We start from the raw sequence: 493,047 nt of genomic DNA, 5'->3' as shown, positions 1-493,047 counted from the left end.
GGTTTCTCTTCTTTTTTTATGGCAATCTTGGCTCTCCTGTGAAGATCTGTGTCACCCACCTCCTCACTTCCATCAATAGTTCTTGGCAGGTAGCTCCAGAAGCTCTAACTGGGACTTCTCCTCCATGCTCTAGTCCCCATTCTACTCATCTGCTAGACACCTTCGTACTAGTGTCTCACAGGTACCTTCAACTCCTCAGAGCTTTCCTCTGAACTCATTCTTCCTGATTAATGGCATTATTATTTACTCAGGAACACAGGCTCAAACATACTGGCTTCTCTTTTACCTCCAAAATATAAGCAGTTGCTATTTTCTGTATAGGCCGCCTTATAAAGCCTTTCTAAGGAACTCATTCGAATTTCTATGACTCCTGCCTTATCTCAGGTCCTCATTACCTTTTCCTAGGACTACAGCAACAGCAATCTAAAGATAGCCCCAAAAGATAGCCCGATCTTATCCCATTCTACATGTTCCTGCCCAAGCCCACGTTCAATGATGGTGTTTCCCTACTGCAAATTCTTTGCAATTTCTTTTTGCTTAGTTGCTTAGGGATTTAAGTTCTAAGTTCTCATCCCACACCAAAGCTCACTGCATTATGGATGCAACCCACTTTGTGCTTCTTTGTACTTCCTTATATTCCAACCAAGGCACTCAAAACCAATGTTTTATTGAACACTTCTATTTTAGGCACTGTGATGAACATTTAAAATATATTATGTTGTTTAATCCTTAAAACGTATTATGGTAGGGGTGCCTGGGTGGCTCAGTCAGTTAGGCATCTGACTCTTGACTTCAGCTCAGGTCTTGATTTCAGGGTTGTGAGTTCAAGCTCTGTGCTGAGCTTGGAGCCTACTTAAAAAAAAAATCATGGTGTCTGGGTAACTCAAGTGGTTAAGCGCCTAACACTTGATTTTGGCCCAGGTCATGATATCAGAGTGGTAAGACTGAGTTCCACATTAGGCTCCACCCTTAGTGGGGAGTCTGCTTGAGATTCTTTTTCTTTATCTCCCTCAGCCCCTTCCCCCCATTCTCTATCTCTCTAAAATAAATAAGTAAATAAATAAATCTTAAATAAATATATATGTATATATAAACATATATATATGTATACACACACATATATAATGCTATTATTTTGCCCATTTTGCAAATGAAGAAACCAAGTCTTGGGAGATTCAAGTAAATAGTCCAAAGCATTATGGTCAGTAGTGAGCAGTGAGAACATTTAAATTTGAACTTCCCAAATATACCTTGTATTTTTTTTTGCTTATTTGCTTCTATTCATGCATTTTCCTTCATGTGAATTTCTGCAGTGTCTTCTACACATAACATTTGTGTATCAAAAACTTAACTCATCCTACAACAGATGTCAAATGCCACCTCTTCCTGAGGCCTCTCCTGATGTTCCAACTGGTGATACTTTGTCCCTGCAAAGCCAGCAAGTAATACATACCTGGCATCAGTGATTGGTGAGCTTGTCTCTGGTGCTGTGGGCTTTATGAAGACAGTGGCCACGTCTTGGTTATATTTTTACCCCCCTGCACTAAACACAAATCCTGGCACATTCCAGGTATTTAGTGTTGGAATGAATTGTCCCACAAAAACAGAAAAGATGCAACACTGATGTTGGGAAAATAATAGCAAAACATCCCTAAATTATAGTCCCTGTGTCTTCTCTGGAAACCATTGTGTTCTATATAGTAACTAAGTAATTAAATGTGATGCAAAGGAGGAGAAGGTGTCTTACTGAAAGCTTGACTTTGACATTAAACATCTGGTTTGCATGGCTGAATAACATAGATGCTTTCTTAATCAGTAGACATGGTTACTGACCAGCTGATTTGTCTTCTTTAAGTCAGAGCTGAGTTATTACCCAGCTCTTGTTTCGGCCAGAGAATTATGTAGTGATGTTGGCAACAAAATGGAGTCCTTCTATGTCAACGAGAACAACATTAACCGATATCTTCCCTAGTGTTCATCAGTGATGAAATCTGGAGGTGTCCTCAAATAACATTGAAAAGCAGTCAAATTGATATGATCCTGCAATTCCACTTCATGTGAAATATATGAAAAAATATACCCACACAAAAACTTGTGCATTATCCATAGCAGCCAAAAAGTGGAAACAACCCAATGTTCATCACCTTAGGAGTGGAAAAACAAAAGTGGTATGTCCATATAATTGAGTATTCAGCAATAAACTTAGTAATAAAAAGGAATGAAATACTGACACATTCTCCAACATGGACAAACCATGAAAACAGTAAGTAAAGAAGCCAGATGCAAAAGGCCATGTGTTATAAAATTCCATTTATATGAAATGTCCAGCATAGGCAAATCTATAGACACAGAAAGTAATGGTGTCTGCGGCTGGAGGGAAGGAGTGAGGAGAAATGAGGAGTGACTGCCAATGGGCACGGGGTTCTTTTTGGAGTGATAAATATGTTTGAACGTTGATTGTGGTGATGACTGCACAATTTGGTGAATATGCCGAAAGCCATTGAACATACTCTTCAAGCAAGTGAATTGTATGGTATGTGAATTATATCTCAATAAAGCTGTTATTTTAAGAAGTAGCTAAATGATATCAAGGATTATTATGGGATGAGGAGATAGGTTAGTCAGTGGCTACGTAAGCTGCTAAAAATTCTGTTTGAAAGAAGAAATTCAACATTTGAATAGACGCCTACCAAGCTTTTCTCTTTCTCGAAACAGATTACAAGGAAAAAAAGAAGAGATAAAAAAGGAAAAGGTATTTGGCTCAGCCCCCTAGTACAGCCCCCTAGTACATTTTACTTTCATCAAAGATTATGCTTTGGCTTAGCTCAGTCAGGAAATACTTTTTCGATAATTTTTTTTTTATTCTTCTATATCTTAAAAAGGTAAAAATGAATAGTTTATCATTTGGATAATGGGGAACTTTTTATTTTTGGCTTTGATTCTAATTTTGAAAGGCCCTTCACATAAATGAGCACGTTTAGCCAGCTGGATAGATGTGTTTTAACACAAGCAGTTTGAAACTTATCTAAGAGCATTTAACAATGGGCTGTCCAGGGAGACACCATAAAATGAGCAGCTGTAGTGTTAATGACTATTACGCACTCCCAGCCAGCTGGGCCCGGACAGAACGCTGGGCCACAGGAACCCCAGAAGTGAATAACATGGGAAACGGTCTATAAATAGGAGGACTATCAGTTATTTGCCAAAACACACAGACTCTGGTGTGACCACACAGAAAGGAGTAGGAACGCCACGGGGATCTCTGACAAGCTGAGTGATCCTTGGACACAAGGACACAGTAAAGACATTATGTTCTGAGCAGACTGAGCAGATGGTAGGGGCGAGCTTACAGGTTCTCTCCGATGTGGGTTACTTTTCAGCTCGCCCAAAGGGGAAAGTGGGGCCCGAGCGCTGGTTGCTGGACAGTGAGCTGGGAGACTTTGCCTTTTCGCTGGGCTCCCCGTGTGCTTCGAAGCCAACGCACAGGAGCGGGGCTGGCTGGTTCTGGTTGGCCGGGGCGTCCCCTCGCTCCGGGGGTGCCCAGAGAGTCTGAGGAGACCGGACAACCCTCGTGACCAAGGCTGCTGAGCAGAGCGGTGTTGTCCTGGTCCGCCGTCCCGGTGACTTTCTTCTGACAACCTACCCTTGAGCCCCGCCGGCTCCTCATCTTTTCCAAACATATTTCATTGATCCTGCTGTGTTTTGGTGCCTATTATTCCTTTTAGGCAGAATCTCCCTCCTGTCTGGAAACCTGTCACTCATCCTTTCAATTTTACCTTTTCTATGAAGCTTTTCTGAGAAGCTGCCCCCCCCCCCCAGCTGCCTCAGGCAAAACTAGTCATTTCCAGCTCCGGCCTCCTAAAGCATCCTGGAAACCGTGCACGGCTCCCCCCCACCCCCAGACAGTCCCTCAGGTGTAAGGATTACATCGTATATTTTTAAATCGCTCTCACTTAGTGTAGCTGCCATATATAAACAATACGTGTTGGTTGAATTCCACTAGATCGGGATTCTGACGTGTTGCCTGGCAATGTGGAGATGAGTAAGCCAACGGCCTGGTCCCGAAGAAGCAACAAGTGTGTGTGTGTGTGTGTGTGTGTGAGAGAGAGAGAGAGATTAATACTAAGTAAGAAACTATTTTTTTAAAAGATTTTATTTATTTACTCATGAGACACACAGAGAGAGAGGCAGAGACACAGACACAGGGAGAAGCAGGCTCCATGCAGGGAGCCCGTCGTGGGACTCGATCCTGGGACCCCGGGATGAAGACCTGAGCCAAAGGCAGACGCTCGACCACTGAGATGCACAGGCGTCCCTAAAAACTATAAAGCAGACCAATGAAAGCCAAAGGACCAATGGTCTCTGATGGACGTATTCCAGGCACCAAAGGGAGAAAAATTCATTGAAATCATATTCTAGTGAGTGTATTAGTTTGCTCTGCTGCCATAACAAAGTACTTATTGAGTGTCTTAAACAGAATTTTCTCATGATTCTGGAGGCCAGAAATTTGCAATCCGGGTGTTTCTTCTGAGGTTTCTCTTCTTGGCTCCTTACAGATGGCCACCTTCTCCATCCATCTTCACACGATCTCTCCTGTGTGTATCTGTGTCCTAATCTCTTCTTACAGGGACATCAGTCATGTTGGATTAATATCCACCCTGGTGACCTCATTTAACCTTAATTTAACATCTTTAAAGACTCTATCTCCAAATACAGTCACTTTCTGAGATACTAGGGGTTAGACCTTCAACATCTGAATTTTGAGGAGATGCTGTTCAGTCCCTAACAGTGTGTAACTACCGACTTTGCCTGAGGTTAAGGCTTGTCTTATACACCAGTTCTGCGAACTTTTTAAATCCTCTTTGAACTGATCTTCAAACCTAAGCAATGTTGACAGAGCCCCTTTAAGCACACATTATGATGGTAATTGAAACCGGCACCTGTGTAGCGTGGATGCTAATGCAGATTGTCCTGCACGGGCTAGGGACACGTAGCCTGGGGGCCCTTTCATAGGATGTCCAAAGGTCCACGGTCCCTGACTCTACACCCTGCAGCCTACTTTCACAGGCTCCTTTTATACAGCAAGTGAATGTGCCATTGGAAGTCTCTGCCAGCATTTGCTGGGGTGGCTCTCTGGTTAGTGCTCATCTAACACCAAACCAGGTTAGGTGAGGCTTGTGCGTGAGGCTCAGGAGGAAAAAAGACCAGCTAAGGCTTACAAACAAGAGCTGTGTACAGCTGAAGAAATCCGGCCCCAGTGCTGGCTTGAAAGCTCAGCTGATTACACAGTACATGGTTCAAGGAGTCCTGCTTTCCCGCGCAGGTGTCCATTTCAAAATAGTACAAAAGAGTCGTTACAACATTGTGAGACTGTTCCAGGAGGATTCCTCTTGGAAGAGCAGTACTGGAGTAATTTCCTGAGATAATATGAGTTTAGGTTTATAGGGCTGGCACTCCAGAGATGTTCTTCTCCTTCAGTTTAATATTTATTTCTTCAAGTGAGGTCCCAGGCTACCTCTGTTGGACTCACAGGGGTTTGTTTGTTTTTAAGATTTTATTTATTTATTTGAGATAGAGCATGAGGGCAGGAGAAAGCACAAGCCAGAGGGAGGTGGAGGGAGGGCAGAGGGAGAAGCAGACTCTGCTGAGTGGGGAGCCCAAGGGCTCCATCCCAGGACCCTGGGATCATGACCTGAGCTGAAGGCAGGTGATTAACTGACCGAGCCACCCGTGCGTCCCTCACATAGGTTTCTTTAATCAAAATGTAAGTTCCTGTGTGCTACCTCATGCTGAGTCAGGATCTTTGGGTGGACCTAGGAATCTGTGTTTTAATATTGCCTCGTGTAATTTTTATCCAAATTGACATGTGCAAGCCACTGTTTAGTAACCCTGCCTGGAAATGTAGGAGGGGCACTGCCAGGTGTGTGCTTCTGCCTCGACTGTGACTTCATGATCCACTCAGCCTTCCCATGGGCGTGGTTCGCTGAGGCTGACACACAGGTGTTGTGCCCAAGATTGCGAATCCGAGAAACCACCAAGGAGCCGACACCGATGCAAGCACACGAGGGCTTATTTGCAAGCTCGAGCTTGGGTCCAAGTGTACCCCCGGCAGCAGAGCAGGGGCTTGGACCCCGAGGCTAAGAGGCGCAGCAGTTTTATTTTATTTTATTTTATTATTTTATTTTAAATTTTATTTATTTATGATAGTCCCACAGAGAGAGAGAGAGAGAGAGAGAGAGAGAGAGGCAGAGACACAGGGAGAGGGAGAAGCAGGCTCCATGCACCAGGAGCCCGACGTGGGATTCGATCCCGGGTCTCCAGATCGCGCCCTGGGCCAAAGGCAGGCGCCAAACTGCTGCGCCACCCAGGGATCCCAAGAGGCGCAGCACTTTTATAGGGGCCCGTGGCCAATGGGATTGTGACACACACAGAAAGTTGCACAGTCCTGTCGGTCCGCACGCAGGTGGCCAATTGAATTGCAGCTTACCCTGTAGCGACCGTTTGAACTGGCCTATCACTCTGGTCAGAATTGGCGCGCAGGTGTGGCGGGCACCAGGCGGGGTTTACATTCTGATGAGCCGGTGTAGGGAAGGGTGTGCCCAGCGGCTCCACTAGAGTGGGGGAGGGCCTTAAGAATAAGCAGGTCATGGGGTCACAGAGGAGATGGGGGTGTAGCACAAAATGTAGTCCTGCTTGTCCAGGGGTAGGGGATTTTTGTTAAATTCCTTGGGTCCCACACAGGCAGTCACCAAGTCCAGGTACCAGCATCCAACTCCTGATTCATCCATTCATCCTCTCCAGGTGTCTGCCCACAGCTCTCATTTACTCTCTTCCCTGTCCTTGTGTTCTTTGGAGTCACAGCTTGGATCACCCCTAACTAAAAAAGAGAAAAAAAAAGGCACCTGAAAGTTTTCTAATCCTGGTAGTACTCATTGTTGACACCATCATCAACATGGAGTAGTATCAAGATCACACCTCGCTGCTGGTTGTGTAAACTGGTACGATCTTTTCCAGAGGGCATTTTGGCAATCTGTAGCCAGAAAACCACGAATTCCATTTCCAGAAATGAACCCCAAGAGAAAATTAGAGATTCTGGCAAACGCTTATACTGAAGAATATTCATCAGAGTTTATAATACTTGTTTATAATACTGATAAATGTTTAACAGATAGGGAACTTGTCAGATTCATAGAAGTAAAAAGGTAGTTATTGAAAGTTCTGCTGTCACAAAATACCTTCATGTTAAAAAGTACTTTTACTATTTTTTCAAAAGATGAAAATCTCTCTATAGAATAATTCCAATTTTCTCCCCACAAATTTCTATCTGCAGAGAAATATATCTCGTACTTAAAAATGATTATCTTTATAGGTCAGGAGCTTCCACAGGCAGAGAAGAGCAGGAACTCTGAGGACAACATAACCTAAATCTTCAGCAAATTCCCGTTAATTTATTGCCTTCATCTTCACTCCACCTGAGATCAGCCAGCTTGAGTGGATAGAAATTTGGCTTCGGGATCCCTGGGTGGCGCAGTGGTTTAGCGCCTGCCTTTGGCCCAGGGCGCAATCCTGGAGACCCGGGATCGAATCCCACGTCAGGCTCCCGGTGCATGGAGCCTGCTTCTCCCTCTGCCTGTGTCTCTGCCTCTCTCTCTCTCTCTCTGTGACTATCATAAATAAATAAAAATTAAAAAAAAAAAAAAGAAATTTGGCTTCACAGTGGAGGTAGAAGTCAGAAATTAGAAACTGAAACACTTATGACAGCGGCTCTCAAACCTCAGCATGTAAATGGATCATCTGAGGAGCTGGCTCAAATGCAGATTCCTTGATCCCACTTCTAAAAATGTCTATGATGTAAGAGATGGAGCCTGATAACTTCATTTTAATAATCCCCTGATGTAGTTTTGTTGCAGGGGACCAGAGAGTAGTAACATCTGGGCGGCGGTGGGGAGGGGTAGTACAAACTGGAGAGAACCCTAGTGGATACCGAAGCAGAGGGCAACCGGGAAGCTAGGGAGAAGGACAAAGAAGGAGGTGTCAAACTTTAACATTGTTCCTTTATTTTCCATATAAGCCAGGACTATTTACTATCACACCAGGACTACTGAATCATCTGAAAGTCCTTTGTAAACTAAACTTGAGAACATGGCTATCATTTTAACTTGATTTAAACATCTCCATGTTTAACATTTAACATGGAACATTTAAACATGATTCCACTGGAGTGTAAAATATGTTTCAAGTTTTAGTTTTAGGAAACTAAAACACGTGTCCAGTACAGTCCTTTGAGGTCCCCTCCAACTGCAGGATTCTACGACTACTGTTATTATTACCGTTGCCACTTGCTCTCAGCAGAATCCAGTTTGTTCCTATACAGGCAACTATCTGTCACAGCCTCCACACCATGAGGTTCCTGGCTAGGACTTGGAAAACCACCCCAACCCTGATGTAACAATTTAGAGATCCTTCAATTTTTCACACTGACTTAGGCTCACTTATCAAAATAGGAAGAAAAAAGATAAAGCTAAGTTTGAGGAAGGAAGACAGATGGCCATGAATAAATAGAAGATTACACCCCATCTCAAGTCAAAAAACCTACCAATCAGATTTGAGCCTCTATGTATTTTACAAAGAACTTTGAATTCTTACCATTTTGGGAGAGGGATAGCATGAGGAATAGGGGTATAGCTTAAACCTTCTGGTTCAGCTTCCTTAGAGTTAGTTTTGAATCTGGAACGGTCCTTCAAAATTCTCTACATTTCAAATCCACCAACTCTAAAGAATAAATGGTTGAACAAATCTCTTTTGACAAGCACGGAGTAGGAAATAATGAAGAGTGCCAATGCTGAGTATGCACATAAATTGCCGTCGTGCATTGACAATTTGATGATGATAATACATTGTTTAAAAGGAAGTTCAGATGTGAGTTGGAACCATGTCTGAAAAAGTTGTCAACAGGAGGTGAGTTGGGGTGGCAGTTGTTTCCATGTCCGTGTGGATCAGGTACAAATAGTGGTGAGGTTAAAGAGGCTCCAAATAAAGAAATAGGCTCCTAAAGGGCCCCCCTCCGCTCACATTTTAATTCATTTGCAAAATAAATGAACATAAAAGTCAAAATCAAAGGCCCCAAGAGGTGAGCTAGATGGTTAGTTTGAGCTCCTGAGGACTGAGGGTGTTTGGACTAGCTTTGTGATGTTTCTGATCTATTGAATAATAAAACCCTTGGTTCAAACAGAGTCCTTTGCTGAAGCAGACATGGAGGCCTGGTGCCTTGCTCGGCTGGGCCCTCAGTCTCTTGACTACAACACAGGATCCTTCAACTCCAAGCAACAGAGTCTGACTTTGGCCAGTTACCAGATTGCTGGGAAAACTAACGAACTAAGTCTCAGGAAAGACTGGAATCAGGGAAGCTCCTGAGTTGTGGGCAGTCTCTTCAGGGATTGTTCCTGGAACCAGAGTTGGTATTCCTCAGCTCTGAATGCCTTTCTTGGGTCACAGGTCCATCCCTTGTTTGAGAAGGGTGGGAGAGGATGGCTAGCAGAAGAAGTGGGGAGCTGATCATAGGAAACTAAAACACGTGTCCAGTGCAGTCCTTTGTGGTCCCCTCCAACCGCAGGATTCTATGATTACTGTTATTATTATTGTTGCCACTTGCTCTCAGCACAAGCAAAAATTTGTATAACTATCTTCATGGTGGGCTTATTGCGGCGATCATTTTGCAATACATACAAACATTGGATCACTATGCTATATACCTGAAGCTAATATAATGTTGCATGTCAAATATATCTCAGTAAATAATGAAAAAAAGAAATTTTTTTTAAAAATTAAAAATCTGTACTAAGATACTGATTACAATGAACAAAATTTGGCCACTCTTTGCCCCTGCCACAGAAGAAAAGACAATTCCCACTTGCAACAGCAAACCAAAATGGCCCCCAGCGAGCTAGCCACAGGCTCTGTTCGAATTTCAAATTTTAACTTCAGGAAATAGCAGCACCAATACAGAAGTAAAAACAAAATTGGGGGTGGGGGGTGGGGGGGTGGTTAATAACAATGTATTTTGTGATTACTTGTTTATTGAATCCATGTTGAGGGCTCAGATTTTTTTGGTCAGATTATGTGTGAATTTATGTAACTCTGGGTAAATTTCTTAATCTTCTGAAGCCTCAGTTTCCTGATATGTATAATGGGAGTCATTGGGCTTTTATTGGTTGTTTCATGGGAAATGCTTTTTACAGTGCCTTGCCATAATAAATGGTAGTTATTGCTTTTATCCTAAAAGGGAGTCTATCTCAAATATTAATCATGAATACTTACAGTCATATTTTAATGAGTTCACTTTCATAAATTCATTGAAGCTTAGAGACAGAATGAACAGACAGATTCTCGGATTCTTAACAACCAAGCCCAGGGGACTAACGAAGTGAATGGTGGTAATTCACTGAAGCCGCAGATTTGTGTTCCATGAACACGAAGACAGATCAGAGGGATGGTGCCCCGGTACATAGCTGGTATTTATATTTGACAGCAGTTGGGCAACATTGTAGAAAGAATAGTACAGATGCTCACTTCAAAGATTCACCCTGACTCTTCCTGAAACAGTTTCCTGCCTAGTGACTTCCTCATAATAGCATGGATCCCCTGTTTCTGTAGGATTGTGATGTAATCAAAGTCGGTACATCCTCTGTCCTTTGGCAAACTGGAGCAATTGCTCTGACTCTTTGCTTCATCATTGTGATGACTCAAGCACAGATGAGTTTCAGGCCAACAGTGTGGACTGGGAATTATGAAACACATGCTTCCGGAAGCAACTCCCTGAAGGATTTTAAAACAAAGAGGAACTGAAATCTGGGGAGAGAATTCCACTCACTTAGTTCATCAGAAGCACCTTATTAGGAACGGGGAAAGGAACTGCTTCTAATGCAGATTTACAAATTATCCTGGTGTGACCAGAGTTATGTCTGAGAGGGAAAGATTCCATTGACAGAACCCACTTCCTTCCTCTGGAGATGGGGAGCTGCACATGCCTGTGTTCAAAAACTCAATGCCAATTCTCCAGAATTCCCCCATCTTCTTATTTTTAAAACTGATGAATCCAAAGCATTTGTTTACCTTTTTATGGGTCACCATCCTGTGTGCTCTCAGAAGAAAAGGGTGATTCAGTTACTTTTAGACTCTACCTAGGGAGACACGTAAACACATGAAATATTAAGACTGAGCAGAAAGCAGGATGAAATGCACACTCATTTTTGTGGCTCCCAGGCCTGGTGGGTCTGGACAGCTTTGTGAACTCTGCTGCCCACTTGCCAAAACCCCTTGCTCAGCTGGAGGAGATTTCAATCAGCAAGCTTATCTCTGCTTAATGAAGCCATATCCAAATTTGTCACCAGGTCATGTTTGAAGGAACAGGCAATTTGTTGAAGTCATTTCGGATGCAGGAAATCCTGTGTTTACTAGCTAGGAAATACTACATAAAGATCTGGATTTTTTCCCCCTTGTAATGCTCTTTCCAATCGAAATTTAGCAACAGAGCCAGTGCTGATAAGAAGAACATTGGTCAGGAAATGACAATATGGTGATAGCCAATGGTACACAATAGGCCTTACCTCTTTGTTCCCAGCCTGATTCTCAAAATTGCTGGATAGAATCACTTCCTTCAGGGAGTCCCCATTCCTTCACAGGTCCATGTCTCTTAAGTGCTGAGGCCTTTAGAGAGGCAGTGCAATCTCCCTGTAAATGTCAAAAAGAATGTAGGAGGGTAATGCCTGGAAAATTCTGGACTCATCCGTAAAGATGCTGGGGGATCATGTATAAGTGGGACAGGAAGCTTCTCTAGGTCTTGGTTAATCTAACTAAATCAACTATATGAGCATGAAGTAGGCCCCCTTTGAAGTCACCGGCTTAAACAATAATATCTATACTGATGACTAAAGAGCTCCCTCCGGTCAAAGGATCAGAGGACTGCAAACAAGATTTGATGGACATTACACAACATGCTGAAGCTATGAAGTAATATATTTAAAGAAAAAAGGCGTCAATAGAAGAGCACCTAGAAGAAGGGTAAGCAGACAAAGAGTGTCATTAGAATGTGTCCAACACCGTCCAAGAGTCACCAGTCTTGGAGTATTCTTGTCCTGTTGGCCAGGCTAGAATGTGCAAGATTCTTCCTTCAATTCAACTTAGCTGTGAGATATTATTATCTGAAATTACAAGTTAACTGGGTGCCCTGTATTTTATCTGGGCAACCCTATTATAAATAGATCTTTGATGTAGTTTTGGCTAACTCTGATCCAATATTTTTGGGAAGATTTTCCTCTCAAATGATTATGATATTTTCTTTGCTTAAACCTTTATTGTTAAATTCTATTCTTTTTGTATATGTGTGGCTCATGTCGGAGAATGTAACCGTAGATGCATGCATTCCAACCAGGGACAATTTTACTCCCCAGGGTTATAGCTGACAAGGTCTGGAGACATTTTTGGTTGTCATAACATGGGGAGGTGTGTTAATGGGTAGAGGACAGGAATGCTGCTTAACATCCTACAATGCACAGGACAGCCCTCAAAGAATTTTATCTTAGCATAGAACGTAACAGCTACTGTTGAGAAACACTACCGTAAACATTTGGAAAAAAGCTATGTATCATTTTAACCATAGTTTTGTTTAAAGTATATCTATTGATCAACTTCATCAGTTGCATTATTCACATCATATCTCTTTGGATATTTGATTTATCAAAGAAAAAGAGTGATATATTAAAGCAATTCATTCAATTTAACAGACATTTATTGAGATCTCCCAGTATATTAGATCTTGTTCCTGGTGCTGCAAATCTTTAGCGAACACAACAAACTTCTCTGACTTTATGGAACTTCCATTCTAATGCGTAAGGTAGGATTAGGTGACATAAATGATACACAAAATACATAAGTATTATGAAAAAAATTGAGCAGAGAATAGAGATAGTGCTGGGAAGCATGTGGGTTGTAATTGTAACATGAGTGGCAAGGAAGTCATTACTGAGAAGGTTATGTTGGAAGAAAGGTGGGGAGGAGATGACAGAGAAAGCAATGTGACATCTAAGGGAAGAGTGGTTTAGGCAAAAGAAACAGAAATGCAATGGCTCTGCTGTAGGTTGCTGCTTGGTATGACCAAGGAAGAAGAGGAAGCCAGTGTGGCTGGAGCAAAGGGAGGAAGAGAGAAAGTAGTGAGGATGAGGTCAGAGGGGTAGAGGTGCTGGCAAGTGTTCAGATCATTTAGGGTGTAGGAGGCCATTGTGAGAACTGTCGCATTGACTTCTAAGTGAGATAGAAAGCCTCTGGAGAGTTGAAGTAGAGTGATGTGATTTTACATACATTTTGAAAGCATCACTGTCTCTTGTGTTGAAAATAGACTTTGGAAGGCAGGGAGGTGGGGAAAAGGCTGAAACCAAGAGACCAGTTAGGAGACAGACCATTGCCATACTTCAGAAGAGAGAGGATGGTGCTGTGTCTGGGATGGTAACAGTGGAGATGGTGAGAACTGATTGATTTCATCAGGCACATGTATGCACGACTGGTGATGCAGAATGGTACAGCCCCTATGAGGGGAACTTAGCAATCTCGAACAAAAACTGCTGTGTGTCTATTCTTTAACCCAGAAATTCTACTTCTAGGATTTTATTTTCTTTATTTTTTAAAGATTCTATTTATTTATTCATGAGAGACACAGGGAGAGAGAGAAATGGGGCGGGGTGGAAGGAGAGAGGCAGAGAGGCAGAGACACAGGCAGAGGGAGAAGCAGGCTCCATGCAGGGAGCCCGACGTGGGGGACTCCAGGATCAGGCCCTGGGCCGAAGGCAGATGCCAAACCACTGAGCCACCCAGGCATCCCCTCCACTTCTAGGATTTTAGACAAGAAACATACCCTCAATAATAACAAATAAAATGCACAAGGTTATTCGCTACAATGTCACATGTAATTGGAAAATATTGGATGTTGGTTGAATAACCAATGTTACCTGCACATGATGGAGTAAAAAAAGAGTGAGGTTGAAGATCTGTATGAATTCACACAGGGTCATTTCCAGCAGGTATTAAGTGTAAAAGACTCACTGTGAAAAAACACATGTAGCATGCTGTCTTTTGCGCAAAAAAGGAAAAATAAGCAAACACACATGTATGTGTTTATGATTTCAAAAGAAACAAAGGAAGGATGAACCAGAAAATACTAAAGTTGGATACCTACAAGGAACTGTGGGGATAGGGAGTGAGCAAAAGCATACAGGAGAGAGTGACACTTCTCGGCTTTCAAATTACATTAGGAACCTATATGTTCAAGAATTAATAAAAATTAAATTAGTAAGAATGAGGAGACAAAAACCTAAGTAACCCTGAAAGAAAATGGACACAAATGAATCAGAGTGCATGTCAAATGATTACTATAACCATACCAAAGGGAGAGGAAAAAAGAACCAGTCCGTGTAATTTATGAACAGTTTTTGGTTATACAACCTCAGTCTGGAACAGACTAGGATGTGGGGAGGGGAAGCAGAAGAGGGAAGTAGTACAACTTTTGCACTCTCTGGTAGGTTAGTTTTTGTAGTGTGATGTTAGAAGCAATTTTGAAACAAACACTGCATGTCTCTGGATGGGAGTCTCTGGTACCACCTATGCTGCATTCCAGTCAAGAATGTATAACCTCAAAATAACAAAAAGAAACAACAGATCAACACAATACAAGGAAAATAATAGTTTGAAAAAGGTGGTGGGGGGAGGGAGCTTGTATTCCTTGTCTTGTGGTGCCCTTTCATCTTCAAAGCCAGCAGTCATGTTACTCCAACCTCTGTCTCTGGTCTTCCTGCCTCCCTCTTATAAGGATGCTTGTGATTATACTGAGCCTGCCCTGGATGATCCAGGATAATCTATCTCAAAATCCTTACCTAATCACACCTGCCAAGTTCTCTTTGCCGTGTAAAGGAACATATGCACAGGCTGTGGGTATTAGGATATAGACAGTCTGCCTCCCAGAGGACTCCCGTTTAAAAATGTCAATATCCTAGCACACAAAGACCAGAGAGTAAGAGGCTGGAGAGATAGGACAACGAAAACCCCATCTGATCTTGGACTAGATCCTCTTCCAGAGGGGAGAAATGCTATAAAGGATATTCGTTATCGTATCAACTGACAAAAGTGGGACTTGGGTGGTTAATTCGATGGAAGTATCAACATAAATTCATGAAGCTGGTAAATGTACTGAGGTTCTGTAAGAGCATATCCCTACTCTTCAGAAAGGCATACTGGAATAGTCGGGAATTAAGGACCATGATTTAAGCCACTTGCTCTCAAATGGTTCAGAAAACACTATGTGTACACCAACACCCAAAGAAAGAACAAGAGAAATGAGGAAACAAATGGGGCAAAACATTAACAAGAAGTGTATCTGAAACAAGGGCACAACGTATTCCTTGCACTAATTGAATTTTTGCAATTTTTTCTAAGTTTGAAATTATTTCCAAGTAAAAAGCTTTAAAAACAAAATCATCTATCCAACCTGTCACTTAGTCCCAAACTTCTGAGTTGACACGTTTGAATGTCTGTAAGGATGGGTGAACTCAGTATCTTAGGCGGTAGCTTGTCCACTGGCTGGTCAGTTCACTACAAAATGAATTCTTAGGGTCGCCTGGTGGCTCAGTCGGTTAAGCACCCGAGTCTTGATTACAGGTCAAATCTTGATCTCAGGGTTGTGGGTTCAAGCCCCGCACTGGGCTCCACGTTGGGCGTGGAGTCTACTTAAACAAACAAACATGAACTGAATCTGTTGGTGACTTTCCCCCATTGGCTGTAGCCCTGCCGTGTGGTGAAAAACAGACTAGGTCTTCTCCCTCTTCAAATATGAGGCCAGCTCTCCTATCTCCTCAGTAATGTGTTTTGCAGGCTTAGAGCTTCTTGTCAGTGGATACTTCTGAGTCAGTTTTTAAACCTCCTCACTGGGATACATTTTCTTTTGTCAGAGTTGCTCTTAAAAATGCAGCGTCTGTGAGAACACAGCACTCCAGCTGGGCCCATCCACTTAGTTTGATTTGTTTCTTCCTCCTCTTCCAACCACACTCATCCTAGGTTACCACAACCTCTGCAGGGAAAAGCCACGCTCATGATATACATTGATTTTATGACTAAATCAATGCACATGAGTGGTTTTGGTGCAGCCCCAGTGGGGCTCTGAGGATCAGTGTTACCACAGTTACCTGGTAAAACAAAAGGAAACCCTCAAGTGAGCATCTTTGCTGCTGCCATGGAATCCACTCTAAAGCAGTCGCCTTTGCACTTTTCCCTTCCCAACAGGGCAGAGGCTGGGCTTCTTGGCTGTGGCTGGTAAACTGTGCAATTGGGAGAGTTTAATTTTAATTAGCGAATTGGCTGCAGTGAATCCCTAGCACCCAGGGTCTCGGAGCCTCAGAGGTAGGACTAATGGACATGCTGCAGTGGAGGTTTTGGAATCTTCCCAAAAAGGTAGCTAGGAGAGTCACCTGGGGTTACAGCTCGCATCTGATGGCAAAGGACAAACTCTGGGACTGAGTTCCTAGGTTCTGGTGTTGCTCAGAAATCAGTGCAAGAGAACTTGGGAGTAGTCTTTGCGGGGAACACTCTAATGACTATAGGTAAGTTCAGGATTGATGATGCAGGCTCACCTTCGCCACATTCTTGGGGTGGGGAGGGGAGTCCGCAAGGAGGGTCACTTTTGCCACATTCTTTTGAGAGGTCAATGCTAATTGCCCTCCAAGCATCATTTCCCCAGATCATGTGAGAGAATCTTTCCTAAGTGCATTAATCCTTTAGCAGGGACCCCACTCCTAGCAGTGCCTCTAGCAGATGTTAGAAGTCCAAGCTTTTAGAGTGAACTCACCAGCCATAAAAATGTCAGGTCACTAAGCAGCTGTTGCTTTTCAGGGTCAAATATCTCACATTCAAGGCAGTAGGAGAGCTCTGTTTTCTGCAAAAGGCATTTTAGGAGAATTCTTAATAATGAAGCCTTTATTATGGTGGAGGTTTAAGGGGAGAAAGACAGGGAGGGAAAAAGGACAGGCTCTTCTTGGGAGCCTTCCGATGACAGTCACCTTGCAGAAACCATCTTAAACTGGAAATCCTAAAGGCTTATAGTCTGAACTGCCTGAGCATGATCAGTTTACTAGTGATTTTCTGACCACCCCCATCTCCACTCCCCTGCTTCAAAAGTAGAGTTAAGGACTATAGGATGAATATAGTCCTTTGCATTCGAGTCATTTATAGAACGGATGGCAAGATCCTTTCCATCTAAAAGTCAATCAGGGGTTTTGGAGACAGGGCTGAAGTCTTAAAGGCTAGTGGACTGAATGGAGGCCCAAAGAAGTCTAAGAGGCTACAGTGTTGGGCTTTGTACACAGGATGATATACACGGATGTGGATGAAGTCAAAGGGCAGGATAAGTCATCAAAGGGAGTTTAGCTAAGGACGGGGTATGTAAAAGGGAGTAGGGCAATGTGACCTGATTTGGTAGGCAAGTGTCATGGTCATCCATACATGGGCTTTTCTCTTTTTAAGCAGCTGGTAGAGACACTTTCTTCCCTCCCCTGTGCCTGTCTTCCTGAGTCGTTGCTCAGCACCACAATCACCTCCTCTCTGGGCACCCCTTCTCATTCTAGGAGAGTCAGGGTGGTTCTCAAATCTGATGGGACTCAGGAAAGATCCTCTACACTGGAAGTGGAGGTAGGGGAATGGGGTGAGGACTCTAACAAGAGATGCTCACCGTCTCACGGGTGACTGCAGATTCCTTTGCCATAGTCATGTCCCCAGTGACCGTAATGGGTATAAATGAAATGGGAGAAGGTACCAAAGATCAATACAGAACTGTTTCTTCTTCCTTCCAGTAAGAGAATCTGTATGCACAGAAGCATAAAAAACAAATACTTTATGTAAATGACATGAGAAACTTATACTTGGGAACCTCTCTTTTTCCCATGGCAGGAGGTGAGGGGTGGGAAACATATCAAGGTTTGATAAAAATAAGGATCTCCTTTGTCAAAAACCCCTAGTGTGCAATCCTGTGTTCATGTTGTTTGACACCATGGAAACATCGTTGATTGCAGTAGACAAAAGCATGTCAGGGAAAAGACCAAAGGTTAGATCTGAGGTTTTCCCCCCAAGACCAGTGAAAAATAATTCTGATTGGTCTTTGCTATGGAAAATATGAAAATCCTTATAAACAGGAAACTGCTTCCTCTAAGGGTTCCAAACTTTCTCCTGGATAAAGAAGTGTAGATTTTTTAAGCCATCTCTTAATTGTAGACTCACCAGGTTTTTAGATTTCAGTAGAGTTCATATTAATAGGGGCACAGAGATATGGAGGCAAACCAATATATACACCAGTTTGAGGAAATGGGCACATAGCCCAACATAGTGATGGTCTATAAATGACTCGAATGCAAAAAAGCCTTAGAACCCTGACTTTAGTTACACATAGTCTAATGGTTCTTTAAGTTAGTGTTTTTGAAACTGAATGGTATCCAGCAGCGATTAAACCTTGGGAGTTTGTTTTTTTTTTAAGATTTTTATTTATCCATTCATGAGAGACACAGAGAAAGAGGCAGAGACACAGGCAGAGGGAGAAGCAGGCTCCGTGCAAGGAGCCCGATGTGGGACTCGATCCCGGAACCCCAGAATCACCCTCCCCCTGAGCCGAAGGCAAATGCTCAACCGGTGAGTCACCCAGGCGTCCCAACCTTGGGAGTTCTTATTTTAGATTTACTACTTGGTAGGAAACAGCTGACGTTGTTTAAAAAAAAAAAAAAAAAAGTCAGAAAACTCTTTCTGAACTTGATCTTTTGAATAACTGTGTCTAAACTGGTTTAATAAAGATTATCCTTTTGCCTCACATAAACCCATGTTACAGAAAAGGCACAAAGTCCTGGAGGGTTCAAATAGCTTCATCCCTTTAACAGAAGCATATGTTCCCTCAGCAATGATCTTTTAGGGGAAATGGAAGACATAAAGGGAAATATAATGATCTGAAAGTTTCATATTTTTTTCTACTTCTGTCAATACTCTGTGAGCAACTGAGGGTCTCTGTGGTCTTTGTACCTAGGTCCACACTCATGTACAAATTGGTAATTGTATGTTCAGTTTATGGGATGGGATAAGAAAGTTGTCTAACACACAGAAGGTTCTCTCTCATCTCAATGCCCAGTGTAAGACAAAAGTAGTAGTCTTTAGATGCCAAGCAGCTCCCACTGACTAGATGAAATAAAAGGTGACTGGCAATTTTAAGACCAACAGGAGTCCATTCCAAAGATCAGAAGTGTTTAGGTCCTCTATTAACCATGAGGACAATTTGTTTTCAGCTTGACTTCAAATTGGGTTGAAGATAGCCAGGCAGCCAGAGCACTATAGGGCCAAGAGAAAGCCCCAATTTTCATAGGATATAATACACATTCCTTGTTCTGTACAGGGGACACTTCTCATGCTGACCTACATCATACATTAATTTTTAAAAGGGAAATGCTTTAAAATGAAAGACTTTGATTCTAGAGACATTCTTTTCTATACCACCAGTTGAATAATTTTACCAGTAGCGCTACTGAGAAACTGTGTAACTCTCTGGAGTCATACAAAGAGGTTATAGAAATGTTACAAAAAGAGGTCGCATATATAGTAATCTGTGAACATACTGAACGCTACCATAGAAAACTCTATCCTTCTAGGTCCAGTATGTACAAGCTAAAAAATATGCATTTTTGACTTGGTAAACAATTTGCAATATCTAAATAGTGCAAAGTACAAAAGAGTTTGATAACGTTGTTTTAATAACTCATAGAAAGCATATACACCCAATGAATTCATCTCTTTATTGCATATTGCTTTTTTTAAAAAAGATGTACAATCTCATAACACATACAACTTTTTTTTCTTGGTACTATAACAACAGTCTTGCACCTAAAGACTAAGTGGTTCCAACTACTAAGCTAGTAAGATACAAGACATATAATTAAGTTTACAAATTATAATGCTTTCTTTTTGGCATTAATTTAAAAAAACAAACAAAAACTTTAAAATACACACCCAAGAGAGAAAAGTGGCTACTTACACCAGCACCAATCTAAAAAGTAGATTTTTTTTTTCAACAATGGCACATGGAATTACCTGCACAAAGCTTTTGGGGAAAAGAAACCAAAAATGGAAATGGTAAAGGCCTACCAGGATGGCCGTATCAAAATGAGAAGGATTACAAGGGCAAGAGGGACATGCTACACGAACTTGCTCCTTTATGTGACACTCCACCCACTTGTCCATTCCTTAAACTGTAAAACAAAGCCATTTTCAAAATACAGTTCCAAAACTGAGCCAGACCAAATTTCTCCTGCTATAAATAGAAAAAAAGATAGAGGCACTTTTGTTAAGGAATAGACACATCCATCAGCATCTCCCATTCCTCATCTCCAAGCCTTTTTGAGCCAAGTCTTTGCACCTTTAACTGGGTGTATTGGCAGACCTTGGTAACTAGGGGCTGGGGGCACAACCTCTGCTGGGAGTTTATGACCGTTTTATTTGCTAGAGTCATTTACTTCCATAAAATGGGTAGAAAGTCTCTAAGTTTGCAATGATGGGGGGGAAAATGTAAAACCACTGCTCTTGACAACTCTTAGAGCACTATTTCACAGCTTTAACATAGTGCAGAGACCTTGCCATCTGCACTAAGCATTACAGTTTATACAAATCATTTTTAAATAGCATGATTCCTATACAGCGCATATTGGTATTCTATTCACCCCTTTATCCCCACTAGAACATAAGCTCCGTGGGGGTAGGGACTTTGTCTTGCTTATCACTGTAGCCCTACTAAGCCTGGCACATAGTAGGTGTTTAATAAATATTTGTTAATTGACTGAAAAACTCAATTTAGTGAGTAAATAATGTTCTAGTGCAACAGGACAAACTACTCTCTCCACAGGAAACCCAACCACAACAGGATTGATAGAATAAAAAAAAAAAAAAAAAGAGAGAGAATCTTAGCCCCCCTCCCCCACTACAAATAAATAAAGCAAAGCTAAAAAAAAAAAAAAGTAACAGTCCTCTTTATATATAATTTAAGGATATTAAGAGTTGGTAGGTTAATGGTAAGCATCTATATTTTATTTTCTAATGTTCATTGTTTTTATTCATTTCTCCCTGAGAGCTTTATCTTTTGGACTGAAATTTTACAGGTAGCTTTACTGACACACAATTTAAAATGACAACATATAAACAACAAACCACTTCAAACATACTTAGAGATAAATAGATCTTGGCATCTCTGTTGGTGTTGTTGACATTTCATGCATTCACTAAGTGTCCTTTAGTCCAGACCTATGCTGACAGAAAATGCAGCTTGTCTTACAAAACAGAAAGGGGGGGGGGGAAGGCACCCCATAAAGAAATTTAAATAATTTTTATCCTTTCAGAGAATTCCTCCTTTTAGGTCTTAGTGGGAAATTTTATTTTTAAAATTTATATATCTATATTGTTAGAACAATAAGCACATTCTGAATCTTGTTCTTTAACAAGAGCATGAATTGCATTTAGATAAATAGTGTTCTTTTTTCAAAAGCAATGAAAAGAAATCTTCAAGAGTGCTTGGCAGAGAACTCGATGAAATTAGAGAAAAAAAAATTGATGCCCAAGTTCTAAATATATAAAAAAAAGTCTGACTGACATTCTACGTAATTCAGATTGTGTGCAAGATGTTCTCAATAAACATTTATAGACTGTACCCCTACACCAACGTCAGAAATTCCAAGCTGGTCCTACCAATTACTGATGCAATACACCAGCATCGCATTGTCAACTATCAAAAACCATTTTAAATCTATATTTTTCCAACACCAGTTTCACCAATGAAAATAATTTTAAATTATATCAAGCTTGGAAACCATAAATATTTCTCAAGCCTTTTTTTTTTTTTTTTTTTTTGCTTTTGTTTTTCTTTTTTAGTGTAGGGAATGTCTCTGTCATCTCTTTCAGGAGATAGTATTGTGCTTCTGAACAGCCGTGGTGTTCAGGGGAAGAAAGTGAGCCATATCCAATACAAATGCATACACAAAAGGTTTCTGAGCACATACATTAACATAGATTTTTTTTTTAACCATACATTTAGGTCTCTAGACAACACTCAGACTCCTATATACATTTTTTTTAATATATATGTACACATACATTTACATACACACATTCGCGCACTCACTCACAGATGGAGGAAGAAATTGCCACTGTTTGGATTGCAAGGCAGTGTAATGAAAAGTTCTAGTCACTTCAAAGGGCTGCTAATGAGCTTTCTAAAAAAGTATCCAAAGAAAATTAGAAATTAAGTTTTGTGACAGGTCTCTCTCGGCTGCTGTCCGTCATCTGGTTGGTAATACGCTTGCGGTTCCGTTTCAGTTTAGAAAGGTCTTTGTCAAACACTTCCCCTGAGCGTAGAGCTGAAACCAGGTCATCGAACTCTCCGCCTTCTTCACTATTCTCTTTTGCTTTCCTCATTTTACGTTCCTTTTCACGTTGTTCCTTGAGCTGCAAGTAGAAAGCAACCTCTTAGAGAAGTGCCAAAGTATTGTTTTGTTTTCAGGGGAGATGAAGTCCATGAGATATGACAATACTTCAGTCATAACTATCCACATGCACCCATGCCCGCTAATCCCCTCAGATGTCACAAGAGAGAGGGAACTGGGACTTGAGGTCTCATTGTAGAAGAAATGAATAATGAAGAAAGATGGCCACTACTTCGTGATTAGACACTCACCACCTAGAATCTAGGTAAACCTCATGATACTCTAGTTAAAATAAGAGCAATCGAAGCCATTCATATTGTTATAATGGAACCAGAAAGTTATCACTTAGCAGTCCCCAGATACTGGTTTCTTTGACGGTACAGAGAAACCAAAGCAAATGCTCGTCGGGCCATGTTCCTCTTATCAAAGGCTTAGCTTGTATCTCCTGTAGCTACCTGGAGCCTGCTACATATGAGTTAATATAATTAAAAGGCAAATTATACAGGTACATTATAGAAAATTTAGATAATTCATATAAACAGAAGGGTGAAAACCATCTCTAATTCTACTGTTAAGAGAGAACCACTGTAAACCCTCAGGGTATAGCCCAGCACTATCGTTTTCCTTATTAACACTTACCTTATTTTAAAAAAGGGTTTCACATATAAATAATTTTGTAAGCTTTCTTCCATTAATAAATATTCTTTGAAAATGTGACTTTTAAGGACTGCATAAATATCCCATTATGTAGCTATTATTATCATTTAAAGCTAACAACTGGTCAGTAAACATTTAGGTTGTTTCCATGTTGAGGTATTGCAAAGACTGCTATTCCCTTTGTGTAAATTTTTGATTATTTCTTTAGAATAATTTCTAAGAAATGAAACCTCATATCAGAGGATATAGATGTATTTTTTCAGGCTTTGGATCTATATTGCCAGATTACACTTATACCGATCTACACTCCCAGCAGCATTCTAGAGAGTAGATGCCCTTCTCCCTGCTGGCACACTGGAGTGCTGTCTACAAACCAAGGAGCTGCAGCGTTGGACTTTCTAGGAGGTGGAAATGGCCAATTTCACCATTTTCTTACCTGAGCTTCCATGCGAGCACGCCGTTCTTCCTCCTCCTTCTTCTTTCTCATGTTTTCATTCTCTTGTTTGGCTTCTGACACAGCTTGAAGAAACTGATCAAAAATGCCAAAGAACTCATCCGGCTGGATTTTGCCAGCCTCTTCTCCAAAGTGTTTCACCGCTTTAGTAAACTGGAAAAAAGTAGGTTTTAAGAAGTTCAGGATTTCAAGAGAATTCAGTGATCAAATAGAAATCTCTCTAGAAGTACTAAAGCTCAAATAGAGTCAGATATAACTTGCTGGATTTTAGTGAGCCTGTATTTATCTTTGGCTGCTTAACAGGCCTGTCAATCATTTCTAAGGTAAAAAATTTAATACTCCTCGACTTTTGAAACCATTTATTCTTTTCCACCTCATTTCAGCTTAACACCAATGATTACCTGCTCTGACTTTTTATTAACTAAACAGTAGTAAAAACAAGAAAGCAAAATATCATAGGGCAGAGCACTCAAGACATAAAACTAATAGCAAACTCGGCAGGGGTAGGGAAACTTGTACTTTTAACTTTTCTTTGAAGTAGTTTAATATCATTTATTAGTGCCATATGGTTAATATCAAAAGCAAATGGGATCCAGTGCTTCTTAGCTGCTTTTCCTAATCCTAAGTAATGCTAGTATTGTGATATTTCCTGGGTCTCAGTTAGAAAACAGTCACGGACTACAGAATCATTAATGCAACCCCAAATTTATGACTGAGAATATGATTTTATTCCAGATCCTTTGTTAGAGAGAACTCCTTTCAAAACAGCTAAAATGTAAAATATTAAGGGATAATTTAAAAAAAATTAATACAAATATATGTATATAGTAACAAAATAGTATTTCCAGTCTCCAGTTTTTTTTTCCCTTTGGACCAGTGAATGTGCCATTTAATATTTTAATTATTTAAAATGAAGTATAATTAACATACTGTGTTCTATTAGTTTCAGGCATACAACATAATGATTCAACAACTCTATTCAGTACTCGGTGCTCACCAGGAAAAGTGCAGTCTCCACCAGTCACTAAATGTTATTACAATATTCTTGACTATACTCCTTATGCTGTATTATTCTAGTTTTAGTTCTCTTGGTAGTTATCTTCATTACTCAAGATCGCATACTTTTAAGGGGTCTTAGCGGTATCATGACTATCTAAATAATGTTCAATACCCGTCATAGTGTTTGTTAGAATTTTTTTTACTCTTTAAGAATCTAATGCTATTACTTCCAAGCTACTAAGGAAGGTGCTTCCAGCTTCAGAGTCAAATAAATTCTCATTCCTATGTCTAATCAACTATTTAACATTTTCCAGATCTTTAATTTTCTTATTTAAACTATGAAGTGTTTATGCAGTGCCCCCAACCCAAGACTTTCTAATTGCTTTTATTTTTCTTGCATTACTTGCCTTTATTATATTTTTTCTGATATTTCAGTAATACGAACTCCCTATAGGAAATGTTTTCAGTGTTTATTTTTTCCCCTAGTTTTACTGAAATTTAATTGACATATAGCACTGTATATAATTAAGGTATGCAGCATACTCTCTTGACTTCAATATATCATGAAATGATTACCACAAGAAGTTTAGTTAATATCCATCACCTCATACAGATACATACAAAAGGGTCTACTCTCCTAATAACTTTCAAACACAGCATGCAGCAGTGTTAACTACAATCATCACATTGTATATTACAACCCCTATACTTACCTATCATATAACTGGAAGTATGTACCTTTTGACCACCTTCCTCCAATTCCCCCTCAATATTTATTAGGAAATAAAACAATTACTAAGTCATAAATGTGTATGACATATTGTTATTTCATATCTTTAAGTTTATAAGAAAAGTGTTCTTTTGCCATTTCCTTCTTCACTGAGTTGTTCTCAATATTTTACTTATTTGGAAATATTCTATTAGAAATCAGAGTTCTTTAGGGAAAAATACATTTTTCACATGCCACACACAAAGATCTAGCTTGCCTTCATGGCTTTATAAGCTAATTTCTAAAAGTTCTGGTATGAACAAAATGGCATTAGACGTCCTACAACTGAGTTTCTAAACATTCAAGTTCATGCACTTCAAGTCATCATGAATGATCTTTTTATCTAGGAATTCCAGTGATGATGAAGTCATGTATATTTTAGTCTTAGAAATATGAAGAAAACTAGTTCCAGACTAAAGTTCCCACACTAAAATCTTAAAAAAATAGTAGGTGGTGCATAATCATGTGTTTTTACATAAAAAATTAACTGTATGGTTGATTCTTATAAAAATGTTTGAGCCCTCAAGGAAGTAGATTCTATATTGCCTGGTTTGGCTGGGGGAGGGGAGTGCTTTCCTTTACAGATCTGTATCATCCAGAGTAGGAGGGATGCATAAGACATGAGTGGGGTCTCTCACAGCAGAGGTTGGGGACATCAATCACGGGATAGCAGAAACTGGACTTTTAACAGCAGTCATCTGAACATGTATCATCTTTCCATTTATTTAATAATGTTGGAGGTGGGGTTTACTGTTGAGACTAGCTAATGTATCCTAATACCATCTTCTTCTGAACTTTCGGCAGTTGTGTATGTACACTATAAATAATCATCTATATCTATTACTAAACAGAGGACTACAGGGAAATGACATCCATCACTAAGCTTCAAAGATCAAGTTAAAGCAAAAGACTACTGTGGCAACTGAGAGATGAGCAGTGTGGAAGAACTCGACAGGACGCGTGGAGTAGATGCTTAAGATCACTTGTTAACAATGAGAAGGAGGAGGGTGAGAGAAAAATGAGAGAATGTGTACATGTCTATGTATATAGATGTGTAGTTTTGGAAGAGGAAATAGCGAGAGGGGGAGGAGTTAAGGTCCTAGTTATTAGCCAATGAAAATATTTCCTTTAGAGAAAAACAAAATTTTGAAATAGAAAAAAGTCATAAAAGGTACTGTATTATTAAAACATATGCTTCTTGTTATGAGGCTGTGAATTAAACTGTATCTCCTTTAATAAGTTCTGCTGGAGATTTTAAGAGGGAATATCCTGCCCTAAGTCTCTATCTCAGGAGAGCATATAACATACAGGTAACTGAGACATGTGACCTTGGTCATATCTCATCTCACATTCTGTCCTGCCTCTGGTTTTCATGATCTACTCTTTTCTGGTTCCCAGAGATAAATACTTTAATCCAGTATCAATCAAGAGAAAATCAGAAAATATTTACTGGTTTTACACCATTTAGATACTCTGAGGTCTTGCTAACCTAAAGGCAACACAGGCCAGTTAGACAAAAAGAATGTGCTTCAATTGATCACAGTCCTAGTTATGAAAATGTAGAGTATCTGCAAGTATTAGCCCTGTTAAATAACAGTAAGTATGCATCAGCAAACTTACCAGGTCTTTAGCTTCTGCTAGGAGGTCTTCAACATCAGAGAAACTGAAGCTGGCTACTGTAATGAACTGGCTGACAACAGACACAAACTTATCTCCGGGCTGTGGGGGCTGAGACTTCTGATATTCCAGCTCCTTAAACACAGGAAGTAGATAGTGTGAAGGCAGGTTTCAAACGCTGATACATCATGTCTACTTTTCCATATTCCTCAAATTTAATAAGTAAGAATGGCAAGTACATCAAACCTACTCTGAACACTTTGCGATACCCTAGGTCCCACAGACCTTCTGTCTACCACGTCAGAGCCATGCATGCCCCTGTGCGTGCGCACCCATATTTGCAAACAGCAATTTAGTCAATCATCTGAGTACTTCATCAATGTGATTTCTTATACTGGCTTCAGGACGTAAGTAGATTAGCATTTGTAGAAAATAAATAGAAGTTAAATAAGGAGAGCAAATTGGATTCAAAAGACGTGTGACTAAAAGCAAGACAAGTCAATTGTCGGTATTCTGTGCTCAGAATTCTGGTTCCTTGCTTTTTCTTTCTTTCCCTCTGGCCAAGTCTTCTGACTTTCTACACGAGGACATCTGGGTCAGTGGAATTTCAACAGTGTTTGGCACCATAATCGTCTACCATTTTTCTTCCTGTCTATACCATTTTGTTTTTGTGAACAGGTTACCTACCCGTAAGAGTATTAGTCAGTGTCTTATTAAATTATCCATATACTTCATTACCAGGGTGATGAACACACAAATTATTCAAATCTAATTTTAGTAATTAATTTCAACCATTGCCAGATGCACTTTCTTAATCCTTTGTGTGTGAGGGATCATTATCTTCATTGTATAGACACATAAATTGACGCTTAGAGGGATGAAATTCTTAGCTCGAAGTCAAGTAGCTGATATGTGATAGAGCTAGATTTTGAACTCAGGTCTGTCTGACTCCACAGTCTCAGCAATAACCGTGCTGGGCACCAACTGACTCAATCTAGATCTATTTTCTTCTGTAACTGTTTTGGCGGAGGTACTACGAGTAGGAGTAGACAAGTCACAGGCTATGGGTTCTGATTCAGTTCTACCACTGATTTGGTTCTTATCCATGACAAGTGGCTTGGGCCTCAGTTTCTTCACTTGTAAAAAGCAGGCAATATCCACATCACCATGAGAATCAATGAAATAACAGATTGGAAAGTTATAAAATATGGAACTTGCTCTGATTGGAATAAATTACCACAATTCTACTACTTTGGCCTTGAAAGTGAGCATGTATGGATGTGAGGTATAGAGATATACAATTTTAAAGTATTTCATTAGTGTATAATTTCCTTTCAGACTGAATTTAGAAATCCATCTTTGATATCTTCAAACAATATAATCAATTCGTGTAAAGCATAATTAGGATACATGAATATTTAGACAGGCCAACGTCTACCTCTCAATATTTCCTTCTAGTGCTACAACTTGACATGTATGCTGCCAGGGGGAGGAGGAGGTTTCTGTAGCCCCTTTCCTATGAAAAGTGTTTTACAGTTGTATGTGACTCAAGTGCTGAAGTGATCTCAGCAAAACTACTTTTAACAAACCCAAAACTTCCTCCAAACTTCCTTTCCACCAGGGACCCTCCCCATGCCTTGCTCTGAACTAGCTTAGATGCAAAGGTCAGAGCATCCATTATTAGGCTTTAGGGCTGTCATAACTGTCACACTAGTCTCGAGAAAACCTTCTACTGGGAGGAAATGGGACCAAGTGAAGGCTATAAGATGAACCTCATCCCAAACTGCCCTTAACCAGTTTGACTTCTGAAACCTGAGAAGGACCACCCTACTTGCTCACCAATGTTTAGGCCCACTGGGGTTGGTGGAACAAGATTTCATTCAGTTCATTTCCTTTACTTTTGAAAGATTATTCCCCACCCCCCAAAAAGGGGGGAAAAAAGCCTTACATGCTCCCTAATTTGTTAAAAACAAACAGAAAACGATCAGACATGGTGACTTTAACTTTTGTTAATTATGTCTTTAATGAAGTCAACCGCTCTCTACGGTACAGTTGTAAAACTGTAAATTTTGTAATATTAATAGTAATATTAAAAAAAGAAAAGAAGGAGGGTCCTCATGTTATTATTACCAATAAGTAATTTGAAAGGTACTTAAGAGAGGGGCACCCTTCCAAGCTGCCTGCAGAGCAGTCTCCTTTGTCAATGGCAGACTGGAGTGAGGACCACTCTCCTGAACAGGTTTCTCATCCTGACCTGCCTCCTTGCCCAAGGCAGCACTGCATGGTACCCATGTGGCACTCCACTGCCACAGTCATGTTTAAGCACATTGACTCCTCTGCCTCCAGCAGTGTGGCCTGCTTTCCTTCCATGGAGGCCTAGCACATGGTGTTCTGCATACCAGGGACAACTTCTGCTCCTATGTACCTAAGTTCACTCCACCCTCCTTCTAAGCCACAGCTCAAAGTTCATTTCAGTGAGAAGAGAAGCTTCCTCTAATAAATGCCCATCATTCCATAAGATTTGGACTAACCTAAATCCACTCTTCTTCCTTAAGGCACTTTTGTAATCACTGTGCTTATCTGGATGTGGCCAGGCTGAGTAAATGTGAACGTTTGCTGGACCAGCTGCTCTTGGCTATTGCAATACCTGGAGGGCAAGGATTCTGAATCGTCATGACCTCTCGCCTTGAGAATGGACTGTGTATCCAAGGGTTTGTTCAATAAATACTCCCTAAAGGACCAACTCTGAGACAACAGAGGTATTCCACTGCTCTATTAAGAAAGAACATTACTTATTACTTATTAATTGAACATGGACACCGAGCGGATCCTTGAAGATTATCTTGCCCAAACCACTTTAATGAGTCCTACCTTACAGGTAGGAAATTGGTGCAACCCTAGGTCTAGCTTCCCAGTTCCTGCTCCTGGGATACCCCCATGACATTGGCAGCTGAGTCACCGGAGTGACACAACCTGCCTTTACTTCTTTACTGCTGTTTTCCTACTTATTTATTTTTTTTAATCAATAAATGTTTTTCTCTGGGCAATATCACCTTGTTGGACATCATCAGCACCTAGAGGTAGTGAAGAGACTGGGAATTAGAAGAAGAAATGCATACTCACCATCTCTACTGCTTTTAGGCCACTTCTCAAGGTACTTATTTCTTTGTCCAGCTCAGTCATGCTGTTGTAAACAGCAATATTTTAGTATCCAACGTGTGACTTACATGTATTAGACAGATGATGGTTTACATATCTCATGCTTGGAAGTCCCACACTAGTTTATTTTAAATGCTTAAAACTCCCTTTATTGCTCAGATCTCACAGAATAACAAATTTTTAAACTTATGGAATTTAGATATGGAATTATGGCTTTTGTTTCCCACAAATAGCAGGTATATTTTATAGATTAAAAATAGAATATAAAAAAAAATAAAAATAGAATATAAATGTCTCCCATCTCTACAAAAATACTTCATGTTTCAATCTAACACAAATCTCACTTAAGCAAATTATTATATGTGGAAATAAGCTTTTTGCCATTATGTGGCTCCCTTCGAACAAGTAAAAAAAACTGTCTTATCCACAATCATGCTCATATTGTACTCTTTGTAATCAGTACATTTGCTTTTCTTCTTTTGCTTTTTTTAAAGATTTATTTATTTATTTATTTATTTATTTATTTGAGAGAGAGAGAGAGAGAGAGAGAGAGAGAGGTGGAGACACAGGCAGAGGGAGAAGCAGGCTCCACGCTGGGAACCCGACGCGGGACTTGATTCCAGGACTCCAGGATCGCGCCCTGGGCCAAAGGCAGGCGCTAAACTGCTGAGCCACCCAGGGATCCCCAGTACATTGCTTTTCACCAAAGCTCTGGTCATATGAACATTACAAGGTGATGGCTTAGATTTCTTTTTTTTTTTTAATAATTTTTTTTTAAGATTTTATTTATTTATTTGAGAGAGCATAAGAGAGAGAGAGCAGAGGGAGTGGGAGAAGCAGGCTTCCGTCCAAGCAGGGAGCCCAATGCAGGGCTTGATCTCAGGATCCTGGGATTATGACCTGAGCTGAAGACTGAAGCAACCCGGGCACCCCTAAAAGGATGCCTAAAAATACCTAAAAGGATTATTTTTAAGTAATCTGTACACCCAACGTGAGGGTCAAACTCAACTCAATCAAGAGTGGCATGTTCTACTGACAGAGCCAGCCAGGTACCCTGGTAATGGCTTAAATTTCAATTGTTAATGATATTTCTTAAAGTTGTACTAACTAGATTTCATTGTCTCTCCCCCTTTTTCTTTTTTTTTGTATGGAAAAATTTTCCTAGGTTTCTCCCATAAAACTTTCTATTTGATGGCTTTTAAACATCAGAGATTATAACCTGATTCTCTCAGATAATTCAGATGAATTTGCTTAAAATTCACCAATATTTCATTTACTTTAACCTTTTAATTTCATGTCTCGCGTTTCTACCAAATTCTACAAAATGAGGGAAAAGATTAGCCTGCTTATCATACTTTCCAAATTCACTGTAAAAAGATGCAGTTTTAAATACACACACACACACACACACACACACACACACACATTTTATTTTTAAAGGGCCAAGAGAAGGAGGGAAGACCAAAAAGAAAAACTGCCTGCTCTTCCGTCTCTGAAAAGTGGTGTGAAGTCTGTGGCAAAAGTTTGGCAACTTTCCATTTTATTTTTAGTTTCTTCATTTGCATAAAGACTGCTTTCCATGAAAAGGCTGCCTTGGTTTCTGAGAGTGTGTGCACATGTGAAAATTACTGGCAACATCCTGACACTTAAGTTCTATTTGCTTAGCTATGTATCCTCATTAACTATGGGTGCTCCTACCTGTATTTATTAATAGAACTACCTTTTCAAAGTACTAGTGAAACCATATTCCTTTCTTATACTCTTAACAATTCAGAAAATTAGGTTTTCTGAAAGTTAAAAAATACATGTAGGAGTAGTCCAAAGGAGCTAGGAAACATATATATTCAAAACCATGTAACGTATTTCAGTGACTTGGATGGGATTCAAACTTTACTTCACATGCTATTCAGGGGAAAGCCAACAGAAGGGCCCTCTTCATGCAATGCCAGCTAACTACCTCAATGACTAAAGCACAGTCCAAGTGATTTTTAAAAAACTAAAACAATTCCCTATAAGTACTTACTTTACTTTTGCTGCTTGAGGAATGTCCCGCAGTTCTTCATTGAGATTGAGGACCTTGGGGTATTTATTTTCCACAATAGTTATGAGATAGTGCAAAAGTGTAATGTTCCTGCAATTAAAAAAGGAAAAAGTATTAAACATGGTTAATATCTATATATGATTTGCATGTCCAAGCAGCTGAACCTGCAAGAACACTATATTCTTGCATTCATTTCAAAGTTTGGAGACCCCTTTAAGGCAGGGATTCTCAAGAGAAGGGAATAAGGGGAGAGCCTACATGAGACTTACATAACTATATGACTAAAGGAAGCATATACTTTCAAAAGGGAAGATTTACTACTGTGGCTCATAACAAGCATCCTTCAAAATCTGGATGATGGAAATGAACTGGAACCACAGTCAGTGGGAACATACCTACCAAAGACAAGGTGTATCCTGAGTTTCACACCAAGAAGGATGCAGTGAGGGGGGGGGAGAGGGACTGAGGGATGTTTAGTTTGCTGCATAGGACAGCTATTTTTCAAATTTAAAAGTACACAGCAGCAACTCACTAATAAGAATTTATTGATCATTCTCATTTAAGTTTTTTCAACTCTATGAGGACTACTCCACCACTGCAACTATTTATTTTGCTAGCTTTTGTCCCCTCTGACTCATATGTTTTGCTGTTGTAGCAAAGGGTGGTCAGAAAGTTAGAAGGCGCCCTGGTTTAGGGCTGGGCCTGGGAGTGGACCAGGACTGTGCCATCAAGGCTAGGACATCTTTGAAGCCCAAAATCCATTTCCTAATTTTAGCAACACTTCAGCTCCTAACTATATAACCCAGATCCGTCTTTGGTGGTGACAGGACTGAACCCTGACTGACCTGGGTTGAAAAAGTGGATGTCTGATAACACTCTCTGTTAGGCCAAGCTGTGGTGGTCTGGTCCTGTTGTCCCTGACTCCATGCACATTACAGTCCCCTGGACCCCATATGCCTGGGCCAACCTGAGATTTATTTCATTGGAATGAGGTGGGGCCAGGCTTGGGTATTTTTAAATCCCCTCCACAGTAACTCTAAGAGCCAGGATCAAGAACCACTAGTCTAATGAAAGTTACCATAATCAAGAGGACAGAAATGTATTTTTTAAAAACATATTCATCATTTTTAGGCAGTTACTTTGCTAATTTACGAGGCTAAGTCACAAGAGCCCTACTCACCTCCAACTAAAGGGAAGAAGAGTTGTCAATTTCCTTTCCCATAATAATGAAATGGTTTTCATTTCTGGTTACCCCTGCACCTTCATAAAAGTCAATGTAATCCCATTCCTCTGAGTCAACTGACCCACATGTGAAAAAACTTTTCCTTTATTTTTCTTGCTTTAAGAAATAATTAGAAAACAATAGCTCTGCAAAGTAAAGCAGTAGCTAGTGATTCTAGCCATTTACTTTGCAGATATTGAGCTGTTACCCTTCTATTTCAGTCTTGCTGTTCACAGAACCTAAGTGTCGGCCCATGTGCTTGCTGCGTGAGGGACCAAAATCCTGGCTACCATTACAAGAAAGAATAGAGCCATTTCTCTTCACTTGTTTTACAGAGATGCTTTGTTATTAAGAGAAACTTAATTTAATTAACCACATATACTTTTCATAGTGTAGAAAGATTTCGTACTAGATCAAACATTCACATTTGTTAGCTATACAAATAACACCTCATTTGACTGAATAGAAATTCTTGAAGAATGAAAAACCACACAACAGCCATACATCTGCTTATTCACTGGTATTACTGGAAACAAGCCTTTAAAGCAGAGTGAATGTACCCTTCATTGCTGACTGTTCCATCCTTGTGCCGTCTTATCAGATTCAACTGAACATTCACTGAATAACTACTTATCACAAGGCAGTCTGCTGGGCACTATGGGTTTATAAGCCCCTGGTACTATTCCTAGGGACCAAATAGTCACAGGAAGAAGAAGAAAGAGATCAGAAATGTTTTTAATTATTTTGAAAAAGCTCGCATATTAAATTCTATAGTAACTTCAGTAAGCAGATAATCACAAAGGAAGTGCCAGGTTATCAGTAATGATGGTGCAGAGGGTATCAAGGGACAGAGAGAGATGAACAAAAGAAGGGGATAACAGAGAGGGAGGAAAGGCACTAACTGGTAGTGAAGGTATTCTTCCTCTCCAACTTGCAAGTTCTCTCAAGTTGAAGAGAACACACTTCCTTAAAAAGGCGACTGCTCGTTATATGCAGGTAAGATGTTGCAGTTACCTACTACACCTTCCAAATAAGATCAAATCCATTTGTTGTTGAGTAGAGCTGAGGACAATAGAACAGGTATCATATACCTGCGAGGCCAAATACCTTGCCTTTGATCTTAGGCAAGCTAAATGAGCCACTTGACACTGCCTCAGTTTCTTTATCTGACAACAGGTGATGTAGCACTCAGCCTATGTACTCCACACAACCAAATATGAAACTGCTCTGGAAGGATCAAGTGCTTACATTAAAAATAAGGTGGTGACAGCACAGCTGTCCTTTGTTAATCTATCTCTACATGATGCAAAAAAAAAAAAAAAAAAAAAAAAAGCTTTAGCTCTACAACACATTGCTTCTTATAGGATGGATTCAGGGTTGCCATAATGCTATGTATCACTAATTATATAGAAAATATGGGGTAAAAAGCTTTGCTACTGGCAATAATTATGGTGAACAGTCCATATTTCTAAAAAGAATTTGGATGCAGAGAAGTTTATCTTAGAAACAACTGTGCAAGTTGCTTTGAAGTCAGTAGGAACCTTAGAGAAACAGCTCACAGGGAAACTAGTGTTACTATGCCTAATGATCCTACCTGTTAATGACACCAGAGCATTTTCACCTCTTAGTGTTTCTAACAAGAATCCAATCACTTAAATACACTTTCTATGAAGCATTTTGAGGAGTCTTAAAAGGAGCAGCTTAACAGTAACAAGCCAAAGTGTATTAATACCTCATAATTTTTTTAATAGTTGCTAGCTTCAATGTATAAAGGAAGGAAGACATACCCTAAAACTCCAACAAGCTTCACATTTTATAATCAACTGTCAGTTTTTTTCTTTTCCCTGGAACACAGTTCTCTGTGGAGGGGCCATGACTCAGGTCATGAGGAGACCAGTAGCACACAGGTCACATTGTGTTTCTTGATCTGGGCACTAGTTTAATTTTTTTTTTTTCAAATTTTTTTTATTTATTTATTTATGATAGTCACACAGAGAGAGAGAGAGAGGCAGAGACAAAGACAGAGGGAGAAGCAGGCTCCATGTACCGGGAGCCCGACGTGGGATTCGATCCTGGGTCTCCAGGATCGCGCCCTGGGCCAAAGGCAGGCGCCAAACCGCTGCGCCACCCAGGGATCCCTGGGCACTAGTTTAAACAGAGGTCCAACTTGTGAAAATTCATCCAGTTGTACATTTATGATTGGTGGACTTACCTTTAGTGTATTACACCATAATAAAAAGTTTATCCAAGAAAACCTGAAAACTTAGACAATAATATCCCTGGGGACTGAAAATGGATGAAGGATAATTGGCCTAATGGGTTATTTAGGGTTATTTGTGATTAGGAGAAAAGAAAGAAGTCAATGCTGGAGAAAGAATAAGCCTGAGCAAGAGACAAGCAAACCAGAGGCTGCAGTATTGGGGAGGCCCAGGAGGCCCACAGGGGCCCTGACCTAAGCTCCTGGATCCTCCAAGTGCTAGAAGGTACCATACTTACTTGTCAATACTAGATTTTGTGTCAGCAATCTTGTTTAGGCTGGATATCTTGAATCCATATGCATTGCCTCTTTGGCCTTTATTCATGTAATTTCCAAATGCCAAAACCACCTCTAGCAACTGCTTCAGCGCGCTGCTCTTAAACACCTCTTCTGAGCCAGAACGAATTGCTTCAAAACAAAGCACACATAAACACAACTACTACAACCAAGACTTCTCAGTGATACCCATCCTTAATCCACACACCTGAGAGCAGATACTGAAGATGTAAGACCGGGTTATTAGACTACCAGGGAGCACTTACAAAACACCCAAACCAGAAGCACAGAGCCAAGAGACAGGGATAACCAGCTGATGTTGTTCAACAGACCCACAGACAGTTGCACAACCCTATCCTTTCTTAGTCCTGTTCTTGGGTGACTCATTAATTGTAAGCAGTTAGAAATACAGAAAAAGTGATTGCATTTCCCACATTCCTATGCACACACTTTCTTGCCTGGTATGAGTCAGATCAACAGGATTGCTAATCAATTCTATTGACAGAAACACCGGCCCAAAGTGTTTCGTGTTAGAGCTTGCAGGTGTCATCAGGGATTGGAGCTTGAGCAGGGTCCTGAGCCCAGCCTGCATTCTGTGGCTGTGCTCTTTAGCTTCCTATATTACAAACACTTAAAATTTTAATAGCCTTAAATCTTCCCTTAGAAATATCTAGTAAAGCATCACTGTGATAAAGCTAGTTACAGATTTAACGCTAGCAGCAGTCAAATATATTTCTCACCAACACCCAGGATGTGAAAAGCCCACTTCTACAGAGGAGCCCAGGAGATGTGCTGTGAGGTCCAAAACCCAGGCTAGGCCAGAGGGCCAAGTATGGACCTAAGTACTTACTCATCAGAATTCCAAAGGATTTTAAGGAAAAAAATCACCCAAGGGATCCTGTTTACTATCTGCACTTGTATTGTACTTGCATATGGGCACTTATGATGAACATCATTATCAGTCTGGAGGCTTGACTTTACCTTCTACTTTCGGTTTCACTTCTGCCACACGCTCTGCAAACTTCTTTTTGAAGTACAGTGATTGTAGTCTTTGTTGATAATGATTAATTCTGTAAGAGCAAGCATGGACTGATGAACATTTATGTACTTAATATGTCTATGTTCACTCAACGGGTATGGAGGTGGAGGTACCTTAGAGCATATCCCCCAACACACACACACACACACACACACACACACACACACACACACACACCCAAATCCTCTCCTGGACAGGAGCACAGGAAATGAGGCCACTTTGCTTGGAGAGCCCATTTCCCTCCAACCAACAGGCATTATTCGGGCAATGGCAGCAGGATCCTTAGCTCTAATCAGACTGGGCAAAAGAAAATGAGAGTTGCCTCTTTCCCTTCCTCAGAGTCCCAGGAGCTCCTATGGACAGAGGATAAAAAGGAATGAAAATATAAAAGCCTCCCCATTCTGCAGCAAATAAGGAGCTGTTTCCTACATGTCTCCTATGCTTCTTAACTTTCCACAAAGTTTGTCAAAGCTATAGGGTAAAACTTGTCTCCAGCATTCTCTCCTCATAGCATTCTCTTCCCACTCATGTCTCCAAACCATCCTCTTTCTTTACCCTTAGCTCCCTATCTGCTCCCCTCAGGGATGGCAGGCTTCTGCCTTCCAAGATAGCAACTAGTGACTAGAGATAGGAGGGTGCAAACTGGTCTCTGGTCACCACTAAGAGAAGTTGCTGCTGCTGAGAGGGTGAGGGCCGGTATTCTTGCCAAGGCCTTCTGAAATCAAATCACTGCCTTACCTGTTCTCTAGTGGAAACTTCAGTCCAGTAGCCCCATATAATCAGACAGACCTGGGTTTGCAGCCCAGGTTCTCCTCTTGTTAGGTGACCTTCAACAGGTAACTAAACTCCTCCATTAGATGGAAGAGAATACCTCCCTACCCAAAGTCCTCCTGGAAGGGCTGATAGGAGGATCAAGGAGGCTCTTTGATGCATGCATGGATCAAGACAATTACAAATGGCAGCTACTGTGGGTGGTCATCTATTTATCCACACACAGGCTTGCTGAGCACACCTATCAAAATTCCAAAACCATCCTTTGTCCTATAGTAGTATATAAAATGGCAAGATGAGATGGAATAACAGAAATAAGTCCAGATATGGCAGAAATGTAGAATGACAGATAAGTAAGTTCACCTTGGCTATACTCCTAGGCCTTTGGAACTCAGGGAAAGAGCTCTGCCTGGGGGGTTGAATGAGAGTCTCAGGGCCATTGGTCCTTATCTAATGCAGAATCAATTTTCCAGGCCTGGGATGGCAAGTAGACTCTGCTCACATGCCAAACAAAATTATGAAGCAGTGGCTGCCTCTGGGTTTTCTGGAGAAGGGTTGAGAATGCTTGCCAAGCTCTGTGGGAAGTATGCCATGATTGATTAGAGATGTCTGCATATGTCATGATTTGACATCCAGACCCTAGCTGTTCATTTATGTGGGCTCCAGGTCAACACTGCTGAGTCTGTCCAGTCTTTGAGATGCTGAGGTATAGGGAGAAGTGAGATACAATCCCAAAGCAGTCAAAGTGGTGGGGAGAATGACACTGACTGGAGCCAGGAAAAGTTATGACTTGTTTAGGTCCAGAACTAGAGGTAATTATGAAGAAATACTAAACCTGGCTCACCCACGGGCAAGAACTCACATAAACAAAACAAATTCCACACAGCTCAGACTTATGAAGATTTTGTAATTTAAAAAGGCTTCAAGTTAAGCCAGGTTATTGGCCCAAATAATTCAACGAGAATTGAAAGTTTAACTTCCTTAGAAAGGTAAGGGGCATGTTCACATTTTATGCATTTTCAAACTCACCGGCTCATTTCGAAAAGGAATCTATCCGCCTTGGCCATCCGATCCAGTTCATGTTTATGTTCCTCTAACAGGTCAATATCACTTTTTTCGGGAACAAATTTCAAGAGCTAAAATGTACATGCAGGTATTAAAACTGAGGTTTATAACTAGATGCTTGCAGTAATTTTTCATTCTTTCAGTTAATTTGCCCCAAGATGAGACAGTAACTTTTATTTACTTTATAAGTTCTGCGTACAGGTCATTGTTAAGATACAGTACAAAATTTAAATCTTTCCAGTTAGGTGGTCAAAAGGTACCAACTCCCAGTTATTAGATAAATTAAGTTCTAGGGATGGTATGAGGACTATAGCTAACACTGCTATATAATGTATAGGATAAGGAGAGTTGTTAAGAAGGTCACTTCTAAGTATTGTCATCACAAGGAAGAGTTTTTTCTTCTCCTCTTTTTTATTGAATCTATAGGACATGATCGATGCTACCAACTACACTTACTGCAGTAGTTATTTCATATTTGTAAATTAAATTACTATGCCGCACACTTTAAATTTATAGTGATGTATGTTAATATTTCAATAAAATTGAAATTTTGTTTTTACTTTTTAAAAAATATTTTTAATCTTTTTTACTTTTAAGTAGTGAAATTGGCATTAAGATGCATTCCTGGCACCGCTCTATTCTATACTGTCTCTCAAATCAGATTGTAGAAGCTCTTTACCAGGATCCATTTTGCATAGACCATTAGAGGGAACTTTGGAGATTCAACACTCTCATTAGAAGATGATACAACTGAGGATCAGAGAGACAAAGCCAGTCACCCAGGATTACAAAAAAACTTTACGTAATTGTCAGAAATAGAACTCAGGTCTCTGACTCCTAGCTCAATGCTTTTTTCTATTACATCATGCTGGAATGAATTCTATGTGTATTTTCCATTCAACTTGTTTATTTCTCTGGCTTATCTAATTCCATTTCATTTTTTGCTCCACGTAGAGATGGATGAGAAGAATACAGTAGGATTTGAAGTTTTGGATTCCATATTTTATTTTGGTGGAATAAATGAGCATGCAATGTAGGAGAAATAACAATAATAAAGTTGAAAAGTACTCTGTGTCTGATTTCCTTTAAAGTTACAAATATGTGTGTATACATCCACAGTCTTGTCCATGTGTACTATTTTCCAGATCGAGTGCCCTTGGATATATACATTTTTTTAATGACATTGACCCTCTGGACCCCAAGATTCTCCCCATAACTTGAAGCTGGCATTTGGATGGTTCATTTAGTAGGCTTCCAAAATTTGTTGGATTTAAGGAAGGGACCTCAGAAAAGGCAGTCAGTCTGGGTGCCACCAGCAGGGAAAGAGAATTAGAACTATAGGTGAATGGTATGTGATCAGAAATATATTCCAAGCAGAGTGCATATCATGTGCCAGGGTCTGGGATGCACAGCATAGCATCTGTGCAAGTAGAACAGCTGTAATGGCAGTGGGGAAGTGCAGCAGTGGTCAAAGTCAGGGAGCAGTAAGAACCTTATCAGAAATTCAGTCTTTATTTTTAAGGGTTCTGGGATAGGACTTAAAACTTTAAGTAGGGGAATGAATTTACATTTTTAAAAAGACCACCATGCTCACAGAATGGAGAAATAATTAGAAAGGATCAAAAGTATTAAGGGGCTGTAATTAGACTGTTGGTACAATAATCCAGGAGAGAGGATGGTGGCCTGGATTGGGTAGTGGGTAGATTCGAGAGCTATTTAGGGGGATTGAATGGAACTGGCCTGACTTATTGATGGGACACATCACAGTAGAGGGTCAAAAGGATGAGGTCCAGGCTTTCTGGTTTAGGCAACAATGTATACAGAATATAACAGGAAACCCAGAAAGAAATGGCTGGGGGAGAATGGGTGGGGAGAAAGTGAGTTTAGTGCTTGAAATACTGGCAAGAGAGCCAAGTAGTGATCAAATGGGTCTGACATCCTAGAGATCTGTTTGGAAGAGAAAGCACTGATAGTGGTTGTAACATGCAAGGATGTAAGTGAGGTAACTAGGGGAACCATCAAGAGAAAGCAGGGCTGAAGGGAAGCCAGTGGTTTTTTTTGTTTGTTTGTTTTTTGTTTTTTTTGGAAGCCAGTGTTTGAGGAATGAGGACAAGAGGAAGAATCTTCAGAGGAGACAATGAAATGCCAAAGAAACACATTTCACCATGGAACATGGCCTGTGGTATCACATACCAGTAGCAAATCAAGGAAGATAAGGTCTGCAAAGTGTCCCCTAGCTTTGGCAACAAGGAAGTGGTGAGTCCTTGGTGAAAACAGCTTTAGGGAGGTGAGGAAGAGTTAACAGGAGGTGAGTGTGGACAAGCTTTCAAGAACTTTGCTTGTATCACAAGAGAGAGCACAGTAGCTAGATGGGCATGTGTGTATTAAAAGGTGTTTTGTGAAAGGCTGAGACTTGAACAAGTTAAGAGTCAAGAGGGAAAGGTGTAAGATCTAGGAGAGGGGGACAGGGTCCTCTGGTGTGGCCAGGTCTCTGAGCAGAAGGAACGCCTGGGCCAGAGCAGAGGCCAGAGAGACACTTTATTTCTAATGGGATGTAATGGATGTGGATGCCGGCAGGATCAATGGTCTGGTGGCCTGATAGATTCTAGACATTTATGTTCCTGTGTTCAAGTGGTGCCAGTGGACAGGACAAGTATCTTCTTCCTCTTCCTCTTCCTCAGTGCAGGGAAGAAGGTAGTAAGGCAAGGGAGAAGGGAGACAGAGAAAAAGACTGTTTTTTTTCCCCTTAGTTTGGCCTTTTATCTCCTGGGCAAGGAAATTCAGTTCCAGTCTCAGGGATTCCCCTTTCCCCCACAACACACACTGGTTTGTGTGTGCTAAGCCCATAGGTCCCTGTTCACCAGAGCACAATCACTTGCTCTCTTTTGTGAACACTGCAAGAAGCACATGCTAAAGGTTCAGTCCTTCCCAAAGCAGAGGCAAGTGACAGATTATGTAAGGATAGCTTTAAGAGAGGAATGAAGAATTAGACCAACACCTGGGAATGAGGGGAAAGGTATGCATTCCGAGAAACAGCAGTGTATCAATCTTGCCTGAGTTCTGAGCTAAACACAGGAGAGGAGGGAATGAATGTGGCTCATATGCAAATCATAACTAGGAGTAAAGAGATGCTGGCTTCAAAGTTTGTCTGGGAGAAGTGCTGTGTGAAGAAGAGGAAGCAGAGGAAGAATAGCAGAATAAGATAGGAAAAGGAAGAGTACGGTAGATGACCAGAGAGTAAGACACAGAATTATCGGGGTAGACCAGGTCAAAAGTATCCCACTTGGCCAGATTCTGCTTCAGTAGATTGATTTTCTTACTTGTATTTATTTGAGGTAAATTCTATTTGCACTGCAAGCCCTTTTGGCAGGATTTTGAAATCTCTTCCCTCAAGGAGGAATTTTGCTGGATGCGATTTCACAGTAAACAGATCTTGTGGAATTTTAAACATATGATCTTGTCAATAGGGGCTGAAGGCCTAAGGACCAAAGTAGCTTTCCACATAGTTCTTCCCTTTGTGTGAGCAGCTTGTGATGTGGGCAACCAGAGTGCAGAGTCACCTGGGGGCCAGAGAGGGGGCAGCGGGGAACTGGGATGCAATTTTGGGCAGAGACCCTTGTTAGGACTGGTATGCAGATGGAGAGGGAAGAGTGTGCAGAGTAAAATGCTCTAAACAGTTAATTCTTGATTTAGGAATTATGTATAAACTATTTGTACACAAAGTATCCTAATAGAATATACAGTCATTAACTATTAATAACTAGGTCAAACTTCAGAAAGGATAGCATAACAACTTGGTCCATTGCTAGGTATGAGGGCTTCCCCAGGATGATTCCAGCTGCATGTTTTAGGTGGGGCAGGTGCACTGGGGTATGATGATCCTGCACACACTGCTCCATCCTGCTCTATGTCTGAGGCCTTTTAGGACATTGGTGAGAACACTATAGAAAATGCATAAGCAGATAGGCACTCCCCCTGGAGCAGCCATGCCATCCAAGATAACCGTTAACACCACAAAATAGCCTTTTCCTCTGCTTCTGGGAGCTGAGCACACCTACTAATGAGACCTCAAGTTCAGTCTGGCTCAGGATCATGGGTGTCCACAGTTAACCATAAGTGGACCTGGCACTAACAAAGGTGGACCTATAGACAAAAAACACTCAAAATAGGATTTTGTACCAAGGACAATGAGACAAGCAGAACAGTCTCAGAGTGTGGAGATGTTCTCCATATAGCACAGAAAAATTTAGGGCCAGACCAAGAGACAGGTAATAATCCCTGAAACATCTGCTAGTTCAACAACACTGTCATTTGGGGGACAAATGAACAAATCTGCTGAGAAATACCTAACAGAGTTGGAGTGGCGACACAGATTGTGTTATAGGAATACTGCACGAAGAGAGGCGAAGTCACTATATTCAGCTTGCCTGGCCATGGTTAATATGAATAATTTCGATGCAGATGACAGAGCTAGGGGTTTAACAGTAACTTCTGTGGTGTCGGAATGGTGAATCAAGGCCAAGACACAAACTGTATTAAGAATTCAGTAATGAATCAGTTTACATAGTAGTCTGTGATCTCGTAAGCTAGTGAGGTTCTCCATATTCCTGTCAAACAGACTTCCCTAAAGCTAGTAGATTTGTATGACCTATGGAGGCATAACAGGTTTTTTTTTTTTTTTTTTTTTTTTTGGAGGCATAATAGCTTAACTAACTGCAGCATGAGGGACAGAATCTGGCTTTGTGGGTCCCAGGCATTTGACAAACTTGTGACCTTCCTTCTCACCCAACATTTTGAGGAGCAATGAGAGAATAAACTCTCTTAAGAGTGCCACATTCAACCTTGGTTCAGAGATGAGAAAATTATCCACCAGCAACAAGATTTTCTCAATATCCCACTCCCTGCTGAAAGCCAGTTGTCACTTATGCTCTGAGATATGTCTGGCAGCTCACCTGTTCCAACATGTCCTTGGGCAGATCCTCCTGCTCGTCCATTGTTAGAATTGCCCGTTTGATTTCATCATTGGACAGTTTCAACCTGGATAAAGAATATTTTATTCTGTTGTTAACATTATTGGGTGAGTATTAAATTTTAACACAAGATAATGCATTCTGCTACTCCAGCTGCTGATTTTCAAGAACTGTTTTTTTTCAAAATCTTTTAGTGAAAGCTTATTTCCTGACAATATTGCACCTAAAAATAGTATTTTGAAAGTGCTTTAACATTCTTTCAGGACTTTGTAATGTTCTGCTGACACAGAGAAGAAAGCTGTTATGTCTTATTGTTTAGTTTCCTTAAGTAAGGGATTGGGGGATGAGAAATAGAGAAAACACCTATACATACCATTTTCTTTAATATATAGTATCCATAAATTGTAGATGAAAGAGAAAAATTAAATTCTTTTTTTAAGATTTATGTATTTGAGAGAAAAAGAGCATGTGCACATGTATGCATGTACATGCAAGGGGAGGCACAGAGGCAAAAGGAGAGAATCTCAAGCAGGCTCCATGCCCAGCACAGAGCCCAACCTCACAACCCTGAGATCATGACCTGAGCTGAAATCAAGAGTTGGATGCTTAACCTACTGAGCTACCCAGGCGCCCTGAAAAACTAAATTCTTAACTTGTTTATTTATCAGGAATGTTTAAATTTTACTTTCAGAGTAAAAAATGGATTGTTAAAAGCTTGAAATCTGTTATTATTAAAAAGTTGAATAGTTAGTACACAGTATAAAATGCATAAGGCACTTCATGGTTGAGGAATTTTCACATATATGGATAGAGGTTTAAAATAACTGTGATGGTCTTTTTTTTTTTTTTTTTTTTTTTTTTAATGGAGGGCGAAACTGAGGCTTAGGATGACCAAGTGATTTGCTCAAGATCAAACATATGGAAAGTGGCAATATCTTAACACAAACCTGAAACTCTTGATTCTTAATTCCAAATTCCTTTTACAAATCTGCTTATCTACTTACTATCTTATAGGGAAGAATTTAATCACAAATCTGTTTTCTGTTTACCATAACTTTATATGATTTACTAATTTAATTAAGGATTTATGTCTTGATTATGTCAGGACAACAAAGTTTGTGTGGACTATAAAGAAGAGTCATGAAATTAAAACATACTTGTAAAAATGTGTTTTTATTAGACACAACCAATAGTCTTAATGCGGGAGGGGGGATCTTAATCAGATCATTAGCTAGAACAACAGAGTCACTCTTTTGTTCTATTTGTAAGCATTAGATCCAGACTTACTTAGAAAAAATCTTATTTCCTTATTAAACTTCCACTATCGTGGCATATTAACATTATTTGGTCTGTTCTAGTCTATGATCTTCAAAAAAATCACATTTAGGCCTAGACATAAAAATATAAACACACAAACACAGAGCAAGATGTACAGCCTTCACAGGTAACATTTGAAGTCAGGGTCTTTGGCATCAGGTGGGGCCCCTGTCCTGTGTGATGGTGCTGGACCAATGTAACCTTGGATAAAGTCTTTAAGCCTTCATTTTTCTCATCTGCAGAGTGATATAATGCATGTGAAGCATTTAGCACTCTGCCTGGACACAGATAAGGCTCACTAAACTATATGTATTACTCTACCACAGACTTTTCTACCCCAGGGACAAGAAGCAACAGTACTCATGTAACCTAAACAGTCACACACAGCTACGTGATTGTTACATAGTGCTTAGTAGCCTTACCAGGAACACTTCCCAAAGCACTCTCACATTCATTATTTCACCAGTTTCCTCTCTGTACACAACATCCATCAAGACTGAGAGTATTAAACACAAATTAGAAGACAGGATTCTTATTTTAAAGGTGGTTATAATGTTTGGGAGAATCAAATGATAAGCAGAAACCCTGGCTCTGTCACAGATAAATGAGGGCAGCAGGAATATAGAGGTGGACGCAAAAGCCACAGAAGGAGGAAAGAACCCTGGACAACACACACCCCACTCTGGACAGCTTTGGCTTGCCCTCGTCTCTAGATTTCAACATTATCTCAGTAAAACCACCCATTTTGCTATTTACACTGCAAGTTGTTTCACATGCCAATAAGTAGGAAAGGGAAGGAACAAATTTGTGAATCATATACTAGTAGCATTCTCTTTTATCTCATGTTTTCAAATCCAAATATAGCATCCAGGCAATATGTGAAATTGCCTTTTTTTTTTTTAGAGAGGAAGAAAGAAGGAGAATGTGTGTGTGCTTGTGCACAAGCAGGGAAGGTGCAGAGGGAGAGGGAGAGCGAGAATCTTAAGGAGGCTCCATGTTGATCTCATGACCCTGAGATCAAGAGTTAGATGCTTAACTGACTGAGCCACCCAGGTACCCCCAAATTGCCCATGTTCTAAAATGAGACCCATTCTATCACTTAGTCTGAGGTGTGGTACCATCCTAATTCCCTGGAGCTAGAGAGACTTCTTCAGGTTGTTCTGGTCATTCTTGGGACAATCATTACCCCACACACATTTTCACCAGAACATCAGGATGGAAAACCCCCAGATTTAACTGGAACAATTTGGCCAAGTTGGCATGGGTAAAACATCTGATAGGGTAAACACGTATCCTGGCATCACTGTACAGCTCTGGGTAGCCCTCAATTCCAGGACACTAAAGGCTTTGAGTCAGTTAAGAACAGACACCACAGTCCAGCCATACAAGGCCAAGGAACAGGAACATTAAGGAAGGTTGAAACTGCCACTAATGAAAACCAACTGGCTGTGGAAACCTCTATAGTCATCCTGAGAAAAGCTCCACTGGTAAGAAAAAAATAAATTAGTTCTCTGTCCTTTTCACACTGAGCTGAAGAAACTACTTTATGGTGTAGTTCTGCTGGGTCCTTCTGTTTTGCATTTAAAAGAAAAGGAGTTGAAAATCAGAGTGAGAACAATACTTGAAGTATCAGATTTGCATTTCATTAGCTCCCCATATGGAGTGCAGAACTTCTTGCTTTTGAAATTGTATATATTTATGCTTCTCAACCACCAGAGGCTGTCTGGACTAAACACTAGCTCTAATTCATAACAATTTTGGTTTCTCTTTATGTGTCCCACAAAGAGACTCGAGACTTTAATGGATAGTACTTAAGAAAATCTACCTGTCAACATACTGCCTTGCACGTGGCCTGTTGGAGCAGACAAAGAAACTGTACCCTTGGGGAAAGAAGAGAAGGGTACTCCGCCCCCTGGGACGGTTCTATAGGTTGCCGAGTTCTTAGTATCATCTGTCATCCACAGAATGAGTCGCTAATCTCTGTAATTTAAGGACCCTACCAATTCTAATGTTTTAATTGCTTTTAAGGCTTGGCAGTGTTCTGGTATGCTGGAGGGTGGCAACTTTTGAGACATCCACTTTAACTTTCTTTAAAAAGGCAGGCAACAAACCAGCCATTTTAAAACAGTATTTAAGTCTACCTTGCTCAAGTATTTCAAAAATTTGCCAAGAGAACTGAAACATCCAGGCATAATTAAAATAAGTTAAGGATGGATGGCTAGATCAGCCTTAGCTCTGCTTCAGTGGATTTAAGCCAAATCCCCCTACTTTAAAGTAGCTTTTTGTGGTTTACTACACCCTGGCTGCCATGTTAAGTGAGCATCTGGAAAAAAAGAACGGCACAACACTTCATAAAAGTATATTTTAGGTGGGTTCATTTTGCAATATAAACCAGCTTCCAAATTTCTTTCTTTTTGGGGGGGAAGGGAGAGGTCTGTTTTAGGGAATAAAGCAGAGTAAATTTTAAATTGCCACATGTCGCCTATATACACACCCAGTAAGTTGTTGCTCAATCTGCCTAGGGCCTGAGGTGGAGGTTCTTAGTTTAAGGAACATCATGTCCATTCTACAGTGTAAGAATGTGTAAGGCAGTGTCTCCAGTCTGTGTAAGGCATCCAGTCTGTGTAAGGCAGGGTCCTCTCATGGCCTGGAGCTTCTGCTTCAAACTCACACCTTCCAGGCAGTCTGCTTCTGGGAGATGCAAGTGATCCTGGCCACTAAGGCTGTGAGTTCCATGTATAGGGCCTACACTTTCCTCCCCTGCTTAGCTTATGGGATAGGAAGGACCTTCCTTCCGACTCCTTTCTTTGCTCAGGGCAGGACTGTGGCAGGTGCCCTGACCAAAGGGTCCACTAACTCCTTCAGTGTGGGGATAAGGAAGAGCTTTTAAGGATAACCAAACACTGCAGACATATGGGCTCATTAAAATATCCCCCATGGAATACGCCACAGGCTTATACTGTGGTGGAATCTGGTGAGAACACCGTGTTGCTCGGAATTAAATCCCTAGTTAGCACGGTAAGAAACAGAGAGGGTTGGGTAGCCAGTCTTGGGGAATGAAATAAGTAAAAAAGAAAAAAGACGGTAAGTGTGGAAAGGAAGGAAATCTTGACATCTACTTGGAAATATTCCTATTCATTGTCCCCATGCACAAAACCAGTGTCTGGGTCTTACTGAGGGTTGTGTCTCTCTCAATTCTGTCTCTGGTCAGGTTGCACCTGGGCATAAGGAAGAGCCTCCTATCTAATGGCTGCCCTCCCAGCCAGCTCTCAACCTGTTCTCCAACTTGTCCTGCAAACCCTAGAGAGCAGACTTAAAACCTTATTAAAATAAACAACTTGCACTGATTCTTGATCTCATGGGCACAAACACAGGCCACTAACTGAACAACGACTGCATGCAGGTACCCTGTGGCTGCTTCACACACACTGGGTCTAACTCCCACACTGAGAGAGCCCACTGCAAGGCCAGTCCTCTCCTTATCTCCATTTTACAGATGAGGAGGATATGGCTTCGCCCCGGCTGACCACTGACCAATGTAAGGCACCAGGCATGGATCCCAGGCTGTTTTGCCCAGCCTCATTCATTACGATTGATAATTGCTACAATTGCAGGGCTCCCCTTATTAGCTGTGTGCCAACCTCTCGGGTGCCTTGGCTTCTGTGCGCCTCCTCAGAACTCCTCCCATCCCCCTGCCACATAACTGTAATTGCTCTTTGAGGCCCTCTTTCTCTGGGGAGCCCCGTTGGTGTTCTCACTTGGCTAAACTCCTGGCTCCTCCAGGTGGGATCAGTCTAGGCCTGAGCTGTTCACAAGCCACCTCGCCTAGGTCGTTTCTCTTCTCCAGTTAGCCACGAGTTTTCAAAGGCGGCAGTGCTACCTCAAGTCATGGTCCGTTCTGTGGCACCCCATGTAGTGCCAGGTAGATAAATGCTCCAAAGTCGTAACTCTAAGAAAAAAGCATCACACACACTTTCATAGATTTCTTCCTTCCTTACAGCCCCTAGCTCCTTTCATGTGTGGTAACACACTGCCAATGAGGAGGGGAGAATGAAAGCAAGGTGAACTGCTGACTGGTTAAACAACTAAATACAACCCAAATTAACACTAAATTTGCTTCATTTTTGTTACCTTTACCAGATAGCACATTATAGATCAGTCCTGTGCTTTCCTGACAAGAGTAAAACTATTGATCATGGAGCAGAAAAGCATGTGGGGCTGAATCCTCTGTGGGAAAGAAGGTTTTGGAACCTCATCCATAAGGTCTAATTATCATAAGGTCAACTGGGACTCAAAATTACCTTGTTATGTACAATGCGCTTTTTAATTATGCTCGTTATAGTAACACTCATTCATTAAATTGGATTTTAATAGATAATTTAATAGGCATAGGGCAATTTCTTAAAATTATCTTCTGTAGAGTTTAGATTCACTCAAGTTCTAAGTAATTTTAGGCTCTGACACTTTTGAGGTAACAAGAAAATTGTGTGCCACAAATATGAAATAATTCCTTCAATAATGGCATCGGAAATTTGCCAGAAAAAGTTCTAACCTCATCTACAACCAGTGTTAGTGTTATTATCCTCATTGACATCTCATGCTGAGAATAATCTGTCTATGAGGAACTAGGTCACAGATTTTAATCCTATGAGCACTTAAGTACTATAGAAATTCATAGTGATAGCTTCCTTTGTCAAGTTGTCTAAAAGTGTTCCTCTAAATTGCAAAAGCACAAAATACAGGCAGAAATTCTAGGATCTAGGGGGAAAAAAACTTCCCCAAATTTTCATTTACTGTCACTATTAAGAATGTGACTTGTTGAGGTACCTGGGTGGCTCAGTTGGTTAAGTCTGCTTTCAGCTCAGTTTATGATCTGAAACTGGGAGGGAGCCCCACATTAGGCTCCCTGCTAGATGGGGAGTCTACTTTTCCCTCTGCCATTCCCCCTGCTTATACTCTCTCTCTGTCAAATAAAATCTTGAAAAAAAATGTGGCTTGTAAAAAGAAACTATAATAAAATGAATTATACATAGTATAGAAGAAAAGTAAGTAGTCCTTCAGATTATTTCATTGGTATCTTCCTGAGCATGTGTTCAGGAAGAAAAAGTGGGGCTAAGTACAGGGCCTGGCCATTTACACAGCTTCCAGCCAAAGGCAGAAATGAAATGCTAACAGGATGGTTCATGTTACCTTACTAGTTGTATTAAAATTCAGGGATCTCACTCAGCTTCAATTTCTCTTTGACTAAAAGGAACATTTGCTCTCTGAAGTAATATATATCTGACTAATAATCAAGTTCCATGCTGTAAACCAAGCTGCAGTCCTTTGTGTTAAAAGAAACTCACTGTAAGACCATCTAAAAAATAAAGACTGCTGGGACACTGGGGTAAGTGTCCGATTTCAGCTCAGATTCTGATCTCAGGGTCTTGAGATCGAGCCCCACACTGGGCTTAGTGCTCAGTGCAGAGTGTGCTTGAGATTCCCTCCCTCCTCCTCTGCCTCTGCCCCTCCCCTGGCTTGTACTCTCTAAATAAATAAAAAATAAAGAATGTCACTTTTACTCTTTACTTTCCCTGAAAGAGAAGCTACCTTATACCAACTTTAATACATATACAACATTCTTTCTAGAATGGGATCAATGGGATTTCTACTTAATGCTCCCAAATTCTGGATCTTCATTTACCTCATAAGCATTAGGTATCTTTGCCTAACATAAAAGTCCGTTTTTGAGAAAAGAAGAAATTAATATACAGAAAAGCTACTTGAAATGCCCAGGATGACCTGACACAGTGCCTGAAGCTACAAGCAGATTCCACCCCCCCTTTTTCTTTTCAAGTTTCAAGGCTGTGATGGTTCACTAATTATGAGAAAGATTTCTGAGCAGGGCTGAAATGGATAGATTAGCATTTCACTAAGGTTTGAGATTTACATATCTTTTTAGTCATAAAAATGTTCAAAAAGAGCATGAAATCATAAACCCGACGCATAAAAAGGTGATTTAGAAAAGCAAAATAAAACAAAGAGCTTTCATTGTTGCTGCTGATTCTGTGACAGTGCTACTCAACAGTCAAAATATCTCTAAAGCCAGGAAATATAAATAAAGGTAAAGTCCAGTTTACAGGCTCTCTGGAAAAATAAACAAAACAAAACATTGATTTGGGATGTTCTGCTCTTTAACTTTAGGAGTCTGTAGAAGTTAAACTCCAAGAAAGCAAGCATCCAGCTCTGATACATTCCACTCAGGGAAAGTAGGGGCCATGAATTCTCCTCACCGTAGACAGAAGAGAGAATCCAAAGAACTGAATCTCAGCAGAGTCTGATGAAAAGAACAAGTATAAACACGTGGTTTGGAGCCACAGGATAGAAAAGTTGGTCCTACCAGAAATATTTATTCAGCATCAACAATACCTCGATAGAAGGATGTTGCAATTCTGAGCTCTCCGACCATCAATCACCGAAAGCTCTTTGACTTTAAGTTTGGAACTCAGTGTGTCATCAATGGCATCTGCTTCTTTCTATAAAGAGCATGAAAGAAATCCATCAAAGTCAAATAGGGACATTCCGACTTCAGACACACACTCTTCCTTTATGTTTTTTGTTTACGCGTGCGCGCGCGCGCGCACACACACACACACACACAGGCGAAGCTGAGATGACAAGGGAGGGAGGACAGGGAGGTGGTGGAATTGAAACGAAGGGCTAAAATCTAGTTGACAAAGGGAAATAGTAAGAAAAGCTGACCACCCACATTTGAAAAAGCATTTTTGGAAGAACAAAGCGCATCTAAGTTGAAGATGCTAAGCGTGTATAAATTATCAGTGAGTGGTGCTCTCCTTTTGTCCCCCAAATCCCTATGGACAGCAGACAGAAGAACTGTCACTATGAATCAAGCTCGGCCGAGGCTTGCCATTGCCAGTCTGGCCATTTGCAGGGTCCATTCACTCCAGAACCATTTGCATCCTGAGCACTCAAAAAGCTGAACAATAAATCCTCCCAAACATCCTCATGTGCAACAGGAAGCTCCCAAGTCCAGATGGTACCTTTCATTACCCTGGAGTCTGATGGATAACAGACAGGGCAGTTCAAGGCATTAGTTCAATTACTTGAATTAACAACAAAACACTATTTGCATACTCTGCTGCTGTACAAAAAGCTATAAGCAATGATGACCAGTCATAATTTATGGTGGAAGAGGCATAAAACAGTGATATATAAAATACTATTTGAGTAAACTGGGCATCAAGGTGAAAATACAAACTTGATAAATAGCAAGTTTAATTTTATTAAAGGTCAGAATCAATTTTAAAAATGGATCATGGAATTTTTAAAATATAAGAAAACCAAAGAGCTCTGGAACTGTGTAACAGCTTAGGAAAACAAAGACAATATGGAGTTTTTAGTAAGAGACATCATGTGATCAAACTTCACCTATCTCCTGTCATGCTGAGATTTCAGGCAGACCTCTAAATGTCAGCTAAGAGTTGAAACCCAACTCGGAGTTACCTAAGCACTACATTACACTATCTGAAAAAAAAAAAAAAAATGGATCAGCAAGACATTTTGAGCTTGACAGTGAGCCAAGAAGTTATATTAAGCAAGGTTTAGGTAGTTGCTCACTTACCTGCTTGGAGTTACTGTTCACAAAGAAATCCTACAGCCATGGCAGAGGCATGGAAAAGGCAAATCAGACACATGCAGTTCAGAATCACAGCAATAAGTGGGAGAAAGTCAAAGTAGTCAAGGAAATCAGTGACACAGGGTAAGAGAGGATTTATGTCCCAAGGATCAGCAATGAGAGTTGATGAAGATGGGAGAGGCTGGCTGAAGATACAAGAGCACAGAACTAAGCATTCTGGGGAGAGAGATGACATGTGCTGTACACAATTTTCAATGGGGACAAATCAAATTCAGAGAAGAAAGGATTTAGAACACCCCACGAAAGACCCAAGTTGGGAACAGAAAAAATTCTCTTTGAAAGAGAAATGGGCTCCATTTATTCAACATGACAATTTTCACTTGAAGCAGAAAAATATCAATCAATTCCAACATCTTGAGGAAACTACTCCTACAGTCATGTTCTACCAGCAAAACATGCTTTTGGGGAAGGAGGGAGAGGTTGAAATAAATTCCTGTCTTCTTGTGACATAAGGAAGGATTAAGAAAATACAAAAGACAAGTTCAACAATGTAGGTTGGTAATATTAACTCTCAGCATCCCTTGAGAGTCCAAACAATGCATGGCAGCACTATGGATAGGTATGAGGAGAAAGATAGAACATGCAATTAAGAGACAGTAAGTGATCATGTTGTGTGCAGCCCCTTGGTGGCCCTGTCCCAACTGCCTCATAGCTGTTCAAGCATGTAAGGTCAACAGCCTCTTCCTAAAATACTCCGAATAAGACTTGGAGTGAAGAAGAGAAAGAAGAAGTAATTGGCATGTTAAGAGAAAGTTACAGTTTTCTTTACATATTTTTGTCGTGCTGGAATGAGTAAAGCTTTGGTGTGCAAAATACACCCCAGCTTTCAGGCCAACTGCTTGTACAACTAGCAGTTGCTCAGCAGATTCCTTAAGGCCTCATTGGCCCTGGCAGCACTGCCAAAGCCAATTTTACACAGATGAGCTGTTTCACATCATTCTTCCAGTGAGAAACAAAACGTGTCCCTCTTTTGCTCTACCCATACAAGGAGGGATAGCTTTTCTAGAATGGCATTTCAAAATAAACTGATAACCACAGGAAATCTTTCTTCTTCTCTAATGCCAGTTTTCTTTCATCCTGGTTGTAATAACCACATTTTCTACTCTGAAACTCCTTAGGACACTTCCCTATAAATGCACTCTCTCCTTTAAAGGGCAGAAAAGGCTAAGATGATGTGAATTCCAGGAGATCATCCTATCCTACTTTTCTCTCTTAAAAAGTTGCTAGTTGAATTTAGATCCAGCTCTTATTATCCGGCCTTCAAAGAAGAAACTTCTATAAAGTTCTCTAGCAACTTATTCTCCATAAGTTCCCACTGTCAGAAAATTAAGACTTCTGACCTTTACTATAGTGGACTATGGAATTAGGCAACTACCATTTATTAGATGTGAGGCTTGGAGCTCAGTCTTACTATCTGCACAATGGAATCAACAACTGGATTATTATTATGACAATTAAACAAGATGATTCATGTAAAGCATTTTGTACAGTATCTGACACATATTTATGAGCTCAATACTTGAAAGCTATCATACAATATAATTATCTTTGAAGCTGATGATCGAGTCCATTTTTCCTCCTTTTGCTCTCTTCTCTTTTTCAGGGAGTTGAAGAAGAGCTGCTCAAGATCTCCCATTTGTTACCAGCAGCAGCAATGAGTCTAACAGTTAATAGCTAAGCAATGTATATTATCTTTCCAGAGGTGAGGATGAGGAATGCTATGGGAGAGTATGGTTGTTAGCCTTGTGATTTCCTTTAAGGGTCCTTTAACCAACACATTTTAAATAAAATCACAAAGCTTATTTAGATGGGGCATGTTAAAAACGATGATGCTCCCAGGCCTCTTTCAAATAAGTTATCATTCTTTTTGAAAATTTAAATTATTCACTAATTGGTTTGGGCCAAACACCACAGGATCAGCTATATTTGGCTCCACCTAACAGTATGTCTGATTTTTCCAGGGGATTTTCAGTATAGAGCTTTGGTAAGGGGATCCCTGGGTGGCTCAAGGGCTTAGCGCCTGCCTTTGGCCCACAACGTGATCCTGGAGTCCCGGGATCAAGTCCCACATCGGGCTCCCTGCATTGAGCCTGCTTCTCCTTCTGCCTATGTCTCTGCCTCTCTCTCTCTTTCTGTGCGTCTCTCATGAATAAATAAAATCTCTCTCTCTCTCAAAAAAAAAAAAAAAGAGCTTTGGTAAATAGAAAGTTGGGACTTGTATTTCTTAGGAGCCAATGATGATAGATTCTTAGAGATAAGGTTCTGCAATGACATGATGATTCAACATTTCACAGAAAATAATAATCCTTACCTGAACAGTTTTTAATCTTTTTGAGGTTGAGGTCCCTTTGTAAATCTGATAAAAGCTAGGGATCCCTCTCCAAAAAAATGCTTACTATTCATACAGATACATACTGTTTATACAAAATCCTGCTTTTAATTAACTCTTAGCAATAACAGAATCTCTATCTTATACTTTGGTTTAAGAAAAACCTTCATTCATAATTTTCTCTTCTTTCTTCATGTGCCATAGCTAACGGCCAAGATTATTGAAATAAATATCCTAATTCATAATTTTTCAATGTGAAATCTAGATCAACAAAATAATGAAAATGTAAAAAAGAATAAGAAGGAAAAATTATTTGACCATTTATAAAGAAAAAAAAAATCAGAAGATAGCATTGAAGAGTTCCAAATGAGAGTCTAAGGATGTCTTGTTTATTACATATTAGCAGGAGAGGTCAGATTCTGGAGCCTGGGATAACAGTTATCCTTTGTTTCCTAAATCAGAGCAGAGAGGTTTTCAAATGTTATACTATATGCAGATAATAGGGACCTGTAAAGAAGGAGTGTCCTCAGACAAAGAACTGGGGGAAGGAATGGTGATACAACTGTTAATTTATTGGTACAGAGATATGACTCCCTCTAGGTAAAAGTAAAATTCATTTTCCTCTATCCAACTGCATGGATAAGGAGAATGAATTTATAAAATCTCAACATGAAAATTTCCCACAAAACCAAAATGAATATTGTTTAGCTCTATCTGAAATACTACTACTACTATGCAATGCACATTATGCATTAAAACAAGTCTTTTGTGGTTGACCTGGAAATCACGCATAATATAGTTTCAACAAGAAAAAGACGTTCTGAGATTCAAGAAATTGACTTTCAAATGAACTTCTGGAGTGTAAGCAGGGGAATAACTGCACGCTATTAAATTCCATTTCATGTGGCACATAAGCTTACATAATCAGCCCTGGAAACCTTTGATATCTACACCAAAAAAAAAAAAAAAAAAAAAAAAATTCTTGAATAGAAATGGCCTTATTCTTAAAACTGTAGTATAGAAAATCCTTACAAAGCCTGACCTTCATAATGAACAAGGCCATAACTCCTAAGAACAAAGTGAAACTGAGAATTTATGCCACGTGGTAACCTGTCTGTGCACCTGTTCAGACACTGAATATATACTAAGCCATATTTCTATTATTGATGAGATACGAATACCACCTCATAGAGCTGGTATGAGGATTAAATAAAAAAGTACAAGAGTGCCTTGAGAACTAAATTTTGGGGACACCTGGGTGGCTTAGGGGTTTAGTGCCTGCCTTCAGCCCAGGGCGTGATCCTGGAGTCCTGGAATCGAGTCCCACGTCTGGCTCCCTGCATGGAGCCTGCTTCTCCCTCTGCCTGTGTCTCTGCCTCTCTCTCTCTCTCTCTCTTTCTCTCTCTCTATCTCTCTCTTTCTCTGTGTCTCTCATGAACAAATAAATAAAATCTTAAAAAGAGAAATTTTGGGGATGAGGATTGGGAGTGTGTATTTTGCACTCAGCACCAAAAATATAATGGTTACTTAATATTATAATTTTTTAGTCTATATCATGGTTATTTGCAGATTGTCCTCTTTGCTTTTATACTATAAATTGCATTGTAAGCCTGTGGAACAGCTTAATACATTTGCAACCTCTAAAGTATTTCATAATCAAGGTGGACATTATAAATACATTTTGATTTTAATGATGAAATATTTCTCCGATCAACTGGGCATATTTTGTGTATGTGTACGTATTTACATAAAATCTCTCCTAAATATCACTAATCAGTGTTCACCTAAATTTTACTAATCTCATACCTGAGATTTTGCTCAACGTCTGACTCAGTGTAGTGTTCTTGTTACAGGCAGGTAATGGTATTCATGCGTTCTTTTGCCTCTCTGAGAAACTAACTTGTTCAAACAACAGGCTTAAGTTCAGCCAGTTTGGCCAGGGTTTTATAACTGGAGGGAAGAAAGAGGAGATAACCATAGGAAAAAAAAAAAAGGTTCTCAGTATTCATTTGGGAGTGGAAAAGAGAGCAGTTCAAGTGTGGTGATAATTAGGTAGTGCATTGCCAAGACTGAAATGAAAATGCACGGTCTTAGACGTTGCCATTAGATATGAGACTAGGGAGCATTCAATGACAGGCACCCCATTTTCTCTACTTTGTCCTACATATTCCTACTAGAATGTCTGCATCTTTAGATTTTTTTGCCTCTCAACATTCAATAAACTCAATAAGATGGCTCATATTACCTTCATTTGGGAAATATATCTATGGTTTAAAAACCTCATCCCAAATTCTTGCACCAAGAGGGGAAACATACTTCAATTAAGCTGAGCCAAGTGCGTTGAAATTCTTTTCCAGGAAGTGCTATTGAAAATGTCACAAATGATTCTACTGACCAGTCTACTTAGCGTTAAGTACAACTGAAACGTTCTGGTCTATCCTGCCTGGAATGACTACTGATTACTTAAACAGTGACTGGTTGCTAGGAGACAATTACCCAATTGCTAGGCTTTCCCTAACTGTGTCTCCTAGAGCTCTTGAGAACTGTCCACATACTTGTCCCAGAGCATTTTGGCAGCATCCTTCTGCACCTTCTGCTGAAGGCCAGTTAATTATGAGTCTTGTAAACTTGGGTCTTTTAACCACCTGCCTTCATAATAAATGTAGCCTACATGCTCAGACTTGAATAGCATCATTTGGAATAACTGCTGTTTTCTCTTTCTTCAATATACTTTTCTGAGTTCCCAAACCTTCACCTTAGGTAACCATAATGGACCAGTATTAGTGACCAAAATCAAAGTGGGAAATCAACTGATGTGTCATGAGGTCAGAAGATTATTTGCATCTACCAAGAAATTTGCTAACATATCCTATGACTTCATGTCAAGACCCAGAGAACACCTTCCTGGGTCAGCAGAGAGAGAAGATCCATCGCAGCCAAGCAGGAAGTGTTTGAACCCAGCATCTGCCATATGAGACACCTAAAATATACCCTTTGCTTGTCCTTTGAAAGATAAAGTGTCTTGCTTTCTCCTGGGTGTGTCTTATCTTTTTTTTCTTTGTTTTCCTTTATTTTGTATGTACAACACTGGGTCATACTTATGAGATGGGGGAGGTTCCAGCTGAGGGTTCCTGTTTTAGTGTCATGCTACCACAGCAGACAACCACCTGCATTTTTGTACTTTACTAACATAGCGTAAAATGCACTTCAGAGAAGCTCTCCCTCACTCAGCGAAAATATTCTGGCTAAAAGACATACACTAAAAAAAAAAAAAAAGACATACACTACCTTTTCTTTTCAATTTCAGATACATCGAAGGCTTTGAAAGAAAAACCCATCAGTTTTGTTTCTCCCCAGCCTCAGCCCATGTTCTCCTTGGTGCTTGCTCATTCAGTTCTAAGACATTCTTTCTTGGGAACCAGACCCAGTCTAAGCAGACTAAGAAGTGCAGCTTGTCTGAGGATGCTCTCTGGGCATGAGGATTCAGGCAGGTGTTAAAGACCTCTCAGTGAAGCCCAAGAAAAGCACCTGTGCAGATGCTTGGCATCCACGCATTCCTACTAAGATGTGCTGTGTTCTCAGCAGCATCTCTTCAGTCATCCTGAAGGATCTTTTTGCTCACACTCCAGGACATAATGTTGCTCTTTCCCAGGTGTCTGATTGACTGAGATCCTACCTCACCTTTTCTTGTTTTTCTGATATCCTTTGTACCCAGCCACCTTGCTGTGACCCTCTTCTGGTCCACTGTTAGAAGGATCTACTAGGATGGCCTCTTAAAGGAGTAAGAGGTACCACTCAGATGTAACCAGGGCTTACAGCATAATACTCACTACCTGGCCACATCAACATGGAGAATCAGCAAGCATTGAGTATCACTAGAATTCTCACTAGTATCACAAACACTTTGTTCATATTTCAGAAGCTTCTCTGGTCCTATGTGTATTAGTTGCATCCCCAACTTACTCAGCCTTCCCAATCCCACTTCTGAGCCTACTGTGTTCATGACATACAGTAAAAACTCCTCTCTAAGGTTCCAGCTAGTTGACAAATTATAGTTATTTACAAATTTCTGTGCTTCTAAAGGTTCCATCTATTTCAAAAAGCAGTCTACTTCTGATAATAACCACTAGATTTATATAATATATATACAAGTATATATATGTGACATATATACATATACATACATATATGTGTGTGTGTGTGTATAGATAATCTAAAATGGCTTGAGAAACAAACCCTATGAGGAAACAACACAAGTTAAGTGCCTCTCTGACTAATATTTTCTTCTGGTGACCCCTCTGGACTAAGCATAAGTGATAATAATATACAGAACTCCTTTCACTAATGGCAATAAGGTCTCGTGATCATGGTATCTCCCCTGCCAGGTAAGTATGGCAATAAGGTCTCAAACACACATCAGGGTATGTGGCTTAACACATTCACACACATAACTGACGGGCATCTAGACACACATGTAAACACACACACAACACGCTGTTTTGCAGGAATATACCAGGGTAGACACAGATAGCCTAGAACTAAGATGCCGATCACATCATGGTGTGGCAGATGGCCCAGGGACTGTGCACAGGACATGATTTAAAAAAAATTTTTTTTTAGCATCCTGGAGAGCACATATGGTTACCTGCTGTCTTTGGTAGGCAGAGAAAGTTCTTTCCAGGTCTTCAAGATCTAGAATTTTGAAGACCTTTGAGTCATCAATTTCGGTCCATACTGTTCCTTCCAGTTTATTCTGCAAATATCAAGTTAATAAGTGCTAGAGTTTATAGTTATACATAAAAAGAACAGACGTGGTTATTTTTTTCAGAAGTGCTGCTCTCCCCAATTTTTCATTCTACCAGATGCTCAAAGTGGGCTGGCTTCAAACAACATGTCATTTATTTCAGCTTTGTCAAGTAAATATCTGAGCTAGTGAGAACCCGAGTCCATACTAGAAAATGAAATCATTTAACAGCCAGGGCTGTTTCCCTTTTCAGTGACAACATAGTGAGCTGCTAATGCTATCCATTAGAGGGAAAATTAGAACAAATGGCTTACCTCAGGCAGCTTGGACCAGTTGAAGGATTTCAGGGCATTTGTGGGCTGAGGAATGTTTTTCTTCTTGAGTGCCAGACCCAGTGGAGCACCAGGAGGTGGCATGATCCCCCCTAATGGAGGAGGCCCCGGGGGAGGAGGAGGGCCACCTGGAGGAAGGGGAGGGGGCGGAGGAGGAAGCATTCCACCTGGCAGGGGTGGAGGTGGTGGGGGCGGAAGGAGGGACCCTGGTACAGAGGAAGGAAAGGGCCCCCCTGGGGCTCCAGGTGAGGGTCCACCTGGGACCGAAGCACAGACAGCTCTCTGAAAAGGTAAAAATAGGACAAGAGAAGGTCAGTGGAAGAAGTAAATTCACTGGATGATTCTGCGAATCTGCAACTCTGCCTAAAATGTATGCTGCAGAGAAATCGACATTTCTGAGAAGATGGGTATAAAGGGGCAGTAAATCAATGGACTTTAGGGCCTTCATGAACTACTGAGTCCGTCCTTTGTATTTGGAAGCTCAGTGCTTGTTTGTAAAGCATTTATTCACATATCTCTTACTTCTTGTAACATCGTGGTTTGGTTTTCACAAGATCAGTTTTCATTTCAAGAAATCAATGTAATTCCCTTTGCTCCGATTAGAGTATCTGTACTAAAAATGCACACTCCCACATCGCCTCTGCTGCCTAACCTACATGACAGCAAAGGGATCGAGTCTTATAACCACTGTGATAAATCACAAAGACTTATATCCCCAGGCAGAAGCTGTCTGCCTAAGGTGAGGGGCTCCAGGGTAAGTGAGGCCTCGGCAGCTGCCCAGAAATAGAAGACCCAGCCCGTGGCCCCGGCCCTCACCCTGCTGAGCTCGTGGAGCTGTGCTGTGAGATCTGCCACCTGCTGCTTGACTTGCTTATGCTCACTGGTCTCCTTTTCAAGTTTCTCTTTCATTTTATTTAAGGTCTGCATCATCTCTTCCTTCTCTTGGGTCTTGGCATCACATTCGCGCTCTTTCTTTTCCAATTTCTGTTGTAACTCATTGTGCTCTACACAAGAAAACAATGGGACATGAAAATAGGGGACTCTTCAAAGCTGAAGTGCTTTCTCTAAACAGAAAATTGGCTGAGGATGATTGTGAGGCTCTTTATTAGGTAAATATTATTTCTCTGTTCCATCAAAGGGAACGACTTGTGGGCTCAGGGGTGTTGGTGCTTTTGTGCTTGGAGGGGTCCTTAGATGAACAGCATTATTAGCTACATTTTGTAAAATACCGAAAAAGAGATCCTAAAGTCACAGTTCCAAAGATGCACACAGTGTGAGAAGAGAATGGTGCCTATTTGGTACTTAGCTCAGGATCCGGTCATAAAAATGCCCCTTTAACCACTCTAGGGAAAACAAATATTAAAAGGGCCTCTTTTCACAAATTAGAAATGAGAACTAGAGAAGCCATTGTTTATTAGCTAGGTTTCTGGCTCATGTCCAAGGAGCACAGGACTGAAAGGGAGGATCTTGCTCTGTGAGGAAATGCTGATGCCAGATCGCGTCTGTCCCAACATGGAGTCCTTTCTCCCCTTCTACTCTCAGAAGGCTACTTGGGACTTGAACTATCTCATGCTTCTGGCAAATAACTCTTAAAACTTGTGAAAGCAAATGTTATCATCTCAGCATTAAAAACCTTAAGGGCAGAGCATAAGAATCACTATAATCTGGGGAGAAAATATTAGCTCTCAGCTGTAATTTTACTGACTTCCCAATCCTGCTCTAATGGAACAAGGCATCCAATTTAGCCTAATGCTTATTTACACTGCCAATATGCCTACTGACTCCAGCCCTTACAGGAGTGAGAGAGGCTTTGGGAAAGAGGACTAATGAATTTTAGGCTGCAGATTTTTATTTCAAATACTTGGCCCCAATTCCTACTCTTTTTATATAGTAAACCCACTAGAGATATAATCCACTGGGGCAGAGCTACACAGATTTATTAGTCTCTATTTCTGAATCTGATAACACATTTAGATTCTTGTTTTCTCCGTCTCTTACTTTCTCTCTTCTGAGTCCCCCCAAATCAACTTACAGAAAAAAGTTCAAGCCATTAAAAGCCTTGAAGTTAAGATAACCATCAATCCACTTCTGCTTTGCAAATGTGTCCCCAACTTCTTCAGAGATTTGTCTAAAAAGTACCTTACTGCACCCCATTTTCCTTCTTTTATCTCCACTTCACTTCTCTTCCACAATTGTTAAGATTTGCCTCTTATGGTCATGAAGCTTTGACAAATCCAGCTGTGTCTCAGAACCACCTGAGAGATTTTAATATCTTGGGAGTCTGTTCTATGGGGGATGCAGGGGGCGGGGGGATGGGTTGGAGAACAGGGCTTAGGAATTTGTTTTCAGATGCTCCTTAGAAAATTCTGATGTAATACCAGGTCTGGGAAGCTGCTGTCAAAGGATTCTCTCCACAAAGGACATCCATTTATCTCCACCTTTCAGGGCCCAAAGAACTTCCTATCTCCTCATAGCCTTCACCCTCTAGTTCATCAACATGTGCCCTCTATAATAATACAGCCTTGCTACTTGAAGCTTTCAGAAAATAATTTTTTATAGATAATTAATTAATTATCTATAATACCCCCTCCTTTATACTCCCCCTGTGACGTCACTTTAAACAATCCTGTTTGGCCCTACTGACCTTGGCCATTGTCTCTTGTACCACCTCCGCCACCCGAATCCTACCATAGTCCCTATCATTTACTAGGCAACTGGTATGTGACAGGCACTGTGTTAGAGTCTTTATATTTGTTCTGTCATTTAATCTTTGCAACAACCCTGTGAGTTAGACGTGATCTTCATCTTAGGAGAAGTGTGGAGAAGAGAATGTGACTGCCTACGCACACACAAAGAGCCCAGCATAGTACCTAATGCATACAGGTATTTGACAAGCATCCACTGAACAAATGACTGAAGGACTCTGAAGCTTCTGTCCTGTGTACTCTACTCCACTTGCACATCTTAATCCTCATGCTCTAGACTATACTCCTTAAGTATCACCTGATCATTTTCTCTTTGTTATCATCTCTTCACCCCAAACTTTATAGTCAGTGTTTCTCTTCTTTCTATAGCAGCTTCTGGAATCTATTAATAAAAATGTATGTGGCAACCTCACCAATGTGAGAACAATCTGAATTCACGTAAGGGACTTGTAAGTATACTTCATGTTTGGCAGTTTCCATTATCGGTGGCCTGGCTTTTCTGCTCAATGGAAAAGGACAAATATGACAAGGGAAAAGGAAATGCTCTGGCATCTCTTGGACCCTCTTTCAACACACTGACTATCAGGGTGAGTGCTATTGTGTTTCACTGGCTGTGGCTAAATAACTTGGACAAGGAAAAGGAAGTCAGTTAACCAGCAGAGAGAAAGAGCAGAGGCCAGGAATAGGACTGTTTTCACAAAAGGACCAACTTTAAGTTACTGGTATTTTGAAGGAAACATATCCACTCTCTGAGAGGCTGGCACAGTGATGGGCACAAATGACCCTCCTGTCATCTGATGCTGAGTCTTAATACCAAAGACATGTTCAAATACTCACCAAGAGCTGGTGTATGAATGCATCTATCTACAACAGTGAGTGATTTTCTAGATGATTTTTCTTTTTATAAGTGGTGCCAAATTAAGGTCACGTGGAGGATGGGGCTGCTGAATCAACTGGCCTGGGTTTTTCTTTTAAAATTCTGGTTATTCATGATGTTCTTTATTACATATCTTAAAATCTAGTGTGATTTAAAGAGCAGTTATGGGGTAGGGGCGAGGGCTGGAAGGAGTGGCAGTTAAGAAAATCTGAATTTATGAATACCAAAATGCAAATGCTATAAGGTCTTCCAAAAAATTTACATAATTATAATAAAAGGATAAAATATTTGGCAGTCAGTATGACAACTGAAATAGCTTCATTTAAGAGAAAAGAGGGCAAAAATGCCTTTATGACATAGAAAAAACTAATGCACTAAAGTCAGTAAGAAGTATCAGCACAAATTTCTAAAATATGCAGAGCAGAGTTGCCCAATAACCAGTAACATGTCCCCTTGTCAGGACCTCATTATTTACCTTTTCTCATCTTTTCTGCTTGTTCTTTCCACTGCTTAACTTCATTTTCATTAACCAACCTGTATAATAGTTAAAGGAGTATTCATTATAAAAAACATAAAAGGCCCATTGTCAAAATACACGCTCTCTAGGTACAAAAAATAGTCCAATGCGGAGAAAATCATCAGCATGCTTGAAAACCATTTAAACTCAGAGGTCACTGAGATATATTACATATGTATATGGAGGAACTCATATTTGGCCTCTAGAACATTTCAGTTCTCTCAGCTGCTACTTTAAAGTAGGATACAATAAATGTCTTACATGGTGACTATTACCTCACAGACAGCAAAATAAGAAACTTACATCCGTACAACATTCTTTATGTTAAAGTTTTCCAAAGGTGTGGTGTCGGGGTCCTGTCCTTTGTCATTCTGAATAACTATTTGCTGTACGATTCTATCTAGTAGTAGCCAATACTGAACGGTGTTGCCACTTCTCTTGTCTAAAAAAGAAAAGAATTATAGAAAAACACTTCAAGTTGTTTCTAAACTAGGTTGAGTATTTTTCAATAGCAGTCATCCACCAGAGCCACAGAACCAGAGATGTTTACAACATTTGCACTAGCACTTCTCATAGCCTCTGGAATTCTGACATGCAATGATCATTTATGTGACTGAGAGGCACTTTCTACCCCTTTCGAAATGTGTTGCAAGTCATATATTTATTTTTAAAATCAAAGTAGGTGATAATTCATTTCTTTTTTGGAATGTCACAATACCTCCTGAGCTGTGTAGAAACACTTTGGACTGTCATAAAACCAAGGTCTGGAATCCCTGGTGTGCACCCAACCTAATCAGCACTATTCAGAAGACACAGCCCTTTGGATGATGTCCAAACATTCAAAAGCACACATGTAAGTCACAAACACACTCACAAGGCATTTGGAGGCAGTGGTGCAGGATGGACATGAAGTGAGGGTAAGCTTCACTATGGGTCAGCCTCTTCCTGGTCAGCTCAAACATCTGAGTCGCACTTTTTGTGTCTATGTGAACCTATTCCATATGAAAAAGAAATCTAAGTCAAACACCCAATATCCTCAATACCTGCAATGCAAGCAAATCCAAGGCAAACAGAGCTAATCCTGCCACTTAGGTAGCAAAACAGAACTTTGATTTTGCTCTTTGGTTATACCCAGTCCATGTCAACTTAACACATGTTACACCAGGGAAATTCCATGAGTTGATGAGTTAAATCACAGTAATTGTGAGCATACATACCAGTTCAAATCTTTTGGCAAATTCTAGCTCATCTTCATTTCGGAGCATTTCAAAAAAATCTAAATGCCTGAAATCCAATAAAAGAGAAGCTATTAAAAGTAGGACATACTCTAAACACAAGCACGTAGGAATCAGGACGTTAATACTAAGGCTTTTCCTAAATATTCAGAGATTTCTCTAAAAGAAATAAGACAACAAAATTTGAATGCCTTTGCTTAACTATGTTCTAAGGAAAAAGACATACTCTGACTGAAATAACAATAAGAGACAAACTTAAAAGCCTAGGATTCCTAGTACATAGTAGACAATTAATAAAGGTCTATCAAACTCAAAACCATCAAGTCCAGATTCTGCTCACAGACTCCATTTATGGAAAAACCTACCCATATATCTACACTTGCCTGACTGATGAATTAAGACCACAAAATAAATATTCACGCCATTAACCTATTCATTTTAAATATTTATTGAGCCCCTTCTATGTATTTTAGACACTAGGGATGATAAGTTCTATTAAGACAAATACATCAGGGTAAAGGCAAAAGAGAATGAGGGGAGGTGAGGTGAGTTGTGTATACACACTGGCTGGAAAAGGTCTGACAGGTATAAGGGAATAAGAAATTTGGACATCTGTAGGAAGATCTTTGAGTGCTGAGAAAAATGGCAAATGCAAAGGCCCTGGGGCAAGAGTATTTTAACATGTTCATACAATACTAAGGAGAAGAGCATGTCAGAGTATATGAATGAGGGAGAATGGTAGAAGGAAAGATCTGAGAGCTAGTGAGATATCTTAGAAGCAGTAAAATGATTGCAAACAAGTGCAAATGAATGAGAGTGAAAATTCACATTCATAGAATGCCTATCAAAGGTGCCAAGTGATTCTGTGTTTTATAGTCAATCTTTCTAACCACTCATAAAAGATAGTTGTCATCATTATTATTATCACTACATCACTATTTCTCAAAAAAAAAAAAAAACCCAAAAAACAAAACAGTTAAGATTCAGAAAAATTGAGTAACTCGACCAGAATTCATAGCAGGTTAAGATGTAGGACAAGGATGTGGATTCAGTATGATGCCAGAACCCACATTAAGTTCTGTACAATGTGCTGCTTCTTTCACTGAGAAAGTCTTACATAAAAGCACCATTAGTTGAACTAGTATTCAGGGGCCAGTGTCTTATGTTACAGAAAGTTCAGAGGCACACACACATGGAAAAAGCATGAACTACCTCAGATGATAACAGTTTGACTTACCTATCTAATGTTGAATTTTCATGTTCCCTTAGTTTATCTATTACAGGTTGAATTCCTAACATCAGAAATTCATAGCGAAGATGAAGTCTAAAGTCCAAACTTTCCTGAAAGTGAGAGGGTAATAAAATACATATTTGTGCTTTTTGGACTACATCTTTTTTAAAAAGATTATTCTTTAATACTACATGTTTTCAACAGCGGTACAGAAGGTCCTTACCACTCCCGCGCCTTGGCTTAGCACTGCATTGATGAAGGACATGATGGCAGTCTTGAGACTCACTTCATCTCGATACCGCCCTGTGCTTTTATCCAAGTCATTAATTAATGTCTACCAAGGATACAAATATAAAAACAAAGGATTGAATCATTACCAATCTTAAAGTCATTTTATTAATTTTTATAACTCAGAAGTAAATTTTTAAAATTTTGTGTTTAGTCAGGATTGCATGGATCCAAAGAAAGCCATCTTTTATTTTTCTTAAAATTAGTTCAAAAAACTCTACTTTCAAAATTCCTACCATTACATATGTTCATTTATACATGTATACAAATAACAAAAGACTGTGCTTTGTTGACTTGGCTTACTTTTTATATCGGAGTATAAATATGGTCACATAATCTCACTGTTTATATTGATAGTAAATTAAGAATGGTAACCTGTAAAATTTTCAGGGAATGCTACATTTAGTGGATTTGAAAGATATGTGCTATGTAACGTTTAGGAAGCAGAAACACATTTTCAAAATTCAGTAAATCTAAAATCCCAGATTGATCAACTATTGAAAACATATTCTAAAACCCAAGAAGAAGAAACTTTAGAAGTAATCACCACAGAGAGAAACCTTAAGTTATGTTCCCCCTTCAGGAAAACACCTGTTGGAAGGGGTGAATGACAAAGTGGCAAGGGAGCATGCCCACCTGAAAGCGGGTTCTTTCGCTAGCATACTTCTGGTAGTGCAGCATGGCCTGCAGAACCTTCTTGTGGCCCCCGGGAACCAGGCACACGGCGCCCAAGATTTCCAGCACGGCCACCTTTGTTTTAATGTTCTCTGTGCTCAGACTCTGAGCAATCACATTAATACTCTCAGAGTGAGCCAGGACATGAGCCCGACCTTGAGAGTTGTTCATTAGTGCCTTTATACATCCAATGAGAGAGGTATGTATTCGAGACTCTGAGGTCTCGTAGTCCATGGTCTTTAGAAAGTTGAGAATACATGACAGGCCATCCAAGTCGATGAATCTGGTTACAAACCTGGCAGGAGAAGAACATTAAAATGTATCAGACTTAGGTCCCTTTGGAATTTTCTAATAGCCCTTGGAAAAGTTTTGCAATGGCAGGAGAAAGGAAGAGGTATGTAGTTCTTGTAGTACCAAAGAGCTACATTGATGAAGTCTTCTTAATTCCTGACCTCTTCCTCAGCACAAACCCAATGGTCAGGTCTACCAGAAATGTGAAATAATCTCTATTTGAAATAAACAGATCTCAACTGATACAAAGAACCAATGAACAATTATACAGCCACAGTAAATCAGGAACCAGAACACACTCAGAATATGTGTCTTAAGTTAAAGTCATCTGCTGATTCAGGGGCACCTGGGTAGCTCAGTCACTTAAGCATCTGCCTTCAGTTCAGGTCATCATCTCTGGGTCCTGGTATCCAACTCTATGTCAGGCTCTCTGCTCAGTGGGGAGTCTGCTTCTCCTTCTCCCTCTGCCTCTCCCAACGACTTCCCTCCTGCTCATGCTCTCTCTCAAAAAATAAAATCTTTAAATTAAAAAAAAAAAAAAGGTTATCTGCTGATCCTGTGTCATTTTAACACCAGCCTCTAATCACCTTTACATTAACTGTTGACCCATATCAATGCAAGTCAAAGAGCATCCTTAAGCTCCAGGATATTTGTCTGTCAAACAAATGATAATCTATATTGCTAACATTTTGTAGCAAAACTCTTCTTTTGTATGATATGCTACTGGAATCCCTATATATAAAACAAATAAAGGGTGCCTGGCTGGATTAGTCCATAGAGAACATGACTCTTGATTTTAAGCCTCATGATGGGCCTGAAGTGTACTTAAAAAACTAAATAATAAACTGCTAAAACAAAACAAAAGCAAGCCTTTGTTACTGCACGTTAATTGATATCTAGGACACTTTATTTACTGTGAAGCTGACCAATGAGAATAATTCACAATGCACAAATATACGTGAAGCTCTGAAAATTTCAGAAGTAACAGAACTTGTTTATATGACTATTCCAGAAATTTCCAAACCTACTTAGTCTTAGATACCTATCAACATCTGAGAATGCAAAACAACACAAATAGGGAAATACTGATGTAGTTAGGATTGGCTACAAAACCTGTCATACAACTGCATAGAAATTTTGATAAATCAATAGATTTTTCTTAGTTAGCATCTTATAGTCAAATAAAGAAAAGGAAATCTTTATTTTCCAGCCATTTCATGTAGTCACAGGACCCAGATATAGCCCCACTGGTGGAAACAGTTGGCTTCATTCATAGCTCCTATGTTAATGAAATATACATATAAGCACCCCAACATCCCACCAAACCTTGAAGACTAATCAATGGGAAATGAAGGTGTAGGAGACACATGGTGGAGGCTGACTCCCCCCCCCCCTTTTTTTAGGAACAGTTTTATTGAGATATAATTCACATGCCATGAAATTCATACTTTCAAATGTACATTTCAGTGATATCCACAGAGCTGGGCAACCACGGACAGCATCTGATTTCAGAACACTCTAAAACATCCCAAAAGACTATTTCCCTCCTCTCCCCAACCATAAGCAACCACTAATCTTTCTGTCTGTACAGAGTGGCCTTCTCTGGATATTTCATATAAATGGAATCATGCCATATGTTGTCTTTCTTTAAACATTAAAATCTGGCTTCTTTCACTTTGCATAAGTATTTTTCAGGCTCTTCCATGTTGCAGCATTTATCAACAGTCTATTCCTTTTTAGGGCTGAATAATAATTCATTGTATGGATATATCACATTCTGTTGATCCCTTCATCAGCTGACAGAATTTGGGTTGTTTCTACTTTTCAGCCATTATGGACACTGTTAACATGAACATTCCTGTTACCTTGGCTATATACCAATGAGTAGAATTGTCAGGTGATATGCCAACATTATGTTCAACATTCTAAGGAAACTGTCCAACTGTTTCCTGAAGTGGCTGCACCACTTTACATTATTTCCAGCAATGTATGAGGGTTGCAATTTCTCTACATCAGCACCAAAACTTTCTAGTCTGTTTTTTTTTTTAATTTTAGCCATCTTAACAGCTGTGTGCATATCTTTTAATTGAAGAAAATCAATTTATTGAATGTTCAATGATTAAAAGTATTCCATCCATGGTTCAGTTGAATGCTTTTAATCTAAGAATTCCTATTGCAGAAAAAAAGAAGAAAGTAGGGTAAGAGAGAAGGGAGAAAGAAAGGACAGAAGAAGAAGGAAAAAAAGACAAGTAGTATGTTACCCAAGAAAGAATTACCTCATTGGTTTTGTCCTTAGTGCTGTCTTCAAACTCTCTATAGTTTTACTTCTCTCTTCTTCCTCTTCCCTCTCTAAAGCCAGGAGAGATTTTCTCTACGCAAAGAAAACTGAAGTTACCTCTTCAAATTCTATGATTCAATTAGGGTATAAGCAAGACAAGTCCACAGATTACATGCTATTATTACTTTTAATATATATAAAAAAACAATAAATCTATGACTAGGATTACTATAAAACCAAAATACAGAGCAAAAGTACTAAGAATTCCAGATTTGTAATCTCTACTAAAAGTTCTTTCAAATTTTAGATAAAGTTTTAAGAAATGTTTAGAAATTTTCAGTAGAGATTAACTTGTCCAACTATAGTTCTGGTGAAAATATTACTATCTATATTTGATAGAAAGAGGATTGGCTCTGCAGTTAAATACAGTATTCTGGCAACTAAAGCTAATAACATTAACAACACTATCAAATCCAGGCGGTTTGTGTCATCCTCAAGCCGAAAAGTAGAATCTTTTACACTTTTTGTTCCATCAATTACTTAAGAGGAACAATCAAATCGGACATGATACGAAGAAGGACAATTCCTTCAGAGTAAACACTTTTAGAAATGATTCAACATCATTTGGAAATTAGGCTACAGAGTGTGTGTGAGGGAGGGAGTGGGGTGCTTACACCCTCCCCACCCAGGGATCTGTTGAGCAGCACTTCCCAAACTTTAATATGGACACGAATAAGCTGGGGATCTTGTTAAAATAAGAGTTCTGATTTGGTAGGTCCTGAGTAAAGCCCAAGATGCTGCATTTCTAGTTTCCATGCAGCCCTGATGCTGCAGGTCTATAGACCTCAATTTGAAGAACAAGGCTCTAAGGAAGTAGATCTCAGTTGACAGTACAGTCCTGGATGCTAGTAAAGTTTATATTTGTGAAAAGATCTTTCCCATTCCTTTGAGCCCAAGATCACCTAGTTGGATTAAAAGGATCCTTAAGTCTTAATGGCCTCAGGTGCCTCCACCCATGGAACCACTGGTCTCTTGCCTTCATCTTATTCTGAATGTGTGCTTTTCTAATTTCAGCCTTCTTACCTGTTAACAATTCTGATAAAAATGCATGGCTGGGAAACAGACTAGGGCATTGAAGGGGAAAAAGAAAGTTTGGCTCTTATCTATGTGTCTCAATGATCCAACCTCTCACTTCCTTTCAGGGCCACAAGTCATCAAAGGGTGATTTTATCTAATTTTTTCAAGTTAATAGTACCAGTATTAACTAAATGTTAACTAAAACCTAAATTTGACTTCACAATTAGGAGGGTTAAAGCTCCAAAGAAATATATCAGTATCATTTAAGGCAACAGAAATAAAAATCAGTGAAGTCTCGTTTTTCAAATGTGTTACTGTTTCTGCTGACATTGTCCTCTTGCTGGTGATGAGCCTGGACAGCTGTGAGGAGAGGACGGTAGGGGAAGAAGCTGTGCAGAAATAGCCAATAAATTTCTTCATGGCTCTGTGAGACCTATTGCCTGGAAAATTCAGCACGAATTCAGCCAAGTATGTTTAATCTCCTATGGCACAGCTGAACTTGTTTAGACTCTGAAGCAATCACTTTGAATCTGCAGCTCAGAATCAAGATGATTACAAACATCATTGCCTATTTCTAAGCTTAATCACACAAAACTATACCCAAATTAAAGACACACATTTCTTATTATGGCTCACTAATACTGAAGATATAGATATTTATTCTTTTAACACTGTTGGAGGGGGGGTGTAGTGTGGTGCCGTGGAACATCTGAATAAAGACAGACTATATTATGTCTCTCCCTAGTAGAACTGGGAGATTTATGAAAAGTCAAGAAAATTAAATTAGTATTTCCTTTCCCAGTGTGAGGACCATTACCTTCCTTTCAAAATAGAGGCAACACACTCTTTTCTGTATGTGATACACTTCAATTTGAATCTAAGATTATGTTCCTTAAACTTAGAAAAATGAGGATAGGCAGACGAACATGATAATTCTAATGTGACTTTTCAAAATAAGTTATATGGAGTCTAAAGCTGTCAAGCTTCACATTTAGGAAGAACACCTAATTTGTAGCTTTCCATAGAAAAAGGAGACATGCCTACCTTTCTAAAGATAGATGCTAGGCCAAATATGTAGTGTGTACCTTGGCATATACAGGACAGGTTTGTTGTGGCCTCCGTGGGGTCTCTAGGCACTTACTAAATCCCTGTTCACCTGAGAAGCGGACAAAGGATAAAGTGCCTCTTGGTAGAGGATCTTCTGATAAAACCTACTAAGGTGTATGTACACTGGAACATGCAGGTCCAAGAGAGATACACAAACTACACATAGAAATCATTCCTTTCTGGGAGTCTGGAGCTAAGCTTCTGTTTGAAACATTCCCTGGTGTGAAATCAGTAAGCCAGGCTGCTAAACACACTGCACTTTACCTCACATCTGTCTTCCCCGAGAGTGCACGCAGAAGCCACATACAAAGGAAGCCCGGGTCCTTCTTGAACCTGTTGGGCTGTACTTTTATTATACTGTTTTTCACTCTTTAAAAGCCAACAGATCACTCAGGGGTACTTTAAAGAACAAAGCATTCTTGTTAAGAAGCTGACGTAAAGGAACTGAACTTGTTCGGTGTTTCATAGACCAGTAAGTGCTGCAGTTCTCGACCCGGACTGTTCATCAGACCCTGGACACATTAAAGAAAACAGATGCCTGCCCCACCTCAGACAAGTTGGGGGGGGTGGGATTACCCAGCCTCTTTTACTCACCAAAGGGTTTTAAAAACTGAGTGAGAGGCAAATTAGAAAGGAATCTTTGAGCTCGGACTGATAGGTTTAAATTCCAGTTCTACTGTTCCTAATTAGATGACCTTGGGCAAGGTAACCTTCTTCCAAGTCCCAGACTCCTTATCTATAAATAGCAGTTATAGCACAGGGGGCGTGTAAGGATTTAAAACAACATGTAAAGTGCCTGTTAGACTGCCTGTCACATGGTGCACACTCAAAAGCAGTAGTAGCTAGTGATGCTGAAGACAATAGATGATAACAATGTGGATAAATCCCCTTCAACAAATCCCTAAGCTAAAGAGCTCAAGTTGAGCTGCTGAGCCATGAAAGGATTTGGAGACACTGTAGAAGTCTTTCCAGTCCCCAGGGACAGTGTCTCAGGATCTCTGCTGTGTGTCATTGGGAATTCTCCAATACAGTTAGCAGAGAGATCAGCCTGACTCTAGGAGGAGGAGGTGGCAGCAACACATTTGGTGAGAAAAGCAGAAAATTCAGCATAGGGTTTTTGGTCTCATCAGATTTCCTTGTTCTTTACATACGCAGGAGTTCTGAGGTCTCATTAACTCAGGATTTGTTACTGCTTTTTACCTTTAACCCTAGAAAGAGGCCAGCTCTGTCCTTAAAGGAACATTACAAAGCTTTGTTAGGTGTTAAACACATAAAAAATAGCAAAGTGACTGACAATTTAATTGCCTTGAGATACTCTTGGAAAGGATTTCGGACTTGGAAGCAAATATAATTAAAATGTAGATGACTCATGACTGCAGCACAGGGTTGTCCAAGGAGCTGGCCGAAGGAGAAAGGAGGCTCTTAAAGAAATGCCTCCTACTGGCACATCATAGACCTTCTACTGCAGGAAATGGTCAGGTTGACTCTATACAAGGCATGGATTAAGTCACTAAATGACAAATTAACCTAATTGCCCCCCTCAAATTTGAAGAAAAGAAAATGCCAGAGTATTTAGTACTTCTCCCTTTATAGAAGTGAATTCATTAACGAAGAAGCAACTTCCCTTGTTACATCAAACAATGCTGGCTTAATTAGAAAGAAAGCCAGCCTGCCCCACAGCTCTTTTATCCCCCTAACAGCCAGGAACAAGAATTTAGAAACTAACCTTCACAAGCAGGAAATGTAAATGGCTCTAAATTATTATTGCTTGAGCTATGCATAGAAGATCCCTGATGGTCATCACAAGCCCCACACTTTGCTAACATATTCATACAAATGCTGAGATCACCCTTTTCTCATCTTTGCCATTGTGTAGGATGCCTTGTACTAGGAGGCTTTGGATACTCTTTTCTGCTGTCCTTTTAGACTAGAAATCCTCAGGGCAAAAGCTTATGCAGTTTCTTCTATAATTTATACAGCCCCATTCACATTTACTAGGCTGTTTATTATTCATTGTGCAACCGCAGAAGAAGCATCTTCAAATAAAAGGCTAGAAAAGAGGAAGTTACTAAAAGTCAAGGTCTCTGAAAGTTTAGTAAAAGTGTGGTTCACATATTCTAATCAGTTAACTTTGTAGCAGCAGCAGCAGCAAAATATTAGACATTTTTAAAAATGTTTGCCTTATGTGTTAAGCAGCTAATTTGAAAAGACTCTTGGAAGGGAAGAAAAGGAAGAGGTAGAAAGAGGTAGAGAAAAGTATTTATTATGGAAGCTATCATCTTGCTTGGATATGATAAACTCAAAGTTGAATCTAAAAGAGTGATCTTAAAATCATGAGTGTACCCACAGAGGCAGACTGTTCACCATAGGCAGTTGTCAATTTTTATTGACATGAACAGGATTTGAGTTACGAAGGCTCAAAGGTTGAGGACTTGTTTTCTGCTGTATATTTTAGCTGGGATCAATAGGTGCCCTTCAAGGTGCTCAAAATGCTGACATTACACAGACATATATGTGATCAGAATGCATATTTTAGACACTGAGATGCATTTTAGGCAATTACTTAACCAAAGGTTTCCCAAGGACTTCTCAGAGTAATTATGCCCTTTATTCACCACTTACTCCATAAACTCCTTTTGTTATTTATAGGAGTAAAAGAGTACCTGGCTGCCCTATAAAATCAGGAACTAAGTCAGTCCTAGGTGAAAAAGAGCTGGAGGAGAACAGTGAAGGAATAGTTTCATTGTATTATTTTAAAATGGTATTAACTTGTAGAATAGTACTGCCATAACAATGCTCCAAATGACTGGTAAGAGCAATTGCAAGTTAAGTTGAACATAAGCCAGATTTAAGATTACATTTCCTTTTACAACATTAAACTCACTTATATTTTAGTGTGTGCTGATTTTATGTAAAACATACTGGAAAAAATCATTTTGCCAAGTACCACTCCTACCCTCCTTCCCTCCCTCCCCGCCCCCCAACACTGAGTGTTTGGAAGAGAGTTTGGAAGATAATGACATTTGATAGTTCTTACTCAAGTGAATTTATTGTGCAATTGTGTGCGAAATTTGCATTTTAAACTGTATGCCACTGAACAGAAAGTATACCTACCGCAGCCATGGAATTGAGCTGATCGATGTAGAATTCGGGCCAACTTGTTGCTCCCTTGTTTTCCTCTTGGTCCTAAATAAAAAGCAAAAAAAGTAATATACATCAGATATATACACACAATGACCACAAGCACATCTGACTTTCAGAGCATCTAGATGATGGCCTATATAAGCGTTTAGGAGACAAGGAGATAGAAGATATTTGTCTTCATATGTTGGTTTTAATCATCAGACTGTCCTTTGGCCTAGGGACAAGACAGTACTACAGAGTTAGGTATGATAAAGGGGACATTTTCTGAACCATGGATCAAAGGGAATTTATTATTTTATCACTTTTTTAATTTATATTTTTCAAAAATTGAAGAACAATGGACATAAAATATTGTATTAGTTTCAGATGTACAACATGGTGATGAGACATTCATATGATATAAAATGGCAACCACAATAAATCTAGTTACACCGTTCACCATAAAAGTTGTCACAGTAGGGGCACCTAGGTAGCTCAGGTGGTTAAGTGTCTGACTCTTGATTTTAGCTCAGGTCATGAGATCAAGCCCCTGGGTGTGGAGCCTAAGATTCTCTCCTTCTCCCTTTCCCTCCACCCCCACCTAGCTTACCCATTCTCTCTCTTTCTCTCTCTCAAAAAATATTTTTACAGTATTATTGATTATAAAGAGGAATTTTTTTTTTAAGATTTATTTATTTATTCATGATAGACATAGAGAGAGAGAGGCAGAGACACAGGCAGAGGAAGAAGCAGGCTCCATGCAGGGAGCCTGACGTGGGACTTGATTCCGGGACTCCAGGATCACACCCTGGGCCAAAGGCAGGCACCAAACCACTGAGCCACCCAGGGATCCCCATAAAGAGGAATTTAAATGGGAATCTAGACACAGCATAGTATGGTATTGTTTTCCTTCAGGGGCACAATAATATTGGAAAGGACACAATGTTTGTTGTGAGGACAAAGGATCTCTAGGTCCTGTGTCACAGTGAGGACAGTGTTGCTCAACTATATGTCTGGATAAAATCCATAAAGGAAGGAAAATTGTCTCAAAAAATGACCACAGGGTTTGGCCAGTTGTTAGATGTTTTTAGTTAGTTTATTCCGACTCCAGAAGACAATAAAAATTTTGAAGGGTTTCATTTGATGTAACTAAAACTAGGTACTGCTTCAGATGAAAAGGTAGAATAAAAAGCTTGACCTTGGATGGAAAATAGTAGAATGAACACACATTACCCACAGGCCCAGCCGTCATGCTGTGACAGCTTGTGAGTCTGAGAAAACGTAAGGTGTCTGAGCTGACGAGAACTGAAACCCCAAAGAATTCAGGAACCCTTTCCTAAATCACTCTAGCCAGTCTTTTGTCTTAGCAGAACAGGATGACTTGAAGCCAGCACCATGGCCCTCTGGGCTTCTGTGCATAGAAGCCCCCCACCTGAAGCCTCACTCACCCCAAAATCAGGGGGCTGTACCTTCTGCTCCATGCAAACACCGAGTCCATCAGAAGGTGGCATGGTAGCTAGAGCTTTCCATACATGTTTGCAAACTTATGTGGCTATAAGTCATTTGTGTGATGCAACAGACTGGAAGAGCACAATTTCAGTCTTCTAGCTTCACATTCAGAGAGCTCCTCAATACAACTGATATCCCCTGTCCCCTTGGACTGGGCCAGGTACCGGTAGCTGCTAGGAGACAGTGAAGTAGTTACTACCTATTTACTATTGTCAGAATCCCAATCTTTGGGATAGCACTTTCAAGGTGGGGCTTTTAATTTCAGTCCTATACTTTACCTCAAAAACACTTTTTCTAAGCAAATCTTTCTAGACAGGTCTACTGTGGTGAGATAAAAGAAACTTAATTTCAAAACTATTTGTTAAGTAGTCACATAAAAGCAGGGAAAGTAACAAATGCTTCTGGTGCCTTAAAAGCCGGCAGTAACAGATACCTGAACTTGAGCAGTTGCACGAATTGCATCTGGAGACTGAAAGAGCCAGATGATGTGGACAAAAGACTATAGCAGCAGCTTTGAAGCTGGACCGCATTACACTTGCATGGCTTTAAAAAGCTCAGGAAATCTGATGAGTTTTTAGAACAGTCCTTGATTATTATTTAACATGTTAATAAAATAGCTACAATTGCAGCATAAGTGCTGAACCCTTCTCTCCCCCTAAAATGGAGTATTAATGTTAGCAAAACCCCATGTTAGCAATGTATTCAGCAAGCCAAAACCCACAGTGATAGTCAATGGTATTTGAACCTATAAAATGAAATAAAAGGTGCCAGATCATTCTAGTCCCTCAAACCAGGGCAAATTTCCAAAATTACAACAAAGTCCTGTCCTGTGTCTGGGGTCCCCTGAGAGACTATCTATTGTAAGCTTAATAGTCATGGTTAACAGAACAGGAGATCATTTTAGAAGCTGAAGATTAGTATATAGAGAAAAATCTTAACACTTTGGAAATGTTTTAGTAATATAAACATATTAAGAGTAGACCTAGATACTGTAGTCAAAATAGGGAAAAGAAGGCTTCATTTTTATTTCACATGCCTCAGTGCTGAGAAAATCAAATGAGCTAACATACGTAAAAGCTTCTCATAAAAGTACTGTTATCACTATATTCCTGGGGGTGATCCTCAGAGTTCTTCATTTTGGCAATGTGTCTCCAGTTTCCTCTGTGCAATCTTGGTCCTTCTAAACAGATGTGTGCTCCAGTAGCCAAGTGAAACACATCTGTGAATCAACTCTCTGCTCCTACTTTGTGTGGCTGCTAGAGTCTGTAGTCATGTAGAGCCATAGGCCAGAAACAGATGAATGCAATTGTTCAGGGTGGGGATGGAGGGCTCCCCTAAAGAGCACTTAATACTGAGACATGCTGAGGGGAAGACTCTCTCCTAAGAAGTCCATGAAAGAAACTGCTGATGAAAGTCAACATGTCTGATATTCCTGAAAAGCAAACGGGTCCTATGTGTTGCCAGCCTCTAGTATGTGTTATTCTTTGAGCAATGTGCCTCTCTTCTTTTCTTTCTGTTTTATTTGTTATAGAGAAAAAGTGGGAAAAGTTAAACAAGATTGTATAAGATTGCATTAGTTGTAATGGAAGAAACAGCAATATTCAACATATACATAGCTTACTTGTGTCAAACACTGTTCTAAGCACTGTGCTCTTCATGTAATCTACCCAATGAGGTAGCTGCTGTTATTTCACTCATTTTAGTGATGAGGAAACAGAGGCAAAGAGAAGACTGGTGAGTTGCCGAAGTTCATCCCATTAGAAATTCAGAGGCAGTGGGAAAGAATCAAGGCAACCTCTTTCCTAAGATTAGACCTCAGATTAATCACAGGCAATTGGCACAGTGAGTGCAAAGCTGGCCTTTCACTCTTAATCACCTTACTGTATAAGAAACTCAAACATAGTTAGTGGCCAAAAATGAATTTGCTTTTCCCTAAACCTTTATTGCTATTTTTGCTATATTCAACATTTCTGAATATTATTCTAAGTCTGAATATTATTCTAAGATCTGATGTCTTACTTGGATTACCTCTGATCCTTCTTCTCTAGACTTTCTCTCTAGGAACTCTTCTGACCCTCTACCAATGCCTTATCTATCTATATGTGTGCATACAGATAGCATTTATGAAGCTTTTCCCTAACCTGTTCTCCTGTTCTGTTATATACTAGTCTAATAGCCATCTTCACATGTCTTTTTCAAGAGTGTTTGAAGACGAGCTGATAGCACCAAGTAGTTCTGGACATTGGAATTGCAAACAAATCTCTCCCTAAGTTATACACATCTAACTCTAGTTTTGACTACTGCCTTGATCAATTCCATTAGAACTTTTTTCTAATAACCAAGACTATTGGATTCATTCTATTCTTTCAAGAAGTTGTTTTTTCCTTCTTTTAAAACAGATTGTGGGTTAAGTGTTACCCACTTTATGGGTATAACATCTAGAGAAAGTTTTGCCCTATGAGAATACAAATTCTAGCAATCACATTAAACCCCTTTCCATTCCACCTCCAGAATGGTCAATTCATATTAAAATCTAGTTTTGATGACTTTTAAAAGTATTATAAACATTTATGTTTATATGCCTATCTTTAGGTCTATTAAATAATTAGCACTGAATTGATATAAACATTTTATGTCATTAAATTTTCTGATGATTACTGTTTTTAGATAATATTTGCAAACACCATTTATTTTCAGGTTGATAGGATGGTGGAAAGATGACCAGATTGGCCATCTGAAGATGAGATATCAGAATTTACTTTTTGGTTTACTCAATTGGCATTCCTTGGTAAGTCTGAGAATCTCTGGGCCTCATTTTTCTCTCAAATTGAGAGGCTAAAACCAGACTATTTTTTAAAGTCCCTAGAAGCTCTAAGATTCTATAGAACTCTAATGGTGAGTGAGGTGTCATGGAAAACTGTATGTACTGCCTTTAGTTTAAGGGCCCAATTTCTAAAACTAATGTTTGTTTGTTTTTTTTTAATTTATGTTGTTCAGTGACTCAATTACAAAACACTTAACTTTCAACAGCTACTTCTTTTATAAGGTAATTGGAGAAGGAAAAAACCCAACATTAATTTTACTATTTCTCTAATCCACTCATCATATTTCCTTGGTAGGTTGATGGTCGTGAATAAGAGAATATTGGTGGACAAAACTTCCTGCTGGATGGAGGCTGTGACACCTCACTTTACTTTCAACTTGCACTAACTAGTTTTAAACTCTTTTTCTTGTTATCTACTTTGCTCCTATTATCTCAAATTCTGAAGAAACAAACAAAACAAAACAAAACACCTTTTGCTAGACAAGGAATCTGGTATAGTACAACGGACCTTCAAGAACATTCACTTTAAAAAAAATCAGCTTTTAATGAACTCATTTAGAAGATAAAGAAATACATAGTTTTTCTAACTTGGCCTCATTTTCAACTGGCACATTTTTCATTCCAAGTTTCAGGTCAGTAGCTAGTAAAAAAAAATTCCAAGAGATCCTCCCTGATTTGCTTTAAATGCACAAGGGTGCATTTATTTTTCTCAACATCACTTTGCTCATAAGAATAAATTTTGCACTGGGGATCCCTGGGTGGCTCAGCAGTTTGGCGCCTGCCTTCGGCAGAGGGTGTGATCCTGGAGTCCCGGGATCTAGTCCCACGTCTGGCTTCCTGGATGGAGCCTGCTTCTCCTCTGGGTCTCTGACTCTGTCTCTGTCTCTCTGTGTTTCTCATGAATAAATAAATAAAATCTTAAAAAAAAAAAAAAAAAGAATTTTGCACTAATTTGTACTCTTTCTCAGGTAAACATTTACAGCTATGTCCCAGACTTTTGTCTCTCACTTCATGATCATCACTCTCTACCAATCCAAGCTGGCTGTGTTCCCCTTCTATCACCATCAGCAGACACATACTTCAATCTTCAGCCATTCACTATTTATGGTGACTTACAGGCAGGCAAATTAAGTAACCTCTCTGTGTGACTCACTTTTAGTTTCCTTATCTGTAAAATGGATGCCTACTTTACAGGGTCATTGTGAGGATTTAATAGGTTATTACAAGAAAAGAAAGCACTGAGAACAGTACACACAGAACATGCTTGATAAATGTTAGCTAGGATGATAAGGATGCTATTCCAGAATCTCCAGCTATGGCCATTCTAAGGTCTTGTTATGCTAGGACTATAAAAATTTGGATGTGCATTTGGTGATAATTGTTCAAATATAAAACACAAACACAGCCTTTGACCCCTCTTTAAGATTACTTTCAGGAAGTTAGCCCAAAATTATATGTTTACACTTTTTTCACTGCTGTGCTGTTTGAATCAGCAAATAACAAAGTGAACAAATATATGGCAAGGGAGATGGTTGTATAAATTACTTTGTAGCAGTTATACAGAATTAAATAGAATCATATCATCAAATTTAAAATGACCAAATATAGTACAGGGCAGGGACAGGGCAAAGAGTAATGCCTCTGAATATCATTTCTCATCTGTAGGGAAAAAATGTACACTTAACATACAAACATTTCTGGAAATAAACACAAGAAAATTGAACAATGTCTCTGGGTATCTCTTTTACTTATTAACTTTCGTATAATTCAAACTTCCATTTTGCCAGAAATATGCACTATTTTCACAATTAAAACAGAAGTTCTAAAGGACTGTATATTCTGTTAGGACAAGTGCTTTACTTTTTCAAATGTTCCGTGTAACATGAAATGCATCAAGTCAACAAGGTCCTGCAATATTTGGGATGTCTCTGTTTTCTACGCCGGGGGGACCCTTCTGCTCTCTAAAGCAAAAATTTTAAAACACTTTGCTATTGTCTTCTCACTGGATTTTCTATTTCTATTACACACTACAATCCTATTATCAAATGTTTACGTAAAGAAATTTTATGATTTATACTAACATTTATGTACCAAAAGGATGCTAAAATTTTCAAAATTTCCACTTACATATTTGTGACAAACAATTTCTTAGTAACAGCTAAAATCTTTCAGTAAGATGCAAAGTATAGTTTAAAAACTAAGTCTTTAAGAGTAACTTCTTTTGAAATTACCACAGGGCAAATTTTTAATAGGATCATTTCCCAAGTAATAATATGTAAGAACTGGTAGTTTTTCTTCAGTTTCAGATGCTGTTGGTAAGACCTAAAATTGGCTGTACAAAGGTCAATTAATTGCAAAGGACATGTTCTGTGGTTGTTCACTAGACCACAAATCACAGGCTGAAGCAATATGCACTTGGCCAACTAAAGCCATAAATCTCCATGTTCACTGTTAAAAACCTATGAGGTTTTTAGATACTACTTATGAAAGACACATTCTTTCACTGTCTAGATTGGCTAAAAGTCCTCTAACGATGTATATAAGAGTACCATCAACTCAAAAACAGTAGAGACATATTAAGGTTTAACTAAATGAACTTCAACAGCGAAAAGATACTGTTTCAGTATAATAAAAAGTAAAATTCATTCTGATTATTTTTATTATAGGGCAAAGGCAACTAAACACTAATAAAAACCTGTTCCATTTATGAAGAAAATGTTACTAGAAAACATGTTAACTGTGATCATATATAGGATCAAGAAACCCTATCCCTTGTTAATTGTCAAAATAGTTATCTGTTGCATTAAATTGTCGTTGCTATTTTGGTTTTCAAGGACATAGCCCCATATACTAATGAATGCAACAGACATGAAATAAATTTACTCTGTACCTAGAATTTTTACAGAATACTGAGGACAAAGGGGCAGACAGGCCAAAATATGTTATTCTATTAGTTTTGACTCCCTGATGTGTGTATCACCTAATAAACTCAAGTGAATGATAGGCCAAGGAACAGGTCCAAGGAACAGGGAAGGGAAGAGCAGGTAAGATGGAAGATGGGAAAATATCTTGTGGAAGGTCTTGCTAATAACTTCTGCCAACTTGCCCTTCTGGCCCAATAATAGGCTAATCAGCATCTTCTCAAAAGACAGTCATGGTGAAGTGGGTAGAATAGCCTGACAGACCAGGGTTCAGCACTTTTTCTGCCAAGGACCAGATAACAAATACCCTAGGCTTTGTGGACCACATAGTCCATTGCAATAACTCAACTCTGTCATTGTACAGTGTGAAAGTGGCTACAGCTAACACTTAAATGAAGGAACACTGCCATGTTTCAATAACATTTTATTTGCAAAAAATATTTACGAGGCTAGATTTGGTCCATGGGCCACAGTTTTTCATTCCCGGTGCTAGAAAGAGCTTGGCTCTCAAGAAGGTGGGAATGCATCAAAGCTCGAACTTGGTCATCAATTATTTTCCAGGTTGTCTCCTCTCCTTGAAGCCACTCCCATCTCCAGTAAGCCCCAGCCGTAAGTTAGGATCAGCTCACAAAGTATATAGAATTTGCCTAGTAATTTGCATTGTTTTCTAGAGAAGCAGCAGGACTTACCATGCCTGAGAAATCCAGCATCTTCCTAAATTCACTATTCCTTGAAGATAGTTTAATCTCACTTTGTAAAATAGCACAGGCATTCATGGATGGCTCTATTGGTTAAGTGTCTGACCCTTGCAGTTCAGGTGATGATCTCAGCATCCTGAGATCAAGCCCCATATCAGGCTTTGCACTTAGCAAGGAGTCTGCTTGGCAGTGTTTCTCTCTCTCTCTCTCTCTCTCTCTCTCAGATACATACATACATACATACAATCTTTAAAATAGCATAGCATTGTTTGGTCTTTTAAATCCTAATTTTTGCCTCCAAATCTTTGTCCTGCTGTTCTTTCACTGGGAAGAGGAGCTGCAGCAGATACACAGACCTGGATTCCTGAGACTGTTGTTTTGCTCATTCCTTCCAACAGCCTTCCCTCACAGTAGGCTAAAACTATACCCTACATTTGAAGCTTGCCACAGGGAGGTGGTTGGTTTCAAAAAATAATTCCTATGTTGTCACATTTCAAGACAGTCATGTGGTCCCTGGGACTGCCAATCTGGTTACATTGTTTGGGCACTGCCACAATTACATATCAAGTGGATCTGCTGTCCAAATCTGGTTGGGCCCACACAAAAAATGATTACAGAACAGCAGCTTCTGCATCTGCCAGGAAACCCAACACCTCCTCCTAAGCCTCAGACTGTCAGTCAGTTTCCGGAAAGACTAGGAGTGAGGGTTTGCAGTGACAAAGGCTTTCATATTTAGCATTTAGAACCATGTCAGAGAAGTAAATCTCCTTCTCCATTTTTCTTGGTGCTGCAGTACATCTGTATGTTTTTAAGGAAAGCCATCACATAATTACATAGCAAGGTCTTTGACCCAAGAGACACCCTAGTCCAAGTTTCCCCTCACAGGGGTCCCTCATATAAGGTCACCAGCAGGTGGTTGATCCTATGTTCCCTGAGAGAAGGTTTTGAGGAGTCCACAAATGTTTGGAACCAGAACCCTCATTGACTGTTAGAAAATTTACCTTAGACTGAATTGACAGATGTCTCCTTGTAACTTCAAGCACTTGCTGGCTTTAGTTTCGCCCTTGGGAGCTGAATGGAATAAGTCTAATTTCTCCTATGAATAATAACCCTGTAGATATTTAAACAATTTGAATAAAGCTATTATGTCCTCCCAAAGTCTTCTCTTTACCAAGCCAAAAATTCTCTACTGGATATAGCATAAGTTTATCTTCCTCAATTCATAAATAAATCTCAAATTTTCCATAAGCTTATCACACCCTCATGTCTACTTTTTGCAAAAATAACTCCAACAAATATATCTAAATTCCTCTGAAAGGGATATGCTCACATGTCAGTGATCATAATTCTAGACAGTCTCTACTAAGAGTGCATCTGGAAGATTTCTGACCAAAATAGCAACCCAAGAAAAAAAGAGAACAAGTTCTTGCTTTCTTGATGGTTCACAACAAATAACATTTATGATTTAGAATAAAAGAGACATTTCTCACAAAGCACAGTAAAATATGTGTAGTTCATGTTTTATTAAGTACATATATTGTAACAACACTGGCCACAAACTCAACAATAAAATAGATCTTATTATTGTAAGAGTGAGGATGCTTATCTCTAAAACACAAATACAAGTTTACAGAATTAAAAAAGGGTGAGTAGGACCTAGGCTCCCTAGCTGCCAAGAAACTTTGTGGGAAGTTTAAGCTGCATTTAGATTATTGCTTGTCAAGTCTTTGGATTCCACTTACATTGCCCCTGCTTCTTCCCTGTACATCATCCTTTCAAACATCACAGGAATTTCTTTCTTGTATATGTGTGAAAACCTCTTCTGACCCCCGAGCCGTGTCTGTCCAGATATAAAAAAGCTCACTAGAATCGATATACAATGCACATTTTCCCAGAGAGTCTCCTGCTTTCCTACCATATACTCCAGTCTAAAATATTATTCAAGATCTCTGATCATTTAGAATAAGTTAGCCCTTTCTCTATCAATTCTCGAAGTTTACAACTCTATACTGATAGAGGATAACTTTTAAAAGGTAAAGTCGTGGCATGAACTGATTTTGCTGAACTCATTAATAAACAAGAGAACTCATAAGATGTTACAACAGGTTCAAAAAGAATCTAAGGGCAAAGGCGTATATAATTATGTATTTGTAAACAGATACAAAAATGGTCAGCAGGACTAATCAATTGTACTGCTACTAGTTATTTAAAAAACAATTTTCAGATTTCTTAAATAAATCAAAGATGGTAAAAAGTTAAGATCACTCTGAGGAGTACTACAGACAACTTTTGGTACATCCCCCCCTCCCTCATTTCAATGTAACTACAGTTTAGCAGAGTAACAGATGCATGACTAGTACTTTCTGGTTGAAGAGGACACACTCTATAAAAGTGCAATGTGGAAGCCATGCTATATGACTAACACTCTGCTCCAGGCTCTTCACACCTAAACTGCCCAGATGCTCAGGCTTGCCCAAAGCTCTTGCTCAAGAACACCTACTCTATCCTGACTACTTTACCTCAATCTGTTGGTTTCCACTGTATTGCCTTGGCTGTGTGGCAAGCTAAGGTTTCTCAGTGGTTTCTATTTGTGTATCACTGAGTTTCTGACTTGAAACCACTGAGACCACTCTACCCTGTCCTCCTGATACCGCAGTTACACCCAGTCTTCTATCCTCCCCAGAAGTTTGTTGGGGGAATAGTTGGGGGATATTTCTAAGAATTCTTGCACAGCTCATTTGAGGGGAAAAAAGAAAAAAAGAAAAAAAAAAAAAGCTGTGAGCTCAAGTGAGTTTAGATCTGGTCCTCATCCCTCCCATTCCCCAACCAGGAAAAAAAAAAAAAAGCTATAATACTCGACCACTGTTCCCTAATAGTTTGGTCTGGATCCCAACACCATTTAGGAGTAACACATAGCCTAAATTGAGAGCAGTAGGAATACTGTACTGTTGTTGAATGCAGGACTTCTCAAGGGCTGGATAGGAGCAGAATCCCTCTACTCATCATGCCCAAAACTTCAGTGCTGAACTGAATCTAAAGAGTCATTTGCTTTCTTTCTCATTCATTTACTCACCCAATAAATATTGACTGAGTTTTATAATGGCCTGCATATTGTATTGGGTGTTAGAACACAGAAATAAAAGAACAAAGCTTTTGCTTTCCTTGTTAGTGATCCATGAATATAGGACACATGAGACTGATGAGAATATGCTTCCAAATGTTAGCATTAAGAGTTTCTTACACTATCACAAACTTCTGACCATAGGTTTTCAGTTATTACAAATAGAGTTACAAAGAACTGTACCCATTTGTAGATTTTACCCCCTTTTCTCATCATGATAAAAAGAAACAGCCAAGTATTATTAACTCTTCTGTATTTTTACTAATCTCCAGTTTTTATCAATTACCTTTTAACTTCAAAATAAAAATCAAATGTAAGCACTCCTGGGAAAAATGCTTTGAGACATTTTTTGACAGCACAAAATGTTAGATTAATATTTTTTCTATGTCACAAACTTTATTTACACTAGCAAAAATGATCAAATATTTCTGAATGAGCTGAAATGAAACACTCCAAATTAAAAATTAGGCTTGTGCTATTTTTCCGCCATCTATCATTTTTGTTCTCCCCCAAATCACAAACCCCAGAAAACAAGAGTGCCACTTGAAAAAGATCTAGTCCTTCTATGAGGATGGCAGCAATGGAACAAGGAAGGAGAAGAGTAACAATATGACTTCAAGAGTAAAGAGACCAATGGCATTTCTGAAACGGCTCTGGGGTTCAGTCTGTTCCAACACCCTGTTCTTTACTGAAAAAGCCTTGGCTGACTTTCCAGAACCAAAATCTTAAAAGTCATATGCTACAAGATCCTGGGGGAAAATGCATTTCATGTGCTGATGTATCTAAGAAAATAACCACAATCCTTACCTAGAACTAAAAGCAGAGACTTTACAGGCCACTTCCTAAACTATGAGGTATTTATTTTATTTATTTTAACAAGTCATATCTTTGGCAAAGCACTTCATAGCATGGAATATGACTAGAGCCTAAAAATCTCAATCAGTATAACTTCAACATCTGAAGCCAATTTTAGATGACAATTCCCCCTCGTTTTCATGGCAAAGAAAAAGAAACATTCTCCAATTATTATTTTCAGAAATGATACAAACCCACATTCCCCTGTTGCCTATGACACAAAGGTATACAATGACATAAAACAAATTACTTCTACATAACTTGTTAAGAGTCAAGTCTTGGACCACATGTCACCATGGAGAGCTACAGACCCAGGTACAATTCAGTCCAGCTGGTTGGTAAATTAACATGTTTGGACACACATCACTAAACCCGTATGCAGTGTGGAAATCCAATCAGTGGTGTCAATGGCCTTTGTTGCCTCACATCTTGCTACCAGATTTGCTGCTACCAGACCAGCCTTTCAGAATGTCGTAAAGCAGGTTTTGATGTTCTGTAACCTGCTCTTGGGAAAACAATCAAAGTGTGTTTATGATTTGCAATATAATGCTTAACACAAGGCTATAAAGAGAGGGTTTTGGAAAACAGTAATTAAACTAAGCAGAGAATCAAGGGAAATAGTAATCCCGTAAAGGCATATTTCATCCAGAGAGGAATTCACAGGATGACTGTGAAAAATGCTAAGACAGGATTAATTGTCCCCAAGAAGGGAAGTCATAACCACGTTTCTGATTTTAAGTTATCATTTACTCTACGGCATACTACTGAATTAATGACAGCATTGTTGGCAGAAGAAATAAAAAAGAAAAGCATCAGTTAGAAGATGTCACCATCTAAGAAATGCCTAAATGTGAGGACGTGGGGAAGTACATCTAGAAACTGAGGAAACAACGTGCCCTTACTTACATAGGACAGATAAAAGGATACTATCTTAAGACTGCTTAAGGCAAATGTTGTTCCCATACTGCATTGAAGAACAAGAGAATTTAAGACACTGTAATTTAAAGTTGGTATTCTTTGGTAGACTTTCTACTGTAACCCATTTCTAACTCCACAAATTACTAGGTTCCTGGAGTATAAGGAATTTGGAGAACCCCAAATTAGAAGTATTAGCACATTCTAAGTTAAACTGGAAGCTCAAAGTTTCTTCAACCACTTCACAAGGGAGTGAAGCTCCGAGGTGCACCAAGTAGAATATAGATTCAAAAGTATTAGATGTGGTAGTGCTATTAGTGAAAAGAATAAAATAAGCACTTGTATAGGAAAAACTCAGAGAAAGGGTCTTTTGTACTTTGATCCCTCTCCTAAAGTGGATACTTCCCTCCATTGATGTCTTTCATAGACCTATCTCCAGGAGACAATGAAATCAGGCAGGCCTGGGGTATTTGTTCTACGAAACAAGGTGCCATAGCACTTAGAGAAGACCAGGGAGACACCCAGGGGGGAGGGGAAAAGATGGAATAGGATACTTATGTTCAACTATAACCTAGGAGCAAGAGGAGCCCTCAAGGGCAAGGATGGCAAAATTTGCTACATACGCCACATTCTCCCATCACGTGTCATGGTAGACCTTACTAATTAATTACCGCACTAGTCTTATTGAATCCATTCATAACCTCTGAATGTTTCTCAAAGTGCTCCAGGCTTCAACCCCCAACTGTTCAGAGTTGGTAATCAAGATCAACCTTTTTGCCAACTGCTTGAGGTTATTCACAGTGCACTCAGTCAACCAGGGAAGGAAGCCACAGTCCTAAGGAATACTCAAACAAAGGACATGCATTGATCTGGAGTGTCTCCTGTGCCAGATGTCCCTCAGGGACCTACTGAGCTGGCAATAATGAGAATGGGCAGCTAGTTCTGGATTCTCAGATGTGAGATATAGTAACCTCTTTCCATCAGAGATACAGCTGCCACTGAGACACTCAATGTGTATTTCTATACCTGTAGATTGCAGAATTTTGGAAGTGAAATGGAACTGTGCCTAGCCTATGTGCTTCAGAACACACAGGCAAGGGGCTCAAAGGGCCTCATGCCACATTTAGAGCCCCTGCACCACAATAGTACTGTTGACAAGTACTCTATAACCAAGACTGAGAGCTCCAAGGTAGTTGTGCACTCCTAACTCTGCAATTAACACACAATGGAATCTGCTCTGTACCGGAGCTTTCAAAAGGCATCTGCTTAAGAATTAAGATTTGGGAAGCCAAAGATAGCTGCTCTATGGCAATTGAGAAGCACTGCCCTCCCAAGGAATCCATTCAAACCCAAAACTACAAGTCTTTTCCAGCAACTGGAGCTAAAATAGGAGTGTTCTCTCCTTAGCATAGCACCAAAGTAGGCATGAATGACAAGCACAGAATGAAATCTGGGGGAGTTGCTTGTCTAGCCCTCATTCCAGAGGGAAGATTAGGTCTCCCCAGGACACACTACATCCACTCTCCCCATTACTCCACATTCACTGATGTGTCCAACCAAGATAGCCTACTTTCCTCCAGCTCTATATTGCTACTTTTATTGTTGTTTGAATGATTATAAGTAAATGCAATTACAGGATCATTCTCTCCCACCCTCTTTCAACTTGGTGTTCCCTATTCACAGGGAAAGCAAGGCCTTGGATAAAGGGGTTATTACTCACTGCAGAAATGCACGTGTGAGGAAGCACACATGAGAGATGGTATCCACAAAGCAGATACATAACTGTTTTCACAATGCTATCAAAAACCAAACGGAGTATTTATGGACTTAAGAGTTAACAACTTCCAAATCCAGGAAATGACTTGTACCCAGAAACTAGTTCAGAATTTAGGCAAGGAGGACAGACACACAGTAATCATAAACTCAATTCCTTAACATCCAAAGGAATTGAGGAGTATGAGAGTATAAGAAAGGAGAGAGGCTTTCATGATTTTTATAGATGCTCGAGATAAAGGTACTCTGGTTAGAGGAAGAGAGAAACCAATTGTGGCATGTATAAGCATAGCCAGTCAGCTTGCTTGTGCAGATGTGCTGGTTCTGCACCTGTCTATTAGTTGTCCATCAGGGAAGTGGCCAGTGCCTCAGAGGGACTTCCTGTGTTGGGTGATGGCATAGATCAGTCAAGAGGTTGCTAAAGATGGAAACAATTTGTCGGAGTCTGGGACTGAGGGTGTAAAAAGGCATAGAGGAGAGGAAGAGTGAACCACACACAGAGCAGCTTCCTTTGTAGTCAAGCCAAATAAACATAATGCTGAGTGAATTGTCCACTTTTATATACTGCTAACATTTTGGCTTTTTTGGGTATTTGAATGGAATGCTTTTCCTTTTCCAAACCTTGGGGTTTTCTTCTTTAAATGAGCACTTTCTATTCCAGTAATTTTTACTTCAGTTTGATTTGCTAAGACACACTGGAGAAAACTGAAGAACTTGAATGACAGCTTCTTGTATCTGAAACATTCAAACTTAAGCAAAGTGACTGATCAGGGGAACAAAATACCAGTTCCCTCCCCTCAGAGGATATTAATCCTTCAGATGGTTGGCAACTAATTTGCTGCAGTATAAATTGCTACAACAACTTTGAGAGCAATTAAAGGTGAAAATGGGGATCCCTGGGTGGCGCAGCGGTTTGGCGCCTGCCTTTGGCCCAGGGCGTGATCCTGGAGACCCGGGATCGAATCCCACGTCGGGCTCCCGGTGCATGGAGCCTGCTTCTCCCTCTGCCTGTGTCTCTGCCTCTCTCTCTCTCTCTCTCTCTCTGTGACTATCATAAATAAATAAAAAATTTAAAAAAAAAAAAAAAGGTGAAAATGTTCATAGCAAACAACTCTGTAATTACATGACTTGGTGTTTATCCCTGAAAAATTCTTGAACACATGCACAAGGTTGTTCATTGCCATATTTTTTAAAATAATGAAAAACTGCAAATAAGCATTATCCAAAAGGGTATATAATAATTAAACTGTGGTATGGTCATAAAATGGAACATTATATTGCAGTTAAAATGAAGAAAGACTATATATTGTTTATAAATATATACATGCAGAATAAGGTTATAAATGCATGGGCAAGGAAAAGAAAACATAAAAGCCTCCAGAATAGGTCACCTTTGGGCTTCCACTGTTATTTATAATGTTTTGTTTCTTTTTTTAAAACCCATGGTAATTATGATAAAATGTTAGCATTTGGCCAACATGGATGTTTGTTATATTTTGTACTGTTTTACAGCTTTAAAATTTCACAACAAAAATAAAATCACCAACCAGGAAATGGTAGTTTATCCTATGAGTGGAGGGGAAAGTTATCAGAAATTTTTTTAGTTTTCTTCTTTAAAATTTTAGAGAACACCAATTTATCAGAACCCAGAATGTCTGCTCTGGGAATTAGGTTTAAGATTCCCATACCTGTACTAAAATATTCTTTATCTCCTCAACACTGAAGTTTCGTTAGCTTAATTTTGGATATCACACAGCTAGAATGTACTACTGAATTATAATGCTGCAACTCTGAACAAGTTTTGTTGCTCAACAGGGCACCAGTAATTCCAGCTTACTTAACCTAATAAATTACTTATTTGTAAAGTTGACTTGTTTAGTGGAACCTCTTGGTGGTGTATCCTATGACGGATTTTTTTCCTCATTGCATAAAGCAGCAGGAGCAATGTTCTCATCTAAAAATATTTTCAGTTCTTGTACTTTAAAAACTGAAGATATTTTTCAACCACTTGCCTTTTCTAGGCAGCAAAGACAGGATTTAATTTTATTTAAAAACTGACTTGACCACACACATACTCATTTTCCAGAGTTCATCCCATGTTCACAACTGCTTCCAGCCAAGCACAATGATGGGAGCAATTCCAGGGACTATACCTGGTCAGCAGGGACAGAAGCACTTGTGATGGGCATGTGAATAAGAAGAAGTGGAGCAGAGACTTTCTCAGGGTCTCAGTCTTTCTAAATGTAAATTAAGGGTGCCCCTGATACCAGATTAAGGGCTCCATTTAGGAGCTTAGGGACTACATGTTGATCACCACTGCTCAAGAACTTCTGACATAAAGGGGGCCTCTTTTTACCAATTTCTGGTGCTAAAAGCAAAGATTTGCTTGGTTTCTTCCTTTATTTACACTGTATACTCCTAACTTACTATTTCTGCCTCCCAAAGTTTCTGTGGTTACTAAGGCAGAGGGCTTTTGAAATCCTCACTACTGTTCTAAGAAAACTAGGTATCATTATTTAAGAATATGGAGATGAATTCCAGACTTGCATGAGTGTGAACAAGCAGAAAATGAGTTCACGCTACTATTTTGATCATAGTCGCCATCGCTGAAATTGACAGTGGTAACAGCTGTCACGACCATGCCTGAAGTGCTCTGATAACTCTGAAATCATATTATCTCAGTTTTCACAACTACCCTATGATGTTGATCTCATTTAAGAGAGGAAGAGAGAGATATCAGAGAGGTTCGGAAATATGCTAGGATACCTAGTAAATGGTGTCCTCCTTCTTCTGGTTACCCTTCGAATGGCCTTTCACCATGCAAAGTATTTTCTCATAGCTATTACTATTATAATCCAGTTTAGAACAATTATGGGGGCAAACATAATTCAGGGAGCTTGCAGGCAGACCTGTTGGCTGAAAAGGCTTTTGGAGATAACCCACCCCAAGGCAAGTCCTTTTACTTGCAACATCTCAAGACTGAAAAACAGAGGCCTGTACAGAACCAGAATGTAAAACCCCAATGGAAGCCTACAGAACTTGTCCACGATATTTTAGATTTGTTCACTTCTCCGAACACCAAGGAAGATAGATATGTTTTGGTTCATCCTATAGGCAAGTCTACTTTCTTCATTAATGAAGCTGGGTGCCTACTGTCTATCAATATAAAACTATGAGCTCAGCACCATTCTGCACACTTCAAGACAGGGGTTGTAGTAGGCACAGCTAAAATGACAGAACTGGTTATCAATGGGAGGGGGAAAAAATGCCCCAAATGGATGTCACTGAACAAAGGAATTATAGGAATAGAAGGCACATAAATATTCATGAACCGATCACCCTTTATTAGAATACGGCATTGGTTTAAAGCTGCCAGAAGCAGGGAACCTTGAATTTTCTACTTCAAATCTAAAACTGGGTGTTCATTTTGATAGCACTGGCTTTTGCAATAAAAAGAAAAGAAAGAGGGGCAGCCCGGGTGGTTCAGCGGTTTAGTGCTGCTTTTGGCCCAGGGCGTGATCCTGGGGACCCAGGATGGAATCCCACATCAGGCTCCCTGCATGAAGCCTGCTTCTCTCTCTGCCTGTGTCTCGGAGCCTCTCTCTTTCTGTGTGTGTCTCTCATGAATAAATAAAATCTTTTAAAAAATAAAAATAAAAGAAAGAAAGGAAATGGGTCACTAGCTTTGAGATCACATTACTAGGGGGGAAAGGGGAATAAGAGAAACAGCTTCAGGGGGGTTCTGGGCAGAAAACTGTGGAAATCTCACTGGGGCCAAGATCCTCATGTTTTCACAGTTATTGCCTAAATAGATATATGGTACTGAAAAATTTTGGGTGGTTTACAGATTCACCTTTGTTTTAATGTCACCAGGGAAGAGTGAAAAAATAGAGAGAGGGGGGAAGGGGGGGCAGGGTTGCCTTGACAACACAAACAGTGGTTACATTTTAAATAATATTTATTTTTCCTCCTAATTTCAGTATAAGTACGTGGTGGCTTTGTAATGTTCGAGTTGGCTAGGCTTGTAGGTTTCTGGATAGAGTGAGCCATAAGAGAGATTCTCACAGGAAATGTGAAGGGCGGAAACATAGCAGCAGCCATTTTATACCTCACACATGTTGTCCTTTATCTGCTGGCTCACCTTGTTGGTGTGGAACAGCAGGCGGGTCCACAACTGCTCCACCTTCCCCTGGATCCTCCTTCAGCTTCTCCTGAGCCAGGTGTGTGTGTGCAGAGCTCCATGACTAATGGCTCAGGTTTCTGCATGACACCCACATCAGAGTCAGAAAGTGAGAGAACTGACATGTGCTTCAGTCTGTCTTGTGGACTCCAGCCTATCCTTTCTCTATCCCAGTTTATATCTACCTTCCTTCCCAATTGCCTGCTCCAAGGACATGAAGCTCCAGCAACAGAAAAAAAGACAATAGCCTTATGGAGAGTGCTCAGACAGCTTCCATGATTATGTCAGGGTGAACATCTTTGCTCTGTGTGTCTCTGTCAGTAGTCCTGATTCTCTGAAACCTAACTGATACAAATACATTATATGCACGTTTTTAAAAAGACCAATTTTATTTTTATAGCTGAGGAAAAATATTCCAAAGTGAGGGGGTGAATGTACTGTAGAAAATTTGGGAAATATCCAGAAGGAAAAAAAAAAATTTTTTTTTTCAGAAGGAAAAAATTTTAAGTAAATCACCCACAATCCCAACTGTTTGTCTGCCTTCCTCTACCTATATTCTTTTGCAAACTTTTTATTGTATTGATTATAGTTTTATACCTTTTTTAAAACCTTATCATTACATTCTCAGCAGTTTCCCATGCCATTAAAATTTCTTTGAAAACATGACTTTTCAATGGCTACAAGATAGTCTGTTAGGATTGTGTATTATAATATAACCATCCTCTTTTAAGTTGGGTACAATCATGGGCTTTCAGGAACAACATTGCAAAGAATTGCCTCACCCACAGTTCTTGGCCTGCATTTCTCATCACTTCCATGAGATCAACTCCTAAAAGAGGAATGTTTCAGGCTCTGAATACATATTATCAAATGGTTTTGATCACCATCTTCAGGTCAATCAACATTTTATACTTAGGCCAATGTTCAAAATACTTATCAATCAGCATGGCATAGACATCAATGAATCAAAATCAATTATGTAATGTGGGAACAGGGTTTTAGGGTCCCCTGTTCTGTCATGCCAGGAGTGAACGCTTAAATTGTGGGGGAACCTGGTAGACTCTTGGGGGAACAGTCAGAGTGTCATGGAGATTTTTACCAGGATGGCTTGAGGCAACTCTTTACCAACTGGAAGTTGGCAATATTTTGACATTTCCATAGTTTCACTGGGGTAATTACACCCAGTGAACATCAGTCTATGTTGGAGTTTCTTTTTCTTTTTTCTTTCTTTCTTTCTTTCTTTCTTTCTTTCTTTCTTTTCTTTCTTTTCTTTCTTTCTTTTTTCCTTTTTTTTTTTTTAACTATGTAATAGTTTCTGCCTTTCTCTTCTCCAGGCTGAATAAACTTCAGTTATTTCACTCTGCCTTGCCCTCATGTTTGTTTGTTTTTTTTTTTTCAAAAGTTTAAGCCTCTTTACAAATTTCCTAACAAGTCCTACAAATTGTGTTTAGTGAAGATCAGATGAAGCCAACAGTCTACAGTTGACCTTTTCAGTTTTGGAAAAGGGACAAAGAACAAAGTATAAATCAAGAAGGAAAGTGTACAGTGCATGTGAACATAGTTCAACTGCTGCAAAAAGAGCCAGCAACTAGATGATGGGACAAAGGCATGACTACATCAGGCCTCTCACTGGTGTAACTGTTAGATAGGGCTAAGTGGTGAAGGAACTGTCTGAGTCACACATATCTACCCCCAAAGATTGGTGGCTCCTTCCTCTGTGCATCAGAGTCTGTTGGCTTACCCTTTGTGGGGCTTATGACAAGACTTGGCAATTACTTGATCTTATCTGCTTCTCCTACCAGGATCATCTACTCCAGGAAATTTGATTTACTGGTTTAACCATCCTCAGAATTTAGCCAGGAGTCTGCCCTAAAGGAATATACTTTAGTTGAAGTGCAAACCACCCTGCCCTTCACCAACTGCATGACTTCCTGCGTGAGGCCCCAGGTACTCCAGGCTAGTTGTTTCTTAATGGTTTGGTAAGGAGTTACATACAAATCCTCCTCTTTCAGAGTCAAGGAATATGCAGATAAGGCAGAGAGTCTCAGAGCTTGCAGAGCCACTGTGCTCCAGCTACTGTGCTTCCCTCATCTATTCTTCAGAGAAGTAGAGAGCAAAAGACAGCCCAATCTGATTTCTGATCACTTCTACTTGTACCACTGTCTTCAACCCCTTAGCACTTAGGAGTACAAATGCCAACTGAAATCCATTATCAGGTGAAAACTCAATGGCAGGAAACCAACTCAGCTCCTTGTTGAAAGGTCTAGAAATATAATTACTGAAATCTAGTTGCTGCCCTTCTATTGACTTCCTCTCCGAAATCTTGATAGCTAACAAAGTGAATACTTGAAAACCCAAAGCTCACTTTACTGTATGTTTAAACAATTATAGTAAAGAAAGCTTCTCTTCCTTCTCAGGTCTTCCAGGTCTAGTGCCCAACCACTGCTTGGCATTAGGATACTGGGAACAACTAGAGGATAAACATATCATCTCACCTCCTTGTTTTACAGCTTGTTTCTTTGACAATTGTTTAGAAAGCTGATGGTTCCATTTGTCTTAATTCTACCACTTTAGCATATGTTCCTTTAAATGCAGGAGGGTCTCAGCTCTCAAGGAACTGAAAGAACTGTATCCTGATGACTGTACACAATAGAATTTTAATCTTTGTGTGTGGTGAAAGAAGAATTGCTTTTTGTGGAGAAGAGTGGGGAAGTGGTCCAATTAGGATATGCAAAGCAAATGAAGGGAGTGAATAAAAAGTATCAACTGAATTTTCAGCCACTTTTCCTAGATGTCTTCAGAATGTACCTAGCACCAGATCAGCACTTTGCACAAATCACAACTCCACTGCAGCCAGATTAGGTAAGATTCTTAAAGGATTTAATTAAACTACAGTCAAACACATACTCAGCAGCAGAGTAAAAATTCACCTTCTCCACAGATGACCTGAAAAGATGTAGAAATGCAATATGAAGAATCCAAAGCCATTTACTTAAAACTTGGCTTTTGAGATCAGAAACAAAAGGAAAGAAATTGGTGCACTCATCAAATTCTGATCTTTGCCTCAAATACCTGATGACACTACAGCTAATAGTGCATAAACACCATTCACCTACTCTTTAAACTTGGAAGCTCAAGGACGGGGAGCAAGTATTTTTTGGATATGTATAAGGGATGGGAGAGTGACAAACTAGTGCAATTGCTCCTGTGAAGAACTGCAATTAAAGATTTCTGCCAGTGCTGATAAGATCGCTGTCGCCATGATACAGTGTACACACCATTTTATTCTCTCTCCAAAGCCCTCTCTTACTTTTCCCAGGGTTTAAAAATCATGTTAACAATAAGCAAATACAGCATGGCCAGATGCCTTTCGTGGTCAGATGGTTCATTGTTTAAAAAGTTTCAGTTTAAAATCCAAAAGATTGTTAACAGATGCAGTTTCTGGCTAGAGACTGGGAAAAACCTCACTTAAACAAAAGAGTATGTTGTGATTGGAACGAAAAAGGGAATTACCTTTAAAGATAAGAACCACAAACATTTCCTATTTGAAAATACCTCCAGCTCCACCAACAGGACCTTTCTGTGGTCCTTTCACTAAAGTTTAAAAAATTTGACAGTGAATTGCTACATGACAAACCATGACTGACCAACCAGTCCAGTTGTTTTTTATAGATTTGTTTGGACTTTCAACAAGGCTGCAACATCCATCTCTTACTCTCCCCCGGATTACTCAATTAGGCAAACCTCCAATTAATTTCTTTCCAATTCTTTTAGCCCCAGAAATACTTTTGCTGCTCTCATTTTGGCTCTGGAAATGGGTTTTCAGCTAGAGATGTAGATAGAGGCAAGTGTGAGAAACAAGCACAGAGCTTGATAAGCAGACGGCTGCTGCCGGGACTCAAGTCACCATTGGGTGGAAAACAGCCACTTGGCGGAGGAAGGCCTGGCCCCCATCATCAGTTCCCAGTCTCATTTGCCTCCACAACTGCTGTGCACTTTTATACACAAAGTCTGCTTTTCACCAACTCATGTGTCTGTTTCTGTTGGCTTTCATGAGCCCTTACTCTATGGCTTCACTATGTGTGAGAATGTCTGTAATGCCTTGGGTTCTAATCTTGAGAGATAGAAAAACCTAAGAAGCCATGAGTGTGTAACTTTCCCTTGGCCTGAGAAAGGGATGTGGTTTGGCTTGCTGATGACAAGCCTGATTTGAAAAGGCTACCTAAGATATAGTCCAAGGAAAACAACGTGTTCTTAGGCATAAAGATGGCCACCATGTGCTCCATTTTGAGAATGGGCAACCTTCCCTTAGGAGATCACATTGCATGAAGTGAGGTAAACATCATGCCCTTTTCACACTTAGGTTTTTGTTCTCTTATGCATTGTATTATTTCCCTATTACAGTACCCCGAAAGGTCAGTTTCAGACCAAACACATAGCAGACTTTTAACATTTTGAGAAGCTCTGATCAAGAAAATCCTTAATTTAGCAACATTATCACCCATTTTAAAGTGAGGCAGATCTATGACCCATGGGAATCCCTAGAGTTAAAATGGCTTTCCCACTCAGCCATGATTTGGCTGTCACATAAGGAGTCCAGGCTGAGGAACAAAGCTAGCGGGAAAACTGCATTTCCAAAGATCTGTGCAGTCTGGCCAGGTAATAGTAGGAAGGGCCCATCCGTCAAGAAATGGGATTCTGAGGCCAGTGGCCACATCCATATCTATCCTCCAACAAAAAGGCAACCTCACCGTGCGCACATGAGACAGGGTTTGTTAGGGGATTTGATAGGCCTGGAAATTGAAAAATGAGCAGCAGCTGCAACTCCAAGGTCATTACTATCCTCCAGGGTTTGCCTTTTCTAATCTAAGGGACAGTAGTTTCCATGATTAACTTTCAATTGCTGTCAAGGGTGTAATAAAATCTGGGAAAGAAGAAAACTTTCCCCTCAGTAAGCTGCTCCCATTTTCCTGCCCTTTCCTTTCCTCCAGTGTATAGATTCTCAATCCTCACTTCATATTGTTTCCTAATTTTGAGAAAAAACTCAGCATTTGGATGAGCCAAAATAGGCAATGTCCTACGTACACACAGGCACTTGAAGATTTTTCCTGCTCAGTTCCAGGGGCTAAGTCTTTAAGGTGGCCTCGTGAAAAGGTCCCTTGTTTTCAAAGAATATACAATATCATCACTTTCAGAACTGAACACTTCTTATTTTTAATTTACAATTCTTTCCCAGTGTGTAATATCTGTTTCCTGAGTCATGACAATCAGTTCAACAAAAGAGATACATGTACAAAAGGGAAAGAGGACATAGTCATTCACAAACACATTTTCTTGGTTACTATAGATTAGAAATCCTTAAGACTACAACTTGGTCTGACCTGGTAGCAACTCAGAAATCATAAGAGAAGTTACAGCTGGACACATGTCTCAGCAAAGGCCCCCAGAACCAAACCCCACACATAGTTTCATCAATTTTAACTGCTCAGGGGGAAAACTAATCGTGCTTTACATTTTTCTGACAGTTCAACATAACACTAATGACAACTTAGTCGTTCACTCATCATACACTTATTTCAATGTGTCTGATGCTGGAGTTACAAAGATGAGTTAAGGCATGATGCCTCACCCACAGAGGCACAAAGTGTGGCTAGAGAGGGACATGTGGAGGCTCACTACTACAGAGATGTTCCTGCAAAGTATGGCACAGCAACCATACAAGGCAGCAACAAAGAGGCAGTGGTGCTGAGACAGTCACGTGGGCAACTGGCCTCAAAATGCATGCTAGTCACATAAAAAAAGATTTCTCTGATCGAAACTGTGTCTTGAAAAGAAATTGGATTGCTACAGTTTATTCTTATTTCCTTGGAGGCAAGAGTGTCTATTGCTTTAGAGAGAGGTAACATTTCCCTGGGGTGCATAGCCTGCCCTTCCTGCTTATCCCATCTTGATTCAAATTTCTATTGGAACAGAAGAAAAAATGGCAAAAGATGGCCAAGAACTTGATTAGTTCCACAGTTTTAAAGATGGCAGAGGGAACTTTATTGCAGGAGATACAGTCCATGGGGTAATGCCTAGTACCATGAGTGCTGACATCCATTCTCCCTTCTCCAAAGGTAAGAGAACCAGAATAAAAACTGCTTTCCTTGCAGGTGAGGCCATGTAGCTAACAGTGAGATGTGAGGAGAGTTCAGGTGGACGACTCCCAGGACATGGCCCTACGAGGGGAGGTGGAGAAGTCTGTGCCTTCTTCCCTTTTCCTTAGTTTGGAATATGAAATGGCCAGAGAGATCCTTGGACCATGAGGACAAAGCCACGCCTTAAAGGCGCTGAAATGCAAAGGTGCTTGCAGGTGGGAAAGGAGGACTAGGACCCAGAATACTACTCAATCTACCAAGATAACAACTTTTATGTAAAGGATAGAGGGAGAACTTTGATTTTTGTGTACGCCACTATTATTTTGGGTCTTAGCTGCATAGGATTAGAAATAATGGTTACAGGTGTGGGGGATATGGTGTTGGCACGGTGCCATGTAGCTACCAGGCCACAATCTGGTTTGTATGTTACAAAGAGTGGTCTGAATTTCGGTAGTGAAATGGGAGCAAAGGGCATGAAAAATGATAATTTTCCAGTTTAACCATAAACATAATGATTTTCTTACCTTTTTCTTGCTACAGTATATTTGCCATTTTTTCTCAGCTGGAAGTGCAAACATGGCTTCCCTGTGTTTGTCTGTCAGGTCAAGTTCATCCTGAGAAGAAAAATAGTAATTAGTATTTCATAGATTCAATGCCATTCCTATAGGAGAGGTTATCAGCACCAATTAGGGAAAAGGGGGGGAAAAAAGCGCCAACATACATTTCAGTGAACTTGGAAAAGATTGAGAAGGTAAGGTGTATGTTGCCATCACTAAGAAAGCATATATCCCTGGCATGGGGCTGAGCGTGGCAATAAGAACAAGGCTCACCCCACACTTATTGAAGGATGTGGTAAAGTGGGCTGAGCATAGACAGAAGGCCCTGAGCCAGTGTGTGCTTCTGTAAAGGACCCAGGGAACATTAAAGACCATCAGAGCTCCAGTGCTTGGAAGGATTACTCATACTACAGGGGCGGGATTGTGGGAGGAGGCTCCACAAACACTGAGTATCAGGCTGGACCTGAAGAACATGGACACGATGAGAGGAGGACAGCAACAGAAAGGCAGAGATTGCGAGAACAGACTAGGTGTGTTTGGGGGACAGTGACCGGCTTAGCTGAGGTACTGGAATTATGCAAAGAGAATCATCACTTAAAAGGTTTGGGAGGTGGAGAGTGACCAGTTTGTGAAAAGTCTTAAATGTCAGAATAAAGGAGCTATTCTCTTGACCAAGGAGAGCAAATGAAGGTTATGAGCAAGCGCATGGCATCTTCATTGCTGCAAACCCCACTAAGATTTATTCACCACTTTATGGGCCAAGCATTGTGTGTAGGCATTGTCTTGGTTCCCACAACAAACCTGAGTTCCACTCATTATTACATTCTTGTGTAGTAACAATGTCTGTTGTAATATAGCTGGGGGAAGTTGAGGTGGGAGTTTGGGTAAGTAGCTTGCTCCAGACCACACACCTGGTAAAGATGGGGCTGGTTTTCAGCCTGCAGCTGTCAAACTCCAGAACCCAGACTCAGCCTCTCAGATCAGTGTCTGGGAACATTAATTTTACAGTGGAGTGGAGCTTAGATTGGACACTAAGGGAAGGCAATCTACAAACACCCATAACTAATGAATAACAACAAGAGGATAATGAATATAAAGTGCTTAGAGAAAAGCTCTTGGCATTTTATAACTCAATCATCCCTGGTCTGTGTTACTGGTATTGAGCATCTGGTACATTTCTATTACTATAGGGAAAGTTATCTAGTTGAGGGTGCAGACAGTTGGGTGTAAGATAATGAAAAGATGCTGTAAAATAAGGCTCAATGAGGTTGAGATCCTTGGGGAGCATAAACATGTCCCCCCTCTGAATGCTTTGGTATATAAATGTAATGCTACCACTTAGACACGGGCTTCACATGTCATACTCCTACCTCCATTTATCAAGTCCTGTTATTTCTTTCTTGAAAAGCGTCACGATTTTTCCTTTTTTTTTTTTTTTTTTTTTTTGATTCCCAGTGAAACCAAATCACCCAAACTTTAAGCTCTCATAACCACTCCATGGTTCCTGGCAATAGCCTCCCCACTGTTCCTCCTTGTCTTTCCCATCCTTCCTATGGTACACTCAGAATTCATTAAAGCAGTGGGGATCCTCAGTTTGCCTTTGAGACTGTTGATTTAAAACTCCAACTCAGGGGTTCCTGGGTGGCTCAGTGGATGAGCCTTTGTTTCAGGTCATGACCCTGGATCCTGGGATCGAGTCCCACATTGGGCTCCCTGTGAGGAGCCTGCTTCTCCCTCTGCCTCTGTCTCTGCCTCTCTTTGTATGTCTCTCATGAATAAAAAAAATAAAATCTTTAAAATAAATAAAATCCCAACTTACTTTGCCAGGCTTGCTTCTGGTTATCCCTTCTGCCCTATTCTGTTAACACCTGTACCTCCCTCCAAGGCCCAGCCACTCAGGGCCTGATAAGGTGCAAGCTTCCTAGGGAAGTTCTTCATCTCATTAAGCCTCTACTTCCTCATCTCCAGGATGGACATATCATTTATTTTGCAAGGCTATTGTGAAGATTAGCAACATGGACTAAGTATGGGGTAATGCTTGGCACAGGGAGGGTAGCTGGGTGGCCGCACTATTGTTATTTCTCTCGTCATTTAGACTTAAATCAGGTGCTCTTTTAAGAGCAAGGTAAACAGTTAGGTCAATAAAATACACACACACCCACACACTATTACACTCTTACCACAAGAAACTAGTTAAGAATTTTAACAATGAACAATCAGGGAAGGAATGTAAAATATTTACAGAAAATTCTATTATGAGGGAACATGCTAAAAATATTAAGATTTTTGGCATGCAACCATTATATATGTGAATTGATTATTTTTCTTTCTTCCCTTTTTAATTTCCTATAAGTCATACTTGCTCTCGCCTATTGATGAATGAGGAAAATAATGTGACATCAATCACTTCCCAACAATTAGGGGTTTTTTTTGTGTGGGGGGGGCGGTGGTAGTCAGGTCAGTTATTCAAACAGCTCAATAATAATGGTGCTTAGTTTGGGAGAAAAGTTTGTGATTTGCGAGAGAAAACAGCATTACTCATGTTGCATCTTTTACTACACTACAGCAGTATGCTTTTGCAGAGCAGAGGTATAAAGAAACAGGTGAATCCTAAAACCTAGATATTCATAGCAAAGATTATTAATGTTATGATGTTTTACTGTTAGAGGTAGAAAAATGCTTCCACAGTTGAACTAGGACTTAGAAGCAGATGGTTTTATGCAATAAAAGAATTTCCATAAAGTAAAAATTAAAAATTGCTATAGGGTCTTTGGATATAATTTTGAATTACAGTAAGAAAACAGAGTAGGGGCTCCTGGGTGGCTCAGTCAGTTAAGCATTGGACTCTTGATTTCGGCTCAGGTCATGCATAATCTCAGGGCCTTGAGATCCAGCTCCACATTGGGCTCTATGCTCAGCATGGAGCCTGCTTAAGATTCTCCCCCTCTTCCCTTGCAGCACCCCAATCCCCCAGCACATGTTCTTTCTTTCTCTCTCCCCACCATCCCTATCATATAAATAAAATAAATAAAATAAATCTCTTTAAAATAATAAAAAAAATGTAAAGAAAAAGAAAATGGGGAAAAAATAAAAGAATATTGGTAATAGTTAACAAGTATTGAGCACTTCCTGTGTGCTCGGCAGTACTATTTTATATGAATTAATTTATTTTCACAATAATCCGATAAGATGAGTGTTGTTATCCCATCTTCCAGGAAACTGAATCATAGAAAGATGAAGTACCTTGATCAAGGTAATAAAGCTAGTAAATGGTGGAGGAGAACTTGAGTCTAGGCTGTTTACGGAGCCCACGTCCTTAACCACTACGCTGTCCATTCTATTGATCATTCAACAGGTAGGTAGAATCACAGCACAGATGCAAATATGAAACTGTATCCATCTGCCACACTCACAGCCTACAGTGTCTATTAGCAGAAAGAAGAGGATATTGTTGTCAGGCATTCCTGAGTTCCAGGTCTGGCTTTCACGAGTTATGCAAACTTGCACAAGTGACTTAACCTCTGGACTTCAATTTCTTCATCTGAAAAATCTGATAGAATTCTCTCGAGGATTCATTCAGGCAACCAAAATTTTTTTTGGAGTGTTTATTAAATGCCAGGCATTGTGCTAGGTGCAAGGGACAAAAAAGTATCACAGAGCTCATATTCTTGAGCAAGAAGAAAGGAAATCAAATAATCACATGAACCAAGATACGATCACACAGGAAGCTGAGCTCTGACAGTCCATCTGTTGTGGAGAAAGGTAGGGCAGTGAAGGTTGTCCCAAGGAAGTGAAGCGAAAGCCGAGAGATGAATGGGAACTAAATAGGTAAAAAGCAGCACAGTGAACAGTAGCTTTGAAGGATACTATGACCTTTGATCTTTCTCATAAGAGCAACCTGAGGTCACTGGCAGATTCTAAGTAAGAATGACATAGATTAAATTAGATAATGGCTGGGAATGCCTCGGCACAAGGCCCAGAGTGTAATAGACACCCACCCCCCCTCCATTCCAAAAGTATCTCTGCTCTGACTCATTTCATTTTAATAATATGGCTGAATCAAGCATGCAAGACTCTAAGAGACTATCACAGCTTTAGTGATCAATCAACACTTACTCGCTGTCCTACCCATTCCAGGACCATGGCCAGACATTATAAAGAATACAAAGATGAATAACAGACCTTGATTTTATGGAATTTAAGAATTTAGTTAGGAAGACAAGATGATAGCTTTAGTGATTCCTTTTCTTTTCAGGATAGATCCAAAATTCCTTAGCAGGTAGGTAAAGGCACTTTGTGATATGCTAACTTGTCCCCTTTCCTCTTCTTCCGCCACCACCGCCGCCACCACCACCACCACCAGCCACCTTTTGGCACTTCTAATCACAGTTACCTACTTCTGAAACTTTTGCACACACTATTCCCCTTTTTTCAGAGACCCCTTCCCACCACACCTAAGGATCAGTCCTATTCATCAAAGCTTTTACAAGGTGTCACCTAGTCCCCTTCAGATAGCCTTTCCTGGAGTGAGCAGCTCCCCTATTCTCACCTCTCTTACAGCATTTATCACATTGCTACTGTCATGTTACTGGGATGTCTAACGCCTATCCTGGACTCATTCCCAGAGGGAAGAAACTAAATTTGTTCTATTATCTTTGCCATTAATTGACTAACTATTGTTCTGAAACAATACCTGACATAGCTGGACTGCCGCCCCTCCCCCCCCAAAAAAAATAAGGGGAGGGAAGGTGGAGAGGCTGGGAGGAAGAAAAAGAGGGAGGAAGGGAGGGGATTATTGTAGGAACTAGTAATCATTAGTGTATTTGGAATATTAACACCCCTCCCCCTTTTCTGGTCAGTACAATGTACATACAGTGTAACATATGATCTTTTTTTTTTTTGAAAGAATTTATTTTTTATTTTTTAATTTTTATTTATTTATGATAGGCACACAGTGAGAGAGAGAGAGAGAGGCAGAGACACAGGCAGAGGGAGAAGCAGGCTCCATGCACCGGGAGCCCGACGTGGGAATCGATCCCGGGTCTCCAGGATCGCGCCCTGGGCCAAAGGCAGGCGCCAAACCGCTGCGCCACCCAGGGATCCCTAGAATACAATTTTCCGTTTGGCAAGAGTATACACTGAAGTGGTTGTAGCACTCTACATTTGAAGAAACTGATTGTATCATCTTATTCTCCATTAGCAATATATGGCAGTCCACGTTACTCCACCTTTTCACTAAAAATTGGTGCTATGTCTTTTTAATTTTAACCATCTAGTTTAAGCAAAGAGTTATTTCAATGTAGTTTTAGTTTGCATTTCCCTGATAACTGATGCTGAATATAACCACTTCATGTGGTCACTCCCATGTGTTCTTTTGTGAACTATCCAAGCCCAATTTTATTGAGTTAAAAACATTACATATTTTGGAAACAGCTCCTTTGTCCTAGGTATATAGAGACTATTTCTCCTAGCCTACAGATCGCCTTTTTATTTTGTTAATCTATTTTGATCACTGGGTGTTTTAATTTTAATAATGTCTAATTTGTTAATCTTTTCTTCTAGAATTAGTGCTTTTTGTCTTCTCTGAGGGATCTTTGCAACTTGCAGGTCAAGAAGTATTCTACGGTTTCTCATGAACATTGCCTAGTTTTACTTTCAGTTCCTATGTTTGAATCTTACTGCATATCTCATAGACCTGACTCATGGGGTTCCTCTTTAAATATAAAATTGCTGGATGGTTTTTGCCTTCTCTCTTTACCACCTACTTGCACTCATTCAGACACATTGCTGGACAAGGAGGGGAATAAAATCACAGTTGACAGAGGAGGAAAAAGAACGTAATACAAACTAACTTGAAAATCACCTTAATATATTAGGTCCTTCAAGCTCTGATACTACTTCAAAGTAATATTACAGATTACAGAGATTTTTCATTTTGATACTTAATTCAAATATTGAAAAAGGCCACCATGGAAAACAAAACAGGATCACTATATGATTATTACATGAGATTTTTAGAAAAACTACATCTATGGGGCAGAAAGCAGATTAATGGTTGTCTGGGGCTAGAGGCAGGCAGAGATGACTGCAAAAATGGACAAGGTGGTAGAAATGTTCTGGAGGAGGGCTGTGGCAACTGATGCACAGTTGCACACATTTACTAAAACTCACTGAACTGTACACTTACAATAGGTGATTCTATAGCACGTAAATTACATCTCAAAAAGCTGCTAAGGAAAAAGAATCAAGCTTGATTGTTGGAGCCCCAACGAAAACAAAAAATTCAGAGTAGAGATAACCTTGTGTACTCCATAAGGAAAGAAATTTCTGATTGAACATTAGATAAACCAAAAAGTTGGCTTAGAAGAGAAACTGACTTGAAAAAAAAAATGTAAAGAAAGGAAAAATGTGGGCCCCTTTAAGATAAGTAGTTTGCTATGGGAACTGTTAAAATTTCAGATACAATTTTTGTTTGAAACCAAAGATCACTTCTATGAAATACCCCTTCCTTGAAAATTAGATAGATTCTATTAATATGCATTCCACTTAGACTAAGAGATAGTATTTCCCCTAATTTAACATATCATATACTTTAATACCAAAGTAACATGATACATTAAATTAAATGATAAATCCTCAAGAACCTTTTCAGTGTTTTTGGTTTTGCTTTTCATTTTTCCCTACTGGTGGTGCTACAGAAGAGTACTGGCTCCTCTGTACCTCTGTGAATTAATAAGCAAGTTTTCCACAAAGGTTAACAAATGTAATGAGCTCAACCCCAGGAAGCATCCTGGATGCTCCTAGATCACCTTACTTTTTGTTTTGTTTTATAATCATGCTAAGTCAGATATTGTTTTGGGGACTGGCAATTAATGCCAAGACAAGCAAAACAAACTTAGTTCCTACTCCTATACCCTAGACTTGGGTGGCCCAGCTCCTTTCCCTGGCCACAGAATTTTCTTTCATATTATTCTTTGTTGGACAGAGTTTTAAGTTAATTAAAGGAAAATAATTTAGTCAGTAATAAAAGGAGAAACATTCGCACCAATTCCTCTCCCCTTAGAGCTCAAGCTTCTTGAAAACTAAAACCAGCAAACAAATCCTATAGGCTTTTCCTCTTAGAGAAGATATTATGTTTTTAATATCTTTATAAAATGTGTATTTGATACAGTATCTTGGAGAAAAGGAATAAATTATATAGTTTTTATTAAGAAGAAAGGATCTCTGAGGGAAGTCCAGCTGTGGGAACTAAAGTTCTAGGCTTCAATCTCTAACAAAGTATATTATTAAGACCTACTTCTAAAAGGTTCTGTACAAAGAAATCTCACCGGTCCTACACTCCATAGTAATCGGGCAGCGCTATATAGAAATCTACATAAATCATTAAACAATTGGCACAGTATAATAAATATAAGGAAATGGATTGATTTGCTAGATAAAGCAAGGGAAGGAATTTTGAAAAAAATATACAATAAAGGTCTTGAATAAGTTGAAAGAGCTCTTTTCAGAGATTTAGCTACATTGAAAGACAGAGTTATTTATAAAGCTTCTAAAACAGTATTGAAAGCATTTATTCTTTGAAAACCCACCAAATCAATAGATTTCAGTGAGCCAGCAAGTAATTTTCCAGATAACAAGAAACCACTAATAAAGGAATTCTGGATTTCTATTTCTAATGAGTTAAGCTAACTCTTTACATACATACTAATACAGATTCATGCAGAGGTAGGAGGATATGCAATTAATGCTGAGGGGAAGGGAGAATTTAAAAAATGAGAAGCAAAGATAGGTCCCAGGGGTCACCCTCCCAATTAACTTACTATTTTGTGTGTTTCATTTTTGCTTTTAGTGGTCCTTTACCAGGTAACCAGCCATCTGATTCAATGTACAGACCTCACTGAACTTCTAACCATATTATTACTCAGATAAAAGCTAACCTTTCTCCTTCAAATTACAAACTTCAGGTACTTGCCCACAGCATGGAGGCCCAATTCAGCCACCCTACCCCCACCCACCAAAGATTTCCCCACATGCCTGTAGGCAGCAATCCTTAGGTTCACCTCACTTATGCCCTATGTTAGCCTTTTCTGGATTTAACCTTCTGTCATTAACCCTTTCTTTCCATCCCATAATTCAACACTACTGACTGAAATAAGTCAGATGCTTAGAGGGACAAGTCACTAGGCCTTAAGTCATATGACATAGTGATAAGTACAATATCATGGGGGAAAAGGCCAAATTACACTTTTTGCAAATGTAGACAGAAAATGTACTAGTAGACTGAGACATTTCATCGAATTTACAAACATCTAGAGGCACCTGGGGGGCTCAGTCGGTTAGGCATCTGCCTTTGGCTCACCTGGGAAGAAGCCCCATGTCAGGCTCCCTGCTCAACAGGGAGTCTGCTTCTCCCTCTCAGTCTGCCCCTGCGTGCACACTCACTCTCTCCAAAATAAATAAAATCTTAAAAAAAAAAAAGTATAAACATATATCACCACCAAAGCAAATGGCCATCACATCCATAAGTCACAGGTTGCCACTTCAGCTCTTCAAATTTAACCACAGAGAAAGTCTTTTATTTTCACAGTAGTGATTTGAAATTTGAAGGTAAAATTCCATATTTGTCCATTTAAATAGAAGTACATTCAGTGACTTATTACCTGTTCCTAACCAGTCGGGAAAATATAAATGGAAAACAACTGAGCACTTTAAATCCCAAGATAGGTGTGTACACACAAGAGAACAAACCTTGAAGGTTTTCAGCCGGTAAGATTTCTGCCAACAGTCTTAGTCATTACACGAAATACCACAATATGATTCACCACTACCTACACAGTAATGTTCTCTGTGTCTAATAAGCATGTTTTCATTTGATATATAAAAATAAGTGAGACCCCACAAGCAAAAACTGACTAATAGAAATAACTTTTAGTTTTTAACTACCAGTGGTTAAGTGTTTTATGCTATTTCCCTTCCTTTCATTAACAGTTGGCAACGCAAACTATAACCAGGTTTGCTAGACAAATTCTGCGGCTAAACCCATAGGCTTTTTATTTAGCTTCTTTGTGTTATTTCAACCAGAAACTCATTAGAGCAACTTTAACTTTTAACTAGTATATATCACCAGCAGTGTCCCAGAAATTTAAAATAAATAACTCTTTCTAAATATATGTGAAACTCCTAATATTCATCCAGTCACCTAAATATCCAGTCTTAACATCTATGATTTGGTACAACTTCTGTTGTCAAGGCTTAACTGAGAGAATTTCTAAGCAGCGTTTCCCTAATTGAATGAATGGAGGGATTTTGTCTCCTGGGAGAAAGAACCAATGTAAAGTGATGGGCGTAGAAAGGCACCCAAAGGCCCTGTGGGCAACTGTGAAAACAAGTTCCCCTTCCCTCAAGGACACCTGTGCTGCTCTTGCCAGACCAGGCCCTTCCCACACCTGCTCAGCATTCTCTTGAGAGACTTTTTGGCAGCCCAGCTGACACTTAAGTTTTATCTGGGTCAAAAGATATTTTAGCACAATAGGTCTCTTCCCACATTGCCGCTATTTATTTTATCATGTCATATATAGTAGAGAGACTGTTAAGGACAGAAAATAATTCTCAAACATTATCAATCTTATCCTCTCAATCTGCCACCCCCAGTGCCAGACACTTTGGTGCTCCCATATGAAGACTATGACTAAAGAGAATGATAACAGGTAGATGGGGGTGGGGTGGGGCAGAAGGGTATTGGGATCAGCCCAAATTCATCACTTCTACTTCAAGAATAATTCAGAATACATATGCAACTGCTGGAGGATTCAGCAGTCATTAATTCATACACATATACATACAAACATGCATTCAAACAGTTACTGAGCATTTCACGTATTAACCTTTAGTAATTACTCATCCAAGCTACATACATTTACTGAGCACCCACTCTGGGCTACACCCTACTCTAACCCCTGGGGTTCCTGAGAATGAAAAAGCCCGAGTACAATGCCTGTGTGTCATTCTGCTCTCTGAAAATCCAAAGTGTCTATCCATAGGTAGATTTAACATAATGAGTGTTCATATGGGAATAAACTCAAACCATCTGATTGTTCAAAGGTGGTAAAAGACTTGATGACTTTTTCTTCTACATCTAAGAAATGCCCATCTTTCCTGAAAACAACCTGTACATACATTCTAAGTGAGCTTTTAGTCATTTGGTTTAGTTCTTAACTATTCCAATGTGTAATGAATAAACAGCAGTTGTAGGAGGTTTCCAGTGGTTTCATTTAAAATTGGACAAGAGGGAAAAAATTGCTATATTTATTTATATTTTTAGGGATCTTACTTTCAAAAAAAATAGAGAGATATGGTTCTTCACGCATAAACCAAAAAATCATAACTAAAAAATGTAACTGGTACTGAGCTCCTACAACACACATTAAGAAAAAGTCTGAAATTCCTGAGTAATTCTGGGAATTGTAGATGGGGGAGGGGAGGATTCCAAGTATAGCAGATCAAGATTATTGAGGACAGTTAGAACTGAAATACACCATCCACATATTGGGCATTTACCCCCCACAGGTCATGTGACGTATGTTTTATGTGAGCAAATGATGTTTAGATGATTCCCAACGCATCAATATATATTCTCATGTGCAGTTATTTATACAAACTACCAGATTGTTCTAGCCATTACTGAAACATATTTCCAAAATTACACTTGAAAGCTTACTAAACCACATGACTTATGGAGATGAAATTATTTTCCCGTCTTTTAAAACCTGAATTGATTTATATGGGGACATGTAGAGAGCTGGCAAGTCAGTACAGTATGTTGACTTTGTGTGATCTGCACATGGTAGCCTGAGGATTAAGTTAAATAATCAGATTTTAAATTGTTGTCAAAAGCTAAGTAGGTATATACTGCTCAGTCTCTTTAGAATTTGTAGTAATGAAAATCATCAAGGCCAAGGGGATTCATAACCATTTTCTAACATCATTAATTCTGAGATGGCTTTGCAGCTATTTATATTAAATTTATATTAAAATTTAAAAGTTTTCATGTTTCTCTCTACACTCCCTCCTCCCATTTCAGTTTCTGTAATCTAAATTAGAAGCACCCAGAAATAAATGTATTGATTTATAACAAAGTATCTGACATGGAGTCAAGAATCTATACTTAACAGCCTATAGAAAAGGACATTTGGAATGATCTTGGCAAGATAAAATATAAATTTGGTACTAGAAGGAATAAAATAGTTTTGTGGTTTTACCTTAAGCTTTATTGAATTTGTTTAGTAAATCAGAAGACAGGTTGACCATCTTACGGTCTTTAAGCAGACAGGGCCTCCAACCAGTATAGAGAAATGTGGACTGTTCTTGGGATGAAGATCTACTGCCAACCCACTTTGATTCTTAGAAGTAATGTAATGTTCTGTCCAGAAGTACAACAGATATACGCAAGCAAAACCACCTATATTAACACCACCTTGTATCACAAATCATCAGTTGTTCTGAGGGCCAAAATAATTTTTTTATAAAGTTCTGGGTTTGGGATCATCTTTAAATTGACCGTATATTGGCAGCAGTTCATATCTTCTACATAGGAATGTTAGCACCGAACACATTTAAGCCCATATCTACATTCCCACTTCCCTCTGTGATGTATTGCATATTTTCACACTGTTCTGAACATTTTTCTATAAATTCATCAAGTTGATATATCCAAAAATGCCACAGAGTCAGAAGACGTACTCAATCTTTTTTTCATTATCAACTAATCATGTCCATTAGCTAAACAGAATTTTCTCTTTGATCTTTATAGGTTTGTCAAATGAAAAGAATTTTAACCTTATGGAAACAGTAATCTTTTTTTTAAAGATTCTATTTATTTATTCATGAGAGACACAGAGAGAGGCAAAGACATAGGCAGAGGGAGAAGCAGGTTCTCTGTGAGGAGCCTGAAGAGGGACTCAATTCCAGGACCCCAGAGTACAACCTGAGCCAAAGGCAGATGCTCAACCACTGAGCCACCAGGTGCCCCAAAACAGAACAATCTTAATATCAATTATTTCATTGGGTTCTGATTTTTGGCTTGCAGACAACTGAACACTTTGAGACTATTCCAGACATTTCTTTAAAGCCTTTATACAGTCTGATTTCCTCTGCTTAATTACTGAGCAATCCTTTAGACTCTAAGGAACAACAGATTAAAACTCTTGACTCCTTACAACCAGTTTTTTTTCCCTTCAATCAGGTTAAAATGAAATGGTCTTGCTACTCAATTTTTGCATCTTTTTTTGGAGACAGGGAACTGAATAGCTCCTGTAAGAAACTATTCTTAGTCCTGGCCTTAGTGTGAAAGCCGAGTTTTAAAAACAAAGAGATAAAAAGTGCTGAAACTTGTCATCAATTCTAGTGATAATGGAAGAATTTTTATTTAAAAGACCTTAAGATAGTCCTAGTAATAAAAGAACTTATGTTGGCAGCCTGAGAAGATGGGTAACAATTCACACAGCTAGGAAAAGAACAAAACTTGTACACTGGTAAATTCATAAGACAAATTTGGACTCCTGTAGCGCCTTTCATACCAAAGTGACTTCAGAATATATTGAAAAATGAAAAGATTACCGATGTAGATTCCCAAGTGAACTCACTTGGCACAGCTTACCTTGACCGTGAATTCATCTGACTCTGTTACATCAACTACAGTCTCTCATTCCTGCTATCTTCGTTTCTCCAATTTTATGCTGGCTACTAATTTCCTCAGTAATTAGTAATAATAAAACTCACTTATCATAAGTAATTATAGTTTGAGGATATAAATCTTTCCATCAACCTATCCATCATTACCACCTTCCCTGTTAAGATTTAATTTTCATTGACAATCTTCAATAGTATAAATGGTAGCTTTGTGATTGTTAATGAATATTTTAAATAAGTTTCTTTAAAATAGTTTACATTGCCTGGAAGGTACAGCACTCTGTATTATCCTAAAACATTAGACCCACTGGCCAAATAAATGAAGATGAGGCAGTGGATTCAAAAGAAAACAGATTAACCAGAAAAGTGTAAAATGTAATTGGTCACATTTCAGATTTAGGAAAACTTGCGTCCATGATGTATATTTCCAATTAGCCATAAATTCATATCCATATTAGAAATGAAAGCTTTTCTCTATTACATCTATTAAATAAATTGGTTCCAAATACACACAACAAATGTGTGTTCTAGAGGAGTGGAGATTTGGTGCTAAGCACATCAAAACCACAACCAGGTTACAAACCTGGTTTCTGACCTAAAATCTCAGCTGGGTGAAGCAGCTGGACATATTGCATGTTTTACAAGGCAAGGGAGCTGAGGGAACCCATTAGGAGATACCAATTGTAATATCACTGTTGCTGTGGAATATTCTGTAGGGAATCCTTAGCCTTCCAATTTCTGGTGTATGCAGGAGTCTGTGCACTGGTTGGAAGAACAGAAGGGGGTGCTCCTCATAATCTTCTCTTTCCTTTTCATTTCAAAATTAAAGTACCCTGAGGAAGTATATGCTGTAGCAAGAAAGTATCTCACCTCATCAATTGGACTCAAGTGAAAACATACTCAGAATCTATTCGAGAAGACATGACACCTTTCGCTAAACTTATCAACACCTCACAGAGACTGCAAAGAGCAATGTCTATGTTTGTATAGGTAATCAATGAATATTCCACTGTACTTTCGAATATTTGGTTCACTGAGAAAACCTATAAGGAAGGACACCTTCCTTTCATTCAAATAAGATTCTAAGATGTATAACTAAATCAATAATACACCATCCCCATCCCCTTTTCTCAAAGCCCCAGTCCTCTCAGCCTATTTCATGTTCCATCTATATTGAGCTTTCTGTTCCTTGAGCCTTCCATGCTTTCTCTCAACTCCCAGCCTTCTACACATCCTGCTCTCACAGTCTATAACACTCCTCTCTCCTCTTTGCCTGGATATTCCTATTTGATTTATACTTCCTACATTAAATGAAACTTGCTCCACCAAGCCTTCCAACACCCTTCCATACTAGGTTAAGAATCTGTGGGGTTTGGAAGTAGGTGTCAGCAATTTTTATCCCCATTTTATAGGCAAGCTTGGGATTAATTGACAGTTAAGCTAAGGACCCAAGCAAAAATGGAAATCAAAATACCTACTTTTTTACACATGGAAGTGGAGTCAGAGAACCCAACTTTCACCTGCAGACAAGTGGCCTTGCTGAGATTCAATGCTGACTTAGACACTTACCCACCAGCTGGAAGACTGCGGAACTCCCCAAGGGGGCTCACTCCTAGGAAATTTATAGCACCAAGGGCCACAAAATGTGTTTCCAGAAAGCAAGTTGATTTGTAGAGAAATCGAGAAAGAAAGAAGGACTAAGCTATGCAATTCCCAAGAGGAGCTGGAAGAGAAGCTAGGAGTTACGGGGCAAGAGAGCTAAGGTTATACACATGGAACCTGTGAGTGGGACTCCCTCCCTCGTGAAAAAGGAGGACTGAACATTCTTATTCAACAATATATACTACTGGAGGAGCTCTCATAATCCTCAGGCACACTGGATAAGATTACGTATTTAATTGCCTGTTTCCCCCACTCGGCCTTCAGCACCACAGATTAATGAAGAACCAGGACTGCTTTGCTTACCAGTTACTTCAGCGCATAGAGCAGGTACTTATCACACACATACACCCAAAAAATACTGACCAATTAATGACACATTCTTCTGTTCACCCCAAAGGAAATCTTCTAACATTGAGATGAAAAAGTTACTTGAATAAGGAGAACTTACAGAGTTATAATAATGCCTAGGAGTCTTCAAATAGGTTGGCAAAAATAGTCTAAGAACTTTAAAAGGCTGTAGAAAGACCATAGCTAAATCTTATTTGATGCGAATAGTGTTGAGTCTCAGATTGGTTATGCTTAGAATTTGTGGCTGAAGCAAAAGACAAAGCAGAAAAAATGGGGCAAGAAAGTGGGAGAAGTAATACAGGGGAAAAAAAAAAGGATTAATGCTTGAAAGACATAAAATACATAGCAGAGATAACACAAACCCTTAACTGAATATTTTTTAAAATATATCAAATCAGTTAAAAATTGTTAGCATAGAGACTATTTCTATTTGACAAGTTACAAAAATAGTTTAAAAATTTCCAAATTACATATCCTCAGTTCTCCAGGAGCTACTGAACAGCTTTAAAATCAGCAGGTTAATCTGTAAGAGGTAATAACAACGTTGGCAAAGATGGGGTCAAACTGGAACCCTCACACACTGCAGGTGGGAATGTAAAATGGAATAGTCAGTTTGGAAAACAGTCTGGCAATTCCTCAAATGGTAAACATTATGTTACCATAGGGCCCAGAAATTTCACTCTTAGGTCTATACCATGAGAGCTGAAAATATATTTTCATGCAAAAACTTATATATGAATATAGTTTACAGCATTATTCATAATAGCTGAAGACTGGCAAAAACCCAAACATCCATCAATGATGAATGGATAAACAAAATATGGTATGTTCCTACAGTGAAGTATTATCCAACCGTGAAAGGAAATGAAGTACTGACATACAACATAGATAAACTCAAAAGATTATGCTGAAAGAAGCCAGTCACAAAGGGCCACATGTAATATGATGCCATTTCTATGAAATGCCCAGAATAGGCAAATTCACAGAAACAGAAGTAGATTAGAGGTAGCCAGGGGATGGTTGAATTGGGGAGAAATGAGACTTAACAGTTAATAGGTAAGGGAGTCGTGAAACCATTCTAAAATTTATTGTGATTATTACTGCACAACTTGTGAATATACTAAAAGCCACTGAGTTATATACTGTAAATAGGTGAATTATATAGTCTGTAAATTAGAACTCAATAAAGCTGTTTTTGAAAGAAAAGACAAGCAGGGTTTTGGACTGGGACCTCCAGGAACCAATACATCCTGAAACTGGAAGGAGTCTGATTCCACTGCCTGTGGGCAGGTGCTCCTCGCTAACCACCTTCTTTACAGATCCTCACAGCTGACCTCCCATTCAGGTTTGCTTTATTTATGAGATGATAAGGCTGCAGTAAGCAATTCTGCAAGCAACCTACTGAGTACCACTCTTAAAGTGGGAGGCCGTTGTGTCATCAGAAAAGGCAAAGGAAACCAGCTTACAACAACCGGCTATGATAAGATGCTTTCCGACAGATAGAGGTAAAATGCCCTGCAAGTTAGGACTCACTCTGGCTCACTCACAGTAAGCAGATTATCTTTCAAGAAAAGGAAAAACCTGGGATATCTGCTTAGGGTGTTGTGCTCAGGAAATACCTGAATTACTTTCCATTCCTCTCATTGCATTAGGATGTAGGGTATAAAGCATTTAATAGGCACTAGGCTTTTTAAAGAAGTCATCTTCTTTACAGCAACCCTATCGGAGTGATGGTATTATCCCCATTTTATAGGCAAGGCAATAAACTTAAATTCCAACCTGTGGTGAAGGAAGTCACCACAGGTTGCAGAGTGATCTGAAGCCACAGGCCATGCCTCTTCATCTGACTCTCCTCTTCCCCACGTGGCCTCCCTTTCCTGTGCATAGGCAGAGGCAGAACTTCTTCTGTGAACACTCAAGAGAATCCAGAACAGAAAATTCCAGTGGCTTTGAACCCACCTCTCTTACCCCAGGACACCCCTGGCCATTGGATGGATTTGTGGTCTAAGTCCCCGAAGTCAGAAAAAGACAGAAATCCATCCGTCACTCACCAGGACAGATACAAACCTCAACATAATTTGTTTTCCAATGGTTTCAGCTTAAAGTCCTGGTTTGGCATTGGCTTTTTAACAACTAACAGCTGTAGGCAATTTTCACACAGAATAAAGACATCAATAAGGCAGAGAATGGAATTTTCTCCCTTATGAATACAGAACAATGAGCCGTCTTCAAGATGAACATGGAGCTGCCACCACACAGGCTCTGGCTTAGGTCTCATTTTGAGAGTCTGAGAGAATACAATTAAAAAGACAGTGGGGGAAAAAAAAAAAAAAGACAGTGGATATGGATGCTTTGAGTGTACTAGGCTCTGCCCACCAGATCCACTACCACCAAGAAGTCCTTCATCTATCAACAACATCTATCTCCTTAGGTTGACTTTTGGTTTTAAAATACTTTAAGTGGGAAATAAAACCAAGCCTGTGAATACATCATTTTTGCCCTTCTTGATAGCCATCATGGTAGATGATTCAGTGCCTGTCCCTGGAAGAGGGCTATGTGTCCTCCCTCCTCCTCCCCATCCCCACCTCCCATGACCTCAGGATTGGCCATGCAATTTGTGGTGCCAGCCTCTACAGAAGGATGATCTATCCTTACCCTATGAACTCAGGAGTGGCCTTGTAACTTTTATTGGCCAAAGAAATGGGGGCAGAAGTGACATTTCTAAGCATGAGGTTAGAGCCTGCTAGCAGTTCACCATGTCTCTACTCCCTCTTCCCTCAGGCCGGGGTCTTGGATGAAAGATGGTGAGGAACAGAACCACAGTAGCCCCACAGTGGACACGCAGCACTAGCAAGTGATAAGCTACAGCAGTTTGTAACCACTAAGGCTTTGCTATCATGGAATGAACTAGGTTAAGATGCCTGAGACAGCCATTAACACTGATCCCCTCATTTCTTGTCTCACCTTCAATTGTTCCTCACAGCTTACCTCCTCCAGAAAGTCTTCCCTGACCACCTCCTCATCACTACGTCCTACACTCCACAACACATCTACCCACAATCTCTGCAGAGGTAGGTTGTGCTTCTTCCTTTAGTGGTGTTATAAACCTGTATGGGTCTCCTTTTGCTACTGAAACTATCGGCTATTTAGGAGCAGGTTCTAGTTTTCCATGTTGAGCCTCCTGATTAACACCTAGAACAGAGTCCCTGCATGCAGGGGCAGGAGAGGAAAGAGATTCTTTAAACATTGAAAGTATCCATCAACATCATAAAATACAAATATGCTGCCAAGAGCCCAACCAATTCTAGTTGGTAATAGGCCCATTAATCCACTCAGGAGACCAGAACTCAAATATCAGCTCCATAGTATTCTCTCATGGGCTTATGTCACACAATAAGCTTATGGGTACATTCTGGCCTAGAAGAGCTGGAGTGACCCACTCCGTTCAGATATTAGCCCTGGAGGGCAGTAACAAAGCCTTCGTTACTTTGTTGACTCAAGAGTCATGCAAAATGATTGCACTCTCTAATATCTGTTGAATGATATAAATGGTCTGGCTAGAACTAACTCTATTACGAAATGACAATGGTGATAAAGGGAGGATGGAGTACTCATATTACATTTATTGAGCACCTAATGAGGGCCAGGCATTGGGCCATTCCCACTATTTATTATTCAAAGATATTACATCAAACCAGGAAGAGGCATTATTTTTTTTCTCACTTTCCAGAAAACAGGCTTATTTGCTTTTTCCATACTTACACAGATAATAAAGTCAGAACAGTAATTTGAACCAAGGTCTTCCTAATCCCCATGCCAGTACCCCTTAAAGTATGCCATAATATCCCCTAAAACAGAATGGAAAGAAACACTACCTCAGAAGTGTTTCAAGCAGAAAGTACACAGGGAAAGGCTAAGCTACAGAGAGCACTTACATCTTTTGATGAATGGATCCTATACCAGATATATCTTTTCTTTTTTTTTATTGGAGTTCAATTTACCAACATATAGCATAACACCCAGTGCTCATCCCATCAAGTGCCCCCCTCAGTGCCCGTCATCCAGTCACCCCAGATATATCTCTCACTTCAGTATAGTCCATTCTAAAATATGATAGGATCTACAAAAAGTTTCCCACAACAGTTATTACTGCAATCCTGTCATTAGGCTAAATAATTATACTGTACTTAAATAATAATGTCTTTCATCAAAGGACCCAGGACAGGAGGAGGAGTATGACTAATTTTTAAAAAGACATGAATACTATCACTGAGAATAGGGGTGGAGAAAGCATTAGGGAATTGTGGAAGGTGTGAAGCAGATGAGGGAATTATTTATGCACATATTAGACTCCGACTGGGATGGAGAGGAATAGAGCAACTTAGGATGTAGTTCTGCCACATATTTGAAGACCTAAAGTTCTAAATCCCTACACTTTAAAGCAAAGCCCTTTGATGTAGTAATGCTGCCCTCTTCTTTCTCTTCCTCCAGAGAGCACCTCTCAGTGCTCACAGTTGGGGTGCCAACATAAAGGGGTCATTTCACTGAAGAAGGGCAAGGCCATGGCTAACCAAACCAAACCAAGCACATCCTCTCCTCTTCCTGCTAGCTCCCACACACCTCAGGAAGGAAGGTGGGGACTCACCACGAGTTCACTGAACATGACGTCCAGCTCCTCCACAGGGGGCATGGGTAATGCTGGCTCCATGGTCTGAAGAGCAAAGTTGCTATCGTTTCGCAGCCGATAGGTGATTTCTGGGTGATCATTATTTCGGAAACAGCAAAAGATGAACGAAATCCCCCGTCCACCTCTCTTCCTTGGGGCCATGGCTGAATTCTGTTCTATTTCTTGAAGTAACTAAACTCTGTAAAAAAGAGGACATGATACAGTTAAGGGTGAAAAAATGGATAAAACTTTTGTTTTAAGTCAGACCAATTCAAGAAAGAGACCTCTGTATTGGAAGCAGTTAATATACCCCTGTAGGGCACAAACAGGACAACCCTAAGAGGATTTGGAGCCCATTTGGGCAAAGAGCATATCCTTCTATTCACTTGTTGAATGTTTCCTGTGACCAACTGCTGAGCAAACAGTATATCCCTACCTCTCCATGCCACAGTGTATGTCCCAATCACATTGGTCATTCTTTGCCTAGCACATGCTCTTTCTTGCCAACCCATCTTGTTCTTTAACTCCCCTGCAAGAATGACCATCTTTTCCTTACTCGCTAGGAATCTAGGATCTCTTACCCTTTAAAGTTTGAGATCAATTGCTTCTTTTTAACCTTCCCAAAATAGAATTAATGATACATATGCTAAGGCATATCTACCCATTCCAGTTCATATCACGTTCTAAGTTTCTTAAGAGAAATACCCTCCTGTTAGACCATGATTAACTCCAAGTCAAGGGAAGGAACTGTACATCAAGCAACTTGTTGGCACTCATGTCCTGCACAGTGCCAAGAAAGAAGGAGGCATTCAGTTACTGTTTATCATGTTGAATAATTTAAATTCATAACAAAGGAAGAGTGACTTCACATGACCTAGAAGAGTCAGAGATTTTCAAAAAGATCAAATGAGTTCACCAATAGGGAGATGGTTATATTTCACATAATAGAACACTGTGCACTTATTTTTTAAAAAGGCATCTGTATATATAGATATGGAAACATGTTCAAGATGCTGTATGATATATATATTCTACAAGATTACATGTTTAAAAGAATGTATATATGTACTTATGAATATATGTAAGAAAGAGCTAATAGCAGTAGCCTCTAAAAAATAGGGGACTGGAGAACTATTCCTTTTCATTTTACACCCTTTTGAATTTGAATTTTCACCACAAAAATACATTTTTAATGATTATTTGCTTTTTAAAAATTACAGTTATATGTATTGCCTTGGGAAAATTTCCAAGCTACACTGTCAGATGAAAAAAAACAAAGAACGATGTGTACAACATGATGCCATATGGCTTTTTATTTTTTAACTTTTTAATTTTTATTTATTTATTTGAGATGGAGACAAAACAGAAGCAGCGGGGAGAGGGAGAAGCAGACTCCCTGCTCAGCAGGGAGCCCAACATGGGGCTCCATCCCAGGACCCTGAGATCATGACCTGAGCCAAAGGCAGATGCTTAACCAACTGAGCCATCCAGGTGCCCTAATATGACTTTTTAAAAACAATCTCATGCAATGATACAATCTCTGGTCAAAGTTTTCACAAATAACTATGATTTACAAATGCTTCTAGAGTCAAGATCTCTACTCACTCAAGGGATAATGGTCTCTGGAAGCTGGCAACTAGAAGTCTTTGGGATGGGAAAGGGAAGGAAATGTAAAGAGCAAGGTGTCCCTCATGTAGCCCTACATGATGATCCAACTGGCTCTGGAATAAAGACTTAGCTGAGACATCCAATATCCCAATCTGTTGAAGCATGCATCTCCTGGCCGAAAGTGTACTTGTGCAAGGTCATAGGAGACAATATGCAGTACCTGGGGTTCCTTTGGTAAATGTGTGTTAACACCTATTTTATACCAGGCACTATAAACACCTAAAGATACATAAATGAAATGGGTCACTAGGAGCTTATAATCTGGTGGGAGAGAACAGTGTACCAAAGAGGTATAACAAAGGTAATATGGCATATCATACCAGTAAGTGCTATGTAATCAAGCAAAAAGTACACAGGGAAGAATCTAGAAATGGTCCCTGACAGATGAGTGGAGCTTTGATAGACTATGGAAAGCAGAGCATTTTGGCAGAGGGAACAGTGTAAGCAAAGGCACAAAATGGGAAGAGGCATGGAGTATATAGGGAGTGAGTGGTGTTGTGACACAGGTTGTGCTATCTAACACCATCTTTCCACTGCAAAGCCCAGGGCTCTCATCTTCCCAATCAAAACCCACCAAAGTCTCCCTGATACCAATCTAATTGGCTTTCAGTGCTCCATCAAATCCAATCCAACTCAACTTCTGACTTTTCTAGTTCCTTAAAAGTATCTTCCACTTTAGCCAACAGACCATTTTCTATGTCCCATAAACATCCTGCACTCCTCTTATCTTCCATCCAAGTGGTCTGCTCATTCCTTCTGCCTTTATCTTTGTCAGTATGCTCTCCATCCTGACAGTACCAATTCCGACAACCCTCAGTATGGTGAGCCCAGCCCATCCAATGCTGGTGATAAGAGAAATTTGGTTCAACATTTCTGAAGGGCTATTTTTCAAAGCCTTGAAATAGTCATACTGTTGACCTACTATTTCTAATTCTAGAAATATATCCCAATGAAATATTCAGATACTATCAAAGATGTTGTCACAAAAATTTTCAAAGTGTTAGCTATAGTAACAAATAAAAAAGGGCAAAAATAAGTGGTAGTAATAGAGGACTATGCGGAAAGGGTAATCATGGTACAACTAAATGACAGACCATCAAGTAGTCCTCTGTAAAAGAATATTTAATGACATGTTAATTTTTATGATATGTAAAATAAAAAATAGGCATACAATGTCCCATTTATGTAAAATATACATCTAGGAGTAGAAAAAAAGTACCAGAGAAATGCACCAAAATGTGAGCCAACAGTTAGCTTGTATCAAATGTATGGCTTACTTTTTTAAAAAATGAAAAACTTTTCTGAACTTCCCAAGTTGCTGTCACAATGAAGACATACTACTTTTACAATAAGATGGATTAAAAAAAAAAAAAACACTCTGATTGTTTATATGACAGATGGAAGGAGGGAAATGTGTATGCAAAAATGTTCTTTTCAAAAATATCCAAGTTATGATGATCCATACTCCAGCTTCTCAAACTATCTGAGGTGAAGGACTAGTTGCTTTCCTTCCAATCTGTTAGAAACATTTTTTGTCAACTATAATGCAAATAGCTCAGCAAATAGCTACAACATTTTCTCTCAGTGCACAATTCTTGTATTCTTTGTTAACCAGCAAGGGTAGGTAGCAATAGCACTGAGGTACACCAGAGGATGGGAGTTAAGACTTACTAGCTCATCAAAATAGAACTGTTAATGTTTGTCTCCAATGTACATTCTAAGGGCAGGAACCATATCCCCCTTGGTAGGCAAGCCAGAGTTCTGCACACCTTGTCACTCAACTGTCAGTAAAATGAAGAGAGACTGCTCAGGAACTATTGTCAAGGTCCACGTGACTAAGTGCCTCTGTATGGGGGGGAAGGAGGTAGTGTTTAGGTTGTTAGAAGATGCATGGGGTGGGGAAGGGCCAGAGAAATTAGGTAAGAGCCAGCCCAAGGAGGGTCATATGGTTCATGCTCAACTTTCAAGTTCATTTCCAGGCAGTCTTGCTAACCTACCTAGTTGAATGTGGTCTAGGCCCTCTTAGCTTTTGTAACCCCTCTCAGGCATAACCAACAGTTCAAGTAATTTGTAGTCTGGGTCTCTATTGATCCAACTCCATGAGAAAAAGCACCCACAACCTGTGTCAGCACCTCATACACATAAGAGTAGGACCAAAGTATGTGGGAAACAAACAGAGAGAAACTTTACTTTGCACTTTATAGGTTGTTTCACTTAAACCCAAGTTATATTACATTCTGGCCATATTGAGGTGGGGTGCATAGGAAACACTGAGATCAGTCTCCTCTTATCTCTCATCTGAATGACTACAACAGTTCTTCAATTCTTCTCCTTGGCCCATGATTCCCCAGTCTAGAGGTTGACAAACCTTTTCTGTAAAGGGCCAGATAGTAAATATTTTAGGGTTTGCAGGCCCTTAAGCCTCTGTCACAACTAGTTAACCCTGCCATTTTATTATGAAAGCAGCCACAGACACCTCTAAAACATGGGCATGCCTGTGTGCCGATAAAACTTTATTGTGGATAGTGAAATCTGAATTTCATATAACTTTCTCATGTCACAAAATATTCTTTAAAAAATTTTTTTTATTACTTAGAAATGTGAAAAACATTCTTAGCTCATGGGTCATACAAAAATAGGTGGTGTGCCCATGAAAGCCCATGGGTTGAAAGTCACCAACAGCTGCTCTACTCCATTACATTCACCATTTAATTCATTAAGTCAAAAGTCTGTTGAGTAGTCAGGTGCCTGACTGGCTCAGTCATAGAGTATGAGAATCTTGATCTCAGGGCCATAAATTCAAGCACCATGTTGGGTGTTAAAGATTACTATAAATAAATAAACAAACAAACAAACAAACAAACAGTTTAAAAAAAGGCTTGTTCAATACTGATTATGTGTTATTTTTTAAGGAAAGGGGGCCAAAAATGAGATGATGTAGGCTTCAGAGAGTTTTGGAAAAGTTATTTGTTTTGGAAAAGGTATGAAAGAAAAAGAAAAGTAAACTAAACTGTAACTATTAATTTTAGTTAGCATTACAGGGAATGCAAAAAATGAAAGAAAATGGTGCCGGGGGAAGCGGGGGGGTGCGTGGAGACAGTGACTTTTAATACTGTGATCACAGACAGCCTCTCCAGAGAGGGCATTTAAGCTGAGACCTAATGGGTAAATGGAACTAGTCCTGCAAAGTACTGGGGGAAGAGGATTCCAGGCAGAAGGAGTATGTGCAGAAGTTCAGAGCAGGTGGGGAACTTGGCACATCTGAGTCAGAGAAAGAAGACCACTGTGGCTGGGGCATAGCAAATAATGAAGGTGTTAAGAGAGAAGCATCTAGGAAGGGGAGGGGCCCAGACCCCAAGGCCTTGTCCACTGGAGTGAGGAGTCTGGGACTTATTCTCGGCACATAATAAATCTGATTGTGTCACTCAGCTCTGCAGTGTCTTCTGGACACAGTCCAGCTTCCGGCATAGACTATAAGACCCTCCACGGCCTAGCCCTTGCCTACCTTATTTTCTACCCTCGTCTCCTGGCACCATGAACACTTCCCCCCGACCCCGCCCCTGGCAGCATGTGCACATAGTATCCAACACTGACAGGAATCACACTTCTGAGCCCATACATTCACAGTTCCCTCGGCCTAGGAGGCTCTTTTTCTTCTGTACCTATCTTCCACTCACCATTCAAGACCCACTCAAATATTACTATCCTAATGGGCCTTTAGTTTCCCAGAGATGGTCAACATTTCTTTCCACAGCTCAAGCACCATATACATGGTTGAGTGTTTTTGGGTTGTCTGGGATTTTTTTTTTTTTTTTTTTTTTTTTTTGAAATTCACGTGTTTCCCCCACTAGACTATGAGACAGAAGACTAAGTTTCATTCACTCTCTGGCACATGGTATATTCACAATAAATGTTTGTTAAATGCAAAAACAAATACCTAAGTGAACAGATGGTCTTGTCTCTGAACTTTAGGGTTGTGTGACTGGGTGTTCTTCTCACAGTTGCCAGCAGATCTGTTTTTCACAAATGCCAAGACATTTAAAGTCAATCACATCACCAAGTGCTCCTTAGCCACTTCTCAAGCTTTCAGATGCTGACAGTAGCTTCACAAACAGACTTCATCCTGCAGCTTCCCTCAGGCGAGGAGCTTCTTTCTAGCTGAACTAGCTGGTGCTTGGTTTTTCCACCCACCCTCAAAAGTAAGCTCCATGGGAAAGAGACCCGCTGATAGAATCTTTTCCCCATTCCTTACATTCAATAAACACTTTACCCCAAGAAAGTATTTACTTCCTCAGCTATCATAGCTGAACTTCAATAAGCCAGACACAGCATTAGGTGCTAGAGACACAGACAATGAAAATTCACAGATTCAGGGTGATCACAGCCTAGTTGAGAAATTTAGGGAGCAGCTAAGTTGCTAACTCTATCCAACGAAGAGGGAATGCAGTTACTGAAACCTGGGGCCTATGCTTCCACATCTTGGCCCCTTTTTTAATCAGATCAGCCTGAGGGAAAGAACTAATTCCACCATGACAGCTGGGCCCTCAACCAGAACACATCTTCTAATCTCAGCTGCTGGCACCATTGCAGAGGGGAAGAAGTCACCTCTGGGACATCCAAAATGCAATCCATCTATAACATTACAGATGACTATTGCTATGCCATGCACAAGGAAGCAATTAAAAAGCTACTTAAGATTCTGGAGCAGGTGCATTTTGCTTAGCAAAGAATAAGAAATTTAATCCATCTGTGGCCTGCTTGAAGTCAGAGTCATTTGTACTGCTCTTTAACAAAACAAACAAGACTTGCAATGTGCTAACAGTCAAAAAATGAGGGCCAAATTTTCGGGAATATAGATGATGATGATGATAACGATGATATAAAACATTGGAGAACTTACAGTCTCCAAGAAAACCTTCCTTAACAGTTTTCTTTGATAATGCCAACACATATGTGATATGTAAGGTTTGTTTTCCACCAAGCAACACAATATTGGTGCCTAATGTATGGGGTAAACTTGAAAGTCACGTTGACAGAAAAAGACGCATACATCTTTCTAATTGCTTTATCAGGGACTTTTGCTACACATTGATAATGATGGCTCTCCACACTAAGGGATACTCTCACTGGCTAAGTCACCAAGGTTCTCCTCCAACCAAAGTGGTTACAGGGAAATAACTTAGATCCTGAAGAAGGGAGAAAGGAGAGACTGGGAGTTCCTGCCAGTCACCACCTTGGTCAGACAGTTGAGAGCTTCTGTATGCACTGGCCACATGTGGTAGGGGGACCGTAGACACCATAATCCACTTCTATTTTTTTAATCAAGACAGTATTTCACATTTAATTCTCCAATTTTAATTGCAATATTAAAATACTGTCATCATTTCTTCATTGTAAATGATCTCTGGAATTTCTCAAACAATGTCACAGACATGAAAGGAAGGAAAAGCAAAAAACAAACAAACAAACAAACAAAAAAGTATGTCCTAAGATTAACTTTAAAGAGAATGGTTGGGGAACCCTCTGCTTTAATTGCCATACCTCTTGTTTTCAGAGCTGCAATTTGCCCCACATTTTGCAATTTTCCAAAAGGCCCTGATATGTACTTTTGTTTTCAACATGATAACATTAACCCAAATTCTCTTATCAAGAAGAATGTGAAAAGAAAAAAAACGCTTTGCTTCTTTCCTTGGCCATCTCTCTCCCCTCTCACATTCCTCATGTCTGGTTTCATTTCCCAAGCACACCAGATGCCAAATACTATTTGGAGCTTTAAAAAAATCATGGGATACAGTCTAAAGGTTGTAGAAGTGTTTGAAAGGGGATGTGTTTTCCTTGCAAGTTTCAATATCTTCTCCACCAGGAAACGGAAAGGGCGTTTCTCAGTAAGTGTGTCCAGTGGAGGGCCAGCCCTTTCCACACACTCGGTGCCAGAAGGATGTTCTAACAGAACACTTCTGGAAGTGGCTTTTGGAAATACACCCTGCAGTCAATCCCCTCAGCCACTGGCTTTCCTGAGGAAAGAGGAAGACAATACAAGTATCCCACCACTGATGAGAACACCAAAACCCAAACATTCAAAAAAGCCACTGGTACGCTGAAAGCACTCTCTGCTCCACTGCCTTAACCAGGATAGTGAATGCAAAGCACTCTCCCTCCTCTGTGTCCACTCCACGTTGGTGTAGGCAGGGGATGTGCACAAAGTAGAAGCCAGAACTTGTCCCATTCCTTCCCCACTTCCTCCCCAGATAAGGGATGAAGGAACCCAAGTGAAGTCCATGCACACCCTCAAGCCAGACCAAGCCTCAACCAGCACATAATTAAGTCATCCTTACAAGCCCAAGTCAGACTCCTGCCAGAAAACATCCCCCCCCCCTTCATGTAAAGAGCAAAGGAGAGATGGACCTCCAGGTTTCACCCTAAAAAGCTGGCAATGACTGTACTGTCATGACTCAATACTTTAACCATGAGTTGAGGACATAAATCCCTAAAGCCAATACAACCCGGTTCACGAGTTAGCAAGCTTGTGTTGTTCACGTGACAGAAACCAGTCTGGAAGCCAGGACATCTCGTCTTGATCCTCTGGGAGAAGGGCCAAACCAAAAGTGTCATTGGAGCTCCCCACCAAAGAAAGCACAGCCTTGCCAGACAGCCTGTGCCCTTGGGACTGCCAACCTGTTGCTAGTCTGTGAGTTAGGTCAATAAACAAATTTACACGAAGCCGAAAAGAAATGCAAACTGTTTTCCACCTTTAGGTTTCTATCTTCAGTGCCTCTAAAGGATCCACTTCGATTGTACAAAGACAAATTTAAAGGAAGGATTATACAAACATAGGAAGCTACAACTCAGTGGCCAGTTGTGTCACATCAAAGCTCTCACTCTTCCAAGAAGCTAAGTTTTGCTCTTTCACAGACAGGTAAAACAAGCAACTTTCCTGAATCACCTAGCAGTTCTTTCAGGAAGAACAGGAGGAGACATCACAGTCACCAGAGGAGAGTACTTATACATTGCAAGGCACCAACAACTGCCTGTACCATATGCGCTCTGGACCTCTGCTGACCCCATGGAAGTGGCCCCTGAAGTCAGAGTCTTCACTTCTATAGGCAAACGTCATCGTGCCTCTTAAAAAACGCCTCCCTGCCACCATGAGCACACTTCACGTACGTCAGATTTCAGACCTTACCAAACAAATAGCTAAGGCTTTGGTGCTATCTACACAAAAAATCTAAGAGATGTTATAAACTCTTGCCTAAAAACAAGTAGATTATAACTCATTTGTTGGAATCTTCTCACAAGTGAAATAATTCTGGCAAATTCTAAGAAAGAAGAGGTTCAATAGGTATACACTTAGTTTTAACAACCATGTTTTCCAGATCTTCAAGTAAAGCTGAATATGAATTAGAGAAAATAAACCAGAGGTACTCTGGGCCCAGGACTCACAATGCCACCCTCATAGTAATATTAAGTTCCTCTCCCCACAAGGACCCTTGGAAAAGTGAGCACTGTTATGAACCCTCACAGCTCCCAAACCAGATGCTATCAATCTTATTCCCTCTCAAATACCATAACTACGTTTTATCATCAAGGTATCTCATTGCCAAGTAGATATAATTTTTACTTGTACACAGGCCTTTACAGAGAATAAGGTCCACTGGCATCCTAGGGAAACTACAGTTCTCTGAACTAAAAATAAAGAAATAAAAGCTTGCCTAGAGCGTTTTTATATGTTCATGTTTACTGTAAAAAAACTTAAAACTCACTAATTACCCTCCTCTGTTCATGTTCTTCTGACTACTTTTATGCCAAGATTAATATAATTGCAACAAGAGAAAATGAAACACCATGTAGAACAAAAGTTCTTGGTTAAACTTAGCCTCATTCTCTGGTAACTATTAAGAAACCCCCATCTTTCTCATGGAAAATGTCTGTGCTTTTCACTTAGGGAAAAACTAATGAACAGACAACATGACACAGGCAGCCGTGGAAACCTGACCCGGGTTCAAATAGCAGCTCACCCACTTCTTTCCTGGAGGAACTGTAGGAAAGACTTCAACATCCAAAAGTCCTCTATAAATGTCTGATGGATTTTGAGTGGACATTACAAAGGGAAGTAAGAACTACATTAAAAAGTTGGGAGGAAAAAAAAAAAAAAAAGTTGGGAGGAGGATTTATATTTGTTAACTACTGTTTGGTGGCAATGTGTTAACCAGATTCCTTTCTCGGACATTCCTGTGTGTATCAGCAGAACAAATTCCTGGAATGAGGCTGGTTTCATCTCTACAGGGCAGTTGTCATCACTAAATCAAGGACTCTGCAGGTTAGTCAGCTTATCTGCAAATTGTGGGAAATTCTCAGAGAGTTTTAGGGGCAACGTGAGAAAAGGCACTCAAAAAAGTCTTTGCTTTCCTGTATATTTTGAGGCATTCGACAGATTAAGGATTTCAATCCAACCACTTACACAAGAATACCACATAGCACACCTGACTTAGTCACTGCAACAACGCTGACACTGGCAATACTGACCTGATTCTCCTTCACATTTTATGCAGGCACTAACCTCACCTACTTATTATTCTACTTTGTACATCTGAAGGCATCTTTCTATTTAGGGGAGTCATTGTGAATTGGTCACCACATTAGACACCCTACTGTAAAGCACCCAGGGCCACAAGCTTTCACACTTTTGCTTCAGAAACGTCATTCGGAACATGTGTGGACACAGCCACCATCTGCCATTACAAATGTAAAAATATGTTTATAGAAAGCTAAGGCCATGGTGATTCCTGGGTTTAAAATCAGTGTGGTGAGTTGTTTACTAGGATCCTGAGTCTCTCTACATCTGCTACTCAGAGGCGTTCATTTTGGGCTTGGGCTGTTACTGAGTCCTGCCCATGACAGACAAGGAGAAGCCACCGAGAAACAGTAAGGACAGACGCTGGAGTCATATTATGAAAACTGCAACTCCCTTAGAAAGTACCACCCTACCCTTCATAAAAATCCTACTTACAAATTTTACATAATAAATCTTCAAGAGAGGCTCATGAAAAGATGATGGTAAAAGCTTCAATTGGATGCAAGTTCAGGTATAGAAATAAGGCAGTAAAGAGGCATTCTGGCCCTCACCTGTTTGAGATTTTGTATGGCTCTCATAGGTACTGCTCTTCCATGCAAGCTGTCCCAACCCTTCTCGAAAGACGCACATACCCTCTAATGATGGAAGTGAAGGCATTACTTTGTTATGTCGGCCTGTAAAACCAACTTCCAAAACACACAGCACTAAAAAGACCAAGAGAAGTAAAGCTTTGACATGGGATTTCCCCAATCTCTCTTCATGTTGGGAACCTTCAAAGGCACTTAGTTAGATATACAACCCTCTGAAATCTTAGATATACAACCCTCTGAAATCAGAACAAACTTTTTCATGATGGAGGCTGGGATGGGGGAACTCAGTTCCACAATGGGCAATCTAATAAGCCGTGGATAGGAAAATCAATTGTATCACCTCAATGGAATGCAAAATAGCAATATCTATTGTTGTTTTTGATGTACTGACCCTCTGATCCACATCTAAGAATTCCTGGATTCCATATACAGGAATTAACCTATAGATATACTCACACACAAGCACAGAGATATACTAACAAGGATATTCACTACAACACTGTATCAGAAAACCCATTCATCATTTGTAATAGAGAATCATCTAAGTGACCCTTCAACAAGTGAATGTTTTAGTAAATGTTGGTATGCCTGCAGTATAAAAACACTGCTTCTGGGGATCCCTGGGTGGCGCAGCGGTTTGGCGCCTGCCTTTGGCCCAGGGCGTGATCCTGGAGACTCGGGATCGAATCCCACATCGGGCTCCCGGTGCTTGGAGCCTGCTTCTCCCTCTGCCTGTGTCTCTGCCTCTCTCTCTCTCTCCGTGTGACTATCATGAATAAATAAATTAAAAAAAAAAAAACACTGCTTCTTGGGGTGCCTGGGTGGCTCAATAGGATAAGCGTCCAACTCTTGATTTCAGCTCATGTCATGATCTCAGGGTTGTGAGATCGAGTTCCACATGGGGCTCCATGCTGGCTGTGCAGCATGCTTAAGATTCTTTCTCTCCCTCTCCCTCTGTCCTTCCCCCTAACCCAACAAACAAACAAACCCACTGGTTCTCATATGCCAATTCCCAGGCTTTATTTTACTCCATACCAATTACATCAGATATTCTGGTACAGGGGGCCTAGGCATAAGTATTTGTCCAAACTCCACAGATGACTCTAATATGCAGATAAGTTTGAGAACCAGTGCTACAGAATCCTATGCCCAGGTTCAAAGAATGTCCTAGGTCCATGAATACTGACATGGGAAAGAGATAACATATTAAAAACAGGAAAAAAGGAGAAGTCAAGTTGCACAGGAAAACATATTTATCACCATTTATGTTAAAACTAAAGCAAAACTGTATTTGTAACAATACACACACATACACCTATATATGTGAATGCACAGAAAGCCTTCCAGAACTGGAAGTATAAACTGTAAGTTACTGAAGAATTTAGTAGCCAAATGCTTGACACACACACACACACAAAACAAATGCTTGACACATGGAAGATGCTCAATAAATGGTGGCTGTTATTTCCATGTGCATCTAAATTTTTGTAACCTGTAGTTTTGCATGGATAATGAACTCTTAAGTACATCATACAGTATTCGACTAAAACTAGAAAGTTTGCAAGCCTTCCCAATAACCTCATTAAAACTCTAAGTATACACCTGAATAACTCATTAGTCTTTATTTAAAATTACAGTTTACTTTGTGCATACTTGAAACCCATGCCCAAAAATGCATACAGCTTCATTGTCAATATTATATTGATTTGCAGATCCACCAAAATGGCGCATTTCAAAGCTATTCTACACTGAAAGAAAGAGAGAGCAAGCATGAGCTGGAGGAAGGGGACAGAGAGTAGCAGATTCCCTGCTGAGCAGGTAGCCAGACACAGGGCTTGATCCCAAGACCCCAAGATCATGACCTGAGCCAAAGTTTGATGCTTAACTGACTGAGACACCACGTACCCCTAGGGTCCTCTTTATTAATCATTAAAACGTCACTACAGTGCTTATAGAACCAAATGAAAACATGGTGATTATGTGAATTCATAAGAGGCAAGAGATGGTCTTTCCTAGACCAAGATTTTATCAAGGAATTTTATGAAATTGAGGTCTGAGTGCTGACAATAGTCCTACAAGATAAGACTCTAATTATTTCCTGGCTACACCTTCCAAAGTTTATGTAACTGAAATCTGACTCCTTCAAATATCAATAAATATTCATTACAAACAGCTGGAAAGGAAATCTATGATTCTGAGAACTGCAAAATGATTACCAGTATACTGGTATCAGTCCCTGCGAAACAAAGTTACCATTACTTTGGAAGCAATGAATTTGAAGCATACACTGGAAAAGGGAAAAGTAAAATGGATTTTTCTGAGATCATCACAAGATAATAGAAAATAAGTACACACAGCTCACAGGAAAATGACAACCAGGTCTGAACAAATGGTCCAGTATCAGTCAACGTGGTATGCCCATCAAACTTTGGGAAAATATCAAAGATGGAAGGAACTCGATTTGATACCTATTGAATTAATAAGCTCCTTTGGCAAGTGAGTTCCAAGTCACTTCCAGAAATTCCATACGACCTCGGAAGAACGAGACAATGGTGCCATATCTGAAAGTTAAGAAGTCATACAGAGATAGAGTCTTAAGGAAGTATAAAGTCAAGGCATATGCTCTCAGAAAAAGTGCTTTCCTTTTAACAGGAACTTCAAAACTGTCTAACTTATACATGATAAATGCAATGCATAAACCTTGAGGATAAAGATGGGATGGGGAAAGTTGTGAGAGCTAGCAGGTGTTGCCACAGCCAAGAGAACACATATGCTGAGTGAGTGAACTAGTGAACATATATCATCTCTTTTCATAAACAAAGCTAACAATCCACCAAAATAGAAATAACCAGCAGCTACAATGAACACTGTATTCTCATTTGTGATGTCTCTCCATGTGACAAACATCCTTGGGAAGCTATTCACATAGCTTAACAAACAATTCTGAAACTGTATGAGCCAAACAAATGGCGAAGAAAGATCTTTACTGAATTTTAATTACTACACAAGGATTACTACACTCTTGATTCAAACCAGGCCAAAAAAAAAAAAAAAGGCTGTTCCACAGTCATCAGGGGGGAAGTGTGAAGGAAGCTGATACTAGCCAGTGTGCCTACTCCACCCTACTCTGTAATTTTCTATATAATTAGGTGAGAATAGTAATTGCTCTATTGCATAACTCAAGAAGACTAGACACAGAAGAGACCATCTCTCTTGCAAAATTTGTTCTAAGTGCCATAACAAGAAAAGCTGTTTTAAATAGTTACTTTGGAGGTACCTGGGTGGCTCCGTTGGTTAAGGGTCTGCCTTCTACTCAGGTCATGATCCCAGAGTCCTGGGATCAAGCCCATGTTGGTCTCCTTGCTTAGCAGGAGGCCTGCTTCTCCCACTGCCCCTCTCCCTCCTCATGCTCTCTCTTTTTCAATAAATAAATAAAACCTTTAAAAAAAATTGTTACTTTGCTTCATGTACAAAACGTGGAGTAGCTGGACTGAGGATAATATGTGGACTTCATATTCTGAAAAATATTGTTAAACAGCCAAGAGTGATCAAGTGGCTAAAGTCATCAAGAAGCTTTCGATAGAAGACTGGTTAAATGATGTAGGGTATCTCTGTATAATGAAATACTATACAGCCATTTAAAAAAATGGGATGGGTGCCTGGGTGGCTCAGCTGACTGAGGGACCAACTCTTGATATCAGCTCAGGTCATGATCTCAGGGTTGTGAGATTGAGCCCTGCATCAGGCTCCGTGCTCAGCAGGGAATCTGCTTGAGATTCTCTCACTACCTCTCCTTCTCCCTCTGCCCCTCCCTCCACTCATGCACAAGCTCACGCGCGCTCTCGCTCTCACTCTCTCTCTCTCTCTCTCAAAAATCTTTAAAAACAACAACAAAATCCACAGGACACCTTTTTATCATTAAGAGATCTAAAGTATATTAAATTAGAAGTCCAAGTTGTGGAATCAACATGGTATATCATAAATGTAAAAAGAATATACTTATGTAAACATGCAAAGAAATTGCCTAGCCTGTGATAAAATAATAGCTACAAAAACCCATTAAGTTGCTCCTCCTAGAGAAGAGAATAGACATTGGAAAAGGAAGGAAACTTGTTTTCATCTTAGTTTCTTCTAATTAAAAAAAAAAAAAAACAAAAAACATGGGCTTGGATTACTTTTTTTTTTTTTTTTTGTCTTGATTATCAAGCTGTTTCCAAAAGTTTAGAAAGTCATAAGTCCTTATAAAAATTAAGTGACTTTCTGGGGAGCCTGGATGTCTCAGTTAGTAGAGCATACAACTTGATCTCAGTGTCGTTGGGGTTAGTTTACTTAATTTAAAAAAATTTTTTTAATGACTTTCATTTATCAGCCCTCTTCAATATGCCAGCCACTTTTAATGTGCTTTACATCCATTTGGTATCTCAATTAATAAAAGAGATAAGCAGTGAATCCTTAAGTGTCTCCCCGAGAACACAGTCCACTGTCAATGAATTTCTACACTCTGACCTAAGTTGCTTTAACTTCTGCACTTTTCCACTTCACCACACCCACCCCTACAATTGTTAGTTCTCAAAATGAAAACAATCTGTTCAACTGTAAAACACCAATAATGAACAATGACTTTTTTTCCTTTACACTTATAATTTATAAAAGGAGGTGGAGAGAGAAAAGGAGAAGCAGCTACCAAACAATTTCCTAAAGACAATACTGCATATATCCATGCGATTCTAACTCATCACTATAGCAACAAATAAAGAGCTGCTCATTTTCACCAAAATGGTACAGTTCAGAATCCCTTTAAATCCATGGGATTCTTTGCTACAGAAGTAAATATTGCTATTCTTTATCTTCAGGTAATCCACTCTCTAGGTGGCAGCCTCAGGAGCATTACATAAAAGACCAGAAATGTCTAATGATAGATTTTTTTGTTAGGTATTTATTAGGAAGTTTGATCTAGAAGGAATGAATTTGCTTGAAAATCTTAAAGTCTTGCTTCCTAAAGCCCAAATTCTAAAGCTACTGAAATAATAGTACAGTGTATCCTCTTACATTCATAGCTTCTGACCCAATCTTAAATAAGCAAGCAAACACAGTCATGGGGAGTATAAATTAAAAGGGACCCCAAATGGAAGCATAACAGCTGATCACAAAAGATGAGGGTAAACACTGGTAACTTGTTTTTTAAAGGACAAGAAAATTAATGTCAAAATAAGAGATTGTATAACACTAGAAGAGACCTCAAAGTAGCATCAAAAATTTAGGCTATGCATTTTAAGTGAACATTCAATCTACATGAAGATGATGATAAAATTGCTTAATTTTTATTTATTCATGATTTCTACATATATACCACCACCTTTCTGCTGTGTCCCATGTCTCCTTTTTTTCCCCTCCCCAAATCATCATTTACCTTACATACACCACTTTCCATTCCACGAAAATAATCATCCAGGACAATCCATCTTAGGTAGGTCTCCCTCCTATTCATCAGCTGTGGCAAATGTTCTCACTAACCTGGCTATTGGCTCCTCTGTGGTAACTCCTCTTATAAACAGCACCACCTCACTGGGTAGTGGCACGTAAAGGTAAAAGCCAGTCTCTTTGTGGAAAAACAAGCTAGTTAACAACTGTACCTACTCAGACTGGAAAAGCAACCAGGACAGAGATGCCCAGAGATTTGTAGGTTGTAATCAACCTACAAATACACACACACACACGTGCACACACATATACAAGCATGCATATACCCATGCAGGTGTCAAACTGGTTTTTCCTCATAGATACAATTTATAGGCAGTCAAGAATCACTCCCCTCCCCACATATATACACACAAATCCCAAGTTCATAATTCTGTGTGATAATTTACACATTTTATTCATTCATTCATTCATTCATTCATTCATTCATTCATTCTTGGACCCAGTGTGTGCCCACTCTCCTGTTTAGTTTTGGGATACAAGGATGAACGAAACAGATGTGGATCTTGCCCTAGCACAACTAGTTCACAGGCACAGGAGCCCATGGCTTCTTAAGCCATTTCAAGGTTCCAGACTCTGGCTCTGTGAGCAGTGAATAAGGGGAGTAGTCAATTTCTACCTCATCTTTGATGGGGAAGAGTAGATTCTACTTGCTTCAAATAATAATTCAGTTTGCCAGTAACTTCCATGTTCCCTTAAATATAGCTTAGGAGAGGAAGTAAAATGAAGTAAAGGGCCCTTAACAAACAAGGGACAGGGGATCCCTGGGTGGCTTAGCGGTTTGGCGCCTGCCTTAGGCCCAGGGCGCGATCCTGGAGTCCTGGGATCAAGTCCCACGTTGGGCTCCCTGCATGGAGCCTGCTTCTCCCTCCTCCTGTGTCTCTGCCCCTCTCTCTCTCTCTCTCTCTCTCTCTCTCTCTCTCATAAATAAATATATAAATCTTTAAAAACAAACAAACAAGGGACATATAGTACCCTGCTAAGGTTTAGAACCTCAAACAAGACACCAGCCTTCCATTTCCATCCATGAAGGATTAACTGCTACAAAAATTGCCCTCCCATGGGATCCCTGGGTGGCGCAGCGGTTTGGCGCCTGCCTTTGGCCCAGGGCGCGATCCTGGAGACCCAGGATCGAATCCCACATCGGGCTCCCGGTGCATGGAGCCTGCTTCTCCCTCTGCCTATGTCTCTGCCTCTCTCTCTCTCTCTGTGTGACTATCATTCATAAATAAATAAATAAATAAATAAATAAATAAATAAATAAATAAATAAATAAATATTTTAAAGAAAATTGCCCTCCCCCTATAAATAACCAGAAAAGTAGACAAAATACATGAAACAACTGTACTAATTACTAGACAAAGGCAATGCAGGACAATGATCCCTGAGGGAAGGAAATTACAAGTGAAATGAGCTCTACTATCACTCCAACTTACTAGGCAGTAGTGCAGGAAGAGGAAACCCCAGTCAAGCCAAGCCAAGCTCAGAGGCCTTGCTAAGCTGAGGAGTCAGAGATAAACGTTCAGGGAGAATGAGGCAGCAACTCTGGAAATCTATAAAGAGGTCCTCTCAAATCGTGGGCAAGTACTGCTCTGCACAAGGACCTAAGGTTCGCACAGGGCTGAGAATAACTGGCATTCCCACCAACTGAGTAGAAAGAGCTGGTTTACATAAAACATCAGGAAGTGTCCCAAAAGGGTCCTAGACACAGGCTGCTCTAGAAAGGGCTTAAAAGGGCAGCCCGGGTGGCTCAGTGGTTTATTGCTACCTTCAGCCCAGGGCCTGATCCTGGAGACCCGGGATCGAGTCCCACGTCGAGCTCCCTGCGTGGAGCCTGCTTCTCCCTCTGCCTGTGTCTCTGCCCTCTCTGTGTCTCTCATGAATAAATAAATAAAATCTTTAAAAAAAAAAATAGAAAGGGTTTAAAAGCAGCCTCAAAAGTGTCTCACTGATCACAAATAACTCGACTGTGTGCCAGAACCAAGGCCAACACTCTTTCAAGGGAGTCCTTTAGGCAGAAAGAAATTGATACCAGATAGAAATTTGGATCTATATAAAGCAATGAAGAATGCTGGAAATGGCCAACCTGTGAGTAAATATAAAACCAGATGCTGCCACTGACCTTCAGGATGTGCTTCTGTAGAAATCTAGTGAAGACCATAACAAGGTCAGAAGATAAAGGTCAAAGTAGGTTTTAGCTCTACCACTAACTATCCCTCTAACTTCAGTCTCTTAGAGCCCTCTGGGCCACTATTTCCTCCAAGTAATGCCCTGCCTTGAAATGTCACTACACTACATAGTGACTAGTAAGGTGCTTTGTAAATTCTAAGGACTGAGCAAATTCTTACCAAGTGCCTTGTATGTCTGGAACTCAGTTTCCTTATCCATAAAATTAAAGTAATAATAGTACTCTGCACATGTGGTTGTTGTTTAGATTAAATAAGTAAATATATGTAAAGTATAAAGAATAATGCCTTGCCAGAGTAAGTTCTTATAGACATGATTATTATTACTATTTCTTCCATTACAACTACTATCATTATTGGGGCTGCTAATTAATGAAACTATAGGGTATATGATGATGAAAAAGACCAATTTGGTCCTTGTCCTCAGAGTCCACATTTTGAGTTCCCCCATAAGGAAGACAATGCTTTGAGGATAATTTGTCAAAATTTTGCCTGAGAAAAATATGGGATAGCTGGAAAAAATTACTAGTGTGAAGGGATCCCTAGACCTTAATTCCAGCTCTGTTCCTCAAGTAGCCCTGGGACCCTAATTACTTAGCCTGTTGGAGACTCAGTTTATCCTGACAGAGGTTAAGTAAGAATCTTCAAAGATCCCTTCCAGTTCTAACATCTGATGAAGTGAACCAGAGGGCCCATTTTAGAAGCATATCATTCCTGCCTTTATCTCAGCACTTTAATCCGCATAGCACCAAATCCCTGTATAGGAAAAAATTAATCTTGAGGAAGGGAAGTCTGTGATTTAAGAAACCCATAAGAAATAAGCTCTATATCCAGGATCACTATAAAAGTCTATACATAATTCCCAAACAAGAACCAAGGTCACCTGATTTCTCTCTCTAAAAATGGGACGGAGTGCAATAGCCCTCTTGTTTCCACCTATCACTGGTAAACCACCGTTTTGATTTTGAGAAGCTAATATAATTAGAGTAAGCTGGGAGGCTCTTCCTTTTGGTTACAATGTTTGAATTGGCTCCAATCAAACAGAATTCTCTCTCCTGTCTACAATTCTACAATTAAGGAGAAAAAATGGTAGTACACTCTTGAAGTTCTTTATGCCTAAGAAAAAAGAACTTTGTAAACAGCTAGCTTCTTTGACTGGTTGTTTATACCAGTATGAACCACAATTGATAATCTATCAATTATAAACACAAAAGCTTCCACAAAATTAACTGGTTCAAATCTTACAAAATAGTTAATTTTAGCGAAGTCTCAAAAACTAGGATCTTCTTTTTTGATAAACACCATTCAAGATAGAGTTTCCACTGGAGGAAATAGGAAGTGGTAGAACCCTAAGAGAATGAATCTATAGCTAATTTTCCAAAAATAATTGTGAAAGCAACTTTTCTAAAGTTTTCCCAACATGTTGAAGAAGATGAGCCAAAGATTTTGCAGAATCTTATAAAGAGCCTCTATTAACTTTATTGGAGAGAACATGTCACACAACATGAACTTGAGGAAAAATATTTTTCTGTACATACATATAAAATGCTGTGTATCATTTCAGGCAATTCCCAGATTCCCTGTAGTTTACCATGGGCCTCAGCCCAAAAACTTTAAAGTAACACACAACCAAAATGCACCAAAGGAGTCCTTAAACCATACTGGCACAAGCATGTGCACACACACAAAGTAAAATGTGAGAGTATGCTATTATCTGTCTTGGGACCTGTGACTGCTATCTCTAATGGACACATTTCTTACCAATTTGTCTACTCACATACCTATGGGAACTACCTCACTCCTCCTCCATGTGATTCTAGAAAGGTGGTCAACCTCTCTATCAATAGAGGTGGGCACATGGCAATGGCTTGGCCAATCAAGGCACTCTGTCCCCTGGGCAGTGACTGATCGAGAGATGGGCACCCAAAGTAAAGAAAACCAGAGGCTTTTATGTGCATCGATGCTGTAGATGAGAGGGTTGCTTTCTTTTTCTTGGAATCATGAGATACAAGGATCATAAATACCTGGAATTTACAACAGTTGCCTTTTCCACCATGTGTTGGAAACTGCCCAAAAATGAAGCCAGCATAGACAAAAGCAGAACTGAGAAATGGGACAAGAGGAATGGGGAGATGAGGTTTTAATGACATTGTTTAACTACTAGATCCAACTAAGCCTCAAGTCAGATATCCCTGCAACTTCCCAAAGCATATTTCAATGAATTTTTCTTCCCTTAGGCCAATTTAAGTGGGTTTTGTCCCTCAACAATGCAAAACAAACAAATAAATAAACAAAAAACCCTGATTCATGCTCCATTTGACTAAATGAGATGGAAACTATTACTTGAGTGTCTCTCAAGTATCAGAGACCACGTGGAACATCAATATGCAACATTTTAGCTAATTTTTATTATCATGCTAGGAAGCAGATGTCAAAGTTTACAATAAAGAAAGCTACCAAGAAAATCCATAGAACTAGGAGGTGTCCGCAAGGATTTAAACTCTGCCTGTCTCATTCCAAAGCCCATTCTCTTCCTACCAACTAACTACCCCCTGAAACCGTGTCTTTCAAGCTCCAGCATTATTTTCTAAGAATCAACCTAATAATCAAGCTGACAATCAAGCTATAATTCCAAACATAAATGTCTCATTTCAGAGGAGGCTCTAAAGACTTTGCTGCTCACAAATCAATATGAATAATGTAACACCTCTTTTCTCAAATGATTCCTATTTTTGGAAACAAATTTTGCCAGACTAACTTTCCAGGAATTTTAAATAAGCCTATGGGGGACTTATTCTTTGAGGCTTGGAAATAATAAGTTTTAGTGTGTATGGTGCTGAAAAGACAAAGTTAGAATATAGAATGTAAACGTCATCAGCACGCCTAAGCAGGAAGCATTCAGAAATAACCATTCCACCTCGCTTTTTCAAAGACAGGCCACAATCCAAAATTTTAGTCATTCATCTCTAACTTTGTCCCCAGCAGTTGAGTTTGTGAGAGACAGACTGTGTGGCAAGGAAAGGAATCTAACAAGGGTTGGGGGAGGAGGGGGGCACAAACAAGGCACAATTTAAGGAAAGTATCAAGAACCTAAAAATTCTACCATTAGGCCTTGCAAAAGAACGTATCACAGGTAAAGGTGTTAAAAGTTGGGGGAGGCAAGAAAGAAGGGATATTGCATAGCAATAGATAAATTATGTATATTTAACTGGGCATTACTATCCTTTTTTGCAGGACTTGGGTGTAACCAGTGGAACTGAGGCCCCTATTTGAGTAATAGACAACTGTCCTAATTATAAATTGGATTATTTATTTTATATAACCACAAGAAAAATGTAAATGTTAAAACCATAGGGTGTCACCCTATTTCATAACATGTAATAGTATATTCCCTAGTAAGGTAATTTAGTTTTCTAAGTACTTGTGTATGCATGGTGCCATTTGATTTTCCCAACAACCTTCAGAGGAAGAGAAGCACACGCAACCAGATACTGTTTTCACCTCTACTTTACACAAGATAAACTACTATTGAGCACTAAAGTGACCTCCACAAGGTCAAAGCACTCCTAAGCAGCAGAGTAGGGACTTGAATTTAGCCCATTCTTCTTCTAATATTCTGAACTGCCAGCCTGACTATCCTAGATTTATCTAACAGAGTAGCCTTGGGCTCTTCTGTTGAAAGCCTCTGATGAAAGAAACACTAAAATTAGATTTCAAATAGTTTATTATTATGTGTCATCAATACATGTAATGTTTTAGAGGGTAATACATTGTACTTCCAGGAGGTGTCTATAGTGGCAAAAATCATACAAATGTAGATAGTCCAGTGTTATATTGGGTCAACTACAGCTTTAGCGACTCTTCCATTCATCTAAACATTAATTAAGCGGCTATTTGTCAGGGGTTGTATATGAAGGATTAAGGAATATAAAATTGAACAAGCCATACTCTCTGCCTTTCAGAAATCAAACAGATAAGAGAGGCTGACTTGTTGATGCACTATGAGAACACAGAGGAAAGAGAAACTATTTCCAAAACTATCTCTACCAAGTGAGAAACTAGAGAAATCACCCTTAGTTCCAGTCATTAAGGAACTTAAAATCTAACAGAGAAGAAACTCATGAACACAGCAAAATACAGAGCAATAGATACAAATGCACAAAAGAGGTATTAAGTACTCAGAGGACATAAAGGGCACTTCTAATTAGGATGACCTCAGAAATTTTTTGAAAAAGATGAAATATGAATAGGCCTTTAGAAAAGTGTTATATCTTAGTGGAGTCTAAGGAAAAGACTACAAAAGCCAGTTGCCTGCTCCCTGTAAAGACACATCCTGAGAAACTTCAGGTTCCATGTGGGTCTATGACAACCATCTAACTGAGGACAATGGTGCTTTTGGACTCCCTTGAGTTTCCTCTTATTCATGAGGTCATAAAGACAACTCAACAAACAAACCAACCTGATGAAAAACATCCAAGACAGTCATCACTCATCTTTCTAGGACCTGAGCCATCATGTTAAGAAAATAAATCACTGGTGCCTACGCCATATCTCTCTAAATAGCCTTTGGACCCATTGATGGAAAGACTGCAATGTAAAGAACAAATATCTTACTCTTTAAGATTGTCAATTATATCCTCACAAAATATTCTTACCAAAACATATAGTTCTGAAGGAGAAACAAGTTATGAATATATCACCTAAAAGCATGCTAATACCATGAAAAGGATATATGGGCTTCACTAATTTTCCCATTTCCAGCAAAACTGGAGCTCATACATTTGCTCAACTAAAAATCATTACAAAGTATAAGAGACTTGAGAGATCATCTTCATTTTATAGATACCCAAGCTATGGGAAATTAAATGACTTCCTCAAGCTTATACACTAATTTGAAGACACAGAAATTTAATTAAGACTAAGGAGTGATTTTAAACGGATTCTTAATAACTGAGAAGTCTGACCTAGCAAATTAATCTCAAAATCCCACGTTTGTTTTTTATTTTTTTACCACAATTTAAAACAATTGATTGGTAAGTAAAAAACTACAACAAAAATCCTATACAAATGTTTTCCAGTTATTATTAACATGCTGTTTTAAGCACTGTTTGGATTTCTATCAAGATTCTGTTAGTAGAATAAGTCAACATTCACTGAATTTTCTTTAACTCAGTCACAAAAGAAAAGTAGAAACCCAGTTCCAGAAGCAAACTATGCAGCTCTCATCTGTGAATCTGTAATCCTTCAAATAACATAAAGAGTTAGTTCAAAATGACTTCTTGTCAACCAGCTGGTTGCTGCTCTGGGCAGTAGGGTGGGAAGAAGGGGAAAAGATCCAGGACCAAGAGTTTCCTTAGGTATTAGAAAGTTCAGGCATGTGGGGGTAGTGTCTTACTAGAGACAACAGCCTGTATTGATCCTCATACAAAAACATTTTATAAATTCAAGTTTTCACAAGTATGCCCAATAGCATACAGTTATCCTTGACTTATTCTTCTTTCAGAAGAAAAGTACATAAAGTGCTCCACAATTTCAGATCATTCCATTTCCTAAATTTGCTGCAGTAGGGCTAAACTTAACCATCTATTAGCCCAGGGTGACCAGGAGTGGTCAAAATAAACATTTTTAATTTTCAATTCTCTTAAGTAATTCTCCTGGTATTTCCACTGCAACGCTAGGTCAGTACTCATTTTTTCTGTTACAACACTGTTAAATACGTATTTCACCCTCTATGGGATATCTCTTTTGGAATGTTGTTGTCATGCTACAATAAGTTTTACTATATGTTCTCTTCTAGAAGAACAAGAACAGATGTGCTTTTTTGTTTTTGGTTTTTTTTTTTTAATTTTTTTTATTTATTTATGATAGTCACACACAGAGAGAGAGAGAGAGAGAGAGAGGCAGAGACACAGGCAGAGGGAGAAGCAGGCTCCATGCAGGGAACCCAATGTGGGACTCGATCCTGGGACTCCAGGATCACGCCCTGGGCCGAAGGCAGGTGCCAAACCACTGAGCCACCCAGGGATCCCCAAGAACAGATGTTCATATTCTCCTAGTTGTAAACCAAATGAATGTACAGACTCTCCAATTAAGACAGCTACTCTTTAAACCTCACTCTTTCACACATATTCCAGAATGTATAGGTTAAAATGGATGGACTCTACATAAAAGGTGGGCAAACTACAGCCTAAAACCCAAATACAGCACCCCACCCCACACCAATAGTTTTTATAAATAAATTTTTACTGGATCATAACCAAACCTAGGTTTACAGACTGCCTATACCTGCTTTCTGAATAGTTGCCACAGAGATATTTTGGCCCCCCAAACCTAAAACATTTACTGTGTAGCACCTCATAGAAAAGTCTGCTGAGGGATCCCTGGGTGGCGCAGCGGTTTGGCGCTTGCCTTTGACCCAGGGCGCGATCCTGGAGACCCGGGATCGAATCCCACGTCGGGCTCCCAGTGCATGGAGCCTGCTTCTCCCTCTGCCTGTGTCTCTGCCTCTCTCTCTCTCTCTGTGTGACTATCATAAAAAAAAAAATAAAGAAAGAAAGAAGAAAAGTCTGCTGACCTCTGGTCCATAGTAAGTACACAAAATAAGAGTTGGGTTTTTTTTTTCAAAAACATTTTTACTTATATTAAAAATAAATTCATTCATTCATTTAATAAGCATATATCAATTAATCTTTGGAAACTGTTCTAGGATCTAGAGACCCATTAATGTACTGGAAAAATGAGGCCCCTGTCTTCAAGAAGGTCATATCCTAGTGAGGGGAGACGGACAAACATGACTATTTTAATTCCACATATATAAAATAGGATATTTGGAGAGAGTAGTCAAGGATTCTGAAGGCGTGGTAATTCTTCAGGAGATGCAAAGTCATGAGGATGACAGCTCAGGAGATGCCACTGGAATTGACATTTGAATGATGAGATGCCAGACATACAAAAATCTAAAGATCGTTTCAGGCAGAGGGAATAGCAAAGGCTCAAGGGGAAGAAATGCTAGGCCTGCTCAAGAAACAAAGGGGCAACTAATGTACCTGAAGCACTGGACAAGAGAAAGCAGCATAAGGTAATAAGGCCAAGAGGTAATAAGGGCCAGACCATGTGTGATGAATAATAAGCAAAATCATGATTCTAGTAAATGTCTGTCTTCATCTCCTTAGCTATTAAAAAACACTACTAGATTTAAAAAACAAACAAAAACAAAAAACAACTAATCATAGCATAAGAATTGCTTTGGCAACTTCTTTTTGCCACAACTTCTTCCTTTTGATCTGCTGAAAATTACCTGAAGCTCAAATGCCTAATAGATCAAGAATGAACACTTTGTTACAGACAGTTTCTGCTAAGGAAGTAATTACCCCCCTCTCCCTGCATACCCTGCCTCCCAAAAAAGACTGACTGCTCTTCTCATTGGAAAGACATAAAGTGACCATTTCAAATGGGATTTTTTTTTAAGAAAGAGAATTTCCCGTTATTAAGCATAATTAAGCCTATTTTCCTAAGTCTCCTAGGCTATTCATTCAATGAAATGAGGTCTGTCTCCTCACCACCTCTGAGTACCATCTGTGTGCATGTCCCATCAGAAACCTTTCAAAGCAGTTGGCTAATTTACACAAAATGTAATATTCCTTGAAACCCTGGAAAGATACAGCTTGGTTTGCCATCTCCAAAGTAAATGGAGGACTATTTCACTGCAGAGATTTCAACATGTTGCCGAATAACCACCAAAGCAATCTCCTCTGTTAATGCCCTTTCTTCCTCAATATTTTGGGGGGATTTATGAATCTGAAAAGACAACTTTCCATTTTTAGATCAAAAAATAAAAGAAGTCAAGGGCATTCAGAAGAAAGGCCAAGACAGAGGTGCTCTGATAAAACCATGACTCTCAGTGAACAACTAAATGCAGGAAGAATGAGTGGTTATGAGATGTTCTGGAGGTATGACAACCAACTAGCCTCCACTAAGACATGACAAGGCACAGATCTGCAGAACAAGGCCCGCTCATCAGCAAACACTGTGTGATGACAGGTATGATATGGATGTTTAGAAGCACACTTGAACTACTACAGAAGAGCAGTGTTGAAAAATATACTGAAGGATGAAACTTCAAGCACAGCAAAGCCAGAGAAAAGGTAGCACACAACATCCCAAGAGAGTAAGTTTCCTCCCCTGTAAAGCAGGCATAAAATAGTAGTAACCTTCAGGCTGGTGGACACTATACTAGGTGCTCAATAAATGATACTTATCAAATGCACCAATTACTTCACATGCTTTACCTCACTGAATCCTCATTAAACCCAGAAGAGGGTCCTATTTTGCCATACTTACAATTGATTAGAAACAAATGCCCAAAGGAGTTATATAATTTGCCCAAAAATATTCAGATAGTAAATGGCAACACCTAGATCAAAAGCTGACCAGTTCCAAAGTCTATATGCACAGAAGATGCATACTGGTCGTCCATCAACATGCTTTCTTAGTCCTACTCAGTGTTGGCTAATACTATGGTAGCAGCTAATGTTTGTTAAGCACATACTATTTGCCAGACACTGAGTTCTTCTAATGGACTATCTCATCAAGTCCTATGGTGTGGTTTTTATTATTGGCACTGTTTTACAGTGAGGCTCTGAGATTCAAAGATTAAATATATTACCCAAGGTCACAAAGCTGATAAATGGTGCAACTGAGATTTGAACTCTGGCTGTCTGGTTCCAGAGCCAAACTCTTAACCACTAGACCAAACAGTCTCCTTAAAAAATAATGTTTTAAAATGTAGTTTTATTAATTGCCAAATAGTTAGACATCCTATTAACACAGAACTTTCATTCCCAAGCAACGACAATCTGATACACAATTTGCCATGGTCCCAGTACTGCCTACTCTTTCTCCAACACCAAGGCTAGGAGTCAGCTACCATTTTTTCATCATTATTGTTTTTGTTTTTTTTTTCTTTCTCTCTCTCATGGAAGAATTAGGAGGAAGCTAAAATAATTCCCAGGCTTGCATTTCCAACTAAAGTGGGAAATAGAAGACAGTGAGCCACATGTCCAAAGAAAAATAGGAGAAAAATGGAAATGAATATTCTTGCACTTTAATAAGCAAAATGAATGACTGCTTTCCTTCCCATGCTCAGTTACATTACCTACCTGCTAGAAACATTTGAATTTGATCTGTCTTAACCTCTACATCATTATATGCAGCAAAAGACATGCTGACAGCAAGCATACAGCTGTTCAAGAGAGAAAACTTTTAATTCTGTCAACAGGATGATGGAAGGAGTCCCACATGCCATAGAATAGTACTTCTTAAATTCAGATGACTTGGAAGTTCTCTGGTCAATTTAATATTTATTTTGTTTTTTAAGTGTATATTTGCCTGGATAGAAAGAAATCCATGCCCAGGAGGAGGCTCCGTGTTACCCCGTGGAACACTACTACCTCCCTGGGTATTTGAAAAAAAAGTCCCAGGCACCTGGGTGGCTTAGTCAGTTAAGCATCTGCCTTCAGCTCAGGTCATATGAGTTCCAAGTCTAGCTTCCTGCTCCTCGAGGAGTCTGCTTCTCCCTCTGCCCCTGCTCATGCTCTTGCTCTCTCTCGGTCTCTATCTCAAGTAAATAAAAATTAAAAAAGAAAAGAAAAGAAAAAAGTCCTCTCAATCTCCATGTCACCACCACCCTGCTTGCTGAGCTGCAATGTTTGCTTCCAGTTACACTAGTCACCAAACTACCCCGTCAGACTTCCAGCTGACAAAGGTTACCTAAGTCTAGTTCCACTATGGCCCCATTGGGGACCTATTTGTAAGGAAGTGGAAAGAGGCCCACCCAGATACCTGCTCTTCCACAGAGAAATAATGGATTTGTCATGTGGTTTGCCTCATATACATCTCAGCTGAAATTCCATTTGCAAAGGAAAGAGAATTAATGATCGGACTTAAAGTTCTAAATCCACTAAGGTTTATTATACCAGTAAACTGATAGCACTAAATTTACCCCGTTGCTGTTCCATTATCTCACACATTCTACTATTAAAATGGGTGGGGGAGAAACTTAGTGAACTATTTATAGGAAGGAAAATAAATGGCCACCATGATGAAAACCACCATCCAGAGACATGGCTTTGCTGAAGGGTCTCTGAGAATTTTCTAAAAACAGAAGCTGACCGAAAAGGTGCAGTTAAGCCTCCTTCCTTTGAATTTCAACCAAGAAGTTTAATCTAGCAGGTTTTATACAAATTTACTTACTCTTACCAAGTTTCTAGAATCTATCACTATACTGTTGACACCTGTTACAAAGTAAAAAAAGTGAAATCTTTCTATTTACTTCAAATTGAGAGCAGAATGAATATATAAAAAGCCAGGATAAGTCATAAGTAAATGTGGGTCTTCCTTTTAATCTTATTTGTATGTTTTTTATTCTTGGTTTTAATTTCCTTTAAGAGCTATGTAAAGTGAATTTCGAAAAATCAAACTCACAAAAATCAGATCTATAACTCATCAAAAATCAAAAGCTAAATGATACATTTTTTTTTTTTTTGCGAGTCTGCGGTGAGTTTATTGGGGGTGAGGGGGTCAGTCAAAGTGGGGACTGGCTAGGGTGGGGTAGGGCAGTAGTCTGTCTGGCCCCCGAGAAACCCAACTGGATTCCAGGGCCTCATCTGCTTCGAAGCCAAAGTCTTCCTCGACCTTAATCTGTACCGGGGCTAGTTCTGGAGTCAGCACAGCTCCGGCTCGGCGTCCGTCCCGGGGTGCTCACTGCCTCTAGCGTCCACTGGGCCCCTCCCCGGGGGTTGGGCTGCTGGGTTCTGGAGGTGCGGGTGTCCTTCGGGGTGGGGACAGCCCCTCTTTCTCTGGGGGCTCATTCTCAGCATTGCCGGGGGTGGGAGCATCTGTGCCCTGGCTGCCCTCCTCCTCCAAATGTAACGGAAAACAAACTACAAAAAGCACCCTCTGCTCAATGAACACCAAGAGTGTCATTAGTTAGCATGCTAAATCAGTAACCACTGCTGACAGGTCAGGTTGGGCAAAATGGCATAAATTAAAGAAACATCCTGTGAGGAGTTTTTCAAATCAGTCCAATAAGTGCTTCTTAGTTTCAATACTTACTGCTCATCACAGATATGATATTCATAATCTAATATTAATTTTAAAAAATCTTATTAGATGACTTCTCTAACATTTTCTAAATGTAATATAACTTTAAAAAAATCAATTAAAAAATTAAGGTGTTTTAGAATTGAGAGGAGAAAAACAGAGAGTATTCATTCCACCAATAGACTGCCACTTGTAATGAGGAGAAATAAATTGCTTAAAATCAGAGGTAAGTCTGAAACAAAGTAACCTTTTGATCTACAACACTTAGGGGAAGGGTAGAGGGAAAAGGCAGGCAAGGAAAATGGGATTTATTCTGCTTACAAAATGACGTGTATGGAGTATGTTGGCCTCCAGGTGGTTCTTGAGTAAAGACAATAGTAAGGAAAAACCATCAAGCACAGTACACATAAATATGACCCTAGCCCTAGGGAGAAAAAAATCTGAGTAAAGAAGCCCAAATATAGGAGCACAATCTAAAAATAACTCTTCTGCTTCTACAGAGGTATTTTCCTGTTAGTATTCATTTGAAATGTGTGGGAAGACAAAACAGTTTGCATTAAGTGAATTTCCAGATATTATCAAGTGATGCTCTAAACCATATTCCACTAATAGTAAAAAAATCTCCTTCCTTTAGTTTTCTCTGTGGGGGCAGGCAAACACAAAGGAAAATAATGGGCAAGAATGTAATTTCTAAATTCTATGAGAAGCTGATACCATCTCTAGGCAAAACATCTTAGTATCTAACTTATATTATGGGAAACATTAGATCCTTGAAACTGTGTCCATGAGAACCACTGTAACTATTTTTTTTTTTTTTTGCATAAAGAAAGATGAATAGAATATGACAGAATGTTGACACTGTGGTTACATTTTGCTATCATGCCACAAGTTTAAAAGATTTCAGTATCACTGCCTAGGGTGGTGCCCCTCTCAAAAAAATTTTTTTTAAAAAGTGGTGTAAAAAAAACCCCACAACTTATAGGTTGACATATGTAATTACAGTACTTTTTTTTTTTTAATTTTTTTTTTAACTTTTATTTATTTATGATAGTCACAGAGAGAGAGAGAGAGAGGCAGAGACACAGGTAGAGGGAGAAGCAGGCTCCATGCACCGGGAGCCCGATGTGGGATTCGATCCTGGGTCTCCAGGATCGCGCCCTGGGCCAAAGGCAGGCGCCAAACCGCTGCACCACCCAGTACTTCTTCAAAATATATGTAAGGGGTATCTACTATTAATCAGATTCTATGCTCCATGCTACCTCCAGCTGAGGTCAATCTTTTCCCCAATGGCAGGTAGAAAAAGACAGCCTTATTTCTTTTTTCCACATTTAAAATTATAGAACTACAATGGTAGTACAAAAATGAAAGAAATGGAATATCAAAGGATCCCATTTCACTATATAAAAGCAGAGATAAGGCGTAAGAGTGTGTCCTTTCGGTCATGTGGGAACAACAGTCATATCTCGACTATCAGTAGCAAAGATAGAGCTTGGTGGTAATGACTGGGTATAAGAAGTCACCAAGTCCTACTGTGACAGCCTCCCTTTGGAGCAATGAGTACAGCCCATTTAATAGTCCTCAGTGTGCATATGGGTGCCCAGGAGCGATGGTAGGACAAACAACAGAGCCCATCCCTGCTCTCAAGAAGAGTTCAGTTTTAATGGAAGAACTTAGAGTGTGAACAATTTTCCCTAATCACACTCAGGAGCACCAGATCTGGTCTGAGATGCCTGGTAATCTACAAAGTAAAGTGTTTATAAATAACCTGTCCCAAAAATCCAAGCCCACATATGAACCCTCTCTTTTTTTTTTTTTTTTTTGCATACTTTATGCAGCATAGGATGAACACTTAGAGGGATGTTCAAAGTTGTGACAAATTAAACTTGCAAATCACATCTCTGATACCTGGCCATCCCAAACAGGTCCTTCAGGACCTTCACACAAATGTAGATCTCACAATCTCACAGCCAGTTGTCTCAGTTGAACAACATAAGAAAACCAGGTGACCTACATAGGTGATCTATAATGGAGAGCCAGAGAATTCCCCCTCTTTTGCTGAAAGCACATTTTCTGGAGTGTGGGACAGAAGGAAAGAAATGAAAGGTACACCATACCTTTCCTGCTCATATGTAAACCCATTTCTGTATGGTGGTTCACTTTCTAAAGTACCACTATATTTGCAATAGTCTGTATAAAGAATTAGAAGCTAAAATTAGAACATAAGAGTATTATTTTAAAGGTATACCATATATTAATTAAACTATGGAGAAATGAAAAGTTTGACTCAAGAGTCAACTCAGTTAGTTGTTTCACTGGAAATTCTACAGAAACCATGCTGAACACCTTTATTAAAATACAAAAGTGAGAAAAGAATCTGTCAGAAAGATGACTGAAGACCATGACTTTGTGTAATTCTAGGGTACCATTCACACTGTACTTTCCATTAGTGGAGCTAGGTAGCATCATCCAATGTAGACACATGGTGCCCCTTAAAATGATATAGGGATGCTATTGTTACTGAGTACCATGGGCCATTCCTAGATTCCAGGGAAAGGGCCCTTGTATTGTATTTTCAGGACAATTGCCTCCCAATCTAATGATGATCCTTCCTTCTTTAATCTTTCTCAGCTTCTATTTTTCTTGTTAGTAAAAGGAGAGTTGAACCCATACTGGCAGATACATGGACAAAAAACATGTTAAGTTGCCAGCCAGTTTCAGAGAACTGAGAATCCTGCTGAAATATAATGTTGTTTTTGCATGTCTAGCATACAGATTTTATAGGGAATCACTTACCTCTATTCCTTGCATTCTTGAGGTCATACTCCCTACTCTTCCAACCCTACCAAAAGTGTGCCAATGCTGAACACAGACCTAGGATAGGCAAAGTAGACTTTCTCCTCAGAATTCTAAATCTTTAGAGGTACTGGTGCTCTCCAGCTTTCTTATAGGTACAAGGGTATCTCACATTCCTCAGGCAACTTTTTTCCTTTTTTGGTTTACTTTCTCTTGCTTACAATCAAAATAATTCTGATGCACCAGCTAAAAGAAAAAAAAAAAACAAAGAAGTAGTGCCTTTGGTGCTACTTGGTGGCTTCTATATGATCTCTCAGGGGTACAAACCAAGTCAGCTCAGAACAACACACCAAGGAAGTAGGCATTAGTTCAATACTGTTCTACCAAGTTGAGTGTTCACAGGGACAGTCTACCAAATGGACTCCACTGAAAAATGTTCCAAGCTCCATTCTCAAACTATTGGAAAATAATTAGAAGTACCATGTTGATCACACAAACGCAAAAATATCACCAGGCAACTAAAATACATTTTGGGCATACGTTCCATTGGATTCCTTGCAGTTGTTTTTAGTTGCCCTGATGCCATAAGGCTTGGGTTTCTTAACACATTCATGAATAAGAGGGTTCAGTGAGTGTAAATATCAATCCATGGACATACAGAGGCAATTTACTACTCTTTTCAGTAGTGAGATCTTTCATTTTATAGTACTGTGCAAAATGATTCCATGTACTATTTCTTCACTGATCTTCACAAGTCCCCTCTAAGTAGGCAGGGAAGCCAGGCATCATAATACTCCTTTTATAAAAGAAGTAAGTTAATAACACCTTGCCCAGAATCACAGAGCAAATAGTGGCAAAGCTGGCCCAATGATGGGCTCAAATCAAGACTTCTGCCCATCAAATACAGCACTCTACTGCACACCCTGAAAATCCAGAGTCCTAAAGCCACACTGTATTTAGTCCCAGGGGTTCTCACTGGTAATGGAAGAAATAGGGCTAAAGAAATCTATGGAGTAAAATGCAGAGGGGAAGCAATGGCAAAGAAAGAGCCCAAATTCTACATTGTGTTAGAGAAAAAAAACAGTTTCACTACTTCACAGTACTGCTTCACTAACCGCATTCAATTTTCGGCTTCATCATGAAAGCTATTAATTATCATTAATAGATTCATAGTAAGTATTGTTGGAAATAATGAGTACGCCTAATAAAGAAGCCATGTAATAAGACAGATCATTGTTCAAAACTAAGCAAACATCTTTAATATAAATGTTCAATTTTAGCACCTTAAATGATAATGAAAATGAAAAAAAAACATACACCGAGCAAGTTTGCTCTAATTAATCAGCCAATTATAGGTTAAGTACTATACATTAAATACTTATAGGTTAAGTATAGGTAGTAAATATATTGTCCTTGCCTTTCAGGAGCTTAAAATTTAATTAAGTTCCATGATGTCCAGAAAATAGAGCCATTAATTCTCTGACTTCAATGGATCTTTTCCCTAGATCATTCTATCTTCTGCCAGAAGCTTCTGGTAGAACAAAATCACAGAAGGAGAGACCTTAAAATGTGGATCAAATGCTTAAGATCAAGAACTAAATCCAAGACAATACTTTTCAATGTGGCTTAGTGATGAGTAATATTGATGCCATTCTGGAAAAATATGTGTTTTCAAAAAAACAGATAGTTACATCCATAGCAGGAATCACTCTGGGGTCCAAACACAATCTACGGCTAGCACTCAGCCAAGATAAATGTATGCATTTGGAGCAAGATGTTAGACCACAGTTAGAAATGAATAAAAGCACAGCTAGATGTAGTAGTTCAGTCCCAGAGGCAAAGGAGCAGGCACCTAAAGAATACTAGAAAAGCAGGACCCTGAGAACAAGAAGCCAGAGTAAGCACTCAATGAATCAGAACACATGACAGCCAAGTTCATGTTCAAACCAAATATTATGTGTTTATATGTTCAGGAACATATGAAAGACATCGACACTAATTTTTTACTAGATCTAAGACCTAGTTTTGAAGAGCAAAAATTCGAATTTTCTAGACTTTATCCCAGGTTTTACTTTTGGAGGAAAGAGTATTCTATTATAGTTTACATATAAATTTACCATGGACTTAAAAAAAAAGAAAGGTGCTACCAACTTAAGCAGGCATGAAACATAATCAAAGAATAAAGAAAATGAGTGATTCTTCATGAAAGAGAGATTAAGTGCTGAGTAAGAATAAAAAGTGTTCTTGCTTGTCTCAGAAGACAGCAGAGAATAAGAACCATGATACTCATACCACAGTATGGCAATGGTTTCCCCAGGCGGTTATCCCAAAAACTGGCTAATTGCTATAGGGTTTTTTCCAGCCCTCAAGAAAATATTACTTATAGAAAAGAAAAAACAATTCATACAACCTCACTTACGATAGGCTGCTGATGGTGTTGGAGAGGGGGTGGGTGGGTGCTGGTGATAGACAGTGTTAAATTCCTCTTCAGTATCACACCCTCAGCCTAAAAGGAATTTAGATACAATCTTGATGTACACACCATCACTACCAAACGCCCACACTAGAAAGAACACAGTTATATATTCTTAAACCACTGGGAACTATTCGAGGTAATGAAGTTAAAGAAAGAATGCTTACATTGGCTAGAAAAGGTCTTTCAGTTAATTGCCACTCCTCTGTCCATTTACCAGAACCCTCCTAGAGAGCTAACACGTTGTGTGCCTATTTTCTATGGTTTATATGTAGTCTCAATCCCTGGATATCGGTTACACAAAAGCATTAACAACTTAATAGTCTCTTGTGGTAGGGTGAGGGAGTGGAAGACTTGTGCCCAATTCTTCTGTTCATAAGCTTACAACTTGTGAATATAAATTTCAAGGTAGATAAACATAGTTAACAAATATCCAGTATTAAAAATATCTCCAAAGTACTAAAAGTCAATAGACATAAATTTAAACCAAAATGAAACCTAACCCCCAAAAGACAAAGCCTGCCTAAGATGAAACTCATACATTCATACGTGTGTCATTAGGAAACAGGCCAATAATGAGAATTATTCCTTGGTAAAATTTTTTTTTTTTTTAAAGATCCGGGTCCCCAGGATCACACCCCAGGCTGAAGGTGGCGCTAAACCACCAGACCACCGGGGCTGCCCCCTTGGTAAAATTTTAATTTATCCTCATCTCATTCCTGGACATAGAATTAGGGGTGTCAGGGTTTTTTCTTTAAGATGTTATTTAAATTAATTAATTAGGGATGTCTGGGTGGCTCAGCAGTTGGGCATCTGCCTTCAGCTAAGGATGTGATCCCAGGATTTGGGATTGAGTCCCACATCGGGCTCCCCACAGGGAGCCTGCTTCTCCCTCTGCCTGTGTCTCTGCCTCTCTCTCTGGGTCTCTCATGAATAAATAAATAAAATATATTTTAAGTAAATAATTAATTAAATATGTTATTTTAAAGTAATTTCTACACCCAATGTAGAGCTCAAACTTACAACCTGGAGATCAAGGGTCCCATGCTCTATAGACTGAGTCAGCCAGATGCCCCTAGAAGTATCAGTTCTAATGGAAGGAATGGTAGATAGTCACTTATTTATAATGTTTCAGAATGTCTAACATGAGCAAGTCTGATTCCTGGACATTCACAGGCCTTTGGAAACCAAACCACAGCAAGGAAACACTGCCCAGAAGCAAGTGAAGCATGAATGACACATCCTGTTACTCCTCTCATTTTAGGCTAGGAATAGGCAGCAGCTATTTGCATTTGCCAGCACCTGAATTGACCTAAGCAAAGATTTCTCTTTGCTGTGATTAATGTCTTGCTTGGACCTTGTGGGATAGAGAAAAGTCTATAGTCAGCCAATTTCTTTGATGATGGACATGCTCCATCTCTGCAATGTCCAGTAGAGTAGCCACCAGCCACATGTGGCTAATGAAGGTCTGAAATGTGGCTAGTATGAATAACGAGCTCAATTTTTAACTTAATTTTAACTAATTATAATTTTAATAGCCCCAGATGGCTAGTTGCTACCATTCTGGACAGCATAGGACAGGTTTTATTTAGAAGAATCAAATCTCAGACTTCTCACAACTTCAATTACAAACCACACTGATATAATTAGAAGCCCATTAAAGGTTAAACTATCACAAAAAGATGAAAGGACAATTCTCCTTTATCAAATAATACTGGACTTATATTGGATAAACTGTAATGTAGAGAAATCCACTCACAGTACTCAAGTGAAAGGTAGCTATATGAAGTGTTACAGTGACTGGTGTCTTAGAAATCAGTCGCAGACACTCAAAGGAAGCTAAACCTGAGACCTGGCAGGTCAGACAGGCTAACTCTTTGAGTTCACCGTGGCCAGTAACAAAAAAGGCACATATACAGATTAGGAAGAACTAATTTCTACCCCCACCCACATGAGAACCAGCCTTTTCCAGACAGTTCTCTTTCTCCCAAGATCAGGTCACACACAATGCCAGATGAACAAAGATCTGTTTAAAAATTTTTTAAACTGCAGGAAACTCCTATTTGGGGGGGGGGGAGTATGGGAAGGTATTATGAACTCTCAATCCAGTCAAAGCATGCCTGGACCATAATAAGTCAAAAGATAGATACACATATACATATACATATGCATATATGTATATATAGTATATATACACACACACACATATATTTAGAGTTCAATTCTTTATAGTTCCAATTAAAGTAATTAAGCCAAACACAAAGGTTATTAGAGAAATTACATAAAGGCATAGCTAACAGAAAACACATCAAAAAAAAAAAAAAAAAAAAAGGAAAACACATCAACTGTTACTCTAATCTTAAAGTATACCAAACTTCATGGTGATAGGAAATTGACCCTTGAAATAGTTGTACTTAAAATCTTTTTTTTTTTTGGGGGGGGGGGGGCTAATCTATGAAATATAAAATGCATAGACAATCTGCATGGGTGTAATAGGCAGCTGCCCAAAAATCACCACCCCACTCCCCAAACACACACATGCACACCACTAACCTCATTTTAATGAAAGCAAGATATTGACATGACAGAGATAACACAAGACCTTGAATGCATGTGCCTGAGATGGGCAGTTTTTAATGGAGAGCAGATAAGAACAGGAGGTCCTGTCCTGATTTGAGTAGGTTATGTCAGGGAGGTATTCTGACAAATCAGAGGAGGTAGGACTTGACAGTGTTTGCTCAGAGGAGCAGACCAGCTAAAACAGGGCTAGAGAGGACCTAGGGACCAATACTCACCCTTTCAGACCCTCCCTACATCACAAGGAGAGTGACAGAGGCTCACACTGGGTATGTGAAGGAAAATCTATAGAGGCAATCTACACTTGCAAACATCATTCATAAAGTTCTATCTGCAAGAATAAAAATGAGGGAATGTGAGAAAGACAGTCATCAGAGGCCTTCTCTGCTACAGTAATCTGACTGCTTACTGACAATACAGAACCCAAAGTAACCAATAGTGACCAGAAGATGATGGGACTTACATCTAGGTACTAGAACTAAGAAATGACATTTCATTTCTCCATTTTTTGTTGTTCCCTTCCCTACCTACTCCCCAAGTCCTACACAGAGCAAAGGATCTGGGAATCTTGTCTTTGGCTCTTATACTGGGCCATTTCCAGGATCCCTGAACTTGCCGTTCATGGCCAGGGTGGATTATGAAAGGTCTTCTCATCCTGAGCTCAGACATGGCAAACGCAACCACCGCCTGGTGCAAGCCTGTAACAAGCCTGAGAGGCTGCAGCCTGCAGAAAGCATGGTCCTGCCAGCGGCCCCAAGCCAGCTGACCAGCATCCAGTCACCGTTTCTTTTCCAAACACTGACTGAACAAACCTTGATTCAGCTCTTATGTTACGCTCTGGTGGAGAACAGCACAGAGGAAGCACCAAGAGAATGATTTGAGAGAAACTATTCTGGGCATAAACCAAGTACATGTTCCCGTGGAATTGTTAATAACTCAGGGGTCTTTTATGTTTGTTTGAACCCTCCATGTCTAGCTGAGGAAAAGACATATTTCTTTTTTCTCCTCAGGGAAAATAAAAGCAGGAAAGTAAAATTCCTGGTAATGTCATATCCAGTCAAACAGGAAGGTTTGTAGGCTCAGGGCTGAAAGGTTTCCAGAACTACACTGAGCCAATCTGAAAATAATTTATTTGATTTTCATTTGTTTCATTTCCTCCAAAATTATCATTCAGCTCCCTGTTCCCATATACACCAAGACGAGGGGAAGCATTCCATAAACACAACAAAAATACAGTATTTAAGAAACACCTGAGATGTAAGAAACTGGAACCCTTATTCACTGCTGGTAGAAATATAAAATAGTACAGCCACTATGGAAAACAATTTGGCAGTTCCTCAAAATGTTAAACACAGAGTCTCCATATGACCCAGCAATTCTATACTTAGGTATTTACCCAAGAAAACTGAAAACATATGCTCATGCAAAAACTTGTTCACAAATAGTAATGGCAGCATTATTATTAATAACCAAAGAATGGAAGTAACCAAAATGTCCAGAAATAAACAAGATGTGGTATATCCATAAAATGAATATTTGGCAATAAAAAAGAAGTGTTATACTGATACATGCTCTGACACAGATAAACTTTTAAAAACATTACTCTAAATGAAAGAAGTCAGTCACAGAAGGGCACATTTTGTAGGACTCCACTTATATTAAATGTCCAGAATAGGCTAAGTCATAGAGACAGAAAACAGATTAATGATTGCCTGGGATGGAGATGGGGATGGGGGTGGGGATGGGAGTAGGAGGAGGATGACTACAGTCACAGAAGGCTGCCAATGCCTATGAAGTTCCTTTCTGGAGAGTCAAAAATGCTCTAGGATTAGGGGCACCTGGCTGGCTCAGGCAGGAGAGCATGCAACTCTTAACCTCAGAGTTGTGAGTTCAAGTGCCATGTTGGTTAAGAGATTACTTAAATAAATACAAAACTTTTTTAAAAAATTTTAAAAGAAAGAAAATGTTCAAGGATGAGACAGTGGTGAGGGTTATACAACTCTGAATAAGCCAATGAACTGAGAAAAAAAGCAAATTTTACTCTAAAATACATGCTTTATATACATGAAATATGTCTCAATATAGGAAAGAAGGAAGGGAAGAAGCAAGGATGGGAAGCAAGAAGCAAAGGCAAAGGAAGCCAGACTTGAAATGTCTTACCTGGAAGGATAATTATTCTTCTCAGGGTGTTTTGTTTTGTTTTTTTTTAAGTCATCTTGACATAACCACAGACTTTAAGAAATTGCAAAAAAACACAAAACAAAATCCAAAAAAGGTACAGAAAAATTCCCTGCTTCTGCCATCGGTAATATCTTACATAACTATGATACATGATCAATATTGGGAAATTGTTATTGACATATTGCAGTTAACTAGACTACAGATCTTTTTTTTTTTTTTTTTTAACTTTCATTTATTTATGATAGAGAGAGAGAGAGAGAGAGAGGCAGAGACATAGGCAGAGGGATAAGCAGGCTCCATGCACCGGGATGCCCGATGTGGGATTCGATCCCGGGTCTCCAGGATCGCGCCCTGGGCCAAAGGCAGGCGCCAAACCGCTGCGCCACCCAGGGATCCCTAGACTACAGATCTTAATCAGATTTCTAGAAATGCCTTTTACTTAGTACTATTATTATTATTTTTTTTTATAGACAGGGTACAGGTGCTGGGGGAGGGGGGGGCGGAGCAGAGAGAGCAGAGGGAGAGAGAGAATCTTAAACAGGCTCCATGCCCACCATAAGCCCCAGGCCTGGATCCCATAAGCCTGAGATCAGACCCCAGCCAAAATCAAGAGTCTCACGATTAATCAACCAAGCCACCTAGGCACCCCTCTAGGGATGCCTTTTAAAAAGAGCTTCTGGGGAATAATCCTTTCAGTTATACTCCTACTCTTTCTATCTAAGTCACTCTGGTTGGATTACAGCAAACTAATCAATGATTCCAGGGACAAAGAGATGAGTGGTACACATTTTATAGTGAAATATTCCCAGTACTAGAAGTCCATATATACTTGAAGGCCCCTTCAAACTTGTGTGACTCGCCAAGCTTTCATGCTGGAAGGGAACGCGGTGAGTCTTTCTTGAGGGGCACTCAGAGTGAAGTGCTGAAGTAACTAAAGCTCTCTTAGAGTCTTTCCTTAGTGGACAAAGAACTTGCAATTTGCCATCCTAATTCATTCTGAAAGAAAATAGACTGTTGGAAAACTGACAGACAAGAGGAAAAGACAGCAGATAGTTATTTTAATTGCCATGTGGAAAACAGCAAGAAATTCCTGCTTGAATGAAGTCTTCCACTAAGTTCCCCAAACTTCCCTTACAACTTTTACAATTTAGGAGCAAAAATCACTCCTTAATTATCTAATAATCAGTTTTCCGATGTAACATTCTCTTATGTTCTTCTTCTTTCTTCCTTTTGATTTCCTAACTTTTCGCTCCACTGCTTCGGTAAAAAGTGAGCCAGGTCAGAGAAAAGTCCTTTCACGTTCTCATCATGCAGTCTGTTAAAACATATGGGAAAGGAAGAAGTTGAAACTATTGGCTGAAGTGAGGCATTTGGTTTTGTCACAGTGAAAATTGTCTCCACGAGACAGGTGAGGACCTTCCCAAGAGGGTGAGGAACCAAGTGGCCTGTCAGGGGTCAAGGGAACAGTCAGCACCATCTCAGCCCTGCCAACCACAAAGATGGGCAATGAGAAGCACTGAACACTCCACACCCAGGTATAGAGCAACAACACACAGCACCTCCACCACCTGTCACCAGACTCTCATTCCAGTTATCCTGGATCACCTACAGCCTCAAACGGCCAAGAGCAACAAGGAAAGCAACTCCTAGAAATCACAGCGGCCTTCAAAGGGACAGATATTTGGCTTTGTGCTAATGCCCCAGCCAGAATAGCATAACCTGGGCCAAGTATGTTAAGTATCATATTTGGCTGGTATCTGGATGGCCATGTTGATTTGATAATGGCAACAGATGACCACTGCAGAGAAACAAGCCCTGAAATGAGGTTGTCCTTTGACAGATGGCAAAATCTAGGAAAGATACCAAAGACTCTGCTTGGACAGTGCTTAAAATCAGGACAAGGTAAAGCATGCCACAAACACAGCAAGGATGGAACACAGCATTGGGAGAAAAGAGAAGGGAAGCAGTCTGCTTGCTGCCCATGGCATCACTCTTTACTCTTTTAAAATAATATTTAAAAAATAAATAAATAAAAAAGCTTCGCCATCCTTCCACCCACCCCAAATAGAAGCCCACACCCAGACAAACATCTACAAATATGTATACCACATAACCTTTTATTCAAGGGTGGAAACAGATTTGGGTCCTCCCCTGGTATTACAACATAAACAATTTTTCTTTCCATATAAGTATGTGCTCTACTTCCAGCTGGCAGTGGTGTCAGCTTACATCCTCCACTGTTCCTATGAATAGCAGTTGGGGAAGGGGAACGAAGAGTGGCCTCCAAGAAGACAATTGGGGTCCTCACCCAGGCTCCAGTGTTAATAGGGTAACTCCAAAACACTTGGTGTAAAATGGGAAGGTGAGATTATGGGTGTTTTTCAATTTTTTTTTAAGCTGTGAAACCCTTTACCCAAATGAAATCTTGTGGAGAACCCCAATATAAAGAAGAGTTTGAAGCAAATAGGCTGGTTAGAGCTGGAAGGGGTGTGGAGAAAGGAGAACTCCCCAAGGCACCTCGCAGAATTGGGACTCCACAGTACATAGTATGAAAACCACTGATGAGATAGAGCTCTTAAAAACAAAAATTCAATCCCACTTTAAAAATTTTAACTGAGGGGCCTCTGGGTGGCTCAGTCAGCTAAGCATCTGCCTTTGGCTCAGGTCATGATCCCAGATCATGATCCCCTGGGATCCAATCCCCTCTTAGGGGGTCCCTGCTAGGCAGGGAGCCTGCTTCTCCTTCCTCTGCCCCTCCCCACTGCCTGTGCTCCCCCTCTCTAATGAATAAAATCTTTAAAAAAATTAAAATTAAACTGAAGCCAAGGGAAAAAGACAAAGTGGTAGAGAGTAACAGTTTCGAATGCCTGACTCTTGCAGGATGGGGATGGAGTGGGGGATGCACAAAGGTAATAATTCATAAGCATGTAAATGTCTCATGCCGATACATATGCTCATTTTCCCAAGTGAATCTAAATGTTAGGATTAACGAAACAAATTCATTTAAAGTGTTGCTAAATTCATGGTCATGTGGGAACCCAGAATTTTTAATTAAAAAGGAATCATCATATTGGGAACCTATACTAAAGAGAAAGCCGTAACATTCCACTTGAATCCATTCCACTTGAATCCAGAATCTCAAAAAAAAACCTTCAATGACCTTCTTTTATTTTAAAGATTCTACTATCTACAATGTCAAACTATTTAATTTCCTTGTCTTTTAGCTGTGGCTATTAGAATATTGCTTCAAGGGGCACCTGGGTGGCTCAGTGGTTGAGCATCTGCCTTTGGCTCAGGTCGTGATCCCAGGGTCCTGGGATGGAGTCCCATAGACTCCCGCAGGGAGCCTGCTTCTCCCTCTGCCTGTGTCTCTGCCTCTCTCTGTGTCTCTCATGAATTTAAAAACAAAAACAAAACAAAAGAATATTGCTTCAAGGACTCTGAGGCCATGTCCAGGCTGAGAAGGAAAGAAATATCATGTTGGACAACCATTAGATAAACACTGTCTGCCATGGCTGCACAGGAAATAGGAAGTGGAGGGAAGGACATGTGTATGTGACAACCAAACTGTGTCAGATAGGCATCTAAGAGGTTAGTGGACACCTGAGCTCTCTAATTCTATCATTACACTAAATTCATTACTAGGCAAATCACTTATTCCAGATTTCAATTCTTAGCTCTAAAGAGGAGTCATCCTGACTTCTGATGCAGAACTCTGAGAGTCAGAAGACAGTGAATGCTACACTCCTTTAAAAACCACCGGAGAGGGATCCCTGGGTGGCGCAGCGGTTTGGCCCAGGGCGCGATCCTGGTAGACCCGGGATCGAATCCCACATTGGGCTCCCGGTGCATGGAGCCTGCTTCTCCCTCTGCCTGTGTCTCTGCGCCTCTCTCTCTCTGTGTGACTATCATAAATAAATAAAAATTTTTTAAAAACTTTAAAATAAAAAATAAATTAAAAAAAATAAAAACCACCGGAGACAACAAAAGTGTCACAGAACTGGTAAGCTATTCAAGCCTCTCCATTTTATATCTGAAGAAATTGAAGCCCAAGAGATTGCTGGCCAAAGTCACACAAGGAGATAACAGGCTAAAGATTTTTGCATTCCCCCACTGAAGAGTTTTCTACAACATGAGCAATCATAATGTGTGGTTTGAAATCTTGACTTAAATACTTATATTAAAAAATAAATAAATAAATAAATACATACATACATACATACACACTTATATTAGTTCTCCTAATACAGTATAAGGACTTTCTATTCGATACTATAAAAAAAAAAATTCTCGTTTCAAAAAAGTTCATGCCTCACAACTAGATAATTGTGCTAAATAAACTATAGTATTGTTGCCATAATATGAACTTACACTTTGTCCTTTTTTTTTTTTTAATGTTGGTTTATTTATTTATTTATTATTTATGATAGTCACAGAGAGAGAGAGAGGCAGAGACACAGGCAGAGGGAGAAGCAGTCTCCATGCGGGGAGCCTGACGTGGGACTCGATCCTGGGTCTCTAGGATCAGGCCCTGGGGCGAAGGCAGCGCTAAACCACCGAGCCACCAGGCTGCCCTGTTTGAATACTTTTAATTCAGAACTTTATCAGCCACAGAATAAAAGACTTTATAATCTTTATCATTTCCTACCAGGTTTTACCATTGCAAATCAAGAAAGCATTATAGAAAATTAAGATAAAATATTTCATGGTCCATTTTGCATTGGAGATGTCTTTTGTCCACAGAATGTGTGAATACAGTGTCTGATTCTCTACTTACAAAGGTATTTGGTACTCTTGAAAATTCTGGCCCATCAGTCAATTTTACAATGAATCAAACCACTTGTGATACAAATGGTGCCTAGGAAATAAGGAAACAGGTGGAGAGAAAGAGCCACTCTTGTTGTTTGAATCATTGTTTCAGAGAGAACTTGAAAGAAGCCTTCTCCTCAGGATCTTGGCCTCTTACTCCAGAGAATCCTCTCAAAATCACATCACTGGGTCAGATCATGTCTTTCAAACAAATGCACAGGACTAACCTGCCAATACTTGCTTTACTAGAACGCTCCATGGGATATGTTCTGTGTTTTGTTATTTCTTAAAGGAAGACAGCCATGGTGCCTCAAAATAGAGTCCCAGGGGAAACAAAACAAAACAAAACAAAACAAAACAAAACGTGAACAGAGCCATGATAACACTAAGTTGTCCTCTCTAAAGTATGCTGGTAAACACTGCATTATATCCTATTACTGGGTTACCATAATCTAAAATTAGTTTTAAAACATGGAACGCTCTCTTTGCTTGGGAGAGGATTATTTTCTGTTTAAATTAGAACAAACCTAGAGCACTTAAGGTAGGAGAAAATCCATTTCCCCTATAATATGGCCTTATGACACACTGACATGAAGACAATCTGTGATAAATATAGCATTTTTGTAATGTTGAGTGCTGTATAGGCAAAATGCTTTAAATATTTTAGGTAAGCTTTCAAATATCTGTTTTACAATACCATTTATAAACAAAAAGTACTTGGTATAACATTTCTTTTATCATATAAACCACTCTAATATAAACTTCAACCTCCCTCCTCATAATATTTGGATTATTTCATTGTTCTACCTCCTATTCTTCTAAACATGTTCAGTCCAATGGAAAAACTACATATCATCTCCCTGCCCTCTCAGTCTTTAAAAGTGCCTTCTACGTAGCAGAGTCTCACTGTCAGCAGAAAAATCACAGATAGTAAGAAACAACTGAGGCAAACTCCAGGAAATGCAAACTGACCATAAAACGACGGGGGGGGGGGGGGGGGGGTGCAAAAACAAAAAACAAAAACAACAGGAGATGACCTAAGGTCTCCCTTCACATGAGGAAAGGGCTTGTTAAGATAATTATACAAATCTGCAGCCAGAGACCCTTAATCACAGAGAAATATTTTAGGTCATTTTAAATGTACTTGAAGCTCTCATATGTTTCCTTCTAATGGGTTCCATGATTGTTTACTGCATTAATGAAAAGTTCTGGTAGCTTCATATTTGCATTGCTAATTAATTTTGTATGATCCATTTAAATCATTGAGATAAATGGGCAAGCAAGCAGGCCATTTGAGAAAGAAAAAATACAAATAGCCTGGAGAAAAAAAGTTCTATTGAACAAATTTCTAAAATGCAAATTAAAATATAATGTGATAGCATTTGCCAGTTGTTCAGGCACAGATAATTGTAAGATAATAATACTCAGCATAAACATGAGTGAAATGAAAGATGCTTTAATACATTGATTCAGTGTCAACTTGCAAAACCTTTCTTGAGGACAATTTGGCAGTATTTACAAAAAACTTTAAAATTATATACTTTTTGACCCATTTATTTCATATCTAAGAATGTATCCTAAAAAAACCTGAAACATGAAAAAGATGTTCAAATGGTTTTTAATGGAAAAACATTGGGAAGACAGAGCGCCTGGTGGCTCAGTTGTTAAGTGTCTGCCTCGGGCTTTGGTCATGATCCTAGGGTGCTGGGATTCGGCCCCACCTGGGGCTCTCTGCTCAGCAGAGTCTGCTTCTCCCTCTCCCTCTGCTGCTCCTCCTGCTTGTGCTCTCTCGCTCTCTGTCAAATAAATTTTAAAAATCTTTTTTAAAAAATGGGAAAATGATTACAGTACAAAAAAGGAAATAAATGCTGCTACGAAGTTTATGGAGTTGTAATAAACCTCATACTCATTAAGGTGGCTACCATTAAAAAAAAAACACACACAAAAACTCCAAGATGTTGATGAGAATGTAAAACGGAACAAATGCTATAAAAAAAAATAGTATGGCAGCTTCTCAAAATATTTAAAAAAGAACTACCATATTCCAGGCTCTGGGTATATCCCAAAAAATTAAAAGCTTGGTCTCAAAGACATATTTGCATACTCATGTTCACAGGAGCACTATTCACAATAGCCAAGAGATGGAAGCAACCCAAATGTCCATCAATGATTGAATGAATAAACAAAATGTGGTATATACAAATGAATGAAATACTATGCAGCTTTTAAAAGAAAAAGGAAATCTTATCACATGCTACAATGAGGATCTTATTATGCTAAGTAAAAGCCAGCCACAAAAGAACAAATACTGTATGATTCCACTTACATAAAATATCTAACAGAGTTACATTAATAGAATGGTGGTTATCAGTGGCTGGGGTGGTGGAGATGGGGAGGCAAAAGGGAGTTGTTTAAGCGGTAGTGTTTTAGTTCTGCAGGATAAAAGGTTCTAGATATCTGTTTCACAACAATGTAAATATACTTTATACTATGGCACTATATATTTAATAAGAGTTATGAGGATAAATTCTATGTGTTTTTTACCACAATAAGAGTTTTAGTGTCAACTATACTTCAATTTTTAAGAAAATTTTAGTAATATAAAATATACTTATGACCACATTTAGTGGCGGAAAGGATGCAAAAAAGTACAGATAATATACAATCAAAAAAATGTTTAAATTTCATAAAGATGTATTCCCATGTTAACATTATTTGCCTCCTCAGTAAGATTTCTCTTTACACTTCCTTTACACTTCCTATTTTTTCATTTTTTTCATATAATAACCTGTATTAATTTTATAATAAAAAAATAAAAATATAAGTTTTGGACTTATAGTTTCAAAACAGCCTTGATTATGCCCCAGGCTGGGCAGGATGACATTTGTCAAGGAGGGACTACTGTTGAGAAAAAAAAACAAGATTCAGAAACAGACAAAACAGATTACTGGGTATCTTTTCAGTAGAATGCTATTTGTGGTCTAGCAGGTCCTCCAGGGATTATCTTTGACCCTTTTTTTTTTTTTCTTTTAAATAGACCAGTGGTTCTCAAAATGTGGTTTGGGGATGCCTGGAGAGCCTCAGGTCTTGTCAGGGTGTTTATGAGTTCAAAACTATTTTTTCTAATAAAATATCAAGATGTTATTTGCCATTTCTCTCTCATTCTCTCAATAAGTACACAGTGGGATTTTCCAAAACATTCAATACCCATGATGAAGTCATCACTCAGATGACAACATAAAATAGAATTCATTATTTGTTTAATGAAAGAATAGTTTTATAGTTTCTCAATTCTGATTCTAATCTAACTAATACATTACACAAACAAATTTCTTTGGGGTCTTCAATACTTAATAGGATCAAAACATACTGAAACAAAAAAGTTTGAGAACCCACTGGTCCAGTCCAGACTATTTCATAGCTCTGTAGAGATAGGAAATTAACTCATAAAAAACATACAGCAATGTAATGGCCCTTTATCTATACAAAGCAAACAGATTTTGCCTGGTAGAGATACAACTAATTTACATACATGTAGAAAAGAAAACATTAATTTTTATAGTCCTTTAGGATATTAACTAGTTTTGTATCTACTATAAATTTATTTCAGTATTTCTAACTGTGGATCAATGGATGTACAGACATTTACCTTTTTTCAAATTATCTTTTCAACTGGTCCTAACTTCTTTTCTTTTCTAACTTGATTTTACTGATATTTGTAGAACATTCTATTCCACACCAGAATATTTTCAAGTATACATTCAACAACTACATTATATTTTGAGCCATTAAATAAGGTTATTTTGTTTGTTTTGGTTTTGGCTACAAAAATTTTAAATTAAAAATGAATTTTTAAAGTTTAAATTCAGGGGCAGCCCCGGTGGTGCAGCGGGTTAGCGCTGCCTGCAGCCCAGGGTATCCTGGAGACCCGGGATCGAGTCCCATGTCGGGCTCCCTGCATGGAACCTGCTTCTCTGCCTGTGTCTCTGCCTCTCTCTCTCTCTCTGTTGCTCATGAATAAATAAATAAAATCTTTAAAAAATAAAAAAATAATAATAAAGTTTAAATTCAATTAATTAACATATAATAATTATTAGTTTCAGAGCTCAGTGATTTGTCAGTCTTATGAACTGGTCCTAACATATTACTGGTTCCTTCACTAATAAGTTAAATAAAATTGTTGATGTATTTATAATTTTGAGAATCTTATTTTTTAACTCTTTGAAAATTATTCTTTAGCATCAACTATCCAGAAACAGATCAGTTTCTGCATGCAGGCCTTAACACTAATAAAAACAGAGAATTTAATAATTAATAACCTTCTAAAATAGAAAGCACCAGGCCCTGATGAGTTCATTGATTAATTCTACAAAATATTTAAGAAAAAAATTATGCCAATTCTCTATCATCTCTTTCAGAGAATATAAGTAGAGGGAATATTTCCTAACTCATTCTATTAAGCCAGCCAAAACCAGACAAATACATTACATGAAAACCAGACAAATACATTACATGAAAAAATAGGGCAGTATCTTATGAACACAGATATAAACCTCAAAAAAAATTAGCAATTGAATCCAACAATATATAAGATGAATTATACACTACAGTCAAGTGGGATTTATCCCAGGTAAGCAAATCACATGATCACATAAATAGATGCAAAAAAACTATTTGACAAAATCCAACACCCACTCATGATAAGGAAAAAAACTCTTCATAAACTAGTCAAAAAAGAATCCCTCCTCAATTTGATAAAGACTATCTACAAAAAAAACATAAAAACAAAAACAAAAACCAAACACACACACACACACAAAACCCAGTCCTAGTTGCAGGATACAAGGTTAATAATACAAGCCAACTGCTTTCTGATATACCAACAATTAAAGAGTGAAAAGTCACAATGAACAATACCATTGACATTAAGCATCCCAAAAATTAGTTAGATATAAGTCTAATAAAATATGTACAAGATCTATATGAAGAAAATACAAAACTCTAATGAATGAAATCAAAGAAGAACAAAATAAATGGAGTGATATTTCATATGTATGGATAAGAAGACTCAATATTGTCAAGATACCAGTTCTTCCCAACTTACCACACCCATTTTTTGATAGTTTACATACTGTCTACAGCTATTTTTCCTACAATAATGGCAGAATTGAGTAGTTGATAGGAACAACATGGCCTACAAAGTTGAGAATATTATCTGTCTCTTTATAGAAAAAGTTCTGTATCCCCTTTTCTAAGTAACTATGCTCTAATTAAACTGTTTCTCATCTCAACCCAATGCTATTTTTTCCTCCAAAACAAAATTTAAATTAGATAAAATCTTTTTTCCATAGCAGTCATATATAATTGTTCTCCTAAAATAATATTGTTACCTTTTTTCAAAATAGAATTTTTCAATAGTAAGAATTTTAAATATACATCACGGTCTTTGAGGACAAAGGATAGGTAGGTCATTTGAGAACCTACAGGTAAGAAATAATTAGCAAAGCCCTATTACAAAAAAAGCAATTCTTTTATGATATTTCACAATTTTAAAATCTAGCTATTTTCTAAAACTCAAAAATGAAATACCTTTCTTCCTAAGAATTTTTCTTTTCCCTTGTGGAGCTAAAACCCGGTTTAACAAAAAACTAGGCCAAAAAACTAAACAAATCTAAATATCACTTAATGAATCTATATGTTGTATATTTCCTATAAGAATTTAACCTGTACTAATTCATGTACTGTAAGTATACAACAGATAGACTGCTCTCAGTAATAAGAGTCTGAAAAGCCTAACATACTTGCTCCACTCCCAAATATTTCTCTAAATATCTATACAAACATAAATCTATACATTCCTTTCACCAAATAAGTTTTTCAACTGCTACTAACCAGACAGGTCCACAGCATCAATTATTTTCATCTTAACTAATTTACAGGAAATAGAGCAAACAGAGATGTTGTACCATGAGATCTAGACTGTGGGAAATTCTATAGGACAAATAACCCAGTTCTTTTCACAAGTATGTTGCAAAGAAAAATGCTGCACGGGATTTAGAGAGGCTTAGAGATATTAAACATAAACAAATAAAAACCTGCAATGTATGAACCTTGTTGGAATCTTGAGTTAAGCTTTTTAAAAGCTGTAAATTTGAAAACTGATGAGATGTTTGGTAATTTTTTAAAAATAAATTATTTTAGGAATGATAATAGTATTTTAGTTACATTTTTAAAGAGAGTGCTGATATTTTTGGACATAAATACTAAAATATTAACAGATGAAATTCTAAGATGTCTGCAATTTGCTTTAAAATAATCTGAGTTGGGGCATCCAAGTGGCTTAATCAGTTGAGTGTCCAACTCTTGATTTCAGCTTAGATCATGATCTCAAGGTCATGAGATTGACCACCACATATGGTTCCACACTGGGCCTGAAGCCTATTTGAAATATTCTTTCTTTCTCTCTCCAAAATAAATAAATCTTTAAAAAAAAAAAAAAAATCCTAGAGTTGATGTAAAATAGTTGAAGGTAAAAATGAAAGATTCACCATGAATTGAGCATTGATGAAGCATGAATATATGTAAAATTCTCATATTAGCTATATTAGTCATTCTACATGGGTATATTTGTATAGGAAACTTTCAATAAAGAACTTTTAAAAAATATCTTCATTTTCACTCTACTTGAAACAAGAATTAACTAGGAATGGAAAGCCACAAATCTGAGAGGGAGGAATTTTAGGAAGACAGAGGGGGTCCAAAAGCATATTTGTCAGGCGTCATTTTTTCCTAGATTTTTGGATGTTCATCTTAGTAATCACCAACAGTATACTGGCCTAATTCCTGCCATCTGGTATGATAGGCAGAACCTTAAATGACACTCCCCACGACCCTTTGAGATTGGACCTGAAGAATATGATGAGACAGACATCATTCTGTGTGGTTAAAGGGAGATTGTCCTGGGTGGGTTTGGCCTAATCAGGTGAGGCCTTAAACTTAGCCTTTTTTCTCTGGCTGATGGCAAAAAAGGAAATCACAGAGATGTGCTCCAGCTAGCGTGGAAGAAAGGAAACATCTATGTGTGAGCTGACAATGTGGGCGGCCTCTGGAAGCAAAAAGTAGTCCCTGGTCAACAGCTAGCAATTGTCAGTCCCATAGTCACAAAGAAACAAATTCATTCTGCCAACAACTATGAAGCATGGAAGAATCCCTGAGCCCCAAATGAGAACTGCAGCCTTAGTGGACCCATGAATGTTAGCCTGCTGAGACCCTAGGCAGAAAATCTAGCCACATGCCCAAACTTCTGACATGGTGGGGGGTTTTAAACCACTACATTTCTGGAAATAGCAGAATAAAATTAATATGCCTGGATAAGCATCTTAACCCAAAGAATATACCACAGTACCTCAAAGCCCACTTTCTGCGCATGACTTTATGATCCCATTGGCACCAAGTGAGTACCTAAACATTCAGCAATTTAACTTTTAATGCAGTGTTGTTCAAAGGATCATGCATCCAAATTTGAGAAACCTTGAGCTACATAATCCCTCATAAATGAAATATTCCTTATCCAACACACACAGTTAGCTTTACAGGCAAGATTACATACTTGAGTGCTTTTTACAGCGTAAAGACTTCCACAGCCGAAAAATACTGCAAAATAATCATATGGAACAAGTTTAAAGCAAATTGTGACTAAGCCAAATGGATCACCAAAACCTTTAGCTTTTCATCACAGTAGGTATGAAACAGTACAAAGCTATCTACCCTTTCATGCATGCCCTAGCTCATGATTAGGAGGCATGAAAAAATATGAGCCAGAGTCCATTTCTTTAGAACAAAGTTTCCAATGTCTCACGTGGTCCATAAATATTAAGAAATTATCACAACTATCCTTTGTCCATTTTATATATGTTATTTAGAGGAAAAAAATTGAAATGCACATAAAGAAAAGAAATGGCAAAGTATGTCATAGGTATTATCCCTAAGGTCTAAAATTCTGTTTCTAAGGTTGCACTTAGTAGGATTCTTTTTAGCTTTTTTTTTAATTAACATCTTTATTGAGATACAAATTCATACACTGTAAAATTCTTCCTTTTAAAATGTACAGTATAGTGGTTTTTAGTATATTTACAAACTGTTAAATATCACCATGATTTTTAGAAAATTTTCATCAACCCTAAAAAGAAACCCTGTATTCTGTCTTTTTAACTGTCATTCCTTCTTTAATGCCACATAATTTTTCTCTGGTACCAGAAAACACGGGTCACCTGAAACACAAAATCAGCACTTGGGGAAAAACTGAGGGTAGAAGATTTAATCTACAGGCATCACAAATACTGGAAAAACTGTGATTGGGGATTGTGGAGTATTGCTTCCTATAACTGATGCTATGAACATTCCTCTGAAAACACGGACATGATCCAAATACACAAAACATGAAACTACTTGCCAGTGAAAGCAAAAAATCTTTCACTGGAGAGATTCTTCCCCTATTGCACAATGTAATTTGCTTATTTCAGAAGTCGAAGATGGAGGGTGATTTGAACTTTAAGTAAAACAAGTATTCTGTATCCCAAAGGAACAAATCTGGAATTTAAAATAGCATTCTTACATGTTCACATCCAATATTAAAACATATTTTACAAGCCAAATGAATGAATGGATATTTTAAGGTGTTGCTTCTATGGCTTATGAGATGGTTCATAAAATGCCCAGTATATTTCCCCCTGAAACTTAGTTATTTCCTTGTCTCTGCTATGCTTGATAGAAATCTGGATCTGAAATTCTAAGTAGAATCCAAGTAAAAGGAGCCATTTTATTCTACTTCCCACCTCTGGTAGTTATAACTCTGGACTTTGTAGTTGGAGCTGCATGGTGGCATATGGCATAGGCTAAGGAAAGACTTGCAACAAACAAATCTACCCCATGTTAGTGAAGCCAGAAGAATCTCAAGAGAAACTCACGGAGTGAAACATAGCTGTGAAATATCTACATACTTTCTAGGATCTGGATTTTTCTAGAACAGAAGCTAGTAAGAACATTTACCACTACTACTCTTCCACCCACTTTATCTCAAAGGCACTCCTGGTGTTGACCTCCTGGTGTTGACCATTTGTAATGGGGCGGGTTCTGTTTCCTTTCCCTTTGAATAATAGGTGAATGTGCAAATTGAATCTCCTAGGGTATCATCTTGAAAAGGAGAAGAGAAGGTCTCAAATTTTTCAGATCTTTTGCTCATCCACTTGTTTTCAGTTCTGGCTAAATATCAGAATTGCCTGGGGAGCTTGAAGAACCCTGGAGATAGGGCCCAAACTCGGACACTTGACTAAATCAGAATCCTGACACATCCCCCGCAGAGGATGTTCTGACTCCCCTCCAGGGCAGAGAACCAATACACAACCTTATGTAAGAGGCATGGACCCCTTCAGAAGTCCCACTTAAATCTCTGAGAAGGGACTTTGGCTTCTGTTTTAACTGAAACTGTGTACTTCCCTAAGCATTATTTTTGCACTAGTTGCTCAAGAACTGAGTTTGGGTTGGTTAATCAGAACTTCATCACATTCCCCTTACATACACTGAAGATCTTACCAGTGTTTCTCTCAGAACCAAGTTTGAGTGTTGACAATTTCCAAGTTTTAAACTCAAGTTTTAAAGACATTCTTGTTTGAGGGAGAGGGGGAAAAAATGAAACATCATTCAATCTTTTTCAGAGCTCTTCCCACATTGCTAATGTGAGATAAGCTGTTATTTTAAAAGGCTGAAAAACCCCCTCCCCTTTTCTAAGCATTCTGGCCTTTAACAATAGTGACAGAGCCAACCTCTTCTTTCCCCAAAGCCTCATATTCCTTATCCACAGATAACATTACTGACCTACCAACACAGGACATGGGCTTCAAAGTTGTTTATCTGCTAACTCTGGTGGGTTTGTCCTGACCCAGCATCAGTGTCTCAAGAGAGTCCCCTGTGGTGACCAAGAATATGTTCTTAAAATGTGGCTGGCCTCCCAGGCAGTAGTCATGGAAGAATGGAGAAATGACCTCATAGGGTCTAATCCACTGACCTTTGTTTTGTTCTCACCAACTGCCCAAATAAATAAAAACAGCAAGGTAGCTCGGTTCCCCAGATGAATTCCAATTTATCCCAAAATATCCAAACCTCATCCAATGTTTAAAGTTCTCAGGCCATCCAAAATCTGTCAACTGGCTCTCAACCAAGGCCAATTTTGCCCCCCCCCCCCCCCCCCAGGACATTTGGCAATGTCTGGAGATGGTTTTGGTGGTTAAAAGGGTGGTAAGGTTGCTACTGGTATTGAATGGGTAGAGGCCAAGGATGCTGCTAAATATCCTACCATACAAAGTACAGCCCCCTACACCAAAGAATTATTCTGTCCAAAATGCCAATAACGCTGAAGTGGAGGAACCCTGGATTAGGTCATTTGCCAGCCCACTGGTTTGAAGAGACTCTCATTACAATTTTAATTTCGGGGGATCCCTGGGTGGCTCAGCGGTTTAGCGTCTGCCTTTGGCCCAAGGCGCGATCCTGGAGTCCCAGGATCGAGTCCCACGTCGGGCTCCCAGCATGGAGTCTGCTTCTCCCTCCTCCTGTGTCTCTGCCTCTCTCTCTCTCTCTCTCTTTCTCTCTCTCTCATAAATAAATAAATAAATAAATCTTAAAAAAAAAAACAATTTTAATTTCGTTTAAAATAGGGATAGCAAACTCAAATGCCTTCAAGGTCCAAGGAGATAAAGAAATATCACGTAAACAAAGTGGCTCTGTATGAGGCACTAGACTGTAGTGTACCAAATCAGAATGAAATGCTCACTAAAATCATTCCATTTTTTAAAACAACATTGTATTAGCCAAACAAAACATGACAGTTGGCTACATCCATTCTGTGTACCACTGGTAGTCAAACTCTGGTATAAAGAGTTTATCAATTTAAGTAGAATTGGAGGATCACCCAAGACACTGCCTAACCTCATCCCTTATATCCTATGGAACTTTCTGAGCCCTAGGAGTGGAGAACATAACTAGAAGCTGTTCAGTTAAGAACAGATGAGCGATCAGATTTTAAGGGTTTAGCTTCAGCATCTCAGTTTTATAGTGCTAAGAGCAGGAACCAACGTTGGAAACTCTAAAGGTGAAAAACTTGAGTTCTCCTCTCATTCTCATTCTCATCCTAGCTCCATTCTAGGGATACCCAGTGGATATTACACAATGGCATACAAGTGCAGTCATTATTGTAGGACAGCATTCTCATAAAATTTTAGAAAATTCGTATCGTTTCACAGATGAGGAAACAGAGGCCCAAGAGTTTTAAGTGAATTGCTAAGATTACCCACATCTGAACCTAAAATGAACTGGTGACTCTTTTTTCTCTATGCAATTACATCAGAGTGACCAAAAGGTGAAAAAACTTCATTTCAAGGTGCCATTCATGACTAAACTCTCTACCAAAATAAATAAGTCATACATAAACGTTAAACTTAAACCTACTGATCTTTTTCCATCAGAAACCTCTTCTTCCATCAGAAAAACATGAACATGGTTGCCCCAAGTCTCTGTTTTAAGATCTCTTTTCCACATAACAGAAGAATTAAAAACAGATTAGGTATATCCAGCCCTCCTTGCAGATCAGGCTGTCGAGAAGACAGCCAAGTCAGCAAATGGAGCACAAGAAGAAGGAAGCCCGGATCAGATCTGAATATCCCCGTGTGTATGCATGCTTTCGGTTGAAGGAATTCCTGGCCTGAGGAGACAGTGTAAACAAATGCAATCCAGAGGGAAACAAATGATAAGATAAGTGAGACCCAATCACCCCCTCTGTCCTCCTCTCCACCTACTTCCCCCAACTTATTTCACCAGAAAAACAATCTGAGCTTGAGAGGATTAAAATGAAAGCAGCCCCCTCTCTGCTCCACACAGCTACCTATTCTTAATTAGGAAGTTAAGGGGGAAGACATACTCATTTGTGACGTCAGTGATTGTGGCTCCCCTCACATGAAACCTGTCGGACTGGGGACAATCTTCTTCTTTGCCCACAGGGAGGCTATGAGTGCAGAACTGACAAGGGGCCCTCTAGATTCAAAGAACAATTCCAAGAGTATAGTAAGACAGAGAAAGTATGTTAGAAAGGTAGCTTCAATCACAGCCTGAAAAGAAACTAGGTCAAACTAAAAATAGTATATATATTCTTTAAAATTTTAAACCAATCCCTTAGCAGAAAATGTCATACGCAAGGCAGTTTCTTGCCACAGTTCCTGGAACTTCTGTTGTTGGAACTGTCACCTACACAGACTGTCAAGCCCTAAATGGGTCGTGGAGGTTTTCTAGTCCAATCCAATCTCCATTCTTGATTTTTAAAATGAGAAAATAACAGGCCTTTCATTTAATGTTCTGAGAACATGATGCAGTCTCAGACACTGCCTTCAATTCCAGCCCAATTCATTCCATACTGTCTCTGACTTTTGCTCAAATTACCGAGTGCTGAGTAATTGCAGGGAGGAGGGGCACCTCTCATTGCAAACAAGATTGCTACATACAGAATGGGAAATAAATGGAAATGGTTTTTTTTGCCACCATTATCCTAAATCAAATAACCACTGATATGGGGTTCATTTAAAAAAATAAGTCCTATGTCACTTACCTGGGATAAAACCATATGACATTTCTTATATTCACAATTTCACCAACTTTCGAGAGTAGGAGATGCAGCAAGGGCTTTCAAATGATTTGTCTGCTACATTTCCTTTTTTACAATATTTTTGGTAATAAATTCTCAGTTTTTAGAAGGGCCCTTACTCTAATCTCCTTGTCCCAGAAAAGAAGATGTGGTATATATACATATACATATAATGGAATATTACTCAGTCATCAAAAAGAATGAAATCTTGCTATTTGCGACAACATGGATGGAATCAGAAGATACTATGCCAAGCAAAATAAGTCAAAGAAACAATATCATATGATATCACTTACATGTCAAATTTAAGAAACAAAACAAATGAACATAAGGGAAGGAAAGGAAAAACAAAATAAAAACAGAGAGGCACCTGGGTGGCCTGTCTACCTTTGGCTCAGGTCATGATCGTGGGTCCCAGAATTGAGTCCCACATTGGGCTCCCCACAGGAAACCTGCTTCTCCCTCTGCCTATGTCTCTGCCTCTATGTCTCTCATGAATAAATCAATAAAATCTTTAAAAAACAAAACAGGCAAACCATGGGAGACTCTTAACTATAGATAATCAACTGAGAGTTGCTGAGGGGAAGAGGGTGGGAGGATGTGGTAACTGGGTGATGAGCATTAAAGAGGTCACTTGTTGGGATGAGCACTGGCTATTATACGTAATGATGAATCACTAAATTCTACTCCTGAAACAAATACTACACTATGTTAACAACTTGAACTTAAATTAAGAAAAAAAAAAAAAAAAGAATAACTACAGTTTCTAACTTAACTCATGTCTAGACATTTCACTACTTGGTTTTACCAAATCTCTGTGAAACAAATACAAATTTAGATACATTTGAACAATCTAACTGACCTGGTGAATGGTTTTGACCACCATCCCTCACTCTTCTAGGATGCAAATCTGTGAAAGTTTTATGGAAGAATAGCAAAGCCAAGAAATGGCACCGAAATATTCACTAATGACTTGTCACAGCTCCAAAAACCAGAAAAGACCAAGGCTATGGGGCTTTGGCAAAGTTTTAGGAAGCTGCTCTTAGTTCTGATCCACTCTTCATAGGACACCTGTCAGAATACATAGTTCCTTCGCAAATTGCTGGCAAAGCCTGGCCTCTAACTTATGGGGTCTGAAAAAAACAGATCCCCATCAGTTCATATTATAATATGAAATATTTTGCCCATTGTGGTTATGGCCATGCATTAATATATCCAGGGTATGGTCTAGTTTCCTCTGTTGCCAAGAGCATGATGAATTTTTTAAGTGGGGAGGGACACCTGGCTGACTTAGTCAGTAGAACATGCAACTTTTTTTTAAGATTATCTATTCAAGAGAATGAGAAAGAAAGCGAGCGCAAATTGGGGGGGGGGGGCAGAGAGAGAGAGAATCTGACACAGGGCTCAATGCAGTACGTTCTCAGGCCCTTGAGATCATGACTTGAGTCAAAATCAAGAGCCCCACACTTGACTAAGCCATTCAGGGTCCCCTGAACATGGGACTCTTAATCTCAGGGTCGTGAGTTCAAGTCCCTCCTTAAGAATGGAGCCTCCCTAAACACACACACACACACACACACACACACACACACAAAACCAACCAACAAACAAAAAACCACACACACACATTAATTCAAATTTTAAAAACATCTTTTTTTTCTAAAGTTGACTAAAATTTCAGGTAGAGTCTGTGGCTCCAAAAGAAGGCAAACCGTACAGCCTTGACCCAATTTGTACATCACCAACAAAGTGAGCTTAGCCAAAAAAGCAAGAATATAGGAACTCATTTAGAAAGCAAAAGAGGGCATCTTAATTGCCCAGACAATGCCCAAAGCTCGGATCTGGGCTATCTACTCTTGGAAGCCTGAATTCAGAAAGCCCATCAGATGGGCAATGTTTGCCGATCACACAGATTCTTTTTTTTTTCCCAGAAATGAAAAGTACAAAGACCAGTTTAATAGTTGACCCTAATTATGTACCTGGCAAAATACAAGGTACCTTCAATTCCAATTCCTGATGCAATTTATAGAACAGAAGGAACTCAGGTTATTACTAAAGGTGACTGACATACTTAGGGAGTGTTAACAAGATGAATAAAAGAAAAAGCTCCTGGCTTTTTCTCAATGTGCGTTGGATAAATGAATATTGGCCAGATAATTCCTCACGGCCAATAAGCCTTTTGTTTTCATTTTCTTTTCCTAGCAATATTTTGTAAGGGCATAGTTGTCCTATTATTTCCCTAAATGACACAGTTTGACTCAATTGTCTTCATTAAATATTGTCAAAGTGGCACAATACCCAGTTTTAAGCCAAAAGGAAAAGATCTATTGTAAGTCAGGAAATTGTACCAATGACATTGAAAACTGAACCTGCTTTTCCTCGCTTTCCACATTTAATTCACAATAGTGGCTATAGTTTAGAAGAACTGAAATTGTATATTTGACACTAAATTTGCTTCACTGTAAAGATAAGTAAAGTCTCCCTTCTGAGGTAGGAAATAAAAAAGCTTATTTTAACATCTAAGGATTAGCCAATATTAGATTACATGTTTGACTACTACTCAAGTCTTCATTATTTCCCTTTCAAAAGAGCTTTCACGATTTATGTTAAAAGACAACAGGGAGGCGGGAAGCTCAGAAGTTATGGGAGTCTTAACTCACCAGTCAGGCTTCTGAGGCTCTGTTCTGGGTGAGAAGGGTTTTTTTCAGATAAGAGATTCAACCTATTGAAAAGTTATCTCAATTAACAAATACAGTGAATGCTGGACAGGCTCCAAATGGATTTAGAGATGGTATATAAGAGCATTTTTCTTTTCGAATAATTTGCCTATCACAGACATAGTAAAGAAGAGTGAATTCAAAAGTTTTATCATCCAAAGACCCAAATGTTACATTTTTAATCTCATGCAACATTTGCTGCTCCAGGGAGTCAGACTTTAAGAAACCATTAACTGAAGGATTTTTACTCTCAACAGGCGCAGCTCTTATTGACACAGCACTGTTTCAGAATTAAGAGATACAAAGAAAGTTGTGATTCCCCCGAACTCGATGGAAAGAAAAAACTATAACACCTAGGCAAACCAGAGGCAAAGCAATAGTATGGGGTGTAAAGAACCAGGCTGCCTGGGTCCCTAATCTACTCTGCCAGTGTCCAGTTGTATGACCTAGGCAAGTTCCTTAACTTACTCATGCCTCAGTTTCTTCATTTGTAAAATGATGATGATAGTACGTATCTCACAGAGCTGCTGAGAAGAGTAAATGGTATTTAAGCCCATGTAAAGTATCAGGAAGGGCCTAGCACAAGGTAAGCACCTTATATACCTTAATTAACTATTAGCATCATGTTAGCTATGGTAAGTTCTATGGTCAGGTTAAGGGCTCTAAGAGAAAGGAGCAGAAGAGATCAGTAAAAGCTGAAGCAGGGAAGGCTTCCTGGAATCTGTGGCACTCAAAATGGATCTGAGGGCATGAGGAGAATTTAGACACTCAGAGGAGCACACATTCCAAATAAGAGTAGCCATTACTACAGAAAGTCACAAAAGGGGTAAACACCAGGAGTGCTCTGGGACACCTGGGTAGCTCAGAGGTTGAGCGTCTGCCTTTGGCTCAGGTGGTGATCCTGGGATCCAGTCCCACAATCAGGCTCCCCACAGGAAGCCTGCTTCTTCTCTCTCTGCCTATGTCTCTGCTTTTTCTCTGTGTCTCTCATGAATAAATAAAATCTTTAAAAACAAACAAACAAATAAGAGTGCTTTAAACATGAAGAAGGAAAATAAAGCTCACCAAAGCTGAGTATGGATTTGGTAACCTCAGATTAATTGCAGGAACAGGAGGATATAGGGAACGGGAGATGCAAGGAGAGGCCTCCATATACTTGATGCAGTCCTCCTGGATTAATTAGCATTTAACTAATTTTTGGCCTGTGTACTATGAATGCAAACTCACTTTGAAATACTCAGTTCTCTCCTCCTGGAACAGTGGAAAGGATGCCAGAAAATGAAAAGGTAAACTTTCTTTTTTCCTGCAAAAATAGCCTGCTAGAGTGGAATACAGGTAATCAAAATCAACTTGCATCTCATCTCCAACTGTCCCTCTTTTAGTGGGGGTACTAAGTGATGGCTTGGAGGAACCAGAGGGGCAGGGAGACACTTCAGATCCATCCTTCAATTCTAATTTCTATCAGCTGCTCTCAGACACTATAGACACAATCTACAGAAACAGACAGTACACTTGCTAAAGCGAGTGTAACCTCAAAAGAGGTATCCCCCACCCCAGCCTGCCCCACCAACCAGATGCTACCCCCAAGCCACATAGAGAAACTGCCCTTCTTATTGATTTCTTAAATAGTACCTGTGAAATCAGTTGCCTCTAAACTGAGCTCTGGGGAAACCACTAAGGACAGATTCTGTGAGTGTTTAGGATACATATTCACTTGGAAGATTTCCTCCTTTACCAAGTTAGAAATTGTAATGCCAAAATCACTGACAGCAGTCCACATCTCTTATTCAAAGAAGAAAAATCACAAAACAGAATAGAAGAATTTTCATTTTGACCATGCCCTCTAGAGTTTGAACGAGTTTGCTAACCTAAATTGGCAAAGTTGCTTTGTTTCCTTCAATAGAAGGATAGACGTAAGTAAAACTCAGAAACACCAGGAGCATGACATGAAGCCAGGGAGGCCCCACAGAAGTTACAAGTTCTGTGATTATTTCCTGAACCAAACACCTAAGGCTTACAGTGGTACCAAGCTTTGTTGGAAAAGCTTGTTTCCCCTGATCCAACAGCTGTAACTTTTTAAGTGATTTCACAGAAGACCTCAAGATTCTCAAGCCAAAGCCACTCTTTATAACATCCCCAAAATATTTACACAATGAAACACTTTCAATCTTAACCATGTTTTGTTTGTAAACACCTTATTTGTTCTGAAGACCACAGTACCAACACTAAAAGCAGCCTTTTAAACAAAGTAGCTCAAATAAAACCACACACAGACACACAGGCATTCTTAACACCCAGAGCCTATCCACAGAGCAAGAAAGCCAGGATTCAAATTCCTTGGCACCTACTCACTAAGCTCCTGTAAGCACCACCCAAGGACATGACCCACTGCACCCTCGCTACTATCACGCCTCCTCACTAATTTATACTTCTGAAAACCTACAAAATCTGACTGTTGGATGATAAACAAAATGTTAACAAATATTGGACAAATGTTCCCTATCCCATTCTTCTCTCACAGTAGCCAGCATGGGACAACTGATCCTGTTTATGGGGAAACTACCATCACCCACCCCCACCCTCAGTCCCAGGAAAGAGCCATTGTCCAGCTCCTCTACCCAAATGGTGCCTCGGTTGCCAGAAGTGGCCTGGCAAAACCTATAATTATCTTTGCCTTGATGTCTGTCTGTCTGTCTGCCCCTCTCTCTCTCTATTTTGTTGTATACCTCCTGGGAAAGTTATCTGGGTCAAGGATAGTACAAGAGAAATCTAGAAATATAGTAATATCTGCTTTGGTGTAATAACTGTATTAAGAGCTATAACAAGAACTTTAAGGGAAAAAAAAAAAAAAGTCTTGTGAGTGTATGTATTCCAAAAGCAAATAATTATAAAATACATCCATTTCAAACACATGGGAGGCCTTTTATACTTCAAGTTATGCATTACATGGAAGTTTTCATTTATGCTGAGATGAAGCTACTTCACAGAAAGCTACAGGAATATTACAATTGATGCGAGAACTATCAATGGAAAGGATGAAATCTTGAATCTCCAATCATGTTTCTACTACTAACTCAACAAATACTTATTAAATACCTACCAATGGTCAAACACTAACTGCTAGAGAGATAGAGAAGGACAAGACAAGGACTCTGCCCTCAAAGACCTTAGGGGAGTGGGAAAAAAAGCCACACATTAGAACTGCTGTCAGAATTATAGGGACACAGGAAATAAAACAAGTAACAATGATAAGTTCTAGGACAAAACTAAAAACTGGGTGACAATTTCTGACTCTGTTTCCTCCTGAAGATGTAACCACCTACTCAAAACAAGATGATGAATGTCAACCACCTGGCACTGAGCATCCCCAAGCATTTACCTGCACATAAATGCACATGCATACACACACTCACAGATAAAGCCTTTTCCCCCTTTATCTGCAATATCTGTGATAATCCACCTTGGTATGTAATAAAAGCAGAAAGGAAGCAAAACATTTGTGTAATTCCATTACACTTAGTGCAATTAAATTACAAATAATCACATTCAACAAGGATCCGTAAAAAGGCAAAACCTAAGCAATTAATTCTAAGCTAAAAGGATAACTAGAAGTCCAGATACAGGGATAATACTAGTAATATTAGAAATATTATTACAAATAGTAACGTGACTGCCTTCCCCCGTTTGAAGGACTGCCATGAAGAGCCCGGTTCCTTTGCCAGTCAAGTCATACAAGTAAGGCTCAGAGATATTAACTCAAAACCACAGTGTCAGAAGCTGAATTTAACAACCCTTCAGATTATTTTGAGAAAAGACAAAGACCAGGTCCCTTTGTAGAGTCGCCAAGATTTTATACCTAGGATCAACTTTGGGAAACCCTATCTATCCCTCCCCCACATTACTACTGCCCAAGGTCCCCTGAGGTACAGGGTTAACCCCAGGGTGGGGCAGCCAGCAATGACACAGGCAGAGCAAGATTCAGGCCTCCTAGATCTCTGCCCAGTCTGCCTCATTTTCAAGGACCTGCATCCTTTAGGCAGGCGGCAGGCTTTTAGATTTTATGAGAACCACAAGGGATGATACTGACTTCCAGAATTCAATTTCAGTCATTAGTTGTCCCTATAAATTTCCAGAGAACTGCACCCAGAGCAAATTGAGGCCCATCACTGGTGGCCTGACTCTCTACTTGCAAAACAGAGGACACGCCCTCCTTGAGAAAGCTGCCTCTAACCCAGTCAGGTACAGTATTAGGAAAAGTATGCATCTAGCCTGTAAGGCAAAAGAGATCATTCCACTGTAGTTTTCAGAGCTTGCCTCAAGAAACAGGCTCCGAACTCTGACTTCTACAGAGAGGGGAGAGTCCAGGTACGGGCACACAGAGTGGGGTAAGGGGTTTTGAACCGCGTCCAAGCTACTTGGAAGAGAACGGCGAGAGGCCCGGACTGTGAAATGCGTGAAGAAGCGAGAGCAGCTGGGCCCGGAACGAGCATTTGAACACACCCACTGGCCACGCCCTCCCAGCTGCCCGCAGAGCCACATCGAATTGAAACAGCAGTGGGAGCAGTTAAGATTCCGACGGCAGGAGTCGCCATGGCAACGGGATTCATCTTGCAGACAAACTCCGCTTCAATTCACTCGGTCCTTCTCCAGTCTCAGGCAACTACCAACTCAAGGAGAGCAAAAACGGTCACGGGTAGCATTTGCTCTTGACGCTCGCTCTCTGGCGGGTGGAGATCGGACGGGGGACCGAGGCGGAGGAAATAAAGCGTAGGTATCTATTCCTGGGCCCACTAAAATATTTTAGAAGGGGGCCGGGGGCGGGGGAGCAGAACACCCCAACGCCAGGCTGAGAACAACTTAAGAGCCATTCGCAGGGTTTGATGAATGAATATGATGAAAAGAATGAGGGTGCTAGGGAAAGGAAATCCAGAGGACTCTATTTATGTAGAGTTCGGGCCTCGCGCGCGTCTCAAGTAGGAGGGCAAGCCCACTCCAAGCAGTTGGATTTTCGACACCAGCTGGTTCCTATTGCCCAGCCCTCCTGCCCCACAGCGAGCCTCATCATTGGATTATTCGACGCCCCGCACCGCCTCACCACCTCCCAGCCCAGGGTTTGGGGCAGATGCTCCCCCCTCGCTCAGGTGCTCTTTGTGGCGGGCGCGATCGGAGCCGGGGGAGCCGAGATGCGCCCTTCCCCGCGGGGAGAGGCGGGAGCGCCCGGCGACGCCACGAACCCGATCCGCAGGCGGCGCAGCCTCCGCTCCCCGCCGTCCGCCAACACCCCCCTGCTCCTTCCGCAGCGCGAGGAGTTTCCCTCCTCTCCAGGGAGACCTTTGGCTTCCAACTTTTTGGGAATTAGTCACCCCGTCCCTTTCGAATAAACCTTGGAGTGAGGGCTGCGGCGATGTGTGGGGTTCTGCTCGGACGCGGGCCGGCGGGTAAACGAGTCCCTCCTTCCCCGTCGCCACCTCCGAGTCCACCGCGCCTGCCTCGGAGCCTCCCGGGCGCGCAGCTCCCGACCGCGGCGGGGCCCGCAGCCCCCGGCCGAGGCCGCGCCCCCCGGCGCCCCAACGCCGCGGCAGGGCGGCGAGTGGTACCCTGCCTGCCCTCTCGGCATCCCAGCGACTCCGAAAGAAAGGAGGGAGGGACCCCTGTCTCCGGGGGCGCCTTCCTCGGGGCTCGCCCAGCTTTTCGCCGCGCTTGCAGCCATTTTCCCAAACCCAGCTTGGCAGCTGGGAGCTGTCTAGGTCCCGTTCCCACCCAGACCCAACCTGAAGGACGGGTTTAATATTTACCTACTGGCCCTGGGGCTCCGGAGAGGCAGCGGGAGGGCGCGCCGCGAACCCAGCGCTCGGCCGGAGGAAGCGCGCCCACCCCCGCGCCACCGCGCGGTGCTACTTAATGAATGAGTGCGGCGGGCGAGGCGGCACGTCCCCCTTACCTGAGCAGCCCCTGCATGCTGGAAAGGCGGCTCTGCGCTCCGGGTACAATGGGATCCGGTTAAACAGTTTCCTTCACAGCCGCCCGTAGGTTACCAACTCGCAGGTGACATCACCCTCTCCTCGCCTGATAGGATACAATGTGGCGCCCACTGCGCATGGACTCCCCAGCTGGGCCCGCACACCCCTGGGAGTTGTAGTCTCGCTCTCGCAAGCACAGCCTGGGCGGCCACGCTAAGTGGGGCTCGCAGAACTACACTTCCCGACGTATCCCTCGGCCGCTCCGTCCCCACCCCTTGGTCCCGCCCCCACCGGGACCCGCCCCCCCTCCCCGCCCTCCAGCCGTGCGGCGTTAGCGGTGGTCGTTCGCGAAGCCGACCTGCGGACAGCGCCTGCGAGGGCGGGGAGGGGGAGGGCACCCAGCGGTCGTGCCCTTTGACTTGACCTCCACTCCGCCCGCCGCCGGCTCGGAGGGCCACCAGGGGTCCGGCGCTGGTGCGCACGGGCCGGGCGGCTCTGACCGACCCGGCTCTTGGCCCCTGCTGGAAAGAGAAGATGAAGCCTTTCACTGCCTTCCCTGCGCGTAGAAACTAATTAATAGGACGCACTGGTTTCTGGGTTAAAAGCGGTCCTGGAATTCCCCCGCGTCCCGGACGATGAGGCGGTGCCGGCCCCGAAGACAATCGGGAAATCGCCGTGTGCCCCACTTAAGTACAATTCACCTTTCCGTCCTCTCTCCTTCCCCCATTTAACGGAGTCGGGGCGACCAGCCAGAACGCGGGGACCAGCTTAGTTGGCTGAGCTGACGGCATAACGGAGGCTGTCACTGAGAAAAATGCGCTGTAATCGACAGTCGCTGCAACCCTCGGTCAGGGAGCCTGCTGCGGCGGCAGAGATAGTACTATCAGCAGCCATGCTTTTGTTCTTGCCTGCAGCTGACTTCCCGCTCCGCTCCGACGGCGCTCCGCTCCCGGGAGGACGCAGGACGACGTCCTTGTTAAAGTTTGAATGGACAACACATATGTGCACATGGGCTTTTAGATCCGCAGCACCCTCCCCTCGTTTCCCATACCTTTCTCTGAAATATTTTTTAAATGACCTAAGCCAGACAACATCGTGCTGTTCATGAATGCCAAGATCTTAACACAGGCAAAGGTTTAGTTAAAGGTAAGCCAAAGGTGTTGTAGCAGAGTTCTGACCCTTCAGGAAGATCTTATTTCGCATTCAATATGCGAAATTTTTCCGTGACCTTTTTCATTATTCAATGAATATCAAGTATTATCAAAAATTAACACCGAGAGCAAATCTCCAGGTGTCTTTTTAAGTGAATAGAAGAAATCAATTCATCCAGTTAATCCAGTTGTAAAGGTAAATTATGATGGCACTTGATGTGTCTCAATCACAAATAAGGATCAGCTCAAATCCTTATTTCCACTAGCAAAATCTCTAGAAGACTGTAAATCTTGTGGGGAAAAAAAAAAATTCACGATAAGGATTTCAAACAACTCCACCTAATTATTGGTGGAAAGCTCATCACTCTTATTTTCTCATTTCATTATGCAACACTAACTTGGGTTCAAGAGGAAAATATTCATGGAAGTGGTTGAGGATCTCAGGGGAGAGAGAGAGATGCTTTGTTTTGCTGAGAGAGGAGTTTTAGTGCTGAATTCTGATTTTCTCTTAAGCAGCCTATTTCTTACAGACCAGACACATTTTTCTCCACTGAAGGAAGATAACTTTGAATGTTCTGAGCTATTCTATCCATTTCAAATATTGTGTTAGATGGAACCCAGACAATGCAAATGTTCCCTTGGCCATCAGATCAAGAATATAATCAGTGATATTCTAGTTAATGGGTAGGCTCAATGTGTTACAGCTCATTGTGGAAAAATATTCAGAAAGAAACTTGACCTGAAATGATTCTAAAGGCTCTCCAGTTTTATAACTGTGTAAAGCTTTTAGATGGAAACATAATCAGTGAGCCTGAAATTTATCGAGTCAATAAATTGGATGTGGAGACTCTCTGTAAGGCAGGGCTTATCCTTATAGATAAAAGTATATTATTGAGGTATACTCTGAGGAGTAACTTTATAGGACAAATCACTTTACACCAATTTCTCTTGGGTCTTCAGCAATGAAGGAGAAGATGGAGCCTGCCTGCAGAAAAAAAAAATTCCATTTTCTATAGCAATTAATATAGGGATGTGCCATGTTACACAGCTCCTTTCTAAGTATAAAGGACGTCATATACAGTAGACTCTAAGCACAGAAATGTGTGAATGCACACGTGTGAGCTGTCCTTCCTATTCAATAGAAATAAATATAGGTAACAAATACAGAAAGTAAGGTATTATATTTGGAAGCATTTTTCTGTAAGTGGTGACGGATTTGAACTGATCCCTGCATGCTGTTTCATTGGTAACCAGGGGAAACAAAGATGGCTCTTCAGCGTCAGAAATGCAGTCTGTGGATGTGGGACCAGAGGAGGATTAACAACTTCTATCTAGACAGAAGGGAACTACTGGTCTCTCTCTACCTCTCTATGAGATGCTTGCACATACATTCACATACTCTCATTGTATGTGTTTGTATTTAATTCTCAGTGACTAAGTAGTCTCCTGAGACATCAAACACACCCACTCTGTCTAGCTTGATTTATATGCTCAAAGGGTTTCTTTGCTTTTTTTTTTTCTTTTCTTTTTAAATGATTGCTGTTGTTCTAGAATGATCTTCTGAAAGACCCTGTCTTGCCCCCATGATCATTGCCTATTAATTAGGAAGCTGTGGGACTACGGAGAATATATTTAATTGACCATCTACAGGTGGAGGAGGGGGGAAGGTAGTGCCTTGGGGTATTTTGCTGATCTTTCAAAATAACTTCTCTCAGTTCTGGTTACAAGGTTTTACTCTACACTTTGGGTTTTAGATAAGGGAGGAAATGGGAGATATAAACAGAGAAAGAATTTTAAGTTTGTAGCTTTGCATGTGTTTTCACACAATAGCTTGGTGTTTGTAACAATTGAAGTTATGTGCTGAGCCCAGGTTTGGGATCGTGCCATTTTACCACTTTTGAGCGACATGACTTTGCTTATTCTGTGTTGCTTACTCTCCTCTGCGCCTCGATTTCCTTATTCTTAAAATGGAGTTAACAGTAAAACCTACTTCACAAGATTTTTGAGCACTAAATTAGATGAGACAAATAAAAACACTTCTGACATTGAAAATTCAGATACTAGTTCTTGTTATCATTTGCAATTTTCCCCTGAAGATTATCTCAAATCACCACCTTAATTATGAAATGATAAAGAGCTACTTAAATTTTTAAAAATGTGTTAACAAGAAACTATTAGAAACTATATAGCGAGCACATATTATATCACTAATTTGTAAGTAAACAAAGTGTACTTTGAAGAACAAAACATGAGAAATCCACATTGAACAGTGCTAGTCCTTGGCTTGTTTTCAGATCCATGCCTTGTCCTTCCTCACTACCCCAAGCTGTCCTCACTATTACAGATCATCTTCCCCAGGCTCCTGAGCAGAGAGAGGCACTGCTGAGAGGTTAGAAGCAATAGAAAGCATGAGACCAGGGTACTTCTCCACTTCCACTTCCACAGAGTAACATTGGATGATGTTTCTGGCAAGGGCAGCAGCATTTCCCATGTTTCCCATGTTTCCCATCAAGGTTGGACCTTCTTCCACTTCACCCCAGCCTCTATTAATGCCACTTTCTCCCCTTGTCCTTCCAGCGTAGGGGTAGAGGTAGCTTCCTGCTCTTGCTAATCTCTTATTGCACATTTGGCTTCTCAGACTTTCTAACACCCCATGACCAATTTCCTGTACTGTATTATATCTATTTTAAATACTTCGAATGGTTTTTGTTTTCCTGGTGGGACCCGTAACTGATGTTAACTTGTGTCTTAGTTCTAGTTCTTTTAGGAGCAGGCAACAGAAACTTTTCTGTGGCCAATTTATGGAAAATAAAGTAATAGGATTAAGTGACAGGATTAAGTAACCAAGGTTCCACCTACAAGCAGGAACTGACCAGCTCAGAGAACTGAAACAGTGGTAGTTTTTGGAACTTCTCTTCAGAGGGCTGCTTTAACAGCCCTCAGTCTCCACATCTCTTTGTTCCAAGTCACAAATTCCTGAGACAAGCTGATAGCCCTATCTCAGGGTGACTATCCCTGAGTTAATTATCTACAGCAGTGGTTCCCAAAGTGTGGGGCCCCAGATCCAAAACATCAGTATCACCTGAGAACTTGTTACAAATGCAAATGCCGGGGCCCTATCCACAGATCCACTGGCAAAGAAACTGTAGAGATGGATCCCACAAACTGTGTTGTTAGAAGTCCTCCAGCTGATTCAGACCTGCATGAAGGTTTTGGAACCACTCCTCCAGAGAGAAGATGATCTTGTCATCTTAGATATGGTCACTCAGGACCTATTCCTGTGTGTCTGGGAGTCTTCCCAGAGAGGGAAAGGTGTTAATGAATTTTGCAGCCACCTCAAGAGGTACTAGTAAAGCTGGCAAGTCTGGTCAAGGTCTTAGTGGTAAAATTTGGTTCTTCCTGAGGGAGAGGACTTTGTAGTATTCTGAGCTAACTAGTCAATTTAGTCACAGCAAAGTCACTTGGAAAAGATTCATTTCATTGTGTTTACTTAAGAACACAGAAAAGCTGAAAAACCAGCATTGGGGCAGTACAAGGGAGATGCAATCTTACAGAAATCTAAGAACAGGAACAACAATAAAATCAGACCACTGTAAGAGGGGACATGAAAACAGCTCCAGCCACTCAAAACTCTTCAGACCAGTCTCATCTCAACAGCTCCTGGGAATTTAGAAACAGCTCTCCTTTGAGAGGCACCTGATTGACTCAGTTACTAGAGCAGGTGACTCTTGATCTCAGTGTCATGAGTTCTAGCCCCACGTTGGGTAAAGAGATTACTTTAAAAAAATTAAAACTTTAATAAAAAAAAAAAGAAGAAACTCTCCTTTGACTATCTTAGCTAGGATCCCTACACTAGCTTATTCATAACTGGCTTATGCTTGGCCCATCTATGAGATCTGTACTATTCAATTATGTAGCCCCTGGCCCCATGTATCTATTTAAACTTGAATTAATTAAAATTAACTAAAATGTAACTATCACTTCCCAGTCACAACTGCCACCTTTCAAACAATGAGGCTACCTGAGGCTAGTGAGGATCTCAGATACAGAGCATTCCTGTCATTTGAGAAAGTTCTGTTGGCCGGTGATGCTCTGTCACCTAATGAATTTTCAGATCCTGTCATGCCAAAACCCATCTTTTTTTTTTTCCACATCTTTTTCAGGTCATATTCCAGAGAAAGAGAGAATGAAAGAGGAAAAAAGAGAGAAAAAAATCTGATTGTTCCACTTCACCATTTTATGCCAGATCGTGCCATAAATCATTGACTAGCATGGAAAAGGCAGATAACCCAACAACAACAAAAAATGGCCAAAAGTCTTAAATAGGCACTACGCATACACGGACACAAATCCCATATCCAAATGGTCAATGAGCATGTGTGCATGTGTCAAATTGAGCACGTGAAAAGCTGCTCAAACCAATTAGTCATCAGGGAAATGCAAATAAAGACCACAGTGGGATACTACTACACACCTATCAGACTGGTTAAAATTAAAAGGACTAACTATATTAATGATTGACAACTAAATCATACACTGCCAATGAGAGTATCAATTTGAATAACTGCTTTAAAAAACTCTTTATTAGTATCTGCTGAATGTGAACATACACAATTCACTCCAGAAATATACCCAAAAGAACTGTGTATATGTTTTCACCAAAAGACACATATTTAAATGTTAGTGGCCATACTGTTCTTATAGCCCAGGGTGGCCAGGCCATATTTGGGATCTACTAAAAATATTGTTGGTTTGTCTAAAATTCCAATTTTAACTGGGAATTCTATATTTTTACTTGCTGAATATGGTAACGCCCTAAATTTATAGCCCCAAACTAGAAACAACACAGTTGTTTATGCAAAGTAGAATGAATATGTAGATTGTGGCATAGGCATATAATTCATACTATATAGCAGAAGTTGGAAAACTTTTTCTGTAATGGACTAGATAGTAAGGTCTTATGGGCCATGTGATCTCTGTTTTAACTACTCAACTCTGCCATTGTAGTATGAAAGCAGCCAAGATGTAAAGAAATGGGCATGCCTGTGTTCTAATAAAACTTTATTTACAAAATCATCAGCTGGCCCATGAGCCCTAATTTGACAATTCCTGCTATCCAGCAATGAGAATGAATAAATGATGTCTACTTGTAAAAATATGGATGAATCTCCACAAAAATAACATTAAGTAAAAGAGTATATGTATTTACATAAAACTAAAAAATAGGGAAAACTAATAATGGTATTAGAAGATAGAAGAGCAGTTACCTTTAGGGGATAGTTACAGGAGGGAGCATGAAGAAAATCTCTAGGTTACTAATATTGCTCAAATTTTTTATCTGGGAGCTTGGTTACATGGGTATTTGACTTTGAAAATTCATCATGCTATATATACATTTATGATTTGTATGCTTTTATGTATGTGCATTATGTGAAAACAAAAGTTACATAAATTCAAAAGTAGGCCAAATTATCTCAAGATCATTCCTATAAGAATTATTTTATGAATTCTTATACCCAAGGGTTTTTTTCTAATTATAACAGGATTTCATGTTTTTTTTGTAGAGAATTTAGAAAATACTGCTACTTAAGATAATAAAATCGCCCATGAGTCTACAAAGCAAAGAAAAGTAGTAACATTTCTTCCCCTGCCCTCCCCTTTCAAACATGGGATCATTTTATTTTATAGTTGGCTTATTTTATTTGAAATATATTTTGGGAATTTTCTATGTCAGTACATATTTTTTAATCTGCATTTTAATGGCTACACGGTATTTTATTATGTCAAGATAACTCTTTTATTTAATGAATCGTCTATTGTGCAATCAGTCCCTTTCCATTTTTTGGCATTTTTTTCAATTTTTTTTTGTATTAATAATAACTCTGATATACCTCCTACTTCAATTTTTGTGTCCACCCATGAATATGTCTTTGGAACTAGATAGTACAGGAGGACATAAAGGCTTTTCATGCTTTTGATCTATATTGCCAAATTTCCCAGATACTTGTTTTTATTTGTAGGTGTTACAGGTTGATGTTTCCTATTAGCCCACATACGTCTGGTATTTGCTGAGAAGACTGAATCATGTCCTGAAAGGAACTTAAATTGGTAGAGATGAATTCTAATAATGCCAGTGGGGTAGTTGAAGGTACTGTCAGATAGGAATAAATGTCTGAGGAAAGAGGAAGCACCTTCTATTGTCCATAGTCATCTGGCCCTCTAGGATATCCTAGGTATATTCACCTGCTAGTGATGCATAACAAAGTACCATGGACTGGGTGGCTTCAATAACAGTTCTGGAGGCTAGAAGTCCAAAATCAAGGTGTGGTCAGGGTTGGTTCCTTCTAAGGGCTATGAGGGAAGATCTATTCCCCACCTCTCTCCTTGGCTTGCAGTTGGTCATTCGTACCATACCCTATGTCTCTTCACTTAGTCTTTCCTTCATGTATGTCTGTCTCTGTGTCCAAATTTCCCTTTTTTATAAAAACACCAGTCATACAGGATCAGGGCCCACCTTAATGACCTCTCTTTAGCTTGATTATCTCTGTAAAGACCCTATTTCCCAATAAGGTCACACCCTACAGTACTGGGGGTTAGAATTTCAGCATAAGACTTTGGGAGTGTGGTGGGGGTTGGGGAGTGGGGCAAAATTCAACCCAGAACACAGGGGAACCCAAACAAGAGAAAGTTGGCTTTGTTGATCTCAGCACCAGGGTTACACACTAGCATGTTATAGTCACATAAATTTAAAGCAGTTGAACATTTGATTAGGAAATGAAGATAGGACCAAAAAAACTGAAGATTGCAACCTGAAATTTATCAGGAATAACAAACAGAAAATGCCAAGTACTTCCAGTATCATGTGGTAGTTTTAATGCTGACCGGTTCTGGTTTTGAAGGCTGAAGTCTTGCCTCCAGGTACACAGTCCTGTCACTCTGGATCAGGAATTCTCATGTGAAGACTCTACTGACCTTCTATTGGTAGAAATTCCCCGGCCATGCATTTTAGATAAACCATCCCAAGTTAGCTCTCAAAATATCCCCTACAGAGTGTGTCACATAATTTTCATTTTCTTTTTCTCTTTAAACATCAAATCTCTGCATGGGCTCTTTAACCCAAAAATGGTCAGTCTACATGTGGCAAAACCTTATCTACATGTAAGAGATGGGCTGGGTGTTCTGTGGAGGGAGAAAATTCTATTTACTTTTTCTGTAACTTTCCTTGTTGGGAATTATCCTGGCAGATATAATCTCCTTTGTAGCTGAAATATGACAGCATGCAGGATTTATGTAAGAGCCTTGTTTCACAGCAGGTTATGCTAGCACTTAGACACTGGATTTGGAGATTAGGGGAGACTTTAGTCCTGTATTACATGAGAACCTTGTGATGTGGAATTTCTCATGGAAAGCCACACTTCAATACAATATGTCATGGCATATTATCTTTGTGAGAGTGTTTTCTCTTCACCAAACTGTGATTGTAACCTTTTCTCTTGGGTTGTCTATGCCCTCTCCCTGTGTCTCAAGCTCTTAAAATAATATTTTGGGTTGTCAGAAGACTAACCACCCAGCTAAAGTAGAAAAGGAGATATTGAAGGGAGATATTGAAATGCTTTATTCTGGCTTTGCATTCCTGCAATTGGCAGGTTTTCTTCTCTGGGATTTATGTTATTGTTTTAGGAAATTATGCTCATTTAAATCTAAATGTAGTTAAAGCAAGTAAAATATAACCCCATTACTTTTCACTCACGTGTAACAGTGATTCTGAATAACAGGGTCATCCCCCTCTTGACTTAAGTATGAAAGTGAACTATGCTGGAAGCTATACCACCTCTGGCTACAAGCCCACTAGAATTTGCTAGTTGAGTAGCTTTGAGTAAGGTCAACATCAGGATGGGAGCCTCCAAAGAAAACCCAGATGTCTCAGAAGAAAACATGATTTTAAATATGTTTGATTGTATCCCTAAAACTCTAGTGGCAGATCCCTACAGCCATCACCTTAGGAAGTTTTTTCATGATACATATTCCTACTTAAAATGTATAGGTGAACAGTCTCCTGCTCAATGTATGTCTACATCAGTGGTACACTAAAGCCCCGTGGCACTGCCTCACAAAAACCCATTGTTAGATTTCAGGGATTTTGTGAGCCAGTTGGTTTTGTTTTGTTTTATTTTGTTTTCTTAAGAGAGAGAGAGCACACAATGGGGTAGGGGGAAAGAGAGAATCTCAAGCAGAATCTGAGTATGGAGTCCAAACCTGGGACTGGATCTCATGACCTGAGCTGAAATCAAGAGTCTGATGCTTACTGGACTGAGCCATCCAGGTGCCCCTGTGAGCCAGTTGCTAAACACAGTTAATATTAAAGACTAAATCATATAAACATAGTTAAATAAATTATATTTAAAACAAAGGTAATAAATACTCAAGATTCATCACATATTAATTGTTACTACATTTTACTATTATCTCTGATCTTGAGATTCCACCTGAATCTGAATGATGCAAATCCTATGTCATGGTATACCACTGCATATCTCTACCCAATTGCACTCTGGTCAATCCAGTCAGTGACATCACACTGGTAGCTAGAAATCAGTCATGGTGGGAATAGTTACATCATAGAAATCGGCTTCCCCTGCAGATCCAGTTGTTAGCCATTTACTGGCACCCTCCATCCCCTGTATTTCTAACAAAAGATAACACCCCTCCTCAGAATGCTATGCAATGCTCTGTATTTTTCTCCTGTGGCTTCATTTAGCTTTGAGTTCCAGAAATAAAGTACATATGTCATTTTACTCAAATTGGGCAGAAGTGTGGCAGAGAAAAGACCAGTTCCTTACTGGGTGCAGGGAGCTGAGCATTTTACCTCCAACAGGAAAGAGAAACATGGTGATAGGTTTAGCAGAGGGGAGTGGTTTTGAACCAGGAAAAGATGTCAGCTTGACTTTGTGGATTTCATCAGAGGGAATGAAGAGAGAATTCTAGAAGAACCGCACTAGTACTGAGGCTATAGCAGCTTAGAACAGGCCCCCATTAAAAACGTTTTTACCAGTCTGCAGAATAATGATAAAAATGATCTTAAAAAGATAATATGGTTCTTTATGAAATGAATTTTTTCATTAAAAAAGACTTTTTTATTAAGGGATCATAGATTAATCATCTCAAGAGTATAAAGATGACTTTATTAGAAGCATGAGGCTAGGAAAAAAAAAAATAGAAGCTTGAGGCTAGGGATGCCTGGGTGGCTCAGTGGTTGAGTGTCTGCATTCCACTCAGGGCATGATCAAGGTTCCCCACAGGGAGCCAGCCTGCTTCTCCCTCAACCTGTGTCTCTGCCTCACTCTCTGTATCTCTCACAAATAAATAAAATCTTAAAAAAAAAAAAAAAAGAAGCATGAGGCTATTATCCAAACTATATATATCTTAAGAATTATTTTGTCCCAAAAGTCCATTTGTGCCCATTTCACCTGCTTGTGATAGAGAATACTTGTTTTTTTCTTTAAAAAAAAAAAAATCATTTTAAATGGTGATCGTGTTCCCAAGCTAGACCAAAAAAGCAAACACACCACAGAATACAGTTAGTCACAGCATTAATTTTAGTAGCCTAAAGTCTGAATGGTGGGGCAAGGAGACAGTCTTTGCGGGAATAAAGAGGGTGGAAGAGAGGAAAAAGCATTCCTTTTCCTTCTCCTGAGCCAGTGGATGTTGCCTTAGGAAAATCTGAACCAGGTGAAGCATGTCCTCATCCATTTCCTCACCTCGCTTTGCACCTTGCTCTCTCCATAGTAGCTAGTGGCCCTTCTTACCAGATTTGCATTTCCTTGTGGCACTCAGTGTTCTCTACCACAGTACCTTCCAAGGTCTGACTGGATTCTAAAAGTGCTCCAAGTTCCACGGATTGCTTGCACTCTCCTCCCCTCAGTCAAAACCCCTCCATCCATTCTTCCAACACAGCTGGTCTCAGGTGTCATTGAACAAATTCACACAAATATATGAATGGCTGATAGCTCCTAATTTTCTAGAATCATTTTAAGTTTTAGAAATGAATCTTGCCAACACAGGTTATCTCTAGTTGGCACTAGGTTGCGACATTTAAGACAAACAATACGAAAACCAAGGCAGAGTAAGAGTTGGTGGAGTATTAGAACAGGAGGGGATGGGCAGGTCCCACAGAAACACTGCAAGTGGGTTGCTTAATCCTTTAAAACATGTTTGTGATTTTCACAAACTCCTCCCTTTGACCCACAGATTTTCCTGAACTGACCAAAGTCGGATTTTAGTTAATCCTTGTTTTGGTAATTGCCCACTGGTACAAGCAGCCACAGAATAACAAATGTTTTAAGATTAAACATTATAATCCTCTACATTTTTTCAGATCCATGTTTGAAAAGCTTCTTGTTTCCCATGAGGGGTTTTTAATGGGAACTGTGGAGCTTTTAGCTCTAGAAGGGAGATGGTGCGAGGCAAAGTGTGTGAGCAAATGTGTGTGCATGTGTGTGTGTGCCTGTGCACACACATGTATGCTGGAGTAGACATATATAAACTTGTACAAGCTATTTATCATTTCCTGAGAAGAGCTCAATATGTAATTAAACACACAAACTGCTGCAACAGACTCTGGCTTTGCCCAGCTTAGGAGACATATCTTAATCAGCTCTAAAATCTAAACTTATGTCTAAAATTCCTTCTACCCAGCTATTCCCTTCTCAGACCAAAGTTACTGAATGCATACTTTATGTGCAATTCTAATCTCATTGCTTCTTTTTTCCCTGGTTAAACGTATACTTACTTACTCCCCCATGCTTTGCACCAAGCAGGTGTTTTCTGGTTCATGAATTAACTTTTGATCTTTTGTTCAGAGTTAACTAAAACTCTTTCCATCGCTTCATCAGCCTTTACTCATTAGCAATAAATGCTCATCAATTAGCTATAGTTCATCTATAAACCTGAACACTAATGAACCACCACAAATGTTGATGAACATCCATCAGGTGTGAACAATAGAAGAGAGTTTGCCCAGATGGGTCATTGTGGGCCAAATCGGTATCTTGCATTCACAGTGGGTGAAGAGACACACAAAACACAGAAAGACAACATGGCCTCTAACTTTGAGGAACTGAGAGATCAAAAAAGTGAAAGTACGAGTGCATCTCTCATTTCACCACAAGGAACATCACTGAAGAAAAGGAAAGAAATCTCAGCAATTTGAGAGAGGTTCAGAAAAAGTCGTTTTTAAAATGGAAGTTGTGCTTCTGTTTGGGCTAGGTTGAAAAGCAATAGAGTACCCACCTCCCACTTACATTTTGCTAGGCAGCATCTGCTCACTTTTTCGTTCTCAGGCACTGCTGTCTGGTAGAAATACAAGTCACATATATAATTTAAAGTGTTCTAGTAGACACATTTTTAAAAAGTACAGAGAAACAGGTGAAAGTAATTGTAACAATATATTTAACCACGTATCTTTTCAACATGTAATTAAATAAAAATTAAGTAATTAACATTCTTTTTTTTTTACAGTCTTCGAAATCCGTGTATTTTACATTTATAGCACATCCCAATTCATACTGGCCACACTGCAAGTGCTCAATAGCCACCTGTGGCCAGTGGTCACTTAGCAAACAGTGTAGGTCCAGAACATTCCACCCTGGAGAGTGTTCCATGTGTATTAAAACCCAAATTTATTGAAGAGGAGACATTTTGCTTTCCTGTTCTGTCTCTAGATCTTACAGCAGAAATTGGTTGGAGCAGGAAAGGAATAGGGCAAATCATTTTTAGGGCTTTCTAAGGAATATTTAGCAAGGCTGGTTACCATCCTGAGGTACTTAGGGACTGAAGACGGTCCTTTGTCAAAAGCAGACTTTCTTTGTGTTGCATCAGAAGAATTCCTCGCATTCTAGGAAGTTTGATTGATGTCCTTGCATGCTCATCACCTATGTGATAGGCCTAGCCCTCTGTGCTTTGGATTGAGAGGAATTCCCTGACTCATACTATCTTTCTTATCTGGGACTACCTAAAGATAATTCATTCTGAAAGCATTATCCTTCTGTGTCTGGTCATCTGTAAAATTCCAAGGCTCTGCCTCTCAGGGAGCGTGACTGGTAACAATAGCTTCTTCCTCTTTGGTGTTGGAACTCTTCAAAGTAAGCTCAAAGACACTTCTGTGTGTTATCCTCACCTCAATTGTTAGGACTGGAACTTAAATGAAGAATCCAGGTTTCTGAAAAATCCTAATGATTCGGTATTAGTCTCTGGCAAAGGTTTTTGAATTTGAGAGCACATAGGAAATCTTCCAGAGTGTTTATTTCTGCTGATGCCAGGGCCTCTTGTGCCACATGTCAGGCCTTTTACGGAGCTTCCTTCTCAAGAAGCACTCCAGGTAATTCTGAGTCAGGTGTCTTGGCTCTCTACGGTGTAGAAATACTGGTAGATACTGGAATCCAGGTTCCTATACATGGAACGAATTGCTATGTCCTCAGCTGTCTCACATTAGGGGTAATGCAATAAATCACTTGCATTTTCTTTTCAAGATTTTATTTATCTATTTGAGAGAGAGAGAGATAAAGATAGAGCAGGGGGAGCAGCAGAGGGAGAGGGAGAAGCAGGCTCTCCACTGAACAGGGAACACAACGTGGGGCTCCATCCCAAGACCCTGGGATCATGACCTGAGCTGAAGGCAGATGTTTTACCAACTGAACCACCCGGATGTCCTAATCACTTGCATTTTCATTTGAAATTATGTTTCAAATCCTTTTTGCCCATCAGAGGGTTTCCTTTGGCAGCATGAAATTCTGAGTGTCTTTTTGGGAAAAGGAGCTGCTGGATGGTTGTGTGTGTGTGTGTGTGTGTGTGTGTTTAAGATAACAAAAGGGATGAATAAAAACCAAATAAAAACCATATATTACCTAGGGCAATACTAGATATGCCAATGATTTATCTTTCTTCCCTATCCCTGCTAGATTCTTTTTCTTTTGTCAGCTTTATTTTTTAATTAATAAAGGCCCTCTTCAGATAAGTGAGAAAATACAGATAAAGTATAAGACACTTAGCCATAGATCCATCTTTCAGAAATGCTCATTTCTTTTTCACAAAATGGATTCCTAACATTAATTCTGTTTGCACCTGCCTTTCTTAAAACTTTAATCTTATACTTCTTGTAAGCTTAAAAATGTCTACATATTATTGTTATTTTTAACAATAGTTTCTTCTACCAAAGGAAAAGGTATACCATACCTTCTTTCTACAGTATACCATTATTTTATCAACTGTCTACGTTGGAACTTTTAAATTGTCTTTTTTTTTAATGGATTTTATGTTTTTAGGGAAGTTTTAGGTTCACATCAAAACTGACAGGAAGGTACAGAGATATCCCATATACCCCCTGTCCCCACACATGCACAGCCTCCTCATTATCCACATCCTTCACCAGAGTGGTACATTTGTTACAATTGGGGAACCTACACTCACATATCATTATCACCCAAAGTCCCTAGACATTAGGATTCACACTTGGTGTTATACATGCTATGCCTTTGAACACATGTAAAATGACATATATCTGTTATTATAATACCATACAGCTTGGTTTCACTGCCCTAAAAATCCTCTGCACTTCTATTCATCCCTCCTTTCCCCAACCCCTAGCAGCCAGTCATATACTATATAGCCTTTCAGATTTTTTTCTTTCCTTTTTCCTTTTCTTCCTTCCTTCCATCTTTCTTCTTTCTTCTTCTCCTCCTCCCTTCCTCCTCCTCTTTCCCCCTCCTTCCTCTTCTCCTTCAACAAAGCAATGGTAAAGATTCTTTATATACATCTCTTTGGGAGAAGAGTTTGAATCTTTAATAAATAAAAACATAGAAAGCAGAAACAAATACTCATTTCCCACTACCCAAAATTAACTGCTATTAATGTTGCAACACATTATTTCCCAACTTTTCCATGTATATAAGTATTTTTAAAGTATATCAACATTCTTCTTTTAAAAAAGAAAGAGATGAGACTGTTCCAAGTAAAATGAAAACTCCCTTTGGTGACTGTCTACTCATTTGGTCCTCTCCTTTCTCTGCAGAGGAAATAACTATGATGAGTTTGGTGCATATTATAATCCATTTTTATACATACATAATATATGTATCAAAAAACATTTAGTAAAGCCTTATGTTTTTTACACCAACAGTATTGTTCTGCGTATATCATTCTGTGGTTTGCCTTTTCATTCAGCAATGTTTTGATAATCTGTTCCTACGTAGTTTTACAGAAATCTAAATTCATTCCTTCATATTATGACTTTACTATCTCCCATGTGTCTGTTCTTTATGTATGGAAATTTAGGCTGTTCTTTTTTGGTGAGGTTCTATTATAAATAGTATATGAACATGTACTTATTTCTCTTCGTAGATGTGTATCTTTTTCTCTGGTTAGGCACCAAAAGGTAGAGTCATTGGGTCAGAGTAAGCATAGTATTTTTTTTAATAGAGAGTGTCAAATTTGTCTTCCAAAGTGAATATACCTAGTTAGCTTCCTATCAGCAATACATATCCATATTTTCAGAACCTTGACAAGAGTTGACATTGGAAAAAACGTTAAGCTTTGACAGTGCTGTGGATGAAATACAGTTTATTGTTTTCACTTCTCAGATTAGTTGTGAGGTTAATCATCTTTTTAATGTTTGTTAGCTAAACATACACTTATGGATAATTAACCAATTATATTCTCAGGAAAAATTCCTATCTGATCAAAGACTGTATTTTAAGGCTTTCAAAACATATTTTGAAATTTCCATTTAAAAATTTTGAAACTTTATATTCTTATCAAAACCATGGTAAAATATTCATTTTCCACACTCTCACAAAACTCTGGATTACTCAATCTTTGCCAATCAAATAAGCAAAAAGTGTGCCTATGTTAATTTTTCATTTCTTTGATTATTGGCAACATTAATTTTTCTAAAATTCATATTCACATTTTTAAAAACTCACATTCTTATTCATATTTCTTCTTTTTTAGGCTAGACTATGGCTTACAATAGCTGAACTTATACTGGGATATTCTTTTTTTTTTTTAATTTATTTATTTATTTATTTATGATAGTCACAGAGAGAGAGAGAGGCAGAGACACAGGCAGAGGGAGAAGCAGGCTCCATGCACCGGGAGCCTGACGTGGGATTCGATCCCGGGTCTCCAGGATCGCGCCCTGGGCCAAAGGCAGGCGCCAAACCGCTGCGCCACCCAGGGATCCCTTCTTTTTCTTATTAACCCACTGTCATATAATTTACAAATTCTTCTCAGCTTGACATCTCGTTCATCTTTGTTTATGGTAATTTAGTGATATACCCATATTTTAAAATTTTTAAGTGTTTAAATGTTAACATATTTCCATTTTATTTTCTGCCTTCTCTTTTATTTTATTATCTTTTTAAATATATGGAACATTTGATGAATTTGCATGTCATCCTTGTGCAAGGGCCATGCTAATCTTCTCTGTATTGTTCCAAATTTAGTATATATGCTGCTGAAGTGAGCACTACCTTCTCTTTTAATAACTTTTATTTCTTATCTCAAAATGCATGTGCATTATGAAAAGTTGTTAAAATACAAATAAAAGAAGAAAGTAGGGATCCCTGGGTGGCGCAGCGGTTTAGCGCCTGCCTTTGGCCCAGGGCGTGATCCTGGAGACCCGGGATCAAATCCCACGTCGGGCTCCCGGTGCATGGAGCCTGCTTCTCCCTCTACCTGTGTCTCTGCCTCTCTCTCTCTCTCTCTCTCTCTCTCCCCGTGTGACTATCATAAATTGGTAACAATTAAAAAAAAAAAAAAGAAGAAGAAGAAAGTAGCAGTTCCTGGGTGGCTCAGTGGTTGAGCATCTACCTTTGCCTCAGGGCATGATCCCAGAGTCCCAGGATCGAGTCCCACATTGGGCTCCCTGCATGGAGCCTGCTTCTCCCTCTGCCTGTGTCTCTGCCTCTCTCTCTCTGTGTCTTTCATGAATAAATAAATAAAACTTAAAAAAAAGAAGAAGAAGTAAAACCCATGTAATTTTACCACCTGGAGATAAGAATTACTAATATTTTGAAGTGTATCCCTCCAGACTATTTCTATGCAAATATACTACACATACATATTTTCCAGTAATTCTGCTAGCATGTGACTTGGGAGTAATGTTCTAGGCCAGTGGTTCTCCAACTTTAGCACACACCAGAATCCCCTGAAAATACTTGTTAAAATACATCTTGCTGGGTCCCACTCCCATAATTTAGTGAGAGGACCCAAGAATGTGCATTTCTGACAAGTTCCCAGGTGATGCAGATGCTTGCTGGTCTGGGTACCACACTTTGAGAACCAGTTTTAGGTTCACCCTGTCTAAACTCTCACATTGCAGTCACTTCCCTACTTAAACCCTTTTTATGGTTTCCTCCTGTCTGCAGGACAAAGTCCAGACTGCTTGGCAAGGCACACAAGTCTTTTATGATCTGGCCCTGGGCTGCTTACTCTCCAGACTCACTCTTCACACTTGGCCCCACTCTCTGCCCCAGGAGGCTGACCTGTGTAGACTATATCAACAGGTTCTGTCCTCTGCCTTGTGGCTCAGCTGACAGGAGTCTAGAGGGTGGGAAAGACAGCAATCCCAGTATTTCATCCCCAGCCCCACCTTTGGGCTTCTTTCCCAGAAGGTTTGGCAGTGGCTACATTCCTCTACCTAACGTCCAAATCAATTTGATTCTCTCCTCTAGTTATGGCTCTTACCAAGTTCCGGTCATTTCCCCCTCCATTGGGCCCTTAGGCTTAGAAACCGTAACAAATTCCTGCTGTTGTTGGTGTGAGGAGAGCTTCATCATCCTTTTTGGATTCTTTTACCTCTGTCCACACCTCTGTGGTCAATCTCTTCATCACATTCTCTTGAATTACCCCTTTTTAGTCACTCCTTCTCTTTCCTACTGAGACTGGCTGATCTAGGTTCTCCTTTCCATTCTATTTTTTTTTTATTTTTTTTTTTATTTTTTTTGTTTTTTTTTTCTATTTTTTTTTTAAAAGATATATTTATTTATTTGAGAGAGAGAGTACGAGCTTGAGGGGCAGAGAGAGAGAGGGAGAGAGAATCTAAAGCAGACTCCTCACTGAGCGTGGAGCCAGTCACAGGCTCAAACTCATGATCCTGAGATCATGACCTGAGCCAAAACCAAGAGTCAGAGGCTTAATTACCGACTGAGTCACCCAGGCACGCCCCCTCCTTTCCATTCTTATTTCCCACAAATCTTTTTCTAGGCATGACTTGGTCACACATATCCCAAATACAGTTGACCCTTGCACAGTTAGGGATTGGGGCGCTGACCCCTGAGTTATTGAAAATCTACGTATAACTTTTGACTCCTCTAAAACTTAGCTATTAATAGCCTACTGAAACCTTACAGATAACAGGTGATAAACACATTTTATTTATATGTATTATATACTTTATTCTTACAGTAAAGGCAGATAAAAGAAAATGTTATTAAGAACATCATAAGGAAGAGAATGTACATTTACAGTTCTGTACTGTACTTATTGGAAAAATCCAGGAAAAAGTGGTATTCAAACCACCAGTTCAAACCAGTGTTGTTCAAGGGTCAACTGTACCACGTAGGTCACAATCCCTTACTTTTCTCTTTGGCTAAAAAGTCCTTTTACTTTATGTAGAAAACTACTCCTCAGCCTTTAATCTATAGGTCAAATGTCACTGTTTTCATAAAGATTTCCCTTCTCCTCAAACTTACTCCATGTTTCTGGGACTTTCTCATATACAGATTTATTGAGATATAATTCACAAACCATCACCATAATCTGATTTCTGAACATTTCATCATCCCTAAAAGAAACCTTGTCTCTATGAATGGTCACTCTCTCACTCCTTTCAGCCCCTTGGCAAATCATTCACGTACTTTTTTCTCTATGGTTTTGCCTATTCTGGATATTTCACATAAACAAAATCATATACTCTGCTTTTATAGCTTTTTTCACTTAGTATATTTTTAAGATTTATTCATGTTGCAGCATGCATCAGTATGTTATTCCTTTTTATGGCCAAATAATATTCTACTATACAGACACACAACATTTTGTTTATCCATTCACCAGTTATAGACATGTGGGTCGTTTCCACTTTTTGGCTATTATGAACAATGCTGGTATGAACATTCATGTACACGTGTTTGTGTGAATATGTTTTCAGTTGTCTTGGGTATACACCTAGGAGTGGAATATCTGGGTCCTATAGTAACTCTATGTTCAACATTTTAAGGAACTACCAAAGTGTTTTTCAAAGTGCCTATACCATTTTACATTCTCACTAGCAGTGTATGAAGGTTCCAATTTTTCTACATTCTTCTCAACAGTTGTTATTGTCTGTCTTTTTAATTATACCATCCTAATTTGCATGATGAAGTGTCTCATTTTGATTTTGATTTGCATTTCTCTAATGATTAGGGGGTTGAACATCTTTTTATATGCTTATTAGCTATTTGCATGTCTTCTTAGGAAAAAATGTCTATTCAGGAATCTTTTACATATTCTGGATACTAGTCTCTTGTCATATATTTGATTTGTAAATATTTGCTTCTATTCTATGTGTTGCCCTTTCATTTTCTTGGTGGTGTCCTTTGAAGCAGAAAAGTTTTTAATAATTTTGATGAAGATCAACTTATTTTTAATTTGGTTGCTTGTGCTTGGGGTATTATATCTAGGAAACCATTGCTTAACCCAGGTAATGGAGGCTTATTCTAATGTTTTCTTTTGAGTTTTATAGTTTACTCTTACATTTAGATCTTTGATACATTCTTATGTTAATTTTTGCATATCATGTGTGAGAGAGGACCAACTTTTTTTTTTAACATGTAAATATATTCAGTTGTCCCAGTACCATTTATTGAAAAAACTTCTTTTTCCCATTCAGTCAACTTGGAACCCTTCTTAAAAATCATTTGAACTTAAACGTGAGGGCTTTGGGGACTTTTTATATACAACTTTACTTAAAACATTAACTTAACTTAATAGAATGTAAGCTTTTTGAGTCTAGGAATTGACCATGTCTGCTGATGTAGGTACAGCATAATGCCCAACATACAACAGTACTCAATATGCACTTCACTATTTAAATACATCTTAATGTTTTCTTCTGCTAAAATGCAAATTATATCTGGAAAAGGACACTATTAATTCCTCACCATAGAATAGTTAATCATATTAAGAGATAACAGGAACTCTAGGGAAGGAAGCACAGGACAAGTGGGTTATGATAGGAGTTAGGGGAAGGGAAAATTTTCAGCCTCAGTCTTGTTTGGCTAAGGGAGTATGTTGGGCAATTGGAAACATACTTCCTGGTGTTGCTTCCTTGAAAGGAGCTGTGTGGAACCAGAAAAAAGTAGAAATTAGAATGTAAAAGGAAGGAGCTGAAGAAGAATTCATTTAATTAATTAACAATTTTGTCAAGGGCCAGTCCACTTTCTGGGAAGCCAAAAGTCAAAAAAGTTATCAGAAAAGCTCTGGATATTCAGTTAAGATGAGCTGGTGGGTGATTGTGATATAGCACTTGGATTACCTATTTAGTCAATGTGACAATAAAGCATTTAAAAATAAACATTGAAACTAACACAATTAAAAAGAACCATAGCTCTATTGTAAGTGAGGAATCATTGAGGGGGCATTTAGCTAATAAAGGACATAATAAAATCAATGCGGGGCACAGAACATTTTTCTAGGACACAGAATTTTTGCTTTCCAGGTAGATTACCCATAAAGTAGAGAATAATAACCCTTCATGTTGTAGGCAAAGGAATTAATCAGTAAACAAACAAAAAACCAAATTTAAAAAGCTCAAGCCTGAGCAAATATTACTAAAATTTTTAAGATACTTCATAGCTTCTTTTCACACTTGGGTATTAAAAACTAAGGCAAATAAAATTCACTTTGAGTTTTGTCCTTCAAATTTATTTTGGCTTTCCTTTTCTCACTGCAAAGTGTAGGGTACTTTGAATTCTCTTCTCATTCAATTATAATATCTGGCTGGTTCTCTCATTATTAGAAAAAAATACTTTTCACATGTATATTTTATATTTGTATGAGAGTCATTATTTTATCCTTGTGTAAAAATTATTCTTTAACAGATGACACAGAGAGTCCTACTACCTTTTGCCACATGATTTTGTGACCAAGAACTCATAGGATGGGAGACAGCAATTTTCCTCTCCAGACTGAGAAATAGAAATAAAATATTTTACTTTTCCTCAGCACACCTTAATACTTGGGGGGGTCATCAGTTCTCTCATAGTTCTTTGGGTAGAAGTAATTCTAGGGGCACATGGGTGGCTCAGTGGTTGAGCATCTGCCTTTGGCTCAGGTCATTGTCCCAAGGTCCTGGAATCATGCCCTGCATCAGGGTCCCCGCAAGGAGGCTGCTTCTCCCTCTGCCTATGTCTTTGTCTGTGTGCCTCATGAATACATAAAATCTTTTAAAAAATAATTCTAGTGTGTAGACTTTTATGAAGAAAAAATCTATAATATAGAGACAGGCTTCAGTTTTGTCCATCTTAAAAGTCAGATTACTTTATTTATTTCCTTAGCTTTTCTTCTATATCTCAACTACCTTGATGTTGTTTTAAAGATTTTTTATTTCTAAAAGCTTTTTGTCTGTTTGTTCTTCAATTTTTATAGCATTCTGTTGTTGTTTCATGGTTATGATATCTTCCCTAATTTCAATGAAGTTATTAATAAGGCTTCCTTTAGAAGAGTTGTTCTTACATTATTTTTATTTCCTCAAAGTACTGTCTTTAAATGTTTTATTTATTTATTTTAGTTTGCAGTTCAATCATTCATTTTCACGTTAGGAGTTTTCCTCATAGAGTGGCAATCTCTGGCTGTTCATGTTTAAGAGTGGGCAACTGAAAAGTGCCTTGAAAGCTCTAGGTGTGTTGTGGTTATTAGGTACTTCTTCCCTCCCTACACTCTTCTTTCTAACCCACTCTCCCCTACAACAACTGATAAAATGTTGAGCAAATGGGGGCACCTGGGTGGCTCAGTTGGTTGAGTGACTCTTGGTTTCAGCTCAGGTCATGATCTCAGGGTCCTGGGTTTGATCTTCCTCTGCTCCTTCCCTGGCTCGTGCTCTCTCTCTCTCATACACACAAATAAAAAATAAATAAATAAAACCTTTTTAAAAAAAATACTGAGCAAATAAATGTATCTGTAAGCAAAAGAATAGCCTTCAAATTACCCTGCAGGTCTCAAGAAATGGAAGGGGAGTGGAACTGAAAAGGGAAAGGGAAGGCCTTGCACCTGGCACTGTGATAAGTAAGCACTTTGTGTACTTTGTTACAACAATTCATTGGTTTATGGACAAGAAGTTGAGATTCAGAGAGATTAAGTGATTTGCCATAGATTACACATGGATGATCTGGAATCAAGTCTCTCTGATACCTCTAAACCTGTGCTCTGGGATGGCTCTCGGGGATCAAGACAGGTAGGGTGTTGGCTTTGGTGGGACTTTTGGTACTCTGATGGAATGCTCCCCTCCCCAGCCACTTGAGTACCTAAGCCTGTCCTTAGTGCATTTATACACTTTTTTTTTTGTTAAGTTTTTATTCAAATTCCAGTTAGTTGATAGAGTGTGATATTAGATCAAGGTGTATAATATAGTGATTCAACACTTCCATAGATCACCCTGTGCTCATCACAACAGATGCACTCCTTAATCCCCATCATCTATTTCATCCATCCCTCCACCCACCTTCCCTCTGGTCACCCATCAGTTTGTTCTCTCTAGTTAAGAGTCTGTTTCTTGGTTTGCCTCCCTGTCTCTTCTTGTTTCCCTTTGCTCATTTGTTTTGTTTCTTAAATTCCACATATTAGTGAAATCATATATTATTTGACTTCTTTCACAGCATAATATAGTCTAGCTCCATCCACATCATTGTAAATGACAAGATTTCATTCCTTTTTATGTTGAGTAATATTCCATTGTGTGTGTATATATATATATATACACACTGTATATGTACATCTTCTTCTTTTAAGATTTTTATTTATTTATTCATGAGAGACACAGAGAGAAAGGCAGAGACATAGGCAGAGGGAGAAGCAGGCTCCATGCAGGGATCCTGATGTGGGACTCCATCCTGGGACTCCAGGATCACACCCTGAGCGAAAGGCAGACACTCAACTGCTGAGCCACCCAGGCATCCCCACACCACATCTTTTTTATCCACTCATCAGTCAATGGACACTTAAGCTGTTTCCATAATTTGGCTACTGTAGATAATGCTGCTACAAATATTGGGGTGCTTGTATCCCTTCAAATTGGTATTTTTGTATTCATTGGGTAAATACCTAGTAGTGCAATTGCTGGGTCATAGGATAATTCTATTTTTGACTTTCTGAGGAAACTCCATACTATTTTCCAGAGTGGCTGCACCAGCTTGCATTCCCACCAGCAGTGTATGAGGGTTCCCCTTTCTCTGCATCCTCGCCAACATCTGTCATTTCCTGACTTGTTAATTTTAGCCATTCTGACTGGTATGATATGATATTCATTGTAGTTTTGATTAGTATTTTCCTGATGATCAGTGATGTGAAGCATTTTTTCATGTATCTGTTAGCCATCTGTATGTCTTCTTTGCAAAAATGCCTATTTATGTCTTCTGCTAGTTTTCTAATTGTATTATTCATTTTTGAGTTTGATAAGTTCTTTATAGATTTTGGGTTTTATTCTTTTAAATATTTTATTTATTTATTTGACAGAGAGAGAAAGCATAAGCAGGGGGAAGGACAGAGGGAGAAGCAGGCTTCCTGCTGAGCGGGAGCCTGATATGGGGCTTGATCCCAGAACCCTGAGATCATGACCTGAGCTGAAGGCAGACTCTTAACTGACTGAGCCACCCAGGTGCCCCTCTTTATATATTTTGGTTACTAGCCCTTTATCAGCTATGTCATTTGCAAATATCTTCTCCCATTCCACAAGTTGCCTTTTAGTTTTGTTGATTGTTTCCTTTGTGTGCAGAAGTTTTTATTTTGATATAATCCCAATAGTTTATTTTTGGTTTTGTTTCCCTTGCCTCAGGAGACATATCTAGAAAGGAATTGCTATGGCTGATGTCAAAGAGATTACTACCTGTGCTCTCCTCTAGGATTTTTATGGTTTCCTGTCTCACATTTAGGTCTTTAATCCATTTTGAATTTATTTTTGTGTATGGTGAAAGAAAGTGGAAGTCCTAACCTCAGCAATCAGACAACAAAAAGGAATAAAAAGCATCCAAACCAGCATGGAAGAACTCAAACTTTCACTACTTGCAGGTGATATTCTATACAGAAAATCCAAAAGACTCCACCAAAAAATTGCTAGAACTGATACACAAATTCAGTGAAGTAGTAGATACAAAATCAACATACAGAAGTCTGTCGCATTTCTATACACCAATAATGAAGCTACAGAAAGAGAAATTAAGAAAGTAATCTCATTTACAATTGCACCCCAAACAATAAGAAATCTAGGAATAAACCTAACCAAAGAGGTAAAAGACCTATACTCTGAAAACGATAAAACACTAATGAAAGAAATTGGAGGGGAACCCTGGGTGGCGCAGCGGTTTAACGCCTGCCTTTGGCCCAGGGCGCGATCCTGGAGACCGGGGATCGAATCCCATGTCGGGCTCCCGGTGCATGGAGCCTGCTTCTCCCTCTGCCTGTGTCTCTGCCTCTCTCTCTCTCTCTCTGTGACTATCATAAATAAATAAAAATTAAAAAAAAAAAAGAAATTGGAGAAGACACAAAGAAATGGGAAGACATTCCATACTCATAGATTGGAAGAACAAGTAGTGTTAAAACATGTATACTACCCAAAGCAATCTGCACATTCAATGCAATCCCTAACAAAATACCAACAGCATTTTTCACAGAACTAGAACAAACAATCCTCTAACATTTCTACAGAAGCACAAAAAACCCTGACTAGCCAAAGCAACCTTGAAAAAGAACAGCAAAGCTGGAGGTATTACAATTCTGGACTTCAGGTTATATTACAAAGCTGTAGTGATCAAAATAGTATGGTACTGGCACAAAAATACAGACACATAGATCAATAGAACAGAATAGAAAACCCAGAAATGAACCCACAGCTATATGATCAATTAATCTTCAACAAAGCCAGAAAGAATATCCAATGGGAAAAAGACCATCTCTTCAACAAATGGTATTGAGAAAACTGGACAGAAACATGCAGAAGAGGGCACCAGGGTGGCTCAGTGGTTGAGCGTCTGCCTTTGGCTTGGGTCATGATCCCGGGGTCCTGGGATCGAATCCCACGTTGGGCTCCCCGTGGGGAGCCTGCTTCTCCCTCTGCCTGTGTCTCTGCGTCTGTGTCTCTCATAAATAAATAAATAAAATCTTAAAAAAAAAAAAAGAAACATGCAGGAGAATGAAACTGGACCACTTTCTTACACCATACTTTTATTTAGAAGGTTGCTGTGCTTTTGGACTGAGGCTTTCAAAAAGCCAGGCAAGCAGCCTTACTAAGTCACTTGTAACTGAAACATGAGATTTGGTTCCCTGGGTCCCTCGTAGTGAATGTCTGGACTGCTCAGGGCATAATGCCTTATAAATGTCAACATTGTATTTATCAGCATGACTCTTAGCTGTAACAATCAATAAGACGTATCCTTCTTTTGCTAATGGCTGCAATAAATGGCATCTGTCCCTTTGCATTAGGAAATCACATTATACTTGTCTGCCAACTGACTGAAATGAAAAAGCATTTCCAACAGCTGTACCTCTTTCAGTGCTGCTGCTTTTTCTTTTAGGCTCAGCACTAAAAAGGCAGATAAGATAAACAGGATGGGACTCCTGGTTCCCTCGCCTTGCTTCTTCCTTACATGGGCCCTGACCATGGAACTAAATGAATAAATAAATGAGCTTTCCAAGCCTGTCATATGCAGCACTTCAAACAAACAGGAAAGTTCTAGAACTCTTTTCCACAAGCCATCTCTTCACTTAGCAGGGTCAGAGAACTCACCCTCCAGATGCAATTGAGTCTGGGGGCCTTGAGGAAATGGGGCATTTGTGTTGTAGGCTATACTTTTTTTTTATTTGTTATCCCCAGGTTATTGGATGTAGGTCCAATCTGATTTGGTAGGTCCAAGGCCCGATTACACAGTTATCATCTTCATTAACAAAGAATATCACATATTTTTCCCATATCTGATTAATGGATTGTTACCTTACATATATTACAACTTTCTCTGTGTTGCTCAAGCCATTCATAATTTAGCCTTTCCCTCAGGCATGAATCAGGGGTTGACTTTTGCACTTCTTTAGAGTATTCTTTTGGCAGAATAAGTCATAAAAGCTCATGTGTATTCATTCCCTTTTCAGTTTGTGAATCTGATCCATCATAAAGCATTCTGACTACATGAAGAAAGAGCTTTGTAAAAAGAAGTATTATTAATGTAATACTTCCCCAGGCACATTTGCCAACCAAAATATTAGGCTCCCTTTAAAGAAATGCTTAGGAATTACTAGTTTAATTGCTCAGTTAAGGGCTTATGTGGGTGAAACTATTCTTCCAACCAAGGCTAATGTCCTTGCAATGTGATGTCATATAGAGCCTCCCAAAAGGGATACTTTGAGGTCTGCAATTTCCCCTGTTTGGGAGGTGCCCTAACTTTTCGTAATTACTGGCATGCCAGAAAGGTGTCCTTTTAGCATACTAGTCTAGTCTTGGATACAGTTTGTTGGCCATCTCTTTATGCTGAAAATGTAAATACCCAAATGGAAGGTTTTCTATTTACCACTTTCCCATTTAAACACATTGTTCATATCTGCTACAAAAATAGAGGATATCAACCAAAATGCACATTTAAATCCAAATAAGAATTATAGGCCCAATTTTTTTTCCAGAAAAGCTTTGAGTATTAGTTCTAGCTTAGCTTACCTCTCCCACTCTGCTCCCTTCCTCTTTCTTTGCTTTGAATTCGACACTTGAAAAATCATCTGTCTTTTTTTGGTCTAGAATTGGAACCAACCCCTTCCCCCAACTCCCGTTCTCAAGCAAGGTTACCGTGAGTTTGTGGCTGGGCAACGCAGAGCTGATTGCATCCACTCTCCTGGAGGGGGCTGGACAGGCACTGCTCGCAACAATACAACAGCTGTCACAGACAAGCCTCTTTCTTTCCCAGCAGAACACGAAGGGGGCTGAGTCTCACTAACCACACTGGGCATCTATATTGTTTCCTCTGAAAGGGCAGGTGGTCCTAATGCAGCCTGTCTCTGGCCTACTCTTTCCGCCTTCGCCAGCACATCCCCAGGCGGTAAGTTAGTCACTCGAGGCTTTGGACATGAAATATGATGCAAGAGCAGGCAGGGAAATCTTAGACATGGAACAAAGCCATCTGAGAGCCATTGCATCAGCCTAGGACTTTGATTTTTGTGTTTGTGTCTTAAATGCTAGTTACTATAGCTACCATGAGCAAGAGATACAAAGGTGATAATGGAACCCGGCAGTGGCTTTTCAGGATTGTATATCACATTTTCTTTTCTGAGTTTTTTTTTTGCACTGAATGTTAAGTCAAGAGTACCTACTTTAATTAATGGTTAAATTGGAATTGAAAAGGAAACATATATAATTAGCCACTTGATGTTGGTTATCTGGGACCTCAGAATTCCGGTATCCCAGTTTTCTGCCAAAGGTAGAAGTGTGCATGTTATAGAACTAGCCAGAAAGACGATCTCAGAAATCCACTTTAAGACTTACCAACATTGTTATTTATTCTGATTTACATACTCAAGGTCAGATTTATCCCACTAAGTTTAATTTGAAGAAACAATTGGTAGCAATCTCCCTGCTCTCCGCTCTTCCTAAATAATTAGATTAGCATTTTTCCATCTCATTAGACATTGCAAAAATTCAAGCCAATGAATCCTGGAGTCTCACGTAAAAGTTATAAAGACTCTTCATAAAAGCTGAAGACCAACCTACTATACAATTGTGTGGAATTTCTCTGTTTTGTAATCTCTTTTCTCTTTATTGGCCTGCATATTGTCTAAACAGCCGTTAAAAACTCTTTAACTTCCCTTTCCTTGAATTAGCCAGTTCTATTGTCAGAGGCCATGCTAATGGGGAAATTTCGCTTTAGTGAAGCCTGCACTGCAAAACCAAACAATATAGAGACTTATAAAAGAGCTCCTCAAACTTAACAGAGAAGCAAAAAGCAAAACAGCTTCTCTGCCCCTGATGGAAATGATTACCAATTCATGATTACCCACAGAGAAGCCTCTCTCCATGATGCATGGAAAAGTTTCTAGAGCATAATCTAATAATAGCAAAAATAAATAGAAATACTAAATAAATACTCCAACAAACCCATAGCTCACATCACAAATGGAAACCCAGAGCTCTGACAGTGTGTGGGTTTTTCCTGTGACCCAGAGTGAGCAAGAGTTAAGCACCCAATCTCAGTGATATCATATCAAGGTGTGGGGTGTCATTGTGCTTTTCCATGTGGAAAAAGTGATGTACAGAAAATGGATATGGCTTGCCCAGGGTTACCTCACGCAGAGGCGAGTTTGTGATGGACACAAGCATCCTGATGCTCAGCTGAGGCTTGCTCTTCTGTTTCACTGCCTCTTCTAGCACATAAATTCTCTTTTCACCATGAAACCTTATTACGCTTTCCTTCCATCTCACTGAACCTAATCTGGTGGCCAGAAAATTATTATTTTAACAATAGCTGTAAAAAAGTATACCAGCAGTGGGGTTCCTGACTGGCTTGGTTGGTGGAACAGGTGACTCTTTTTTATTTTGGACTTTTAAGTTCAAGCCCCATGTTGGGCACAGAGATTAGTTAAAAAGTAAAATCTTAAAAAAAAAGTATGCCAGTCATATATGTTCATTATAGAAAGACTGAAACTGTATTAAAAAAAAAAAAGAAAGAAAATAGGGACGCCTGGGTGGCTCAGCGGTTGATCGTCTGCCTTTGGCTCAGGGCCTCATCTTGGGATCTGGGATCGAGTCCCACATCGGCGGGGAGCCTGCTTCTCCCTCTGCCTATGCCTCTGCCTCTCTCTGTGTGTCTCTCATGAATAAATAAAATAAAATCTTTTAAAAAAAAAGAAAGAAAAGAAAAATCAACTGTAGTTCTCTCATTTGCATTTCAGTGCATGCCCTTTAAGAAATTTTCCTTGGCATTTTCATCACATACAAATAATACACAAATGTGTAATTTTATTTTTTACCAAAATGGGATTGTGTAATACATAATTTTATTATTTTGCACATTTAGTTTACCAATATGCAAATGTGTTAATAAATATACTTCTATAACTTCATTTTTAGTGGCTAAATAATATTCTATTGTACTGAATTCTATAATTCTTAACTAGTTTTTTATGAATTATTATTTTATGAGGTAGAAACAGAAATGCTGGGGTGAAAGTTTTTATAATTAATGTTTGCACACATCCTTAATAACAAATAATTATTCATTGATTAGTATCAGTCTAATGATGGTTTTAAGCCTAGAACCTTATAAACCATGTGCACCAGAAAAGTACGTTTCTTCTGAAGAGGATCCAAATCCTGCCTCCCTCGGGCACCATGTACACAGTTATCTGTTGAAAGCGACCTCGAGGGGATCCTTGGGTGGCTAGGAGGTTTGGCACCTGCCTTTGGTCAAGGGTATGATCCTGGGGTCCCAGGAATCAAGTCCCACATTGGGCTCCCTGTGTGGAACCTGCTTGCTCTGCTTCTCTCCCTCTTTCATGAGTGAATAAATAAAATCTTAAAAAAAGAAGAAGAAGAAAGCGACCTTGAACTTTGCAGCCATTTCTGTTTTGGCAATACAGGCAGGCAGGATTTTCGTATCACAGAGGCAGGAGAGATGAAGAGTTGAAAGGCCTGGTGAAACAAGGAGATCCTTACTGGAGGAGTTCAGTTCCATCCCATACGCAAATTCTGAACGGGAATGTTCTCTAAATGCCAAAGTGATCAAAAACACTCCCCTTGCAAAGGGGCAAATTGTGGGGAATAAACTGTGAAGGTCAGATTATCTGCTGAGAAGCCACATGGAGAAAGAAACTTCCTGATGACGGAATCCCATCCATGAGCAGATCTACCCTGAAATACGAACCTTGGAACCGTCGTGGGATATCATGCATCCTTCTAGGAACTGCAAATCTCCTTGATCTTTCTGCCTGCAGTGTTTTGGAGATGTTTACAGTAAAACTGTAACCTAAGACTTTCCTTTCAGGAAAAGAATAACTGGTAATCCGATCCTAGAAAGCTTTCTGCACCAGGCTTTTTAAAGCGTAAGCAAGTGGAAGGGTTTCCCTCCTCCCATGCCCCTGGAAAAAAAGGGGAAGGGAAGTCACAGGTGCCCAGCGGCTTCCCCAAGCTGGGGGCTGTGGCAGGTATTCTACATGCATCATCTCCCTGCTTCCCAGCCACCTCCCGTTTTTGTTTGCTTGTTTGTTTTTAATTTTATTTATTCATGAGAGACACAGAAAAAGAGAGAGGCAGAGACACAGGCAGAGGGAGAAGCAGGCTCCATGTAGGGAGCCTGACATGGGACTCGATCCCGGGACTCCAGGATCACGCCCTGGGCCAAAGGCAGATGCTCAACCACTGAGCCACCCGGGTGTCCCTAAGTGACTCATTTTTATTACATTTTATATAGGGGAGAAACTGAGATTCAGGGGTACTAAAACATTTATCCCCGACCATAGAGTTAGGTAGTTGCAAAGACTAGGTTTGAACACAGTGCTACCAACTGCAAATCACATGTTTTTTCTACCCCCCTCAGGTGTTTAAACAATCTTCCCCACATCTTATCCTATTTTAGTAGTTCCTCTTTGCTTCAGGCTTCAGGCATTTGGGTGTTGTGAGTTGGGATTCCCCTTCCACATGGTGGCAGCCCTCAGAATACAGACATGAGGTGACCTCTAGTTTGCCTAAAACTTACCTCCCTCGGGTGACTCTGAATTCTGAGGGCCTCACAAACCTACTTGCTTTGTAAGTGGCACTCATGTGGGAGCCTTTAAACTGGGTGCTATTGACTTGGTAGGGATACAAAGGCCTCATTTCAGCTTTCTTTCTTTTTCTTCTTCTTTTTTTTTTTAAAGATTTCATCTATTTATTTGAGAGAGAGAATGAGTGAGTGAGGGAGAGAGAGAGAGAGAGAAACAGAGCATGAGCAGGAGGAGGGGTAGAGGGACAAGTAGAAGCAGACTCCTCGCTGAGCAGGGAGCCCATTGCGGGGCTCAATTCCAGGACCCTGGGATGATGAGCTGAGCCCAAGGCAGACGCTTTACTGACTGAGCCAACCAGGCACCCCTCATTTCAGCTTTGTATTCATAGAAGGCTTGGAGCCAGTCACATGTTGAAGAAAACATTTATGGAACTCTGATGGGAAGGACTACAGAATGATAGTTAAATATTATTTCAACATCACTAGAATCCAGTAATTCAATCCACTAAGGATAACCTTAATAATAATAATAATTAAAAGCAATAATAGCACTTAGCCTTTATTAAGCTCTCACATGTTCCAGTTATTGTCTAAGCATTTTATACATATTCTGACCCCAAATGGTATCTCATAATTCAGTTCTGGCTCTAACCACCCAAAGTGGGCACAGATGCCCCCAAGGGCCAGATCCTCCACAAGCCTGCCCTCACTGCAGAGGCCAGCCACACTTTAAGGTTCCCCAGGCCACCTGTAATGCTCACTGACTGGCTACAAACTTGGGGGTTCCCACAACCCTTGCAGGTTTGATAATTCACTAAAAAAATGCATAGAATTCAGAAAAACGCTATGCTTATCATTAAAGTTTTATAAAGGACACAAATCAGGACCAGTGAAATGAAGAGACACATGAAGTGAGGAATGGGAGGGTCCCAAACACAGAACTTCTTTGTCTTCTCTTTGTAGAATTGAAGTGTGTCACTTCCTGGGCATCAGTTGTGTTCACCAACCAGGAAGCTCCACTAAGCTTTGGTGTTCAGAGTTTTTATTGAGATTTCATAGCATATTAAATCATTGGCCACATGAGTGAACTCAATCTCCAGCCTACCCCATGCCCTCCAGAAAAGTCAGGAGGTTTGGCTGATACCACATGGCCCAAAGCCCCAACCCTCTAATTACATGGTTGGTCTTTTGGGTAACAGTCCCTATCCTGACCTATCTCCATCTTGATAGCAGGCACTCAGGGGCTACCCAAGAGGTTCATAAATAACAAAGACATTTGGGAAATTCCAAGGGTTTTAGAAGCTCTTTGCCAGGAATCCAGGACAAAGACCAGAAAAAATTCTTTATTATCCAACAGTACACATCATTTAGTTTGCCCCTTATAACATTCTATGAGGTAAGAATTATCTGTATTTACAAGAAAGAAAATTAATGTTTAGAAGAGCTATACATCTAGTCAATGAGAGCCAAGATTCAAACAAGTCTCCCTGGCCTCAAAGTCTACCCTTGATCTATCTTAATCACTGAGTAATATTGCCTTCTATGTAAACCCCTAATTACTCTTAAGAATACTTGTGTATGAGAGTGTGTGTACATACAACGCAGGCACACATATTCTGAAGCTTGTCATTTAACTACTATGGAAATGTTCTAATTGAACTCCAATAAGTATGCCCTTTGAGCAAGAAATGCTCTTGAGTTTTAGATTTTTCTAGACATCTTTGCATCTAGCTGTGTGTATACATGATGTATGTAATTTCTGGGGCATGCCTTTGAAAAATAGGTTGGTTGTCCTCTAGTTTCTCATTTCTTGCTTTTGATAGCTGGCACATGATCTAGTACTCATGAGCCACCATCGATCAGGAGGATGAGAGCAACTACTTAACAGGAAGCAAGGCAACAAAATCAAAGTGACCTGCCTCCCTGTCTGACCTTGAACCAGAGCCACCTACTTGCCCTGGAATGCTCAACTGCCTCTGGCCAATACTGTGTGAAAGAAATTAACCTCTGATTTACTTAAAGCACTGTAGTGTTGGGTTATAATATCTGGATCTGTATTCTAACCATCAGAACTACAATAGAAAGGTTTTTCTCCAGGCTCCTAGTATTGCATCATGACAGGAAGAGTGTCACCAGTTAGCATGCCTTCATATGTTACTTGTATACAGCATTACATCAGGCTCTATCCCTACTTGTGGTCTCCTGAGGGCTTTCAGGGTGGATTCACCTTGATCTACCCTCCTTTTGTCAGCTTGAAATGCTTATGTATTGAATCAGTTGTCCACATGATGAAGCCCACAGTTGCTTCTGTACAAATGCATTCTGCTCTAATATGATAGTCACATTTTTCTTCTATTATGAATCACTGTTGATAGGGATCCCTGGGTGGCGCAGCGGTTTGGCGCCTGCCTTTGGCCCAGGGCACGATCCTGGAGACCCGGGATCGAATCCCACGTCGGGCTCCCAGTGCATGGAGCCTGCTTCTCTCTCTGCCTCTCTCTCTCTCTCCCCTCTGTGCATTCTCATGGATGAATAAATAAAATCTTTAAAAAAAAAAAAAAAATAAATCTCACAATGGAGAGGGGGAAATGCCATAAACTTTCCTTCCTACAGCAATTCAGACTTGCACTCAAAATGCTGCTTGGCAAAACGTGATTTGTGCAGCTATTGCTCTGTGTCATGGCACTGTCCCCAAGCTGAGCGTGTTCCAATGCTAAGCTCAGCCAGTTTTGGTGGATTTTGGTCTTGGAGATTAAAGTTTGGCTGGAACCAGTATCCTGGGCCTTTGTTTAAATTTCTTCTCAGATACATTTAAAAATAGAACGTAACCCAATGTGTCTTACTAGAAAAGAAGAAGACTAGTTCACAATTTTTTAACTTAGAAAATCTGCAACTACTAAAAACCCCACTACCTTGGCCTTTTAAAAATCAACCTAATGTTTGTCTCAGTGAATTCTTTGATAGCTTCTCCTTAAAAACAAATACTAGGGGATCCCTGGGTGGCGCAGCGGTTTGGCGCCTGCCTTTGGCCTAGGGTGCGATCCTGGAGACCCGGGATCGAATCCCACGTCGGGCTCTCAGTGCATGGAGCCTGCTTCTCCCTCTGCCTGTGTCTCTGCCTCTCTCTCTCTCTCTCTCTCTCTGTGACTATCATAAATAAATAAAAATTAAAAAAAAAAACAAATACTAACAACATTCTATAGGGCTGTTTCTGAATTGTGTTCAGTGAAAAACTGACACACATTTTCGAAGCTGGCCACTGTTTTCCAAAATACTCTTAGGGAAGTAGTTTAATTTATGTATAACTGAAACTTAGAGAAGGGTGTGTTTATTTACATAGTTTGGGATTCCCAAATTACTTAACAGTAGTTAAAACCAGAAAAATGATTCTGTGTAAAGAGAAGACACAATGAAGGAAAATAAAAGCTTTCTTCATATCTTCTTTCTGGGTTTCTGCAGGAACACTTCATGGGAGCAGATGAAAAAGTAACTCTCTCTGAGGTCAACATATAAGATAACAAAACATAGTCATATTTATATTTGAAGGGCTGAGACTAAACAGTCAGAGAAAAGTGTATTGGAATGGATATAGTATATAGGAAGATGAGGAGGCATCCTTTCAAAGATGGAGTGCCCAATCGTTCCCCCTATTTATCTGTCACGGAAAAGGAAGGCCATGAAGAAGACAGCCATGCTGAGGGCCCCTAAGAATCCTATTTCATTATCTTTCTTTCCTCATTTAATCTAGCATATTTTTTTTTATAATATAACATTACTATGAGCTACTTGAATCAGCTAAGTTTTCTTAATTCCTAGCTAAGGAAAATACTTTGAAATAGATTGAAGAAAATGAGAATGCAGAATTTTATCTCTTTCATTTTATAGGGTACTGGTAGGAGTGATGGAGAGTAAAACCTATGTGACCTTTTAAAAGAGGCTTTGCACAAGAGAAGACAACTTGGGGGTACTCAGCAGAGAGTGTTGTGAGGATGGCAGATCCAAGGTCAAAAAGGAGACAAGGAGGCAGCAAAGTTCCCTCCTATTCCCTCTTACTCAAGTAAAATTTGCTAGGTCTCTGGTGGTGTCAGAGATTTAACAATATCTGGCTTTGCCTGTTACCATAAAACTCTTTCACCCTAGCATCAACTGTTTGAAGAACATGCATGTAAAAATACAGGAAAAATATCAAGAAAAGAGTTTACATTTTGAATTACGAAAGCAGGGGTTAAGAACAGATTAATAAGATATACCAGATGTTGGTTACAAATAGGCTGCTTGTTGATATTAGAAATGCAAGTTTGCTGAATTAAAAAAAATCGAGGGAGATCCCTAGGTGGTTCAGCGGTTTGGCGCCTGCCTTCGGCCAGGAGCGTGATCCTGGAGACCTGGGATCGAGTCCCGCATTGGGCTCCCTGCATGGAGCCTGCTTCTCCCTCTGCCTGTGTCTCTGTCTCTGTCTCTCTCTCTCTCTCTCAGTCTCTTTGTCTCTCATGAATAAATAAATAAAATCTTTTAAAAAAAATCGAATGGAAGCATTTTTTTTCTGAAAACTTTGTGAAATGATGGTGGGTTCATCTTTACACAATGAACAAATGAAGTGAATAACATCATAACTTGGCTGAAATATCCAGGGACTATCACTGAAGTCCAAGTCAGCTTATATAGACTTAACCTATTTAAATAACCATTTGGTTCCTCTTTTGTTTTAAATGTGATATTAGTCATTCTTTCAAGCCGTGCAATGTTTTGGGGTTTCTCAACTCTATTCTGTATACTGGAGGATTTACTTGCAAATATCTGGTAGGCATCTATGCTTAAAAAACACCTCTCTCATTATGAGAAAGTATTGTTAATAAGTAAAAGTCTGGTATAAGTTTTTTAAAAGACTTATTTACTTATTTTAGAGAAAGAGTGTGTGGTGGGGTGGGGCAGAGGGAGAAAGAGAGACAGAAAGAAAGAGAGAGAGAGAGAGAGAGAGAGTCCTAGCAGACTCTGCGCTGATTGCAGAGCCCAGTGTGGGGTTCAGTCCCACAACCCTGAGATCATTACCTGAGCTGAAACCAAGAGTCAGATGCCTAACTGATTGCACCACTGATATGAGTTTTATGTACAAATAAGACCAAATCATTTGAGGGATGATCATCCACCCCTCTGTTGGTGATAATCTCTCTGCCATGGGCAATAATATGATTAACATCATCAAATATTTACTCAGTACCCACCGGAGTGCTGTTTCTGCACTTGGCCCCATGCCTGCTCTCTTCTGGTGCTTTAAATAGAGTTGAAACTTTGATCCCTCAAGGAAAATTGTAAGAAATCATTTGTGAATCAAGCTCTAAAAATTAGTATTTTTACGTACTTATATTTATCATGTAACTCACTTACGCTGAAGCCAAATTCTAAAAGCCTAAATATTTTTTAAAGATTTTATTTATTCATGAGAGAGACAGAGAGAGAGAGGCAGAGACGGAGGCTGAGGGAAAAGCAGGCTCCCTCTGGGGAGTCAGATGAAGGACTTGGTCCCAGGATCCTAGGATCACAACCTGAACCTAAGGCAGATGCTCAACCACTGAGCCACCAAGGTGCCCCCAAAGCCTAAATTTTTAAAAACACCAAGATTAAGATAGACTTTCTCTTTGAAACTAAATATCAGGTGACTGAAAACTTTCAGGCTATGATTTTTTTTTTTTTTTTGGAGTAGGTTGGGGTGAGTGGGCTTGAGGGGAGCAGTCAGGGCTCTAGACTGTCTACCACTGTTATCAGTTTTATACATATACATATAGTGTGTGTATATATATATATACACACATTTTACACACATGAAAATATATACAGTATGTTTAATCTTTAGGTGATTCTATTGTGGAAGCTCTTTCAGGTTTTTAATTTGGGAGACGTTCTTAATAAATAGATTTATTCTCATTTCATTTTCATGAGTTGTATGGAATTATACATCTTTACTAGGCTCAGAGAAATCCTAATACTTAGGCCTTTCCTTTATAAGAATAGCTTATTTCAGGACTCTTCTTTCCACTCCAGCTATGAGACCTAAATTGGTGGCTCAGAAGGGTTGGTTTACCATAAAGTATGGGGCCGACTGGAAAGAACATCTGTGTTCAGAAAGAGTGCCATCTCTGAGAAGCAAACCCTGTCACAGGGGCTGGTGGGAAATACAGGCAAGATGAACACATAATCTAGAGTAGTATTCCTTAAACTTGAGTGTTCATGAAAACCACTAGGATAGCTTGTTAAGACATGGAATCTTGGGCCCTATAGACAATCAGGGGTTCTGATTCAGTGGGATTGGGTAAGTCAAAGTAAATGATATTTTTAACAGTACTCTTAAGTGATTCTGCAGCAGGTGGTCTGTGGACCACACTTTGAGAAACACTGACTTACTGGATTGCAACATGGGTAACAGATGATAGTCAGGGATGGCAGTTGGCAACAGGAATGTTGCCTCCTGGGAATGGGATGTTGTGGAAGATGGATAGAGCCTCTGCTAAGGAATTCAGATACAGAAAATATTCTGAGAGCTGGACTGGCAAGCAGTGGTAGGAGGAAAGTCCCAAAGATCCCATTTCCCTGGCTGAGACAAGTCTCTTGCCTTTGGAATGAAGACAATTAATAACAAGACAGTGCTGTATCCTGAAAGACAGGGGCCCAGGCCCAAGGAACCAGGCACCCATATGACCCAGGGTGTCAGGTGGAGCCTGGCACTTGGTGTAAGAAAGAACCCTTGTTATGGGTTGAACTGTGCTCCTTAAAAAGATATATTGAAGTATTTAATCCCCACTATCTGAGAGTGTGACTTTTTTTTTTTTTTTTTGGAAATAAAGTCTTCATAGAAGTAATCAAGTTAAAAGGAGATCATTAGGGTGGGCTTTAATCCAATGTAACTGGTGGAAATTTGGACACAGAGACGGACACACATAGAGGGAAGGTGATATGAAGATAGACAGGGAAAAGGTGTCTATGTGACTGGAGCAGTGTATCTACAGGCTAGGGATTGGGGCAAATGCCAGAAGCTAGAAGAGTCAAGGAAGGTTCTTTGCTAGAGGCATCAAAGGAAGCATGGTCCTGCCAACACCTTGATTTCAAACTTCCAGCCTCTATAATGGTTAGGTAATAATTTTTTTTTTGTTTTAAATCAGTTGGCTTATGGTACAGTCTCTAGAAAACTAATATGACCTTCATATATCCCATCCCTTTTGCCCCTAGCCTGGCTCTAGCCATATCACCATCTATAGCCTGGCTGAAGCCCTCCTCTCCAGCTTTGCTTCTTTCTCCTTCATTCTCCACCCCGTGGAGTCTTTCTAAACACAAACTGATCAATTCATTTGCTTGCTTAAAACACATTTGGCTTTCCATTTCTTTTGGGGTAGAGTTCAAACACCATGACTATTCCATCTAACCCTGCAAGCCCCATCCTTGTATCTTGTGATTTACCTCATTTCCCTTACCTTTCACCTACTCACATTCTACCCTCCCAAACTAGGAGTTCTTAAACTAAGTCCTATTTTATTTCCTTCTGGCCTTTGTAGTTACCAAATCTTCTGCTTAGGGCTCTTTCTCCCAATTCTCTTGCTACCTAAGTCATATGATGTTTTAGGTCTCATCTTACTGTCATTTCCATGAACGTTGGTTCAATGTCCTTCCTGAGTGTCCACAGCACTACTTAGTGCCCCGATCAAAGCACTTGTAGTACTAGTTTGTCACTGACTGCTTATTTGTTGATGTTTGTTGAGGGCAGGGATCAGACAAATGGTAGCTCCAGAATTACCATAGGAGTGGATTTACAATATGATTATGAGAAGGGCTAGGAATTTATTTGAGAGAGGGAGGGTTAATGGAGATTGTGGGGTATCTAAAATTTCCCCAAACTATTCCTTTTATTGCCTTTGACGGGTAACATGCCTGTCTTGTTTACTATGTGTCTGACACATAATAAGTGTCAAAAATGTTGAATGACTGATTGAATATGTGGGAGGTTCCATGAGCAATTCTTGTGTCCAGGTCAGAGCCAGATGCACTGAATCTCAAATGGGACTAGAACATCTTTATACATATATGCATATGTATGCATACATATATAAATACATATGTATATATGTAAAGTATATAAATATATTTTTTTTCATAATTTTTTTAAAGTAGGCTCCATACCCACTATGGGCTTGAACTCATGACTCTGAGATCAAGAGTTGCATGTTCTACTGACTGAGCCAGCCAGGGATCCTGGGACTAGAAAATCTTAAAAACCTTCCTGCCTAAGGTCAGGATTGGTTGTGGGTGGCCCAAGCTGTTAAAAGACTGAAGATACAGAGACTTGGGGCCAGGCTAAGCCCCTTTCTGAGAAAAGCTGACTAGTCATTCATCATTACTTCCTCCAGCTTGGTCTTTCCTGCTACTCATCGAAAGTGCAACTCTCATTATTGACTCATCACCAGCTGTTTCCATCTTCTGCAGCAAAATAAAAGGGTACCATTTCTCCAAGATGGATGGTCTACATACAAATGATTTTATTGATCTCTAAAGATGCTACACAGCAGTCACCCTCTCCCTATTGAGTGGACATTGTCATTCAGAATCCCTTGAAATGGTGTCTTTTTAGGGAATGCTAACAGTTCCATTAAAAAGGGACATTAAAATGGAAAGGAAGAGAAAGAGAGAACAAACATAACTGAATGTTGGACAGTGAAGGCAAACTTTGGAAGAAGAATTTATATTGAGTATGAAGAAACCTCAGAAGAATCCTGACAATCATATTGTTAGATGACCAATGGCTATGTATTATCTTCAAGGAGTATTGTTCTAGAAACTAAGGAGGACATGAAAGGGGCAAGAACTTCCACAGGTGCATTGTGGGTGTATTAATGGAGTATATACAACAGGAACATTTGTGTGTAGCTAACATATTTGGAAGGGGACTGGAACAGAGGGAAAGTCCAGCAGCCATGTAGCATTGTAAGTTCCCTGCTTTTATGTTTTCCAATGGAATCGTAGGCTGCATTCTAGGCCTGGCTGATTCTATTTCAAGTACCAACTAAGAGGGGTAATAGCTCAGAATGACAATAGTTGGTGTTGAGAAGAATCCTGAGAGTACACCAAGGCTCTCTGAGAAAACAGTGCCAGTTCAGTTAATTAGTGGTGTCTGCCAGTTAATGAGCAGGGAGAGAAGGAAGAACAAAGGTGCCATATATTTCATAATTTCTCCTGTTCTAGATCGTTGGCAGAAATCTGAGTATCTTCTGGGACTTTCAGTTCCTAAGTCCTTCTTAACTGTAAGCTGGAAATTTGCTCTTTCAGACATTCTTTTGATGAGATGGTAGATTGTGTCTTTTAGGTTGAAAAATAGGAGCTTCAATTAAAAATTGTACTGATATTTATCCTACTTCAATAAGACTGCTCATTAATAATCAAAGAAACTGAAACAAGCAAGATACTCTCTTTAAAATCTATTAAATATTAAAGATGAAAGCAAAAAGAAAATTCGGGGAAATGTACACTCCTGTCCAATATTGAACTAAGCACAGTTCGGTACAACCCTTCTCGAAAGCCATTAGGAAATATATATCAAGAGCCCAGAATGTTCATATTCTTTTACTCAGTGATTTTAATACCCCAAATTAGTGACAAGGATTCATGTTTAAAGATATTTAATACATCATGTTTTTTGATGACAAAAAGTTGAAAATAACCCGAATAACTAACAGTATGGGATAGATTAAGTAATGTTAAGTGCATTTAATAGAATACAATGGGAGCCATGAAAAATCCTCAAACATTAAAAAATATATTGATATTTTCTTTTCTTTTTTTTAAATTTATTTTTATTATTATTATTTGAAAAAATATTGATATTTTCTATTCAGTGAACATTGCAGGCTACAAAGCACTACATATAGTCTGATTGTAATCTACTAAAATCATTTTTTCTCTGTAATGGTGTGTGTCTTAAGAGTATGCCACAAGCACACATACATATAAGACTGAACAAAATACACCCAATGTCAACAGCGATGATTTTTAGATTCATGCATGAATTTCAATTATTTTTATTTTTCTGTACTTTCTAATATTTTTCACATTGAAATATAAATGAAGGAAAGAAAATAATTGCTTCTTAGAAACTCACTCATGCTCTAAGTTTGTCCTGGATGGTTTATTTTTTATTTTTTATTTTTTAATTTTTATTTATTTATGATAGTCACAGAGAGAGAGAGAGAGAGGCGCAGAGACACAGGCAGAGGGAGAAGCAGGCTCCATGCACCGGGAGCCCGATGTGGGATTCGATCCCGGGTCTCCAGGATCGCGCCCTGGGCCAAAGGCAGGCGCCAAACCGCTGCGCCACCCAGGGATCCCCCTGTCCTGGATGGTTTAATGTATCTACCAGTCTCCAGCTAGGACTGAAGGAAATTTTTTTATCATAGGTTGTTACTTCAGTATGTATCATACAAAACATGCTACAAGTGATCCTCCCTCCTCTATTTTTATAAAGAAAGAGATTAAGCACTGGAAGGAAAAAAGGGGGCATAGATAATTATGGTAAAGCCAGGCTGCAAGTCATTGGCAAGACCTTAAAGAAAGTTTGAGGCTCCAGGTACCTAGTCCCAAACTTAAAACATATTCTGTTCCACCATTCAGACCCATTTGTCTGTCACATGCCCTCAATCAGTTTGGATTCAGTCTTTGCGGAATTAGATCATGAATGAAAACCTATTTATTTTTTCTTTTGTCTCAGCTGCTATTGTTTAAGTGTTCTCCTCTGAGGCCTCCAAACTAAATGACTTTCCAACTTCAAAGACGCCTTCCTATTTTCTGTGACTGTAGGATGTTTACAGCTGGACCTACCTCATGGAGCCGTTCTTTCCCAGTCAATATCAGTGTTAACTTTTTAACATGTTAATGTTGACCTGTTATATATTAATCATGGGCATTTGTAATTTGGAGGTAACAAATATTTTGAGTTCAAGGTATTGTAAGATTGTTATCCTACCAGTTACACAAGTGAAAATGACAAGAAAAGGACTTCTTTTTTTCCTTCTTTTACTCCAAATAATGCAATTGATTCCATCAAGTTGGTAGAGTGGATTATGGGAATAAAAGTAGCCTACTTGTGGTATAACAAAGAACAGAATCTGTCCATTCTTTGTCTGGTTTAATCTCTGACTTGCCCATAACTCAAGTTTTTTTTTTTTTTTTTTTTTTCACTTTCTCAGAGACCCAATGTCTCAACTGTAAAACAGAATAATTTATGCCCTTTACATAAAACACTGGGTGGGGGTAGGTGGCCCGCTTAAAGTGGAGATTAGTTCAAAGTGACACAAAAACCTGACAAGTTCCATTAGCTTCTTAAAGAAGTGTATCAAACAGTAAGATGTTATTAAACTACTTTAACATTTGAATAAGGGTAATACAAATATTACCTGTTTAGAACCTGTTTACAAAGCAATATGGTAAAGTAAAAATGTATTCTATCCATTAGATTTGTCAAATATTAGGTTCTAAAAAGCCTACCCAGGTATTTAATATATAGATAACATTTAATATAAACAGCGGAGGTATATTTTCTGTGAATTTGAATTATCTAAATTAAAATAGTACAATATAAAAATTAAAAAGTGTTCTTTAATGTACAGAAATTGAGATGAGAATCCGCAAATTAAAAATGTATCACGGGGATCCCTGGATGGCTCAGTGGTTTAGCGCCTGCTTTTAGCCCAGGGCATGATTTTGGAGTCCCAGAATCGAGTCCCACATCGGGCTCCTTGCATGGAGTCTGCTTCTCCCTCTCTCTCTCTCTCTCTCTCTCTCTGTGTCTCTCATAAATAAATAATAAATAAATAATAAATAAATAAATAAATAAGTATCACAAATAGCATGATTTCAAAACTTGTGGTCCCAGTGGATCAGCAATGCTATTGCCTGGCACATGATAGTTTCATGTTAGCCATTTAGGTAAATGAAAATACATGTTCCGTCTCACCATCACTCATCATGGATAAATAAATAAATTTTTAAAAAAAGCCAGAGTAAGATTCCTAAAACCTTCTTCTTCCATCAGGGAAGTAGTTTATTCCTAATTCTTTTTTTTTTTTTTTTTTTTTATTCATGATAGACATAGAGAGAGAGAGAGAGGCAGAGACACAGGCAGAGGGAGAAGCAGGCTCCATGCAGGGAACCTGACATGGGACTCGATCCCAGGACTCCAGGATCGTGCCCTGGGCCAAAGGCAGGTGCCAAACTGCTGAGCCACCCAGGGATCCCCAGTTTATTCCTAATTCTAAATAAGTTTTGATGACTTATATGACATCGACTTCTACAGCTCAACTTGTATGGTGCTAATAGCTTTTTAAGGGCTAAATATGAAGATTTATACTTGGACCTCTTTTGCTTGGCTTCCCTGTATTACTGCCTTCTTGAAACCCTTTCCACAGTTCTACCACTCAGAGCTCTGCTTTTGGGTGTTTCCTGGTTGTTCCTTTTTTTATGCCCGTGTTGTAAATACTGGTGTTACACAGATTCCAGCTTGTGGCCTTTTTCTCTTCTAACTCTATAGACCTTCCCTGGGTGGTTTTACTACTCTCTTGACTTTAACCTCTATGCATACGGTCATGACTCCTACCTATGACTGTCTTTAGCTCTGCATGAATGACCTCAGGTACCCAAACTGAATTCATTATCCTTGCTGTCCTCATCAACTTCTTCTTGGCCTTCGTATCTTCCTATTTCCCTTCTTCTTTCTTTTTTTTTTTTTTTTTAATATTTTATTTATTTATTTATTCATGAGAGATAGAGAGAGAGAGAGAGAGAGAGAGGCAGAGACACAGGCAGAGGGAGAAGCAGGCTTCATGCAGGGAGCCTGACGTGGGACTCGATCCTGGGTCTCCAGAGTCACGCCCTGGGCTGAGGGCGGCACTAAATCGCTGAGCCACCCAGGCTTCCCTCGCTGAGCCACCCAGGCTTCCCCCCTTCTTCTTTCAATGTCATTATCATCACTCAAGCTCCAAGCTAGAGGACAGAGTCATCCTCAGTAACTCCTTTACCCTCACCCTCACTATCCCACTTCTTGTTCACTGTTATTAATTCTGCTGTAAAACTATATTTTAAGTTTAATTCCTTGTCTCCATCTCCACTGCTACTATGTAAGTGGAGATCTTCCTCATATCTTGCTTGGACTACTGCAATAGCATACTAACCTGTTCCCTACCACCAATCTCTTCCCCACATAGATCATCCCCCACTCCACACCAGGGTGGGCGCTCTAAAAACAAGGCTAATTATACTTTAAAACTTTCATTGGTTCTCTGATCAATAGAAGCATTTGAATGAATGAACAATGGACTCCTTTAGTAGAATGTTAATATTGCATAATGGTTAAGAGTTCAGATTTAGGAGTTTGGCATAGTTTGAGTCGGGAGTTTTTTATTATCTGAGTGACCCTGGGCAATGTCCCTAGATTTTAGTTTAGGCACACTCTAACCAAATAAGTTTCAGAAGTAAAAGATTATTTCCAAATGAATGAAATTAATTGAAATCTGCAATAATTCTGATTGCCTGAATACTCGTACAATGGTACTTGCTTCCAGAAGTTTGATCAAGATTAGAAATGCTCAATATTAGGTTGTAACCTTTAAAAGGACTTAGCTATTTCTCAGAGAGTGACACTTGAGATACTAGCTCATCCTTCTTTATTCCACTTACAAATAAATTTCTTATACATAGCTCTGCAGTCATAAATCATTCTGAGTATCCCGGGCCTGGACTCTCCAGAGCTGTAGATCATCACCTGAATATAACCCTCAAATCTCTGGGTGCCAATCCACATATTCCAACCTTGTGCTACTTTGGCCTCTTCTTTCATGTCTAGAACTTGGTATCTCTACAGGTACATCCTCAATGATTCCTCGTTTTTATTTTTGGAGAGAAATTTCTCAGTGAGGATTGGTTACATTTCTTTTCCGGTAATTTTTATTCACAAGATATTGTGCAGCATCCACAGTTCTGGCATAATCTTTCAATGAACTTAAATTACACTCATTAAATAGTAGAGCTAGGGATCCCTGGGTGGCGCAGCGGTTTGGCGCCTGCCTTTGGCCCAGGGTACGATCCTGGAGACCTGGGATCGAATCCCACGTCGGGCTCCCAGTGCATGGAGCCTGCTTCTCCCTCTGCCTATGTCTCTGCCTCTCTCTCTCTCTCTCTCTCTGTGTGTGTGTGTGACTATCATAAATAAATAAAAATTAAAAAAAAAATAAAAAAAAATAAATAGTAGAGCTAGAAGAGGTCCTAAGAGAGTACCTGATCCAGCCCTCTGCCCTTCAGGCATATTTCTACCACTCCACTGAGTTTGGACCCAATCCTGGAAACATACAAAAACCCACAAAACCCCAAGCTTGAGGAGCCACTAAATCATAGTACAGCAGCTTGTCTCTGAGGCAATGGTACAAGGAGGAGCCACCCCTTCAGGATTGGAGAATCCCGTAAGGTGTGTCAGGCAAAGTCACAGTAGGTCTGGCCAGGAGGCCAGTTTTCAGAGGGGGTTCTCTGTTCTGCACGGATTTTGCTCAGCCCTGCAGGCCGGTGCACAGCTCTAGTCCCTCCTACTGCAGCTGCACCAAACCCATCCCATGAATATTCCCTCACCGATAGAGTGGGACAGAAAGACTGTGAGGGGGTTAGCACATCAATGATCATAGTCAATATTCTTGAATTAGAACCAGACAACTTTAGAAATTCATTGGTCTTAAAGAGATGATTTATTGACTAAAGATTAAAGATTCTCCAAAATTCATTTCTAGGTTATCCAAGTCTTCTTTCTGGCCCCATCTTAAAATAATGTTCTTTTGAGTAATTGTTTATTTACTCCAAAAGGATTATGAAAGTAAATTTATAGGGAAATGGCAAAGTTGGAATTGTACAACAAAGTCACAAAGTTTTTTCTTCTTAGTGTTACTCCTGCACTGTTTGGATGACAAGATACTGTGATGTATGTGGGATGATTGAAAGGCTCACAGCTCCAGTTGTCAGTGTGGGGCCCTTGTCATCATGGGTTTCCTCTTTCTTCACTTTAAGTGTTTGTCTCTTTGTCTTTCATCCACCATGGGATGGTCTGTGTGAATAATGGGGGAAATGCTTATAACCCCTATGAGCAGCATCATAAAACCATAATTGGTTTTTTGGAAACCTCAGTGTTTAATTAGTATCAAAGAAATGACAAGCATGTCTGGGCCACCTCTTGTAAGAAAACACAGCTTTAGGGGAGAGTGCAGGTTATTTTTTTCTCCTTGATTAAAATTTATGGTGAGAATGGAAATGTACCCTAAATTTGCTTAATCCAAAACCTGCCATCAGAACTCTTTCTACATGGGACATGTTATTTGACTTTATTAAGACCTCCTGTCTACTGATCTGTACTCTCCCTATCTATGAGACCCTATGTCTCTACTTCTCTTCCCAATCTAGTTTAGATTTTACTGCTCCTCATTCTAATCCCCCCTTGTGAGCCCCCTTGCCAGTTCTGTCTTTGTTTGCACTCCAAATGGATGGATGGTTCCTGAATGGGAGTTGCACATCTAAAGAACTTCCTCTAAATAGAAATGTCTACAGTAATCATTGGGTTTATAGAGCCCCGGGGAGTAGTCTACACAAGTGCATGATTGCTTCCAAAAATTTCCAAAGTGATTCTGACACAAACCCTAGTTAAGAACCACTGCTCCTACCCAAACCCTATGCTGCCTCATCCGGCTGTCTCCCCTGTGCTTGCCCCGGGCAGCTGAGAAGCGAGGGTGAAATATCACATGATAGGCTGATGGTTATCACTATAGCGTCTTGCTCACCAGCCTCAAGTGGGCGCTCAACACTGCTCACACACTCTACCATGTTTCTTTACTTGACGGACCCACTAACTCTTCATTACTGTTTCAAATTGTCCACACTCTTGGCCTTCTCTTCTCTGCTCCTCCTTACAGTTTGAGCAAATGATTTTGCCTCTGATGTGGGAAACTCTCAATTTACTAGCAATGAAATTTTCAAACCAGTATCTGCACCCTTCTCTTGTCCTCTCCTGTTGTAGTGGAGGAGGAACTTCTACCTAGGGCTAATCCTTTCCCTTGTTCTCTGGATTTCATCCCTTCTCACCTGCTCTAAAAGTCAGGAGGTTGAAGCCAACCAATATAATTTTTACTAAGTATCGTGACCTCTCAGAGTGTTTTACACACTTGGCCATTCTGTCCTTGTAGAGCCACTCTTTTCTCTTGGCCTTTATGATGCTGTGCACTCTCTTTGTTTCTTTTGTACTCCCTCCCTCATCTTCCTCACTGGTTTTTCCTACATAATATTAAATGTTGGAGTTTCTCAGAACTATACCTTACTATTTTATGTTTCATTCACCGTTTTCTTCAAATCTCCATCTTTGTAGTTTGTTTTATTTTTTAAAGACATTTATTTATTTATTTATTTATTTATTTATTTATTTATTTATTTATGAGAGACAGAGAGAGAGGGAGAGAGGGAGAGAGGCAGAGACATAGGCAGAGGGAGAAGGAGGCTCCTTGTGGGGAGCCCAATGCAGGACTTGATCTGGGTACTCCATGATCATGCCCTGAGCTGAAGGCAGATGCTCAAACACTGAGCCACCCAGGCATCCCTTACTTATTTATTTATTTGATCAAGAGACAGAGATAGAAGGAGGAGGAGAGGGAGAGCAGGCTCTCAATAGCAGGGAGCCCTATGTGGGGTTCGATCCCAGCATCCTGGGATCATGACCCAAGAGAAAGGCAGATGCCCAACTGACTGAATCACCTAGGCACCCCTCAATCTTTGTACTTTGAATTGTAGTGTGTGTGTGTGTGTGTGTGTTCAGTTATAGGAACTTGGGTGTGCAAAGATATAATTTTTAATGTTTCTCATATTTTCATTTTGCTGACAGTTGCAACTCCATCACTCAGACCCAGGGTTCTCAAGCTCAATACTATTCACATCTTGAGTGAGGGGTTATTCTCTGTTGGGAGGCCTGCCCTGTGCCTTGTATGATGTTTAGCAGCATCCCTGGTCTCTGCTGACCAATGCCAGCAGCCACTTCCCCACCCTTATTGTACCGCACAAAAAATTTCTCCAGACTTTTTCAAATGTCCGTGGTTGAGAATCACCACATTCAGCTTAAACTCAGTCTCTTTCGGGGTACATAGACATTTCCTTGTTTCACCTCTTCCCTGTTCTCCTTCCCATCTCCCCAGGAGGGGTCAGAGGCAGTGGGGGATTGGTGTTTAATCTTGGCATTGAAAGAGAAAGCTTTGGGCTACAATCACTTCTCTGCTGGCATCCACTGTTGACAGTAACTCAAAGCCTGTTCACACAACAGGCTCGCCTCGGGGCAATCACTCTGCTGGGTTCAGCTTTCTTCCCTGTTGACACAGTTCCTGACTCAACTCTGGCCTGTGGCTGCTGAGCTTGTGAAACTCTGCTTTTCCCATCGAATGTCCGGCTCTGGCTGCCCACCCTGCAGCCTCTACTGTGAGATCTCCTCTCCCTCCTCTGTGGCCTGAAACTGTAGTCAAGGCCTGGATCTCTCAGGGCCTCCTTCAGCTGCTACAAGTACAGGAGGCTCAAGGTAGCATCCAGGCGAAGTGGGTCAGCCTAACTACCTTTCTTTCTGCACCTGCTCCATCTTTCTCGTTCTACTATGGCTACTCCCTGTTGGTGTGGGATACCCTGAAAGGCCATTTCCTACCAGCATTCCAGAGGATGCTGGGCATCTGCTCACTCCTCCAGTCTTATCCTCCCACATCTTCCTGGGGCTTGCCATCACTACCCCCTAGGAATTTGAACCTAGAGGCAGCAGCACAAGGGCCCTTTTACAGAGACACACATTGTTCACTCCCTTTAAGTCTCTGCCCTCCGGTCTCTCCAGCACCACCCCTCTCGAATATTCTCTCTCTTCTCTCTGTGCTTCAAGAAATCTACTTTTGCAATCAGACACTGCACTTTATCATATAAATACTATGCCCTGAGCATTTCTTGTTTTTTCCTTTCTGGAGCTCAAGAAACTTTTCTTTTTTCCCTCTAAAATCTGCCTCCACCATAGGTTTAAAAACTTATTTTGAGGGTCCCTGGGTGGCTCAGTTGGCTAAGCATCTGCCTTCGGCTCAGATCATGATCCCAGAACCCCAGCTGGGCTCCCTGCTCAGCTGCTTTTTCCTCTGCCCCTCCCCTTTCTCATGCTCTGTCTCAAATAAATAGATAAAAATCTTTTAAAACTAAAAAAAAAAAAAAAAATTTATAAACCTATTTTGGAGTTCAATACGGACTTTTGAGCCTACTCTTTGATTCTTTCTTTCTTCTTGGCATTTTTTGATGTCCTTTCTTTCCTGGGGCAATAAGCCTCAGCCTTAAGATTTGACATAAATGATGGAGAATAAAAATAAGTTATCAATAAGGAAAGATATAAAATAGTATTCCCACTACCTGTATCTGATCATTTAACTTTGGTACTTTACTTTGCAAAAGTCTTTTGCAGGGCTCACTAAACATTTCATTTCCGTCAGAGCTTCATCTCCTTGGAAGTGGAAGCTAAAGCTACTTGTTGCTGACCTCCAAGGGGAATTAGAGATATGGATCACAAAGAGCCAACTACTGTTGTCTTCTTCCAAACTTGGCAGTGGATCGTTCCATAAAACAGTTTGAGTTATCAGAAATCAGCTTTGAGAGGTACCACTGGTACAGATCCCTCCGTCTTTGTGGACATAACCAATAAAAGATTTGAAGGGAGTGTAAAGTGTGTATATATGTGCTTAAAAAGTTATTGGCAAAGCCTGGTTCTTTCACTGCCAGTAACAGTCATTCATTTTTTCCCTATAATTCTATTCAGCTTCATTCTGCACTGAGTCAAATAGGAAGCCGACATGATGTCTACCAAAAATCATTTTAATCTTCAAGTTCCATAAAACAATATAAGACGCTCATATAACTCACTTTCCTGGAATGAAGGTTATAGCAACTAAAGTGCTTCCAATGTTATTTTTAGAAACTCGTTCAGGCATTTTACACTGAATTAAGCCTTGTTCTTTTCTGTGACAGTTGGAGAGTTTTTTTTTAATCCCAGCCAGTAGGTGGAGAATGATTTCTGATCTACATTTTTGCTTTGAAGAGACCACCAACTCTATTAATAAACCAAATGCTGAAACAAACTTAGTTTTCTTGAGAAGCCGCAACCTGCATAGTCTCTGCTTGACAAACTGAGACAAAATGAATTGTGAGAAATTTTATATTACAAGCCAACATAGGAGCCAAGGGACTGGTCTCGAAGAGTGACAATTACATAATGTCACAAGAGTGGCATTACATTCCAGAGTCACAAATTCTCCATGACCCCTGCCTGCAAGTGTCTCTGAATGGAATTTCTAAGACTTTGCTGATCCATATGCAACCTTTCAAGATAATCTATACCTCAGCTGGTTCCTAAACCTCAAAATGACTGCCCACAGACAAAAGCATAATTTAGAAAAGAAACTCCCATAAAAATACACGGATGAAATATAGGTCGAAAATGGTGTATAATTACTGGTGCATTACTGATCATTACTGGTGCGTTGAGTTTGCTCTGATTAAAGAGATAATAAATCTTTAAGGAATTAAATAATTCTTAAAAGGCTAAGTGACAGCTAACGATGATTGCTACGTCCCACCAGAAAAAACTAGAAGGTACATTTACGTGGGAGGTAATTTTTTTAGTTTCTCGAAAGACAGCGTAAACACTGTCATTTTCGCTTTGAATGTGGAGATCGAGTAACAAGCAAATCTTTGGTAAACCCCTGGCAGTCTGGAATGGGCTCAGAAAAAACAGAAAGGAGAATTCAGAAAAGCCACAAGGATGAGAGCCATGGCTGATAGATGAAAACCCCAAAGCATAACTGCTGAAGAGGTTTTTGTGCAAACCTCAAACCACTTGTGTTAACTGACTGACCCTCAGCATGTACTAACGATCGATCACCTCTCTCCTGCCTGGTGACTTCTTTTTAAGGTTTTAGTTTTGCATTTCTTGTTTTCCCCAGCTTTTCGCTTTGAAAAATTTCAACTCTACAGAAGTAAACCTCATATCCTTCACCTAGATTCATTAATTGTTAACATGTTGTCACCTTTGCAATACATTTGTTTGCTCTTTGTATACATCTTTCCCACCCATTTGCAAATTGCAGTATCTCCTAAGAGCAAGGACATTATTCTACATAAATAACCACAGTACCATTATCACACCAGGAAATTTAACATGGTTATAAAAACACCCACAGAATATCCTCATATTTCCCAAGTGGTTTCCAAAACGTCCTTTATGGCTTTTTTTTTTTTTTTTTTTTTTTTTTTTCTGATCTAGGTCCAATCAAGAATCACGTTTTTGGTTGTCTTATGTCTTTTGTCTCCTTAAATCTAGAATAAGTGTCAGCAAACATTTTCTGGACCATACCTAAAAACAAATATTTGTATATAAATAATATACTATGATATAAAGATAATATAAGTGTTTAAGGTTTTGCAGGTCACACTTTTCTTTTGCACCTCCTTACCTCTGTTATAGCATAGAAGGGGCCATAAATAATATGCAGTAGAAAGAGATGTAGCTGTTAAAATAAAACTTTATGTATGGACTCTATTTCCTTATTTAAATTAAAGTTTGTTAATATATAGTGTAGTAATAGTTTCAGGAGTAGAATTTAGCGATGCATCATTACATATAACACTCAGTGCTCCTCTAACAAAATGCCCTCCTTAAAGCCCATCACCCAGTTACCCCATCCCCCACCTACCTTCCCTCTATCAACCCTCAGTTTGTTCTCTATAGTTAAGGGTCTCTTATGGTTTGTTTTCCTTTGTTTTTATCTCATTTTATTTTTCTTTTCCTTCCCCTATGTTTATCTATTTTGTTCTTTAAATTCCACTAGGAATGATAGTATTTGTCTTTCTCTGTCTGACTTATTTCGCTTAGCAGAATACTCTCTAGTTCCATCAACATTGTTGCAAATGGCAAGATTTCATCCTTATTGATTGCTGAGTAATATTCCATTGTATGTATACACACCCCATCTTCTTTATCCGTTTGTCAGTTGATGGACACTTGGGCTCTTTCCATAGTTTGGCTATTGTTGATAGGCTGCTATAAACATGGGGGTGCATGTGCCCCTTCAAATCTGCTTTTTTGTATCCTTTTTTTTTTTTTAATTTTTATTTATTTATGATAGTCACACAGAGAGAGAGAGAGAGAGAGGCAGAGACATAGGCAGAGGGAGAAGCAGGCTCCATGCACCGGGAGCCCGACGTGGGATTCGATCCCGGGTCTCCAGGATCGCGCCCTGGGCCAAAGGCAGGCGCCAAACCGCTGCGCCACCCAGGGATCCCTGCTTTTTTGTATCCTTTGGATAAGTATCTAGTAGTGCAGTTGCTGGATCATAGCAAAGTTCTATTTTAACTTTTTGGGGAACCTCCATACTGCTTTATAGAGTAGCCGCACCAGTTTGCATTCCCACCAGGAGTCAAAAGGGTTCTCTTTCTCTGCATCCTTGCCAATATCTGTTGTTTCCTGACCTGTTAATTTTAGCCATTCTGATTGGTATGAGGTGGTATCTCATTCTGGTTTTGATTTGTATTTCCCTGACAAGTAACGTTGGGCATGTTTTCAGTCTGTCAGCCATTTGTGTGTCTTCTTTAGAAAAGTGTCTATTCGTGTCTTCTGCCCATTTCTTAACTGGATTATTTGTTTTTTGGGGTGTTGAGTTTGATAAGTTCTTTATAGATCTTGGATACTAACCCTTTATCAGGTATGTCATTTGCAAATATCTTCTCCCATTCTGTAGGTTGTCTTTTAGTTTTGTTGACTGTGTCCTTTGCTGTGCAAAAACTTTTTGTCTTGATGAAGTTCTAATAGTTCATTTTGCTTTTGTCTCCCCTGCCTCTGGAGACATGTCTCATAAGAAGTTTCTGTGTCCAAGGTCAAAGAGGTTACTGCCTGCTTTCCCCTCTAGGATTTTGATGGTTTCCTATCTCACATTTAGGTCTTACATCCAATTTGAATTTATTTTTGTGTATGATGTAAGAAAGTGGTTCAGTTTCATTCTTCTGTATGTAGCTGTCCAGTTTTCCCAACACCATTTCTTGAAGAGACTGTCTTTTTTCCATTGGATATTCTTTCCTGTTTTGTTGAAGATTAGTTGACCTTGGAGTTGAGAGTCCATTTCTGGGTTCTCTATTCTGGTCTATTGATCTATGTGTCTGTTTTTGTGCCAGTACTGTACTGTCTTCAAGATTATAGTTTTGTAATACAGCTTGAAGCCCAGAATTGTGATGCCTTCAGCTTTTCTTTTCTTTTTTCAACATTCCTTTGGCTATTAGGGGTCTTTTCTATCTCTGTGAAAAATGCTGATGTTATTTTGATAGGGATTGTGTTGAATGTGTAGATTACTTTGGGTAGTGTAGACATTTTATCAATATTTGTTTTTCCAATCCAAGAAGATGAAATGTTTTTCTGTTTCTTTGTGTCTTCTTCAGTTTCTTTCAAAAGTATTCTATAGTTTTCAGTATACAGATCTTTTACTTCTTTGGTTAGGTTTATTCCTATGTATCTTATGATTTTTGGTGCAATTGTAAATGGAATCAATTCCTTGATTTCTCTTTCTTCTGCTTCATCATTTGTGTATAGAAATGCAATAGATTTTTGTCTGTTGGTTTTATATCCTGGGACTTTGCTGAATTCCTGTATCAGTTCTAGCAATTTTTTGGTGGGGTGTCCTGGGTTTTCTACATAGAGTATGATGTTGTCTGCAAAGAATGAAAATTTGACTTCTTCCTTGCTGATGTGGATGCCTTTTATATCTTTTTGTTTACTGATTGCTGAGGTAGGACTCCAGTACTATGTTGAACAACAATGGTGAGAGTGGACATCCCTATAGTGTTCTTGACCTTTAAATAAAGTGGGATTTATTTAAAAACTTTATTTATGAGATTCCTATAATTTTCACATGCCACAAAATATTTTTTATTTTTATTTTTCGACCATTTAAAAATATACAAACTATTCATAACCATGGTAAAAAAAAAGAAAAGAAGAGAAAAGAAAAGAAAAGAAAAGAAAAAAAAGTGGCAGGATGTAGCCCATAGAACATTATTTGCTGACCCCATATCTAGAACAATCTTCTGTCTTTTAGGTAAACTTTTCCTTTAAAAATATGGGAACGTACACAATTTTAAGTGGATAGATCGATAATTTTTAATAAAAAGAACATCTTCATGTAACAACTCAGAATGAGAAATAATTGTGATTTTATTTTATTTTAAAAAACAGTTATTGGTGTCATATATGTTGACCCACAGATGGTTAGCACCAGGTCTATGTGTGAAAGTACAGAATACTTCTAGAAATGGAAATGGAAATTCTTACAGAAATTGAAGTCCTTAGCTTCTGTTTACATAGCAAGGAGATCTGCACGATCCAAATGTCTTCAGCTTGATAATTAGCTTGTCTCTTGGGCCAGCTCAGCTAATCCTCACATTTGGAGCCTCATGGAGGGCATGACAGCACATGTAGTTTCCATTAACTTGTTTTGCCCCCTTTTGTCTCCCTCTCTTCTGGCAATACATGTCACTTCAGATGGTGCCCAGGCAAGAAGGTACTATTTTAAGAACAAGCTCAACAAAAGGTATGCATCAGTACGGCCCACAGTCTGTCAGGTCTGGGCTAAGTGAAGTTCACCTTTATCAACAAATCTGTTGTGAAGATTTGGAATCATGACAGAGTCTGGAAGAGGAAAACCATCATGTCTTGTGGGTAATGGGCTGATGAAACTACTTAAAGTAGTTATTGTGTCTTGTTCTCTGTATTCTATTTACCATGTGATGCAAAATCTCTTGGCGTTGTAAAAACAGAACTTGGAAGGGCTTCTTTAGACACAGGAATGGTCACGAGTGACTCACGGGATCGCCTCCTAAAACACAAATAAACCGCCTCACAAGTTCCCTCTGGTGGGTCCCAGCTTTCCTGTTTACCCCAGGCATCTTAAGTCTGTTTACAATTATTCTAGGGATTATTCCGAGGGTGAAGTGGGCATTAATTCATTTTCTCAAGACTTGGAGCCAGCATCAGTCTCAGTTTCTCCAAAGGTGCCAGAATTGCTTGGATGGCTGTTGAGGATATGTATCTTCATTTGGGAAATGTGCAAATAAACAAACAATGGTCCAGCCTTGGGCCTCAGCACGTGGGCTGTTACTCATTTTTACAGGGGAGAATTTGTTTGCAGAAGCTCAATCCCAGGGCAATGTCCACTGCAGACCTTTTATATGCTCCTAGGGAATCTCACACTCACATTCCAAAATAAAGACTACATTCAAAGAGAGGTCAACATCAACAGTGAAGAACTGAACAAACAAGGGGGCCAGTTTCACTCCTGGGGTTTCTCAAGCCCCTTCCTTTTTTTCTACTCTCAGATTTGATTTTGTGTTAATCTCCAGTAATTCCCCACCCCCCAACCTATTTTCACTTGTCAGAAGGCATTAAATTATTAACTCTTGAATTTTATTAAACATGTTTTTCCCCTATATTCAAATTCCAAATAATAAAATGGCACAATTAACTAAATAACATGGCGGAGAACTCCTAGCAGAGAAAAGAAACCCATCAGACATTATGTAACAGGGACTTCAAGGTTAGGAAGGAAAAAAGACGTGATGAATTCTTTTTTTTTTTTTTTAAAAGATTTTATTTATTTATTCATGAGAGACCCAGGAAGAGAGGCAGAGACACAGGCAGAGGGAGGAGCAGGCTCCAGCAGGGAGCCCGATGCGGGACTCGATTCCGGGAATCCGGGATCAGGCCCTGAGCCAAAGGCAGACACTCAACCACTGAGCCACCCAGGTGTCCCGATGTGATGAATTCTGATAGCTTTTTCTTTTAAGTTTATTTATCAAGATGTAGCTTGAGGAGTTTGATGGGCTTTCTTTGTTATTTATGATAGGACAGGGTTGTCAGTCGTTAAGTAAATCCTATTCTCTGGCTTTCTCATTTAGCTTGTGTTTCCAGCTCAAAGCATCATAAATAACCAATGAAGAAAAATGCTGTCTAAACACTACCAGAGATTTCCATACATGTTCACATTAAAAATGCGTGATTGGTATGAAGACTTAATTTTAGCCATGGTGTAGTTTCCGTGTGTTACTGCAGTCATATTTTTCTTTGCATTGACTGTCTTAGCTATTTAACTTTGAAGCCCACTAAAGATGAAAAATGGGCATTTATGGAGCAGGCACATATGGCTTTAGTGGTTCAGTTGCTGACCTGGCACTTCACCCTCTGTGGCATCAGCCATCGTGTTCTCAGCAATGAACTTCAACCAGTCAAACAGTCTCAAACCTGAGAGCTGGTGGAGAGAAGATGCAGTTAGATGTCAGTGATGGTGTGTAAATTGGCTACCTTTTTTTCTATGGTTTGTAAATATAGTGAAATAACATACAATAATGATGCCTTCTACTCCAGCTATGTGAATTCTAGTTATGCAAGGTTCCACCAGAGATACTGAGGTTAATGAGCTTTCTGAGTCAGAGTCTTGTGACAGAAATGCAATATTCTTTCATCAAAACCAAATAAGAGCCTTAGCATGAGAGAGAGAAAGACCCAGAACAGGCTATTAATTGTTGTTCTTTAGGCCAGCTGAGGAGCATCTGGTTAATTATTATTTGCCAGAACAGTTAGTAAATATTCTGAAATGCAGTTTGTGAAATGGCTGATATTGGGAATATAAGCAATATCAGCCTCCCCCGCCTTTTTTCTCCTTTTTCTTTTAAAATTCTTGGCTACTAAACTTTTGTTAAGCATGGTCAGGGTGTTGAGGTTTCTGTGGGAAATATCATGCTGAACTTGGGAAGATTGCAAAGCTCAAGCCAGGAATCATCCAGATCTTGGAGTTCAGAGCTCTTTGGTGTCTGGGAATAAAGGTCGAAAAATGTCCTTTATTTCCACTGGAAAGGGGCCACTCCAAGACTTTTTTTTTTTTTTTTTTGCTTTCTCGTACCAGAAGTATAAAGAGCTGGGATATTTCAAGTCAAACAAGTGAAAGCATTAAAGAAAATACGGTCGTAATAGACTAAGGATGGAGAAAGACTTATATGGGTTAGACAGGAAGCAAGCAGTTTAGTGTTTCAGAGGAGGAAAGATCCAGAAGCAGCTAGATTGGGGCCAGAATTTTAAGAGAGATTTTGATGATTTTATTGATATAATTCTTCTTTCCAAGTGTATTCCAAAGTTCTTAAGAGTTAAGGGTCTTTACTTCACATAGAACTTCTAGCAGGAAATCTTCCACATAGGTTTAATACTGAGACTCATATTGTGTTTTAAAAAAAATTCTTATTATATTTTGCTTCTGTGGATATTGTGAGGATTATTATGATGGTGAACTTTGAAGTAGAGCTAAGTCACATTCCTTTCTGCAAAGGATACACATGAACTAAGCCCAGAATCAGTCAAGGAACAGCCTAACCTTGTTTCTGGCCTGAGACTCAAGAGCCTGGCTGATCTGGGAGGCATTTGGAGAAGCAACACTGCCACCTTCTGGTGGCTACAGTCACCTTTCTTTCAGTCCTTCAGGGTACTCCTGCCCATCCACATAGTTTGTGTTTTGATCAATAGAGATCTCATTTGCTTTGAAGGTTTGAAAACGTTAAATCACGTCTAAATAATATCTTGGTTAAGATGGCTGAAGATAGAGGCCTGGAAATAAGGCCCTTGTACTTTTATTGGAGAGGGATATGATTTTTTTTTTTAAAGATTTTGTTTATTTATTCATGAGAGACAGAGAGAGGTAGAGACAGAGGCAGAGGGAAAAAGCAGACTCCCCGTGGGGAGCCTGATGCAGGACTCGAACCCAGGGCCCCAGGATCACACCCTGAGCTGAAGGCAGTTGCTCAACTGCTGAGCCACCTAGCCATCCCAGGATATGATTTTGATATTAAAGAAAATCTTACCCCAGGCCCACTATGACATTAGCATTAAGACCTACTAGTTTACTGCAGGTATTCTAATAGTACCTTTACCATGACAAAGAATGTTCTGGCATTAGGGTTGGGGATGATAGGATTAGTTGGAGGAAGAGTATGGTGAAAAATCACAAGTTGTATCAGCCTTGGAAAAAAAAGGATAAGCAAGCTGGTCAGACAGCCTGCCTAAGAGGTGAACAGGTAAACAGGATTTTCCACACTATGTTTTCAGGCTTGTAGCTCACCTTATTTGCAGTTAAATGCTTTCACTTAACAGTTACTTGGGTAGTTTTCTGGAAACTCACGTGGACTCGTGTTTTTCCTAGAACTGAGCATATAGTAGTCATCAATAAGGATAAGTTGCATGAATGAATGAATGAATGAATGTGAAAATGTCTTTGCTTTTATAATTCATCTCTGAAATAATCTGCTGGGACTGGTGCTCACCAATAGATTGTGAATTTTCCTTATTTTTCTTACTGATTCTCCAAGCCAAACTCAAAGACAAATGCTCATAATGAGAAAACAGTGCTGGTGGATCCACCTTATTAATTTGTCTTCCATTTGATCCATGTAAGGAAACACTGAAGATACTGGAACAGCACACAAGATTAATATCTTTTCAAGGGAATACTGTAATGACTGGGGATTCTCTGCCTATAGTAATATGTACCTTTTGTCTTCAACTAGGCTATTTCATAATTCTGGAGAGAGCAAAGTCAACTTGCAGAAAACTGAGAGCCATGCAAATATGTCAATAGACATACAAATAAATTTTGTTCACTGGAGGGTTGACTTTCTTCCCCCTTCCCTCTCCAGAAGCACCAGTTTTGTTTCCATTTGCAAATTCATTTCAGTGTTCCTGATTTATAAATGCCTCTACTTCTTGGCTTCTCCTCTGAATTGCTAGTTAATAGAACCTTATTCTCTCAACCACCAAACAATGTATTATGTCCATTTAATCGGTTTTCCTGTTGAGTTTCTCATTTAATTAATGAATTATATGGGAAATTTGATACATGTTTTATGTTTGTATTAGAGTTATGACTGTACTTTAAAAATAGTTCCTTTACCACTCAATAGTGGGGTTCTTGGGATGCTCAGTAAGTTTAGTGTCCAACTCTTAATTTTGACTCAGGCCTTGATGTCAGGGTCATGAGTTCAAGCCCCATGTTGGGCACCATGTTGGGCATGGAGTCTACTTAAAAATAAAAGAAGTTGAAGAAGGAGTCTAGGACCTCTCTTCCCATTTGGTTTCAATGGAAAGTGCATCACAGGTATTCCTATTTTCAGTTCCCTTGCCCTATTTGAAGTGTAGCACTCTCAGAATGCTGCTGAGAGTAACTGAGACCATCTGTTGAGAAACAAAGGAGACTGTCCAGCTCCCAATGTGGTCTCCCCCACGTTGGGTGACTCTGTACTCTTAATAGTGATCTTGTCTCTGTGTAAATCGTTTGTGGAATTCCTTTGCTGCAAATTTCTTCAGAGCCTGCTGCATATTCTTTGGACTAACTTGGGCTTGGAACATTGGAGAATTTTACCCAATACCTGGTTTTGGTATTGGTCAGACCTGCTCCAAATTGTAGCTTTCCCATGCACTAGCTATGGGATCTCATGAAAGTTGCTAGATGTTACTGGTTGACTCATTGCAAAATAAGGCTATAGTAAAGATTGGATGAAGTAATGTATATTGTGTCTGGCACATAAGTGTTCCCTAAATCTTATCTATTATTGCTATGTAGAGAGAAAGATGTAGGATGAGAATTGGAAGCCCTGCTTTCTTCTTTGGCCTTGCTAAATTGCAGCTATGCAGTAACCCTTGGGAGTGATGTTTGAAGGTCACACAGGACTGTGGCCATGTTGTTTTCACAGGGCTAGAAGGATCTAGAGGGCTGGGTAGACTGGGTCAGGCAATTTCCTGGAGCAAGTAGACCAGGTCTTAGCCTTTTAATTGCTTGGTTGTGGGGAAGTCCGAATGTGGTGATTGGCATGTCTTAGCCAAGAGCAGTGGGAGTAGATCAACTACTATAAAAGCATTTCAATATTTAATAACTGGTATGGCCCTACTCAGCAAAAATCAGCCCTGGAAAAGGGTGGATGAGCTGAACTGGGGTAGGAGGGACAGCTCAGACACTCCCAAGGCATTCTCTGTAGGGATGGTGGCCATAGGCAACCATGATCAAGTAAAGTACTCCTTTACCTTCCTTCTGATAGATTCTAAGTGTGCAACAGAGTAGCTGTTAGGAGAGTTCTTTAGTAATAAGCTGGCTTTACCATGCCACCCTTCTAATATAAGTTTTACCTGCTAGTAGATATTACTATTGAACTAGGACAGTAATAAAATAGAGGCTTCTTCAATATCACAGTAGCACAACACTCTAAAGAAATGTGGCAGTGATACAAACCACATCTTACTCCCTTTCCCTCAACCAATAATTTCTATACAATAGGAAAGGCTGTCTCCGAAATTTATATTTCAGGCACAGAAAAAGGAATTCTTACACCAGTTAACCATTGTAGCTGAATTTTAAATTTAAAAGCTGATAATAGAAGGTTTTGAAGATCATGTGTACTATTATTTTGGTTTCCTTGCAGTGTTATTGAGGTTTAACTTAAAGTATCCAGTAGAGGGCATGAAAGGAATTGTTCAGCTCATTATATTGAATACAGGATTTGAACAGCAAAAATGAAAAGGCAAATGAACTATATATTGCAGTTTTCAGACACAGAAAAACAAGTAACCTTTAAATATCAACCAGAAATATATTTGTAACCTTTATTTTTTATTTTCTATGTCCTTCATTTAAAATAAAATAGATGTTTCATTACAATTAGATCTACTGTATTTATAAAACACATGACATCATTAAATATCAGTGATTTTATTCAGCTGTGTTAGAGACAAACTTGAAAAATATATGAAACTGTAGCATAGAGACTATGCTGGGATCTAGAAAAGTAATTTCAATCTTTAAAACAACCCTAAGAAGCTGATTTTATTTTTTCCATTTTGTTGAGGCTGAGAGAGGCTGCAAATTTCACAATATTCCCTGGCTGGCATCTTCATTATTTCTCATAAAACCTTTGGGAAGTGAGAAATAAATTTTCCTTATGAATAGACTCAGGATCTAGGATCCTTAATTTAGATAATGAAATAACTAATCTGATCACTTCTGTATTTATGTATTTTGGACATTATATTTTCCTGTAATTTTTTATAGCCAAATCCTGTATCTAGTTGATAATAATATGTTTTTAATTAATTGATTGATTTGCACTTTCGTTTCTGATTAGCTTAGTCATTCTCCTAACTAATCAGCACTCTCATAATTGTAAAATAAATCTGTAATATTTTCTAGAGTGGCAACCTTGTCTTGTATCATTTTCTTTATAGCTGGGTCCCAGTGTTTCTAAGATGAAGTTCAAGGGCTACCTGCATTAAAACACTTTGAAGAGTTTGTTTAAAATAGATTGGACCACAACAAAGATAAGTTAAATCAGAGAATTCTGGGTTGAAGCCCAAAAAACTGCATCTTCACATCCTCCCCGGATATTTCTTAAACACACTAGGAAATGATACCCTGGCTTGGACAGTGAGAATGACTCATGTTCAGGCAGCACTCACAGAACTTTAATTATCAATGACTGTGCTTCAGGCATTAGACCACCTTGACTTCTGCGTAGTATCGTTTGGCTTAATAGCCAACCACACAAGTTAGTGGAAAAGCATGGCTTTAGGAAGCAGAAGTACCTAGATTTTGATCACTTAGCTTCAGTTTCCAACATCTGTAAAATAATACCTATATTGCAGTATGTTTTGAAGATAAAATGAGATAATACAGGTCAAGCACAGACCTAGCGCAGTGTCTGGTCCATATTAGAGTCTCAAATAATGGTAGATGGTAATAACTCAATATGAAATATCATTAAATAGATATAATATTAATGCTTGGTGTTTGAGAGAGTAAGTCTCCTATAAAGTGAAGCTTTTCTATATGCTTACAGAAAAGGTACATTATCATTTGCATTAAATGTGAGTTCTAATGAAAGATCATAATTAAGTACATCTTCTAGAAATAGTTTTCCCAGTAAAGTGTTGTATAAGCACAATACTTCCTTTATATAAACATTGCCAAATACTAGGAGATAATTCTGCATGGGTCTCTTCCATTTCTGCATATCTCAGGAGGAAGGCATTGATTGCTTTCTGTTCTGTACTATCTTTTCAAGGATATTTATATAGTAAACAGCCTTGGGAAATAGAGTGTCTATTCTGGAGCAAAGGCAGTCATGCTTATTGCTCATTATAAAAGATTCATGTACTCTATACTCAGAGTTCCTGTCCTAAAATGCAACCAGTGGTGTGCAGGCTTCTTCTGGGTCCATCTGTGTCATATCCATGTAACTTGGGAGCAAGAACAACTGATACAAATTATGCTGATGCTTATGCTGCTTACTATGTCATAATAATAAAGTTCTTTGTGTTTGGTCCAGGAATCTCATGTGTAGTTTTTGTTTTGTTTTGTGGGTTTGTGTGTGTGTTTTGTTTTATTTTGCCAGTATTCATGAATTCATGGCAGCCTAGCTCACTGGATTCAGGTATGGTAATATCTTAGACCCTTCACAGTTCTTGAGATTAAAAGTACTTTTAATGAATGTTCAGCATATTTTATTTTAAACTATTTTAAAAAAGGATTTATTTATTTGAGAGAGAGAGAGAGAGAGAGTGAAAGAGGGAACAATGGGGGGGGGGGGGAGAGGGGCAAAGGCAGAGGGAGAAGCAGACTCCCTGAAGGGCAGAGAGCCTGATGTAGCTCTCGATCCCAGGACCCTCGGATCATTACCTGAGCCAAAGACAGACACTTAACAGAATGAGCCACCCAGGTGCCCTATTTTAATTTAATTTAATTTTATTCTTAGCCCAAGTGCTTGTCTTGTGAAATCAACAACAACAGAAAGAAGTGGGTGACTTGTCCAAGATCACAGAGCTAGAACCCTAGACTAGATTGGAACCCTAGACTCATGACTTCTAGTCCTCTACTTTTTTCTTTAGGCAATGATGCCTGGCTAAACATCCCAGGCAAAGAATATACACACACAAAAAAAACATGATTTTATCAGTATAGCTAGACATGTTATCATGGAAAAGGAATGCTTTCAATAGAACCATTGGGATTTGAAAAGTTATCCTTAGGCCATTCCTCAAGTAGCTTTTCCATGTGAAAATAGATGAACTACAGAAGCAGTTCTAAAAGAGAAGTTTATTGCAATAAAGATCTATTTCAGAAGCAAGAAAAAAAAAACAACCTCAAATAAACCATATAATCTTGCATCTAAAAGAGCTAAAAAAATAAAAGAAAAAACAAAACCTTAAACCAGAAGAAGGAAGGAAATAATAAGAATTAGAGTAGAATTAAATGATATAGATATGATGTGATTATTTTTCACAGAACTAGAACATACAATCCTGAAATTTATATGGAGCCACAAAAGACCCCAAATAGCCAAAGCAATCTTGAGAAAGAAAAAACTACAGGTATCACAATTCCAGACTTCAATTTATATTACAAAGCTGTAGTAATCAGGATAGTATGGCATCGGCACAAAAATAGACACACAGATCAATGGAACAGAATAGAAAACTCAGAAATAAATTCACAATTATACAGTCAATTAATCTTCAACAAAGGAGGCAAGAATATGAAATGGCAAAAAGACAGTCTTTTCAATAAACAGCACTGGGAAAACTGGATAGCTGTAGGCAAAAGAATGAACTTTCTTGAGTGAATGTAGGCACTTTCATACACTAAACACAAAAATAAACTCAAAATGGATCAAGGACCAAAATATGAGACCTGAAGCCATAAAAATCCTAAAAGAAGGCATAGGCAGTACTTTCTGTGCCACTAATTATAGCAAGATCTTTCTAGGTATGTCTCCTGAAGCAAGGGAAACAATAGCAAAAATAAACTATTGGGACTACATCAAAATAAAAAGCTTCTGCAAACTGAAGGAAACAATCAACAAAACAAAAAGCCCACTGAATGGGAGAAGGTATTTGCAAATGACATGTCTGATAAAGGGTTAGTATCCAAAATACATAAAGAATTTAAAAAACATCAAGAAAACAAATAATCCAATTTAAAAAGTGGCAGAACATGTGAACAGACATTTCTCCAAAGAAGACATACAGACATGGCCAACAGATACATGGAAAGATGCTCAACATCACTCATCATCAGGGAAATGGAAATCAAAACCACAATGAGATTATAAACTCACCCCTGTTAGAATGGCTAAAATAAAAAACACAGGAAACAAGAAGTTTTGGTGCGGATGTGGAGAAAAAGGAGATCTTATGCACTGTTAGTGGGAATGGAAAGAGGTGCAGCCACTGTGGAAGACAGTATGGAGATTCCTTAAAAAGTTAAAAATAGAAATTATCAATGATCCAATCACACTATTGGGCATTTACTAAAAAACTACAAAATTATTAATTCAAAGGGATACATGTATCCTGCTATTTATAGCAGCATTATTTACAATACCAAATTATGGAAGAAGCCTAAGTGTCCATCGACAGATGAATGAACAAAGAAGTGATATATATCTCATAGAATATTATTCAGCCATAAAAAGAATGAACTCTTGCTATTTGCAACATGGATGGAGCTAGAGAGTATAATGATAAGCCAAATAAGCCAGTCACAGAAAGACAAATACCATATGACTTCACTCATGTGGAATTTAAGAAACAAAACAATTGAACAAAGGGGAAAAAAAAGAGAGGGAGAGAGACAACCCAAAAACCAGACTCTTAACTACAGAGAACAAACAGCTGGTTACCAGAAGAGAGGTTGGGCATGGGGGCTGGGTGAAATAGGTGAAGGAGATTAGAAGTACACTTATCTTGATGAGCACTGAGAAACATATAGAATTGCTGAATTACTATATTTTACACCTGAAAACTAATATAACATTATATGTTAACTATACTGGAATTAAAACAAAGAAATTTAATTTAAAAAATGGATGGACTGTACCTCTTTGGTGTCATTTTCATAGACAATTCAAGTTCATGGATTGACCAGTGATGTCAGCATGTTTAGAAGAAAGCGGAGTAGAAACTATATTGCCAACAAGCTTTGGGATGGATGGATGTGCCAAGCTGGTATATAAGCGAGGAATTCTGGATTACATTGGAATCTAAGGTGATGGAATACACACGTAGCTGTAAATGGAGAGAGGGTAGATTATGTTGGGGTGGACAGTGGTAGGGGTGCAAAATATATTTAATTAAATATATGAAATAATTCTACTCAAAATACTTTTTCTTTATAAGTTGCTCTGTGCCTTATGGTCAGTGAAAGAAATAAAAGCTTGGAAGTGAAAACAGCTGGAGAGCATTAAGCAATCACCAAGAGTTAGCAGATGAAGGCAGCAAGAGGTTCAGATAGATTCTCAAAACAAAGAACACTTGATTTAAAGTCCTGTCAGGAAACTTGGCTTTGTTTTGGACATTGCTTCTACTTAGGTATTAGGGTTCCAGTCAATAAAATACACTTATATTCTTTACTTTAGCTTACAGTATTCTTGTGCCAATAACAATCTCTGGGAGGACACGGAGAGTCTTTTAGTTTAATATACTTAGTTCATCAGGGGTCAAGCACGAGCAGACACAGAGTACAAATGGTGTAACATGTCTCTGTCCTTAAATAGTTTAAAACTCAGCAGAGGAGACAGATATATGAATGAATAACAGAGTGAGATCTGTACAATAATATAAGTATTTATGAGATGCAGAAGAGGGTCTTGGAGCCTTAATTATATCTTGAAGTAGAGAGAAATGAAAAGGTTCACAGAACAGGTGACATCTATGTCACTGGTAGATCCTTTGCTTCACTCTTTAATATGATCTGATCTACAATGGTCTGATTTCCCCCGTTAACAGCATGTTCTTCCTAAAAAAAAAAAAATAGACGGTTTTTGTGATATTGTGATTTATAATAAGAAATATAAATTTGGTCTTTGTCTCCTTTCTGGCACAAAGCCCCGGAAACCCTTGGAATTTCCTAAGTGAAGAGAACCATAAAGGCGCCTTTTGTATGTTAATTAGATGACTTTTGGGAACCTCGAGAGGATGCGGACTGGTTGCCAGGGAAACCAACCAAGTGATTAGAAGGTTGGAACTTCCAGTCCCATCCCAGACCCTAGGGAAGGGAGAGGGAATGAAGGTTGAATCAATCAGCAATGGCCAATGATTTAATCAATCTTGCCTATGTAATGAAGATTCCATAAAAACCCTAAAAGGACAGGGTTTGGAGAATTCCCAGGGTTGGTGAAAATGTGGAGGTGCTGGGAGAGTATTGCCCTGGGAGAGTATGGAAGCTCTGTGCCCTTCTCCCCTACCTTGCCTTATACCTCTCTTCCATCTGGCTGTTCCTGAGTTATATCTTTTTATAATAAAGCGTTAATCTAGTAAGTAAAATGTTTCCTGAGTTCTGTGAGCCTCTTTAGCAAATTAATCAAACCCAAGGAAGAAGGGGGATCATAGGAACTTTAGAGCTAGTTGGTTAGAAGCACAGATAATAATAACCTGGCTTGTGACTGGCATCTAAAGTGGAGGGGCTGCGGTCTTGTAGGACTAAGTCCTTAACCTGCAGAACTGATGCTATCTCCATGTAAAAAGTGTCAAAATTGAGTTGAATTGCAGAACACTCAGCTGGTGTCCAGAGCATTGCTTGGTGGTATGGGGGACCCTCCCCCCAACACATTGCAATTCATCTAGGAACAGTCTCTTCATTCCACCTCATGGAGAAAATGGTCTAGAGGCCACAGTAAGTTGTTTACCTCTTTGAAATGTTTTCCTTTTTTTTTTTTTTTTTTTTTTTTTTTTTTTTTTTTTTTTTAAATTTTAAGATTTTATTTATTTATCTGAAAGAGAGAGAGAGCGCGTGCACAAGCATAAGCAGGGGGAGTGGCAGGCAGAGAGAGAGGGAGAAGCAGGCTCCTAGCAGAGCATGGAGTCCAATGTGGGACTCGACCCCAGGACCCTGGGATCACAACCTAAGCCAAAGGCAGATGCTTAACTGATGGAGTCACCCAGGTGCCCCAGGCTGATTCTAAATTTTATATGGAAATCCAAAGGGGCTGAGAATATCCAAGGCAGTCTAGAAAAGGAAGAAGGCCGAGAAGTTCTGCTACCAGAAATTAAGCTCCATTTTAAAGCTATAATAATTAAGACAATGCGGGATTAGTGCAAGGACCGACAGACGGAGGCAAGGACCGACAGACGGAGAAATGTTTTCCAACTATATAGAAATCATAAATCAAATCCTTGGTGCAGATGATGTCAGAATTATTCAGTGATTGTATAGTAAAAGAATAGGCATCAAGACAACTTGCCTTCTTATTTTGTCACAATTGTGCTGAAGGCCAGTTCATTTACTAACTTCACATCTGAGTTGAGCTTAACAATTAGCTACTGGGGCTTGGTGATGGTGAGGAGCTGCAACATCTTTCAGACCTAAGGACCTAAAGGCTCTTATCATGAATACCTCTGATTCCTATGATAAATGTTTATCTGTGTTCCACAGGAACTTAGTAGTTGCTAGCTTTTCTTGCCATTGTCATTCTAATTTCATCTGCTAGGTTCTTTGTGATAGTGCTTAGCATTTTTATAGTAATCTTCTATGGGTTAGACTTCATATCTTCAAAAACTTTTAAACTTTTTTCTAAGGACTTCAAGCACAGTAGGGAACCTTATTATTATTATTATTATTATTATTATTATTACCATTATTATTTTTTTTTTCTTTTCAACTTCCTTCATCATTCTTTCCAAAAGAGATAGTGTCCATTTAATGTTTGAAGGTTGACTTCTTCTCCTGGGAGTTTCAGGTTAAAAGGAGATGGTGGGAAGAGCAGCATTCCAAGTAGATGAAATAGGATGCACATAAGTATAAGGCAGTTTAAAAGAATAGGTCTTCAATATTACTGGAAAACAATGTGTGAGGGGAGGAGAAAAGAGTAGGAAATGGAGCAAGAGAATGTGGCAGAGATTAGTTATAAGACTGGGGAGGGGAGGATGTATTTGGAAGCTATGTAAAGAGGGAAAATTAAAAAAAATTTATAAGAGAATTGTTTTAAGGGATGAATAAGGGCAGCAAGAAAAGATGAATATCAGATTTCTGATTTTGGTGAGTAGTTAAATGGGGAAGCCATAAGAAAGAAGGAATATGGGAGAAGATACAATTTTGAGAGATAAGTATCAGCCCAACATCATTGAGGGATGCCCAGCTGAAGATATTCAGAGGAAGTTGGAAATACAGATTTAAAATTGAGAACAGAATGTTGACTGATAATATATAGGTGTGAAAAATATCAGGAGTAGAAAACATAGGAGGAGATATGCTTGGGCAATAAGCTGGACATGAGTAACTCTATCTTCCCATCTACAGCCTCTGCCATGGCGGTAAATCTTAGTGGTTTCAACTATGTTTCTTTCATTCATTCAACATTCACTTGACAAATGCTTTTTTTTTTTTTTTTTTTTTAAAGATTTTATTTGTTTATTCATGAGAGAGAGAGAGAGAGAGAGAGAGAGAGGCAGAGACACAGGCAAAGGAGAAGCAGGCTCCATGCAGGGAGCCCAATATGGGACTCCATCAAGGGTCTTCAGGATCACGCCCCGGGTTGAAGGCAGGCGCCAAACCGCTGAGCCACCCAGGGATCCCCAACAAATACTTTTTGAGTTGTCACTGTGAGGCATTGTGGCAGGCATGAGTGATCATTTGGAGAACAAGACAGACAGGGATCCTATCTCATGGGCTCACATTCTAGTTCATGATATAGGCAGTGGGAACACCATATGCAGAAACCCTTAGGCAGAAAAATCCCTACTGCAGTTTAAGAATTTCATCATGAGGGGATCCCTGGGTGGCGCAGCGGTTTGGCGCCTGCCTTTGGCCCAGGGCGCGATCCTGGAGACCCGGGATCGAATCCCACGTCGGGCTCCCGGTGCATGGAGCCTGCTTCTCCCTCTGCCTCTCTCTCTCTCTCTCTCTCTGTGACTATCATAAATAAATAAAGAAAAAATATTAAAAAAAAAAAAAAGAATTTCATCATGAAATGAAGTTGGAGAGGCAGGCAAGGCCAGTCATGTGAGCCTTGCAAGTTATGGTAGAGAATAGAGCCTAAGCCTCTGAGATTTATAAGCAGGGGAGTATTCACCCCTCTTCCAGCCACAGTGGGTTGGATTGGGTGGGAGTGGAGTCCCTTCTTAGGCTGACAAATCCTAGTGCAAAAAGGTAAACTGGACCAATCAGGATTCTTTCCTTTGGGAGTCAGTGTTAGTAAACATTGAGCAAAGGTGGCAAGTGGTAGTGCTTGTTAACGCTGAGAAGATGCTACACCATAAAGAACCATTATGGCCTGTACACAAAGTGAAGCTGTGAGAAAGAAGAAAGTATAACGTAGCATAAATGATGTGGCAGAGGAAATGGGGCACTCGTTCACCTTTCTTTCATTCCAGTGAGATACTTTTGTCCTTTATCACTCCATGTGACCATTACAATACACCCTTCCTTGTTTGAATCCTTTTGTGTGAATTTCTATCTCTTATAATTGAAAGGGCCCAATCAGGATACGCAGAAAGCCGGTAAAGAGGGGAGAGAACAGAGTCCACTACTTTATCCTCTGAGGCCCTGTGGGTGAGCACACATTTTTATTGTAGCACTGAAGCATAGATTTTATTTATTTATTTATTTATTTATTTATTTATTTATTTATTTATTTATTTATCTATTTATTTATTTATATGTCTGTCTCATGATTTGCGTGTCTTATTCAACTTTGTGTCTATAGCATTGATCATCATGATAGTGCATTAGTTGGTGTTTAAAAACGCTTGTTGAATAGAATTGAGAATGGAACCTTAAAAAATATTTGAAGGTTGAACTGACGGGGGAGAAATAAGTCCACAGAACAGATTTAGAAGGAACTACAGCAGTAGATGGAGAGCCAGAAAGGTGTGGTGCCTAGAAGGGCAATGGATAAGAAAATATATCTTAAAGAGTAGGCACTGAATGGGATGCAGTGCTCCAGAGTTTAGAATAATGAGGATGCAAATAAGAACCAAGTGGATTTACCAACTGTTTTATCACAAAGATGAAAGAAAAAGTCATATTGTTAACTGAGGAGATAGAGTCAGCATGAGTGGATGATGTTCAGTAAATTATCATAGCTTGTGTTGGTTTTCAGTGATTTCCTGTGATCAAATATTACAAACATTTATTCATATACAACTATAAATCAATGGGTTAGTCTTTAGTTTTTGAAATGAGATGCATCATGGGATGCCTGGGTGGCTCAGCAGTTGGGCATCTGCCTTGGGCTCAGGGTGTGATCCTGGAGTTGCGGGATTGAGTCCCGCATCGGGCTTCCTGCATGGAGCCTGCTTCTTCCTCTGCCTGTGTCTCTGCCTCTCTCTCTGTGTGTCTCTCATGAATAAATAAAAAAAAATCTCAAAAAAGAAAAGAAAAGAGATGCATCATACTTTCTGTAAATAAACAAAACATTAAAGCCTCAAACACTTGATGTACATGCTCAACATTTTTGAAAAATAAGAATACTAATTTGGTCTCTTACTTCATAAAATTGAAGTTTCTCCTGATAGTATGAGGATAACAGTCTATTAAGAGAACTGTAAAGCTTCACACATAGTTTCATTTAGAGAGGTGTGTGACTCACATGCCATAAATATTAACAAAATATGTCAATCAAAGTGTATACAATCAGGCATGTTTCAAACAGAAGGCAACCTCAGAATTTCATATTAATTAACTAGACTTTGCACTATTCTTCATGCTCATGCATTAATAGTCACATAATATATTTTGATTAAATTTGTACTTTATAATTCTGAAGTTAAGAGAAATAATAGTTTCTTTTTTTTAACTGTATTGGAATGTTATCTCTCTTTAAAATTTTAATCCTCGGGACCCCTGGGTGGCGCCGCGGTTTGGCGCCTGCCTTTGGCCCAGGGCACGATCCTGGAGACCCGAGATCGAATCCCACATCGGGCTCCCGGTGCATGGAGCCTGCTTCTCCCTCTGCCTATGTCTCTGCCTCTCTCTCTCTCTCTCTCTCTGTGACTATCATAAATAAATAAAAATTAAAAAAAAAATAAAATTTTAATCCTCAAACGGTTAACATACAGTGTTGTATTAATTTCAGGTGTACAATTTGGTGATTCAGCATTTCCATACATCACCCAGTGCTCATCACAAGTGCACTCCTTAATCCCCTTCACCTATTTCACCCATCCCCTCACCCACATCCTCTCTGATAACCATCTGTTTTCTATAGTTAAGAGTCTGTTTCTTTGTCTCTCTTCTTTGATCATTTGTTTTCTTAAATTCCACACAGAGTGATATTATATGGTATGTCTTTCCTCTGACTTTTTTCATTTAGCTTTATACTCTCTAGCTCCATCCAGGTTGTTGCAAATGGCAAGATTGCATCCGGTTTTCAAATGGCTAAGCAATATTCCATTGTGTGTGTGTGTATATATATATATGATATATATATATATATATACACACATATAATATCTTCTTATTTATTTGTTTATTTATTTAAATATGCTCCATGCCCAGCATGGAGCCTGATGAAGGGCTTGAACTCACAACCCTGAGAATAAGACCTGAGCTGATATTAAGAGTCGGACACTTAACCAACTGAGCCACTCAGGTACCCTAATACCACATCTTCTTTATCCATTTATCTATGATGGACACTTGGGCTACTTCCATAATTTGGTTATTGTAAATAATGCTTACATTACTTTAGTGTTTTTGTATTCTTTGTGTAAATACCCGGTAGTGGAATTACTGCACCATAGGGTAGTTCTATTTTTAACTTTTTTTGAGGAACTTCCATATTTTTCTCCAGAGTGGCTGCACCAGTTTACATTCCCACCAACAGTGCACAATGGTTCTTTTTTCTCCACATCTCACCAACACTTGTTGTTTCTTGAATAGTCTCTTAAAATTGTTTTTGTAGGTAACTTTTAATTCTCATCAGGAGAGATTGAACCCCTGGGAGATCACTTACTTCTACTGTTATAATGGGTTATAAATGTCACTGTGATTATCTTCTAATCATGGCTCTCTTGGAGGGAGTCATCTGAGGATAGCTCTACTGCATCACGTAGGTTTGATTTTTCTTTTCTTTTCTTTTCTTGCTGTGTCATCTGAATCCCCACTCCTTTGGTTTCCATTCTAATTATTCACAATTTCCTTCCAAATGCCATCAGAGAGTTCTGGTAAATAAAGTTCTGGAAATGGAAAGTCTATTTGGAGGAAGATTTGATATTGAAAGTCTGAATTTCTGTGTGCTTTCTGTAGACCTCCATCCCAATATTAAGAATGTTGCAGCTGTGTCTGATGTGTGGTAGAGGCCCCATAGCTCTGATCTCGCTCTGGAGTCACCATCCATCTATATCTTGCCACTTTTCTCTTGGACCTTATTGGCTTCTGAACTTTTCAGCTTTTGGTTGTTCACTTTCTTTCTTTCTTCCCTGTCAGCCACAAGGGAATTTAGAACTGTCATTTTGTCTATTCTTCTCTTTTAATGCTTTGTTATCTTTGGGGTCCTTGTATCCAATACACAGCTTTGTTGAATTTTTTTTCTAATGTGAAAATGCTCATGCACTTGGGTTCCTGTTAAGAACACCCTGAACTTCTGGTGGATACTTTTCTCCACTAAAGACTATCTGTGAAAGAAATGGTCCTCAACTATTAATGTCCTTTGCAGGAGATTCCTGTTGGCTATCAGGCAACCCAGATTTCCTAGTGATCTGCGTGGGCTTTAATCTTTTCTCTCCATTACTCTATCTCATGTCACGTGGAGAAGCAGTTGTGCTCTCCTGTGGCTATACCTTTGTAACTAGATAGATAAGGCTGCCCAATTTCATGCTTTCAGAAAGTTTCTCCTCTATCTTTTTATGATAAGAAGTTGCTTTTGTATTTTCCAACTTTTTCCCACTCTTTATAAGTCAGGCTAAAATACAAAGAATCTTCTTCCACCATTTCTGTGGACCTCCATAGCCTGGTGTGGGAATGAGAGCTGAAAGACAGCGATAGAGGTGACCTTAGTAGCCAATGTCCTTCTCTTGTCCCCAAAGACAACTCTGACTACAATTCTACTGCCATCAGGTTTTCAGTAAGGTTAGCTGTGAAGAATGAGTAACTGCTGGAGTGGGTGCAAGGTTAAGAGAGGATATTATAATAAGGAAGATTCAGACTTACCTGTATACTGGAAAAATCCAATACAGAGGGAAAAGCTGAAGACAGGAAAATTCTATCAAAAAATTTCAGTCTCTGCCCCAGGCATCAATCTGATCAACCATTTAAGACACCTAATTTCCAATCCTACCACACAGCAATCAATCTCTTGCCCATATCAATAATTTTACTATTACTACTATTATGACAGTGGTGACAGCTACTACTACTATTTGGGTAACTTTGGGAGGTTAATGGAGATTATGGGGTGGGAGATAAAATTTCTCCAGCTACTCTTGGGTGCCACCATTAAAACTTCTTTCTGTCTGCTGAAGACTTTGGTATCCATCTGATCTGATTCCAACAGTCATCATTGTTCATATGGAGGCTCATACAACTCCTTGGTGTCTTATTTCCTTGACACTCTCATTTCCAGGAACTTTCTTATTCACTCCTCCTTAGCCACCCCTCCCTGCACTTGCCTACAATACACTATCAAGCTCCTGAATAACTCATATGCATTTTGCATCTCTCTCCCCCAATCTCTTTTCTCCAGTCTTGTGGAACATCATTCAGTTCCTCTAAGCCATGTTGCTTCCCAGCTCAAGGCAACACTTGAGTGAACACATACATTCTCTCTGCCTGAAAGACTTCCTTCTCCCAATGCCAAGATCCTAGCTATTTACTTAGCTTCTGCTTACTCATCGATTAAGTTTTATCTTAACCAATCTTCTCTCAGGAAAGGCTTCACTGACCCAAACAACAAGGTGAGGTCTCCCTGTTTTTCATGCCAAAGGAATTGGACAATTTTCCATTGCAGTATATCTCATAATTCGATGGATTAATTCAATGGTGTAGTGGCTCATATATAATATACTCAGCAAATATTTGTTGACTGAGTAAATCAATGAATAAATGGAGAGTCTGAAGTTATAGAAGGAGGAAATTCACTTTAAAAAAAATACAATCCAACAAGTTTATTTAGATTTCACTAGTTTTACATATACATATTTGTCTCCATGTATATGTTTAGTTCTATGCAATTTTATTGCATGTATAGATTTGTGTGGCCACCACCACAGGCAAGCAATGGATAGCTCCATCACAAGGATCCTCATGCCATCCTTTCATAGCCATAGTCACCTTCTTTCTCCTACTCCTTTCTAACTATTGGTGGCCAGCAATCTATACTCCATGTCTAGTTTTTATCATTTTGAGAATGCTCTACTAATGGAATCATATAGTAGGCAAAATTTTAAGATTTGCTTTTTTTCACACGAAATAATTTTCTGAGATCCATACAAGTTGTTATGTTTTTTTAATTGCCAAGTAGTATTCCATGGTATAGATATACCACAGTTTTTTTTAACTATTCACCTGTTGGAGGCATTTGGTTTGTTTCTGGGTTTTGTATATTATGAATAAATCTGCTATGAACATTTGTGTATAGGTTTAGTGTGAACTTAACTTTTAATTTCTCTGGGATAGCTGCCTAAAAGTGAAATTGCTGAATTATATGGTAAGTACATATTTAGTTTTTAAGAAACTGCTTAGTCACAGATATATGTATGTTTAATATTTTGTTTAATCTTGCTAGTCTTTTGTTCTATAAAAATAAAATTGCACTGCATGTAGTCTTTTGGGACTGACTTTTTCACTTATTAGATTTCTAAGATTTCTCCATGTTGTTGCATGTGGCTGTATAAATATCTCACTTTGTGACTATATCACATTATCCAATCAATGGTGGAACAAGTTGCAGCATTTTGTGAACAAAATACACCATTTTATGAGTAAGATTTTCATGTGCAAAAGCTTATTTGGACATTTTCCAAGGTGTTAAGAAATATGAAGCTTCAGCTTTCAGATGGAAGTCTATACTAGTTTTCTAGGGATGCTGTAATAAATGATCACAAATCTAGTGGCTTGAAACAGTTGGAATTTACTATTTCATAGTTTTGGAGGCCAGAAATCTGAAATCAAGATGTGAGCAGTGTTTGTTTCTCCTAAGGAGAATCTCCTTTAAAAAAATCTTAGGAAGGATAGAAAGTTCTGAAGGCAAATCTGTTCCATGTCTCTTTCCCAGCTTCTGATGGTTGCCAGCAATCCTTGGTGTTCTTTGGCTCATAGACACATCACTTCCATCTCTGCCTCCATCTTCCCATGGTGATCTCTGTGTGTGTCAGGAATTCTTCATAGAACAAAAAGCTAGAGGTGGTGGAAAGGATATGATCCAGAAACAGTAAATGGAGATAGAGAAGAATACTTTGCATGGTGTTCCATGGCTTATGAAATGTTCACATTATTTCAAATGATTTTCAAATCAACACTGTGCAGTATGCATTATCTTTATGTCTTTGTCAAAGTTAGAAAATTTCCAGAGCTCAGGTGGATCCCAGGTTGTCAGAGCCTAAACTTGAGCCTTTTCCCAAGACTCGAGTTGGATAACATCCAGGTATGTGAATCTTAGACCTGTCCTGCTGGATTGCCATCTGATTTTGATGCATGCATGAAATTCCTGGTAATGTTCAATGTGTACAATAGACTTTGCCCATTTCCCCCATTGGGTTAAACATCTAATACCCTTTGATTCTGTTTGCTGACAATTCTGAAAGCAACTGCACTATGCTCACTTTAAATGGAAAAAGTGGGCTTGAAACTGAGACCATCCCAGGAATAGCATAGAGCTTTAGAGCACTGAGCTTTCCTGCTGGAAGGCTTTGCTTTTCTCAGATTTTCCATGGATGGTACTTCTAAATATCCTCATGAAGGATGTGACAATTCTCATAGCTATTGCCAAATGTGTGGTTCATCTTGTACTTCCTGAATTTTGTTGCCAGGTAGGTAAGGGACAAACTCAATTGCCAACGAAGAATTTCTCAAATTTCCTCCAAAGCAACACAGTCTTTAAGTGATCAGGTTTAGTGAATTCTGCCATTATTACTTAAAATATATTATTTTTAAACATGCTTTTTTTTTTTTGCAACATACTATACATTGCAGTATATAATCTCAAATATTCAAATTTCAAACGAAGCTAATAAAATACTCAAATGCTTCTGAAGTCTTAATAGGAAATGTTTCAGGTTTCTCCTGCCTTACAGACAGGTGACAAACTATTCTGATGATGCAACACAAACAATATTAGAAGGAGCACATGGTGAGAGATCTTTCCTATCTGCCTTTGGGTCTAGGCATTTATTGCTTTAAAAAAGGCAATAATTGAAAATAATACTCTGTTCACTTCTTCACTTTTAGGTGACAGAAAGCAGAGAAACTTTTATTAATAGAGCTCAAGAGCTCATAAGATATTCTCTTAGGAACAACTAAAATTTTATGCTGTTAACCATGGTGTCCAGTGGTCTGATGCTCTATTTCCTATGTATACAAGAATATAACCTTGGAAATATGTGGCTATTTCTTGGATTTATAACACATATTGGGCTTGGTTAGTGCTGCTATTTAAAGTAGCCCAGCAATTTGAGTGTGGGCCCTTAAGGACATTTTTTTTTGTTCATAGAGTTGTTCCTTTCTTGATTAGTTAAGACTACTAAGCAACAGAAGTTATTTTTAAAAAATTTTATTTATTAATTTTTTTAGAGAGTGAGAGAGCAAGGGTGCAGGGAGAGGGAGAGAGAGAATCAGAAGCCAGTTCCATGTTCAGTGCAGAGCCCAATGTGGGGCTCAATCTCACGACCCTGAGATCATGACCTGAGTGGAATCAAGAGTTGGATGCCTAACTAACTGAGCCACCAAAGTGCCCCTATTTTCTGTTTCTTAACAGTGATATTTAGGTCTCCTTTCTCTGATTCTTCAAGAAAATGCTTCATGTTGAGTTTGAATAGTAATTGAGTATTTGGTCCAAAAAGTCATAGATGATCATAGATATCTCTAATTTTGAGAGCCTAAGATATGTGTCTATCCAAGTGCTTGGATCAATTTCCATAAGAAGGGTCTGTGGATAACAATTCTATCCACTTGGGATGACCATGGAGGCTATCCACAAATTCCACCTGCTGCCAAAACATTGAACCGGCTCTCATGTATACATGGGAGCAAGCTGTAGCAGCAAGCTGTAGCATCCTTTTGTCAGCTTTGGCCTCCAGTGTTCTGTATGGTCTCTCAGATATATGCTCCTGCATTTCAGACTGTATCTATTGGCCCCAAAGTGCCAAACTACCTCAAGGACAAATGGCTCAAATCATTGTAGGACAAATCAGATCCAGAAAATCCAATAAAACAACCAGCCTAGCCTTTTCTGCAGCATGCCCATGTACTCCATGTGCTATTTAATGGCCCAGAAGGATGAAACAGAGGCTGTGGACTGCACAGCAAATGGCATAAAGAGCCTGAGTTTTTGATGATATCTATGAGATACCACATCAACAAGTCCAGGTACCTGACCTGTCTTAGAGAAGCAGGGAGAGAAAGAATGTTCCAGACTGAAGGAACTGGCAAGGAAGGGCTGCATATTAGAGGAACAGGAAGAAGACTGATATGGCTGGATTATTTACCTAGGAAAGAGTTTCCTGAGATAAAGCTAGAAAGGTGAGGAGGGATCAAATTATAGGGCCTGCAGTCATATGAAGTGCCAGTTAAGAACTCAATCTCTGGAATCAAGCAAACCTGGACTCAAATCCCACCTTTCTGATTCCCAGCTGGGGAACCTAGGGCAAGCTCTTGATCTCCCCTTTCACCTCAGTTTCCCCTCTTGTAAATGAATAACAGTGTAATAGCTTCTTTGTGGTCTGGGGGGAAAAGTAAATGAAACACTGTAAAGAAGTTAGGAGTTTGATAAAATAGATGAAATAGGAAGCTGTTATAATTGTTATTGTTATTGTTTTGGGGCAGAATTAATGTGAGTGGTGATACTAACTATAATAATTTTGGACTCTCTAAAAGTTTGTGAGGGAGACCATCATGATCAAATTTCCATTTTTCAAAGCTCCTTCAGGTTGCAAAGTGAATAATGCATTAGAGAGGAGCATGTGTAGGACAGGGAGATCAGATAGGAGAAGCTATTGCATATTCCAGGCAAATATGTTGGATGTTTGGACCAAGGTAGAGGCAGTAAAGATGGAGGAAATTGATGGATTGGGGTTACTTAGAAAGTAGAATTGGGAGGAAGTGATTGATTGAATATGAGGAGCAAGATAGAGATGACTCTGAAGTGTCAGGCTTTGTGCATTTATTAAGCCAGGGAACCCTGTAGGAGAAACAGGCTGTATATGAGGGCCCGGGGAAGTGGTGAGATCTGAGATCAGTTTAGTTCTGGTGAATTTAAGTTACCTGTGAGCCACCTAGGGGGAGATATTTAGTCAGCACTTGAATATATATGGTTACCTTTCAGAGGAGAGGTGGAGTGGTCTGGTCTAGAGATACAATTTTGACTGTCAACATATAAATGGTTACTAGAGCATTGGGGATGGATGAAAATGGAGAAGAGAAAAACAACTAGACCTTAGAAGAAATTCCCAAGTTAAAAGCCATTGAGTTGGAAACAATGAGTTTGGTTGCAAATAATTAGACTAATCCAGCCTGGCTCGAACAATAATGGGTTATGAATGAGAAAGCCTAGTAGGAATGAGGGCCACAGGATTTGTTAGATTCAGCAGTTTTAAGCATGCCATTAACTTCCCAATTTCTTTCCATGTGTGGGCTGCCTTATGTGGTGTTGGTTTCCATCTCAAGCTTGACTCTTATGCAGTTGCAGGATAGCTGCCTAAAATAAAAGAAGCACGTAGAGTTACGTGCTTCTTTTCAACACTGAGAAAGGAGAGTGGTTCTGTTATTTTCTCAGAGAGGGAGGAGATTTTTCTTTCTGAAGTCCCTACTAAAACTTTCCTTTTGTTAGCTAGAATTGGGTCATGTGCCCATCTCTTAACCAAAGTTTGGTAAGCCTCAGAATAGGATTCTGAGATGATATGGGAATCTGAGATTCTCAAATGATAAGCCTGAGCCATACACAACCCACATAAACATTGAGAGTGAAGTCAAGTCCTCCACAGCTCGTTGGAGGCTTGAATATCTGGACAACTCTGGTTTAGTTATGAAAGTAATGGAGTCTGAACATTCAATCAATCCCATTGAACTGGCAGCGAAACAGGCAGGCATGGCTTGGGGATTTTGAAGAAAACAAGGAGTGGACAATGTCATCTCCCTGTCTTGGGGTGGGAGGGATGGTCTGCTGGGGTGGACGCTGCTGAATAATACAGTTAGGTGAGAACAGAAAGGGAACATTCTCCAGTGGGCTTAGTAGGGGTAGGTACTGGGGCAGGTGGGGACAAGAACAGATGAAAGTTAAGGGGTGAAGGCAGGTGAAGAATAGAGGCATAGAGTAGGGACATCTTTTCTGAAAATGTGGACAATAGAGGTATAAGGTGCAATTGAGGGAGCATTTGTCTGCTGGTTTATATATCTGTTTTGAAGATGACAGAGACTCTAGCATATTTAAATGTCTATCAAAAATAATTGATTAAATGTAGAGAGGCTTTATATGAGTCGAATGACACACTTTAAAAATACTAGAATATGCCACACCGCTGGACAAGTATCCTTTGATACTTTGTCTGACAGATTCCATCTTGACCCTTATTGCTACAACTAAACAAAGATAATTTCATCTGACAGGTATGTGAAGATTTCAAGAATGCTAAGTGTACGGTAGCACCACAAAAGAGAAACACCCACACGGGGATTTTTGGAGGTGAGAGAGACAAACTCCTGAACATGGGTGAAGGCACTGGCACTGGGAAGGAGACAGCCATGTGCCTCCATTGTGATGGGAAGAGAAGAGAATGAGTTTGGTCATTTGAGGCTGAGAAGTTCTCATCTGGTGATTTACATTTTATCTAAACAAAGAGGGATCTGCAATTGAGAGATGAGAGGGAAAGGGGTTCAGAAGTTGTTATTGTTTTTAAGATTTTATTTATTTGAGAGAGAGAAAGTGGAGGATGGAGCAGAGGGAGAAGGAGAAGCACACTCTGCTAAACGTGGAGCCTGACACAAGCCTGGATCCTAGGACCCTGAGACCATGACCTGAGTGGAAATCAAAAGTCTGATGTGTTCAACTGACTGAGCCACCCAGGCACCCCAGGATTCAGAGGTGATGTTGGGAGAGAGGTATAAAGATTTCAAGTGCCTATGACCAGGGTTGGCCACAAATAACAGTAATGGCAAGATTGCTGAATCCAAAGTTCTGAATCTTCATGTCATTGTGGTCATAAAATCTGAGTAACTTTGGACAAGTAGCTTAATTCCTCTAGGTCTTTGTTTATTCATGAATCAGAAGGGAATTATTTAGCATGATTTTTAGGATTTCTTGCAAGTATAAAGGTGCTGCTATTCCATGATTTCATTATACCAGTCTATTGGGCTCAAGTGAAGCACATTCTTCTCTCAAGTTCTGGGAAAAATGAGAAAGAGGTAGGAATAGGAAACCAAAATAACAGCTTGATTACTGGTAAAGCTGGAGTAGAAAATGTAGCTCAGACTACAGAGTCCAAGAGATCTCTTCTAGTCTTGTGCTTTGAATTGTATTTTATTTACTACCTGGTCCTGGCAAAGCAACTGGACAGGCATTGGCCTTTGCTTGCAAGGACAGACTCTTTCCCAGAAGGCTTATAGCATGGAGGAGAGGTAGGCCCAGGCAATTGCAGAGAGGCCATCTCTATAGAGAGAGGCCAAAGAGGGAGAAAGAAGCCACACATGGGCAATGGTTGCTTACATATTGACCCATGCCTGAAAGAGGGCAGGTGTGCTCACTCGTTTTGGTTACTATTCCTCTCAAGGGAAAATGAATGGAGGAAAGGAGGGAGAAAAGTTCCTTTCCAATACCACCAATTTAGTGGAAGTGTCTCTTTTATCATCTGAGGCAGGAGCTTGGGGAATAGAAGACAATTTGTTTTCCTTTATGATACAGGGACTAACACCCAAAAATAAATTACTTTAACTTATTATCTATAAGTTATTGTACCTATAGTAAGAATCACACAGTGTTAACATGGAAAAAAGTTTCCTGAACAAGGATAGAGTTCCAAGAACATTTTTCCAGAGTTTTCCAAATGTTCCATTTATAACTTGGATTCAGGTCAGAATTATGAGGTTTCTAAGCAACATAACCAGACAGTAAACAGAGCTTGAGTTATTTTAAAATACATTAAAATAAACAGATCCCCTGTCACCCCAGCTCTACTCGGGTCAGCTGAGGTGCGAATCTCATTTCTGATGACCCACTTTGGTGATGTTAACATATGCAATAAACATGATAAAAACCTCGTACTAGCCAGTGAGAAAAATGCAATGTGTTCAGTCATAGCTTTCTGGCCACCACCTCTCTTACATGGTATTCTGGTTCTGAGACTTTATTAGGGGGAACCTAGAAAGTAATTAGCCAAATGGACTATAAATCCCAGAATGACAGCAGCTACCTCTGAATATTGGAGGATGCTGTACAGGCCCTGCCTTGCTTGTAGAAGTAGGCAGGCACTTTCATGGTGACAACAGAGGATGTCAGAAGAGTTTTATTTTCCCTTCAAACTTCTTCCCTATTGAAATTCCTAAAAGTCCACCATCAGATGATTACATGGGGGAGTTCACGGGAGGTAAAACACTGGGGACTGCTAGTTTAAATAGGAATTTGTTACATGGAAGAAGTTACATGTTAAGTTGTTAACAATCTCTAAAACCTTAGCATGAGCCTTTGAAATCTCATCCCCCAAGATAACTAGCTGAGAGCAAGATCCTCTAAGAAAGGAGCAGGACACAAGCATTTTGAATGGCTGGGGCATGGGAGTAGCTGAGGGAAATGGGGAAGTAAGGTTTAAGAATGACAGCCTTGAAGCAGGAAGCACAAAAGGGAAACCGGGAGATGGAGTATCAGCCAGGTAATGGACATGGTGCTATTTGAGGAGATAGGAGGACATCAGTGATCTCAACCTCGGAATAAGATTAACTTTGTCCCTTTGCTCCCCCAACCATGTCAGAGATGGACAGTTGGCAACTCTCTCCTGCCTTCCAGAAGCAGCCTACCTTCTACTCCATTGTTGACCTCAATACTGGTTAGAGGCTCAGACTGGACACACTACACACACATATAAGCATAGGTACACACACAGACACACAGAACAACTATGGGAGTAAGTTAAATAGAAATAACAATGAACCAAAAAAAAAAAAAAAAGAAAATAAATAACAATGATCCCAATTTAATTCTTGATATAGAATAGAAGCTCCCCAGAATACCAAGTGGCAAATATGTCAACGGATGATGACCGATTGACTTCAGAACCAAAGTATGAATAATTATTTCCTAAAATCAGGGATACCTGGGTGGCTCAGTGGTTGAGCAGCTGCCTTTGGCTCAGGGCCTGATCCTGGAGTCCCGGGATCGAGTCCTGCATAGGGATCCCTGTGTGGAGCCTGCTTCTCCCTCTGCCTATGTCTCTGCCTCTCTGTCTCTCATGAATAAATAAGTAAAATCTTAAAAAAAATTATTTCCTAAAATCAATGCATGTTTCTCTCCTGGTACTCCCTTCTGACCACAATTTAGGGAAGCTGACATTTTATCTTGTTCTACAAAGTGCTGCCATATGTATCAGTGAACACTTTTGCTCAACTGTAAACCACAAGAGTTAAAACCAGAACTAGGCAAGACAATTTAACTCAGGCTGTAACTGAAATCCATTGTTTTTATTTCTTATTGTACTCTCTTGAGGCACTGATGAAGACATTTTGCAATGACCAGAACATTCCAATCACCAGGTCGTAAAAGCCCGGATAGCAATGGAATGGCTAGAAGACTACATCCCACAGGGCCCCTTCTCTGCCCATAATCACCACTGTACACATACCAAACCCCTACCTATGATCATGCACCCTCTGCCACCTTTCCAACACATACCCCAAAACCTCTCTCTCCCTATAAATCTCTATGTATCCATCTTGCTGGTGGAGAGTTCACATGTTAAAGCTTGAGCCTACCACCTCCATTTATACAGAATAGCATACAGAATAAATCTCTCCTTTTCTCTTTTTCAAACCTTTGTCTCTTGACTCATTGGCCTGTCTTACAACAAATTTATCTGAGTTTTGGGCAACAATGTTGGCCAACCCAGCTAGGAGTTGTGCTCCCAATTTGTCCAGCTCCCTTGGGATTTCCCAGGATACAGCAGTTGGCCATAGCAGTGCCAGGGCACATCCCTTCACTTCCTGAGTTAGCAGTTGGGATAGATTGACCAGTAACATATGGAGAGAACAGAGGCCTGGAAACCTGGAAAACCCCAGTAAATAAGCTCAAGTGATTAGAACTCTCACTTAAATGGATAATTTACCTGCAGTTTTCAAAACATTGGAAAAGAACCATGGATACATGGATTGGAGCATTAAAAAAGTATTTTCAGGGTGAGTGAAAAACTGCTCGATGCACGTTAGTAGATGGCTGTGCAACATATTTTCTGTGTGCTGGAATTGGAGACATGAATCCCCTTCTTCATTAACACTCATCTTCAGAGAACATTCTGGGCTCTGCTGGGATACAGTGGAGGGGCCAAACTAGATCCTTTAGTGCATTTAACCATGACCTGGAGGCAGTGTAAGTTTTAGAGTTAATGTTATTTCAAAGGAATTTAACATAATTATATGTTATATGTATAATTTATGTATTTCTATAGAAAGTTCCTTATATATAATTACAAAAGAGTTTAATTATATTAATTATATTTACTATGTTCTGCTTACTGAGGCAGGAAAGTGGACTCATTGAGTCTAATGATTTTATAAAGCATTTTCTAGCTTTTTATGGAAAGCGATTTTATATATATGAATATATATACATATATATCTGCCTTTCTCTAGCTAACACTGAGGTATCTGCAATATTCTATTCTTCAAGCACTTCAGCTAATTATCATTTTATTGTACAATTTGAACATATTTCTTTTAATCAGCTTATCACTGTGGCAGCTTATGCTGGATTTATTCATCTGTAGGCTGCAGAGAGAAAACCAGTGGTGTTGAGCTTCCACATGTCACTTAACCTTCTAAGTTATTTAATCTCATTTCTCAAATAGGCAAATATCTTTGTTTTTACTGAGAAAAACTTAATAATCTTGACTTCTGGAGAAGATGATGGATTAGGAGGACCAGAGCTCATCTTGTCCCACAGATACAGTTTGATAATACATACATAAGTGTAAATAACCCAAAAAATGACCTGAAGACTGACAGAACAGACTCCACAGGTAAATGTAGAGAAGAGGCCACATCAAAGCTAAATAGACCTGAGGGACTATACTGAGGGAGAGAGGGACACTGTTGGTACAGAAAGTGGAGAGAAACAGATTGTCACATCAGGGAACCCACATGGAGAATGCACATGAGGAAGACAAATCCCCATAACACTTGGCTTTGAAAACCAGAGGGGCTGAATTTTGCAAGTTCTTACAATTAGCAAAGCTTAATACCTGAAACTTATAAAATCAGTGGGCTTGGTTCTGTGAGAGGTGGGAGGGTGAGGGGGAATTGAATCTCCCCCCCTAAAAAGACAGCACAAAAAACAGCTCTGCAGAGATACAGTAGAGAAGCAGCAGTTTGAAAAACACCTGGGATTTATGGGAGAGAGATTTGCTTACTAATCTTAGAGAATGTACTAGAGGGGCAGGGATCATTGGGAGACTTCTCTGGGAACAGAGGAGCTGGCTAGTGCATGTCCCTTCTGCCCTCCAGCCTAGATGTCAACACCTGTGGGAACTAGTCTAGCACCAAAACTCTCCACCAAGCTTGCTAACAGCATACCCAATCTCTCATTCTCCTGTGGACACACCCCTCCCAGGCAGGTCTTGGTTCTAGATCAGACCCTGCAAATCTTGCTAACACCACATATCCACCACCTTGTTCTCTTGCAGTCCTGACCTCTTCAATGTATTGGCCATAGCCCACCCAAAATCATGCTAAAACTGTGGTGGTGTGCAGGCAACACCACTCCAAACTGACTCCTGCTCTGGGGAGAGGAAAAGATAACTACATGTTCCAGTCCAACTGCAGCCCCAGCAGTGGGAAAGAGGAATATGTCCTAAATGAAAGAACAGAACAATATCACAGCAAGAGACCTAAATGAAGTGGATATGAATAACATGGCAGATGAAGAATTTAAAGTAATTGTCATACAGATACTCATTAGACTGGAGAAGAGTGGAGAACCTTTAACAAAGAGACAAAAAAACATAAAAAAGAACCAGTCAGAGATGAAGGGCTCAATAACTCCAATTAAAAATACACTAGGTGGAATACATAGTAGAAAGATCCATAGAAGAATGGATCAGTGACCTGAAGGACAGAGGAATGGGAAACAACTGAGCTGAACAGGAGAGAGAAAAAATAATAATAAATGAAAATAGACTTAGAGAACTCAGTGACACCATCAAGTGTAATTACATTTGCATTACAGGAATCCGAGAATCATAAGAGATAAAAGGGGACAGAGCTGAAAACTTCCTGAATCTGGGGAAGGAAACAGAAGTCCAGATCCAGGAGGCACAGAGAGCCCCCAACAAAATCAACCCAAGGAGTCTACATCAAGACACATCATAATTAAAATGGCAAAAGATAGTGGTAAAGAGAGAATTTTTAAAGCAGCAAAAGAAAATAGTAATATACAAGGGAAAGCCCATAAGGCTATCAGCTGATTTTTCAGCAGAAACTTTGTAGGCCAGAACAAAAGTGGCATGATGCACTCCAAGTGCTAAAAGAAAAAAAAAGAAAACCTGAAGTCAGAATACTCTCTTTAGCAAGACTATAACTCAGAACAGAAGGAGAGATGAAGAGTTTATAAAACAAAAATTAAAGGAATTTATGGCCATTAAATCAGCCCTACAAGAATTGTTAAATGGTTCTCTTTGAGTGGAAAGGGAAGACCATAAGTAGGAGTAAGACAAATAGGATTAGTAAAATTAAGTATAGCTATAAAAATCTGTCAAAGGATTAATAAAATAAAAAGGATGTAAAGGGGTGTCTGGGTGGCTTAGTTGGTTGAGTGTCCAACTCTTGGTTTCAGCTCAGGTCACGATCTCAGGGTTGTGGGATCAAGCCCCTCATCAGGCTCCATACTGCCCATGGAATCTGCATGTCCCTCTCTCTTTGCCCCCCCTTCAAACAAACAAACAAACAAACAAACATCTTTAAAAAACTTTTTAAAAAGGGTGTAAAATATAACACCATATAACTAAACTGTAGAGGGAAGATGAGTAAAAAATATGTTCAAACTTAAGTGACTATGTGGGACCTAAGGAATTTAACAAAAATTCCCTACCCCTGGACGAGCAGAGCAGGACTAACTCCATTTTGTGCTACACTCGCCATCTCATGTATAACCCCCACATGACCTGCTTACTCCTTAAGGCACTCCCCCACCCTAGTCAAGCTGCTGAGCACACCCTTACTGGAAACCGGCTCATATAGGAATGTGGAACCTCTAACCCCCAAAAATGTAAAACCTGCCTTTTGCCTGCCAAACCTGCACGCCAATTCAGACCAGAGTGATAGGCTAGTTCAAACGGTCACTATAGGGTAAATTGTAATTCCATTGGCCACCTGTGTGCCGAGGGACATGACTGTGCAACTTTCTGTGTGTATTACAATCTCATTGGCTATTGGCCCCTAAAAAACTGCTACGCCTCTTAACCTCAGGGTCCAAGTCCCTGCTCTGCTGTGTCGGGTACATTTGGACCCAAGTTCGAGCTTGTAAATAAACCCTCGTGCGTTTGCATCGGTGTCGGCTCCTTGGTGGTTTCTCAGATACCTAATCTTGGGCACAACACTATCAACTTAATATAGATGGCTATATGCAGGTGATACAAACCTACTGGTAACTGCAAATCAAAAACTGGTAACAAATATGCAAAGCTAGGGGTGCCTGGGTGACTCAGTCAGTTAAGAATCTGCCTTTGGTTCAGATCATGATCCGGGAGTCCCAGGATTGAGCCCTGCATCAGGCTCCCTGCTCAACAGGGAACCTGCTTCTTCTTCAGGCCCTTACCCTGCTCATGCTCTCTCTCAAATAAATAAAATCTTTTTTAAAAATATGCAAAACTAAATAGAAAGGAATCCAAGTGTATTACTAAAGAAAGCCAGCAAACCATGAGAGAATAGAGCAAGAGTAAAAAGGAACAGAGAAGAACTACAAAAACAACCATAAAACAAGTAACAAAATGCCAGTAAGTATATACCTATCAATAATTACTTTGAATATAAATGGACTAAATGCTCCAATCAAAATACATAGGGTGACAGAATGGATAAAAAAGAAAGACCCATCTATATGCTACCTACAAGAGACTCATTTCAGACCTAAAGACACATACAGATTGAAAGAGAAGGAATGGAAAATCATTTTTTTTTAAAGATTTTATTTATTTATTCATGAGAGACACACACAGAGAGAGAAAGAGGCAGAGACACAGGCAGAGGGAGAAGCAGACTTCATGCAGGGAGCCCGATGTGGGACTCAATCCCGGGTCTCTAGGATCACGCCCTGGGCTGAAGGCAGGCACTAAACTGCTGAGCCACCCAGGCTGCCCAGAAAAGCGATTTTTAAAAAGATTTTATTTATTTATTCATGAGAGACACACACACACACACAGAGGCAGAGACATAGGCAGAGGGAGAAGTAGGTTCCTGAAGGGGAGTCTGATGCAGAACTCGATCTTGAGACTCAGATTATGACCTGAGCCAAAGGCAGATGCTCAACCAATGAGCCACGGAGGTGCCCTGGGATGGAAAGGCAATTATCATTCAAATGGAAGTGAAAAGAAAGCTGGAGTAATGATACTTATCTCAGACAAAATAGACTTTAAAACACTGTAACACGAGACAAAGAAGGATACTATAAAATCATAAGAGGAACAATCTGACAAGAAGATAAAACATTGTAAATATTTATGCACTCAAGATGGGAGCACCTAAATACCTAAACCAGCGAATAACAAACACAAAGGAAGTAGTTGATAGTAAGACAAGAATAGTACGGGGTTTTAACACCCTCTTTACATCAACCAACCATCCAAATAATATCAACAGATCATCCAAAATAGTGGTTTTGAACGACACACTGGACTGGCTGGACCAAACAAAAATATTAAGAATATTCCATCCTAAAACAGCTGAACACATAATCTTTTCAAGAGTATATTGGACATTCTCCAGAATAGATCACATATTAGGCCACAAAACAAGTTTCAGCAAATTCAAAAGGACTGAAGTACTATGCATCTTTTCTGACCACAACACTATGAAGCTGAAAATTAATCACAAGAAAAAATCTGGAAAGCACACAAATACATGGAGGTTAAATAACATGCTACTAAACAACAAATGGGTCAACTATGAAATAAAAAAGGAAATAAAAAAATACATGGATAAAAATTAAAATGAAAACACAATGGTCCAAAAATCTTTGGGGTGCAGGAAAAGCTGTCCCAAGAGGAAAGTATATAGCAATACAGGTCTATATCAAGAAACAAGAAAAATTTCAAACAATTTAACTTTAAACCTAAAGAAGCTAGAAAAAAAACAACAAAATCCACAACTGGTAGAAGAAAGGAAATAATAAAGATTAGAGCAGAAATAAACAGTATAGGAACGAAAAAAACCCAATAGAACAGATCATTGAAACCAGAAACTGCTCTTTGAAAAGATCCATGAAATTGATAATACTTTAGCCAGTCTCATCATCATAATAAAAAGTAGAGAAGACGCAAAAAGTCAAAATCATATATGAAAGGAGAAATAACAACCAACATCACAGAAATACAAAGGATTATAAGAGAACATTATGAAAAAATATTTGACAACAAATGGACAACCTAGAAGAAATGGATAAATTCTTAGAAACATAAACCTAACTTCATACCAGTCAGAATGGCTAAAATTGACAAGTCAGGAAATGACAGATGTTGATGAGGATGCAGAGAAAGGGAAACTCTGACGCTGTTGGTGGGAATGCAAGCTGGTGCAGCCACTCTGGAAAACGGCATGGAGGTTCCTCAGAAAGTCGAAAATAGAGCTACCCTACAACCCAGCAATTACACTACTAGGGATTTAAACCAAAGACACAAATGTAGTGATCTGAAGGGGCACCTGCACTCCAATGTTTATAGCAACAATGTCCACAATAGCCAAACTATGGAAACAGCTCAAGTGTCCATTGGCTAATGGGTAGATAAAGAAGATGTGGCATGTATATGTGTGTGTGTATATATATATCTGTGGTATGTGTGTATATATATATATGTATATATAAACTGATGGTTATCAGAGGGGAGGAGGATTTGCGGGGATGAGTGAACACAAAAAGGATTAAGAGTACACTTATCATAATGAGCCCTGAGTAATGTATAGAATTGCATTAGAGTATTATAGAATTACTGTATTGTACACCTGAAACTCATATAACACTATATATTAACTATACTGGAATTAAAATAAAAAATAAAATAAAAATGAAATAGTAAAAACATTTTAAAATAAAATAAAAATTTAATAATCTTTTCAAAAATTTAAATTCAATTAATTAACATATAATGTATTATTGGTTTCAGAGGTAGAGCTCAGTGATTCATCAGTCTTATATAACACCCAGTGTTCATTACATCATGTGCCCTCCTTAATGTTCATCACCCAGTTACCTCATCCCCTCACCCCTCCCTTCCAGCAACCCTCAGTTTGTTTCCTATGGTTAAGAGTCTCTTGTTGTTTGTCTCCCTCTCTGATTTCATCTTATTTTTTCCTCTCTTCCCTATGATTCTCTGTTTTGTTTCTTAAATTCCACATATGAGTGAGATCATATAATTGTCTTTCTCTGTTTGAAAAATGTAATAATCTTAATGTTTATTTAATAAATCCATGCTCTAAGTTTTTTTATACATTATCTCATTTCATATTCTAAGTAGTCAATAGGTACAATTATGATCCTAATTTCACAGATAAGGAAATTGAGGCACAGTGAGATTAAATAAGTTGTACAAAATCACACAAACAGGAAGTGGTAAGTCAGGGATCTATATGGAGGCACTCTGAGCCAGAGGCTAGATGGCTGCACTGTAAGGAGCTGATCTAAACCCTTCATTCACTAGGTCTGTAAGTTACAGGTCACACATATAGGTGATATCTTATTAACGAGGACCCAATATGAGATTAAAATTCAGAGCTCAACTTCCGGGCAGGTACCTGACTCTAGGTTTAGTTTAGATTCTAGTTTGGAAGGAGAGAAGAAAAGAAGGGAGGGTGGGAGGATGAGGAGAAGGAAGGTAGGGATGAAGGAAGGGATGAAGGGATGAAGGAAGGAAGGAGGATCCATAGATCAGTTAATGGTTGATAAATCAAATGATTGGTTAATAGATGGATAGAAAGATTTTATTGACCACTCTCAGTATCTCTACCACAAAGCAGTTCTAGCCTACAGTAGTTAATCAGTTATTGCTCCTTAAGCCATGAAAAAAATATGAAGACAGGCTATTAATACCACCTCTGAGGGTCCTCAAATTTAATGTAACTACACATGATGCTGTTATGTGCCTTCCAGGAGGCCCACAGTTGAAGGAGGGGCAAGAGGTTTGAGAAGGTAAGCTGCCTTTCCAGCACACCCTCAGAGATTCCTTTCCTAAAGAAGAGCTGACTTTTTTTTTTCTCAGTCTAAATTAGCTCACCTATTTTGGTTTTTGTTTCATTTCATGAATTTTTTTTAAAAACTTAAAAATTTGTAAATTTTAAAATATCACTCTCTTTGGATGATTTATGCAGGAAATCAAATCTCTTTGCTTTAGCTCAGTTTGTATTTTCCTCAATTTAATTATCTTAGTCACATGCAGTCCTACTTGCAGACCAGCTCCTGCTGTAGTTTTTAATTAATGAGGTCACAGACAAGAAAGGTCCTTATTGTGCTGTATCATTTTCTGTTAGGTTCTAAGTTCCCCAAACAACACAGATCAGGTTTGAACTCAGCATTTTGGGTTGCATTCCAACTCTTTTTGACAAGTTTTACATTTATTTAGTTATATCTAAAGTGTTTTAGGAAACCAGAAGGAGGTCTCTAGCCACTGGCAGAAATTGTGGAAGCATAATTTACTAAAATATTTACATGTTTTTTTCTCCCTGAATTTTCCCTCCCTCTCAATTTGCTAAGATTACCTGAACATACTGGAAGTCCACCTCAGGAATTTTTGTAATAGGGAAAGCACATGCACTAGAAGCTTTTGGCTTTCACAAAAGCTCAAAACCCATTGATAGGATAATGCAGGGTATCCAGAGAAAGAGGGGAAAGAGAGAAGGTTCTGTTGAGAGCAAGGGAAAGATATACAAGAGAGAACTGGGTATTGGAAAGAGATGAAGGGCTAGGGGTCTGGCACATTTCCCTCTGCTTGCCTATGAGATGGATTTGCAAGGGGACTGGTAACTGACTTCCAAGAAGTGGTACAGGAAAGTGGCCACAAATGAGGGTGGCTGCATGGGACACTGAGAGAAGCAGACCCCAGATTGTGGACCAAAACACCCTCCACTGTCACAACAGGCTTTGGAGATGGTAAAGAGAGAGGGATCTCCCTGCAAGTCCCCTTTTACTCCTACCCCTGGCTCTTACTCCCCACCCCACTCCCATTCTATGGAGAGCCTTCCTACTTACTGGAATCTTGCTCTGCCTTCAAATCTTGCTCTGGTTTGAAAATCTGAAGGGATTACCAAATCCTCTCTTCTTTGGTAAATTTGTTCCATCAGCTCTGGTTCACTTGTTCTGCTCATCCTCAGAACTCTTCCTTACTTACAGACATTTGATGACTTATTGTCCTAAAGTTTTCTCTCATTTATTCATTGAAAAGATATTTATTGTTCTAGGCACTGGGGAGGCTATCATGGACACAGGGAAAATAATCTTGCCCTCATGACACTCACATTCTAGGTGGGAAGAGACAAAACGATAGCTCCTGCTCTTTAGTGTGTGCCAGGCTCTTGACTGAATCTAATTATACGTTATGAGAAGGGAAATGTCATACAACACTTAGGTAGGGATAGCTCTTGGACTACTCTTTTGAGGAGAAATGGTGTATTGCAAACTCCTCAGAATACACTGGAATATCTAGGCCTCCGAGGCAATTAAGGAAAGATGGTCCACATATGTCAGGCAGGATTCTATAAATCTCCAATCTCAAGCACAGTGAGATCTCAGATTTTTTCCATCCTACAATTTGTATTTTATCATTATTATTGCTAAATACATAGAATGTAAATATTGAGTTTGGTGTATTTCCTTTGACCATAGAGCTGAAGAATCCTAGAGTTGTACAATCCTCCTAGTGGTGAGTAAGAAGGCCATTGGTTTCTGAGGTGCTTATAGGGTAGATGACCCTTCTTCATGTACAAGAAATATCTTTCCTGCTTCAGCTTGAATATGTCCTTGGTTAAAGGAACTTTTTATACAGGAGTCAGGAGTTGGCAGATCCATTATGGCTAAATATCTTCCCAGGCCTAAGTGAAGCATTGGTTTGAAAATCTGGTTTTCCTGCCAACAGAAAGATAAAACATGGAAGTAAGGCAAATCATAATTGGGTGGTCTTTTTCCAAATTACTGGCATTGTCAAAAAAATTTTTCCCCATAATACTGGAGGCCAAATATGTCCCTAGAGAGAGGGATTTTGGATCCACAGGGAGTAGTAAAGATAGAACAATAGATTGATGGTTTCTAAGAAAAGCAATTATCTTACATTTGGTATTAGAATCACTTGGTTCAGACCACTACTTATGAACCATTCTTCCTGTTGATGATTATCATTTTGTGAGGCAGAGATCTCAACCATGGAATTAGGAATTGTCTTATTTATTTTTCTTATAATGGTGTGTCAACAGAAAAGAAAGAAAAGTCTGGAAGAAGCAGGGTAGTGGGAAAGAGATATTTGTAATCATTAACATGGTAAAGAAATAATTATGGATCTCAAACAGACCCTAGAGGAATACCAGATGTTACTAGCAATTGAGAGGAAACCTGGGGGCTAGATATGTGAAACAGGATCTATCCTTGCCAATGCCACCCTTTGAGGCTTCAAAGAGGAAAATTAGAGCTTTCAAAGCTTCGCTTGCGAGTTGGCATGTAGTATTTTGTTTTAAAAAAAGAGAAAGGGAAATAATGTATAAAGAGACTCTTTTTTCCTTTGTGCCTGCATTTTATATTATAGGAAGTTTCCTACTCAGAAAATTAAGCTAGGATTGACTTCCCATTTTTAAAAAAGTCAATTGTTTGAGGATATGTGTCAAAAAATGAGATTTTATCATCTCTTGGAAAGCTGATCCAAGACAAACTGTGTCCTTCAGTACAGTTACACACCAGATAAATGGGCCTAGAAGAATGACAAGGATGACCGTCTTATATCATTTCCACTTCAATTTTATTTAATACAAGATGTTTTATGGCCACATTTTGGGGTCCTTGAGCTTCCTTTGGCTACATGTAGATTAAGGGACAAAAATGAAGGGAAGGTGTTTCAGGTTGCCCTTTAAGTAGTATGAATGACAGGGTGGACAGTAGATACAGCAGAGCTCAGCAAATGCTAGCTATTCTGGAATGTGCCATTTCTGTCCTGGCATAATAATGCTGGGTTTTCTTAGGAGATCTTGTCACTCTACCTGCTGGGCAGCAGATGATTTCATAATCTTTGTAGATTGCCTACAGATGCTGCTCCTGTTTCAGCCAAAAGCCATTTTAAGTTTACTATGTTAGTGATTGAAAACTAATTTCTAAAAATTGAACTAGACATAAACAAAAATTAGAACAAGAACAGATGATACTAATTAAAAACAAAATGAGTCACAGGAATAAATCCAGTTTTGTGAGTAGTATTTGGAGACCTAAAATACAAAACAGACTTCAGTTGCTTAGGGAAAAAAAAGGAGTCAAGAGGGAAATTTTTGCCTCACTATAATTATCTACTACTTATGAAACAAATTTCAACCATGATGAGATTACTAACATCCCACAAATAAGGTGAATTCCAGAAAGTCTGGTTAGGGGCACACCTTTCTGTCTCTGAAACACACTATACACTATTTATTTCTATATGCCACCCCAATGCATATTCACAGCAGCAAAGGACTTAGCTAATAAAATAACCAACTGGGTAAATAATCAAATACTTATACGTTACATAGTGTTCTGTAAACCTGTTTCATCATTTGAGATTTATCTCTACCTGGTACCACTTTCTAACTAAACTCTTCCAATCTCCTATTGTATGTTTGTGTAGCAAGTTGGATTCTTACCTGGTTATTAATGCTGAGTTTTACCATAGTCTGTAAATTAAGAAATTATATTTCATTTTTAATCTGTCCTTCAAATTAGTATTTGTGACCAGTTAGAGAAAATGTGTAATTTTTTTTTCTTATTTCAAATAGTGTCTCTCAGTGGCTGGTCAACCATCAGTCATGTATAAACCATCAAATTCTTCTTCTGCCTTCTACCAATTATATGCAGCCTCTTTTGATGAAGTTTGCTTTTATGGACAAGTTCCAAAACAAGCACAGAGTAGACTATGTGAACCTGGTTGTATTGTTCATTTCGTAGTGTGGACGTGCTAAAATTAAATAAAATGATGATCACTCCAACGAGTTGGCCAAGGATTAACTTAAGGAACATATCCAGTGAGTATCTTCAAAACAAGTCAGTATTTTCAAAATAGATCAGAATGAGGTCACTTGTCTCCTTCTTCACTCCTTGGTTACCATTTTTTAGCTTTTATCTTAGAAGCCATTTTATTCTGTTTCCATGATTACACTGTAGGACTTATACTGCCAGTGGGCTAGAACCTTGAGCATGGGGTTATTTGTATGTTACTCACACCTGGTGAGCAAGTAGTGTTCAGGGCAGTTGGCAACAGGTAGGAAAGTATGATGGAAGCTGGGGCAAGCAGAAAGGTTCAAAGTCATCTAGGAGAAATACAAAGACAACTTCTCATGTCTAATAGAATCTTCAACCAATGCTGGTGACAGACCCTGTGGGAATCTGGGAAGCTGTACCTTTGAGAGCATGCTGCATTGTCTCCTGCTATGTGTAACCATCTCCACACAGTTTTGTACACATTGGCATTAAAAACACTTTGCGTGTTTTAATTGGGTCTGTTGGAATTTTCCTGTTAATCCATCCTTCATCCATTTGTGACAACTACATGTCTGAAGAGCTCATGGGTTTGAATTGCAGGGAATCCAGGGTTTCTATGTTCTTCAATTCTTATGTAAATATTAAGGATTTCTAAGAATTAGGAGATGATGATTTCAAAATCCTCTGACATAATAAAAAGAACATGCAAACTAAAGAGTAACTTTCTATCCTAGTACCCAGGGAAAATCCCAGAGCATTTGAGATTGTATGAGATAATCTATTTAGTTGTATATTAGGCTGTGCTTCTATATCTTGTGGTTTGGCTCTCAGTTCTAAAGTATAATTGAGTTGACTTATACTTGTATATGCCATATTGATAATTAGAGGCAATATACTTTGTTAATAAATGTCAATAAAAACAAGACCATAATGTACCATAATATGATACCTAAAAGTCTCTGCATGATTAGGATAATATTGTTGAATTGGAACAAACAATTCTAGGCCTAGAAGACCTTGTTACATTGTCATTTCTTTCCAGAAGTATGGGAGAAGTAAGGTGACCCCATAAGTTACTGGAAACTGGGTAAACATTGTGTTGACTTTCAGAACTTACCACTGTCTAAATTCTAGTCTACTACAAGTATAGAATGAATATGTTTATTTTAGTATTCCTTTATGCTCCAAATAAAGCTACTGTAGTCTGACCTCTTGTGCCAATGGAATCCAACTATTATCTAGCACTTAGAACATGTAAGATTTGTTAATTAGCCCTTAGAATTGCGCAGTAAAATGAAGTCTGTGGTGACATGGAGCAAGTATCTGCAAAGCAAATATGCTAATAGGCTTCCTTATTAGGTTCAGTTACATGAATAGAACAATCGAAGTTTTAGGATCTTTTTTAAAAAAAGTTAAATTGCTTGGGAGTGCTTCAGATATGCATTTGGCTAACTTGATGATTACTATGACTTCCTTTTTCAGTGAACCAAATTTGTGTTTGGTACAAGCCTGTGGTTGGTTGGTTGGTTGGTTTTTGGCCTCTGGTTTTTAATCTTACAGATTTTCTGAAATTGGGGGCCACTTGGCTTGGGAGTAGGGATGAGTAAAGTTTTAGGGAAGAAAACCTGCCTGGTTTCAATCAGAACAGCTTTGGTTTTTCTCATGTACTGGAGTTCCATGCAAAGTTTTCTGGGGGGTGGGGAATTTTCAGTACTGAAAACTGTTTATAGAGAGCACTGTGCTAAAAAACCTATGTAGTTAAAGCATTATGAAATGTATTCTTGAAGAGGGAGTCAGTACTTCTTAAGGCACTTTGAGATGAACCAAAGTTAGCAATGTGTATAACCAAGGAGTACAAGCTGAATGACAGCAGCGATGGTTGGGAAAGCAGTCCCTAGGTGGAGAAATCTTCCCCTGTTATGCATTGGAAATCAACATGGAAGTCTTTATTTAACTCCCAGATTACATCTAAACTGTACGTTGGCAATGGTCATGCTTGAAAGTCATTTCTAAGGTTACTGCAGTGTTTCATTTGAAATCAGCTAATATGTTATATAAAACCTGAAGAACTCTCTATGGTTAAGTCTACTATTAGATTTATGCTAGAATCCCAATTTATTCGACCTATAGATTACAATTCCATGAATTACTGTTCTCTCTCTCTCTCTTTAAAGATTTATTTATTTATTCATGAAAGACACAGAGAGAGAGGCAGAGACACAGGCAGAGGGAGAAGCAGGCTCCATGCAAGGAGCCTGATGCAGGACTCGATCATGAATCCTGGGATCACGACCTGAGCCGAAGGCAGCCCCTCAACCACTGAGCCACCCAGGCATCCTGAATTACTGCTCTTTAAAAGGGTTTTATCTTAGTGAAAGAAAGTATTGTTATTTGCAGATGAAATGATATTATATATAGAAAATCTTAAAGACTCCACCAAAAAACTACTAGAATAAATGATCTTGGTAAAGTTGTAGGATACAAAATTAATATTCAGAAATTGGTAGCATTTTTATATACTAATAACAAAGTAGCAGAAAGAGAAATTAACACAAGAGCTCCATTCACAATTGTACCAAAAGGAATGAAATACCTAGGAATAAACATAGCCAAAGAAATGAAAGATTTGGACTGTGAAAACTATGAAACATTGGTGAAAGAAACAGCACAAAGAAATGGAAAGATATTCCATGCTTGTAGATTGGAAGAACAAATATTGTTAAAATGTCCATACTACCCAAAACAATGTATAGATATAATGCAATCCCTATCAAAATACCAACGGCATTTTTTTTCACAAAACTAGAAGAAATCATACTAGAATGTGCATGGAACCACAGAAGACCACAAATAGACAAAGCAATCTTGATAAACAAAAACAAAAAACTGTGGAGGCACCACAATTCCAGATTTCAAGATATACTATAAAGCTGTTATAATCAAAACAGTATGATACGAGCACAAAAAGAGACACATAGATCAATGGAACAGAATAGAAAACTCAGAAATGAACCCATGCTAATATGGTCAATTAATCTACAACAAAGGAGACAAGAATATACAATGGGGAAAAGATAATCTCTTCAATGGTACTGGGAAAATTGGATAGCAACATTAAAAAAATGAAACTGGACCACTTTCTTAAGCCATACACAAAAATAAACTCAAAATGGATTAAAGATCTAAATGTGAGACCTGAAACCATAAAAATCCTAGAAGAGAACACAGGCAGTAATTTCTCTAATGTTGGCTATAGCAACATTTTTCTAGAGGTCTCTTAAGGCAAGGGAAACAAAAGTAAAATTAAACTCTTGGGGCTACATCAAAATAAAAAGATTTTTGTACAGTGAAGGAAACCATCAAAAAAAAAAAAAAAACAAAAAGGCAACCTACTAAAGGGAAAAGATATTTGCAAATGATATATCCAATAAGGAGTTAATATCCAAAATAAAGGACTTCTATAACTCAACACTAAAAAACAATCCAATTAAATATGGGCAGAGGACTTGAATAGACATTTTCTAAAGAAGACATACAGATGGCTAACAGATACATGAAAAGATGCTCAAAATCAGTAATCATTAGGAAAATGCAAATCAAACCACAATGAGATGTCACCTGACATCTGTCAGAATAGTTAAAATTGAAAAGACAAATAACAAGTGTCAACAAGGAGGTGGGGAATAAGAACTCTCACACACTATTGGTGGGAATGTAAACTGGTGTAGTCACTGTGAAAAACAGTATAGAGGTTCCTCAAAAATTTTTTAAAAAAATTCATTACTGGACATTTACCCAAAGAAAACAAAAATGTTAATTTGAAAAGACATATATACCCTTACGTTTATTGTAGTATTATTTATAATAGCCAAGATATGGAAGCAACTTAAGTGTCCAGCCAAAAAAAGATGAGATCATGCCATTTCCAAAAACATGGATATATCTAGAGGGTATTATGCTAAGTGAAATAAATTAGATTGAGAAAGACAATAAATTAGATTGAGAAAGACAAATACCATACAATTTATTCATACGTGGAATCTAAAAACACACAAATGAGTAAACAAAGAAAAAGCAGAATCAGACCTATAAACACAGAGAACAAATGGATGGTTGTCATAGGGGAGAGAGGTGGAAGGGGGCAAAATGAGTGAAGGGGAGTAAAAGATACAGGTTTCCAGTTATGGAATGAATAAATCATGGGAATAAAAGGCTCACCATAAGGAATATAGTCAATGATATTATAAGACCATATGGTGACAGATGGTAGCCTCACTTGTGGTGAGCATAGCATAATATATAAAGTTGTAGAATCACTATGCTGTACACTTGAAATTAATGAACATTGTGTGTCAACTATACTCAAATAAAGTTTAAAATAATAAAATAGAAAATATCCAACCTTAAACCTTTATGTGCTTTGTTCTCAGATTTGAAAAGAGTAAGCTTGGAGTTGAAAAGGATACTTTAAAAATGGGTTTCTCTCTCTCTCTCTTTTTTTTTTCTGTTCTCATGGATTATTTCAGGGCAAACTTCTAGACCACAAATTAAAAACAAAACAAAACACAAAACAAAACACAAAGCTAAAGCAGCATCTTTGTTTCTTGGGTGATAAGAAGGAACATGCTTCTTTGATCTGTTTCTGTAAAGGAGAATGTTATATGTTCTACAAATAGACTTGTCCAGTAAAGCCCTTTAAAGGAATACATCCTAAAATGTATTTAGAGATGAAAAAAAGATGTATGTACAAGAATGTTACAGCTTTATTTCTAATGAAGGAGAATAGAAAACGACTTAAATATCCAGCAAAAGGAATTCAGTTAAATAAACTATGGTACATTCATATATTGGAATGTTATGCAGCCCTTTAAAATTATAATTTTGAAGACAAATAATTTTAGAAAATTCAGATATGTGTTGAGTATATATTAAAAATTATTATAAAGTTAATTTAGTGCAAATGTTCAGTGTACATAGAATTTAATCTCTATTCAAAATGTATTAGATATAAGCATAAAATGATAAGAAGGAAATTCATATAAATATTAATAATGATTTTCTTTCTGTGTTGGAAGTAATAATAATATAAATACTTTTTCTTTCTGGATCTTCCTTTACTTCATACATTCTTTATTAAGAGAAAACATTATTTTTAGAATAAAAATACCCTAATTATATAGTAAGACATTGTCCAGGCAGAAGCTGACATGCTTTTCTCTGTAAGAAAATATATGGGCAAATAGCTTGAGGTATCTAGTAAGGGGACAAGTAATTTACCTGAGAATTCCCAGAGCATTCGTAGAAGGAGGAAACCTAGACCTCATTCCCTTCTTTCTGGTATTCAAAGTAATTGAAATTTTGGGGTGGGCTGGATAGCTCTGATCATGACCTAATAAAAAAAAGAGGGGAAAAAACTCTTAACACACAGTCATCTCAAGAATAGAAAGAGGATCTCAAAGTAGTTGTCAGAGAAGAATAATGTGTTGGATATGGTAGGAAGAAGATGAAGACGGGAACTTGCCCTGACCCACAGGATGGCTTCTAGCTGTAAAGTAAAAAGAGCATTCCAGGGACATATGGTATTATCACTACAGCTGTCTTTCTGCTAAGAGGAGAAATTCTTTGGGAATTTGGGAAGAAATTCTTTGGGAAGATGTAGAACCATTTAGTTGAAACTTTAAAAAGAGATATGGACTTATTTTGTACCTCCAAGTTGGTAAAATGGGATCTAATAGTTGTCTTTTTTTTTCCCCAAATAAAGGAATAGAATTAGCTAAGAATACATACAGGCAAGATGTTGAGATAAAGTGCTATAAAATGAGATGAAATGGTATATTAAAAGGCAAGAATGATTAAGATTATAAGCAATTATAAAAATAAAACAACCAGATTAAAAATACTATGACTATGTGGATCACAATAAAAATAATTACCTTCAGGAATATTCTAGATAAATATTGTTAATATTTTTTTAAATATCATTTGAAATTCTCCATAAAAATGGTATAATACCATACATAGTTTTTTGCAATTTAACCTAAACATTTAACTGATATATATTTGTACATCAACAAATACAGATCTACATCATTTCTTTCAATGCTTTGAAGGATTCCATTTTATGGTATAGTGATAATTTTTAATATTTTGATTGTGCTGTTGTTCTAACTTAAGGTTTAGGGTTATGATGGTGAACAGGATTCTGTCTGCAAGTGGGAACTTCCTTCTACAGATGGTTTTCCTCTTGTAAAAATACAGCAACCAGGACCATACTCATATTCAGAGCTAAGAGACTAGGAATTCTCATGAATTAAAAGATAATTTTGTGAAGGTCAATAGGACCCAGGCAGAAGAATATTCTAATTTATTAGACTTGTCTCCTTATGTTAGATAAAACAGTTGAGCCAATGTTAGTTTGACCTGCTCTTCTCTTTCTGAGTCTTAAGGTGAAATATAGACCAAAAAGAGATGCTACCTCTGTCTCTTCTGATTAATAGCCTTGAACAGTGATTTAAAAAACCCAAAACACAGTGATAAAAAATAGTGATAAAAAAGTGGTGGACAGAAATCTGGAGAGACACTATAAATACTCTGAGCTCTGGACACACTGAGGCTGTTGCAGTCAGTATTACCTCTATTTTGCCTGAATAAAATCCTGCCCAACCTTTTCCTTCTAGATCATTCTAAGTTGGAAATCTTGTTTACTTATGTAGATGATCTATGAGCCAAGAGGAGTAAAACACATCTATTCTGAAGGGAAATACATCTGGACCAGTGAAAGTCTTACCAGGACAAGGGTGAGATGGTTTGGGGGTCGGATGGGACATGTCACTGGAAAATCGTTATAGCTCTCATTTTGCTCTTATATCCAATAATTAGAATTATTTTTCTTTTTAAATATCTGGTGATAAAAAGAGCTTAAAATAGTTGAACTATTCAGGGGGTCTGAAGAAAATTAAAACAGGCTGGATGCATCATAATTCATTTAGGTAATTCTTTATAGATAGATATTTAGTTTATTTCTGGGTCTTTCTTTTTTTCTCTTTCTTGACTGGCAAGGATTCTTGTACATAAATCCTGTCACATTTATTTGATTATACTTAAGATAATTGCCTTAAAATGCAATTGCTAAGTAAGAGTTTGCAAAACCTTAAAGTTTTTGATCCATATTTTTAAGTTGCTTTCCAAAAAAATAATAATTTATATTCCACAGAAAGTATATGAAAATAGTTGCTTTCTTAATACTGTCACCAACATTATGTGTCGCCATTATATTAAAAATAATATTTTTAAACTGTCTAATTCAAAATGTAAGAAATGGCACATCATGGCTTTGTTTTTACATTACTCTTCAGAATAATCATCATGATCATCATTATTATAGCATTTATTTAGGACTTAACTGTGTGGCCAACTGCTATGGTAATCACACATCTTTTTTTTTTTTTTCCTCAGAATAGTGCAATAACATAGATTTGATTAGTTCATCTATTCATTGGCCATCATAATTTTGGAGGCAAATTTCTTTTTTTTATATTGTCAAATATTTAATATAAGTATTATTCTCTAACAAAAACAAATGAAATTTGCTAAACTTAAAATTTCTGCTTATTATTATTGAAAACATTTCCTACTCTAACAGGTTTTTCCTGTTATTTTCTTGGGGGTAAATTTCTGTTCTAGCCTTTGGCGATTTCTCTGTGTAGAAGCACACTTTAAACATTAAAGAAATCAACCTTTTCCTTATAATCTCCTTTTTTGGGGTTATGTCTTTATTGGCATTTCTATAAGTCAAAAGTAATTGACAAATCAGAAAGTGGGAGAAATAGGCTCTTACTGAGATAAAGGTGGTACAAAAATAAATGGGACAAGATGAAGAGATGATTGGAATTAGAAGTATTAATATTAAATACTTTCATATTTTCATATATATTAGTCTCTCTAAGCAACCTCTGGATTTGTAACCATGCTCCAACAGTTAGCCAACTGTACAAACCACTCAAGAAACATTTACTCTTCAATGCCTTTGGATGTGGCCACAGAGCCAAAGGGCAAAGAACTACCTTCCACCACTAAGAGTCATGGACAGTACGTAGTGCTGCTTAGAACTAAATTAGGGACTCACTTCAATACCAGGACAGGAGGTCTTCACTATCCCTGACTGGAAGAACTTGGTTATTACTCTGGAAACAATGACTGTGGTGTATTTCCTCTTTTGTGTTCCAAATCTATCACTGTTGGTGGTAAAAGAGCTTTCTTTTATACTGTAGCTGATCAGACCAAAAAGAGTCCCCTAATGGAGAGAAGTGCCCATCACCAACAGATCCTAGACTTGGAACTTGATAATACAACTGGATGGGACTTTGGCAGTTCCTCCTTCAGGAAAAGGCAAGGTAAGTCATGTCAGTTTTTTTTTTTTTTTATTAGTCATGTCAGTTAATATTTGGGTGGCAAAAGGGCCAGTCTGTGAGAGAAACTGCTCATTAGCGGTCCTCAATACCTATTCTCTTAGTCCTCTATAATAGACATCTTGAATTTTCACAAAATCTCTGCCTCCCTTGCACCTAGATATGGCCATGAGACTAAGTTCTGGTCAATGATATATAAATGGTAGTGTTATGTACAAATCAGGATTGTGCCTTTAAAGTGGAGGAGGTATGTCCTACTCTTTTTTTTTCCTACCTTGCTTCAACTGTGGATGAGATAGTGAACCATCATGGGCCATGAGAATAAATGGAAGATCTTAGAGATGGTGCAACAACCTAGGAGTCTGGTCCTTGAGTAACATCAAGGAGCAGATGCCTTGAACCAGCATGGCACCATTTGCTTCCAGTATGGTGAGCTACAGAAAAATAAACTTTTAACTAACTTATTTTACTACTTTGGACCCCTGTTAGATATAGCTGAACCTATATTCCAATTTATGTGTGTAAGAATTATACCTTAGTGTATTTTTCCTGGTATGGTTCTGAAATGCATAGGAATTAATTTTTTGCATAAATTTTTTTTGAGAAACCAAGGTACAAGTTAAAGCACAGTTTAATTTATAATAACAGCCTAGATGAACTGACTGGGGATTTATCTTGAAACTGAGAAATGTTAAGTATATCATTTCATTTTTCATGAAAACACAGTTCAAACATCTGTTTGAAAAAATTGTTTTTAATCCTTTTATAAACGGAAGCTTTATATTTTCAAGTATTTTAATTGGTTGCTTAGAAGGTATCTTTTCCAAACAGAAATTTTTGAAGCATAGAGACTTTCAAAGAACATTTAAAAACCCAAATGGTTTACATTAAACCTGAAAATTCAGTGTTCTAAGTTTAGAGTTCTTTTAGAAAGCTCAAGAACTTATTTTTAAAAGCAAACAAACATTAACATACATATTTGAAAATATAAATTATTAAAAAGCATATTAAAACTAATGTAAACACGGGACTTTTTTCTCTTCATTTCAAAATTTAAAAATCTACCTTTCCTGTCATATTTTGCACAAATTGACAATTCTTCTAACTGTACCTTTAAAGCAGCTGTTTGACATCAGACTGGGCCAGCTTCACATTTTTGTGCCTAAGCACTTTAGCCAATCCTTTAGATTCAGCTGAGATTCCCTACAACTTCTCAGCTAAGATTTTTTCCCAAGGGCTTCGTTATTTTCTCAGACAGTAAAAATAAGAAATTCATTGAATTCCCATTAATTTGCTCCATTGAATCTCAGTTAATCCCTAAAAATGAACAATCAAAATTATCATTGCATACCAATTTTTATTTTTGAGGATTCATTACTATACAACAAATATGCTGAAGTATGGATGGACACCTGTTCATCACAAGGGAATAGAAAAACACAGTCAGACAGATGATTTAAACTAAACTTGAGGTTTTCTTGGCCAGGAGCAGGGTGCAACTGGGGTGTGTGTATGTCACCAATTCAAACCCGGCAGACGATCAAAATGAGACTTCTGTCAAGGATTCTGCGATGTGTAGACAAAGTCCCTCGCTCAGGGACTATTTCTAGTCACTAGGTCCACTTGAGAAGGTGAGTCAGGGCTGGCACACAGGTACACTGGTTTGGAGAATTCAAAAATTCTTGCATTAGTTATTGTGCAAATGTGATTCTAATTCCTAGCCTATTTCACACAGCAGAATTGGCTCTATCTCATTTCACATGATAAGAGGCACTCAACATTTTGCATTTACATCATAACCATCATATTTATCTTTTCCAAGACTGTGTCTAGCAGAAGTGATTATATAAACATGGGCCGTATGATCCTGGACTGGAGTTAGACAGATGACAGACAGCTTGTTACTGAAAGCTTACACTAGAGGGTTTAAAGGACTCTTACTTTAATATTGGCATCAGGAGATGCAGCCATGAGAATTCTGTCTTGCTGTCATTTTGTTAGACACAGTGGCTTTGAGTCAACACCCAAGCATGCTTACTGATGCATTTAAATGCAAAAGTAAATATAAAATCAGAACAACTTTTATTACCATTCATCTTCTATTTTACATATCTACAACACTTCTTGTGTCTTATATAGATTGACTACATTTTTAAAAGTCTGCTGAAGATTCTATTTACTAACCAATGCTTTACTGATTAGGCTGTTTCAATTTTTCAGTATCATTACTGATTGAATAATGCTACTGGTGAAGCTGGAAAAAGAACATCAAATAAAGCCCCAAATCAGCAGAAGGGAAACCTATTGTTTAAGATTAGAGCAGAAATAAATGATACAGAATTCAAAAATGCAGTAGAACAGATCAACAAATCTAGGAGCTGTTCCTTTGAAAGAATCAACAAAATTGATAAACCCCTAGCCAGACTTACTGAAAAGAAAAGAGAAAGAATCCAAATAAATAAAATCACGAATGAAAGAGGAGAGATCACAACCAGCACTGAAGAAATACAATTATAAGACAATATTATGAGCAATTATATGCCAACAAATTGGGCAATCTGAAAGAAATGGATAAATTCTTAGAAACATAAACTGCCAAAACTGAAACAAGAAGAAATAGAGAATTTGAACAGACTTGTAACCAACAGAGAACTGAATCAGTAATCAAAAACCTCCCAACAAACAACAGTCCAGGGCTGGATGGCTTTCCAGGGGAATTCTATCAAACATTTAAAGAAGTGTTAATATCTATTCTTCTGAAACTGTTCCAAATAATGGAAATGGAAGGAAGACTTTCAAACTCATTCTCTAGGGTCAGCATTACCTTTATTCCAAAACCAGACAAAGACCCCACTAAAAAGGAGAATTATAGGCCAATATCCCTTATGAACATGGATGCAAATATTCTCAACAAGATACTAGCAAATAAAATCCCACAGTACTTTGTTTTTTTGTGATTTTATTTTATGATTTTATTTATTTGAGAGAGAGAGAGAGAGAGAGAGAGATAATGAGCAGGAGGATGGGGCAAAGGGCAAGGGAGAAGCATGTTCCCTGCTGAGCAGGGAGCTGGATGTGAGGCTTGATCCCAGGACCCTGAGATCATGACCTGAGCAGAAGTCATCCACTTAACCAACTGAACCAAACAGGTGCTCCTCCAATAGAACTTTAAAAGAATTGTTCACAATGATCAAGTGGGATTTATTCCTGGGTTGCAGGGGTCATTCAATACTCATAAATCAATCAACATGATACACCACATTAATAAAATAAAGGATAAGAACCATATGATGATCCTCTCAATAGATGTAGAAAAAGCATTTGACAAAATATAGCATTCTTTTTTTTTTTTTTAAAAGCTTTTATTTATTTATTTGACAGAGAGAGCACAAGCAGGGGGAATGGCAGAGGGAGAGGGAGAAGCAGGCAACAGGGAGCCTGATGTGGGGCTTGATCCCAGGACCCAGGGATCATGACCTGAGCCAAAGGCAGATGCTTAACTGACTGAGCCACCCAGGTGCCCACATAGCATCCTTTCTTGATAAAAACCCTCAAGAAAGTAGGGATAGAAGGAATATATTTTAACATCATAAAGGCTATATACAAAAGACCCACAACTAACATCATCTCAATGGGGAAAAACTGAGAACTTATCCCCAAAGGTCAGGAACATGACAGGGATGCCTACTCTTGCCACTGTTGTTCAACATAGTACTGAAAGTCTTAGGCTTAGCAATCCAACAAAAAGAAATAAAAGGCATCCAAATCAGCAAGGAAGAAGCCAAACTTTCATTCATTGCAGATGACATCAAAACAATAGACTTCACCAAAAAATTGCTACAACTGATATGGGAATCCAGCAAAGTCACAGGATATAAAGTCAACATACAGACATCTGTTGCATTTATATATACATAATGAAGCAGCAGAAATTAAGGAATCAATCTCATCTGCAATGCACCAAAAACCATAAGATACCTAGGAATAAACCTAACCAAAAGATAAAGGATCTGCATACTGAAAACTAGAACACTTATGAAGGAAATTGAACAATACTTGAAGAAATGGAAAAACATTCCATGCTCATAGGTTAGAAGAGCAAATATTGTTAAAAAGTCTATACTACCCCAAACAATCTACACAAAAAATGTAATCCCTTTTAAAATAACACCAGAATTTTTCATAGAGCTAGAACAAACAATTCTAAAATTTATATGGAACGAGAAAAGACATTGAATGGCTAAAGGAATGTCGAAAAACAAAAGCAAAGCAGAAGCGTCACAATTCCAGACTTCAAGCTATATTACAAAGCTGTAATAATCAAAAACAGGATGGTACTGGCACAAAAACAGACTCATAAATCACTGGAACAGGATGGAAGACCCACAAATAGACCTACAACTCTATGGAACTAATCTTTAACAAAGCAGGAAAGAATATCCTGAAAAAAGGCTGTCTAGGGACGCCTGGGTGGCTCAGTGGTTGAGCGTCTGCCTTTGACTCAGGGCCTGGTCTCAGGGTCTAGGGATCGAGTCCCACATTGGGCTCCTACAGAGAGCCTGCTTCTCCCTCTGCCTATGTCTTTGCTTCTCTCTCTCTCTCTCTCTCTCTCTCAATCTCTGTCTCTCATGAATAAATAAAATCTTAAAAAAAAAGAAAGAAAAAAGGCTGTCTCTTCAACTAATGGTACTGGGAAAACTGGACAGTGACATGCAGAAGAATTAAATTGGACCATTTTCTAACACCATATACAAATAAATTCAAAAATGGATAAAAGACCTACATGTAAGACAGGAATCCATCAAAACCCTGAAGAACATAGGCAGTAACCTCTTCTATCTTGGTCTCAGCAACTTCTTATTAGACCTGTTGCTGGCGGCAAGGGTAACAAAAGCAAAAATAAACTATTACAACTTCAAGATAAAAGCTTCTGCACAGTGACGAAATGATCAACAAAACTACAAGGCAGCCTACAGAATGGAGGAAGATATTTGCAAATGACATATCTGATAAAGTTAGTATCCAAACTCTATAAAGAACTTATCAAACTCAATACCCCCAAAACAAATAATCCAGTTAAGAAATGGGCAGAAGACACGAATAGACACTTTCAAAGATGACATCCAGATGACCAACAGACACATGAAAAGATGCTCAACATCACTCATCCTCAGAGAAATACAAATCAAAACCAGAATGAGGTACCATCTCAACCCTATCAGAATTACTAAAATTAACAACACATGAAATGACAGATGTTGGTGAGGATGTGGAGAAAGGGGGAAACCTCTTATACTTTGGTGAGAATGCAAACTGATGCAGTCACTCTAGGAAATAATATGGGTACTCCTCAAAAAGTTAAAAATAGAACTACCCTACAATGTAGCAATTTCACTGCTAGGTATTTACCCAAAGGATACAAAAGTACAGACTCAAAAGGTACATGCATCCCCATGTTTATAGCAGCATTATCAACAATAGCCAAACTATGGAAAGAAACCAAGTGTCCATCAACTCATGAATGGATAAAGAAGATATGGGAATATATGGGAATATTATTCAGCCATCAAAAAGAATGGCATCTTGCCATTTGCAACAACATGAATGGAACTAGAGTGTATTATGCTAAGTGCAATAAGGAAATGAAAGACAAATAGCATGATTATACTCATACGTGGAATTTAAGAAACAAAACAGGTGAACATAGGGGAAGGAAAGGAAAAATAAAATAAAAATGAGAGGGAGGCAAATCATAAGATGCTCTTAAATATAGAACAAATTGAGGGTTACTGGAGGGGAAATGAATGCGGGATGGGCTAAATGGATGATGGGTATTAAGGAGCACACTTGGGATGAGCACTGGGTATTATATGTAAGTGAATATGAATCACTAAATTCTACTTGAAACCAATACTACACTATATTTTAACTAACTTGAATTCAAATAAAAACTTAGAAGAAAGAAAAGAAAAGGAAAGTAGAAGTCCTTGGCTTTGAAAAAAAACAAAACAAAAAACAAAGATTAAACAAAACCAAAAAAACAACGCTCCTGGTGAAATCACTCCTTCCCAAGCTTTAACTCTTATCAGGATTTGAGAGATGGCTACAGAAAGGGACTCTACATAGATGCAGATGTGGCACAGAACAACTTCAGGGTTGCAATTTATGCTAGCTTCTGAAAATGGTGCCCTTGGAGTTGGGTCATGCACACCTTTCAGGCTGTATGTGATGGCCCTGGCTATAGAATTCAACATGCTTCAAGGAAGATAAACTACTTGTCAGCTTCTTGGAGAAGACCTCCCCTCCCACCTCTTTAATGTTCTTCATGTGACTCCCATGATTCCCAACAGACTGGTCTCAAGAAGGACATTACAATTAAATTGTTTACTGACTTCCTCTAAAATTGAGAAAGAATAAGAAGATTAGAAAACCTAGAAATCATTAGGATGAATTCCATCATTTGTTGATATCCTAAATCCTTGCACTCCTCCAATTCTGAATCTACAAGAACCTCAGAGTTCATTCCTCATCACTCTGACCCTTACTTGGTAGAATGCCTTACTAAGACCTGATTAGGTACCAGCTAAAGGCAATACCTGGGGCGGGGGGAGGTTACAGTTGCTGTCCAGATGTCGGGGCGATGCTATCAAGTTGAGAACAAGCAATTTATTTGGGAGGTGAATGAGGAAATGCTGGTAAGGGGGTGAGGAAAAGAGACTGAGAAGTGAAAGAAGACCATAAAGGATGCATTTTCTAGTATGTTAATATTGTGGCCAACTGGGGCTCAATCCCACTGAGGATCTTTGTTTTGGAGGCAGTATTGGACATTTGTCAGAGTCCTCTCTGAGGGGTTAGGAAGGTGGAGTTTTTCACTAGTTCCTCAGGTATTTATTTTGTGGCTGCTTTCAGAGATATTAGCCCTTTGACACTTCCGCCTTGTCCTTTGTAATGACTGGTCCTGCTCCCAAAATCAGATAAGACTTTTACTACAGAGAGGTAGGTACTTGGGCAAGTACCAATAATGTCTGCTCCAGAGGTCATCCATGGCTACATTTTTCAGGTATGTGGGCTAATAAATTTCTCATTTTTCTCTAAGAAAATTTTGTTTAAGGAAATTTATATTACTTTTAACCAAATGAATTCTGACTAATCCATATAGCAGACATATATTGCATACCTACATATACTATAAAATTGTGAGAAATACTAAAATGAGTGTGATGCAGGACCCATATCAAACATAATAATTACCATGATTTATAACACTTAGCACTTCTTAATAGTTTTCGTTTGAATTTAGTGGCCATCCGCCATACATTTGGTCTCTATGTTAGTCATTTACATGGTACTAAAAATAGTTACATTTTATTGAGCCCTTAAGTTGAGCCAAGATTTTTAATTGTATTATTTTGTTTAATATGTATATTATTTTATTTGGCAAGGGAGGAATTAAGGTTGCCAAAAACTGACCTTGAGGTGGGGAGATTACTCTGGATTATCAGAGTGGGCACAATATATTCACAAGGGTCATTTTAAGTAAAAAAGGGAGGCAGGAGAGGCAGAGTCAGGGAAATTTGAATATGGACACTGCTGACATTGAAGATGAAGAGGCGCAAGCCAAGGAATGCAGACAGTCTCTATAAATTGGAGAATACATGAAAATGGATAACTCCTTAATGCCTCCAGAAAGAATATAGCCCTGCTGACACCTTCACTTTAGCTCAGTGAGACCCATTTTGAATTTATGACCTCCAGAATTATAACCATAAACTTGTGTTCTAAGCCCTTAAGATTGTGGTAATTTGTTACAGCAGCCATGGGAAATTAATCCATTGTAACCAAGGGTAGGGGGACCATCTGTAGAATTAGCTATTCCCATGGAAATAATCGTGGTGTTGATATCAGATCACATAGAAGGGTTCTACATTACCACTCAGATGCTGAAGGAGTATTGCCTAAGCACACCATGAAACATGCAGATAAGGAAAAAGAATCTATTTAAAGCTAGGACTGCTTAGAGATGTTCTATTTGAGTGGAAGCTTATCCTGGTAAGTTACAGTCTAGTCTTGGGTAAAGACTTCCCAGCAGGTTATTTTCTCCTAATAGCATAATGTTTCTTGACAAATCACTGGGTGCATGTTCCTTTTTTATACTCTTACAATGAATCTAAGAATTTTTTCTTTTTTCTTTATTCATAGAGTACAATAAAAATAAAATTGGATCTGATAAATCCTATTTTACTTGAGTCTCTTTTCTTCTTGAAGTCTAATACTATTCTTTGGACATAGACTAGCAAATAATATACCATGAACCTAGAAAAACATGTTACCACTTTTATTATTTTAATGTAAGTTGAAATATCTGCAAATAGGGAGATTAAACTTATGGTCTTTTGAAGAGTATCTATCATTTCTATATTAGTGCATTTGGTATTTCAAAGTATATATTCCAACTGGTATATTGATTTGAATATATATATATATATATTTGAGAAAATGTTTCTAATTATTCTATGGTACTTCCAAAATACATTTTTCTTACCTTGTAAATCAAATAATGAGAAAGTTATTCCACAGTGCCAAGGGCTTGTAGTATAGAGATCTGATTCAATTTCTTTTCATTTTTTAAAAATCTCATTCAGTTTCTGATGGAAGCAGTTGGTTTGATCTGATGGGAATAGCTGCATAAAAATCAAGGCTATCTCTGAAGAATTCCTCTGAGAATCAGGACAATCATTTGGCTCTATTGTTAGGTCTCATATTAGAATCAGGTCTCATCAAGATAATGGCTGTTTTTCTACTCAATAGATAGTTTTTATTCCTTCATGCTGAGCAGCATGGAGAAGAATAAGAAATGAGGATTAGAAAAAGACCTCAGGGTAGAAAATCCATCCAAATTCATCTGGATTGGGCAAACTAATAACGCATATTTTTGAACTTATAGAAATATTTACCAAAAATAAGCTATCCTGGATTCATCTGCCTTTAAATGCAGCATATGAGTGATTAAACAGTGGTATTTGAACAAAGTTCCCTCTTCTACTCTTAAGTTGACTGACATTCCCCAGAAACAAATTCCACCACTCCTATATTTTCACAGACTGGGATACTTTTTGTCAGGATATAATTGGAGTTCAAATTTCATTTTGTCTTGTGTGAATATTTTGGGATTGTTTACTTCTGTGTATTTGTTTAAATATAAGATTTTTGTTTGTTTGTTTGTTTATGGGGAAGAGACCTTTCTTATTTGTTTTTAGTTTTGGGGAGGAGACAAGCCATCTAGCCTCCTATGCCTCTTGTTCCACGTTTCTTTACTTATCTAACAGGGATGGTTGCTTTCCAGTCTATAGATACGTACAATTGATTGCTTTTGTGGGCTACCACTTGATGGGAGTGAAGATATTTCAAGCTTTGGAAACAGACATTCAGGAGGAGTTGAAAGATTGCTTTTTCAGAGGCCAGAGAAGCTTTAATGAGTACATGCCGACATAACTCCAGAAGAACTTGAAATCTTTTTGCAGGTAAGAGATAAAGAGATTTTGTTTTGAGAGTTATAAATTTGCCAGTTGGGTGAAAGACAGCTATAGATAGGGATGGCTCGGTGGCTCAGCAGTTAAGTGCCTGCCTTCGGCTTGGGGCATAATCCTGGGGTCCTGGGATTAAGTCTCCACATTGGGCTCCCTGCATGGAGCCTGCTTCTTCCTCTGCCTAGGTCTCTGCCTCTCTCTCTCTCTCTATGTCTCTCATGAATAAATAAAATCTTTTTTTAAAAAAGACAACTATAGATAGAAGATTTTACAGAATGCCTTCCTGTGTGTTTTACCTAAACTTGCATAAATAATAGCAATAGTTTAGTGTCATCTGAAGAGAGAGGGAAAAGAGATAAGCCCTTCCAGTGATGGGAAACAGTAAGAGAAGGCAAAGGGATAAGATAGGTACAGGCAAGAGGAATAATTACAGAGCAGATGCAGCAAGGGCATAGGAACTCTGAAAGATACTGAGAGTCAGGGAAGAGGTAACTAGCATTGGACTAACACTTCCATTGACAACAATTATAAGGCAAAACAAACAAACAAAAAACAAAACAACTGAAAACACACAGGAGTATAAGCAAAGAAGGTAGGATCCATAAAGGGAAGGACCATTTAAAGCAAGCACATGAGCCAAGTTCCACATTTCCTCATCTTTTGGTCTGTGAGTGACTTTCCAGTTAACTTGGTGAGAAGCACTGAAGTCCTAGCATAAAGCTGAAGCTTTACGAAGTTGGAGTAACAAGTCAGAACGTGGAGTTCTAACACTGGTTGCAATTTGAAAAGAAAATCCCAGAGAGGAGGAATCCTCAAAGTGAGAACCCATAAATGCCAAATCTGCCATGAATTCCTCTCGGGCTGTTGTCTGACTCCTTAGTCATCCACGTGTAGAGTGAGACCTCAGAAAAACAAATGAAAGCAGCATCTGTGATTCTAAAGAGTAGAGACTTTAGCAGCCATCAGTTGCTGAGGAGATGGAAATTAGAGTTCAAGCCTCACCAGGTTAGAGGGGATTTGTAAATACCCTGAGTTCTCTGTTGAGATCCCAGAAACACCGCATCCTAGAAGTAAAACTGAAAATACAGCAAGCTCTAACAAAGGATAAAATTAACTCTCACCAGGATTAAAGTGATCTGCTGGTATTCCATCTGACTGCCAACTAAAACCCCAAGCCCTCTTTTTTTAAGGAAGAAAACAACATCCAGAGTCTTTACAAATTTTCATATACAATGGCCAGCATCCAATTAGAAATTAGAATATGATTAAAAATAGGAACAATTGGTGGGAATGTAAGCTGATACAGCCACTCTGGAAAACAGTATGGAGGTTCTCCAGAAAGTTAAAAATAGAGCTATCCTACAATCCAGCAATTGCACAACTGAGTATTTACCCCAAAGATACAAATGTAGTGATCTGAAGGGGCACCAGCACCCCAATGTTTATAGCAGCAATGTCCACAATAGCCAACTATGAAAAGAGCTCAGATGTCCATTGACAGATGAATGGGTAAAAAAGACGTAATATATATATTGATACATAATATATATGCATATATATATATACACAATGGAATATTACTCAGCCATCAACAATGGGTGTGGAACTAGAGTGAAGTGAAATAAAATAGGTCATTTGCGAAGTGAAATAGGTTAATCAGAGAAAGACTATTTTTAGTTTAATTTAGTTTTATTTTTTAAATTAGAATGCCAAGTATTTAAATTATTATAGCATGGAACTTTGTCTACATAAGTCACAACCCCTTCAACCTGCAAATTCAGAACCTGCTTTTATTTTTAAGATGACATTTCACCAATACATGCAGTTTTCCCTTTATTTGTGCTTTTAGATCATTTTTGTCTTCCACAACAGATTCGATGTGCCTTTTCTCTTTAGTGGGTGGTCTTGGCAATGGAATTTCCATTTAGTCTTCCAACATACTAGTGAGATAAGTAACAAAGCAAGGACTGGTCAGACTTTCTGGAACTCCTGATAGAACTAAGATGTCTACAAGTTTCTCTGGAATTCAGCTAGAACTTGGCTAGAGAATTTTGTGATTTTAATACAAAAAGTTACCATAGGTTTCTGCTGAATTTTAGACAATTCTATGATATTTTAATTTCAACTAAGAGTGATTGGGTTTTAGAAAAAGAATCAACGTAACTTAAGAGAGCCATTACCAAAGACCCTCAGGAGATTCCTGGGAAATACCAGTTTAGACTGCCAGAGGCCTCTGGCACTGCTGTGGAAATTTTCTTCTCTTGAGACAAAGATGGTTAATAGGTTGTGACTGTTATTCTCAGTTTGGCATGCTCAGATATATTTCCTTCACTAAAAATAGGATACATATTCACACGTATGGAGAATGTGATGCCTGCAAATTCTGTTGAACAATATCTGTTTAAAAACCATTCTCACTTGCTTATTATATTTCAATAAAACAATTGAGAGAATCTTGGACTTTTAGGGGCCCACATGAGGTCCAACTGTTGGGATTGGAAGTCATCATGACCCATGGTTTCAGCCCTGAGGATAATAACAACAGGGGTCTGAATGATCACCTCCTTTGGCCTGTGGCCTGGTAGTGTTCACAGAAGTCCAGGTGATTGGTGGACGTAGAGGCAAGATGGAATCACTCATGCCAAAAAGGGCCATAAGCAGCCAAAGGCACTGCTGCTAAGATTAGTTATTGCTGAAACCAGCACAGGCTGCTGATACCCAGGACTGAAAACCAGCAGAATTAGAAGAGGCCTGCAAAGGCCCAAGACTGATTAAGCAGCTTTCAAAAGGGATAACTTTTGCAGCAAACTGTCAGACTCTCCAGACGCTGACCCTTCCATGTCTAACTGCATCAGAAAGGCAACTGCCGACTACGGCTCTGTCTGACTGATCTCTGGACATGACAGAGATCCTCTAGGGCTTGAACATAATAAGCAGCCTGTTCAAAGAGCTGACCCAGGTTGGACCGATTCCTCATCTCACCCATTCACTCCTGCACTGACTCTGCTTTTGGTTCAAAAATTTCTTACCCCTTGTTGTATCTTGTTTGTTGTGACCTTGTGTTATGCTTTGCTATGTGTGATGCACAGGAAGCTAAGTTAAATGTGGAGTGAAATGTCGTTGGATTTGGAATCCTGAACCTGCTTTACTATTACATCAACACTTGCTTTATGACTGAATGAAGCTGACATTGTAGAAAGACACAACTCACGTACGGACCATCATAGACTGTTTGTAACAGTGGTCATGAATTTTGTCATCTGATTCCTAAGCCACTCCAGTTCTGGGCCACAATAGATGAATAATTTTAACTTCAGGCAGTCCAACTGCATTTATTGGTTCTGTGTAACAGGGAGTTAAGAGAGGTGAAACCACTCTTAAGGTGGTTTATCTATCTAGAGATGGAAACTCTATCATTTGATATTCTGATATTTTCATCTTGTTGAGACAGAATCAAAGTACCAGCTGGCCTGAAAAATGGAGGCAGTCCTCACTTTGTAGTTCTGTAAATAGTCAATAAGCCTACTTTGCCTCTATTCTTGAAGCACATTCTTTTAAACAAATGTGAGTTAAGGCAAATCATGAATTTATATGAGTTCAAGAATGACTTTAAATGGGCATGAAAGCCTCACATTGCAAATGACTTTAGCATTGCTTGGGTGTTTAAAATATCACCATGGGCAACCAAGGGAGCTTTTGTGAGAACTCTACAAAAAATTGTGAAACTTTGGTAAGGCATTCTTACCCCCCCACCCCCCCCCCGCCTGTGTGTGTGTGTGTGTGTGTGTGTGTATGTGTGTGTGTTATACTGCATTTCTATTCTTTTATATCACTGAAAATAAAAATGGAAATTTTAAGAACCATGGGCATAGTAGGGATAAAATTGTCAACTGTGTGTGTGTGTGTGTGTGTGTGCACATGTTTCACAAAACAACCCCAAATCCACAATTTTGTAAAATGAAATTTTGTTAAATCTTTTTTTTTTTTTGAGATTTTATTTGTTTATTCATGAGAGACAGAGAGAGAGAGAGAGAGAGACAGAGACAGAGACAGAGAGAGAGGCAGAGACACAGGCAGAGGGAGAAGCAGGCTCCATGCAGGAAACCTGATGTGGGACTCAATCCCGGGACTCCAAGATCACGCCCTGGGCCAAAGGCAGGTGCCAAAGTGCTGAGCCACCCAGGGATCCCCCAAATTTTGTTAAATCTTGTGCTTTACATGAGGCACCCAAATATCAACATGTATAGGTTAAAATTAGATTCAGGGGCAAGATTGACTTACTCAATCTCGACTATATGCAAATAGCAAATCTCTCCATTTTTCTTTTTGTTATCCTATAAATAGGTGTTATAAAGAGTTATGGCAGAATCCACAAAAAAATTTTTTTTTCCAGCAATATATGATTAATTTCCCATCTCATTGAATATACCTCCACAATGTAATTCTTAAAAACTGCTAAGTATTTTATTGGGCCATTTTACTCAGCATATCCCTTCTAATGTTAGTTATTTATGTTAGTTCCAATTATTCACTCAAATAATGCTTTAATGATATTCTTATATACTTTTCTGATCATTTTATTAGGAGAAATTCCTGGATGTAAAATGACTGGATAATATTTTTAAAAGTTATATGTCACAACAACACATTAAAAACAAAACATCAAAAAGTACATGTTTCAAGGAAGAGTAGTATTGGGCAGATGATAAATTTGTCTTTTATCAACCATAATGCTGGGGGTCAATTGCTCCCATAAATCCTATGGGTCAGATATTTTGTGTCTTCTATGCTTTATTGGAGAATCCTCTATTACATTCCTGAAATTTGTGAATAGTGGAATATCACAACAATTTTCCAGACTTAGGAAATATCTTCAGAATATGGGAATGAAAGAGGTAAACTTTACTAATTTTTTTTTTTTTGGTTTTCTTATATGTGCTTAGATTCATAACCTTACATTGAAAAAATACACACATTTAATAAATTCCTGTCAAATATATACTAAAAATTATCTAACTAAAAAGTTAAATATATACTAAAGGAATCTGCATATATATGTACGTACATGTGTGTGTGTATGTATTCGGTATGCTTCCCCTGGCCCTATTTTTATGGAATTCCTAGATCAAGAAAAGGGTATTCCTACCAAAATAACTACAGTGCTTTATTTTTCTTCTTCAGAAAACAGAAGTATTACATCAAAGAACACTTGTAGAATACTATATGATTAAAGTATGTATGTAGATTTATATGCATTTATTTACAACCATGGTTTTCTTTCTTTGATATCCTGAATCACTTTATGAGCTAAGTACAGTAAAACCTAATATGTAGATTTCCTCCAGGAGGTTATCATCTTGCATTCAGTTCTTCTAATTATAGGTTCTGAGCTCTCTTGCCCCATAATCCTTCCCTCAATTCTGGTAAGGGCAAGAAATTATTTAAGGCTATAGATTACAAAAGTATATTATTGGAAGAGCTGTTGGGAAAACTGGTAGGCTATTTGTGTTAAGTTGGGCAAAATGCGATAGAAAGAGAGATGATGTGGGTGGATAGTCCATTCCTGGTGCTATAGGTGTCCCAGAAAGAGGTAGATAGAGAGGACAAGGACAGGAAAATGCTCGCTCTTATTGCCAGGAGGGTCTGTTTCAGGTATTCCTGGGACCCAGGCTGCACCTTAGCAACAACCCTTTAAGTCATAACTAATCTAGTTGAAGTGGACAAGTGAGGCAGGATGCTCCTTTCCCTTCTTCTCTGGACTCATACCCACTGGCTTGAGAGTGATAATTAAAAGGTCTGCTTGATGTCTAAACAGCCCTGCTCTAAGCCAGCTGCTCCAGGTCTTCTCAAAACAGAGCAGTGCTGAGTAAGAGTGGGTCCTAGCTAGGTGTTACTTCCCTAGTCCCAAGGAAGGGAAGTCCAGAGAAAGAAACTCCTGGGAGATTATTTGGCTAATTAGTCTACAGTAGTGGTCAGTGAATACTCTTATTCTTGACCCATTCCTACTAGCAATTCTTTCTTGGGGATGAATAGAAGAAAGGCAAGAGCTTTGAGCATTCCTTAGGGACCAAAAATTCTCTGTGAAATAATTCAACCAGAGAAATTTCTTTCCCCTTCAAGCAAGGAGATCATATAGCACCTGCACAGATTTTATCCATTTTTTCCCCATGAAAATGGGGGAATGTTACAGACACTTGTAATTATGTCTGGTATCAAAATTTGGTTGTTTCAGAAACTCAAGGTATCTTAGATGTTGCCTTCCAGAGCCTATGTGAGGCCAAGGATGTACTTTATTTATATGCTTAGAGATATGTCTAAAGAAACTCATCAGATGGAGTAACTCAAGTGCATCATATAATAGCATGACCCAAATACCATTTTATCAGTGACATATCATACTCTGAGTTTGCTACTATTATACAAAGTTAAATAAAAGGAGCTATTAACAGTAGTTACCTTAGAAAATGAGAAATTTTAAGAAAGATTTATTTATTCATGAGAGACAGAGAGAGAGAGAGGCAGAGACATAGGCAGAGGGAGAAGCAGGCTCCCTGCTGGGAGCCTGATGGAGGACTTGATCCCAGGACCCTGGGATCACAAACTGAGCCAAAGGCAGACACTCAACTGCTAAGCCATCTGAGTGCCCCAGAAAGTGAAATTTTGACTATTAACCTCTTCTTGTTCTCAAGGCTCCTTAGCAGTCTCAAAATGTATACTAAAAGTTTGCTATTTCTTTCACTTTCCTCTAATTCTGCCCTTTTCTATGGGTTCATTATATAGGCCTGATTAATTCTAAAGTTGAATAATGACTCTCTGTTTTCAAAGTTCAGAGAAAAAAGACATAGAAGAATTTTATTACAACAGCTCCATATTCCAACAAATTTAGAAAGTACTGTAAATCTTACAATGCAATGTGATCATTGCAATAAGCATATTATATAAACACTAAAATTTAAGACAATGTTGACAAGACATTCCTTTACAATACTAAATCAAAAAATATGTATAGCCTTTAGCAGTGTCTGTCCTATATGAGGTACTCTAAGAGTAAAAGTTTAAAACATGTTATTTCTTTTTTTAAAATTTTTAAATTTATTTATGATAGTCACACACACAGAGAGAGAGAGAGAGAGAAGCAGAGACAGGCAGAGGGAGAAGCAGGCTCCATGCACCGGGAGCCCGACATGGGATTTGATCCCGGGTCTCCAGGATCACGCTCTGGGTCAAAGGCAGGCGCCAAACCGCTGCGCCACCCAGGGATCCCTAAAACATGTTATTTCTAATGTTAGTTTACTTATCTGTCTCTTCTCCCTTTCTCCCACAAAACTATAATCTCTGTGTGGACAAACTGTCTTTGTTTTACTTTGTATCTTGAGTATCTCTCATAATACTAATAGAAAACAATAAGTACTTACTGGATGAATTTGAATTATATCATAAGAATTTAATTAATTAATATGATACAGAATTGTAAATGGAAATATCCAATTTTCAGATTGGAAAATTCATTTACTTTGGCTTATAATTTGAGGTGGTGGGAAATCTCTTAACAAAATATGATCAGTTTCTTTACCTCAAAAAGTTAATGTCCAAATAGTGATTGCTCATCCTATCTTTTTGCACAGCCAATGGGACCCAGAGCTGGAGGAGGGAGGGAGCCAGTCACAAGGCAAAATAATATTATAGTCTGAGACATAGGGAGGGCAGGAAGGAAGGGATTGTTTTACATGAAGACAATGTGAAGTGCAACAAAATGCATGAAGAGATAAAACTGAATTAAAGGATAAGTAACAGAGATTTACAAGGAAGATGATTCAATTGACTGAGCTGGGAAACACTCCTAGATGCAAAGGAAGTCTGTGAATCAGAGTACGGTAGAATACACCAAGCAAGGAAAGGATCTGTAAGGTGCAAATGGTGATTTAGTCCTCAATAGTTGTCTGACTAATGTTGGGTTGCTTTTAACATTTCTCACCCTCCTTTCCTTTGCTCCCTACTCCCTTTCTCCTTCTTTGCTTCATTCTTCCCTTCCTTTCTTTCTCCTTCCTTCTTTTCTTCCTCCCTCACTTCCCCTCCTCTCCTTGTCCCTCTCACTCTTCCTTCCTTCTTTCTTTTCTTATTTTTCTTCTTTTTTAAGAGAAAAATTAAAATTTACACACTTTTTTTTTCTTGGTAACTGGACTTGTCATTTTCATTCTGCTACTATCGTTACTTTTCATGCATACAAAGGGCTGGACTTATAAGGAAGAACTGTATTTTGCATTTATCTCCTTAACTACCATTGGGTTTGGTGACTATGTATTAGGTAAGTCAATTGAAATCTTGGAATTCTATTAGATTCATAGCCAGAGAATTAACAAGATAGGTATAACCAGAAATACAGCATTTATTTATAGGAGTTAGGGTAGAAGCCAAAACTATTTTACAAACTCCAATCATCTGACAATCCATGAAAGAATCTAAAATAATTCCTTTCTGTCCAACTTTCTCCTTTGTTGAGGCCATACAGTACACTAATTATGGGAAAATGGAACAGAGGAAATCCTTTTAAAGCATGTCAGCACTTGCTCACACAGGTACCTAAAATTCATGTGTAATAAAAATACCAGTATAGAAGATAAATCCTATGCAACATGTAATGAGTGTCTTTTCCAATAGATAGGTCCATTTTCACTTTAGAATAAATATATTTTATAAGGAGATATATAAATATACTATATAAAAATCCCCAGACATTAAATATTGACGTACATATCTAAAATTCAACAGTAACATATCAAAAAAAAGTATTTGGTAGGAAGGATTATTTTTATAAAGGCTTTTCGAGTTTATAAATTATTTAAAGGAACAAACAAACCTCTAGGCTATATGTTTTGGGAAATTACCAATGTTCGTGGCTCATCACTGCCTCAAATTAACATCATCATATTAAGAATTATTCTTACTATCAACATATTTTTTAAAAAGTTAGCCCAAAGAATATAGGTACACCACCCTACTTTGCATGCATGCATATATCTCAAACTTACATAGAAGAATCCGCATTCTACATAATAAGGACAAAGACAAGAAGCAGAACATTGATGTGTGTTCTACCACAATCTATTTGTGTCAACTTGGACAATCTACTTGGCCAACAGGATTCAATTTGATCCCAATATAAAATAGCTGGGGTGAGGGAAACTTTGAACTAGTTGATTTTTTTTCAATCAACTAGTCACCAGGGGATCCCTGGGTGGCGCAGCGGTTTGGCGCCTGCCTTTGGCCCAGGGCGCGATCCTGGAGACCCGGGATCGAATCCCACATTGGGCTCTTGGTGCATGGAGCCTGCTTCTCCCTCTGCCTGTGTCTCTGCCTCTCTCTCTCTCTGTATGACTATCATAAATAAATTTAAAAAAATAAAAAAAAACTAGTCACCCAACTAACCTAGTAATCAGTATTTCTTGAGACTTTCTTAACCATGTGAAAGTCTTAAGTGATGTGTGCTGATCATGACTAAAACTCGGCTCCTGTTTATAAAGAACACACATTGGAGTAGGGAAGATTTAAACATATAAATAGACAATTACAAGTTGCAATAAGCCATAATTGAGTTAAATGTCTAAGTGCTATGATGGCATCAAGGAAGACAAAGATGTTTTTTTTTTTTTTAAAATTTATTTATGATAGTCACACACACACACACACACACACACACAGAGGCAGAGACACAAAAACAAAGATGTTTTTGATCATGAGTGAAATTTTGTAATTCTTATTTTATTTTGGATTATAAAAAATAAAAATACAAAATCTCAACTATCCTCCCCAAATCTTTCATTTTCAAAATCTCTCATTATGTAGTATTTGATATATTCAAAACAATTTATACAATCACATAAGTTTATTATTTTTTTTTCAATCACATAAGTTTAAAAAAGTAATAAACATCCATGATCTCACTACATGACTTGTGGTGTAGAACCAATGACAATATAATTGAAGCTATCTGTTTGTACCTCCCCAAGCCTATCCTCCTGGCTCCCCAGAGGGAACAGCTATATCCATTCATTTTGCTATTGTATAGTACCAAGTTATTTTTTAAAGTAGTTACTCAATTTCTAGAAGTACATTTGAGTTTCCATTTTTCCATATTTTCACTTTAATATTGTCAGATTTAAAAAATTTTATATCCATATAATGGGTATAAAATACTATCTCATTGTAGTTTTACTTCACTTATTCCTGATTACCATTGAGTTAAGTAGGTTATGTTTCTGGCCATTCTTGGCTTTTTCTTTTTTTTTTTTTTAATTTTTATTTATTTATGATAGTCACAGAGAGAGAGAGAGAGGCAGAGACACAGGCAGAGGGAGAAGCAGGCTCCATGCCCCGGGAGCCCGATGTGGGATTCGATCCCGGGTCTCCAGGATCGTGCCCTGGGCCAAAGGCAGGCACCAAACCGCTGCGCCACCCAGGGATCCCTATTCTTGGCTTTTTCTTTGTGAATTGCCTCTTCATGAATTTTGAAGAGTTTTAAAAAAAATTCCATTTTTTTATACTGGGTTATCTATATTATACTTAGTAATTTGTAGGAGTATTTTCTTTTTTAGTAAATTCTGAATGTTAATCCATTTTCAGTTATATTTATTGAGGATATCACATCCAGTTTGTGGCTTATTTTTACTCGTTAGGGTAACTTTTGATAAACAGAAGCTCTTAATATAGTTCATCTTTTTCTCTTATTATCACCATTTTTTCAACTTGTTTTAGAAATTCTTCCATACCCCAAGGTGACAAAGATATTTTCTGATTAATATACTTAAATAAAATTAATTGAAGACCTAACTGGTATGAGTGGCTGCTCTAATCATTGTGAGGAATATGAAAATATAGTCACTGTCTTAAATGGTAATTAAACATTGACTAATTTTAGATATAAATAAAATATGAGTGCCTATTGTGTGCCAGTCACTCTGGTAAATGTTTTGAATAATGAAAATGTTTTGAGCACTAATATGTTAAATACTTTGCATTCATCATTTTATCTCATTTTCACAATAATCTCTGAAGTAGGTAAATAATACCATTTTACAGATGAAGCAATAAATCTATGATAATTTGCCCAAGCCACTTAGCAGGTTAAGTGCTGAACATAGTTCACTCAAACACAGTAATGTTCCTAGGTCATCTTCTAAATACATGAAAAAAAACAAATAAATTTACCATTTATATCTGAAGAACTGCTAGGTACAGGGCACTGATTTATGTCTTTTGGTGTCTATCTGTCATTTATATAGATAAATGAGTGCCACGGTTAGGATCAAAGTCTTTTGGGATCACAGAGGGATAAGCTTAGGCTATGGCTGAAGAGAATCAGTGTTGACATCAATAAGAAAGTGAAAATGACCTATGTCTGGATGGCTGAAGATGACTCCAGTAGGTCTAACATGTTAGGAGGTTGGGGGTAAAGGCACAAGATTTGATAGTGCCTAGAAAATGGAGAATTGAAAAGAGACCAGTAGGGCAAGAGTTGAGATTGAGAATATAACATTTGATGACTAGAGAAGGGAGCTGCATTATGGGAAGAAAGAGTGATGATGGCATAAGATTGAGCTGAGAAGTTTAGGAGATAAGAGAAACTCTGAAAGTTTATAATGCTCAGAGTCTGTTCATTACAAGGACAGTTTCTTGGTGTTGGACACTGGACAAACATGTCAATAATGGGGAGCAGGAACTAGTTAAGGTTCCAAATGGAATTGTGAAGTGGGGAGAAATCATTTAGGTAGACTCAAAATGTCCACTCAGGTGTAAAAGTCTTAAAATATGAATTAATCACTGACCATTATTGTGCTAGAGAATAAACCAAGGACTCCATCTTTTGGTATAAATATTTGAGTGAGGGATCTAGCCTGACAATATCTCCCCTGTTTTTAGGCCTTTTAACCTGGGTAGGAAGCAGCAGCAGCTTTGGCATGGTGTTATGAATACTTAGGATACCCTCATAGAGTCTGTGAAGACTGAGAGAGATGGCTATTGTGTCTAATGCACAGAAACCAACATGAAGAGTCAAGGAAAATAAAGAAATAAGGAAATATGTACCAAACAAAATTACCAGATAAATCTGTAGAAATTGACTTTAATGAAATGGAGATATAAGATTTACTCAATAGAAAATTAAAAATAATTTTTATAAAGATGGATTACCAGATCAGAAGAGCAATACATGAATAAAGTGGCAACTCTAACAGAGATAAGCAATATTACTTAAAAAATACCAAACAGGAATCATGGAGCTAAAGAATATAATAACTAAAATGAAGAATTTGCTAGAGAAGTTCAATAACAGACTAAATCAGGAAGAAGAAAGGGTCAGAAAATTTGAAGACCAGTCATTGGAAATTATCCAATCAGAACAATAAAGAGAAAAAAGAATGAAAAATACTGAAGAAATCTTAAGGAACACATGGAACCTCATAAAATAGATCAATATATGCATTATAAGAGTTCCAGAAGGAAGAGAGAGAAAAGTGTCAGAAATCTTATTCAAAGAAGTAATGGCTGAAAACTTCCCACATGTTGGGAAGGAAATGGCCATCCATATCCAGGAAGCCCTCAAAATCTAAATATGACAAATTCAAAAAAATCCAAACCTAGAGACATTATAATCAAATTTTCAAAAATCAAATAGAATATTTTTAAAATTTTGTGAGGCAGTTATTTAATAAAGACATTGTACTGACATATACCTTAGAAATGAGTGAAAGAAGTTGATGAATGCTGTTTGGAAAGATGGGCAAGAGAGATTGAAGGGCAGGGCTCTATCCGAAGAAAAGTACATTCTAATTTATCTTGTCCCTTTGAATTTAGAAAAAGTCATACTGATTAGGTGCATAATTTTTGTGTGGGTGGTGAGAAGACCTAAAATCTACCCTCAAAGAGAGAAGCTTGGAAAGATCAAGAGAATAGCAATTTATCACATATAAGGGAACCCCCATGAGGCCATCAGTAGTTTTCTCAGCAGAAACTTTGCAGGCCAGAAGAGAATGGGGTGGTATATACAAAGTGCTAAAAGAAAAATAACTGCCAACCAAGAGTGCTATAACTGGCAAAACTGTCCCTTAAAAATGAGACATAAAAAATTTCTCAGACAAAAGCTAAGGGAGTTTATCACCATTAAATCTACCTTATAAGAAATGCTGAAGAGAGTTCTTCAAGTTGAAATGAAAGAATGCTAAACAGCAATATGAAAGCATGCAAAAGTTCAAAACTTTCTAGTAAAGGTGAATATAAGACAAATACAAGATAATGTAAATTGTAATGATGATGGGTAAATCAGTTTTAATTCCAATATAAAGTTAAAAGACAAAAGCATTAATAACTATAATTATAAAAATGTGTTAATGGATATACAATATAAAAAAATTAAATTGTGGGATCCCTGGGTGGCGCAGCGGTTTAGCACCTGCCTTTGGCCCAGGGCGCGATCCTGGAGACCCGGGACCGAGTCCCACGTTGGGCTCCTGGTGCATGGAGCCTGCTTCTCCCTCTGCCTGTGTCTCTGCCTCTCTCTCTCTCTTTGTGACTATCATAAAAAAAATAAAAAAAAATTAAATTGTGACATCAATAACAAAGTGTGTTGGGGGGAGAAGTAAAAGTAAAGTTTTGGTGTGTAATTGAAGTTATCAGCCATGTAAATGATAACTAAAAGAGAACAGGGGCAGTTATACTTAGACAAAGTAGATGTAAAAACTGTTACAAGTGACAAGAAGGTCATTATATAATGATAAAAGGGTTCAATTCACCTAGGATAATAGAACATTATAAATATATGTGTTCTAAACATCATAACACCTATATACAAGACAAACACTGACAGATAAAGTGAGAAATACAAAGCAATATAATAATAGGAGAAGACTTTGATACACCACTTTTAATACTGGAGACAACATCCAGATTGAAAATCAATAAGGAAGCAGTGGACTTAAAAAACACTAAAGACCAAATGAACCTAATAGACATATACAGACAGCAATTGCAGCAGATTATATTCTTCTCAAGTGGATATGGAACATTCTCCAGGATAGATCACATGTTGGGCCACAAAACCAATCTTAACAAATTTAAGAAGATTGAAAACATGCTAAGTATATTTTCCACAAGGGAATGAAATTTAAAATCAAAAGCAGAGAGAAAGCTGGAAAATTCGCAAATATGTGGTAATTAAGAAACACACTCCTGAACAACCAATGGGTCTAAGAGGAAATAAAAAAGAACTTAGAAAATATCTTGAGACAAATGCAAACTAAAACACAACAAACCAAAACTTGTGAGAAGCTGCGAAGTAGTACTAAGAGGGAAGTTTATAGCAATAAATGCCTACATTAAAAAAAATGATCTCAAATAAACAAGCCAACTCTACACTTCAAGGAACTAGAAAAAATAGAACTAAGCCTGAAGTTAATAGAAGGAAAAAAATTAGAGCATAAATCAGTGAAATAGAGAATACAAAATTAGAAATCAAGAGTTGATTTTTTTAAAAAAATGAAATTGACAAAACTTTAGCTAAAGTAGCTTAGATAAAAGAGAGGAATCAAACAATTACAGTCAGAAATGAAAGCAAAGGCATTACAACTGATGCCACAGAAATAAAAACTATAAGACACCACTATGAACAAATATATGACAACAAATTGGATAACTTAGAAGAAACAATTTCCTAGAAACATAAAATGTACCAAGCCTGAATCATGAATACATAGAAAATATGAGCAGATCTATAGGAGTAAGGAGATTGACTCAGTGATCAAAAGCAGAATGAATGAAAGCCAGCAAAGTTGCAGAAGACAAGATCAATATATAAAAATCAGTTCTAGGTGGCTCAGTGGTTGAGCATTTGCCTTTGGCTCAGTTTATGATCCCAGAGTCCTGGGAATGAGTCCTGTATCAGGCTCCCCACAGGGAGCTTGCTTCTCCCTCTGTCTATGTCTCTGTCTCTCTGTGTCTCTCATGAATAAATAAATAAAATTTTTTTAAAAATAAAAATTGGTTCCATTTCTATGCACTAGCAATATAAATGTCAAAATGAAATTAAGAAAATTCCATTCACAATGGCCTCAAGAATAAAATATTTAGAAATAAAATTTATTGAAGAAAGTTCAAGACTTATACACTGAAAACTACAAAATATTCTTGAAAAATTTAAAGAAAACCTAAATAGTGGAAAGACTTATGTTTAGATATTGGAAGATAATATTGTAAGATGAATATGCTAAAATTGATCTACAGATTCAATGCATGAATTTTCCTCTGAAAATTCCAACTGCTTTTTTTCTATCTGTAGAAATTAACAAGCTAATCCTAAAACTCACAGAAATTCAAGGCATTCAGAATAGCAAAAACAATTTTTCAAAAGGACAGTTTGAGGACTCATACTTTCTGAATTAAAAAATGACGACATCACAGCAATAAAAAAAATGTGGTACTCACATAAGGAGAGATTAATAGGAGTAGAGAAATAAATCCAGACATCTACAGTCAATTGATTTTTAAATAATAAATTTAATTTTTTAAGAGAAGTTTTAGGTTTCCAGATGAACCTGGCAGAGTACAGAGAGTTTCCAGGTACCCTCTTATCTCACTTCATAGTTTTCTCTGTTATTAACATTCTGCATTAGTGTGGTACAATTGTTACAACTGATGAACCAATAGTGATATGTATTATTAACTAAAATCCATGGTTTACATGAAGTCTCACTTTTTGTGGTCAGCTGATGTTTGACAAGAGTGCTAAGACCATTCAATGGAAAAAATATAATCTTTTCAACAATGGTGTTGGGTCAAACAGGTATCTATATGCAAAAGAGTGAATTTGGACCCCTATTAAGCAAGGTTTTAACTCAAACTGGATCAACATTCTAAGTATAAGAGCTAAAATTTTAAAACTCTTAGAAGAAAAGATTTGAGTGAGTCTTTGTGACCATGGATCAGACAATAGTTTCTTCTATTTTTCTTTAATCGCTTGTGCTTTAGGTGTCCTGTCTAAAGCACAAGCAACCAAAGAAAATAGATAAATTGAACTTCATCAAGAACTAAAATCTTTCTGAGTCAAAATATACTATCAAGAAAGTGAAAAGACAATCCACACAATAGGAGAAAGTATTAGTAAATAATATATCTGATAAAGATCTAGTATCCAAAATATGTAGAACATTCTATAACAATAAAAAGACAACCTAATTTAAAAATGAGCAAAGGAGCCGAATAGACACTTCTCCAAAGAAGATACATAAATGACTAATAAGCATAAAAAAGATGCTCAACATAATTAATCATTAGGGAAATGCAAATCAAAACCACACACACACTAGAATGGTTATAGTAATAATAATAACAAGATGATAGGTGTTGGCAAAGATGTGGAGAAATCTCACTGGTGGGACAGTAAAGTAGTATAGCTACTCTGAAAACAGTTTGGCAATTTCTCAAAATGCTAAAGAGTTACCATATAACCCAGAAGTTCTACTCCTAAGTATATACCCAAAAGAAATAAAAACATTTGTTCACACACACAAAAATGTATATGAATGTTCATAGCAGTATTGCTCATAATAGCCAAAAAAATGGAAACAACCCAAACTTATTCATTAGCTAGTGAATGAATAAATTCTATGTGGCATAGCCATACAATGAACATTCAATTCCTTATCAAATAGATAAATTTGTATTTTTATTGCATGATATTTTTGTGCAAGACATCTTGAATATACACCTGTGTAAATTATAGTTCATGGTAAATAGTTCTTTTTTTTTTAAACATTGGTATTTCTTTTTTTAAAGATTTTATTTATTTATTCATGAGAGACCCAGAGAGAGAGGCAGAGACACAAGCAGAAGGAGAATCAGGCTCCACTCAGGGAGCCTGATGCAGGACTTGGTCCTGGGTCTCCAGGATCAGGCCCTGGGCTGAAGGCGGCGCTAAACCGCTGAGCCACGAGCGCTGCCTGGTAAATAGTTCGTATGTGTTACTAGCAGCAGAGTATCAATCTCAGTAAATAATTATAGAAAATCTCTTACTTTCTATAAAGTTCTTGAATTCTTTCTGATTAATCACAGTTATATAGAACTTTAAATTCCATTATGAATGCCTATGTGTATTCTTAACACATTCATTTTTATTTATTTACTGGAGAAGTTATAAATCAGATGACCTATTTCATCTGTATGTAAAATAAATCTAGCCTTATGTCATCATTCAGACCCATAGCTATGAATTTCACCAGCAATTTAAATGTGAAAAGATATTAATTCACTGAGACTGACACAACAGTAAAGTCCATTAAAAAAGAGCTTGAGATACTTGCAAAAAAAAATCTCAACAATAAGCAAGTATGAAATCTAGTAGGAACATACTAAAACGGCACAGTATTTAGAAAGTTTTAAATAGCATAATGAAAAAAATAGTATACAGAAATATTTTCAAGAGGCTTACTTAAGTAATATTCACAGCCAAGCAAAGACTACAAGGGAATGAAAATGCAAACCAACGATATCATTGCCTCAAGATATAACATCAAGAGCTCAATATATACCATCAACAGAAGTAATGCTGATAGAATAAGGTATCCTGATAGGAACTCTCCAGAATCACACACAGAAATGCAATGTTTAATCCTGTTGTTTACAATGAATATGAAAACATTCCTGGGAGAATATCTAAAGCCAGATATTTAAATGAACAATGCTTCTTGCAAATGGAACAATATCTTTTGAGAATAAAGCTTAAAAATAAAAAAATAGATATATACATAGAAGCAGATTTCTAAGACATCTAGTACATCAGAGTTGTTGAACAGTACTGGAAATCTCAGTAAGTTGATCTCAGTACATGGTTTTCAATTTTAAGGGATTTGGCCTTCTACATATTCTAAATATTTTACTTTATTCTTTATGTAGTTTAACACCAAAGACTACTTCTGGGTTCTTTTTAAATGATTTAAGACATCAAAATTATAAATTCCAAAGTGGTGACTTTGAAAAATTGTTACTACCAAATTGAGTAAATCTGCAAACAGAAATGTTTGGAACTTTTTAGTGAATATGATCCTCATACTCTGGCAGATTCCTTAATTAGTATACAAAAGCAGACCCTTTCAATTGGTTTCATAACTTTTTTGCCTCTTTCAGTAAACAGCCAAAAACTAATGTTACACATGTTCTTTCTTTGGATAAGATCTAATAAATTATAATGCTTAGAAACACTAATTCATTTGGAATAGCTCACTAACTGAATAACATTTCAAACTATTTTATACAAATTAGTATAGTATGTAACTTGGATTTTTTTTTTCTAGCTTGGATTTTGTATGTCCCGTATTACCTAGAAAAAAACAGAATATATTATATATATATAGAGGGGGAGGAAATATATATAGAACCTGCATATATAAAGAGATTTATTATAAGGAATTGGCTTACTTGATTACAGAGGATGAGAAGTCCCATGGTCTACTGACTGGAGATCCAGGAGAACCAGTGGTATAGTTGCAGTCTGAGTCCAAAAGTCTGAGAATCTGGAGAGTTGACGGTTCAAAAATAGTCAAAGGTGCCCTGGTGGCTCAAGCATCCAACTCTTGATCTTAGTTCAGGTGTTGATTTCAGGGTCATGAGTTCAAGCCCTGAGTTGGGCTCCATTCTAGGTGTGCAGCCTACTTAAAAAAACAAAACAAAACAAAGAAAAACCAGTCACAGAGACCAAATGCTTCCTTACTCTGCCTTATGTTCTTCTCAGAACTTTAATAGATAGGATGAGATTCATCGACATTGAGGAGAGCAATCTGCTTTACTCAGTCTATGGATTCAAATGTTAATCTCATGTGGAAACATCTTCAAAGACATACATTTAACTAGATAACTGGGTACATTGTGTTCCAGTGAAGTTGATATGTGCAATTAATCATCACAATTTCCATAAGAAAATTACCTTTTAAAAGCTCAATTTATGTCTATAAATCCTTAACATTTCAATGAACTTCTACAGAAGCCTCTATTAGTCATATATGGGAGTGTACTCATATACTTTATGAACTAAATATAATCATCATCCTCATTTTACTGATGTGGAAATTGAGGATAAGTAGCTTGCCAAGGTTACCCAATTATTACATGACAGGTCTGTGGTTCAAACTCCAGTCTGTTTAACATAAGCAACACCATCCTTAACCAGGTCACTCTGACTAGCCAGGAAGGAACAATTAAAGGGTTGTGTACTGGAGGCAGGAAGACAATTACAACCCTGTGACAATGTGGATACCAATCTTAGAATGATTTCAGTACTCTTTGATGAAAAATAAAAAAGACTAGGATGTATATCTGTATCTCAGAAGTTGTATGGGCAGGTATGAAGGAATGCAAGGAGCCAAGGGTGACTGAAGTTCCAGTTTGAATATCTTCTATTCGAACTATCCAAATTATTACATTTGATTCTCATGTAAGTAATAATTGCAGATTGCATTTTCCCAGAATAGAAGGCATAAAGGGTTCTGAAATGAGTGTTTTTAATTGATTCACAGAAACCATATATAGTGCAATAATGAGAAACAGATAGTCTTAATCCTAACAGATCTTCCTTTCTCTCCCAAGCTGGTAGACAGACACTGGCTCTTGCCAGACTGCTATCCTCAACATATTGAGTTGATGAATTTGTAACAGAGGGAAACATGGAGGGATGGAGTGTAAGAAGTAATCCCCCTCATTTATGATCTCTGGGCATATGGCTAGGAACAGGAGGAGAGAAAACATTGTGACTACTGACATTTGCCAGTCCTACCATGAATTTTGATAGAAAAATTCATTAACTTTCTTTCTTTTGAAATGTTCATTGTTACCACCTTAATACAACAAAAAGCTTTTCCCAAAAAACACCCCTCATGATTAGCAGTATTAACTCATTGGGAGACATTGAAATTAGCTAAGTCCCTTTAGCTAAGTACGAGAACCACACTGGCCAAAATACTCTGCATAAAGTTCATTAGTTCATCAGCCGTCTTTCAAAAGCACAGTATCTACTTCTGATTTCTTAGACATTTCTTCAACCATGACTTTAGCTTTTGACTTATCAGCAAAGTCCTGCCAATACTTTAGAGAAACTACTGGAAAGGAAGGTTGAGTTTGGGAAGAGGAACCTTAAAACCAAAATTAACACTTTCTTGGCTAACTGTTCCAAGGGCAGTTGCGGAATTTAGGGAGGCACAGCTAGGGTATTTAAAAGCGCAACAGGGGGTGGCCCCCTTCCATCTTTGGAGGCTCTTAGTTTATTAACATTTTTTAAAATGATAATACTTGAAGTGTAGCATGTCTACACTTCATACTTTTAGTGGAAAAATACAGTACAACATAATTATGCTATTTTAGAAGATAATTACATTTGCAAAAGTTACATATTCATAACACATGATGGTGCTGGACTATTATTTAATCAGCCACAAGGATGAAATTGTATGATGAAAGTCATCATCTTGCAATGTGTTCAGTAGCTCTCATTTGGAGATCCACATTTGAAGCTCTTCACAAATATGGGCCTCAAATAAATGGTGTTTCAGGTCCCCATTAGAGTAGGGCTAGGTCCGACTCATTTGACCGAAGAAAAGAGTTCACAAATAGATCTCAGACTGAGTTGGCAAATAATACTGTTTCTGATACTGATACTGTTGTCTCCTATGTCTTTTTATCAGTTTTCTCCCTAAGAAACATGTTTTTTGATGGCATATTTTGAGTGCTTGTTACTTAGGAAGTTATATAACTTGGCTCCTTGTAGGAGTGACCCAGAATGCTTTATTCTTCGCCAAAAATTTCTTTCGATCTCACAACACATTCCTTTCTGCAGAACCTCTGCAACAATGCCAGCTGGATACTGAAGTCACACAGATTTCGGTTCAACTGCTCTGCCATGACTGGTTAAGTGACCCTAAGGAATAACCAAGCACTCTGAGCCTGCATCTCAACTGTAAAATAAGGATAATAATAGTCCTTATTTCATAGAATGATCTGAAGATGAAATGAGTTGCTACAAGCAAAAACATTTCTGTACTGCCTGACCATGCAGCTGGTACTCAAGAAAAGTTCATCATGGTTACTGTTATTCTTTTTCCAGAGTTATACCCAAATTTTCTAAGCATCAGAGATTTTTTAAAAGACATAAAAACTAAATATATTTTTTCTTACTACTTTTTGATATCTTTAATGTTTCAGATGCTTTACTTATTTTAAAGGGTTTAGAAGCACTTATAATGCTGAAGTGAAATGTAGTACCAAACTCGGCCTCCAGATGTCAGTATGAACTCAACTGACTGAGGGTAGTTTCTATCAACTAGGACGGTTGAGGTTGCTCTTTCTTATGCATCAAATAAAATGACAAATGCACAATAACTATTCTTTGATTTTAGAAAGGTAATAGAAAGATCAGCTTCTTTGACTTCAGGAGATATTGCCCCATAAAATTAGTATTGAAAAAGTGGTTTCAGTGTCCACCTTTAACCACAAATAAAAATATGAATGGAGGGTTATATTTAACACTTGCTCTTGGGAAAAAATATTTATATGATTGTGATACATAGCCTATGAATCTTCAAAAATTATTAAAGAGTACCAGAGGCCATAATGAACATTTTCTACATTCTGTGGCTATACAGTATGCAGAGCCATTTCTACTAGAGAGGTAAATCAGATAATTGTTTCATGTCTATGAAAACCATGTTGATCACTCTATAAAGTGGCTCAGACTTTATAGAGTTTCTTCCAGAAACATCAGGAAGAAGTCTGTTTTTAGAGGGCACTATTGTCCATTTCATTCATTCAATAAATATTTATTGAATACCTACCTACTATGTTTCAAGCTAGTTTTACTTGACTTATGCTTGAACATCTTTGGTTCCTCTGCTAATGAACTGTCAGTATGGAAAGGGCAGAAGTAGTTAGGAAGCTTCTGTGTTACTCTAAGTTAGAGGCTATGATGGCTTGAAGGAGACTTGAGTGGAGCATCTAAAGGTGGTATTCAAGCAAGGATGTCTGCATGCTTCTGGTGCCTGGAAAGGCCTCCTAGATTAAGGACAAAACTGTTTTAAATTAAAGTCCACTCTGAAAATCAACCCATTAGCTAGCCAACCAAGCAACCAACCAACCAGAAAAAAATGAGCCCCCATAATCCTTTTATGCTAATTGGTTGCTTTTTGGAAAAAGACTAGATTGAAGTTACCAGAAAAGAAACCTTTTATTTCATCGTAGCGCAACAAGAAAAGTCAGAAAAAAGTGTCAGCAATGTTGCTGGTTGAGCACAGTGGTTTTTATGGGCAACAAAAAGTACAAGGCTTCTTCTGACCCTGGCAAAAATATTGGGACCAGGTTGCACTCATAAAACAAAGAATTTTCTATTTTCTCTGGAATCCTGTTTTTTTTTTTTCCTTTAAAATACCACACTTGTAGCAAAAATGCCAATTCAGTGTTTTTTTTTTTTAATTAATAAACTTTTTTTAAAAATGTGGTTTTGGGTTTAAAGGAAAAGTGGAACAGAAAATACAGAGAATTCCCACATACCTTCTTTTCCCTCTCCAAAGCAGTCTTCTCTGTTATTAACGTCTTGCATTAGCATGATACATTTGTTGCAATTAATGAACCAATACTGATACATTATTGTTAACTAGACCTTAGTTTACTTTCAAGTTCACTCTTTGTATTGTGTAGTTCTGTGCATTTTGACCACAGATATAGATAATATACTGTATCCACCATTACACTATCATACAGATTAATTTCATTACTCTAAAAATCTGTGCTCTATCTACTCTTCCCTCCCTCCCTTCCCCCAAACCTCATCCAACCACTGATTTTTACCATCTCTATAGTTTTTGCCTTTTCCAGAATATTATATGATTGGAATCATACAATATGTATCAGATCTTTTTAGACTGGCTTCTTTCACTTAATAATATGTACTAAGTCTCCACTATGTCTTTTCATGGCTTGATAGCTCGTTTAATTTTACCGCTGGATAATATTCCGTATGCGGGGGCACCTGGGTGGTCCAGTTGGTTAAGCACCCGACTCTTGGTTTTGGTTCAGGTCATGATCTCATAGTTGTGAGATCAAGTCCTGCATCAGGCTCTGCACTCAGTGTGGAGTCTGCCTGAGATTCTCTCTCCTTCTCCCCCTCTTGCTCATGCTGTCTCTGTCTCTCAAATAAATAAATAAATCTTTAAAAAAGTAATATATGTGTGGAAATACTAGTTTCCAGTCACCTATTTGGCAATTATAAAAAAACTGTTATAAACATTCACGCACAGGTTTCTCTGTGGACATTTTTAACTCACTTGGACAAATACAAAGGAGTGTAAATGATGGATTTCATGGTAATACTATTTTATCTTTGTAAGAAACTGCCAGACTGCCATCTAAAGTGACTGTGTTTTTTGCATTCCCACCATCAATAAATGAGTTTCTGTTGCTCCATATCCTCATCAGCAACTGATGCTGTCAGGGTCCAATCAAGTAGGAATCAACCATAACAGTGCCACATTGGGACAAAAATAAATATATACATATTTTTATATATTCATCCTTCCTAATAGGTATGTAGTTTTATCTAATTATTGTTTTAATTTGCAGTTCCCTAATGATATTTAATGTTGAGCATCTTTTCCTAAGTTTATTTGCCATCTGTGTATCTTCTCTGATGAAGAGTGTGTTCAGATACTTTGCCCATTTTTAAAATGTTGAGTTTTAAGAATTCTTTGTATATTTTGGATACAAGTTTTTTATTGGATATATGTTTTGCAAATATTTTCTTCCAGTCTGTGGTCTGATATTTTTAATTTTCTTAACATTGCCTTTGCTAGGGCAGACATTTTTAAGTCCAGCTTAGCAAGTATTTTCTTTCATGGATAGTGCTTTTGGTGTTATGCATGTAAAAACTCATCACCAAACCCACAGTGATCTAGATTTTCTCCTATGGTATAATTTAGAAATGTTCTTGCAGAAATATGTTGAAACCTTTTGTTTGCTGCTGGCCTCACTTTTCTCTTCTTCATCAGTCTGGCTTATCTGAATAGAGCATTTAAAAAGATGGGAGATGGTTATTTTCTATGTCTGCCAGATGCGAGATGAATATTTTTTTATGTCTGCTATTATATTTAAAATCATTTTTGGTATTCCAAATGTATTAGAATTTGTGTATTTATTTTTATTTCAAAATGTCACTGTTATGGTTGATTCCTAATGATTTAATGTTTTAGTTATTCTTGTTTAATATAGTTTATTAGTGTTTCCTTATATTTTCTAGGGAAATAATATTTGACCTCCTTTTTAGAATTTATTACTTTATCTGATTGCATCAAATAACTTCAGAATAATGTTTAAATGGTAATTAAAAGCAACTTATTTTTTTCCTGACTTAGATGGGACTATCTCTGTTACATATCTGGTTCTTTTTTTAAAAAAGATTTTATTTATTTATTCATGAGAGACATAGAGAGAGGCAGAGATATAGGCAGAGGGAGAAGCAGGCTCCCCGAAGAGAATCTGATGTGGGACTTGATCCCAGGGCTCTGAGATCATGACCTGAGCTGAAGGCAGACACTCAACCACTGAGCCACCCAGGCATCCTCATATCTGGTTATTTCTGAAAGATGCCCTCCATCAAACAAAGGGAGTTTCCAGGTCTTTTTAGCTTCTGAAGTGTTTCTCCAAAAGACACTGAATTTTAGCAGATGGCATTTGGCAGAACATCATTTTTCAAAATGATTATAGAGCGTAATGTATCTTCTTTATCTTCTGCATTTGTCATTTTAATTCTATATTTTTCTTTTTCTCTATATTCTTGATGAATTTTTCTTGATATTCTTCTAATTTGCATTTTTAGCAGTGTTTATTCTGGTATTCATTATCTTTATTGGGTGCTTAATACTACTAGCTCTCTTATTTTTAATATCTCAAATAACTTTTCTTTTTGCCTGATATTTTATATTTTTGAATTAAAAGATAAGCTTGAAATATTAAGCCACTTTTCTGTTTCCTCAATTCTGTTTGAGTGGTGGTCATTTATGTGTTAGCGCTTTGCCACTTCCTCTGAGCATTTAAAAAATGTAATGAAAATTTTATACAGTTTACTATAAATAAAATATATATAACTAAAGAAAAAAGATATTCAAAGGGTTCTGAAATGAGTGTCCAATTCTTCCTATAGAACTGGCTATAACTGAACTGGTGTGCTTAAAAGCAGTTTTTGAACTATAGATTTTAATTGTGTGTTTCATAATTTTTTTCATTTTTAAAAAGATTTTATTTACTCATGAGAGACAGAGAGAGAGAGAGAGAGAGAGACAGAGATATAGGCAGAGGGAAAAGCAGGATCCCTGTGGGACTTGATCACAACCTGAGCCAAAGGAGATGTTCAACCACTGAGCCACCCCTGTGCCCTGAATTTTTCATTTTCTGCCTTATTTAGAAGTGAGTCAACTTATGTACTATTGGTAGTTGTATCAATATTGTAAGTATTTATTCACTCACTTAGCATTTTAGTTCCTGTTATGTCCAGATTCTGTACTTCTGTGTTTGACTTTTCCTATCCTTAGTCCCAACTAGAAATAGATTAACTGAGCCAGCAATGAGGCAAACAGGTAAGTTTCTATCCTTGTATAGTTAGCCATGTTCAAACTAATGAATGAGGGAAACATTTTAGGAAATGGTAGAGCAACAATTTCTTGACTGGTCTTAAAAAACTTCTTTGCAAACACTTATGCTAGTTGTTCTCTGTACCAGCTCTTTCAATCTCACCGGCTTGCATGAAATTTAAGGGAGCTCAAAAAATCTCATTAATCAAGATACCTCATATGTTAGTGTTGTATTTTGGGGTAGGGGAACGGCAGAGGGAAAGAGAGAATCTTAAGAAGGCTCCAAATCCAGCACAGAGCACTATGCAATGCTCTATCTCATGACCATAAGATTGTGACCTGAGCCAAGATCAAGAGTTGGACACTTAACTGACTGAGTCACCCAGGCACTCCAGGGTAATACTTTTTAAATTAAAAATTATGCAAAAACCTATAAGCAAAATATCAAAATTTATTTAAAATTTTCCTATTGTTTCAGACTTTAATATGGCTTGAAATGGCACTCCTAGTAATCCAGTATTTAAATTTTTGATACTACTAATAATTTTGACTCAATTGAGTTTTTTGGTGCATGTCCCATTAAAATTTTGTACCCATGTCAATGAATGAGTGCTTAACTCTTTTCATCCTAGTCCCAGACCTTCTCTTTTACTACAGTGTGCACAACACACTGATTTACAGAATCATGTATTCTAACTTGACCCAACCTTATGAAACATCAGGTTTTCCCAGGCATCCTCCTCACCAAGTTCACTTTTTTTTTTTTAATACAATACTCAATTCAGGTAAACTAGACTAATGAAGAAAAGGGGAGGAAAACCAGTAATAGATTTCAACAAATTTCAGGAAGATAGAAAGTAAATAGAGGAATGATGCCTGATGGAGCAGCAAGAGAAAATCAGAACGTAGCACATGTAGAAAGTCATGGCATCAGTCTTAAAGAGGCTCAAGCCTTGGAAACTCTAGGGTAAGAGTTGGATGTGGAGCTAAAACCATAGGGAGTGATTAAAAAGTCTATATGCAGAACTGTTAACACCCCCATGCCTTCTTCAACACAACACCTCATAGCTACTATACTTCCCAAGCCCCAAATTGGAAGATATTTCTCTAAAGAAAGTCAGTGCCCCAGAAGCAAGGATTTCTACACTCTGGCACATAGCAGCCTCCTACTATATCAGCCATCTCCTCTCCCAGCCTAAAAGCAAAGCTTACCAGTTGCTATGGCTTTATGCATGTGCATTCTCAAATATTTATGACCATCTTTAGACCACTACTTAAGCACTGCTGAGTGTAGTCTCCAAAATAAGAGACCAAAATAAACAAGAAGGAAATAAATGGGTCTGAAGAAAATAGAGAAGTTTCGTAGAACAGAAGAGAGCCTGATTAGTCTCTTTAGAGAGCTTACAAAAGTATTTCATTCTGAAAACAAGAATTGGATACTAGGAAAAACAAACAGCACATTTTTAAATAAAAAGTCTTTGGACCTAAAAACCATTATCTTCAAACAAAAAAAATTAATAAAGGATTAGAAGATAAAGCCAAGAAAAAAATCCATAAAGTAGAGCAATGAGACAGACTCATATTTTTTGAAAGATATGAGATCCTGGGGAATCTATATAGGAAGTCTATCATCCCAGTAATGGGAACTCCAGTGTGAAAAAATATAACAGATTTTCCCAGAAATGAACACAATCACTTTTCATATGGAAAGGATCTCCATGGGCATGTAATAGTGAAAAATGAAAGTCTCATATGTTGAATCAGTAGGAAATTTCAGGGAAAAAAATCTGAAAAACAGAGACAGAGAGAGAAAAGTAGGGGTGGATTAAACAATGAGAATCAAACAATGAGATGCACACTGGCACTTGGGTTTTTATCACCAAAACTAGGTGCTAGAAAAATATGAAATAATATCATCAAAGCTATGAGAAAAAAAAATTTTAATCTCAATCCCAAGATTTAAGTACTAATCATCTATAGCCTGCCCAGTGAGAGCACTGATGCCTGAGTAGATTAATGTGTATTTATAATTTTTAAAAGCAGTTACCTTTGATAACAGAAGTAGAAAATTACCAAATGGGGGCACCTGGGTGTCTCAGTTGGTTAAGCATCCAACTCTTGGTTTGGTTCAGGTCTTGATTTCAGGGTCATGAAATTAAGCCCCATGTTAGGCTCTGTGCTCAGTGGGAAGTCTACTTGGGATTCTCTCTCCCTCTCCCGCAGCCCTTACCCTCTGCTCTCTCTCTAAAAAAAAGAAAAAAAGAAAAAGAAAAAAAGTGACTAACAAACAGTGCCAAATCCACAAATCTAAGCTTAGTGAATTTAATTTGTATTAGAAGGATGGCCAATAAGGGAAAAATACTCAAAAGTAACATTAGCAACTACTTTATAAGTATTTATTTTTAAGGCTATCTTTCAGACACACTTCTTTCATTTTACAAAATCAGAGGGATCCAGGGGCACCTGGGTGCCTCAATCAGTTAAGCACCTGACTCTTGATTTGGCTTAGGTTATGATCTCAGAGTCATGAGATCAAGCATCAGGGGACTTAATATTTTCTCCCTTTTCCTCTGCCCCTCCCCCATATCTAAAATAAATATATTTTAGCCAACACTACATCGAGAAGTCATCCATTAAGTTGGCATTATTGTTTATTACCAGGACACCTTTATTTTTTAATTTTTCCTTTTGAAAATTGGAAATAAGTTTAATTAACATATAGTTATTATTAGTTTCGGAGGTAGAATTTAGTGATTCATCAGTTGCATATAACATCAATGCTCATTACAAGGGCTCTCCTTAATTCTTACCACCTAGTTATTCCATTTCCTACCCACCTCCCTTCCAGCAACCCTCAGTTTGTTTCCTGGAGTTAAGAGTCCAGGAGTTCATCTCCTTCTCTGATTTCATCTTATTTTTCCTTCCTTTTGCCTATGTTCATCTGTTTTGTTTCTTAAATTCCACATGAGTGAAATAATATGATAATTGTCTTTCTTTGACCGACTTATTTCACTTAGCATGATACCCTCCAGTTCCATCCACATCATTGCAAAAGGTAAGAGTTCATTCTTTTTTATGACTAATATTCCAGTGTGTGTGTGTGTGTGTGTGTGTATACCAACCACATCTTCTTTGTCCATTCATCTGTCAATGGACATCTGGGCTCTTTTACATAGTTTGGTTATTGTGGACATTGCTGCCATAAGCATTGGGGTACATGTGCCCCTTTGAATCATTATGTTTGTATCTTTTGGATAAATCCCTAATAGTGCAATTGCTGGGTTGTAGGATAGCTTTATTTTTAACTTGCATTTAAATTTAGTTTGCATTCCTACCAGCACTGTAGGAGGGTTCCCTTTCTCTACATCCTTACTAATATTTGTTATTTCCTGACTTCTTAATGTTAGCCATTTGACTGGTGTGAGGTGGTATCTCATTGTGGTTTTGATTTGTATTTCCCTGATGCCAAGTGATATTGAGCATTTTTTCATGTGTCTATTGGCCATTTGTATGTCTTTGGAGAAATGTCTGTTCATGTCTTCTGCCCATTTCCTGATTGGATTATTTATTCTCGGGTGTTGAGTTTGATAAGTTCTTTATAGATTTTGGATACTAGCCTTTATATGATAAGACATTTGCAAATATCTTCTCCCATTTTGTAGGTTGCCTTTTGGTTTTGCTGTTTCCTTTGCTGTGCAAAAGCTTTTTTATCTTGATCAAGTCCAAATAGTTCATTTTTGCCTTTGTTTCCCTTGCCTTTGAAGATGTATCTAGTGATAAGTTGTTGCAGCTGAGATCATAGAGGTTGTTCCCTGTGTTCTCCTCTAAGATTTTGATGGATTTCTGTCTCACATTTAGGTCTTTCATCCATTTTGAGTTTATTTTTGTGTATGGTATAAGAAAATAGTCCAGTTTCATTCTTCCACATTTGTCTGTTCAATTTTCCCAACAAATGGTGTTGAAGAGACTGTTTTTTTCCTATTGGATATTCTATCCTGCTTTGTTGAAGATGAGTTGACCATAGAGTTGTAGGTCCATTTCTGGGTTCTCTATTCTGTTTCATTGATCTGTGTGTCTGTTTTTGTGTCAGTGCCATAATATCTTGATGATTACAGCTTTGTAATATAGCTTGAAGTCCAGAATTTTGATGCCACCAGCTTTGGTTTTCAACATTACTTTTGCTATTTGAGGTCTTTTCTGGTTCCGTGCAAATTTTAGGAATGTTTGTTTTAGCTCTGTGAAAAATGTTGATGGTATTTTGATAAAGATTGCATTGAATGTAGCATAGGCATTTTAACAATATTTTTCTTCCCATCCATGAGCATGGAATGTTTTTCCATTTCTTTGTGTCTTCCTCAGTTTCTTGCATAAGTGTTCTACAGTTTTCAGAGTACAGATCCTTTACCTCCTTGGTTAGGTGTGTTGCCAGGTATCTTATGGTTTTTGGTGCAATTATAAATGGGATTGATTCCTTGATTTCTCTTTCCTTTGCCTCATTGTTAGTATATAAAAATGGAACTGACTTTTGTGCATTAATTTTATATCCTGCCACTTTGCTGAATTCCTTTATGAATTCTAGCAATTTGGGGGTAGAGTCTTTGTGTTTTCAACATGGAATATTGTGTCATCTGCAAGAGTGGAAGTTTGACTTATTCTTTGCCAATTGAATGTGTTTTATTTCTTTCTCCTGGGGCAGCCTGGGTGGCTCAGTGGTTTGGTTTAGTGCTGCCTTCAGCCCAGGACGTGATCCTGGGGACCTGGGATTGAGTTCCACATCGGGCTCCCTGCATGGAGCCTGGTTCTCTCTCTGCCTGTTTCTCTCTCTCTCTCATGAATAAATAGATAAAATATTTTTAAAAAGTAAAGTAAAATAAAAAATATTTCTTTCTGCTGTCTGATTGCTGAGGCTAGGACTTCTAGTACTATGTTAAACAACAGTGGTGAGATGGAGATCCCTGTCATGTTCCTGACATTAGAGAAAAAGCCCTGTTTTTCCCCATTGCAGATGATATTTGCTGTACTACCAGGAAACCTTTAATCATGTCCTTGAGCAGGAGACCTTAACCACTTTGTGAATTATTTTGCCCCACATCAGGCTCCATACTCAGCAGGGAATCTGCTTCTCTCTCTCTCTCTCTCTCTCCCTCTACTTCTCCCCCCCCATTGATTCTCTCTCTCTCTCTCTCTCTCTCTCAAATAACTACATAAATCTTAAACACACACACCAAAAAAAAACAAAAACAAAAAAAAAACAAAAACAAAAACAAAATCAGAGGGATACATTTTAGATCAACCCACTGACTAACCCACCCTGGATGGAAAGTCTTGATATTACCAATCACTGAAGAGTTTAAAGCAAAGTAAAAGTCCTCGAGGCCAAATAGAAGCATGTTTTGGGTTGGCTGTAGGCTCAAAAGCTTTGGGAATGAGAACTGAACACACAGCTTCACAGGGACTAAGAAGTGATAACACAGCAATTACTTAAAAGCTGCTAGTTTTTTCTCCTTTTCCAATATGGTTCCCTTGATTCTGTTGATTCTAATAATGTCCAATATTGTTCATAGGTGGAGGTATAACTTCACTTACTGAAAAGCATTCCCTCTTCAGGAAATAAGGCAATTTCCAGCTGTATGGGATCACCAGGACAAGTCTTTTTGCTTTCCATGGCAAGAGAGGCCTATGCAGACACTAACTACAGACTTAATTATTAATAACATCCAGATCATGTACTCAGTATTTATGAGTGAAGTCTGAACCACATGGGATTATATTCAGCAACATAAGGGATAAAATCATTATATATACACAGCAATGGGAGAAGTAATATTTGTTATGTACAGTCCCAAAACTAGCTTCTAGGTGAAGTATGTGTACCATTATCAAAAAGATTCCTAAAGAGTCTTTAGCAATAGGAGTATAAATAAACTGTTTCCATTAAGGAGGCAAATAGCTTAGTGAGGATTCATTGGCACCTGAGTGAAGGAGACCTCAAAGAAATTATTTTTATCCTCTCTGAAGTTGAGAACAATACACCTGCATGATATATTTGGATTGTTCAAGGAGGCTGGCTTGGCACCTTAAACCTTTTGTGAGAAGAACCATGAAGCAGAAAAAGAGATCACTTGAACACTCAGCCTAGAGCTGAATAACTTGTTAATAACACAAATCTTTCTTTAAGGGTTCAACCATTAAAATTTTAAGGAGCTCTGATAAGCTGGGATAGGACAATTTTCATTTAATGTTCTAGTCTATTCCATCCCCAGAAAGACTGCTGAGGGTGCCATCATGGTGCTGTAATGCAAGGAGAATAAAGGTGAATTCTACAACACTGAACATTATGGGTATATTCCATTTTCTATTCTAATTATTTTTACTCAACACTAAATAATATATCATATTCCATGTCACTGAATATTATTCAAGGAAATATTTTTAAGGGTACCTAATACTTCAATTGGGTGGATGGATCAAAGTTCATTCCATTATTGTTGTTTAGGTGGTTGCCAGTTTTTCTGATTTATAAATAAACCTGTAATATAAATCATCATATAATTTTTTGTGGCTTTATCTATCCTTAGGATATATCTTTAGGGAAATTGCCTATGACTGTTGAACATTTTATTGTATCTTTATATAAGGATAATAAAGATAAGTTCCATAGCATCCCACAGTATGTGTTGGGATTTGGCACTACTGACATTTTGGGTCAGATAATTCCTTATTGTGTGGGGCTATCATGTATATTAAAGGATATTTAGCCACATCCATATATAACCCAGTTGTGATAACCAAAAATACCTACAGAGATTGCCAAACATTCCCTGGGGGGACAAAATCACCTCCTGAGTTAAGAACCACTGGTCAAAGAACAGGCTTTACTGGGAGAATTTAGGCCAGGAGAAGGCATACATCCTTCAGTTTTTGCATATTCCCAAAAGAAGAGTGCTGGGCCTGGGTACTACTGAACAGTCACAAATCTCTGAATATTTGTGGGTCTGGAGACTTCCACCCACCATTGCTCTCCATTCTGAGAGGCCGAATATATAGACAATGGCCAGATCATACATGACAATAGAATCCATATCTACCACCTCTACAGCAACCAGTCTGGGAAGCCAAACCATAGCATCTGCAGGAATCTGCCTAAAGTGATCAGACCTTGCTCAATCATTGCCAGCTTCCCTTGTTCACCCCTACTTCCAACTTGGAAACAATCAGAGTAAGCCAAAAATGTACCCTTCTCACCCCCACCCCCGTAATCATATGAGATGCCCTGCTTCCAATTAGCCCTTTCCAGCTTCCCCACACCAACCATCTCTGATCAGAGCACACCTGAAGCTTTCCTTTTTCTCCCTATAAAAATTTTCCATTTCCCTTGCTTGCCTTTGCATCTCTGCCAAATGCAAGTCATGGTGGGTGACTCTCTTGCTATAGCAAGCTCTGAATAAACAACCCTTGTTTGTTCTCAGCTGAGTAGTCTTCATTTATTTCCACAATCCTTATTGGTTAGGCATAATATCAACTTCATTAGAAACAAACAAGAGTGTTTAGGTGCCAGGCATTCTGGCTTTAGATGCAGCATTTAGGGATTTGTCTAGGAAACACAGCTGCTTTGCACCTGGAGATGTTGGGGTCCGTGGGAATTTGTAGGTCCTGCTGCGGATGGTGTAAGGGACAGGGGTGGGAGGCTCTGGCACAGGGGAGATTCCCCTAGTCCCTACCATCTTAATATCCATGCTACCTGGAATGAATTTCCAGGGTCACAACTGGACCAATTTACTCATTGCACCTTAGTTGCATTCTTGTCATGATGAGATAGGCAGGGGGAATAACAGGGCCTTATTTCTGAGACCAGAGATGGAGAGAAGTTACTTGTTGCATCTGCTCCCCCCTATATCTGTAAATACATCCCAAATCAAATTTAAAAAAGGCTATAGGGGCAGCCCGGGTGGCTCAGCGGTTTAGTGCTGCCTTCAGCCCAGGGCGTGATCCTGGGGTCTTGATATCAAGTCCCATGTTGGACTCCCTGCATGGAGCCTGCTTCTCCCTCTGCCTGTGTCTCTGCCAATCTCTCTCTCTCTCTCTCTCTCTCTCCTTGTGTCTCTCATGCATAAATAAATAAAAATCTTTAAAAAAAAAAAAAGAAAAAAGGCTACAGTGTTCTTCCTTGCCCCCTGTCTCCCCCTGATCCTGGGGTTTTGCTTGGGCAAACAGGCCATTCAGATCAGATTTGACCCATGTATCTCAGTCTGTTCAGGCTGCTATAACAAAATATCATAGACTGGGTGGCTTATAAACAACAGAAATTTATTTCTCACACTTCTGGAGGCTAGAAGATCTGAAATCAGAGTTGCTACTATCATGATTGGGTGAGGGACCTCTTCCAGGTTTGTAGTCACCACTTTCTTGCTATGTCCTCATGTGGTGAAACGGGGGCTAGGGACCTCCACAGATTCTCTTTTACAAGTGCTAATCCCAAACTAACCAGCTCCTAGTTGGCCACATAATCATGAGGATAAACAATGGATACTCAGAGACAACTTTCTTTACTCAACCACTCTGTTCTTTACTTTCAGCATAGTATTCAATATATTACATGAGACATTCAACCTTTCATTATAAATAGGCTCTATGTTAGATGATTTTTGGCCAAAGTAGGCTAATGAAAGTGTTTGGAGCATTTTTTTAAGGTAGGCTAGACTAAGGTATGAAGTTTGGTAGGTATACTAAATGTATTTTCATCTTATGATATGTGGTGGGTTTATCCAGACATAACCTCATTGTAAAGTCAAGGAAGATTTGTGTTGTTAGACGATAAACTGAGACATATTAAAATCTTTAGGAGTTTGAGTGAAAATAAATTTGAGTTGGGTGGTGCCAAAACAGAAGTGGTTAGTACTCCATCAACAGGAGCTAGGGACAAGACTTACAGAAAAGACCTAGAAGCAAAGTGAGGAAATTATTTGATGGGCTTTAGCTTAGGCAGTGCCTTATTTGGGAAAGTCTAATGGCTGTTTATAATTGGTTTTCCTCAGGTTTTGATTTCTTAACCTTGAAGCTTAGGTCTTGGTTTGCTTACTTAGGCTGCCAAGCCATTAGAAATCACCTCAATCTAATGGCCTCCCTATTTAACAATTTTTATGTAAAAATTGGTTTTGCTTCTCTGGAAAACCCAGACTAATACAAGGTTAAACGCTGTTAATGAGCAAGTGCCCCTAAGTCTATGATTCTTGCATGGCCAGTTTTACATTCTGTATACCTTGATCACGAACATTCCAAAAATAATCGGTACAGGCCTCAAATTCTTGCAATTCTTTGTTGTATAGCATCTTTTCTTCCTTATCAGACCATAATGTCCCATGGAAGTTTATGCAGGGATTTAAACTCTAGATGTTGACCTGGCAGACAGGAAAGGAGGTGGGGTTGCTTCTGAGGGGAACATTTGGCAGCTTGTCAGGGAGAAGTTCCTGCATTATTTTCCAGCACAACTCCTTTTATCAGGGAAAGGTGAGTCACCTCTGCAAGCTCAGGGGGTCCAGAGGTGAAGGATGTATACAGTCAATATCCTCAGGAGTATCCATCCAGATTTCCCTGTCTCAAGCTTCAGGATGCACACTAGGGTCCTAGCTTTTGCATAATAGACCTGCTTTGACTGAGTATTCAAAGGTCACTAGAGCACCGTGACTCTAAGAACTAGGTTTTCAACTTGTTGTTCAGCTATGGTCTTCCACCACAGGACATAAAGGTCTTTTCGTAAACCACAGAAAGGCTCTCTGGCTCTCACATTTATCCAGTAACTGCAGACACAAACATGCCTTTGTCTATGTCTATAGTAATACCTGTGTCTATATATAGAGAATTCACACTTTGGTTTTTAAAAACACACTGAACAATATTTCATAGTGTTGAAGACGAAATTTCCTCACTTTCACAAAAAGGATAATGCTATAATTTATGGATCATACTTTCTGAAATAAATCTCTCAAGCCATATTTTGGGGTTAATATACTTTTTGTTTGATAGGGTTTTAAAAGATGCATACAATTTTAAGAAACAAGGGGTTGATGATTAGAAATAATGTGTAAAGAAAGAGATCCCAGTGAAAATAGCTTTAAATAGTTTTGTATATATTTCTACCATTATTAAAACACATCATGGGAAAAGAAATGTAGGCACAGCTTTCAGAATGAGCTTCTATTGTATACAAATGCAGCATGAGTCCAAATGTGGGGTGAGACTGATATGGGGAAGGTTGACAAATTGATATTTGCATTATATTCTTAAAGTATTTTTCTTAATGACATCACAAAATTAAAATAAATTAATAAATTTCAACACGGAAATATAATGCACACATGGGGTTTATGGAGAAATTGTTTGTTTTTCTTTTCCTCCTTCTTTTTTGACACTTTTGGACATGCTCTATAGAGGGAGGCACTTTGTAGTTCGGGTGGAGGAAACCTACTGAGCATTGATATCCAGCACTTGGCTTCTTTCTGTTCTTCTTCAACTTATATTTCAGATGGGTCTTTATGTAACTTAGATTCTATTGCTTCAAAAAAAAGTTGGTTATTAAGTTAAATAGAAGAGGGGATCCCTGGGTGGCTCAGCGGTTTAGCGCCTGCCTACAGCTGAGGGCGTGATCCTGGGGCGTGATCCTGGAGTCCCAGGATCGAGTCCTGCATCAGGCTCCCTGCATGGAGCCTGCTTCTCCCTCTGCCTGTGTCTCTAACTCTCTCTCTCTGTGTCTCTCATGAATAAATAAATAAAACATTTTTTTAAAAGTTAAATAGAAAAACAATCCTGGCAAGATCATGGAGATTTCAAATTAATAATAAGATTGAAAAAGAGATGTCTTTATTCTCTTTTATAGAATTTGAAACTAAAGAGGCAAATTACATGCAAATAGTCAGATGGTGACTTTTCTCCATAGTATTTTCTTTCTATTCATTAGTACGTAGAAAAATGCCTCTTTTTAGGATCTGATCCTGAGAACAAATTAATACAAAGCATATCTAAAATTGTCACTGCTTTCAAGGAAAGAATATCAATTACACATATTCAAATTCTATTCATTCTTAGAGTACATGTAGAAGGTAAAAATTCTCTTTCCCTTAAAAAATTACCCTTTTGAATACTGTAATAAGTATAATATTTTACAATGAGTAATTTATCATTGCTACTGCTAGGAAACCTTTAAAATGAGAGAAAGAAAAGATAAATATATGTTAAAATCATTTGAAATGGGATTCAGATTTTGTTAACAAAACTATAGTTCAAAAAAAAATATAGTTCATTTTGTCGTGCCATTTATCTGTATTTCTGAGTTTAAAATTCTATAAATTCATTCCCTTTATCATCATAAGTCTTGAGAAATTTTTTGAAGAAGGAAAAGAAAATCACTCATAATTCATCCTAATATTTCAATACTAGAACTTTTACATTCCCTTCAGATCTTGTCATTTATTTTTCACAATTGCACTTTACATGTATGAAGAGGTACAGCTGAAAGAACATGAACTTTGAAGGCAAAGAGAACTAACTAGTGACAAATAACACAATAAACACCTTGTGATTTATCACAAGAATATAATTTAACTGTGTTTCCTAGAGCATAACACGACAGGAAATATTTTAAATGATAAGTCATTAAATTATTCAATATTTATCTGTAATTTCATAAATCAACCAGCTAAGATTAATACAGTATAATTATCAGAGTCAATAAGTATAATTGGAAGGCTATACTCACTTTTGATTTAAAATATTTGGTTAGCTGTCTCTGATCCAGCTTCTTCCAAATACTGCCTCCCAAAGCACACGTGCATGTGTGCATGCAGACATATATTAATAAAAGTAAAATATATCTAAGACTGAGGGTCCATAATGAGACATAATCTGAGTGCATATTTTAGTAACTGAAAAGCAAATATAAGGAATTTCTGCTTCAGTGTGTAAAAATTTGCAAGAGATTATCATCCCCACATTAACAGAGTAAAAACTAGATAAGCTACAAGATCGTAATTTCAGTTAAAAAAAAATCAGAGAGCTGAGGACATGGGGAAAATCCTAAATGAGCTAAACTGTAGACAGTGACAAGCTCCTCCTAGGAGAGAAGCTATGCATGGCTGCTCGCTTTCCTGTAGAGTGATATCCAACTATGGGTATTCCAGTGCAAGAGAGGTTGTCCGATGAAGCCTAGAAGCAGGGCAGGAGAATGGAGGGAATCTACCTGAAGCATACGAGGTCCCACTGAGTGAAGGCAGTGGCTGACAAGGAAGAGAAGCCAGCACCTGGAGAGCCAAGAGAACAACCCCGGAACCCAAATAGCTGTAGCCAGGCTATAAACTAGAAAAAAAATATCCCATGGTTGTCTAGAGCCTCACTGGTATTCAGCTCCCAAGCCTTGCTGAGGGTTATGTTTTCATTTATCCCTCAAAATATAACAGCCAGTGATGGACTAAACTTAGCTAAAGCTGCATTCAACAAAGCCCAGATGCAGGTTATCTAAAAATTCAGTAGTTTTGCCCTACCCTATCTGCCCATACAAGTAGCCTGGAGAAAGAAGGAAAATGCCTTTTTCTGTAGATAAACATGATTCTCTGCAGTCTCCACTACCACAGGCTGTCATAAAATAAAAAAAGAAAAAAGAAAATGTGATACATGCTCAAAAGAAAATTCAGTCAAGAAAGAGCTTAACAAAGAAGAACAGAATCTCCAGGATCTCTATTTGAAAATCTTTAGGATCTTGGCTTATGAAAAGTGTTTTTAGATATAAAAAGGTTTTTACCTTCTTTCCATGATCCATCAAACAGAAATGATAAGTGATATCTGATTCAGATTAAAAGCTTTGGATCCGCAAAAGAGATTGATAAAAGAACTAAAGACAAATTACAGACTGGAAGTAAATATTTTCAAATCCTATATCTAGCCAAGGACTTGTATCTAAAATATATAAAGAATTCTTAAAACTCAATAATAAAACAAATTAAAGATTTGAAATTTCAAGAGAAGAATGCAGATTTCAAATAGGCACATGAAAAGACAGTCAACATCATTAGTTACTAAGGAAGTATGAACTGAAACTAAGATCCCCTATTAATCTATTAAAATGGCTAAAGGTAAAAAAAAAAAAAGGAAGAAAGAAAAAAAAGGCATAATACTGAGATTGTACAATAATAAAATCTATATTGTTAACGGGAATGAAAGTTGTTCACGTAGAAAACAATTTGGTAATTTTTTTTTTAATTTTAGAGAGAGAAGGAAGAGAGAGAGAGAGAGTGCATGAATAGGGGGAAGGGCAGAGGTAGAGAAAGAATCTCAAGCAGACTCCATGCTGAGCATGGAGCCTGACTCAGGGGTCAATCCCACAACCCTGAGATTATGACCTGAGCCAAAGCCAAGAGTCGGACACTCAACATACTGAGCCACACCAGGTACCCCAGTTTGGTAATATTTTACATAGATACCTTTATCATATGACCCAGAAGTTTCATTCCCGGCTATTTATTCAAGATAAATGGAAACATGTTCATATACATGTATAAAACATACATGTAAATGTTTATAGCAGTGTTATTCAAAATTGCACCAAACTGAAAACAACACAAATGTCCCTCACCTAGGGACTGAATAAACAAATAGTATATCTCATACCATGGAAACTACTCAGCAACAAAAAAAATGAATTAGTGATACATGGAACAATAAGGATGACTCTCAAATATATTATGCTAAAAAAAAGTCTAAAAACTCTACATACTGTATAATTCAATTTAAATAACATTAAGAATAAACAAGTAGTTGCTAAGGGCTAATGGGAGGGAGGGGATTCAATGACAAAAGGATACCACAAGAGAAATTTGTGTGTATGTGCACATGCACACATGTTTTGGGGATGGGGTAATGGAAAAATTCTGTGTCTTCTTTGTAATGATCACATGACTTCATGCATTTTTCAAAATTCATTGAATAATATATTAAAAAGTGAATTATACTACATTTAAAAGAAGACCTAAAAATCAGTAAAATGGTTGAAAAAAATTCACACAAGATATGTGAATGACCAATAGGCAAATAAAAATGTGCTCAACTTTATTAGTCACCAGGGAAATGCAAATCAACCCACAATGACATATAATTTCATACCCATTGCAATGGTTAATTAAAAAAAATAAATGATACCAAATATTGGTAAGTTTGTGGAATAGTTGAAACTCTCACATGTTGCTGTTGAAAGTGTAAAATGATACAACCCCTTTGAAGAATGCTAGCTTTATTTTATAAAGTTAAAATACATCAACGTATGATCCAATAATTCTTCTCTTACCTAATTACTCAGAAGAAATTAAAAAAAATAGTATTTATAAAAATTTATTTGAAAAACTGCATAACAGGCTTATTTATAATAGCCTAAAACCGGAGACAATTGAATGTCCATCAACCAGAAAACAGGTTTTTTGGTAAGAATGAATGAATGAATGAATGAATGAATGAATGAATGAATGAATTTCAGTGAGAGTGTGTGTATGTGTGCTTGTGAGTTGGGGGGAGGGGCAAAGGAGCAGGAAAGAAAGAATCTCAAACTCCACACTGAGCATGGAGACACACATGGGGCTTGATCTCACAACCCTGGGCTGAAGTTAGAAGCTCAACCCACTCAGCCACCCCCAAAGAATAGATTTTTAAAAAAATTATGGTATACTCATGCAATATATTACTATAATGCAATGTACAGCAATCCCAAAACAATAACTACCAATGCAATAGCATGAATGACTCTAAAAAACATGACTGGGTGGCTTGATAGTGTCTGACTCTTGATTTTGGCTCAGGTCATGATCTCAGGGTCATGAGATACAGCCCTACATTGGGCTCTATGCTGGCCATGGAACATGCTTAGGATCTCTCTCCCTCTGCCCCTCCCTGACTCTCTAAAAAACAAAACAAAACAAAACAAAACAAAACAACCAAAAACATGTCAAGCAAAAGTAGACAAATGCAAAAGCATACTCTATACTCTTCATTTGAAACCCAAAACATGCAAAAATAACCATGCTGATAGAAATTGGAATGTGGTTACCTCTTTGAATGAGAGGGAATTGTTATATAAATGAACCAAAGATAATCTTTGTAATATTGGCCCTATGTTGTTTATTTCTTCACAGAAGGCTGGGTCACTGGTTCTATACCCAACTCTTTTAAAAATAGCCCAAAGAAACAGATTTTTAGTCATAGAGAGCCTGCATGCTTTTCATGTCCTGTGAAACTAGACCCAACATCTGGTGGTCATAGATAAGATAAATGCTGTAGCCATAAGAGCCTCCAAGCCACTGTGGCTCTTTGGAGCTCTCTGACACAGAGTCCCTAATACTGGCTGCTGAGCAACACTGTCTTGACTCATGAGACCCTCTGAGTCTCTTCTGCTCAGAAATTCCCTTGCTCTCCTCTCCTGGGCAGTGGCCTCCATGCTTTGCTTCTCCATGGTCTTATGCTGTGAGGGATTTACCCCACATACAAACCTGTCAAAGTGTAGCACAAATAAACCTCATGCATGCTACTGCCACCTTATGGTCATATTCTGTTCCTTGACCAGCTATGAAATCTGAATTCACTGCAGGAATTTATTGTAAAGGATCATAATGATACTTTTGAGGTGATGGAACATAACAAAGTTTGACTTCATTTTTGGTATTTGCTGACAGTTTCCAAGTCTCATCCCTTCTGTCTCTCTTTTTCCACAACTGGGCAGACCTATAAGAAAGCTCTCACACTCTTTTCCTGGGTGATGGTGGGAAGTTCAACCACACAAACCCTGGCAAACTTATGGGAGCTTTCATTTCTTTCCCACAACCTAATCACAGTAAAGGCCAAAGCCAGTCCTTCCTCCTAATTCTCTCAAGCAATTTGTTTAGACCTGCTTGAGATATGTCCTGCTTTACTAAAAGCCTCTATGTGAGTAACTACTTTATACCACTATAACCAACCCTTGAACAACATGGGTTTGAACTACATGGGTCCACTTATATGTAGATTTAAAAAAAATAAATGCAGTACAGTACTATATGTGTATTTTCTCTTCCTTATGATTTTCTTAGTAGCATTTTCTGTACTCTAAATTACTTTATTGTAAGAATACAGTATATGATACAAACAACATGTGAAATATGTGTTGATCAACTATTTATGCTATTGGTAAGGCTTCTAGCTGACCATAGGCTATTAGTAGTTAAGTTTTTGAAGAGTCCAAAGTTATACATGGATTTTTTATTGTTCAGGGGTCAGTACCCCTAACCCCCATGTTGTTCAAGAGTCAACTGTATAACACATTATTCTACATACAATGCTACACCACTTATTACACACATATACTTCCAGGGTGTATGTGTGGGATTATCTCAACATCCAAACCAATTTTTTTTTTTTTTTAATCGCGGCAAAAACTTTTTATTGTGAACACGTTTAAACATATACAGAAGTAGAAAGAGTAGTGTATTGACTCTTCTGTATCCATCATTGAGCTTCAACAAATATGAGCTCTTTGACCCGTACCCAGCTTTGACCACATGGAACTGCATTCCATGAGCAGACATGTGTCTAAAACACAGGAAAGTTCTGTTACTGAAAGGTAGAAGGAAAGGGCAGTACTGAGGAAGAATGATCAGTCTATTTTATATATATAAATATACATATACATATAAATATATATTTATTTATTTATTGAAGTTCGATTTGCCAACATATAGTATAACACCCAGTGCTCATCTGTCAAACGCCCTCCTCAGTGCCTGTCACCCAGTCACCTCATCCCCCCACCTGCCTCCACTTCTACTACCCCTTGTTCAATTCCCAGAGTGCTCATGTTTTGTCTTCCTAATTTTTCCCACTCATTTTCCCTCCTTTCCCCTTTAATCCCTTTCACTATTTTTTTTTCCTTTCACTATTTTTATATTCCCCATTTGAGTGAAACAATATGATGTTTGTCCTTCTCCAATTGGCTTACTTCACTCAGCATAATACCCTCCAGTTCCATCCACGTTGAAGCAAATGGTGGGTATTTGTCGTTTCTAATGGCTGAGGAATATCCCATTGTATACATAAACCACATCTTCCTTATTCATTCATCTGTCGATGGACATCGAGGCTCCTTTCACAGTCTGGCTGTTGTGGACATTGCTGCTACAAACATTGGGTGCAGGTGTCCCGGCGTTTCACTGCATCTGTATCTTTGATGTAAATACCTAGTAGTGTAATTGCTGGGTCATATGGTAGCTCTATTTTTAACTTTTTGAGGAACCTCCACACAGTTTCCCAGAGTGGCTGCACCAGTTCACATTCCCACCAACAGTGCAAGAGGGTTTCCCTTTCTCCACATCCTCTTCAACATTTGTTGTTTCCTGTCTTGTTAATTTCCCCCATTCTCACTGGTGTGAGGTGGTGTCTCATTGTGTTTTTTTTTTTTTTTTATTTTTTTTTTATTTTTTTATTTTTTTTTTTTATTGGTGTTCAATTTACTAACATACAGAATAACACCCAGTGCCCGTCACCCATTCACTCCCACCCCCCGCCCTCCTCCCCTTCTACCACCCCTAGTTCGTTTCCCAGAGTTAGCAGTCTTTACGTTCTGTCTCCCTTTCTGATATTTCCCACACATTTCTTCTCCCTTCCCTTATTTTCCCTTTCACTATTATTTATATTCCCCAAATGAATGAGAACATATAATGTTTGTCCTTCTCCGACTGACTTACTTCACTCAGCATAATACCCTCCAGTTCCATCCACGTTGAAGCAAATGGTGGGTATTTGTCATTTCTAATAGCTGAGTAATATTCCATTGTATACATAAACCACATCTTCTTTATCCATTCATCTTTCGTTGGACACCGAGGCTCCTTCCACAGTTTGGCTATCGTGGCCATTGCTGCTAGAAACATCGGGGTGCAGGTGTCCCGGCGTTTCATTGCATTTGTATCTTTGGGGTAAATCCCCAACAGTGCAATTGCTGGGTCGTAGGGCAGGTATATTTTTAACTGTTTGAGGAACCTCCACACAGTTTTCCAGAGTGGCTGCACCAGTTCACAGTCCCACCAACAGTGTAAGAGGGTTCCCTTTTCTCCGCATCCTCTCCAACATTTGTTGTTTCCTGCCTTGTTAATTTTCCCCATTCTCACTGGTGTGAGGTGGTATCTCATTGTAGTTTTGATTTGTATTTCCCTGATGGCAAGTGATGCAGAGCATTTTCTCATATGCATGTTGGCCATGTCTATGTCTTCCTCTGTGAGATTTCTGTTCATGTCTTTTGCCCATTTCATGATTGGATTGTTTGTTTCTTTGGTGTTGAGTTTAATAAGTTCTTTATAGATCTTGGAAACTAGCCCTTTATCTGATATGTCATTTGCAAATATCTTCTCCCATTCTGTAGGTTGTCTTTGAGTTTTGTTGACTGTATCCTTTGCTGTGCAAAAGCTTCTTATCTTGATGAAGTCCCAATAGTTCATTTTTGCTTTTGTTTCTTTTGCCTTCGTGGATGTATCTTGCAAGAAGTTACTATGGCCGAGTTCAAAAAGGGTGTTGCCTGTGTTCTTCTCTAGGATTTTGATGGAATCTTGTCTCACATTTAGATCTTTCATCCATTTTGAGTTTATCTTTGTGTATGGTGCAAGAGAGTGGTCTAGTTTCATTCTTCTGCATGTGGATGTCCAATTTTCCCAGCACCATTTATTGAAGAGACTGTCTTTCTTCCAATGGATAGTCTTTCCTCCTTTATCGAATATTAGTTGCCCATAAAGTTCAGGGTCCACTTCTGGATTCTCTATTCTGTTCCACTGATCTATGTGTCTGTTTTTGTGCCAGTACCACACTGTCTTGATGACCACAGCTTTGTAGTACAACCTGAAATCTGGCATTGTGATGCCCCCAGATATGGTTTTCTTTTTTAAAATTTCCCTGGCTATTCGGGGTCTTTTCTGATTCCACACAAATCTTAAAATAATTTGTTCTAACTCTCTGAAGAAAGTCCATGGTATTTTGATAGGGATTGCATTAAACGTGTATATTGCCCTGGGTAACATTGACATTTTCACAATATTAATTCTGCCAATCCATGAGCATGGAATATTTTTCCATCTCTTTGTGTCTTCCTCAATTTCTTTCAGAAGTGTTCTATAGTTTTGAGGGTATAGATCCTTTACATCTTTGGTGAGGTTTATTCCTAGGTATCTTATGCTTTTGGGTGCAATTGTAAATGGGATTGACTCCTTAATTTCTCTTTCTTCAGTCTCATTGTTAGTGTATAGAAATGCCACTGACTTCTGGGCATTGATTTTGTATCCTGCCACGCTACCGAATTGCTGTATGAGTTCTAGCAATCTTGGGGTGGAGACTTTTGGGTTTTCTATGTAGAGTATCATGTCATCGGCGAAGAGGGAGAGTTTGACTTCTTCTTTGCCAATTTGAATGCCTTTAATGTCTTTTTGTTGTCTGATTGCTGAGGCTAGGACTTCCAGTACTATGTTGAACAGCAGTGGTGAGAGTGGACATCCCTGTCTTGTTCCTGATCTTAGGGGAAAGGCTCCTAGTGCTTCCCCATTGAGAATGATATTTGCTGTGGGCTTTTCGTAGATGGCTTTTAAGATGTCGAGGAATGTTCCCTCTATCCCTACACTCTGAAGAGTTTTGATCAGGAATGGATGCTGTATTTTGTCAAATGCTTTCTCTGCATCCAATGAGAGGATCATATGGTTCTTGGTTTTTCTCTTGCTGATATGATGAATCACATTGATTGTTTTACGGGTGTTGAACCAGCCTTGTGTCCCAGGGATAAATCCTACTTGGTCATGGTGAATAATTTTCTTAATGTACTCTTGGATCCTATTGGCCAGTATCTTGTTGAGAATTTTTGCATCCATGTTCATCAGGGATATTGGTCTGTAATTCTCCTTTTTGGCGGGGTCTTTGTCTGGCTTTGGAATTAAGGTGATGCTGGCTTCATAGAACGAATTTGGAAGTACTCCATCTCTTTCTATCTTTCCAAACAGCTTTAGGAGAATAGGTATGGTTTCTTCTTTAAACGTTTGATAAAATTCCCCTGGGAAGCCATCTGGCCCTGGACTCTTGTGTCTTGGGAGGTTTTTGATGACTGCTTCAATTTCCTCCCTGGTTATTGGTCTGTTCAGGTTTTCTATTTCTTCCTGTTCCAGTTTTGGTAGTTTGTGGCTTTCCAGGAATGCGTCCATTTCTTCCAGATTGCCTAATTTATTGGCGTATAGCTGTTCATAATATGTTTTTAAAATCGTTTGTATTTCCTTGGTGTTGGTAGTGATCTCTCCTTTCTCATTCATGATTTTATTAATTTGAGTCTTCTCTCTCTTCTTTTTAATGAGGCTGGCTAATGGTTTATCTATCTTGTTAATTCTTTCAAAGAACCAACTCCTGGTTTTGTTGATCTGTTCCACAGTTCTTCTGGTCTCGATTTCGTTGAGTTCTGCTCGAATCTTTATTAACTCCCTTCTTCTCTTGGGTGTAGGATCTATTTGCTGTTTTTTCTCTAGCTCCTTTATGTGTAAGGTGAGCTTTTGTATTTGAGTTCTTTCCAGTTTTTGAATGGATGCTTGTATTGCGATGTATTTCCCCCTTAGGACTGCTTTTGCTGCATCCCAAAGATTTTGAACGGTTGTATCTTCATTCTCATTAGTTTCCATGAATCTTTTTAATTCTTCCTTAATTTCCTGGTTGACCCTTTTATCTTTTAGCAGGATGGTCCTTAACCTCCACGTGTTTGAGGTCCTTCCAAACTTCTTGTTGTGATTTAGTTCTAATTTCAAGGCATTATGGTCTGAGAATATGCAGGGGACAATCCCAATCTTTTGGTATCGGTTCAGACCCGATTTGTGACCCAATATGTGGTCTATTCTGGAGAAAGTTCCATGTGCGCTTGAGAAGAATGTGTATTCAGTTGAGTTTGGATGTAAAGTTCTGTAGATATCTGTGAAATCCATCTGGTCCAGTGTATCATTTAAAGCTCTCGTTTCTTTGGAGATGTTTTGCTTAGAAGACCTATCAAGTATAGAAAGAGCTAGATTGAAGTCACCAAGTATAAGTGTATTATTATCTAAGTATTTCTTCACTTTGGTTAATAATTGATTTATATATTTGGCAGCTCCCACATTCGGAGCATATATATTGAGGACTGTTAAGTCCTCTTGTTGAATAGATCCTTTAAGTATGATATAGTGTCCCTCTTCATCTCTCACTACAGTCTTTGGGGTAAATTTTAGTTTATCTGATATAAGGATGGCTACCCCTGCTTTCTTTTGAGGACCATTCGAATGGTAAATGGTTCTCCAACCTTTTATTTTCAGGCTGTAGGTGTCCTTCTGTCTAAAATGAGTCTCTTGTAGACAGCAAATAGATGGGTCCTGCTTTTTTATCCAGTCTGAAACCCTGCGCCTTTTGATGGGGTCATTAAGCCCGTTCACATTCAGAGTTACTATTGAGAGATATGAGTTTAGTGTCATCATGATATCTATTCAGTCTTTGTTTTTGTGGACTATTCCACTGAACTTCTTCTTAAAGGGGAATTTTAAGAGTCCCCCTTAAAATTTCTTGCAGAGCTGGTTTGGAGGTCACATATTCTTTTAGTTGCTGCCTGTCTTGGAAGCTCTTTATCTCTCCTTCCATTTTGAATGAGAGCCTTGCTGGATAAAGTATTCTTGGTTGCATGTTCTTCTCCTTTAGGACCCTGAATATATCCTGCCAGCCCTTTCTGGCCTGCCAGGTCTCTGTGGAGAGGTCTGCTGTTACCCTAATACTCCTCCCCATAAAAGTCAGGGATTTCTTGTCTCTTGCTGCTTTAAGGATCTTCTCCTTATCTTTGGAATTTGCAAGCTTCACAATTAAATGTCGAGGTGTTGAACGGTTTTTATTGATTTTAGGGGGGGATCTCTCTATTTCCTGGATCTGAATGCCTGTTTCCCTTCCCAGATTAGGAAAGTTTTCAGCTAGAATTTGTTCAAATACATATTCTGGCCCTCTGTCCCTTTCGGCGCCCTCGGGAACCCCAATTAAACGTAGGTTTTTCTTCCTCAGGCTGTCGTTTATTTCCCTTAATCTATCTTCATGGTCTTTTAATTGTTTGTCTCTTTTTTCCTCAGTTTCCCTCTTTGCTATCAACTTGTCTTCTATGTCACTCACTCGTTCTTCCACCTCGTTAACCCTCGTCGTTAGGACTTCTAGTTTGGATTGCATCTCATTCAATTGATTTTTAATTTCTGCCTGATTAGCTCTAAATTCTGCGGTCATGAAGTCTCTTGAGTCCTTTATACTTTTTTCTAGAGCCACCAGTAGCTGTATAATAGTGCTTCTGAATTGGCTTTCTGACATTGAATTGTAATCCAGATTTTGTAACTCTGTGGGAGAGAGGACTGTTTCTGATTCTTTCTTTTGAGGTGAGGTTTTCCTTCTAGTCATTTTGCTCAGTGCAGAGTGGCCAAAAGCAAATTGTATTGGGAAAAAGAGAAAAAGAGAGGAGAGAAAGAAGGAAAGAAAAGAGAAAGAGAAGAAAAAAAAAAAAGGGAAGAAAAAGAGAAAAAAAACGGAAAAAAAAAAAGAAGAAAAAGAGAAAGAAGAAGAAAGGAGAAAAAAAGGGGGTGGGGGAAGGAAACAAATCAAAAAGCAAAACAAAACAAAAACAAAACAAAACAAAACAAAACAAAACAAAAAAAAAAAGAACCACAGGGGAGTATCTTCTGATTCTGTGTTCTTTAAGACCCTTGGCTTCTCCTGGAAGTTGTCAGTCTAGCTGATCTTCTGGGGGAGGGGCTTGTTGTGCTGATTTTCAGGTGTTAGCAGTTGGGGGAGCTGCTCTGCCCCTGCCTGGTGCAGGGCTCAGTGGGGGTTGTTTACCCCGTGAGGCCGCAGGAGGAGCAGCCCCAGTGGCGGGGCAGCTCTGGAAACCTGGATTCAGCTCCGGCAGGAACTCTGAGCTCTCCGTCTGCAGGGCCTGGAGGCTCCGGGGCGGGGCCGCTGATGTGCTCAGCTGGGGCAGGAGCGTCCTCGCTGTCCTGGGCCCTCCCGGCCTCTGCCTGTCCCGGGGGAGGCGGGATCCTGGGCTGTGTCCCGGCGCCCTGTGCTCCGGAGCCTGCGCTGGTGGATTCGCGCTCCCGGGCCGCGCAGCCCCCTCCGCGGAGCCGCCGCCCGAGCCCCTCCGAGCTGCTCCTGGAACCGCGCAGCCCCCTCCGCACGGAGCCTCTTCCTCTGCCCGAGCCCCTCCGAGCTGCTCCGGGTCCCGCCGCGCGCTGCAGCCCTTAGGGAGCTCGGCGCACTCTCCTGGGCGCGCAGTTGCTCTGTTAGTGTCCCAGGGAGCCCGAGGGCATCCCCGCCCTCCTGGGTCCTGCTCCACCTCCCTGGGAGCCCCTTTCCGCCCGGGAAGGTCGGTGCAGCTCCTGCTCCTCCGGGACGGGGCTCTCCTGTCCTGGGGACACTCGCCCCGGCCTCAGCCCGGCTCCTCCTGGGCCCCTCCCCCTTGGAGGCCTTTGTTCCTTTATTTCTTTTTCCCCGTCTTCCTACCTTGATAGATGCGCGAACTCTTCTCACTGTTGCATTCCAGCTGGTCTCTCTTTAAATCTCAGGCCGAATTCATAGATTTTCAGGATAATTTGAAGGTTTTCTAGGTAGTTTGGTGGAGACAGGTGATTTGGAGACCCTACTCTTCCACCATCTTGCTCCTCCCTCCTCCAAACCAATTTTTGTTACAAGGTCTATCCTGCCTCTGTAGAGTGATCATAACACTGAAATATTCTATATACTGCTTTCCAAGTGGTTATGCTGAGGCATAAGCTAATCAAATCTCACTGAACTGAATACTTACAATCTGTGTATTTCACAACATATAAGTTATATCTCAACTTTAAAAGAAAGCATATTTAAAGAAACTTCCAATTATGGTATTGGCAATCAAGGATATTTAGATAACTTTCCTTCCTAAAAAACAAATAAAAACGTTTGACTACATATTTAAAAAAATGAAAAGTCATCAGAAAACATAAAAGCTTGGGGAACTAGACCACATTATGAATATCAGACTACCTAAGCCATTTTTTCCTTGAAGGTGCTTTCCTATCCTAAAACAGTAGAGCATTGGTTTTGGCAGCCTCCTGTTGTATTCTGGTAAAAGCAACATAAAACAAATTCAATATTTGAATCAGAAATAATCTCACCAGACATGCCAAGAAGCAGGAAAACATCCTTCTTTATCCAGTAGAAAAAAAATCAATCAATAGAAATAGACTCAGAAATGATAATATCGAAATAGCTGACAAGGACTTTAAATCAGCTTAAATAAATTATTAAATTTTATTTAAAATAACAGGCATTTCAATTTATGAAGAGCTTTTAATGACTTAGGGAAATCTAGATATACATAAAAGGATACAGAATTATAGATACTAATTATGTCAAGTGGGTGAAGATTTTTCAAAATGCATAGAATTCAGATAATATGTTAATTGGAGTTGCTACAGTTACATTATGATTATTTTTCCTGCTTATTTTTTTTAAGATTATTTATTTATTCATAGAGACAGAGAGAGAGAGAGAGAGAGGGAGAGGCAGAGACACAGGCAGAGGGAGAAGCAGGCTCCATGCAGAGAGCCTGACGTGGGACTTGATCCAGGGTCTCCAAGATCACGCCCTGGGCTGCAGGCAGCACTAAACCACTGCGCCACTGGGGCTGCCCTTTTTCCTGCTTATTTATACCTAGCTATGCTTTCTTAATTTTCTTCAATGAACATGGGAAATTTGTATGTCTTTGAAAATGTCATTTTTTTATCATTCTTTTTACTGATAAGAGAATGTGATTAGAAAAAAAGATGAGTACTAAGCTACATAATATAAGATGAAAAATTCTAGAATAAAAATAGAAGAAAATTTCTAGGGGAATGTCAGAGATACCAACTATCTCTGCTCTGGGGAAAATGTAATAAAGACTTTCCTGAGTAATATTTAAAAATAGTTCTTAGAGTTTTAGGTGTGTATCCTTAAAATACATTTATTTTTATAAAATTATCCATCTAGATGTTAAATATTCATGACTTAATTTTTAGTCCCATATAAATTAAAAATAAATATTATAGAGACACTTCCATTTCTGGGTAGGATAGACTAGCTAGTGATGGAACAATGCTCCAGCTGAGAACTAGAAAAATCAGGTGAATTTTAAAAAATCACTTGTTTAAAGGCACTAGGGACTTTCTAAAGCAATGAAGATGAAAAGGATTAAGATGCCAGGTAGGGAAAATAAGGCAGGAGATCCATAACTGCTTTTTTTCCTTGGCTCTTGTGCAGATTCTGGGCATAAGCAATAGGCTATGGATCTGGGCTTTATGTAAGAAGTAGGATACTATGAAGGAAACAGAGAAATCAGCAGAGCTTTTGGTAGTCCTACACAGTGACACTGACAAAGTTGCAGATTTGAAGTTTTTAAAACCTATAGTCTGTTTTCCCCTCTAATATATTGCCAAATTCTTTAGCTGCATGGGGTTGAAGTCTAAAAATCTGAAAACTTTTAAAAGCAGGACAGAATTTCCAGTATATCCGAGTACCAGGAAACAAAAAATTAGTTTCAAGATCAACCTAAGGGAGTAAACTTGTGAACATGCCAGGCTTTACTTTGAAGGTTGTGATTAACGATGATTTAGGAGTAAGAAGAAACCAAAAGGAAACCAAACCTTGCCAAATCTGCAGTCTAGTCTCAGATCACTCTTTGAATAAAGGTGTTTCAGTTATCCTCCCCATACATCTACATCTCCATATGTCTAACAGAGGAAATAGTTAAACCTCTCTGGAGGAAGATAACATTACCTGAAGCATCTATAATTTTTAAAATACACAATGCCCAGCATCCAACCAAAAATTATTGGGCATGCCAAGAGACAGATCATATAGCCAAAAAGATAAGAAAAAAGACCATGAAATCGACCTACAGGTATTCCAGATATTGAAATTACTAAATAAGAACTATAGACTATGATGCTTTCTTATATTTAAGAGAATATGGAAAAATGGATGAAAAGATGAAGAATTTCACCAAAGAATTCAAATCTATCAAAAAGGATGAGATAATAAAAGGGCATTTTAGAACTAAAATGTATGATATTAAGAACTCATTAAATGGATTTAAAAGCACATTACATATAGAAGTTAGAATTAGTAAATTATAAGACAGGTTATCAAAAAACATCCTAAGAGAAGACAAAGAAAAAAAGAAAATACAGAAAGTATTAGAACAGAAAGTACAGAAAGCATTAGAACATGTGAAATCCAGTGAGGAGGTCCTACATTCATGTAATTGGAGTCCCAGAAGTAGAAGAGAGGACAATATTTGAACAGAGAGTAATTGAGAATTTTTCAAAACAGATGAAAAAGATCAATTCCTCAATTCAACAATCTCTGTGATCCCCAAGCAAAATAAATACAAAGCAAACTACACTGAAGTAGTTAATAAATCACTGAAAACCAAAGACCAAGTTAAATGCTTAAAATCAAGTACGGAACTGGAGGAAGGGGTGAGGTACAAGGGAAAGGCTTTTTACTTCAAAGAACCAACAATAAGACCAACAACTGACTTGAGGGAAACCAGAGAATGAAATGGCATCTTTAAAGTGCTGAATGAACATAACTGTCCATTTAGAAATCTATATCCAAAATGACTTATGGATTATTATAATCAGATTCAGATATTTATGAAAACATTGGATCTGTATAGCTCTCTCCTTCTCCTTTCCTACCTTTATTTTAGGAAGGAATTTGAAGTAGTTATAGAAGGTTCTGGAAAAGTTATATAAGGTACATGATACAGGGTTAATCACTTAAGCCTGGTGTTTTGATTATTATGTACCTTTTGTTTATCACATGTGATCAAGCAGAGACATTCAGTTTAAGAGGAATTACTCTGCATCTTATTTCCATAGTCAGTGATCACTGTGATGTGAAAGAGGGAGGAAGACAGGGTGAGTTTTCTTATACAATGGAGATTTATTTAAAAGGGCTTGATCTTTATCTTACCTCTCAAAGAAATCTGTTAAAATTTCCATGTGATCCTTTATTTTTCAATCTGTTGCTCTGACGGCTAATCTTATTTCAAGATTATCAAGACTCACTGTATAGTCTCTGAAACCAATTGCAGTTACGGTGGTGAATGAAAAATAAATTCCTTCAATATAAGTCCAATTCTCTAACGCCATGAAAACAAATCATGGTAATACCAGAAACAAAAGTGATCCAATTATAATGAAAAATAACTTCTTCTAAAGATAAATACTTTTCTAGAATATATTAGAAAAAGAGATAAAATGTTAGCAGGTACATCATAAACCAGCAGCATTAAACTGTCATTTGCTCCACTAACTTAGAGTTCTTATTTACTCCTTCATTGCTCAACGGCTTTGGGCCCTTATTATAAAGGCTTTTATTCCTTTGGGTAATCCTGCCCCTGGTAGTTTGTCCAGGCTCTACTAGTCTACCTCCGATTATCCTTTGTTCTGTCATCTGTTGTCTTCTTTCTTGTTCTTTCCTCCTCTCTGCAACTAGACTATGATTGAAGATTAATTTCCAAATGACACTCTAACATGCCCCCCCCCCCCCTTCTAAGATTGCCCTTGCCTACGTATCAGGCTATAGTTTTCCATTGCTCTGGGTTCTGCCCACATACTCCCATCCTAACCTAGGACACCCTATCTGAACTAAGCCCTCCACCCTCTTGTGTGCTTGCATTATAAGTTAGACAATTGTCAGCTAGAAGATCAGGGCACTAATTGGCATCAATGAATATATCATTTACAGTTTAGAGAGTCCCACGGAACAAACTATATTTACATTTTCAAACAAAATCAAGACGTTCATCTTGTAATTTAATTTCTTATCAATTTCTTTTTATGATTCAAATCTCTACTCATTTATTATAAAGTCATCATCTATCCAGCATCTTTTCCCTTACTGCCAGCGAGCATTATATGAAATGCAGGGCAAAACAGAAAAAAAAAAAAAAAAAAGACATAGGCCTTCACCAAGCTTTGATAAATAAACATTTAGAAAATTTGTTTTTCATTTCCATATTTAAATATCATTTACTTATATTTACATATAATTTGTGTCATAACACCGGGGACTGAATTCTAAGTACCACAATGACAGGGCTGATTTTTTAAAAATACTATTGCATAAGGAGATTTATATTTTGATAGTAATTAGTTGTAGTGCTCACATTAGCTCCTGATGTGTACTGTATTTTCTTTTGTGGCAGTACAATATTCTAGTCTAGTTGTAGATTATTCTGAACATTAGAAAGAGGGGATCCATGAGGAACTTGGCTTTTGGAATCAACCACCATCAGGGGAGCTCCAACTGGGAAGCCCCCCAAAACTCTCTTGGATGGTACAGAGAAAAATTAGGAAAAAAGAACAGCAGACATTTCGTATATATTTTGTGGATTTTTTTTTCCTGTGGAACCAAGAAATAATTGTGGAATCAAGGAGTGTTAAAGCCTTCATTTCTCTGTGAGCATAATGAAAATATTCTTGTTTTATTAAATTAAATCACATTCCTGTCTGAATTTGAGCATTTAAAATGGCTGGGAATGTCTCATCTGAATTCTGATAACATCTAGTATAGTTATTGTAAAGCCTTTCTGGGGAATATGGATGGGTAAGACTGTAGAGCTTTACTTGAGAGGACAAATAGAATGAGCAGGATTTGGCCTTGTTGTGATATAGTTTTGTCATTGATTATGGATCATCTTAATCTGTTTTTAAGGCATCTGAAGACCACACCAGTGAAGGTTTGAGGTGAGGACCTGACCATTTCTGTCACTAGGTGGATTTGTGGGGAGAGAGAGAAAGGTTGGTGAAGAGGTCCTTGAAGCCTATGCAGATTTCGGAGAGAGGCATAGTAGCAACCCTGGCTGATCACACCCTATATATTTATGTCCAGTTGGTTAACGGAAGAAACCAAAGGGTCTGAGAAAAGCTGGCTTGTAGCGAGGGCTAAGGGCTTCCCACTCCACTTCTTCCCTACTATTGAGTCAAGGTAGGGAACACTTCAGGACCTAGGGCTTGGTATGTGTAGTGAGTGTTTCTGCCTCCTGGAAGTTTTTCTTTCTTTGGACTCTGTTATGGTATCAATTGTAATCTTCTCAAAATTCATGTTGAAGTCCTAACCCCTAGTATCTCAGAATGTGACTGTATTTGAAGGTAGGGCCTTTAAAGCTAGAATTAAGTTAAAAGGAGGCCAGTAGAGTGGGTCCTAATCTTATCTGAGTGGTTTCCTCATAGGAACAGGTTAGGAGACACCCCAGGGGCTGACATGCACAGTAGACAACCTTGTTTGTGAGCACAGCCATCTGAATGCCAAGGAGAGAGGCCTGATGAGAAATCAAATCTGTCTGCACCTTGCTTTTGGACTTCTAGCCTCCAGAATGTGAGTAAATAAGTTTCTGTTGTTTAAGCCACCACATCTGTGATATTGTGTTATGGTGGCCCTAGCTGTTAGAAACCTCAACCCTACCACAGTTTGTTTTTATTGATTTAGATAGTAATAGCTTCCCCACCATAATGGGGTTGTCTTGAGGACCAAACGCTAATACTGTAAAATTAAACTACCTACTATGAATCTACAAATATTTATTCATTTATGTGACTTTCTAAAAAAACTATTCAGATATTATAATATTTTCCCCAAAGAAAATATTCCTGTAATTGTTTGCTGAGGACTAATCACTTGGTCCCAAATATTTAAAATATTGTAGACTTAGTTTCCTGATCTCCATGCCTCCTTGTCTCCCCATTTATGAAACAAGATTACATAAATCAGTTTTTACACATTTAACATTTACAATGAATACAGTAGTATTCTATATCCCTGAGAGTTATTATAACTGGGGATGAGGTAGTAAACAAATGTATACAACAAAATTTCAGACCCTTCACTCAAAAATAAAACTTCTTTATATAGTAACATATAACCAGCAATAAAAACAAAGTTTTGCTAGATGTTTAAAAGGGTAAAATGGGGGGATCCCTGGGTGGCTCAGCAGTTTGGCACCTGCCTTTGGCCCGGGGCATGGTCCTGGGATCCTGGGATCAAGTCCCACATCAGGCTCCCGGCATGGACCCTGCTTCTCCCTCTGCTTGTGTCTCTGCCTCTCTTTCTCTCTATGTCTATCATGAATAAATCAATAAAATATAAAAAAATAAAAATAAAATGGTAAAATGTTTAGAAGTTATATGGAATATATGCAGTTTTTTCTTTTTAAAATATTTCATTATCATGACAAACCCATTTTAACCACTATTAAAGTTCTGTTTAAAAGTTTGTGAAAGAAGGGCACCTGGGTGGTTCAGTGGGTTAAACATCTGCTTTTGGCTCAGGTCATGATTCTCAAGTCCTGGGATTGAGCTCTGGGTGGACTACTTGCTCAGTGTGGAGCCTGCTTCTCCCTCTCCCTCTGGCCCTCCCCACTATTTATGCTCTTTCTCTCTCTCTCTCTCTCTAATCAATCAATCAATCTTTAAAAAAAGGTTTGTGAATGGAAAAAGATAAAAAATTAGAAAAACAGAAGTTTGTGAATGGGCAAAATATATAAGATTTGTGAATAAATTGTTAATATAAATATAATTTAACATATAATTGTGCATACTCTTCACTAATTTAAACCTACATAAATTATTAAAAAAATAATGGAATACAACTAAGTCATTAGACTTAATTAGGTTGCTCTTTAAAATACCATCACAGAGAGATATCTATAATAATTTTGATGCTATAGAGGTAATATAACTTTTTTTGGCAGTAAAATTTTTATTAAAAAGAATCCTGTGTAGCATCATGGTAGCATAAGATATCTCCTGTTTTTGTCACTGTTTACTCTCGCAACAAAAATTTGGCATCAAACCATAAACAAAAGGTGCCTATGAGGGAGCTATGGGATCCCCGTCCAGCCAGATACCAAAGGACCCAGGAGGCATCCCACCCACCTGAGTGTCAGGTAATAGGCAGACAAGCATTGGTCCCAACTGTGGACCCTACGTGGCCTATGAACCATCTATGATCCCTTTTGGCTGCTGTGCCCTCTAAGGAACACTGACATAGACAATCACTCACAGATGAGAGAAACTCTGTGGACATCTAGGTTTCCAGAGGAAAATTTCCAGCACTCCACTGAAGGAAAAAAACAAAACAGATTTGGCCACACTTAAGTTGGTAAGAGGAACAATTTGACTTTGCTGGCATCACCCCTACTCCAAGGTGGCCCAGCTCAGGGCCAAAAAAGATCTTTCTCAGCCTGTGTTTTATCCTGTAGGGGAAAGAGAAAGCATGGGAGCGAACACTCTAACTGTGTGAGATGATGCCAACAGGGCTCACTTCTCTCATGCCATTCAGAGTACTGAATTGTGAGCTACGTGACTCGGGATGGGGTGGGAGGAGGCTGGGAGAGCTCTTGGGGGCATTAAAGGGACACAGACCCAAACTATATTACAGATTCCATCAAGAAGCCCACCCCTGACCACGGGGAACGCCTCACTGGCCCACAGGCATCCCCAGTGCTCTGTCTCACCCACACATTCTCTGTACCCTATGACCAGCTCCCTGTGTACACTTCTGTTGGCAGCATGAGCAGACTGGCTACTGAACAAGTGTAGAAAGTCAGCCAAATATGTGGGCCAGAGAGAGACCACAAATTTGAGCCTTAGTGCCAGCTTTGGAAAAACATGAGAGGCTGTCAGCACCCGGCCTGAGATGTTGAGGCTCCAGAGAAGACATAGCAGCTTAAGAAATCTGCCACAGGATGAGCCAGAAGTGTGAACAGGTACATGCTTACAAGGTCTGAGAGAGCCTCAGAATCTCCAGCGGGGCCGACGGCAAGTATTTCAATCTTGAAGGCAGTTAGCATAACTGGAAGAGGTGACTGCTATTTCAGATGAGAAGACAGCAACGCAAAACTTCAAAGAACATGAAAAACGAAAGTAATATGCCACTACGAAAGGATCACAATAATTTCCTGGTAACCAAACCCAAAAGTAGCAGAGATCTGCAATTTACCAGATAAGGAATTTTAAAATTAAAAAAGGTAAGAGAAAACAAATGCTGGCAAGGATGTGAAGGAAAAAGAGCCCTCATCCATTGTTGGTGGGAATGCACACTGGTGCAGCCACAGTGAAAAACAGTATGGAGGTTCTTCAAAAGTTAAAAATAGAACTACCCTATGATCTAGCAATCTCACTTCTGGGTATATGTCCAAAAGAAATTAAAACAATCTCAAAGAAATATCTGTACTCTCATGTTCACTGCAGCATTATTCACAATAGCCAAGACATGGAAACAACTTAAGTGTCCAGTGATAGATGAATGGATAAAGATACACACACAATGAATTATTATTTAGCTGTGAGAAAGAAGTAAATACTAAAATTTGCAAAGACATGGATGGACCTTGAGGGCATTATGCTAAGTGAAATAAGACAGACAGAAAGATAAAGACAGTTGATCCTTGAACAACATGGCTTTGAACTGTATAGGGTCCACTTATATATGGATTTTTTTATAGTACCATAGATTGCTGCATACCTTAAACTTATATAATGTTATATGTCAATTATATCTCAATAAAACTGGAAACAATCCTGTATACATATGCCATATGTTTTGTATACATAGAGAAAATTCTGGAAGAATATGTAATTAAACTTTTTAGCTTAGTGGTTTATTATGAGGTGTTAATATAAGTCAGAATCCCATTCGTGTGCCCCAGACCTTCCATTCTCCCAAATGTAACCAATCACTCACAGATGAGAGAAACTTTGTGGACATCTAGGTTTCCAGAGGAAAATTTCCAGCACTCCACTGAAGGAAAAAAACAAAACAGATTTGGCCACACTTGAGTTGGTAAGAGGAACAATTTGACTTTGCTGGCATCACCCCTACTCCAAGGTGGCCCAGCTCAGGGCCAAAAAAGATCTTTCTCAGCCGTGTTTTATCCTGTAGGGGAAAGAGAAAGCATGGGAGCAAACAGTTTCTCTAACTGTGTGAGATGACGCCAACAGGGCTCACTTCTCTCATGCCATTCAGAGTACTGAATTGTGAGCTACGTGACTCGGGATGGGGTGGGAGGAGGCTGGGAGAGCTCTTGGGGGCATTAAAGGGACACAGATCCAAACTATGTTACAGATTCCATCAAGAAGCCCACCCCTGACTTTTATAGGAATCACTTCCTTGCGTTTCTTAATGGAAGTGTTTCTTAAAGTGTGGTCTGCAACTTCCAGGAGTCCCCAAACCTTTCTGCACACCTTCAAGATCAAAATTATTCTCATAATAATCCTAAGACATAATTTGTCTTTTTACTGTGTTGACATTTTCACTGAAAGTGCAAGAAAAATGGTGGTAAGACTGCTGACACCACAGACATTAAGGCAATAGCTGCTGACCTAGCAGTCCTTATATTCTTTTTCTTTTTAAGATTTTATTTATTTATTCATGAAAGACACACACACACAGAGAGAGAGAAAGGCAGAGACATAGACAGAGGGAGAAGCAGTCTCCATGCAGGGACCCCCATGTGGGACTCGATCCCCAGACCCCAGGATCATGCCCTGGGCTGAAGGCAGGCACTAAACTGCTGAGCCACCCAAGCATCTCCCTTATGTTCTTGAACACCAAATATATGTGGTTTTAAAAGAAAAGGGGCAGCTTAAGTATATCTTAATGTTAGCTTAAAATTTTTATTAAATTTTGAGTCTTGAGTACTTGAATTTTTATTTTTGTAAAATCAATTTATTTTTTCTAAATATTAATATTCTGGAGAAAATGAGAAAGTGTGCTTAAAGCACTTTTCTGCTGCTTACTGAGGTATTGTGCTTTTCCTAAGGAATATCTAATCAACAAAAGCCCTTTGAGGTTCGTGATAATTTTTAAGGGTGAAAGGGGTCCTGAGACCAAAAAGTCTGAGGACCACTGCTGTGCACTTTAATTTAGCTTTCCCATTTTTACTTTTTATTTTTAAAGATTTTATTTATTTATTCATGACAGACACAGAGAGAGAAAGAGGCAGAAACACAGGCAGAGGGAGAAGCAGGCTCCATGCAGGGAGCCTGATATGGGACTCGATCCTGGGTCTCCAGGATCATGCCCCGGGCTGAAGGTGGTGCTAAACCACTGAGCTCCTGGGGCTGCCCAGCTTTCCCATTTTTAAACTTGATATGTGTTGTAAGCTTTCCTTCCTTCCTTTTAAAAACAGATATAACTGACAAAATCAACTTTGGACAGTTTTTTAAGTTTTGACATATGTATCTACCTGTGAAATCACATTCACAATTGAGATAATGAATTTATCCAGCAACTCTAAAAGTCTCCTCATACTCCTTGATGGTCCATCCTACCCAGCTCCCCACACCCTGTCCTTATCTCTGATCTCAGAGACTCACAAGTCTGCTGTCACTCTACATTAGTTTGCATTTCTTAGAATTTTCTGTAAATCAGTCATATGGTATGTAGTCTCTCTCTCTATTTTTTTGATCTGGCTTCTTCCAGTAAGAATAGATTTTGAGATTTATCCATGTTCTGGAGTGTTATCCATAGTTTAGTCCTTTTATTGATGAATAGTATCCCAATGTGTGTATGTGTGTGATATATATACATTCACTTGTTGATGGACATTTGGGTTATTTCCAGTTTTGATCTATAAGAAATAAGGCTTCAATGAATATTTATGTACTAGTATTTGTAAAGACATATGCTTTTATTCTTTTGAGTAAATACCTAGTAATGAAATGGCTAGATCACAAAGTAGATGTACATTTAATTTTTTTTTTATTGATTTATGATAGTCACACAGAGAGAGAGAGAGAGGCGCAGAGACATAGGCAGAGGGAGAAGCAGACTCCATACACCGGGAGCCCGACGTGGGACTCGATTCCGGGTCTCCAGGATCGCCCTGGGCCAAAGGCAGGCGCCAAACCGCTGTGCCACCCAGGGATCCCTATATTTAATTTTTTTAAGAAATTGCCAAAAACTGTTTCTCAAGGTGATTATACCATTTAATGTTCTCACCAACAGTGTATGAGAGTTCTGGTTCCTCCATATCCTTGTCAACACTTGGTATGGTCCATCTTTTTATTTTGAACTGTCAGGTGTGTGTTGGTATCTCACTGTGATATTACCTTGCATTTTCCTAATGACTAATACTTAGCATTTTTTTAATGCACTTGTTTGCCTTGTATATATTTTTACTGGTAAAAGTTGTGTTTAAACCTTTTTCCCTTTAAAAATACTGAGCTATTTTTTTATTGAGTTTTCAGAGTTCTTAAATATTATAGACACACATCTTTCTACTAGGTATAATTTGTAAGTATTTTCTCCCAGTCTGTAGTTAGTCTTTCCATTGTTTTAACAGTTTCTTTTAAAAGGAAGACATTTGGGAAGGGAAACAGGCATTCAGATCCAGGAAATAGAGAGATCCCCCCCTAAAATCAATAAAAACCGTTCAACACCTCGACATTTAATTGTGAAGCTTGCAAATTCCAAAGATAAAGAGAAGATCCTTAAAGCAGCAAGAGACAAGAAATCCCTGACTTTTATGGGGAGGAGTATTAGGGTAACAGCAGACCTCTCCACAGAGACCTGGCAGGCCAGAAAGGGCTGGCAGGATATATTCAGGGTCCTAAATGAGAAGAACATGCAACCAAGAATACTTTATCCAGCAAGGCTCTCATTCAAAATGGAAGGAGAGATAAAGAGCTTCCAAGACAGGCAGCAACTAAAAGAATATGTGACCTCCAAACAAGCTCTGCAAGAAATTTTAAGGGGGCCTCTTAAAATTCCCCTTTAAGAAGAAGTTCAGTGGAACAGTCCACAAAAACAAAGACTGAATAGATATCATGATGACACTAAACTCATATCTCTCAATAGTAACTCTGAATGTGAACGGGCTTAATGACCCCATCAAAAGGCGCAGGGTTTCAGACTGGATAAAAAAGCAGGACCCATCTATTTGCTGTCTACAAGAGACTCATTTTAGACAGAAGGACACCTACAGCCTGAAAATAAAAGGTTGGAGAACCATTTACCATTCGAATGGTCCTCAAAAGAAAGCAGGGGTAGCCATCCTTATATCAGATAAACTAAAATTTACCCCAAAGACTGTAGTGAGAGATGAAGAGGGACACTATATCATACTTAAAGGATCTATTCAACAAGAGGACTTAACAATCCTCAATATATATGCTCCGAATGTGGGAGCTGCCAAATATATAAATCAATTATTAACCAAAGTGAAGAAATACTTAGATAATAATACACTTATACTTGGTGACTTCAATCTAGCTCTTTCTATACTCGATAGGTCTTCTAAGCACAACATCTCCAAAGAAACGAGAGCTTTAAATGATACACTGGACCAGATGGATTTCACAGATATCTACAGAACTTTACATCCAAACTCAACTGAATACACATTCTTCTCAAGCGCACATGGAACTTTCTCCAGAATAGACCACATATTGGGTCACAAATCGGGTCTGAACCGATACCAAAAGATTGGGATTGTCCCCTGCATATTCTCGGACCATAATGCCTTGAAATTAGAACTAAATCACAACAAGAAGTTTGGAAGGACCTCAAACACATGGAGGTTAAGGACCATCCTGCTAAAAGATAAAAGGGTCAACCAGGAAATTAAGGAAGAATTAAAAAGATTCATGGAAACTAATGAGAATGAAGATACAACCGTTCAAAATCTTTGGGATGCAGCAAAAGCAGTCCTAAGGGGGAAATACATCGCAATACAAGCATCCATTCAAAAACTGGAAAGAACTCAAATACAAAAGCTAACCTTACACATAAAGGAGCTAGAGAAAAAACAGCAAATAGATCCTACACCCAAGAGAAGAAGGGAGTTAATAAAGATTCGAGCAGAACTCAACGAAATCGAGACCAGAAGAACTGTGGAACAGATCAACAGAACCAGGAGTTGGTTCTTTGAAAGAATTAATAAGATAGATAAACCATTAGCCAGCCTTATTAAAAAGAAGAGAGAGAAGACTCAAATTAATAAAATCATGAATGAGAAAGGAGAGATCACTACCAACACCAAGGAAATACAAACGATTTTAAAAACATATTATGAACAGCTATACGCCAATAAATTAGGCAATCTAGAAGAAATGGACGCATTCCTGGAAAGCCACAAACTACCAAAACTGGAACAGGAAGAAATAGAAAACCTGAACAGGCCAATAACCAGGGAGGAAATTGAAGCAGTCATCAAAAACCTCCCAAGACACAAGAGTCCAGGGCCAGATGGCTTCCCAGGAGAATTTTATCAAACGTTTAAAGAAGAAATCATACCTATTCTCCTAAAGCTGTTTGGAAAGATAGAAAGAGATGGAGTACTTCCAAATTCGTTCTATGAAGCCAGCATCACCTTAATTCCAAAGCCAGACAAAGACCCCGCCAAAAAGGAGAATTACAGACCAATATCCCTGATGAACATGGATGCAAAAATTCTCAACAAGATACTGGCCAATAGGATCCAAGAGTACATTAAGAAAATTATTCACCATGACCAAGTAGGATTTATCCCTGGGACACAAGGCTGGTTCAACACCCGTAAAACAATCAATGTGATTCATCATATCAGCAAGAGAAAAACCAAGAACCATATGATCCTCTCATTGGATGCAGAGAAAGCATTTGACAAAATACAGCATCCATTCCTGATCAAAACTCTTCAGAGTGTAGGGATAGAGGGAACATTCCTCGACATCTTAAAAGCCATCTATGAAAAGCCCACAGCAAATATCATTCTCAATGGGGAAGCACTGGGAGCCTTTCCCCTAAGATCAGGAACAAGACAGGGATGTCCACTCTCACCACTGCTATTCAACATAGTACTGGAAGTCCTAGCCTCAGCAATCAGACAACAAAAAGACATTAAAGGCATTCAAATTGGCAAAGAAGAAGTCAAACTCTCCCTCTTCGCCGATGACATGATACTCTACATAGAAAACCCAAAAGTCTCCACCCCAAGATTGCTAGAACTCATACAGCAATTCGGTAGCGTGGCAGGATACAAAATCAATGCCCAGAAATCAGTGGCATTTCTATACACTAACAATGAGACTGAAGAAAGAGAAATTAAGGAGTCAATCCCATTTACAATTGCACCCAAAAGCATAAGACACCTAGGAATAAACCTCACCAAAGATGTAAAGGATCTATACCCTCAAAACTATAGAACACTTCTGAAAGAAATTGAGGAAGACACAAAGAGATGGAAAAATATTCCATGCTCATGGATTGGCAGAATTAATATTGTGAAAATGTCAATGTTACCCAGGGCAATATACATGTTTAATGCAATCCCTATCAAAATACCATGGACTTTCTTCAGAGAGTTAGAACAAATTATTTTAAGATTTGTGTGGAATCAGAAAAGACCCCGAATAGCCAGGGGAATTTTTAAAAAGAAAACCATATCTGGGGGCATCACAATGCCAGATTTCAGGTTGTACTACAAAGCTGTGGTCATCAAGACAGTGTGGTACTGGCACAAAAACAGACACATAGATCAGTGGAACAGAATAGAGAATCCAGAAGTGGACCCTGAACTTTATGGCCAACTAATATTCGATAAAGGAGGAAAGACTATCCATTGGAAGAAAGACAGTCTCTTCAATAAATGGTGCTGGGAAAATTGGACATCCACGTGCAGAAGAATGAAACTAGACCACTCTCTTGCACCACACACAAAGATAAACTCAAAATGGATGAAAGATCTAAATGTGAGACAAGATTCCATCAAAATCCTAGAGGAGAACACAGGCAACACCCTTTTTGAACTCGGCCATAGTAACTTCTTGCAAGATACATCCACGAAGGCAAAAGAAACAAAAGCAAAAATGAACTATTGGGACTTCATCAAGATAAGAAGCTTTTGCACAGCAAAGGATACAGTCAACAAAACTCAAAGACAACCTACAGAATGGGAGAAGATATTTGCAAATGACATATCAGATAAAGGGCTAGTTTCCAAGATCTATAAAGAACTTATTAAACTCAACACCAAAGAAACAAACAATCCAATCATGAAATGGGCAAAAGACATGAACAGAAATCTCACAGAGGAAGATATAGACGTGGCCAACATGCATATGAGAAAATGCTCCGCATCACTTGCCATCAGGGAAATACAAATCAAAACTACAATGAGATACCACCTCACACCAGTGAGAATGGGGAAAATTAACAAGGCAGGAAACAACAAATGTTGGAGAGGATGCGGAGAAAAGGGAACCCTCTTACACTGTTGGTGGGAATGTGAACTGGTGCAGCCACTCTGGAAAACTGTGTGGAGGTTCCTCAAACAGTTAAAAATATACCTGCCCTACGACCCAGCAATTGCACTGTTGGGGATTTACCCCAAAGATACAAATGCAATGAAACGCCGGGACACCTGCACCCCGATGTTTCTAGCAGCAATGGCCACGATAGCCAAACTGTGGAAGGAGCCTCGGTGTCCAACGAAAGATGAATGGATAAAGAAGATGTGGTTTATGTATACAATGGAATATTACTCAGCTATTAGAAATGACAAATACCCACCATTTGCTTCAACGTGGATGGAACTGGAGGGTATTATGCTGAGTGAAGTAAGTCAGTCGGAGAAGGACAAACATTATATGTTCTCATTCATTTGGGGAATATAAATAATAGTGAAAGGGAAAATAAGGGAAGGGAGAAGAAATGTGTGGGAAATATCAGAAAGGGAGACAGAACGTAAAGACTGCTAACTCTGGGAAACGAACTAGGGGTGGTAGAAGGGGAGGAGGGCGGGGGGTGGGAGTGAATGGGTGACGGGCACTGGGTGTTATTCTGTATGTTAGTAAATTGAACACCAATAAAAAAAAAATAAAATAAAAGGCAGACATTTTTAAAGTTTTAATCTTGCTGAAGTATTAACTAGGTTTTAGGTGAGTGTTTCTTAAACTTTTATCACCTTCAGGGCTTGTTAAAAGAGAATGATGGACCTCATTCCCAGAGTTCCTGATTTTGTTCTTGGATGGGGGCCGAGTATCGGCATCCCTGACAATTCTGAGATAGCATTGATGTCACTGTTCCTGGGACCATACTTTGAGAAGAGTCATATAGATCAGAGTGTCTCAACCTTGATACTGACGACATTTTGGGCCCAATAATTCTTTGTTGTAAGGACCTGTCTTATGCATTGTAGGATGTTTAGAAACTCTCTAGATGCCAGTAGCACTCTCCTCCTGAGTTGTGAGAATCTTCTATGCTTCCAGGCATTGCCAAATGTCCTCTTAGAAGGCAAAAATCACTCCAGTTGAAACCACTGGTCTAGATCCATGGTTTTCAACTTTGTTGCCATTGAATTCACTTGGGGAGATTTAAAAACCATTGAGGATTCCACCTGCAAAGATTCAGATCAATTGATCTGGAGTGGAGCCTAGGCATCAGAATTTTTAAAAACTCACAGGTGATTTTATTGTGTAACCAAGCTTGAGACTGCTAGTCAGAACTCTAATTAAAATAGCCGAGCATTAGAACAAATTATTTTAAGATTTGTGTGGAATCAGAAAAGACCCCGAATAGCCAGGGGAATTTTTAAAAAGAAAACCATATCTGGGGGCATCACAATGCCAGATTTCAGGTTGTACTACAAAGCTGTGGTCATCAAGACAGTGTGGTACTGGCACAAAAACAGACACATAGATCAATGGAACAGAATAGAGAACCCAGAAGTGGACCCTGAACTTTATGGCCAACTAATATTCGATAAAGGAGGAAAGACTATCCATTGGAAGAAAGAAAGTCTCTTCAATAAATGGTGCTGGGAAAATTGGACATCCACATGCAGAAGAATGAAACTAGACCACTCTCTTTCACCATACACAAAGATAAACTCAAAATGGATGAAAGATCTAAATGTGAGACAAGATTCCATCAAAATCCTAGAGGAGAACACAGGCAACACCCTTTTTGAACTCGGCCATAGTAACTTCTTGCAAGATTCATCCACGAAGGCAAAAGAAACAAAAGCATAAATGAACTATTGGGACTTCATCAAGGTAAGAAGCTTTTGCACAGCAAAGGATACAGTCAACAAAACTCAAAGACAACCTACAGAATGGGAGAAGATATTTGCAAATGACATATCAGATAAAGGGCTAGTTTCCAAGATCTATAAAGAACTTATTAAACTCAACACCAAAGAAACAAACAATCCAATCATGAAATGGGCAAAAGACATGAACAGAAATCTCACAGAGGAAGACATAGACATGGCCAACAAGCACATGAAAAAATGCTCCACATCACTTGCCATCAGGGAAATACAAATCAAAACCACGATGAGATACCACCTCAAACCAGTGAGAACGGGGAAAATTAACAAGGCAGGAAACCACAAATGTTGGAGAGGATGTGGAGAAAGGGGAACCCTCCTGCACTGTTGGTGGGAATGTGAACTGGTGCAGCCACTCTGGAAAACTGTGTGGAGGGTCCTCAAAGAGTTAAAAATAGATCTGCCCTATGACCCAGCAATTGCCCTGCTGGGGATTTACCCCAAAGATACAGATGCAGTGAAACGCTGGGACACCTGCACCCCGATGTTTATGGCAGCAATGTCCACAATAGCCAAACTGTGGAAGGAGCCTCGGTGTCCATCAGAAGATGAATGGATAAAGAAGATGTGGTTTATGTATACAATGGAATATTACTCAGCCATTAGAAATGACAAATACCCACCATTTGCTTCAACGTGGATGGAACTGGAGGGTATTATGCTGAGTGAAGTAAGTCAATCGGAGAAGGACAAACAGTGTATGTTCTCATTCATTTGGGGAATATAAATAATAGTGAAAGGGAATATAAGGGAAGGGAGAAGAAATGTGTGGGAAATATCAGAAAGGGAGACAGAACATAAAGACTCCCAACTCTGGGAAACAAACTAGGGGTGGTGGAAGGGGAGGAGGGTGGGGGTGGGGGTGAGTGGGTGACGGGCACTGAGGGGGACACTTGACGGGATGAGCACTGGGTATTATTCTGTATGTTGGTAAATTGAACACCAATAAAAAATTAATTTATTAAAAAAAAAAGAATAGCCGAGCAGATCCTATAGTAGCCATAACCAACTTTTTGAAAAAGAACACAAATAACAAAGAAAGTTACATCCCACATTCTGAAGGGCTCCCCCCGCCCCAGAGTAAGGACTTTGATTTCGTCAACAGTTAATGGGATTTTGATCTTGCCTACCTACTCCCCATGGGCTCTCTGAAGAGAATCTTTTCCTTATGTTCCTTTATAGAAAATAAAAATACAGTTGACCCTTAAACAAAGTGGGGTTACAGGCACTGACCACATGTAGTGGGAAACCCATACAAATACAACCTTTGACTCCCCCCAAATTTAACTAATAACCTACTGTCAACCAGAGGCCTTATTGATAACAATTACCACATAATTTGTATGTTATGTGCATTATATATTCTTACAATAGAGAAAATGTTATTAAGAAAATCATAAGGAAGACAAAATACATGTACAGGACTGTACTGAAGACTATATTGTATAGGCAGCACGCCTTGAGGTCCCTCAGATCTGTTTCTTGCTTCAACAGTGTTTAGGCAGAACAGACCTAGGGACACCCCTCTTCCAGCCTCTCACCACCCTCAACACCTTTTTCAGTCACAACTTTCAGAACCATCTTCTCAGTCACCCTGCACTTATAAGACCAGTCAACGCTATTTTCTGAGCTTAGTTTCTCACTGCTGATCAACCATGAGCTCCCAGATTTGTTAGAATTATTCTATCCAGGCAGAGGCCACCACCGTCAGCCACCTGGACAACATGCATCTGCTGGCCTCCTACACCTACCTTTCTCTGTGCTCCTAATTCTACCTCCAGGATGTAGCTCTGGAGTGAGTGGGCCACTTCTGTGAGTTGGCTGAGGAGACACACGAGGGCGCCAAGCCTCTCTTGATGCAAAACCAGCGTGGCAGCCACGCCCTGTCCCAGGGCAGTAGAAGCTGGCCCAGGATAAGTGGGGTAAAACCCCAGAGGTCACGGAAGCCACCTAGGTCCTGGAGATGAACCTGAAGTAGGCTCTTCTGGAGCTGCATGCCTGGGTTAGGCCCTAGCAAACACCCAGCTCTGACTTCTTAGAAAACCACTTCCTAGTTGAGGAGGTGAACTGCATGCATCAAAAAGATGAAGACCACCTGACTAACCTCTGCAGGCTGGCCAGTCCCAGGCGGGGCTGGGTGAGGATCTCTTGGAAAGGCTCACTATTCCACCTGACTGGGAGCCTCTGGAGCCCAGCAGCCCTTCAGGAGCCCCTCTGGCATCCTCCTGGCATCAGAGCTTCTACTTGAGTCTCTCCCTGCAGCTACTATATAGCTCCTTAATCACCCAGGAGCCCTCTCCTAAGCCATGAACCATATAGAAACAATAAAACTTGTTCAGCAAGGAAAAAAAAGACCCTAGCAATTTAAAAAAAAAATGTAGAAATGGATTCATGCAGTTAAGACAGGTATTCTGGGCAGCCCAGATGGCTCAGTGGTTTAGTGCCACCTTCAGCCCAGGTGGGATCCTTGAGACCCAGGAATGGGTCCCGCGTCCGGCTCCCTACATGGAGCTTGCTTCTCCCTCTACCTGTGTCTCTGCCTCTCTCTCTCTGTGTCTCTCATGAATAAATAAATAAATAAAATCTTAAAAAAAAAAGATAGGTGTTGTTCAAGGACTAACTGTAGCTTCTTGAAGAATGTCTACAACTTAGCAATTTGGTAATAAGTTATTCAATTTTTAATAAAGAACTGTATTTCTAATTTTTAAAAAAATAGTAAAACTTGTGCTAAGTATTCAGTAGACCACACATGATTCAACTTGATATGCAGACAAAACTTTGCATCACTTAAATGTTTGCACTTCCACTAATTCTTTGAATAATCCTAGTTAAGTCATTCAGCCTTTATGAAATGCTTTCCTCTTCTGTAAAGGAGTTGACTAAATGACTTTGAGAACATTTAGGTCATACCAATTCACCACTGCTCATTTTTTTTTTTTTAAGTGGCAGAGGGGCAGAGGAGGAGAGAGAATCTTATGCAGTCTTAAGACAGAATCTTAAGCCTGATGTGGGGCTTGATCTCAATACTCTGAATTCATGACCTGAGCTGAAATCAAGAGTCAGAAGCTCAACCAACTGAGCCATCTAGGTGCCCCTCACCACCATTCATTTTATAAGTTAAATGATCAAAGGAAAATCACTAAGGGGAAATAGATGGTTTCTTGAATGCTGATTTTCTCTCTTGTTTCACAACACAAATTGACTTGCTTTTTCTACTCCTACAAATTTCATTCAGCATGAATCCAATAAATATAAAGTGTCATGTGCTTGGTCAATCTAAGGTTGTGAATCTACATCATATATATATTTTAAAAACAAAACTTCTCTACCGTGTGTGTGTGTGTGTGATTGTGTGGAGAAAGAGAAAACTTTCCTCATTTATTCTCTTACATATAAGGTAGTTTCCAAGGTTTTCAAATGGTAGAGAAATTAATTTATCAATACATTTAAAGCATATGATACTTAAAGGGATTCCAATTGCAGCAAAGACAACACAGAATATCTGTCCACCAGCAGCTCTAGGAAAAATTGTCCCATAACCTGATAAAAGAAAATAAAAGATAAAAGCAATGCCCCTCAAAATATGACAACCTGGTATAATATGCATTTTTGACATTTGGCTTTGAGGGCAAATTTTTAGCCATTGGTATTCTATGAACCCTCGCATACATAGCGCATATTAAAAAAAAACCAATAACTCAGATTTCATCCTAAGAAAATAATCAAATATGAGTGAAAACAAAAAAAATTTCACAGTATCAGTATATCAAATTTAAAAGGATTGGAATCAGTATAAGTGTTCAGCAATAAAGGAGACTGATCATGTACAATCTGGTATATCAATGTAATGAAATATTGTGATATCTTTCAGGATTATAATGAAGTATATATGACTAGAAAGCACTAAGGACATATTGCTCTGAGAAAGCAGTCTAAACTGAATACTGTCATTTGTATATGAAGAGTTTTCTACTGCAAAAGTTTGACAGTTAATGTGTGTGGAGCTGTGAGAATATACTTAACTGTTTAAAAATTGTAGTTTTCTATGTATCCAAGTTTTCTACATTTAGCACGTTCTACTCTTACAATTAAACAAGCAAGTGAAGAGCATTTACTTTTGGAATCAATTAATTTTTAAAATGCATGTTGCAGTTTATGAGTTTAGGTCTTTACTCAGATTCCTTTGACCCTTCTGGTACACTCATTGCCAGCTGACATAAGTATCAACTGCTAAGGCAGTACCTCCTTCTCTTGAGAACTGGCCTTAGCCCAGTGGAGCTGCTGCACTTGGGAGGTTTGCCCATGCCTCATCTTGGGAGGCACGTGCACCAACAGCTGATTGACAAAGAGTTATAAAAAAACATTTCTAATGCAATTTAGTAATAAATTATTTATTATTTTATAATAAATTATTTCTGCTTCAGAGCTACTCTGTTGGATGAGACTAATGTATATGGTTAAACATCTATTTGTTGATTTATCAATTTTAGGTATTTTGTAATTGAAAGATGGGGATTCAACTCTTATAGCCACTTTCTTCCTTCTCTCCAAGTTTGATATTTATATTGCCACTCTCCATTGTTCTATATTTGCCTTTGTACTTTAAAAAATATTCTTAAACCCATTGAAATTTTCTTTATAAATTCTTGATTCCTGATATCGTACAATAAGGTATTCATCTCCCCTATTATTTTTCTTCCTCTTTCCTTCCTCTCATAGTCTTTCCACATTCTGGTTTCCTTTTTATATCATCCTCTGTGATAACATTTGCACTCTGCTCCACAGCTACAGCCTCCCACTTTGGGGAGCTCCTTATACTGAGAGTTTTTTTTTTAACCTCACTCATGGGTCCTTTTTTTGTCCATGAGTTGATGATACAGTTTTGGGGGAGTAGGAGAAGAGAATTAAGTCCCATTTGACTTATTTGGGAACATTTTTCTAGCTTTGAAACATTTTTTTGTAGAGATGGAGTAAGGGGAACACATTTTCTTATTCCCCACACTTTCTGGTTCAGAGACCATAGTTGTAAGCCAAAATTTTAAAAGACCCAAGTGTAGGAGAAAAGAAAAACAAATGTCTTTTTCACAGAGAGCCAAAGATATTGACAGCTTCCCCTCCTTCATCTTAGTAGACCTAGTTCTGGAAGGGTATCTGAACTAAGCTACTGCTTTTAAGCTACTTAAGCTACTGCTTTATTTCATTAAATCTAAGATATCACCTATACAAAGGTATGGGTGGTATGTAGACAGTCCCAGATACAAAACATATTAACATATGTAACAAATTGTAATGTAAACAATATTTAACATCCTAAGTTAAAAAAAAAGCACAATACCCATATATTGTGTATACTATGGTTAAAGAAGCCATGAAAGAGTTTCTAAATGTCTAAAAGGAAGCACTAGTCTTATTTTCTAGAGGAGGTATTCCTGATAATATAAGAAAAGTATTAATCTACAAATTAAGAAAATAAAAACAAAGTTTGGGGCTGTGTAATTTCTATTTCTGCAAGTAAAACACTAAAGAAAGTTAGTTCCATTTAGTTGGATTAAAACCAACCTAAATTTAAGTGGGTCAAATTAAATATTTTCCTTAGGGCCAAGTGAAATAGAAATGTTTATGATGAGAAATTGTGATGGAAAACTTTGTTTGTTTTAGTGGCTCCAAACCTTTTAGAAGTTGCACATGGGTTAGATATGTGACTATAACAATCTTCAAGGAAATTTGTGAGAGAGACGTATATAAATTTAGCATAATAATTAAAATGTTAATAAAGTTAAAATATTTTCAAGAACTTGGCAAATATACATTACAGATAGCTATAGAGAGATTTCCAGTTTAAGCAAATCATGAGAGATACAAGAAAATGTTAGAAGAGCACAGTAATTTCATCACATCATTGAAGAATAAGAGAGCAGTTAATGACAGGACCAGCAATTTCTTGAAAGTTTTAAAAAATTTATTATTTTTATTATTTTTAAGTAGGCTCCATGACCAACATGGGTTTGAACTCATGACCTAAGGTCAAGAGTCAAGTGCTCTACTGTCTGAGCCAGGAAGCATCCCTGGAAAGTTTAAACTACATAGAATTTTGTTGGTGAAAGAACCTTGGCCAAATAATAGTAATAGTAGTAGCCTCTTCAAGAGGTCAATGCCTTAATTCTCTAAGCACTCCAGAGAAATTGCAAATACAGAATCAAGGGGAAAGGAATATGGAAGTGGTAAGTAGTACAATAAGCAGAATAATTAAAAGATTTTTTTCCCGTGCTTCCTGATTCTTTATGGAATGCTAGAATGAAGCTGAAATTATTATATCAAAAGCAGACATGAATAGCCCAGGTATAAAGGAAGGAAGGAAGAAGGGAGTGAAGGGAGTGAAAGAAGGAAGGAAATTATACATTGCCTATAAATATAGAATGCCAAATTCTAAATAAAATATTAAATAAAATCTAGCAGAGTTATAAAGAATACTTTTGACTAAAAGAGCGGACTAAGTTTTAGTAATAGGAAATCACTAAAAATATAATAAAGATGAAAGATGTGTTAATTATTTCAATAACTACAAAAGTAGATAAAATGAAATGGTTTTAGGGAAAGATTTTATAAGCTAGAAATAGGAAAAAAAAAGAAATAGGAACAAAATGGCTTAATTTGACAAAGAATAACTATAACAAACCTCGGAAGCTTTGTGCTTAATAGTGAAATATTAGAGGTATTCTATATAAAGTCAAAAGCAAGATAAGAAAGCCATTATGGGAGTCATAGATAAATATAATAGCAGAATTAAAATTCTAAAGTTTCAAGTATTGTAGTAATTGGACACAGAATATAAAATATGTTTAAAATGTTTGATGAAACAAAAGGAATCAGAGACATGTAGGAATACAGTATTATCAAGGAATACCACAAACATTTAAAGAGGATAAAATAGAACTTCCAGAAAGGAAAAATATAATTATTAAAATTAACAATTCAAAACATTGCAAAAGAAAATGGAGCCAAAAAGAAAATAAGGGAAGATATATTTTATTGCATTACTCAAAATATAGAAAAAAGACAAAATAGTGGAGAATATAAAGAAGAGGTTAAGAGGTAACAGAGGAGAGATCTAAAAGGCCAATTATATTAGTCATTTAAAAAAATTAATGAATTGCCCAGAATTGATTAGAGAACAGCTAAGAAGATTCAGGAGACAAATCCCAACCAAAACAAAAACAAAAGTCACATTTTTTTTTTCAAAAGTCACATTTAAACTGTTGAATTAAAACAGCAAAATAGCAGAGATCAAGAGAAGTTCATAAAATTTAGAGAAAATCTCTGATGCCAGAGAGAAAAGATAAATTACCTACAAAGTATAGGCAATTAGAATGACAGATAGCTTCTTAAAAGCAGCTGAAGGAAGCCACAAAAGAGTGAAATAATGTCTCCACTGTTCTGAAAGAAAATGATTGTCAACCTAGTCTTGCATACTCTGCTAAAATATATTTCAAGAAAAAATATGAGATGAATAAACATTTTGACCAAAGCAAAGCAAACAAAAAAAGAGAGAGCTTTTAACTAGCAGAGTCTCACGAGAGAAATGTATTTAAGATATATTTCACTAGGAAAATTATCCCTGAAAGAACCACTGAGATGAAGAAAGAAACAATGAATACAGACACCAATAAAAATGTGGGCAAATTGTACAAGAATACATATGAGAGTTTTAAAAATGAGATTGAACAAAACCACTCTGGGATGACATGTTAGATGAGAACAGAGATTATGGTCATCAGGGACACAACAATAATTACTAGAGAGAGATTATAATTACTAGAAGAACGGAAGTAAATGAAATGAGTACTGCCACTGCCAAGAGGTTTTGGAAGTAATTTCTAGACTGGGATATAGAGACGGGGATTGCCAAAGAGCTCAATGATGTTTTGGGGAGACAGAGACTGGGGTTCAGTAAATGATGTTCTGATGAGTTGGGGAGACAGGGATTGGGGTCCAGTAAAGCTGAAGTGGCTACATTTGTGGGCAGAGTTTCACAGAGGAGGCTACACAGACCCTCCTGCACTGCACTGAATCCTTGGCTGAAAAACATTGTGCACTGAATGATGTCTGCACTGAATCCTTGGCTGAAAAACATTGTGCACATGAAAAGGATGAAACTTCGTGTGGCTGGTCAAAAACAATTTCCCAAGTATGGCAGACAAGACTCTCAGAGAGGCCCCCATGGTCTGGTGTCTGTGTCCTGAGTGATTCCCTTCCCTTTGACAGTAGTTGGGACCCATGATTTTTTTTTTCTAGTGACACAGAATATATTAAAGGTGGCTGGACATCCATGATTCCACTTACATGATTAGATCATATGAGACTATGCTGATCTTGCTAGTCTCTGTCTACCTTGCTGGCTTTGAAGAAGGAAGCTGTCATGTTGTAAACTGCCTATGGAAAGGGCCACATGCAGGGACCTGGAGGTAGCCCTGGCAGACAGCCAGTGCAAAACTGGGATCCTTGATCTGACAGCCTGAAGGAACTAAATGCAGCTAAAACTACACAGGTTTCAAAGCAGGTTTTTCCTCAGTTGAGCATCAGATGAGACCACATTCCTCTCTGGCACCTTGGCTGTAGTCTTTCAGAGGATGTAGCTAAGCTGTGCTCAGATCCCTGACTTACAGAAACAGATAATAAATGTGTTTCAAGGTACTAAAAGTTTGTGTGACTGCTGTTATGTGGCAACAGCTATCTGATGTATTGGGAAAAAACAATTACTGTGGCCTGTAAACTGGAATATTACTAGAATATTCCAGGTTAGCAATTATGCTTTCTTAGCTAGGGTGAACAGGCCTCACTGTATGTTCAGGACATTCAGTAGAGAACCCACAAAGGCCATAACTGAGCAGTGCAGCAAAATTTGCTCCAGAAAAAGAGCTACTTTAAGCCTGAAAGGAGTTTAAGATAAATCTTGGAAGGATTAAAGTAATGCTTAAGTAACTTACCTAATTGCCTGTTAGAAAAAGTTAAGAAATTCAAAGGAATATAATAAAACCAAGCACCTCAAAACAATTCACAGTGTCTATTATCTAATTTTTAAAATCTAGTAGCTATACAAATAAGCAGGAAAAGGTTACCCATTACTAAAAGAAAAATCACTCAAGAGAAACAAAGCCATAAATAGCAACTCCATTAAAATGGTAGAATTAGCAGACAAGGACCTTAAAAGGGCTAATATAAATATACTCAAAGATAAATCATCAAAATAATGAGAGAAATGGAATATTTAAGAAGTAATCAAATAGAAATTCTAGAAATGAAAAATATAATATCCAAAAAGGAATACTTCACTAGATGAGATTATCAGCAGAAGAAAAGATTAATAAACTTAAAGATACAGCAGTAGAAAAAGAAAGATACAGCAGTAGATTTTCTCCAAACTATCATAAGCTAGGCAAATCAGAAGACTATGGAACAGTTTTAAATGCCAGACTAGAATTACATACCCAATGAAAATGTCCCTTTAAAAAGGCAAAACAAGGGCATCTTGGTGGCTAGTCAGTGAAGCATTTGCCTTTGGCTCAGGTCATGATCCCAGCATCCTGAGATCAAGCCCTGGGTTGGGTTCACTGCTCAGCATGGAGTCTACTTCTCCCTTTCCCTCTGCTCTTCTTTCCTGCTCGTCTCGCTCTCTCTCTCAAATAAATAAATAAAATATTTTTTTAAAAAAAATCAAAACATTTATCACCAGGTTTTTGTGGTTCTTCATATTCTGAGTACTTCTAGATTGCATCCTCTACATTTTCAATGCTACATTAGGAGACTGTCTAATTTAAGTCCTATGCAGAATGTTGATATTTTCACTTTAGCAGGCAATCCACCTGTTTAGATTCAGACTACAAGTTCCAACTCACATTCCATGGAATGTGTTCAGCTCTCATGGTCTCTATCATTTGGACTTGTCCCACACATTCATCACTCGGGGTCAGTGTGAGACCTAGATTCAGGCCTCCCCATTAATACAATCCTCAAAGCCTTTGATGTATGAATTATGGTCAGATCTGCATGTGCGGGTCAGGGTGAGTCCAGAAGATCTTAAGAAATTTTATAGGTTCATTTTCCCAAACACCTTCCTCTTTATGATCTCCCTATTACTTTCCTATTCCTGGGGTTTCCCCTTTTTGGTCTTCCAGCCAGAAAACAACTACATTCATGATTGCACCATATCTAGGGCCAAATGGTGGAGAACAGAGAAAGAAGGGAGAAAAGTCAAAGGATTTGGCTCTAGCCTTGAAACTATGGCTGCTGGGAACAAAGGGTGTTTCCCCTCCTGCAGAATTTTGCCTCTTGTGGGTTCCAGTTGCTTCTGCTGTGGCTGTTGCCACCATCATAGGATTGCTTGGCAGCTTGGGTGCAAGATGGTGAAGCAAATAATTAAAGGGAAGAATTTCCACACATGCTCTGAGCAATTGGAGTTCCCTTTCCTGCTCCTGAGCCAGAACTAGAGGGTGTCTCCCAGAGCTCTCTGACTGTGTTCACTTCTGAGTTTCCAGCTGCATGAAGATCTGGCTGGGGGGATACCAGAGGGGGAGAATGCTTGACTCACTACTAGTTCAGTACTTCAAATTCTAGTGTTCTTCCTCAATATATTGCTGCTATTACTTACTGTTCAGATTCCTTAAATACCTGATCCATATATTCTTTCCAAATTTTATAGTTACATTCAGTGGGGAGAAAAGAGTGGCATATACTTACTCTACGTTGCCTATAAATGGAGCCTGGTCAATTGACTTTGGACAAAGTTGCCATGGCAATCCATGAAAAAAAGTCTTTTCAACTTGATTATGAAACAGGATGTGCGCATTAAAAACAACAATAACAAATCTTGATGCTTACCTCACACAATTCATCAAAATTAACTTGAAATGTATTGGAAAGATAAAAGCCAAACTATAAAACTTCTGGAAATCTTTGTGACTTTGGTTTGGCTGAAATTTTCTTAGAACAGAAAAAGCACAATATATAAGAGAAAAAAATTATAAAGTAGAATTTATAAAAAAAACCCACAATTTTATCATGAATAAAATGAAAATCAATCCACAGTTTAGGAGAAAATACTGGTAATACATATGCCCAACAAAGTGCTGCTTTTCCCTAAAATATGTACCAAACACTACAACTCTGCATTAACAAGACAAATGAAAACAAAGGCAAAAGATTTGAACAGGCATTCACAAGAGATGATATAAAGATGGCCAATAATCTCATAAAAATGCTCAAGATGAATAGTCATTAGGGAAGTGCAAATTAAAATCACAATGAGGTATTAGATTGGCTAAAATTGAAACGTTCACAACATCAAATTTTTGGGGGGATGTAGAATGACTGGAACTCTCACTTTTGCTGAAGGGACTATTAAGTGATGTAACCACTCTGGAGAACCAGAGAGAACCAAACAGAACTATCATATGACCCAGTAATTTCATTACTAGGTATTTAGCCAAAGAAAACAAAAACAGTAATTGGAAAAGATATGTTTATTGCAGCATTATTTACAATGTCCAAGATAGGGAAGCAACCTAAGTGTCCATCAATTGACAAATGGATAAGAAAGATGTGGTATCTCTCTCCCTCTCAATCTCTCTCTCTCTCTCTCTCTCTCTATATATATATATATATAAATACATATATATCAAAACATATATATATAATGGAATATTATACAGCCATAAAAAGGATGAGATTGTGTCATTTGAGACAACATGGATGGACCTAAAGGGTATCACACCAGTGAAATAAATCAGATGGTAAAAGACAAATACCTTATGATTTCATTCATAAGTGGAATATATTTTTAAAAACAAACGAATAAACAAAAAGCAGAATCAGACCTATGAATACAGAGAATAAATTGACGGTTGCCAGAGAAGAGGAAGGTGGGGGGTTGGAAAAAATGGGTGAAGGAAAGCGGAAGATACAGGATACCAGTAATAGAATAAATAAGTCATACGAATAAAAGGCACAGCATAAGGAATATAGTCAATGATATTGTAATATCAATGTATTGGCACAGATGGTAGCTACTTGTGGTGAACATAATGTATAAACTTGTCAAATCACTATGTTATACACCTGAAACTAATGTAACATTGTGTGCCAACTATACTAAAAAAAAAACCACCCAACCTCTCCACAAATCAAAACAAAACAAAATCATGCTGAGTGGAAGAACCTAGCCACCAGACTATGCATTATATGATTCTTGTATACTAAGTGATTCCATTTTGTGTTTAAGAATACACAATATCATCCCATAATAATTCTCCAGATATTCAAAGAAATCTCAATCAACCCATAGCAGAGTACATTATGGGATTTGACAATCTGATCTTGAAATTCATACAAAAGAGTAGGAAAATTTATTCCAGGACTTATTGCAAGGCTATTGGAATTCAAACAGGAGGGAAGAGAATCAAAAGCCCAGCAACCAGTTTATGTACAAATGAGAACCTGGAATATGACAGAGATAACACTAAAAATTAATGGAAATAATGAATTGATAAATTGTTCTGGAACAATGGGATCTTTATATAGAAAAATATGTAAAGCTAGATCCTACTTTACATATATACACACACAGTCCAGATTAATAATCTAATTAAAATTAATGATTTCAATGTAAAAAAGCAAAATTTTTGAATTTTTAGAAGAAAGTTGAAGAAAATGTCTTTATGACATTACAGTTGGGAAAGACAAAACTATACAAATGCTCAAGGGAAAGAGTAATAAGAATGCTTATATTAAAATTAAATTTACTCTACCACAAAAGGTAGCATAAGGAAAAATTTAAGGACAACGTGTAACAGAATTTAGAGCATGACAATCTCCGGAAAAAGTGGAAGGCAAGTAAGCCAGATTTCCTGCCAAATTCTTATCTCCTTTTCAGAACATCTGTCTGCACTTCACATGAAATAATGAAAAGGATCATTTCAATCAGAGTATTTTTAGTTTTTATCCTCATGTGGTGATTGGGTTGTAATTTGTTCCTTCTCTGACTTTCACCTCCTTCTACCTTCTTATCATCTGTTGCCTTTCTTCTTCTTTCCAGTCTGCATGATTTCTTATTCCCACTCCTCCCTGTCTGGCTTATAGCTAAAATGAAGTTTCCTGTTTGGAGAAACTACAGGTAGTCTCAACGAAGGAAGTTATTTCACACAATTTCTCATTAAATGCCTTCTCTGCATAGGTAGCAGTCCTATGCCTCTGAAAATAGCTGTATCTGCATTTCTCTTTTTTCAAAATTTAAATTCAATTTGTCAACCTGTAGTATAAAACCCAGTGCTCATCTCATCACATGCCCTCCTTAATGCCCATCATCCAGCTACCCCATCTACCTTCCCTTCTGCAACCCTTTGTTTCCCAGAGTTAGAAGTTTCTCATGGTTTGTCTTCCTCTCGAATTTTTCCCACTCAGTTTCCCCCATTCCCTTATGGTCCCTTTCACTATTTCTTAGATTTCACATATGACTGAAACCATATAATAATTGTCTTTCTCTGGGCAGCCCAGGTGGCTCAGCAGTTTAGTGCTGCCTTCGGCCCAGGGTGTGATCCTGGAGACCCGGGATCGAGTCCCATGTCTGGCTCCCTTCATGGAGTCTGCTTCTCTCTCTGTGTGTGTCTCTCATGAATAAATAAATAAAATCTTTTAAAAAATTGTCTTTCTCCAATTGACTTATTTCACTCAGCATAATACCCTCCAGTTCTATCCATGTCAATGTAAATGGTAGATAATCATCCTTTCTGATGGCTAAGTAATATTCCATTGTGTGTGTGTGTGTGTGTGTGTGTGTGTATACCATATCTTCTTTATCCACTCATCTGTCAAAGGACATTGTGGCTCCTTCCACAGTTTGGCTGTTGTGGGCATTGTTGCTATGAACAATGGGGTGCAGGTGTCCTGGCGTTTTACTACATCAGTATCTTTGGGGCAAATACCCAGTAGAGCAGTTGCTGGGTCGTAGGGTAGCTCTATTTTTAACTTCTTGAGGAACCTCTACACTGTTTCCAGAGTGGCTGCACCAGCTTACATTCCCTCCAACAGTGCAAGAGGGTTCCCCTTTCTCTACATCCTCACCAACATTTGTTGTTTCCTGTCTTGTTAATTTTAGCTGTTCTAACCAGTGTAAAGTGATATCTCATTATGGTTTTGATCTGTATCTCCTTGCATATCTTCATCTCTTACGTGCACACAGAGTTCCTCATCTTCCTGAGTCAGATTAGAACGATTTTTCAAAAAATCAATTTTTATATTAGCTGCCACTGGTGCCACTATACCTCAGAATCTTACTCTAAGGCTTGAAATATCAGTGCCCCAAGCACAAGGTACAATATGTAGGCAAGCAATAGTGTGCCCTTCTGGACTTTGGTGTCTGTCTCCTCTTTATATAGTGCAATGAGGGTCAGAGAATTCAAATTACTTTAATGTCCTCTCAAAAGAAACCCAATACAACAAAGCAAAACAAAATTCTCATATACAGAATGTGAACTCTCTTTTATTTATGAACCTACCTTGAAACAACTATACAAAAAAGACCAGTCCTAAATAGTCATGGTAACAAAAACAAAAAAACAAAAAAACAAAAAAAACTCCATTTTACTCCTGACTGTAAACTTCTTAACTTCTTTATTTTTTTTTTAAAGATTTCATTTATTTATTCATGAGAGACACATAGAGAAATAGAGGCAGAGACACAGCAGAGGGAGAAGCAGGCTCCATGCAAGGAGCCGGACGTGGGACTCAGTCCTGGGTCTCCAGGATCACACCCTGGGCTGAAGGCGGGACTAAACCGCTGAGCCACCCAGGCTGTGAAAAAAATAAGCCATCCTTATTTTTTTTTTTAATGATGATTTATGCTATTTGGGGAGTTAAGGAAATATTGCAGGGTCAAAGTTTGCCAAATGACTCAGTCAATTTCCTTAGAGGAAATATTATAGAGTTACATTTTGGAGTACATCCCAAGAGTGCAATGTTGATGCTTTAGTTGTCTGATAAAATGGAGGAAGTTAGATCATCCACATTCTACCAGTACCTAGTGGTGTGAACATAGGCCACTTACGTATCCTTGCTATGTTTCAGATTCTTCTGTAGCTACTCGGGAGGGTGGCTATAGAGATTAAATGGGTTAATATATTTAAATCCTTAGAATGAGGTCTAGCGAATGGGAAATGCCAAAGAAATCTTAGTGAGTGGTTGAAGTGGTAGGGGTTGTAGTAGCAGTAGTGGTACGAGGATGAGTATCTACTCTGCAAGCAGCAGGCAGAGAGGAATAGCATAATTGCTGGCAAGATGAAGGAGACTCTTAACTGAACGAGACCAGATTCTAACATTAAGAAAGATGAAACCCCTGTGTGTTTCATATGAGTGGGTTTTTTAGACAGGCCTTCTCCAGGCCTTCTCCACCCAGAAGCAGCAGCACTCTTCACTCAAATCTGCCTCTTCCACTTTAGAGAATAGGGCAAACCTCAGTAGCACTGGACCCCATCACTTGGGGGAACTTTCTTTCCCAATGGGATTTTTAAAATGAAAGCACGTGATTAGATATTTTGTATGTCATATCCAAAACTATGAGAAATCATTACAATAATAAGCATGTTTGAAGCCCATATGCTTAAAGCATGCAATATGTAGCCTAATACAACATTATATAATTAAATTTATCATAGTCAGTTATTAATATACATTTCCAATGTCAAATAATAAATTTAATCATACAGCATATAAATAATTCAGAATAATAGTGAAACACTACCATCTTGCTTAAGCAGCTCTTTGACTTTCCATTTCCACCAGAATAATCCTATGCTTTTTGACCTTCTATTTCCATGTTTAAACTAATAGTTAATACTGTCACTAAAACAAAAGACATCTGAATCAAACTGAGTCTTCCTTAGGTCTCCCTGGCTTCAATAAAATACAGTGAAGAAAGAAAACTCAAATAATTATGGTGTACACCTAAAACTAGAACAATATTATATGTCAGTTATATCTCAGTTACAAAAAAGAAAAAATATTTTCAGGGACCATTACTTAATAGAGCATTTAAAAACAAATGCATCTGATTTAGCCATGTTTTGTTAAGAGGGCTTTTATTGATCTGTTGGGATAACACACTGCTCTGGAAGATTTTGAACTTTTCATTAATACCCCAACATTTAGAGATATATTTTCCAGTCATACTACCAGGCCAAGGCTGCTCCCCATCTTTCCCACCACCCAAGACCAGGCCCCCACTTTTGTGAAGCAATTAAAGTAATCCCACCACTAGGTTGAAAGTTTTGCAATTCAAAAGTATAAGTTGGATGGCTGAGAAGGGACATTTTGAGCCTGTCTAACTGAGCCTGTCACTCCACAGTCCGATCTGGAACCTTGAGGATGGGCTAGTTCTTCACACTGTCGCCTCCCCATTATATTACCACATCCCTTGCTGGACACGGCCAGCTGTGCTACCCTCTGATTCGCAGACGTTCTATACCCATAGTCCCCCCACCTGCTACATCTTTGCTGTGACCTCATTTAGCTGACCCTTCCTGTTCTATGAGTCTCCTGCTAATCCTTTTCTTGGCAATGATGTGGTTCCCATCTTTTTGTCAAGGAACCCCTTAATATTCACTCCTACAGACTTCTTGCTGCTTCAACTCCTGTCCCTTCAGACTCATACTCAGTACTGCCAGGCCTCTGCACCATACCTACATTCTTCCTATCCTTCTCCACTTGCTGAAATGCTCCTCAGCCTTCCAAACTTAGATATCTGACATCATCTGTGATACCCTCTCTGATCCTAAGTAGGCAGGAGGTTTTCTGCCATTAGCTCAATTACAGCATTTATTTATAACTATATTTATGCACAGTCTCCTGCAGAAGATACAGACTTTACCTTATTCAAAGTATACCTCTTTCAGACACCTAACAGGGTTTCACATACTCAGAAATGCTTCTTGGATGCAACTGAATAATTTTCATATAACTTATATTATTGACAAACTTCATATTTCCCCCTCTAGATGGTGATATACACAGACAATATAAAGTATTGCAAAAATCACAGGCTTTGGAGTTTGGCAGCACTGGGTTTGAGTCCTGGTTCAGTCACTATATAGTTTGTGACCTTGGATAGTTAACTTCTCTGAATTTCTGTTTTCTCATCTGTAATGTAGATTTCATCATCTCCTTGCATTATCATTTTGGATTTGAGTTCCTGTGCAGACTGCCTGACACAAGGTAACTTCCCCATAAAGAGTTTTTATGAATTTATGACTAGTAAAATTGTCAGACAGAAAGAATCTACATGGGATATTTTACTTGGTATTCATTTTTTTTTTAAATGCTTTTGAGTGAATGGGAAATGTGGAAATGAACAAACCTGGAGATGGAGTCTTGATCAGAAGTTTCCGGGAATTGGTGTGTGAGAAATAGGAATGGGTCTTTTCCTCTTCTCTTAAATCCCAAAGAACCAAATGGGATTTTTCTACTAATTTATCCCAGGTCACTATGAACTAGGAGTGAGACAGCTGTTCGAGTGTATGAACCAAGACTGTGGCTCCCAAACATTCAGGGAAACATTGGAGTTGTTTCAGGTTTTTGTGACCATGAATGACTTTAAACTTGGACCAACTTCCAGGCCTGTTCCAATCCCAACCAATGTAGAAGGAGGTCACTGTGTCCCTGTGTTCAAATGTCCCCATGCCAGATCACTATTGAATTGGCAGTGTTACCTGGATACAGTGAAGGGTGAGATGAGTCAGTTTGTTGCAGATGGAAGCTCACAGATGCCAAGCAACAAGTTGGAAATTTAGGAAAGAAAAATACCAAAGTTATGCTTTTTACTTCAAAATAGTAACAAGGGGATCCCTGGGTGGCTCAGTGGTTTAGCGTGCCTGCCTTCAGCCCAGGGTGTGATCCTGGAGCCCCAGGATCGAGTCCCACCTCGGGCTCCCTGCATGGAGCCTGCTTCTCCCTCTGCCTGTGCTTCTGCCATTCTCTCTCTCTCTCTCTCTCTGTGTCTCTCATGAATAAATAAAATCTTTTAAAAAAAAAACAAAATAGTAACAAGAAAAGGAGAAGAAGGAGGAGGATGGGAGGGAGAAGGACAGAAGGAGGAGGCAGAGAAAAGGAAGGTTTGCTGTTCTAGATACCATGATGGAATCTTTCTGATTCATTTTAACACCATATAAAATAATTAATTTTAATTCTGATGAAGAAACTGAAGCTTAGACTCAATAAGAAATTTGTCCAAGATCACACAGCTCTTGTGACCTTAATGAGATGAGATTCAAACTAATGTCTAATTAGCCCCAAACTTATGTGTGCCCTTCAATACTATTTATCCACGTATTAAATAAATATTAATTGAGCATCTATTCATTATATCTTTTGGCACTGAGAATACAATAGGACAAAATAGACAATAATTCCTGCCTTCATGGAGCTTACATCCTAGGGGAAGTTTTCATATATGGGTAATAAATATAAATTTATATTATATATAAATAAATGTAAATAAATAAATGGGTAAGATATATAGAATGTCAGATGATGAAGAATGCTTAGAGGAAAGTAGAGCCAAGAAGGGAGATGGAGGTGTGGGATTGGAGGCTGCCATTTTAAAAAATTATTTTTTTGTTTTTTAATTCCAGTATAATTAACATACAGTGTTATATTAATTTCAGGTGTATAATATGGTGATTGAACAATTCTATACATTACCCATTCCCCTACCACCCCACCTCTCTTCTGGTAGCCATCAGTTTGTTCTCTGTATTTATGAGATTGGTTTCTTGTTTATCTCTTTCTTTCTTTGATCGTTTTGTTTCTTAAATTCCATGTCTGAGTGAAATCAGGTGGCGTTTGTCTTTCTCTGACTTATTTCACTTAGCATTATACCTTCTAGATCCATCCATGTTGTTGTAAATGGTAGGATTTCATTTTTTCTTATTTTAAAGATTTTATTTATTTATTCATGAGAAACTGCGAGAGAGAGAGGCAGAGACAGAGGCAGAGAGAGAAGCAGGCTCCATACAGGGAGCCCAACGTGGGACTTGATCCTGGGTCTCCAGGATCACACCCTGAGCTGAAGGTGGCGCTAAACCACTGAGCCACTCAGGCTGCCTGGATTTCATTCTTTTTATGGCTGAATAATATTCCATTGTGTATATACTTTTCATATTCTTTGGGTAAATAGTAGTGGAATTACTGGATCATATGGTAATTCTATTTTTAATTTTTGAGTAATCTTCATACCATTTTTATTTATTTATTTATTTGTTTATTTATTTATTTATTTATATTTATTTTTTTCTTGAAGTTCGATTTGCCAACAGATAGTATAGCACCCAGTGCTCAGTCCATCAAGTGCCATCCTCCATGCCCGTCACCCAGTTACCCCATGCCCCCAACCACCTCCCCTTCCACTACTCTTTGTTCCTTTCTCAGAGTTAGGAGTCTGTCTCTAATTTTTCCCACTCATTTTCCCTCCTTTCCCTTATGATCCCTTTCACTACCATTTTCCACAGTGACTGCACTGGTTTGCATTACCATCAACAGGGCAAAAGGGTTCTCTTTTCTCTGCATCCTCACCAACACTTGTTGTTTCTTGTGCTTTTTATTATAGCCATTCTGACATGTGTGAATGATATTTTGCTGTGGTTTTGATTTGCTTTTCCCCGATGACGAGTGATGTTGAGCATCTTTCCGTGTGTCTATTGGCCATCTTTATGTCTTTGGAGAAATGTCTGTATCTTCTGCCCATTTGTTAAATGGATTACTTGGGGATTTTTGGTGTTAAGTTGTATAAGTTCTTTATATATACATATTTTAGATACTAAACGTTTATGGGATATCTCATTTGCAAATACCTTTTCCCATTCAGTGGACTGTCTTTTTGTTTTGTTGATTGCTTCCTTTGCTGTGCAGAAGCTTTTTATTTTCATGTAGTCCCAACAGTTTATTTTTTTAATTTATTTTCCTTGCTTCAGGAGACAGCTAGAAAAATGTTGCTGCCATTTTAAATGGCACAATTAGGAATGCCTCACTGGCAAGATAAAATTTGGGCAAGGACCTAGAGGATTAAGGAGGAGAGCTGTGGGAATCTAAGGATAAGCTTTCTAGGTAAGGGCAGTGGCAAATGCAAAGGCCCTGAAACTAGAATATTTTTAATTCATTTTGGTGTGTGTGAAGAAAAAGGAAGCCAAAGTAGCTGAAACAAATTTAGTAAAGGAAGAATGAGTACTCTGAAAAAATCAGGATGCAGTTGCATTTAAGAGAGCAGGGATGCTATATGATTGAAAACATCATTAGCACATACAGGATACATGGAAGAAGTTCATAAGAAAAATAAATGAATAGAGAATGTCTGTGATTTACCTCCAAGGAGTTGAACTGGAGGTAAGGAGAAAGGATAGGATGTAGCTTCTAGTTTTCATTTAATATGCTTCTCTACTTATTTTTATACCAAGGATATATTTCAATTTTAAAGTTTAATTAAGCAAAGGAATAAGTATTCATATAAATGTGCCTAAGTACATGCACAAGAATATTTATTTCTTCATGTTTGTGATAATAATGAATAAAGAACTGCTTTTAGAAAATAGACTATTCATAAAAGGAAATATAAAGATGATGATAAAATGGACCTAGATATTGATTTGGAAAGAAGCCTATAGTCTAGAACTCAAGACACTGGAGTGAGAAATATATCTTTTACATGTAATTGAATAAATGTGCCTGTTTATTTGTGTGGCAATGTACAAAATTTCCCCAAGAAGTTGTTCCTACAACAATAGCAAAATACAATAGAAACTATCTGTTTGCAATTATGGAATTAAATAAAAATTTATAGAGCATTCCAATGCTAAACTGTTAAACAGCCATTTAAAATTACTGTATAGGGGCGCCTGGGTGGCTCAGTTGGTTAAGTGTCCAACTCTTGATTTTGGATCAGGTCATAATCTCAGTGTTGTGAGATCAAGTCCTCTGTTCAGATCCATGCTGGGCAATGGAGTCTGCTTAAGATTCTCTCTCTCTCGTTCTTCCTCTGCCCCTCCTCCTTCTCTAAAAAAAGAATAATAAAAAAAAATAAAATTACTGCATAGATCCTTATTTAGCACAAAATGATGTGCAAAGTATATTTTATTTTTTAGATTTTATTTATTTTGAGACAGAGAGAGAGAGAGAGATTGAGAGAAAGTAAGCAGGGGGTAGGGAGGAGAGAGTGTGGAGCCCACAGCAGGACTTGATCTCACAACCCTGAGATCATGACCTGAGCAAAAATCAAGAGTCGGATGATGCTTAATTGACTGAGCCACCTAAGCAGCCCTGCAAATTATATTTTAAATTGATAAAAAGTAACTTTAAAAATTGTAGATGTGGAAGGATTCACTTTTTATAAAAGATATTAGAATATAAGCTCCATGAAAGGAAGGACATTATTTTCAGCACTATATTCTCTACAACTAGTTCCTAGAGCATATAGCCTGCACACAATAAATGCCTGTTGAGTGTTGAAAGAATGAATACAAATTTGCACCCGCACACAAAAACACAAACCAAAGGACTTATCATAATATGTTAACAGAATTTATCGTAAGGTAATTACATTTAAATGGTTTTAATTTTTCTTCATACTTATCTATATTTTCTAACTTTAAAAATTAACATATATCATCATATAACGAAAATGCCACTTTTACTTAACATTTATTTAGAGGATTGTAAGTATCAATACATTTCAAGGTTAAGAGTTTAGAAAACATCCTATATTGAGAATAACTATAATTCATCGTTTTTTAGCTCAGGATTCAAACAGAGGGTCGGTTGCACTCAGTGGGACCATTGGCTTCTACCGGGTTGAAATGGAAGTTTGGCAGATGGCTAATAAGGGGAGACTGAACAAATAAAAAGTAAAAACCAAGCAGAGTTTCTAAGCCCAAAGACTGTCCTGGTGCTGTTAGAAGGCAAGCAGGGTGCAGATGGTCCCAATCATTTGGGAACCTGATGAGTACTGTTATTCTTGATTTACTTTTAGACGCTGCACTTGCAAATCGGGTACCTGCCCCTTGTGGACTACCTAGTTAGGATTGGCCAGGCATGGGTGCGCTTTGCGCATGATTCTGTCAATTATGCATTTTTTTCCTGAATAATGATGCCTTCGTGAAAAGAGCAAGAACAAAGTGTGCACTTGCCCGTCTGCCTGAGCAGGGATAGGGCAGAGGCTTTGTGTTTTCACCAGGGCCAGGAGAGAGCAGTTGGAGCTAGGCCAAAATTAATTGGCTGTTTCTTTAACAGAAGGTTAAAAAAAAAAAAGTCTAGAGGTACCTACCTTCAGCATGAAGCTATAGCAACACCTTTTCTTACAGTTCAGAATTCTGCAAGGAATTTAAAAAGACATTTCCTGGTCTTCTACAACTTCTAATAGCCAGAACTATAAACTAAATGATATGAACCCCAGGCTTTCTGGAGCAATTTCTTCTATTTTTTAAAAAAGATTTTATTGGGGCATCCTGGGTAGCTTAGCGGTTTAGTGCTGCCTTCAGCCCAGGGCATGATCCTGGAGACCCCAGGATCGAGTCCCACGTCGGGCTTCCTGAATGGAGCCTGCTTCTCCCTCTGCCTGTGTCTCTGCCTCTCTCTCTCTCTGTATGTCTCTCATGAATGAATAAATAAATAAATAAAATCTTTAAAAAAATAAAAGATGAATAATGAATAAATAAATAAAATCTTTTATATTTTAAAGATTTTATTTATTTATTCATTCATGAGAGACATACAGAGAGAGAGAGAGAGAGATGGAGACACAGGCAGAGGGAGAAGCAGGCTCCATCCAGGGAGCCCGACGTGGGACTCGATCCCAGGATCACGGGATCACACCCTAGTCAAAGGCAGGTGCTCAACCGCTGAGCCACCAAAACATCACATATTTCTTCTATTTTTTAATCTTATTTTAAGTATGTGCATTTAACTGAATTTGTTGCATATTATATTTGATTTTTGTTCTTCTATTATTTCCTTTTAGTTTTTATCCATGTACCTGCTGGTATTGCCTTACCCTGTTTATTTTCTTCCTCCTTCTTCTAGCTTTTATTACCATATTTCCTTATTACATTTATTATTTATATTATCTTATTTTTAAAATATTTTATCTCACTATATCCCCTTAATACATCCTTTTAGATAATTCTATCCATCTACTTCATAAAAACATAATCACCACATCATATTTTAACAGCATGATGTAAGGTCATATTTCTTTTAAATGTTCCTATTAAACCACTTGAATCCCACCTGGGCCTTCATATCTGTGACACTCAGAAGTGTCAGGAATGCTTCATCCCATCAGGAGGTTGATCCTGACCCTCACACTGATTCATTGCTATGTTTGTCCAGGGTGATTTATGCCAAATCTGGCTGAGGCTCCCAATGCACAATGTCACAGTTCTTGGAATACACAGCTGTGCCATCTGAAGGACCAAGCCAAATTCCTATTTACTATATCACCCCCCAAAAATTTGTGCAGACCATGTTTGTTGCCTATGCAATGGTCATTCCTCTTCCCCTACACCCTTGCTGGTATGCTTGCTTGCTTGCTTTTTTTTGAAATTTTATTTATCTTTTTGAGAGAGAGAGAGAGAGAGAGAGTGTGTGTGTATGCAAGCTGAGTGTGGAGCCTGACAGGGCTGGGGGTATGTTCAATCTCATGACCCTGAGATCATGACCTGAGCTGAAATCAAGAGCCTGGCACTTAACTGACTGAGCCACCCAGGTGGCTCCCCACCTTTTTCTTTAAGTAGGCTCTGCACAGCATGGAGACCAACATGGAGCTTGAATTCATGACCTGAGATCAAGACCTGAGCTGAGATCAAGAGTCACAGGCTTAACCTACTGAGCCATCCAGACACTCCGCTGGTGTGTTTTCTTGACCAATGGAGACTAATGGGAAGAATAACCATAATAAGAAGAAACACATGGGGAGAAAAGTAACCTTTCACTTATGTTGAAAGTGATTATTACGTCTACATGTAGATGTCATAATGAGACAATGAAGTGATATATTGTCAACAACATGAAGATGGTGAAGGGAAAGATGGAAAGTACGAAAGTTCATCATTGCAATGGGCTGCTGAGCCAAACTGGAACCACTTTGCCTCCAGACTTCTTTGAGTGATAATAAACGTCCTTGTTACTTAAGCCGATTTTAGTGTGGTATTGTGCTGCTTTAGCCCAAAGCCTCCTAACTGGGACATACTGTTCCTATGAGAAGATCCACAGCATCTGGAGTCACCCCACTAACCTCATCCCTTTTCTACCCTGCTGGTGATTTTCTTTTACAGAGCTCAATTGCATTTTACTTCTCATTCTCCCCAACAGGGTTCAGTAACTATGACTCACTGATAGAAGGAGTCAGATTTTTGTTCTTCCCCTCCCACCAAATATTTGGGCTGCCTGCAAATTTGCCTACAAATTTCTAAGCAGCTGTCAAGTTCATCATATCAAATTCTCACACAGAATACAAGTGTAAAGTTCCTCCTCACTATATACCTGCTACACAACAACTTTCTTCATAAATATAGAGGCAAAGTGTATTCATATAAAGAACTGGAAAATGCCAGATGATAAAAAGAAAATCTCAATTTTCCATGTAGAAATATGCTCAGCTAACATTGCAGTATACTTCTTTTGAATCTTAAACCATTGAGGTTATACTACATGTATAATTTTGTATCCTGGCTTATTTATTTAACATAGTGTTTTAAATCTTACATTACTATTCTTCAACAGCATGATATTTAAAGGCTGGAAACTGTCCTATCATGAGGATGTGCCAGAGTGTATTTAATCATTCCATTGTATAAAAAAAAGCTACATAGTATAGAATAGAATGCTAAAATTATGGGTTCTGGAGTAACAATTCACACTCCACGATTTAGAATGTGTGGTCTTAGACAAGTTGTTAAACCTTATGGAGCCTTAATTTCTTCATTTGTAAAATGAGATGATAATAACACCTACCTTCTAGGTTTGTTATGAAAAACAAATAACATGGAGGCTTAAAATAGATTCTGGCACAAACTTAACACCCAATAAAGTCTTATTATAATGAATTTTTTGTGTTGTTTTCCATTTTCTCAAATATAAATAAAGCACTCATGTCTTAAAAAATCATTAAACATAAATCACTTTTTTGCACCTCTGATGATTTTTGGGAATTCTTTCCTAGGAAGGGAATTCCTAATTAATGTCTATTTGTTTTTCATACCTTATCAGAGCTTTATAAAAATAAAAAAGCAGAGAATTCAGGCCTCAAGAGACAATAAGGAGAGGAATACATTCTACAAAGAAAATAAGTGTTTTCCATTTTAGTCGGTCTTTTGGTCATTCTCCCAAGATTATTGAGTAGATTCACCCATTTCCTCTACAGTTGAGCTACGTATCCTCAAATTGAAGTAATCTTGTCTTCACAGGTCAAAATTAGCTAAAAACAAAACAACACATCTATTCTGGGGGCCACTCAGATGGCCGACTAGAATAGTATTTTCTTTTTCAGTTTTAGATTCTCATCTTCCTTTTTGAAGAGAAATGTGATTTACATAAAAATCTAGGCTTTTTCCTCCATATAATTTTTGAAAAAGACTTATTTATTTATTTTAGAGAGAGAGAAAAAGAGAGAGCAGGGAGAAGGGGCAGAGAGAGGGAGAGAGAGAGAGTCCCAAGCAGACTCCTCACTAAGCATAGAGCCCAATGCAGGGCTTGACATGGGGCTCAATCTCATGATCCTGAGGTCAGGACCTGAGCTGAATCAAGAGTCAGTGGCTTAACCTACTGAGCCACCCAGGTGCCACATCCTCCATATAATTTTTGAAAACTCAAAAGGAACACAAGGAATGGGTAAGGGAGTCCTTTCTAGAAGAAGCCTTATTGCAGCCCCCAGGTATAATTTTAATTAGGTAGTTTAATTAACTACTTAATTAGGCAATTAAGTACTTTCATTAACCAATTGTCAATTTCCTTAGGTATGCTTTCATTCATCCTATGCTTTGATTGAAAATGTTAGTGTATCTTTAGCTGCCTCCTTGCCACCATGTCAAAGAAAGGCCACAGCATTTGCCCTGAATTCCTAATTACTAATCCTAGAATTCTCTATCCCTCATAGCAGAGAAAGAGAAAATAATGAAAGGAAGAAAGTCATCTTCTGTTGTTTCCATACTCAGAAAATCCTTTCGTAAGACCCACTTCTCCTCCTTTAATCTTTGAATCTTTAAACTAAATATAAAATATAAGTTATTTTGGATCAAATTGTATTAAAAGTCAGTGAAAAAAATATTTCACTGACTCCCAGCAGTTTTAAATCTGGATTCTGTGATAGATTTCTATCCTCAAAAACTTAGGCTTCATTAAAGGACGCTCAAGAACTTCCATCTGTGATGCTTTTGCTGCCCTCCTGTGGCTATGCTGGATCCTAACAACCTGAAAAACTTTGTCCAGCTGCCTGGTCTCACCCTTTGTCATCAGCTTTCTCTGCCAATGAGCCTCCTGCTCACTCTCATCTATGGTATCTGAAGGAATTCAGCCCTTCAATGACTCATCCAGATTCATGGCTCCATTTTGACCCAAGACTGTAATGTTATCCCCTGCTAGACTCTATCTCCCTTCCGGCATTGGTTCTCCCATGTGTGACTAAATGCTTGCTTCCTCTTTCAAGGCAAGTGTACATTCTTAGTAATGGTGCGTTCAGTTAAGCAACCATTTGTTTAAAAATGATATTCTCAGTCCTTGCTTATAATATGGCCCTTCATCATCCAGATTATCAGGATGGACACATTTGTTAGCAAAGCTTGGCTTGTTCACTGAGCATTTTATAGACATTTCTGGGCCTACTTGTTCTTTTCCCTAGAAGCCTTTTTCCTATGTTTTTGTCTCGCCTCACCATCCAGTTAAATATGACTTTTCGAGGTTCAGAGAACCTCACAAAGACTTTATCTCCAATCTAAGGAAGGTTTCTAATTCAGAATCATTTGCCAAAATGAAATGCCTGATGCACTTTTTGGGAAATAAATCATTTGGTTTTTCCTGGCACTTTCTCAAGTTTTTGGGAATGATTTCCTCTCCTCCCCCAATGGAAACAGCTTTTTAAAATTAGAATTTAAAAATATTTACTAGTGAAGATGCCAATTTCTTTAAAAGACAAAGCCAGCATTAAAATAGGCTAATAAATGGGTGACACAAAGATCTCAGGATAAGGACAGTGACCTACTCATCATCTCTTAGTTAAACACACCAGTACCAAAAATGCAGGTAAACAATAGTAGGTACTGGATATAAGACACTATACTAGTGATTTAGCAATGAAAATGGGTACTGAATTCTAGTATTCTCTGCTTCTCTGAGCAGGTCACTTACCTATCAGTACCTCACTTCACTCATCTTTAAAATAGAAACAATCTGGGGCCGGCGGGGGCGTGGGGTGCAAGGATAGCTTAGTGGGTTCAGTGGCTGCCTTTAGCTCAGGTTATGATCCCAGAGTCTTGGGATTAATCCCTGAATTTCTTCCTTGCTCAACGGGGAGTCTGCTTCTCCCCCACCCTCTGTTGCTCTCCTTGCTTGTACTCTCTCATGCTCTCTCTCTCTATCTCTGTTAGGTACATAAATAAAATCTTTAAAAAATGGAGACAATGCTACATACTTTTCAGGGTACTTTTCAGGGTTGTTCTAACAAACATGTGGTACTTTTACTAACTGTGAATCAAGATACAAATGTAAAATGGTATTGTTTACACTCTATTTTTTGGGAGAAAAATTAAAAGGAAAATAACATCAAAACTGCCAGCCAACAAAGATCCTCCTCTAGTGGGTCCTTTATAAAAACTCAGCAACTTGGAGCTGATAATTTATGTAATACCTTTTATTCTAAAGACACTTTCCCATATTTTCCCATCATAAATATGAGAACATATATAATGTACACAACTGATGTACATTAAAGAAAGACTTCTAAGCACTAGTAGACATTAGGCTGAAATTCATAAAGCAATGACGTTGGATTTTAGGGAAAAAATAGGGTAATGTTGGTTAGATATTGACCAGTCTGAGTCCAGTTGATTTTAAGCAAAACATTGATCTGAAACAGTCGAAATGGTTATCTTAGTAGAGAAAACATGATCTAAAATTCAAATTAATAAACTCCTCTATATGACCCAGAGAACACACTCAGGAATGCTTTCCCACCTCTATGCTCCTAGCTTCAGTGTGGGACCACCTTGTTTTGTCAGCCTTCATTCTGCACAACTGCTAACCTCTGCACACTCACTTGGTTCTTGGGAAATCTTAACTGTCATTTTAAGAGTTAGATTCTATAATGGCTTAATTTAAACACTGCAGTCACTTTTTGGCACAATAGCCTATGCCAGATAGTATTTTAAAAGAAGCAGACCCTTTTCAAAACCAATCCCACATGGAATTCCAATTCATAAATGAGTTCAAAGGGAAGCTGGTCCAGTTGAAATAAGAGTTGGGGCATTGTCTAGATTTCTCTGAGATTTTCCTTCAGCTCTCTCTCCAATATCATGGTGGGTCCCAAACAACCTTCAAGGATTTTTTTTTTTTTTTAAGATTTTATTTATTTATTCATGATAGTCACAGAGAGAGAGAGAGAGAGGCAGAGACAAAGGCAGAGGGAGAAGCAGGCTCCATGCACCGGGAGCCCGACGTGGGATTCGATCCCGGGTCTCCAGGATCGCGCCCTGGGCCGAAGGCAGGCGCCAAACCGCTGCGCCACCCAGGGATCCCTTTTTTTTTTTTTTTTAAGATTTTATTTATTTATTCATGATAGTCACAGAGAGAGAGAGAGAGAGGCAGAGACACAGGCAGAGGGAGAAGCACCTTCAAGGATTTTTAAGACTCTAGGGAAACCCAGGTTGGAAATATTGGTCTATGCTAATAAGACAAATCGTTTTCTAAATAAGAAATTAGATAAACTTTAAAATAATGGAAGGCATCATGAGAGAAACCAAATCAATCTCTAGAGAGGAGAATGCCTGAGAAGAAGGAACAAGGGAACTTTCTAGAGTGATAGTAGTGCTCTGTATCTTGACAGGGTATAGGTATAATGATGCATGTCTCAAAACTGAATTGTACTCTTAGGATCTCACAATATGCCTCAATAAAAGAATAAGACTAGAACCAGGCTGAATCTAGTTAGTTCCCAGATAAATACTGACTCATGTTCACTTAACTAAAAAGATGCTCTGTAACTTCATTGGGTTTCATCAATAAAGGCCAAGCTCATGTTTATGGAGCACCACATATTTGTGGCTAGTTAATACTATAGTTCCAAATCAAGTAACACAGTCCAATGCATCAGCTCAGTGGTTGCAATATGTACCATTGTTTAATCTCTAGTCTTGATTTATCTTTGATCGAGATAAAGAAGGATGTAAAGCCCCTATTAAATTGATTAATATTTTGCATCACAATTGTGGTGAGAGCTAATACTGTAGCACCCTAGAGACCATTCCCAGGAAAAAACGATTCCATAAACAAAGTCTAGTTTCAGGTCAAAGTGAAGCGTTAGTTCTCAGGTGGCATTAGGAGTTAGGAGTTTCATTCCAAAACAGTGGTTCACATACATTTTGATTCTTTTTGTTTTTAAAGACTTTATTTATTTATTCATGAGAGACACAGAGAGAACGAGAGGCAGAGACACAGGCAGAGGGAGAAACAGGCTCCATGCAGGGACCCCGACATGGGACTCGATCCCGGGACTCCAGAATCACGCCCTGGGTGGAAGGCAGGCGCTCAACCGCTGAGCCACCCAGGGATCCCCCATTTTGATTCTTATACACATTTGTGGTTCTGATGAAATATAGACCTTTCCCCTCAGATGTGTACATGCATATGCACACGTGTGAACACACACACACACACACACACACACACACACACACACACCTTAAATGTTGGATACATTTCAGAAATTTACATTCCTTGAGGTCTATTCATGAATTTAAGGTAAAGAAACCCTTCTCTGGAGGTGCCTGGGTGGTTCAGTCAGTTAAGTGTCTGCTTTCGGCTCAGGTCATGATCTCAGGTGCTGGGATGGAGTCCCATGGGTTCGCTCCCTGCTCGGTGGGGAGCCTGCTTCTCCCTCTCCCGTTGCTGCTCCCCCTGTTTGTGCTCTCTTGCTCTCTCCTTCTCCCTGTCAAGTAAATAAATAAAATCTTAAAAAGAATTCCTTCTCTGAATATTTTCTCAGCTTCAGAAAGTCTCATTTGAGAATGATCACTATAGAGTAGTAGAATAATAAAAAAGGTATTAATGATAAAAAGTTCTAGGGGGCAATAATTTGCTTCTCTGTTCCTGAATGGGTTTGTCATGTTGTTGTTACTGAGAAATTTATTTTCTACAAATTAGCCCCTATTAAAGGAATATCTAAGAAGTGTACAGTATTTTTTGATTTTCAGACACTGGCATAAATACCATATAATTTACCTTGGAGCCTTAGATAATGGACATCTACTAAATTAAATTTTAAACTCGTATGATTTTCCTACAATTCTAGAAGGTTTCAATCTCATTCATGGACAGGAAACCTCAGACAGAGAGATATCCAAGATGAATTTGTGAGTCAATACAAAGTTTAAAAAAAAACTCTGAATCCATGCTCTGGTACTGGCCCCTTCCTTTCAGGTGTATTGCCAACCAAATGTTTTAAATAAATAAATAGTAACAACAATAAGAGAATAGTTATCATTTGCTGGGCAGTTCCATGCATTAAGCTAAGAAATGCTAAAACAAAACAAAACAAAACAAAACAAAACAATCACACTGAACAGTAAATTCAAAATCAGAATTTTAAATGTAGATTCACACTGAATGATGCTCTTTAAAAAATAATGTGAATATATTCCTCATCTTCTGTGATTGTCTTAACACTGAGTGTCGCTACTTCATTTTAGTGTTTAGCTTGCACTTATGCCTGCCATTGTGCTCACACCATGTGAAAGCTAAATAATTTCATGGCATCCTACACAAAGAAAGGTTTCTGGCAGTTCAACTGGAGAAATGTAATGACTGATCTGTATTCACAGAGCATGTAGTAGTTTGAAAAATGTGCTCAAAAAATATTTATTGTTGATTGAATACTTAGTTTTCAAAGTAATATTTAACTTTTCTTCCACAATACCAATTTAGTAATAAATGTTATAAGTATAAAGAAATTCTGTTCCCACTTCCAGAAATAAATGGATTAAGTTCCCATTTAATGTAGATTTCAATTCCCTAAAAATATTAACCTCAATGCTAATCTTCAGTAATTAATAAAATTGGCATGTGAGAATTTCTCGCTTGCAGAATTTTGACAAATTATAACATCTGACCAACCTGCACTATCAAACAAATCCTTGGAGTTTTAAATTTCATTTTGTACAGCATATTTATGCAAGTAAGCCTTTTCTTCATTGAAAACAGTGAAGCTAGAATGCAGCAAGTTATAGAATCTGCCATGAAGCCTCATCATTTTAATATTAAACCCAACATCAGCGTCAGTAAACAACATTATCTGTCATGTCAAATGAATACCATTAACTTAGACTGTATTTTTATTTGATTCATGTGTTTGTTATGATTTTAAAATATTTGTTGAATATTTACGCTTGGAAGCGTAAGTTACTTATTTCTAGTTTTAGGCTTTTATGCTTGAATAATACTACAATAAAAAATTTAGATCAATATTGGGGAAGTCCATGAATATATATTTCCTTTAAAGGGGACCTACATATTACTCAAGTCTGAGAAACACTGGTCCAGATTAGCACTGGTTAATTTGTCAGTAATCTTGAGACATGTTTTTATCACCTAATTATCCAATTTTTCAGGCTGATACACAAAGATACCATGACAAAGTTTGTCAAGTATCTTGATAAATCACTACATCCTTGGTGTGCTTTTAGGTATTTTGGTACATTTTTGGCATTCTGGTGGTCTTTTTGTTTAGTGATGCTATAAAAAAAATAATAAATTTTGGAATAAAGTTAGGGGGTAACATTATCTTTCTGGAGACTCTGGAAAAGCCATATTTGTTTCCAACTCTGAAACTATTCTTCACTATAGAGAAGACAGAAGCCAAAATGACACTTAGGGAGTTTTGGTATCATGTGGTTGCTTGGGAACAGAGTGCTTCACTGTGTTTCAGGTAGGAAAGGGTGATAAGGGAGAGACGATCCCAACAGTGGAGTACCTAGTCCACTCTCTTTCTTTTTCTCTTTTTTGGTAGAAAGAGTAATGGTGCCTCTAGTGGAGGCCAAGATCTGTCTGTATCTCAATCATCAACTGCAAGTGGCTACGGTGTTCTGCTTTGTTCTGGAAAATGGTCACATTTATGCATTCAAGGTGCTGAGATGGGGATTCTATTACAGCTTCAGATCTAGTCCCTGTCAGTCTCTGGACACAGGCCACATGGACATGAAATTTCACGTTTATTTTCTGGTCTTCTTTGAGGCCATGGGTCCCCATGGAAATTAGCAACCATGGCTGTATATCCTAACTGACCCACTGACCCTATTTCTGCCCAACTCCTATCCCAGCCTGTGCTGTACCATGGCTACTCTAACCTTAGAACTAACAGAATTTCTAATTTTATCTCTACTAGCTGTAAGGCCTGTGAGGGCAAGAACCCTGTTTGTTTTGTTCATCTTCTTATTTTGAGCATCGAGCTTATTACCTAGCATATAGTTGGCTTTCAATAAATATTAAATGAATGAATGAGTAAATGAATGCAAGCCTTGGAACATGTCCTATCCTACCAATTAAACAGAGAGCTGGAGCATTTTCTTCCAATTTAGAAACACAAATGATTTTTTAAAAATCCCAGGTTATTTCATTTGTGTGGTCTCCAAATCCAGCAACTCTTTCCTTGTGGTCATTCTAGCTTTTAAAGGACTGAAACAAAGGCTTTCCTCACACCTTTCTCAATCACAGAGCAAGAGGAAATGCAATATTCCCAGGGCCTGGAAGTCGGCACCCCTTCTCTTCTAGGAGGTTAAAGAGAGAGAGTTCCAGCTGTCCAAACAGTGGAGGCAGAGACCTCTCTTTTACCTCAAGACTGGGGGGAATTTTACTTTTTTCTGCTCACAAGTCCAGAAGTCCAATGTGAACACAAAATAGTATTTAGAAATCTGTTTCCAGGAAAACTTTTGTGGTTAAGGGAACCATACTGCTTGCTCTTACTCTCTGCTTCAATAGAAATTCTCCTGCCCCCCAACACCTTGCCCCTTATCACACTTGAGCAAAATGTATCCATCTATTCAAGTGATCTTATTTTAACCTTCACTTGAAAATGCACCAATAATGTTGCTCATTTTAATTCTTATTTCAAATAAATTTCCCAGAAGGAAAGGGTGTGATTATGATCTAACTCTAGAATTTCTACTAGAAATTCAGATTAGTCTCCAGAAATCCAGGACCTTCTCACACCAGAAAAAATTAATTCTTGCTATGAAAGGTCACACTGACATTAAATAATGACATATTTGAGGAGAGGTAGCTTAACCAGAAACAGAATGATTAATAGCACCTGGCCAACACCTCATCTTAAGATAAAAATTATGTCAAATTTTCAGTATCCCATTATGTGTGAGTATGGTAAATAGTATTTTCCAAAAAAAGGCCATAGCCATATTCCTGGTCCTGCACATCACTTTTCATAAAGGAGTAGGGTCTATTTTCCACCCCCTTGAAGCTGAGTTGACCTTTATGAACATCTGCCTAAATGAATAGAATATGGTGGAGGCAACACTGCAAACTTCCAAGGCAAGATCATAAGAGTTCTATCTGGCTCTGCATCTTGGATGCTCACTCTTGGAACCCAAGGATGACTGTGAAGAAGCTCAGGTGACAAGGGGAGGTCATATGTAAGTGTTCTGGCTGACTGCCCTGGCCAGTCTCAAATGACAGCAGCGTCACTAGCAGACCTGAGTGAGCTGGTCTTCAGGTGATTCCAGGTCTTGATTTCAAACCACCCCAGCTGAAGCTGAGTGGAGCAGGAATGAACTATTTCCGTTGTGCCATGACTAAACAGCAGCTCTCTAAGCAAAATAATTATTGTGGTTACTTCGGGCCACTAGGTTTTGAGCTGTTTGTTATGCAACAATAGACAACCAGACTAATCAAATGCTATATTATCTCAATCCTATGTTCATTTAATCCTCATAAGAACTGAAAGGTGGGTATGATTAACTCCATATTGCCAATGAATAAACAGTCACTGTGCTGAGCCTTGGAAATACCTTAGTGAACATGGCAGACATGTTTCCTGCCTTCACAAGCTTACAGGGCACAGTGACTATGTTCCTATTTTTTTAGAACCAGAAGCCATTGGGGGCGCTGCTGACCCTTCATTATAGATATGAGAACAAAGATCATGCGTTTCCCTAAACACTGTCTTAATCATAATATTCTCCAGCAGGGATAAATTAAATCATGTGTTTCTCTTGGCTTCAGATGCAGTGTGTGTGTGTGTGTGTGTGTGTGTGTGTGTGTGTATGTGTGTGTGTGGCGTTCTTACATTAGAATTTTACAGACTCAGTCAAACTATGATGGTTGGCTTTCTCTTTTTCACTTGATCCTTTTAAATATGTTTTAAACTTTCTTATTACTCAGCAAGAATAAATATGTAAATAAATATGTATTTATAAAATATAAAATATAAAATATAAATATATGTTTATTGAAGGAAGATTGGAAAATATAATGAGGGCAGCCCAGGTGGCTCAGTGGTTTAGTGCCGTCTTCAGCCCAGGGCCTGATCCTGGAGACCCGGGATCGAGTCCCATGTCAGGCTCCCTGCATAGAGCCTGCTTCTCTGCCCGTGTCTCTGCCTCTCTCTCTCTTCTCTCTCATGAATAAATAAATAAAATATAAAATATAAAAATAAAAAAAGGAAAATATAATGAATGAAAAACAAAAATTATAAAAAAGTGCTAATATAAACATATAGCTGAAATATTTTAGTAAGTAGACTTCCAGGAATTTGCTATTCCTTCTAGTTCTGTCAAATGGTAGAATATTGCTGAGAAAACACTAGACTTATAATTTCTTGCATTTTACCCTCCCTCACATTGCTACACAAATAAAATGATAGATGCTTAAAATCCATGCAAAAAAAAAATCAATGCAAATAAAATCAACTTGGCTTTGAAAAGTGTGGTGAGTCTAAAGAGGACTCCCTTCAAATATTTTTTATATTCTTTCATTTTAAGAAAGTAAGATAATTCAACTAAAATAGACTATCTTAAATGCTTTAGGATTTAGGACTCCTCAACCTCTTGGCTTACACATGTTCCTGTATATTCACAATTATCTCAGATCTCCAGGGTTATTAACACATTCGCAGTGACTTTGAAGCCTTGGCTATGGAAGTTGTACTTCACCCATTAGCAGCATCCCACATTCTCAAATGCAACCTCTGAATCCTGGTTTTAGCTGATTGTGGCAGTCTGGGTTTCATTATTTAAGAGAGATAAGATGACAGATTGGGCTGGTTCCCACTATCTTAGAATAGCAGCCTTAAATATTTGGAAAATGTGAACACAAAAATATTTAGGGATTTGAAGAGTGTATGCTATTTGCTGTCTGAAAGAGAAAAAGCAGAAGATTATCACCTAAACAGTTTTGATATTGGGTTTTATCTTCCTGAAACAAGCAGACTATGGTTGAAAGAGTCTGTTGCCATTTACCGTGAGACTGTGGACTTACTCATATCTCTAGCATCTCTCATTTGTTTTTAGCTTCATGTTTAGTTAGTAACAGTGGAATCTGTGTGCCAACATGTTTTTAGCAAATACTGTCCAGATCTGCCAGCGATTTCAGCTGCTCATGGCCATGTAGAAATACATAGTAGGAAACGTAATGAAAAGGAACAGAGATTTCAACCTTCAGAGAGGTTTCATAGGTTAGAGTTCAACTTCAACTGTGAATTTCAATTTTCTGCACCTTTTCTTTTCTCTCTTATAGTATTCACGCCTAAAGAAATGATCCTGGAAAAGAAGTCATTCTGGATTATCTTTTTCATCAGACAGAGGGATATTTTTAATAGCCAATGGCTCATATCTTGGGATCTTTACTTCTGAAAAAGAATTCTATTTTCAATGACTAAACACGGCTCTATGCTTAAGAGACTGTCCTCCCTCAGCAGCAGCCATGCACATCAGGCCTTAGCTATGGCAAAGATCAGTTCTCAGAAGCCGGCATTCTTGCCATCCCTCATATGATATTCTGCATTTAAATTGGACCACCCAAATGGAACAGAAATGTGACCAGCAGTCATCAGTGTAGTTGAAAATATAAAGCCAAAATTGAATGGCCCACGAGGTATTTGCTGTTTATATTACCTGCTTCCTTGCAGTGTTACATGTGCATAAATAAAAGTACCAAAGAAAGCAACAGAAGGCCAGACTGAACAGCTGGAAAATGTATGACGAATCTACAGTCCACTCACCTTCTGATTTCATTCCAGTTCTTTGCACCAAACAGTTCCAGTTCTATAGCAATTCATAAGCTTATGGGAGAGTCATTATCTTGCTCTGCAACACTAACTCATTTTGGGGTGAAATAGGCAGTGAGATTGCAGGAGGTTACAAGAGTGAACAAAGGAAAGCCAATTCAATATTATTTTTATCTGACTGGGCATTTTAATGTCCCTGAGAACAAAAGAGTTCTCCTCTTCCCTTTTCTTAACTCTGACCATCAAGGAAGACTTAGAAATGGCTATTATAATTATGGCTTAGATTTCATAATTTCTTGATTCTCTGGAGTATATAGAAAATGAAAAGATAATGCTTTACCTTGAAAGACTGAAATGGAAAAACCTTCTGTTCATGGGATCTCTCTGGAATGTAGTGATTTGTGTGATTGCAATCACAGAGCCAGCTAAAATAGCATATGAACTCTCCAATGTCTTCCTTCTGTCAAAAAGAACGTTTCATTGAAACTACCTTTATTGCCTGGAATGGCTGTCTGCTTTCCAAAAAGAGTTCTAAATGGCTATTAAGCAACCAGTAACTCTGTCTAAACGTAGAGCAATTAGAACCATTTTCAAAGTTTTGAAAGACTGTTCTAACCTTGTCCCTTCCTTTGCCAAGACTTAGGTGGAATCAAGAAAATAAGCAGGTTGGAAAAGAAGACGACTGAAGATATAAGTGAGTCAGCACTATGTTGGAAAATGAAGTGTGTCTACACCTTGGGAGCAATTTTTGAATTTTTAATTATTATGATTAACTCTGGAAAATGGGATGCCATAATCACAGAACATCTCCTCCATCAAAAAAACCCCCAAACCTTCATCACATCAACCCCAACCCACATCATTATGCATCTGTGCAAGACCTATCCTTTCAAAACTATTTTTCTTTCCTCAACTTCTTATCCCCACTTTCATTCTCTGCACTATAGTCATCTTTTCCAATGTGCTCCACACATGTCCATAATATGAATAGACACTTATAAATATACATTGTGTGTGTGTGTGTGTGTGTGTGTGTGTGTTAACTTACATAGTGGCATTGTGGCATAGTTGTTGTTTTGTTTCTTATTTTTGGAAAATTTTGCTTTTAAGATCTACCTCTGTTGCTCTATGTGCATCAGATGCATTGTTCCTGATGCTGCATAGTGGTTCATGGTGTGCATTCACTATTCCCACTTTATCAATCCCCACTATGGACTCTTAGGTGTCCTCAATCTCCACACAATAAGCAACGCTTGATGAATATCTTTGTACAGTCTTTCATGGATCTGTAAGAGAGATTTTCTAAGGTATGGATCCCGGAGTAGGACTTCATGGCCATATATACATAGCTGATTTTACTGAGTACTCTAGGATCTATTCTTGCTCTTTAGGACAGCCAGGCCAGTTTGCTCTTACGCCAATAGTATACAGTTTGTCTCCTCACATTCTCATTAATATTTGATAATGCCTTTCTAACTTTTGATAATTTAATGGGAGTTAGGTAGTATCTTCCTATTTCAACAATGTTGAGATTTTTACAAAGAGGTTAGAGCATATTTTGCTTCTATGAGTATAGTTAATTTATATAAACTGTTAGGAGCATGGTGGGGCACCTGGGTAGCTCAGTGGTTGAGCATCTGCCTTTGGTTCAGGTCCTGATCCCAGAATCCTGGGATCAAGTCCCACATCAGGCTCCCGGAGCCTGCTTTTTCCTTTGCCTGTGTCTCTGTCTCTCTCTGTGTGTCTTTCATGAATAAATTCATAAAATCTTAAAAAAAATAGCTAGCATGGTGTCATTTCAAAGCTGACAACAAGGAAGAGAATCCGTATGGATGCTCATCTGAGGACGTGTTATGGACCGATGTGAATGCTCAGCTTAGTTTGCTCTGCCAGCCCTCCCAATGATTCTGTGAACTACACATACTATTTAATAAACCCCTTTATGCTTAAAATAGTTAGAAGGGGTTTTCTTATTGGCAGCTAAGAAGGGTGGTTTATATAGTAATTGGTACCATAAGTGGTGGCAAACCCTCAAGGAATAAAACGGGAATCTAGGATAGGTTATTCAGATAGGTTAAGTTTGAAAGCAGTGAGGATCTGGTTCCCATTATAATACAGGTCACTACATGATTTAATCTGTGGACTTTTATTTTTCCATATATGTTTTGGAATAGATTTGATGACAGTTTTGGATTTTTATTAAAATCATACTGAATTTATAGAATAATTTTGGGATAATTGACATTATTAAAATATTTTTGTCTATGAATGAACATGGTATGGTTCTCTACTTGGGCTTTCTTTTATGTCCTATATTAGTACTTTAAAATTTTATCCATAAAAGTTTTGGGATCTTTATTAGATTATTTCCATTTCTGGGTGATGTCCATTTCTCCTCTAGGCCAATAATAATCCTGTTTGATACATAGGAATTATGAACTACACTTTGTTAGCCATTATAACCACATTATATAATGACTATAAAATAGAAAGGGAATAGCAGAGGGAAAAAAAACACATATTTTATTATGTATAAGTATTGACTTTACAGGTTTTTGTCTTTACTATAATTCAATTAATTAACATATACTGTATTGTTAGTTTCAGAGGTAAAGGTCAGTGATTCATCAGTTTTATATAGTTCCGAGTGCTCATTACATCAAATGCCCTCTTTAATGTTCATCACCCAATTACCCCATCTCCTACCTCCTCCCCTCCAGCAACCTTCAGTTTGTTACCTATGATTAAAAGCCTCTCTTCTTTTGTCTTGTTTTATTTTTTTGCTTCCTTCTCCTATGATCCTGTTTTTTTCTTAAATTTTCTTAAATTCCACATATTCCATGAGATCATATGATAATTGTCTTTCTCTGTTTGATTTATTTCACTTAGCATAATATCCTCTAGTTCCATCCACATGGTTGCAAATGGCAAGTTTCCTTTTTTTTTTCTTTCTAATGGCTAAGTACTATTCCGTTTATATATATATATATATATCACATCTTCTTTATCCATTCTTCTGTCAATGGACATCTGGGCTCTTTCCATAGTTTGGCTATTGTGGACATTGCTGCTATAAACAATGGGGTACAGGTGCTCCTTCGGACTACTACATTTGTGTCTTTGGGGTAAATCTCTAGTAGTACAATTTCTGGGTCATATGGTAGCTCTATTTTCAACTTTTTGGGGAACCTTCACATTGTTCTCTACAGTAGCTGTACCAGCTTGCATTCCCACCAACAGTGTAAGAGGGTTCCCCTTTCTCTGCATCCTTGTCAACATTTGTTACTTCCTGACTTGTTAATCTTAGCCATTCTGACCAAGGTAAGGTTGTATTTCATTGTGGACTTTATTTGTATTTCCCTGATGCCCAGTGATGTTGAGCATTTTTTGCATGTGTCTGTTGGCCATTTATATGTCTTCTTTGGAGAGATGTCTGTTCATGTCTTCTGCCCATTTCTTGATTAGATTATTTATCCTTTGGGTATTGAATTTGATAAGTTCTTCATAGATTTTGGATACTAGCCCTTTATCTGATAAGACATTTGCAAATATCTTCTCCCATTCCATAGGTTTCCTTTTGGTTGTGTCAACTCTTTCCTTTGCTGTAAAAGCTTTTTATCTTGATCAAGTCCCAATAGTTCATTTTTACCTTTGCTTCCCTTGCCTTTGGAGACGTATCTAGTGAGAAAATGCTGCAGCTGAGATCATAGATGTTGCTGCCTGTGTTATCCTCTAGGATTTTGATGGATTTCTGTTTCACATTTAGGTCTTTCATCCATTTTGAGTTTATTTTTGTGAATGGTGTAAGAAATTATCTACTTGCATTCTTCCATGTGGCTGTGCAATTTTCCCAACACTATTTGTTGAAAAGACTAGACTGTCTTTTTTCCATTGGATCTTCTTTTCTGTTTTGTTGAAGATTAGTTGACCATAGAGTTGTAGATCCATTTCTGGGTTCTCTATTCTGTTCCATTGATTTATATGTCTGCTTTTGTGCCAGTACCATACCATCTTGATTACAGCTTTGTAATAGAGCTTGATGCTTTATAGGCTTTTTAATGCTCTTAGGGATGATGCCTGGATTTCTAACACATTTTCTAGTTGATTATTGCTAGTGTAAAGACATAGTCTAGGTTCAGGATACTTGCTATACTCTCTTATTTATTCTATCAGTTTCTCAATTGATTTGTCTCTTTTTGAAATGTAGATTGATCTTTTCAAGTAATGACTTTCCTTTCTTTCCTTCTAATCATTAAACTCATATATTTCACTGCCTTATTTCACTGACTAGGATTCTAATGCTATGTTGAACAGGATCAATGACAGAGAAAGTCAAGTCTTGTGTCCCTTCTTAAAGGGAATGAATGATAAAAGAAAGATGAACAACTGCAATCTGGCCTCTCCATTTGCCATTACCTTTCCCAAGAGCTGTCTCCCTTAGTTTTAACTACTTGTCATTGAGGTGTGCAGAGGTAGAGAAGAAGGGAAGTTGGGGAAGCCCAGGCCCTGCTCAATTGTTTGCACTTACTTTATTACTCCCCAACTCTCCTAGGTTCAAAGACCACCCTTTTGTTAATCTCACTGATCTGGGCTTCTTGTTTTCTGCCTCAAGCTTAGGCACAGAAGGTAAGAGCCATTCAGGCCTCTTTCTGTATCCATGTTACCTTCCATCTGTTGCTACTCACCCTTCCTAGGCTCTTACTTCAGCTGGAACTCACTCCAGGAACTTTCCCATTTTTTCAATATTTTTTTAGATCCATCATTTTCTTTCTCCCTTCTGTGGTATCTTCAGGATTGGGTTTAGAGTAGGGATCCAGAAATTCCTTCAAGTAACATCTTAAATTTTTGCCATCTGGGATTATTGTCTAAAAATGAAAATAATGGAGATGAAAACTTGGTTGACAATGTAATAAGGAGGTAGCACAACCTGCACAACTACCATGAAACATTATCTATAAAATACTATGAAAGTTGGCTCAAGACTAGAAAGGAGACTAGCACTGGCCCAGACCTCTGCATACCTCAAGCTAAAATAGATTTCCCTAAAATTTTGAGGTTTTAATAAAATCGAGTGTCACAATCCTGTAAGGCACATCTTGATCCTTTGTATAGAGTCAGAATAACAGGGCAAATGGTTGAAGCTGAAAAAGATGTACTCATATTCTATTTATACATCTCTAAAATCCAACTTTTAGTCTATGGGGCTAGATGTTTGAAATTGGGTAAGAGAAAATAGGAAGGTAGCAATGGGCAGATCATACATAAAGATGTCTTGAACACCAAAAACTGAGAGATATATCTCCAGGGCAAAGGAACAAATGAGATGGCATTTAGGATAAACCTAAAACAGAGCTTTAGACTGACGATCTTGGGCCTTCTCCTTCTTCTTCACATTTATTATTATTATTATTATTATTATTTTGGATTTTCTTATTTATTAGAGAGAGAGAGCATGAGCAGAGGGAGAGGGAGAAGCAGACTCCCTACAATCCCAGGACCCCGGGATCATGACCCAAGCTGAAGGTAGCTGCTTAACTGACTGAACCACCTAGGTGTCCCCCACAACATTTTCTAATATGAAATTCATACTTTTCCAGGTGAAGAATTTCTTGGAGAAATTGCATATATCCAAGATATGCAATCATCAAAAAAGTACTGACACTGGACCTGTGCATAGAAGTTAGATCTAAGTGGAGAGGAGACAAATAAAAAAGTTATATAACAAAGAAGGTTTTTTTTTTTTTAGATTTTATTTATTTATTCATGAGAGACACATAGAGAGAGGCAGAGACATAGGCAGAGGGAGAAGCAGGCTCCCCTTGGGGAACCTGGTGTGGGACTTGATCCCAGGACTCTGGGATCACACCCTGAGCTGAAGGCAGATGTTCAACCACTGAGCAACCCTAACAAAGAAGCTGCGTCCCTAACAAAGAAGCTTTTAAAATGAACACATAATTGAAGAAAGAGTTCAGTATCTCAAAGCAATTACAAATCATATTCCATTCCTCACAGAGACTGTTCCAACAGAGACTGGTGCAATTGGAGTCCCTTGCTGTATATGATCCCAGGTCCATTCTCTTTCTTGAGAGGAAGGGGAAGGAACTTCCTTGCCTAACTCTTGGTTATTAGAGTCTCATTACTTCCCAATGTCAGCCTTTCTGCTCTTTCCCGGGGTATTATGTTTTTCCCATACATGAGCCAGCCACCAGACACTTGAAAGGTTCAAGTGATGCTCACCTCCCATGTCCTCCATTAAATTCTCTTTTGGAAGTGGAAAAATTTTATACAGTAAGTATACTGTATAAAAAATATACATTTTGTGAAATTTGATTTTATATAGGCAATATATAACCATAACTGCATGGATTCAAAAATCAGAAGGATGTTTATATATTTATAGACAAATAGGTATTTTTTTCAATAGCATTTAGTTTTCTTTTTAAAAATCTTTGGTAAAAAAATAAAAAAATAAAAATAAATAAAAATAAATCTTTGGTAAAATTCACCGAAAATTTTACCATTTTAACTTTTTTTTTTTAAATTTTCCATCTGACTTTATTTTCAAATACACTTTCTTTTTTAAAAAAACCAATACACTTTCTGCAGGGATGACAAATATCAGTATTAGGAAATCCAATTATACAAAAAATACTACATCTAGTCTGGGGTAGATAGATTTATTTTTTGGTAACATACATTAAGTGGCACTAATTACACAGTAACTATAAGGTAACTAACATGAAACCACAGAACTGTAACTCTGCCACAGCTGCATGGACTTGAGCCTTTATGGATAAGCACATTTTCAAAAAACTGGATGACCATCACAGAGCTATGCCAATAAAATCTGTTAAGGAGTAAAGTTCTGAAGTAGGGACTCACCAGAGTACCTTGCAGCTGACAGATGACAGGCAGGACATGTTAGTTATAAAGTAGTTACAGCCTAATTCACAAAAGTTACCAAGCATATGGTTCAGTGGCATTAGGCACATTCCCATTTTTCTCCAATCGTCATCACTATCCATCTCCAGAACTTTTTCTTCTTTCCTAACAGAAACTCCACCCAGTAAACAATAACTCTTAACTTCCTCTTCCTCTAACTCCCAATAATCACTATTCTACTTTTTGTCCCAATGAATTTGACTACATTTGGCTCCTCACATAAGTAGAAGAATTTAGCATTCTTAAAGTGAATAAATCACATTTTATTTGTTCACTAACATCTACATTCTTGTTCTCCAAACTGATTACAAAAAGGTTTAAGTTCTAACTGGTTGAATGTAACCATGTTAACAGGGGTTTTTTCTTGGTATCAATAGGTAAATCTCTCTAAGCTTTAAATGTGCCAATACTAGAGAAAATATATTCTGGATGGAGAAATAAAACTGAAGGAGAAAGTTGAGAAAGCAGAGTTATACACCAAGGAAAGAATCACAGAAAAGACTCAACTAACAGAATTGTGTGGCTTTCAGTAGGTTGTGTAGGTTTTAATTTAGTCCATAAGTAAATGTACCAGCTGGCTTGAAACCACAGGATGGACATATTGGTCCTGAACTAGAATAGAAAGTAAGGTATCTGGCTTTGGTTTATCACATGATCTTATTTATAATCGAGAGAAAGAACACCTAGTTAGGTGTATCTTATATTTGATTCTTAGTTAGGAAACTTTCAAATGCTGCAATTGTTAAGAAATATTAAGATTATATTTCTGAGTTTTAAAAATTGGTTCACTGGCTTTTCTTTCTTTTTTTTATGAACTGGCTTTTCATAACAGATAAAGACTTCACAGTTAAAGAGTACTCCAGAATGGCCTTTTATAATTGAGCTTTGTTTAGGCAAAATTCTGAAAGGTATCATTCAGTAATCATCAATCTTTAAAGAGTCTTTGCAAGGTTTCAGGCACAGTGCTGGGCACTGGGGAAAAAGATACTACATTCAAATGATTCATGACAAAATAGTGGTAGGTGGGTAAGTGCTAGCTCCATAGATAAATAGAGATGAGGGTGAAGAAAAAAGAGCTAGGAAGAGAGAGACAGAATAAAAACCAATGTGACATATTAAGAAATCTGGGTAAAGGATGAATAAAAGTTCTTTGTACTAGTCTTACAACTTCAATTCAAAATTACTTTTTAAGGTTGCTACAAAAAGTAACAAAATAGAATGTAAAAGTGATAACTGGTTTATTTAAAAAGTCATGTTGTGGGACGTTTGGATGTCTCATCGGTTGAGCCTCTGCCTCTGGTTCAGGGCGTGATCCCAGAGTCCTGGCTTCCAGTCCTGCATCCAGCTCCCTGCAGGGAGCCTGCTTCTTCCTCTGCCTATTCTCTGCCTCTCTCTCTCAGTGTCTCTCATGAATAAATAAACTCTTCTTAAAAAAATTTATTTATTTATTTATTTATTTATGATAGTCACACAGAGATAGAGAAAGAGGCAGAGACATAGGCAGAGGGAGAAGCAGGCTCCATGCACCGGAAGCCCGACGTGGGATTCAATCCCAGGTCTCCAGGTTCGCGCCCTGGGCCAAAGGCAGGCGCTAAACCGCTGCGCCACCCAGGGATCCCCTTAAAAAAATGTAAAAAGTCGTGTTATAAAAGGGCTTTCCAACCTCATTTTTTTTAAAGTAATGAGTCTTCATCACAGTAATAGAGATTTAAAGGAAAATGGAGTTCCATAGTAATAGTTTGCAAAATACCGGCTATACTTCCCTCCCAGACAGTCTAGCATACATTTTAGCATATTCAAAGATCAGAGAAGGCCCCCAGGAAATAAAGCCAACTACTATATTCTGTTTAATACAGAATATCCCAATGTATTTGACCATAAAACTCCCTTTTTTAAAGTAACATCTACTAAAATAGAGATTTCAGAAATGCCATTGTAAGATAAGGAACCTTATCTCAATCTGTGTGCAAATTCACTTAGAAGGAGTCTACTTGTAATGCATTATATGTTCCCGAGTTTACACAGATACAGTTCTAGTTGGTTCTTAGATACCTTTGTGTGAAAGTATAGAGGTGTGGCCTTCCTTTAATTAGAAACTCTTATCCTTAATGTGGTATTTATTGAATTTCACACTGAGATAAATAGTTTTTGTTTATGCAATTTCCCAGGACTAATTGCTGAGTTTTTAGAACAGTCTTTCACTAAGCTTTAATGACTACAATTAAATGAACCACTAAGATAAAACAAATTATCAATTCAGCCACCTATTGTGAATTGGTTGATCTTGAATTACCTGACATAAACATGTAAGATGGTTAGCCTTTTGCCTGAGACTGCTAGAGGCAAGATTATCCAGGTAATTTCTCTTTGTTCCCCTGAGTCTTTCCTCAAAATTCCCAAAGAGTAGAAGGTGACTTCAGAAATAGAACATCAGGCTTTTGTCTACAACAGTAAAGAAATTCCTGTTATATGAACTTTCACTGTCTGCTTTGTTAGTAGAAAAGGTTGCAAATGAATACTTTGAGAACACTTTTTCTTTTTTTTTTTTTTTTAAAAGATTTATTTAGTTATTATTTTAGAGAGAAAGGAGGGGGAGAGAGAGAGAGTATGAGGGGCAGAGGGAGAGAGAATCTCAAGCAGACTCACTGCTGAGCACAGAGCCTACTGTGGTGCTTAACTTCACAATCCCAAGATCAAGACCTGAGCCTAAACCAAGAGTCTGTTGCTCAAATAACAGAGCCACTCAGGCTACCCAACAATTTTTCTTTCATAAAAGAAATTACCAGTAAAAAACTTGAATAAGATGTCCTACTTTTTGAGTGATAAAAAACATGTCCTGGAAGTGAATTCAGAGAATACTAAATGTGTATTCAGATGCTACTGATTAACTCCAATAGTGTTTCCTTCTACATATATATTTAGGGCAAATGCCCAATACCTGATCAAAAATAGAAATACTAATCCAGTTTTATAAGGAATAAAATGAATTGTCTCCACAATAATAATGTATATTGCTAGCAATAATGTGATATTATTAATATTATTGCTAGTAATTATAATAATGTAATTGCTAGTTGTTATATATTTTCTAACTAAAGTAGGTTTTTTTATAGGTATACATGTAAAGTCATAGAACAGAATGTGGTGATTTTTTTTTAAGATTTATTTTTTTAATATTTGAGAGAGAGAGAGCAGGAGGAAGGACAAAGGCAGAGGGAGAGAGAGAATCTCAAGCAGACTCCCCATTGAGCACAGAGCCCATCATGGGGCTGTATCCCATAACCCTGAATTTATGACCTGAAATCAAGAGTTGGATCTTGGATCTCCATTGACTGAGCTACCCAGGTGTCCCCAGAGTACAATGATTCTTAAAGAGCAAGTACCATCTACTAATGCACCAGTTCTATTTAATAAACGGACCACGTTGCTAAAAAAGTAAGTGTATTAGTGTAAAATATGGTATTATTAAGTAGATAAAAGGAAGAAAAAAGATACAATGCCAAACAGATGGAGCTTCAAAACATCAAACTGTCATATTCTTAATTCGCATATTTCTTTACAGTTCTTTACCACCATGCTCAGCACACTGTGTAAACTGTCATTTAACCATGTTCATTAACTATCTTGATTTCTTTCTTTAACCTTGTGCCTTGGATTATGTGAAATAATGAAAACTAAAAAAAACAAGGAAAGATTAAATGAAGAGAGACGAAGAAGAACCCAGCATTCCCTGTGACCGTTTTTTTATTAAAATATAAAAGGACATAATTTTATCTCTGATGGTGGATTATTATGTGGAAAAGGCTAATTACTTTTTTTTTCTTGGTTAGGCCAAAGGTAGAGAAAATGGGTTTTAATTATTTACACAAGAACTGTAAGGGTTCCGTTAATTCGGTGAAACACTTCATAATCACCTACCATTCACTCATTTAATTCAGAGATGTAGACAACAGCCATGAGCCAGCCACCAGCTTTTACAAAGTTTTGCTGAACAAATCCATGGCCATTCATTATATTTTCTATGGCTGCTAAAACAGCAGAGGGGAGCAGTTGCGACAGAGACTTGATGGTCCACAAAGCCTAAAATATTTGCAACTGGGCCCTTTATAGAAAGGGTTTGCAGACTCTTGATTTAAGCAGGACTCCTGATTTGTTATCGCTTAACAAGAGTTTTTCAGAGTCCAATTGGCATTCGTCACGGTGCTAAGACTCCAGCAACAAACATACAGCTATAGTCTCTGTCCCATAGAGTTTATATTCTAGTGGAAGAGATAATTAAACAGCAATGACACCAGCAGTATGATCAAGTCTATAATAGGGAATGTGGCAGGTGATGGGCACACAGATCAAAGGCACCACACCTGGGATGGAGAGGGGTATTTGTAGTAAGGGTGATCCTGGAAGGAAATGATATCTAAACTGAAATCTGAAGGGTAACAGTCAGTCAGGAAAATAAAACCCAGAGCTGGGGAAGGTTAGGGGACAAAGGAAGGAGTGCAAGGTAGGTTGTGAGTGTTGCAAGGAGAAAGATATATGTGGAGTCCAATGGATAAAAGAAAGTGTGGCATGAGTGAGGTCTAGTCCAGTCAGAGCAAAGGCTTCTAGCAACAGGTGGTAAAAGAAAAGCTAGAAAAGCAAGCAGAACCCAGATTATGAGTCTTATAAAGATGCCAAGGAAAATGGAAAGCCACTGAAAGATTTAAATTATGAGATACAATCATATTTGTATTTTAGAATGATCACTTAGACTTCAGTATGGATTTTGGAGGGGAGGAAGGCTAGAAATAACAATTAAGAAGCTATTGCTGATAATGCTGCTATAAACATTGAAGTTCATGTGTCCCTTCAAAATAGTGTATTTACAAATTAGTAATTTTACTAATTTGAAGGGATACATGCACCCCAATGTTTATAGCAGCATTATCAACAATAGCCAAATTATGGAAAAAGCCCAAATGTCCATTGACTGATGAATGGATAAAGATGTGGTACACACACACACATACACACACACACACAATGGAATATTAGCCATAAAAAAGAATGAAATATTGACATTTGCACCAACGTGGATAGAGCTAGAGTATTATGCTATTTGAAAGGAGTCAATCAGAGAAAGACAAATACCATGATTTCACTCATATGTGGAATTTAAGAAACAAAATAAATTATCATAGGATGAAAAAGAGAGAAGCAAAGCAAGAAACAGACTCTTTTAACTCTAGAGAGTAAACTGATTATGACCAGAGGAGAGGAGGGTAGGGAACGGGTTAAATAAATAGGTGATAGGGATTAAGGAGCACATGTGTTATGATGAGCACCACCTAATGTATGGAAGTGCTGAATCACTATATTGTACACCTGAAACTAATATTACACTGTATGTTAACTAGCTGGAATTTAAATAAACACTTTTGAAAAAAAGAAGCTGTTGTAGAGATGGAATTTCCAGTTATAGCCAAGTGAGGAGATTGGCAAATACTCTACCTGAAAAGCAACTATAAAGCTAGAAAGATGGGCAAAGAAAAAAATCATCTTTCACGTCTGAAAATTAATAAAAGCATTCAATAATCTGAGAAGCATTTATATATGAAAAGCTGCTTAACTTCCCAAGTAGGAACATGGGAATCTGTGCACTGGACTTGGGCCACCTCCCTCCCAACTCTGGCTCAGTTGACAAGGAAATTTTCCAGGGTAGGGCAGGTCACAAGGACCAGCAGCTTCTCCCAGCTTCTCCCAGACTCCCAGAAGGGGTTTGCTCAGTGTGGCTGGAGGTGGGGGGGAAGGCCAGTGGTTATTGGTAAAAGTGACAATCACAACAGTAGTTGAATAGGAAAGGCTCATAGCTCTGCTAGCCTGAGTATGTAGTCATTGTTGAGAAGGCATAGTTCTTGCTCGGCTGTGTGTATGTGCCACTTATACTGGAGAAAACCCAAAGGAGTTGTGATGCCTCGCTGACCGTGAAGCTGAGCACGTGTGCATAGGAGACACAAAAGGGCCCAGCAAAGAGTTAGAAGCCTGGGCATACTTGAAAATGGCATGAACTTTGAATATCGCCTGCTTTACCCTTGTACATATTTACCCAGCAGAGAACAGAAGCCTTGCTGGCTTGACGTGGTTGAGGACTACCTCTATCCAACCTCTGTCTAAACAAAGCAATGTAGACACAGGGGTGACTTCAAAGAAGGGTAAAAATAAAAACAAGACTATTAAAAAAAAAAACTAAAAATCATGAAGCAGAGACATCAGCAGTGACAAACCACAGAGGAGACAAGTTTCACAGATCTTGCCAGGTAAATCACTTGACAGTGAGAGAAACAAAGGAACAACAACAATCTTCGGTGGGCAGAAAAGTCAGAATCCAGGGTTGCTTGAAATGTATTATCTGAAATGTCCAGATTTCAACAAAAACTGCCAGACACAAGGAAATAGGAAGTGTGACGCAGACTCAGGAAGTAAAGGAACCAATAAAACTTGCCACATGTTACTGAGTTATGTGCTTCGCCAGGTCACATCCTCTAAGAAGCAGACCAAGAGGAAATAAGACAGGCAAGAGATTCACCAGTGGAAATGCTTATTAAGGGGAAAGGGAGCAGAAATAGATAGGAAGGGCCTTTGGGCCCCGGTCAGGTCTGAGACCTATGAAATGAGAACGGGAAAGGAAGGATTGGCTAGAGAGCCCCTGGTCTGCAATGCAGACCGACAGAGTCTCAGCTATAGAGGAGCCCAGTCCTGGGCTGTGGTAGCCACTCTCAGTGACTGCCTAGGAGTAGCCCAGGGGAAGTGTGGTCTCAGTGTGACGAACAGACGTGAAGATGCTGCTGCTCAAACAGACCATTTGGCCTTCCATGATACATCCACGCCTGCATGCCCACTCCCAGCTGCCTCTTCCTTCTGGTTGGCTCTCCTCTTCTGCTTGCATGAATAACTCAGGCCTCTCCACCTCCCCTGGCATTAGCCATCTCTGGGCATCTCTAGTCTTCTAAGAGCACGTTTACCTGATCCCTAGGGCCTCACCAGAGCCCCAAAGTCAATGAATTCTCATATAACTGTTCTTTTGTTCCAACCCTTTTGATCAAGGACCCTCTAAATCTAATTCCAGGGGTAATTCCCTCATTATTTTCTTTTAAAGGCTTTATTTTTTTTAAGTAATCTCTATACCCAGTGTGGGGCTCAAACCTACAACCCCGAAATCAAGAGTCTCAGGCTCCACCCAATGAGCCAGTCAGGTGCCTCATAATCCCCTCATTCTTAACAGTATATGCTAGCTAATTCTTATAACTCTTTTTAAAAGAGTATAGTTTCCTCCTTCCCTTATCAGGCCAAACTCATCCCTGCCAGGTGATGCAAAGATTTAACCCTGATCATCACTCTGGAAGCCAGGACAAGAGGCGGGAGCAACTCCTGAGGGGGTGCCTGTTACCTTGCAGGGGGAAGATCTCTGTAAAATCAACTTCAGGCAGGAGGAGTGAGAGCTCCTCCAGAGAAAGGAGACCAGCTTCAAGCCCTGAGTTTTCAGGGTCCCAGGCTTTGCCAGCCAAGGCCTTGACCTCAGCATGAGAGACCTGCCTAGAGTCTGAACATTTAAACATCACCAGAGTTCTGTGACTCTGTCATAGCTTCTTTCTATTGCTCAGCTGTTTTTACTCTTCCTTTTTAGAAGATAAAGATCTCTTCTTAAGCTGTCAGAGGCCCTCTGGCTCGCACACTTAGCCTTTAATATTTGTTAACTGCCCTCAATTTCTCATTATCCCATCAAAGGACATCAACATAGCTTATTAAAAATAAGGCAATTCTACTCCTTGTAGGCATTACTCCCTGATATATTTCACATACCAGAATCACTGTATTTCTCTCTAGTGGGACATTTTCTAAAAATCTTCAGCATTTGGGATCTTGCCTTGTGCCACAGACTATACCATGTCCTCCACATTCTAATCAAGATAGGCTCCTTTATGCCAGCCTGCAAGCAAGTGAGCCAGTCAGTCCCAAACCCATCTTACTGTTGGTTTTCTCAGACCCAACTCTTGGTATGGCCTGTGTCAGTTTAGGTCCTTCACAAAACCGGCACTGAGGGTAAGCCACGCAAGAAATTTCCTGGGGCAAGGATGAAAGGAAGGGAGCAGGAGTAGGGAGGGAGAACCATCAGACTGCAATGCAGTTCTATCTCCTGCAGAAGGAGAGAGGTAAGGAAGGATTGGGTGGGAAGAGGCTCACCTCTGTGGATTGCAGAGAAAGTCTCAGCAGGGCTGATGGAGGGCCCCAGAGAAGACTGCCTCGAGAGGAGTCCCAAGACAGGAAGGCATGGCCCGGCTTGAGTACCCACATCATGCTCCATCATTGGCTGAGTCATTGGCTGGGAGTCATGGACTAAGACGCCTGACTTGGGTATGAGTGCCATGTGGCTCTAGGTGAGGCAGCTGGAAAGTGTCAGTCAACTGTGATCCTCAACAGGCCTACTGTGATGAAGTATACTTCCAAACTCTACATGTGTTCTCTGACAGTGTCTCTGAGGATCCCCAGACTAGAGCATTTGCACAAATGTCTCCCTTTATTTTAAATTCCTATGCCTGCTTAAGGGATCTGTCCCCTCTAATGATCTCACTGCTTCTGAAAACCTAAATGCACTCTTGGCACTTATGCCCCAAATTTGAAGATCTCACTTCATTCCCCAAAGTGGTATGTACTATCGCAGTGCTATGATAGGTATCTAACAGATGAAAGATTTGGTGATGATGAGGAAGATTCCAAGAGAGAGACATGAAACACTTATATTTTAATTTTAGATGCTATCATTCCTAAAGTCCGCTGATCTTTCTCTGCTACAAGGAATCTCTTACTGGGCTTTCCCATCCTCCCTCTCCTCCATTTGTCTCTTCCTGAGAACTTTTCCCCATCTATTTCTTATTTCAGTCTCAATTTTCAAAATTCTCCTTCTCCTGGGTTATCCAAAGAGGGAAAAATCATCAGTATTCCTGTGTTTTTTATTCCTGCATATAGTTTGTGGACAGATGTTTGTCTTTTATCTCAACTACTACCTAAGATGATGATCTGGAGTCTAATTGGGTATAACCAAAAAAGGGTTAATAGGGTGTTTTTATTAAGTATTGTAGTCAATCCCAGATTTCTGGTATGTTCTCATATCTTGGTTTGGCCATTCTCACTATGTTTTTATTTGCTAATAAATTATTAAAAACTCAATCTTAGATTAAATGGAAGGTTATGATAGACCTCATGAAAAGATACAAGAAAACAAACAGCCATAAGCCACAGACTTTTCTATGCTATCCTCATCTCAAGTTCATTTTCCAATCTATTGGTATTTTCATCTTTGAAGGAGGTAACATTCAGTAATGGCAAATGTACATAAAAAAGACTACATATCAATTTATGAACAGATGTAGGCATGTAGCCAACATGTATAAAAGGAAAATGTTTTAGGGAGCTGATTCTTTGATGTGTATGTTCTTTTATAAGAATTTTTCTTTATCTCTCCCATAAAAATGGAGCCTAGTTCAAAGCACAATCAGTCTTTCATGGTAAGGACAATGGATGGAAGCAATTTGAAGCAAATGCCCTTTGATTAAATAGATGACTATTTGACTTCTTAATAAATAATCAACATCAAAATAAAAGCCTAGATCTTTTCAAGTTCACATGGCTATGGTTTATTTTAGCAGAATTAAAATGGTATATGCACTTTGAACTCTACAGCTTAAATATTTTTAGAAGACTCCTTGGAAATGATTTTAAAATAACCCAACATTGTTCATGCACCAAAGCATGGAAAACTGAAAGCAAATCAAGATCCCCAGAATACATATTTGCCTTTCAGCATCACCTTGTACCTGTAGCTTTGCAAAACGACCGTTGCATGTGTTGGTTTTGAAGTCACTTTTGATAGGGGGAGGTATGTGCTGCAAAATACAGATAAGCACGAAATGAACCGTGGATGAAAATCTAGTAGTTCTGAAACTGAAAGAGAATAGTGGTCTCAGCATTGCATGTTTGTCCCTTTGCCAATTTAAAATCTTCTCTATTCCAAATGATGCCACCTGATTATCCCAATTTTGAACCAGCCTCTCCTGCATTTGTACTAGTTTATTGGTATGGGGAATTTATTTTCTTACTTACAAATTCTTAAGAAAAGTGATCATTTTCACACGTGTTCTCTGCTAGGATGCCCCAGCAATGGCAGCTATGGTCACACTGCTGATAAACTGGTTGCCCTTCAGTTGACAATGCCAGCTGCCTCTTGCTTCAATCATGGCTGTCCCTTTAAAAGTCAGAGTTTTATTTTCTTCCCTATGGTTGGGACCATGTGTTCTCCCCAGTGAGTTGGAGATTCTTTCCCTCAAACACACAAAGCATAAAAATACAAAACAATAGCTCTGTGCCCAAGCTTAATTCTAATTACATATTTCCCTGAGAAGGCATTAGCTATGAAAAAAGACCAGTGTATCTGCTTACAACTTGCTTGTCCTTTGATTATGGCAGAGAGATTTCCTAAATGGTTACAGTTATTATACCAAAACAAACTACTAAAAAGCTAATATTAGCTTGTTAATTTTTTAAAATTTTAAATTAATTTCAGAAGTGAGAATAAAAAGTGTAAGTTGCCTTCATTTCCCCTTGCCTAGTCATAAACTTTCCACATTAGTATCACATAACAGTTTGCTGTGTAGTCTTTCTGACCTCTTATGACATATATACTTACGTGTATAAGTATATGTAGCAGGTGGAATAGTGCCCCCAGAAAACTCACATCCACGTGCAACCTCAGAGTATGATCTTACTTGGGAATAGGGACTTTGCAGATGTGACCAAGGAAAGGATATTGAGATGAGATCATCTAGGATTAGAATGAGCACTAAATTCAACTGTAATTACCCTTGTAAGAGACAGAAAAGAAGATACAGATACATGCAAAAAAAGATATGTGAAGATGAGGGCAGTAATTGGAATGGTGCCTCTATAAGCCAAGGAACATCAAGGATTGATTACTTGCAAGCACCAGAACCTGAAGAGAGTCATGATGCTGATTCTCCCTCAGAGCCTCCAGAAGGAAACAACCCTGCTGACACTTGATTTTGGACTTCTGACCTCCAGAATAGTGAGAGAATAAATTTCTGTTGTTTTAAGCCACCAAGTTTGTGGTAATTTGTTGTGGCAGCCCTAGGAAACGAATATAGTACGTAATTATTTATACACACACATATATACGTACACACAGCAATTCTTGTCTTGGAAAGTTTCCATAAGAATCAGTGGTTCCAGGGGAAGAGAAAAAAAATAAAACAAGACAAAATCAGAGAAGAAGACAAACCATAAGAGACTCTTAATCATAGGAAACAAACTGAGGGTCACTGGAAGGGAGGGGTGCAAGGAGATGGAGTAATCGGATGATGGATATTAAAGAGGGTATGTGATGTAATGAGCACTGGGTGTTATATAAGGCTGGTGAATCACTGACCTCTACTTCTGAAACCAATAATATATTATATAATAATTAATTGAATTTAAATATAATTTTTTAAAAAATTAAATATTAAAAAAAGAATCAGTGGCTCTCAGCAGAGGCTGTACGGCCATATAGAAATAAACACATGAAGGTTGTTTGGGTTTCCAATAATTGGAGGATGCTAGGTGCATTGAGAGGGCAACATTCATGCCAGTCCTACACAATTAGAAATTGTTTAACCTTCCGCATGACTTTTGAATATCTCACCAGACATTTATGTAGGTGAAAAACCCACTTATAATTATTTGAGGCAAGGACATTATGTTGTTATACAAGTATACACAACCTATAGTTTTAATATGCATACATTTTCTGTATTTTCAAAAAATATGATCACTCTAAAGTGAGAGAATTCTGCATTTTCTTCTGTTTGGAATCATGTCTACACAAGATGTCTGCATTGGTAGCTTCTGTCTCAAAGTTTCAGACATTGCTATTTTATCTTTTAATTTCATTGTGCCTGAACATTTACATGATTAAATAGATATTGTATTCATCAGGATTCTCCTGATTAATATGAAGTTTATAATAAGGAATTGACTCATGTGATCATAGAGGCTGACAAGTTCCAAGATCTGCAAGTTGGAGACTCAAAAAAGCCAATGGAATAGTTCCTGTCTGAAGGGCAGCAGGCTTGGAAACCAGGAAAAGCTAAGGTTTCAATTCAAATCCAAAGGTGGAGAAAAGAAAACATGCCACAGTTTGAAGGCAGTCAGGCAGGAGGAATTGCTCCTTACTTAGGTGAGGATCAGTCTATTTGTTCTATTCAGGCCTTCAACTGATAGAATGAAGCTCACCCACCATTAGAAAGGGCAATCTACTGTACTAGGTCTACTGATTTAAATGTTAATTTCATCCAAAAACATCCTCACAGACATACACAAAATAGTGACTGATCAAATAAATATCTGGCCACTCTGTGCCCCAGTCAAGTGGACACATAGAATCAATCATCACAAATAATAATACACAATAATTGCTTTTTTTCATTTTAACCATATTTTAGTTAAATGTTATATTGGTTTCTAAAAAACTAATTAAGGTTATATTGCCTATGAATTTTGTTTTACAATAGTAAAGAGGGGGGTGCCTAGATGACTGTCAGTTAAGTATCTGCCTTTGGCTCAGGTCATGATCCCTGGAATCAAGCCCCAAGTTGGGCTCCCTGCTCAATGCGGAGTCTGCTTCTCCCTTTCCTTTGTACCCCCCTCAGTCTCTCTCTAATAAATAGATAAAACCTTTTAAAAAAATAAAAAAATAGTAAAGGGGACACTACAAAATATTCATTATAAAGTGAAGTCACTGGCTATTAGAGGGTGAAGAAGCACTCACTTGACTGTGCTACATTCAACTGAAATGGTTTAATAGTCCTCCATATGTGGACATACAATAACACATTTAATTAATTAACACTTCAATTATTTTATTAATTTGCTATTACCAAAATATCACGGAGAACACCTTCATACATATATCTTTGTACATTTTACAATATTTCTGTATAATAGATTCCTCAAAATAGAATTCCTCAAAAGAGTATGCACATTAAAAATGTTAATAGACTCTGTAACAGGGTGGGTGGTTCAAGAAAAGAACTTTCTCTTCAATTGAAATTATATACCAAAGACTATAAAACATATATGTAGAGACGCTTTTGAAACAAGGATGGAAATCTGGAAGCCTCATCCATTCCTTTGTGGACTAAGGTGGTTCTTGGGCATCTCCACAGAGCTCTTTAGATATCAGAACATAACTTGAAAACCACTGGCCTGGAATACAATTTACCCCTTTCTTGGTGGCTTTGGCCTTGTGAAGATAGCCCCATGAGGCTCTTCAATACCTTCTCTTCATTCTACCTGTCATCTAGTTCATTATCATCAGGTTAAGGGTCAGTCCATTTGTCAGGTGTATGGGCCAACCAGCTAGAATCCCCATGCTGCCTTTATTATTATTATTATTTGCCTTAGAAATATTCAAAATACACATACTAAAAAATACATAAATGTTAACATACAGCTTAATAAAATAGCAAATGTGCATAGCTATATAGCCATTACCCAGATAAAGAATAGAACCGTACTAGCACACCATACTACACACAACCACCTCATTCCACCCCAGAGGTAACCACTGTACTGACATATATAGTAATCACTCACTTGTTTCTCTTTATACTTGTACCCTAGGAAATATCATATATAAGTTAATACATATAGTTTCTCTTTTTTTAGATTTTATTTATTCGTGAGACACACACACACACAGAGAGAGAGAGAGAGAGAGAGAGAGGCAGAGATGCAGGCAGAGGGAGAAGCAGGGTTCATGCAGGGAGCCCGATGTGGGACTTGATCCCGGGACTCCAGGACCACACCCTGAGCTCAAGGCAGACTCTTTAACCTCTGAGCCACCCAGGCATCCTACTATAGTTTCTTTTTTACTGTTTCAGGACTTCATATAAAGGGATAATACTGCAGCCATTTTTTATTCTTTGGTATAATATTATTTTCGTGAAATTTTAAATTTTTATGTGGTATTGCATATGGTTATAGGTTTTTATTTTAATTTTTATTGCTATGTGACATTCAATTCTATGAATGTACCATAATTTAATTATCCATTCTATTGTTGATGGGCATTTGGTTGTTTTCAGTTCAAGGCTATTATAAATAATGCTGCTATGAACTTTTCCATACATATCTTCTAGTTCACATAGTCTTGCATTTCTATTTCACAAATAGAGATAGAATTGCTGGGACATAGGATATGCACCTGAGCTTTCTGTTCTGGGTTGTTTTACTAAGTAAACAACCAACTCTACTGGTTTTAAAAAGTATTTGTTCTGTAGATTACCTGATATTCACATGTAATTGTAATAATCAGTTCTCAAATATTTTCCGTAATATTTAATAAAATGTGGGATTGTATAGGCTTTCTTTCGGCGTGAGGAAAATATTCTAAAATTAGTGGTTATGGTTACCCAACAATAAATATACCAAAAACCTCTGAGTTATATACTTTAAAAGAATAGATTTTAAGGAATGTGGATTATTCTCAATTGTTATAAACAAACTCCCAAATGGCAATAAAAATTCAGGATTGTTGATGACAGAAGCAATATTATAGGAGACTCTTTCTTCTTCTTCTTCTTCTTCTTCTTCTTCTTCTTCTTCTTCTTCTTCAAGATTTTATTTATTTATTCATGAGAGACACACAGAGAGAGGCAGAGACACAGGCAGAAGGAGAAACAGGCTCTCTGTAGGGAGCCTGATACAGGACTCGATTCCAGGACCCCAGGATCACACCCTGAGCCAAAGGCAGATGCTTAACCACTGAGCCACTCAGGTGCCCCTAGGAAACTTTTTGTACCTCCAATCAACCTACCAGGAACTAAGTGTTGGGGGACAGGGCACGGAGTGGAGAATTGGGGTGGGCGTAGGTAAAGAAGTGGGACGGTCAGCAAGAAAGTGGTAGGCTTAAATGGTAGCTTAGAAAAATGTCATGGAAGCCTGTATTATCTGATTATGGGAAATAAGGAAAAGAAAATGGAATAGGACTGGGGGAGTACTTTAAGCAACAAATATGCTTAAATGTGCATGATTTTCTGATCTGCAAGTATCAGCTCTCCACATCCCAAGGAGTGTTAACATGTTCACAGAATGCGTGAAGAAAATCGAGTTTTAGGGCTGGAAGCCAGGGTCACGGGGTTAACATATATAAGTAATATTAATACTAACAATCACAGCTAACACTTACTATTTCACATTTATTTTGTATTTATTATAAGATTTCAAGTCCTGGCTGTATCACCTATTATCTGTGTAAGCTTAAGGAAGCTACTTTGCTTCTCTTGACCTTACTTTCTTCATTCAGTAAGCTGCTAGTGTGCATTTCAGTTTCAGAAACTATGTCATGGGATTTGCCAGTCTCTCCCCTGCTTTACCTTAAAGAAGGGGTACCCAGCAGTAGATATGCCAGTTAGAAGGAGTGTACACTTATCTAGTTCTTCCCCATGTACACCCTCAACATAATCTTCTTAATGAGGTAAGGCTGCTGGCCAGAGACAGGAACATCCTGTCAAGATGTGGTCAAGAGAACACAGAAAACTGCCTTTCTGTTTGTAACTAGAGAAAAGGAGAAAATAAGAAAAATAATGTCTCAACAAATCATCCTGTCACACAAGCATCCCACCAGCTGAAGAATTCTAAGCAGTGTAACTACAAAAGCCCTTGTTCAAATTGTATGGTGTTGTGTATAGTATGAGAACTAATTTTTTTAAGTCTCTAAAGGATTCTTTAAAATACATCTTTTTACCTTTTTTTTTTTAAGTGGGGGATAAGCTCATTTTTGTTAACAAATGAAGGTAAGTAACACAACTCATGTCAGTTTTGCTCATTTAAAAGGTCTAGGGACATGTAAAGTACCCAGAAAACTCCAACAGGCTGTTGCTATCAAATCAATCAAGATGGCTTCTTCAGGAGTTGAATATCACTCTATATAACACTTTTCTTCTATAAATGAAGGCCTTGTTTTACAACTGGCCTGGATGCTTCTGATTTTATTGGAACTATACTAAGAAGCTGGTTTGCTGTGAATTCCTGCCTTGTGGCTAAAGGTACACAAAGTCAACACAGTGCCTGAGCTGCTGCTAGATCTCACGCCACCCACGTCCCAGGTGGAATTAAATGTCCTCAAGTAGGCTACTTTGAAATTCTAGTTTTTAAAGCATGCTTTTCAGAGCAGCAAAACACAAATGACTGTGTGTATATTTACTGCACTTTATGCATCCCACATATAAAAGCAGTATTGAACATTTATGAGGGTTCTCCTCTGAAAAGCTGCAGATCATAATAGAAAGTATGTTTTTGCATTTTTACTCAAACCTCAGACTCCAATAGACTGAGGGCCTAATGGAGCCAAGGAAAAAGAGGGAGTTGGTTACCACAACATACAGTTTTCCTGGCACAAGTAAATCTGTCTCACTCACTCAGGCCTTGAGGCAAAGGAACAAAAGAACCCAAGCAGTTCCAGAACCCTTTGCCCACATCTGCCCATGCCCCTGCTCTTTTTCTGCACAGAGCAAGAGAAAGGAAAAATGAAGCAGGCGGTGCCCACGAGCTCTGCAAGATGGGATAAAAGAGAATACTGGTAACCTCTTCATCTTTTTCCACCGCACATCCAACACCTTTTCCTTGACTTTCAAAACTATTGTACACAGTTGAAACGGCAAAAGTCTAATTATGAGTGACTTTGAAATGTTTGCCTTAAGCAAGTCAACTTGTTTTCAAGGTACTCTAGTAGCAAATGTTCACTGCATTTATTGTTTGCAAAGTATTTGAAAATACTTAATGTCTTCCCAACCATCTTCTTGTAATAGTCAGGGTCCAACAAGGAAACCATTCTATTTTTTTTTTTTTTTAAGGAAAATCCATACTTGGAAGTAGTTACAAGGGTGATAGAAGAGTTGGAAGCCAAACAAGAGATAGTGAAGCCAAGCAGAGATTAACAACAGCAGAGAGACAAAGGAAGTATTGGAGTTTCCAGAGCCCAGAGCCAGGAGCTGGCACCACAGCAGACCTGTCCAGTGGGAGCTGAGCCAAAGGGGAGATGCAGCTACAGCTGGAGAAGCCATTCAATGCAGAGAGCTGCCCTGTGTGCACCCTTCCTCCTGTACCTCCACTCCCCAACCCCACCTGCAACCTCTTGCCAGTGTCTTGCAATGCCCAAAAGCCAGATGCCAACTGAACAGGAGAGTCTGGGAATTAGCCTGCAGGCAGGGCTGAGCCTCTCTGCCATGGAAAGCAGAGAAGGAGATGGGGGAATGAATATGAGGGCACATTGAGATCACATTTTTCTGGACCATTCTCTGGCTTCTCAAAGCTAAAGAAAAAATATTCCTAATATGAACTCTCTAGCTTACTGGATAATGGAGAAGATTAAGTTCTAAAGGCTGCAGCCACTAAATAAACTGCCTTACATTACCCCTACCTGCTAACTCAGTACCACTCACCTGTGGAATCATCAGTATCTATAGTTCTTCCAACAAAAGCTCTTGTCCAGTGGGACCCATTGTAGGCTCATCCAGAGGAATAATCTTTTTTTTTTTTTTTTTTAGTTTTTTTTTAGTTTTTGACACTGTGTCAGTATCTTCTCATACTTACAAAGGAACTATTAGGCAGCATTTTATGAGCTGTCACAAGGAAAAATGGCTGATGGGTGCTTTTGCCATGTATGTCTTCCAGAGCTTTGAGGGTAGGGAGAGAAAAGGAGGAAAAAACTAATGTGAACAAATGGTGAGATACATCTCCTGTCCTCTTTACTAGCACAAAAACACCCTATTCCCTTTCTTATTTTTTCCTCTCCTTTTAAAGAAGAAAGGATATACCTAAGAGAAATATTTGGACTATCTAAGGATGGGGAACAAGGGCAGTTCAGCCAAAAACAGCTGGAATGTATCTGCAATGGGAGTGGACAAAAAAACTGCTCTTTCTGTGCCATCAGTGAATCGTTGCTGTGAGAAAGCCAAAATAGCAACCACTTTATCTCCAAAACAATTCTCCCTGAGGCCAGTTCCCAGCTTAATATGCATACCCAGGACACTTCCCAGCTGTCTGGCAGGGCTGAGCTGTTCTCTACTGACCAGAACCTCAGATCACAAAGGAAGCTGCCAAGTTCAAGGACTTCAACATCACATGCAGTAGAGGGGCACAGCAGGTCTGGGAAAGTCCTGTGAGATAAGCCACTACAGTGGGCAGTCTGAGTACAGAAGGAAACTATTGTCTTTAATATAAGTGACATAATTGGCATCTATTCAGCACTTGCTGTGTGCAAGGCTCTCTGTTATCTTACTGAATCTCCACAGTAGCTCTTTGTGGTCACCATTCCTACTTTCCCCATTTCATAGATGAGGATGCTGAGACTTTGAGATTACTTGTCCAGTACCTCAAGCTAATAAGGGGAAGATTTGAGACTCAAACCCATGTCTGTCTCTCCCACAGATCCAAAGCTCTTCATCACTTACTATTCTGCATATCAACTCTAAGGGAAGCTCAATGGAGAGTTTGCACATTCAGTGCTAACTAGCCTCACAAACAATCACTGACCTCATCACCCATGATTTACGGAAGAGTAAACAGAATCATTACTTGTTGGTTCTCTCTGTGCAATATCTGAATGCAAATGATCAGTGAACTCTTGCTCAGTCTTAATGACTGAATCATAGGATTTCTGCTGATGTTCTAGAAACTTCTATGTTCTGAATCTCTCCAGCTACCCAAACCCTAGAGAATAAATGCTCCATTTCTGCAACTTTTCTTCCCAGAGCTTCTCAGCTGGAATCCCAAAGATTGGAGTCTGTAGGCTGAGAACTTGGCCAATTCTGGAGTGACTACTAATCTCATCTTCAGGGAAGGTCATTTATCTTAATAGCATTTTGCTTAAGATCCATTGTATCTGAAATGGATATGATAGATTTCTACTCTTCTCCATCTGCTATCGCTAGACTTTGCTCTCATCTCTGCTGCATTGCTGGAGTCCAGATGGCTCATGTCTAGCATATAGACTCTTCTCCCTAGAAGTTGACCCTGTCCCTTGAATTCTTATATTTATAGAAGTAAAAAGAAAATAGATAAATACATCGCATATATTTTGTTACTTGTAAAACAAAATGGATAAATACATTGCATATATATTGTTACTTCCCTTTCCTGCGCCCACAGTTAGGGTGATCATTTAATTTATTGTCTGAACCAGGACACTTAGAGAGTGAAAAAGAGGGCTAAGTTCCACGAAGACAACATGTGTAAAACAGAGCATCCCACAGTAGACAATGCTCATTGATCTTGTCCTTCTCACCAGTGATCCAGGCAACCCTTCAGAGATGAAAACCACATGTAATCATATAACTGACACCTTAGGACACTTACTGTTCACATGTGCATGCAACTCATTTCAATTTTTTGGCATAAATTGAGTGTTTATTCTGCAAATTTACAGATGAGTAAGGAGCTATTCACCTTCTAAAGAAAAGAAGGTGCTCACGGACAGATGAGAATCTAGTTCTGAAGAAAAGACAACATAAAATAAATAACTTTCTGAGTACCAATATTCTCTTCCATGAATGAATTTTCCTGGGTGAGGGGATCCCTGGGTGGCTCAGCGGTTTAGCACCTGCCTTTGGCCCAGGGTGCGATCCTGGAGTCCTGGGATCAAGTCCCACGTCGGGCTCCCGGCATGGAGCCTGCTTCTCCCTCCTCCTGTGTCTCTGCCTCTCTCTCTCTCTCTCTATGTCTATCATAAATAAATAAATAAATCTTTAAAATAAAATAAAAAAAGAATTTTCCTGGGTGAGTGAGACCAGGGGCAATTTGCAAAGCAAGTTAGGCTTGAAATTGAATATTCCACTGGATTTCACTTAGAAGTGGTATGAAATATATTCAAGATTTTAAAGTCAGAAAGTCCTGGATTCAAGTTGTGAAACTACATTTAGTTGTGTGGGGAAAAAAAGGAAAGTAAGAAGTTAGTGCCAAAGGAGAGGTAATATGCTTTAAAAGTAGAGAAAAGGAAGAGAAGAATTCTGTTCAGGAGATGTCTGTCTCACTGTGCTCCTTTATATAATTTCTTCCTAAAAATAATACTTAGTTAAAAATAGCAAAGAAGTACAAATAAGGAAACAAAAAAGAGATCCACAATCCTATCCTAGATCAGCATTGCTGATATTTAAAAACAACAACAAAAGGAATATAGATAAATGATCACAAAGTTCAAATAGTACAGAAAGACTTAAGAAATAAAATTCTCTTTCTCCACCCCCAGAATCAATCCCTGAAGTTCCCTCCTCTAGCATTTTCTTGTATACCTTTCATATATATATATATATAAAGGCATTTATCTGCATGTACATGTTCTGTACCTTGCCTTTTTCTACATAATAGTATATCTTGGAGGAACCTTCTATTTCAGCACATACAAATCATTCTTTTACCAAGAGGAAGAGTCCATCACTAAGATTATAATTTATTTCACAGCCCTTTTCATTTATTTGTTTTTGCTACTATAAACAATGCTGTGGTGCATATGTGAACTTCTTTAAAAGAATGTAGCTTAACTTCATAGGCTTACTAAAAGTGAACATTAGAATATGCTACAGGTATTTGCACTTGTAGGTCTCTGGAGTTTATTCATTTTCTCTCATTGTCTGTTCCTGCTAGCTTCTCCTCACTTCTAGTTTCCTGTGTCCTTAATCCTCTGATTTTTGGCAGGCCATCCTATCTCCCATGGTTTGCCTAGCCCCCATGATGATTGAACTTCATTTGGACTTGCTGTCCTGGCCTTGCCATTGGCATCCTCGCAGGACCTATCCACCTGTCTCCATCTGCCCTCTGGCTCTACAACCATAAAATGATGAAGCATCCATTTGGACACTTGTGATATTGTGATTTATAAATTATAAATATATATTTGATCTTCATCCTGATTCTGGCATAGAGCTACTGAAACCCTTAGAATTTCCTAAGTGACAAGAGCATTGAAGGTGACTTTTGTTATGTTAATAAGGTAACTTTTGGGATCTTCCTAGATCACCTAAGGATGGGCCAGGTCACTAGAGGAACCAACTGTGTGAATAGAGTTTTGGAACTTTCAGTCCCACACCCTGTCCCACACCCCCTCCCACACCCCGGGGAGAGGAGTGGGGCTGGAGACTGAGTTCAACCACCAATGGCCAATGATTTAATCCATCATGCCTATGTAATGAAGCTCCCATAAAAACTCAAAAGAATGGGGGTTCAGAGAGCTCTGGACTGATAAACACAAGTAAATTTGGGGAGAGTGGTATACCTGGTGAGGGCATGGAACTCCACACTCTTTCCTCATAACTTGCCCTATGCTTCTCTTCCCTCTGGCAGTTCCTGAGTTATTTTGTTTTATAATAAATTGGTAATCTAATGAGTAAAATGTTTCTCTGAGTTCTGTAAGCTGCTCTAGTAATTAATTGAACCCAAGGAGGGTGTTATGGAAAACTTCAATCAAGCTGTAGCCAATAAGAAGCACAGGTGATTACTTGGACTGGTGTCTAAAGACAGGAGAAGGGGGTCAGTCTTGTAGGATGGAGCCCTTAATCTGTGGAATCTGGCCTGGTCTCCAGGTAGATAGGGTCAGAATTGAGTTGAACTGTAGGACACTCAGCTGGTATCTGAAAATTGCTCAGTGGTAAGGGGAAACCACATGTGCGCACACACACATGAATTTGGGTGCCCAGAATCATTAGTACTTGAACCTTATCAAGTACTCCTATTAGGTGAATGGGAATTTGACAGAAATGTTTCCAAGAGTGAAACTCTAAGTATCCTTTAAAGGACTGGGTGGATTTTAAAAGGTAGAACAAAGTCCTCAGGGGAGAACTAAACAATTTCTCCAAATACTCTGCAGCACATGACTCTATATAAGGCAGATATTCTGTGAAAAGTCAACTAGGTTAGCATGATTCCTTTAAGTGCCACATTAGTACCTAGAGTCCTGTTTAATGTGAATTAAATTGCAATGAATATTCTCAAGCCAGACAAACTGTCTGCAAGATTATTGAGGGCCCACAGAGTGCCATAAAGACCTAGAAACAAAGGCTCAGAGGCATTGATCAGGAGCTTGTATTGAGCTGGTCTCTTGGGAGGATTCAGATGTAGGGTTAAAGATTTTATAAAGAATTATGATTCTCAGTGATGAATGAAAAAAAAAGCTAGAGCAAAACCACCCTGCCAAAAATGAAAGAGTGTCTTAAAGACTTGACAACAGTGGCAGTTCTGCCTGCCAATGCTGTAGGATAAATTATGAACCACACAGCAGTTTAGAGTGGCTTAACGACAATTACTGGATGATGAATACATACTTGGAAATGCTACTATTTCTGCAATAGCATAATGATATCAAATTAACAAATTCTAGTTTATTCTTCTGTCTGAGGGTATGAGGATACAAATCAATCAGTTAAATATGTATAGGTACAACCCTACTTGTTGAAGATCCCAATGTTCTATAAAGACCTTCTGAGTAGCATCCATCCACCATTTTTCCATGTTTGGAAAAATGTAGACTACATGACCAAGGATGGATGGTCTAGATTTCATATTTACTTAGTGTGGTAGGAAGAATAATCACCCCCTAAAGATATCCAGGTTCAAATCCAGGACATGTGAATATGTAACCTCACATGGCAAAGGGACTTTGCAAATGTAATTAACTTAAAGACCCTGAGAGAGGGAGATTATCTTGGATTATCTTGGTGGGTCCAGTGTAATCACAAGGGTCTTTATAAATAAAAGAATGATGTAATAAGAAACTCAGAGTCAGAGAAGGCGATGTGATGACCATAGAAGTAGAGGTTGGAGTGATTTGAGAGAGGGGCCATGAGCCAAGGAATGCAGATGGTTCGCAGAAGTTGGAAAAAGGCAAAGAAATGGATTGTCCCTTAGAGCCTCAAGAAAGAACATGATGCTGCCAATACCCTGATTTTAGTCCACTGAAACTCATCTTGGGCTTCTGACCTCCAGAACTGTAAGAAAATAAATGTTTTAAGATACTAAATTTGTGGTAATTTGTTACAGCAGCAATATAAAACTAAGACACTTAATATCTTTCATTATTGTTTTCTTCTTTTCTTTGCCTCATAAATTCAGAGTCCGACTGCCAAGTCCAATACTGAAGGAAAATTCAACAAAGCCTATTTAACAAAGCATAAAAAAGATATAAAGATCCAAATGAAAGAAAGAGAAATATAAAATAATACTATAATTTTTAACGCCATATTAGCCTAGAACCAACTTTGGCTAGTTGATAATTCAATTTATTTAAATATTTTCAGTATCTCTTACACACTCATATTAAATTTACCATAGTCCCAGAAGAGAAATTTCTTCTATGCATTTCATGGATATCTGAATATTTTAAAGGCAATAAATTTAAAATTTTAGGATTTCAAAACTTATATTCAGATGTTGTGATGGATTCTTTTGAGGATTCTCCATTAACTTCCCTGATAATTTCCACCTCTTTGGGAGTTGCCACTTGACCTACAGGGTTTAATCCCTCCTTCTAGCCAATATGAATTGGAATAAGGGCAGGCCACCAGGAACTCCTGACCCACTCTAGGCCAGTTATTTCTCCTGGGAATCTAGAATTTGAACTGTAAGATTCAAAGTCTGGGAATTGGAAGCAGAATTACTTTAATGCCATAATAGAGAAGCTCCATAAGTTCCACAGGTGAATGTTAAGCCTTCCTATGCCTGGTTGTTAAAGTCTTCCTTGGATTCTGTAAGACACTCTATGTGGCAATACAATTTGTGTAAGTAGCAGCAATTCTCACCCTCCCTGTACCGACACTGTTGCCACAGTCCTGAGATTTGCAGCTCCTCTCAGTGATGGAATAGATTTACCTATCCCTTGAATCTGGGATGGCCTTATGACTTGCACTAAATGGTGGAATGCAATGAAAATGATATAGAAGTCTTCACGACTCCTCAGTCTATCTGTTGTCTGTCTGCCTGTCTTTCTCTCTTCTTCCTTGTTTACTATCAAAACAGGTTCAGTGTAGCCTTCAGGGTAATTAGACACATGTTACCCACTCATAGCCTTAGTTCCAGTCAAGAACCAGTCAACCACTAGACATGTGAACGAGACATTGAGGATATTCTAGATCTGCCAGTCCTCTTTTGACCTACCAGCTGATCACAAATTGATGAGCAAACCCAGGCAAGACTAGCCAAACCTTGCCCAGATGAGTAGATCTATCCATGTGACTCATAGATGTACAAGCAATTTTTTTCACCATTTTAAGTCAGGGTTTTGGGTGATCTACCATGAAGCAATTGAGACTACTATGACATTACAACAAAACACAGTTCCCACCCTCACAAAGTTGACATTCTAGTGGGCATTGTGGGAGATGTGAGGAAGCAGACAATACACAAACAAAATGTAAATATATGGTACAACAGATGAAAAATTAATAAGTCAGTATTGGAAAAATAGAGAGTATGGTGTGAAGGGAAGAAATTAGTATCTTCCAAAGAATGAAGATGAAAAGTATCTCTATAAGATGACATTTAAGTAGAAACTCGAAAAGAGTGAGTAAGCCATACAAATATCTGAAGAAAAAGCATTCCAGGGAAGCCTGGGTGGCTCAGCGGTTTAGCGCTGCCTTCAGCCCAGGGCATGATCTTGGAGATGCGGGATCGAGTCCCACATCAGGCTTCCTGCATGGAATCTGCTTCTCCCTCTGCCTGTGTCTCTGCCTCTGTGTGTGTGTGTGTGTGTGTCTCTCATGAATAAACAAATAAAATATTTAAAAAAAAAGAAAAGAAAAGAAAAGAAAAAAAAAAGAAAAGAAAAGAAAAAGCATTCCAGATAGAAGAAACAGCAAGTGCAAAAGCCCTGAGGCAAGAGTGAGCCTGGCATGTTTGTGAAATAGGGAAGCTTTCTGGAGCAGAGAGGTAAGAAAGAGACCAGGGAGAGATCAGAGCAGTTGCCAGGGCTCAGATCATGGTAACCCTGACAGTGATGATCAGGATTTTGTGGATTTTACTCTCAGCAAGATGAGAGGCAATTAAAAAGGTTCAACCACAGTAGGTAAGTGAAAGGAAACACATTTTACAATGCTCACCCTAGGTGTAGATAAACTCTAGATAGAAGAAGGGAGACCATTTGGAAGGCAGCTGCAATACTCTGGTAGAGATGATAGTGATTTGGACCAACATATTTTCTGTTCCTACAGGGCTCATCACAGAATTTGCAAATGTTTGATTATGGGATGTGAATTAATGAGGAGGAAGGGATCACTGGAAGGTTTTGGCCTGATAACTGAAGGGACAGATAATCATTAATGGAAATGGAGGAAAGAGGAGGATTGAGGAAAATCAGGACTTTGGTTCTGGACATACCAAATTGGAGAGTGGTTCTAGCATTCAAAGGATAACATCAAGTAGATAGTCAGCTGTATGAATATGGAGCTGAAGTCAGAGCGCTGAATTAGAGACACGAATTTGGAAGTCATTTGTGTATAGCTGGACTTAAGAGACCTGAGTCTGAGAGAAATCCTTCAGAGAGAATAGAGAACAGAAGCAGCCTTGGGGCTCCCTAATGATCATAGCCAGGAAGACAAGAGGAATAGGTAAGAGTTTCAAGGTATGAGAACCAACAGGGTTTCTGCCAATAAATTCTCTTCTCTTTAACCTAGCTTAAGCTAGTTTCTGTTATTTATGTAATGGGATAATACACAGATTTTAAAAAGAGGTTTTCCTTTCTAAAAATTATCCCTGTTGCCCTGTGGCTCTCTATGTGCTGGATCCAGAGCATCATGGATGCACAGGGAGGGCAAACACAAAGACCTCTCTGACCAAGCGATCTTTTTTTTTTTTTTTGTCATGGTGGGCATAATAATCCAAAACCAAAACATTTTTTATTTGTGAGAGCTAAGAGTATGAGAAAGAAGTGGTTTTGTTTTGATTTCTAAAGAAGCTGAGCCAGAGCCTAAGGTAGATGGTAGAGTCCAGTAGGATATAATGCAGGATAGGGATTAAGGGCAGTTTCTAGCCCTATCCTCACCTCCCTCCTGCACCCACCACCCCCTCTTAGTCCCCTACCCCCAATCCTGGCACTGGAGGAAGATAAGATCACCTCCAGGGCAGGAAAAAAGAAAAAAGACTGGAGAGAGAAATCTGGAGCTCTGAGATGTTTGTGAGGAGCCTTCCCAGCCTGCTTTTCTCCACTGTCCGTCCACACTGATCAAAGTTGAAAGCCCTGCTGGGGTGCGTGTGTGTGTGTGGGGGGGCAGACAAAGACCCCCCCCAGGCAAGTTTGAAAACCCCTCAGCCAAAGGACTTTGTTCTCCACTTCCTAGCTGGGGTGCTAACAGGACTAACTCACAGTGCCTCTCACACCAATTCAGGAGAGTGAAGTGGACACGGTGGCCCTGTGTATTTAGGCAGAAAGAGCCTGGACTACTGGATACCTCCCCTGGTCTCCTCTGAATTCTGCAAGCCAGTATGCAGCATAGATAAGATTCACTGATTTCCTCATGTCCCCAGAGTTATCCAACTCTGGATATGGAGTTGGCTACAAGTTGGAGATGGAGATGTTGGAGATGGCTACAAGTTAAGTGTCTCCAGGTCTGCAAAGGAGTCACCAAGGCCAGGGGCAAAGTCCCAAACCAAGGCGTCAGGGTGGAGAGTTCAAAAGCCCAAGCCACAAGGAAGCCTCAGCTGAGGCTGGGAGAAGCAGTGGGGACAATGAGAACCACAGGAGTCTACCTCGCACCACCGGTGTGGGAGACCAGCCTGAGTTAGGTGAATTCCATTACAGGGAAATTCAGTTACATCTGAGCTCTGGTGACACATTTTTAAAGCAGGATGCCTGCTGGAATGGAAAAAAAAAATCCCTGCTTAATCTAGGTATCAAATGCTAGTTGTACATTCTGCTTATTCAACAACTAACCAGATATTCTGTAAATTCTACTGAAAATATTTTGGTGATGTTTTTGTCACTAATAATCGAGTGCTCTCCAGTTGGTGGTTTAAAATTTATTTTTCCAGGGGTGCCTGGCTGGCTCTATTAGTAGATATGTGACTCTGGAATTTGGGGTTGTGAGGTCAAGCCCCACACAAGGTAGAGAGATTACTTAAAAACAAAATCTTTTAAAATTTCATTTTTCCATATAAATGATATTATAAATAGTGGTTGGCTTCCCATATTAGTTCATTAAGCCTATGTAATCCATAATATAATTGAATTATAACTAGTCTAGTTGGTGCCAGGGTGGTATAGTGAAAGGGTGTTACAAATGCCTAGCACCACAGTGGATCCTCAGCTATATATTTAGCTTTTCTGAGCCTCAGTTTCCTTACATGTAAAAAAGAGATAACAATATCTTTTCTTGTAGGTTTGTTATAAGAGTTAGTAACAATTTCCCTAAGATACCCAAATCTTCAGTTGTAAGAATTAGTAAAAATTTCTATAAGGCACCCAAATAATTTCTGTAAGATACTTCAAGTCTTAGCAATTGATCTTGGCTCAGCGTTGGAAAAAATGAAATGATTGAATAAATCTATTCTAAGCTACGGATTGTTCATACCCCTTTAATCCCCATAGAAGTATTTGCACTTTTAAGTGAGAAAGATCCCTAATTTAATTAAATTCTAAATAAAGGGATTTTCAGTAATTCTTTTAATAAGGAAGCCAACTAAAATTTAAACTACCGTGAGGGAAAGTAGTTTGAGAGAGATGAGCACCCTCTAGCAAGATGTATTTACCTGTTCAAGCTAGCCTAGGTCCTCTCTCTTAGGATTAGTTTAGGCTGCATATACCAGAAAAGCCCTAATAGATTTTAACAAGATAGAAGTTCATCTCTCTCATACACATAAAAGGAATCTTGAAGTTAGTGACCCCAGGACTAGTATGGCTACTTTATAAAGGCATCAAGCTCCATAGCTCCTTTGCTACCCTTGAGAGTGGGTCTTGAACTCACTGTACAGTAAGGCTGCTAGAGCACCAGCCATCATATCCACATTCTGAGCAGCATATGGAAGAAGGGGCAAAAAATCAAAACCACTTCTTGGAAGTTCCTACATAATAATTTCACCTGCATTTATTAGCTAAACTATAGACACATGACCATGACCATATCTAGCTGTAAGGACGGCAAGAAACACCCTTCAGTTGAGTTTTGTCTTCAAAATAAATTTAGGGTTCTATTACCAGGAATGAAAGGAAGAAGAGATGTCAAAAATAAGCAACCAGCAATCTCTGTCACAGCACTATTAAATGTGTAATTTAGCTCTTGCTTCTCAGTTGTAATTTCCCCCTTTTATACTCTGCTCTGTGATGATGGAGATGGGACCCTGCAAACTCCAATCTGCTTTGCCAGAGAATTCTAGAGAGAGACTAGAAGAACTTTCTATTATCCAGCTCTACTTCTACTTGATATTGGCAGTTCTTTCCAGGAGCAGCTTGCCATTTGCCAGAACTCACAGACCAGCGTCCTCTCTCCTCACTTCATGGTACACCAGCGCCAGGCTGGCACCCCTACCATGGACTGAACTGTGTCTACTCAAAGCTCATATGTTAATGCCCTAACTCCCAATGTGACAGCATTAGAGACCAGGCTTTTAGGAGATAATTAAGGTTAAGTAAGGTCATAAGAGTAGGGTCTGAATCCCAATTCTCTCTCCCTACTAGCGGGGCACTCAGGAATGGCCATGTGAGCACAGCAAGCAGGTGGCCATCAGCCAGCCAGAAAGAGAGATCTCATTAGAAACCAACTATGTCAGTGCCTGGGTGGCTCAGTTGGTTAAGCAACTGCCTTTGGCTCAGGTCATGATCTCAGGTCCTGGGATCAAACCTCACATTGTCAGGCTCCCTGCTTAGTGGGGATCCTGCTTCTCCTTCTCCCTCTGCCCCTCTGGACTCACACTATCTCTCACAATCTTTCTCTCAAAGAAATAAACAAAACCTTAAAAAAGAAAAAAATAAAAAAGAAAAAGAAAAGAAACTGACTATGCTGGCACCTTGATCCTGGATGTCCAGAACCAAGCAAATAAATTTCTGTTGTTTAAGTCTCCCAGTTTGTGGTATTTTTTCTAAGGCAGCCCAAGCCGACTAACATGGCTCCCTCCTCAGAAGCCTGTTTTCAGAACTACAGGGCCCATTCTCCAATGCCTTCCTTTGCTCCTCCAGAACTGGGTGGGGGCAGGGCAGTAGCTATTTTCAGTAGTTGCCACCTTTTTGATCATTTCTGTCCTATTTTTGCCTTTTAAGTTCTTCAATGTCTAGTCAAGTCTTCATATTAATTTTTTTCACCTGTTAAAATAAGTGGCTATGGTTTCTGACTCTTGACTGAACCTTGACTGATACAATATGAACAGCTCCAGGTCACTCCCAGCCATGGCTACACACACCTAGACGTGCCAGTGGCACTTTTCCCAACCTTCATTTGCCCCAGACACATCTCTACCAAACCCCATCTGCCACTTCATACTTTTGCTTACCTTTGCCTCACAGTGGTCTTCGATCTAGATTCTTTCTCCCTTTGCCCAGCTGGATGATGTAGCTGGGTTTTGGTTCTCTTCCTCTATAAAACACAAATTCTGATATTCTTGCCTAAGAACTGAGCTGCACTGCTTTCCTAAGTCCCATGTTTTCCTGGATGGGATAAGGGTCATAATCTAAAATTATACACCCAAACCAGCTCCCTTTATCAAGCTGTTTTTTTTTTCCCCAAAGTTTTAGAACTTTCTACTTTTATAGCCTGCCAAGTTCTTCCAACAGTTCCAATCTGTTCTCCTGATGGAGGGAATCCCTTGGAGAAGGTAGGACACTTAATGTAAGAAAACTAATTAATTAGTAAGGCAGGTATTTTATGTTGGGAGTAGCCTGAAATAATTGTGTACTTAGCTATGCAATTAAAGAATAATTTCCAGGCAATACATCATCTTCACACATTTTCAGGTTGCTTTCATATTCAAGATTTCTTTTCTGCCTCATCTTTTCAATGCTTTATTTATTTATTTATTTTTAAGATTTTTAGCTTATTTATTTATTTGACAGAAAGATGGAGAGAGCCAGAGAGCGCAAGCAGGGGGAATGGCAGGGGGAGAAGCAACCTCCCCACTGAGCAGGGAGCTTGACTCGGAGCTCAATCCCAGGACCCTGAGACCATGACCTGAGCTGAAGGCAGAGGCTTAACCAACTGAGCCACCCAGGTGCCCTTCAATGCTATATTTAGATTGAACGTGTGTCCATGTATTGGAGGCCATGGAACAATAAAAAGTTTTTGGAGAGTTTATCTTTCCTTCCACAGTACTATTCCATTACCTCTGCTTCTCTTCTTAGGCTATCTGGTTTATTTTAACAGACTTTTCTTTCCTATCACTATAAATCCCACAATCACTAAAAAATGCTAGGGAATAAATAGACTCTTTCAAGACTCCTTCAAAGTGCCCTCTTATCAGGTTATCTTGTATAAGATAATAACATTTTAGGCCCGATTCATGTCATGAATCTTGTCTGCCTGAAGAATACTTCTTGTAAACATGTTTTTATAGCCTTAGGCATGGGTGAAGTGGGAGGCTGAAGAACTAGTCACTGATTTAAATTTTCTTGCTTTCTCTGTGGCTGAAAAAAAAGAAAACTCTCATCTATGTGGCAACAGAAAGAGCTAGATTGCAATATGCAGACATTTTCAAAATATCTAGAAAGCCTCAGGACTGATGATGATCACACTGATTCAATACAGTGATCATTGTAGCCTCTGCCAATGTCTGTTTTTCTGTGTTCCTAGAGAACACTGACATCCATACCCATGGGGGTTATATTTTTCAAACCAAAGAACAAAATACACTATCAAATCAGTGTGAATTTCCTAATTTATACAAATGAGGGTGATAGAGAAATAACATTGGACACGACTGTCTCAAGAAATTCTATTATGGCTGCAATTTCCTTAACAAATGGGCAAAACACACCAGGCAAATCAATAAAGGCTTTGCAGAAGGTTTGTTTTACTTTAAACACATGAGTTAGCACACTTTTTCTGTAAGCGGCCCGAAAGCAAATACCTAAAGCTTTGTGGACTGCATTGGTCTCTGTGTTTGTTTGTTTTTTTATTATTATTTTTATTATTGTTTTCATTTCACTTCATTTCATTTCATTTCATTTCATTATTTCATTTGAGAGAGAGAGCATGAGCACACAAGCAGGGGTAGGAGCAGAGCGAGAGGGATAAGCAGACTCCAAGCTGAGCAGAGAGCCCAACGCTAAGGCACAATTTCACAATCCTAAGATCATGACCTGAGCAGAAATCAAGAGGTGGATGCTCAACAAACAGAGCCACCTAGGCACCCCAACAGCTTCTGTTTTAACTAGTAAATTTAGCTATTATAGCACAAAAGCGGTCACAGGTAGTGTGTAAATGAACCAGTTTATTCTGTGTTCAATTAACACTTGCTTTTATAAAAACAAGCAGGGGGCCCTTTTGGCCCATGGATCACGGTTTTGCCAACCCCTGTTCTAGGATATCCAAGAATATACTTTTCTCTTTACATAAAAGAAAGCCACCAAAAAACTATGCCACCAAAAAAAACTATGTTCTGTTTTCCCAATATTCTGCATAATTACCTACACATGTTATACCTGTAAAAACTAAAATGTAGTCCTTTTTCTTTCAGCTTCCTGAATTGAGGCAACAAATTTTTATGCCCATAGAGAAAGGAATTTACTGCCATTTTGTCATTTTGTATTTGCTAGTGTTGTATATCAAGGCAAGACATTATAACTAACGGGATATCATTTATGGGCAAGGCCTGGGTTCTGACTTAACCTTCCAAAAGGGTAAGTGTAAGAGCATTCCAGGCCATTACAAACCAAATAACCCAACAAGGACAGGTGAAGGCTTAATGCCTCTAATGGTACTCAGGATAATCAATCAGCCAAGACAAATAGAGAAGACTGTCAATGTTATGTTGATGAACTAGTGGGTGGTTAAAGGGAAAAAAAGGAGTGGGTTAAAGGAATATTTAAAAGTGCAACAAAGGATGAAATTCTTTCTAGACCCTTGAGGCAAAGGTTCAAGTTCAGGGTTGAGGTTAATGGGGTTCATAGAGAAGAGGCTTCATCTACTAGATCATAATGATCCAGTCTTATGGGATATTTTTTGTTGTTGTTAAATCACCACCTTTTAAACACCTAACCATAAAATAATCGTGGTTGAAGTCCTTGGAGTGGGAAAAATAATATTAATAGCTAATATTTGAGTGTTTGCTCTTGTTTTACATGTTATCATATTTAGTATTTATTAGTATACCCAATTTATAGGTGAGGAAACAGGCTCAAAACGGTTAAGTAATTTGTTCAAGGACACATGGATATGAAGAAACAGGATGAGAATTTGTAAATGGGTCTGTCTGACTTAGAATCCCATATTTTCAATCTCTACATTATCCTATCTTCTCTCCTCACTTCTTGTTGATGGTTAAATCTTCGGGTCACCAAAGATTCTGAAAGTTATTTTTAAATAGATGGTAAACTAAGTTCTAATGTTCATGTTTCAAAGACACCCAAGATCAAACTCTGCACCTACTGAGTTGCTTAAAATTCTGTTACTGAGAGGAGGGTATCTTAAACTTGGACATTTTTATCCTGGGCCAGAAAAAGAAAGGAAAGAGATGGCAAAGGAAGAGTTTAGCAAGTTGAATATTTAATTAATTTCATTAAATATTTAATGTAATCAATTTGTTCCCATAAAAGTTTGGACAAAATATTATAGGGCCAGCACATTGATGAAATTAGAATAGAAAAATGCCAGGTTACATAAGGTACTTGATGGTAGTAACAGAATTCAGTCAGACACATAATGAACAATTTGAAAATGAATATATATGTTTGCATATGTATATATAAATTTTTAAAGAGTATTCCCTTTATTATACCCAGCTAGTCTCTGGAAGGAGCATTCATCTTCCTAATAAGGCATTATTTCTTCCTTTCTGCTACCTAACACATGTCTTACAAGTCCTAGTTACAAATTAAAAATTAATATGCTGTTTGTATCACCCCATTCTCTGAGATGGTTTTCATCTCTGACATATATCCTGCTTCTTCTTTTTTATCATAGAATTTGACATATTGGGGGATCCCTGGATGGCTCAGCGGTTTAGTGCTTGCCTTCGGCCCAGGGTGTGGTCCTGGAGTCCGGGATCGAGTCCCACATTGGGCTCCCTGCATGGAGCCTGCTTCTCCCTCTGCCTGTGTCTCTGCCTCTCTGCCTCTCTCTCTGTGTGTCTCTCATAAATAAATAAATAAAATCTTTAAAAAAAAAAAAGAATTTGACATATTTATGTAAAACTGAGCCTAAAGCCCAGTGCTGTTTTCCTAATTTGTCTTTACTATTTTATCCCATAGGTTTGGTTAATGACAGCCACCCTCTTCCTCCCCAAATGTCCTCCCTCTCTCACAAGTTATAGAACTTGAGAGCACGATTTCTTGCATACTAATTTAAATGATAAGGCATTTATTTATCTGTTTGTTTGTTTGATTTTTTGGTTAAAGAAAGGTAAATGAAGGAAGTCTGGGGTAAAATAGCTCCCTCTGGGATCTTAGCTTCAGCTGTTTCTCCTTGTTTTAATAAAGTCACTTCTGGAGCACCTGGGTGACTCAGTCAGTTAGGCATCTGCCTTTGGCTCAGGTCATGATTCCCAGGACCCTGGGATGGAGCCCTGTATTGGGCTCTCTGCTCGGTGGGGAGTCTGCTCCTTGCCTCTGCCTCTGCCTCTGCCCTCTGCTCAAGTGCATGCTATTTCTTTCTTTCTTTCTCTCTCTCTCTCAAATAAATAAATAATAAATAAAATCACTTTGGATTCTAAATATTTTGTCTCCAGAAAACCATCCAGAACTGAGGTGATTTCAAAATATTAGGCATATTCTAGGACCCAATACCCCAAGGAGTTAAACTGTCTACAGATCATTTAGACCACCCACCTGTAATAGATGCACGGTCTGTCTAAATTCCACAAAAATGCAAAAGCCTGCCTCTTGCTATCTCTCCAAATTGTGCCCAGGAGGCTTTGCTCCCCTTTAGAACTGCTGAGCTAGACAAGAATTTTACTCCTCTGGCCCAGTGTCACTTGCAGGTGGGAGGGAAAGGGAAATTAAGACACAAATTCCATTCCTAGTGAATAAATGTTGAACCCAGGAGACCAGTTTATCTAAAACTGGGGAAGAGAATTTTGGGCTTCACATACTTATGCACTGTGTTTCCATTCAAATGATTCTTTCTTTTTTCCCCCCAATACATCAGTTCCCATAAAAAGCATTTTCTTTTAATAGCCTAATCAAACATGAAAAAAGAAAACTTCCATGTTGAAATTACTTTCGGATCTTACTTATGGGTCATGCAAACCAAACACTTATATTTCTTGTATTCAAATCCAGTTTTTAATGAAAAATTGATCCCCCATCTTATTCACAAAATGACTTTTGGTTGTGTCCAAAAGAGCCAATACACTCTTAAAAATCTGGCACTCCTAGTGTCATTTAAAAGAACACAGGCAGGGATCCCTGGGTGGTGCAGCAGTTTAGCGCCTGCCTTTGGCCCAGGGCGCGATCCTGGAGACCCGGGATCGAATCCCACGTCGGGCTCCCGGTGCAGGGAGCCTGCTTTTCCCTCTGCCTATGTCTCTGCCTCTCTCTCTCTGTGTGTGTGACTATCATAAAAAAAAAAAAAAAAAAAAAAAAAAGAACAGAGGCAGTGAAAGTATGGTGGGCAGAATTGTAAGCATAGCCCCTAAATACTCACTTTTGTATGATTCCCCTTTCTGTGGATATGATGGTATATCACTCCTGTGATTATGCTACACTGCATGGCAAATGGAATTTTAAGGATATAATTAAGGTTTGACCTTAAAATAGAGATCACTTAGGTGAACTAGGGCTAATTACAAAATCCCTGGAAAAGCAAGGAATTTTCTCTGGCTGGTGACACAAGTCAGAGAGATCCCCACTTAAGAATGAGTGGACAGGAGTGCCTGGGTGGTTCACTCTGTTAAGTGTCTGCCTTCGGCTCAGGTCATGGTCCTGGGGTCCTGGGATTGAGCCCCACAGGGGCTAAACAGGGAATCTGCTTCTCTCTCTCTCTCCCTCCGCCCTTCCCCCCTGTTCATGCTCACTCTCTCTCACACTTTCTGTGTCTCTCTCTCAAATGAAAAAAGAACGACTGGACATACCACTGCTCATGAAGATGGAGGGACCAAATGATGAAAAATGAGTGCAACCTCTAGAATATGACAATGGTCTCCAGATGGCAGCAAGCACTGAACTGGAGTCTTAAATAGCCTGGATTGAGCTTGAGAGTTAATTCTTCTCCTAAGCCTCCAGATAAGAACCCAGCCAAACCTCACAAGGCCTTCTGACCTACAAAACAGTGAGATAATAAATGAGTGTTTAAGCCAGTAAGTTTGTGGCAATTTGTTTTGCCGCAATAGAAAACTAACATGGAAGGAGATGAAGGGGATCTTTATGGGAGATGAAGATTCCCAGAGGCATTCCAAGTAATAAGTGCATCCCTGGAACAAGCATCCCCCTTACAAGGGGAGGAGATGCCGAGAGCTGGGAATAATGTTCATTCTGAGGTAATTCTTAATATGTTATTTTATAGCCATGTTCCATCTGCTGTTTTTGAATCTGTCCTCAGAATCCACTCCTCCAGTCCAAACCCACTCTAGGAGGAGGACAAAGAGACTGAGAAGCCTCCCTGACCAGGCCAGCAACATATGGTAGCAGCAAAATGGGCACATTTGTCCCTTCCTGCCCCACATGTGTCCTTCCTTCTGCCTTTCATGAGATAAAGGCTACTAGACTGTTCTTTCTTGGATAACCATTCTAGCCACACCATTGGTTAGTCTCGACTGGCTCCTCCAGCCCCACTAGACATGCTGCCTAACCCTCTGTTAGTTGATGGACCCATTTTCCCTGCTGCCCAAGGAGGTGGAAACCAGGATGGTCCAGAGAGGTCCTTACTGGACTCCATGGAAAGAGTGTTACTGGTCTTCCCAGGGGAAGCTGAGATCCATGACCAGGGATCCAGTAATAGAACAACAGTAGAAGCTATAATCAGTAGCCAGAAAGCAGAAGTAAGCCAAATAGACAGTCACAGGAGATGGTAGGTGAAAAGTAAATGTACAGACTGGCCCAATTTAATTTTGTTGGGAAGAATCATACTGGGTTGAGTCCTTTTAAAAGATGAAATATGGGGCACCAGTGGCTCAGTGTTGAACATCTACCTTGGCTCAGGTCCTGATCCCGAAGTCCTGGGATCGAGTCCTGCATCAAGCTCCCTGCTGGGAGCCTGCTTCTCCCTCTGCCTGTGTCTCTGCCTCTCTTCCTGTGTCTCTCATGAATAAATAAATAAAAATCTTTACAAAAAATCAAAATAAAAGATGAAATACATGCCTATTGGACCCAGCACTGTGCTCCCCTTTATCACTTTGGAATCTCATGTACTTGAATTTCAGCACTTTCAGCCTTACCATGTTGGCATCTCTGTTGCACTGACACTGTCACATTCTCTCTTCATCTCAAAACCTCTCTTAGGTTTCCTGACACCAGCCTTTGTTTTTCTTACTATATCTCTGGTTTCTTTTTCTCTTTTTGAGATGGTCTGCCTCTACTCACCCTTAAAATTGGTGTTCCACAGTGCCCCGGACCTTGACCAGTTTCTCACTCTCTCCATTCATCCTAGGTTGTTATTTCATTCACTCCTATGGTTTGGTTTCAACACTCACAGATCTGATGACTCCTAAATGTCTATCCCGAACCCATTCCTGTCTTGAGCTCTAAAAATTTACATATAATCATCTCCTGGACCTTGCAAGTTAGATTTTCTATTGGTACCTCTAATTCAACATGTCAGATCCCCAAACTATGTTCTTCTTCCTTCTCCTTTATCTGGGATCTAGCATCATGCTGCAATTGCTAATTAGAAGTCTATCTGTTCTGGGGGTCAGATTTTCATTCTCACACCCTGAGACCCAAATTACTTAGGTAATAAATACTTAACGTTTGATAAAGAACAGTCAAACCAGTTATTCTTTGGCTTTAAGTGAAAGAAATAGAGACAGCAAGAAAAGAAAGACCAGTTTTACAACATCAATAGCTCATAGGAATGTAGGTGAGAAGTGTTTCTCTGATCAAATCTATATGCCAATAGGAACAGACCTCTCTAGGGGAAGCTGCTTTAGACAAGACACAGTCTGACATAGACTGGATAATCTTCTTCTAAAATTTCTCTCAACTGAGTCATAGGAGCTCATGCTTCTCCCTAACCTGTAAAAGTTTGGTCCTTTGATGATTCAAAGCCAGGATCCTGGTAATTTTCTTACCTGAGGCCAACTCCCTAATAGCTTTAGCTTCCCAGCAAGATGCCAGGATTTCCTGGAGCAAATAGCCCACAGTCAGGGCTTCCCCCAGTCCACTTGTGCTTATTTCTATTTTTTCACACAAGCCAGGAAGATCATTCACACACACCTCTTGTTACTATTCCGTTTAATTATAATATAATCCTACATATGCAAACATGAAAACAGCAATCATGTTTTATTCCAAGTTCTAATTGCATGTAGCAATCATGTGCTTTCACTAAATTATTTCCATCAAGCGTACATAGCACCATTATCTCCAGCATGCCAAAAGGCCCACCTGCAGCCTCCCACCCCCATCAGAAAAGCCAATTTGAGTTTCACATACTTGCTCTGATGTTTCATATAGTTGTCCTTCCCCCACACCCACTCCCTACATTTCTATATGCTGAACCTGTGTGAGTTCAGGTCCACTGTTCAATTTTCTTTCTCACTAGCATCAGAGACCCGAGATATTGTCTGTTCACCACTCCCCTCTTGCTTTTGTGCATAGGGATGCTGTCAGCTGGGCTTTATCCTTAACCATTTCTTATTCTTCTGATTCTAACATGTTCATCTCTTTTCCATAGGCATCCTTATTACTTTTTTTCTTGAATAATACCTTAAGCTAATCTTATTAGCATCAACAAAAAATCTTTCTTATTCTTTAAATCTCGCCCCCACCTAAAATAAAGAATAAAAAAGAGAGAAGAATGTCCTTTCCCTACGTTCTTTCTGAGACTCATTTCTCACTCTAGGAATTGTGCGTTCTTTGCTTTATTCTCTCGCAACTCCTTTTCTACATTACATCATTGGAAACGAGCCTAGAAATTAGGCAAGTCATGTACATAAAAATGAAGGCTAGAGAAAGAAAACATGAGATAGTGAGGTGGTGAATTACTAAGCACTGGGGTTAGCAAGTGTTTGAATTTTTGTTTCTGCTCTTCAAAGTTTTTGCTGTTGGGTACATTCCAAGCTAGGCCTCAAGTCATTACCAGAACAGGTCATCTCAGTAGGTTTTTCTTTTACTTTTTTCCAAAGATGTTATCAATCAAGCTTTCCCAAAGGCTCACGGGCTATTAGCAAAGCAAAAGGGAGCCTCAGTGTCTCAGACACAGGATTACCATCTGCTACAGGAAGCAAGGCTGAAACCAGGAGGATTTGGCCTTGCACTGTGTCTCTATGTTTGAGAAAAAGCCTGAGAGAGCTCTGAGGACCTGAAAAGAACTAGCATGACATGACTATTTGAAAAAGAAATCCTGGAGCATTCCAGAGACATGAAGACAAGCTCAGCACTATGCAGCCAAAGGAGATCACTCCTTAGGGACTGGTTTGTGGAATTGAGAGAAATGACTTTTAAGAAGTGGCTGTCTGAGTGAGAACAATTAGGGACTTTCTTTATATTTTAGGGCTGAGCTGCATGCTCACTAGTCTTAAATGCAAAGGTTGAATATAAAATGAAACAACAACAAAAAAATGAATACATTTTCCAACTGTCTGCATGTGGCCAGCTGCCAATCTGCCTAGCCTGAGTGGTGATTCTTGCCCTAAAGTTAGCAGAGACATGGGTTGCATGTTCCTGTTGTTTTTCATTAGTGTTACATTTTAGCCATTTTAGTTGTGAAAGGCTTTGAGGTTTAACAGGAAAGACAACAAATTGTGGTCAGAGTTTAGGATTATAAATTTACTTCTACTATTCACCTGAGGCAAAAAAAGTACACAGTTTCTCTTAGCCTTGGTTTCCTGATTCATAAATTGAAAAAATAATTATTCTGCTTCAAGGCTGTCTTCTAACTGTTATTCAGGTCCTGATTTAAATGTTACCTCCTCAGAGTGATATCCTATCTGAAACATCTCCCTCCCTCCAACCACATGGCCACTTTCTGTCACATCATCCAGTTCCAGTTCTTTCCTCAAACTCTGCTTTTAAATTGATTTGTTGCCCATCTCCCCTAATGAAAGTATAAAGACTAAGAGGGTAAGGACCTTTATCTTTGTTGATTCCTTCCACAAATACTGTTTAGCAGTGTCTGGGTGCCAGACGCTGTTCAGTGCACTGGGGATGCATCAGTAAAGTCAGGAGATTAAGAGTGTCTTCTAGCAGAGAAATCAGGCCTTGAACAAATGAGCAAATAATTTACAACAGGTTCAGTGGTAAGAGGTGTTTTGAAGAAGGATAACATTTTTAAAGGAATAAAGTAGGCCAGTGTGGGGGTATAATTTACACAGGGTGATCAGGGAAGGCCTGAGGAGATGACATTTTAACAGAGACCTGCGGGGAAGAGCAAGATGTGCAGTTACCTGGAGCCAGTGTATTCCAGGAAGTAGGAGCCGTTAAGGGCAAGAACCTTGAGTGGTGTTTCCAAAAATAGCAACGGCAGTATGGCTGGAGATGAGTGAGCCAAGGCCCAATGGGGGGAGATGGAAAGGGAGCCCTGCTCATGGAAGCATACGTGACTTATGGTAAGGGCTTTTGATTTTATTCTGAATGTGATGGGAAGATGGGCTAGTTTGGGCTGAAAGAGTAACTTCTGTTTTCTTTGACTCACTATGCCAGCTGTGTGGAGAAGAGATTGAAAAAAGTATTTTTTTTTTTTAATTTATGAGATTTATTTCTTTATTTTAGAGTGGAGAGGTAGGGGGCAGAGGAAGAGATTTTCAAGCAAACTCCCTGCTGAGGGCAGAGCCCAAGGTCAGGCTCCACTTGGGCTCAAAGTGGGGATCGAAGCAGGGCTTGATTTCATGACCCTGAGATCATGACCCCAGCTGAAACCAACTGACCCACCTAGGTACCCCTTGAAGAAGGTCTTAATGGAAGCAGTGTGACTATGGAAGTTATTTATAGTAATGATCTAGATAAGAAATAAAGGTTTTTTGAGTGGGTGGCAGCAAGGGTGGTAGTGGGAAGGGCTTCAATTCCACATGTATCTTAGAGGTAGAAGCTACAGGATTTCCTGACACATGGGGCAAGCAGGGGAGTAGGGAGAGAGAAGAATCAAGAGCATCTTCCAGGTTTTGGGGGTGCCTGGCTGGCTCAGCCAGTATAGCATACAACCCTTGATCTAGGACTTGAGAGTTCAAGCCCCATATCAGGCATAGAGACTACTAAAAAAAAAAGAATGTCCCCCAGGTTTTGGCCTGAATAATTGAAACAGAGAGCTGGAGAGCTTAGGGGAGGAGAGGATTAATATGAGAAGCACAGAGGCAACAGTGACTTTGGATTTGAGATATTAGTTAATTTTGAGATACATATTAGAAGCCCAAGTAGAAATATTGAATCAGTTAGATACACTAACTCAGAAATTTGAGGGAAGCTATAAAGACTGGAGATGTAAATTTGGATAACATCAGCTAACAGATAAAATTTGAACTGTACATCACTGTACCATTGGTACCCAACACAGTATGGACACTCAATAAATATTTGTCCAATGAATGAATGAATGAGGATCAAATAAGATTATGGGTATGAAAGTGTTTTTCAAAATGTAAGTGCCTCTGCAAATAAAAGGTTATACACAATATTATAGTACCATTATCTTACAAACAGAAAACCTTTGAAAGAGCAATAAAGATTTAGCAAAAGCACAACTAGAAATCTTGCTTCTAACAGAAACAAACTCCAGATGGCTTCTTTCCTCCTCCCCTTTTTGATATTTAAAGTTGATACTGTCTAATACTGTAATTAAGGGCAGTAAAGCACCATAAAAAACTGAATGCTAGTGAAATATAGCAATGTTTTTTTCCTAATCATGGCTCTTCAAATTGTCAAAAAGATTTTCACAGCAATTTTTCAAACTGTTTCAGAAGGAGTACTTTTTCAAAAAGTAACTCTACAGCTAGATGGATTTTGTATGGACTTTCCCACCCCAGATCATGCTATAACTCTAAATTCAACTGGAATTATTTTGCATTAAATAAAAAATAGCTCTGACTTTCTTCTGTTTGTCTTTTAAGTCACAGCCTGATATTCTCATTAAAAAAAGTTACTTGATGGGATGCTTGGGTGGCTCAGTCAGTTAAGCATCTAACTCTTGACTTCAGCTCAGGTCATGATCACAGGTTTCTGAGACAGAGCCCCTAATAGGCACTGTGCTCTCTCCCTCTCCTTCTGCTTCCTCTGCCCCCACTCCTGTGCACATGCTCTCTCTGTCTCTAAAATAAAATAAAATAGGTCTTTCAAAAAAGACAAAAAAACAACTTGATGAATTTTATTGGGAAAACTATTGCTTTCGGACTTAATCTATGATCCAGTAAAATTCTCTGGACTTTTTTAAGCATGTGAAGGAAATTAGAAATTGCAAGTTATAGTCCCTCTACTGATTATAGAAATATAACAAAGGTAAAGGTTTTCTGCCTATGAGAGCTAAGCATTGTGATATGAAGACAAAGTCTCCTGGACCAAGAGAGGAGATAGTTAAGTAGATGGATGGATGAGTGAAGGGATGGATGGAGAGAAGTGAGAGTTGAGAGAGAGAGAAAGAGGAACAGGAAGACATGGGAGAGTGAAAGGGAAAATGAGACATTCTGACTTTTAATAAGGGACCATAACAATTCAACAGGGCAAGGATAGTCTTCTTAACAACTGACTGGTACAATCAATATCCCTATTGGAAAAATAAACCTGAGGCTTACTTCACATGATTTGCAAAAATTAATTTGAAATAAATCATAGATATAAACGTAATGATTAAATCTATAAAATGTACAGGATGAAACATAGAAGAAAAAATTTTTGACTTTTATTTAGGCATCGTTCTTATGATACAAAAAGCATGAATCATAAAAAGAAAAAAAAATCATATATTAAACTATCAATTTTAAATAGTTTTCTCTGAAAAGCACTAGCCAGATATTGGAAAATCATGCAAAAGACTGGGAGAAAGTATTTGCTAAAGAAACATCTGATAAAAGACCTTCTACTTGGAATATATAAACAAATCTTACAATTCAAAAATTTATTTAAAATTTTAATAGGCAAAGATTTGAACACATTCTTCAGATGATATGAGAATGACAATTAAGTGTATGAGAAGATGTTCAACATCATTAGTCATTAGAGAAATCAAGTTAAAATCACAATGAAATAATATTCCATACGTAAGAGCATGTCTCAAATTTTAAAAAAACAAAACTGACAGTGACATCTACTTTTTAACCATGAAGAAATAAAAGGAATCATACTGGAAACTGATGAATAGAAAAACTGTGGCAGGTTCATTCATATACACCTACATATTACCCAGCTATAACTACTGACACAAGCCAGAACATAGATGAATCCTAAAAACATTATGCTTAAAGAAGTTAAACAAAAAGATTCTTTTCTGCTTAATTCATTTATATGTTGTTATTTTTTAAAAGACAAAACTATTGTAACATAAATAGGTCAGTAGTTACCAGGACCTGGGAGTGGTAGAAGAAAAACAGATTGCAAAGAGGCAAGTGAGAACATACTGGGGTGACAAAAATGTTCTATATCTTCATTGTGATAATGGCTACATGTCTGTGTAAATTTGTCTCAACTCATAGAATTGTACACTTAAAAATTTGTAAATTTTATTGTATGTAATTACATCTCTATAAAGATAATTCATTTGATGAGATTAAAACATGTTAGACCATCAACAAGAAAAGATCGGCCAACTAGAAGGCAAATCAATAGAATTTATCCAAAGCAAAACACAAAGAGAGAATAAAGTGTTAAGAAATGAATAGAACCTCAGTGACTTTTGGGTGAGTAATAAGCGGTCTGACACAAGTGTACTTAGAGCCTCAGAAGGAGAGGAAATAGTGAATAAGAAAAAAAAGAAAAAGAAATAGTGAATAAGGCAGAAAAAAATATTTGAGTAAGTATTGGTAAAAAATATTCCAAATTTAATTAAAAATACCAATCAACAGATGTAATCAGCTTAGTGAACTTTGAGAAGATAAATACAAAGAAAACCAAAACAAGGCACATCATAAGCTGCTGAAGCCCCAAAATAAAAGCAGCCAGAGGAAAAAAAGACATATGACATACTTATTTAGAATGACTACCAACTTATTGGAAACAATGTAAACCCAAAGAATAAAACTTTCAAGTGCTTAAAGAAAAACCAGTCAAACTAGAATTATATGTGCAATGGAGATATTCTTCAGAAACTAGCACAAAATAAGGACATATCCAGATAAAGGAAAGCTGAGAGAATATGGTCCCAGGAGACTCACACCCATAAGAACTGCTCAAAGAAGTTATTCAAGGTGAGTGAATATGACACCAGATTTACAGGAAGGAAGATAACACACCAAAAATAGTAAATATGTGGTTAAATATAAAGACTACTTTTAATTAAATTCTTTAAAAGATAATTGACTACAAAAAGCATGTCACATTATAACAATGTAACAAATATAGACATTAAATGTACAATACCAATATCACAAAAATGAGATAGAAGGTAATGAAATAAGGGTGAATATTGTAATCCCTAGAGCAACCACTAAAACAAATAAGAATACAAAAGTTGTAGTTCAAAATCCAGTAGAGGTGCTAGACTACTATAATAAATAATATTTTGTTAATTCATGATAAGGCAGGAAAAAAGGAATAAAGGAAGAACAAAAGGGACAAACAGAAAACCATATACTCAACCATATCTATCATTTATATTAAATGTAAATAGACTAAACACACAGGTTAAAGACAGAATTTATCTTATTGGATTAAAAAAAAACCAAATACATGTTAGTTTCAAATGATGCACTTTCAATATAAAGACACAGATAAACCCTTAGTAAGAAAAAATTGAGGAAGTATACATTTTTAATATCAGGAACGAAAAAAGAGACATCTCTACTGACCTTGCTGGTATTAAAATGACCAAGCCACTTAAGTTCATATTTCAGCCTTACAGCCTAATATTGTGTCCCAAATGGCCACATATTCATCAAGATGATGACCAATAGTTAGTTACCAGAAGCCATGAATTGTGCTAAAGAGTTCAGGTATATTCTTTTAATTAGTCTTTTCATAATCCTGCACTGTAGACGTATTTTTATTAATATTTTATAGATGAGAAAAATCAAAGCTGGTAAAGAGTAATTGACTTGCCCAAGGTCACACAGCTTGTGAATCGCAGAACCACTTCCTTACTAAACTCACATTTTGTGAATATATTCCTAACCTCATAACTATCTCATTAGAATGTGTTTAAATGTATATATTATATTTTAAAGGAAGAACAGGTTTTGTTTTTGTTTTGTTTTGTTTTGTTTTTTTGAAACAATCTTATAGCCTGAAGGTCTTGAAGGAAGAATGAAAAAGCTACTCACTGAATTGCTGCCACTGTCACCATGGAAACCTGAAAAGAGATTACATACACGTCAATTTTACAACTCTATCTTTTAATAAGTGCAGAACATAACCACAGGCTGCTGACTCCTCATAGAAAACTCCCTGAAAAAATCCATCTAATCAAAAATCTCCACAGCTTTTCTAATACAAAAATCCCAATTCACACAGTAAACTGAACTTTGCCAGATTGAGTGGATAATGAGTCTCTTTTCCTAAACTGTTGTCCATTCTCTGTCTGTTGAGAAGTGAACCAAGACAAAAAACAAAAGCAAAATGAAAATAATACTGAAAAGCAAGAACAAAGGGCTACAGTGCATTAGATACTTATTTCCTAAGAGCCAGACCAAGAGGTTCTGGAGAGAGGACTATGGGTACTGATTTAAAGCCGCAGTAAATATCACTAAGACAAATAGGCAAAGGTAAATTAGTCTTTGACAATGGAGTCAGCAGCTTCCACCTAAATCAAAATAAACATTCCTTGGCAGTGCAGACTTACCTCTGTTGACTATTTCTGTGATGTTCTGGTATAGACATGGTTAACTCAAAGTCAATTGTCATAGATGAAATTCTGAAATTCAATAAAGCATATATCTATTCACAAAGAAAGAGTGGTGTTTTTGTTTATCTAAATTTAGGTTCTTAATATGCCTCGTCAAAAGCTGATTTGAAAAGTCATAAAAGGAAACTGAAGAAGAATTGTAGGTACAGAAAAGTAAGACATGGTTTGCCAATTTTTTTTAATAACATTTGACTCTGGCTCAGCCGGCAGAAATGATTTAGAAAATATGTTAACTACAGTTTAGTTTGGTTGCAAATGGCAGAAGCCCGAGAGTAACACGGGCTTGAACAATATAGAATTTGATTTCTTTCTTATTTAAAACTCTGCATAGATCATCTAAGGCTGATATGGCAGCCCCACAATCGTCAGAGACCCAGTCACCTCCCCCGCCCCAGTCTAGTTTATTGTCCGACCATTCTCAGCATGTGACTTCCAACCGGTGCTCCAAGATGGTTATTGGAATGACAGACCACACATTCACAAGAGAGCCCACAGAGAGGAGAAAGGAATGAAGAAGGATGCTCCCTTTGCTTCTAAGGACACTGTTCTCTAGTGTCATACACTTCCACTTATACCACATTGGCCATGCCAGATATGAATGTGTCTACCCCTATGTGCTATAGACAAGCAGGACCTCACATGTCCTATAAAAATAGCCAAAGGAAGAGGAAGAGTTGCTCCCTGCATCTGCAACTCAAGGGAACCACCAGAGTCAGGTTTGCTTATTTCAGTTGTCAGATATTATTTCAAGACACAATTGTTACCCATACTGTATTTGTCAGGCTTTGTGTAAGATTCTGGAAATAAGAAAGACAATAGAGATACATAAATCATTTCAACGCAACGTGTAAGGAATTTCATAAAAGTAAAAAAGCAGCTAGCTATTACATTGCGAGGAGACTTTTCAAGGAAAATTTCACAGAGGAAATGCCATATAAGATAAGTCTTTCAAAAATATGACTTTGCCAAGTATATTGGTAGAAGAGAGCTGGGATGGGGGTGGGGAGATAAGAGTTGGAGAGTGTTGGAAAGTGGAGAAGGCTTTCCAGGCAGAAGGAGGAACAGATGCAAATGTGACAAAATATGGGAAAGTATGGCTTGCTAGGGAGCTCGAGGCAGTTCCACAGGAGTTGGAAAGGGGATGAGGATGTAGGAAAGAAGCCAGGGAAGAGTGGTAGATGAGACAAATGAGACAGGTTGGAGAGCTCATGCATCATTCTGTGCTCAGTAGGCAGCACTGGAGATGTCTAGGAATTAGGGGATCACAATGAGTTTGTGTTTTGAATAATAACTCTGGAGGGTATGTGGATATGTGGAAGTCTAATGGAAGAAAGGCATAACTGAAAGCTGAAAACATGTTCATCTATCAAGTATTTACTGAATGTCAAGTTGGCTGTAGGCAGACAACAAATATGGGAACCCTCAAGGACCCACAGCAGAGGAAGGGACATGAACTGGTGTCAATAGTACTCTGCAATGTGTATGATCACATGAACTTAAAGGATGATCTGGGAGGACAGTAAAGAAAGTGCCTAACTCTGCTGGGATAGAAGCAGAAAATTACAGAAAAAAGTGAGCTTCAGTTTATAAAGATTGAATAGAATTTTGACAGGTAGTCAAGGACTGCAAAGGGCATTCTTGGCAGAGAATCTGGTACCTACAAATATAAAGAGGCATGAGGAAAAACTATAAGTAGTTCACTGTAGGGGTTTAGGATGCAAGTGTGGGTGGAGGGGTGGAAAATTCGGCCCATATCAAGATGGAGACAGCTGGAGAGTCACATGATCAGACGTGGTAAGAGATTGCAGCAAATGTCTAGTTAGGAGGAGAGGGGGAGATGAGAGCCTGATCTAAAATGGGTGGAGAGAGAAGTCACCAAGCTGGAGATGTCCCCTTTGTTCCCTGGATACACTCCATGCCCTCCTCCCTGCTCCATTGCCCAGGAAGCTGAATTACATGGGTTGCATCAGTCAGCTCTCTTATCTTCTGACTTCCAACTGAGTTTGGCCAATGGGGAACAACAGAAGAACATTAACAGGAAGAACTTGAAAGAATGAGGTCAGGTTCCCTGCCTGGGGAGTTACCCAGGGCTGAAATCCTGCTTCTAGTCAGTGTTCCCATCTCCACAGAGCTCTCATGCTTTTCTTCTCTGTCCCAAAGCTCTGGCTTTCTTTTGTTTTCTTTGTCTCCAGAATCATTCCTTGCCCTTCCCCGCTTGGGCATGGGAGTAATAACAACAACCCACTACCTCCAGGGTGTTACACTATCCCTGTGGCTTCCCTACACTACACCCTTTGTGAATGGTCCCTTTATTAAATTCTCAAATTATGTACTAAGTGTGCCAACTGTTTCCTGCCAGGATCCTGACTAATATAATCAGTAAACACCACCCTCACTTAAACCTTTTTTTTCATGACTCTTGTGACTTTTCTGTGAAATCTGGAGCACCCAGTTTTTTAGGGGGATGTTCGAACCCTCAAGATGGTTCATGGCTCTCCCAGTACTTTTCATTAATTTAGTATGTCAAAGATCACAGACTGGTAGGTCCAGATAAATTCAGGTGAACGAAACTAAATTCATACTATCAACCAGTTCACAAATTGGGGAGGGGGGGGTATAATTAACAGTAAAAGCTAGTAGACTAATCTCTAGCATACTTCCTTAGCATGATACAGTTTAAGCAAATAGTCCAGACTGAATGAAAATCATTTCCATGGGAATACATTGGTCAAAGGGTACAAACTTCCAGTTACAAGATTAATAAATTCTGCCATCTGATATATGGCATGGTGAATACAGCTGGTAATACTGTATTGTATACTCAAATGCTGCTGAAGAGTAAATCTTAAATGTCCTCACCACAAAAAAGAAATGGTAGTTATGTGATGGGATGGAGGTGTTAGCTAGTGCTAGGGTGATAATTATTTTGTTACATATATTGGTATGTCACATCAACATTTTGTACATCTTATACAATGTTATATGTCAGCTATATCTCAATAAAACTGGGGTTAATAAAACTAGGGTTAAAAAAAAACCCATAGTTTAAAGATAGAGAAATGAAGTCACATGGAGGTGCTAGAACTTGTGCAAGACCACAGAGCTGGCCCATATAGGAGGCAAGATTTGAACTCCAAGCCATTCAAAAACAGTAGAAATAAATAAATAAAATAAAATAAAATAAAATAAAATAAAATAAAAAAACAGTAGCAAACCATTGTTCCACCCCATCTCTCTCTCATGCTAGAACTGCATACCTCAGAAGCTGTTCATCAACATCTGGTAAAAACAACTTTAAAAAAAATCATTATTTTAAATTCTTAATTCCAGGGACAGAGAATCTGATTGTCTATCTAAATTAGGCATTCAGTTCTGATCCAGTCAGGATGGCTTGCAGTATAAGCAGGAGGCCTGTAAATTCCACACTCTGTGGGGAGAGAAGTTTCCAGAGAAAGGGTACTGTTATAAGATGAGCAGACATCCCTAAAATATCTATTACATTAGATCATAGCCCTGGTTATTCTTTTTTTTTTTTTTTTTTTTTTTTAAAAAAAAAAAAGGAGGAGGGGCAAAGAGAGAAGGAGAGAGAGAATCTTAAGCAGATTCCATGCTCAGGTGACCTGATATGGGGCTCATCTAACAACCCTGAGATCATAACCTGAGCCAAAATCAAGAGTCTGATGCTTAACCGGCTGAACCACTCAGGCATCCCAGTCTTTCTTTAAATGAATAATTTCATAAGGCAGATTGTGATGTACCAAGAAAGACTTATTTAAAGTCCATCTTGTCTTAAGGCATTTTAGTGCCTTTTTTTTGAAGAGAAGGAACAATAGCATATTTACAATTCAATTATATTTCTATTATTCTACTTCTAGTCAAATTAGACATTCCTTAGTTCCACAATGATTTCTCAGGGGGGAGGGGTGTTGTCACACCTGCCACACAGCTGGGTCCAAGGACTGCCTGCATGCTCCCAGCATGCTCTGGGGTTAGTTTCCATGCCAACCAGTCTAGGAGTGTTTCCACCCTATCTACCCGCTCCAGGACAGACATTAACAGAATAGGCATATATGAGAAAGAGTAAGAGACAGGTTGAATAAATGTATGCAATTATTTTTATAGCACTGCAGTCCTAAATTATTCCTTATGCTAGTCCCCTTTATAACACAAGATAATTGGAGACAGATTACGGTGTCTTTCCCGCTAAGTGCTTAGAGCTTTTTCAAATATGCTATCACATTATCTTCACAGCATCCCTAAGAGATAAGAAAGGTCTTATTTTGCAGGTTGGGAAACTAAGGTACAGAATGGTATAATGATCATTTTACACATTCAGGATGAGATATATTAGCCTTAGGATGGAATTCAAGAAACCTACCTGTAAAATCTGCATTTTCACTATTCTTTTTTTTGTTCTCCTATCTCCATCAGCTTTAAGCTCCAGAGAAAATCAAACTCAACACAATTTTTTTATCAAATCTCATCCTCATTATAGTTTGTGTAAACTGTACATATATAAGTGGTAGAGGAGGTTAACTGGGGAGGACAACTGAGTAAACTATTAAAAAGGCAGGTGAACACAAAGATTGGGAAACAAGAAAGCAAATATATCTTTCACTTAAATTAAAATATTTCACCTAAATTTTCCTTCAAAGAAAGGAAACAACCACTCAGCTTTGGAATCACAGGAGGTTAATCCATTGGCATGAGGCATATGTGTAACTCAAGCAAACAATATGACATCAAATATGCCCAAGACTAACAAGAGACATCTCAGATAGTGAGAGAAAAACTCAAGAAGATATGCCTTCTCCCCAACTCCCAAAATGAGCTAAAAAGACCCCACTTTTACCTTTTCTGGGATTCTGCCTTTGGTCTCCACTGTCTCAGGGAGAGGAGACCAGGAGCACATCATAGGAAAGGATAAGAATCACCTTTGTAAGCTGGAAGCTGAGGACACACGAAACCCTATGATGTCCAGAGAGACACTAACTAACTAACTCCGTTGTTTGAAAGATCCTGAGATTCATTTCACCTCATTAGTCCACATGAAAAACTACAACCAAAAAAGACAACACTCTAGCCAGTGAATGCAGAAGTACCAGAATGTAATTCCATGGCCCTGATGTTTCTCCAAAGCAATAACCAATCACCTCAAAAGTCAACTGCCAGTGACATGGTAGTGTCAAGGTGCTTTATGAACCCAGAGCTTTGGGCAGCCCGGGTGGCCCAGCGGTTTAGCGCCACCTTCAGTACAGGGCGTGATCCTGGAGACCCGGGATTGAGTCCCTCGTTGGGCTCCCTGTATGGAGCCTGCTTCTTCCTCTGCCTCTCTCTCTCTCTCTCTCTGAATAAATAAATAAAATAAAATAAAAAAATGAACCCAGAGCTTTGGTACCCAGTATACTTATTCCAGATTCATGTATGCATATACACATACATACACACATTTACATTTGTTTCTTTCCTCTCTTATTTCTTTTTATGCAATGGAAGATGTATTAAATCATAGTATATAAGTATTGTTAATTTTAAATCATAGTATTTAAGTTATAGGATATCAAGGGGAAAAGTACATATCACTCAAGGTCTTTATCTCCTTTTCTGTGAAAGGGATTAGCAAATCCTTGGTTGTATACAGGATAGTTGTATCATGGTAGGTAGAATTATGACCTTGTCAATGTTTTTAGTTGGAGATTTAGTATTGTTTAAGGAGTTGTGTATAAGTACCAAGTTGATGTGGGGTGGATGTGATGGTTAATTTTATGTGTCAACTTGACAGGTTAACCATTATTTCTGAGTGTGTTTATGAGAGTGTTTCCAGCAGGGATTAGCATTTGAGTTGGTTGACTAAGTAAAGAAAATTGCCCTCCCTGATGTAGGTGGACATCACCAGCCCCTTGAAATCCATATGAGGGAGTATTGATCTCCCCTGACTTCTCAGATCCAGGAAGTATTAACTCACTCACATCACTTTACCCTATGTCTGGTATCTTCTTCGCGGAGTGGAATATCAGCTTAGGACTATCTTCTTTGTCCCTCTCCTGAGCATCATCTCTGTGATATCCATTGCCTAATTGCCTTGGAGCAACAAGCTCCAGTGGGACTCCCTAACCCGTTCCATCCCCAGGAAGAGGAGCAGAGCTCTGGAATAAAGCTTAAGAGATTCAAATCCTGGCTAATGGTGAACATTCTGTTGACCAATAATAAGTGAACATAGCAATGTTACTTCTCCTCTCTGACATTTAGTGTTTCTGCCTATAAACTATGATTATTAACAATACCAACCTCATAAGGACATTGTGAGGATTAAATGAGATAATCCACATAAAATTTCAGTCTAGTGGCTAGAAATAGTCAGCACTCAGTAACTGCTAGCTACTTATTAAAACAACTCTCCAGAAATCTGTCTCAATGAGGAGCTGTGCCTTTGCTCATCAAAAAGGCCTTTCTGCTGTACTCAAAGAGGGTAAACACAAAAGAAAGCATGGAAAACTAAGGACTAGAAAATAGTGAGGCTGTGTAAGTGGCCAATCAGGAGGAGCCAATTAAATAGTTGCCCGAAGCATGTATAAAGGGTCTCTCTGGACAGAATGGAGTATAATGTGTATAAGCAGTTAAATGGGCACATTTTAAGCCTCTTAGGGCAAATCCAAGAAGGGACATATTAAGTGTATTCATAAAAATAGACAGACTTTGGAAAATATACTTAATTAAATGAAAGATTTGCATTGGAAACTAGTCTTTCCCCAAGCTCATTAGAATGGCAAGTCAATGATCCCTTAACAAATTTAGAAAGTTGCTTTTATACGGTGGGAAGATTAGGAGACTAAAAAAAAAAAAAATCAATACACTAGCAGTAAATCTGTGCCATGTCCAGACCTCAAACAGAACTCATACATTTTAGGTGGCAAAAAAGTAGACCCTAGAGGAGAATTCAAGAGACACAAGTGATATGCTTAAAGTATTCCAAATGTATTTGCAAAGAAAGATTTATTCTTTGCTGTGTTCAGTATATTGCCTGGAGCAAGAATAATCTCTTCCTCACGTCTCAGGTTCACACTGGCTTTCTTTTTTACATGCTGCCCTTCATTTGCCACACAAAGATATTTCGAATCTGTCATAAACACAGACACTCCCCGAGCAGTATAATGATAAACTAGCTGTTACAAAGAGCTTAGAAACCAGACAGAGTGTTCCTACATATCTAACCCAAGTTATTTTCTGTGGCTTAACATATTTTCAATAGCAGTTCACCACATGCTTAACTCTAACATAGAATTCCTTTCACCAGCGATGGAAAAAAATAATCAAAGAGACTATTGCTTCTGGAAGTTCTTGTACATGACTCCAGAGGAATTATACTTTCCCTCACTCCAGCATGCTTTATGAGGTTGCCCCAACGTGGCTGCACTAAACCCCCAAAATGTATGACTCTGTATGCACCACAGCCGTAGAGGTTGGAAGAGTCCCAAGAGTCTCAGAAAGACAAGAAAGAATGCTTTAAAGCCCTGAGACCATTAATTATCCTGCAGAGCACCTAAACAGGCAAACACTTCCCCTCCATGGTCTGCATGATTCCAGTCTCTTTAAAAGTACAGTCATCCCCCCATCCATGGGAGATACATTCTAAGACCCCCATGAATGCCCGAAACTTTGGATAATACCATACACTATACTATGTTTTTTTGCTATACATATATACTTATGATAAAGTTTAATTTATAAACTAGGCATAGTAAGGGATTAACATAGTAACTAATAATAAAATAGAACAATTTTAACAATATGCTGCAATAAAGGTTATGTGAATGTGGTGTCTCTTTTTCTCAAAATATCTTATTGTACTATACTCACCCTCTTTGCAATGATGTGAGATGATAAAATGCCCACATGATGAGATAAAGTGAGGTGAATGAAGCAGGCATTGTGACATAGCTTGAGGTTACTACTGACCTTCTGACAATTTATCAGAATGATCATCTGCTTCTGGATTGCAGTTGGCCACAGGTAACTTAAACCATGGAAGGTGAAACCACAGATAAGTAGGGGTGGGTATTTACTGTACCCTTCCTAGCAACTGCGACAACCTCCATCCTTTAGAACTTCTGAACATCATCTTCCCTTCCAGGTGGATGGATCATCAAACTTCTGACCACGGAAGCAATATGGCAAAATGTCAGCAGGGCCCCGACATAAGAAATGGCTGGCATTCAACTAGCTCAGCCTACTGCTCCCTCACTATGTGATTAAAAGCTTCAGTTAATAAAAAAAGTTAAGGTTTAAGATGAATGAACTGGGTTTGAATTCTAGCTCTATCTATCACTAGCTCTAAGACCTTGGACGTTATTTAATTTTTCTGAACCTCAATTCCTCATTTATCAATCGAAGAGAATGATATAGTTACCTCTCTGAGTGTGAGAAAATTAAATAAGTTACCTAAAGAATTCAATAAGCACAATAAGCAATCAATACATAACAACTATTGTTAGAGAATTCTACTTTGGAGATGCAGCCTGCCTCCCCCCTCCTAAACATTCCTTCATTCGTTAAATGATTATTGATCCATTTTGAACATTAGCAAACCATCCACAGAGCTCTACCAGCTAGATGTGTGAAAGCTCTGGGTGCAAACTATATACAAACATTCAAATTTGAGATTATTATTCAATCTAGTAGCAGATTATCTTTTCCTGACTCCTAAGAATTATTCCACCAGACTGCTGCGCTCAGTCACATGAAAACCTGGTAAGAAAGTCAATCGGGAAAAAAAAAAAAAAGAAAGTCAATTGGTAATTTATATAAGAATATAAACACACTTAGAAGTTTCTTACTAATGATTAAATGAATTAAAAATAATCCAGTATTACCATTATACATATCCAAAATGTGAACGTTTAAAGATGATAATATTCAGTGTCATCAGAAGCAGTATGAGATATGCTGATAAGAATGTAAATTTCTAGAGTACTTTATTAATATGTATCAAGGACCAAAAGTTGATATCTTTTGACCCAGTAATTCAATGTCTGAAAATTTATCCTGTGAAAAGACTCAGAAATACAAACAAAAATGTATACATGCAATAATGGTCAAAGCAGTATTATTTTGGGATGCCTGGGTGGCTCAGTTAAGCATCTATCTGACTCTTGATTTCAGCTCAGGTCTTGAATCTAGCCCCATATAGACTATGTGTTTTGCTCAGTGGGGAGTCTGCTTGGGATAGTCTCCTTTAGCCCCTCCCCTGGCTTACTAGCTTAACAGCAATTAATTAATTAATTAGAAAAATAGCATAAATACCCAACAATAAGGAATTGCTTAAATAAATTATGACTATTCAATACAATAAAATACTATGTACCCATTAAAAATCATGTTTACAAAGAGTATTCAATGCCATGGGGAAATACTTGCAGTATAATGCTATTTAAAAAAATTTTTAATATAATGCTATATTTAAAAATGAATGATAAAACTTCCAAATATGTAGAGAAAATTAACAAAAGGAAATATGGTAAAATGTTAACTGTAAATATCTGTAATGAAGGAAACATAATCATGTTTATTTTCTTTTGTATAATTTTTATATTTCAAATTTTCTGCAATAAACATGCACTCCTTTTATAATCAGTTTTTATGTTTGTATGGATGTTCCAGTTTCTCAGAGACTTATTACTCCCTGCAGATTTATTTACACTTAAATGTTCTAAAGAAACAAATCCTCAGCCCCAAAGAATAACCCTCCTCTAAAACTACTAGTACTCAAGCTGCTCTAACAAGTAGAAGAGATACTGGAGGTAGTCAGTGGTTCCTTCTTTGGCCCTCCCTGCTCAAATCACAATGGGTAGGGAGGGGAGCCATGGGCTCAAAGGCTGATGGAAAATTCACAAAGTACCAGAGATAAGCCAAGCAGGCACAGCTATCTCCATCAGAGACCAGGCTCCGATCAGCAGGCTATCACTGAGTTGGCTGCATTAACAATGATTTATTTCCATATAATCAGTAGGCTAGAGCTATGCAATTGATCCCCATTGCTGTGAAGGTGGAGAAGTCCAGAGGCTGAGAATATTTTCAAGCTAGCCTTTCTCAGGAAAGGCCTGATTTCAGAAGAGAAAGTTTGGCAGAACAAGTACAGCCTTTTGAAGTCATCCTTTGACTGTCCCACATGGGCCCAAGATGTGAAGGACAGAAAGAGATACTGGATTATGCTGGACCTCATGGTTTCTGAAGGCACATTCTATCAACTTTGTGAAATTGTAGTATTGTTCATTGCTATTATTTAGCACCCATAGAGTATTCTATTATTCTGGGGCATCTTGCCAATAATAATTAGTGACTTTTCTCATCACTCTGAACAGCATTATTAGCATCATTATTCTCTGAAATATACAAGAATATTATGAAAGCCGATGCCACAGCAGTCACTGGCAAAGCCAAAATTAAACTTATTTTCTGGCTCCTTGATTAATAGTTAGAAGTCTCATATAATAAAGAATTTTCCTACTAGAAGTAAAGGATGCATTATTTATATGTAAGATAAATAAGTTGGTTGTGATTTTCTCTCTTCTCAAATAAAAATTACTGTGTATTCTTTTAATTAAATAATACAATTATACTGTCTGGGTTGCAATTAGTGTCTTCCTTCTCTTGCCTTCCTAGGAGGGCCTGGCCTCTGTTTTCATTTCTTCTGATTATTTGTGTCCATGGCTCTTACTGGCTTTCTTGTTAGTCATCTATTGCTGCATAACAAATTACTCCCATAATTTAGAAGCTTAAGACAACAAGCATTTATTATCTCACATAGTTTCTGAGGTTCAGGAATTTGAGAGTCATTTATCTGGGTGGTTCTGGCTCAAGATTTCTTTATGAGATTGCACCCAAGCTGTTACAGAGGCTGTGGTCATTGGTAATCTGATAGATTGACTAGAGCTTTGGCTGTTGGCCTCAGTTCCTTACTGGCTATTGGCAAATGATGTCAATCCTTGCCCTGTGGGCCTCTTCCTTGGGTGACTCATAACATGGCAACTGGCTTCCCCCACAATGAACGACCCAAGAAAAGAGCAAGATTGCAAGATAGCAACCAAAATGGAAACCACAGTCTTTAATGGCCTATTCTTGAAGTGACATAACATTGCTTCTATCATATTCTTTGAGTTACACAGAGCAACTCCAGAAAGGGAACCATATAAGGGCATGAACATTAAGCAGCAGGGATTGCTGGGGGTCATATTGGATGCTGCCACCACAGGTTTTTGTGTTGTTGTTTATGCGTGTATGTATGTATTTATTCTTATTTAAAGATTTTACTTATTTATTCATGAGAGACAGAGAGAGAGAGAGAGGCAGAGACACAAGCAGGCTCCATGCAGGGAGCCTGATGTGGGGACTTGATCCCGAGTCTCCAGGATCACAACCTGAGCTGAAGGCAGATGCTTAACCGCTGAGCCACCCAGGCGTCCCCTGTTTTTTTAATTAGAGAGAAAGAGGGAGAGGGACAGAGAATCTTAGGCAAGTTCCATGCCCAGCAGGGAGCCCAATACAGGGCTTGATTCCACAATCCTGAGATGGTGACCTGAGCCAAAATCAAGAGTCAAACCCTTAACTGACTTAGCTGCTCAGGTGCACCTACCATAGCTTTTAAAGAAAGTGTCATTTGTTTGTCTGTTTCTTTATCCAATGGTTTCTTCTTGTCTCAGTGGTAGTAAAGTCCTTCACATTCTTTCACAACCTAATCAGCAGCAGGATGATAGCCAAAGAAATTCATTTAAAGTACAATCTTCCAAAAATAACTCTTGTCTTAAAAATATTTTTTAATTTAAATTTTGATCCTTCTTAATTAGCTTCACTGGCCATAAAACTGTGGATCTGCCATGCTGACATCATTAGAATTTTTGGTACATTTTTCTTGAATTGGATTTCCAAGAGGAAATAGTAACTTTATTCCAATAGGAAAAGCCGTTTGAGAGACTAGAATGGCAATGAAATATAGTAAGTAAGACTCCTTTCCTAAGTCATGCTGGCCTGTGTTCAAATCCTCATTCTGCCTATCTCCTAGCTATTTGACTTTGGATAAACTGAGCCTGAGAGTGTCAGTTTCCTTACCTACAAAATGGGCACATTCCGAGCTCTGTTGTCTGAAAACTAGGCAAGTGCTTCGCCAAGTGTGATCACAGTCAATAATACAGCTTCCATGTTTCAGCACAGTATACACAGGGCAAAAGGGTCTTTAGGAAGTTTTTTCCAACTTTATTGACCCCCCCTTCTCCTTTCATCTTGAATTTATTTAGTCCTTTTTGCTTTCTATATAAAGTAGATGTTTCTTAAGAGAGTCTTCATTTTTAATTTTCAAAGGCTGCAACCAGCAAGGGAAAGTAGTAGATGGGTATTTTATTTAATTTTTAAAATTAATTTCAAGAATCTGTCAGAGTCAGGCATTTTGAAACTGATGATTGTGGACTTTGAAGGTTGGTCCCTCACCTTTCCCCTACTCTGTGCCCTGTCTCCCAGAACTGAGTAAATATGTGACCTGAATTGAGGTGACAGTTTTCACGTGGAGAGCTAGCATACGGAGATCCCAGGAGAGGTGAGCGGCTGCAATGTAATAGGAGGCATCTATTTATTACCAACTACACTGATTCTCCCTGCTTAAGTCTTGAGCAAGGTCATTATTCTCAGACTGTGATGCTTGGGTGCACAGCAGGCCCAGCTGATTGTGCACGATCCATTAGTATTCGGCACGTTCCATCAGCTAAATTTGCCATTTCATTTAGAATGCTTCTGATTGCGTATTTTTTATATTCCTGGCCTCCTCAGAGAAATGCATGCCACTGTTAGTGATCTGACAGGCAGCATAGCACACAGCGACGCATTTGTCATCAAACTAAAGGGAAAAGTTATTAAAGCACTTGGCTGTCAACCATGGATTTGGTCAGAATCATTTAAGTTATAAAAGTACTTCTACATGCAAAGCCAAAAATAAATAAGTAAATCAAGGAAGAATTGTGGAGAGAAGGGAAAAAGATTTTAATAAGTTAGAATTTGCCAGAGAGACTGACTTTCTTCTCTAATTATGTCCAAATAAAAGTTAAATAAACACAGACATTTTTTCAGGCTACAAAATCATTTTCTGGCCATTGAAATTGGTATTGACTCAAGGCACATTTGGCATCACCTTGTGAACCTCAGGAACTATATGTTTTAAAGTATGTACCTTTAAAAGATAATTAATATTTATATTTAATTATGCTCTTCTCAGCATTTCCTAGATGTGATAGGCCAGAAGACATCTGAATTGCTACTGCACAAGAGAAATAAATGAGGGGCATTGTTTTATGGGCTGTAAAAGGAATGTAAAATTTGTACTCCTATCAGCAGAGCTACTAAAAAATGGAAATTTATGATTTTGCCTCCCAGAAAAACCTCATTAAGCTCCTTGAAGAAATGGAAACCTCATGAGCAGTAATCAAAGCATATGAAGCCTCCTGAGTGGTTAACAGAACCCACTTCATCAGAGAATTCCACTGAGGGCAGAGTTGCCCAAGGACATGCTTCTTACCGAATGTATTATGAATTAAAATTCAGCTGCAGAGAGGAACTGAACTAGAAAGCTTGAACACCAGACTGGATCCATGAGAATATTTCCCAAGAACATATTGGCCTTTCATCATTGTCAAATCCCCAGGAACCATAGACAAGCAAGAGGCAGCTTGATGTGCCCCATTCAGGGCAAATCTGTGGATAGAACACTCCAGACAGGCAGTGGAAGGCACTACTGGAGGCCACAGCAGCTAGATATTACAGCTCCTCAACACAAGGTAGTGTGATTTAGAACCACAGTCTGTGCACATGTCAGCTTGTACTAAGCATGCCTTCCTTGTTTCCATAAAGAGGATTGCTTGAATGTGAGCCTAGATGTTATTAGCCTGAGGAAGAAATATCCAACAGATGCTCCCTTTGAAATGTCTAGAAGAGAATCCTTCCTTGCCTCTGTTCGCTTGATAGTTGCCTCGGCATTCCTCGGCTTAGAGATGCACCACTCCAACCTTTCTTCTCTCCATGGTCACATGACTTCCTTCTCTCCATGTGTCTTTGTCTTGGTGTTTGCTTTTCTTATAAGGACACTGGTCACACTGAATTAGGGCCCACCCTAATAACCTCATCTGAACTTGATTACATCTGCTAAGACTCAATTTTCAAGTAAAGTCACATCACAGGTACCAGTGGTTAGGACACAGCATATCTTTTAGGACAACATTATTCAACCCACAACAGATCACTTTGGTTGAAGAGGCTGAAGCAATTCATTTAGATGAACAGGATGCAGACTATGAAGGAACTGGTTGCAGAAGACAAAGGATAATATTGTTAGAAGAATGTGGCCAATAGTGGTGGATTGATTAACACACCAAGTAAAATAAAAGCTAAGTATCCATTAGATTTAACAGCAGGGAGGTTTGTGTCTGTAAAGTGATGAGGGCTGGACCATATGGTAATAGGTAACAGAGTGAGTAGCAAATGAGGGCATGAGGGCCATGAGTGTAGGTAAGTCTCTTAAGACATTTAGCCATGCAGAGATAAGAAGCAAGAAAGTTATTAGAGAAAACACTGATTCTATGCAGGGCTTTTGGTGTCAAGAATTTGGAAGCACATAACATTTACTGGTGCTTCTCTGTACTGAATAGCCACTGATTCATACACCTGCCATGGATGAAAACACTAGCACTTCCAAATTGGTGGCAAAGATTGTATTTGAGAGCATATTGCTCTCTGGTTATAATGGATGGGCAAGATGTGTGAAGAGGTGGTTTGAATTGGGAGGGGCTTGTTAAGCAGGCTGTAGTGAGACCATGCCTTCCTTCCTCTGTAAATTGTCATGAAAACTGACTCCTAGCGGCACGTTTGACAAAGTCCATGACACTTGGTTTGCATTAAGGGCCCAATAAACTCTTCCGCAATTTGCAAGTCACCTGTCTCTTTCCTTCACTACCTGTATCAGTCGGGGTCCTCCAGAGAGAACCAACAGGATATATATGTACATAAAAAAGATTTATTTTAAGAAATTGGCTCATAGGATTGTGGGGTTTGGCAAGTCCAAAATTTGTAGGGCAAGTAGGCAGGCTGGGAACTCAGCTACTGAGCTGATGCTACAGTCTTGAAATAGAATTTTTTCTTCTCTGGAAAACCTTAGTTTTTCTTCTTAAAGCCTGCAACTGTTTGGACGAGTGAGACCCCACCCACATTATTGAGGGTACATGCCTTTTCTTATCGTCAACCGATCATAGATGTTAACCACATTCACAAATACCTTCACAGTGACATCAAGATTCATGTTGGATTGAACAACTAGACACCATAATCTAGCAAAGTTGATACGTGAAACTAACCATCATATCCTCCTCCTCCTCCTCCTCCTACTAAGGACATTTGAGAGGCTTCTGAAAAGGCATACCAGTTCTGTCCACAGCGATCAAACAAATGTCCATTTTATACTTAGAGGCTTGGATTAGACATTTAGGATTTTTTTTAAGATTTTATTTTTATTTATTTATTCATGAGACACACACACACACACACACACACACACACACACACAGGCAGAGACAGAAGCGGGCTCCATGCAGGGAGCCGGACGTGGGACTCGAGCCCAGGGTCTCCAGGATCACGCCCTGGGCTGAAGGCGGTGCTAAATGAATGAGACACCCGGGCTGCCCAACATTTAGGATTTTTATAGCAAAAATCTATTTGATAAATGGAGTTAGCAGCCACAAATAAAACTATTTAAGACAATTAGTTCACAGAATTATAAACGCTTACATTCTTTCTAAAAGCAAAATTTGAACTATGATGTGCTTTACTTATTCATGTTATGAAAAACCAGACCCAGCCTATGGCAATTAGCTCATTATCTTATAGTAACACTACCTATTACTATCTGGAGGTGTCATTAACCTCCTTTCACCTTAGAGGAGAATTTAATACAAGGCAACTCTGTCTCTCTCACCATTCAGTGGAGCATTTAATTATCAAAGGATCAAAAGCATCTTGTTAAAATGTTGCTGTGCGATGTGGACTCTGAGGGAATTATGAAGGACAATTTAGGTGTTATTTCCTGAAAGAAAAGGCTGTCAACAAAAAAATTAGAGCTCAGAAGATGACAGCTTCAGAACCATAACATGTCTATTTCTGTATGTCTATCACAGAAAATTCTATTAAGACAACTTACAATAGGAAAAGCATCCAAACAAAGCAGGAATGCTTCTCATCTACATGTGCTGAGCATTTGAAAGTGTCACCCAAGGTGCTGACTCCAGAATGCCATATACTGTTATTAGCCTTTCACATTTTAGTTCAGGTCATGTATCAAAAGATTGTTGTAGATGGTGAAACATCTACACACACACACACACACACACACACACACACACACACACGGAGCTTCTCCAAACTCCTGCAATTATATGAGATTTAAGATCCTTCATTCCCTAATCATATTCCTTCCACTCAGAAATGATTTTATTACAGCTTCTCTTGAGATTTTTTTTTTGAAATTGAAATGACATAATATGCCAACAGAGAGATAGAAAACTCACAGTTGAATATACAAAGGTGTCATTTATAACTCATCTTTCTAAGACAAAACCAGCTCACTCACCCTCATATAAAATCTTGCCAGGTTTGTGCCAGGGCTAAAACAATGCAGACAGCTATTTAACATGAGTATTGGAAAGAAATCCTAGAGCCGCCTTTCCTATTTATATTTCTCATCTCTGACCTGCACATATGATTAAAAGATGTCACCCAATTACATTTCAATTTTTCTGCCAGCTGCATTCATTACAAAATTTCAGAAATGTGCTGGGAAGGATCATTTATTGAATGGATGTTAAATTGGCCATTAGAAATTGACAAGTACCCAGCAGCACATTTTGTTCTCTCTCAGAGATCATTTATTTCAAAATATTGTGTTTTTGATAAGTGGACTGTGTTTGGGACTTGAGTATATCATATAGAGTATAGTAATTCCTTCTTACAGTGATTTAAACGCTTTTATTACTATGTCTTATCAAGAAAAAAATGTGGGTTGTATTAGTGAAGGGGATTATTTTTTATTACATAAATATTTTATGATATCTATTTTCCATTTCTTGCCCTGACACTTTATTACTACCCACTCTTATTAATTCCATGCTTGATATAAATTAAATGTGAGATTTTGATGCATGTGGCTGGAGGGCCTTGAGGGCATAAATCCCTTCTCTAAAATTACAATTACTTAACTTCTCCTAGGATTAATATGCCTAACCACAGTCCCTGAGCTATCCAAGAAAGAGATAATTTGAAAACATAGCAGCAAGCTTCAGATGTGATAACTCATAACCTCCTTTTTATGCAGTTTGTGGGAACTCCAAGACAGAGTTCACCAGGAAACGTTTTCTAAAGAGCTTGTGAAATTGAATCCAGTCAAACTCTCCATTGTTCAGAGGCTGGTGCTCTTGTCTGGGGACCTCATTACTTGCTGGCACCTCTGTGTGAGGCTAGATTGGGCTTGGGAAGGTGGAGAAACTCACCCACACCATGGTTACCACTTGTTAGCAACTCGCAGGAAATGTGTGCATAGCAGCTGAAACATGCTCTGCCTTCCTCGGGGACTTATACAGGCTCTCCTCATCTCGGTTACCATCACAAAATTGATTAGGCTGTTGTTATTTTTGCAAGTTTCTCCCAAAAGAAAAAGGATAAACACAAGTAGAAATGCTTAAACTGACAGGATATGATTTGGAACAATGAGGATGACAGAGTAATAAGGTGAAGAGAAATAATACTGGAAAGATAGACTAGATCAGATATCAGAAAGACTGGAGGCTAAAAAGTGTGGATGTTTTTGCAGACCATAGTTCTTAAGTAGCTTACACTTTTTGAAAGAAAATAATTACATCAGTGTTAACTTATTTTATAAGATATAGATACATATGCATACATATATATACATATGCACACCCACATATATGCACTATACACATATGTAAAATATCTCTGTGAGTATGTATATATAAAAAAATTCCCCAATCATGTGTCCACCTACAGTGGTTGGCTGAAGCTTTTGGTTAACCTTGCATAATCTTCATTCTGGGGTCCAGGCTGAAGAAGAAATCCCTTACTACAATATTGCTGGGCTCATGCCAGAAAGAAACAAGGGAGAGGGTCAGAAATGCAGTAGCTCTGAAAGCTTCCACTTGAAAATGGCACATTCACATCCATCCACATTTTATTTGGCTAATCAAGTGGTACAGCCAAGTCTAAAGTTAGGAGGTTGGGAAGTATAATTTTCCCACAAGAAGGGACCCTGTAGGGAGAACAGGAAATACTTTTGAAAAATAAGGGAATATCTATGTGAAATAGAAAACTAGCCCTAATCTCATTTTGTTTGTAGATTTCATGGGAATCTAAAGCCATAACAATTTCATTGGAAATATATAAAACCAATAGAGTTCAAATTAATATTTATTTATTGTGTAAAATGTCTTACTGAAACAAAAACACTATACACCATGAGAAAATTGCTACAAAGAGCTAAGGTCTTGTTTTGGTTTGGTTTTGTTATTGTTGCTCATGTTTGAGATTTAGTTAGGCCTGCCTGGTCTGCGATGGGACAAGTAGTAGCTACATTCTCCCCACTTTTCTCTACTGGAGCCATTGTACTGAAAACAATTTGCTGTTACAGCATTTGGCCTTCACATGGATCAAACTCATTACAGATTTAGTCCATTTCTGTTCATTTTCATTAATGTATGACATTTAAAGTCATACAACTTGGAGCCAAGAAGATCATAAAGATATCTTCAAATACAGACAGTGAAATTTTATGACAATGATAAGATAGTCATTTAGATGACCTGGAATATACTTATATTATTTTTAATGACTTTGTGATTGCTATTAAAACACAAAACTCAAAAAACTCCTAAACATGATCTCCCCCTTCCCACAAGAATGTCACCTCAGGGGTCTGGGGACACTGCTATATTGTGACAGGGAGCCAGTGAAGAATTTAATGCCATGTACTCTTAAAAATCAAATTTATTTCTGAGAAAGATCATGCCCTAGGAATCAGTGGGCACCAGTTTGGAGGCATGACAACCATTTAAGTAAGGAAAAGTAAAGGCCTGACCTTAAGGTGATATGAATAAAATTAAATGATAGAAACTAAATGATTAACATGCCAACAATGAAGTCTGGACAAGAAAACTGAAAAAACAGAGCTGAAGGGGCATAAAAGCTCACTTGACTTCTGGTACATAAAATTTCCATGCCAATCTCCCAAAACAAGAGAAACTCATCACTAATAAGTATGTGAGTATATGATTAATTGCAAAAATCGGAAAGAACACCGAACAGAGTTAAAAAAAAAAAAAGAATTGAGTTCCAGTTTCAGCTTTGCCCCTCTGTAGCTATGTCATTTTGGGGAAACAACAATCTGAGTTTAGAAAGAGAAGATTCATGAGCAGCACTGCCTATCTCACAAGTATTTTAGATAGCAATACACAATGCAACACATGAAAGCAGTTTTAAATTCAGTTCAACAAACACTTCTTAGGTATCGACAGCACTCAGGGAGGCACTTGGAAATTTGTCCAGTGCTGTACAAATATCAGTTATCATGTAAGTTTTCTTCCCTGTTCCTTGTGTTCCTGGAGCTTGGAAAACCCAATAATAAACTAACAGAATGGAAAATTTTGTATGGAACTCGTGTGAGCAGGAGCCAGACACTCTTTTAGCATAATGAGGTACAGAACATAAGCTAGGAGAAAACTCTGATTCCCCTTTGAGTCTGCTCTTTCCTGTCCCATTCCACCCTTAGTGCCTGGGCTTCCGCTTGGCCCTGTCAAGCCCATAATAGAGAATGGCCACCCATGCCAGAGGCTGTGACACAGGAGGATGAATAAACTTCAAAGGAAGAGAACTGGCCCCAAGGCCAAGGGACTGAGCTGAGGAAGCAGAAAAGGAAAGAGGAAATATGTCAAAGGGGGTGCTTTCTGCTTCTGAGGGGAGCAGCCACCTACGGCATCTGAAAAGACCCTAAACAGAGCCCTGGACCTGCGGACAACAGATAGACAAGTCATTGGGAGCAGAGGCTCTGCACTAGTCAGATGGTCGCTGGAGCCAAAGAATGGCTTGCATGTCCTTTGGAGGCCTGTGTGTGCATTTCCTCAGCTGAGGCAAGGCTTAGCTCATTGCCTTCACATCTCCTCATCCCAATCACCAGCAGATGTCTGGATTCTGACAGGAGAAATGACCAGGAAGCAAGTAAGTCATGTGGGATCAGTCACTAGCTGGCCAGTCATTCTTCTGACCTTCTCATTCCCTCCCACCTAGACAAGGAACACAGTGTCAATCTCACACGATTATTTTAAATCCACCTCTCTGCTACAGCATGGTGGACTATCCTTCAGGAAAGTTCAGAAACTGCTAAACATTGACATAAGCAAAGAACAAAGAGCTTCTTGTGGGAAAGCAGGTCTTAGACTAGCATTATGATTTATCACTGTTTGATGAGTTTTATCTTCTATATTTTGATTCCTGACTTTCCTGCAGTTTTCTGAGACTTTTAAACTGAAAGTAAATGTGGGTTATTGGCTACTAAGCCTTGTTAAAGGAAGTATTAAAAGGAACTGTGGTTAAGCTACTGGTCTTCCATCTCACAGAGGGCAATTCAGCTACACACAAGGACACATTGTGGACTCCAAGTAAATCAGATTCAGCAACTTTTTAAAGGTGGATTTGAAATCTGCAATGGTAGCCAGGGAAGTAAAACATTGGAGAATACTGAGGCCAACTCAGAAATCATAATATTTATCAAAAACCTTAGGTCACCTTACCCTTCCTGTACAAAAGGTCATATAATATTATCCCTGAGCAAAAGAGAATGTTGTTCAATATCTGAAATGAAACACCAATAGGGTTATACGACTTCGAAGGACTTTCATAATTATTCTAACAACGCCATTTTCTTGGAACATTAAGACCATTCTTCCTTTTCTTAGATAGGCGACTTAAAGGACTAACTTCTTCATCAACACTTCCAAAGCCTTAAGACACTTCCCCAGATTGTGTAGGTTCCAGTTTATCACCCCAGAAACCTACAAGAACAAAGCTTCTAATTACTATCTGCACAGACCATAAGCACCTGTGATTTCAGAAATGCTTGATACCCCGTGAGGCAAGTAACTCCCAAATAGTTATTATCTCTTTTCTAAAAGAGAAGATTGGGTTAAGAGAAGTAGAATGTGTTGCCAAAAATAATTGAGCAGTTATTAAATGAGTTGTGAACAGATGTAGTTGTTATGGTTCCTAGACAGATATTTCATTTACTAGGAAAAAAATCACACCTCCAACATGGAACTACATTTAAAAAAAAAATTTAAAGATTTTATTTATTTCAGAGAGAGAGAGAGAGAGCAGATGGTTGAGGTGGGGGAGATGAGGAAGGGGGAGAAGCAGACTCCCTGAGGTAGGGCTCAATCCCAGGACCCTGGAATTATGACCTGAGCTGAAGGCAGACGCTTAACCAACTAAACCACCCAAGCATCCTTGGAACTATATTTTAAAAGATCAGATGCTACCATAGTGAATGGAGGTAATTCTAAGAGGTATCACTTTTAAAGTTGGAGGATTTTAAACAAATCAAAAATATTTTGGATTCTGAAAAGATACGAAAAAATCTAAATGAATCCAATAAATTTAGCTAATGTGAGACTGTTGACTAAATAATATGGCTCTCCCTATAATTTGTATGTATATTTGACTTTATACTATGTCCCCTGAAAATTTTTATAGATAAATTTTTTTTCTAATTTTATAAATCATGGTGTATTTTAAATAACCAAGGGAAACTCACTATGGAAAGAAGGAAGCCTGTGTAAATCTTTTGTACATCTATATTCTTTTTAGAATTTGAATCATCACTTTTTCATTTGGAGGCTTTATAGTCTCAGATTCAGTACATTTGTGTTTCCTGATAGTAGGGCTTGCCCAAAGTTTAAATTAATAGGAAAATATTATTTTGTAACAGTGCACATTTGGCAGATGCATGAGAGTAGAATATATTCATAAAAGGCTTTTATTTGTATTGTAGGCAGTGGTATGAGAGTAGCAATTGATACCAAGGCAACATTCTTTCTTCTCCTAAATAAAATCTCATAAACATATTTTTAGATCATACCCATCTGCTCCCATGGCCTTAAATTGTTAGGCATGTCTTATATGCATGGGTTGGCTCTCAGAGAGTTATCTTTTTCACAGATATCTGTCTAATTGGTAGCAGCTGTTAATCAAGCATATTGTCACAAATCCTGTAGTATAGCATTCATCCTAAAGGTTTGTGGGTTTTTTTACATTTTGAAGGGAAGCCATATGCCTTAGGCAACATGGAATGGAGTAGATTTCAAGTAATTATATTGAGTCAATATAATTTGGCCTGAAATATCTGATTTGAATGTTTATGTTGATCAAACTCCCTGGGAAACTGTCAGGCCTTATCAACACTTTGTGCTGTTCACACATAACCTTAAAGGAAATGTCCCATTAGCACTCTGGTTATGGGCCTTGGGAATAAAGAATTGAAAGGTAGCATGCTGTAAGCGGAAGCTTGGCTTCAGCAGACTGGGGTTTGAATCAACTTTCTATCATTAATTCTTTACTCAGCCTCCTTTCAGTGTCTAGATACATTATCATGTGCTAGATGCTGGGATACCAAAGAGAGTAAAGGCATAATCTGGCTTCAAGGGCTTCCTTCTACTGTGGGATGCTTCAATTACCAGGGCACAAGAAGATGATGCTGACAATCCAAGACATCCAAACCTATAGGCCCCTATATCCTCCAAGACGCCTACTCTAAAATATCTGAGATGGGGTTGAAACTATGTCAAGTTCATGAAGCCAAAATATCCACCGTGGGGTCTAGTGCCCAACTTCCAACAGGACATTGTCAGGATGAAACCCATTCATTGTTTTCCTCCCTGTTCTCTTATCAGTCGATGCCCAAAGCCTAAGCTTCTTGCTCCTTTAATTTATACTGTAGGCACTATTGTCATGATAAAACTTGTCCTTCTTTAGCCTCAAATTGATTACCTAACCTCACCCTCCCTGAGTTCTCTGAGTCCCCTCTCTGTTATCAGACTGGTTCCTACCACCTCAACCTCCTCTACAAGGACTTTCTCCACTTCCTTGCACTGAAAGCTGACTCACCTCAAGGATATCCCCTTTTATGTCATTTCCTCAGATGAGGCTCTCAGACACCAAGCACCTAGGGTCAGTTGTCTGCTTTTTGCTCCCCAATGCCTTAAACCTTTAAACTTTTTTTTTAAATTTTTATTTATTTATGATAGTCACAGAGAGAGAGAGAGAGAGGCAGAGACACAGGCAGAGGGAGAAGCAGACTCCATGCACCGGGAGCCTGACGTGGGATTCGATTCCGGATCTCCAGGATCGCGACCTGGGCCAAAGGCAGGCGCTAAACCGCTGCGCCACCCAGGGATCCCAAACCTTTAAACTTTTAAACATCTTCAATCCCTGTGGCAGACTACATTTTCCAAAGGTGGCTATAGCAACCTTCCCCATTCCAGCTGGGTGAGCTTGCCTCATGGCTGGGAACTCCCTCATCCTCAGCAAATATACTAGTATCTGCCTCACCTTGTTTTCTTTCCTTCTACTCTGGAGTCCATTCTTGTATCCATTCTCTTCTCAATCCTGCATTTTAGGTTTATCCCCTCTAATAGACCCTTCCAAATGCCAGTGGTATTTAAATATTTTCATGTTTTTACAAACTTTAAAAAAAGGAGGTACTTGACTGTCCTACCTCAGAGATAGCCTCCATTTATAATCACGTTTGTCAAGAGTTGTTTATCCTTGTTTTTTCCATTTCCTCACTTCCTTTTTTTTTTTTTTTTTGTTAAAAATTTTTTTTTTTTTTATTGGTGTTCAATTTACTAACATACAGAATAACACCCAGTGCCCGTCACCCATTCACTCCTTCACTTCCTCCCCATTCCTAAGCCTGCCTCATCTGGTCCCATCAATTCACGAAAATAGCACTACTTAAGGAAAACATAGACCTCTGCAGTGCTCATTTTTGTGGATCTTTTTTAGTCTTTGTTATAAATGTTGCCAGAGGTAGGGATATAGTTTTAGGGGTGAAAAAAGAGATCAGTATTTTCAAGGAGAATTCTGAATATCAAGAGAGACAGGGGGAGGAAGAGGAGGAGAGAGAACACTGAGAACAGAACTTCAGAGAATGCTAAATCATGGACAGGATAAGAGAAAGCATTCTGAAGAAGAAGACTGACAAGGCATAGTCATGGGGTACCTGGGTGGCTCAGTGGTTGAGCGTCTGCCTTCTGCTCAGGTCATAGTCCCAGGGTCCTGGGATCGAGTTCTACATCAGGCAGGGACATGCTTCTCCCTCTGCCTATGTCTCTGCCTCTCTGTGTCTCTCATGAACAAATAAATAAATTTAAAAAAAGAGAGAGAGAGAGATAGCCTGATTATGACTGAAACTAAAGTGTTCACTGGATTTAGGAATTAGGTATTGGATGGTTACCCAAACACCACAGAATAGTGAGGCAAAAGCCTTATTTTTAAAAATAGGAATGGAGATACTCTTTTAAGAAGCTTACCTACAAAAGAAAAGAGAGCTGAGGCAGCAACTAGAATTCTCTCTGCACCTGTTTTCAATTCTGTTAAATAGAGATAGTAACAACTTACTTGCAGACTTGTTTTGAGGACTACATCAGATGAAGAATAGATGTATAGCATGTGGCATATGCTCTGTAAATGACAGCCATTGTTACTAAAGGATGAACATGGAAAACTGAATACATTTCTAGTTGGCAGCAAGAAACTAACAGGAAGGAGTTGAAGACAATGAGAGAAAAATGATAAAGAAAGAAAAATAATAAAGAAATGATAAAAATGTGTGTCTCTCCTATGATCAGACTAAACAAGATCAGGCAGCGAGGTGGAGAGCTGTCTTGACCAGAAAGAAGGAAATATCATGGTCACAAACTGAAGAGAAGGAGAAAGGGACAAATGATACAGAAGGTTGCTTCTAGAAGGAGAAGGGCTGTGAAACTGATGAAGTCTGTGACTGAAAACCTTGATCTATTAGGAAGAGGGAAGATGATTTGCTGACAGTGAATGTTTTGGGCCAAGATAAGGATCATGAATAAGATGGAGTAGTGGCCAAAGGGAACAGGACATAGCGCTGACCAAAGACATTTAAGTAGTTGAGCATTGCTGAGATAGTCACTGAAACTGGAAACCATAGATGTACAGTGGACCCAACCTGCACAGCTGTGAGCTTTGCTCTCATTGGCCTATGTATATTCCATCTCCCACAAAACATAAGCTTCCTGAGAGTAGGATCTGTATTGATCTTGGTCATTGCTATATCCAGTGACTAGTGCATAGTAGGTGCTCAATAAATAGCTATTAAAAGAATAAATGGGGGATCCCTGGGTGGTTCAACAGTTTAGCACTTGCCTTCAGCCCAGGGCGTGATCCTGGAGCCCGGGAATAAGTCCCATATCATGCTCCCTGCATGAAGCCTGTTTCTCCCTCTGCCTGTGTCTCTGCCTCTCTCTCTCTCTCTCTCTCTCTCTCTCTGTGTCTCTCATGAATAAATAAATAAAATCTTTAAAAAAAGAATAAATGAATTGATGGATAAATAAATGCAAAAGGAAAATCATAAAGCTGTGTGAGTTTTGGACGTGTAAAATGGAAGAATTAGAATGGGAAAGAATTGAGGGAACATATAAGAAAATCATGAGAATCTCGTAAATGAATCAGACTAGCAATTGGAAAGAAAGGAAGCCACAAAAAAACTGCTAAACTGAGACAGAATGACAATACCTTACTAGGCCAGAGGACTTCATTAGTCAAAAAGAAGATTCAGGGGGTGCTGGGGTGGCTCAGTCGAATAAGTATCAGACTCTTGATTTCAGCTCAGGTCATTACTTCAGGGTCATGAGATTGAGCCCCAAGTCAGGCTCTGTGCTGGGTGTGGAGCTGCTTAAGATTCTCTCTCCCCCTCACTTTCTGCTCCTCCCTCCCTAAAGAAAAAAAAGAAGGGCAGCCCCTGGGGCACAGTGGTTTAGTGCCACGCCTTCAGCCCAGGGTATGATCCTGGAGACCTGAGATCGAGTCCCACATTGGGCTCCCTGCATGGAGCCTGCTTCTCCCTCTGCCTGTGTCTCTGCCTCTCTCTCTCCCTCTGTTTCTCTCATGAATAAATAAATAAAATCTTTAAGAAGAAGAAGAAAGGAGAAGGAGAAGGAAAAGAAGAAGATTTAGTGGAATAAGAGAACACAAGAGATCTGATTGGCATTTTAAACTTCCAAGGTAGAGCTATTGCTGGAGATAACAAATCTAGGATATGTACAAGGGATTGAAAAAATTAAGAAGAAATGGAGACAAACATACAAGAAGCTGAAGGTCAAGGAACTATGAGATCAGAATAAAGTTTTAATTATTTTTCTAGCTTTGGAACCATGAAACAGACTGAAAAGAAACCATACTGGATATCTCCCCTCCCAGGGTTATTTGTACATTTCTCACCTTCCTGGAGGGTGGGGACTGCACCATACTCATTTTAGCTCAATAGTCTGCACATAGAAGGAACTTTGTTGAAGTGAATAAAAGATAAAGGAGACTTGCCTATTTCCCTTCACGTATACACGACATTAAGCCAGAACTATCAATCAAAAACAATTTTATGAAAATCTGTCCAATTCATGCTCCACGGGAGGCTAGCCAAATGTTAAAACAAAAAAAAAAAGAAATTAGCAATTAATTTAGCAGCAGAGATGATGTCAATGACAGATTACCTCAAATATCAGTTACATAATTTCTCCCTCTAAATGACTGTTAAACATGAGATACAAAAACCAAAAAAAACCAAAAACCTTCAAAGTTTAAAGTTTTACCAAAACCTAATCAAGAAGACACAGGTGGGATGATGATCTCAATTATCAAAGTGCTCAGCCAATTGGTCAGCATGTCCCATCATCTCTCATCCTCGGTTTGTATACAAAGTAGGGGATTAACAGTACTCTCCTTCTAGGATGTTTGGATGATAAAATGAAATGATATTTGTAAAGACCTTTGCACAGGGCTTGGCACCTTGTAAAAATTTAAGAAATGAGAGCTATAGCTACAGTTATCCATGAGAATGAAGCAAATCCCAGGCCTCCTATCTCTCTACACCTAGTCATCCACTTGAGGGATGGCAGCTCAAAAGTAACTCTGCCCTTCCATAAACAAACAAATCTTTAAAAATAAAATAAATAAATAAATAAATAAAGAGGGAGAGGGGCTCCTGGGTGGCTCAGTTGGTTAAACGTCTGACTCTTGATTTTGGTTCAGGTCATGATCTCAGAGTCCTAAGACTGAGTTGCATGTCAGGCTCCCTGCTCAGCAGGGAGTCTGCTTCCCCTTTCTCTTTCTCTTCCTCTGCTCCTCCCCCAACTAGTGCTGGCTCGTGCTCTCTCTCTCTCTCTCTCTCTCTCTCTCTCCCAAATAAAGAGATAATTTTTTTGTTAAAAATAGGTACTCTAGCCTTCCAGTTCAAGGTGAAAGACCAAAAATATGCATTGACTTCCCCTCCCCCAAATTTACTGAATCACAGTAAAGAAGCATAAGAAGAAATTTACGTATGAAACCCTAAAAATGAAAAGAGTATAAGTTTGTTAGGGCTGCCGTAATAACATATCACAGACTCAGTGGCATAAACAACAGAAATATATTTCCTCACAGTTCTAGAGGCTAGAAGTCCAAGACTGAAGTGGCAAAGGTTAATCTCTTCTGAGAGCCTCTGTTCTTGGCTTATAGATAACTATCTTCTCCCTGTGTCTTTACATGGTCTTTCTTCTATGTGTGTCAGTGTACAAATATCCTATTCTTATAAAGATCCCAGTCATATTACATTAGAGCCACTCGAATGACCTCATTTAACTTTAATCACTTCTTTAAAGACTCTATTACCAAATACAGTCACATTCTGAGGTATTACAAGTTAGGGTTATGACATAGCAATTTGGTGGGAGGATATAATTCAGCCCATAAAAGGAATACAGGCAAGAAGGAAAAGAAGATGTACATACTCTTTTGGAAAACAAAATATAATTGGAAACCAACGGATGGATAATTCAGAGTAGAGATAGACATGGGTCAGAGAAGGTGACTCCAGGGAATTCAGAAATAATTCATGGGAGAGGAAATAAGACAAAATAGAAATGAAAAAAAAAAAGGAAATACAGAAGCCAAAGGAAAAAATTTTGAGAAAAAAAGAAAAGAAAAAAAAATGGAAGGAAACAAACCAGAAGAGTCAATAGTGTTCTAACAGGAGTTCCTGAAGAAGACAACAATAAAAGTAGAGGGAAGGGATAATCAGAAAAATAATAGAAGAAAAAATCTTCCAAAAGACACATCTTCAGACTGAAAAAGTCAGACAGTACTGAAGAGAATGGAAAAAAGATTCACAAAACTCTGAAACATCAATAAGGATGAAACGATTGCCCAAATTTCAAGAAATAAAAACCAAATTACTTACAAAGGAAAGAGAATCAGATTACCTGATACTGCCTATCAGCAACCTTGAAAAGATGTAAACGGTGGATCAAGGTCTCTAAAGTTCAACAGAATGGTCTTAAATCTAGAAAAATTCTAATTGAGTATAAAAGTGAGATACAGACTTTCAGATAATATACATAATCAAAGTCTCCCTCCATTGATCTTTTCTTTAAAAAATAATTTTAACAGACTCTTAACTATAGGGAACAAACTGATGGTGACCAGAAGGTAGGTGGGGGGAGGCTAAATAGGTGATGGTGATTAAGGAGTGCACTTGTGATGAGCACCAAGTGATGTATGAAAGCATTGAATCACTGTATTGTACATCTGAAACTAATATTACACTATATGTTAACTAACTGGAATTTAAATAAAAACTTGGAAAAAATGTTTTAAAGGTTGAGAATGTATTTGTACAAAACAAAATAAAAACAGTAGGTAGAGGGGGTAGCAGCAGACAGAGCTGTAGGAACATGAATTGCCTGCGTCAACTATTTTTAAATCGCTAAGTAAATGTAACAAAACAAGATACAGACTTTTACCTATAAGATTTGAAATTACGAAAGCTGCCAACAGAATATCTGAAAGTAGAAACACAAATAAAAATTAAATTGGGGGCAGGGCAGGATTACTCTTAGCTATTTTCCTCAATCCAAAACAGGAAGACAATAGAGATAAATGTCAATCGTATAGCATCATTTCATTAACTACCAAAAGAAAAAGACACAAAAACAGTCAGAAGAGGTTATCTTTGAACTTGCAGGGATAAATAGAAAATGGGAGAGAGGATATGGGTCAGTCAGCCTGGGAAGACTTAGCCTCTGCACTATTTGAAATTTTATCCCATGTAAGTGCATTATTTTCATAATAATTAAAAAGGAAACTCTTCCCAAAGAATCCTAAATCTCAAACATCATCCCCTTGATCCACAGTTAAATCCACCTCCAATGGGTTTAGGGACATTCTTCAAATAGCTAGATACTCTCTACCTGGAAGAAATGTCATCAACAGTAAAAAAAAACAAAACAAAACTGGACACTTGCATGTTCAGCCATTTATCTAATACAGCCTTTTCCTAGCTAAACAGTAATTCATAGAATTTTGATTGTGATTCTATTGTCTACTCTATTCCCATGCCTCTTTTATTCACATGTCTTCTTTTTTCTGGTCACATTGCTATGAATTCACACATTCTGTGTAATCTAATTATAGAATTTCTTCTCCTGAATCATTAGCACCTTTAGCCTGCAAAATAGTCAATTTGCATTTTTCTAATGATGAATTTAACACATGTGATAGGATTTTTTAAATGCTGTATTTCACATGTATGTATAGGTAAACCTATGCTAGAACATGGCTGTAATTTCCATTGTAAGGGTGAGTATCAAAGGACTGACTGGAATAAGGCTTTTATTCAAGACTTCAAATTGAACCACCACTTCATCACTGTCAATTCATTCCCCGTTGTGTAAAGTGGAGGGCAAAGGTGGAGCTTTCAAAGGTCCCTTTGCTCATGTTTGTGCTGGTTCCTCTTGCCCATCTTGCTCAAGAATCTTACTGAAAAGGGTCATTTTTCCGCTTGCCTGTTGTAACACTGTCAGTAAACTTCAACCTCACAGTAAATAAACTGAGGTCTCTCGGTTTCTAACACCCTGAACGATGAACATGTGAGCTTTAGACATAACTGTGTTACATCATTTCCTTTCCCTTCATCTCATTGAGAAAATGCATAAGGATAATATAAGACTTTGGTTGTGTTGACTTACTGTATTAGTATTATTATAGCAAGTTACCACAAATTTAGAGGCTTAAACAGAGCACATTTATTATCTTACTGTTCTGTAAATCAGAAGTTGGATATAGATCTCATTAGACTAAAATCAAGATGTCAGCAAGGTTTCATTCCTTTCTGGAAGCTATAAAAGAAAATTCTTTTCCTTGCCTTTTTTTTTTTTTTTTTTTTTTTTGGCTTCTAGAGGCTTCCATTTGTTCACTTATGGCTCCTTTCCTCCATCTTCAAAGTCAGTAATGGATGAGTCCTTCTCACATTGCCATCTCTGACTCTTCATAGATGAGAAATGTTCTCCACTTTTAAGAATGCATGTCATTAGATTGGGCCCGCCTGGTTAATCCAGGATAATCTCGTCTTTTCAAGGTCCTTAACTTTAACTGCATTGGCAAAGTCCCTTTTGCTATGTAAGTAACATATGCACAGGTTCTGGGGATTTGGGTGTGTATATCTTTGGAGGACCACTATCCTGCCTGCCACACTTATCTATTATCTTTTGATTCCCTGGACAGATAATTACTGTGAATGAGAATGTTGGTTTAGGGACCAACATTTTAAGTACTTCAAACACCCATCAAAATTACATATTGATAACCAGGGCTCTCAATAAAGTAATGTACAATTCTAAATGGCATAAAAGAAATTCATATACCAGGCCTGATAAGTTACACAAATATAACCCAATAGAATGTGACTCTGAGTACATGGTTCTGTTATAGCAAAGAAACAAGCAAGGCTCATGACAAGGACTCAAATACATTAAAGAATTTGTGGGACAATGAGATACCACGTCACACTGATACAATGGCTAAAATTAACAAATCAGGAAACAACAGATGTTGGTTAGGATGTGGAGAAAGGGAAACAGTCTTACACTGTTAGTGAGAATGCAAGCTGGTGCAGCCACTCTAGAAAACAGTATGGAGGTCCCTCAAAAAGTTGAAAATAGAGCTACCCTATGAAACAGAAATTGCACTACTAGGGATTTACCCCAAAGACACAAATGTAGTGATCTGAAGGGGCACCTACACCTCAATGTTTATAGCAGCAGTGTCCACAATAGCCAAACTATGGAAAGAGCCCAGATGTCCATTGACAGATCAATGGATAAAGAAGATATGGTATACATACACAATGAAATACTACTAAGCCATTAAAAAAATTAAATCTTGCCATTTGCAAGGACATGGATGGAACTAAAGGGTATTATACTAAACAAAATAGGTTAATCAGAGAAAGACAATTATTATATGATCTCACTCATGTGGAATTTAAGAAACAAAACAGAGGATCATAGGGGAAGGCAGGGAAAAGTAAAACAAGACAGAATCAGAGAGGGAGACAAATCATAACAGACTCTTAACCATAGGAAACAAACTGAGGGTTGCTGGAAGGGAGGGAAGGACATTGAGGAGGGCATGAGACGTGTTATATAAGACTGATGAATCACTGAACTCTACCTCTGAAACTAATAATGCACTATTTGTTAATTGAATTTAAATTTTTAAAAATGCATGCAAACATGACCCAGCTATACAAATTGTACAACTGTAATTTAATTTTATTACTTATCATGGAACATATATTGAGGGCATATATCTGCATCAATATGCATTAATCTGTGATATAGTAGGTGAGTGTGTGTTGGACACTTAAATGGGACAATTAAAAAATGTATACAAAAAATATAAAGAGGTTGAAGGAGTAGGGGAGGAAAAGAGCTAGATTTTATATTATTTTATTTTAAATGCAACTTGTTTTTACTAAGTATAAAATGAATACATGCTCATTTTGAAAAATTTGAGAAATAAATGAAGATGTACTAAAAAAAAGAAAGCTGTAAATGGCCTCATATCCTCCTATGTTCTTACTTAAATTCACATTCAATAGGTAAGAATTGATAGCAATTGTTGTAATACCACCACCATAATAGTATCCCCAGATATCACATTTTCTACATTAAGACTAAAGATTTATACTCAAATGAAACAATTTTTAAAAGACTGAAGAGTACCTACAGTTGATTCTCTCCTCTCCCAGATCTATCCCAAACTGTGGGGCCACTAGATCTAACTAGGTATAATTCCTCAATACCTCCAGAATTGACTTGCCCCAAAAATAAGCAGTTGGTAAGAATCTTGAAATGTGACCACACTGAAGCCCTTACAACAATAATAAAGATTTATTGAGTATTTCTACTGTGCCAGGTGCTAGTCTACATTTATTAACTCATTAAATCTTCACAATCACCTATGGGTCAGGACTATTGCCACTCCCATTTCACAAATGAGCTCAGGGAGACACTGAGAGCTTAAGCGCCTACTCAGGTCACTCAGTTAGTAAACAGCAGTCTCAGGGCTTCAGACCCCTGCTGTCAACTTCAGTTTATTTTTCCAGCATCCCTGGAGCCTCAGAATGCATTGCTCTTTGTCTTCCATCAATGCAATAGAAGCCAGAGAAGATAGGTATTAGAAAAACTGCATCTAAAAATAAAATAAAATAAAATAATAAAAGAAAAAAAAAAAGAAAAACTGCATCTACATCAAATTACAGAAAGGTCTTTAATGATATCAAAATATCAATAGTAGGTTAACATTTTTTTTTAAAGATTTTATTTATTTATTCATGAGAGACACAGAGAGAGAGAGAGTCAGAGACACAGGCAGAGGGAGAAGCAGGCTCCATGCAGGGAGCCCGATGTGGGACTTGATCTCTGGTCACCAGGATCATGCCCCCTGCCAAAGGCAAGGCTAAACCACTGAGCCACCCAGGCTGCCCAGTAGGTTAACGATTTATGAATCCTTAGTGGGGACCATGTGCTGTCAGACACTTTATTTTCATTTAATTCAAACAGCCATGTCCTGAGGGAGGAACTATTACTGATCCCATTTTACAGATGAGAAAATGGAAACTTAGACAAGTTCAGTAATTTGGCCATGGCCACACAAGAGGCAGAGCCAGAATTTTACCCCAAATCTCAAACTCCTGGGCCTGCCTTGATAGCCAATGTTTTTTAACTTGATTCTGTGCTTGTCTCAGTCCTATTCTGTTAATTTTACAGATATGGATAAAGACACAAAAGGCACAGTGATCCACCACTTCAAGATTCAAAATAAACACCTAAATTAAACTTGACAGCCTGGAGTGATATACAAAAAGAAGAGAATAGAGATGTCAAGCCATCCCTATGGGGCCTCAAAGTAGTTCACCATGCCACTGGAACCTAGGAAGGCTACTGAATATAAAGTCAATCTGAGATGAAGATAATTTGTGGCTGCAGAGAGAAGGCATGGGGAGGGGCACAGTCCTAAACAGAGGAGCAAAAGAAGAGTTCTGATAGCCCAGTAAGTCAGCAGAGTACTCCCCAAAAATCTGGGCACAAAGAAGCTAGAGTATATGTCACATGAAAGAAATCTGGAGGAACAGAGAGGGGAAAATCAAGTAAGTAAACAAAAACAAACAAAGATTATAAGAGCTGGTTTAAATATTTGGAAGGCCAGCTATTGTGTTTAAGTGGAATTAACTCCAGTGAGGATACTTAGGATCAACAAATATATTTTAAAGAGATTTTAAAGAGGAGGTAAATTTAGTTGAGCAGAAGGAAGACCTTGCAAACAAAGTTGTTCAAAATGGGAATTGTGGTTGTATGATTCCACCTCATCTGGAGGACTTAGCCACAGGCTTCATGACCACCTACCAGGGGTGATAGAGGGCCTGGTGAGTATGTAGTTTGGGTAGAGGAGAAGAACCATTTGCTTTAAGTTTATTTTCACCTCCACACCTCTGTGATTCCATGAAATGGGCATCAGCAACTATAGCTAGGAGGTAGGAAAAAGGAGGCAGGACATCAGAAATGTCTTTTACTTGATTCTGAAAACATGAGAGGGACAAGTTTCATAAAGATGGGAAGCTTGAGTTCTTTCAGTCCTAGGCTCCTATCCACTACTAGATTTGCTCAGAGTTTTTTTTGTTGTGGCTTTCATCTGAGAAAAGGAAGAATTCAGTGTTAGTTTCTTTTTCTCAGGAATTACATTCCTGCCTAACAAATTGTCAACCTGATTATTAGGTGTAAGTATGTTTCTACTTGTGTTATGAAGTAAAAGTACATTTTGATGGATGTCAGTAATGAATGGAATATATTGGCCCCAAAACAACTCCAGGCTTTCGGGAGGAATGGAATCTCAGAAAAGGTGGGTGGCCACTGGAGTTTTGGAAAGAAATAAAACATCTTTAGAATCCCTAGGATCTGGCCTTTGGATAATTGTCAAAATTACACCTTTGAAATGCAAAGATTCTATCAGGGGTTTAGTTTTTGTTCACTTTCAATGACTACAACAAAAATTAAGGCATTGCATTCCATTATTGAAAGGCTATAATTTGCACATTATTGTTTGGCATTTTTGATACTGTATTGACAGCGAAACCAACCTCATGTTATAAATGTGGTTGCATATACACCCAGAATACCTTCCACACTAGGGACATATGTAGTTTTGCTCTGCTGAGTAAGTGACTACATGTTTCTAGGTTTTGTCTGCAAAGCAAAAATCCTTGCAAATGTGTATACCATATAACCTGAGGCCATGCTGAAGCATACATTTATTATAATTTTTTCTGCCTTCTTCTAGCTTACCACTAAGTAATTAGTTCAGAAGTCCTCTTATAATCTGTCCTCCTTTGTCTCAATCAAGGGAAATAAATTATACCGAGTATGGTGATAATTCCAGCCAACTTGTAAGTCAGAAAGTCATTGCTACGATCTCACGTCATGACAAATTGCAAATAAAAGGATGCCAGTAAAAAGTGTCCCTCACTGGGGCACCTGAGTGGCTCAGTTGGCTAAGCATCTGACTCTTGATTTCAGCTCAGGTCATTATCTCAGGGTCTTGAGATCAAGTCCCATGTCAGGCTCTGTGCTCATTGGGGAGTCTGCTTGAGATTCTCTCTCTTCCTTTTCCTCTGCCCCTCCTCTTGCTCTCTGTCTCTCTCTCAAAAATAAAAAACTAAAATAAAAGACCCTCACATTTGATGGTAATATTAATGCCCCCATTAGGTTTTGGTCATAAATAAATGAGTACCTAGAGCTATAGTGAAGCTTAAATATAATATATATAAAGTACTCCAATGTTTGGCACATAATGGACACTCAATGTACAAAGTTTATTGCCAAAACCAACAACTGGGTTAGATGTCCTTGTTTTACATATTCATAGACTTAATCTTTATCATAGATCTTGTTACACTCGTGTATCTTGCTCTGTTTACTTATCTGTCTTCCCATGCAACTAAATTTCATATCTATAACCCAAACATATAAATCAATGTTATTTGTTAAATTAAAAACAATAGAATACTTGCTTTGGACTTTTAACTTAATGGTTCTGCTGGCATCTAACGCCATTGGCTCTCAAAAGATTAGCAATTTTTCTTGTTCACACTTTCTAAGTATTCTCTATTGATGCAATCAAAACAGAAATCAAAGTTTTAAAAATGTATTTGGATATAATTGTACTCTCACATTCATTAATGAAATAAAGTTCAAAGATTGGTTATTCTGGAACTCTTACCATAGTTCTGCAATCTGTAGGGTAGTTGACCATGTACATACAACTATTATGTTAAATCACTGAACAAAGAATCTGAATAAGAGACTTCCTTCATGGTCAGGTCTGTGGAGGCCATGGAGACAAAATTCAAAAAAGTCACAGAAGCTGGAAAATGACTTACAGGGAAATGACGAACAAAACCAATGACTCCTTAACCTTTTCCTAGGTATTATAAGTAATCCAGTGGCAAATAAATAAATAAACAAATATCTTGGGGCACCTGGGTGATTCAGTGGTTGAGCCTGCTTCTCCCTCTGCCTCTGCCTCTCTCTCTCTCTCTCTCTCTCTCTTTCTCTCTCTCTCTGTCTCTCATGAATAAATAAATAAAATCTAAATAAATAAATAAATAAATAAATAAATAAATAACTCTACCAAAGTATTGGAATGCTCAAGTATGTCAGGAAAATCCTTGGTGACTCTACCTTTTGCTAAACCCAAAACTCGTTTAGCTTTCTCAAAAGCAGTGTAGAAAGCAGGTGTCATTCAGAAAGGATGAAGGTTGCAGAACTTTACTAGATGAAAGCACCAACTCTAATTTCCTGAAAGACTGATAAAGAGTAAGACTTATACAAAGTGGCAGTTTCAGGTGGGGGGAGAAGAGGTATGATTGGGACAGCAAAAAACTCTGGTTATGCCAACAAAACCCCAATTCCACTTTGACCATTAGCTCACGTGCTACTAAAGACTATATGCAGTCTTTAGTAGCATGTGTATATTTTCTCAAGTAGAAGAATTTCAACCCAAATTTTCTAGCCACAGATTTTCTCATTGAATTCAAATGAAGACCATCACCTGTTTTTGATTAATAGTACTATGATTTCCATCCTGTCACTCTCAGCCCTGCCTTAGCAGAAAGACAGAGACCAAATCCTACATGCCCAGTCCCATTACCCAAGTCCTGGTTCACAATAGATGTAGAGAAGAATAATTGTAGTCCTTTGTAGACTAACATAAATGCATAATGAGCATCAAAAATATTTTTAAATTGAAAGTCTTCCTAACATTTTTTAAATAAAAATATCTGTATAATTTATATTCAGTTAGTCACATGTTATTTAATTGCCTGTCACAAAGAGGAGATTGTGTTCTCAAAATGTAATTTCCAGAGGATTACAAAGTATGGCAAGATGCCAGTCACTGAGTCGGTTTCCCAGTAACCAGTAGCAGTCTCATGATTTTACAAGGACAATTATGCTTCCCAAGGCCAGTTACCTACTCCACAGAAAAGCCTGCCATTCCCAAGCAGCATCCGTAAGTCATGCTTTGCTTTGTTTAACAAATGTGCATTATGTACCCACTATGTCCTTGATTTTGCACTGGGTAATGAGCACACAATTGTGACCAAGCCTCAAAAGGAATGAGACAAGTAAACTAAATATAGTTGCAGTTCAGAGCAATGAGGTCTCTAGTATGATATGAAAGCACATTTTTAGTGTCAAATAATATGAAAATTAGTAACCATGAAACAGCAGAGAATAAACTGAGTAGCTGGTGAATTTCAGTAGTTAGGCAGAAATGAATGTGAATACTATGAAAAAGGTGTTGAAATTTGCCTGTATATAAAGGTCTTTATAATAATATTCTTTTATATTCTTCTTACAGGACTGAGAGGATCCTTGAACCACCTACCTTTCTCTGGCCAAGTGTGGTTAACCACATAACTTAAACCATTAGGTAAGGCTGATGGAGAGGAGAGGAAGGAGGCAAGTCCAATGGATCTTGACATTAATGTGGAGGCAATAAACATACTATTACAGAGTCAGATTGCAGTACTTAAAAGAGGAAGCCGAAGTGATGGAAACCTAAAAAGAGCTTTATCAGATTAATCTCATACCTCATTTTTAACAAGGTCACTAAATTGAGAGTGAGAGAAATAGGATGGGCCACTCTAGCTGACGTATGCAGGTCTAGATTCTTTGGATAGCATGAACTTGACCAAGCTGAATCATAAACTGGCATACACAATGGTTTACTCAATGTCAGGCTGCACAACCTCAAAGAATGCAATCTACATAGCATTCTTGGTGAATGCTGCCCCCTGGAACAGAGCACAGAATGTAATGTGACTAAGTGCCTGCTGGAGCTGTGCAATACCACTGACCTTATGGCACACAG

At 38.7% G+C, this 493,047-nt stretch overlaps 2 protein-coding genes, 4 long non-coding RNA genes and 1 other non-coding gene across 31 annotated transcripts; 3 read left to right on the top strand and 4 right to left on the bottom strand.

The window, feature by feature from the left end:
• Nucleotides 1-10,488: 10,488 nt before the first annotated feature.
• Nucleotides 10,489-11,907, bottom strand: LOC144320665 (uncharacterized). Its single transcript, XR_013386285.1, has 3 exons — nt 11,607-11,907; nt 11,113-11,180; nt 10,489-10,815 (listed from the first exon to the last, which is right to left on the bottom strand). It is a non-coding gene; the product is annotated as an uncharacterized LOC144320665 (long non-coding RNA).
• Nucleotides 10,737-30,417, top strand: LOC144320663 (uncharacterized). 2 transcript variants are annotated; one of them, XR_013386284.1, is made up of 4 exons: nt 10,737-12,060; nt 22,610-22,797; nt 26,263-26,418; nt 29,584-30,417. It is a non-coding gene; the product is annotated as an uncharacterized LOC144320663 (long non-coding RNA). The 2 variants fall into 2 exon arrangements; XR_013386283.1 differs by lacking the exon at nt 22,610-22,797 and having other exon boundaries at nt 10,745-12,060; nt 29,584-30,415.
• On the bottom strand, nt 19,837-186,446 carry DAAM1 (dishevelled associated activator of morphogenesis 1). 4 transcript variants are annotated; one of them, XM_077909468.1, is made up of 26 exons: nt 186,274-186,446; nt 120,483-120,702; nt 101,108-101,197; nt 75,642-75,713; nt 70,342-70,436; nt 67,736-68,069; nt 67,035-67,145; nt 66,818-66,921; nt 65,563-65,629; nt 65,220-65,337; nt 64,649-64,787; nt 64,304-64,362; nt 61,063-61,250; nt 60,229-60,528; nt 59,816-59,923; nt 52,767-52,796; nt 51,554-51,660; nt 43,811-43,895; nt 38,823-38,929; nt 36,965-37,053; nt 35,947-36,115; nt 32,211-32,318; nt 30,152-30,212; nt 27,032-27,163; nt 23,626-23,796; nt 19,837-22,554 (listed from the first exon to the last, which is right to left on the bottom strand). In XM_077909468.1, the coding sequence occupies exons 2-26, from the start codon at nt 120,663-120,665 to the stop codon at nt 22,345-22,347; spliced, it is 3,237 nt and encodes a 1,078-aa protein (XP_077765594.1). In that variant the 5' UTR covers nt 120,666-120,702; nt 186,274-186,446; the 3' UTR covers nt 19,837-22,344. The 4 variants fall into 4 exon arrangements, with proteins under 4 accessions (XP_077765594.1, XP_077765596.1, XP_077765595.1 ...); XM_077909470.1 differs by lacking the exon at nt 186,274-186,446 and adding an exon at nt 186,128-186,265; XM_077909469.1 differs by lacking the exon at nt 186,274-186,446 and adding an exon at nt 136,744-136,879.
• On the top strand, nt 180,956-185,804 carry LOC144319926 (uncharacterized). Its single transcript, XM_077908413.1, has 3 exons — nt 180,956-180,967; nt 184,744-185,099; nt 185,281-185,804. The coding sequence occupies exons 1-3, from the start codon at nt 180,956-180,958 to the stop codon at nt 185,711-185,713; spliced, it is 801 nt and encodes a 266-aa protein (XP_077764539.1). The 3' UTR covers nt 185,714-185,804.
• A 162-nt stretch (nt 186,447-186,608) lies between the features above and the next one.
• LOC144320661 (uncharacterized) lies at nt 186,609-321,374 on the top strand. Of its 3 annotated transcripts, none has more exons than XR_013386261.1 (6): nt 186,609-187,438; nt 266,348-266,423; nt 288,059-288,142; nt 289,616-289,738; nt 299,097-299,274; nt 320,147-321,374. It is a non-coding gene; the product is annotated as an uncharacterized LOC144320661 (long non-coding RNA). The 3 variants fall into 3 exon arrangements; XR_013386262.1 differs by lacking the exon at nt 186,609-187,438 and adding an exon at nt 256,076-256,141; XR_013386263.1 differs by lacking the exons at nt 186,609-187,438; nt 266,348-266,423 and adding an exon at nt 270,828-270,957.
• LOC144321507 (U6 spliceosomal RNA) lies at nt 202,858-202,964 on the bottom strand. Its single transcript, XR_013387150.1, has one exon. It is a non-coding gene; the product is annotated as a U6 spliceosomal RNA (small nuclear RNA).
• LOC144320662 (uncharacterized) lies at nt 278,978-462,805 on the bottom strand. Of its 19 annotated transcripts, XR_013386270.1 has the most exons (13): nt 460,068-460,257; nt 454,852-454,923; nt 454,334-454,362; nt 427,253-427,335; nt 411,867-412,015; nt 407,317-407,496; nt 402,972-403,091; nt 321,141-321,357; nt 317,740-317,969; nt 299,112-299,264; nt 298,296-298,434; nt 294,537-294,625; nt 291,104-291,411 (listed from the first exon to the last, which is right to left on the bottom strand). It is a non-coding gene; the product is annotated as an uncharacterized LOC144320662 (long non-coding RNA). The 19 variants fall into 19 exon arrangements; XR_013386272.1 differs by lacking the exon at nt 294,537-294,625; XR_013386281.1 differs by lacking the exons at nt 291,104-291,411; nt 294,537-294,625; nt 298,296-298,434; nt 299,112-299,264 and adding exons at nt 278,978-279,260; nt 286,623-286,734.
• Between the last annotated feature and the right edge of the window lie 30,242 nt (nt 462,806-493,047).

The sequence above is a fragment of the Canis aureus genome, chromosome 9, assembly GCF_053574225.1.
Source record: "Canis aureus isolate CA01 chromosome 9, VMU_Caureus_v.1.0, whole genome shotgun sequence".
Classification (NCBI taxonomy): Eukaryota; Metazoa; Chordata; class Mammalia; order Carnivora; family Canidae; genus Canis; species Canis aureus.
Note: the sequence above shows the minus strand (reverse complement) of the source record. Positions and strands in the feature narration are given on the sequence as shown.

Bases quoted from the DNA above. Each gene is read 5' to 3' on its own strand.
- LOC144319926 (XM_077908413.1), top strand. The intron at 185,100-185,280 runs GTAGGTATCTAT...CTATTTATGTAG, and splicing joins CGAGGCGGAGGAAATAAAGC to AGTTCGGGCCTCGCGCGCGT.
- DAAM1 (XM_077909468.1), bottom strand. From the start codon at position 120,665: ATGGCCCCAAGGAAGAGAGGTGGACGGGGGATTTCGTTCATCTTTTGC. The intron at 68,070-70,341 runs GTAATTCTTTCT...TTCTCCTGCCAG, and splicing joins CTAAGGACAAAACCAATGAG to GTTTGTAACCAGATTCATCG. The intron at 65,630-66,817 runs GTAAGTCAAACT...ATTGGATTTCAG, and splicing joins GAAAATTCAACATTAGATAG to GCATTTAGATTTTTTTGAAA.